We start from the raw sequence: 576,716 nt of genomic DNA, 5'->3' as shown, positions 1-576,716 counted from the left end.
CCCATTATCGCCGTTTTAGCGGCAGTTTTCTGCCGCTAAAGCGGCGATAATTTTATCGCCTGGCTTGATAATATGCCCCTCAGAGGCAAGTCAGTAGTTATGTAAACCCTTAACATGGCCTAGAGTCTATAGATGGAACTATGCTATAGTCTATTAAATCAAGCATAAAAAGTGCCCGTACAGCGCACATCTGACAAAAAAGAAAAAGGAGACCCTGCGAAATATAATGTTTTCGTAGCAATGCACAACATAAACAACCAGGGAAACCTGTATCGATTCCAGCTTATCTCAATTCATTTCGAAATGCAGTCTCCAGATGTTTATCTATTTCTGTTTCTCTCCTGTTATATACGAAAGGTCAATGTTTTGTATTTTATTTTTGACCCACGAACGAGAAACAGCAACACTCACAGCAGACCCTTCTCAGCGTCCCCAGCTCTAAACTAAAAAGCCAAGAATGCATTTATTAGGGGGGTGTCAAACAACAAACACTTTCCTGAAGCTACGGATCAGTATCACGGTTGCAAGTCCACAACTTTCCTGTTGTTAAATAAACTTTTGCATTATCGAAGCGCCATCGGTATTCTACGAAATGTACATAGCAACATACTTCAAGACATGTCTGGTTTTCCCGTCTCACGCGAGTGGAGCATGCAGTCACGTCACAGACTTTTAAAAATTTTCATGGCATCACTTTTCCCTATAAAAGTCAGTTCTACAAGTACTATACTTTAAATTAACAAAACAGGACATGAACATGCGAACACTGACCACTACAAATAGTCTTCTTATTTGTTTTCACAGCTTTACCTTGCCCATTACGTCATCAAGTTGCCGAACGTCAAAGCTCGGCAAACATCCAATAAAGGGCCAGGAGAAGGGTCCAGGGGGGAAATTCTTCGGTGGCCTCCTTTTAACGTAATCGGCAACCAGGAGGAAGATTGCTAAAAACAGCAGGACGTTTGCGACGGTCGCCTGCTGCAGAAGGAGAGTTACAGCGGAGAAAACGGACAGTTCCATAGTTGTTGAAGAAGATTCCCTATCACGAGAACACTGCCAAAGCTGGCTTGAAATTCTGCATGCAGAGTGCTTAACGCAGCAAGCTCGCGGCTGCTGCCAGGGCTGAATTCCAAAACCAGCTCAACCCAAATACAAAAGAAACCAGAGAACAAGCGCAAATCATGCCAAAATAAGCTCAAAGCCAGCCCAGCCCCAAATGTCACTAATCAAGTATAAAGTGAAGTATAAAAGTTATAAAAGAAAAAAGTTAATAGCGAGCACTGATTAAAATTTGGAGATTAACCCAAATGAGCAATAGAAGACACAGACTGTCAGCACTATACGTGTATATGATAAGGGACGAGGCACCTGAAGCACCTATTTTCTGCCAAAGATTTCCACATTACCTATATTTATTTCATACCTGTTTTGATTAAATTAAGGTTTTGTATAATATTTCATGATTCATGTCAATTAGATTTGATTCATGAACTTATGCCTTTATAAAGTAAGTGCCTCAAACAAAAAAACTATCATAGGCAGAGCCAGTAAGTCTGGCTATTTTATAATGGAAAGTGCTTCTTCATTGATTGCCAGAGACCTCAAGTCTCACTCATTGCCAATGAGACTCATGCATCTGGAGGCCGGCTCCAGCTTCCACCTCCAGCATCAGGAAGAGCCCTCCTACGAACTCCTTCATGTGATGTGACAGCTAGCTGGTACTTAACCGCAATATTTTAGTAAAGTCGTCAAATAACTTTCCCCATTGGTTATATGGACCTTTGTTGGTTGAATTGAAGCGCTGTAAAGGACAAGACACCAAGGATACATTTCTGACTTGTGCAGCCAATGTGATCCTACAATAATGACCACAAATCATTCATTATGGTTAAATGGATTTATTTTAGGATACTAACCAATCTAGTATATAAGCAGAACAAGAATAAGTTCAAAGGATACAACACTACAGCTGGTAAGCTGAAATATCTCAGTAGGATAAGCCGTAAAGAGTTGAGATACGGAATAGTAAGAGCCACAACAATACAGAAACAAAGTACAGTAATATGTGTTCCATAACAAAACTTCCCTTCTCTCTTCTAAACATTAATCGATTACAGGATCATCTAACCAGGGATTTGTTGTAGGGAGTATAGATGGTGTCAGCATAGTATAGACTTCTGTAGAAATCTTGGGAAAAGCAAATAAGTGTTTAGTATAAAGCTTCACATTTGTAGTAAAGCAGAGAGATCTGTACCTCTCTAAATCAAGTCTGCCTTTAAGCCTATAATGTTCTTAATGTACTTCTTTACCTCCTCCTCTTATCGGGAATATAATTACAACATTGCTAGACTTTCAGCAATTTACAGACTCCTGCGACCCTTGCCGAGAAGGATATCTAACACTAGGCGTGTAGTGTAGTTCCTATTTCCCTAATAGGCTCTGCGCATTGGAATAATATATCCTATAGATTTGGCATAGGACTGAGGTCAGTATGCCCCTATCCAGTATACTAAACTTAATTAATTTGTAACAGCTAACTCAGAGACCACTAGAAACTCCTTGTAAACAAGAAGGGAGTAGTTTCTGGCAACCGCATAAACATGACAACTTTGTTTCCCTTTAGAATCGGAACACTCTCAGAATTGTGGAAACAACAGATAACAGTTTCACTCAGCTAATCATGCATGCTTAGTTTCTTCAGAGTTACACAGAAAGAATAGACGGGCGTTTCAATAAAAGGATTTATTGAACAGTCTTGTTTCTCCTGTAAGAGATATGAGCTGTTACAATCACAAGACAGTATGCGAGATATATTATGTACAGTGTAAGCAGTAGAAAGAAATAATACTGCGCTAGCTTTATCTTTTAGTTATGACACATATATTCATATACATAAATAACATAAGCTAAAAATGTGAGTACTCATAAGATGCTTCCCTAACTAGTTCTACCCCAGTGTACCTAACCTAAGTGTAGTACAAGGTAAGAAGTAGGTGATGTATTCTACTATAGTATGGTAGGCTATAGTATGGTATGCTAAGTCTGGCATGCCAAGAGTCCCTCTAGGTTCTAGTCAGCTCCATACCTTGAGAATGAGAGAGGTGGGAATCTCTTTCCGGGTCTCGAACTCTAACACCCAGTGAAGGGAGTCAGAACACTGGAAGCTGGATTCTCTGCGAGCAGGGATGACAGCGTCTCTTTTCAGTGCGTCAGGCCAGGACACGGGCTCCTCTAAAGTCGAGGTCTCCTCCTACTTTCTTGGGCAACGGAAGGTATATTTATACCCGGTAGGTGCCTTGGAATGTTAGCATTGACGTAAAGTCGGGCAGAGGAAGACGTCAGGAATGAACCCTTAAGGAATAGCGGTTCATGCATAATAAATGAGTTTTTGGAGAAATCAATAATCCTGTGCTAGGGGAACTCCCAAGAGCCTAAGGGTCTGGTTTCTAAGAAATCGTTGTGACGTTGGGGTGGACGGATGTAGGTGACCATGCCCTTATTTGGATGGCATGGTTAATGCCTAAATAAGGACTGGGATCTTATGCCTATATAAGGGCAATGCAAATTGTGCCTATATAAGGACATGTAACATTAAAACATATATACAGACACCGAAAGCGGAATACAACAGGCGGTTCTGCATCACCAAATCTTATAGCTAATATTTCAGTGTCCGTGTTCAACAATTAATTTGCTGTACTTGTAGCTAACGAATCAACTATAGTAGATAACATTCTAATGTTGAGATCATTAAAAACTACTGCAACAGAAGGAATCTCTGCGCCAAATATATCTCCAACTATTTCAGCAGCACTGCTACTCTGTCTGGTTCTAACTTGTGAACCCCACACTGGATCATTCAGATGTTCTACATAATAAATCTTTGTGAATACCACACAATAATATGTACCAAACCACCCTCGGGCAATATAAAAAATGCGTGTTCCTCACAAACATAATAGTCTCCAGGAATAACAGTATCTTGCCCTCCCATAAATAAAGGCAAATTTCCTCCATATTAAAAAAAGTGATCACAATCACTCCTTCCTATCAATTGAGTGTGAACTACAGATTTACTTCTACAAACACATAGTTTACCCTTGTGTTTTTAATCTAAAGTTAGTGCAGGCATAACTCCAGATTCTTGATATTCTAATTCCTCCTTAGCCCACTTATTCTTGTACTTTTGATCCTTTCCTGTTCTCCATCTTGCATCCATTGCCCTTTTCCTGTCCTCCAACGCATCTAGAAATTTCTTTTCAACCACAATTAAGGAACAAGTCTAATTAAGCATTTGAGCATAAGTAGTATATAACTTTGCAGTGGCTTTAAAGAAACAATCAGCTCTATCACACTCTTTAGGATGGTGATTCAAATGTTTAAACATAGGGACTTCAGAAAAAACTAAATCCTAATTCAAGAAATAAAAAAATTTCGTTCCGTTCGCGGAAATTGCGATAATTTGACATTTTCGCCTTCCGCGGAGAGCGCGAAAATTTCAAAATTTCCGCTTTCCGCAGCTTGGCGATAATTTGTTTCTTACTCGCGCTGTAAAATAATACATTCTCGCGTGCGCGCGATCGCCTTACCTGAATCCCTGCGTTTGCCGACAAGTTTTCTTGATCCGGTCGCATTCTCCATGAGATGTTGGATTGTTTTAGCCATTTGCGCTGTCTCGCTACAGTTTGAGCCCGCAGTGACGTCATGCGTCGCGCGATCACGTCTTCTTCTCGCGATCATGCACCGCGAGACAACTCAAAACAAGATGGCCGCGCCCGCGAGCAACCACATGGGTAAGTTGGCGACCCGCAACCATGCAGAAAATCTCGCGAACATGCGGGAAAAAAAATTCCGCATCTTCGCAATATTTTCGCTTGTTTGCGATCATTTTAAACATTTTCGCGATAATTTGCGAAAGTGGATTTCACAAATTCCGCCCACCCCTAGAAATAATACTGAAAATAACCTTGTCCATATAAAAGACTATATAAAAGGCTACAGATATAACAAAATTGAAGGGGAATATGGTGCTAGGTAATCCCTTGTGCAGCTAAAGCAGGTAACCGTGTACATACACAACAATCCTTAGAGTGCATAGTATCAATACAGTCATAAAGCAACTTAAAATAAGCGTTTGCGGAGAATTCTCCTCTTTAGGCAGATTATCTACATGCAGTCCCCTAAAATCGAACTTGTGCAAACTACTGTCAGAAGGAATTGGAGTTTTAGAAGTAGTCTTAGGGTGTAAGTTCTATAGATTTGGGAAGTATAGGTGAGTATAATCCTAAAAACAAAACAATTAGTCCTACGACAACAGCTATTAATACACCAGCTAATATAAATCTAAATCCATAATAGTTACAAGTTTCGAGGACATCACTAGAATCAGACCATTAAGAAGAAAATAGCAGCAATTGGATCTCCTCCTTACGTGTCTACATGTGCAACTGACAAAACAAAGTTTGTGAGTCTTCCATAACCCCATTCTGTCTTGCTCTAAATGACACCCTTACGCTTCTTCTTCGCCTTGGGTCTAGGGAACCTTCTTAATTCTTTTAAACAAAGTCCATTTAATAGTCTTTAATGAAAATAATGATCAAAGCTTAGTTCAAAGACCATACCAGTTGCAACTCAGGCCAGTTTATTTAATGGAAGAAGCAATTCAAAACACGCTCAGTGAAAAATTCAAATTCATGGAGGTTCAACTGGTATTCCACTACTTAATCCCAGCTTCCCAATATACCGCTGTAAGCAAATTGTTGTTCAGAGGTTCTCATTTTCTATTTGTGTTTCTAGATCATTAGAGAAGAAATTTAGCTTGGTGATCCGGGCTGAATTTTTCTGGTGACATTTTTAAAAATGCCAGATGTGTTGCAGTGATGATGTAATATTTCAGGATCTATGCGACCTATATACTTCATTTTGGTGTCAAAACAGGTTTTGGGGGACAGGTAATCTTATAGAGACAGAAAATAACTCTTCAGAGCAACCCTTCCACCATTTTCTAAAATAGCAGCTATAATAGAGGAAGAAGAGACATATATAGAAATTAAACACATAATAATGTCTTTTAATCCTTTTATGTATACACCAAACAATGTTTATGATCTGATTATGAAATAAAAAAAAATTACTCTCCTGTTTTTAGGCACATTGTCATGGTTCACGTGATTTGTTTCAGCAATCGCTCGTGTTACCTTTGCAGAATGTTGAACATTTGAGACTAGCATATCGACAGGGACATTTTTTCGTACCACAGGTTTTGCAAGTACATGTACATGTAACTTCTGTGGGTAGAGGCTTTAGAAAGTTTGTAGGTTTTAGCAGGTTTTATCTTCCCAACCAAATTCACATGGATATTTCTCTACAAATGCATGATCCAAAACATTCACACATCTTCTGATCAAGTATACAGTTATTTTAATGTGTCTCCGCAAAGAATATGATGTTGGTGGAAGGTCACTTAGCGGGACTGATGTCTGGAACTCACTGTACCAAAGATCATCAAATGTGTGACAGTCATAACTCATTTTCCACACACGCACAAGGTATTCTTCTATGTCTTTAAAGTTACTTTCTTCTTCTGTCTCAGCAAATATTGTTAGAAACTTCACGGATTCAGCAGTTAAAGCTCCAAGCTTTGTTCCAGTTTTGCTCATAGTGTCATCAGCTGTACGAATATGAGCCTCGATAAGAACACTGGACATCTCTAGGTCAAGTTTCTTGTACAGAATATGAAGCAGGATTAAGTCTCTTTTCTTGGCTGTTCCATAACATATCCATGACTCTGACAATCCTTGACTTATGAACATTGCAACAAATCTAAGTAGCACACTAAGAACATCTGTGTCATTTGACAGTACAACGGCTTGCTTGGAACCATTTTGAACAGCTCACTCAACATGTGGGACAACATGAAGGTCAACTTCCTCCAATTTTTTGCTAGGTTCTTAAACAATATGGCTCGTACCTTTTTAATAGGATCTTCAGGCACCAACTCCTCATTGACCATCATTCCATTTGCAATCATTGGAAATTCAGATTTCACTGAAGCATCAGCAATGTTTTGGTGCGTGAACATCTCCACGTTCATCTTGTTCGATTCTGATGACTAGAATTGATCAAGTTGCACAGGTATAGGTATCTAATTTTTATGCAGGCAAGGTCAGTTATTCTACTTGTAGACGTTCGTCTGATTCGCTCACATTCTTTGACAGATAGTTCAAGACTACTGTCAAAGGCAATGTACAGTTCTTGCAAAGTGCACACTAACTTTGATATATATAGAATAGTCTGAACAACCTCTCTGAAGTTTTGCATGGATGAAATCTTGACTATTCACAATTGTAGCATAAAGTGCACAACAACAGCAGTTTTCAATGGGACACCTTTTCGAATTGATAATCTTCAGGGGAAACTTGTTTTTCAAGCTCTTCTATGTGTTTGTGCTTCACTGGTTTAGTTGCAGCTTCTCCATCAAATAATGCGTTTGTTGGAAGATCATGTGACAGAATGTCCTTGATAAATGTACCCCCTGTTTTTGCTGCATCCATCTCTCTATGTGCTTGCGTAAGTTGTTTTTTGTAACCTGTTTTGTAGTGGTTGGTTGGACAAAACTCTTATTATGGCAATTAAAGCATGGAAGTTTAGTTTTAGTGATTATGTTCCAGACCATCTAGAAGACGTATCTTTATATTGTTATCCACATATTGTTTGGTCACGAAGTTGTGTAGTAGCTCAAACTCAGTCATTTCAAAGGGGTCTCCTTACTGCTGCATGAAATGACGAAGGTTGTCAACATGTTTATTAAAATGTTCCCCTCGCTCCTACAAGTTTGTGGTGATGAACAGTGTCATGAAGGTCCATTCATTTTGAATTTGTCATCTCTCTGAAAACATTGCAAATAGAAAGGACTTTATGATAAACTTGCTGCCATTGAGAACATATTCACTTTTTCGTATATGACCAACAATTCCCTTGGAGCTTTTCTGTGATCTCTGGATCGTCTGTACCAGTTTTATATCTGGAGCTACAGCATTGACGCTTCCCTTTCTGTCTTTCACCACAAAATATCTTTGGATTAATATTCGTAGAGGTATGGTTTTCCCACCTCTAGCTTCTTCACTCTTTCCAAATACCAGCACCCACATCTCAGGTAGTTTATGCAATTGAATTCGCCTAACACAGTAATCAGTGATTCCACAGTCTACACGTGCAGCTCCCAATCACCTTCCCGATCAGCATGTACCAAGTTTTTACTAGAGCTATCATCAATAAGATATTTCCCCAGTACTTGCAAAGTTATTTTTTCTTCACATTCTTTGGCAAACTCTACAAACTTGGTTTTCAGGTTTTCAATTTTTAACTGAGTGTAATGAACATTGCCTGGCTTTGCATTATGCCTTTTGAAACAATAGCACCCTGTGCCTTGTTCCCTTCTGAGATAAGATATGTAAAACCTAATTTGTCATTCTTGTTCCAGAAAGCATTCCAACACAATGTTTCTATAGCCTCAGATATGATGAGCATACCTTGTAACAAACAAATGTAATGACTTCCACTCAATACTGACTGTACAGTTTTGCTTCCAAAGATTTCAGCCTCAATACATGCACAATCTATGACACATCCGCCACTGAGATAACTCCCTGCACACCGCAACACAACCTTTGTCATGTGGAACACACCCATCACTGGAAAAAGATCAAATTCTACTGGATTGCTCATAAAAATGTCAGCTACAATATGGAAAACACCTTTATCACAGAAAATTGGCAGGATAGGCTGGTCTTCAAGATGAGCACATACATTTTTGAAACTTTTTAGAGCATATTTTTGCATAGTTTCTGACTGGAGATGGTATTACTGGTAAAAACCCAACCTTCTTCCGCTGGATGGTATTCTGGGAGATCAGAGGATGAATTCCAGCCCATGGAAGAACTGGCTTTTCTTCACCCTTCAGTCCACACAAAATAAGCGATATGATAAACTCAGTTAAATCAGCTTTGTGGATCACAGTATCAGGTAGCAGAAGATCCATGTCCTCAGCCACTTACTGGTACACTGAGACGTGTTGATGGATTGCAGTGATTTTGTACACTCTAGCAAGGCAGTTGGGTTATAAGCTTGCAGCATCATTTGTATATGCCTACAGCTGATATAGCTTGTTTTCCAGCAGCTACTTCATTGGTACAGTCTTGGAAAAGCACCTTGGCAGTATCATGAGTGCTGGATGTTTCAGACAAGGAAGAGCTGTCTTCAAAATCAAAATTATCAAGCACAGCAATTGTAAATCCTTTCCTGGTAAAGTGACTTGGAAGGGTTGTGCTGTCGAATTCACAAGATTTTATAGCATGAGCTGCTAACAAGCTCCTGCTCCGTACTAAGTCATTATAAATTGTTGATACACAAATCCTATTCATTAAAGTGATTAGCTCTCTATTTTTGCACTTGCCATAGATCGCATGGGCTGTCATCATGTGTAGCGGAGTTTTCTTTTTGCCGTGAAGTAATTTATAGAACATGATTTGGAAAAGAGTACTTTTGCACAGCATAAGCATGTCGATTCATGGGACTGTCTTCCACTTCTTTACTTATAGCTTCAAAGTCATCATCAATGTTATCCGCCTCTCTTCCGTACTCACTAACTTTAGTTTGTAACAGTTTTGCTTTGCTGATATTAAACAAAGAGGTAAAACATGTTAAGACAACATCAGGCATTCTTGTTGACTTCCATGATTTGTGGAGCCCTGGAGCATCACAACATTTTTCATTAAGTCCAAAATCTAAATTTTTAAGGATGGTTCTTAAAATGGTTACTGCTAATTTTACTGCATCCTGTGATGAATTTCGGCAGCAATAACTTCAGGAGTCAAATCAGCTGAGAACACCATACGTGTCTCATTATTTTTGTTAGACTGACAAAAAACGAATTCTGTCATTGTACATTCTCACTTGAAAAATTTTAATTTAATTATTATGGATCAATGTTGACCATTATTTCTCTGATCTCACTCAGTGTGAACTCGTAGCCAGCAGTCAAGAGTGGATTTAAAACTTAATTTGCTTTTACAAAAGGAGCAAACTTAACTACTGAAGGTTGGAGGTTACATTGCTGCTGGAAGCTCATTGTACATTCATATTTTCGAATGTATGCATGCATGAAGTTCGGCTGGGCATACAAATCCGCTGCAAATACATTCACCTCACTGTTTAGATCAGCTACTCGGCTGAAAACTTCAACTTTGAAGAAACTAGCTGCAGATTAAAACATGTTTGCACATTGAGACTTAATGGTAGGTACTTTGTTCTTTCATCAATCCCTTTGGCCCTTGTATGGATAAACCACACATAACACATTGAAGATCTTCTGCTTTTGAATTTTGCCCAGAACCTTCAATCAAAATGGCGCCTGAGGGAGGCAAGATGGCGCCTGAGTGAGAGGTCGAGATAGCTTCACCTTGTGTGCCTCACTTCTGTGTGTAAAATTGTGAAGGAGAAGACGGAAAGATGGGCTGATGGGCTGATTGAGAGGACGAGAGGACGAGAGGACGAGAGAAAGCGATGATGTAGTAAGGATTACGACCTTCAACAGACGACTTGCAAACTGTTTGCTGCGAGAATTACTTGCTTGCGCTCCTGAGCCTGTCTCTGTGCCTGAGTCCATATCTAACTACCCACTCGTTTGTCGGTCTGATAGTCATCTGCTGGGTGCCAGACATCGTCTTTTTTTCCATTTACCCATTTATTGCCTGCTCTTTGCTGTCTATCCACTATCTGCCATCTGCTGTCTACATACTACATACTGCCTGCCTGCCTGCCTGCCTGCCTGTACTGGGTTCTCGAAATCTCGAAATCTCGGGAGGTCGGGAGTAGATGCTTATAAAGCAGGACAATCTGTGCTCTTAGAGAGTGATGCTAAAAGACAATAACGCAGCTGAGCTACGGGACATAATCAAAATTACAGTGAGCGTACAGTGAGCGTAGTACGTGCAACTGATTAATGGTAACCCAATGGTAACTCACACTTTCTTGGCTGCTTTTAAGGCTCGCGAAAGCTTGTGAAAAAGCTCCTGTCTGGAATCTCTGTGGAATCCGTGGTTTTTAGGATCTCCCGGTGTTGAGCACGAGCAGCAGCTGGTTGGTGGCGTTGTGCTGCCTGTATACGTCCTAGCGTCATCGGCAGACTTGGAGCGTTCGCACTTATTCTCACCCAGGCAGCGTACGTCTTACGTGACACGCGTCACGCACACCTACGAATCTCCTATTGTGTTGAGCGTTGTCAAGGAAACTCCTCGGCTTTCGAGCACTTCTGAATGCTCTTGACAGACCCAAGGAGTGGGGGAGAGATAACAAGGAAAAGCGTCGGTTCGGGATTGCAATCTTATGAACCTTTTGAACTCTCTGAGCCCTCTGAGCCCTCTGATTCCACGGCGATAAAAAATAAGTTAAACAATTTATGCTCAAGTAGCTTAAGCTTCCTTATAAAAAACTACATAAAAGCAACAATCAGAAAATAAAAAGGAGAAGGAGAAGGAAAAAGAAAGTCTGGTTAAACTGGGCAATTGAGCAGATAACCCCTAAGTCTTTCTTATCCACTGTGGAAGGGACTGACTCACTTATATTATCTTCATCAAAGGCGAGAAAAGTTAGAAGGGCAAAGAAGACAAAGGGGGCTGAAGGAATCGCAGTACCAGTTAACCGTACCAGGAAGGTACAGAACAGCAGCTCCATTCGGATACAGATTAAGATACAGATACAGGTAAAGACACGGTTCATACCAGTTATGGCATCAGCAGCAGTAGAGGATGACACAAGCACTCTGACACAATATGAACTTATAGAATCTGCTGAGAAACACGTCCCTGTAACGCTTACTCAAATGATGGGCGATGAGCAAAACTCACAAAAAAACCAAAGAGTGTTGGACACACAATTATTTGCAAGCTCTAAAAAAAATTGGATAACGTAGAAGGTGCACATAATGTATGTACAGGACGCTGGGAATTCTATGATTATTCAACCGATGTTAATATCGCCCATATCGCAAAAAAACAATGGGCGTCCAAAGGGACCGGAAACAAGAGGGTCTAAGGCTAAAGAGAATTATGCTGAAAGAAACACAAGACATAACGTCCAAGAAACTCAAGAGCGAAATAAAAAAATAGAGAAACGTAAAGAAAAAGAAAAAAACCTACAAAAAGAAAAAGAAAATGAAAATAAAAAGGTAAAAGCGAAAAGCAGACAAAAAGAATGCACGGATGAGAAAAGGAAAGAGGCTAATTCCGATACGGAATTGTCAATTAAGAAAGCACAAAGACTCCAAGCAATCAAAAACCTAAAAGCGGCAGCTAAAATCACTGGGCAACCGATAATCTCTCAACCTGAATATTTACTATCTTTAACACTCTACCAAAGGATTGTCTTACTAAATCCGGAGATAACGATAAATATGATAAAAATTCTAATGATCAAAATAGCGATACGAATTGTCTGAGAGATGATTATACGGGATCTGTTGACACGGCGGGTCTTGGACCCCTAAATCCTGAGAAAGACACTGATCAACATCCCACCTCGGGCAGATCAACTCTAGCACCCATTCAGAAAACAGAAGGGGCAAAGATCTCAATAACGGTAAACAAAACAAAAACTAAGCATCTAGTACCAAACAATAGCAATAAGGATCAGCTAACAGGATTAATAATACAGGAACTTGCCCCCGATCCTTCCTCAACTGAGACTCAATACCCGTTAACAAATAAAGTAACCACTGAGGAAGATTCGGATTCCGATATATATGAAACTGGATTGTCTACTTCAAGCGAATCTAGTGCTATTACCGACACAAGCGATTTGAGTTCTGGACAAATTGACGATGATTTAAACTCCCTTGATTCTCTTAAATCTGGCAAAATCAATTTAGATACAACCCCTAGGAAAAGATTAGGGAAAAAAAGGTCCAAACATCAAAGACATAACAAAGCAAACCACCATGAAAGTAATGACCCCGGTATTGAAACGGACATTGTCAAAGGAAAAATAGGCTCCACACGGAAAAATCCCTTTTCACAGAGTATGGATGAAAGGAAACAACAATACTCAGGCTTGGAAGAGATAAAAGGGGGAAACTCTAATTTGCAAAATTCTGGTCCAACAGCAGAACCATCGCTTGGTGAAATTTTGAGCTCAATTAATCATTTTCATAAAGATCTTAAGAAAGACAAACAAAGAAATCATGCTGCTATCGAAAAACTACAAGGTGCAATTAAGAAAGTAGGTAATACATGCACTGAGATTTCAGACAGATTGGTTTCTGTAGAAACACGTACAGAAAACCTGGAAACCGATGTTATTGATCTTCGCAAAAGAGAAAAAGAACATGATGGGATCATAAAAGACCTCATGCTTAAAATCGAGGATCAGGAAAATAGATCAAGAAGAAACAATCTGCGGTTTCTTGGAATCCCTGAAGGATCAGAAGGAAACGACGTACGAGATTTCATGATCAAACTTCTTAAATCTACTTTCCCGGAACTCGAAGGTTGGGATATGGACAAGGAAATACAGAGAGCTCATCGATTCCCCTTGATGTTATCTAAATATTCTCAGAAACCTCAACAATATCCTAGAGCGATTCTAATTAACTTTGGGAACTTCCTTCTTCGTGAATCTATTTATAAATTGGCCAGACCAACATCCCACAGGGAATACAAAGGGTTAAAATTCTTTGTTCGACCAGATTTTGCGCATTCCACCATAGAGAGACGATGGAAGATGCGACAATTATTTACACCCTTTGAAAAAATCTGCGCGACTGTTTACCTTCAAAACCCAGCGAGACTAAAAATAATTTATAAAGGCACTACGAGAAGCTTTATAAATGATATCCAAGCACAAGAATATTCAAAGGAAATATCTGAGACCGGACCAAGAAATCCTGTTAATCCAACCAAGGGGTAAAAAAAAAATAATACAGACAGAAAATGACATTTATGTAATAATGCACCCTAAACCAGATTGTTCTAAATACAGGAGGGTCAATATGCTGGGAGTCTGCTATTGTAACATTCTATGAATCTTTAGTACAATAGAGCATATTCAGTTAGTAGATAGAGATGAGCTATTAAACTTTTCGTCACTCGTATTTTTAAGGGACACAGGAGTGGGCCACTTGGGGGCTGAATCGGGTGAAACACTCAGACGCCCACACTTGGGTACCTTGGCACCTAGGATGCCTCATTTGTTGGTGTGGGGGGTGGGGGGGGTGGGCTGGGGAGAAGGAGTAAGAGAGAGGGGGGAACAGGCACTCACTTAAAGGGAAGGAGAGCAGGAATCAATATTATTACAAAATATATAGTCAGCATTTGGAGATTATTAAAAAAGAAAAACTCAGTAAATCTGAACGTGTCAGGAGAATAAAAAACTATAATGGCTAGACTCAACATATTATCAATGAATGTTTGCGGCCTTAATGATATAAAGAAAAGACAGAAAGTTTCAGAGGGTCTTAAAGCTACTGGGGCTGCTATTGTGTGTCTTCAAGAGACACATATTGAGGGGGCTCAACATTATCTACTCAAAACGTTAGGATACCGAATTATTGCAGCCACAACTCAGGGGACACGTACTAAGGGGGTCACTATCTTAGCAAAGGGTGGGGGAGTGCAATTCCCGCGAGTTGTAGCCGACACACTAGGACGATTTGCAATTGCCGAATGTCATATTAACAATGGGAAAGAAAAACTAACTATATGTACAATATATGGTAACACTAGTGACGATCCAGAGGTATTGATCCAGATTTCTAATGAGCTAACTCATTGGCCGCTACCTATGATTATTTGTGGAGATCTAAATATCCATTCATCTAATGAATGGCTTACGGATCAAAGGTTTATCTATCAGGGTAGGAAACGTAAAGTTTTTAATGCTCTAAAAGAAATGTGCATGCTCCATGGTTTAATCGATGGGTGGTCAACAAAATATCCTACAGATCCTGGTTATACTTTTTTTTCATTCCCTCATTCAACACAAGTACGTCTCGATTATATGCTTATATCCAATTCTTTGAGATCCAACTATCAAATCGACAAATTACCTAGAGTACTGTCGGATCATAATCCTCTAATGTTCAGCCTCACGATTTTTCCAATGAGATCTAAAATTAATACATGGACATTTGAAAGAGCGTTACTTTATAATGATGCATATTGTCAACAAATGAGTACATGGATCCCATTTTTTTTAGAGGATAATATTGGATCTACTTCAATTGACGTAGTATGGGATACCTTGAAGGCCTGTGTCAGGGGCGAAACTTTGAAATTCTCCTTAAACAATAATAAATGGGAAAAACAAAATATGGCATTGCTAGAGCAAGACCTACGAAGAGCTGAAGAGGATCTAACTAAAGCCATACAGGAAGGCAGGGCGATAGATAATGAGATGGGAAAAGTGACAATAGCCAAAAATCATATCTTCGCAATATTTGTTGGAAAAGCTATTGTTCGGGCTAACACCAATTTGAAAAAAATATATGAGCTCAACGAAGCAGTGGGGCATCAACTAGCTGTTAGAACCCGGGAAGTAATCTCATCCGCATTAATCAAAGAAATTAGAGATCCAGATATGGGCCTAAGATCTGAACCCGCAGAAATTAGAATGGCTTTTCAGAAGTTTTACAGGAAATTATACCAAGAAGACGACAACGACTGCGGGGACCCCAAAACATATTTAGATCTGTCAACTCCAAAATGTTTGCAATCAGAGGACCAGGAATTTCTAGATAGTCCAATCTCTTGGGAAGAAATATTAATGGCTATAACTGGCCTATCCAAGGGAAAAGCATCGGGCATGGATGGAATTCCTACCGAATTTTATGCTAAATTTGCCCCACAATTAAAGAGTATTTTAACATTACTTTTCCAACATATTTTTCAGGGAGGGAACCCACCGAAATCCTGGTCAAATGCTAAAATTATTGTCTTCCCGAAGAAAAATAAAGACGCTAAAGAAATGGGCTCTTATCGCCCGATCACTTTGATTAATGGGGATTCAAAAATTTACTCCAAAATCTTAGCAGCTCGATTGGCACCCATTATTCATAAAATTGTATTGGAAGAACAACACGGTTTTATTCCCGGGAGATCCACAACCGATCATATACAAAGAGTTATCTCCCTTTTTGATTACACAGGCGTGACAGGAGACCCTATGTCGCTTATACTGCTTGATGCAGAAAAAGCTTTTGACAGGGTCTCCTGGAAATTTCTATGGGCTGTCATGGCAAACTGCGGGATTGGAGAAATATATATACAGGCATTAAAACAACTTTATATAAACCCCACTGCCCGTGTTTTGATCAATGGGACTTTGTCTGATAGCTTCACCATCCATAGGGGTACAAGACAGGGATGCCCCTGTTCACCCCTTTTGTTTGCCATCTATATTGATGTATTTGTACAAAGACTAAAATTCAAAACTTCAATACCTCCCATTAAAATACGAGATCTAGAAATAAAATGCTTGTGCTATGCAGATGACATAGCTATTGTCACAAGCGATCCCATTGAAGCAATGAAACATATAAAGCTAGAAGCATTGGATTTCGGCAAAATTTCTGGATATAAATTGAACTCCAGCAAAACCCAGATAGTAGTAAATAATAAAATCATTATGAATGATATGAGGATTGTTGATAAAGCAATATATCTTGGGGTAAGCATTAGTGCTAAAATCGAAAATATCGTGGATGACAATATTCAGCCCCTAATAATCCAAACTAAAAAAGAACTATCTCGGCTGCACAATCTACATTTAACTATTGGTGGAAGATCCAATGTGGTTAAAATGTTATTCTTTCCTAAATTCTTATATTTTTTTAGAACCATTTGTCTTGAATTCTCCCCATTAATTTTTAAAAACATCGACTCTATGTTTTCACATTTTATTTGGGGATACAACAAATCACGTAGAGCACTTAGATGGATCACTTTACCTAGAGAACGTGGGGGATGGTCATTACCTAACTTTAAATTATATTATTGGGCCACTGTACTAAAATACAGCAATAGCCTCCTAATGGAGAATTCAATGGGTCACAATACACCCACCCCACTAGAACTTGTTCTGGGCGATGACAGTATCGGTTGCCTGTGGCGCCATATGAATGATGATTATTTCAAAAAAGTAAAATTTAAAACTATCTCTTGCATTTTTAAAGTATGGTGTAATATAAAAAAATTGATCGGGATAGGCCGATATTCATACTATACCCCCGTATTTCAGAATGCGGATCTTCCCGAAATATTTCATGACATATTCATACAACGATGGACTGTGTTAGGTGTTAAACGACTTGGATGTTTTTTTTCTGATAGGGGAATAAAATCATTTGATGAATTAAAAATTGAGTTCCATTTGACAAATCAGGATTTTTTTAAATTTCTTCAAGTGAGAGATTTCTTGTGTAGGAAAATGGGTGGCAGTATCAAATTTCAGCGGTGTGATATTATAGAAAAATTGAGATTAGTCAAGACCCCGAGAATTGGAGAGATATATGCAGGACTAAACGCTTTATTACCCGACGATATGAACAAACATCTGACGATATGGCAGACCAGACTGGGGGTCACATCTCAACTCCCCAGCGACGCCTACGATATGTCATTATCTCATTTAATGTCTATGAAACTTCAAGCGCAATTTTTCAAAACATTTTTTTCACTCTATTACACTCCTGAAAAAATAGCAAAGTGGGGGACTGGGATAGGAACGTTTTGTCCGCGATGTGCCCTTCCAGCGGCAGATATAACGCATATGTTTGCCTCATGCCCCGCTTTAATCAAAGTCCTCTCTGAAATCTCTGACTTTCTATTAGGATTTTACATTGTAAGATTAACATCGCGAATATAGAAGTAATGTTGGGTGTCTCTAATAACACATGCTCTAGTGAACAACAGGGACTGATTTTTGTTGGCATGGCCATCTTCAGGATGTGTGTCGCCTCAGCCTGGATAGATCCAATACCCCCTTCATTTTTTGAATGGAGAGCTCGATTATTGGCGACCTGCAGTTTGGAGGTCGCCATATATAAGAATAAAGGGAGGGATAAGAGGAAGAGGGGTATGAAGATCTGGGCACCATTGATTACTTGGTCACAAGAAAATTGATTGTGGAAACGGGATGTTGATCTGTGGTACACAGCAAAATTTTGTCTCTCTTTCATGTTTTTTTTTCTTTATGTACAAATATGCTCTCTGCTAGTAAAAATGTTTTTTGATGTTCCTGCTCCTGTTCCCCGGGTGAGGGGGGGGGGGAGGGGGGTTAATGTGATGTTTTCGAAAAAATTAATACAAATTTATATAAAAAAAAAGAAGATCTTCTGCTTTCTGATCAGTTGCTGGAGGTTGACGAGGGCTAGCCATCGATCTTCTAAGTGATTGGGCATTGTGTTTGATTGTCATCACTTTCTCAGAAGACTTGGATTCTTGTTGTGATTTACTGAATTCTGCTATTTTTTTATGAGATTATTCCAGGCTTTTTTCCATTCTATACGACTTGTAGCAAATGTTTTTACACTGATAAAATGTCTTATTACTTCACCCATCAGTTTCAATCTTTTGAGAACTTCGTCTTGCCCTATTTCTACAACATCTTGAACTCTCTTCTGTCCAGCCGCAGTTGATGTAAGCTTTTCTTCCAGATTAGTTTGGCATATGACACATTTTTCTTTGTTGAAGGAGTCCTTAGATTATATAGTTAGCAACACTCTGTCAGGAGGTAAAGATCCTCTGCTACCACCTGCTTCGCTCATGTTTACGAACTTGAATCAACAGAAAACCTGAAACAAAAAAAAAATCAAAATAAATTACCAATATGATAACTAAAACACTTCATTATAGAGCCGCCATTTTTTAAAATGGCGAAAGGGTTGCTCTGAGGAGCTATTATCTATCTGTATTAGTCTAGTTAACCCCCAAAACCTATGTTTTGACACTAAAATGAAGTATACAGGTCTCATAATTCCCAAAATATTACATCATCACTGCAACACATCTGCCATATTTAGTTCGAGCCTAGCGGCAGTGCGCAAGCACTGCTCGCTCTACACGACTGCTGTAGTACAGTATGGGAGAGAAGCCTCCTCACTCTCCGCCCATTTGTTTGATTGGCTTGCGTCATTGTCTTTCGTAAATGCTGCCTTTGGACTTGTTAATAGGCTTGTTAGTCCCTCCTTAGTAAGGCCTTGTCTTCATTTGTAACCTCCCATGGCCACTGGCCCCGTTACTTTGGTTGTTAAACGGGACCAGTTATTTAGTCTGTAATTACTATTTACTTTATTGAGTTTCTCTTACTGCAGGCCGGACATGCGCTGCTGCAGCCGAAACCGCTTGTGTTTTTTTAAGCAGCACGGCCCCTGCTTTCAATCACTTTAACCTGTCATTATCTCATGTCTGTTTCAATTACCCCAAGTAAAATAGATTTAGAAATGATTAGCAAATGAAGTCTTGTGAATTCCATGTAGCACATAACCCTGTGCTAATTGGCTGAAGCTGACAAACGCATATCTGTGTTCCATCTCAGCTGTGCTAAAGCCACCTGACGGGTTGTTTTCAAAAGCCTGTTTTATTAATGTAGTAATAAACTCAAGTAGGCAGGCAGAACGTTGAGTTGAGTTTAATGTAAAACAGCTACACAGCAGAGACAGTAAAGTAGATGGCAAACAGCAGGACCCCAACTGCTCTCTCTGCCCATTCAAAACCTAGAACCCAGTGACACTGCATTCAGGCAACCATCTACATTCCACATGACAGCGCATGGAATGCAGTACCATTTACTGAGCACAGTGTAAATCATATAAAACCCAAGAACCATTGAGAGAATATAACAGAGCCTCCCTTCTCACTAAATAAAAAAAACAACAATAAACAAAAGAACATAAACGCATAGGATAATACAAAAATTCACAATTGATATTTTTCAAAGTTCACAATTGATATCTTTTAGGAATCACCTTTGATCTTGTGCTCCTCCTAAAAGGAACTTATGACCAACAGTTTTGGGAGATAAAGACACATTTGAAGAACATGGAACAACATTTTTTACCTTAACAATTTTTCCTACCTTCCACCAGTTGCCTCCCTCAACCTGTACAGCATTTTTTGCCACCCAGGTGACCAAAATAGGTGGACCAAGCTTACTCTCACCCTTCTTAACATGAATAGAAGATTTAACACGGACAAAATCCCCCACAAATACAGGTACAATTTTTGCAGACTTCTTCTTGTCAAACCAAGATTTTTGTTTTATTTATTTATTTATTTAATTTCGTCCCCTCATATAACCTCCGTAGCCATAGCAACCTCTCGACCTGATACACCACTAATGCTGATGACTTGGTGGTTTCAGTCTCAGCTGTTGTTTCTTCTTTGGGGACTGCACAAAGTACACATCATGAGCTGACCGAGAGGTTTTAATCATTGGAATTTAACCTTAACCTACTCTAGTACTATCCGTTGTATTTCCATCCAGCAGATTCCAAAATAACCCCGTAGCAGGCCTACCTCTATAGATGTTCACCCTTTGATCCAGAGCTCTAAAATAAGTAACTGAATTCCACCAGGCATTCCAAGACGGTGGGGCAATCTGACGCCAAAGTTTACAAATCTCTCTCCTGGTCAGAAGGATCAAATAAAACACCAGCATATATTGCAGTACGTTCATGTCTTGCCTCCCCCCAGATTTAAGGGTTATCCCAAAAAGTATAAGAGATGGGCTTACCTCTACATCTGAACCATGCACCTTTGAAATACTCTTACCCACATTTTTCCAATATTCCTGTATCTTAGGACAGGAGGCAAATATATGAACATCATCCGCATTCAGGGAGCCACACTTAACGCATCTTGCTTCTCCCCCGCCTCTCATTCTTGAAATTTTCAGGGGGGACCAATATAGCCTGTGGATTGTAAAAAAATGGTTCTTTCTGAGTGGAGCAGATTTGACAGTTGAGTAAAGAGTATCTATTGATACTTCAGTAATACAATATATCAGAAAGAGTGGGGGTCTTAGGGATAAGTTTAAAGACTTAAACAGTTTATAATGCCCAAATCAACGTATAATATATATAATAAAAACTATAAGTCTAGTATTCTGTGTGACCTTTGAGCTACAAAAAAAAGATGAACTAAATGGTCAGTAGAGTCTGACTAAATATGTATATATATCTATATTCACTGAAAAAACCATAGGTTTCACACACGTTATAGTTAGGAATTAGCATTTAAAAAACCTTAGAAATTCAGTGAAAAAACCATAGGTTTCACACATGTTATAGTTAGCTGGACATTTTACTCGTAAAAAACCAATGAAATTGCCCCGTTATAGTTAGTTCAGCTAACTATAACTCGCGCGCCCGCAATGCACTGCTGATGACGTCACATATTACATCACTCATGACATGGTCAGTGACATCACTCATGACATCACTGATGACATCTCAAATGACATCACTGATGACATCACTGATGACATCATCCTTGTGATAGAGTGGCAGACCTCCTCTCACCTTAATATAAGCTTTGATACACACATTCAAAAATAGAGACTAAAAATTTCAAAACAATGGACATACCAATACCAGTTACAACAACCTCTTCAGTAATTCTAAGATCCACATACACATCCACTCATTCACCAACAGTCCTATACAGTCACTCATACATGTACTCACTCATCATATGTACTCATACATCTATACATCCTGTTACACAATGCCACTCATCCATAGAGTTACTCACACACATAGTCACTCATGCTAATAAAGAATAAAACATACATTTACTTGCATATACAGTAATACACACACCACCATACTTACTTCTACGGAAACTTACACATACTTAGTCTTTTAAACAATCACTTATAGAAACACATACTTATTCATACAGGAACTCTTTCAATCTCTCCCTCTCACATATACTCACATATATACACCAATAGTCACATATACTAGTTAAAAACATATGTAGTTACTCCTGAAGACACTATTGAGACAGTCATTCACTCACTAACACACCCATACACACACTCATCCACCCATACAGTCCTGCACACATGCTGTCTTCAACACATACAAACAGTGAGTCACTCATTCATGCATCTATGCACTACGTAATACCCCCCACCGTACCATACAGACACTCAGACTGATACTCAAAAAAACAACTAATAACCTATATAGACACCCATGTAGCTACTCACCAACCCATGCAGCCACTTATACACAAAGTGAGAGATACACTTAATCAGTCAGTAACACAATCAATTTTTCAAAAACAAATCATCCATTTAGACACTTATATACCCATTTATTCTTCCATCGACCTTGAGATACACATATATAAAACATATTTAATTTTCAGAAAAACACACATTCACTGGATGATGTCATCAGTGATGTCATCAGTGATGTCATTTGAGATGTCATCAGTGATGTCATGAGTGATGTCACTGACCATGTCATGAGTGATGTAATATGTGACGTCATCAGCAGTGCATTGCGGGCGCGCGAGTTATAGTTAGCTGAACTAATTATAACGGGGCAATTTCATTGGTTTTTTACGAGTAAAATGTCCAGCTAACTATAACATGTGTGAAACCTATGGTTTTTTCACTGAATTTCTAAGGTTTTTTAAATGCTAATTCCTAACTATAACGTGTGTGAAACCTATGGTTTTTTCAGTGAATTTCTAAGGTTTTTTAAATGCTAATTCCTAACTATAACGTGTGTGAAACCCATGGTTTTTTCAGTGAATTTGCAAGGTTTTTTAAATGCTAATTCCTAACTATAACGTGTGTGAAACCCATGGTTTTTTCAGTGAATTTGCAAGGTTTTTTAAATGCAATTTTTTTTTTTATTCTTCATTTTTTTCAAACATATTTTTAATTTAATTTTCTTATCTTTTATAAAGACTATGCTTAAATTTTTAAAATCCTTAAATATTTTTTTTATATATATTTTTTAAAATAAACATGTAAAATTTATTTCCAGTTTTTTTTTTTTTTTTTTTAATTTTTTTTTATAGTACGCGTACCGTAAGCTCACGGTAAGCGTACGGTTTACGCAACGCCCGTAATCTATCTACGCTGCTTGCGTATAGTTACGTACTTTGCGTAGCCGCGCGTACTGCGCGTGGGACGCGTGCGCGCTTACGCAACACGCGTACGTTACGCGGAAGTGCCGGGGAGTGACTGTTATGCGCATGCGCGCAAGCGCGTGTCTTTTTTACGCGCACGCGTACTTTTTGCCGTAAGCGTACCGTAAGCGTACCGTAAGCGTACGGTAGGTCATGTGATCTTGAAACACAACTTTTGATTGGTTGAAACTACTTTCAGTTCTAGAACTCTCCTACACCACACCCATTCCCCTCATTTCTGCTTGTGATCCCTTGGGAGAAGGAGCTGGTTTGTCTTTGGGATACGATGGCAGAACAGCAGAGCTCTTCTGAGAGTGAGGCTAGCACCAGCAGCACTGTCTTGAGGCAGAGAGCGAGGAAAGTAAAGCCTTCTTATGTTTGGGATTATTTTACTTTTCCAGAAGGCCAGCAAAAGGTGAATGCACCCTTAGTTACTTGCAAGCTGTGTAAGCGTGTACTTTCTAGAGGTAATCCTAACAGGAAGTATTCCTTTGGGAATCACACCATGAAGAGACACCTCCAGGAAGTACACAGAAGGACACATGGTCATCTTTTTGGAGGTAACTCTTCAGAAAGACGAGCCAGTACATCCACAGCAGCTCAGCCTGGACCATCATCTGCAGGGCAGACTCCTTCTTCTGCAGGTCAGGTGAGCCCTTCATCTGTGGGGGGAGAATCTCCTTTTGCTGGCCCTCTGGAAATTAACCCTCGGTTTGCGAGGGTTGAAGTACGGTGCGCCACTTGTCACGATCTAATTACTTATAGGGAGACCAGTGTTTCCCTGGTGAACAGTAAAATAGATCAGCACACTTGTCGTACCGTCTAATATTCCCAATCTTTCTTTCCTCTGTCCCTGCATGAACACAACGGTTCTTTTAAGAGCCAACCTTATCTTTCATCTTTTTTTTTCTTTTTTTTTTAAAACTTTTTTTTTTTTTTTTACCGTACGCGTACGGTAAGCGTACCTTTTTTTTATTTTTTAAAAAAAAACACTAAAAATCATTTATCTCATTACAAAGTCCAAGACGCAATAAATCTCTGCCTATAATTCTTCTATGCACACAGAGTCATGTTTTCACATTAGTGCCAAAACGAAATTTCTTTGCCAATTTGAAAGCACACTTACTGCTCTTTTTTTTTCGGGCCAAGTGAAAATCTCTTTTTACAATTTGAAATCACTTTTACAGACTGACACATTCTGAATCCTTTTTTTTTAAATTTATTTAAATGCACATGTCCAAGCTGTTTTTTTTTCAGACCACCACCGTGTGTATTCTCTGTGACTGCCTACACTCCAGCAGGGGCAACCAGCCTTAGTGATGCTGAATGTATTTGCATTACAGACTTAAACCTGAAAACCCCACTCGCTTCTAATTACTGTGCATGACTATACATGGCAAGCACATGGGTGTGTGCTAAGCCTCTGCTTCTTCCCCCAAAAATTCGCTCCCCCTTTCCATCTACTGCAACTGTGAAATCACCAGAGCAAGACGCAATAAATCTCTGCCTATAATTCTTCTATGCACACAGAGTCATGTTTTCACATTAGTGCCAAAACGAAATTTCTTTGCCAATTTGAAAGCACACTTACTGCTCTTTTTTTTTCGGGCCAAGTGAAAATCACTTTTACAGACTGACACATTATGAAACCACCATGTGTAACTACAACAAAAACAATTCCCATTTCTATTATTCATTTCTTAAGTTACCACATACATCCCCTCTCAAACTGTAAACTCACCTTTAAAATTAGTTAGTTGTGAAAGAAATGTGACACTCAAACAGCAGATTATCAGAGCCAGGATCTCTGTTCTCTACACCTCTCTCCTCTCAGCAGAACCAGATAATGGCAAACTTTCCCTCTATTTTTCCACACATATACATGTAAGTTTCAAATCTCAGTGCTTCCCCCTTTTTTTCAAATGTAATGACACATTTCTATTGGTTGAAAACCAACCCTTTTCCAAAAGTACCCTGCCCCCAACTTGACTTCTGCCTAGTACCCTTCCCCCAACTTGACTTCTGCCTGCTACCATAGCAACAGCTCATGGAACACTGCTGTGTGCAGTTAGGTCAGAAGTTCGACACACAATGTTTCAATTCCACAGAGCAAGAGTGCTTGACTTTTCAAACCTAACAGCAAATCCATAGTACTGTTCTTTGGTTACACATTTTTTTGTACCAATACAAAACATGCTTCTTTTAATTTTCACATACAGCCTAGTTTTTTTTCTAGAATGGTATGAAACAGCCAATCAGTTCTTTTTGTTTTGTAAAAAATATGTATGCCTCCATTTCCAAACTGTCTTTCTTTTCATATTGCCATTCTACTGAAAGACACCTCCTGAGTGCATCCAGTTCTCCTTTGAAGATGTTCACAGTGTGGATTGTAGGGCACAGCTATGTCTTCTGGAGTGAAAAGTTTGCAGAGAAAACAGATATGGTGAGAGACCTTGCTTTGCCAAATGTAGACATTAAATGGATTGGTCAGAGAGGGTTAAAGTGGCACCAATTGATGCCATTGGTGAAATCCTTCATTCAAATCCAACACCCTGACCTCATAATAGTGCACTGTGGTGGCAATGACCTAGGCACTTTGACTGGGGTAGGTCTGGAAATGCTTATGAAGGACACCTTTGCACAACTGTTTACACTTTTCCCTAAAACTGCCTTTGTGTTTTCCAACATATGCCAAAGGCAAAAATGGAACTGGTCCAATCATTTCTGTCCTCAGATTGACAAAGCAAGAAAGCACGTCAACAAATCTGTTTCTGCTTTCCTCCGTGACTATGGTATGGGTGCCATTTACCACAACAACTTGCGTTACGACATGCAAGACATTTATAGAGGAGATGGTGTGCACTTCAATGATGAAGGGAACAGAGTCTTCCTCTTGAACCTTAGACTCTGCATCGGTACTTACTTGTAGGTACCACTAAAAAAATGACTCCATAAACACAACAGCTCTTTTTAGAGCTCCCTAATTTCTAAACTCTTAAATCTGCTTTTCATTTATTTATTTATTTATTTTTTTACCGTACGCTTACCGTAAGCTTACCGTACGCGTACCCCGTGATTTTTTTTAAAATCAATAAATGTTTTTTTTGTACTTTTCTGTCCTTCTTTGACCCCCTTACAATTGTTAGGGGGTCTGTAACTCTCCTCATTGCCCCCTTTCCTTGTTTTCACTCTTTTTTTTCAGAGTGAAATACACAAAATGGCGGCCGCCGCTTCCTGGTTTCGGCCGATTCGAATGTTTACTAAGATCTAAGAGCCAATCAGAATCGCGCTCGCGCACGCCACCGTACGCTTACCGTAAGCGTACGGTAAGCGTACCGTAAGCGGGCTCAGATATATATATTGATTTAAAGGCTATTTTCTCAGAATCTACTGAACAGATTTACACCAAACCTACAAAAGGCACTTCCTTGACCTAGGGACTACCTCTCTGCCAAATTTTGAGTAATTCTGTTCAGCCGTTCGGGCTGTAGCTCGTTCTAAAGGTCCTATGGAAAAATGCATGGGAAAAACGCGTTTTGGGACCCCCCTTTTATCTCAGCCCCCGCTTGACGGATCCCCCCGAGACTTTCAGGGTAGGAGCGGAGCGTAGCGCCCCACCTATTTTGAAATATTTGCGAGGATTCGTCGACCGGCGCCAAAGTTATTCAAAATAGAATGTTGAGGTTTTCCTATGGAAACGTGGTCCTAACTATAACTACCTACTGGCTATCGCCAGTAGGTAATATATACATATATGTGTATGAAAAAAGATTCCCATCACCCACTGAAAGTGGCTCGCTTCATCATCTGGGAACCAGGAACTAACAGAGAACCATCTTCTACTAAGGTTATGTAGATATTGGTTCAATGTATGTCCCAGATATATATAACAGTGTATTTCTTAGTGAAGGAGGCAATTTATGTTGTAGTTTGGGGTGATGGTTGCAGTGCAAATGATGAAGAAGAAAGGGTGCTGTTTAAAATTGACTAACCGGGCACAGAATCAATTTCATAAGGCGCTGCCCTGATGCCAATGAAATAAAAACAGTGCTTTTACAGCTTTAACAAATAACTGTATGGAAAAACTGGTCTACATGTTTCAGCCTGTGGATATTTGAATCCAGGCTTTCGTCAGGACCAAAGAAAAGCTACTGCAAAAAACTAGTGTTATTGTGAAAACACAACAAGAAAAAAATTGGTAACAATACAACCTGAACCCTTCTGTGAGGTCAAAATGATTTACAGATAGTGGTTCTGGAAAGTTTACGTAGAAAAATCAAAAACAAGACAGACTCACCGAGAAAGTAATGTAAAGTTTGTAGCGTCAAAAATAGGTCAAACACGCATATAGATAAAGTGTATAATTTATGCAAATACTTTATATGTATCTTGACATCTTAAAGTCTGTCATATCATACTGAAAAAGGTTTAGGCACTTACCCGATTTGTTGCGGGTGTATACCTCGCCTCACCTGGCAACCGCTCAGGCTGTGAGGCACCGCTCTAAAATAAAACAAGTGTAAAACATTTCACACACCTCGAGTTGGTTTGTATGATATTATACACTTGACTCGTGAAGTTATTTTAGCACACATTTAAAACCACGGCAGAACAATCACAGGAGCCCCTGTATTGATGAGTTTTTTTAACTGTGTAAACAACATGTGTATTGTGTCATAATTCAGAAGGAAATTCTTGAATACCTCAATGACAAAAGCAACCCCTTAGAAAGACCTCTAGTTGTTGTACAGGGTCAAATAAAAATAGTCATACCGATCAACAAAAGCTAGATCTTGAAACGCGGTCCATTAAGCCATGGTATGCATTAACAAAATACAGAGTCTGTGCCTGTAAGCGCCTAGAGAAGGATAAGTTCTACATAGGGCGATTACCAAGACCACCTTGAATATCGAGTAATGTAGGCATTGTTGCAAATCCGGTTATCGATATGGAGCCACACTCACCTCTCCGTCGGTAACCCTCTCTAGTGCTGAGCTGGAAGGGGAGGTAACCGGCATCGGTGAGGGTCCATTTTTTAATAGACGGCTGAGACGTCTCAATCACAGCGTCCCTTGCGTGGTGTTCGTCAGTGAACGGGACGCAAAGAGATGACGTCATCGCGACTAACGTAAGCAACCCGCTTTTTCTGGGAATTGTAGTATTTATCAAACACGCATTGTTTATGAAAGCGTGAAGCTACAAAAAGTACCATTTAGAAGAACACCTATGTTGTAAGCTACCCAATATCGGGACCATGAGTATGGATGAGACGAATGATCTAATACCTTTGTGCTTGCTCTAAAAATAGTAGAGTTGTGTAAACTAACCCCTACACAATGTATTAAAGATGAGTGATTGCTGAGGCACTGAAAATGTTTCAAAACACAAGGCGCACCCAAAATATAAAGCATTTTGGTGGAAGCCCCTGTTGTGTATGTATTAGCATGAGTAATTGCATAATGAGCTTGCACTGAAAAATTCTCTTTGCATAAGCCACACCTCAGAGATAGTATTATGAGGTGAAAGCCCTTTTAGTATGTACACTCTCATTGTTAATTAACACAATTACGCAATAAGCTTGCTGAAGCTCGTTATGAGCCAATTTGTAGGTTTATGTAAAATCCATGGTTTATCAGACCCGATGTCTACAGTTTTAGTTGGTTGGGTTAGGAGACACACGAAGCACGAACCACATGGATTTTACGTAAACATACAAATTGTAATTCAGAGAAAGTCATCTACCTGATTACGTGTCCCTGTTCACTTAGATACGTAGGAATGACAACACGTAAGATCAAAGTACGTATCAGTGAACACAAAAGCACTATCAGGCGAAATAACCAAGCTACTAGATTGACTAACCATTTTTTGACATCTAAACACAAACCAGAAGATCTCAGATGGCTCATATTGGAACAACATTTCATTCCACCGCACAACACGGATATTACAAAATTTCTGTTTGTGAAGGAACAGAAATGGGTATTTAAACTTCAAAGTGACTCCCGTGGGTTGAATGACGAAATACCATGGACATCACTATGACGGATGAATCTGGTTTTTAGGGATATCTTGCCATTGTTTCTAACGAGCTTCAGCAAGCTTATTGCGTAATTTTGTTAACTAAAAGGGCTTTCACCTCATAATACTATCTCTGAGGTGTGGCTTATGCAAAGAGAATTTTTCAGTGCGAGCGCATTATGCAATTACTCATGCTAATACATACACCACAGGGGCTTCCACCAAAGTGCTTTATCTTTTGGGTGCGCCTTGTGTTTTGAAACATTTTCAGTGCCTCAGCAATCACTCATCTTTAATACATTGTGTAGGAGTTAGTTTACACAACTTTACTATTTTTAGAGCAAGCACAAAGGTATTAGATCATTCATCTCATCCATACTCATGGTCCCGATATTGGGTAGCTTACAACATAGGTGTGCTTCTAAATGGTACTTTTTGTAGCTTCACGCTATCATAAACAATGCGTGTTTGATAAATACTACAATTCCCAGAAAAAGCGGGTTGTTTACGTTAGACGCAATGACGTCATCTCTTTGCGTCCCGGTTACTGACGTACACCACGCAAGGGACGCTGTGATTGAGACGTCTCAGCAGTCTATTAAAAAATGGATCCTCACCGATGAATTATGACATAATACACATGTTGTTTACACAGTTAAAAAACTCATCAATACAGGGGCTCCTGTGATTGTTCTGCCGTGGTTTTAAATGTGTGCGACTTCACGAGTCAAGTGTATAATATCATACAAACCTACTCGAGGTGTGTGAAATGTTTTACACTTGTTTTATTTTAGAGCGGTGCCTCACAGCCTGAGCGGTTGCCAGGTGAGGCGAGGTATACACCCGCAACAAATTGGGTAAGTGCCTTACCCTTTTTCAGTATGATATGACAGACTTTAAGATGACAAGATACATATAAAGTATTTGCATAAATGATACACTTTATCTATATGCGTATTTGACCTATTTTTGATGCTACAAAATTTACATTACTTTCTTGGTGAGTCTGTCTTGTTTTTGATTTTTCTAGGTAAACTTTCCAGAACCACTATCTGTAAATCATTTTGGACTCACAGAAGGGTTCAGGTTGTATTGTTACCAATTTCTTTCTTGTTGTGTTTGCACAATAACACTAGTTTTTTGCAGTAGCTTTTCTTTGGTCCTGACGAAAGCCTGGATTCAAATATCCGCAGGCTGAAACATGTAGACCAGTTTTTCCATACAGTTATTTGTTAAAGCTGTAAAAGCACTGTTTTTATTTAATTGGCATTAGGGCAGCGCCTTATTAAATTGATTCTGTGCCCGGTTAGTCAATTTTAAACAGCACCCTTTCTTCTTCATCATTTGCACTGCAACCATCACCCCAAACTACAACATAAATTGCCTCCTTCACTAAGAAATACACTGTTATATATATCTGGGACATACACTGAACCAATATCTACATAACCTTAGTAGAAGATGGTTCTCTGTTAGTTCCTGGTTCCCAGATGATGAAGCGAGCCACTTTCAGTGGGTGATGGGAATCTTTTTTCATACACATATATGTATATATATAGATATATATACGTATTTAGTCAGACTCTACTGACCATTTAGTTCATCTTTTTTTGTAGCTCCAAGGTCACACAGTATACTAGACTTACAGTTTTTATTATATATATTATCTATTGATACTTGCCATAATTGATCTAACTCCTCTCTCGGCAAGTAGTTTTCCCAGACTCGCGTTGGGTTGTCAATCTTCCTGTCGGCTGCGGCTAGAAGATACCCGTACCAAAGAGCCACCTCCTTTTTCCTGGGAGCCACATCTTGTAGGTCACTTTCCATTTGACACTACTCAAAGGGCGGCCAGGATTGATTCTTACACCAGGAAGCAATCTGATAGTATTTAAACCTGGATAAAGTGCCTCTAGTGGTGGAATTCCAATACTCCAGTGAGAAGCATTCATTGTTTAGTACAATATCCTTCCAAGACATGACACCGGCCTCAAACAGAGGACGAGCTAAAGCATCTAGGAGGCACTCCGGAATTCCTGGGGATCCCCACACAGGGGCCCACACAGGGGCCCACTCACTATAATATGAGAGGCCAAGGCAATCACGACAGCTTAACCATAGCTTTGCTGCCATTTGTAAAGTCTTCAAACGCTCTTTTTTAAAGAATTTAGAAGAGCCGAATTTATACATCAATCCGAATGTGTCTATGCCCATTAACATGGCGGAGAACATACTCCCTATTAGTGATTTGTCTGAGGAGAGCAGTAGCATCCTACAGTTCTTTAACTGGTAGGCCCAGCAATATAGTTGTAGGTCAGGTAGACCCATACCTCCTTGCTTCAGTTTTTGCTTGCCCATATAAAAGACGAAATCTTGCCCTGGATTTTAAGCAAATCCGCTTTTGCAAACGCTAAAGGAATATTATTAAACAGGTAGGTAAATTTTGGAAGTATGGACATTTTTATGAGGTTCACCCTCCCATAGTGTGAGAGGGGTATACTCTGCCACCTTTTTAACAAGACGTCAACCTCTTTAGACACCCTTTCTAGATTTGTTTTTGGGAGTTTCTCCAGGTCGTGGGTAATTGTAATTCCTAAGTATCTAAGCTCCCTGACCGACTTGCTCTCATGATCTGGGATATTCCATGCCATGACCTCCGTCTTATCTTCATTCACTACATACCCTGAAAGTTTCCCAAACGCCTGTGCTTCAGCCATAAGCTCCGGGAGTGCAGTAGTGAGATTAGGGGACATTAACACCAGGTCATCTGCATAAAGGGCGACTTTGCTCTGAAATCCATTTATAGAGAAGGGGGTTATCTTCTGGTTCTGACGGAGACCTTGGGCAAGGGGCTCGATTTATAGGTCAAACAAAATAGGTGACAGAGGACAACCCTGCCTAGTTCCCCTACTTATTTTAACAATTGGGGAAGGGCTTCCATTAACTAGTATCTGGGCATAAGGTGACCTGTACATTTTCTTGAGTACATCCCTGAACTCATCCCCGAGTCCAAAAACCTTCAAGACCCTATCTAAAAAGTGCCAATTTACATGATCAAAAGCTTTGGCAGCGTCCACAGTGATGGTGGAGAAAGGCATATTCTGTGACACTGCCAAATAAACTGCCCCAATTAGAGTATATACCAGTTCTGACATCTGCCGACCAGGAATAAAACCCTTCTGGTCTTGATGTATAATGGGACCTATAATTTTTGACAAACGATTATTCAATATCCCTGCAAATACTTTATAATCAGTATTTAATAAGGAAATCGGCCGATATGACTGGCATTGAGTAGGATCCTTCCCTGGTTTTAAAATGAGAGACATAAGTGCTCCATTCCAAGAGTCTGGCAGGGGGGAAAGACCACCTAGAATATAATTAAATAGATTCAACCAAAATGGAATAATCTGATCTCTTAGTATGGAGTAGACTTCAATTGGGATTGTATCTGGCCCGGGGGCCTTTCCCCTCTTAGATTTATCTAAAACAGCCAAAATCTCACTTCCAGTTACTTTAGACTTTATGAAGTTCTGACTATCCTCTGATATTTTCGGGAGTAATTTCTCGGTAAGCCAGGACTCTATGTGTTCTTCCGCTGTGTAAGAATCTTCTTGATACAGCTCTTGAAAGAACTGCACAAAAGACTGTTCTATCACATCTTTATCCTCAGTGATATGTGCCTGAAATTTTATCCTACTGATGTAGTTATAGGATCTATCAGTTCGACTCTTTATCGCCAAGAGCTTACCACAGTTCTCCCCCTGCTCAAAGTCAAACATCTTACTAGCTTCCCATTTTTGAAGTATGATCTCCTCAGATTTAAGCCTAAAGTTCAACTGTACTTCCTCGAGTCTCTTTACTAGATCTTCTCTCACTGTAGCAGTTGTATTCCTAAACTTAAGCTCTACCTCTATTTTTTTTATTTGTGACTCTAGGCCAGCCAGCTCAGTCTTTTCTGCCCTAGACCAGCCCACTACCGCCCCCTTTAGAGTTCCCCTCAACCAGGCTTTATAAGTATCCCAAACATTATGCAGGGAGGTTGATCCGAGATTGTCTTGTAAAAAACAGGCGGTTTTAGATTTCAATAAATCAGGGGTGGAAGGCTGCAGTAAGAATCTCCTATTTAGAGTCCATCTCTTCACAGGAGGTTTTTGAGAGAGCTCCAAATTGAAGGCTATTGCCCCGTGATCAGAAATATGAATAGGCATATACTCTATGTGGCTTACTTTGTCCACCTCAGATTGTTCCATAAATATATAATCTAGCCTAGAAAAGTGTAACTTCTTTTTACTAAAAAAGGAGTACTCTCTCACCTCACTTAGGGGCATATCAACAAGCAGGCGATAAAAAATAATCGCCGCTTTTGCGGCCGTTCTCGGACGAAAAGCGGCGATAATTTTATCGCCTAATCAGCAAGTTCACGCTAACGCGTGAAACCTTGCTTTAGCGTCAGGATTCCTAACGCCCAGCTTTGCATCTCTAATGAGATGCAAAGTGGGCGTTCCTGACCTAATATGACAGGAGAAATGTCGCTAAGCGACATTTCTCCTATCAGCAAGCCTAACGCTATGAAGCATAGCGTCAAGAAAAGTAGCGATAACCCCTGTTATCGCTACTTTCCTTACGCCTGCTTCAGGACTGACTTAGCCATGATATCCTATGGAAGGTGGATATCATGGCTAAATTTGTGAGTCCCTATCAACTAGCTAACGTGAGATTATCGCTGGGTTTCCAGCGATAATCTCACGTTAGCCAGTTAGGGCTCGGATTTTTATCGCTGATGAGATAAGCATTGCTAATAGCACGCTATCTCAGCGATAAAAATCGGCGCTAGCCGGCGATAATTATCCGAGCGCTAAGTGCGCTCAGCGATAATTATCGCCGGTTGTTGTTGATATGACCCCATTTTTTTCCGCCATATGTCACGTAAATGAAAATTTTTTAGAGTAGTCCTAAAATAGGCTTTGACACGAGGAGCCGCAATCTGTTTCCAAAAGGAGGATCTGTCCAACCCATTATCCATGAGGACATTAAAATCTCCACCCAATATAAGTGGGGAGTCAAAATCTGCCAGGGCAAAACTGAGATTATTTAGTGGACCTGTATCATCCTCATTCGGGCCATAGTAGCTAACTATAGTGCATTTAGACATCTGAGATTTTATTTCAGCTATGACCCAGCACCCCATTGTGTCTACCTGAGATCTAATAAGTTCAATCCCCGAATTTGGTTTCAAAATAATAGCTGCCCCTTTCGAACAACACTGTTGGTCTGAAGCAATAATTTTGTCAACCCATCTTTCCTTACCGAATAATGCCCGCACTCTGATTGTAAAAGATGAGTTTCCTGAATCAAACAGATTGAAGCCGAACTATTTTTTAGGTACTGAAGGATCAGACGCTGTCTTCTCCTAATTCTCAGCCCATTGACATTCCAGCATAAGAAACCCAAGTCCCGTCTTGATCCCTGTAGAGGTCTATCCACCATCATTATCTTTGTCCTCTGACTTCCCCTGCTAAGGCTACTGAGAGTTATTATATCAGAAAGGTTTAACAATTTTATTATTTTTTTATTTTTTCCCAATGCTCTCCACCAACACATGTGTAACCCCCCCCCCCACACCATCCCTTCCCCCTATTTGCTGGTACACCCACCCCGGGAACCCTACCTGTCTAATCATGGCAATAAGCATTGCCCTATGAGTCGTAGCTCTCCCGTCTCCCACAAAGAAAAAAAGAAGTGAGATATAAAGGTGTATATGGTACCGACATCCCTTAGCCATTAACTTAATTTCTAGTTTAGCCTGTTCTAGAAATGTGTCTACTTCTTCCTGGAACTTAAAGTTAAACATCTTATTAGCCCAGGGAACCTTCAAGAAGGCTGGAAATCTCAGCTGCACCTGAGCCCCCAACTCTCTTAGTGCATCCATCCGCTTCCCTAATTCCCATCTCCTATCTTCCGTTACCCTAGAGATGTCAGACCTAATCTTAAAGGAGATGTCATTAACCTCAATAGACTTAAGTTTAAGGGCTGCCCCTAGTAGCTGCTCTTTTAGAGGGTAGGATTGGATGCAGATTAAGATCTTCCTTGGCTTCTTTCTTGCAGGGTTTAACCTAAAGGGGTCTCTGTGGATGCGCTGTATTTCTTTCTCCCATATTGGTGCTGAGACGATTTGGGGAAATGCTTTAACAAGAATATCTATAACATATGCTTTCAGATTGTCTCCTTCCAGTCCTTCTTTTAAATCTAGTACTCTTATGTTGTTTCTTCTAGACACATTTTCAAGTCTTTCCAGCCTCTCATCGACATCCCGCTCTCTCTCTTTCAGCCTGAGCACTTCGTGAGCATTATCCTTGACCTCCTGACCAAGTTCTCCCACCTTATTTTCCAATGCCTCCAGCCTTTGTGTTAGTGCATCTAAGTTTTCTTCTAGGCTGGTGCATGTATCCTGTATCCTCCTCTGATTAATCTCCGAGGTTGAGAATCGGGTGCTCATCTCTGCAGATATCTGTCTCAGCATCCCTTGTTTTGAGTCGCTAGCAGGACTTAACTCGACCCTTTCTACACTCTGCCTCCAGCCTTCCAAATTGTGTTCTGTGTCTTCCACCATCACATCCCCAAAGTCAGTTCCGTTTTCATGTCTATCTTCCATAGTGGTAGGGGCTGTACCATTAATCTTATCTTGTACGGAGTATCTATTTGATAGAGGGATGACAGGATTAAGAACTAAAGCCGAGTCTGCCACTGGGGTCCCCTTGCTTAGGTCCCTTTTCCCTTGTGGATTAGACATAAAGTAGGGCTTTAGAGAGGGCGTTATTTTTGTAAGAGGTTGGATTTTATCTCTCTTCCTGCCTTTCATGAAAGCTGGCTTCCCTGTCCTAGAGGCCAGCTTTTTAATCTTATGGGCACTTATTAAGGCCTCCGTGGGCATAGGAGGCTGCGTAGGCTGTATATACTGTATTGCCTGCTCTGGCTTTTGCACAAGGGGCTCTATCCCAAGAAAGTTTCGCGATCTTAATTTGTACCTCCTTCCCTGAGTAGTGGCAGTACTGGGCATCTGTTTGGTTGAGTTTGGGTCTGCCCCTTTATTCAGCTGTTGCCTTCTCCTTTCTGATAAAGCTGGGTCCTGCTCAGGCTGCTCAGGCTGCAACTTGTCTACCTCCATGTAGTAGTAAATATTCTCATTACCTATTTTGGCCACGTCAGAGAATATAATATAAGGCTTGCACTGTTTATATGAAGATTGAGCCCTATACAAACAGTTCCCGGAATAAGTTTCACCTCTGCCGCTATCTCTGTATATTTGGGGCAGCTTTTCATGGGATATACATAGCACACCTAGCGCTCCTAGTGTAAAGCAGCTAGCGACCTGTGCTCGGTTATGACACTGCGCACGTCTGCTTTGTGAAAATGCCCCTGCTGCCCTGAAGAGGGGAAATGTCAGTCTTGCACACATTCAGGCTGCCACCTAGCTATGAGAGATTTGAATCCTCCTCTGTTAGTCCTTCGTTTCCACCACAACCATTAAGCCCCCTGGTGATGCCTCGTAGGCCGATAGGACAGCTTCCCAAAACCCCAGCAGCTTCAGCCCCGAAGTCCCGAAACCACTAATTCCAGCGACTCCGGGGGCAAAGGAATGACTCCCAGGCAGGAACAGTCAATCCCTGATACGGAAGACAGCATCAAACGCGCCAGTGAGAACGAGCTGCAGAAACAGCTGAGCCGCCCGACCCGAGCGGGACATGAAGTTGACGAAAACCCAGACTCCAGGGCGGCAAAGCCGCAAATCGGGGTGCGTCGGAATTACCCCTGCAAGAGACAGCCTCAGACCGCCACAAGGAAAGAGAACGGGCGGGGCCGAAATACAGCTGAGGCCGAGCGGGACGCGAAGCAGGCGAAGAACCAGGCTCTGGATCGACAAAATCACAGACCAGGACGCGACGGCATCAATCCCTCAGTCAGACACACTAGGTAAGCATTTCCGCATTGGTCTTAGTCGGTACCAAGAACAGAGAACAGAGAACGGGAGAGCGGACGACTCGCGACCTGCCGATTAGCTGGCCGCCATGTTCCCTCTCGTGCCTTGCTATGGCACTCTGATTACGTCCCCCAACACCACCTGGGAGATTTTTGTTTTAATTGAGAATCCAAAACATTTTCTTTTACCACCTTCATAAGACTGTTAACATCAGGAACAGACTTGATCCACTTATTCATCCACGCTGGTTTGAAACTAGTGTTTGCTTTTCTCCCTCTCAATAATTCAAATAGAGAAATGTTAGTCGTGGAATGTCGAGTGGTCCTATAGAACCAAAGCATGCTGTTTATGGAATTGACGACATCACATTTAGAAGATTTAGCCCATCTGATGCAGTCTCCCACAATCCTATTCATACGTTCTGCAAGCCCATTAGATTGGGGATGATACAAAGAACTTTTAACATGCTTGATGTTGCATGACTGCAAGAAAGATTCAAACACAGTGCTGGTAAACTGTGTACCATTATCTGTCACTAATGTTTCAGGAAAACCTTCCTGCATAAAAACATCCTTTAAGAAAACAATAACACTTGAAGAGGAAATTTCTTTAACAAACTTTGACTTGGGCCATTTAGATGCATAGTCTATTAACACCATAATAAAATGAGAACCTCCTGGTGAAACTTCTAAAGGGCCAACAATGTCCAACCCCAACTTGGACCAAGGCACAGAAGGACATTCAATAGGATGAAGAGGTGGAGTTGCAACTTTCAACCCCTTGTCAGCAAACCTGCAAATTGAGCACACATCAACCACTTCACACACATCACTGTCCATGGAGAGCCACCAAAAACAGTGACGAACTCTACGCTTAGTAAGTGTTGAACCTAAATGACCCTCATGGGCCTTAACAATAATACTTCTTCTAAGGCTCTGTGGAGGAATAAGTCTGTCAGCACGTACTAAAACACCCCCCCTCTATTGAAATCTAGGATTCAAACTTCCAGAAAGGTTGCAAATTTTGTGGCTGAACACGTTCCCTGGGCCAACCAGTCCTTATATACTCGCACACGTGTTGTAAAACTTCATCATTAGACCGTGCCTTCATCTAACTCTCTTCGGTGCCAAGGCTATGCTCAGGTAAATCAATTGCAGCAATAAAACAGTCATCTGAGTCCTCTTCACTACAATCCTCAACACAGGACTCTTTTACATTGTCACACATGGGGAACCTAGATAAAAAATTGGCTCTGATATTTCTGCCCCAGACACATGAACAACATTAAACTGGTATTGCATCAAATGAGAGACCATCCTGACAATTCTCGGAGAACAGCATTTACTGGTGCCTGCAACAAGTATATTTACAAGTGGTTTATGATCCATCCTTAACAAAAAACGTCTTCCCTAGATGTAGGGACGGAACTTTTCAATAGCCCATAAACAAGACAATAACTCCTTTTCAATTACAGAGTATTGAAGTTCCCCATTTCTCAGGACTCTAGATGAAAAAGCAACAGTATTTTCACCACACGGTGAATTCTGGGTCAAAACTACCCCCAGGCCTACTTGACTTGCATCAACCATGATACAAGGTGGGTAAAGCAAGATCAAAAGGCTTAAGAGCATCACTGTTGGCAAGATACTTTTTAACAAGACTCAGAGCAGAAGCACAATCATCTGACCAACAAAACAAAACACCTTTCCTGAGCAGCGAAATAATGGGACGGACTATAGATGCATAGTTTGGAAAATATTCTGGGTTTAATATTCTAGTAAACCCAGCAAAGACTTTACTCCAGTTTTGTCTACGGGAACAGGGGCACACATAATAGCATCTAACAACCCTTGTCTAGGTCTAATGCCCTCTCCAGAAATGTGGTGACCTAGATATTCAATCTCATCGCAGAGAAACTTGCACTTTCACTGACTTAACTACCACACCACGATCTTTGAAAATCCCCGAAACCTCCTTAGAAGAAAATGATGTGAAGAAATGTCTTTAGTGTGTATAAGGACATCGTCTTGAAATACAAGAACGCCATCAATTCCACCTAACATGTTCTGCATGACCCGTTGTTAAATGGAAGCTGCCAAAGCAAGTCTGCACGGCATCCGTTTATATTGAAATGTACCTAGATGAGATATGAATGCGGTAAGGTTACAAGACTCTGGCTCTAGCTCAGTCTGATGATATGCACTGGCTAGATCCAGTTTTGAAAAGTATCGAGACCCTCTGACACTTGAAAATAGATCACAAATTTTGGGTAGTGGGTGAGAGTCTATCCAAATTTCTTTATTGGGAGACCTCAAGTCCACACAGACACGCAACTTCCCACATTTTTTGCGTGCAATGACTAAGGGCGAAAACCATAAAGAAGATTCTGTTGGCTCAATTACCCCTTGATCGCACAGTGACTATAGTTCTGTTTCGAGATCATCTTGAATGCTGAAAGGTACACCCCTCAATTTGTGTTTTACTGGAGAGGATCCGTCTTTGGCAATGATTCTATGCTTAAAACCACGAATGGTCCCAAGCTCACCAGAAAAAACTGATGGAAACTGATCTTCCCACTTGACAAGGTCCTTTCCCTCAGAAATCACAAGCACTTGCTCAGCACACCCAAGTTTGAGGATCATGCCAAATAGGCCTTGGTGGTACCATCCCAGGATGTTCAATCCTTTGACAGAAACATAAATGTTGCCAGAAATTTTCCTATCTTTGAAAATAAGGTCATCCTCGAAATATCCCAGAAGATCAATTTTGCGACCCTCATAAGATACTGGTGAGCGATCAGGAGGTTGAAGAGATCTGTCACCCCATGTTTCAAAAAACAACTCTTTAGTTAACATAGTAATTCTTGCTCCTGAATCTACTTGCAGATTAAGTGGTTTACCTCCTATTGAAATCGCCACAATAGGATCAACACATTCAATGGGGTCTTTGACATTAGAAACAAGGTCAATGATTTCAGTAACTACAGAAACAATTTCAGAATTAGATTCATAATCAGACTCCAAAACACAAGCAACAGATCTTTTTTGATCATTGAATTTTTTTTTTTAAACAAACCTTCGCAAAATGTCCTATTATTTTACATTAACTACAAACCAAATTGGTACCAGGACATTTAGCACCCTTTTGATGAGGAAAATTACCACTCCTGTTACACATTTGTTTAAAATTTTGAATATCAGATATACTTTTCACTGAGCCTGAGTTTCTGATTGTAGGGTTTTTATTAGAAGGCTTCTGAAATTCGGTTTAGAGTTAGTTGAAACGACATTGACAGGATCGACATGCTTATCCTCTAAGTCTTTCAAAGACACTTGGGAAGTCTCAATGCTTTTAGCAATTTCTATTGTTTCATCCAAATCAGGATTAGCAAGAGATAAAAGCTTCTGACGTATTTGTTTGTCCCTGCAATGACAAACAAACTGGTCCCTGATCAATTGAGCAGTAAATGTTTCAAATTGACAGTCAGCTGCTAACTTACGTATTGTGAAAATATAAGCATCAACATCTTCACAATCATTTTGCTGCCTCTTAAAAAATGTGTGTCGCAAAACCATCAAACTTGGCTGTTTGTGAAACCTTGTTTTAAGTTTCGTAATAGTGTCTTGGTAATCATCAATTTCATCCCCAGGAAGATGAACAACTTTAAGGAGATGTTTGAAAATGGACCTGTATTCAAAACCGAGGGAGTGAAGGAGAAGACATTTTTTCCGTTCATTACTGAACCTAGAAGCACCGATGGCTCAGAGGTAAGTTTGAAAATCATCAAACCAAACCTCCCATCTGATAGGAGGCTCACCAGCAGATTCCAGAAAAGAAGGAGGAGGGGTTACAGATTGCATGTCCGTTGAGTATTTGAATCCTAGAAGATAGGAGAAAATTTACCAAATTACAATACTTGTCAAAAGAAGATTTAGTGTGCAGATCACTGTTTTATGATCTGCTAAAATAAACACAAATAACAGATGAACTCCAAAATAGACAAAGAAAAAAATATATATATATAAAATGGTGTGCAGATCACCGTGTATTTTCCTTGCCGTATAGTAGAACAAACCGTGTACTTTGACCCAAAGTAGATATGCTATTCACCTTACATCTGCTTTTAGTGAGCGAATCACTGTTGCAATCCACTCAAACAATTTACAAAAAGTAAAGCCTTTTTAAAATTTAGTGCAGATTTCAGCCAAATAAAATATCTTGAATACGAGGAAAGCACGTTTTGTCTGTGTATTTGCTTTAATGCGGTAATTGTTTTCTAAAACTACGAGCTGAACGAGCTGTTAGCGCAGTAATGAGGCACTGGGCGTCCGGCGTTGTGTTGCTCAGCAACCCTCCATACGCGTTTGCTACAAGACGAAGACTGAGCTGTGACGTGCTTGAGATACGTCACATATGCAGCGATGAGTAGGTCAGGCAACCAGGCAGCTGTGCGCGCATGCGCTGGAGGAGTTAGACTGCGGGTGAAATGAAGGCCCAACTCTCGGCTTGCGCAATCCCATGAAGCTCCAGGAAACCACACAACAACACAATCCACAACCCAATGTAGACAATGTGAACGGAAAACAAAACACTACTATCGTAAGTTCAGTTAAGCTTTCTTTTTCTTGACTTGTAGTCAAAACTTAAAATCTTCTTATTTTTGTGATCACGGTAGAAACAGTGTGTCGCGATGAGAGAATGCCAGCGTGAGAGGAATAAAAGGAACAGTCTTACCCCTTGCTTGAACTTGTAGTCTTGACTAGACTTGAAAGAGGTAAACAACTTGAAATGTATGCTGAGTTCGTTGTAGAGCTGTGTAGCAGGAATCGTCGCCACATATATTGTAGTAATAAATTCAAGTAGGCAGGCAGAACGTTGAATTGAGTTTAATGTAAAACAGCTACACAGCAGAGACAGCAAAGTAGATGGCAAACAGCAGGATCTCAACTGCTCTCTCTGCCCGTTCAAAACCTAGAACCCAGTGACACTGCATCCAGGCAACCATCTACATTCAACATGACAGAGCCTGGAATGCAGTACCATTAACTGAGCACAGTGTAAATCATTTAAAACCCAAGAACTATTGAGAGAATATAACAATTAACAACACCACCACCACCACCAATACCACCACCACAACCACCAATTCCACCACCACTACCATCAAAACCGCAACCACTAATACCACCACCAATACCATCACCACCAATACCACCACTACCAATACCACCACCAATATCCCCACCAATCACACCACCACCAATACCACCACCACCAATACCACCACCAATACCACCACCAATACCACCACCATCAATACCACTACCAATGCCACCACCACCACCACCAATGCCACCACCACCAATATAAATACCACCATCACCAATACCACCACCACTAATACCACCACCAATACCAATAGCTTCACCACCAATACCACAACCAATACAACCAATGCCACCATCATCAATACCACCACCACCAATAACACAACCAATACCACCAATACCACCACCACCACCAATAACAATACCACCACCAATACCACCACAACCAATACCACCACCAATACCACCACCATCAATACCACCACCAATGCCATCACCACCACCACCACCAATACCACCACCACCAATATCAATACCACCACCACCAATACCACCACCACCACCACTAATACCTCCACCAATACCAATACCACCACCAGCAATACCAATACCACCACCACCACTACCAATATCGCCGCCATCAATACCACGAATACCACCAACACCAATACCACCACCACCACAAATGCCACCACCACCAATACCACCACCACTAATACCACCACCAATACCAATACCACCACCACCAATACCAACAGAACCACCACCACCAATACCACCACCAATGCCACCACCACCAATATCAAAACCATCAATCCCACCAATCCCACCACCATCAATACCAACACCACCACCAATACCACTACCACCAATACCACCGCCACCACCAATACCACCACCACCACCAAAAATGCCACCAGTACCATCACCACCAATGCCACCACCTCCAATACCACCACCAATCACACCACCACCAATAACACCACCATCAATACCACCGTCAAAACGACCACCACCCCTACCACCAGTACCACCGCCACCACCAATACCACCACCCATACCTCCACCACTTCTACCACTACAACCAATACCACTACGACCACCAATACCAATACAACAACCACCAATACCACCACCAATACCACTGCCAATACTAATATCACTACCATCAAGACCACCACCACCACCATAACAATACCACCACCAATACCACCACCACAGATACCACCAACCCCACAAATACCACCACCAATACCACCACCACAAAAAACACCACAACCACCAATCCCACCAATCCCACCACCACAAGCAATACTACCATCACCACCACCAATACCATCACCAATACCACCACCACCACCACCAATACCACTGCCAAATACCACCACCAATACCAATATCACCACCACCAAGACAACAACCACCACCGATACAATACCATCACCACCAATACCACCACCACCGATACCACCAATACCTCCAACCCCATCAAAACCACCACCAATACCACCACCACAAACACCACCACCAATACAATACCACCACCACCAATATCACCACCACCACCACCAATACTACCACCACCAATACCACTGCCAATACCAATATCACCACCACCAAGACCACAACCAATACCACCATCAATACCACCACCAATATCACCCCCAATAACTATACTACCATTAAAACCACCACCAATACCACCACTACCTCCACCAATACCACCACCACTGCCAAACCACCACGAACAATACCACCAACATTACCAATACCACAACAACCAATACCACAACAACAAACAATACCCCCACAGATACCACCACCAATACCACCACCACCACCAATACCATTGCCACTACCACCACCAATACCATCACCACCACCACCAATACCACCACTACCACCACCAATACAACTACCACCACCAATACCACCCCCACCAATACCACCACCAAATATATCATCACCTATACCACCACCACCACCAATACCACCACCAACAATACCACCAACATCACCAATACCACAACAACCTATATCACAACAACCAACAATACCCCCACAGATACCACCACCAATACCACCACCACCACCAATACCACTGCCAATACCACCACCAATACCATCACCACCACCACCAATATCACTACCCCCACCACCAATACCACTATCAATACCACAACCACCAATACCACCACCAAAAATACCACCAATACTAACAGCACCACCACCAATACCACCACCACTAATACCACCAACAGGACCACCACCACCATCAATACCACCAATACCGCCACCACCAGCAATACTACCATCACCACCACTAATACCACCACCAATATCACCACCACCACCAATACCACCATCACCAATACCACCGCCAATACCACCACCACCCCTACCACTACCACCAATACCACCACCACCAATACCAATACCACCACCACCAATACCATCTTCAATATCACCGCCAATACCAATATCACCACCACCGAGACCACAACCACCACCAATACAATACCATCACCACAAATACCACCACTACCGATACCACCAATACCACCACCACAAACACCACCACCAATAAAATACCACCACCACCAATACCACCACCAATACTACCACCACCACCATAAAAAATACCACCACCACCAATACCACCACCACCACCAATACCATCATCAATACCATCACCACCACCAATACCACCACCATCACCACCAATACCACCACCAACCACAATAGCAATACCTTCACCACTACTACCAATACCACCACCAATACCACCACCACTAATACCACCACTACCAATACCACCACTACCACCAATATCAATACAACCAACACCAATACCACCATCACCAATACCACCACCACCACCACCAATACCATCACCAATAACCCCACCAATACCATAACCACCAATGCCACCACTCCAATACCACCACCAATACCACCACCAATACCACCACCAGCAATACTACAGCTACCACCACCAATACCACCACCACCAATACCACCGCCAATAACTATACTACCATTAAAACCACCACCAATACCACCACTACCTCCACCAATACCACCACCATGAACAATACCACCATGAACAATACCACCAACATTACTAATACCACAACAACCAATACCACAACAAAAAACAATACCCCCACAGATACCACCACCAATACCACCACCACCAATACCACTGCCACTACCACCACCAATACCATCACCACCACCAATATCACCACTACCACATCAATACAACTACCACCACCAATACCACCCCCACCAATACCACCACCAAATATACCATCACCTATACCGCCACCAACAATACCACCACCAACAATACCACCAACATCACCAATACCACAACAACCAATATCACAACAACCAACAATACCCCCACAGTTACCACCACCAATACCACCACCACCACCAATACCACTGCCAATACCACCACCAATACCATCACCACCACCAATATCACCACCCCCACCACCAATACCACTATCAATACCACAACCACCAATACCACCACCATCAATATCACCAATACCATCACAAATACCACCAATACAAACAGCACCACCACCAATACCACCACCACTAATACCACCAACAGGACCACCACCATCAATACCACCAATACCGCCACCACCAGCAATACTACCATCACCACCATTAATACCACCACCAATATCACCACCACCACCAATACCACCATCACCAATACCACCACCAATACCACCACCATCCCTACCACTACCACCGATACCACCACCACCAATACCAATAACACCACCACCAATACCATCACCAATATCACCGCCAATACCAATATTACCACCACCAAGACCACAACCACCACCAATACAATACCATCACCACAAACACCACCACCAATAGAATACCGCCACCACCAATACCAGCACCAAGACTACCACCACCACCATAAAAAATACCACCACCACCAATAACACCACCACCACCAATACCACCATCAATACCATCACCGCCACCAATACCACCACCACCACCAATACCACCACCATCACCACCAATACCACCACCAACAACAATAGCAATACCTTCACCACTACTACAAATACCACCACCAATACCACCACCACTAATACCACCACTACCAATACCACCACTACCACCAATATCAATACAACCAACACCAATACCACCATCACCAATACCACCACCACCACCAGCACCACCACCAATACCACCACAATAACCCCACCAATACCATAACCACCAATGCCACCACTCCAATACCACCACCAATACCACCACCAGCAATACTACAGCTACCACCACCAATACCACCACCAACCCTATCACTACCACCAATACCACCACCACCACCATCAATACCACTACTAATATCAATATAACTACTACCAAGACCACCACCACCACCAATACAATACCACCACCACAAATACCACCCCTCACCAATACCACTACCAATACCACCACCACAAACATCACCAGCAATACCACCACCACCAAACCACCACCACCAATACCAGTACCACCACCAATATCAATACCACCAATATCAATTTGACCACCGCCACCAATACCACCACCACCACCACCAATACCCCCACCACCAATACCCCCACCACCAATACCCCCACCACCAATACCACCACCACCCATACCACCACCACCCATACCACCACCACCAATACCACCAATACCACCACCACCACCTATACTACCACCACCAACAATAGCAATACCTTCACTACCACTACCAATACCACCACCAATACCAATACCACCACCACTAATACCACTAATACCACCACTACCAATACCACCAATACCACCACCATCACAAATACCAATACTAAAAACACCACTACCATTAATACCAACACCACCACCAATACCACCATCACTACCACCAATACCACCACCATCACCACCAATACCACCACCACCAATACCACTACCACCAATTCCACCACCATCACCACCAATACCACCACTGCCAATACCACCACCACCACCACTACCACCAATACTGATACAACTACCACCAATACCACTAATATCACCACTAACAATACCACCAATACCACCACCACCACAAATACCAATACTAAAAACACCACCACCATTAATACCAACATCACCACCAATACCACCATCACCACCACCAATACCACCACCATCACCACCAATACCACCACCACCAATACCACCACCAACAACAATAGCAATACTTTCACTACCAATACCACGATTAATACCACCACCACTAACACCACCACTACCAATACCACCACCACCACCACTACCACCAATACCAATACAACCAACACCAATACCAATAATGCCACCACTACCAATACCACCACCACCAATACCAATCCTAAAAGCACCACCACCAATACCACCACCACCAATACAAACACCACCACCAATAGCACCATCACAAATACTACTACCACCAATACCACCATCACCAATACCACAACCACCACCAATAACCTCAGCAATACCAAAACCACCAATACCACCACTCCCATACCACCACCAATATCACCACTGCTACCACCACCAGCAATACCACTGCTACCACCACTGCTACCACCACCACCAATACCATCCTCAACCCTATCACTAACACCACCACCATCAATACCACTAATACCACTGCCAATATCAATACAACTACCACCAAGACCACCACCACCACCAATACCACCACCACCAATACCATCAATACCACCCCTCACCAATACCACTACGAATACCACCACCACAAACACCACCACCAATACCACCACCACCAATACCAGCACCACCACCAATATTACCACCACCACCAATACCACCACCACCAATACCAATACCAATACAACCACCACCAAAACCACCACCACCAAAACCACCACCACCAATACCAGTACCACCACCAATATCAATACCACCAATACCAATTTGACCACCACCACCAATACCACCACCAATAACCCCACCACCAATACCCCCACCATCAATACCACCACCACCAGCACCACCACCAATACCACCACAATAACCCCACCAATACCATAACCACCAATGCCACCACTCCAATACCACCACCAATACCACCACCAGCAATACTACAGCTACCACCACCAATACCACCACCAACCCTATCACTACCACCAATACCACCACCACCATCAATACCACTACTAATATCAATATAACTACTACCAAGACCACCACCACCACCAATACAATACCACCACCACAAATACCACCCCTCACCAATACCACTACCAATACCACCACCACAAACATCACCAGCAATACCACCACCACCAAACCACCACCACCAATACCAGTACCACCACCAATATCAATACCACCAATATCAATTTGACCACCGCCACCAATACCACCACCACCACCACCAATACCCCCACCACCAATACCCCCACCACCAATACCACCACCACCCATACCACCACCACCAATACCACCAATACCACCACCACCACCTATACTACCACCACCAACAATAGCAATACCTTCACTACCACTACCAATACCACCACCAATACCAATACCACCACCACTAATACCACTAATACCACCACTACCAATACCACCAATACCACCACCATCACAAATACCAATACTAAAAACACCACCACCATTAATACCAACACCACCACCAATACCACCATCACTACCACCAATACCACCACCATCACCACCAATACCACCACCACCAATACCACTACCACCAATTCCACCACCATCACCACCAATACCACCACTGCCAATACCACCACCACCACCACTACCACCAATACTGATACAACTACCACCAATACCACTAATATCACCACTAACAATACCACCAATACCACCACCACCACAAATACCAATACTAAAAACACCACCACCATTAATACCAACATCACCACCAATACCACCATCACCACCACCAATACCACCACCACCAATACCACCACCATCACCACCAATACCACCACCACCAATACCTCCACCAACAACAATAGCAATACTTTCACTACCAATACCACGATTAATACCACCACCACTAACACCACCACTACCAATACCACCACCACCACCACTACCACCAATACCAATACAACCAACACCAATACCAATAATGCCACCACTACCAATACCACCACCACCAATACCAATCCTAAAAGCACCACCACCAATACCACCACCACCAATACAAACACCACCACCAATAGCACCATCACAAATACTACTACCACCAATACCACCATCACCAATACCACAACCACCACCAATAACCTCAGCAATACCAAAACCACCAATACCACCACTCCCATACCACCACCAATATCACCACTGCTACCACCACCAGCAATACCACTGCTACCACCACTGCTACCACCACCACCAATACCATCCTCAACCCTATCACTAACACCACCACCATCAATACCACTAATACCACTGCCAATATCAATACAACTACCACCAAGACCACCACCACCACCAATACCACCACCACCAATACCATCAATACCACCCCTCACCAATACCACTACGAATACCACCACCACAAACACCACCACCAATACCACCACCACCAATACCAGCACCACCACCAATATTACCACCACCATCAATACCACCACCACCAATACCAATACCAATACAACCACCACCAAAACCACCACCACCAAAACCACCACCACCAATACCACCACCACCAATACCAGTACCACCACCAATATCAATACCACCAATACCAATTTGACCACCACCACCAATACCACCACCAATAACCCCACCACCAATACCCCCACCATCAATACCACCACCACCCATACCACCACCACCAATACCACCACCATCACCACCAATAGCACCAATACCACCACCACCACCAATACTACCACCACCAACAATAGCAATACCTTCACTACCACTACCAATACCCCCACCAATACCAATACCACCACCACTAATACCATCACCACCAATACCACCAATACCACCACCACCACCAATACTACCACCACCAACAATAGCAATACCTTCACTACCACTACCAAAACCACCACCAATACCAATACCACCACCACTAATACCACCACTACCAATACCACCACCACTACCACCAATACTGATACAACTACCACCAATACCACCACTACCAAAACCCCCTATACCACCACCACCACAAATACCAATACTAAAACACCACCACCATTAATACCAACACCACCACCAATTCCAATACCACCTTCACTACCAAAACCACCTCCACCAATACAAATACCACCACCACCAATACCAACACCACCTCCAATACCAACCTCACCAATACCAACGCCACTAATACCACCACCAATACCACCACTCCCACCAATAACAATACCACCGCCAATACCAATACCACCACCATCAATACCACCACCACAGCCAATACCACCACCAATACCACCACTACCACCAATAACAATACCACTGCCAATACCAATACCACCACCACCAATACCACCACCACCAATACCACCACCACCAATACCACCACCATCACCACCAATACCACCACCAATACCACCACCACCAATACCACCACCAACAACAATAGCATTACCTTCACCACTACTACCAGTACCACCACCAATACCACCACCACTAATACCACCACTACCAATACCACCACTACCACCAATATCAATACAACCAACACCAATACCAATAACGACACCACTACCAACACCACCACCACCACCCCCAATACCAATAAAACACCACCACCAATACCACCATCACCAATACCACCACCACCACCACCAATACCACCACCAATACCACCACCACCACTAATAACCCCACCAATAGCATAACCACCAATGCCACCACTCCAATACCACCACCAATACCACCACCAGCAATACCACAGCAACTACCACCAATACCACCACCACAAATACCCCCACCAACCCTATCACTACCACCAATACCACCACCACTATCAATACTACCACCACCAACAATAGCAATACCTTCACTACCACTACCAATACCACCACCAATACCAATACCACCACCACTAATACCACTAATACCACCACTACCAATACCACCAATACCACCACCATCACAAATACCAATACTAAAAACACCACCACCATTAATACCAACACCACCACCAATACCACCATCACTACCACCAATACCACCACCATCACCACCAATTCCACCACCACCAATACCACTACCACCAATTCCACCACCATCACCACCAATACCACCACTGCCAATACCACCACCACCACCACTACCACCAATACTGATACAACTACCACCAATACCACTAATATCACCACTAACAATACCACCAATACCACCACCACCACAAATACCAATACTAAAAACACCACCACCATTAATACCAACATCACCACCAATACCACCATCACCACCACCAATACCACCACCACCAATACCACCACTATCACCACCAATACCACCACCACCAATACCACCACCAACAACAATAGCAATACTTTCACTACCAATACCACGATTAATACCACCACCACTAACACCACCACTACCAATACCACCACCACCACCACTACCACCAATACCAATACAACCAACACCAATACCAATAATGCCACCACTACCAATACCACCACCACCAATACCAATCCTAAAAGCACCACCACCAATACCACCACCACCAATACAAACACCACCACCAATAGCACCATCGCAAATACTACTACCACCAATACCACCATCACCAATACCACAACCACCACCAATAACCTCAGCAATACCAAAACCACCAATACCACCACTCCCATACCACCACCAATATCACCACTGCTACCACCACCAGCAATACCACTGCTACCACCACTGCTACCACCACCACCAATACCATCCTCAACCCTATCACTAACACCACCACCATCAATACCACTAATACCACTGCCAATATCAATACAACTACCACCAAGACCACCACCACCACCAATACCACCACCACCAATACCATCAATACCACCCCTCACCAATACCACTACGAATACCACCACCTCAAACACCACCACTAATACCACCACCACCAATACCAGCACCACCACCAATATTACCACCACCACCAATACCACCACCAGCAATACCAATACCAATACAACCACCACCAAAACCACCACCACCAAAACCACCACCACCAATACCACCACCACCGATACCAGTACCACCACCAATATCAATACCACCAATACCAATTTGACCACCACCACCAATACCACCACCAATAACCCCACCACCAATACCCCCACCATCAATACCACCACCACCCATACCACCACCACCAATACCACCACCATCACCACCAATAGCACCAATACCACCACCACCACCAATACTACCACCACCAACAATAGCAATACCTTCACTACCACTACCAATACCCCCACCAATACCAATACCACCACCACTAATACCATCACCACCAATACCACCAATACCACCACCACCACCAATACTACCACCACCAACAATAGCAATACCTTCACTACCACTACCAAAACCACCACCAATACCAATACCACCACCACTAATACCACCACTACCAATACCACCACCACTACCACCAATACTGATACAACTACCACCAATACCACCACTACCAAAACCCCCTATACCACCACCACCACAAATACCAATACTAAAAACACCACCACCATTAATACCAACACCACCACCAATTCCAATACCACCTTCACTACCAATACCACCTCCACCAATACAAATACCACCACCACCAATACCAACACCACCTCCAATACCAACCTCACCAATACCAACACCACTAATACCACCACCAATACCACCACTCCCACCAATAACAATACCACCGCCAATACCAATACCACCACCATCAATACCACCACCACAGCCAATACCACCACCAATACCACCACTACCACCAATAACAATACCACTGCCAATACCAATACCACCACCACCAATACCACCACCACCAATACCACCACCACCAATACCACCACCATCACCACCAATACCACCACCAATACCACCACCACCAATACCACCACCAACAACAATAGCATTACCTTCACCACTACTACCAGTACCACCACCAATACCACCACCACTAATACCACCACTACCAATACCACCACTACCACCAATATCAATACAACCAACACCAATACCAATAACGACACCACTACCAACACCACCACCACCACCACCAATACCAATAAAACACCACCACCAATACCACCATCACCAATACCACCACCACCACCACCAATACCACCACCAATACCACCACCACCACTAATAACCCCACCAATAGCATAACCACCAATGCCACCACTCCAATACCACCACCAATACCACCACCAGAAATACCACAGCTACTACCACCAATACCACCACCACAAATACCCCCACCAACCCTATCACTACCACCAATACCACCACCACTATCAATACCACTACCAATATCAATATAACTACCACCAAGACCACCACCACCACCAATACAATACCACCACCACAAATACCACCCCTCACCAATACCACTACCAATACCACCACCACAAACATCACCACCACCACCAATACCAGTACCACTACCAATATCAATACCACCAATACCAATTTGACCACCGCCACCAATATCACCACCACCAATACCCCCACCACCAATACCCCCACCACCAATACCCCCACCACCAATACCCCCACCACCAATACCACCACCACCCATACCACCACCACCAATACCACCACCACCACCAATACTACCACCACCAACAATAGCAATTCCTTCACTACCAATACCACCACCAATACTAATACCACCACCACTAATACCACTAATGCCACCCCTACCAATACCACCAATACCACCACCATCACAAATACTAATACTAAAATCACCACCACTATTAATACCAACACCACCAACAATACCACCATCACTACCACCAATACCACCACCACCAATACCACCACCATCACCACCAACACCACCAATACCACCACCACCAATACCACCACCACCATCACCACCAATACCACCACTGCCAATACCACCACCACTACCACCAATACCGATACAACTACCACCAATACCACTAATACCACCACTACCAATACCACCAATACCACCACCACCACAAATACCAATACTAAAAACACCACCACCATTAATACCAACACCACCACCAATACCACCGCCATCACCACCAATACCACCAATACCACCACCACCAATACCACCACCAACAACAATAGCAATACTTTCACTACCAATACCACAATTAATACCACCACCACTAACACCACCACTACCAATACCACCACCACCACCACCACTACCACCAATACCAATACAACCAACACCAATACCAATAATGCCACCACTACCAATACCACCACCACCACCAATACCAATACTAAAAGCACCACCACCAATACCACCACCACCAATACAAACACCACCACCAATAGCACCATCACCAATACTACCACCACCAATACCAACATCACCAATACCACCACCACCACCAATAACCTCACCAATACCAAAACCACCAATACCACCACTCCCATACCACCACCAATACCACCACTGCTACCACCACCAGCAATACCACTGCTACCACCACTGCTACCACCACCACCAATAGCATCACCAACCCTATCACTAACACCACCACCATCAATACCAATAATACCACTGCCAATATCAATACAACCACCACCAAGACCACCACCACCACCAATACAATACCACCACCACCAATACCATTAATACCACCCCTCACCAATACCAGTACGAATACCACCACCACCACAAACACCACCACCAATACCACCACCACCAATACCACCACCAATATTACAATCACCACCAAAACCACCACCACCAATACCAGCACCACCAAAACCACCACCACCAATACCAGTACCACCACCAATATCAATACCACCAATACCAATTTGACCACCACCACCACCAATACCACCACCACCAATACCACCACAGTCACCACCAATAGCACCAATACCACCACCACCACAAATACTACCACCACCAACAATAGAAATACCTTCACTACCACTAACAATACCACCACCAATACCAATACCACCACCACTAATACCATCACCACCAATACCACCACCACCAATACTACCACCACCACCAACAATAGCAATACCTTCACCACCACTGCCAATACCACCACCACCACCACTACCACCAATACTGATACAACTACCACCAATACCACGAATACCACCACTGCCAAAACCACCGATAACACCACCACCACAAATACCAATGCTAAAAACACCCCCACCATTAATACCAACACCAACACCAATACCAATACCACCTTCAATACCAATACCAATACCACCACTACCAATACCACCTCCACCAATACAAATACCAAAACCACCAATACCACCTCCACCAATACCAACACCACCTCCAATACCACCCTCACCAATACCAACACCACCGATACCACTACCACCACCACCAAATATACCACCACCACCACCAATACCACCACCACAGCCAATACCACCACCAATACCACCACTACCACCAATAACAATACCACTGCCAATACCAATACCACCACCACCAATACCACCACCACCAATACCACCACCACCAATACCACTAATAATACCACCACCAATACCACCACCAATACCAATACCACCATCACCAACACCACTACCACCACCAATACCACCACCACCACCAAAACTGCCAATATCAACACCAATATCATTACCACGACCACCATGAAAACCATCACCAATACCACAACCACCATAACCACCAATACCACACCACCACCACCAATGCCACCACCAATACCACCACCACCAATACCACCACCAATAGAGTTTTGGAGAAAAGCCTTCCCACTCTTCACCCATATTTCTCTTTGGCTTGTGTTTTTGTCTTTCGTAAATGCTTTCTTCAGATTTGTTAATAGGTACCACCACCAATACCACCACCACCACCTATACCACAACCACCAATACCAATATTACCACCACTAATACCAATACTACCACCACCAATAATACCAATACCAACACCACCAATACCACCACCACTAATACCACCACCAATGGGAACACTGTTTAAGCTTTTAACATTTTCTAATTGGTTTAAAAAAAGTTACTTTGCTGCTTGAAACGAAAAATTGGTTTTAAGAAAAATTTAATTGAGCCCTTTTAAAAACTGAATTGCACCCTTTTTAAAATTGAATTTTATATTTTATAAAATTGAATTGCACCCTTTACACTTGAACCGGACCCTTTTTAAAATTGAACTTTCACTCGTCCTACCTGTTCCTCACCAATTTTGCCCTCCCAGGTCTCAGCACTTCTGCTTGCTAACGTGGTCTAGTGCACAGGAGGGAGAACAGCTGCTGCCACGCAGAGCTGATTGGTTGGTGGGCAGAAGGGGAATAGTCACATAGCCATGCTGGAGTGTACGCTCAGCGAGAGAGAGGGACATGCCATAGCTTACAAGGCGGTCCTCATGGCATGCTAGCCGTTGGTCTTTGGGAACAATGTTTAAGCTTTTAACATTTTCTAATTAGTTTTAAAAATGTTACTTTGCTGCTTGAAATGGAAATTGGTTTTAAGAAAAAGTAAATTGCACCCTTTTCAAAACTGAATTGCACCCTATTTAAAATTGAAGTGTACATTTTATCAAATTGAATTGCACCCTTTTAAACTTGAACCGCACCCTTTTTAAAATTGAACTTTCACTCGTCCTACCTGTTTCTCGCCGATTTCGCCCTTCCAGGTCTCAGCACTTCCGCTTGCTACCGTGGTCTAGTGCAAAGGGGGCAGAACAGCTGCTGCCACGCAGAGCTGATTGGTTGGTGGGCGGAAGGGGAATAGTCAAATGGCCACGCTGGAGCAGCAGACGCGCGGAGCGTGCATGCCGCTGGTGTGCCTAAGTCAAGCTCGTCTGCGCCCATCCGCTTCCGACCGGGTTAGGGGTCAGAACCCCTGGTCAATTTTGGACATACTCAGGGGTGGAACTATAGACCCTAGCCTGAGGTAGTCCTGCCTTAAGCAAAAAGGTAGCAGATAAACTGAGAGCTGAAAATATTCTGAGAAACAATGGAACGGGCTGACCTATCACACCGTACCTAGCAACCCACCAGGTTTGAAGGCGGCAGTTCTTAAAACGCGCTCTGTACAGAAGCACCACCTGGAAGTCTTTTCACTCCTCCAAGATGGAGACATTGACATCCTAGCACTCACCGAAACCTGGTTGGAGGACACCTTAGTCCCAGACATCATTGCAGCCCTACCGGGGGACTTTGACACTTTCTGGCATAACAGAGAAGGAAAGACGAGGGGAGGGGGCGTGGCCATTCTGTTTAATAGGCTGCTAATGGTCACCAAAATAGGGACAGAGAGCCAAGATGGAGACATAGACATCCTAGCACTCACCGAAACCTGGCAAGTCTAATAGCTATCAGCCCCTGTGCATGGTCAGACCACTCATTAATTTGTTGCTGGGTCCCAATAGACAGCCAAATTTTGCAACACCCTGAACGTGGAGAAAGGTGCTAATCTGGAAAAAAATTGAGGTGGATAACCTAGTAGATACCCTACTGAGGCTCCCGCCCTCAAAATTTAAAACAGGGAATCTCGACCAGGAGAGTGAAGCCCTGACAAACACCCTATACGGAGCCATAGATAAAGTGGCACCAGAGCGAAGAGACAGGGTGAGAGACAAAGGAAAAGGGGCTCCCTGGTTTATTGAGACTCTGAGGGAATTGAAGCAAAGCCTCCACCAAGCCGGGAGGTGATGGCCTAAAGCATATGACCCAGCGGAGCTGGCAACCTATATAAACGTACTGACCTCGTATAAAAAATCCATCCCTGTCAGGAAAGCCGAATACTACGAGGCGAGAATCACAGACGTGCCTAACAAACAGAAAGAGACTTTCAGAATACTGAAAGAACTCAGCCAAAAGTCTGAGGTAAAATCCACAGCCGCGCCCCTAGACTGCAGACTTTCTTTCTTTAAAAGGTCAGGGACATCCTCTCTGAGATTAAGAATACCCCCATCAACCAGAGCTCTCTGGGCCAGAATCTGGCCCCCCTCCCTCCAGCAAACAGCTCACCATCTTCCCAAAACTGGATTCTATGTCACTGACGCAACTGATGAAGCGCACTAAATCGGGCTCTCCGGCAGACCCTTGCCCCCCGAGGTTTTTTCTGAATGGCCCTTCCTGGGCTGGAAAGGCAGATCCTCGCTTTATTGAATAACTCCTTGGAGACTGGTTACTAACCCTCCAATCTGAAGGAGGCCAGAGTCACCCCTCTGTTAAAGAAACCGGGAGCAGATGCTGCTAATCTCAAGAATTATAGGCCCATTTCCCAGCTCCCTTTCCTGGCGAAAGTGGTAGAACAAAACGTCCTCAAGACACTTCATCCTTCCTGGTGGAACATCAGCTACTCCAGGCTCGACAAGCTGGTTTTAGAGCCCATCACAGTACGGAGCTGGTGATGTTATCTGTTCTTGACGACCTCAGAATCATGGCCGACAATAAAAAACTGAGCGCCCCCATCTTATTAGACTTATTAGCGGCGTTCGATACGGTCAACCATACTCAGCTGCTGGATCGAATAACGGACCTGGGCATTCACGGTCCAGCACACCATTGGTTAGAATCCTTCCTGTCAGAGCGGTCCCAGAGGATCCAGTTGGGGGAACAGGTATCAGACAGGGGCATCCTCACCTGCAACATCCCTCAGGGTTCCGCATTGTCCCCGCTCCTCTTCAACATTCACCTACAGTCTCTGGTGACAGCTCTAGCTCACATGAATTGCCGAGTTTTCAACTATTCGGATGACACCTAACTCCTCCTCCGGATTGACAACTCCACCCATGCCCAGGAGTTGGCACAAAATATCCTCAGATTCACAGTGAATTGGATGACAGCCAATTCAATAAAAATCAACCCTGACAAAACGGAAGCCCTTGTCACACCCACAAAAGACAACCCCTCGAGCGATCACTTCTGGCCCAGGAGCTGGGCACCACCCCCACACCAGTACCTGCGGTGAAAAGCCTGGGCATAAAGATTTACTCCGAGCTCTCCATGGCCCATCAAGTCACCACAGTGGTTGGAACTTGTATAGGGCTCATGAGACAGATACGGAACCTTTTCCCCCTCCTTTCAACTGCTTCTCTACAAATGATTGTATCGGCCATAATTGTCTCCAGACTAGACTACGGCAATGCCTTATATATCAGCTTTCGCCAGAAACGTATTAATAAACTGCAGGTGGTACTGAACGATGCAGCCAGGCTGATATTTAGGTTGCCAAGAAGGTTCCACGCCACCCCTCTGCTTTGCAAACTATACTGGCTTCCTATTAAGCAAAGAGCAAAATTTAAGGGTCTCTGCATTGCCCATAAAGCAATTTTCGGCAAAGCCCCAGCCTACATTAAAGAACGCCTGAAGAACTATGTTCTGGGCCTCATTTCGCAGTCTTCTGAGGCCTGCCGCATGGCCGCTCCAGGGTGCAACACTGCATCTAAAGGGGGCAGAGCTTCCTCCTTCTTACTCCCACAACTATGGAACCAGCTGCCCGATTACCCGCGCAAGGAATCAGCACTCCTCCCCTTCAGGAAACAGCTCAAAACAATCCTGTTCAGGGAGGCTTCGGATATGGTTTAATTAGCCCCCTGTGATGCCATGCATCCATTACGGCCTTTGGCAACCCTCCCAAAAGCGCTTAGAGACCTCCTGGTGATAAGGTGCTATACAAAAATCAATTGACATAACAATACGAATACCACCACAACTACCACCAAAATCATTACCACCAATACCACCATCACCGATACCAATACCACCACCACAAATACCACCACAAATAACACCAATATCAAGACCTCCACCAATACCATCACCACCATCAATACCACCACCACCAATACCACCACCAATACCACCACCACCATTACCATTTAATACACCACCAATACCACCACTACCAATACTAATATCACCACCACCAATACCACCACCAATACCACCAACACCACCAACACCACCAATAAAAACACCACCAATACCACAACAACCACCAATACCCCACAAATACCACCACCAATATTACCACCACCAATATCACCATCACCATCAATACAACCAATATCACCATCACCACCACCACCACCACCACCAATACCACCAATATCACCACCACAACCACCAATACCACTACCACCAATACCACCACCACCACCAATACCAATACCACCACCACCATCACCACTACCAATACCAATACCACCACCCCAATACCACAATAACACCACCAATATCATCACAAATACCACCAATACCAAAACCCTCACTACCAATACCACCACTAATACCACCAACAGGACCACCACCAAAACCATCAATACCACTACCACCACCAATACCACCACCACCAATACCAGCACCACAACCAATATCAATACCACCGCTACCAATACCACCACCAGTACCAATTTGACCACTACCAGCATTATCACCAATACCACCACCACCAATACCACCACCACCAATACCACCAACACCAATACAACCACCAATATCAACACAAATACCACCACCACCAATACCACCACTGACAAGAATAGCAATACCACAATTCCCAATACCAATACCACTACCACTAATACCACCACCACCAATACCAATACCACCACCAAAACCAATACCACCACCAATACAACTCCCACCACCAATACCACCACCATCACCATTAATACCAATAGCAATACCACCACTAATACCACCACCACCAACACCACCAACACCACCAATACCACTAAGACCAATACCACTAATACTAATACCACCACCACCACCAATACCAATACCACCACCAATAAAAATACCACCACCACCAAGACCAATGCCACCAATACCACCACCAGTACCAAACCACCACTAATACCAATACCACCACTAATACCACCACCACCAATACCACCTTCATCAATACCACCAATGCCACCGCCACCCCAATACCACCACCACAAATACCACCAATAGCAGCACAACCAATACCACCATCACCAATACTACCACCACCAGTTCCACCACCCCCAATACCCCCACCGCAAATACCACTAATACCAATACCACAACAACCACCAATACCCCCACAAATACCACCACCAATACTACCACCACCAATATCACCATCACCATCAATACAACCAATATCACCATCACCACCACCACCACCAATACCACCAATATCACAACCACAACCACCAATACCACTACCACCAATACCACCACCACCACCAATACCAATACCACCACCACCAACATCACCACTACCAATACCAATACCACCACCACCAATACCACAATAACACCACCAATATCATCACAAATACCACCAATACCAACACCCTCACCACCAATACCACCACTAATACCACCAACAGGACCACCACCAAAACCATCAATACCACTACCGCCACCAATACCACCACCACCAATACCAGTACCACAACCAATATCAATAACACCGCTACCAATACCACCACCAGTACCAATTTGACCACCACCAGCATTACCACCAATACCACCACCACCAATACCACCACCACCAATACCACCAATACCACCACCACCAATACAACCACCAATATCACCACCAATACCACCACCACCAATACCACCACCGACAACAATAGCAATACTACAATTCCCAATACCAATACCACTACCACTAATACCACCACTACCAATACCACCACCAATACCAATACCACCACCAAAACCAATACCACAACCACCAATACAACTCCCACCACCAATACCACCACCATCACCATTAATACCAATAGCAATACCACCACTAATACCACCACCACCAACACCACCAATACCCCTAAGACCAATACCACTAATACTAATACCACCACCACCACCAATACCAATACCACCACCAATAAAAATACCACCAACACCAAGACCAATGCCACCAATACCACCACCAGTACCAAACCACCACTAATACCAATCCCACCACTAATACCACCAATACCACCTTCATCAATACCATCAATGCCACCGCCAATACCACCACCACAAATACCACCAATAGCAGCACAACCAATACCACCATCACCAATACTACCACCACCAGTTCCACCACCCCCAATACCACCAATACCCCCACCGCAAATACCACTAATACCAATACCACAACAACCACCAATACCCCCACAAATACCACCACCAATACTACCACCACCAATATCACCATCACCATCAATACAACCAATATCACCATCACCACCACCACCACCAATACCACCAATATCACCACCACAACCACCAATACCACTACCACCAATAACACCACCACCACCAATACCAATACCACTACCACCAACATCACCACTACCAATACCAATACCACCACCACCAATACCACAATAACACCACCAATATCATCACAAATACCACCAATACCAACACCCTCACCACCAATACCACCACTAATACCACCAACAGGACCACCACCAAAACCATCAATACCACTACCGCCACCAATACCACCACCACCAATACCAGTACCACAACCAATATCAATACCACCGCTACCAATACCACCACCAGTACCAATTTGACCACTACCAGCATTACCACCCATACCACCACCACCAATACCACCACCACCAATACCACCAATACCACCACCACCAATACAACCACCAATATTACCACCAATACCACCACCACCAATACCACCACTGACAACAATAGCAATACCACAATTCCCAATACCACTACCACTAATACCACCACTACCAATACCACCACTAATACCAATGCCACCACCAAAACCAATACCACCACCACCAATACAACTCCCACCACCAATACCACCACCATCACCATTAATACCAATAGCAATACCACCACTAATACCACCACCACCAACACCACCAATACCACTAAGACCAATACCACTAATACTAATACCACCACCACCACCAATACCAATACCACCACCAATAAAAATACCACCACCACCAAGACCAATGCCACCAATACCACCACCAGTACCAAACTACCACTAATACCAATACCACCACTAATACCACCACCACCACCAATACCACCTTCATCAATACCACCAATGCCACCGCCACCGGCCAATACCACCACCACAAATACCACCAATACCAGCACCACCAATACCACCATCACCAATACTACCACCACCAGTTCCACCACCCCCAATACCACCAATACCCCCACCGCAAATACCACCAATACCAATACCAACACCACAAATACCTCCAATTCCAATACCACAACCACTAATACCAATACCACCAATATCAATACCATCACCTCAGTTCCTCTTGCTCACTAGTAATAGCAGGGGCACTGTACGAGGCCGGACCTGCAGCCGAGACCATCCTTCCCCCACTCCATGCCTGCCATAACACACAGCCCGCCCTGCACAAGGAGGTGAAGCCAGGGCCCTACTACAGCTGGAGTGTTTTTTATCAGGCGAAAGATAGCAATGACATTACGCAATGCCATGCTGCACACTCAAATCACAGAGATGGCAGGAAATAGCCGCCCCCCCTCGCTCTTCCTTCTGAGCCGCAATAGTGTAATCACTGAGCGAAAGTTGTTGGAGCACTTTGTTAGTGTCTATAGCTTGGATCATATGTAACTGTCACTTCATACTTTGTGTTTGTGTAATTTACAACACTTACACATCCAATTCATGGCACAATGTATCACTACTTTGAAGACGTTGCATGCCAGTCTCTTCCTCTGATATTATTAATCCAACAAGCGGTCGAGAAGGCCCTTTATTGCAATGCAATAGATCTCACTTTTGCGAGAGTTTAAGCTATTAGTATTGTAAATGACAATGCCTTTTATTTATGTTTTAAAACCCAAAACATAAATAAAAGGCATTGTCATTTACAATGCCAATAGCTCAAACTTGCGTGAATGTGAAACCTATTGTATTGCAAATGCGTGTTTTAAATGTCAGCCCGAAAAATTTGGCCCGGATTAGCAATGCCTACTCAAGCTAAAATACTTCTCCAATGATACAAAAGCACAAATCAAAAATGAAAATCTCTGGACAAAAATATTTTTAAGGAGCTAAAACAAGGGGCCACGACTAACTGTCATCCACACCAAAAGATCCCCTACCGCTCTCCACTCAGGGCTAGAGTACCTTCAATCTCCTGAGCATAGATTGTTCGCCTTCACCACCACTCTGATCGATACCCTCAGTATCCTCTGGGATAGATGCTGTATCCACCACCAATACCAATACCACCACCACAAACACCACCAATACCATTAATACCATCACCACCACCAATACAACCACCAATACCACCACCACCAAAACCACCACCACCAATACCATCACCTTCAATACCACCAATACCAATACCACCACCACCAATACCACCACCAGTACCACCACCACAACCAATACCAATGCCACTGCCAATACCAATACCACCACCAATACAACCATCCCAAATACCAATAACACCACCACCAATACCACCACCACCGTTACCACTACCACAAAAAGCACCACCAGTACCACCAACACCAATACCACCAATACCTCCAATACCACCATCACCCACACCACCAATACCACCACCAATACCACCACAAACACCAATACCCCCACCAGTACCACCACCAATTCACCACCAATACCTCTACTGCCACCAATAGCACCACCACCACCAATACCACCATCAATACCACCACAACCAAAACCAATTCCACCACCATCACCAATAAACAACCACCAAAACCACCCATACCCCCACCACCAATACAACCACCACCACCAATACCACCACCATCACCACCAATACCACCACCACCAATACCACCACCAACAACAATAGCAATACTTTCACTACCAATACCACGATTAATACCACCACCACTAACACCACCACTACCAATACCACCACCACCACCACTACCACCAATACCAATACAACCAACACCAATACCAATAATGCCACCACTACCAATACCACCACCACCAATACCAATACTAAAAGCACCACCACCAATACCACCACCACCAATACAAACACCACCACCAATAGCACCATCACAAATACTACTACCACCAATACCACCATCACCAATACCACAACCACCACCAATAACCTCACCAATACCAAAACCACCAATACCACCACTCCCATACCACCACTAATACCACCACTGCTACCACCACCAGCAATACCACTGCTACCACCACTGCTACCACCACCACCAATACCATCCTCAACCCTATCACTAACACCACCACCATCAATACCACTAATACCACTGCCAATATCAATACAACTACCACCAAGACCACCACCACCACCACCACCAATACAATACCACCACCACCAATACCATCAATACCACCCCTCACCAATACCACTACGAATACCACCACTACAAACACCACCACCAATACCACCACCACCAATACCAGCACCACCACCAATATTACCACCACCACCAATACCAATACCAATACAACCACCACCAAAACCACCACCACCAAAACCACCACCACCAATACCACCACCACCAATACCAGTACCACCACCAATATCAATACCACCAATACCAATTTGACCACCAATACCACCACCAATACCCCCACCACCAATACCCCCACCATCAATACCACCACCACCCATACCACCACCACCAATGCCACCACCATCACCATCACCACCAATAGCACCAATACCACCACCACCACCAATACTACCACCACCAACAATAGCAATACCTTCACTACTACTACCAATACCACCACCAATACAAATACCACCACCACTAATACCATCACCACCAATACCACCAATACCACCACCACCACCAATACTACCACCACCAACAATAGCAATAGCTTCACTACCACTACCAATACCACCACCAATACCAATACCACCACCACTAATACCACCACCACCAATACCACCACCACCACCACCACTACCACCAATACTGATACAACTACCACCAATACCACCACTACCAAAACCACCTCCACCAATACAAATACCACCACCACCATTACCAAGACCACCTCCAAAACCAACCTCACCAATACCAACACCACCACCAATACCACCACTACCACCAATAACAATACCACCGCCAATACCAACACCACCACCAACAATACCACCACCACAGCCAATACCACCACCAATACCACCACTACCACCAATAACAATACCTCCGCCAATACCAATACCACCATCACCAATACCACCACCACCAATACCACCACCACCAATACCACCAATACCACCACCATCACCACCAATACCACCACCAATACCACCACCACCAATACCACTACCAACAACAATAGCATTACCTTCACCACTACCACCAATACCACCACCAATACCACCACCACTAATACCACCACTACCAATACCACCACTACCACCAATATCAATACAACCAACACCAATACCAATAATGACACCACTACCAACACCACCACCACCACCAATACCAATACTAAAAACACCACCACCAATACCACCATCACCAATACCACCACCACCACCACCAATACCACCACCAATACTACCACCACCACTAATAACCCCACCAATAGCATAACCACCAATGCCACCACTCCAATACCACCACCAATACCACCACCAGCAATACCACAGCTACTACCACCAATACCACCACCACCAATACCCCCACCAACCCTATCACTATCACCAATACCACCACCACTATCAATACCACCACCAATATCAATATAACTACCACCAAGACCACCACAACCACCAATACAATACCACCACCACAAATACCACCCCTCACCAATACCACTACCAATACCACCACCACAAACATCACCACCAATACCACCACCACCACCAATACCAGTACCACTACCAATATCAATACCACCAATACCAATTTGCCCACCGCCACCAATATCACCACCACCAATACCCCCACCACCAATACCCCCACCACCAATACCACCACCACCCAAACCACCACCACCAATACCACCACCACCACCAATACTACCACCACCAACAATAGCAATGCCTTCACTACCACTACCAATACCACCACCAAAACTAATACCACCACCACTAATACCACTAATGCCACCCCTATCAATACCACCAATACCACCACCATCACAAATACCAATACTAAAATCACCACCACCATTAATACCAACTCCACCACCAATACCACCATCACTACCACCAATACCACCACCACCAATACCACCACTATCACCACCAATACCACCACCACCAATACCACCACCACCATCACCACTAATACCACCACTAATACCACCACTGCCAATACCACCAATACCGATACAACTACCACCAATACCACTAATACCACCACTACCAATACCACCAATACCACCACCACAAATACCAATACTAAAAACACCACCACCATTAATACCAACACCACCACCAATACCACCGCCATCACCACCAATACCACCAATACCACCACCACCAATACCACCACCAACAACAATAGCAATACTTTCACTACCAATACCACCATTAATACCACCACCACTAACACCACCACTACCAATACCACCACCACCACCACTACCACCAATACCAATACAACCAACACCAATACCAATAATGCCACCACTACCAATACCACCACCACCACCAATACCAATACTAAAAGCACCACCACCAATACTACCACCACCAATACAAACACCACCACCAATAGCACCATCACCAATACTACCACCACCAATACCAACATCACCAATACCACCACCACCACCAATAACCTCACCAATACCAAAACCACCAATACCACCACTCCCATACCACCACCAATACCACCACTGCTACCACCACCAGCAATACCACTGCTACCACCACTGCTACCACCACTGCTACCACCACCACCAATACCATCACCAACCCTATCACTAACACCACCACCATCAATACCAATAATACCACTGCCAATATCAATACAACCACCACCACCACCAATACAATACCACCACCACCAATACCATTAATACCACCCCTCACCAATACCAGTACGAATACCACCACCACAAACACCACCACCAATACCACCACCACCAATACCACCACCAATATTACCACCACCACCAATACCACCACCACCACCAATACCAATACAATCACCACCAAAACCACCACCACCAATACCAGCACCACCAAAACCACCACCACCAATACCAGTACCACCACCAATATCAATAACACCAATACCAATTTGACCACCACCACCAATACCACCACCACCAATACCCCCACCACCAATACCACCACCATCACCACCAATAGCACCAATACCACCACCACCACCAATACTACCACCACCAACAATAGAAATACCTTCACTACCACTACCAATACCACCACCAATACCAATACCAATACCAATACCACCACCACTAATACCATCACCACCAATACCACCACCACCAATACTACCACCACCACCAACAATAGCAATAACTTCACCACCACTGCCAATACCACCACCACCACCACTACCACCAATACTGATACAACTACCACCAATACCACTAATACCACCACTGCCAAAACCACCAATACCACCACCACCACAAATACCAATGCTAAAAACACCCCCACCATTAATACCAACACCACCACCAATACCACCTTCAATACCAATACCAATACCACCACTACCAATACCACCTCCACCAATACAAATACCAAAACCACCAATACCACCTCCACCAATACCAACACCACCTCCAATACCACCCTCACCAATACCAACACCACTGATACCACTACCACCACCACCAAATATACCACCACCACCACCAATACCACCACCACAGCCAATACCACCACCAATACCACCACTACCACCAATAACAATACCACTGCCAATACCAATACCACCACCACCAATACCACCACCACCAATACCACCACCACCAATACCACTAATACCACCACCACCAATACCACCACCAATACCACCACCACCACCACCACCACCAATACCAATACCACCATCACCAACACCACTACCACCAATAATACCACCAACACCGCCAATACCACCACCACCACCAAAACTGCCAATATCAACACCAATATCATTACCACAACCACCATGAAAACCATCACCAATACCACAACCACCATAACCACCAATACCACACCACCACCACCAATGCCACCACCAATACCACCACCACCAATAGAGTTTTGGAGAGAAGCCTTCCCACTCTTCACCCATATTTCTCTTTGGCTTGTGTCTTTGTCTTTCGTAAATGCTTTCTTCAGATTTGTTAATAGGTACCACCACCAATACCACCACCACCACCTATACCACAACCACCAATACCAATATTACCACCACTAATACCAATACAACCACCACCAATAATACCAATACCAACACCACCAATACCACCACCACTAATACCACCACCAATGGGAACACTGTTTAAGCTTTTAACATTTTCTAATTGGTTTTAAAAAAGTTACTTTGCTGCTTGAAACGAAAAATTGGTTTTAAGAAACATTGAATTGAGCCCTTTTAAAAACTGAATTGCACCCTTTTTAAAATTGAATTTTACATTTTATAAAATTGAATTGCACCCTTTACACTTGAACCGGACCCTTTTTAAAATTGAACTTTCACTCGTCCTACCTGTTCCTCACCAATTTTGCCCTCCCAGGTCTCAGGACTTCTGCTTGCTAACGTGGTCTAGTGCACAGGAGGGAGAACAGCTGCTGCCACGCAGAGCTGATTGGTTGGTGGGCAGAAGGGGAATAGTCACATAGCCATGCTGGAGCGGACGCTCAGCGAGAGAGAGGGACATGCCATAGCTTACAAAGCGGTCCTCATGGCATGCTAGCCATTGGTCTTTGGGAACACTGTTTAAGCATTTAACATTTTCTAATTAGTTTTAAAAATGTTACTTTGCTGCTTGAAATGGAAATAGGTTTTAAGAAAAAGTAAATTGCACCCTTTTCAAAACTGAATTGCACCCTATTTAAAATTGAATTGTACATTTTATCAAATTGAATTGCACCCTTTTAAACTTGAACCGCACCCTTTTTAAAATTGAACTTTCACTCGTCCTACCTGTTTCTCGCCGATTTCGCCCTCCCAGGTCTCAGCACTTCCGCTTGCTACCGTGGTCTAGTGCAAAGGGGGCAGAACAGCTGCTGCCACGCAGAGCTGATTGCTTGGTGGGCGGAAGGGGAATAGTCAAATGGCCACGCTGGAGCAGCAGACGCGCGCAGCGGGCATGCCGTTGGTGTGCCTAAGGCAAGCTCGTCTGCACCCGTCCGCTTCCGACCGGGTTAGGGGTCAGAACCCCTGGTCAATTTTGGACATAATCAGGGGTGGAACTATAGACCCTAGCCTCAGGTAGTCCTGCCTTAAGCAAAAAGGTAGCAGATAAACTGAGAGCTGAAAATATTCTGAGAAACAATGGAACGGGCTGACCTATCACACCATACCTAGCAACCCACCAGGTTTGAAGGCGGCAGTTCTTAACACGCGCTCTGTACAGAAGCACCACCTGGAAGTCTTTTCACTCCTCCAAGATGGAGACATTGACATCCTAGCACTCACCGAAACCTGGTTGGAGGACACCTCAGTCCAAGACATCATTGCAGCCCTCCCGGGGGACTTTGACACTTTCTGGCATAACAGACAAGGAAAGACGAGGGGAGGGGGTGTGGCCATTCTGTTTAATAGGCTGCTAATGGTCACCAAAATAGGGACAGAGAGCCAAGATGGAGACATAGACATCCTAGCCCTCACCGAAACCTGGCCAGTCTAATAGCTATCAGCCCCTGTGCATGGTCAGACCACTCAATAATTAGTTGCTTGGTCCCAATAGACAGCCACATTTTGCAACACCCTGAAAGTGGAGAAAGGTGCTAATCTGGAAAAAAAATGAGGTGGATAACCTAGTAGATACCCTACTGAGGCTCCCGCCCTCAAAATTTAAAACAGGGAATCTCGACCAGGAGAGTGAAGCCCTGACAAACACCCTATACAGAGCCATAGATAAAGTGGCACCAGAGTGAAGAGATAGGGTGAGAGACAAAGGAAAAGGGGCTCCCTGGTTTATTGAGACTCTGAGGGAATTGAAGCAAAGCCTCCACCAAGCCGAGAGGCGATGGCCTAAAGCATATGACCCAGCGGAGCTGGCAACCTATATAACCTTACTGACCTCGTATAAAAAATCCATCCCTGTCAGGAAAGCCGAATACTACGAGGCGAGAATCACAGACGTGCCTAACAAACAGAAAGAGACTTTCAGAATACTGAAAGAACTCAGCCAAAAGTCTGAGGTAAAATCCACAGCCGCGCCCCTAGACTGCAGACTTTCTTTCTTTAAAAGGTCAGGGACATCCTCTCTGAGATTAAGAATACCCCCATCAACCAGAGCTCTCTGGGCCAGAATCTGGCCCCCTCCCTCCAGCAAACAGCTCACCATCTTCCCAAAACTGGATTCTATGTCACTGACGCAACTGATGAAGCGCACTAAATCGGGCTCTCCGGCAGACCCTTGCCCCGAGGTTTTTTCTGAATGGCCCTTCCTGGGCTGGAAAGGCAGATCCTCGCTTTATTGAATAACTCCTTGGAGACTGGTTACTTACCCTTCAATCTGAAGGAGGCCAGAGTCACCCCTCTGTTAAAGAAACCGGGAGCAGATGCTGCTAATCTCAAGAATTATAGGCCCATTTCCCAGCTCCCTTTCCTGGCGAAAGTGGTAGAACAAAACGTCCTCAAGACACGTCATCCTTCCTGGAGGAACATCAGCTACTCCAGGCTCGACAAGCTGGTTTTAGAGCCCATCACAGTACGGAGCTGGTGATGTTATCTGTTCTTGACGACCTCAGAATCATGGCCGACAATAAAAAACTGAGCGCCCCCATCTTATTAGACTCATTAGCGGCGTTCGATACGGTCAACCATACTCAGCTGCCGGATCGAATAACAGACCTGGGCATTCACGGTCCAGCACACCAGTGGTTAGAATCCTTCCTGTCAGAGCGGTCCCAGAGGATCCAGTTGGGGGAACAGGTATCAGACAGGGGCATCCTCACCTGCAACGTCCCTCAGTGTTCCGCATTGTCCCCGCTCCTCTTCAACATTTACCAACAGTCTCTGGTGACAGCTCTAGCTCACATGAATTGCCGAGTTTTCAACTATTCGGATGACACCTAACTCCTCCTCCGGATTGACAACTCCACCCATGCCCAGGAGTTGGCACAAAACATCCTCAGATTCACAGTGAATTGGATGACAGCCAATTCACTAAAAATCAACCCTGACAAAACGGAAGCCCTTGTCACCCCCACAAAAGACAACCCCTCAAGCGATCACTTCTGGCCCAGGAGCTGGGCACCACCCCCACACCAGTACCTGAGGTGAAAAGCCTGGGCATAAAGATTTACTCCGAGCTCTCCATGGCCCATCAAGTCACCACAGTGGTTGGAACTTGTATAGGGCTCATGAGACAGATACGGAACCTTTTCCCCCTCTTTTCAACTGCTTCTCTACAAATGATTGTATCGGCCATAATTGTCTCCAGACTAGACTACGGCAATGCATTATATATCGGCTTTCGCCAGAAACGTATTAATAAACTGCAGGTGGTACTGAACGATGCAGCCATACTGATATTTAGGTTGCCAAGAAGGTTCCACGCCACCCCTCTGCTTTGCAAACTTTACTGGCTTCCTATTAAGCAAAGAGCAAAATTTAAGGGTCTCTGCATTGCCCATAAAGCAATTTTCGGCAAAGCCCCAGCCTACATTAAAGACAGCCTGAAGAACTATGTTCTGGGCCGCATTTTGCAGTCTTCTGAGGCCTGCCGAATGGCCGCTCCAGGGTGCAACACTGCATCTAAAGGGGGCAGAGCTTCCTCCTTCTTACTCCCACAACTATGGAACCAGCTGCCCGATTACCTGCGCAAGGAATCAGCACTCCTCCCCTTCAGGAAACAGCTCAAAACAATCCTGTTCAGGGAGGCTTCGGATATGGTTTAATTAGCCCCCTGTGATGCCATGCATCCATTACGGCCTTTGGCAACCCTCGCAAAAGCGCTTAGAGACCTCCTGGTGATAAGGTGCTATACAAAAATCAATTAACATAACAATACGAATACCACCACGACCACCACCAAAATCATTACCACCAATACCACCATCACCGATACCAATACCACCACCACAAATACCACCACAAATAACTCCAATATCAAGACCTCCACCAATACCACCACCACCATCAATACCACCACCACCAATACCACCACCAATACCACCACCACCACCACCAATACCACCACCACCATTACCATTTAATACACCACCAATACCACCACTACCAATACTAATATCACCACGACCAATACCACCACCAACACCACCAATAAAAACACCACCAATACCACAACAACCACCAATACCCCCACAAATACCACCACCAATCTTACCACCACCAATATCACCATCACCATCAATACAACCAATATCACCATCACCACCACCACCACCAATACCACCAATATCCCCACCACAACCACCAATACCACTACCACCAATACCACCACCACCACCAATACCAATACCACCACAACCAACATCACCACTACCAATATCAATACCACCACCACCAATACCACAATAACACCATCAATATCATCACAAATACCACCAATACCAACACCCTCACCACCAATACCACCACTAATACCACCAACAGGACCACCACCAAAACCATCAATACCACTACCGCCACCAATACCACCACCACCAATACCAGTACCACAACCAATATCAATACAACCGCTACCAATACCACCACCAGTACCAATTTGACCACCACCAGCATTACCACCAATACCACCACCACCAATACCACCACCACCAATACCACCACCACCAATACAACCACCAATATCATCACCAATACCACCACCACCAATACCACCACCGACAACAATAGCAATACCACAATTCCCAATACCAATACCACTACCACTGATACCACCACTACCAATACCACCACCAATACCAATACCACTACCAAAACCAATACTACCACCACCAATACAACTCCCACCACCAATACCACCACCATCACCATTAATACCAATAGCAATACCACCACTAATACCACCACCACCAATACCACTAAGACCAATACCACTAATACTAATACCACCACCACCACCAATACCAATACCACCACCAATAAAAATACCACCACCACCAAGACCAATGCCACCAATTCCACCACCAGTACCAAACCACCACTAATACCAATACCACCACTAATACCACCACCACCAATACCACCTTCATCAATACCACCAATGCCACCGCCACTGCCAATACCACCACCACAAATACCACCAATAGCAGCACAACCAATACCACCATCACCAATACTACCACCACCAGTTCCACCACCCCCAATACCACCAATACCCCCACCGCAAATACCACTAATACCAATACCACTACCACTAATACCACCACTACCAATACCACCACCAATACCACCACCAAAACCAATACCACCACCACCAATACAACTCCCACCACCAATACCACCACCATCACCATTAATACCAATACCAATACCACCACTAATACCACCACCACCAACATCACCAATGCCACTAAGACCAATACCACTAATACTAATACCACCACCACCACCAATACCAATACCAATACCATCACCAAGAAAAATACCACCACCACCAAGACCAATGCCACCAATACCACCACCAGTACCAAACTACCACTAATACCAATACCACCACTAATACCACCACCACCAATACCACCTTCATCAATACCACCAATGCCACCGCCACCGCCAATACCACCACCACAAATACCACCAATACCAGCACCACCAATACCACCATCACCAATACTACCACCACCAATTCCTCCACCCCCAATACCACCAATACCCCCACCGCAAATACCACCAATACCAATACCAACACCACAAATACCTCCAATTCCAATACCACAACCACTAATATAAATACCACCAATATCAATACCATCACCTCAGTTCCTCTTGCTCACTAGTAATAGCAGGGGCACTGTACGAGGCCGGAGCTGCAGCCGAGACCATCCTTCCCCCACTCCATGCCTGCCATAACACACAGCCCGCCCTGCACAAGGAGGGGAAGCCAGGGCCCTACTACAGCTGGAGTGTTTTTTATCAGGCCAAAGATAGCAATGACATTACGCAATGCCATGCTGCACACTCAAATCACAGAGATGGCAGGAAATAGCCGCCCCCCCTCGCTCTTCCTTCTGAGCCGCAATAGTGTAATCACTGAGTATAGGTTGTTGGAGCACTTTGTTAGTGTCTATAGCTTGGATCATATGTAGCTGTCACTTCATACTTTGTGTTTGTGTAATTTACAACACTTACACATCCAATTCATGGCACAATGTATCACTACTTTGAAGACGTTGCATGCCAGTCTCTTCCTCTGATATTATTAATCCAACAAGCGGTCGAGAAGGCCCTTTATTGCAATGCAATAGATCTCACATTTGCGAGAGTTTAAGCTATTAGTATTGTAAATGACAATGCCTTTTATTTATGTTTTAAAACCCAAAACATAAATAAAAGGCATTGTCATTTACAATGCCAATAGCTCAAACTTGCGTGAATGTGAAACCTATTGTATTGCAAATGCGTGTTTTAAATGTCAGCCCGAAAAATTTGGCCCGGATTAGCAATGCCTACTCAAGCTAAATTACTTCTCCAATGACAAAAAAGCACAAATCAAAAATGAAAATCTCTGGACAACAATATTTTTAAGGAGCTAAATCAAGGGGCCAAGACTAACTGTCATCCACACCAAAAGATCCCCTACCGCTGTCCACTCAGGGCTAGAGTACCTTCAATCTCCTGAGCATAGATTGTTCGCCTTCACCACCACTCAGATCGATACCCTCAGTATCCTCTGGGATAGATGCCGTATCCACCACCAATACCAATACCACCACCACAAACACCACCAATACAATTAATACCATCACCACCACCAATACAACCACCAATACCACCACCACCAAAACCACCACCACCAATACCATCACCTTCAATACCACCAATACCAATACCACCACCACCAATACCACCACCAGTACCACCACCACAACCAATACCAATGCCACCGCCAATACCAATACCACCACCACCAATACAACCATCCCAAATACCAATAACACCACCACCAATACCACCACCACCAATACCACCACCACCGTTACCACTACCACAAAAAGCACCACCAGTACCACCAACACCAATACCAACAATACCTCCAATACCACCACCACCCACACCACCAATACCACCACCAATACCACCACATCCACCAATACCCCCACCAATACCACCACCAATACCACCACCAAAACCTCTACTGCCACCAATAGCACCACCAATACCACCATCAATACCACCACAACCAAAACCAATTCCACCACCATCACCAATAAACAACCACCAAAACCACCCATACCCCCACCACCAATACAACCACCACCACCAATACCACCAATACCAATACCACCAATACTACCACCACCACAATACCACCACCAATACCAACACCAATACCACCACCTGCACCACCACCACTACGAATAGCACCACCACTAATACCTTCACCATCACCAATACCACCACCAATACCAATACGACCACTACTAATACCACCACCAATACCAATACCACCACCACCACCAATACCACCACCACCAATACCACCAATAATACCAGCACCACCACCATCAACAACAACATTACCATTACCAATACCACCACCACCACCACCAATACCATCAATAACAATACCACCAATACCACTAATACCAATCCCACCACCTATACCACCACTATGAATAGCACCACCACTAATACTTCCACCATCACCAATACCACCACCACCAATACCAATACCACCACCAATACCAATACCACCATTACCAATACCACCACCACCACCAATACCACCAATAATACCACTAATACCACCACCACCACTACCACCACCACTACCACCAACACCACCACCAATACCACCACCACCAATACCACCACCAACAACATTACCGTCACCAATACCATCACTAATACCACCACCACCACCAATACCACAACCAATACCACCACCACCAATACCATCAATAACAATACCACAAATACCACCACCACCAATACCACCAGCAATACCACCAGCAATACCACCACCACAAATACCAGCAATACCATCACAAATACCACCAATACCATCACAACCAATACCCCCAATACCACCACCACCAATACCACCATCCCCAATACCACCAATACCACCACTGATACCACCACCACCAATACCACAACCAATACCACCACCACCAATACCACCACCACCTACATTACCACCACCAATACCACCACCGCCCCAATTCCACCACCAATACCACCACCAATACCACCACCACCAATATCACCACCAATACCACCACCACACTAACAATACCAGAACCACCAAGACCACCAATACCACCACCAATACCATCAGAAATACCACCAATGCCACCACTAATACCACCATCCCCAATACCACCACCACCAATACCATCACTAATACAACCAACAGGACCACCATCAAAACCAGCACCAATACTACCATCACTGATACCATCACAAATAGCACCAATACCACCACCCCCAATACCACCACTAATACCACCAACATGACCACCACCAAAGCATCACCAATACCATCACCAATACCACTACCAACAATACCACCACCAACAATACCAATACCACCACCAATACTACCACTCCCAATACATCCAACATGACCACCACCTAAGCCACCACCAATACCATCACCAATACCACCACCAATAACACCAATACTACCATCACCACCAATACCTCCACCACCAATACCACCACCACCACTACCACCACCAATACCACCACCAATACCAGCACCACCAATACCATCAACACCAATATCACCGCTACCAATACCACCACCAATACCACCAAAACAACCAATACCACCACCACCAATACCACCAATACCACTACCACCAATACCACCACCAATATCACCATCACCACCAATACCACCACCATTACTACGAATACCACCACCAATACCACCACCACCAACATCAATACCACCACCACCACCAATAGCAATACCACTACTACCAATGCCAATACCACCACCAATACCACAACCACAACAATACCACCACTACCAATACCACCACCACCACCAAAACCAACACCACAACCACCCCAATATCACCACCACCAATACAGCCACCAGCACAAAATCACCACCATCACCACTAATACAATTACCAATACTACCACCAATACCACCACCACCACAAACACCATGACCACCCCAATACCACCACCACCAATGCCACCAATCCTACTGCCACCAATACCACCACCACTATCAATACCACAAACACCACCAACACCATCAATACCACCACCACCAATACCACTAATATCACCAAAACCACAACCAATACCACCACCAGCAATACCAATGCTACCAATAGCACCACAAATACCACCAATACCACCACCACCAATACCATCACAAATACCACCAATATCACCACTAATACCACCACCACCAATACCACCACCTCCAATACCACCACCACCAATACCACAACCAATGCCACCACCAACAATACCACCACCACCAATACCACCAATACCACCACCACCATCAATACCACAACCACCAATACCACCACCACCACCACCAATACCAGCACAAATACCACCAATACCATCAATAACAATACCAGCCGCAGTACCACCAATACCACCACCAATACCATCAGAAATACCGCCAATACCACCACCAATACCACCACCATCAATACCACCACCCCCAATACCACCACCACCACCCAATACCATGACCAATACCACGCCCACCACCAATACCAACACCAATACCACCACTGCCCCCAATACCACCACAAATACCACTACCAATACCACCACCAATACCAATACCACAAATACCACCACTAATACCACCAAAAGGACCACTGCCAAAACTACTACCAATACCACCAATAATACCACCACCACTGCCCAGTGGCATGACCATATTTGTTATTACGGGAGATACATTGACGACTGTTTCTTGATATGGACAGGTGGTAATGAAGAACTACATAAATTCTTTGCTTATATGAACAACAACACACTTAATATGTCTTTCACAATGGCATGCAGTAAAAGCAACATTGTCTTTCTAGATGTAGATTCATACGTACATCAGTGCAAGGTATGTAGCAAGATGTTTAGAAAGGCAACATCTTGAAATGCCGTGTAACACGATGGCTGTGCCCATCCAAGATCTCAAGTCAACTCAATTCCATATGGGAAGCTTTACAGAGCTCACCGCAATTGTAGTGAAGATAGTGAATTTGCTTACTGTGCAACAAACATAGAACACAGATTCCTGACTAGTGGATACAGTAAGGACGTCATACTCAAAGCCAGAAGGAGAGTGGCCAAACTGACCAGGAGCCACACACTCAAGACTAGGACCAAACATGTGGGCAGTACATTGGCCCCTATAAGATTGGTGACCGGTTACCACCCATGGTCTTCCAATATCTATGGAATGTTGAAACAATACTGTTTTTTGCTCACATCTGATACTAGTTTTAGACCATTTGTAGTGGACCACCCGACTGTTACTTACCGCAAAGGCAAATCAATACAGAACAAGTTATCCCAGGGTACAGGAACAGGGACCAACTTACTTACATAAACACATCATAGGATCTTTTAGATGTGGTAACTGCAACATGTGCAGATTAGTGAAACATGATATACAGGTCTTTGAATATAATGGCTCTAAAACCTACCATATATTCACGCCTATTGATTGCTCCACTACTTTTGTGATCTATGCCATTATTTGTAAGTGTAATAAGATCTACATTGGTAGTACTATCAGAAAACTTAAAGATCGCATATCTGAAGACTGCAGGGCTCTTAAGAATAGTGACATCAGATATCCTATTGCTGTCCATGCACTTGAATGTAAAGCTCAAGGTACACAGTTGACCTTTAAGTTTCATGGTGTAGAAACTGTAAAACCTGACATCAGAGGAAGTAATCGGGAGCTGAAGCTCCGACAGAGAGAGGCTCGCTGGATCATGCAGTTGTGAGCGGTTGACAAAGGATTAAATATTGATAATGAGCTTCAGTATTTCTAAGGCAGTTGATGCTGCTTTCACTTTCTACTGTGTCGCCTGTTACTGGCTCATTTTAGGCCTTTATGTCAACTAATGCCTTTGACTGTGTAAGATGATACATTCAGGTTTATCTAAGTACCATCTCTTCCTCCACTCGTATGTCAACTAATCACATTCATGATTAACAATTTCTGCATTATGTGAAATGTTTGATACTAATTGTGCAAAGCTTCACACATACTATACTGTTATTCAAGGATGTTTGGTTATAGATCTCAGATGACCTATGTTCCCTACTGTAGTTGCCGACTTTGTTTTGAGTAATTGCAATATTGCATGATATGTATTTTTACTATCAATAATAAGGTGCACTTGAAGTTAATTGGAGTTGGAAATAATTACAAATTATATGCATTTGAAATAATCTTATTCTTGTTGATTATGAACCGTTGCTCTCATGCTTTTTTCTCTATTTGTGACTTTTGGGTATATGTGTTGATGCATGATACTATCCCTCTTTATATCTCCTACTTTTAATACTTTCATGCTTTTACGATGGTCTTTCCGGACTTTATTTTGAACATTAGCTGATTAAGAATTTTTGGGGCTGTCGATATGCATTTATAATAGGCACAGAGAATTGTCGCTTTTCATTATATATGACATAATTCAGACTTTTTCTAAGTAATTTTTATTATAGTTCTTTATCTGTTGATCATAATCTTTATTATGACTAACCTTTGTCTTATTTGAGCTGGTTTTATTCCATTGATTATGTATGCATCTCAGCATTATTTACCTTCTATGTAAAAATGACACCCTAAGATGGCGGCTGTTTTTCCTCTGTTATTTGCTAGGAAGAACACTTTGTCCCTCTTTTATTTCTGCTCAGTGACTATATAGGCCATGAGCAATGATGGCGCTGGTGCTAGATCCCATTTTCCCGGCAGTACTCTCCATGTGACATTCGTTTTTCTCTCATCACTTCTCGGCCTTTTGGCTCAGATCAAGTGTAGTACACTTGGCCTGTCCCTAGAGGGAGAACGGTCAGCTGGGATGTAATCATTGTACTTCATGTGGCAATGAAACTCTCGAGCACAATGACGGAAAGATGACGGAAACGTCATACGTTTTTAGTAGCTGGATGGCTGGACTGCTGGGCGGCTCGCTGTGAAGGGAGCTGACTGGCAGACTGGCTGACCGGTGATTTTTTATGTAGGTCGGCCGGCTTGGCTGGACTGCTGTGCAGGTCAGCCATGCCGACTCAGGGCCAGGCTGACGATCTCAGCTGAAAGGTGGGCCTGAATGGCATGGCTGGAAGGCGAGGTTGACCCCCTGTCTGGCAAACCCTCCTAGGTCCGACCAGCTTAAGGCTGACTGGCTAATGGCTGACTGCGGATTGGTTCCCCGCAGTTCGGCTGGGCTGGTTGGCTGCTGGAGGGAGGGCGGAGCTGGACAGACCGGGGAGGCTGAAAGGTTAAGCCTGCTTAGTATCCCCTGGGCTAGTAGGCTGAGTGAGTTGGCTGGGACGGAAGGCTAGGCTGGCTGGGTGTGGCAGGCTGGCCTGACCAGCTGACTGAGGGCTTGTTGGGTAGATCAAAAAAAAAAAAAGTTTTTCTCTCAGGTAAAAGTGAAATGTATTTTGGTACCGTATCTGAGGGATTTTTGTTACGGGGCCCTTGGTTAACTTTAACACTCGTAACTTAGAGTGTCCGTGATCGCATAGGAACTTAGTTTCCCTCGTAAATGTTCTCAGAATTGTGAGTTGGGCTGTACCTTTTTGGCTGCATTACATTGCGCCAATTTGCACGCACACCGTTAGGGCATTCTGCTGTAATTTCCCCTCATATTGTTTATGCTTGCCTCCCTTTAATAACTATGGGACTTTTATATCAGATCACGTCTTCTGCACGACTCAGTAGATGGCTTTATTCATACAGGACCACAATGAGTAGTTTTTTAACTCATTAAGCTTCAGCATTATGGTTATTTGGTACGGTAATTTCACTTAGCTTTCTCAGCGTCTTATGGTCTTTAGAGTAATTGTTGTTTTTCTCTGTACATTATGGGATAACTTATGTCTGTATCCAATTGTTTCTTAACCTAAATATTGGGTGAAGTACAATAGGCCACTTATTCCAACTCTTATTTTACTATTAGCTTATTTCTGGATTAGTGAACAGTGACATTGGAACGATTTTGGAAAAGTCAGTACACCTTTTATGGGCTTTCATGTTCACCTTCAAGTGAGTATACTGTATATAGCTTGTGCATATGTAGACTGACTAGTGATCGCATCTTATTAATATATGCATAATTTCTGATGTGTTTTTTCTGATTTAGATTGTGAACCATTGTGGGTTCTGACGCTGTTTGAGTACAACATTTAGTCACCTTTACTTTAGCCATATTTAGATTGAGCTAATTTTTTATTTTTTTTGTGAGTGCTGATTATCACGCCCCTATATCTAAAGGGTTCTTTGGAATAGTTTCTCACATCCCCCTTTCTATTTATTTATGTTTTTTATTGGTATTTTTTCTGTGTTAACTCACTATGCACTTACTCCCTAGCATTTTCTTGTGCTTGATTCATTTCACATTTCTTCTCACTCTATACACGATGAGGTGCTTTTTTCTTTTTTATGGAGTGTACATACATATATGTTTTTGTGTTAGTATCAATTCACTCACTCTTCCTTCGTTACATGGTGATTACACCCTTGTGTATCGGTCTCTGCTCCCTGTGAGCCGCACATAATATTTGGTTTCTGGTTTGTTCTTTGGTGATTATTATATTATGAAGATAATGTTGGAGTTGTAATTTGGGCTTTTTCTTATGTTAAATGTTCTAGCCCTGAAGAAATCTGTGGTTAACTCCACACAAAGACGAAACATGTGTTGGCTAGAAGTTTTGTTGAACTTTATCTTAAGAAAATAAAGAAGAGAAGAAGAACTTTGTGGCAACTACTGATGTGGACAGTTCTTATTTATATGGACATCTATTGCTCAGGATATAAACTCACTTTGTTTGACTATATATGTGGGCCTCTGTCCGCATATATGGAAATGGTGGATGGCCATTACTTATATCCTTGAGCATTCTGACTTAGTCACTGTTACTGTACGTAACTCAGCACAAATTGTCTTCCCCACCATCCTTTGCTTGTATTGTTAAAGATCTAAATCATGCCTTTAGTCTCGCTCTTTCTTGCCTTCACAGCCAGCCATCTCCTGCTTCCACTGGGCTTATCACAGCACTAGGCCCTTTGCCAGGGTCTGAATCTGGCTCAATCAGCACCACAGGGCAAGATTACCTATACAAGATGGCGGCAAGAGCGGTTGCAGAGCTCTGAGCTCCCCTCTGCACCCGCCGGAAACATCCTGAATTCCCCTTACCTGCCCCGATATCCTTTACAAACACTGCACTGGATGGTCACCGGCATCGGTCCTCGCTATTCTTGACATTGTTGAAGGATTAACGGGACTACTATGACCCGCGGCCCCCTAGCCCTACGAGCGAAGCGCTACGGAGGTCTGGCTCTGCCGGATGCAGCTGTCGCGACTTGCCTCGTAACATGACCCCACTATCTGGTGCGTTGTCCCTGCTTCGCTGGGCACTGCTGGCTTTGTCACCTGAGAACTGGAGCCTAACTCGAGGCGCTCGCGGTCCCCGGCCTGTGGTCTGCTACGAGACCAGGGATGCCATTTTATACTAGACGGACCGCGGCGGATTGCCCCGATGCGGAGGAGCTGTGAGACGAGTGGAGCCTAGCGGACCACAGTGAGCCCTCACCTGAGGTGGTGGGTGAATGCTTGTGCCCCCCCTCCAGCACCCGCTCGGACACTGGAGCGCGTGGCGTGCCCTGTGTCTGGACTCCTGGACCTGTGGGTCTCAGTCCGTGGAGTGCAGAGGATTTGGGGCCGCCATCTTGAGACTGGAGCAGACCCGATGGGCTGTACTGAAATGGAGAGTGCTTTGTGTCCTGCAAGTGCCGGACGGACGACTGTGGTCTCTCACCTGCGGGCGCAGAAGGTACGTCTGAAACCCCCCCAGTTCCCTCTTGATCCTGAAGTGGGGGAGGTGAACTGTGTCTGGACCCTTGTGTGCACTGATGTATTCAAGAGGGGCCCCACAGACGACGCGCCCCCTCCCTCGATGAGCCACACCTGACTGCATCTCCCTGGGGCCTACTGGAGGACACGAGTGTCGATACTACTTATGGCATCAATTAGCTGATTTGAGCTCCTTATACTCTAGACTCACTGTAAACATAATAGAGTGCATGACGCCTTGCCAATATCCAATCACTGAGTCTGCTGTTGCAGGGGTTGGCAACACGGGGCACCCTGAACTCAACAAGACACGTGAGTTTGCACGAGCTATCTCGGTCGTCCCAACCACTTATCCACACGCCCCATTTTGCACCCTACAGAGATACTGACTAGTTTCCCAGCCCCCTGGCCCCCTCCCTTCCCTCTTTCCTCTCCTGGGGACTTGTTTCGTCTCTATTGGACTTCTGCAACTCTGACTATTGTAACCATGTGCCCTCTACCAAAGCACTCCTTCTCCCCTTGTTGGGGAGGGATCCAGCATGTATACCCTGGAGTCTCAGAGACCCCTCTGAGAGAGTCCACAGCATCAAGGGAACCACACACAGCGGAGGTGTGGGAATGGTGCCCCTTGCCAAAGCACTCCCTCTCCCCTTGTTGGGGAGGGATCCAGTTTGTATACCCTGGAGTCTCAGAGACCCCTCTGGGAGAGGCCACAGTGTAAACAAGCATCTGAGAACCCCGTTAGACGTGACGCTACGTGTCCGAACAAGGTACTGGCCTCTGCTTGAATTGAATAATAGCAAGAGAACCATTGACACTGTGAGAAGCAATTTAAAAGGATCGTACCACATGGAAAACAATTGGAAAAGCAAAGAATGATATAAATCTTTATTACTGTTCAAACGGGTCTATGAATCATTAATCGCTTTGCACGTACAAACACAGATAAGAATTGAGGAATCATTGTTAGAAAATACAAGTGTGACAATAGGGTTGAAGTGAATTGAGACACTCCCCCATGGCTATCTAAGATAACGATTGTGAAGCCCCATTTCTGTATTGATTTTATTCGATATTGAGAGCTGTTTTAAAGTGTTGGTCCTGAAGAAGGTGTTCTACATTATATATTGCACCGAAACGCGTCGACAAGAGGACACAATTGTATTTGATGTTATTATATTTTTTACTTTTATTGTATTGTCTTTTTCAATCAAGTGTTTTACTTTATGTCAGATTTAATTATGTGCAACTATTGATTAGAAGTGTTAAATGTGTACTATTGTGAATGGAAAATTATGGTTGTGATTATGTGAATTCCATTTATTGATGGAGACTGCAAGATATTAAGCAGTCCTGGATATAATACTGTAATACAATTTGAACATTTTTAATAAATATGTCATACCCTAGTTTTATGGTGCTATAGTCTGTAGATTTCTTGTCTTGGGTTCATAATATATTATACATAATTCCATTGTTGGATAACTTTGAATTAACACAAAAGGGAAGCTCTTTTTTTGAACACAGTGTAAAGGGAGCCACACTCATTTCCTCTGGGATCACAGCACTCCAGATGTTGGACACTGTTTTTTCTCATCTCCCGGTTGTGTTTCTTTCACCTTCCCCCTCCTCTTTCCCTCTTTCATTCTTTGTCTACCTCCCCTGCTTCTATCCCCACTCCCCTGAATCTTTACCCTTACCTGCTTTTTCCCTTATGTATGTTTTTTACGCATGTAACTACGCTCCAGCAACTTGTAACTATACTCTGAAACTGTGTAACTTGTAACTATGTAATTTGTAACTATGCTCTGAAACAATGCTCGTCCTCATGTAAAGCGCTCTGATACCTCTGGGTCTAGCCAGCGCTATATAAAACTTTTCAAATAAATAAATAAATATCTTTCTGTCTCGACATTAGACACTGACACATCAAGACCTCTTTCAGGCCATGGATGTGCAGCTGCAAGTTTTGGATGATTTTCTGTAGCTTGCTCAACCTCCTCCCACTGCCCTTCAGTTGCTGTCTGTACTTCTGGGAGGGGTACTGTCACATCATCAAGGGGACGCTCCACTCTGTGATAGCGTGCAGCGTGAGTCCAATTAGGAAGGCCCCCACATTTAACAGCAATATAAGAGGCCCTTCCATTGAGGTTACAAACATGGCTTCCAAACATGCTTCTTCAACAAGACCCAGTCCCCAGGCAAAGCATCAGGCCACTTCAGAGATGTTGACGCACACATCTTGGCCTGAAGAACCAGAACCTTTTGGGCCTGGCGGCGCAGGGTACGCCTTAATCTCCTGGGTTCTCCTGCTCAGCTACACAGAGACACAGGACACTCTGTTAGGCGTTAGAAGATCAGGTTTATTAGCTGCAGCTAGTACAGTTATCCCAGAAGTACACAAGGTAGGATCACAGGAGACTGCCACTTCACTCTGTGGCGCACAATCTTATATACTATATAAATAACATGTACATTAACCAAGTATACACCCAGAACATACAAGAAAGAGCCAATAAGAAAAGTTGGAAAACAGGACAGAACCAATAGGAGAGATTTGAAAACAAAAGTGTCAGATGACTCGAAGAAACCTCTCCTCCAACTATGTTTGTCACCCCATCCTCAAACTAATTCATTAACGGATTTGTAACAAACTTGCAGGTGGCGAGATACGTTTGTGTGTGTTGGAGGACAGTTGTGAAACGAGGGAATGCTAGCAGAGGACAGTGAAGGCCAGACGATAAGATAAAGTCAGAAAAGAATAGTGTGAACCAACAGATAGTTGAGACGGGGATTAGAAAAACCAGACAGGGATTAGTGTACTCGGCCAGTCCTAACACCAGCTTTGCAAATAGAGGCAGAAGGGCTATTTCAACATGAAGTTGCAGAAAAAGCAGAATAGACTTTGTTCGCCGTGCTGCCTGAGTGATGGCAACACAAAATGGCGGCGGAGCACAAAATGGCGGGTTGATTCGATCGGAAATCGAAGTTCCTCAGACCCTCCTTTTGCCAGAACTCAGGCAAGATAGACTCATGTTAATCTGAGTCACTGTCGATAGCCATGAGGTCATCGAGCTGTTGCTGTAACATCATTCTTATGTTTTCTGTTCTTGGTGATTTGGGTTTAGGGATGCACATAGTAGCACATAGGTCACAGATGGCGGGGCCACAGTGCATACAAAGGCAACAGGAGAAAATAATGGTCAAAATTATTCCAAGAAATGTCAATGCTTTCCAACCCCATTTGGACAGTAGTCCCCAAAACCACTCCGAAAAGGACCAATCTCCTTCGTCCTGATGAATCGACTCAGAGATTATATGCAACTTGAAGATAGCTTGGTATACTGTTGGAGCGTCATTAGGCATGAAAATACAGCAACTTGACCCGATTAATTTGCACACTCCACCACGATCTGCAAGAACAAAATCTAAGGCAACTCGATTTTGTAAGGTCATAAGACGGTCCGCCTGTAGTTCTGCCGTGATATTACTTAAGGCTCCTACAGTGATGTCTATTGTGGTCTCTATGACACGGACCAGTTGCCTTATATTTCTGTTGTTGGCCATTGGACCCCAAAAAGGAAGAAATCCTTTGAGGAAATCTCCTCCCTCTTGTCCTGCTGTGTCTTTCGAATCAATAATCCCCCTGCCATATCTGTTTCGATGATAGTTTGCAGAAGTGGTGTATGTAGGGGGAAGAAGGAAAGCTATATAGCAGGTACCAGAAAAACCCGTTGGTAACCATGTGTAAGCTCTATTGTGGCAGATAAAATATGTGCCCTGAGATGGCACTAAAGGAGGCGAGTTCTGAGAGGAATAAACGTACGTGTGGGAACAGTTATTTCTTTGTATGGTGTGAGAAGAGCGATCGTTAATTTGCAGACAGAAATTTCCCTGATGAGGAATCGTCCAAATTGGTGGAGATTTTCTTTGTTTGACCTTATCACTAAGGCTAGTGACATAATGGGTGACGTTCCAGTTTGTATATGCTTTCCTTTCGTCAACGGAAATTTTACTATTTTCCATGATTTTAGCCATAGCTACCATTCCCTTAATTAATTAGCTATGACTAAAATCTGGACCACCAATATATGAATTAATGGATCGTTTGAACTTACTTTGGTAGGCATTGGAGAAAATGACAAAATAAGCCCAAGCAGAACCCTCATAAGAGAACGGAAGAACTAAATATGGCATTCCTTTCTTTGTGGTATGTGGCATAAGTCCACACACCCAACAGTCAGTCGTATTGACCACTAACTGGTGTTGATGTAACAACTGGACAAATGAATTGTTGTAATATTCAGTTCTTCTAATGAGTTCATGTTGAGGAAGGGTATGAAAGAGATGTGGAGAGACAGTAGAAGAAGACGAAGAGGAAGAAGGAGAGACAACTTTTTGCTGCAGAGCATAAATAATCCAACCTATAAACGCCAAAGCAATACACAATAGTATAATAATACATAAGGTTATATCAAAACGACTGTACATTAATTTACAGGATTCTTTCTTCATTTCATCCTTTCTCTCTCTTTTGCCTAGTGTAGTTTCCATCTTTCTGATGGATGCTCACGGCAATCTTCCTCGATCACTCAATTATGATTATCTGCTGTCCTATGACACTGCAAGTCCTGCAGGCCTATTGCCACTACTCAGGTCACAATCAAGACTCCTACCGTGACCCTGCAACCGGGACAGAATACTACATAAGAGAGAAAAATCTTAAGTGTTCTTTTGTCTAGGTCTCAAATTATATTATTCTTTTCCAGGTGTGGTTTGATCTTGGAACAATGTTCGTGGATTGGTCATATCTAAGCGACGATGTGATGGTATTGCTTCTTGAAGAATGTCGTCGTCCTCTTTCTCAGACAATGTCCCATTCAGGCGTGCATCACTAAAGGGCACGAATCGTGGAATATTCTCATTTTCAGAGTTACCAATGCTCCTGTGCACCCATTGATCGTAGGGTAAAGGCAAAGGCACTTTGATACAATGTACGCCGTGAATCCAATTTTTCTTTCCTTCGACTTTAACTGCTGTTCTTGTGGTCAATAGTACCAACCGAGGCTCCCTCCATCTGGGCTCCAAATTTCTCGTCCTTTGGAAATTATTGGTGCAGACCCAGTCACCTGGTCGGATGGAATGACCTGGGTCTGTGGAAGCCTCCGGTAAAGTACTCTGACCCTGTTGATGGAGAACACGCAATTTAGTCGTAAGATCATGCAAGTAGTCAATTAACATTGGATATGGCAAGTCTGAGTATTTCTTAGGGCGAGGGACTCCCCATACGTTAGCCGGGCGTCCAAAAACCACTTCGTAAGGGCTAAGTCCCAAACGAGAGTGCACTGCAGTTCTGGTGGACAGAAGAGCTAATGGCAAAGCATCGGGCCAATTGAGTCTTGTACTAGCCTGAACTTTTGCTAGTTTTAACTTTAAGGTTCCGTTGTAGCATTCTACTAAACCCGCTGACTGTGGATGATTTGCCGCATGGAACTTTTGCTTGATACCAAGACCCGCACAAACTTTTGGCATGACTTGGCCAACAAATTCACTCCCATTGTCACTCCAGACAATGCGCGGCAAACCAAACCTAGGGAAAAATTATTTCAGTAGAACTTTAGCTGTGGATAAGGCTGTGTTGTCTTTTAGAGGGTATGCTTCTATCCATCTTGAAAAGGCGCATACTACCACCAGAACATATTTGAGGTTGTTGCATCGCTCCATATGAATATAATCGATCTGCAACACCTCAAATGGATATGTTGGAGGAGCAAAGTGACCTGCTGGATTTGGGGTTCCCTTTCCCGGGTTGTACATCAAACAAACAATACAATGTTTCACTATATTGTCTGCACATTTTGGGATTTGTTCATTTTGCCACACTGGAGCCAAAAGCTTGCATCTACCTTTTGCACTTAAGTGGGCTGGACCATGCGCCATAGTAACCACTGGGAGCACATAGGCATTCGGTAACAGCCAACGTTGGTGTTCAGATAATTCCACCCAACAACCCATCTCATCCAACATTCCTGTGCTTTCTCTCCACTTGCTCAACTCTCTCTCTGTAGCCTCTTTCTGAATCGCTCTTACACTTTCCACTGTATTCTCATACATTCCTCTCTCTCTAACCCAATTTGCAGGACCCGCCACATACATTCGACTTGTTGCATCTCTCGCTGTCTTTTTCGCTACTTCGTCTGCAAATGCATTTCCTCGACCAACGTCATCTGTAATCTTTTTGTGTGCACTATACTTCACAATCGCTATTTGGGTGGGTAAGGCAAGTGATTCAAGGAGATCAGTCACTAACTGACCATGTTGTATTTTAGCGCCATGGGAAGTAAAGAAACCCCTTTCCTTCCAAAGACGCCCAAAATTAAACGCTACACCAAAGGCATACTGACTGTCGGTATACACGTTTACTCTCTTTCCTTTTGACAATACACATGCTCTCGTTAAAGCTATCAATTCTGCTGCTTGAGCTGAATTGTGTCTGATACTTGCAGCTTCCACAACTGTATGCAAAGTAGTTACAGCATAGGCTGAAACTGTATCTCCATTAGGCATTTTAAAACAAGAACCATCTACCCATAGAGTTCCATCCGGATTCTCTAGCGGTGTGTCTTTCAAATCAATTCTTCCTTTTGTCTCTTCCTCAGTACGAAGGAAACAATAATGTTGCTCCTCAACACTTTTCTCATCTGGAAGGGGCAACAGAGTGGCTGGATTTAGGGTATTACATCGTTTGATGTGTACGTGACTAGCAAAAAGTGTCAGCTCGTATCCAGTTAGACGAGCACTCGTAAGATGCTGCGTTTTCGTTCTGTTTAGTAAGGTATCCACTGCATGTGGTACCATGACAATGAGAGTGCTATCCAACACCACTCCAGCAGACTGTCGAATAGAAATTGCTGCTGCTGCTGTCGCTTTGAGGCAACTGGGCAATGCTTTAGCTACTGGGTCTAACGTAGCCGAAAAATATGCACATGGTCGCTGTTTGTCTCCAAATCGCTGTGTTAAAACTGACAACGCACAACCTTCTCTCTCGTGAACATAGAACGTAAAAGGCTTACTGTAATCAGGAGTACCCAATACAGGAGCGGAACACAGAGAAGTACGTAAGTCGGTAAAACTCCTTTGGCACTCATCAGTCCATGGAAGGGGCTGAGGCGTATCTTTTAAAGTGAGTGCCAACAAAGGTTTGGCTATCAGAGAGAAGTTAGGGATCCACTGCCTACAAAAAGAGGTGATACCCAGAAAAGCACGTACCTCCCTTTGTGTGGATGGCACAAACATTTGCGTAATCGCCTGAATTCGTTCTGGCGTTAATCGTCGTCCCTCCTTTGATAGGAGATGACCCAAATAAGTAACCTCTCTACGAACGTATTGTAGTTTGGAGGGTGAAACCTTATGATTCAGATCAAACAGATGGCGTAACAATGCAACAGTGACATTTTTGCAAATATCTTTTGAATCAGCGGCGATTAACAAGTCATCCATATATTGGATAAGAGCAGCACCCAACGGCAAATGAAAAGTATCAAGATGACATTTTAAAGCTTGGCTGTAAATGGAGGGACTTTCACAATAGCCTTGAGGTGCGCGCTTAAACCGGAAGCTTCGGCCTCCAAGAGAGAAGCCAAAAATGTCCCTACTCTCTTCTGCAATGGGAATACTAAAGAAGGCAGTCTTTAGATCGATAACAGAAAACCAGGTCGCTGTAGAAGGTATCATTGTCAACAAAGCAGTGATATCTGATACTACGGGAAAATGTGGCACAACAATTTTGTTTACCTCCCGGAGATCAATCACAAAACGATATACAGGTGGCTGAGAAGGATCAGTGCGTTTAAGAACAGGAAGAATAGGACTGTTGCATATCTTACCCCTCGTTTCCTCAACCACACCCTTCTGAATCAAGTCATGAATGATTTCCAGAAGCGCTTTTTCACCTTCAGTAGAAATTCTATACTGCGGGACGCGCGGTAATTCAACATTGGGCTTGAGAGTGACAACATAAGGTGGAATCTCAAGACAACCCACATCATTCGGACCCGTGGCCCAAAGCGTTGCTGAAAGAGAAAGCAATTCAGGTGGAAACTGATCTTTGGACAAATACATTGGAGAAATCAATTTCTGTCCTAAAGTAAGATGTACACCAGAAGGAGAACAATATATCGTAGCATGCATTCTTTTCAATAGGTCCAAACCCAACAGATTCTCACCGCAACCATTTGTCAAAAGAAGTGGAGCTTCCAAATCATAAGGGCCAACTGAAATAGGCAAAGGGCAAGAAAATGGGTTGCGAACAGGGGTGCCAGAAAATCCTACAGAAACATTTGTTAAGCCAGACAAAGGTGCCCCAGGAAGTTTGGAATGAATGATAGAACTTCTCATCGCCCCAGTATCTAGAAGAAATGGCTCTAAAACACCCATTGTAGTGACGTTAACATAAGGACCACTCTGGTCTACTGGAATCGACACAACTCCCTTACTTTGTCCATGGCTGTCCTAGTTGGCATGGAGACTTTCATTTTCGTTTTCAATATAATGATCTTCGTTGTAATACTGAGTAGACCTAACATTTTGCTGATCAAAGTAGTTCATGGAATTGGGAGAAGGAAGGGCACGCTGTTCTTGGGTCAACACACCTCGACCTCTACCTCTGTTTGCTGACTGGAGGCCAGCACGACCTCGTGGAGCAGATAATGCTCCATTGCGCTACAATAAAACCGGCCAACTATTCTTAAAATGACCTTCTTCTCTACAATAGGCACATTGATTAGGTCCTAACAAAGGTCGCGGAATATATGGCTCAGGTTTTTGATACAACCTCTGAAACTGCGAAGGCTGTTGAAACTGAGGCTGAACATAGCGAGGAGGATAAGCTTGTTGCAAGAGAACCTTCGTTTTTAATTCTTTCGTCTTTTTCTCTTGCTTTTCCTTCTCTTCTTTATCTCTGTTTTCATAATATTGTGCAGTAGCCAATATCTGGGCAGAAGAAGAAACAGCCCATGAACTTTCAGAATCTTTCAATTTGTGTGACAGCTCGGGAAGCAATTTAAATACAAATTTGTCCACAAATAATCGCTGTCCACCCTCTGTAGCCATATCTTGACCACTGTGATCAATAAATGTCTCCTCGAAACGAGTAAAGAAATCAGAGACACTTTCATCTTTCTTTTGTTTGCATGCTGCTAGTTTATCCCAGTTAACTCTCAATGCAGGCATCATAGTTTTCATTAATGTAATAATCCTACCAGGGAGTTCTGAAATCAAAGCTTCAGGCTTTGCACCGCCCACTTGGTTTCTATCTGTGGCAGTTATAACATCCCAAGTAGCACCTAATTCCTGCGCGTGATTCTCCTTACGAATCTTAGCCCATATTGTCTGTGGGACTACATTTCCCATCAACATATCGATATCTGCTAAATTCATGATGCAAGCATCAACTGTCTGTGATAGTTCTTTATAATAACCTGCAGGGTTCTTACGAGGATCTGGTAGAGTCTGCTTAAGGGCCAAAACTTCAGATCATTTCCATGGAACATGTACCCATATACACTGAAAATGAGCAGGAATAGCTGGAATATTACCTACTGCTGCAACCTCTTCCTTCCATACTGGAGGAACCTCTCTCATGGGATAATTTTTCAGTGTTAGCCTAACCGACGGATCAGAATCAAGGAAAGTCTTAGAGAACAATAAGGATCTATAAGAAATAAGTGTCCTTACACCTTTCTCGAACTTAGAACCCACAACAAGTCCTCTATCAAAATCAGCCTGTATATCTAACAGATCTTGTGGGATCGGACTCGAATTCACAAATTCCCATTCTTTAATGAGAGTATCGCACACTGCATTAAAAACATATCTTTGCATAGGCGCATTCCATGTGAGAAAGTAGGCATAATGTCAGGTACACTATACTGAGGACCCTTCTTGATCCATTTACGTGCGAGAGAATCTAACCTTTCTCGTTCTTCAAAATCTGGGAACTGACTACGAGACTGTCTTCGAGACACATTTAAAGCTCCAAAGAAAGGAGATAGAATACCAGTGACAGTGTCTGTGAGACACTTACGCACAGACGGAGAATTAGACATAAGAATTGGAGACAAAGTATTAGGAGAACTGACAGGAGGAGAACCGATAATTGCAGGAGGAGCAGAAGGTAAAGGAGATCTAAGATCAGGAGATGAGGGCAAAGAAGTTGAAGTTAATGGTAAAACTGGCAGAGGCGGTAATACTGGAGGAGGCAAATGCGGAAGAGCCGGAACAGGCGGAGGTACCGCTGGTGGCTGAACAGGCTGTAACAATTGGGGTGCATTAGCACTTTGTGCATAGGGCGGAGTCAACCTCAATAAATGGGACATTAAGGGATCTTCTTCTATATCTTTCTTGTTTTCAGAAGGGGAAACAGGCAACACCGGATAGCATTTATCTATCGCCATGCGATGCTGTCTTTCTGAAATTTCAGTCGCATTATCAATTTCATCATCTTTGATTTGTTGATCAGCCTGTATAATTGTCATACCCTGTGCTTTCCTATCTCGTTTTGCTTGCTTAATTTCTTTCTGTTTGGCTTCCTTACGCCAAAGGCGGAAAGAGTGAAACATTGCCGGCTGGGCTATTCTTTTGAATAGAACTGCTTCCAAATTATCTAGCACATCAGAATCGAAACTACCATTGTCTGGCTATTTTAGAACACCATCTTTCTTCGTGTATCGGGTCCATGCCTCATTAAAGGCAATGGGGCCAACACCATGTTTCGAATAGAGCTCATATGTGGGAGTTCCAACCGAAGGAATCGGACAGGAGTCCTCAAGTCGGGAATCCCTATTACAACCAAAGCAACAACATTTTCCAAACTTAGTCCGACCAGGCATCTCGTGATTTCACCGGACTGTTCACAAACTTCAAGGGAGTAAAACTCAGTTTACGCAGCACAAATGCACTTACCCTTGGCTTCGGCTATTGCAATAGTCGAATCTAAGGACCAGGAGTAAACAACCAAGAAACGAAGGACAAAAAAAAAAAAAATTGTGGGCGCGACCCACAAAATACTTAACTAAGGACGTCTTCTTACACCAACAGAGGCCCGTCTATCGTCTCGCCTTACCATACATCATCAAAGGAAGGGCCAAGGCAGGGCGGCAGTCAGAGCAGTGGTTCTTAGTAGCCGTCACCGTCAGGAAGGAGTAACCGCGCTGCAAAAGACCTTCGGACCACTTTCGACATACAGGGGTCGCTTGATGTGGCTCGCGAATCCTCCGGAATTTTCTGGCGGGGTTCCTCCCAGAAAATTCCCAGGCAGAACCGGTACCACTGAAACCGCCCGACGTTTGGCGCCAGTTGAAGAACCAGAACCTTTTGGGCCTGGCGGCGCAGGGTACGCCTTAATCTCCTGGGTTCTCCTGCTCAGCTACACAGAGACACGGGACACTCTGTTAGGCGTTAGAAGATCAGGTTTATTAGCTGCAGCTAGTACAGTTATCCCAGAAGTACACAAGGTAGGTTCTCAGGAGACTGCCACTTCACTCTGTGGCGCACAATCTTATATACTATATAAATAACATGTACATTAACCAAGTATACACCCAGAACATACAAGAAAGAGCCAATAAGGAAAGTTGGAAAACAGGACAGAACCAATAGGAGAGATTTGAAAACAAAAGTGTCAGATGACTCGAAGAAACCTCTCCTCCAACTATGTTTGTCACCCCTCCCTCAAACTAATTCATTAACGGATTCGTAACAAACTTGCAGGTGGCGAGATACGTCTGTGTGTGTTGGAGGACAGTTGTGAAACGAGAGAATGCTAGCAGAGGACAATGAAGGCCAGACGATAAGATAAAGTCAGAAAAGAATTGTGTGAACCAACAGATAGTTGAGACGGGGATTAGAAAAACCAGACAGGGATTAGTGTACTCGGTCAGTCCTAACACCAGCTTTGCAAATAGAGGCAGAAGGGCTATTTCAACATGAAGTTGCAGAAAAAGCAGAATAGACTTTGTTCGCCGTGCTGCCGGAGTGATGGCAACACAAAATGGCGGCGGAGCACAAAATGGCGGGTCGATTCGATCGCGATCGGAAATCGAAGTTCCTCAGGCCAACCTGGATTTCAACATGCCATTTACCAGTTCCACAATGCTTTAACACTCAGGTCAACAACAGCAATGTAGTCTTTGCTCCACTTGCAATGCTGCACACAGCATTTTTAGGACCTCATTATGAAAATGAGTTCCTCAGACTGACTCCAGGTAAGTCGGGAACTGAACCTGGGGATCAGTTCCCTCAACAGCTACTGTGAGGCTATCATTTCTCTTGGTTCAGTATGCTTCAACCAAACATGAGAAAATAAACACAAGCACATATCTCAGCCCATTACACACAGGCAACCCGATGAAGCCCAGCTGCATCCTGTTGAATGACCCTCCTGATCTCCCTACATGGCTTAATGTCACTGAGGTTCTTTTCCCTACAGTCATATGCTGACACACAACACAGCTGTGACACAATCCCTCAACCATCAATCTAAATCAGGGGTTAAACCTTCTGTTGAAACAACCTAACCATGGCATCCCTCCCAACATGACCAGGACCGTGAAAATGTCTTGCCATTGGGGACAGCAAGCTATCCAGCAATACACGTCTTCTATCTGCTGAAACCTAGATGTCATCCTCTCTTTTAACACAGCCTGCTCTGATTCAACCCTGCTGTTCTGCCTCTAGTACTGCCTGCTGCAACTTCTTCACTTCTTCCCAAGTATCTATTGTTGTCAACAAAAGGTTGCAATTGGTATCATCTTCAGATTCATTTACAAACTCTCCATTGAATATTTGGGACCCAAGAGCACAATATTGTGCATATTGGTTGCCGACTGTTACCTAATCATCTCTACTACTATATGCAGAACACTCTACAACAGTAATTTTTGCAGGCAACTGCAATGCTTCCAAGAGTCTTATGTTCTTCATTACGGATGGGGATCCTGATGATGTCATAAATCCCGTCTGTGACCATAACTCTTTGAAGTCATGAACCACACAAAAGCAATAATGTCAGTAAAAATAGTCACTCTCAGTTGTTCAGAAACACAGTAATCTCTAGTAAGAGCGATCAGTTCAGCCACTTGTGCAGAAGACATTCCTCGGAGCCAGGAGGCTTCCACTATTCCAGTGTACAAACTGCATAGGCAGCTCTTAGGGTTCCCCATCGTCTCTTAGACAAGACCCATCCACAAACAATGTGTAATCAGACTCTTCCAGCGGATCATCTTGTAGATTTGGTCTTGGCTTGGGGCATATCTCCGTAATATCAGGACAGTCATGTTCTACTTCCCCATCATCATTTTCGTTCTCAGGCAATGGCAACAAGGTAGCAGGGCTCAAGGAAGCACACCGCTTTAGGGTGATATTCTCAGCTGCAATTATAATCTGTGCATATGCAGTCAACTACTGCATGTGTGCATGCGTCAGCCCCACTATTACTGAGTGGGGCACCATTACAGTAAGAGGGTGTCCCATAACAATACTATCACATCTTTCAATGCTGACACCTAATCCTGTAGCTACAGGATCAAGGGTTGTAGAAAAATAAGCCACTGGTCTTTTTTCATCCCCATACATCTGTGTAAGCACTGAAAGAGCACACCCTTACCTCCCACTGCAGAAAAGCGAGAAAAGTGTGTAGGCTTTCTCTCAGCTCTAGGAAGGCAATCAAAAAATGTTATCCCATGATACTGGATCCAACATCCTTTTGTGTGTGCCTCTGTAAGAGCTTGGCCACTAGGGAAAAGTTAAGCATCCACCTTCGACAGTAGCCCACCTTTCCCAAAAACATTCAGATTTCTCTTTGGGTGGTTAGTAGATTCATTTTCAGAGTCGCTGAGGTTCTTTCTTGTGGCATCTTCTTTGCTCCCTTCTCAATGTGATGTTCGAGATATGAAATTTCTCTTTTGCAATACTGCAATTTACTCTGGGTCCATTTTCAGCCAAGTGCTTTAACAATGCAATGGTGTCTTGTTTCTAAGCTTCCTGGGTATCTGATGCTACTAGCAAGTTGTCGATATACTGAACCAGGACAAAATTACACGGCATTACCAGGGACTCAAGGATCTTTTTAAGGATCGGATTAAAGATCGAAGGGACTCGGCACCACGCCTAAACACTGTTCTGGAACCGGAAGGTGAAAAGGTACTGATTTTCCTCATGCAAGAGTACAGAGAAAACAGCATGGCACAGATCGATCACAGTAAACTACTCCACCTCACATGGAATCTAAACTAAAATCACAACTGCATTCAGGACAACAGAGAACAATAATGTTTTTAACCTTTCTCAGGTCCTGCACAATGCAGTTACATTGACTCCCTGTTGTCTCCTTTAAAAACGCCTTGTTGTATCATTGACTTAATCACCGGGGTAACCCCAGTCATCATTTCGGGAGTCCAACTGTATTGAAGAGTTTTGGGCCATTCAGCATTAGGTTTAACATTTATAGGGCCAGGCTCAACTTCCTTTATGAGACCTATGCCCTTTCCTCAGAGGTCACAGACTTCAGGCTTTACCGTATCTCTGAGATACAGTGGCAAATGATCAGTTGTCATCAAATTATACAGTCCAATATCTGTCTCTTGACTCCCTAATTTGAAATCAACATCCTCCTTTCGGTGTCCAATAAATGGTGCAATTTAGCTTGCACAGCAAATCGCGTCCTAAAAGATTAACAGAACTAGAATCACACACCACAAACTGATCTCTCTCTTCCAAGAACCCTATTTTAGCAGGCACTTCCTGTGTTACGGGTTTGACATTTATTTATTTGCAACTCCTACAACTTGGATTCTTTTTTCCAAGAGGGGTAGGTTTGGAACTTCAGTTGTTCTAACAGGGAAACAGGTAGCACCAGTATCAATGACAAATCACATGGAGTGGCCAAACACTAGGCCTTCTACAAATGGACCACTTTGGTCTACCCTTAAGATTGTACCAAGTACATAATCTTCTTCAACCCTCAGGCACTGTCACAGATCAGAACTGTAGCCTCCAAGTGAGTCAAATAGAGGAAACAGGTCTCGATTTTGGTTCTGAAAGGGATTGTGATTAAAATTCAGGACCTGGTTAAAACGAAATCTGGGATCATTCCAATTTAGCTGCGACACCTAGGCTTGAGATACCTGCATCACTTGAACTTGTGGCATATTAGGACCTTGCATTGTTGAACTTAACACATTTTGTGTCTGTATGGGGTTGCACGACTCCTGGATTTTGTACCTGATTTTCGCTCATTTCTCTGTTGGGGTGAAGACGACATTCCCGATTCTAATGCCCTAATTTTTTAACATAACGATATGGATTAGATTTCTTTAAAGTTGCCTCACCAATCATGGTACTCAGATCACTTGGGACACCACAACATTTATCCTGTGGGTAACCATTTCCACCCTGCATCACAGAAGATCTCTGTTGATACACACCACCTTACTTACCACCAACATTCTGTAAATAGGGTTGATTCTGACTTCCCCTCTTTTCTGCTTTCATCTGGGCCAACATGAGCTTTTCCTTCAACCGCTTCTGTTTCATTTTTAGTTCATCACTATAGTATTTTGAATACCTCAAGTTCTCATCAATTGACTTATTTTGCCAACAAATTAAATGCTGTTGAGTCATCATACTAACCTCCGGCCTCAATCCTGTCATAAATCGAGACACAAAACTTCCCATATTTTTGGTTTGGGGATTTTTCATCCCACTGTGCTGTCTAAACACTTGCAAAATTCTCTCATAAAAGGCATGCATAGTCTCTTTAGGCTCCTGATTCATCCTGTCAATCTTTAACCTAATCAATATGCTTCACCGGTATTTTCCCTTTCAAAAAAGGTACTCAGCTGTAGATACTTTTTCATCACCATAGGTGACAGGGCATGAGATATTGTCTTTCTCTGATGCTCTTCCTCTGGCAACTGCAAGGCCACTTTGCATTCTGCTCATAAGTCACTTGGTATCACAATGTCAAAAAGGGTATTCAAATCCACGCACCGTACCTGAGAAATCTTAACAAATCAATCAAGCTGGGGATACCACTCCCCTGGTTTCTCTCTCAATTTGGGGAAATCATTTGTGAATGAAGCAAGCTCACTCCTACTCCACTGTACATGAACGTAACCTCCAGCAGGCACCTCTCATCAGGAATTCGCAGCAGCCTCTCCATTTGTCAAAGAAGGAGGTGACTCCCTCTTCACTTTCTTTTGGTCTTTCTTCTTGGCACACCTGCCTTCCCACTTATCCAAAATACTCAATTTCCGGAAGCTACCAATCAATTCCCTAATTTGCTTTTTCATCCTTGATATCCTAGTATTAGTTATATAATTTTCGTCAAAACATAAGCAATAACCTTTCTGTAAGAATTTGGCCATACATAAATCCACATCATAAACTCAAGCTAAATCACACAACTCATCATGAGCTAGTCCCGTATATTTAGTATCATCCTTACACTTATATATAAGTTCATTTTCTTGGTAGGTATCTAAGTGGAAAAGATCAAGATTTACTGATATCTACATCCATAGAGGCTGCCCTAAGAAATGGACACGAATTTGGGGCAGGTGGAATCATTATAGGGGCAACATTTGTGAGCCTCCATCCACCGGAGCTGGTATCGGACGATATCGACTAATCCACACAGATGGAAGAGACCAGACCTGCCGCACTGCACCACACCTATGGGGTGCGGAGGGTTTGACAGAATCTGGGTTCCAGAAAATTTACCAACGCCATGTCTAAACGTACCTGGATTATTACTAATGGATGCCACTGAGTATCTTTTATTGAAATGTAAATCTGTCGATGAGTGTCAAAATTCAATAAAAAACAATTGAACAAAAATAAAAGATTTACTGATATCATCTTATCCAATTCTAATTGTAATTTGACTTCATCCACTGCCGTCTCCCTGGAGAAAGGAGCTTCCTTCCAAACCCTCACCTTATTGTGGGAACCCATTAAAAAACCTAATCAAATCATCAAACTCCTGTGAATTAACACCTTTTTGGACTCCAGAAGTATTGGGTGCAATCCCTTCACAGGGAAGACTGCTTGAAATAGACTGATGTGAATTACAAATAGACAGGAGAGAACATTGTGACTTGTGCTGATGATACAGGAGCAACATATTGGAGGGAGGTGGGTTATCAGTAGGGGGAGGTATGCACATGCACCTAGTAATAATGCCATGATCACTAATAAGGTCCAGTCAAGCCTCAATAAATTAATGCTTGCTCAACCCTTGGTAGCTCGGCAGACGAGCAGTTAAGCTTAATTTAGGAGACAGGTGTTTAAAGCATTTAATATCACGAAAGCACTATATAAATAAAAGACTAAATACAATAAAAATCCAACACCAATTAATAAAAATAGAGAATATTTGCATCTTTAAAATAACACTAAAAAATCCAAAATCCAATGTAGGGAACCAGAGATATGAATTTTTAAAGCTAAAATTGAAAAAATGTGCACTCTAGTGCCAAAAAAAATAATGCACCACTCTCAGCAATCTGGTCGTACTGGGGTCACTTTTTTGGGGCTTTTCTCTCGACGACCAGCTGACGGGTTTTCTTGGATCAGGAGTTGGCTTTGGAAATGTGGCCTGCTGCAGCGCACTGCTTTGGCGAGCCACTAAAAGTGTTTGTCCTCAGCGTCGAAGAGCTCCAGATTTTCCAGCCAGATGAACCAGCGAGGTCATGCTGATTCTCGAGTTGATGATGGTGGCTTGACTCTCGACGTCGAGCCAGTCCTCTTCTGGATCTTTTCACCAAAACCTATCAAAAAGATCCCAAACTTTCAGAACTTCTGAGTATTCTTTGTGTTGAAAAGTGTCCAGCAGCACCAGGAAGGGTTCAGAATGTCTGGCTTGCCTCTTGGGGTCGGAGACTCAATCTCTTGCAATGCAACTGGTCAAACCAGGAAAATCCAGTTGTAGCTGGTCAGCTGGAGAAGTCCTCTCTTTGGATGTTGCAGTTGGCTTCTACCAGCACTTTTCTACCTGTTGCTTCTCAGGGAATACACTCCTTTTCCTTGTATCAAGCACAGTTCTTCTTTGGTGGAGCCTTGAGAGTGCAGCAGCTGCAGTCCTTCTGAGTGCAAGCATTCTGTGAGTCAGTCCAAGGGTCCAGATGGGCAAGCCTTCTTCTTCAGATGTTTCAGGGATGCATCTGAGAGCTCCTGCAGCTCTCCCAAATGTATTCACCATTATGGGCTGGCAAGAGGTGGGACCCCACAGCCAATAGAGGCAAGTTTGTCTCCCTCTTCTATGAGCACTTCCTGTGAGGTGTGGCATATATTTGACTAAGAATGCACTGTTCTCCAAAAATCAAACTGAAGAAATGTTCTGCTTGCAGTCTACTAGCCCCTCTCCTAATCTAACTAGGGGGGCTGAGGATCAAAGACATGGGGGCTGGTCTGGATCCTGTGACATCTGTTCTCCTAACTTTGATGTCTAGCTTATCTCCGCAGTCCCCTTCCTCTGCCTGGCTTCTCCAGGAAACCAATCTTCTTCCACCAAACAGCAACATTGTTTCAGCCCCAAGCCTCTTCACACCTACTCAGGTGGCAGCTTGGCTGAAGCTCTCAAAGGCTGATCATTCAGAAGAGACTGCTACAGGGCTGTTTTTGGTAACTTCAGTATAGTTTGTTCTAAAACTACTTTCCTGTGATAGTTATATTAGACCCGACAGTGGGAAGTTGTTGGATTTATTATAACCATTATTTTGATACTGTGACTCATATTGCTAGCTAACTCCTATTAAGGTTTAATAAAGCCTTCCCATGTTAGCCTATGGGGCTACAATGGGGAAAAATGGCATTGGCTGTTTTCCCTACCAGGGCATATAAAACATCTTGTATATTTTCCCAGATTTTTATAACAATGCACCCTACCCTTGGGGTACCTAGGTCAGACCTTAGGGGTGACATATGTATTAAAAACATTGTTTTTGACTTTGGAGGTACTTTTAATTCCAAAGTCGAATTTGGGCATAATTTTATTTTAAACCCAACCTGTAAGGCAGGCCTGGCTTTAAAATGTCACCGGACAGCACAGCAGTGCACACTTACGTGCATTAAGTGCACTGGGGTCTCCTACATGCCCATTGTCAGGAAGCAAGTTATTTGGAACAGTACCCTCCAATGCCCACCTTCTGCCAGCACTGACCCAGGGAGTATTAAACCAGAGAATATGAACCGTCGGACGGGGTAAGGTTTTGGGGAAGGTACTGCAGGGAGGGAGACCTGGAACAGCGATGACCAATGGTTAGTTCTACAGTGAAAGACACAAGAGCAACTAAGAAACATCAACATTAATATGCATATTTATATTGTTATGACCCCACTTACCTGTTGGGGATGTAAAGGTGTTAATGGCACAGAACTTCAGACCTTAAAGACATTTGTGTTGGGTATCCATAGCACGATACACACTCTCTGCTGCTATTGTTTAAAAAATGTTTTAGCACTGGCATTTGCACAGGGTATAGTTTGCAGTGTGCAGCTATCACTGTTTGTTCAGTATGCACAAGAACACTCCACACAGTGAAGTTTAAGACTCGAATCTGGATAGCGCGAGGTAGGCCAATTTAGGTTGTGAAGACATATAAGTCTTTAGGTATTTTATTTGACAAATTCTCGTTTCAAAGCCATTTCAATTAAATTACTACATAAATCCTTGAGATGGCAATCCTATGGACACCTTCTTAAAGTCATGGGAGCAAAGTTACAGCTAACTATTGCATATGGCTCACCCATAACCAGGGGCAAAGATGCTAAAATATTGGATTTATTATTAATTAAAGCTTGTAAATCAGTATGTCAATTGGCCAAGCCGAAATCCATTTGGAGTTTGGTCTCTGAAGACAGTACCTGGTGCTGCAAGGGTAATTTGTAAATGCATATACTCTTTGTTTTTATCTGATCTTGGCTCCCTAGCAAATGACTGCTGGTACAAAATAAATCACTATGAATATGCTGGTGTTTGTGGATCTTATATTTTAACATGTTTCCAGAGTTTTGACTTGCAGTCAGGGTTTCCAGACATGAATAAGTCTAGTTTTAAACAGTTCTTAAATGCAGAGATAAAAACGCACTGCTTTTTTGTGGATAGAGAGGCTGAAGCAGCAAAAAAAATCCCTAGTTGGCGATTAAATCTCATTAGAGTCTGCAAATCCATCCCTATTTGGCTACCTATTTTCCCGCTGATATGAGGGATATTTTTCTAAAATTAAAACTTGCTTAATTTGTAAAATATTAAGTGCAGGTGCTCAAATATTTTAGGAAGCTACACCCACTTCCTCCAATGGCTCCACCCACTTACTATATTGGCTCCACCTGCATCCTCAACTGGTGCTGCTGAAAGCCAGATGTAGTACCCTATCTGAATGTCGGCAAGGGAGCCTCCCTCAAGTAATGTTTTGATAGGAGGTCCTCCCCTCCCCAAGAACATTTTGAGAAAAATGAAATGAAAAAGTGCATTTAAAGCACAATTTTGGAATAAATTGGCTAAAATAACTAATGCATGTAAAGCGGACACATGAAATATTCCAGTACTGAAGACCCTCAGCATCCTAGAGGATTTTATCCCCTAACCAGAAACATGTTGGAAGGTGCGTTTGCTGGGTGGTGAGGAAAAGGGGCGAGGGCTTCGATGAGCTCTCAGCAAACTGGCTATGTGGGACTTACTGGTGGTAACAGGAGGGGTTCTTGGCCCCCAAGGACTCTGAGCAGCCAAGGGGACTTCATTCATCAATCAGTCGTTCTCCCTGAGGTGCCTTTGCAAACCAACCAACCTAGCAGATCTCGTGTTCATCCCAGGAGGTGTAAGACAATCCAGAAGTAAGAATTCTCAAATCCTGGAAAAACTGAAATTTGGATCTTCCCAAGCCCTGAAACAATACTTTTCTGGTTTAACCTCTAGCACCTAGAACTCACTAACTCGCCAACATCTTATAGTTCAGAAAGGTCCAAAGACCTACTTCTTCAAAACGTATTTCTGTGAGCCTGGTTGTACAACAGTTCCATCATAACAGGATCAGGAATGGCCCTATCTTCACTACAGTTACAGAACTCACTGGAATCACCCCATTGAAGTCATGAGCATACAATCTTCTCCAGTTTTCAGAATTGAGACCCAGTTTGGGGCACTTTATTTACAGTTCAGGGCAACTGAAGTAACTTTTTATCCTCTCTTCTTCTCCCACTCCCACCTGCTACATCTTGTTCTATCTTGATATTTTCATGAATAGTGATCTTTTTACTATGCTAAGCACTTGAATACCTCATGGTGACATTACGCTGTTTAAAATTGTGAAAATAAATAAATAAATTGAGGCTTGGGTGAGTAACAAGGCGCGCAGACATTTTGATTCGCTGACCTGATGTACATAGCACATGGAAAAGCCTTGTGCGAGACACTTGGAAAGGATAACTCAAGCCAGTGTTGAAGAGGCCCATAATGGCGGATCCTGTGCAGAGGAGACTACATGAAACTTACCTTGAATAAAGCTCAGAATAGCTCCATTTGGGTGGTTGATAGCAGGGTTGTACAGTGGCCTATAGGGCAATCAGACAGTGCCAGACAGGTGAGCATGTGTTATGGTCTGCTTGGCTGGTTTTCAGAGCACTAAATCAAACAACTGCTTCTATGCTGAGTGTATACATCTATCATTATGGGCACTTGCAAGAGAGAGCCTGGCCACATTTCTCCCAAATGTGTCACTTTTAAAGTTCTCTCCTGACACTGCCCTGTAGGGCAAGGGTGCAGGGAGTGGGCTTCAGCGCTCTTCTTACCATTGGACTTAGGTACTTTTCTGTTGCGGTTCATTCATTTTAGTAGAGGCGTATTTTCTCATCTTATTTTGGCTTAAGCATCCTGTTTCAGCAGTAAACAGGAAGTGACAGGAGTGTTTTTTGTAAACAGCGGCTACTTGTTTTTTTCTCCTTAATATGAATCGCTAACCATTTCAACCTTGAAACACTACAGATAAATGTGTAGGCTTTGTCTTTAACACAACACACACAAATGCGGATTCTTACACAGCTGTGACCTGACTCACACAGGGGGACAGACACACACACACAATTGCAAATATCCTTATGCAAATAGAATAAATCATTCTTCAATAGAAATATCTGTTTCTCTTTCACATACACAGAGGGAAAACGGTAAACAAACTCCCAGAGCATTCAAAAGAGTGATAGCTGAAAGTACGAACACATATAAACACAAATACATGCAATCACAAACAACCCCACAAAGGCATGTGCCTACGAAAAATAACAAAAACCTACACAATGATGACGGGTGGAGTTCAAAGCTCTATGCCTTGTGCATAAAGCCCTCTACGGAGGTGGGGCGGAAGATGTACAATCATTTTTCCCCCGTTACATCCCGTTGCGCTGTTTAAGGGCCATGGACACTGGGCTGGTCCTTCCTCCCAAGATGAAAAGGGTCAGTTGGGGTGGCAAACGTTTTTCATTCTTGGCAGCCAAATTATGGAACTCCCTCCCCGTCTCGCTCCGACTTCAGCCATCACGGGCCATTTTCAGGAAAGCTATCAAAACCAGGCTCTTTGCACAATGCTAACCTCAGTGCAACTCTCAGATCATTCTACCTAGTGCCAAGACGCCTCGGCAAAAGTGCGCTCTACAAATACCCTCAGTTAGTCAGTCAGTCAGTCAGTCAGACACAACTAAGAACTCTCACATCAGTGCATTCACCATACATAACACACAAACACGTGTGACGCAGGAAGTCACACACAAATGCACACAATTTCCCAGTCCAAACGCAAACTCAAAACGCAGGACAAAAATAAACATATAACCAACCATAGGCACCGACACACAATGGATCCCACACGGAAACAAACACACAGAACGGCAGACATCTGCATAGGTAGACTTTGGCATTCTGTGCTTATAAACAACAATGGTGCAACACAGCACATCATAATATATGGAGAAGAAAGAAAAGAGCATTAAAATCCCCAAGACTCCTAAGAAGGAGTTATGTGTATTCCTGATGCCATCATTCGCCACATTCAAACAAGATCACGACCCGTGCACATCAGGCTATCACAGTGGGCCCAGGCCAAGAGCACAGGCATGCAAAAGACAAGTGAAAATGACTCCTTTCTGGCATGCTTCTGCTTCTGCTGGATTCACGTCTGTGCATGCGTCGTGCGAGCTGTTAAAATAGTAAGCAGCTACGCGCTTTTTATTTCCTCGTAGGATGTCACATTACGTTTGTTGTCTGGCTGAGACCTGAACTTTCCAGGACCCAGCCTGCCTCAGTGTCTCGCCCCCAGCTCAAACATCAGCGCAACCCCACTATAATAAGTAACAAATTCCAATGACATGCTCCATGAATGGCAGGCGTGAACTTCTGACATCACTAACGTGATGCATCATCATACCTAGAGTTGTGTGGGTCAAACTCTGAAGATATAGGAGGCAGACATTCATCCCAGCAGAAGTAGGAGGCGAGAACAAGTAGGTATATTTATTTTCAATAATTACTTGGACCATCACAGGGGATATAAATTCCATAGCCCCGGCTTACCACCGGAAACCACCAGCACAAATTTAGCACTGGAGGTACTCCACTAAGGATGGCACCCCAAATTGGATCCAACACTAGTCAGCCAGTGAATGTAGACTGAATAGGTGGTCACGTGAAACTTTATTGCATATTGTGTGTGCCTGCTCTAGTCTGCTTAATTCTACATTGTATACTGTTAAAACCCTAATTTCTTAAAGAAGGGGTGAGATCTGTGCACCAAGCATTCATTTTATGTTTATCTGGTGCTCCTATTTCATTAATTTATCAGATGATAAAGTTTCCAACAATTGCCGCAGAAAGGCTTGTATCTGTAGTTTAGCTTTGGTTGCTTATGTCCTTTCTGGAGGGTTTTTCTATAGGATCAGCCAATAGTTTAGGTCACAATATAGCACAGAATCTGCCTTGCTTCTAGCCTCTGAGAAGCTACGCAGGGTGGCCGACGAAGGGAAAACTGGGGCTCTCATCATCGTGGACCTCAACGAAGCGTTCAACACCGTCTCACATACTGTACTACTGGAACGACTGTGGACTCAGGGCATAAAGGGAAGAGCCTTTGACTGGATTGCAGACTTTCCAGGTAATTCAGAAGCTGTATACCTCTGACATTATCCCCTTGCAGAGGCTGTGCTTCAGGGATCAGCACTGAACCCTACACTTTTTAACTTATATCTCCGCCCTTTGACAGACGTTATCAAGGGCCATGGTGTGATAATGGGGTTATATGCTGATTACACTCCGCTAGTCATCACATTTGCACACGATGACGGCAGGACTGCCAAAAATTTCAAATCTTGTCTAGCTGACCTGGCGACATGGATGCAGGCTAGCAGCCTGAAGTTAAATGCAGACATAACAGAGTTGTTGGTGGTTGGGAAACAGCCCTCGATTTGGTCTTCCACATGGTTGCCTGGTGAGCTGGGCCCCACCCCAATCCCAAAACCCAAAGTGAAAATCTGGGCATCCTTTTTGATGCTCGGCTATCATTTGAAAGTCTGATTAGGGCCACGGTGGGCACCTGTTGAGGAAGATTCTGGGGCTAATACCGGACTCAGCACAAAGATCAGTAACCAGTACCAGTAAGCTGGTGTCCCGGCTTGACTACTGCAATGTGCTCTACTTAAGGTTCTCCAAAGGCAGACTGGCAATGCTTCAAATTGGACAAAATGCAGCAGCCGGATGCTATTGAGAATTCAGAAATGGATTACCATTAGCCCCAGTCTGGTTGAACTTCATTAATTCCCCACACAGAATCTCCTTCAAAGCTCTGTCTTACACACAAGATACTGAATCGGAGAGGTCCTAGTTACCTTTTTCCCTTGATCAAACCTTACACCCCTTCCAGAGTTCTCAAGCTGTGGAACTCAATGCCACTCAACCTCAGACATGAACCTTCGAAGGCAAGTTACCGAAAAAACCTTAAGACTTGGCTCTTTAGGCAGAGTTAGTAGGAGCACAGGGAATAACTGTTTCTGCCTCTACTTCTGACCATGATATGAGGCTACTGCTTAGCACGGGGCCACTCCTTCTGACCATGCTATGAGGCTACTGCTTAGCACGGGGCCACTCCTTGGGAGTAACCAGGGGCTCCATAAATTCTAAATATATATATATAGTTGGTTATTTGTTTCCTAGCACTTGACACTTTGAAGTTTTATATGGTCTTCAGCTGGTTGTTCAATTTTAATGCACTGACTGTTTTTCTTATTTACAGATTTAAAATTAATATTTATATGTTTCAGTCACAATCAATGTATTTTTATTGAATCTTTATGGTTATATGAAATTGTATGGGTATATTTTTAGTGTAGATGTCTATTTAATATGTTTTCTTGTATGTATTGTAAAGTGTTATTTGTGATTATTTTTATTGATCAGGCAATAAATTTACTTACTCACTTAACACATTACTCATGTCTGTGGCTTTTTGTACATTCCCAGTTGAGTTCGTCTCAGCGCAGTATCCTTGAGCACTTTGAGTGTTAGTATGCACTATATCCTTTTACACTGTTTTGTAGGCGCTCTTCGTTATATCAAGAACACATTATCCATTATCTCACTAAATGCAGCTACGCGCATCAATTATGCCTCAGGATTCTTTTCTTCTAAGTCTTTTCTTAAGACTTTTTCACTATAGCAAGAACAACAATATTCTAAGCGTCCTGCAACATACACTGCTATGAGCATTAAGTATGCCTCAAGATCTCAGTTTCCATTGTAAACTGAAAGCTCCAAAACTGTCAACAAACAGGAACTAAGAGCGCGATATGCCCATACTTGTCCTAGCTTGATTCAAACATCAGGAGCTGTTGCTTGGTGGCTGCCAGATTCAGCGCTAATCACAAGTGCTTGACTTTGGGTGGGGCCTGTACTTATACTGTTTGCCACACCCAATCTGGCAGCTACAACCCTGCATATCTCGCGAGACTGCAAGATTTTGCCTGGAGATCTAGAATGGAAACCAGATAGTTAGAGCCAGAACATGCACTTTTAAGCATTCCACATTGCTGGGAGTCATACCCGGCAAACATATACCATGAAGATGTCTACAGAACACCACTGTGTTTAATGTTCAGGTTCAATGTCTTTAAATGTCTAAAGAACATCACTTTGTCCAATGTTCAGGTTTAATGCATCACCATGCAGCCAGTCATGTGTGTGGAACATCACACAGGGCAAATAGTGCTACACAGGTCAAAAGGAGGGAATGCCCAAGGATTGGACTAACCACACGTGGCTCCCTACCATATACTAGGGACTTACAATTTGACTGTCTTGGCCAGTTAGAATTATACCAATTACAATATACCTTTTAAGGAGAGAGTACTGGCCCTGGGTCTGGTTAGCAGAGGCCAGCCCACTTTCAGAGTCAGTAACCTCCAGTATCTGTCAAAAAATGGTGGTCATCAGCAAAAAGGATGACTTTCCTACACACCCCCTCACCCCAGACAAAAGATGATAGGTAACTTACCTACCCCCTAGTAGTCCTTATCATCTTAGTGGAAAAACCTGGAAAGTTCATCTGCATCGGCAGTCCCAGGTCTGAGTTCCACTATAAAGTCCATCCCATGTAGGGAAATGAAGTAGGTCTGAGCGTGAAATTTGGGAACTCCGAGTTCTGCGGAGGAAGCCGAGTTTCTGATAAATACTGCATTCCGCTTGAAAGCGGAATGTATTATTGGCTGGTGCACTGAAGCCAGGATTTTGCGAGTGCTAATGAGCACAAGATCTGCCGACCAACCGTGAGCGCCAACGTGATTTGCCGGCGCCGGCGAACACAAGACTTGCCGACCACCCACGAACGCTTGCAAGAGTTTTCGGTCGCTAGCGTGGCTTTAGGCCACACCTGCGACATCCAGCACCTTTTTTCTGAAGTCAGTGAATGCAAGAGACCAACAGTGACTGCCGCTGCATTGTCAAGCAGATTTTCTCCTCGCGAAGCTGCTAAATATAATTGAATAGACATTTTTGAGTTAATTTTGTTCTCCAAAGGAAAGTTCAAGTTGCTTTTAGTGAAAGGATCCTTTTTTTATGTTACTTTCTTTTCACCAAGGAGGAAGTGCACTAGACGCCACCTTCCTGTTCCTGTCTAGCAGGCTCCTACCAGTGCTATGCCCATCTCCTGGTCACTTTTCCTTTGAATTTGGAGCTGGAAGGACCACTCTCTTTGTCTGCTGCTTATATAGCTTTGGATTTAAGGACTTTGGTTTTGTGAGATCACAAGTAAGCTTGGAAACCGTTGAATAAGGGTGTTGTTTGTGTGATAGATGGCATGCACCACGATTTATTTGTACTTTAATTTTATTTTTTTATTTTTTATTTATTGTGGTGAGTGTCCTGCAGTTTCAGAAGAGGCCTAGTAATTTTTGTAAAGGAAAAATATTGCACAGTTCAGTGCATAATCTCTATGGGTTTTTTAAAAATAAATTTGCAATGTTCAATTACATTTACTATGTGGTCTAGTCTCCCAATGGGCCTTCCAGCCAGTAGGCCCAGCGGCAGTCATGGGTGCATTCAACAACTGTTACTGTGGTGTCTGTTGAATCAAAACATAATTTAGGCCATGGATGGCATTGGATTAAATTACAAAATTTGTTTTATGGGGGTATTTCACGTTTTGTTTCTACAAACAGTGTATAGGTGGAGTAATATATATTTGATACCTTTGGAGAATGGGTGTTTTTGTACAATTGTATAGCCCAATTAATTATCTGAATTAATGCTGTTTTCGCCTGTGTTACCATGCCTCCTTTGTCTGTCCAGTGTGTGTTTGTTTCCCATAAGCCACTATTTGTCTTTGCTCCCCATGCAATGTGGCCAGGGGCCATTTTGTTATAATCAGTTTCAATAGGCCTGCATGTGTTCTATGTTTTCCATGCCTCCTTGTTTGTTGTCCGACCATGTGGCTGGTGGCCATTTTGTGTAGCTAGCCAGTGTGCTTTTGCCATAGGCCTGCATGTGTTCTTTGTTGTGGCCATGCCTTCTTGCTGGTTGTTGTTGTTTAATCATGTGGCTGGCAGCTGTATTGTGTAACCAGCCAGTGTGCTTTTGCAATAGACTTGCATGTCTTCTTCCTTGTGAAAAAAAATTGTGCAAGAGTTACTCTTGCTTAATGTGAGGACCCCACCTCCCCCACTGTAGTACACGTTCTCTGGTGCAAAATCCCCTTAGCATTATACTTCATTCTCCCCTCGGTGAATCGTCCTCCTTCAATCCCCTCTCCACCACCAAATGGTTTTTATGGCCACTAGCCACTTCCGTTGGAACATTCAGTTTGAGGTTGAGTTATTCTTCAGTGACCCTCGCAACTATGCTCCAGTTTTTGATTGGATTACTTATAATGCGGAATCCCCAAAGAGCTAGTCTGAGAGGTGTCCAGAGTACATTGCATCCACTAAAAATAAAATTCATCAAAGGGTTAGTAAGACTTTGTTTCAACTCCTCACCGTATTCCACTTCTTGTAATGGGACTATTTTTTGTGTAGAATTCCCCCAACGTTATTTTAGATCCTCACCACACCGGCCTTGTCCATTCCCCACCCCAGCACAGAGTGGTTTTCATTGATGTCAGGCACCATTACTAAGACAAATTGATTGGTGGGCTACTATTACTTCGGTGCTTTTCCCAACATGGAGCCCATTGTTGCCACTACAGGCAGACGTCACTGGTCCAGTGTAGTGCCACCGGAAGTTCCGGGCTGCAATGCATGCTGGACACTCCTCCCTCCCTTCTCTTCAACTTTCCGCTCCGCACACAAGCCACCATCGGCAGAGTCATGGGTAGGTCACACGCCAGCTGTGTACGCAACCAGCTGTATGCAACCAACTGAAAGTATACCTTTAGCGACCTTCTGATATCCGGTGTCCACCTTCACCCTGCGGGACTCCGTGGTACCAGTGTGTTTTCTGTGTTTTTCTGTTCTCTTCACAACAGGTGGTCCTAGGCCATTGAGCAGGATCCTGCTGCCGAAGATGGGGCTCTATTCCTCCCCTATATGGTAAGACCTTTTTACTAAGGCTATTGCCTCTTGATTACCCTCACACTCCGCATGAATGCAATACTTGCTCATGGCACCATGTCAGGGTAGGTCTGAGACACTGCTACGAGACCTTTTCAAAAGGCCTCTTTTAACCTCTCATTTTAACCTCTAACTTGACGTCACAAATGAGCCAAATCTTTAGTGTTTTTCTCTATAAATACTGATTACTATAAAGGGGATTACCGCTGCATGTGTAGCCTCACATATAGTGTATGTCTAAATGTTTATGGTGATTCTAGGCTTCTACTCTATGTTTTTGTCCCCATCCTCTTATGTGCCAGGTTGGTTCATTGACTGATTGCTCTAAGGTATAATATATACTTTGTGCAAATGGTGTAGGATAGGGCTCTTAAAAAACATGCACACTGACTGACACACCCCTGAGTAGTCTAGCCTTTATTTGGTCCTGAAGAATTGCCTTGATCAGTATTGACATTAGAAAGACAAGAAACATTTCAACCTCCACGTAAGTTTGAGAGCCAACATTGACCATTTTATCCATCTCTGGCATCACTTGTTTTTAAAATAACAAAGCGATCCAGATTTTAAAGTGTTCTTTTAGATTAGCCTTAGTTATTTTTTATCTCACTCCACAGCAACCTACTCACCTTATCACACCCACACTGCACCTCACTCTTCACGTCAGCATAAAAAAAGAACTTTGGTAAAGAGGCCCCCTGGTGGACAGGTTGGGCATTGCAGCGCTGGCTCAACAAGGAGCTGCCCGATCATGAAGCATGACACCCCTCGGGGTGAGTGAAGGCTCTTGCTCCTGATGGACCAGATCCCCTGATCTGGATTCTCAGGGGCCCCCGACCTGTCCCCATTTCTATAGGAACTGCATACCCTTGATAGTACAGGCCATTTTATGTAGGCAGCCAGTGTGCTCTGCCATAGGCCTGCATGTGTTATTTGTTGTGGCCATGCCTTCTTGCTGGTTGTTGTTGTTTGACCATGCGGCTGGTGGCCATTTGTGTAGCCTTTTAGTGTGCTTTTGCATAGGTCTGCATGTGTTCTTTGTTGTGGGCCCTGTCTCCTTGCTAGTTATTGTTGTTTGATCATTTGGTCAACGGCTATTTTGTGGAGCCAGCTAGTGTGCTTTTGCCATAGGCTTGCATGTTTTCTTTGCTGTGGGCCATGCCTCCTTGCTGGTTGTTGTTGTTTGACCATGTAGTCGGTGGCGATTTTGTCTAGCCATCCTTTCCCTTTTCCCAGTTTTCAATGAGAGCTTGATAGGAGAAGGCTATGCCTTTTCATGTGTTCATTTTTTACTTTTCCCTGAAATCTGTTTAATATTTTGCTTGAGGATCATTGTGTGATATGATATATTCATATATTTATTAACAGTTATATAATACATATTTTTTTGCACTTTTCACCTCCACCCCATACCTCCCAATGGGTTTCTCATAGTTTCCTAGCACACCAGCAATTAATTGTTAATATATTTTTTTCTTCGCAATTTAGACACCCTGCCTGCTATAGATGCGCAACACACAACAGTACTCAGATTTTATGGATTATTAGATTTTCTCCTGGACAATATGCCTGCCATAGGTGCACAACACACACCAGCAAGATAATTCAATTTTCCCCCGCACCTCACCGACTGCCACAGGTTTCTCCCTTAGATGCATTCATTATACACAAGCAAACAGTAAAATTGTCATCCTGATTGGAAATTAAATATTATATTCTGGTGGTGTGGTTTAACTTTGAAATGCACTGTTGTTAATTATTTAGGATAATAATGATAACTTAAGTAACCACACTAAATGATCTTGTCTGTACAAATTAAAACTGTAACAATGCCACGTTTCACTAAATGTTTTTCTTGCATGTTTGTTTTTAGGTGCACAAGAGACATCACCAACAGTAGTGCCAGACCGTCACGTGAGTCTTTCAGTCTCTTCAGCTTGTGAAGCAAAATGCTACTGATAGCTTCAAGAAGGCCCCAAAGAAAAGTGCCCAGTGGGGAGGAGAAGAAGCAGCTTTCCACCAGTGACGTTCCAACCACAAACTTTTTCAGGAGACATGTGTCTGTAGGACCGTCCTCCTGGAAGGAACCTGGGAGCAGTAGTCCTGCATCAACAGCACCACCCAACCTAAGCCCATGTCTCTCAGTGAGGCAGCCACTGCAATCATGCCGATGACAGTGACATTGAATTGGATTTGTCCCGTTCCCAAAGTAGTACCCAATTGTTTCCGGAAAGTGGACAACAGCCGCGGTCAGCAATGGATCTAACTGAAGTAGGAGCAGAACAAGAGGTTGAGCCTCCTGCTGAGCTAGAATCTCATTTACAACCATTGGCTTCCATATCTCCAGCAAGAAAAAGGAAGGGTACTTCATCATCTTGTCTAAGCCCTCTTCTGATGATCTGGACATGGATTGGACCCCGGCCCACGCTGACACCTGCATTCCCCACTTGCTCTGTAGTGCACTGCAGAGAGCCAATCGTCAAAACACCCGTCTACTTCCAGATCTTCGGGCATTGGCAGTGGCACCATTGGCTTACAGAAAATGTACACTTCCCCAGTTTGGGACATCGTTATGGTTAGCAAGCAGGTCAACATTGCAATATGCTCCATTTGCAATGCTAGAGTTCTTCGAGGTAAGCTTGGTACAAACTATGGTGCTGGAGGCCAAACACGCCATTTAAAAAAGCATCAAACACCTTAATAAACTTTCTGCACGTGGTGGTGGTCAAGGTGAAGTGGAAGGAGTATCGGCTCCGGAGCCTCCCATTAGAGTGGGAGTTGTAGGTGGTGATGAGGAAGAACAGAGAGACATCTTTATGCAAAGCAGCCCGGACCCCAGCAGCGAACCAGGATCACCTGTCTCATCAGCAACCTCGCAATGGTACAAGAGTCAGATGGAGACAACACAGCACACAGTAGTGACTACCACAAGACAATCATTGAGGCTGCCACCTCCTGGTCCTCTCCAGAAGAGGTTGCCTGCATCAGTAGCATCACCAACCCAAAAATCCAGGCTAGTATTACAAGCATATTTAGACAGGAGGGACCCGTTGACTGCAACCACCCAGTGGAACGTTTTTACAATGGGAAACTGGCTGAAATGTTCACGTTGGACCTCCTAATTTTCTTTTTTGTAGAAGGAGTGGGTTTTTTAGAGTTTGTGTCAGCCATCTGCCCAAAACTGAAAGTTCCCGGCAGGACATACTTTGCCAGAGTGGCTGTTCCCGCACTTCATCACAATGCGCTGGAATTGGCTGAAAAAGCTTTGCGGCAAAGTGCTGTTCATAATATCCACCTGATGACAGACATGTTGACCAGTTGTGAAGCCACTGCTCACTGGCTCTCTTTTGTGGGGGTTAGGCAACAGCTATCTACAGGTCTCAGCACTGAAGAAACTTTTAAGGGTATTTGGTGGCATGCAACAGTAGCCATGTTCGCCATGGAGAAATCATCTTGGAGGACATTAACAGCAAGGTGTTTGAATGGCTGCGACTCAGAGGCCTCAGAATTGGATTTGTTGCCATGGATAATGGCAGTAATATAGTTAAGGCGATGGCAGTTGGTCGCTATTTCCGGGTCCTGTGTTTGGCACATTGCATCAAGATAATTGTGCAGGACTTTCTCAAAAAAGAAGACTTAGTCAGCTGCTTACTGACCATCTGCAGACAAATCTGCACCTATTTTATCCATTCTTTTAAAGCCTGGAAGCAGTTGAGTATCATTCAGCATGCAATAGAGTCCAAGTTAATGGTCTTACACAGGAGGTGCCAACACGTTGGAACTCAACCTATTACATGTTACAACATCTGTTTGAACAGTACAAACTGATCAATGCGTATGTCATGCAAAGAGGAGGGGATGTAACTTAAAGTATGATCATTGGGATGGACAAATGAAAACTAGTAAAATACCTGGCTGCAATGCTACTTCCTTTTGATGTGTTCACACGGGAAGTCAGCAAGAAGGACAGTACGATGGGCCAAGCTATCCCATTGTTGGATCTGCTAAAGAAGCAGTTAAAAAATGTGCCTGACAGTTTCACAGCTGTGGGTGATGAATACAAAGATGTGTATATCTTGACTCAGAGCTTAATCCTTCGCTTGACTGAGAATCCGAGACTCCAAAAAGACATTGTGTAATCCAAAGAGTACATCTGTGCCACAATTTTGAATCCACATTACAAAACAATACTGGACACTTTCACGTTTTTGTTCAGGAGGGTTAGTTTCGGAAAACAAGGAGTGGACTATTGAGTGAGCAAGAGTCCTTGAAGAAGAACCGCTGGAACATGGAGTTCCACTCAGGGAAAGTAGTTCATGGGTGCAGCCTTCAACTTCCAGACAAGGCAGTCCTGTTGTCTCAAAGCAACCAACACCAGCAGCAAGAACACCGGTGGCAACAAAATCAACAGGAACACAAAAAGCGCCTGCAACCTCTGCATATGCTTTTTTTTTTGATGTTTCAAAAACCTTTATTTTCTCAATAAAGCGTACACTGCTAATCAGCCAACAACCCGGGGGCAGGCAGCATGGGTTCGGTGCAGTAAATCGCACAATCGTATCCACGGTGTACATTTGTAGAAGGCATAAGAACATAATTTTATATGAACAAGAATACAATACCAACTGTAAACCAGAGTCAGGGAGGAACCCTCCAACAGGAGGGTGGAATTTCTCAGCTGCCCTCCACCGTGCGATCCCGCACCATCCAAGTCTCCCAATCAGTACGTCTCTCATCCCCACCATACACATCAGCAGCCAGAAGGGGCGCTCGGACCAGGCCGGCACCATCACCACCCGCGCGTCACACAATACGACCCATGCAGTCACGAGCCACTCAACAGCCGTCCACCCAAGTGACTCAGTCCTCCTCCTCAACTGCCGTCCCTGCCAACCATTCCACCAACGGCTGCCACACATCTACTGGTCTGGACCGCTGCGGCATTTGGTCCCAATAGGCTGTCAGTTGCTCCCTGCAGTATGTCGCAGAGCCCATCCAGCCAGACACCCTCGGGGGGGCCCTCTTCTTCCAGTGGATCGCTATTTGGCGCTTGGCAAGCAATAACAAGAGAGCAACAAGCTTACGCGACGTCCTAGGCACCCCCAGCACGAATCCCAGGAGGGCAACAAGCGGGTCCAGCACCAACGCCGCTCCTACTATCCACCCAATAATGTTGAAAACTCTGTCCCAGTATTTGCGTATCGGTCCGCACAACCAGACAAGGTGGAAGAACGTGGCCTCGCTCTCGCCACATCTCCAACACGTCGTGTCGGCCCGAAGACCCATCCTAAACATTTGTATGGGTGTGCGGTAGGTCCTGTGCAGGTAATTGAAGTGTATCAGTCGCAGTCTGTAATTAGGCGACAGGTGTTCGAGTTGGGTGCAGCAGAATTCCCACTGCTTTTCTGTGATACTTATGCCTGCGTCTTCTTCCCACAAGGTTCTGGAATCAATGTGTGCGACAGGCGCCGTGATTTGTGTGGTCCTGTATATGCGTATTATCAATTTGCACGGGGAAGAGTTCGATAGAATATTTTCCAGAGCTGCCAACGTCGGCGGAGCCTTAGGGAACATGGGGTATCTGTGTTTGCAAGCCGATCGCAATTGATAGTACAAGAGGAGCTCCGAGGCCGTCGGCTCAGGCGCTGCCGTCAGGGCCGGCAGCGCGAGAAAGGTGTCGTCCGGATACAAATCCCCCGCCACCTTCAGGCCACAGGCATGGGCACGGCGTGCAACCGCCGTGTCCGTAAGCGGGCCCAGCAGGGGGTTGGCCTCCAGGGGCATACTTGGAGCATACAGGTCCATCATGCCCGCTCGCTTCGCGATGTTTGACCAGGCCCAGCGCATCATTTCTACGGTGTCAATGTCTTCCCGCTGCCGCTTATATTTTTGGTATACCGCTGTCCGCAGGGGACAAGGAGCCGCCACATCTGTTTCTATTGCCACGTGGGGCAGGTAAGGTATCGGATGATGCCAATAGTGTAAGTATTGGGCCTGCGCACTGTACGCATACAATTCGAGGTCTGGGGCAGCGTGACCTCCCTGCTGGAATGGGAGTGTAAGAAGGTTCCAGGCCACCCTGGGTTGTCTACCCGCCCACACCAGATCAATCAGCGCTGAGCGGAGTCGCCGAAAGAATGCCTTCGTCAATGTTACGGGGACGTTGGCGAACAGGTAGAGGAATTTAGGCGCCACGACCATTTTCGCGATGGCTATGCGGCCCGTCAGAGACAGCGGCAACGCCCTCCACCTCTGCACTTTACTCTCCAACCATTCCATAGCCACACCGAAGTTAGCCAGTAATATTTCATGAGTGGAGCGGCTCATCCATATACCCAAGTATTTGACCTCGTCCGTAACCCAAGCGATCGGGAACTCCGTGTGGCACTTCTGCGAGCCGTCCGTTAGTGGGAGCATTGCCGACTTCGACCAGTTGATATCTATGCCAGTGAGTCCACTATATCGTGTCACCTCTCTCATTAACGGGTCAAAATTTTCCGACGGGTTCATCATATATATTGTGATATCGTCGGCATACATAGAGACCAGCAGGCCACGCGACGTAAAACCTATGCTACGCCCAGTATGGTGTTGTCTCATGCGGGCCGCCAGCGGTTCCGTCGCAATCGCAAATAATAACGGCGACAGTGGGCATCCCTGCCGGGTCCCTCTGGTTATGGAGATCGGGGCAGACGTCTGGCCATTCACCCGCACCCTAGCCGATGGGTCATTATACAATACGCCTATCCTCCTGGCAAAGAGCGGACTAAACCCCATCCGGGTAAATAATGTCCGTAAAAACTTCCATTCCAGCGAGTCGAATGCCTTCGTCGCATCCAACAGTGCCGCAGCGGCCGGGACTCTAGGATCCAAGTAATGCAGGAGCCCAAACAGCACTCTTAGGTTATGGGAAGTGGAACGTCCAATTATAAATCCCGATTGATCTGATAGCGCTATTTGTGGCAGCATGTATTTTAAGCGGTCAGAAAGCAGTTTAGCATTGATTTTGGCATCCAAGTTTATGAGCGACAGTGGGCGATAGGAGTCCGGGTGACTGGGGTCTTTGCCAGGTTTAAGCAGCGTAATGATCAATGCTTCCCGCAGTGACCGAGGGAGGACTCCCTTTTCCACAGCCTCTTCAAACACCCCATGAAGCCTCGGGACCAGTATGTCCGCATATTCCTTATAGAAGGCTGCCGTCAGCCCGTCTGGGCCCGGCGCCTTACAGAGTGGGAGACCGGCAATCGTCGTCCTTATGTCGTCTTGCGTGAACGGCAAGTCCATGTATTGTCTGGCACTATTGCTGAACCACGCTAAGGCTATGGTATCCAGGTAGTCGTCGAGCACTTTATCGTCTGGCGACACCTTCGTGGTGTATAGCTCTCTATAGTGGTCTGTCATCGTGTCTAGGATGTCTTGCGGCTCTCGCACCACGTCCCCCTCCGTACGCCGTAGTTCCAGTATGTGATCCGACCCACGCGGCCCGCGTAGCAAATAGGCCAGTGTACGTCCGGCACGATCCCCCTCGCCATAGCGCCTAGGCCGACTGTCCCTGGACAGGTACGCGACTTCCCTGTCCGCCTCCTCCTGGTATTTAGTGAGCTGTGAATGCAGTTCGGCACGTACCCTATCTGTGGGCGCATGTGTCAATTCAGACTCTAGACGCGCCAGGTCAGTTTCTAGTTTGCTCAGTGTATCTCGGATCGAACGCAGTACGCCCGTTTTCAGCGACATGCAGTGCCCCCTCGTCACCACCTTACAAGCCTCCCAGAGCGTACCCGGCGAATCCACGGTGCCCTCATTAAGCTCAAAAAATTCCTCTAGTTTGTCGCGCAGTCCCTGCTGAAAAACCTGATCTCGCAGCGCCCGAGAGGGAAACCTCCAACTAAATGGTTTGACATATTGGGATGGCGTGGCTATCGCAAGGAGCACCAGGGCATGGTCGGACAATGATCTCGGCAAATGCGACACCGACCGCACTGACGAGTGCAGGTCCCTGGAGAGCAGCCAGTAATCCAGCCTGGACCAGGCGGCTCTGTGAGCCGTGATACAGGTGCCCGCTCGGTCCGCGGGGTGCAGTAGTCGCCAGGTGTCCACTAACCCTGTCTCTTGCATAATACAGCCTAGCATCTCTGATGCCCTAGGGTGGTGTTCTCTCGCAGCGCCCTGCCTATCCATATTGCCTGAAAGCACAACATTGTAGTCCCCCCCCACAGGATCGCCGCCGGGCCCCGCGCCCGTACCACATGCCACAACTCCCCGAAGAAATCTGGGTTATCATCGTTAGGGCCATACACATTCACCAGTATCAGCCGCATGCCACACAGCGTTCCCACAAGCAACACATACCGGCCTCCCGCATCCCTGAGCACCTCGTGTGTCGTCCACTGGAGACCCCTCCTTATCAAAATCGCGACTCCTCTTGAATAGTTGGAGTAAGATGCATGCACTATCTCCCCCCATCTGTTATGTCTCAGCATCTGTGCCGCATTGGCCGTCAAATGAGTCTCTTGCAAAAGGCATACGTCTATTTGTTTTCTATGCAAGTAGGCCTGCACCAACCTAGCCTTGTGTCTATCATTCATTCCTCTCACATTCCAGGTAAGGCATTTTATGCTTGCCATATTGACAGGGACCTGAGACAGCTATAATCAGACAGTGTATCCAAGCCACACGACATGCCCTCCGACCTCCACCAGACGAGGCGCACAGTAGAACACAACAGTCCAGCGGGCCACACGGCGCGTGAGCAATCATAGTACAGTAAGCAACGTGGATTTCGACAGTGCAGCACAGCAAAGTTGGCAGCAGGTATATTAGTAACATTCCCTTTCTCTGACTCTACTCCACAAAACAATCCTATCCCATGACCACCCCCCAAACTCCGGTGATCCCACCCCCCGCCCGCTCCAACCCCCCAATCAGGTTGTGCATTATCCCCCCAAACTACCTGCCATGGCATAAAACCCAGGACTAAGCCCAACAACAATAGCAAGTGATTGGGAATCATCCCCTGAGGTGCGCAGGTTGGCCGCCAACTAGCCCTGTACTTATGCCAGGGCGATCGAGTGCCGGCTCAGGGTACCGGCTCAAGAACCCTCTCCACCCCGGAATTGTAGTGATTTACATAACCCTCACAGCCCAGGAAGCGGAATACAGTCTACATCGGACAAATTATACGCCCCCAATCGGTCCATCTAATAAGCCAACAACAGAGCCTCAAACAGATAACGTATATATTCACTCAATGTCACTTAGCCTGTCCTGACGATCTTGACCCTCAGCAGGCGGTTGATTATGCTGCTCCTTTGTAAGTTGTTTTGCGTATTGAAGCGCCGCTTTCGCGTCCAGGAAGAAAGACGGTTTGCCAGGGCCCTGCACCCGGAGCTTCGCAGGGTAAATCAGGGAGTATTTCGTTCCTGTTTGTTGGAAGAGTTTTTTTGCAGGCATAAATTCTCTGCGAGCTGCCTGCACCTGCATGGTATAATCCGGGTAAATGGCGATGTGATTGCCCTTGTACTGCAGGTCTGCTATGTCTCTAGCCATACGCAACACCGTGTCACGGTCTCTATAATTCAGGACGCGCGCAATAATTGGCCTGGGCGGTGTTCCCGGCTTAGGCCTGGGCCCCAGTGTCCTGTGCGCTCTCTCCACGAGGAACATCCCGGATAGGCCAGACCCGAATAGATCTTTCAGCATCTGTTCTATGTACTGCTCCATATTATTAATGTCTGTTGTTTCCGCCACACCTGTGATGCGAACGTTGTTGCGTCTCGAGCGCGCTTCTAAGTCCTCATTCTTCCGTTGTATTAGCTCCAGTACTTTGTCCATGCCGCGCATTTGTTTGACCATATCGGTTTGGCCCTCCTCCGTGTCGGCCACACGGGTTTCGAGCGCTTCCACTCTACTTTCGTGCTTGTCCATTCGTGCTGTGATGCCGTCCATACGTGCCGCCAGCGCGTCCATTTTGCAATCTATGCCCCGCAGGCCCTCCTTCAATTCTTGGAACATAGATTTGATGTCAGCCTCAGGTGGGCCACACTTCTCCGGGTGCGCCGCTTCAGCGTCTCTATGGTCTTGGTCCGAGGCCTTTTGCTTTGCCTTGTCGAACGTGATTTTCGGTTGGCGCGTATCTGGTTTGCCCATGACCGCCGCCCCGCTCAGCCAGCGGATAAGCACTACTAGGCCCCAAGCTTCTTCACCTCACCGGGCACCTCGCACCATGCACCTGCAGCAGAGAATAGGTCGGGCAGGCCCACTCAGCAGATCAGAGAGTCACTGCCCCCGCTAGATAGGGAACCAGGTCAGACAAGATGGGACAGCCACGGGGCGCACCTACAGGCTCGGGTCGCCCCTCGTCCAGCCCACGCAGTCCTAACGGGCAGTCCCACGCGGTTCACTCACCCGCTCACAGCAGCGCTCCAGCGCGGGCATCCAACGGTCCAAGCGATAGCCAGTCTCCGCCAGCCGCCTCGGACGCCAGCTCCGTCCAACCTCTGGCTTAACCAGCGGAGTCACCGCATCGATCGGGGCCTCAGAATCAGCGCGCGTCTTGACCAGCTCCTGCGTAGGGGAGCAGGCAGGCCCCGCAGTCCACCGCCTCCTCCAGGCCTTCGTCGCAAGGCTCCCACTCGTCGCGGGCAATATGTCGTATTTTTTAGACACAACCTCGGAGAGCGGACACCCTGCAGGTATGCGGCAAATCCACGTCGCTCCGGGCCGGGCACGGCAACAACCCGCTCAGGGCGCCGACCCGGGGTCCAGCCACTCCGCCTTCTGGAGGTCCACGGGTCCGCAACGGTCGGGGGTCACAGGTACACCTCCCCGTGTCACAGCAGGCAGAATCCCAGCACTATACTTGTGCCTGAGCCGTATCACCACTCCGCCAGCGGGGGGGTGCGAGCCAAGGAGACAGCGCCCCCAGCATTGGGCCGACTCCGCGCCCCGCACACCGCAGCGCGCTGCCACCACGGACCCGGCCTCACGCAAGTGCCCGGCGTCCGTGTGTGCCGCAGGCCGCACCACCGCCGACCAGCCTCCCGGCAGATCTCCGCCGCCGCTCCAGTCTCGGGCCCAGGCACTCCGTCGGGAAAGGCAGCCACCAAGCGCTCTTGATCGGGGTCAAAAGGGCCGAGCTCCAGCACCTGCAAGGCCGATAAATAACGGATGAATTCACTCGATCGGCGGAGCTGCGCGTTCAGGCAGCCATTCCGCTCTGCAGCCAAGCCACGCCCCAACCTCTGCATATGCTTGGTATCAAATGGTAGGGCTTAAGTCCACTGCAGAGGCAAAGACAGAACAGGCTGAACAAGTGGTAGCACCAATGACCATTGAGAGTATGTTCAATGTGCATCTGCATGACCCAAGAGAGGTCTATGTGGATCAACATTCTTTGGTGTATTGGTATGTGAAAGATGAGCCAATGTCCACAGCTCAGCAGGCTGGCAATAAAGTATCTGGCCTGTCCGATAGCTAGTGTGTCTGCTAATCGTGTGTTCAGTGCAGCTAGCACAGTTGTCACAGTAAGAAGGACCAGTCTATCGCCTCAAAATATGGGGAGATTGTCCATGATTAAAATGAACCAACATTTTATATACCCGAATTACACCGCTCCTGAAACACCACAGCAGGAGGATGAGGGTGATTGGTCAGGCTCAGATCAGAGTGTGTTAGCTGAACAACTTCTGGGCGAACCACCTGAGTTTGAGGACAAACTCTACTTCCCTGACTGAGTAGGCCACTATAGAGCTTTTATTACCAAATCGATTTGCAAAAAAAAAAAAAGATATATATCTAGGGGAACATTATAATATTTATTTTATTTGTGTGTGACTGACTTATGAATCTGCCCCATTTTAGGCACATGTATTGCCAGGTTGGAGTTGGACCACTCTGCAGTGAAGAAGCCTTCCCTTATTTCCCCTGCTTATCCTTTTTTCATACCCTAGCAGGACCGCCCCAGAACATTTGATTCACATCAACTGCTCCAATGAGCGTTGCATGCATCAAAGAGGATCAACGATTGTGTACCACAATGCAGGTATATATTGCACCAATAAATGATTGTGAGTGATGAGGATTCATGTGATGGTATACAGTGAGGGAGGGTGTCCAACTATAATTTGCAATAGATTCATTGTGATGATTTGCAAATGTTTGTGTCATGATGAGTGACATTTTTCCTGAAGGTAATTGGTCCGTCCCCTTTCACATGTAGCGAGATTTGCATGCCATGTCCACTCTGGTGTTTTTTTTGTTTTGGTAACTGGTTCACAATTTAATCTTCAAACACCTTTCTAGACCTTTTAATACCAAAAACAAATCTACACAAAAAATATTACTCAGTGTGTTTTGTCCTGCTCATCAACAGCAGTGTACAGTTGATCTCTCTCATTTGGGTCAGGAGTTGGAACGGAGTTGGACAGATTCATTGTTACTCAGAGACAGCAGGAAAATGGAAGGACTCAAGGCGGGGTACCGCAACAACAGCCAGAAGAATGACGTTATCAACGTCAGGGTAACCAACATGATGATCAGTCTAAGAGGCCTACTGACGAGAGATGCGTTAATTTGGGAAATGCAATGATGCTGAGTGTACATGCTGGCTCTAATTTGAAACTCCTCTATTATGTGGTCAGGTCGGATGGGGGGCCTGTTATTGTAAATAACTGGAGCCAGACAAGTGATGTCATGAGATTATGCATGCACTTGGCTAAATGCTATGATGAAAGTTATGAGATTCATCAGCCTGGTACATGCAGCCACTTGTCTGTGATTAGCTTAATTTGCTCTCACTTCTCAGTTAAATGATCACACACAAGTGATAAAATGATTTATTGCAGCTGGCTATGTTCTTGCTCTGCCTCTCTGAATATTCTTGGTACACTTAGCTTCTGTTCTGTTCTTCTCCTTGAGTCTACAATATCCTCTCTGTTTTACAATCTGCAGGCCTTCTCTTCTCCTGTACAAAAAGGCAAATGCTCCATAACACTTACCTTACAAACCGCTTTAGCCAGGCATCCAAGATTGACAGACAATCCGAGAAGAATGCAGATGCACCACCCAATTTAGCAATACAGTATAATTTGACTTTTGAGAATCATTTTTTAGAACTGTGTTGGTTTACCTGGCTCCTCCATAATTTGTAAGCTATTTTTCAAGCCTGGGATGGCAGAACATTTAGATATATACATAATTTGGGTCTCTGGGGCTGAAGGACTGTTTCTGTTTTCAATGTATTTAACTGAACTGTGTCATACTCATTCCTTCATTTCCTTCCACAACAGATTGATGATGTGCTGATCATCATTCCGATAAACATTGTGTTGTTCTGTAATGTTTGTCTTTGTCACACCTTTCCCAGATCCCCTTTCACATCCATTCCTTAAACCCCTAACCCACTTTCCCCGGGATGTGTGATTTATTGAGGCGTGACTTAATTTACACCGTAAATAGATCACACACTTGGTGGGGCGGATGTGGTGGAAGTGACACCAACTCACTGTGGGATCTTCTACTACTTGAGTATTAGCCCAGGTGGCCCCATTTCTTTTTGCCAACCCATGTATAAAAGTGATCCGTGTATTAGCTATTGAAGAACATCTTTGTCAACATCATCATTCAGGCCTTGTATTGCATAAACAGTTAACCTTGTCCACCCTTGACTCTGACTGAACTCCTGCTGAATTTAAGATTTTGTCAAATTAGTACTTTAGTTTTAAAAACTAGCTCCCCATTGCTCAGATGTAGTTACTATTGCTGTTCTTTTTTATATCAGGTCTTCTTTGTTGTGGCACGGTGGTATTTGTCAGGAATGTGTGCCTGCACCCTTTTTGTTTACTCTTTTTATGAATGATGTCCATGATTGCATAGAGAAGAGGAATCCTGCTGTACCAAAATTATGTAGCTGATGATGCACCTCCGAATTAATCTGTCAAAAACAAAAGTTATAGCTATACCCGTCCCTTCCTGTTCAGAGCTCCCCAATAGTTGGTGTCCATTATGAGGAATCTGTTACACTTTATGATTACTTGGGTATTCGTTTCAACTACAAACTGAATTGAAACAGTCAAATTGCTAAGGTTGCGTTTACTATGACACATACATCACATTCCTGTCTTCGGATTAAAAACATAATCGGGAGTCTCCCTTTGAGTATGTTCTAGATGTTCACAAACAGAAGCGGTGGCATCTGCTATAGATGGAGCTGAATTAGGATGGTACAGCTGTTGTAGCTGGCTCCAAGTAGTAGAAAATAACTTCTTAGGATCCTTGCTGAAGCTTGGGGTAGGCACCCCGCTAAGCCCATAATATTTGGAGCCTGGAATTCGCGCAATATCGGTCACTATTGCACTTGCTGCTGCGCTATATTTTGCGTCTGAATATAAATCATCATGGACAGTCCTACCTGGAGGCGCAAGTTGAAATAGTAGAGCCCAAAACATTTTCTAACAACACATGAGCACTTTATGTTCAATAGACTTTGAATGAACTGGGGTTAGCTATTTTTGGACTTACCCAATCACTGTAACCTCCATTGCTATTTTTAAAGTTAAGGCCGACGTTCATGAGCACAAGATGAAAGCATACATTGGCAATGCTATTTGTCAATTAAATGCATAGCAGGACCAGAGATAGAGCCCTAGGTTATTGCGGTTTTCTGGAGGCAAGCTGCATTTTATATCTTAATTTTGTTTGGGGAAGTCTTTGCTACTAAAGTATATATGTCTAAATTCCTATCAAATGCACTTGTTAGTAAACTCTGTGACTGTGAGTTTGGGGGGCACAAAACTCTGCTGCAATTTTTAAATTATTTTGTACTAAAACTAGATACCTGCGCCGTAAGTGACTGTTGTCCCTTTTTACCCTATTCTAGATTTCAACTTGCAACAATGCACTCGCAATTAGTCTTAGAACAGATGTTATGCCAACATTATGAGATATTAGTACGTTATTTATGGGCTGCCTGGTTCTGATGAGATGACTAAATTAGACCTGAGGCCTATGATTAGCCTTGTTATGCCAGGTGCTGTCAATAATATTTTGTCTCATCTTGCTGCTATGAACTGCTTTTTATGTAATTGCATTTGTGTTTTTACTTTTTATAGGCTCCTCATGTAGTTGGTCATTTTAACTTTGTATTTCCTATCTTCTTTTTTGATGGATTCTCATTATTTTTTATTGTTTTGTTTTTATTGTAAAAAATCAAGTTCTGGGAGAATGGATCACTTGTCCTGTGCTATCAGGGTCTAGGATCTTAGGAGTCTGTATAAGAAAACCCTCATATGAGTACACAGGTCGGTGGCGGTGTATCTTGATTCTCCGCCTTCGTGTACTTTCACAGCATCTTCATTGGGTTTCTTTTTGTTAGTATGCTGTCCTCCACCTGGAGGTAGACCAACTGATATTACAGTAGCGTCCAAGTATCAAAAAAGGAGAGGGATGTGCAAAGTGTGAACCGGGACACGGCGATCAGAGTCAGCACAAGCAGTGCGTGATGAAGAACCGGAACAGGTTTCTTGATCTCTGAAGTCCCGAGGAAGCTCATACAAGACATTGAGCAAGAGCCAACAACTCTTCGAAAGAAACAACATAATTGTGATTACTTGATCACACACCAAAAGGCGGCAGAACGGGCCCCCTTTTCACTTTTTGGTCCTGACGAAAGCCTCAAGAATACACGAGAAGGCTGAAACATGTCGACCTTATTCACAGACCTTAGCCACTGATGTAATAGACTATTAACTCTGTCTATAACTACATCACTTTCATTTTAATTTCCCACTCCACTCTTGTTCTCATTAAAATTCTTTTGTAGCTTTTAGAGTTGAGTAGGGAATTTTAACCTCACCACTTTTGAGCACTTTGCACATCCCTCTCCTTTTTTGATACTTGGACGCTACTGTAATATCAGTTGGTCTACCTCCAGGTGGAGGACAGCATACTAACAAAAAGAAACCTAATGAAGATGCTGTGAAAGTACACGAAGGCGGAGAATCAAGATACACCGCCACCGACCTGTGTACTCATATGAGGGTTTTCTTATACAGACTCCTAAGATCCTAGACCCTGATAGCACAGGACAAGTGATCCATTCTCCCAGAACTTGATTTTTTGCATTACCATTGGAAGCTGGATGGATCACTGCTTCTCATTCCCTCCCCATTGATATTTACATTGTTTTTATTGTATACAGGTATTTGTTATGAATATTGCTGAAAACAATAAAGAGATTGAATGATTGCTTAGAGAGATGTCTCCGTTCTTTTCATAATTTAACCTGGAATGGCTAATCAACAAAGCCCTTCACCTCTATATGTCACCTTACTGAGCTGACCTGCTCAGCTTCTCAGGATGACCTAGAAGTGCACCCATTTATTTGCACCACCTAGATTCAGAAGGGCCAGAATCAATCCTTGCAGGAGCAGCAACCTCTTTTTGAACTCTCTTCCAGCAGATCATAGGGACCACTTGGTCACTTTTGGTGATCAAACAACAACAAAATGCCCTCCAATTTTGAGCTTACCTGACATAAACCATACCCATGCTTTTAGTTCCCCCTACCTTCTCTCCACTTTCACTTACTGCTAAACATTGCTTTATCTATTGTTGCAGTATGTAGCACCAGTATACTTCATTGGTTCACAAGTGCTTTAAAAAATTACCCCCATGGAGAATGTGTTGCCTATACTTACTTATATTTTATTCAATTATTTCCAAATTTGCCTGAGTTGATACAAAAACTAATCGACTGTGTCTGAGAACACATTATTTAGCATTCAATTTTTTTTAATATATCATGATACAGTCAACATTTTCCAGGTGAACAAAAGTCAAAGTGTTTCTCATGTTATTTTTAATGAATATTCTGTTATCTTAGATCTTAATTTATAACATAAACATTAGTAATATAGCCTCGACTAAAACTGTCCACAGCTCTCTAGCCACAATGAAGTCATGATTACTTTTAGTGTGTTAAAAGAATATATGCCTTTAGGGCTCCATTTATGATAAACCCTGAGACTCTACACTGGGATTCACTGTGCAATACTACAAAGTACAGTTTGATTTGAACAAACTCTTTGTGGCTTTTAGCAGCGAGAAACGGCACAAATCTTGTAAGGAAGTGGATAGTTTGGGAGTCCCCTTTTGCACTTTGAAGAATTGAAGTTAGCATTTGTAGGTGCCTTGAAGCTGAACCTCTGTAGAAGGGTGGCTAAGTAGAGGAACAACTCCATTTTAGCAAACTGTTCTCCAATACACACACGATTTCCTAAAACAACACAAATAAAGAAGAGCTGTCAGCGGCCTCAGTTAATTCAGCGTCATCACCATTCTTTACATACATATTTACCATAATCATATGATACATTTATTACCTATATTTCCTGCCTTACACTTTGTGGGCACATTTATGAATGTAGTATTATGTTATGTTATAGAGGGTTTTATAACGCGCTCAAATACTCGAGAGTGTCCTGGCGCATGCAGTTATCAAAGCCCAATGGAGTGGGGAATATGGATCAGCTAGTTGAAGAGAAAAGTTTTAAGTTGTTTCTTGAAGAGTCTAAGATCCTCAATATGCCGCAATTCCAGTGGGAGAGAATTCCAAGCCATAGCTGCTTTAACAGAGACGGACTGACCTCCCAACCGTGACCTGCGAAATCGAGGGATAATCATCCGACGTTGGGCGGCTGAGCGCATAGGTCTGCTGGGGACGTAGATGCCAAACCGCTTCCTAATGTACAAGGGCCCAAACCATGCATGGCTCTATGGGCCACTGTGAGAACTTTGAATTGCACTCTATGGGCCACCGGAAGCCAATGCAGGTCTCGTAAGTGCTGTCTCACGCTAGATCTTCCAGAGATGTTAAATAGAAGTCTAGCCGTGGCATTTTGTATGGTCTGCAGTTTTCTCAGCAAATATCCTGGGATGCCACAGTATAGTGCGTTAGCATAGTCGATGTGAGAAAGAATGATTGCACGGGTGACCATTTCCTTGGCAGGCCTTGGAAGCAGGGGGAAGAACCTTATGAGTGACTTGAGAGCGCCAAAGCAAACTCCGGCGAGTTTCTTAATTTGCACCGAAAACCGAAGGTCTTCGCCAAACCAGACCCCCAAGTTCTTAGCAGAAACACCCTCTGACTTAGGTTATACTTATTTACAATTCAATTCTTTTTTTAATGTTATGGTACACATATATTAATGACAACTATTTCAAAGGACATTGTAGAAAACTCAGTAAACTGCATGTAAAAGGTTAACAGTATATTCACTTTAAATATTCCCAGGTAGCCTCTAAAAAGAGTGTGCAGCAAAATAGGTATCATTTTTAACTAGGGAAGCTAAACCTACGGCATACCTGAGCCACACATGTGCCATGCATATTATATGTAGGTGCCTCGCTCCTCTAGTCCAACGGCCATACTCTCTGCATTTATCTGACTACGGGGCATATCATCAAAGCCATGCGATAATTATCGCTCAGCGCTCTTAGCGCGAAGATAATTATCATCGCCCAACTCTGAATTTTATCGCGGAGATAGCGTGCTATCAGCAAAGCTCATCTCCAAAGCAATAAAATTCAGAGCGCAAGCTGCCAATTGTGCGATTATCGCTGGAAATACAGCGATAATCGCACAAGGTTTGGTGAAAGCTTGCTGATAGGTCAAGGCATACTTAGCCATGAAATCCACCTTACATAGGAAATCATGGCTAAGTCAGTCTTGAAGCAGGCGTAAGGAAAGTAGCGATAACAGAGGTTATCGCTACTTTGCTTGTCGCTCTGCAGGTTAGCGTGCCCATTGATAATCGAAGAAATGTCACTTAGCGACATTTCTCCAGTTATGTCAGGGCAGGAACGCCCACTTTCCATCTCATTAGAGATGCAAAGATGGGCGTTGGGGGAAAGGGCGATAATGCGAGGATTCACGCGATAGCGTGACCTTGCTGATTAGGCGATAAAACTATCTCCGCTTTCCGTCCGAAAACGGACGGCTTGATGATATGCCCCTAAGTCCCTGTTAATTAGCTCCTTCCCCAGCCATGATTACGAGAGGGGTAGTCTGCAGCACGATAGGGTAAGAAACCACAGGACGTGGACATACGATAAGTCAGATGCCACTTATCACATCTCAAAGACTGACCAACTTGTCCTATGATAGGCTCATGGTGGACACACCACTCAGGGCTAGAAGTGTCCACACCAAAGCCACATTGTAGGAAGCTACTGCTGATGCTCATTCTACAGTGACTGCATAGCAGTGTTATAGCTCATCTACGTATTGGCTCTTATGGTAATTGTTTATAGCACTGAAATGACATTTTGATGATTCCCATCATAAATGCTTGTTTTTCCATTTTAATAGTAAATAATGAAACAGGTGATTTGTTTCTTACCAAGAGAGAATGACACAAATGCTTCACTCTGCTTAAACTCGCCATTTTCTAGGAAGTTTTCAGGGTTAAATGTGTCAGGGGTTTTCCATTCATTCTTGTCAAACAGCAAAGATGTGAAATTTGGGATCACAACAGTTCCCTGAAAATTAAATATGGAATATTATTCTTTCCACGACTCATCTTCAAATAGAAAAGGAAAAAAGAAACACATGAAAAGCTCCGCTGTGTAATTTCAGGATGGGAGCAGTCGGCAGCGACAATTAACTAAGAAATCTCATAAAGGCAGAATTAAAGGAACATTACTATTGCAAAACCAAAGACGAGACAGTGATAGCACATGCCACTGTTACTACAGCTTTGTGGCTTACAGTGCAGGGACCACCTGTATGACTCATTGTTATCTCATGTTTATTCAATAAAAGCAGTCAGGCATTTGTCCGTATCCAAACTCCCCCACCATGGTAGAAATTGAGAGAGAACCCTGGGGCATATCAACAACAACCGGCGATAATTATCGCTGAGCGCACTTAGCGCTCGGATAATTATCGCCGGCTAGCGCCGATTTTTATCGCTGAGATAGCGTGCTATTAGCAACGCTTATCTCAATAGCGATAAAAATCCTGGTGCTAAGTGGCTAATGTGAGATTATCGCTGGAAACCCAGCGATAATCTCACGTTAGCTTGTTGATAGGGACAGACTAACTTAGCCAAGATATCCTCCTTCCATAGGATATCATGGCTAAGTCAGAAAAATACCAGACGTAAAAAAGCAGCATTAACCGCGGTTAGCGCTGCTTTTTTTGTCTCTAACAGGGTTATCGATATTCTTGATAATAGGAGAAATGTCGCATAGCGACATTTCTCCTATTATTTTACTCTGGAACGCCCCCTTTGCATCTCATTAGAGATGCAAGGGGAAGCGTAGAGTAAAAGGGTGCTAACATGCGAATTTGCATGTTAGCACCCTGTTGTTGATAGGGTGCTAGTTTTATCTCTGCTTTTTTGGCTTTTAAAGCCAAAAAAGCAGAGATAAAGCCCTTGTTGATATGCCCCATTGTGATTTATGGGGTTTTGGGCTCTTTGAGGAACGGAATCAGTGATAATAATAACTATGGAATCAGTGATAACAATAACTATAAAGAATTTAATAAAATTATGTTCTAGCTAATAAATAGTTACGTATTTGTTAGTTTATCTGCGGGGGATAACAATATGGATATGTTAAAAATAAATTAAATAAATAGCAGCCATACAAATATTAAAACGTGCAGAGTCAAGACCCCAGCATTTTGATAATATTGATAAATAGTTATTTGCGGAAAATGAGTTAATTACTCTTCACTCTGATGTCCAAAACTCCCTTCTAGTAAAGAACTTAAAGTTGACTAGGGTATAAACACAATTATAGTCACAGATATAGACATTTCATCTGCCACACGCCATGGAGGTGATTCAGGGACATCTCTCTTAAATCTGAAATTGAGTTGGCGGAGATTGTTCATCTAAAGGTCAGCCACATGGACCTATGGTAATTACTCTTTGGTCGACAGAATACTGAGCCATGGACAGAATCAGTACTTAATTTGTAAAAGAAAATATATATACGTGCCAGAGGCCTCATCAGGATGCCACTACAGCTTACACCACCCATTCCCCTGCTAACGCTGCCAATGACAGTACCATAGTCATTGGCAGTTACTAACCTTCACACTCCTATGAGTGTGACAATTCATACCATTCAAGGCACTTAACACTATAAGAATGGCTTGGGCAACAGGTATTAGTCCTTTTCTAATGTATGTTGTATTAATAAATGACTGTTGTGCTCATTTCTAGATTAGACACACAGCACCACAATTTGGCAGACTGTCATAAGTGCTGGTGTTGACAATTAAGTGCTGGTGCCCAGCACCATAATGCACTGGCTCAAATTAAGCACTGGACAGTATTTTACAAATTGATCACACTTGTGAAGTCACAAGTAATGTATTTCCTGTAATCTTGGTGTTGAAATCACACAACAAGAGAATCAGTTGGCCATGATAAGTGAATTTGATAGAATGTGCTTCACTTCAGTCAAGAAAGGAGAATTTGAATATTTCCCAGGTGGTCAATTAGAGCTGATGAAGTAATAGAAAAAGATCTTCTTAGGCAATGAAGGAGCTACTTCTGTTTGGACGGCTAATGCTTAGCTCGGACACAGGTGCACAATTAATAGATTTTAACTCTTGACAACATTTATAGCAGGTAGTTAAGTTATCTAATTGGTCGGCACCACCTGTTAAACTGAGCCCTCCTTGCTTTTACCTCAAACATAATTAGCCTTAAATCATCAATCATACCAATCATACAGGTCTTCTGGAACACATGAACATGAAACTTTGTGGGGCATACTAGAAAAGAATCATGAAGTAAATGTTTGCAAAGATCCACATCATACCCAGGAGAGAAAAAAGCATGGGTGAGCATGAGGTGGAGTCAGACAATTTTATGTTAGGAGTGTGAAGACAACTGTTGAGTTTGTGTCTCTATTCTTGGGAGTCTGACTAACAGAGATTCCCTAGGTAACCACATCTAACATAAGTGGCTCTCGACCAAATATAATGTGAGTTGGTCTAGTAACACTATTTTGTTTTACTTTCTCAGTGATTTGGGCAAGAATTTGTGTTTTTTTAATTAAAATTGCCAATGGAGTCAAAATTAGGTGTAGGATTATGAGAGTAAAAGTAATAATCTAGCACCCTGAGTCACAACAGGGTCTGATTCACAACAATCAGGTGAACAAATTGAACAGTTGTATTTACAATATGTTTTGTGTAACTTTTATTTGCAAATAACACTAATAATGTGGGAAGCTACAAAAACTCTAAAAGGTGACAATGGATGCAGAATATGAAGAATTTGTGTGTGATTAATAAAAGCATCATACCTGTTAGCATTAGCATTAAAGCAGATTCATGCCAGTAACAAATGTGGCCATGTCAGTATGAGAACAATTAACACCATCAAATTTGCCACATTTGTCATATTTCCTAAAAGTGACAGCAGTACTTAATTTGTAAAAAAAAAAAAAAAAAATGTGGCAGTTGCAGAAATGTTTCTTAGGAAGCCACGGCCCACTTCTGTCACTTGTGTGGCCAACTCTGACCCCGGGCATTCCTGACTCCCATTGTTATTTATGGGTCACCTCCGAGGGCATGTACAGATACCACCCTAAGGTTTCAGTCAGTGCTCGCCCTACCTCCTTGGCTGTTGTTTACTGGAACGGAGTGACCAGGGGCCAGGTGTACGACAATTTTTTGCGGACGCAGAGGGGCATTTTGCCCTTTTGTGACCGCAAAAAAACGGTTGGACAATGTACCAATCCTATTTTGCGAAGTCGCAAATGTAATATCGACCCACAAAATACAGTTAGCGACTCGCTATTAGGAAGGGGAGTTCCAAGGGCCTCCCTTCCTAATAGCAACTCTGCACCATAACTAAGATGTAGTGACCTTGCGTGTAAGTGATAATAGTGTGATGATGGAAGGGGCGATTTTTGTGGATCAATATGCAGACAATGCAGGAGTCGGAGCCATAGTTCGAAAAATATCTATGGCTCCCCTATGAAGGCCGCAAAAGTGGGCGAGGATTGAGGGGGAATGTGTGTTTCCTGCAGAAAAGCCACTGTTATGATGCAGCGGTTTAAATACGATAACATCTGCTTACCCTTAAGGGGGTTGTTGAGACCTCTGATATTCCAAGTGTGGTATGTGAGGTCATGTTGCTGCTTATTACCTCCTGTCATTTAAATAGCTGAGTAACAACGTGTGTGTCAGAGTCGTTGTGTAGAATCCCAGCATGTGATGTCTGGCTTAATGAGAACAGCATTGCCCTCACGCCCTACCCACACTGAGCCAAAGGGCATCAGCGAATCCCAAATAGATCAGTGATACAAACATAGAACCAAACATAGTACATGGAATACTCCTAGGTGGGTGAAGAATGCCATAGGGGTCTATGCCCAATCTGAAACAAGTGTTATAAGCATATTCAAATATGGTCAGGCTACACAACTAGAATGTATCTTTGGGGACACAGAACCATAGGGGAGAGATGGAGGTATTCTGGTGTGGTCAGCGTGGAATAACAGAGTTCAACTGGGGTTAAACAGATCAGCACTGGAGGGCATGTTCAGCTCAGGGGAGGAATGTTCCTGAGTATTACCGATCTGAGAAGGGCCGCCAGGTCCCAGCTGTTTACAAAAGGACACAACTTGGGAAAGAATCTGGCTTTGTTATTCACCATGACCCGGAGCCTGGCAGGGTACAACATACCGTATTTGAGTCCATGTCTGCGGGCAGTGTCTTGGCGTTGTCAACTTTCATCTGATGTCCTGGACAGCTAATGTGAAGTTGGGATGGATAGAAACCATTACATTTTGATACTGCAGAGATGATCTTTCACATGCCAGGCAGAACGTTGTGTCCCTGTCCCTGTAACTTAGGATCTGTGCGACTATAGGGTAGGAGGGGCACCTGTAGAGGGGCTGGGGTGGAGGATCTGTGTGCTGTCTCAGCAATAAAAGTAAATGAAAAGGATTCAGGACCGAAAAGTTGGGTGAGTAGAGATTCGCCAAACCGTTCCAGTGGACCCATATTCATTGTTTCCGCAATGCCTGTTATTTGCATATTGTTTCAACGTGATCGGACATCAAGGTCCTCGTTCTTAATGGCTACTGCTTTTAGGAGGCTGTTCTGCTTTGGTTTTTGGATTGGGTAGAACCCGCTCTACAGAGCCCTTCTGACACTCAAAACAGAACGTTACCCCCTCCCTAGGGCCTTTTTACACCTAAATAAGCATATATATATGTACCACCTAAGGACAGAGAATTCCTATTATATATATATATCAAGACCTCACAGCCTCGCAATCTCAGCACCCACAGTCTCGCGACCTCAGTCAGGTCCAGAATCTCCTACCCATTCGGCAGCAACACACACAGTCTTGCGACCTCAGTCAGGTCCAGAATCTCCTACCCATTCGGCAGCGACACACACAGTCTCGCGACCTCAGTCAGGTCCAGAATCTCCTACCCATTCGGCAGCTACATACAGTCTCGCGACCTCAGTCAGGTCCAGAATCTCCTACCCATTCGGCAGCTACATACAGTCTCGCGACCTCAGTCAGGTCCAGAATCTCCTACCCATTCGGCAGCTACATACAGTCTCGCGACCTCAGTCAGGTCCAGAATCTCCTACCCATTCGGCAGCAACACACACAGTCTCGCGACCTCAGTCAGGTCCAGAATCTCCTACCTACACGGCAGCCTTAGCACGAGCTCATCCTATTATGACTGTGGTACACAACAGGGGAATCGGGATTACCATATATCAGATCACACAAAGACTATTAGTTGAGCACAACCTGTTCTCTAGTTCGAGGGGCTTGTTTTCCCCCTCATCCAGTTACCACTTACCTGACCAGGATTAACCTCTGTTCATTTTAAGGCAACTCTGACTAAAGAATAGGCTATCCTCCTATACAAAAGTACACAACACATGCTAACGTACAACAAGCTAAATACTTTATTTAAATGCCACATGCACATTCGCAGAATACATTATATATATAGACAACCTGCAAGGAAAGTGAAAGGTTAAGTTGTATACTCTAAAGAAAAAGGGGTCGACTTCACCTTTATGGTACGTAGCCCGTGCTCAATGGTCATCTAGGTTCCCTTCTCGTCTATGCCTCGGCTTCGCCTGGAAGTCGCCCCTCTACAGTTGTGGGTCTGCTCCCTTCTCCCTCTCCGAGTCCTTGGAACCTCTTCCCTGTCGGCTACTCTGTCCTCTTTAGATTCGAGTTCGTCATCCGTCTTCCCTGGAATAAGTAATAGCTTTTCTGCTAACGGCCAGATGCCGCCTATGGTCTAGAAGCAAGTGCCCGTGTCTGCCTCAGACTTTCACTAATATAGATGTGCATTCTCTCATGGAAATTTCCAGCTCGAAACCTGCCGCCCACCAAATTCCTGTACCTCCCCGTGCCAAGGACACGTTCCCAGCCGGCCGGCCTGTTGTAGTGTCTTCGGCATGAAGGAGAATACAATCCTTCGATAAGGGCCGGCCTGAACCGGTTCTCTCCAAGCGAATAACACCTCCTAACTAAAACACTGCCTATGACCTAGAAACTTTCCAAGCTGCCAGAGCAGGAGGAAAGATGGAGTCTCTCCCGTTTAAGGCCTACCAGGCCTGAATGCAGCACAGCTCCATTAGATACCCTTACTACAGAACATATTACCCCTAATGCTAACGAATCTATCCCCTAGGATATGTATGCAAACCCTGATCTATGGGGGAGAACACAGGATCATGTTGAAGTGAATAATATCTCTCCCGTTTGAGGCCTACCAGGCCTGAATTCAACACAGCTCTATGAAATAACCTCACTATAGGGCAAATTATCCTCAAGGCTAACGAATCTATCCCCTAGGCTATGTGTGTAGGCCCTGAGCTAAGGGTAGGAGCACGGGATTGTGTCACAAGTGTCTAATAGATAGGCCCTATTCACTACTCCAGTCCTTAGACTCGGATGGAAATAGACTGAAGTCATATGGATCGCCCTGCAACACCGGAAGGCCGGGAAAATCGAGCAGTACATTCCACCCTTGACTTCAGTCTATTATACATGCTAAATGGAACTAACATCTGTGGAAGAATAATATGAAACAAAACTAACCGATCTATGTCTAGTACTAGATGTGCAGAATTGAAGCAGTGAAGGGATACACTGAATAAAACAACAGATAGAAATTAAAACAGCAAGAGCAATCAAAATGCCACCTAATGTGTGGCGTAGCATATGCATGTCCGGCAACCAATTAAAGAGCCAGTCAAACCAGCCCTGATCAATGTGTTTCCTAACTTCATTAGTTAAATCATGCAATTTATCTATATGTGCACGAATGGATTGTGTATGATCAGATAAGTTAAAACAACAGAGACCTTCAAAGTCCGAGCAGCCATGTCCATGTTTAAGCAGAAGGTAATCAATGGCTGCTCTATTTTGCAAAATGGCTCTACGTTCACCCTGGGCGTCTAACAGTAAGTCAGATAAGACTGTGGAAGTATGATTAATAGATTTGACCATCCAGCAAGCCATTTTCCCAATGGATTTAGCATTGTAAACCGCCAAAGCAGGAACACCAATAATTGAAATGGCTAGACTAAGGTATTCAGACTTGGAATATAAATGTAAAGATGAGTCACAATCCTCTTGCAGCATTACTGTATCTCGAAGTACACGAGAGTTGGCATTCGGATGTGAAGAGAACATTAGTAGACTTAACCTAGTAATAGCACACGGGCCGCCGGAAATGTTTGCGGGAACATGGGGCCAGGAAGTATTACCACATGAGAAAAGCCACCCGGCAGGTAGCAATATTGCACGATAGTGACTGGGAGCAACTACCAAACTGTTGCAAGTCATATTGTTCTGAACTGAGGTGCATGTCGTCGGTGTCCTCTGGAAACACAGAGTTCGTTCATGAGATGTGAAAACAGTGGCGCCTCTTAACTTGAGACGTAGACATTCAGAAATCGCATTAGGATTACATGTGAGGAAGAAGCATAGATCGCCTTGTGTGATATTGTACGTAGTTATTTGGGATTGGATGGGAAGTTGCTCATTCGGCAGTTCAGTACACAAAGGACAATATGCGTGGGTAGCAAAATCACCCAGAATAACATTTGAGCGAGCCTTTGAAATGTTAAAAATGCTTATTAAAGTTTCTAGCGAGGCGGGGACAGCAACCAGACATGTCGCTAAAATGTCGTGCACGGATCTCATCGGTGTCAAACAAAAGTGAGGGGCATCAGTCACTCTTTTTGCCAGTTGCGTCCAAAAGTTCGATGACGAGTCCCATGCGTTGAAGGAACGCAATACTCGGGTTCCCAATTCATCCTGGGTCGATAGGATCCCCTCTCTCTCTCCGGAGTAGTCCAAACGGTGTCCAGTGCCGACACATCCTGCAGCAACAATCCAAAGAATGATCTGAAAAAGAACCAAATACAGGTATTAATCATTCTCGTAAATAACATTTATCAGCTGGGACAGCTTCCCAGCTATCTTTCCCTGGCCTCATAACCAAAATGGTGTTGTCCTGACCGGTGGCAATAACCTCCGCTTGTTCAGGGGGATTTTTAGGCGATTGCACCCAAACCTTGGCCCCAGGGTTATCCGTAGAACCAAAGCCTTTCTGGCCTCGTACAGTTAGCAAAGTTGGGGCAGTGCCTTTCTTTATTTCACCACTGAAAACAGGCATAATGAGTAATTGAGCCACTCGGTCGGTGCGGTGTATCAGCAAGTCATTCTCACTGCTATTTAGCAGAAGTACCTTAATCTCTCCCTGATAGTCGCTGTCGATAACCCCTCCAAGTACTTGGATGCCTTTTACAGCCAGCCCCGATCTAGGGGCGATCAATCCAAAATTCCCCGGTGGTATATGAATACCAACACCGGTAGCAATGATGACCCGATTTTTACTTTCCAGGACGGTGTCATCCATAGCATGCAAATCTAAGCCTGCCGACCCTGGGGTCGCTCTGCATGGAGCCAAAGCTCCAAAAGTAATTTCCCAATACATCACAGTTTCATTGATCACATTAGGCATAGTCTCAACCTGTGGGGGAAACAAACGCATAAGTGGAGATTCAGCATTTAAAAAAGGACGATTATTCAGGATCAATAGTGCTTGGGGTAAAAAATCTCGCCAATTTTTATACTTGTCATCTGTTAACTTACGTAGCTGGTCCTTCAGCAGGCCATTCAATCTCTCCACCAGGCCTGAGGCCTGCGGGTAGTAAGGTATATGAAATATCCATTCAATATTATTTTCCACACAGAATTCCTGTACCAATCTTCCACGGAAATGGGATGCGTTATCAGATTGAATTTGGAATGGCACACCATAATACATCATAATCAATTCTAATGTCTTTATGGTATTCAACTGGGTGGCTTGCTTACATGGAAAAGCTACCAGCAAACCACTATATGTATCGACAATTGTACAAACATATTGACAATTTCTACTCATGGGAAGGGGTCCAATGTAATCAATCTGCCAAATTTGAGCGGGCAGTTTCCCACGATGTAAATGACCTCTAACAATTTGAGGTACTTTACGCTGTCTGATATGCTGACAGACGGGACAATGTAGAATAACATTTTTGATTAGATCCAGGGGAATATAAATTCCTCTATCAGCAGCCCACCTGCTAGTGGCCTTCTCTCCAAAGTGTCCTGCCTTCTGGTGTGCCCATTTCGCCAATCCCGCAATATCAGGATCTTGTCTGTCCACCACTGCCTCAGCAATTTTAGATTTCTCATCTGCAATATTATGAAAAAAATTGTCAAGAGAGTCTATTGGGGTGTGAGCATCCACATGGAAGATGGTAACAGTACTCTGTGGGAGCATTTCCCAAATCTCTTGCCATAACTCTTTTCCCCATAACTCTTTGGAGTGTAACCTCCAATTATGGGAATGCCAGGTCGGCAACCAAACAGCCAGTCCATTGGCAGTGGACCAGGAATCGGTGAAAATGTGGCATACGCCAGGTAACTCCTGTTTCAAAACTTGGTAAACGGCATAGAGCTCGGCAAACTGACTACTCTTCCCTTCACCAGTTGTGCTCAACAGTTTTTGTGTGATCGGATTATAAGACACCGCCTTCCAGTGCCGTGTCGTTCCAATAAACTTTGCTGACCCATCTGTGAACCACACATGGTTCCTGTCCTCGACGGATAAATCATCAAAAGGTCTACCCCACTTGACAGGAGACTCCTGTTCTAAAGGTACGGAACACTCACTCTCAGTCTCAATCGATGGTGCTTGTGCCACTTGCTCATGTAAAGACGCAACTCCTTTCGGACCCACACGTGCCCTGTCTTGTATGTACCATTTCCATTTAATCACACTCGCCTCCTGAGCATGCCCAATTCGATGAGTTTTTGGTGAACTCAAAACCCACTGCATAATAGGAATTTCAGGACGCAAGAATATGTCATGTCCCAAAGTCAATTGCTCAGTATCCACTAAAGCCCAATAACAAGCAAGTAGCTGCTTCTCAAAGGGTGTATAACGCTCACCAGCATCAGGTAGCTTTTTGGTCCAAAACCCTAATGGTACTTTACACCTGCCTTGTTTCTGCCACAGACTCCAGTTTGCATAAGGGCCTTGCACAGACACATTCAAATCCACATCACCATCACGTACAGGCCAGAGATCCATAGCATGTTGAATTGCCTCTGACGCCAGACTAAATGCATCTTGCTGTTGCTTACCCCATTCAAATGCATTCTTTTTACGTGTAACTCGGTACAAAGGGGCCAATATTTGACTCAAATGAGGAATATGCTGGCGCCAAAAACCGAATAAACCAATGAATCTTTGGGCTTCCTTCCTATTCCTCGGAACCGAAAAATCAAGAATTTTCTGTTTAACTTGAGGGATCACCTCGCGGTGTCCCTCATGCCAATTAATACCTAAAAATTTTACAGCTTGAGACGGACCTTGTAATTTGTCCGGGTTGATCTCCCAACCTTTCCCACGCAGACACTCAATGACTCTATCTAATTGTGTCTGAACATCCTCTTGTGTTTCGCCTTGGATCAAAACATCATCAATATAATGACATATCTGAATTTTGGGATGAACTGGTACCTCAATCAAGTGTTCTGCCACCAGCCGGTGACAAATCGTAGGACTATGCACATAGCCCTGAGGAAGACTTCTGAACGTCATCTGACGCCCATTCCACGTAAAACTGAACTGTTCCTGACACTCAGGGGCAATTGGAATAGAAAAGAAAGCATTAGCAATATCGATGGACGCATACCATGTACCTGGATGTGTTTGGATTCTTTCAATCAGGGTGATAACATCCGGTACTGCAGCAGTCAAAGAGGGCGTGTGTTTGTTCAATTCTCGATAATCAACAGTCATGCGCCAAGAATTATCACTTTTACGCACCGGCCAAACAGGATTATTCCAAGCAGAAGTAACTGGAGTTATAACGCCTGCATCAACCAACTCCTGAATGGTGGTACTAATCTCTTCATGACCACCCGGAATACGATACTGCTTCTGACAAACCACTTTGGTCGCCTGGGGAACTTGTATGGGGGGCATCCTTAAACGACCAACCCGTATAGGTCTGGACGAGATATAATGCGTCGTTCCAAATTGGTAACACCCATCATCAAGATGCAATGTCATTCCCTTCAAAATATCAATTCCAATTATGAATTCTAGAAGTGGCACCACTAATACAGAATATTCCTTTCTAGGGATTCTACCTATTCTCATTTCAAGCAAAGTTTGAACTGCAGGGGTTTCCTTTCCTCCTAATCCGGTAATAGTGAAAGGCTGCCCTGTAAATTTCTTTGATTTTCCATGAATAAGAGTGGCCTCCGCTCCTGTATCAACTAATGCTCGGGCCCTTTGGATATTACGATGTCTCCAAAAAATATCAATATCTACATAGGGTCTATTATCTCTGTGAGCCCATCTGTGTACCGGAGCTTGACCTATTTCCTAGTCATTCTTACTGCATTCTGTGTACCAGGACAAATCAGGATAAAGACTCTCACGTTTCTTAGGTATCGGTACCTCCTGTTCATATCCATCTCTATTACGAAATGGATTCCTGTCCTCTACATTGCACTGCGAGTTTCGATCGGCCAAACTGTATCGATCCTCCCTCCTTCTCAATTCAGGGGATTGATCCCTATCATCTCTACGTCTGCTGTAAGCATGATCATTTCTCCCCCTTTCCTTTTCCCCCTCTCTCTCCCTGTCCCGCTCTCGACGAGGGGACAGATCACGTACAGGACGCCGATCATCACGACAATCAAAGCGCCCACGGCGATCATCATCACCGCTACCATCAGAACAACCACGATCACACTCAGTCGTCCGAACACGCCGGGCACCCTCCTTCCGGTCCAAGCCCCGTTTGCGAAACATTTCCCACAAACGAGCAGTAGTCTCACCATCAATATCTTCCCGACGCACACCATCAGCCAAAAGACCAGTAAAGATGTCACGTCTAGTAAATTTATATTCACCAGGAGTACGAGTGTCAGGCCGGGACTGACGTTCAGGTTTAAACCACTCACCCAACTCACCGAGTTGGCGTACCGACTCCAACACCGTAGATAGTACATTACCAGTCTGATTAATCAATAAAGTCATCATGACCTGCTTGTAGGCAACAGGAGAAGAGCGAATGATACGATTTCGCACAGAAGAAGTCAACAACCCATCAAGCAACCTGTCAGCAGTGCCCAGAAAAATAGCCGTTTTCATCACCTCCTCCTTAAGACGTTGCGCAGCATCACGCAATGTATACCACGGCTTGTCATTGACAGGCCAGTCAGATTCAGTAGGATACTTCAAATTGCAACCCTCCGTCGCCAATTGGAGCAAAGAAATTTGACCACCACCATTATAGTTACGAAAATGATCTTGCACAGTAGAATCCAAACTCAAAGAACAAAACTTCAAACAATCGCCAGTATCCAACATAATACCAGCAGCGCCTAGTTCATAAAGGCGCACCATCCACGTGAGCAAAGCCTCACCAGTCCGCTGCCGAAAGCGTTGCAAAATATCACTAATTTCTTGCTGGGTAAAATCTTCCAAACAGTCCAAAGAAACACCCTGCGGAGCATTGGGAGACTGCTGCAACTTCCGACGAAAAACCGGGTGCGCAGAAACAACGGGACGAGCATCACAAGGAGCCCGAGCAGTACGAGTAGAGGGACAGTCAGTGTGAAAAGTATCAATCCCGCCCGAAGAACGAGCGCAATCACGGGGTGCACCATCAGAGGTGCGAGAAGTAGACTTACTGTCAGGACGGGAACGAGAAAGCTCATGCATAGCACATTCCTCACCCGAGGAACAAGACGAAGTCGAGTCCCAGATATTACCATCCCATTCATCAGGATTCCAATCCAGTCCAGCTTTCGCCACGACCAGACGCACTTTACGCGACGAAACACGACCACGCCTGTTCTTGTACTTATAACGAGCAATCCGCACAGCCGCCCTTTCGGCAACCGTTTGGTAAGTGTCAAGTTTGTCGGAAAGCAACTTATTTTGACACCGCAATAAAGTGGTAGAATTCTGAATCTTAACAAGGTGTGATTCCGCATCCTTAAAAGAGACCTGCAATTTCAGCAACCTCTCATGCAGAATCCGATACGCAGACAGAATAACCCAACCTCTGCGCCCCAAAGCGGGAACCTCCTCACCCTTCAAGACAGGTGCCGTCTGCAAACAAGCAATCACGTCAGCCGGTTCCGCCGACTCCAAAGAAGAATTCCAATTTTCACTCAGACCAGTAGAATCAGCCCACTCTCGGGCCAAGGCACCATAAGGCGTTGAATCCCATCCGGGAATATCAACGGACAATTTAAGAGTAGATTTCGATTTCCTAGAAAACATCGCGAAAAAGAAAGAAAAAGAAACGCAGAGAAAAGAAAGGAAGAGAGAAAGAAAGAGAAAGAAAAAAGTATACACGCAAATATACAAAAAAGAAAATCACGCACACGCCGAAAGCAAACACAAGACAACCACAACGCACACAGGTTACGTAAACAGTTCGTGACGCCAAATGTTCTGCTTTGGTTTTTGGATTGGGTAGAACCCGCTCTACAGAGCCCTTCTGACACTCAAAACAGAACGTTACCCCCTCCCTAGGGCCTTTTTACACCTAAATAAGCATATATATATGTACCACCTAAGGACAGAGAATTCCTATTATATATATATATCAAGACCTCACAGCCTCGCAATCTCAGCACCCACAGTCTCGCAACCTCAGTCAGGTCCAGAATCTCCTACCCATTCGGCAGCAACACACACAGTCTCGCGACCTCAGTCAGGTCCAGAATCTCCTACCCATTCGGCAGCGACACACACAGTCTCGCGACCTCAGTCAGGTCCAGAATCTCCTACCCATTCGGCAGCTACATACAGTCTCGCGACCTCAGTCAGGTCCAGAATCTCCTACCCATTCGGCAGCTACATACAGTCTCGCGACCTCAGTCAGGTCCAGAATCTCCTACCCATTCGGCAGCTACATACAGTCTCGCGACCTCAGTCAGGTCCAGAATCTCCTACCCATTCGGCAGCAACACACACAGTCTCGCGACCTCAGTCAGGTCCAGAATCTCCTACCTACACGGCAGCCTTAGCACGAGCTCATCCTATTATGACTGTGGTACACAACAGGGGAATCGGGATTACCATATATCAGATCACACAAAGACTATTAGTTGAGCACAACCTGTTCTCTAGTTCGAGGGGCTTGTTTTCCCCCTCATCCAGTTACCACTTACCTGACCAGGATTAACCTCTGTTCATTTTAAGGCAACTCTGACTAAAGAATAGGCTATCCTCCTATACAAAAGTACACAACACATGCTAACGTACAACAAGCTAAATACTTTATTTAAATGCCACATGCACATTCGCAGAATACATTATATATATAGACAACCTGCAAGGAAAGTGAAAGGTTAAGTTGTATACTCTAAAGAAAAAGGGGTCGACTTCACCTTTATGGTACGTAGCCCGTGCTCAATGGTCATCTAGGTTCCCTTCTCGTCTATGCCTCGGCTTCGCCTGGAAGTCGCCCCTCTACAGTTGTGGGTCTGCTCCCTTCACCCTCTCCGAGTCCTTGGAACCTCTTCCCTGTCGGCTACTCTGTCCTCTTTAGATTCGAGTTCGTCATCCGTCTTCCCTGGAATAAGTAATAGCTTTTCTGCTAACGGCCAGATGCCGCCTATGGTCTAGAAGCAAGTGCCCGTGTCTGCCTCAGACTTTCACTAATATAGATGTGCATTCTCTCATGGAAATTTCCAGCTCGAAACCTGCCGCCCACCAAATTCCTGTACCTCCCCGTGCCAAGGACACGTTCCCAGCCGGCCGGCCTGTTGTAGTGTCTTCGGCATGAAGGAGAATACAATCCTTCGATAAGGGCCGGCCTGAACCGGTTCTCTCCAAGCGAATAACACCTCCTAACTAAAACACTGCCTATGACCTAGAAACTTTCCAAGCTGCCAGAGCAGGATGAAAGATGGAGTCTCTCCCGTTTAAGGCCTACCAGGCCTGAATGCAGCACAGCTCCATTAGATACCCTTACTACAGAACATATTACCCCTAATGCTAACGAATCTATCCCCTAGGATATGTATGCAAACCCTGATCTATGGGGGAGAACACAGGATCATGTTGAAGTGAATAATATCTCTCCCGTTTGAGGCCTACCAGGCCTGAATTCAACACAGCTCTATGAAATAACCTCACTATAGGGCAAATTATCCTCAAGGCTAACGAATCTATCCCCTAGGCTATGTGTGTAGGCCCTGAGCTAAGGGTAGGAGCACGGGATTGTGTCACAAGTGTCTAATAGATAGGCCCTATTCACTACTCCAGTCCTTAGACTCGGATGGAAATAGACTGAAGTCATATGGATCGCCCTGCAACACCGGAAGGCCGGGAAAATCGAGCAGTACAGAGGCGCTCTGTTTTCTCCAGGCAGCGTGCCATGTTGGTTGTGTTACCTTCAACTCCGGACACGCGCTCCTCCACCATGTCCAGGCGATGACCGTGCCACTTCAGATGCTCCCCCATGCAATCCAGACAGGAAACCAGGGCATCAAGGCGTGCGTCCATGGCGCCAAAGTCGACCCGCAGCTCTGCCATGATTGGCTGCAGTGCCATCCAGTGGGTCAGGGGGCGGTGCAGCGTTGCGGTTCCCTTCCGTGTCGGATGATGCCCTGGATCGGTCCGTGGTCTAGGGGGTCTAAAAGTGAGTCTCCGCTGCTTAGGGTCTCCACGGCCCATGGGGGGTGTGCAGCAGCATATACAAAGGATCACTGAAGAAGGGGTAGCTATGAAAGAGTTGATCAGTGTATGTTAATTGAGAGTGTCTGGGATGTGTGACATGCCCAATTTGTAAGTGACGGCCCAATGCCTGGTAGATCAGTAGGTCGTCGCAGGGCCTCAGAGGTGGGCTGGGCCACAGCCACCTCTCCCAGCAGCAGCGATGTGCGGTGACCCCAGCAGGCCCCGATGGATGGTTTCAGGCGGTCACTACAGCTCCCAGGAGGCAAGAGAATGTTGTTCGGTGTCTCCTCGTTTAATTATGGAGCGTTCAGTGTTGCATAGCCATCAGATGGGGCATGGGCTCTGGAGCTTCAGAATCGAGTGGCCATGTCAGTCGATGGCTTAGCCTCGTTGCCCGGGGCGGTAATTCTGACAACCCCTAACCCAGCATTATCGACACGGGGCTTATTGGTTTCTCTTGGGCTAACAGGGAGAAAATGCCTCTTTATGAGTTTGACACGGAAGGTCCACTTATAAATGGAGAGGTAATGGGAAATATCACACCCAATTCCCCCGCAATTTCTCATTGATTATAGCAGTTTCACGTAAAGTTTTTTCTGCTTTTAAGACGTCAAAGTCCCCTGATGAAGCAACACATATCCATGGAGTTACTTTTACAATTCCGCTGGAGTTGGTAAACATCAAAATTTCCTCCCAACAAACTGATTCAACTGAAAATCTTGCATAGGGCATACTTAACACGCAACAGGTTGTAGAAACATGTGCAATTCCCTCACTGATCAGTCTTAAATGCAAAACTCATCCAGTGTTGCTGGTGCATGCCCTCTGGAAATGTCAAGTCCTGAACAGATTCTGGAGTTGAGTTTTGTCTGCGATGGGATCATCCTTGGGCTGCACTGTTCCTTATGATCATTCTACATATGAATACAGATCTAGACAACAATAGATACAAGTTGTTGTTGCTAAAATTGTGTTTGATGATCGCCAAGAGAGACATAGTAAGTACGTGGAAATAGTGCATTACTACAGCCTGGTGGAGGGATATATGACGGAACCATGCATTCCATTGAAATGCATTATATAAACGCTTAATACTTGCCTAATACTTACATTTAAAACGCATATGCATTGACCATTCATGCCTTAACAACAAAGTTAATTGTAAAGGCAATGCGTGGTAATGGCACTTGCGTTGTAAAAGCCACGTTGTAAAGGTAATGTGTGGTAACGGCCGTGTTGTAATGGCTGTTTCCCCTAGTGAGCATACTGGGGATTCAAAACGAGCTGAGAAGATATATGCATAGCTGTAAGGAAGTCTATAGATGGAAAACATGGATTGGGTGAAATCTGTTCATTTGTTTATTCAAAAAGATTGTGTGGGATGTTGTTTGTCCTACAATATTAAATTCAATAAATAGAATGTGTTATACAAAACATGACCTCCAAATTTGTCATCTGCCAATAAGAGGTAAGGAATGAGCCTAAAAATACTAGATTGCAACAGGTGATTGGCTAAACACAGAGGGCTGGGGGTGGTATTTCATTGGTATTCTGTGCTCCCATCTCTGTGTATCATGTATACCTGTATGCCCATTTTTCTCTGTGCTCCTTTTGTCGTTATGAATTTTCCTATCTGTTGTCCTCCCCTTCTCTAGGTACTTTTTGTCTCTCTCTGTTCTGTCTTTCCTTCCTCCGTTTGTCGCCTAGCTCATGTTATTTCTGTCTGTGCTCCTTCTGTTTGTTCTCCTCTCTCAGTGTCTGTGGTTGTAAGCCATTTTATTCATTCTCTGCCTCTCATGATGTCTTTATCTCTTCTTTTTCTTAGTGTCCATTCCTTATCACTTTTTAATGTGGATTTAATCAATAAACAATGCTCTCATCTAAAAATTAAGACACACCGTGCCACCATTTGGTGGACTGCCATTATTGCGAGTGTTGATAATTAAATGCCAGTGCCAAGCACCAGAAACCACCGCCTCAAATTAAGCACTGGCTTCTATCTCAAAGTGCTGTTCTTTCCCAGTATTTTTCTTTCTCTCATTGATCCTCCTTTATTTCTTTCAATGTTTCTTCAAAATAGACAAAGAGGAAAAGAAGGGCACTGAAAGAAAGTGAGTTCATAGAGAAAAGGAAGGACCTCTTCTTCTTTTTCTCCTTCTTTCTCTCCATGCCTGATCCTTTTCTTACTTTTGGTGCGTCATCTCACTTTCAGTGGTCCTTCTTTTTCAGGGTAGTCCGGCTGCCACTCGGCTCACCTCCTGCCTCCATACTCTGATGCAAATGCATAATTCTTTGAATCCCAACTAAAATGCTTGGCTGAACTTTGTCAGTTGTCTTTCATTACAAGGATAAAGTAGTTTTACTTTATTTTTTGTATTTAGATTTCCCTGAGGGACAACAGAGCACTTTACATAGCACAAGATAGGAGCCAAATTAATCTTTAGTATTCAATATCGACATGGGTTTACAAAGTTTAAAATGCAATACTTATAACTGTTAAAAATTACCCTATGTCAGACTCTTTATTTTAAAATTGGTGTGAGGCTGGAGGCATTTATAAAATAGCTTGGAGTTAGAGGGAAGGAGCAACATGTTTTACCACAATGTAGAGAGCGAGAGACAATTAGACCAGTTGCACTCTCCCAGCTTCAATAGTCACACACAAAAATCAACTGGAATGTTTGAAGAATTTTCGGGGATGAACGCTTTTTTGACCATTATCAAAAAGGTTCCTCTATTAATCACTTGGATATCCAAAGATATTGGAGTAGACGCCACACTCACCTATCGTGACGTGCTTCATCTTTGGCGCCTATCCATACCCTGGTAGGAGGTAACATTTTGATAATTTTGAGGACACTGATATGGCGAATTTCGTGGCCGACCTTGCAGCCTGCCAACTGATGCAGCTGGTCTCAGGCCCAACCCATATTGCAGGGCACCTATTAGACCCAGATTTTACTAACATACCTCAAATCATAATGCATGCACCGATTAGGATCGGATGGATGGACCATTTTTTGGTCTTAATGTCCCTATATGGTGTTACTCCCGCTCTGATTGAGGGTCAGTCGACCTCCCTGAAACAGCCGTGGTATAAATTGAACTGAGATCATTTGGATGATTGCCTCTTGGCTACTCATCCGAATTTGCCAGAGGATTCTAACGAGGCACACAGGGTATTCTCTGAGTGGATAGAGCATCCATTAGACAGCTTAATCCCCATGAAACGGTCAGTCAATCGCAAAACCAAAACACGACCATGGTTTAAGACTGAACTTGCTGATATGCGTAAGGGTTGTAAGAGATTAGAGCGGATATGGAGAAGAGACTTCAGTCCGACTGCTAAAGATATCTATCGGGCAGATATCAAAAGGTATCATAAGGCCATATATCAGGCACGTGCAGTTTTTATTTCCAACAGCGAGAGCGCTAATCCCTCTAAGTGCACATTTCCTATACTTGCCAGTTTGCAATCTCAGCTAATCATGGCTGGGTCGACCATTAAATCTAATAAACAGTGCGAGGACCTGGCCATCTTTTTTGTGAAAAAGGTGGATGACATCTACAGGTCCTTCCCGACCGCACATAGTAACGTGTCGGTGGCACGCTGCTGTCAACAGGTTAATATCCTTCACACCTTTCCCCGGATCCCGGTTGATCAGCTGCTAGCTCTTTGCAGTAGAATCATGTCGGGATCCCCCTGTCGACCCGCTTAAACCAGACCAATTCAGGAAAGTGCTGTTGACAATTTTACCTTCCTTGAATCAGGTGATAAATGGGTCCCTCAGTACAGCTACTGTGCCCAGGGTCTGGAAACAGGCTAAAGTAATTCCGTTACTTAATAAACCTGTGCTCGACCCAGCCAAACCAGAAAACTACCGCCCTATTTCCTTGCTTCCCTGGGCAGCAAAGATTACAGAGGCTTATGTGAACTCCCTTCTGTCGGATTTTCTGGCCACGAATAACATACTGGACCCCTCCCAGAATGGCTTCAGGCCAGGCCACATCATGGAGTCAGCTCTCCTAGCTGTTACAGAACATCTCTGGTCAGCAATGAATGAGGGTCAAATGTCAGCGCTGATCCTGTTAAACCTGAGCGCCGCGTTTGATACTGTGTCTCATGATATACTGCTGAGACGTCTCACGGAGGTTGGAATTACAGGCTTGGCTCTGGAGTGGCTTGCTTCATTTCTCCATGAGAGGTAATTTACGGTAACTGCCCCCCCGTTTGCTTCTAGCGAATATCCAGTTAAACAAGGGGTGCCACAGGGCTCCTCCCTTAGTCCCCTGTTATTTAATATCTATGTTCAACCTTTAGCGGCAGTAGCCAGCAGCAGGGGTCTGACCATGGTCTCCTACGCTGACGATACTCAGTTGGTGGTGGCACTCTCTAATAACACCAAGCGGGACGCCCTTAAGATTCAGGGCGACCTTGCGGCAGTGGCCGAGTGGATGAACAGCAACTGCCTCCAACTGAATTCCAACAAGTCAGAGGTACTGTTAGTAGGTAGGGGCCATGGTCGGTGGAGTGATCTCTGGTGGCCAGCCAGCCTAGGTAAACCCCCTTCCCCAAAACAGGCAGTAAAAAACTTAGGGGTTTGGTTGGACGCTTCCTTAAACTATCGAGTCCAAACAAAAAAAATGGCAGGGACCTGTTTTGGTCACCTACGGGGGCTTAGACCCTTGCTGGGCTTTTTTGATGCATCCACGTGTCAGGTCATCATTCAGGCGACGGTTCTGTAGAGACTTGATTATGCCTGTTCCCTCTATTTAAGGTCCAATAAGGCGGAGGTCTTGAGGTTGCAAAGGGCACAGAATGTAGCAGCAAGAACACTCTTAGGGCTGCGCAAATCTTGCTCTGTGTCAAATGCCATCCGCCGTCTTCACTGGTTACCTGTGGCCAGGCACATTGAATTCAAAGCCTTATGTATCTCTTTCAAGATTTTGAAACTGGCCACTCCTCCCATCCTGGCCGATTTCCTGTTGCCATACGCCCCTACACGGCTTCACCGTTCACAGGGTCAGCACTTGGTGGTGGATTCCCGGACACGTAGAGTTCGGGCCGGTGGCCGCTCTTTTCGTTACAGAGCAGCCACTCTTTGGAACACACTCCCTGGGAAGATTCGTGGCCTTGATAATTATTTAGCATTCAGAAAAGCCATTAAGACTTATCTTTTCCCTGCATCTTAGTCCTTGCCTGCTTCTTTTGCTTTGTCAGTCTTTCGTGTACTAGCGCCGGGACGCCCCTTTGCTGAGGCAGCCGTCGTGCTTTATAAGACATGATAGCAAAACATAACATAACTCACCTATTGTGACGTGCTTCATCCTTGGCGCCTATCCACACCCTGGTAGGAGGTTAATAGAGGGACCTTTTTGATAATGGTCAAAAAAGTGTTCATCCCCCAAAAATTCTTCCAATATTCCAGTTGTTTTTTGTGTGTGACTAAGGAGCAACATGGGTCAAGGGACAGGCATGTATGGTTAATGTGCAGCTCTCACTTCTACAGGCACCCTGCATTGGGATCATACTGCCATCATCAAAGAAGATATTACTATATAGTTCTCTTCCTGGGGGCGGCTGGGTGGGTATGCCTGATCATAAGAATTTTGTGAGATTGTGAGCCTGACAGGGTTCTGGTCAGAGTAAAAAAGAATTCAAATTCTACTCAAGCCCTAGCATCCCTGTAGAAGATTGTGGACAGTAAAGTGGGCTTTGTTGTTTTAGTGCAGGGATAGCAGGGTATGACCAAGACTGTTGCTGGTCAGAGTTGAGGTGATCTGGCAAGGCTTAATGCAGATATCACTGCTGGAAAGCCAGAGGACTGCAGATTCGAACTGAGGTGCACTGGTTGAGCTGCGTGTGAGTCTCTCTGTTAAAATAATAGGCTTTCCTGTGATGTGTAGACCTGAGGCACCTCTGAAGTGCTGTTAAATGGCCTTAAACTCTTAATAATGAAGAGCCTGGTGAAATTGACACTGAGGGTCAGTGGCAGAACTGTTGAAACTGCAGAAATAGCAGGTTTCCTCCTGAAAGGATTGCAGTGTACTGGCAGAGCTGTGAGTGTAAGGAACGAGGTTCACTGGCAGAGCTGTCTGAGGAATTGTATTTTGCAATGTAGGTTATGGCTGAGGTGCACCACCTGAGATGTGCATCAGTGTCAGTGCAGGAATAGCAGGTTGTGTAGGATTGTGGGTCTCTTGCAGAGGTGTGGATGAGTTTAAATGCAGGATTAGCAGGGTATGCAGCAGGACAGGACTAAGGGGCATTTGTTTAGCTGTGTGTGAGTCTAAGTACAGGTATAGTAAGGGGGTCTCCTGGTGAGGATCGAAATGTGCTGGTGGAGCTGAGCTTCAGTGCAGTAATAGGAGGGGTGCTTAGAGCAGGACTGAGGTGCACTGTTAGACCTGTTTGTGTGAATATCAGTGCTGGAATAGCAGGACCTGCTATAGGTTGGATGAAGGTGCACTGTCGGAGCGTATGTGTGGGCATGCCTTTTCTTAGCAGGTTGTATTGTAGGACAGGTTTGAAGTGCAGCGGCAGAGCTTATTAGGTTCAAGTCTTGATTAAGAGGTTTTGTTACAAGTAAGTATTGAGTTACATTGGCAGAGACGTGCTTATTTAAAGCAGAAGTAGCAGTGCATGAGTAACAAGGTGTGCTGAAGGACAGGCTTGAGGTACCCTGGCAGAGTTGTGAGTGTGTAACATGGTATGAATAGCATGACTGCTGTGAAGCCTTGCTTGTCTCTCTTCCCTAACCTAACAAGGATCCCATGGTGCTAGGCTCATACAGTCCTTTGGCACTGTTGAATACAGATGACAAGATCTTGGAAAAAATGCTTGCAGCTAGATTAGCTCCTCTAATTCCAACATTGGTCCACATGGACCAAAACGGGCATGAACCAGCACGCAACACCACCCTGAATCTCCGACTCTTCTTTCACGTAATGACAGACTCACCACAATGTTGACCACAGGAAGGGTGCCTCGTGTTGGACCTGGAAAAGGCCTTCTATTCGTCAGAATGGCCATTCCTGTTCAAGGCGCTGATGCAATATGGCATTAGGTCCCACTTTTTGAGGCTAATAAAGCTAATATATACATGCCCTTTGATTAGAGTAATATACTGGTTCCTCTATTTCTGAGTCGATACCAATGCGTAGGGTTACCCGGCAAGGCTATCCTCTCTCCCCCTACTCTTCTCACTAGCAATGGAACCGCTAGCTGCGGAACTCCGGAGACAGGTGGCGGATTGGGGCAAACAACTGGGTGATGGTCTGCATGCTGTATACCTTTATGCGGATGATCTCCTTCTCGACCTTAGAGACGTCCATATTGTTCCCATTGAGGTCGCTGAAACACTGAGCCACTTCGTGGCGCTGTCTGGCCTCCGCGTCAATTGGGCAAAATCATGTTTATTCCCCTTTATAAACGGCATGTCCGACCCGGCTCTAGCTTTTTCTGCTGTATCTATACCCTGAAAACCCAGAACATTTCTTACTGGGGCCTGCGTGTGTACCACTCCCTAAAGGATTTGTTTGATTGCAACCTTACATGCACAGCTAAATCTGTTAGGACTGAGGTTGCTTTTTGGCAGATACTACTGCTGTCAGTGATGGGTGGGGGGCTCTAATCAAGATGGTGGCCATTCCCCAAGTTTTATAATACTTCTCCAATCTAACTCTATATTTCCCAACCACATTTTTCAGAGACTTCGAAAAAAGAACCAGGGAATTCCTGTGGAATTCTAGGTGTTGCAGGGTAGCACTGGCAAAATTATACTTGCCTCTGGATCAAGGTGGCCTGCTAATACCAAACCTAGAGCAAGATATTCTCGCCTCTAAACTGCAGTGGATAGCCAAGTGGCTTTCTGGCCTGCAGTTGGCTGACATGGCCACATCTCTACCGCCCTGGACTCTGCCCGTGTTCTTCACCTATTTCATCCCGCTACTCAAACCAGGAAGCCGGACCACCTGCTATTAAAGTTGCGCACCGCTGCTATCACCGGAGCCTTTACCTTACACCTTCAGGAATTCCCCATGCGCCAGCTACAACCCTATTAAACACCCCTAAAAGGCCACCATTACCTCCATAGCGGAGCTTGAGACCTAGCAAGCCGCAGGACTACAATCAATGGGAGACCTCTACAATGATGGTGTCCTCACCCCCTATGAGACATTAATGGGTGAATCCGAGATACCGCTGGGACAGTTCCTTTAATACAATTCCCTGATGGCAACACTGGACCAATTATGAGGCTACCTGGTGAGTGAGCTACTAACTCATTCAGTAGTAAAATACTTACACGTTATGAGGCCGGGTAGGCCCATAATACACTGGCTAGCTGCCGATTTTGAATAAGGGCGATAGAAGTGACACCAAATGCTATCGCCCCATTTCCCTCCGTGACACAACCACAAAATTGATGGGTAGAATCCTGTGGGAGAGGTTGTAAATATGGGCAGATGAAAACAAAATCCTCACCGAATCACAGTACGGTTTTAGAAGAGAGATAGGGACAATTGAACAATGTATCAATTTGCACCTATTGATTAGTAAATATACAATTGTACAAAAGGGCCATTTACACCTTTGGTTTGTTGAGCTCACTAGTGCCTTTGACCTAGTAAACCATGCGAAGCTATGGCAAACTGTGACTCACATCGGTGCACCAAATGACATCATCGTATACCTCTCACAAATATATAGCCGTTTGAGTACAAGGGTTCGTTCGGTATGGGCTAGAGGGAGAGAGCACCACTAGCTTCAGGGTAACACAGGGAATTAGGCAGGGACGTGTGCTTGCTCCACTTCTCTTTTCCCTATATATAAATTGAGTAGATGAGGGCTTGCAGAAGCTAAATGCTGATGTCCCTAGAGTAGGCAAAAGTGCTGTCCCCACTTTGCTCTATGCGGACGATGCAGTTCTTTTATCAATAACTGCGAATGGGCTCCAGATCTTAATCGAGAAAATTGCAGAATTCATGCATGAAAAGGATTTGATACTTAACTTGAAAAAGACATTTAGTGTGTGGGCAAGGAAGAGTAAAGACTCGGACCCACCACATAAATAATGTCCCTATTGCAGTAACAAATATATTTGTATACCTAGGATTAGTGTTTACAGCAAATGGACACTGGGGAGCCCACATTGAACAGTGTACATTAATATATATTAGGATAACTGAGGCAATCTTCAGATTCTCTAAAAAAAAAATGGGTAACAAACCGATTAGGGAAATCATGACACTATATAAGAGCAAGTGTCTTACTGGAACCTGCTATGGCGCAGTGCTTTGGGGAGCGGTAAACTGTGCCAACCTCCAGACCCAAGAAAACATTTTTTTATGAAAACTATTAGCTGTACCCAACTCTACCCCCAAATATAGCATGCACAAAGAGCTGGAAGCCTCCTATATTAATGATTTTATTATCACAGTAAGTTTAAATGTCTGCTATGGAATATGGAGTAAGGAGGGTACAAAGTTTGCTCAGGACATCATTAAGGATTGCCTTGCACTGGACCATGGGAAAAAAATCCCATGGCTAATGTATATTAAAAATCTTTTAAATGAATGTGCCACAAATATTGATTTTAACAATCCTCCCCAAATACTTGACTATGACAAAAAAGATTTAAGGATTAGTTTTATAAAATCACGGAATCGGTTAAGGGAAGTGGATGCAAGCTTGAAACCGCTGACCAAGGCATACTGCGATAGGACCATTGGGATAGGTATACAATATTATTTACTACAGGTTACAAACATAAAACATAGATTTTATCGTATAAGACTAAGAATGTGAACAGACCACTTTTTAATAGCTTTTCCAACGAAGAGCAAGTGGAACCATAATCTTCCGAAGTGCCCTTGCGATGGAAAATACCTTGATTGCCAGTTACAGGGCTTTCTCTAACACCTGTCCTAAATTATGTGTTTTTTCACCAATTTACCTCAATGTCTTATTCACTAAGGCTATTCACATTGTAACACGGAACAGCAGCACTGCTGGGACACATTGTAACACCGGACAGCAGCAGTGGTAGTCCCATTGAAACATGGGAGGGCAGCAGTGCTAGGACACATTGTAACACAGGACAATAGAAGTTCTGGGGCACACTGTAACATGGGACAGCAGCAGTGCTGGGACACATTGCAACACTGGACAGCAGCAGTGAAGGGACACATTGCAACACAAGACATTAGTAGGTGCCTGAGCACATTGCGACAAGGGACAACAGCAGTCCTGGGACACATTGTAACACAGGACAGCAGCAGTACTGAGACACATTGTAACATAGGACAGTAACTGTGCTGGAATACATTGTAACACAGGATAGCAGCAGTGCTGGGACACACTGTAAAACCAAACAGCAGCAGTGCTGTAATACATTGTAATATGGGACAGCAGCAGTTCTGGGATAAAATGTAACAAAGGACAGTAGCAGTGCTGGAATACATTGTAACATGGGACAGCAGCAGTGCTATAATACATTGTGACATGGGACAGCAGCAGTGCTGGGACACACTGTAACACAAGACAGCAGCAGTTCTGTAATGCATTGTAATACGGGGCAGCAACAGTGCTGGGACACATTGTAGCATGGGACAGCAACAGTGCTGGGACACATTGTAGCATGGGACAGCAACAGTGCTGGGACACATTGTAGCATGGGACAGCAACAGTGTTGGGACACATTGCAACACAGGACAGCAGCAGTACTGGGATATATTGTAACACTGGACAGCAGCAGTGCTGGGTTACATTGTAACATGGGACAGCAGCAAGTACTGGGACACATTGTAACACGGGTAGCAGCAGTGCTGGGACACACTGTAAACACCAGACAGCAGCAATACTGGGATACATTGTAACATGGGACAGCAGCAATACTGGGATACATTGTAACACGGAACAACAGCAAGTGCTGGGACATATTGTAACACGGGACAGCAGCAGTACTGGGATATATTGTAATACAGGACAGCAGCAAGTACTGGGACACATTGTAACACAGGACAGCAGCAGTGCTGGTACACTTGCAAAACGGGACAACAGAAGTTCCAGATACAATAACACTGACACTATAGCGTTGGTACAACATTATTTTTGTTTTGTTCTTTTGCATTTAGCTTTTAAACTGCAAGCAATACAGGTTATGAAAAGGAATTTGTAGTTTTATCTTTCCAACTTTGCTTTTATTATTGAGACGATTCTTTGGATACTTATTCTACTCCCATGGTAAGCGCCATACATTCATTTTTCGGCCTCTTAATCCCAATACCAGTGGTAATGTGGTTTGTAAGGTATTTAAGTTATGTTTACAACAAATCTGTTAGTTGAAAAGGTCTTGCATTTAAGCGTAGGTGACCAGTGACAGGAGAAACAGAGAAGCAGGGCAAGGGCTGGTAAAGTAGAAGTATGAACAATAGTACGTTGACGGTAGACAGCGCTCCTTCACAATAGGTGTCTGAACTTGAGTGGCTCTCCCCACATATAATGATGGACCTCTGTGCTACAACGGCAACGGGAACACAATAATCAGTTACATAGACTATTTGGATAGGCCCTTAATTATGGAAGGATTGGTAACACTGCTGCCTGCCAACACATGTCTAATCCTTAGGACTTCTTCTAGGGATGAAATTAAATATTAGTAGAGTACATAATTACTCGTAACTGGAGTATACAAAAGTTGTAATTAGTGTATAGAAAACGTGACAGTTGTTTTAAGATTTGTGTAAGGTTTTGCATTTAATTATAAAATATATAGAGTAAGGTACCAAGAAAACAAGAAAAGAGACAATAATGAGACTAAATCAAATAGGTGTTCAAGTTTTCAGCACCATCAAGGTGTGGAAATTATATACATCTAATGTCTTTCTTCCAAAAAGTAGAAAGAAGAGAGCGAATAGCAGTTGTATTTCATTATTAAAAAGGAAAAGCGTGTGTAACCCAAACCCAGTATGTGAGGAAAGGTAAAATGAGTGCCGAAGATAGAGAAGATATATATATATATATGTATATCGCAGGAATTCCTTTCACTTCTCCCTCGGTCTCCCAGAGGCTTCCGCAAGTAAGGATCACAGCACCACGAACGACACTCAAAGCAATTTTATTCTTTTCAAGTTAAGACAAGGTGTCACACACAAAAGAGACGGTCTACGCGTTTCGGCACTCGGCCTTCGACTGGACCATAGAGTCACAAAGCCCAGAGTGTCCATTTAAAGTGCCAGTGCGAGTACTTTTTGGATAAACAGTGAAGACATACTGGACATTTAGATGCAACGATAATTGTTTTAAAGTAAAAATAGATTTACCTTAGAATATGTTTCAAATTAATCCATATTTTGAGAAAGGAAACATAAAATTTCAAATTGCAATTATGTTACAAAGTTGTTGAGAATTAAAGTCATGGTAAAGTACCATTTTCTTGGGAGGAATGGAGGACATGATAGTCTTTGTATGTCTCCCAGATAATTGTTGTCACTTTTGATGAGTATGACTGTTATCTACTGAAATGAAAATAATGCATTCATTGGTAAGTAAATTAGATAAAAGTTCCGGTTCTCACAATATATCCGATTCAATTATATCATAGTAAAGTACATGATGTGTTTCGCTGATATAGGGTAAAAGTGACATACACGATTTTTTCAATAAGAGGGATTTCTTTTCAAAACATCCTTCCTCCTTTATATGAACGTAAATTGCAAATAAATGTGATTAATCAGATCAGTTACAGAGGGTAAATGTTGGAGTATGCAGTGATATACAATAAGTTCATAAGGATTTCAGGATCAAAAAAGTGCTAGGATTGATTCAAGGTAGGTTGTAATTTTGAAACCTTGCGAATGTCGTCATCTTCTTTCGTCCTTTATCTCTTTGTTTTGGGGCTTTGTTGTTATAGATGAACATGCAATTCAGCGTCCAAGTTATGACCCCATGGATTTTCTGTACCAATCGATAAAATCATTTTGGACTCCGCTCTTCTTAATTCGAGAACTCTATTACCACCCCTCGCTTTTTGTTTGACGGTTTTAATGCCAAAATATTTCAGTTGTTTACAATCACAGGAGTGGAGTTCAAAGAAGTGCTTTGCCATAGGATACGTAAAGTCTTTGTTTCTGATGGCGCGTAGATGTTGTAAAATGCGAAGTTTAAGTTTGTTGATGGTACTCCCCACGTATAATTTTTTACATGGGCATTCCAAGATATAGATGACGAATTTGGATTCGCAAGTTATATGATCCTTAATTTTTTCATCATGGCCATTTTGCAATTGATATGTGGTTGTGTTTTTTCCGTGCTCACACGCTTTACATTTCGAACACTTCCAGAATCCCAGAGTATTCAACCAGGATGGAGTTGTTTCTGGTTTAAGTTCGAAGTGACTGTGTGTTAACAAATCGCCCAAAGATGCAGTTTTTCTGTAAGTAATCCTAGGTTTTGAGGATAAAACTTTGTGGACGGTTTCTTTGGAGGTCATTACTTTGGTTATTGAAGTCAACGATCAGCCTTGTTGTTGTCTCAGCTTCTTTGTTGCTTAATCTGTGATTCTCTAAGTTAGTTTGTAGAAGGTCAGATCTTTTCTTGGAACTTACTCTATTTACAGCAGTGGTAATGACCTCCAAGGGATAACCTCGTTGTAGGAAGCGTTCACTCATTTCTTGTAGTTGTAAATTGAAATCAATGAATTCAGAACAATTTCTTCTTGCTCGTAGCATTTCCCCATGGGGGTTGCTCCATTTTAGATTTTGTGGATGCCTACTGTTTGCCTGTAGGATACTATTACTGGCAGTTGGTTTTCTGTGCATTCTGGTGCAGATTTTTCCATTCATTATGAAGACTTCGACATCCAGAAATATGATGTTTGTAGCACTTGTAGTGGAGGTAAAGGTTAAGTTGTATTTGTTGATGTTAAGTGAGTCAAGAAAGTTCATGAGGCTATCATTACTCCCTTCCCAAATAATGAAAAGGTCGTCGATATACCTGGACCAAGATCTTATGTTATTTGATTTTTCTTCTTTCAAGACCTCTGTCTCCCATACAGCCATGAATAGATTGGCATACGTAGGGGCAAAAGATGTCCCCATAGCAGTCCCTTGCTTTTGTAGGAAGAGATCCCCTCTGAATAGGAAAACATTGTGTGTCAAACAGTACGTGAGCATTTGTAGTAACATATCTGTATGTTCCAAATGGCAGATTGATCTAGTGTCCAAGAACTGTTTAGCTGCTGCTATTCCATCAGAATGTAAAATGGAAGTGTATAAGGATGATACGTCAATTGAGGCCATAATGTAATTTTCTTTCCAAACAATTTTTTCAATTTTTTTCAGAAAATCCATTGTGTCCCTTAAGTAAGATGGTAATGCTGTGATGTAATTCATCAGAAAAATGTCTATGAATCGAGATGTTGATTCCAACAGGGAGCCTATGGAACTAACAATGGGTCTGCCTGGTGGATTTATGGTGGATTTGTGTATCTTTGGTAGAAAATAAATAGTTGCCGTGATGGGGTGGTCCGTTTTTAAATACAGGTATTCTTCCAAGTCAATTAGATTTCTTTCTTTCCATGTTAAAAGTTTATGGTGATATTCCTCCGTCCAGTTTGTGATGGGATTTGTTTTGAGCTTCTCATAATGTTCCTCAATATTAAGTTGTCTATAGGCTTCTTTTATATAGTTATCACAAGTTTGGACAACAATGTTCCCGCCTTTGTCTGAGGCCTTAATTATTATGTTCTGATCTTCTCTTAATTCCTGCAATGCCTTGTGTTCTTCTGGTGTGAGATTCCATGTCTTTTTCTTTTTTCTGTTTTTCTTTGAATTTGACATGGGATGGTTGATAGACATTTTGTTGATTTCGTCCACCATCATCTCGTGGAATAAATCGATTTTATTTCGCGGGGGAAGTTGTGGACAAAAAGTTATTCTAGTTTTGAGACCACTGTTTCCACCTCTGTTGGTCTCATATCCCATTGATTGGCAAAATTGTAGATCAGATTCTTGAGAAGATTGATTCATTTCTACATGTATGCTCAATCCAGTTTGTAATGAAGTTGCTGTTCTAAGAGCTGTAATGTCTATTATACTTAAAGATGGAATTTCTTGACTTGTAGGTGTTGGCAACTGTTTTGTCTTTTTTTCTTCAAAATACTTCTTAAGTTTAACTTTTCGGCAGAATTTATAGAGGTCTATGCGTATATTTGTCTTTACATGTCTTTATTAGGGCAGAATGTTAGTCCTTTATTAAGCAGTGAGATTTGTGCTTCACTCAAGATTTTATTGGAGATGTTGACACTCAAATTCGTTTTTAATAGTTTTCTTTTTAGTTTTGCTTTGCCCTTCCTCTTCCTTTTTTGGGTCTTGCCCCCTTTTCTTTGTTTCCGTCTAGGGGTTGTGATCGCCCTCTTCCCCGTGTTGATCCTCGACCTCTCCCTCTTTGTTGCGTGATCATTTGCATTAGGCGCATTTCCCCGGAAAAATCCAGACTTGGAGCACTTAGTTCCTCATCTGCTGAGCTCAATTCAGAGCTCTCCGCTGTTCCAGGTGTCTCATACCCACTATGTTTGTCCATGACCACGCGGTTCCTGTATGAATCGTATTTTCTGGCAAAGGTGTATATACGGCCATTTAAGTAGTCCAGTCTGTCCCTGTTGAACTTACTAACTGTGCGTTTTTCAACATCGGCTTCATGTTTATTAATTTTCTTTTCCATTGATTCAATCAGTTTTGCAGTTTCATCATATGTGGAATATTGGTTTAACTCCCCCTCCAATTCTTTGATAGTTTCAGTGATTTTTTCCAATTTTCTCTCCGCATGTGAAATTAAAGTAGCCATTAACCTGAAAGAGCATTCATTAGTATCTGTCTGCCATTGTTTAATCAAATCGGCGTCAAGATCATTTAGGGTGGGCATTATTAGGATCCTTAGGCCTCTAGGGATTCTTTTAAATTCGATGTATTTCTCTAATGTTGCTTTTTCCCACCATTTATTCACCTCTTGAATGCGTGTTTGTTGTAGATCCCTGATTATACAAGAGACAGTTCTTTTCTTTCTTTCTCCATTGGTTTCACCAGTTCTGATGTTCAGCGGAGAGTTTAAATCATCATTTAGAAGATCACTTACTCTCTGTGTTCTGTTTTTATTCCTTTCTGCCATGTTGGATTATGGGTATTGTGGTTCGTATCTGGTAAGATCAATCCTGTTATTAAATTTCTATTTGTGTGTGAGCCTCGTCGGTTCCAATTATACGGTGTGGATCATCGTTACTTGACCAACGAGTTAGTATGGTCAATTCCGGGAAAATGATTGTTTGTCAGGTACGTAAAGCCTTCATCAAAATGTAGTGATAACATGGGGATAGCACATTCGGGTACAGGTATATTCCGCTACAGTGGTAACTTAGACCTGACCCATTAAGCTCGAGCAGTAGGAAAAAGCGAGGTTTTGGAGTGTTGGGTATGCGGCGGTCGTGACCCGGAAACCGCAGCCGCGGCGTTCCGAGATACTGCCCGTTTGCTTCCCCGCCCCTCTACTCACCCGATATTCCTCTGCTGCTCCACCGCGGTCACAAAATCTCGACGCGGAGTCCCAGGCAAACAGCAAACGGCAATCAGAAGCCTTGGCGATACTCTTTCTCCTTCCGGTTCGATTTGGCTGCATTCGTCGCCAATGATGCTTCACTTCCCAGGTGCACGTGAGGTGCAGAACAGCCACCGCACAATAATCGCAGGAATTCCTTTCACTTCTCCCTCGGTCTATATATATATATGAAAAAGCATTAGGGCATTGTATATAAGCAATAGTATCACTCACTGTGAGAGTAGAGCTCATATGCTGGACGAGTTGTGAAGCAGATATGTCAGGAATAGAGAGTGCCACACACTGAAATGTGAGGTAGGTGAGTAAGACATTGGTGAAAATGTACTATAGTGTAATGAAATGTGCATATGGTCAACCAACATATAATTGTAATTATTTACAGTATGCTGGTCAAAACAACGTTCAAACTTGAGCTCTGTGACTATTTGAGAGAAATAAATTCCTGTGACAGGTCCAGGCTGCAATAAGCCAGATCAGCAAGTAGTAGCTTCAAAACCAGGTGTTGATGAAGAAAACAATAGAATAACGTGGGCCTCTGTGTTGATGGCATGGTGGTTAGGATCTACCAGGAATGCCTCGCTCATTCTGGAGCCTAAGGCCCAGGGACTTAATCAGTGGTCGCAGTTGAGGGATTAGCCCAGGTATGTCTGCCTGTTGTAAACGAGGCCTTAAAATTATTGCGGTGACTTCGGTGCCTCCACACCTGTGGGAACAAAGAGGGTTTTCACATGGGTAGAAGATAGTACAGAATGTAGGCGGTGAGCTTCCAGAAATCCTACTGGTGCACTGAATGTCAAACGTGGGCTTTTTCTTTGTTCAATCATGAGATCCCAGTCGAGAGAGGAGTATGTCTATATAGTGTACACGATCCAAGATGGTGGTCTCTCAATTGGTAGCTATTGGAAACTTCCTAATGCAAGATGTGGCTCTGTCTCTTACTATTACGCCAGTTCCATTTAAGACACACGAAAGGCAGAGCTTGAAAAGGCAAAATGCATAGCAACACTTAATTCACAGGTTTTTTATTTTGGTCTTTGTCCAATTGTTATACATTTTATTCCCTGATTTTTCTCAGACGATTGGATTATTTTTTCGTATTTTATTTTGTTTTCTGCTGTTTTTCTTAGCATCTTTTTGCCATCGCTATAATTGTTCCTAAAACAGTTTGGCTCAACTTCCTTGTGGATATTTTGAATATGGACGTGTATCTTGTCCCACTCTTTTTTTTTCCTCTGAGGGAGTTCAGTAATATGCTGACTTCACCGATGAAGTCTTTCTCTTCAAGCAAACAAGACATTGATTCTGTGTAACATGGCACTGTGGTTACTGGAAGGATTCACCCTTTTCTGAGACAATCTCATAGTCCACTCAACATCCCTCTACATCAGTTATCAGACTTCCTCTAAATTCCTTTGCAGAAACCTGGAGATTCAAAACCCTCCTCATAAGAGCTTATTGGCTTCCTTGTATTGGTTCATGTATGAATGAAGCTGTAATATTAAAAAATACCAACTGTAAAGAGAACTGAAGAAGGGCACTGCCTTGTTTGATGGTCGAGCCAGTGCAATGGTTATTGATCAGGATTGGGCTTAAAAGAATGATGTTACAAGGAAGTCTAGATGTGATTAACACATTTGATTGGTCACGCTTGACTTCTGGGTTTATTCCTGAAACTTCTTCTCCACTGGAAGTATTTTTCGTTAATCTTACCTAGGTGCTATCTTTTGACCTCATCACCTCACATAAATATGATATAATTTTTAGATACCTTGGCTCAAGAGGCATAAACCTTATTTCAACTGTTGCTGGCAAATCTTTGTATGGCACAAGCAGCACAGTCATAAGTCGCTTGAGGAGCACTAGGCTCGGAATATGCAGCCCAATACTGCTGACTTGGGTAGAAAGAATCTCTTATAGAAGGATCAATGTCTAGGGTGATAATTTCTCAGTTTGAGAGGGTTCAGATTGAGCTTTTTTACCATGGTGTTTCCATGCCTTTGGAACACAGTCCATAGTTAGGGGGAGAATTACCATTTCAAGCAGAGAGGGGAGTAACTCTTTTGCTACTGTTGCTAGGATGCATGGGGGGACTGGGTCCTTGGAAGAGCCAGATTTAATTTTACTCATGAGATTTGTGAGATTGTCTAGTGTCATGGAAGGGATCTGCTAGGATCCATGAGGGTACCAGGTCCTTGTGAGAGCCAGATTTAATTTTACTCATTTTTGTGAGATTGTCTAGTGTCATGGAAGGGATCACATTCAGCGAGTATGGCCTTGTGCCACTGGATATTCGTAGATCTATTATTGCAAATTTTGGGGGACTGGTAAAACGCATTATAGATAATCTGAATTTTTTACAGAAAAAAATCTGCCAAGTCGTTAGACTGTGATGATAAGGGTTCCAAAGTGGAGCCCATTGAGGAGGGTTCAACAAGGGTTTTTACTATACAAAACATCGCGTGTGAAGAATTGGCAACGTAGTTGATTTTTCCTTTGAAGTATCTTATTTGAGATTTTTTTATTTCAGTGTGATATACTTTAAGAGTATCCCAATATTTCTGCTTGGTTATCTCCCCATAATCTCTTCTTCAGATTCTTGCTGCTCTTTTACATGCTTCTGGAGACTGGGAGTATACCAAAGGTGAGGAGTTGTCTTTCACTCATCTAGGGGCCCATTAGCATGGCGATCCGCCCGCCATAACACCCCGCCAGATGGCCTTTTACCCTCCTGCCATATTAGCATAGCGGGCGGTACTGCGGCGGATGGAAAGACCATCCGCCGCTTTTCCGCCGGGAGGCAATCGTCACGATTGCCTACCGGGTAGAAAAGGCCTGCAATATAGTGGCGGTGCCTTGCAGGTACCGCCATCCATATTATGATGATGGCGGTTCAATGCCTTTCCATGGCGGAGACTCTGCCATGGAAAGGCATGCAGTGTTTACTTTGGGGGCCCGTTGTGGTCTCCCGGGGGGGTGGGAGTACCATAACATTGGAATACACAAGGTGCCAATGCACAACATGCATTTACTGCATTGTGGTGGGTGCTGCTCACAGTACCGCCCGCCACAATGTTGTATATGCGGGATGCGACTGCCACGGTTGCGGTCACATCCCAATTGGCGGTGCAGGACCGCTGCACCACTGGCGGCCGGTCCCAGCACCGCTAGGGTGGCGGGCGGACTGTAGTCTGCCCGCCATCCTAATGGACCCCTTAGTGTAGGTCTTGAGGGGGGTAACTTAATCAAGAGTAGATTCAAGCCATTCCACCAGGGGCGTAACACAGGCCCCCGCAGCCCCCGCAGTGCGGGGGGGCCCCCAGCACTCCAGGGGCCCCCTCCGCGGCCGCGCGGACAGCAACCACTCAGCACTCCAAACATCCGATTCTACTCGGATGCTGAGACTTACGTAATTTACGTTACGCTCGCTGTAGTGCAAGCGCGGCCGCCTCATCATTAATTACATGGTGCGCGGCCGCGTCTGCGCGGTCTTCACACTTGGGGTGGATCATACTATGGACAAAATAAATTTAACATGCAAAGCGCATCGTTTCTCGGTGTTAAGATAACACCTGTAACTGCTTCGCGTACAGGACACAATGAAGGACTCTTGCACCCCATCGGAGCCCCAAAACGCATGACCCAGAGAGAAGGTAGGAAAATATGAACATTTGGACCTTACTAAAAGGCCGGCTGAGCGGCACCCTTTAACTAAAGCTGTTCTGTTCTGTGTTTGCAATCCCTTAAAGGAGACGCGGTCACGTCAACCCTTTCAGCTCATGCACAATAAACTCTTTCCGGTGCAGTATTGGAGTAAAGGCCGTCTTACCTGCTGGCACCCGCGCCCCCTTCTCTGGGCCCAGAGAGGCCACGGGCGGGACCTGTACATAGGCCTGCTCCTCGGCCCAGTTGTTCGGCCCTTGGAAGGCCGTGCAGGCACGCAAAATCGTGAGGGAGGGGGGGCGCCAAGGAGGGGTTAATACAGGGGAGCCTGGTGGCTGGAGGCTACAGACCATGATATTAACGTTCTCAGCAAGGATCACTCGTATAGCGTCAACCCAGGTGTGGGAGTGGCCCCTCCCTGCTAGAAGCTTTGTATTACAAAGATGGGATCTCTCTTGGGGATCGCGGATGTGGGGGGAGGGGGCGTGGGGTAGGTCAGGTGACAACAATTGTTTTAGAACCGATGGGGTTGCATATTTTTGTAACTGCCCTCAGCAACAATTTAATAGATAATTTTCAGACAACACCTTGTCCTTTCTTGTTTCTCTTATTTCTACTGAGATCTGAAAGTGCAGAAACGTTAACTTTTAACTTGGATTTAAACAATTCGTTCACGAGGATGTGAACTGCACAGACTTCACTGATGGATCTTACTGACTAACACCTTTACACAGCTGTCGCATTTCTCCACTGTCCTATGCTTCCACGGTCTCAGCTCCCACGGTCTCTGCTCCATCTTTCTTTCCACAGCCTTTGCTTTCGTTTATAGTCCTGTCTAATCCCTGCCGTCCAGGCAGCTCTTCACAGCCTAACAGCTCTTCGTCGCCTACTTATGTGTGTTTGCCTATACAGTAGCAGCATCTCTCCACAGCCGCAGGGCCACTCCTTACCTCCTCTCCACGGATCTCTTCCAAAACCTACCTTCTCTCCACATCCCCAGCATCATCCCAAAACCACATGACCCCTGCCTAGCCCCACCTTCTCCCACAGCTGTGGTATAACCCCACACCACAGCCACAGGACCTCTTCCTGGACACTCCACATCCCAAGCATCTCCTTCTGACCTTACTATCACTTCACCTCCACAACATCTCTTCCTGGCCCTACCTCCTCTCCACAGCCCCACCATCACTCCACAACCTCAGCATCACTCCACATCCAAGGTATCGCTTCATACCCTGACCTTCTTTCCAGGGCCAAATCATCTCTTCTCAACCATCCAGTCTCTTCGCATCCCCAGCATCTCTTCCTGGTCCTACATTTTCTCCACAGCCCAGCATCTCTCCACAGCCTCCCCATCACCCCACGTCCCCAGCATATCTTTATGATCCTAACTTCTCTCCACAACCCGGAATCTCTCTACAGTTCCACCATCCACCCATATTGCCAGCATCTCTTCCTGGTCCTACAATCTGCACAGCAAGTGGTGTAACCATAACTCCTGCCCCGGCACTGTTCACGGGTGCCGGGCCACTGGCCTGAGAGCTTCTGACTGGGTCTGGAGCATGGGGACAATGTACTTTGCAGCCCCCCAACAAGTTTTATTAAGCCACTGTCCACTGCCCCATAATCACTGGACATCCCAAGCATCTATTCCTGACCCTACCTTCTCTCCACAGCCCCATCATCTCTCAACAGCCCCATCATCTCTCCACATCCTCAGCATGTCTTCTTGGTCCTACATTCTCTCCACAGACCAGCATCTCTCCACAGACCAGCATCTCTCCACAGCCCCACAGGCACTCCACTTCCAAGCATCACCTTCTGGCCCTCCCTTCTCTCCACAGCCCCATCATCTCTCCACAGCCCCATCATCACCCCACATCCCCAGCATGTCTTCTTGACCCTACATTCTCTCAACAGTCCAGCTTCACTCCACAGCCCCAGCCCCACATCTGTCCACTGCCCCACTGTCACTCCACATCCAAGCATCTCCTCCTGGCCCTTCCTTCTCTCCACAGCCCTGCATCTCTCCACAACCCCATAATCATTGGACATCCCCAGCATCTCTTCCTAACCCTACCTTTTCACCACAGCCCATCATCTCTCCACAGCCCAGTCATCACCCCATATCCCCAGCATTTCTTCCTGGCCCTACATCTCTGCCGAGCCGGTCCATGCACCTACACACATTGCCATCTCAACTGTGACTGCAATAGTGGTAACACTCTTGGTGAAAGTCCACGAGGATGCAAAAGAAAAGGCAAGCAATGTAGCACGTGGACAAGGACAATAAGGAGGGTTGTAAATCTCAATGGGGGAGGAGGGTCAGCGGGAGGGCTCGGTTATAAGGAAGGAGAAATAATTGGTGAGAAAAGAAGAAACCGCCACTTGAGGCGAAGGTAAAAGGAGAGAGTGAAATGTAAAGGTGGTCGCCATTGGGACGGAAGGTGGAAAGAGATACGGAAAGAAGGGGGGATGGATGAGAAGGGTGGGGGGAGGAGAGATGGGGTAAAGTGACGATTAGGAAGGGGGAACTCGGTCATGAAGGAAGCGAGGGTGAAAGACGGGCCCCAAATAGTAAGATAGGCAAGGGTGGAGAAGCACGGGGGTGATAGAAAGAACAGTAGAGGGACGGGAGTAATGGGGGAAGGAAGGGAGGCGGAAGAATTGAAAGGAGGGACGAGGGGAGGTAAAGATGAGGAAATAGATGTCGGAGAGGGTAAATGTTTGAGAAGAAAGAAGACCGCAAACCAAGGAGTAGAGGTGGGAGTTGCAGAAAGAGCGGTTGTAGGCAGGGAGGGATGGAAGGGAGAGAGAAAGATTGAAAGACAGTGTGACAGGGAGAAAAGGAAGTGTTAATGTCATGAGAGGGAAGTGAAGGAGCGTTTGTTGCAGGGCGCCTCTTTTGTGCTGTGAGCTAAGTGATTTACGGCGTGCATGCCAAGCACATTTCATCTCCTTTGCGCTCATTCACTCCTCCACCCACTGAACTCTGCATAGCTCTCGACATGTCAGACATGTAACGCCGTTCCTCTGCTCCTCCGCCGCCCAGGTGCCTAGCAATAAATTAAGATGGGTGAATGACGCCGAGTGATGGACTCACTGCGCGTTCCACTTGTCTCAGGAGCTGGGGATGGACCTGGGTTAATTAAGTGTGGGAAGGGATCCAATCAAATCATTCATGGCGAGTGAGGGCGTTGCCTTATATACTCTTTGCATCTCACAGCACCCCAGGGCAGTCCAAAAAAATCCACTGCCCTCACAGAGAGCATCATTCACTCCAAGGCCCCCACCCCCACAGATTCTCAGACTCCATGCGTCCCACACTGACCTGCTCTTCTGTCATTCCACCCATTGTATCCCACACTCTCCACCCGCACTCTCTACCCCCAACGCCCACGGATATCATTTCCATCCCCCCTGGATCCGCTCTGCAGGGATCATACATTCACTAATCTACTCACCAGTTGCTCCCCCCAACTCCAGTGGCCTCCACTCCACTGATCGCTCCTCTACCCCAGGGATCCCAAATGCCACTGCTCATCCTCTAGGTTCTGTTATGTGACCCATTGTCACGAGAATACCTCTTTTCCAGTGTGAGCGTTCCCTTAAAAACCCATTGTCTTCGTGCCTGCAATTCCTAGAAACCACTAATGTAGTCAATAAATGCTTAGGACTGTAGACAAGTGATCACGTCATATTGAATCCTATATGCTTCGCAGCCCTATGCATGGAGATCTAGCGTTCTATGCACCACTGGCTTCAGGGATTTCGCCCCAACGGCACCCAGTGCTCAACTGTACCATCTATCCCACCAGGCTCCTTAAATGTACTGCCCCCTTCAGTGAGCCCAGACTCCACAGCACCCCCATGCTTCTTTGATTTCACACTCTTCTGCCCCATCATGCAGCTATCACAACATTCATGGTCTCCCTCCCCACAGGGACCCCACACTTCCATATTCTTGAGGGCCACGCATTTCACTGCCCCATTATGCCCCAGGTCCTGCATTTTTGCAGGGACACACTCTCCTGATTCTAAATCGATTTGTAGATTTAAAAAGCAAGCCTGACATTTCTTTTCATATTAATGAGGCAGCTTACATTGCATTGGCAATAGATGGCATCAGATCATGTATAATAACAAAGCAATACCTGTTCTATTTCCGTCGACCACCTTTTTTTCAATACTTTGAATCTGATTCCTGTGCCAACTGGCATAAATGAAGGAAAGAGGGTCCAATATTTTGTTTTTTTAACCCGGGTCCCACAGTATCTTTTGACACGCCTGGGATACCACGGTTTTACAGCATCCAAGTGATTCCACACTTCACTCCCTCTGCACCCAGGGGTTCCCTTCACCACGCTCAGTTCCTTAGCTTCTAACTCCTCTCTTTCATGCTATGGCTTCTATCAATTGTGTATTTTCTGTTCCAGACTGCTAGTCCACTTGGGAAATCTCGAATGTCATACATAGGACCAAAGTGAATATTTGTGGACTAAAACATTTGGGGAAAAAAACCAACACTTTTAAACACTAAAAACAGTTTTTTACTCGTAAGAGGACCTATCCTTGAAGCCCACTGATATACTGTCAACTCACACACACAATCCAGCACTGTGAGGGCCAAAGTCAAAACGTTGTGCATGTGCCGGGCTGTGACACTTGCACTCTGGGGATGACCCCTGTGCTCAGCATCTAGTTAGCCACTCTCCCAGCATGTTTCTGGCCTGTAGGACAGCCCCTTCTGCAAATCCAGTACAGAGATCCACTCAGAGTTGCATATGTGCCCCATCATTTCTGATCTGCAGCTGGCACTTCTAGCCCAGTACTGGGGCACATAACTCACTGATGCACCTCTACCCAAACGTGCAGTGGCATAGACTAGAGTGGCGTAGAGTTCGTGCCATCAGCGCAGTAGTTGTAGCGCGCAGCTGCAGCGTGGGTGCACCAGTTGCCGCATATCAGTACTGTGGCCAGGCGGCCTGCCTCATAAATTAAATGATGCGCTTCTGAGCCTCTCAATAGCGAAGATGGGATGGCCCTCTCTCCTGTTTACCTGCCCAGTATCATTGTATTTGTTGTAGCTCATTCTGATGACCAAGTTATAGATAGAGCTACACAACTATAGGGGCAACAATTACATGTTATGGTACATTATTTATGTTTATATAATGCATTCTATGGAAAATATGGCCCACGGCCCAAATGCCATGTCTGTGCTTAGTTAGATTTAAGCAAAATGTTCTATTTAATGTGTTATGTTGGAAGTTTGTGTGTGTTCCATGGTATTGAAAAGTGCTCTTTGGGGCCACATTGCAGCCATATGGGGTGTATGCAAGGCCTGTCGAGAGCGTTCTGTTTGATGCTTGCGTGTGTTTTAAACTACTTACAATGCTCTTGGGAGCTGCTTGCGAACCATCTATATTGTATTTCTAAGCTATGTGCTATATAAGCTCTACCCAATGAGCGCTATTACATGTTGGCGTGTGATGTACATTATTGAAAAGTGTTGTTGGGTGCTACAGTGCACCACAACAGTCAGCTATACACTCTATCTGAGGTGCACAGTCAACATACCTTTGTAAACTGGTTACCGAGACTTCGTTTTTTCTGGGTCCAGTACCCCATGGGCCCCCACTCTATCTATTCCTTGCATTTGAAATTTACATTTACTGCTGTAGTGTGAGAATGTAGTTCATGAAAAATAATATAAAGTAGGGTTGCCAAAAGAAAAATGCCAGCCATGTGTTTAAAGAGCCTGGAAAGAACTTGTCTTGGCACTAAATAGGGTTATAAATAAAAAAGTATGTATTCATTTGTAATGTGACTTTTCTGTCTTTGTTCCCTTTAATTATCAGTCATGGATCTCCTCATTCAGGCAGCCCTAGAGCACAATTAAAGTGCATTCGATTTATATTTGCTGTTCGAAGTATGCACAGATAAGTGCTGAAAATACGGCTTTAGGTGACTGCTTATATTTGTCGGTGAGGCAAAGTGGTAGGTGATGGTCCAGGCCGCTGGGGGGGCCCCCTCAGTGTGCTTCGCAGGGAGGCCCCCTCAAGTTTCGTTACGCCACTGCATTCCACGATCTTATCTGTGTCACGTCTAACCCTAGGGTTGGTCTCAAATTCCTCAGCGCTTGTTTCCATTCTTCTATTGGTTGTTCAGACCAAGATAGGTCTTTTGAGCTGACTGGTCTAGGCGAGTAGGATCAAAAAATGACCAGACCAAGTGACCTGAGAACATTTTAAAACTTTTAGCGCCTTATCATTAGAAAAGATGGGATCTAAAAGATGACCTTTCTCATTGGTAGGAGCTATTACCCTTTGTGATAGTTGGATGGGTTCAAAAGAAGGCCTGTGACTGGAATGTTTTCTGACTGTTCTAGGTGAAGGTTAAAATCACCCAAAATGGCAAATTTCGCTCTGGTGCTGGTTAAATTTGCTGTTACTTCAGGGAGTGAATGGAGGAACCTTGCACTAATATTTCATGAGAGGCTATCCAAGGAGATTAGTTTGTGAGGCCTATAAAAGTGCCCGCTTTTATGATAGAGAGCATCTTCTCAACAACCAACAGCAAAATGTGGAACCCAAACTTGTGAGTGTCATGAGACACTCTATTCTTAATGACCAGACTCGCCAAATCATATATGCGAATTGGCACATTCTGAATACTTGTCATCGCCATTCTTTTTTTTTCACTTCACATAGGTAGGCCTACAGACACAAACATTGTAAATACATTTCTTTATATCTTCCCTTAAATATTCTACACAGAGGCAATAACTTTTTATATATATTTGCATGTACCAATCAAGTATCCCTAGTGGTTTTCCTGAGAAGGTGTTTAAGTGCCGAAACACGCGTAGTTGAATAAAATAGCTCATTGTTAAGCCACTCACTATTTCATGATCAAACAATATCAATTGCTAAACCATATATTATTAGTTTCATCTGAATATTATTTTATCACATGCCCATAAGCACCAACAGTTTGGTGATTTTTCCTTAAAGACTTGTGTTCTGTTTCTTGTTTGTGTACCTTGTTTTTACTATGTGGTTGAATTGAGTGTGACTGTAGACATGAATGTAGTGTGGATGTGAAATTGTATGTTATATATTCAGCATTTTTCAGATTTGAGAGATTTGAATAAATATATTGTTTTGTTCCTATATTTTTTGTGGTGCCCTTTAATATGTTTGTTGATTTCATTATGGTTAATATGAACACATGCGAGTTGCCCTAAGTTTTGTACACTATTTATGTTTCCCTATTCTTTATTGTGAAACTTTGCGCTAGGAGCTGGTGGTCTATACAGTAATATTCCAGAAAAGGGAGAGGTAGGAGAGAAGATGATAGCAAAGGTAACACTTTCAGAGTCAGAGATGCTTATTGTTTCGATATGACAGCTGTATTCTGCCTTGAGTATAATTGTTATTCCTCCACCCTTTTTGTTCCTGCGGTCTTTCCGCAGAATATAGTATCCTGAAGGCAGGGCTTTATCAGGTCTGGACCTGAATCAGCACGGAGAAAGGCCTCTCTTAAACATACCACATCCTGTACGGCAAAGAGATCTAGCTTGTGTGCCTGCAGACCTGCAATTAATTAGGAACATAAGCTGCCTATTTTTCTTGTTGGTGTGTTTCTCGGATTAAGTCATTTTGGGAAGGGAGAAAGAACACTGTTTTCATGAGGTGTACCCCTTACTTAAATAAATGGAGTGGCAGCAGCCATCATTAGTATTACCCCGTAGTGCACGTAATTGGTGGGGGTTATAGGTTTGATTACTTACCCGTGGTGGACCATGGGTCCTGGCCCCTGAACCCATTCGGAGGCCAGCTGCAGGCCCACTGAGTGTGTCCGGTGAATATTCGCACACCTGTCCACATTTTGTGGTGTGAGCTCAAAGAAAGCTGGAGCGCTAATCAAAATGGTGACTCCGAGCATTCAAAAAAAGTGCAACAGAGAGATCTCAATTATTAAAATATCAGGCTAAAAATACTTGTAAAAATCCTTAACATTTATTGCAGTTCCTTAAAATAGCAGCAACAACAGGAAACATTACCCCGTGTGCAACACTAACCTATTTAGAAGAAATAAGTATCTGAAATCTACTTTGAGAACATCTAAAGTATCAGTTGCTCCCTATTCAGAAGATGGCGATAGGCCCTGTAACACACTTATATGATGATCTGGTATACAAGGAATTTAAGGGGTTGATAGGATAAAAAGATCAAGCCAGCAGGAGGCATCACAGCAGTCATTTTGTCTGCATTACTAGTACATTAGAACAGAGAAGTATCCCAGGAATAACTAGCGTATTAGAACAGATAAGTATCCCAGGAAAACATGTATGCTCCTGGTTTCACCAAATTGTGGGAGTTAATTCCAGATTCAAGAGATAAACAAAGGTGCCGATTACGATCCGGTAAAAACCGGGTACGAACCGTCGGTTGGAGCGTTTTCTCCGTCCGACTCGTACCCGGTTGTAAAACTTTACAAACATGGAATTACGATTCGCACGGAAACACCATTTCCGTACGAATCATAAAAAACACCGACCGACGAAAATAAACGTACAAATGCGATCCGGGAAAGCGCCGACGTGACGTCGGGACGCACGCAGCCTGCCATTCACGAACCAGGAATCACGATTCGCACCGACGTCATCCCGCACGGTGAATATTTTCCGGCTGCCAAAAACTGCAGAGAAATCAGGACGACGCGAACAAGGAGGACTTGTACGCGACGGACAGACAGGACGACGCGAACAAGGAGTACCTGTACGCGACGGACAGACATGGACCCGAACCTACGTGTCATCCCGGCCCTCATAGCATTCGACCTCCTCTACAGGTTCGGACTCAGACGCTGCAGAAGGTTAGAACAACAAAGGGAGGGGGGAAAGGGGGGGGGCAGGACCAGGGGCAGGCCACAAAACCCCCACCAAAGTCACACAGCACACATGCCCTGGACATACCTGACCCTCAGGCCCTGGTCACTACGAGGGGGTGGGGGCGTGTCCAGCTAAGCCAGCGACCGCCACAACGGAAGTTCTTGACGACGCGAACCGGCAACACAACAATACAGGTACGTCCCGTACCCACGCCTTAAGAGCGTGGGTACGAGTCGTACCACGCCCACACCTACGTCACCCCAACAATGGCGGGACGGCTCGTACCCACGTGGCAAAGGCCTGGGTACGGCCCGCACAAGCATTCCACAGCGTGGGTACGGATATGTACGGACCGTACCCCCACCCGCGTATGCATGGAGCGTACCCCCCATGCCAACAGTGTACGTACGGACCGTAACCCCACCAGCATATGCATGGAGCGTACCCCCACCCCAACAGTGTAAGTACGACCCGTACCCCCACCCGCGTACGTATGGAGCGTACCCCCCACCCCAACAGTGTAAGTACAACCCGTACCGTCATCCGCGTATGCATGGAGTGTACCCCCCACCCCAACAGTGTAAGTACGACCCGTACCCCCCCCGCGTACGTATGGAGCGTACCCCCCACCCCAACAGTGTAAGTATGACCCGTGCCCCCCCCGCGTACGTATGGAGCGTACCCCCACCCCAACAGTGTAAGTACGACCCATACCCTCACCCGCGTACGCATGGAGCGTACCCCCATGCCAAAAGTGTACATACGGACCGTAACCCCACCCGCGTATGCATGGAGCGTACCCCCACCCCAACAGTGTAAGTACGACCCGTACCCCCACCCGCGTACGTATGGAGCGTACCCCCCACCCCAACAGTGTACGTACGGACCGTAACCCCACCCGCGTATGCATGGAGCGTACCCCCACCCCAACAGTGTACGTACGGACCGTAACCCCACCCGCGTATGCATGGAGCATACCCCCCACCCCAACAGTGTAAGTACGACCCGTACCCCCCGCGTACGTATGGAGCGTACCCCCCACCCCAACAGTGTAAGTACGACCCGTACCCTCACCCGCGTACGCATGGAGCGTACCCCCCATGCCAACAGTGTACGTACGGACCGTAACCCCACCCACGTATGCATGGAGCGCACCCCCACCCCAACAGTGTAAGTACGATCCGTACCCCCACCCGCGTACGTATGGAGCGTACCCCCCACCCCAACAGTGTACGTACGGACCGTAACCCCACCCGCGTATGCATGGAGCGTACCCCCCACCCCAACAGTGTAAGTACGACCCGTACCCTCACCCGCGGACGTATGGAGCGTACCCCCATGCCAATAGTGTACGTCTGGACCGTAACCCCACCCCGTATGCATGGAGCGTACCCCCACCCCAACCGTGTATGTACGACACGTACCCCCACCTCGTATGCATGGAGCGAACCCACACACGTGTATGTTCTAGGCGTACATATTGTGAAATAGGAGGGGTGTGTGCAGAGTCCTCCCAGCAGTGCCCAGAGACAGGAGGGGTGGGTGCAGAGTGCTCCCAGCAGTGCCCAGAGACAGGAGGGGTGGGTGCCTAACACTCCCAGCAGTGCCCAGAGAGAGGAGGGGTGGGTGCCTAACACTCCCAGCAGTGCCCAGAGACAGGAGGGGTGTGTGCAGAGTGCTCCCAGCAGTGCCCAGAGACAGGAGGGGTGTGTGCAGAGTGCTCCCAGCAGTGCCCAGAGACAGGAGGGGTGGGTGCCTAACACTCCCAGCAGTGCCCAGAGACAGGAGGGGTGGGTGCAGAGTCCTCCCAGCAGTGCCCAGAGACAGGAGGGGTGTGTGCAGAGTCCTCCCAGCAGTGCCCAGACACAGGAGGGGTGTGTGCAGAGTCCTCTCAGCAGTGCCCAGACACAGGAGGGGTGTGTGCCTAACACACCCAGCAGTGCCCAGAGACAGGAGGGGTGTGTGCCGAGTCCTCCCAGCAGTGCCCAGACACAGGAGGGGTGGGTGCCTAACACTCCCAGCAGTGCCCAGAGACAGGAGGGGTGGGTGCCTAACACTCCCAGCAGTTTTGTTATGTTAGGAACATTTGTAGTGCGCACAGCTGCCCCAGCTAAGGGGCGTCCTGGCGCATGACAAGGTACACACAACTAACACTGAGCATAGAAACGGAGGGAAAAGAGAGGGCGCAGCTAGAAGAGGGGATAAATTAAAACAAGAAGGTTTTTATAACTTTGCGGAACAAAAGAAGATCTTCCATCAGGCGAATCTCATTCGGGAGAGAGTTCCAAAGCACCGCTGCTTTTACCCGGAAGGATCGGCCACCAACTCGGCTAAGCTTAAACCTCGGGACCACAGCAAGCGCTTGGCCCAGTGATCTTAAAGAGCGGGTCGGAACATAGCAAGACAAGAGATTCGAGAGGATCTGGGGGGCTGATCCCTTCAAGATCTTAAAAGCCAGACATAAGACTTTAAAATGGATTCTTGCTTTAACCGTCAACCAATGCAGAGATCGAAGGGTACTAGAGACAGAGCAGGACCTGGGCAAGCCGACTATGGCTCTAGCCGCGGCGTTTTGGACACGTTGAAGGCGGATGATTTCTGCCTGGTTTGCCCCTACCAGGAGAGAGCTGGCATAGTCCAGACGAGATATTACTGTAGCCTGAACTACCAGCTGCCTGGTAGAGGGGTAAAAAAACTTCAGGACAGGTCTTAAGCCCCGAAGGACCCCAAAACAACAGGCCGCAGTTTTCTTAGAGTGCCCCACGAAGCTAAGAGCAGGATCCAACCACACTCCCAAGTTTTTCAACTCCGCTACCGGAATTGGAGATGGCCCAAGCTCCGGAGGCCACCATCTATCCCCCCAGAGCTCCTTACCCTTCCCGACAACCATAACCTCAGTCTTCTTGGCGTTGAGCTGGAGGCAGGTGGCATTCATCCAGCTCGCCACCGCCCTCAGTCCACTCTGGAACCTAGGGGCATCCTGCTCAACATCCCCGCTGATAGTAACCGCTAGCTGAGTGTCGTCAGCATAAGAGACCATGGTCATGCCCCACTGCTTGACGACATCAGCCAGCGGTCTCACGTAAAGATTGAATAACGTGGGACTCAGCGAGGATCCCTGCGGCACCCCCAGGCCCAGAGGATGGAATTTGGACTGGTACGGTGGTATGGCAACGCAGAAGGAGCGGTCGTCGAGAAAGGAACGGAACCACTGTAGAGCGAGCCCACCAATGCCTATCTCCTCCAGGCGCTGCAGAAGGATGCGGTGTGAGACAGTATCGAAGGCGGCGCTCAGATCTAATAATACTAGCGCCGCCGTCTGTCCCACATCCAGCACCATGCGCAGATGTTCAATCATGGCGAGAAGGGCTGTCTCAGTGCTGTGCCCAGCACGGAACCCGTTCTGGGTGGCATCCAGAATGTTGGCTCGGGTAAGATGGTCAGAAAGAGCCTGGTTGACGTGGGCCTCTACGACTTTTGCCGGCCAAGGGAGCAAGGAAATGGGCCGGTAGCTCTCTGGTTTTAAAGGATCCAATGAGGATTTCTTCAGGATAGGAGAGACCACTGCCCGCTTCCATTTAGCTGGAACCATGCCCGTCGCCAGCGAAAGATTAATCAAAGAGCACACCATGGAGCGTCCCACAAAAGACTGGTCCCTAAAGAGGGCAGGTCTTAACGGGTCCAAAGGTGATCCAGATTTGATTTTCTGGGCCAACTTATCAAAACTCTCAGATGGAAGCAGGGGAAAAGAGTCCATAGTAGGGAGGCCCGGGATAATATTCAGGGCCCCCGGTGGTGGCCCCTTACAGGGAAAAGCGCAGTAGATGCCCTGCACTTTCTCCAGAAAGAAAGATGCCAAAGCCTCACAGTGAGAGGTAGAGGCCGTTGCCGTGGAGGAGATTCTTTTTGCCAAAAGATCTTTGAGGGCCTTAAAAATAGATTTAGACGGGTTAGTGCTGTTGCGGAATTCTGCCGAATAGAACGCCGCGCGGGCTCTACAGATGCCGCGGTGATATACCTTAAAGGATGCCAGATATAACACTTTCTTGGCAGTATCGTAAAACCTCCGCCACTCTCTCTCGGCCCACCTACAGCTCCGTTTCAAAGCACGAAGGGCGCTGTCATACCAGGGGCTCGACTCTCTGGAACTAAGTTTGCTTGCCATAATGGGAATCAATGAGTCGAGCGCCTTGGTAATCCACTGGCAGAACTGATCATAACCCGTTTCTACGTTGTCCCAGGGTTCTAGCGGATCTACAACCAAAACTTGGTGTAGGTCCTCTAACCTAAGTTTGTTCCAATGCCTTCTAGGGACTAATCTAGCTGGGGGGGTAGAAGGGATCTCAGGCACAGGGGCCCGGATGGCCACTAAAAAGTGGTCTGTCCATCCAAGGGGTGAGATGGAGGAGACTTTAGCTTCCGTAAGATTAGTAAAATAAGGGTCCAGTGTATGCCCTCCTACTTGGGTGGGTTGTACTACCTTTTGAAACAGTTGAAGGGCCTCGGGATCAGCTAGAATGTTGATGACAGCCGGCACACTCTGATTGTCAAAATGAAGGTGGGGATCTCCCAGGATGGAAAAATTGGCACAGCCAATTGCCAGAGAGCTAACGGCATCAGGGAAAGCTTCTCTGAATGCAACGTCACTGCCTGGGGGTCGATATACCACCATCCCCGAGACAGAAAACTGGGGGCTAATCAAGATCTTGAAAGAAGCGCTTTCGCATCCAGCGATATTTAAAACATTCCAGCTACAGGAGAAGCTAAATTTAACAGCAAGGGCAATACCCCCACCTCTAGTTGGGCGATTTAGAGTGTAGATGGAGTACTCAGGGGGGAAGGCCAAGTTAATGATGGCTGCATCGTCCTCCTGCAGCCAGGTTTCCGTGATGGCAAATATATCTGGGGTCTCATCCTGTGAGAGGTCCAAGAAGGCTTGATGGTGTTGCACCAAGGACCTGACATTCAGGCTAAGTATTCGAAGTACGTATGCCGAGCCACTGCTCCGAGAGGCAGTAGTGGAAGGCCTCTGGCGGATGTGAGCGGGAGAGGCGAGTGCCCATCTCTTACAGGCACACCTGTATGGGCCACTTAAAGGGTGGATAGGTGCCTGATCACACTTCGAAAAAGTCAGTCCAATGGACCGCAAAGTCTCATTGGAATAGGTGATCATCCCAACACCAAAGTAAATAGTGCCAAAGAGAAAACCGCAGCGCCCAGCGCGTCCTAAGCGCGGACGAGCGCAGACGGGCAGGACTCTGGCATGACTTCGGCGCAGGGAGGGCGCCCACCACTGCGCGTCACCGCTGCGCGTTCAAATGACTGGGTTAAATACGCCGTCTGCGCATAGGGTGCGCGCCTACTCCCCCAATATGGCGCCCGACAATGGCCCAGCAATTCCCCAAGCCAAGATGGCGCCCATAAATCCCCCACGCTTCCCCCCGAGGACAGGACCACCAAACAGCGGTGCTAAGACAATTTACAGTGCAGGTAAGAGGACCGCGACTCTAATAAAATCAGGGGTAAAAGATTATAAAGAAAACTAATGCAAAACGGGAAATTCTAAAATAGCGAAATAGCGCTGCGTTACACTGTGCGCTGGAGTCTAAGACAGGTAGTGACTCTGTTACCTTGTCCAGCTGACCCGTGCAATTGCCCGGCTTAAATGCGCCGTCCGCGCATAGGCTGCGAGCCTACTCCCCCAATATGGCGCCCGACAATGGCCCAGCAATTCCTCAAGCCAAGATGGCGCCCATAAATCCCCCACGCTTCCCCCCGAGGACAGGACCCGCCAAACAGCGGTGCTAAGACAATTTACAGTGCAGGTAAGAGGACTGCGACTCTAATAAAATCGGGGGTAAAAGGTTATAAAGAAAACTAATGCAAAACGGGAAATCCTAAAATAGCGAAATAGCGCTGCGTTACACTGTGCGCTGGAGTCTAAGGCAGGTAGTTACCAGTGCCCAGAGACAGGAGGGGTGTGTGCAGAGTCCTCCCAGCAGTGCCAAGAGACAGGAGGAGTGGGTGCAGAGTCCTCCCAGCAGTGCCCAGAGACAGGAGGGGTGTGTGCAGAGTCCTCCCAGCAGTGCCCAGACACAGGAGGGGTGTGTGCAGAGTCCTCCCAGCAGTGCCCAGACACAGGAGGGGTGTGCGCCTAACACTCCCAGCAGTGCCCAGAGACAGGAGGGGTGTGTGCAGAGTCCTCCCAGCAGTGCCCAGACACAGAAGGGGTGGGTGCCTAACACTCCCAGCAGTGCCCAGAGACAGGAGGGGTGTGTGCCTAACACTCCCAGCAGTGCCCAGACACAGGAGGGGTGTGTGAAGAGTCCTCCCAGCAGTGCCCAGACACAGGAGGGGTGGGTGCCTAACACTCCCAGCAGTGCCCAGAGACAGGAGGGGTGGGTGCCTAACACTCCCAGCAGTGCCCAGAGACAGGAGGGGTGGGTGCCTAACACTCCCAGCAGTGCCCAGAGACAGGAGGGGTGGGTGCCTAACACTCCCAGTAGTGCCCAGAGACAGGAGGGGTGGGTGCCTAACACTCCCAGCAGTGCCCAGAGACAGGAGGGGTGGGTGCAGAGTCCTCCCAGCAGTGCCCAGACACAGGAGGGGTGTGTGCCTAACACTCCCAGCAGTGCCCAGAGACAGGAGGGGTGTGTGCAGAGTCCTTCCAGCAGTGCCCAGACACAGGAGGGGTGGGTGCCTAACACTCCCAGCAGTGCCCAGAGACAGGAGGGGTGGGTGCCTAACACTCCCAGCAGTGCCCAGAGACAGGAGGGGTGGGTGCCTAACACTCCCAGCCGTGCCCAGAGACAGGAGGGGTGTGTGCCTAACACTCCCAGCAGTGCCCAGAGACAGGAGGGGTGTGTGCAGAGTCCTCCCAGCAGTGCCCAGAGACAGGAGGGGTGGGTGCAGAGTCCTCCCAGCAGTGCCCAGAGACAGGAGAGGTGTGTGCAGAGTCCTCCCAGCAGTGCCCAGACACAGGAGGGGTGTGTGCAGAGTCCTTCCAGCAGTGCCCAGACACAGGAGGGGTGTGTGCCTAACACTCCCAGCAGTGCCCAGAGACAGGAGGGGTGTGTGCAGAGTCCTCCCAGCAGTGCCCAGACACAGGAGGGGTGGGTGCCTAACACTCCCAGCAGTGCCCAGAGACAGGAGGGGTGTGTGCCTAACACTCCCAGCAGTGCCCAGAGACAGGAGGGGTGTGTGCAGAGTCCTCCCAGCAGTGCCCAGACACAGGAGGGGTGGGTGCCTAACACTCCCAGCAGTGCCCAGAGACAGGAGGGGTGGGTGCCTAACACTCCCAGCAGTGCCCAGAGACAGGAGGGGTGGGTGCCTAACACTCCCAGCAGTGCCCAGAGACAGGACGGGTGGGTGCCTAACACTCCCAGCAGTGCCCAGAGACAGGAGGGGTGGGTGCCTAACACTCCCAGCAGTGCCCAGAGACAGGAGGGGTGTGTGCAGAGTCCTCCCAGCAGTGCCCAGACACAGGAGGGGTGTGTGCAGAGTCCTCCCAGCAGTGCCCATACACAGGAGGGGTGTGTGCCTAACACTCCCAGCAGTGCCCAGAGACAGGAGGGGTGTGTGCAGAGTCCTCCCAGCAGTGCCCAGACACAGGAGGGGTGGGTGCCTAACACTCCCAGCAGTGCCCAGAGACAGGAGGGGTGTGTGCCTAACACTCCCAGCAGTGCCCAGAGACAGGAGGGGTGTGTGCAGAGTCCTCCCAGCAGTGCCCAGACACAGGAGGGGTGGGTGCCTAACACTCCCAGCAGTGCCCAGAGACAGGAGGGGTGGGTGCCTAACACTCCCAGCAGTGCCCAGAGACAGGAGGGGTGGGTGCCTAACACTCCCAGCAGTGACCAGAGACAGGAGGGGTGTGTGCCTAACACTCCCAGCAGTGCCCAGAGACAGGAGGGGTGTCTGCAGAGTCCTCCCAGCAGTGCCCAGAGACAGGAGGGGTGTGTGCAGAGTCCTCCCAGCAGTGCCCAGACACAGGAGGGGTGTGTGCCTAACACTCCCCGCAGTGCCCAGAGACAGGGGGGGTGTGTGCAGAGTCCTCCCAGCAGTGCCCAGACACAGGAGGGGTGGGTGCCTAACACTCCCAGCAGTGCCCAGAGACAGGAGGGGTGTGTGCCTAACACTCCCAGCAGTGCCCAGAGACAGGAGGGGTGTGTGCAGAGTCCTCCCAGCAGTGCCCAGACACAGGAGGGGTGGGTGCCTAACACTCCCAGCAGTGCCCAGAGACAGGAGGGGTGGGTGCCTAACACTCCCAGCAGTGCCCAGAGACAGGAGGGGTGTGTGCAGAGCCCTCCCAGCAGTGCCCAGACACAGGAGGGGTGTGTGCCTAACACACCCAGCAGTGCCCAGAGACAGGAGGGGTGTGTGCCTAACACTCCCAGCAGTGCCCAGAGACAGGAGGGGTGGGTGCAGAGTCCTCCCAGCAGTGCCCAGAGACAGGAGGGGTGTGTGCAGTGTCCTCCCAGCAGTGCCCAGACACAGGAGGGGTGGGTGCCTAACACTCCCAGCAGTGCCCAGAGACAGGCGGGGTGTGTGCAGAGTCCTCCCAGCAGTGCCCAGACACAGGAGGGGTGTGTGCAGAGTCCTTCCAGCAGTGCCCAGAGACAGGAGGGGTGTGTGCAGAGTCCTCCCAGCAGTGCCCAGAGACAGGAGGGGTGTGTGCCTAACACTCCCAGCAGTGCCCAGAGACAGGAGGGGTGTGTGCAGAGTCCTCCCAGCAGTGCCCAGACACAGGAGGGGTGGGTGCCTAACACTCCCAGCAGTGCCCATGGAACGCAAAGGGTGGAGTAGCCACAGATACCATGCCCACAAATGTCAGTCAGGTGCACAAAGACCCTGCAGTACATGTACCACATGTGTGCGAGGCTGGGAGTATACGCATGCATAGCGCCGAAAAGAAAACATGTCCACATGAAGTCATATCAATCGTCCACATACACAATTACAATGACTACCAAGGATGCCACGAATGATGCAGGTGGAGACATCGCTCAGCATGCATGTGCAAAGTTGAAGGAGTCCGTCACACACCCAGCTGATGTACACAGCTCAGCGCTAAATATTGGGAACACCCTGCAGGGAAGATGTCAGGGTACACAGAGGAAGGAATGCACCTTTGGCCAATTTCACCATGCAGCAACTGCTTACATGAACAGAGAAACCTAGCTAACACCGTGTGATGGCACACAGATACCAGGGTCCCCCTATGACCAGCACACTACTACATTTCCCACACACCCAACACATGAACACCACCCAAAACCATGTAGCAGCCCCACCAATAGCAATACCAGCAAAGCAGTAGTGTTCCAAGGGAAAAAAATAAATTGCTTTATTCAGCATGATCCAATAAATCTTGTTTGTAGGAAGTTCAATATTTACAAAGCCCATAGGGCAGTCCAGAAGTCACAGCTGGATGGGGGACACAGTGGGAAGCGTGTCCCCTAGCTTGCCTGCACAGTTAGATTCCGTCGTCTTCCACAGGGGTGAGGGCATCATGTGGGGGGGGAAGAACCAGGCACCGCGGGGACAGGAGGGCGAAGGGTAGGCGTCGTGGGTGCAGGGATGGAGGACTCCACCACAGGGGGTGGGGCAGGGCCAAAGGCGGAGGCCAGGATCTCGCTGCACTCCTTAGCAAGGTCCTCCAGGGAATCCCCTGCACCCGAAGGAACCACAGGCCCCAAGGAGGGGGGGGTCAGAGGGATGGGTCGCAGCGCCACTGGGGGAGAGCGTAGACAGGGGGGGGGGACTCAACCACCCTGACCGGGGACTCCCTTGACCGCTTGCGGGGTGGTGTCACTGTGGGGCTCAGGGACAGAGCGGCCATGAAGGAGTCTTTGTGTGATATGTGGCCAGGAGAGCTGAGGGGAGGGGATTTGGAGGGAGTGGATTTGGTGGAATGCGTGGGTGTGCCTACTTCACCCTGTGTGTGCGTGCCAGGAGGTGTGCGGGTGACCTTCCCTGCTGGTGTGGTGCCTGTGTCCGTCGTGGTGGGTGCATGCTGACGTCTGGGTGTACGTGGGACAGGCATGGGAGTGGGAAGTGTGGATGGGGCAGGGGTAGGGGGTTGGATGAAGCGCTGCAGGAGACCCACTGCTGCAGTCAGTGTCGAGTCTATTGACCTCAGCAAGCTGCGTTGGTCAGCCTGCGATGAGTGAATGCCCTCCAAGTATGCCTCCATGTTGTTGAGGACCTGGCTGTGGCCATGGAAGACATTAAGGATCACAGCCTGACCAATCTGCAACTGCCGTTGGATGTCCACAGACTCGGCATTGGCGGCAGCAGTGGAGACAGGGGCAGGGGGTGCGGTGCCTGGCAGGAAGGAGACATGTGGTGACCGGGCACGTTGGGAAGGGACACGAGCAAGTGGGAGGCGGCTGATGGCAATGGAGGGGGCGGGGTGCGATGTTGTGCCGCTGTCAGCTGGTGGTGCAGCCTCCGCCCACTCGGAGAGATCATCCTCGGACCCGTCCGCTTCATATTCGGTGGTGCCAGTGGACAGGTCCTCGGCCTCACTCTCCTCCGCCTCAGTACCACTCAATGTGCCAGCCACAATGTCAACGCTGGCACAGGTGCTCGGTCCCTCCGCACCGTCTGTGCTCATGTCTCCCACCGTGTCCCCCGACGATGCTGTGGGCAAGGTGAAGAGACAGCAATTAATCACACACCTGTATACATATGTCACATGAGTCCAATCTACATAGGTTACAGTGCATAGCCTGCAAAGAAAGATCAGTAATATCTACAAAACAAGGTACAGATGTAGGGCATGCAACACACAGTTGGTTCACCCACCATGCCAATGAAAACCCATGGAGAGCATGACACAATAGCAACTGACATGAAATGGAGTTTGACATAGGAGCCAGGCCCTGGGGACAATCCAGCACTGCATCTGCACCACACAGAGTTGTCGACAATAGGGATGAGGAGGGACCATATCCATGAACTGGCTCACTGCACCTTCAGTGTATGTCCAGACAAACATCACACACTGGCCAGACCTAGCAAGGAGAATTCTGGTTTTGACATGTAGGCTTGGCCCGCACCAACCACCCCCTACATGAGACAATTTGTTGAGACACAGGTGGCTCTTACATCTCTTAGTCTGGGTGAAATACACAGGGGCTGCAGAAATGCAAGATTGGACGCCAAATACCCAAGGTGCGCCTGTCCAAATAATCATGTACAAATGGGCATCATCAGAGGATTGTAACTAGACACACAGGCACTGGCCACTGTGACTATGAACAAGGAAAATCAGGTCAGGCTGTACAGTGGACACTTGTACTACATTTCACGTCAATATACATGGTGCCAGGGGACAATGGCACAGAGCACAACCTATGCTGTAGACACTGAGAGTGTCCACGTTTTGTGATGACACACATGACACCTAGGAAAATATGCCCCAGGGGACAGTAGTGGCAACACAACTCCATGGTCCTGAATGGGAATGACTGCAACACACCCCAATATCCCTGCACTATGCGTATCGCACACTCATGCACATCATGTCACAGGCCACAACAGAGGACATGCGCGCTGTAAGGCATGACACTTGTGAGACTAACTCCCATGTCTGGACTCTGCATCAGTGCCAACTGACATGGAACCCACATGTACTGAACTGGACAGGGCACAGCCAAGGTCCCCAAACCTGTTACACACCACCCCCACACATGATGCTACAGGCATAGTTCACATGGAGAAAGCACCAGCCTACATTACCTTGTGAAGGAGTGACTACACACAGACCAGGGAACACATTGCAAGGAGGGGAAGGGAGGCAGGAGAGCACAGCTATACTGTGGCTAACAGGATCTGCACAGCACCTTTAAACCCTGGCAGTGTATCCATGCAACTGTGCACTTACAAATGCTGGTGAAACACAACAAACACACATGTACCTACCCCCTTCCTGCTGCTGCTTCTCCTGTAAGCGCCTCTCCAAGTCTGGAAATACCACCGGCAGCACACGCTTGTGGATGTGGGTCAGTCGGCGGCGCCCGCGGTTCTTAGGCTCTCAGGTGAGTCCCCCAGCAGGACCCGTGCGATCCTCCGCGTCCAGCACCGGATATCCTGCCAGCGTTTCCTCACCTGGGACAGGCGCCGCTTCCGACCATCCGCACTCCTCACGGCGCTGACGGCGGTCAGCCATATCTGCTCCTTGGCAGAGGCGCCTACCTGTGAGGATGAACAAGTGACACTACATCAATACACCTGGCACATGTCACAGAGACACATATTAGAACACATTTGCTGTTTACAACAAGGCATAGTATGCATCCAACGCATTGCACCTTTGTCATAGGGACATGATCCTCTGGGGAAGGGCAAAAGCAGTATGTGCCATTGAAAGTACACAGGTGGAATGAGGGCAACTACACAATCAATGATCCAGCCTCACACTGTGCATCACAAGCTACACCAGGATAATGTGCAGCACCTCTAAGCAGTCACATGCCACAGGCCACAGACGCCACCGCAGCAGAGTACACAGACACACACAGGCACAGGACATTCACCTGCCATTGTCAAATGCAGCGACATACCTCACTCTGCACATGTGCCACTAGACGGGGGGGCCCACAGGTGTGGGGCTGGCTCTGCACGTCAGACACACAGCACTGCTCCCTGCTCACATCACATGGCCAGGGTATATCCATCCCTCATGCAGCTGGGGTGCTACACTCTACATATGCACCCACCCACATGACAGGGGACTTACACACACACACCGATGTCCAGGGTACGAACACATCATGTGGACACTCTCAGCACAGGTACACAGAACTAACACACATCTGTGGGTACAGTCACCTGTCACACTGGGCTGACCACAGAATCACATGAGGACTGTAGAGGCTACATTCCCAGGAGGACAAGACAGGCAGAATGTGGCATGCACCATGCAGTGATTGTCACAGTAAACACCATGCTAGTGAGGAAGGCAGACATGCACCACAGCATGCTTTGGCTGTGAGACATCAGGCATTCACCCCCCTGGGACCCCCCTACAGGACATGGCATGTGTGTCACACCTGGACACAATGGCAGAAGTCACAGTCTTAAAAAAGGGACACAGTCTGTGCTAGTGGACTCTGCACTCACCTGATAACCTGGTCGCCCATACAGCAGGGGGTACTGTGGGAGGATCACATCCAGCAAAGCCAGGTTCTCCTCCAGGGTGAATGGCTGTGACCTCTCCACAGCCCTTGACATGGTTCCAGGGAATCAGTAGCAGCAGCTGGGTCGTGGAATACAGAGATGTGCAGGCAAGTGCTCCCTCATGGGACCTGGCTGCCTTATATCTGCCTTGCTGGCCTGTTTCATGCACAGGAGTACAGAGTGATTGGTCACTCACATTTGTGTTAGACGGTGACCTCAGAGGAGCCCGGAAGGGGGTCCTGACTACCCTGAGACCCACCCTCGAAGTATCGTAGCCGGGCACTGGCGGGAGACTCCCCAGGGGGAGGAATCTCGCAGCTAGGATCGTACTTCTGGCACCACACGACACAGAGTAACCACACCGGTTATTCTCAGAAACAATCTTTATCAAGTAGGTTATCACGGCAAATATGTACAAGGTGTGCACAGGCTCAAGAGTCTCGGAAGGGTAGTGGGGTAGCGGGACAGTCTTTGGCAAAAAGTTCAAGCAGGGACGTATCCGGCGCACAGCTCACAATCCTCGAGCCGGGGGATACGGGGTCGTAGTCGGGGTCCGGCGGGACCGTGAGAGTCTGGGGGAGCCGCGAGTCACTCAGCGGGCTCAGGTACAGGTTCAGAGGTGTACGATCTTCAAGGAGCCGCGAGTCTCTCAGCAGGCTTAGGCACAAGTTCGGAGATGTTACGATCTTCCAGGAGCCGCGAGTCACTCAGCAGGCTTAGGCGCAAAGTCGGAGGTGTTACGATCTTCCAGGAGCCGCGAGTCACTCAGCAGGCTTGGGCACCAGTTCAGAGGTGTTACGATCTTCCAGGAGCCGCGAGTCACTCAGCAGGCTTAGGCACAAGTTCAGAGGTGTTACGATCTTCCAGGAGCCGCGAGTCACTCAGCAGGCTTAGGCACAAGTTCAGAGGTGTTACGATCTTCCAGGAGCCGCGAGTCACTCAGCAGGCTTACGTTGTTCCAGCGTCGAATCTGCCGGACCGACCTAGAGCACCCCTTGTTATAGGTCGACCCCTCTTTGATGTCCGGGGTCGGTGGAGGCAGGGGTCTTGTCACCTGGGGGTCGCTTGTCGGGGTTTCCTGCTATTGTCTTTTGATCTCGTTCAGGGCCGGGGCGGGAGGAGTCCCAGACACCCAGCAGGCGTGGAGCCAGCTCTCAGGGAGGCCGGAGGGCCGATCGAAACCCATCGTCCCAGGGGAGTCCAGAGGTGCGATAGAAACTGCTCCTCCCTCTCTCATCCCCCTGGAAGTGTGATGTCCTCCAGCCGGAGTGGCGCCTCTAGGCCAGGGTCGCGCTGGGGCCGGGCGGCCATCTTGACGCATGAAGTGGGCATGCGGGTCCGGGGTGGCCGAAAGGAGAGAGGCCATGGACGAGGATGTCCGGGCCGGGTGCGGGTGTTCTGGTAGGAAGGACCGGCTGGGCCGGGTGGTTGGGGCTGCAGGTACCAGGTTTCGGTGGTGCGGGTGCACGGAGGGCCGTTCTGCGAGGCCGGGTCCAACACGCGTCCCCCCCAGCTGAAAGCCGGAGAGAACTGCCCATCATCTTGGGGGGTTCTCTTCGCTGAGGCGGAAGAACCGGGAGAGGCCGTCAGCGTTGGCGTGGTCCGTACCAGGGCGGTGCTCTACGGTGAAATCCATCCCCTGGAGGGAGATTGACCACCGCAGTAGCTTGGGGTTTTCCCCTCGCATCTGCATGAGCCACCGCAAGGGCCGATGGTCAGTTTGGACTCTGAAATGCGTGCCGAACAGGTAGGGTCGTAGCTTTTTGAGTGCCCAGACCACGGCAAAGGCTTCGCGCTCTATGGTGCTCCACCTCTGCTCTCGGGGCAGCAGCCGCCGACTGAGGAAGGCGACGGGCTGGTCTAGGCCTTGGTCATTCACTTGGGACAGGACGGCCCCAATGCCATGTTCGGAGGCATCGGTCTGGACTAGGAACTCCTTGGCATAGTCGGGAGCCTGGAGGACGGGAGCAGTGCACATGGCCTTTTTTAGAGCATCGAAAGCCTCCTGGCAGGCAGCCGTCCACTGTACCTTCTTTGGCTGTTTTTTAGATGTGAGTTCGGTGAGAGGGCCGACCAGGCTGCCATATCCCCGAATGAAGCGTCGGTAGTATCCTGTGAGTCCCAGGAAGGCTCGGACCTCCGTCTGGGTGATGGGTGGTTCCCAGGCCAGGATGGCGTCGATCTTTGGCTGTAGAGGGGCTACCTGGCCGCTCCCGACCCGGTGCCCCAGGTAGACTACGGAGCCTTGCCCGATCTGGCACTTGCTAGCTTTTACTGTGAGGCCGGCCTGGTGCAGGGCGGCTAGCACCCTCCGGAGGTGCTGGAGGTGCTCACTCCACTCTGAACTGAAGACGGCGATATCGTCTAGATATGCCGCGCTGAACTGTTCCAACCCGGCCAGGACCTTATTCACCAGTCGCTGGAAAGTGGCCGGGGCATTTTTCATCCCGAAGGGCATCACGCGGAAGCGGTAGTGCCCGTCGGGGGTGGAGAAAGCGGACCGCTCCTTGGCCCCTTCGGTGAGCGCAATCTGCCAGTATCCGCAGGTGAGGTCGAATGTGCTGAGGAACCGGGCTGCCCCTAGTCGGTCAATGAGTTCGTCGGCTCGTGGAATGGGGTGGGCATCGGCTCGGGTAACGTCATTGAGCCCCCGGTAATCCACGCAGAATCGGAGCTCGGGGGCGACACCGGGGGCCGCTGCCTTCGGGACCAGGACCACGGGGCTGGCCCAGGGGCTGTCAGAGGGCTCAATCACCCCCAGGGTCAGCATCTTCGAGACTTCATCTTGAATGCAGGACCGGACCCGGTCAGGAACCCGGTAGGCTCGGTGTCTCACCGGCGGGCTGTCCCCGGTGTCCACGTCATGAACACACCAGTTGGTGACCCGGGGGGTCAGAGAGAAGAGGTCGGCAAATTGTCTTAGGAGCTGGCGGCAGTCCGCTTGTTGCTGGGCAGTGAGGGCTGGGGAAAGGTTCACTCCCTCCACGGAGCCATCCTGCTCCTTGGCACACAGGAGGTCCGGGAGGGGATCCGACTCATCTTCGGCCCCGTCATCGGTGGCCAGCAGGAGGCTCAGTTCTGTCCGCACGAAGTGAGGCTTGAGTCGGTTCACATGCAGGACCCGGAGGGGGTCCCGGGGCGACTGGACGTCCACCAAGTACGTAACTGGACTCTTTCGCTCAACCACCTTGTAAGGCCCAGTCCATCGGTCCTGGAGGGCGCCAGGCTTCACGGGGGCCATGACCCACACCTGCTGGCCCGGCTGGAACTCAACCAGAGTGGCATTCTGGTCGTACCAGCGTTTCATCTCTTCTTGACTCGCCTCCAGGTTGGCCTCGGCCAGTTCTCGGAACTTCCTGGTCTGGTTCCGGAGGGCCAGGACGTATTGGAACACATCTCGGGGGGTGGTCTGGGGTGCCGCCTCCCACTCTTCCTTTACCAAACTGAGGGGACCTCGGACGGGGTGCCCATAGAGTAACTCAAACGGGCTGAATCCTAGGGACTTCTGGGGGACCTCTCTATACGCGAACAATAGGCAAGGGAGCAGGACGTCCCACTTCCGCCGGAGGGGTTCTTCTAGGCCAGCGATCATCCCTTTCAAAGTCCTATTAAACCTTTCTACTAGGCCGTTTCCTTGGGGGTGGTACGGGGTGGTGAACTTATAGGACACCCCACATTGTTGCCACAGGGACGTCATATACCTTGAGATAAAATTAGTGCCGCGATCGCTCACGACCTCGCGGGGAAACCCCACCCTGGAAAAGATCCCCATCAGGGCCCGGCCCACCACAGGGGCCGTAATGGTGCGCAGGGGGATAGCCTCCGGGTAGCGGGTGGCGTGGTCCACTAGGACCAAGATAAAACGGTGGCCTTGGGAGGTGGGGGGGTCCAGTGGTCCCACGATGTCGATCCCGACTCGTTCGAAGGGGGTACTGACGACCGGGAAGGGTTGGAGGGGAGCCTTGAGTTTCCCTCCACTCTTTCCACTAGCCTGGCACGTGGGGCAGGACTTGCAATGGGCCTCTACCGCTGCTCTCATCTTAGGCCAGTAAAAATGGGTCACAAGACGGTTGTAAGTCTTGTCCTGTCCCAGGTGACCGGCGAGGGGGACGTCGTGGGCTAAACCCAGGAGGAAATCTCGGAAGCGGAGGGGTACCACCAGTACCCGTCCGGATCCCAGCTCCACCGACTTCTGCTCACTGTACAGGATGCTATTCTCCCAATAGATTCGGTGCGTCCCGGTCTGGTCACCTGCGGCTTGGCCCTCGGCTTGGCGCCGCAGCCCGACCAGGGAAGGACAAGTGGCTTGCTCCCTGCAAAACTCCTCCCGAGTGGGTCCGCCCTCGTGGCGCCATTGGGCCAACTCGGGTAGATCGCCTAACTCAGGGACCGGGTCAGGGTCGGATGGTGTGGGTTCATCGCTAGCGACGGACCCTTCTGATGGGGGGACGGAAGGACCCTCGGCGGGGACTGTTCTGATCTCTTCGATCGGGGTGCTCTCGACTTCCCTCTGGGGAGTGAGTCGGGCGGACATAGATCGGGTGGTGGCGCACACCCACTCGGGGAGTCCCATCATTCCCAGGTGGGCCTTACGCTCTACGTGCTTCCATGGGGAACTCTCTAGGTCGTTCCCTAAAAGGCAGTCGACCGGCTGGGAGGTTCTTACGGCCACCTTGAGTTTGCCTATCACCCCTCCCCACTCAAATGGCACCAGGGCTACCTGGCACATGCTCTCTCTATTGTCTGCGGATATTACAGGGCAAAAGACGTTGGGGAGGATCTGCTCTTCGGGGACTAGGTGCCTGAGGACACCGGTGATACTGGCCCCGGTGTCTCGCAGGGCCTCTACCTGGTGGCCATTGATTTTGACAAGCTGCCCATACTTCTGGGTGTTGGAGGGGAGGAGGCTACCAGGGATCATCTCCCTATCTCCCAGGGATACTAGGGCCATTGCTGCGGGTTCCCACTCTTCGGCTTCCTCCACCCCCTCCCCCAGGGCTACGTTGGCTATCTGTCTCGTCGGGGGGACTTGGGTGGCCATGGGGCACTCTGGGTCATTGGCGTAGTGCCCGGGTTTCTGGCAGCGAAAACATGTGACGGTCACCCGGTGTCCCCGTTTCCCAGGGGGCCCGGTTACTGGTGGAGGGGGCGCCGGGAAAGGTGGAGGTGGTGTCTTCGGGGGGCTAGGCTGGGACTCTCTCGGCCCTCCCTGGTTCCCTCCTCCTCTCTGGCGGGGTGGTCCCTGACTGGTTCGGGGGTACTCTCCTACCATGCCCCGGGAGACCCGGGTGTTGGTCCAGCGGTCGGCCTCCACAGCCAGCTTCCGGGGATCTGTGAGCTTACTGTCCAGCAGATGCTGACGTAGTTCTACGAAGCAGTTCGCAGCTAGATGTTCCCACAACATGAGATCAGTGAGTTCGGCCAGGGTGGTGACTTTGCTGCCCTTGGTCCACCCATCGAAGGCCCGACTGAAAAAGTTTACATATTCCACCCAGGTGGTGCCCGGGATCTTCCTGCAGTCCCGGAACCGTTGACGGTACATTTCTGGGGTGAGGCCGTATCTTGTGAGTAGAGCCTCTTTCATGTGGCTGTAGGAGGTCTGCAGGGAGAGGGGTAGGTCGAGCAGGGTGTCCCTTCCTTCGCTCAGAAACCGCCCCCACAGCCCCGCCCCCCAGTCCTTCTGCGGGATCCGATGGGAGGTCATGGCGACCTCGTAGGCCCGAAACCATTGCTGAATGTCATCGTTTTTATAATATTCCTTGACCACATCCTTCGGGATGTGGACCTTCTGTTCCGCTGGGGAGGCCGTCTCTCGGTTACTTGGGGGCCTCCCTTCCTCGTTTCGGGCCTTGAGCTCGAGTTCCTTTAAGCTGCGTTCGTGCTCCAGCTGGAGCTTCCTTCCTTCGTGCTCCCGTTGGAGCTTTTTCTCCTCCAGTTCGCCTTGTACACGCATTTGTTCTACCGCTAGCTTTTTTTCCGCTAACTTCAATTCGCCCTCAATTTTGAGTTTGGCCAGCTCTAGTTCATGATTGCGGCTTCTCTCTCTGTCCGCGAGTTCTTCTGGGGAGAAGCCCCCGTCTGGTACGCCTCCTCGCACCTGATTGCTGCTGCTTTCACTTTGGGGAGGTTCGGTTTCGTCGGGGCGCTCCCCCGTGCCTTCCGGGCGGGAGGCCCCGGTCTCCACCCAAGTTTTCAGTGCTTTCTGCAAATCTTCCTTCGTGTTGAGACCAGTGGTAGCGATTTTAAGTTCTTTGCAAAATTGCTTCAGCTCCTTGTGTGTATATTCTTCTAGATGCTCCACCTGGAACACCCTGTTGGCGTTGGTTTCTGCGGGGCTCATGGCGCTTCCTTCTGCCATCCTTGTCGGTAGTGCGTCCGTTGTTCACGGTACGATCTCTAGGTGATGGGCCCGAATCCCGTCGCTTGCCACCAATGTTAGACGGTGACCTCAGAGGAGCCCGGAAGGGGGTCCTGACTACCCTGAGACCCACCCTCGAAGTATCGTAGCCGGGCACTGGCGGGAGACTCCCCAGGGGGAGGAATCTCGCAGCTAGGATCGTACTTCTGGCACCACACGACACAGAGTAACCACACCGGTTATTCTCAGAAACAATCTTTATCAAGTAGGTTATCACGGCAAATATGTACAAGGTGTGCACAGGCTCAAGAGTCTCGGAAGGGTAGTGGGGTAGCGGGACAGTCTTTGGCAAAAAGTTCAAGCAGGGACGTATCCGGCGCACAGCTCACAATCCTCGAGCCGGGGGATACGGGGTCGTAGTCGGGGTCCGGCGGGACCGTGAGAGTCTGGGGGAGCCGCGAGTCACTCAGCGGGCTCAGGTACAGGTTCAGAGGTGTACGATCTTCAAGGAGCCGCGAGTCTCTCAGCAGGCTTAGGCACAAGTTCGGAGATGTTACGATCTTCCAGGAGCCGCGAGTCACTCAGCAGGCTTAGGCGCAAAGTCGGAGGTGTTACGATCTTCCAGGAGCCGCGAGTCACTCAGCAGGCTTGGGCACCAGTTCAGAGGTGTTACGATCTTCCAGGAGCCGCGAGTCACTCAGCAGGCTTAGGCACAAGTTCAGAGGTGTTACGATCTTCCAGGAGCCGCGAGTCACTCAGCAGGCTTAGGCACAAGTTCAGAGGTGTTACGATCTTCCAGGAGCCGCGAGTCACTCAGCAGGCTTACGTTGTTCCAGCGTCGAATCTGCCGGACCGACCTAGAGCACCCCTTGTTATAGGTCGACCCCTCTTTGATGTCCGGGGTCGGTGGAGGCAGGGGTCTTGTCACCTGGGGGTCGCTTGTCGGGGTTTCCTGCTATTGTCTTTTGATCTCGTTCAGGGCCGGGGCGGGAGGAGTCCCAGACACCCAGCAGGCGTGGAGCCAGCTCTCAGGGAGGCCGGAGGGCCGATCGAAACCCATCGTCCCAGGGGAGTCCAGAGGTGCGATAGAAACTGCTCCTCCCTCTCTCATCCCCCTGGAAGTGTGATGTCCTCCAGCCGGAGTGGCGCCTCTAGGCCAGGGTCGCGCTGGGGCCGGGCGGCAATCTTGACGCATGAAGTGGGCATGCGGGTCCGGGGTGGCCGAAAGGAGAGAGGCCATGGACGAGGATGTCCGGGCCGGGTGCGGGTGTTCTGGTAGGAAGGACCGGCTGGGCCGGGTGGTTGGGGCTGCAGGTACCAGGTTTCGGTGGTGCGGGTGCACGGAGGGCCGTTCTGCGAGGCCGGGTCCAACAATTTGCATCCTATGTTTCCTCCAATCCCTTCAAACCTAGCAGTCAGTGGGTTCTTATTGTGTTTTTTCCTTGAGCATGATGTCAACTCCACAAACACATTGCAACAAAGTAGATTCATTCCAACTGACTTCTGCTGTGCACCTTCCGGAAAATATTCAAACTTTAAACTTGGTCTCCATGACAACCAACATGCATGTAGGCCTTTATACTTGTCCCTCATGTGTCCCCTATGTAATTTGGAGCTTCACACACAGGTACGGTGCGTTCCGGGGCCCTAGGGCACCCCAAATGCATAGCAACGGCCCGTACAGGCGTGTGTACACTCCGTCTCATTATGGGTGTTCTCGCGTATGCGTACTCATGGTGGTACGGACCGTACCCACGCCTGTACGCTCACTATCACTATGAGTACGCATACGCGAGAACACCCATAGTGGTACGGAGCGTACACACGCGTGTACGGCCCGTCTCACTATGGGTGTTCTCGCGTATGCGTACTCATGGTGGTACGGACCGTACCTACGCCTGTACGCTCACTATCACTATGAGTACGCATACGCGAGAACACCCATAGTGGTACGGAGCGTACACACGCGTGTACGGCCCGTCTCACTATGGGTGTTGTTGCGTATGCGTACTCATGGTGGTACGGACCGTACCCACGCCTGTGCGCTCACTATCACTATGAGTACGCATACGCGAGAACACCCATAGTGGTACGGAGCGTACACAAGCGTGTACGGCCCATCTCACTATGGGTGTTCTCGCGTATGCGTACTCATGGTGGTACGGACCGTACCCACGCCTGTACGCTCACTATCACTATGAATACGCATACGCGAGAACACCCATAGTGGTACGGAGCGTACACACGCGTGTACGGCCCGTCTCACTATGAGTGTTCTCGAGTATGCGTACTCATGGTGGTACGGACCGTACCCACGCCTGTACGCTCACTATCACTATGAGTACGCATACGCGAGAACACCCATAGTGGTACGGAGCGTACACACGCGTGTACGGCCCGTCTCACTATGGGTGTTGTCACGTATGCGTACTCATGGTGGTACGGACCGTACCCACGCCTGTACGCTCACTATCACTATGAGTACGCATACGCGAGAACACCCATAGTGGTACGGAGCGTACACACGTGTGTACGGCCTGTCTCACTATGGGTGTTCTCGCGTATGCGTACTCATGGTGGTACGGACCGTACCCACGCCTGTACGCTCACTATCACTATGAATACGCATACGCGAGAACACCCATAGTGGTACGGAGCGTACACACGCGTGTACGGCCCGTCTCACTATGGGTGTTCTCGCGTATGCGTACCAATGGTGGTACGGAGCGTACACGCGTGCGTACGCTCACTATCCCTAGGGGTACACATACGGCAGCACTCCCATAGTGATACGGGAACGTACACAGGCCCTTTTTGCGAAAGTACGGTGCTTTTCACACATCACAGTGGTGACAGGCAGCACACAGGAAGGAATAGGGCTGACATACTTGTCCATGGATGGACATCAAGGCATTGTCTGGGCAGTACTACATGTGTGGGGCACAGGTGTGAAAGGCTGTGATGTGGCACATTACTCCTGAGTGGAGAAGGCACCAGATGTATGATGAGATGTGTACACATGTAATGTGTGACGGTGCAATGTGTGCCATGCATGCCCTTGACTCCTTTGACATGTGTGCATGTCGTACTGCACACTTGGGATGAGCGTCACTGGCATGGCACGGACAACAACACACGCAAGTGTCCCCTGAGGCCCGGTACAGGGGTTACCACACCTGACATGTCACTACCCACGGTGCACGATGTGACTATGTCATGTATGTGTGGGGGGTTCCCATTAGGTTGATGTTGGAGCTCCCTCAAAAGCAGCAGCTGTTGCAGCAACCAACATGTGTCTGTGTGTAGATTGACATGGCACACTGTTCCGCACACCATGGCACATGTGGTATTGGATGTGAGGTGCATATGTATGCATGGGACACGGAGTAGCGTAACAAGGACATGTCTGCATCCTCATTGTGAATGTGTGGTGAGTCATCACATGCACACCTTCATGGCAAGGTGTGTGGGCTGTCCTAGTGTAATGTCATGTGACCTGTGGCTCTAGTGTTCCGCTACCAGTCTCTGCAATTGACATCCTACTTCTGCTGATGTGTGGATGTATGTCACTCCTGTCTTGCGTCTGGCTGTTCACTTACACTGGGACACAGCTAATTCCATGCCATGGCATGTGGAGGTTCACAATCTCCGTGTGTAGCTGGGTCTTGGTAGGGGTGTCCCCTGGCAGCCATACGTGTCCAGGGCATGTGGCACATACCTGACTCCGTATGTAGCATATGTGTATTGACAGATTAACATGTGCTCAGTACAAATAAATTGTTGTTGTGGTGGACTCACTCTTCCTTGTCACTTCCAAATTACTGCAGAGCGCCGCCTCTTCACCGACCAATTCCGGACTTGGCTGACATGCAGGAGAATGACTGTATCCGGTGCTACCGCTTCCCCCAACGGTTGATTCTGGAGTTGACGGCGAGACTGGCACCACACCTGCAACCGCTGCACAGGTATCCTACGGCACTGACACCCAAGCTGAAGGTAATGGCAGCCCTACATTTTCTTGCCACGGGTACCTTTCAAAATACCATAGCTCATGTTGGTGGCATGTCCCAGAGCATGTTCTGCCGTGTGCTGCATGATTTCTTAGAGGCCATGTTGATTCACCTGAGTGACTTCATCCATTTCCCAACCCCTGCAATGTTGACTGGGGTCAAGCGTGGATTCTATGCCCTGGGAGGGATGTCCCATGTCATTGGGTCCATAGATGGGACACATGTCGCTTTGGTACCACCACAGGCACAGGAGGTAGCGTACAGGAATTGCAAGCACTACCACTCCATCAATGCCCTTGTGGTGTGTCTGTCCAACATGGTGATTTCACATGTCTGTGCTCGTTTTCCAGGATCAGCACACGATGCCTACATCATGAGGCATAGCAGGATGCCTGAAATGATGACGCAGCTGCGCAACGAACGAGCATGTGTTGTTGGTGGGTACAGTCTGTCTGTCCTGTATCTTGCGTAGACTTCCAGCACGACCGCTTCTCCTGTCCTGTGGTTTCCATGTAGGGGACGCTGGCTATCCCAACATGCCATGGCTGATCACACCTCTCCGCAACCCCATCACGCCGGCCCAGCTCCGCTACAACACCGCCCATGGCCGGACAAGGCGAGTGATAGAGAGGACGTTTGGCCTCCTGAAGAGCCGATTCCGATGCCTCCACAAGACCGGCGGCGCCCTCCCATATGCCCCGGCGAAGGTCTGCAAAATCTTCATGGTCTGCTGCATGCTGCACAACATGGCAGTTGAGAAAGCTGTGCCACTCATCCTGGATCAAGATGATCAGGACCATCCACCCGTGGAGGACGAAGGGCTTGGCAATGGGGCTAGTGATGTGGAGGACGTGGTTCCGCAAGAGGACATCCGGAGTCGGCTCATACGCGACTTCTTTGCTTAGTGGTGAGTACCAGTGTCTGTGTGTGCACGCATTGGTCCCCGTGTGGCATGTGTTGCGATGTGTGTGTCCATCTGCATGTATGGCACGTGAGTCAGAGGTGTGTGTGGATGTGTCACTGGAGTGATGGTGGCAGTGATGTGTATTTCCCCAGTCATAATTGTGACCTGGCATGTTGTCATCCTTACATGTGTCGAGTACATGCACATGCAAGTGGCTGTGCTTTTTGTGGCTGACTTCTTGTGTCTCTCATATCCCCAGGTACTTGCGCATGCCGTCTGCTGGTTGCATTGTTGCGGCACTGCTATTCCTCATGGACACGTCATCGTGTGCTGACTCAGCGTTACACGCACGGACAAGTTTGGAAGTCTCCTTAGGGTAAGGGATGCATCAGGGGTGTATTGGGTGTGGCAGTTTTTCACGATGTATGCACACTGCCCCTGTCGATGTTTGGTTCCTCTGCAGACATGTCGCATCACCATGGTACACATTATATGCAGCTGGGTACACCTGAATAGATGGTCAGACTTGTTGACAGTCATCAGTGATGGGATTGTGGAATGTGATGATGGCATCAATGTGTGTTACACTGCCCTCGGACACATACGGTTTGCCTTGGCTTGACATGCTGTGGGACTTCCACATCAGCGGATCAATGGTGTATGGCAGTCTCTCCGTGAGCAGCAGGGGGTGTTTAGCTGTTAGCCGACACTTGTGTGCCAGTTCCATGGCTATCGCGCATTTGGGCTGCAGAAGGGGGGTTCCAGTGTTGGACCCACATGTTACTCCACATTACCCATTCATGTGTACTCCGAGTTGCCTCTGCAATCCCGAATACATGACAAATAAAGGTGTCCCTATGCCTCCAAGGTGCCTCTTCTCAGTCAATGCTGGTGTGTTGCCACGGTGCATCCAGCATGTCTGGCATGGTTTTCCGTGATAGTGGCTATGTGTCTATGTGTCGAGTAGCAAGATGCAAGCTGTTTGTGTGGGATTAGACTGTGTATTGTGCATGTAGTCAATGACTGTGTGGGTATTGTGACATGTGCCATCCCCATGCATCCCACGTTGGCCAGGCCACCATTCACTGCATCCACCTGACTCAAGCTTGCAGGACATGGTTCTGCCACCTGTCCACACATACCTGGGTGCCCCCCAGGACACTCCACATGATCCCTGACCTCTGCGCATGGCTGTAGCTGTACTCAATATGTCTGTCGGCACGGTTGTGCGGCCACCCCCTCAGCTGGTTGGGCCCATCACGGGTGTGTATGGTGCTCCATGTCTGTCTTGCCTACTACAATGTGACCCATGTGTGTCCTGTGCCAGACTCAGGCCCCAGGGTGTGGATGGTTGAAGTCAAATGAGAACTCAGGCATAGTTAGACTTTACAAGACACATGTAAGGTAATAATGCAATCAGTAGGCATCTTCTCTTTATGGTGTGACTTTTTATTTTGGTTGGGGTAGTGGGGGGGTGTTGACATGAGGGGCTTTCCGGGTATGTGGAATCCAAAGTTCACTAGGGGAGTTGGTGTCCTTGCCATTTGAAATCCTCAGAGTCCATGCCACAGTCTTTGTCAACATTGGTCAGACAGTGACCTGCAAGTCTATGTGGCAGAGAATATCTTTTGATGCTGTGCTGCTGTTGCTCCAGTGGGCCAGGTGCCAGGCCAGGTGTCCTGGGAGATGGTGCTGTTGCGCCGACCCTCACGGTCTTTTCCGTGGACGACCCGCCCTCCTGCGGGGACCCTCAGAAGCAGGCCGTGATGATGTTTGGGATGCTCCGTCGGATGTCTCCTCCTCCTCCTCATCCCTCCCTGTGGGTGGTGATGTTCTACGCCTGCTGGCACAGGGAGGGTTGCCCATGTTGTCGGCCATCCGACGGAGTGTACTGTGAATTCCCGTGAACACCGTCACAAGCTCAGCCTGTCTGTCCTCCATCCGCCGTTGGTGTCGCAGTAGACAGGCATGTTGCTCCACATGTTGCTGGGCCTGCTGGGTCTTGATCTCATCGAGGGTCCCCTTCATCTCATTGAGGGTGGACACAACCTGGCCCATGCCCGTGGTGTCCTGCCGGTATGTGTCCAGGATGTTACGGACATGGGAATATACCGGTTCCCCAGCCAACAGGTCAGGCTTGCGCCTCCGCCATCCTCCACTCCCACCACCCCTGCCCACTTGCACCTGGCCTGCCCTTGTGGGCACATCGGGTCTCCGGGGCCCCTGAGGGGTGGCATTGGCGTTGTCGCCTGCCTCCTCCTGGGTGCCCGGGACACCGTGTTCCTCCTGGCCAGCCTGGCTGCATTGTGGTGTTGGGGCAGGGATCCTGGGTGTCTCCTGGGATGTGGCAGGAGTGGGGGTGGTGGTTGGCCCAGTTGTACCTGACGCTGGTGCTGCAGGTGGTTGGACACCAGAGGGGCCAGGTTGGTCGCGGTTGGGTTCGTCCACAGAGTGGTGAGAGTCGTCGCTGCCGGTGGCTCCGTCATCCCGCCGAGCCGGGTCCTGTGAGTCTTCCCCCCCAGTGTTGGGGGGTGATCCACGACGTTGACCTGTGTGTGAGAGAGACAATGTTAATTTTGTTCCATGCAACATCCATGTTTCATTGGTTTCTAAGTTGGCACATTTCCTCTGGGAATTTGGATATGTCTTGCATTCCACTCACAGTTCACTTGTACATGGGTATGTCCCTTGGCCACAGCTTTAGCGACTTTACCTATGTGTGGCACAGTCTTACTTGCTGCGTCAATTGTGACTGCAGTCAGCAGTGGAGTGGGCAGGTGTGGAGAGCCATGCATTGGCGCCTTCCGTGTTGCACTGTATGTGGGCACATGGAGTGGTTCCACACACTTAGATAATGCAGGTAGCTGTTGTTGTGCTCGTGCACAGGTTGTGACATGGCCCTGTGTTTAGCCATGGAGAAGAGGGGGGGTTCTGGCACTGGCCACCCTTGTCTACATGCACGCAGTCCACCTGCTGACGAGTAGACATTCCCACACCCCACAAGGCTGATTTGCTCTCCCTGTGTGTCCCTTTCTCGCTCCCTCTCTGTCCCCCTCTCCCTCCCTCTGTGTGTCAGCCTCCTCCCTCTGTCCGTCTCCCTGTGTCTCCCTCCCTCTCTGTCCCCCTCTCCCTCCCTCTGTGTGTCAGCCTCCTCCTTCTGTGCGTCTCCCTGTGTCTCCCTCCCTCCCTCCGTGTGTCAGCCTCCTCCCTCTGTCCGTCTCCCTCTGTCTCCCTTTCTCCCTCCCTCTGTCAACCTCCTCCCTCTGTCCGTCTCCCTCTGTCTCCCTTTCTCCCGCCCTCTGTCAGCCTCCTCCCTCTGTCCGTCTCCCTCTGTCAACCTCCTCCCTCAGTCCGTCTCCCTCTGTCTCCCTTTCTCCCTCCCTCTGTCACCCTCCTCCCTCCCTCTGTCTGTCTCCTTGTGTCCACCTCTGTCTCCCTCCCTCTCTGTCCCCCTCTCCCTCCCTCTGTGTGTCACTCTCTGTCACCTCAGCCCAGCTTCCTGGGCACAGACTGTTAGCAGATCTTTGAATGGCCCTTGGCTTGTTGATGTGAGTTTGTTTCTGATTTCCAGGCACCCATTGGGTGTAGTGTCTGTGTCTGCGCTGCTGCTGTGGTGGTGTGTGCTGCCACTCTTTCACAGTGTTGGCTGTTCATTAGCTGCTGTCATGTGCAAAAAGTGCCTTCACCCCCATGTCTTAATGCAAGGCGTCCGCCATTTGCTGGCAAGTCTTTCCTGTGTGGGGACACACTGTTTGTCTGGCTGTGACCTAGGCCATATGGGCAGAGGGCATTGTTGTCTGCTTCTGAGTTGCACTATGTGATTTTTGGGGCCCACACTCCCACCATCCGGGTTACCGTGTCTTGTGTTGGTGTTTTCTGTGGCCTGTGACTTGACATTGTCCAGCTGGGTGCATGGGGCATGGTGGCGCTAGTGGCATGTGCATGTTCATGGAGTGTGGTTGAGTCATGTGATAGCTTGGGGTGGTTGCGTGCCTTTTTGTGAGTTTGGTTGTGGATGACGTTCCCCCCATGTGAGGTGAGTTGTTTGTGTACTCACCCGGGTCTCGGAGTCCTTCTAATCCGTCCACTGCCACCACCGGCAGTATGGCCATCACCCTCTCCTCCCAGGGATGGTAGTAACGGGTCTGCGGGCCAGCCCTCCTCCAGTGACGTTGGCCTGGTTGTGTTCGTCCGTCATTTTGGCTCTGACCCTCCTCCGCAGATCGTACCACCTGGCTTGGCATTCATGCCTGGTCCTTCTGGTGTCCGCAACAGCATTCACAGCATCGACGATGGTCTGCCACATGGATGTTTTTTCAGAAATGCTGGTCTGTCTGACCAATGTTCCAAAGAGGTGTGGCTCAACTTTGAGGATTTCATCGACAAGGACCTCCAACTCTCGGCTAGTGAGCTTTGGATTCTTGTTAGTGGGCATGGTGAGGGGTGTGGGTGTGGATGGGGGGGGGGTGTGTGGATGGTTGTGGGTGTGTGGGTGTGGTTGTGCAGGTGTGTGTGTGAATGTGATGTGGGGGTGTTTGTGAAGGTGTGTGTGTGAAGGTGTGCAAGTGTAAGGTGTGGTCAAGCTTCTAGTATGGTGCTGTAGGTTGTCTGTGGGGTCTGGCAGCAGTGAGTCTGTTGCAAAGGCTCATGGTTTGTGTGTGTGGGCCCTTTTTATTGGTCCATTGGTGGGTGTGGCTGTGTTTGAACTTTGGGTGGGTGTGTTATAAGGAGTGGTTGTGTTTTGGGCCTCTGTTTTGGATTTTGGCAGTTGCAGGTCAGTAATTGTGTTGTTTTTGAGCTTGTTGGACATGTTTAGTGGCTTTGTGCCATTCGAATGGTGTATTCTTGTGTTGTTTTGCTTTGTCCTGGTTGTGTACGTGCGTTTTTAACGTGTGTACGGTGTGTACTTCGGCCATTTGGTTGTACAGTGCTGTCCTTGTGTCTGGCTTGGTACGACTCGTACATGCGCGATGTTGTGTGAAGGTGCTGGTGTTGGGGCCTGGGGTACGCTCCATACGTCCGCGGGTGAGGGTACGGTTCGTACATACACAGGGGTACGACACGTACATGGGTGGGGGTACGACTCGAACATACACGGGTGTACATACACGGGTGGGGGTGCGACACGTACACGGGTGTACATACACGGGGGGTACAACACGTACACGGGTGTACATACACGGGTGGTGGTACGACACGTACAGGGGTGTACATACACGGGTGGGGGTACGATATGTACACGGGTGTACATACACGGGGGGTTCGACACGTACAGGGGTGTACATACATGGGGGTGCAACACGTACACGGGTGTACATACACGGGTGGGGGTACGACACGTACACGGGTGTACATACACGGGGGGTTCGACACGTACAGGGGTGTACATACACGGGGGGTGCGACACGTACACGGGTGTACATACAAGGGGGTTCGACACGTACAGGGGTGTACATACACGGGGGTGCGACACGTACACGGGTGTACATACACGGGGGGTTCGACACGTACAGGGGTGTACATACACGGGGTGCGACACGTACACGGGTGTACATACACGGGTGGGGGTATGACTCGAACGTACACGGGTGTACATACACGGGTGGGGGTATGACACGTACACGGGTGTACATACACGGGGGTTCGACATGTACAGGGGTGTACATACACAGGTGGGGGTACGACACGTACACGGGTGCACATACACGGGGGGTTCGACACGTACAGGGGTGTACATACACGGGGGGTGCGACACGTACACGGGTGTACATACACGGGTGGGGGTACGACACGTACACGGGAGTACATACACGGGGGGGTTCGACACGTACAGGGGTGTACATACACGGGGGTGCGACACGTACACTGGTGTACATACACGGGTGGGGGTACGACACGTACACGGGTGTACATACACGGGGGGGTTCGACACGTACAGGGGTGTACATACACGGGGGTACGACACGTACACGGGTGTACATACACGGGGGGTTCGACACGTACAGGGGTGTACATACACGGGGGGTGCGACACGTACACGGGTGCACATACACGGGTGGGGGTACAACTCGAACGTACACGGGTGTACATACACGGGTGGGGGTACGACACATACACGGGGGGTTCGACACGTACAGGGGTGTACATACACGGGGGGTGACGACTCAAATGTACACGGGTGTACATACATGGGTGGGGGTACGACACGTACACGGGTGTACATACACGGGGGGTTCGACACGTACACGGGTGTAAATACACGGGGGTTCGACACGTACACGGGTGTACATACACGGGGGGTTCGACTCGAACGTACGGGGGCTGGGTGGGGGGTTCAACTCGAACGTACGGGGGCTGGGGGGGTCAGCGCGTACATACGGGGGCTGGGGGGGGTGTTCGGCACGTATGCGGGCACATGTGTCCATGGTTGCTATGGGAGTTCGGTGCGGACGGTGTTTTTTCCATACGGTTGTAACATCGGACGCACGGGATGGATCGTAATTCCGCGGTCGGACTTCACTTTTCACATTTGTACGGTAAATCGTCCGTGGACGTGTCGGACACATTTTCCGACCCGAGGACGTGTGTGGGGAATAATTCCCAATGCGATTCGTATGGACATTTTACCATGCGAATCGTAATTGCCAGTTTGTACGGCACTTGTACGATTCGTACGGTAAAAAGACTGGATACGAGTCGTACGGGGAATTTTTTTACTGGATCGTGATCGGCACCAAATTGTATTGCCATGCAAAGTTTTGATGGCACCTGTTTGCTTGAAAGATTTCAAGCTAAAGGTCAGAAAAATGCCACAATCCACACACAGTGCCACATCCAACATTATTCTGTCAGCCTGTCTCTTAAACATGTTTAACCATTACACTCATATAAAACATTGTCACCTTTGGCAAATGGAAGCCTCCTACTGTTGCATCACTGGTTGACTGTCTAGGAACACCAAAGGAAAATATGTTGGTGAACCGCTGCACCTCATGAATTACTGCATTCATATATGGCATGCTCTTTCTGTTTTCCATCAATGGTTGTCTTGCATGTCCAATCACACGGTCAATCTCTTCTTGAACTTTCTCTAAAAGATTTTAACAAATGAACATGTAACTATTAGACTTTAAAGGGCATAATAGAAGAACAAGACATGGTATTACATGTAAACAGCAAGTTCACATTCAAAGCAATTTTCAAAAAAGGCAAAGAATATGCTGAGTCAATGAAAATGATGCAGTAATCAGATTAGATATACTGATGAAAACATTGAAATGCTAATAAAGAAGCAAAATAAATTAAATTAATAAGAACAATAGCAATCAATAGCAAATTGTTACATATTGCAAGAGTTATAAAAGGCTGGTGCAGAGAATATTGAGTACAAAATATCGAGTTGCACAAATATCGAGTCATTAATATCGTAATACGTTTTAATCACATTGCCAAGGATCTTATTCACCCGGATCAGAATGGCTTTGTGGCAGGCCGACAATTAGCTACAAATACACATTTTCTTACTGAGGCTTTAGATTATTTTCAGATAAATAAAATTTCCGCTTTAATTTTATTATTAGACGCGGAAAAAGCTTTTGATTTAGTGGTATGGACAACTTTATTTGTTATTTTAAAGCACTTTGGAATTCCTCCACAGATTATTAGCTTAATTCAAAATTTGTACACGGGTGCCAAAGCCAATATAATTATTAATTCAGTTATGGTTGGTAAAGTATCGGTTCAACGGGGCACCAGGCAAGGTTGCCCCTTGTCCCCTATTCTTTTTGCATTTTTTATTGAACCATTAGCCACAGCTATTCGGGAATCCGTAAATATCTCTCCTCAAAAATCAAACTATATGCCGATGATATTTTGTTACTGATTAAGTCGGATATTCAATCTCAAACTGCCGCTCTTCAGCTTTTTGAAGAATTCGAACATCTGGGTGGTTACCGAATTAATAAAAAAAAAACTGAAATATTAGTTTGTGGTGGGGGTGAGGTTGAGCTACACACTGATTTACTCGGCTGTATTAATTCAAGACCGAAGAGGTATTTAGGAGTTATGTACTCTGTTTTGGTTTCCGATTTAGTTATGTTGAATTTTGATCCTCTTCTACGCAAGGTTCAATTTTTATTTAATAGATGGGACTCGTTGTCATTTTCCATCCTGGGGCGAGTGGCACTTATAAAAATGTCTATTCTTCCGTTATTTAATTTTTTATTTTCTGCCATTCCCTGTTTTTTGCCCAGTGGTTTCTTCTCAAAAGTACAATCATTATTTACAGGGTTTATATGGGCAAAAAAAAGTCCCAGGATAGCAATGCGGATTCTTTACGCCGATACGGAATTGGGAGGTTTAGCCGTACCCAATGTTAAAGATTACTATAGCGCATATTTTGCCCAATATTTAGAGCGGTTCAAATCTGGAATGCAGACCCCAACTGTGTTTATCAATTTTCTTTTTGACAAAATTTGTCATGAGGTTCAGATTCCTTCTCCGTTACAGATTCCTAAATTACTGAAACTAACTCGTTATAAGACGATGCTTTGGTTCTTTAAGCGTCAGGATGTCTTTCTCAAAAGATATTCTCTCCCGCAATTTAATATTAGAACCCCCTTAAGAAATGCTCTCCTGTTTTTTGGGAATGAAAATTGAAGTCGACATTGCACTACAATGGGCACTTTTGGGATTTCATTCTTTGTTAGATTTCTTGAGGGAGGGGACATGGCTGTTACCTGGAGAGATGCAGCTTATTATTCCAGGGAATTTTATGTTACTTGGTTCGTATGTTTCAATCTTTAAAACGTTGGTACAAGTTGAACCAATAAGCATTGGTTCCTCCAATCAGCTATGGGACGATTTGTTTATGACTTCTAGGACGAGGAAGCCAGGGGTATGGAAACGTGTTTTAGCACAATATACTGAGGACGATCTTAGCCAAAAAGCAATTAAAAAATGGCAAGAACAGGAGAATCATGTACTTACTATCAATACTTGGAAAATTATAAATAAACAGAATTTTAGTGTTCTTCGAGGATCTAATTGGAGAAGAATGCTATTCTTCAGTAAATGGCTTCTGTATCGTACTCCTGCTGCCATCGCTAAAATGTTTCCTAACACTACTGCCACCTGTTTTAGATGCCAGCAATATACTCCTGCAAACTGGTCCCACACTATAGCAAACTGTGTTAAAATTATGCCTTTTTGGAATGAGATATTTGAATACTTGCAAAAGTATTGTGGGATTCTGATTACTTATAATGTTAAATTAATATTGTATGGATACGATTCTGATCTTGGCTTGACAGAACAGAGGGTTAAACTATTATTTATTGCAATGGCAGTTGCAAGGTCATTAGTCCTGCAGAACTGGAAGTCAACTCAAGTTCCTCTTTTTAGTGCCTGGCTGCAAAAAATTAGGAATGTTAGAAAGACTGAAATGCGATATGCACAGCGAATAGGTGGGATTATGAAGTTCAATAGAATTTGGAGTCTTTACTTTGTGTAATGGTCGATTTCCGTATTTCGTAAATTATTTTCTCCATGTTATTCTGTATTTTTATTTTCTGCTTGCCAATTTATGCAAATTATTTTCTTTATGCCATTTATATCTTTATTCTCTGTTCGCCAACTTATGTTATTGTCAAATGATAACTCTGACACAAGAATTTCAATTAAAAAAAAAAAAAAATTAAAAAAAAAAAAAAGAGTCATTAATATCGTGGGTCAGAAATATCGAAAGCAAGAATATTGGGGTCGAGAATATCGACTTAAGGTAAGCAATATCGATTTCAAAAATATCAAAGTGTTAATATTGTTTGCAAAAAGATAGTTGTTAAAAATATAGTTTTTTATTATTGTTATGTATTTTAGTCTATATTTTATATGTATGTGATGTATTTTTTTGTATAAGAATTGTTTGTATTTTTTTTATATGTGTTAAATTATTAATAGTTCTAAAAAAAAAAAAATTGAATTTTGCACTTTTTGTTCCGTAGCGGGTTGTGAATTTATGGGAGAATAGGGTGGGAAGTGATTTAATTATATTAAATGTATTTATTAATTTGTATTTATTAATATTTGTTGAATTGAGATGTTATAGTGTTAAATGTGTAAAGTAATGTATTATTAATTAATTCATAATTGGTAGTTAATTCATTTTTATTTATTAATTGGTAATGTATGGTAATTGTTTAATTAATTGTAGGTCTGTGCTGTGGTGTTTATAGGTGTAAAGGGTGAGCCGTAATTTATTTGTAATTTATGAATTAATAATTGGCTGTTAATTAATTTTAATTAATTAAATAGTAATTAATGTTGGTAATTGTGTAATTCATTTTATTTGTGTGTTGTGATTTTTTAAAGTGTAAAGGGTGGGAAGTAAATTATTTTTAATTGATGAATTAATAATTGGTTGTTAATTAATTTTAATTAATTAATTGCTAATTAATTATGGTAATTGTGTAATTTTAGGTGTGTGTAGTGGTGTTTATAGGAGTAAAGGGTGGGAATTAGTTTGTGTGTAATTAATTAATATATAGTTGGTTTTTAATGTAAATTATTTGATATTTATTTTGGGTAAATGTTTATTTTTGTGTGTGTTGTTTTTTCTTTTAAAGGCGTAAAGGGTGGGTATTAAATACAATTTATTTATTAGTTGTTAATATTAATAGTTTCTAATTTTAAAATAAGTTTTAATTCTGTTTTATTATTTTATAGTTTAATTTAGGTGTGTGTTGTGGATATTATAGTGTTAAAGTGTGTGTAGTCAATTAATTTTTATTTTTTATTAAAAATATTTTTAATTGATTATTAATTAGGTTAATTATGTAAATACATTTAATTAGAAATGTTGAAGTGTTTTGTTATTGGTGTGGTGTTGTAGGGTAGGAAATAAAATAAATACATTTATGTTTTAGTTAATTCTTTTGTTTGTAAATATATTCTAGTTTAAAATAAAACAAAATGTAAATTTATGTACCTTTTTATTTTATATAATATTTGTAGGTTTTTGTTATATGTAATTCATATTATAATATGTGTTCTTATATGTTTAATATATATATATATGTTTTTTAAATATTGTTTATTTACTTTGTATTACTTTTTAACATTTTATATTTCTTTTTTTAAGTGTTTGAGTGTGAATAGTAATTTCTTTTTCTCCGGTATCCAATACTTTCCCTACTGTTGCATTCCCTGGAGTGGGAATAGTAACTTTTACCCCTCCGCTATCCAGCACTTTCCCTACAATTGCACTCACTGGAGTGGGAATAGTAATTTTTATCTCTCCGCTATCCTGCACTTTCCCTACTGTTGCACTCACTGGATCTGGAATAGTAATTTTTACCTCTCCGCTATCCAACACTTTCCCTACTGGTACACTCTCTGGAGTGGGAATAGTAATTTGTACCCCTCCGCTATCCAACACTTTCCCTACTGTTGCACTCACTGGAGTGGGAATAGATTTTTTTACCTCTCCGCTATCCAACACTTATTCTACTATTGCATTCAGTGGAGTGGTAATACAAATTTTTACCCCACCGCTATCTAACATTTTCCCTACTGTTGCAACCTTTGGAGTGGGAAATATGCCCCTCCCCTATCCAACACTTACCCTACTGTTGCTCTCACTTGAGTGGGAATAGTAAATTGTACCCCTCCGCTATCCAACAGTTTTCCTACTGTTGCACTCACTTGAGGGGGAATAGTAATTTTTAACTCTCCGCTGTTCTGCACTTTCCCTACTGTTGCACTCAGTGGAGTGGGAATAGTAATTTTTACCCCTCAGCTATCCAGCACTTTCCCTACTGTTGCTCCTACTGGAGTGGGAATAGTAATTGTTTCGCCTCTTCTATCCAACACTTTTCTTACTGTTGCTCTCACTGGAGTCAAATAGTAATTTTGTAGGCCTCCGCTATCCAATACTTTCCTACCGTTGCACTCACTGGAGTGGGAATAGTAATTTTTATCTCTCCGCTCTCCTGCACTTTCCCTACTGTTGCACTCTCTGGAGTGGGAATAGTAAATTGTACCCCTCCGCTATCCAACACTTTCCCTACTGTTGCACTCACTGGAGTGGGAATACATTTTTTTTACCTCTCCGCTATCCAACACTTATCCTACTGTTGCATTCAGTGGAGTGGTAATACAAATTTTTACCCCTCCGCTATCTAACATTTTCCCTACTATTGCACTCTTTTGAGTGGGAATTGTAATTTTTTGTCCCGCCCCTATCCAACACTTTCCCTACTGTTGCTCTCACTGGAGTGGGAATAGTAAATTGTACCCCTCCGCTATCCGACACTTTCCCTACTGTTACATCACTAGAGTGGGAATAGTAATTTTTACCTCTCCGCTATCCTGCACTTTCCCTACTGGTGCACTCTCTGGAGTGGGAATAGTAATTTTTACCCCTCCGCTATCCAACACTTTCCCTACTGTTGCACTCACTGAAGTGAGAATAAAGTTTTTTTACCTCTCCGCTATCCAACACTTAACCTACTGTTGCATTCAGTTGAGGGGGAATACTAATTTTCACCCCTCCGCTATCTAACATTTTCCCTAATGTTGCACTCTTTGGAGTGGGAATAGTAATTTTTTGCCCCTCTGCTATCCAACACTTTCCCTACTGTTGATCTCACTGGAGTGGGAATAGTAAAGTGTACCCCTCCGCTATCCAACACTTTCCCTACTGTTGCACTCAGTGGAGTGGGAATAGTAATTTTTACCTCTCAGCTATCCAGCACTTATCTTACTGTTGCACTCAGTGGAGTGGGAATAGTAATTTTTACCCCTCAGCTATTCAACACTTTTCCCACTGTTGCACTCACTGGAGTGGGAATAGTAATTGTTTCCCCTCCGCTATCAAACACGTTCCCTACTGTTGCACTCACTGGAGTGGGAATAGTCATTTTTACCTCTCCTCTATCCTGCACTTTCCCTACTGGTGCACTCTCTGGAGTGGGAACAGTAATTTTTACCCCTCCGCTATCCAACACTTTCCCTACTGTTGCACTCACAGGAGTGGGAATACATTTTTTTACCTCTCCGCTATCCAACACTTATCCTACTGTTGCATTCAGTGGAGTGGTAATACAAATTTTTACCCCTTCGCTTTCTAACATTTTCCCTACTGTTGCACTCTTTGGAGTGGGAATAGTAATTTTTTGCCCCTCTGCTATCCAACACTTTCCCTACTGTTGCTCTCACTGTAGTGGGGATAGTAAATTGTACCCCTCCGCTATCCAACACTTTCCCTACTGTTGCACTCATTGGAGTGGGAATAGTAATTTTTACCTCTCAGCAATCCAACACTTATCTTACTGTTGCACTCAGTGGAGTGGGAATAGTAATTTTTACCTCTCAGCTATCCAACACAGTGACTGGTGCACTCACTGGAGCTGGAATAGTAAATGTAATTATTTGCTATCCAACACTTTCCCTACTGTTGCACTGATTGTATTGCGCATTTTAAGTTTAATTATTTTTTCATAGTTTGTTTTAATTTATTCTAGAATGTTTATTTTTATATTTTAAATTATGTATATATATATATATATATATATTTAATTTTTATATAATTTTAAAGTTAGAATTTAAATTAAAGATAACAGTTTATAAATTATTTTAAAGTAAACATATATGTATACATTATTATGTTTGTGTGTTTACTTTTTGTAATTAAGTTTATTTGTTATAGTTTGTAAAAATGTATATTGAATGTAATTTATTTTGTTAAAATAATTATTAATATTTAATATATCTAATATATATATATATATATATATCCAGATTACCGCTTTCACCAGCCTCGATAATCTTTCCGATGCTTGCGAAGTAAGTACACGAACCAAATTAGAGTGCAAATTTCATTTATTTGCCCAGAGTGACGGCCATAACGTTTCGGCTCCTTAGAGCCTTGCTCACATGACAGCGTTATACTCAAAGTGCAAACTATTTAAAGTGCCAGTGCACATTATTGATGTCGTCACATGAGGGAGTCATCCTTGACATAGAAGATATACTTCCGCATTAAAGTGAGTGAAATCACATAGTTATACAGATGGCCACATCATATACAATATATGTTATATACTGACAACTGCAAAATAATATCCGCAATGACGGCATAAATGCCCATTGGTTCAGCGTATTACCTTAGCAAAATAATACAGTATTAAAATTGTAAGACCACATGTTACTCATAAAAAACAGTGTCGCCATCTTTAAAGTCAATAATACAGCCTGTTTTCAATGACTGTTGGTATTGCAAGATCCTCCCCTTATTCAGGTGTAACGAAAAAGATCAAAATACAGTTTTAAAGTGTACTAGTGTCTGTGTCAAAAATAAAAACCACAAAATATCATCAATACTCAAAATCAAACATAATCATAACAGGTAATGCATCACAGAAGGGTCACAATGGCTTAAAGAATGATATCATTACAATCGTATATATAAACAAACAAAAACTACAGGGATCAGAGTTTAGGTAGGGAGTCTACGATTATCATAAAGCTGTTCAAGATGATAGACTGTAGGTTTTTATCAAATTCGTAACCATCGTATTTTTTCACAAAGTCTGTTTAACTGCATAGGGAATGAACATAGCTGTGCAAATATGCAAAATTCACATATATAGTACAATTTGTCTGTAATAAATAGTAAAATACTAAATAAATAACCATAAAATTCGACGATTAAATAGGTTAAGACAAATGACTAAAAGAATACAAATTGTCATATATACATCCGATTCCATTCCCTATTGCAAATATTGTGGGTAAAATCCAATGAAAAGTAACAAATATACAGTCTTCACTAGGTAGTATCGTTACACATAAAAATTTCAACAGAATGGTGTTAATAAATCTAGCCCAAACATGTATGCAGGTCCTCTGTCATATTTAGCCCTGATGGTGTCTTGGTATTAAGTTGTAGGATGTAACGTGTTTCCAATCTGCGCAAGCTAGACTCACGGTCCCCTTCCCTCCTGCTGGGTTCAATGGTATCAATAACATAATAATTCAGTCCCCTAGTGTCACTTTTATGGGCTTCTCTAAAATGTCTGGCAACAGGGTAGGTGTTGTCTTGGTTGGAAATAGCACGTAAATGTTGCAGCATACGCTTATGTACTGCTAGTTTCGTGCTACCTACATAGCTGAGGTTGCATGGGCAAGTGAGGACATAAATCGCATATTTGGTTTTGCAAGTCAACAATTTGTTAATTTTGTGTTGTCTATTGCTGAAAGGGTCAGTAAATGTTTTAGTATTCACACCATGGGCACAAGCCTTACAGATCTTACATTTATAAAATCCACTATTCAGTTGTAACCAGGAAGTCTTATCAATAGTTTCTGGATTCGTGTTGACCAAGGCTTCACGCATAGTGGGGGCCCTACTATATGTGATCAAAGCTCGCTGAGGGAGCAAGGGGCCAATAATGGGATCACTCTTTACAATGGGCCAGTTTCTATTTATAATTTTGCGAAGATCAGCTTGTTGTTTACTGTAGCCCATGATGATTCTAAAGGCCTCAGATGAATTTGTGACCTTCCTCACTTTATTATTAGGTATTGCTACCTCACATGAAGTATTGGTAGTGGACCCTAGCAACTCATCACGGTTGAGATTATTGGTTCTAGTAATAGCAATATCAATAATTCCAGTGGAATAGCCTCTCTCCCTGAATCTCTGTTTGCTCAATTCCTGTGCTGCTTTAAGGTCAATATCATTGCTGCATATTCTCTTGAGACGCAGCATCTCCCCATAGGGTATACTTCTAATGAGGTGGGGAGGATGCGCGCTAGTTGCGTGCAGAGTAGAGTTACCAGCGGTCGGTTTGCGGTAAAGTCTAGTTACTATGTTCCCTGCTTGTATGTATACTTCTGTATCCAGAAATGTGACACTGGTTTGGCTACATGTCGCTGTAAAATGGAGATTGAGGTTATTGACATTTAGATTTTCAATAAAACCATTGGCCTCATCCAAGGAACCATTCCATATTACAAACAAGTCGTCAATAAACCGTAACCAGACAACTACATTATCTTTAAGGCATTGGGCAAAATCACTCTGGAGGATCATCTCCTCCCAAAAGCCCATATGGAGACAGGCGTAGCTAGGGGAAAAACTAGCCCCCATAGCTACGCCTCTCAACTGGCGGTACAGTAAATTGTTAAACATGAAATTGCTGTTGAGGAGGCAAAATTCCAACATCTCAATCAGCATATCATTGTGGTCCCTGAACTGTGTTGGTTTTCGTGAGAGATAGTACTTAATGGCCTGGATGCCGTCATTATGACCAATAATAGTGTACAATGAAGTCACAACCAGTGCCAACATCCAGTACTCATTCTTCCATTTAGTTTTGATGATCTTACGCAAAAAATCCCCTGTATCCTGTACATATGAGTCTAAGGATTTTACAAAGTCCTGTAAAAAAAAGTCAATATATTGTGACGTTTTCTCGTACATCCCATCCCGAGCAGAAATAATGGGTCTGCCAGGGGGTCTGTTGGAATCCTTATGGACCTTTGGAATAAAATACAGGGTGGGGATAACTGGATTGTCTTTCTTCAAAAAATTGTACTCTGCTTCAGAGATTAATTTGCGTCTCCTCCAACTGGCCAGTTTGCCACGATACTCATTGTTAGAAACCTGAATGGTTGTTGCATTAGTGCGGGCATAGCAGTCCCTATAGTTCAGTTGTGTAAAGGCTTCATGATCATAATATTCCTTTGTCAACAAAACAATATTGCCACCCTTATCACTTTGGCGGATAATGATCTTTTTATCACGCTTAAGTTTCGAAATGAGCTGATCATATTGCTGGGTTTTTCGGTTATAACGACGACGTTTTTTCTGAGTTTCCTTATGCAACAACTTTACCTCAGCAGTCACATTCTCATTAAAAATATCAAGTGCATCGCGGGGCATTATAGGATTGTACGTAGATTTGGGTCTAAATGATGTGATTGGCCCCAAAAGGTTAGTACCATCATGGCAATTTGAGACGTTGGGATTGCCCATACCTTCAGTGTCCCAAAGTTCCTGTATAGCATCCTGCAGAGATATTTCAAGTGCACTGTTCGAGGTCCTCTGTCGATTGTCTTGTAGTGCAAAAGATTTCTAAAGCTTGAGTTTACGCACTGCTTTATACAAATCAAGGCGAGTAGCAGCATAATCAAAGTTAACCTGGGGTGCATAGGAAAGGCCCAAGGAGAGGATCTTTTTATCGTCATCTGTTAATACCAATGGCGTTAGATTGATTATGGCATTAGTGTCATCATCATTTACTTTTTCCCCCAATATCCTCCTCCTCTTCTCCTGTTTTGATTTGAGGCCCCTCTCAGCAATCCAACACTTATCTTACTGTTACACTCAGTGGAGTGGGAATAGTAATTTTTACCTCTCAGCTATCCAACACAGTGACTGGTGCACTCACTGGAGCTGGAATAGTAAATGTAATTATTTGCTATCCAACACTTTCCCTACCGTTGCACTGATTGTATTGCGCATTTTAAGTTTAATTATTTTTTCATAGTTTGTTTTAATTTATTCTAGAATGTTTATTTTTATATTTTAAAATATGTATATATATATATATATATTTAATTTGTATATAATTTTAAAGTTTGAATTTAAATTAAAGATAACAGTTTATAAATTATTTTAAAGTAAACATATATGTATACATTATGATGTTTGTGTGTTTACTTTTTGTAATGAAGTTTATTTGTTATAGTTTGTAAAAATGTATATTGAATGTAATTTATTTTGTTAAAATTATTATTAATATTTAATATATCTAATATATATATCTAATATATATATATATATATATATATATATATATATATATATATATATAGGTATGTATATATCTATATATTTAAATCAATCTTTTTTAAATCTATATATTTTACATCAATTTTTTGATTCAATATTTTTGTACTTACCTGTGTTGGTATGGGAGTTGATATTTTTGTAGTCTATATATTTTTTTCAATATTTTGAACATTGATATTTTCAACATCGATATTCTATCAGTGAACCTAATGATATGATTTTTTATGTAGAACATACAACATTTAATCAGTCACGATTGTAGAACCGACAAATACAGGTAAGACACCTCATCTATGAACTACTAACCACAGGCCAAGAAGAGATCAATCTCTTGATTTGTTTGCCCTCAGTACTAAAGCTATAACTAGATCTAGGGGCCGATTCCGATCCTGGAAAAACGCTATACAAATCGTGGTATGGAGCGTTTTCCCCATACAACTCGTACTTGTAAGGATTCCCCTACAACCTAGGAAGTACGATCCGTACAAATAGACGCTCTCCATACAAATTGTAAAAAAGACCATACAACTCGTATATACAAGCGATTCCGAATCGGATTGCCCTGTACGCGACGTTCACATGTATTCCCGGCAGCAGTTTACAACCCGTCAAGTACGATTCGTACAAACGGCACTCCGTACGGCTCTTTTTTTACAGGAGCCAAAAAGTGCCGGGAAAACATTGTACGCGTCGAAAACAGTACGAGACGGAACCCCAATGTACGCGTCGTACACCCCATGAATACAGGGGTACGGTGCGTATGTACGGTGCGTACCGATGACAAGGAAAGTGGGGTACGGTGCGTATATACGCGCTGAAGGGGTACTGGTCGTGTACGAGCACCGTACCCCAAAATCGCGTATGTATGGTGCGTACATGCGCGATGTTGGGGTACGCTCCATACACACGCCTCGCATGTGGGGGACCCCTGTATGCCTCATACCCCTATACGACCCGTACCCCGGTACGAGTCGTACCGCCAGAACGAGTCATACCAGGGTACGAGGCGTATAGGGGTTCGCTTCGTAGCCTGGTACGAGTCGTTCTCCGTATACAGGCCATTTCCATACAAATCGCATGCTGACAACCCGGTACGAATTGTACTTGACGGGTTGTACAGCCTTTTTACAAATTGTATGGTCTTTTTTACAAGTCCGTGTCGTACAGCTTTTCCCGATCCAATTTGTAAGGATCAGGCCGATCTGTATGTATTTTTCCCGTACAAATCGTACTACACGGGTTGGAAGGGACTTGTACGATTTGTATGGAAAAAAATACGGATCCAATTTGTATGTAAAATAAAAGTCCAGGATCAGAATCGGCCCCCTAATGTACCTTTTTCATCACAGCACTTAATTATTCAATGTCAATTATGTTTAGCAAACAAGTCAATTGGCTTCCCCTTTTAATGTAACACAGTGGTTTAGGTCCCTCCCTGATTGTTCATTTCTATGTCAAATTGTGTCCTTTGGCCTGGGGTTGAGACACCAAAAAGGACCCAAGCTAATGCAAAGTAGTGATTTTGGATTATTTTTCCAGCGTAGAACCTGTTTTGCGATGAAAAGTTGCCCTAAGGTCATGGAAAGTAGCGTTCTGCTGAGTTTTGCACAACTTTGCATCAAAGGTGCATCCCATTAGTGGTACAAAGACATTACCATTCAACCACCCATGGTTATTGATGCAAAGTCCTAACTACTACAATTTGTACAGGCTTTGAGCGAAGCAAATGCACTCCTCCCTGAGGCAGGCTCAAAGTAGGAGAATGTTTTCTTTTCTCTAAAGTTTTCCAAATTTGTATGTTTGCTACACTGTGCAGCACAAATACAAAGTGAGATCAATTTTAAAGCATACCTTAGCATAGTGCTTGCTTTGTACTGGAATGTTACCTTTCCTGTATGAAATACATGCTAGACTCACACAAACACTTTTGGACTAAAGTGCAAAGGTCTGTGCATTGCCCTAGGCGGCCTGAAAGTGTGACAGTGCTAGGGAAAAGAGCAGCAGCACCAGTTCTTAGTATACATGGTGCTGTTCTACTCTCTCTCGTTCACTCAATGCTACTCTCTCCCTTTGACACAGCACACTGCAGCAACGTTGATAACTGTGCTGGGATGCATGAAAAGATTATACATTTGCCTTCAAATTCGTAATATAGTGTAAGCCAAGTCATGATTCGTTTCTCAAATGCTGAAAAGAGAGCTGATAACTTTCACTTATAAAACGCTGGATTGGGAAAGCTGTTTAGAGGGTATCTGTTTGAAAGTGGTTTGTTACTAGTGATAGGTAGGGACTTACCACTGGTAATAAGGCCACAAACACAACAAAAGATTCAGTTAGGGTCACAATAAATTAATCCCTTGCTCACCCCTTGGTAGCTGGCAACAACCAGACATGATTCGGGGACCAGTGTGTAAAGCATTTAAAAGAAACAATACATTATGGTGCCGATTCCGATCCGTTAAAAATAATTTGCGTACGACCCGTATCCGTATTTTTTTATGTACGAGTCGTACAAGTACCGTACAAACTGCCAAGTACGATTCGTCCGTGAAAAATAACTACCAATAGCGTCGGGAAAAGTCTACGAGAGTGCGTCGGAAAGTTTTTACGTCCGAATATCGTCGGGAAAAGTGTACGAGAGTGAGCCGGACATTTTTACGTGCAAATCATAAAACACAAGTCTGAGCGCGCAAGTACGATCCCGACCGTCCGTCCGAATACACAATCGCACGTAAAATGGCCCGTACGGAGCCAACGCAGGAGCACACATGTACACGGGTAAACTTATGCCCGTGTACGAGCCGTACAGCCCCCCCACCCCCAAATATGTCAGCACCGTACACCGCCCTGTCCGCACTGTACCCCATCCCCGCAGCTGTACGCGCCGTACCCCCATGTACATGCCGTACCACCCCCCATGTACGCGTCTTACCCCCCCCTGTCCGCACTGTACCCCAGCCCCGCACCTGTACGCGCCGTACCCCCCCATGTACGCGCCGTCCCCCCCTGTACGCGCTGTACCTCAGGGCCGCACGTGTATGCACCGTACCCCCACCGCATGTACGCGCCTTACCCCCCCATGTACGCGCCGTACCTCCGCATGTACACGCCGTACCCCAGGGCCGCACCTGTACGCACCGTACCCCCACTGCATGTACGCGCCCTCCCCCATGTACGCGCCCTCCCCCCATGTACGCACCTTACCCCCCCATGTACACGCCGTACCTCCGCATGTACGCGCCGTACCCCAGGGCCGCACGTGTATGCACCGTACCCCCACCGCATGTACGCGCCACACTCCAACACCGTACCCCAGCACCCTCACCCAGCTTTGCGTATGTACGGATCGTACCTACGCGAAAAAGACTCTTACAGAACCAGGACACTGTAAAACAGCACAAGGAGGGTAAAATCGACTTGCACAACACCACAAAACACGTCTACATGACAAAATACATCTCAATGACTGACCTGGCACATCCAAACAGGCAAACAGAGGCCCCAAATCACAACCACCTCTTATAACACACCCACCAAAATTCAAACACAGCCACACCCAAAAATGGACCAATAAAAAGGGCCCACACACAACCCATGAGCCTTTGCAACAGACCCACTGCTGCCAGACCCCACTGAGAAACAACTCCACATTACTCATACCTCCACTACACCTTCACTCACACACCTTCACACAACCTCCTCCACAAACATCCCCCTCTTCACATTCACACACACACCGTCACATTCACACCCACACACCCACAACCATCCACACCCACACCCACACCATGCCCACAGACAAGAATCCAAAGTTCACAACGGCGGAGCTGTACCTCCTTGTCAACGAAGTCATCAGAGTCGAGCCACAGCTGTTTGGAACATTGGTCAGACAGACCAGCATAGCTGAAATATCTGCCATGTGGCAGAGGATTGTCGATAAGGTGAATGCAGTTTCGCCCATCCGAAGGACCAGGCATGAATGCCAAGCCAGGTGGTATGATCTGCGCAGGGCGGTCAAGAGGAAAATGAACGAAGAGTATGCCCAGAGTAACATCACTGGAGGTGGGCCGCCCCGCAGACCCGTACACTACCATCCCTGGGAGGAGAAGGTGATGGCCCTGCTACCGCCGGTGGGAGTACACGGAGTCGAAGGAGTCGCAGAGCCTGGTGAGTACACAAACAACTTACGTAACATGGGGGCAATGGGGTCCACACCACATATACACGAAATGCACGCAACTTCCCCCAAGCACTCACCGCACACAACCACACTCAAAAACCACGCTCATGCCACTAACGTCTCCATGCACCCTTCACAAATCAAGGCAAGGCCATTTCCAAGGCTACAACAACCACAAACACAAGACTGGATGTCCGGGAGGCTGGGAGGGTGGGCCCCACACAACACATTGTGAAAATGAGACGCAGACACCAATACCCTCAGCCCATATGGCATAGGTACATACCCATGCACAATGCACAGGGACTGGCAAAGTACTGACAAGGTAGCTGACACTTGGCCCTGCTGTATGCAGCACAAGGCCCTCCTGGGACCACTGTACACTCAAACACCAACTCCACAAGCACAGGTATCTAGCACAGGAACTCACACTCACTGTCATGCCAGCATGCACCATGAGGGGACAGCCACATCACCTGGGAGACCCAATGACAACTCACACTACACACAACAGCAGGCCCAGTCTCAACCCCCCCCCCTAACACAAGCACACACCCCCGGGGCAGGCAACGGATTTACACACTTCCACAATGGACATGTGACACAACAAGACCAATCCATAGCCAACTAAGCATCATAGCCACCAATCTACAGGTCAAACACTCAGGAGAACATCCCAATCTGTCCCCCGCAACATACCCATCCCCAAGTGGACATTGAGAGGAATGCTAGGCACATCCAACTACCTGGAGGAACAATGTCAACTTGAATATGTATGAAACATAGATGTCGCATGAAACACCATTAACATTGTCTCTCTCTCACACACAGGGCAACGTCGATGATCTCCCCCCAAAACTGGGGGGGAAGAATCACAGTCCCAGGCTCCGCGTGAAGATGATCCCACCGGCAGCGACGACTCTCACCACTCCGTGGATGACCCCGACCAACCTGGACCCGCTGGTGCCCAAGCCCCTGCAGCACCTGCGTCAGGTACATCTGTGCCAACCACCACCCCCATTCCTGCCACATCCCAGGACACACCCAGGAGCCCTGCTCGCACTGAACAACAGAGCCAGTCTGACCAGGAGGGACAAGGTTCTCCGGGCACCCAGGAGGAGGCAGGCAACCCTGCAAATGCCATCCCTCAGGGGTCCCTTAGACCCGATGAGCCCACAAGGGCAGGCCAGGCTCAAGTGGGCAGGGGTGGTGGGAGTGGAGGTAGGCGGAGGCACGAACCTGACCAGCCAGCTCAGGACACCGGTATGTCACACATACACAACATCCTGGACTCATACCGGCGTGACACCAGAGGCATCAACCAGGTCGTGTCCAGACTCTCCGAGATGCAGGGGACCCTCGATGAGATTAAGAACCTGCAGGTCGAGCATCATGCCAGTCATAAACAACACCAAGGACGGATGGAGGCAAGACTGGCTGAGCTCCTGGCGGTGCACAGGGACATGAGCCAATCACTCCGTCAGATCGCCGAAAGCATGGGCAACCCTCCCTGTGCCACCAGGCGTAAACCAGCACCAGACACAGGGAGGGAGGAGGAGGAGGAGGAGGATTCGTCTGACGGAGCATCCCCAGCATCGTCAAGGCCTGCATCTGAGGGTCCCCGGAGGAAGGTGGGTCGTCCACGGAAAAGACCGTGAGAGTCAGCGGACCATCCACATCTCCCAGGTCACCTGGCCTGGCACCTGGCCCTCTGGCGCAACAGCAGCACCTCATCCAATGACATTCTCTGTCACATGGACTTGCTGGTCACAGTCTGACCAATGATGACCAACACTGTGCCCTGGACTCTGATGACTTCCAATGCCAAGGATACCATCTCCCCCTGTGAACTTTGGATTCTATTCCCCAGGTAGAGCACCTAATTGCATCTACCAAACCACTTACCCCACTGCAAATAAATATATCACTTTGGACATGAGATGTTCCTGTCATTTTGCATTATTCAATGACATATGTGTGTGGAAATGTCAAACTATGCCTGAGTGTTGAACTAACTCCAGCCATCCATACCCTGGGATCAGAGTCTGGTACAGGACACACATGGGTCACAAGGTATCATTCAATGTAGGCATGGAGCACAACACTCACCGGTGATGGCCTCTGGCTGCTGAGGGGGTGCTTGCTAAACTGTGCGGAGAGACCTATTTGGGAGATTATCATCAAGGCGTAGAGGTCATGGCTCATGTGGAGGTTCCCGGGGAGGGAGTCCCAGCTATGTGTGGCCAGGTGGGAGAACAATGTCCTGTATGCTGGAGTACGGTGGATGTGAAGAACGGTGGCCAGGGCAAGGTTGGATGCACGGAGATGGCCCAACGGGATCTAGGATGACAGACGTACAAGGTTGGTTGGGGTCGGGGTTGTGGACTGCCTCCTGAGTGTGGGTGTGGAGTGTGGAGGTCATCCTGCAGCAGACAGTGATCCATTGCAGCTATCTATGGTGGATGGTGAGGTGGCTGGGGTGCAGGGTGTTGAATCTGAGGTGTGCAGATGCACCCTGGAAGTGGACCAGTTTCCTGGGAGTTTGGATGTACTTGCTCCGTAGAGGGCAGGGCAGTATTTGACATTGATGTTGTCATGGACCTGGGGGATGGTCTGTCTTTTCTTGGAGTGGATCTATCTGTGGATCATGTGCATAATGCAGAGGGCGTTGCAGCATGAGGTACAGATGGTGTGGACTAGCATGGCATATGTGAGCGAGCCAAACATGATGCACACCATCTTGTGTGTGTGGCCACTGGGTGCTTGTGCAGGGCTCTTGCGGGTGGGACACAGGCACTTGACCCAGCTGGAAGGGGACAATCCTCAGATGATCACCTCAGTCCTGTACAAGTCCAGCCTCAGGTGGCTCGTGTTCAGCCATTCATCAATGGATCTCATGCATACTTTAATGATGGAACTGCCAATGTCTGTGTCTTTGTTGAGGGTGAGGAGCACCTGGCTGTCAATGGCATACGAGCTAATGATGAGGTGCTGTGCGCATGTGATGGTGGAGAGGGGGGTCCTGGACACTCTGTAGATTGACATGCTGAGAGATGATACCTGTGCCATGTCCCAGACGATGACACCATACTACATGCTGAAGCCTTGAGTCCCACACCCATGCCCTTGCTGGGCTACAGAGCCTGTGGGGAGTATTAGGGACGTGACCTGGTTGGTGTGACAGGGCCTGGAAGGCGGGGCAGCGCAGTGTAGGCAGCTGGAGTTGCACACTCAGCATGCAACGGTGTCGTGTGTGTGCCAAGGGTATGTCTGACAGCAGGCGTTAGATGTGCGGATGGACATAGCTCGGAGTGTGGCTGATACATCAGACTGTAGTGTGATGTGGGTTATGCAAGGACAGGATGGTGGTGCAATGTGCACCTTGCATGTGCTGATGGTCCAGCCTTTGGCACCGCGTGGCGGCAACAGTGGCATAGACAAGCTGAGGACAGCCAAATGAATGGGTGGAGGGAGGAAGTGAGGAGCATCTTGGAGGCGTGTGTGTTGCCAAATCTGGATACTCTGTGGGCCCTTGCTGCAGGGGCCGCAGCAGCAGGCGGCATCTCCTTGCAAAATGACAGAATTTGCACACATAGACTAGGATGTCAGAAGGACAACTGCAACAGGCGCGTGTGTAAAGTAAGGAGTGTCCAGTGTCACATGGCACACCCAGAGACAATGCATGCACAATCACCAAAGATGCATGACACCGGATCAGGAAACTGAAGGCCGACCTGCGCACAGGAGACACACCCTCAGCAGCTGTTGATGGCCCATTGTTTGGACCAACATGCCAAAAAACATACACGACGATGTACTTCATGCCCAATAGGGAGCATAATCCATGAGCAACTGCATGCATGTTGCTAAACTACACATGGACTCCTATGCATAATCTTCCACAACTATGCCAGAGATGCCGCATGCAAAGTAGCAAGAGACCTGCATTGACAGAGATGAGGCACCTTGGAGTGTGACGAACACCTTTATTACTCAGCCTCACACTAAGGGAAATGCATTAATTGGAACAGACTCACAGGTCATTTGGCAGACCATGTGTGACCTACACTGGACACCCCCTTCAACACACAGATGTGGTAAATCCTACTGAGCTGGCACACAAGTGAAGGGGTTGAGCCTAACACCCCTTGCTGCACACGGAGAGTCTATAATTCCCCATTGAGCCTCATATGGGGATGGCCCACACTATGTCCACCATTAGCATCCCGTATGTTCCTGAGGGACGTTATACACACATTGATTCCTTCATTAGAATCCACAAACCATTACAGATGACTGTCAGGAAGGGTGACTATCAATTCATGGGAGCCATGCAACACGTCATGTGGCCCATGGTGAGTCGACATGTATGCATGGTAACACAACATGCACAGGAGCAGTCCCCACATATCACAAACACGTACCACCCACAAAATGCCTTGCTGCACTCCTTACCCCAAATGACTTTTCACCATGTCTGTGCATGTAACTCTGATCCAGCACACGTTGCAATACTCATGAGGAATAGCAGCAGGGCAATGATGACATGAGCAGACGACAGCCGCAAGAACCTGTGGAGGCCAGACACACAACAAGTCAGCGAAGAGCTAGTAATCCTCAGACATGTACATGTACTCTACAGGTATGATGTTGTCACCATGCCCTTAATAAATTTAGTGTCCCAGCTAATATGTGTGGAATGACATCATCATTTGAATGACACATCAGAACACACCTCCAAGTCACTTAGCACACAGTCAGCTCGACACACACATTGCAACACATACCACACAAGGCACAAACCGTGCACACTCAGACACAGGGACTCACCATCATGAGAAGAAGTTACGGATAAGCTGACTCTGGATGTCCTCATCCTCATCCTCATCCTCACTTGCCCCGTGCCCGAGCCCTTCATCCTCCACGTGTGGATGATCCTGCTCATCCGGATCAAGGATGAGTGACACGGCCTTCTCCACTGCCATGATGTGCAGCATGCAGCACACAATGAAGATTTTGCAGACCTTCACCGGGGCATATGGGAGGGCGCCGCCGGTCTTGTGGAGGCACCGGAATCCGCTCTTCAGGAGTCCAAACGTCCTCTCAATCACGCGCCTCGTCTGCCCATGGGTGTCGTTGTACCGGTGTTCTGCGGCTGTTCTGGGGTTGCGGAGAGGCGTCATCAGCCATGGCATGTTGGGATAGCCAGAGTCCCCTACATGGAAACATCATGTGAAGAAGTGGGTCAGGAGATGCCGTAAGATACAAAGATAGCGCTGAACACAGGACTAACAGAGTATACCCACCAACAAGACATGCTCGTTCCGCGTGCAGCTGCAGCATCATTTCTGGCACCCTGCTACGCCTCATGATGTATGCATCGTGTGCGGACCCTGGAAAACGGGCACAGACATGGGAAATCAGCATGTTAGCAAGACACACCACAAGGGCATTAATGGAGTGGTAATGTTTTCTGTTTCTATAGGCTACCTCCTGTGCCTGTGGTGGTACCAAAGCCACATGTGTCCCATCAATGGCCCCAATTACATGAGGCATCCCTCCCAGGGCATAGAACTCACCCTTGACACCTGTTAACTGCTCACAAGTGGGAAAATGAATGAATTCATCCAGGTGCACCAACATGGCTTCTATAACATCATGCAGGACACGGCTGAACATTGTCTGGGACATGCCACCGACATCAGCTATGGTCAATTGAAACGTGCCGGTGGCAAAAAAATGTAGGGCTGCCATCACCTTCATCTTGGGGGTCAGAGCTGTAGGATACCTGTGTTGTGGTTGGAGGTGTGGTGCAAGCCGGCAGGTCAAGTCCTCTATCAACTCTTGCGAGAAGCGGTATCTGCGTATGTAGTCATGTTCACGCATGGCATCCAGGTCTGGCATTCGTCTGGGGAGAGGCGGTGCCCTGCAGAGATTTGGAAGGAATAACGAAGAGTGAGTACATTACCACACCAATGTCACTGAGGTGAGCACATGTTCAACAGCTAATACACATCTGCTTAATACAGAGTCTGTGCTGTGCAATACATCCAGGACACGTGGGCCAGCCAGGTGATACTCCTACGAAGAGCCAGCCACAATAGTTGCATGGCAATGTTGACGTGACATGCCATTAAAATAGCTGTGGTCCAGTGTAAGTGACAAGCCAGACACATTACATGAGTGACAGACATCCACATATCAGCATTTGAAGGATGTCCTCTCATACAGACAGCTGTTGGGAGTCTAGACGCACAGGTCACATGTCATCTGGAAAAGGACAGATAACACACATTTCCATGAAGGGGTACATGTCAAAAACTGATGACACAGACATTGAGAGAACGCATATATTGCCTCATGTCAGGAAGTCATCCTCGAACCATCATGACACATGTAACGTGTGAGTCCACATGTGGCATGGTGTGCGTATATGTGTGTCATGCACATATGCACACAGACACATGTTGGATGCTGCAACAGCAGATGGAGTTGACGGAACACCAACGGAAAGCTCAAGGGAACACATGACACACACATGACATAGTCACATCGTGGCACGCTGGGAGTCACATGTCAGGTGTAATTATCCGTGTACCTGGCATCAGGGGACAGTTGCGGGTGTTGCTGACTGTGCCATTCCAGTGATGCAGTGCTTGACACGTGTGTCGTACAAGCACACATGTGCAAAGTGTGAAGGGGAAGTGTGCCACGTAGTGCCTCATCACACATGACATGTGTAAACAGCTCATCACACATCCATTGTGCCACAACATGAGGAGACATGTGCCACATCACTGCCTGACACACCTAGGCCCTGCACATGAAGGACTGCACTGACAATGACTTGATGTACAACCTTGTGCGAGTCTGACATCACGCTCTGAGGGCGTGTGTAGGGCCCGTACTCATGCGTGAGTACCTGCCATACACGCGTGAGTACGTGCCGTATCACTAGGCCCTACGGTACCCCCAACTATAGTGATAGGCACGTACTCACGCGTGTACGGCCCGTACACGCGTGAGTACGTGCCGTATCACTCGGACCTACAGTAACACGACTATAGTGATAGGCACGTACTCACGCGTGTACGGCCCGTACACGCGTGAGTACGTGCCGTATCACTAGGCCCTACGGTACCCCCAACTATAGTGATAGGCACGTACTCACGCGTGTACGGCCCGTACACGCGTGAGTACGGCCCGTATCACTGTAGTGATGGTGCCCTAGGGGTACGTGTGAAACGCGCCGTACCTGTGTGGGGATTTAAGAATTACAATGGGGACACATGAGGGACAAGTATTAGGGCCTAAATGCATGCTGGTTGTCATGGATACCGAGTTTCAAGTTCAAAATTTAACATCATGTGGTCTGGAAAAAGTAGTTGGCCACATTATACATTGTTGCAAAGTGGTTGTTGACTTGACATGATGCTGCAAAATCGAAAGATGCAAAGGCTGTCACTGGTGTATGTTTAAAGGGATTGGAGGAAACGTAGGATGCAAATGAGTCTGACCAATCACTCTGTACTCCTGTAAATGAAATAGGCCAGCAAGGCAGATATAAGGCAGGCAGAACCCATGAGAGGGCACTTGCCTGCACAACATGTCAGTCGATACCACTGCTGCTGTATTGTCTCCCTCTGGCACCATGTCAAGGACTGTGGAGAGGGCCTAGCCTTTCACCCAGGAGGAGAACGAGGCCCTGCTGGATGTGATCCTCCCACGGTACCCCATGCTGTATGGTCGACCAGGGGAGCAGGTGAGTGCTGACTCCACTACCTTTGCCTGTGCACCTTTATTGTGTCTGTCACTTCTGGCATTGTGGCCAGGTGTGACAGACATGCAATGTGGGTTGGAGTGGGTCCCGGGGGGGGGGAGGGGGTGGCTTATGTCTGTCATGCAGGGCTTGATGTAGTTCATGTGTGCACTCCTCACTTGCATTGTGCTTACTGTGACATTCACTGCATAGTGCATGGCACATTCCGCCAGCCTAATCCTCTTGGGCATTCTTGTTCTATTGTCCTGCGGTGATTCAGTGGTCACCCCGGTGTGACAGGTGACTGCACCCACAGATGTGTGTGAGAGTTGACTGGAGCTGTGGTGAGAGTGGTGAGAGTGTCCAAACGATGTGTACGCCCCCTGGACATTGATGTGTGTGAATGTTTCTTGTCATGTGGGTGAATGTCTATGTGGAGTGTTGCACCACAGCTGCATGGAGGAGGCAACTGCTCAATCCATCTGATGTGTGAAATAAGCCGTGCTGTGTGTCTGACTTGCTGAGCTAGCCCCACACCTGTGACCCCCCCCCTGGCAAGTGGCACATGTGCAAAGTGAGGTTTGCATCCGCTGTTGCCAATGGCAGGTGATTGATGTGTGCCTCTGTGTGTCTGTGTACTCTGCTGAGGCTTCGTCAGTGGCCTGGGGCATGTGACTGCTTTGCGGTGCTGTCCATCAGCCTTGTGTTGCTTGGGATGCACAGTGTGTGCCATGATCAGGGATTGTTTCGCACCCCTCATGCCACCTGTGTCCTTACTATGCCATGTAGTGCATTGGTGCGTCCACAGTGGAGAAAGTCCTTATGACTAAGGTGCTATTACTTGCCAGCATACTATGCCCTGTTCAACAAATCTAAGATGTTCAAATGTGTGTCTCTGTGACATGGTGCAGGTGTAGTGATGTTGTCCCACTTTGTCATCCACACAGGTATCCCCCTACCACAAGGGGAAGATCTGGAAGGATGCCGTCAAGGCCGTGCAATCGGTGGAGGGTCGCAGTCGGCGCCTGCCACAAGTGAGGAAGAGATGGCAGGACATCCGGTGCTGGACCCGGAGGATCGCCCGGGCCATGCTGAAGGAGGAGGCTCCTCACAAGCATGGCGGGTGCCGGCGCCTGACCCACCAGATGCGGCGTGTCCTGGCGGTGGTCTTCCCTGACCTGGATAGGCGGATACAGGAGTTACAGCAGCAGGAAGGGGGTAGGTACATGTGTGTTTGTTGTGTGTCGCCAGCTTTTGGAGCTGCTCAGTCACCTGGATACACTGACAGGCTATATATGTGCAGTGCATATCCTGTTCCCCAAAGTCAACCTGTGCTGTTCTTCCTCCCTTCCCCTCCTTGACATGTGTTACCTGGTCTGTGTGTTATCACTATTGCACATGGTCATCTAGGCTGCCAGTTTATCAAGGTGCACACTGCTTTCAGCATCATGTGTGGGGGTGGTCTGCCTGTGCCCTGTCCTGTTCAGTCATTTGGGGGTGCATAATTGTTGGCAATGATGCTGAGTCTCAACATAGGAGTGTGAGGGTTCAAATGAACAGACTTGCAGCATGCATTACCAATGTTGTGGCCTCAGACATGATGTGCATGAGTGGGATATATGCATAGTGCCGGGACGGTTGCTCCTGTAACAGTCAGCTCATTCCAGGACCATGAAGCAGTGTGCACACTACAGTCCCCTGACACAGCCTGCCCTCCTACTCATGTGTGTCATCCAACACTGTGCACATTCACTGTGGGTTCATCAAGTCTGCCTCTGTGGCATTGTTCCCTGGCCTAGGTAGTATTTTTCACATGTGTGATACATTTGCCCACTGGACAGGGATACACCAGTTTGCTTGTGCATACTCACACTGGGCAGTGCCTGTGTGGCTATTCACAACAATCTCTTGATGTTTGTTTGTGACCAATATGTTTTGGCAGCCCTACAAGGTGATGTTGTGTTAATGAAGCTAGTTTTCAAGCACAGTTATTGTAACCCTGAATAAGAGGTGTCACTTCTTGATCGGTATCAGTCACATTGACTCAGGTATGGGTGGGTGTGTGCGGGAGGGGCGTACATGTTCAACCCTGATGTTTCATTGCCAGTTCTGACTTGTGTGTGATGATTCGCAGTACAGAAAGTCATTGTGCAGTGCCCCCATAATGTTGGCCAGTGCTTAATGTTCGTGCTTCATTGCCTGTGTCAGTTTTTGAGAATCATGTATCCTGCTTGTACATTTTTGCCACCTGTGTGTGGTTCAGATGCTACACAGTTGTGACTTTGTGTGCTGACATCTGTGGGTACATTCTGGCTTGCCATGAGGGGGAACCCACAGTACAGCTAGGCTTTTTTGCTAAACAATTGCAGGCCCATTAGCTTATGCATTGTCCTGGGTGTGGACATGTGTGCCACTCCAGATGACAGTCAGTAGGTCATATGTGTAGCTAACTGTGTGATGAGGTGACGGATAGTCATGTGACAAATGACATTATTCAAGTTGTTACTCAGAGAAAATGTCCATTGGCACTCACTACACCTGTCAACATATCTCAATGTTTCAAATGCTTGACCTTGTTGTTTTGTTGTGAAGGACAATGATGTGCCTGCATGACAGATGCCTCCCAAGGAAGTGCACAAGACACCACCTTTACACTTTCCAGGGACACGCTGGCACATTTTAAAGTAAGGCACAGTTTGAACGAAACTTGTTTGTAGTTCATACATATACATGTTCCCACAGTGTGCTAGCATTTGGGTTAGTCCTTGGTTGTTGCTGATACCAACTTACGAGTGTCAAGTCATCCAGACCACCGTGGTGCCATGTATATGTACTTACTGATACGCCATTTCTGCCTAACAGTGGTTGATTTGAATGAGTCTGGCAGCTCAGACAATGACTGTGTACATGTAGTTTGGTGTGCACCTCCTTGTGTGACTTCTGCTATACAGACACATGTGTGTTGTGTTCACAGAGTGCCACATTCACACATGCTAGACATGTCCATTGTGTAAAGGGTTGTGATTCTCCAGGAGTCACAATGTATTTCTTAGGGGTGTCAAAAGTACTCACAGGTCTCTTAATGTGGGGACACCTTCTGCATTGGCATGTGGTATTTGGCCTTGGGTGCAACAATACTGTTTGGTTCACAGTGAACAAGAGGTGGCATGCCTTCATAGTCTTGCTATGCTCAACTGATCCCAGACACTAGCTTCTCATGATCTTGTGATTTCAAGTTATTTGCTGTTGTGTCCTAATTTTCATTGTTTCCAAGTGGCATGGTGGGCCAACCAACTGGGGAGTGCAGGGCTTACATATGTGGGGAGTATCCTAGATGTTACTCATGATGCCTTTCCTGATATGCACTGTTGCCTATTTTGTTTGGACTCATGTGTCAGATGTATACAGGTGACTGATGTTTTCCTGTCTCTTCACCTTGCCCACAGCATCATCGGAGGACACCGACGGAGACACCAGCACGGACGTGGAGGAGGGATCGAGCAGTGGTGCCACCACTGCTGAGGAGTCGGTGGAATCTAGTGGCACGGAGGGCGAGGGGAGTGAGGCGGAGGACCTGCCCAGTACCAACACTGACTACGAGGCAGACGGGTCCAAGGCTGAGCTCCCAGAGGGGGCGGAGGCTGCTCTGACAGCTGAAAGCAGCAGTACATCTCTCGCCACCCCCTCCATTCCCATCACCGCCCTCCCACTTGCTCGGGTCCCCTCTGTCCGTGCTAGGCCACACCGTGTCTCCTTCGTGCCAGGCACCGCACCCCCTGCCCCTGTCCCCCCTGCTGCCCTCACTGCCGAGTCTGTGGACATTCAGCGGCAGTTGCAAGTTGGGCAGACATCGATCCTGACTGTCCTCCATGGCCACACCAGACTGCTGACCCAGATGGTGTCGTACATGGAGGGCATGTCATCAGCGATGTCTGACCAACGGATGTTGCTGAGGTCCCTGGACCCGTCACTGACGGCAGTAGTGAGTCACCTGCAGCGCTGCGTCCCCCCTCTACCCCTGCCCCATCCACAAGTCCCACACCCATGCCTGTCCCAAGCACACCAAGACATCCACACGCACGCACCCCACCAGACAGAAGCAGCACACCACCACGTAAAGGCAAGCGCACACCTCCTGACACGCACACTCAGGGGGAAGCAGGCACACCCACTGGGTCTGGGGCACACAGGCAGGCACGCAGCCACAGTCCTCGTCCACATGACTCACTCCCCAGTCCCTCCGATGTCACTCCCCTTGGCTCCCCTGCCCCAGATTCGGAGAAGGAGGCCTACTTTGCTGGGCTGGGCCTCAGCCCCACTAGTTCACCTGGACGCAAACGGTCAAGGCACTCCACGGGTAGGAGAGTTAAGTCCCCCAGCCCGTCCACCACCTCCCCCAGTAGCGCTGCAACCCATCCCTCTGACCCCCCCTCCTTGGGGCCTGTTGTTTCTCCGGGTGCAGGGGAGACGCTTGAAGAACTGGCAGAAGTGTGCAGCGCCGAGCTCGCCTCCACCTTTGGCGCTGCCCCACCCCCTGTGGTGGAGTCGTCCGTCCCTGCACCCACCACACCTACCCTTCCCCCTCCTGTCCCTGTGGTGCCTGGTCCTTCCCCACATGATGCCCCACCCCCAGTCGACGACACAGTCTTGTGATGTGCAGGCAAGCTAGGGGAGACGCATGGCCATGTGTCCCCCCCCCCCCCCCCCCAAGGACTGATGATATGGACTGGCCATTGGCCTTTGTGAATAGTCTCGTTTACACATTATTATTTTCATGCTGAATAAAGCATTTTCTTTTTCGTTTGAAAAGTCTTGCTTTCAGGTATTGATGTTGATGCTGATGCTACAGGAGTTGGGGTTGTGGGCATGTGTTATGTTTCAGGGAAATGTTGTAGTCTGCTGCTCATGGGGTGGAACCTGGTATCTGCGTGCCATCACAAGGTCTCTGCAAAGATTCTTTGTCTTGTATGCTCTTTGTGTTTGGAGACATTGTCCCAAGGAGTGTTCCTTCCTCTGTGGCACCTGACATCTCCCCTGCAGAGAGTTGCACAATTGTTGTGTTGCCCTGTGTCTACATTTCCTTTGTTGGTGATGGATCCCTTCAACTCTGGCCATGCCTGCTCAGCAATGTCTCCGGCTGCATCGTCTGTGCCATCCTTGGAACTCACTGTACTTGTGTTTAGAGTATTTTGCCATGCCTTCATGGAGAAATTGTCCCTTTTCCGCACAATGCAGGTGTGTAATCCCAGCCTAGTACACATATGGTACTTGTTCTGCTGGGTATTTGTACACCTGACTCACAATTGTGGCCATTGTATCTGTGGGAACTCCACCCTATTCCTTGCACGACAGACAACATATTGGTGGCTGGCCCAGCACCTGAACATTCCTATCAGTCCTGGGATGTGCGTGACAGTGTGTGTTCTCTTTGGCTCTCTTAGTTTATTAGGCAGTGACATGACTATACAGTCTTGTGGCATGATCTCAGTGTGTGTATTTTGCTGCATCTGCCAGGGGTGGGTATGCATGTGTTATTTGTCCTCACACCCACATGTGGTGTGTCATGCAGTGGGGGAAAGACATCCATCCTCCTGAGAGTGGGACACTGCTGTCAGTGATGTGTTGTTATGGCACTATCATCATTGTCCAAAGTTAGGGATACGTACATTCACCCATGGAGTTGTGGTCATCTGATAATGATGTACACCCCCCCCATGTCTCTGTCCACTGCTGGGAGTCCTCTGCACCCACCCCCATGTCTCTGTCCACTGCTGGGAGTGATGGGCACCCACCCCTCACATGTCCCTGTCCACTGGTGGAATTCCTCTGCACCCACCCCCATGTCTCTTTCCACTGCTGGGAGTCCTCTGCACCCACCCCCATGTCTCTGTCCACTGCTGGGAGTCCTCTGCACCCACCCCCATGTCTCTGTCCACTGCTGGGAGTGATGGGCACCCACCCCTCACATGTCCCTGTCCACTGGTGGAATTCCTCTGCACCCACCCCCATGTCTCTTTCCACTGCTGGGAGTCCTCTGCACCCACCCCCATGTCTCTGTCCACTGCTGGGAGTCCTCTGCACCCACCCCCATGTCTCTGTCCACTGCTGGGAGTGATGGGCACCCACCCCTCACATGTCTCTGTCCACTGCTGGGAGTCCTCTGCACCCACCCCAATGTCTCTGTCCACTGCTGGGAGTCCTCTGCACCCACCCCCATGTCTCTGTCCACTGCTGGGAGTCCTCTGCACCAACCCCCATGTCTCTGTCCACTGCTGGGAGTGATGGGCACCCACCTCTCACATGTCTCTGTCCACTGCTGGGAGTCCTCTGCGCCCACCCCCATGTCTCTGTCCACTGCTGGGAGTGATGGGCACCCACCCCTCACATGTCTCTGTCCACCTCTGGGAGCCCTCTGCACCCACCCCAATGTCTCTGTCCACTGCTGGGAGTCCTCTGCACCCACCCCCATGTCTCTGTCCACTGCTGGGAGTCCTCTGCACCAACCCCCATGTCTCTGTCCACTGCTGGGAGTGATGGGCACCCACCTCTCACATGTCTCTGTCCACTGCTGGGAGTCCTCTGCACCCACCCCCATGTCTCTATCCACTGCTGGGAGTGATGGGCACCCACCCCTCACATGTCCTTGTCCACTGCTGGGAGTCCTCTGCATCCACCCCATGTCTCTGTCCACTGCTGGGAGTCCTCTGCCCCAACCCCCATGTCTCTGTCCACTGCTGAGAGTCCTCTGCACCCACCCCCATGTCTCTGTCCACTGCTGGGAGTCCTCTGCACCCACCCCCATGTCTCTGTCCACTGCTGGGAGTGATGGGCACCCACCCCTCACATGTCCCTGTCCACTGGTGGTATTCCTCTGCACCCACCCCCATGTCTCTGTCCACTGCTCGGAGTCCTCTGCACCCTCCCCCATATGTCTGTCCACTGCTGGGAGTGATGGGCACCCACCCCTCACATGTCCCTGTCCACTGGTGGTATTCCTCTGCACCCACCCCCATGTCTCTGTCCACTGCTGGGAGTCCTCTGCACCCACCCCCATATGTCTGTCCACTGCTGGGAGTGATATGCAGCCACCCCTCACATGTCCCTGTCCACTGCTGGTATTCCTCTGCACCCACCCACTTGCGCCCTTGCTGTGGTACACTTGTGTCCTGGGCATACACCACCCCCAATTTACAGCTGATGTGCTGCACCAAGCCGTACACCTACATCCGTGGCATGTGTACGCCTTGTATCCATCATGTAATGGGGCTGTAGGGGTACGCGTGGTACGGCCCGTACCCATGCTCTGGGGGCGTGGGTACGGGCCGTACCACCATAGTGGCGGTGCCGTAGGGGTACGCGTGGTACGGCCCGTACCCATGCTCTGGGGGCGTGGGTACGGGCCGTACCACCATAGTGGCGGTGACGTAGGGGTATGCGTGGTACGGCCCGTACCCACGCTCTGGGGGCGTGGGTACGGGCCGTACCACCATAGTGGCGGTGACGTAGGGGTACGCGTGGGTACGGGCTGTATACGGCCCGTACCCATGCTCTGGGGGGCGTGGGTACGGGCCGTACCACCATTGTAGTTGTGATGTAGGGGTACACGTGTACGGACCGTACCCATGCTCTGGGGGCGTGGGTACGGGCCGTACCACCATAGTGGCGGTGCCGTAGGGGTACGCATGGTACGGCCCGTACCCATGCTCTGGGGGCGTGGGTACGGGCCGTACCACCATAGTGGCGGTGACGTAGGGGAACGCGTGGTACGGCCCATACCCACGCTCTGGGGGGCGTGGGTATGGGCCGTACCACCATTGTGGCGGTGACGTAGGGGTACGCGTGGTACGGCCCGTACCCACGCTCTGGGGGGTGTGGGTACGGTCCGTACCACCATTGTAGTGGTGATGTAGGGGTACGCGTGTACGGACCGTACCCACGCTCTGGGGGTGTGGGTACGGGCCGTACCACTATAGTGGCGGTGACATAGGGGTACGCGTGGTACGGCCTGTACCCACGCTCTGGGGAGCGTCGGTACAGGCCGTACCACCATTGTGGCGGTGATGATGTAGGGGTATGCGTGGTACGGCCCGTACCCACGCTCTGGGGAGCGTGGGTACGGGCCGTACCACCATTGTGGCGGTGACGTAGGGGTACGCATGGTACGGCCCGTACCCACGCTCTGGGGAGCGTGGGTACGGGCCGTACCACCATTGTGGCGGTGACGTAGGGTACGGGCCGTACCACCATTGTGGCGGTGACGTAGGAGTACGCATGGTACGGCCCGTACCCACGCTCTGGGGAGCGTGGGTACAGGCCGTACCACCATTGTGGCGGTGACGTAGGGGTACGCGGGTACAGGCCGTACCACCATTGTGGCGGTGACGTAGGGGTACGCGTGGTACGGCCCGTACCCACGCTCTGGGGGGCGTGGGTACGGTCCGTACCACCATTGTAGTGGTGATGTAGGGGTATGCGTGTACCCACGCTCTGGGGGCATGGGTACGGGCCATACATGCGTACCCCTACATCACCACTGCAATGGTGGTACGGGCCGTACACGCGTACCCCTACATCACCACTGCAATGGTGGTACGGACCGTACCCACGCTCTGAGGGGCGTGGGTACGTCCCGTACCACCATTGTGGTGGTGACGGGTACGCGTCCACGTCCACTTCCATTGTGGCGGGACGTGGGATTGGTGGACACGCCCCCCGAAGTGACCAGACCATGGAGGTAATTAATGTGCAGGATGTATTAGTATTTTGTGGGGTGTGGGTTATGTTTCCTGCCCCTTGCACCCCCCCTTTGCCCCTGGGAGTTGTTCTGACCTTCTGCGGCGTCTGCGTCGGTTTCTGAACACGAGGTCGTAGGCTATGAGGGCCGGGATGACGCGTAGGTTGGGGTCCATCGCTGTCCGTCGCGTACCGGTGCTCCTTGTTTGCGTCGTCCTCAATTTCCCGGCAGTTTGTGGCTCCCGTAAAAAATGCTACGTGCGGAGTGACGTCGGCACGAATCGTACTTGCTGGTCCGTAAAACGCTGCCTGACTCCGTCCGGACGTCGCGTATGCGCCGTCCAGATTCAGATTTGTATGTATTTTTTTGCCAGTCGGTGTTTTTTACAACTCGTATGGAAATGGTATTTCTGTACGAATCGTACTTGCGAGTTTGTAAGGTGTTTTTCCCGGGTACGAGTCGGACGGAGAAAACGCTCTTTACGACCATTTGTACCCGGGTTTTACAGGATCGGAATCAGCACCTATATAAGTAAGATACAACACAAAATAATAATCCAACCCCATTTATTAAAATATATTATAGTTTTATGAACAAATAGACAGCAAAATGACAAGAATCCAATGTAGGGAACAGGAGATATGAATTATTAAAGAATAAACACTTTCTAGTCCTTCCCAGCAGGCCGATTTTGATGAAACGTCATTGGATTGCTTCTCCGCAAAGCTTCGGTCAAATCTTGGAAGTATGGAGCTCCAGAGCTTTCTGCCGGACGAACCTGAAATCCAGGCTGGGTCAGCTTGACTCGCGACATCGAGTCAGTCACCTTCTGTAGCTTTTTGACAAATAGTTCTCAAACTTCAGCAAACCTCTGGATCTTCTTACAGAAGGTATCCTTGAGGGTTCAAAATGTCCAAAACACAAATCATAGGGTCTGGAATCGCCTAGATGGTCCTTGGGATGTCTGGATTACAATTCCCACAATGCACCTGGCAACGTCCTTAAAAGTCCACTGGACGCACTACAGGATGTGGGCTCTTGGTGGAGATGATGCAGGTGGGCTCTGTTAACCTGTATCTTGCAGGACGTCCACTCCTTAATCCTTCTTGAAGCAAGGCAAAGTCCTTAGGGCTGTAGTACCAGATTGTGCAATAGATGCAGTCCTTCCGAGTGCAGTGCTTTTGGTGCAGATCCATATTCCAGCAGGGCAATCCTTCTTCACCTTGTACTTTCAGGCAGCAGATCTGAGAAGCTATGCAGCTCTCCCATATTTATTCACAGTTTCTTGGCGTCAAGTAGAAGGGCACCCCTGACCAATGGGACACAGGGTGCCACCCAGGTGTATGACTACTTCCTCCAAAGCGTGGCATATCCTTGTCCCAGAAAGCACCATTCCCTCAAAATCCAACATGGAGGTTATATCTGGCTCAGTCAACCCACTGGTGTGGCTAAGTTTTCCTAACACTCACCTTCCAATTCCCTGACGAATCTAGTTACGGAGGCTCCTGTGTGGCTGGGACTGCAGGATGTGGGGAGTCAATCAATCAAAACATTTGTAAAGCGCACTACATTCCCGCGAGGGTCTCAAGGCGCTGGGGGGGGGGGCTGCTACTGATCGAAAAGCCAGGTCTTGAGTGTTCTCCTGAAGGTCAGCAGGTCTTGGGTCTGTCGTTGGCTCAGTGGTAGGGTGTTCCATGTTTTGGCGGCGAGGTGGGAGAAGGATCTCCCGCCGGTGGTAGTTCTTCGGATGCGTGGAATGGTGGCAAGTGCAAGGTCGGCGGATCGTAGCTGGCGGTTGAGGATGTAGAAGGAGAGTCGACTGTTGAGGTAGGCAGGGCTTGTGGAGTGCCTTGTGTGCATGGATGAGGAGCTTGAAGGATATCCTCTTGTTGACGGGGAGCCAGTGCAGGTTTCTCAGGTGGGGGGGTGATGTGGCTGTGGCGTGGTATGTCGAGGATCAGTCGTGCCGAGGCGTTTAGGATGCGTTGTAGTCGTTTGATGAGCTTGGTCGGGGCTCCCGCGTAGAGGGCGTTTCCATAGTCGAGTCTGCTGCTGACGAGGGCCTGGGTGACTGTCTTTCTTGTGTCTGTTAGGATCCATTTGTAGATTTTGCGGAGCATGCGGAGGGTGTTGAAGCAGGAGGAGGAGACGGCGTTGACTTGCTTGGTCATTGAGAGCGTTAAGTCTAGGATGATTCCCAGGTTACGTGCGTGGTCTGTGGGTGTCGGGGCTGTCCCCAGTGCCGTCGGCCACCAGGAGTCGTCCAAGGCTGAGGGGTTGGAGCCGGGATGAGGGCCTCTGTCTTCTCCAGTTTTGGTGGTGATGGGGTCCTTGGTGAGGAAGAGGATCAGCTGAGTGTCGTCGGCATAGGAGATTATGTTGAGGTCGTGCTGTCGGGCGACGTGTGCAAGCTGGGCCATGTAGATGTTGAACAATGTCGGGCTGAGGGAGGAGCCCTGGGGTACGCCGCAGATGATCTCGGAGGCTTCAGATTGGAATGGGGGGAGGCAGATGCTCTGGGTTCTGCCTGAGAGGAAGGATGTGGTCCATTCCAGAGCCTTGTCTCGGATCCCTGCGGTGTGGAGTCGTGCGCATAGTGTGCGGTGGCAGACGGTGTCGAAGGCGGCGGAGAGGTCTAGGAGGATGAGAGCTGCGGTCTCACCGTTGTCCAGTAGGGTCCTGATGTCGTCGGTGGCGGCGATGAGGGCAGTCTCGGGGCTGTGGTTGCTGCGGAACCCTGACTGAGAAGGGTCCAGGATTCTGTTTTCTTCGAGGTATTGGGTTAGGTGTCTGTTGATGATTTTCTCGATGACCTTGGCCGGGAACGAGAGCAGAGAGATGGGCCGGAAGTTCTTGAGTTCTCTTAGGTCTGCCTTGGGTTTCTTGAGAAGAGCGTTGATCTCGGCGTGTTTCCAGTTCTCTGGGAAGGTCGCGGTCTCGAGGGAGAGGTTGATGACGTTGCGCAGGCTGGTGTGCGATGGAGCTGCTTGCTATATTGAAGACGTGGTACGGGAATGGGTCTGACGGAGAGCCGGAGTGGATTGTGCTCATGATCTTGATGGTGTTATCGATGCTCACGCTGGCCCAGGCTAGCAGGGGGTCGTAGTCGATGATGTGAGGAGTCTGTTGTGTTGCTGTATGTTGGGGCTGTCTGGGTGTTGAAACTGTCGTGGATGTCTGCTATCTTGCGGTGGAAGAAAGTGGCGAGGTAGTCACACAGGGCTTGCGACGGCGGGATGCCGTTGGTGTTGGAGCTGGGGCTAGAGAGTTCCTTCACGACGTTGAAGAGCTCCTTGCTGTCGTGTGCGTTGTTGTTGAGGCGGTCTTTGAAGGAGGTCCTCTTGGCAGCCTTGATGAGGTGGTGGTGGTTGCGGATGGCGTCCTTGTGTGCTGCGAACCTGTCCGGGGTCTGCTCGCTGTGCTGTTTCTTCTCTAGCTTCCGGCAGACTTGCTTGGAGGCTAGGAGTTCTGGGGTGAACCAGCAGACCCTCTTGCTGGTGTCTCTGTGGGGGGGGGTTCTTCAGCGGGGCGAGTGTGTTGGCGCAGTCCTCGATCCAGCATCTGAGGCTGAGGGCAGCATCGTCGGCGTTGGAGGGTTCGGTGGGTGGACTGATAGCGAGGTTTGCGTGAAGTTGTTTGTCGGTGATTTTGCTCCAGCAGCGGCGGGGGATCTGTTGGGTGTGGTGGTGTGTGGTGGGTTTCTGGAAGGTGAAGTGGATGCAGTGGTGGTCGTTCCAGGGAAGTTCGGTGGTATGGTTGAAGGAGACATGCGGGCTTGAGGAGAAGATGGGGTCAAACGTGTGGCCGGCGGAGTGGGTGGGCGTGGTGACGAGTTGCCTCAGTCCAAGGTTGGCGAGGTTATCGATCAGGGTTGTCGAGTTGCTGTCGTTGTTGTTCTCAAGGTGAAAGTTCAGGTCTCCGAGGAGGATGTTGTCGGTGGAGGTAAGGGCGTGCGTGCTGATGAAGTCGGCGTTAGAGTCGCTGAACTGTGGGCGGGGTCCGGGGGGTCGGTAGACGAGGGTGCCTCTGAGCGTAGAGTTGGGGGTCTGTGTGGATCTGGAAATGCATGTGTTCGGCGGTGCTGAGAGTGTCGTCGGTGCTAGTCGAGACCCTGATGCTGTTCTTGTGGACGATGGCGATTCCTCCTCCGACTCCATTGGTGCGGTCTCTAAGGGTGATCTTGTAGCCGTTTGGGATGGCTATGGCGATGTTGGGTGCAGAGGAGTCGATCATCCAGGTCTCTGTCAGGAAGGCGATGCCTGGGGATGTTGTGCCGAGCAGGTCCCAGAGCTCGACGGCGTGTTTGCGTGCGGAACGGGTGTTCAGAAGTACACATTGGAGGTGGTTGGGGTCTTGTTTGGACGGTGGTTCGTCGGTTCTGAGGCTGGTGTAGCTGCAGTTCTGGCAGGTGAAGGGGCCTTGTGTGCGTTTCAGGGCAGTCTTGAAGCATGTGTGGGGTTTAGAGCATGCAGGGTGCTGGCATCGTAGTGGCGGCGTTCCTTGTGGCGGGTGTGGAGACCAGGGGTTCTGGAGCTGGGCGCGGTCCAGGCACGGACAGGTGCAGACGGGCTTGCCTTAGGCGCAAACCGGCGGCATATATGGGGAGGTGGGAGGGAAGAGCAGCTGGGAGGTGGGAGGTGGGGGCAGCGAATGGGCAGTATGGGGTGCGGGGGCGCAGGGGAGGCAGCGGCGGGAGCGGAGCGACGACGAACGGTGCAGAAGGCAAAAAGGCACAAGTAAGGGGGCAGCGAAAGATACAGAAGGCAAGGAAGTTAAGGAAATACGGGCAGCGAGGGGAACAGAGACAAAACGGGCACAGAGACGCGGGGCAGCGAGGGGTACTGAGGCAAAAAACGGGCACAGAGACGCGGGGCAGCGAAGGGAACAGAGGCAATAAACGGGCACAGAGATGTGGGGCAGCGAGGGGAACAGAGGCAATAAGCGGGCACAGAGCAAGTACAGGCGGCGGGGGGAGGGCAGAGAAAGAGCAGTTACGGGCGCAACAAGAACAAGCAGCACAGGCAATACCGTGAACCAACCTAACTCAGCTGTGCGGCAGGGGAGCGACCTACCAGGTAGGGTCAAGGGTCGCTCTCCTCACCGCGCAGCGGCCGCCATATATGGGGAGGTGGGAGGGAGGAGCAGCTGGGAGGTGGGAGGTGGTGGCAGCGAATGGGCAGTCAGGGGGGCGGGCCGCAGGGGAGGCAGCGGCGGGAGCGGAGCACCGACGCAGGGTACAGAAGGCAAAAAGGCACAAGTAAGGGGGCAGCAAAAGATACAGAAGGCAAGGAAGTTAAGGAAATACGGGGCAGCGAGGGGAACAGAGGCAAAACGGGCACAGAGACGCGGGGCAGAGAGGGGACCAGAGGCAATAAACGGGCACAGAGTCGCGGGGCAGCAAGAGGAACAGAGGCAATAGCCAGGCACAGAGCAAGTACAGGCGGCGGGTGGAGGGCAGAGAAAGAGCAGTTACGGGCACAACAAGAAGAAGCAGTACAGGCAATACCGTGACCCAACCTAACTCAGCAGCAGCAGCGGCAGACGCACAGGCGGCGCTGTGCTGGTCCCAAACTGTCATTCTCCCTTTGAAGACTAGTTTGGCTCTCCCACCCCCTTCCTGCCTTTTGCCTTCTGAAGCTAAAGTTCTCCACCCACAGGATATCTATTGTCTACTCTGTCAAGATGCTGCATATTTCATCAAGCGGCTCTGGCTCAGACTGGGAAATGCTGCCCAATTTGGGGAGGGCAGCTGGAAAGTTGAATTTTGGCTAACCGAAAAGAAATTTTAATAACTTAGTTTCTGTAATAGTTATTAAAAATCTAACAGTGCCAAGTTGTTGGAGTTATCTTTACTATTAATTAGATACCCTGAAGTATATATTTGGGTGGCTCCTGTCAATATTTATACTTAAATAAAATATCTCAATGTTAGCTTATGGAGCCATTCCCTACAAGAGGTGAAACAATATTGGCAGTTTTCCCTCACCAGGGCATATAAAACATCTTTTATAACGTCCCTGCTTATAGTTACAAGGCACCCTACCCCTGGTGCACCTAGGGCAGACCTTAGTGTGACGTATATGTAGAAATAAGGTAGTTTGAGACTTTGGAAATACCATTAATTCCAAAGTCGAATTTGCATATACATTTAAGGTAAAAGCAGCCTCAAAGACAGTGCTGCCTTTATCATTACAGCAGGCGCCACAGTAGTGCACACTTAAGTGCATTAACTCTACTGGGCCTCTAAACCTGCATGCCCTATTAAATACTATAAGTTGCAGCTAGGCTGGGCCTTGTAAGCAGAGCCCAATGCGCAGTCAGAATCAGTTACCACTAGTACCAAGCAAAAACATGGGGTCGATCAGGGCAAAAAGGATGACTTTCTCACAGTATTAGAGTAGGGACACTGTTTTGATAAGAGCAACTTTACCACTACCATGGACATTTACTGTCATTTGAAACTGTCTTTTGCTCTATGTTTCAGTGGTGCAGGAGATAAAGGTGGCCTCCACACATCACTCTGGAGCACAATATCCGTGACTGAAGAATGTACAGCACCTGCTTGCAATTTGTTCTATGCTTGTTCAGGCCAGTTTGCAGCATACAGCCTGAAAAACAATGCATGTTCTGGGGCACATTGTGTAACAGCACCATGTTCTGGGTAAAAGCATTGCTGAGCAAATATTCAGCTATGGAGTTTAGCGGAAGCGGTAAGAGGAAGTATTACAAACTGCCCCTGTTGAATCGATGGGAAAAACTGGGGGCACAGGTAGTTTAATTAATGCACTAGTTGTTTATGAGGAACATTTTGTGAATCACATACCAGCTATAAACAGTTGTCTTACCTTGAATGTCCGCGTACTTTGCCATGTAGAGAATAGCCCAGCGCAGAGTGGCTGAAGTTGACTCAGTTCCTGCTATGAACAGATCAAGGACAGATTGAACCAAATTTTCTTCATCAAAACATGAGGTCGGATCATCTTTAAACTGAAAAAAAAAATGCATTTAACGGTTGAAAACAACAAAGTATTAAAATATGAAACTCCTTGAATTGCTGATAATGAATGACATACAACACATACAAGAGATTACTATTTATGACCTATTTTCATATTTTCTAAACAGCAGTGTTACCAAGGTAAATAGGGTGTTATGGCACGTGACAAAAGAGAGGTGCTCCAGGGCTCTGAGGCAGATCAGTCCACGCCTAAGTGGTGAGGAAAAAGAAAGTGCAATCTGTAGTGTGTGCCCTGCCAATGTGAAGAATATGAAATCGATTGGGAGTGAAGGAACTGAGGTTTTGAAAGGGGTGGTGCCTAACAAGACAACAGAAAATGCCAGGTGCCTTATTACAGTAGGAGCAGTAGTTGATGCAGAACACTTTATAAGTAAGGTGTTTGGCATGATAAACCTAATGAAGCAAGACAAAGTGAGAATAAATATGGTATTCTCCTGCTAAGGGTCAAGAAAAAGTCTTGTGGAAGTGTGTTTTGGACAAGCTGTAGTCTCTGAATCAGACAGAGAGGCATCAAATGGAGTAGAGCATTACAGAGTCAAGGCTACACAGAAAAATAGATTGGTCTATAGTTTACCTTCAAGGGATTGAAACATAGATATATGTTTGTGAACATAATCTTTCAAACTAAAAAGCAATGCTCTTTTAGATATGCTGAAATGGGACATACTGCGAAATACACCAATATAGAATTGAAGGTACTTTTTGCTTTTGTTTAGACACGCTTTGTTAAGTATCTTACTTTTATATAATCATGCATATAACCTCTCTAGCAGGTGCTTCTTAATCACTTCAGTACTTCTTATGCACAGCGACACGTCTATCACAACACTGCATGTTGTAGCACTTGGGAGTGGTTCTTGCTATTATTTATGGATATCTGAAACTGATCTCACAATACTCCACTGGAATATTGGCCTATATGATTGGATTCATGCGTTTAGGTGAGGCGATTACTGATGATAATACCGAAAGAACAATACAAGTTCATATAATATATGTATGTTTTCCTAGCCCAGATGAATTCAATGGACAACACCTACTGTAGTGAAACACGTAATGGATGAATGGAATAGTATTACCTGAAGGCACAAATAAACAGTGTCTACATCGACACTGTGTTTTTATGAATTCAACATCAACCAACCTGTATATTATGAATGGGAGGGAATGCTTAGAGAAAATCTCATTGTCAGATTAAATGCATCCCCATGTCTCCCTGTAACGTGAACAAAACAGTGGGCACTGCGCGTTTTCACAAGTGGTAAAAAAGTCCACCAGAGTGGGTCACAGCGGGGAAAGACAGACACTACCACATCTGGATACAATAGCTACTCGCAGTCAGCAAGTTGAGGCCGACTCAGGTCACCAGTCCTTGTAGTTAGGGTGCCAGCCAGCTGGTTGGCGACTAGCAGGATTCATTGAGCCTGAGACCAAGTCCACTGTCTCAGAGAATCCCGACACAGATGACAAGAGCCAACACCACCCTGTTTATTGACACATTTCCCATTTGTGTTGCGTGTAAGAATCTGGAGACTGGACAGACAATGGAAAATGGAGGGCACAAAACCTTACAGTTCAGGCGCGTTGATATGAAAACCCTGCTCCTCTGGAGAACAAAGTCCTCTGTTCTCCTGGACCTTTAGATGAGCACCCCACCCAAACTGAAGGCATCGTCATCAACGGCTACTGCTGGTGATGGAAATAAGGGTTGAAATTCTTTCCCACTGATCACAGTTGAACATCCTTCACTATTTCCACAGTGAGCTTCATTTAGTCTGTCAGATCATCCCCATTTTAGAACCCTTCCAGGTGAAGGCACTACTTGAGGGGTCACATGTACAAGCGTGTGTGAGGGACCAGGAGGCTACAAGAAGTCAGCAGACCTAGCAGGCAAAAGTCTGTAAGGGTTTGAATCCGACCTCTTTGCATACTCATTAGAATTGTATACCAAATGTCACGAAACCTCCGTGAAGGTTATAAGGCTCTGAGAGATGCTGTGTCTCTTATCGCCCCTGTGAAAAGAAGATGCTGTGAGATGAAGCTTTGGTAGGTTGATGGAGAATCCATAATAAAATAGCAGGGTCACAGTGGCATTCAGATGGTCTGACACCAGCTAAGGAAAACAGTCACTCATTGAGGTACGAGGAAAGCTAGAATTCCAGTCCTCTGAGGATGTGCCAGAACCACCACCATGACATTGGGACAGTTCAGGGAGTCGATGTCAGTCCAAACGTGGGGACTGCAAATTGGTAGTGGGTGGATCCTGCCACAAAACACAGATCAATCCTGTGCAACTGGAGGATCAGAACATGAATGTATGCATCATTCACGTCAAGGGACATCATCAATCCTCTATATCAGAGCCAAAAGAACATGTGCATGGGACAACATCTTGAATTTCTCCTTATGGAGAAATGTATTCAAACCCCTGTGGTGTAGAATGGGACACCATTTGCCGTCCTTTTTGGGCTTGAGAAATTAACAGGAGTAACTCCTGTGCCGGCACTAGCTCCACTGCGATTTTTGCAACCGAGCGATGACTTCTTGCTGGAAAATGCGAGCTTATTCATCTGAGGAAGAAAAGCCAGGGGAAATGGAAAGGAGAAACTTTTGGAAGGCAAGGGCATAACTCATATTTATGATTTATAGGACCCAGGGTTCCATTCCAATGGACTCCAGATCTCTACATGGTGTGGCACCCTTCCACCCACAGCGCATTTCCAAAGGGAAACTAAAGCATGGTTCCTGGGTAGTGGGGAAGAGGTGGAAAGGGAATAAGAGGACTGCTAAATATGTCGGCTTCTGGATCCACCTCGGTCCCTATGCTTGGACTGGTTGGGTTGCTGGGCTGGCTGGGAGGGTTGGTGCTGGTGAAAAGGCATATCCCTTGCTTAGGCGCGATGGTTCCAACATTGCCTGTGAAACTGAAGGGCAAAGGAAGCCAACCGTGGGGAACAAGCAGTGACTTGTCTTTGTTTGAAACATTCAAGGGCAGAGTCTGATTTTTTGCCAAAGTAGCAGGACTCACCAAAGAGCATGGCAATTATGTTCACCTAGATATCATCTGAGAAAACTGTTGAGCGGACAGAGACATGGCATCTCTCATGGCCACTGAATAGTTCATGGTCCTTGCTACTGATCCACAATATCAGGATATCTTTTGCTCCATCTTTTCCATCATAAACTACTTCAGCGATGCAGTCCATAAGGTGATCCAGGGGTATAGGCACAACCATCTGTACAATTTCACAGAGGGCATGGGTAAACCTCCCCAACACGCAAGTTGTATTCTTGCATCTTTTTGGATCTGAGAGGCAGATTCTTTGAGGAGAAAACATTCTTCTCCAGGAACCCTTTTGTACTAGATTCCTAGTCAGGCGGTGCATAGGAAAAAGACCCTGGCTTCTGTTTTGTACAGAAGGATGCCTGTACTCTTTGGTAATGGGTCAGCTGACAGGAAGCTTGGATCCTTGGGGCTCGCCGATGACAACGGGTAATCTGTCTGCAAGCTACTGGCATGAAAGATGGTTTCGCTCATGCAACTTTTAATAGGCTCCATCAAAATATTGTTAAATGGGAACAAAGGCTCAGAGAATGAAGCAACTATTGAAGGATCTTTGGCAGGAGTTTAGCCTTAATTTTCCGTAAGGGTAGAGGCGTTCTAGGACCTCTGAGGCTTTTTTAATGACTGCAGTCATAATGATGCCACTTCCTTAAAGAGTGATCCCAAAGGGCACTCAAATTCTATCCTTGATAAGGCATATATGCTGCTTGCAATCTGGAGGGCCAGGTAGTTCTCCTTCATCTGCGTTGGTGGAGTGCAGCAAATTGGCTGCCTCCCTGCAGTTATCATCATGGTCTATGATCTGCGGCATTTGCATATGGTCCAATTGCATGCCAAAAATAACATCCATGCACTGGAAATATTCATCCCTAAGTAAGTGGCTGGATTGGGACTCTTCCTCTACCAGTCTCTATGCCTGCCTCCTGAATCCTTGGATATTGCTTTTGTATTTGTGATAGGCTCTAAAGCCAATGCTAGGGAGAGAATAAGTATCAGCCCCAAGAAGGGGTAACAAGCAGAGTCTTGGGTGCGGGTAAGGAGCTGGAAAGGGCAGGTGGAGTGCCCTGGGAAGGACATCTAGGATGGACTACCAGCAGTATTCCAGTTGGAGGCCCTAAGGCACACCAGATATGAACTGGGAACTATGAAAGGGCACCAACATGGCTTCAGTAAACACCATGACTTGTGCCGGATGGGTGCTGGAACCTTCAGGTTTACCAGAGGGAGGATATGTGCTAGGGCTGAAGCTTACTCTGATGCCAGGGTGACCTGGACCAGTTGCGATTCAAAGAAGACATGGTTGCTCGAGATGGGGAGCCACATAGAGAACTACCCCTGGATTGAGAATGACTTCTGGGTGTGGAATAGTTTTGTCTGCTGCTCCTTGTGCTTCCTCTTCTCCTTTGATGCCTTTGAGAGTGGTGAGGAGCATGAACGACACCAAGCCCAGTGCTATAAAGAGCTTCACCTCCCACTCCTTTATGGCTTTTGACTGCATGAGGCCACATGGGTCGCACAACTTCAAATAGTGTTTATGAAACAAAAGCCACAGACAGACCTTGTGAGGGACTGAAATGGTCATTTGTCCATGACAGGAATAACAGTGCTTAAGCCTGCCTAGAACTGCAAAAGCAAACTTTTCCTCAGAAAATAAAGCAGTGAGAGTTATTCCGAATCTGCATCGAAGAATCCAGAAAAAATGGAAGTGATGTTTGGGTGCTGGGGTGGTGCTATACACCTCTGAGATTGTCATCTCTGTGGTAGTACCGAATGTTGAGATGGAGCCCAACCCCACCTACTGATGCAGGAGGGCTTATGCAATCTTTCCATATCCACTATAGCACCTGGGGAAATTTAAAAGTAGAAAAATCTGCAGATAGAAGCAGCCATCAGAATACTTTTTTTTTTGCACCTGTGATAAGGCACAACAAGCTGGTGGTCATCCACTGCACAATAGACATAAGATAATCTTTGGAAATTATGAGTGCCATAACCAAATTACTGTATGTTTGATTGGGAATCATCAGCATATGCATAGGAAATCAGCCTGAGGGAGTGGATCAACTTGGCTGGAGTGTTACCTGGGTCGGATCAAGGGCCAAACCCTGGGGCACCTCGCAAGTAACATGTTACTGAAATGAAAGACCACCTGGGAGTGGTCTGTGAGGAACAACCTGATCATTTCAGGGCAAAGTCTTGCACCTGTATCTTTCAAAGCCACTTAAGGAGGATGGAGTGAGAGGCCAAAATAAATGAGACCGAGGTCTAAGAGGACTAAAGTCGCCAAGACAAAGTTTTACGGGCAGAGAGTTTTAAGGGCAGAGATTATAACACCTTGGCCCCATGTGCCACCTGGATTCTTTTGGGCTGCATTGAGAAGTGATTCTCAATAAAGGCAGATAATTGCACTTTCCATAATTTTGGAGGGAGAAGGTTAAAAAAATGTTGGGCGTAAACTGACCAGTACAGAGGTCTGAATTCATTTTTTAGGTCGAGTCCTGGGCAGCGCATGCTGTGCTCTGCGAGGCATGCTGTTTTTCAGTATGGACTTGAAGCGACGCCCACTCTCCAACTATATTTTTCATTGGCTTGTGTCATTGTCCTTTGTAAATGCTGGCTTCTGATTCGTTAATAGGCTTGTTGGTCCCTCCTAAGTACCGCCTTGTCTTAATTTGAAACATCCCATGAGGACTGGCCCTTTTACTTCTGTTGTTACAATGTATGTCTTATTTAGTCGGTAAGCACTGTTTTCTTTAATGAGTTTCTCCTACTGCAGGCACGACATGCTTTGCTGCAACATTCAGCGCGCCATGCGTGCTTTCACTTTCCAAGGAGCCCGGGACTATGGCGGCCGCTTCTTTGAAATTAAATAGGTCTCGCATTTACAAGAGTTTGAACTATTGGCATTGTAAATGACAATGCCTTTTATTTATGTGCTAATTATCAAAACAGATAAATAAAAGGCATTGTCATTTCCAATGCCAATAGCTTACACTCTCTCAAATGTGAGACCTACTGCATTGCAAATGCTTGTTTTCAATAGCGGCATGGCAACAAACATGAATCGAATTTTACCCTCAGCTGACAGATTAAAAAACTGAGTATGCTGGGGATTCAAAGGAATTTTAAAAGCTTTGCCTACCCATGTGGGGCTGAAACATTTTGATTCATGTTAATTAGAAAAGAGCAAACGTTTAACATTAGGTAGTATTATCTCAGCATATAGGTGCACCTTCTTTCTCCACCCTAGAACAATCATTGTTCTCTTCTCATAACCTGGTCAAAATTAAAACTAGGGCTTAAATGTTCTCCTTCCCAATGACCCTGAGCCCGTTCACTCAGAAATGGACACTTCAGGCCTGTTCATTCAGGAATGGACACTCCTGGTTAAGGGCTAAACATTAGGGATCTCATCTCCATGGAGTTTTAACATGGCGGAGAGCATAGGTTAGTAGTGCAGTGAAGGTCTCTGTTAATGTGTGCAGCTCTGACTGCCCATCTTTTGATGTGTTTTCGTGTGAGGATTGTGTATAAGGATGTAGCGGTGTCTCCCAGTGTTTCTTCAAGAAGATCATGGCTTGTCATTCTAGTCACTCCCGTGCTCTCTCCAAGTCTAATCAATAAATTCAAAAAGAATATTTAGGCAGGAATAATTAGAGAAGCACTAAAACATGCAATTTTATGTATGCCTACTTTCAGAGACTATTTCTCATTATAAACGTTACTTGCCTGGGAATATTTTCATGTCTATGATCATTACAGATAGTAAGTTAAACTAACCTGTAGTAAACCAGCCATCACAACAAGGTATTGTTGTTTGACAGCTGAATGAAGGATGGAAATAACTTAATTTGCATTACACATAAGATGAGATGAATATGAGGCATGATTTAGAGTCCGATTGACAGGTTACTCCATCACAAATGTGATGGATATCCTGTCTCCCGTATTACAAGTATAGTGTATCCAAATGCACTTGTAATATGGAAGACGTGATATCCGCTAAACTCTAAATCAGGCACACACGGCTGTGTACTTCATAAGGGCAACTAAATTAATTATTCTGTCACCCTGACAGAGTCTGCAAAATTCTGAGAAGTCCATTGACCAAACAGACATCTCTAGCATTGGCAAGAACCGCCATTACAGCGATTCCTGTCATGGCATTTTAAGTTTGACAGACAGCTGCGTCAACATAACAGAGTAACACGGCAAGCTTACAAAGATTTTTCCCCTAAACAAAAACACCAAGTTGGATTTTGTTTTGGTAAATAAAAAAATCAATGCCCCCTTCGCCATGGGATTTACTTTGCGGTGACGGACAGTGAAAACTTGCCATGTGTTTGCCCTAAATCAGGTGGGCAGACACATGGGTGAACCTCCAAAGGCCCTTACTCTGTCGGGTCGTCAAAGGTTTATGTTGGTGGCGGAGATTGGAGTAGTCTCCACCATCAACATAATGAAAGTCTGCCTATCTCTAAATGAGGCGGGCAGACCTCCAGTTTGGTAAAGAAGGTAATTCTAAATTGGCCCCAAGGTTCCATCAAGAAATTGGACTCTCTGTAGCCCCAGTGCACTAATTCAACATGTTTATCTTTCAGGCAGAATGTCTTGTATGTGATCCAAAGATGAAGTTGCAACTAATCATGAATGGTTTTAGGAAGATTTCAATGGCGTGTTCTCACTCTGAGATTTCATTCGTACAATAATTCTGACCAGTGTCCTTTCTTGGATTCCGGCTCCGAAGATATAATGAAAAACATTTTGATCACAAAATAGACAGATAGGTTTGTAAGAACCAAACTGCAATAAACAGTTCATGGGCCCTGTGATAACAGCTGCCAATCAGTCTCTCCCACCCTTGTCCTTCTTAATCAATAGAAGATAAAGGTCTGTGGGGGCTTTAGAGTTTATATTACACAAGCTTTCTGTAGGAAAGTAGGATATGCGGCTTGTGGTTACCCCGACTTTGCTTGACGTGGTGCTGTTTTTGACTAGTCTGACTGGGATCCAGGTAATCAGGACCCCAGGCTATTTGCTTTCTCCCTAAACTGTTGTGTTCAGTACCTAGGTACATCTCAGATTGGATACTAGGGTACCTTTTTAGTCCCTAGTATAGGGAACCCATTAACCCAGGGCATAGGTACCCCAGAGACCTCCCATGGGATGAAACATGTATTGTGCCACCCATGGGAGACCATGCAAAATGGAACTACTGGCCTGGCATTGCAGCCTGTGTAAGTTGGTGCTTGCACCACTTACTAAAGATAACGGTTTACTATATCTAAGGGTCACAGCACTTAAAACCTATAAGTCACCCCTATAGCAGGTCATGACAATCCTGAAGGCAGGTTGCTTGGTTCTAAGTGAGAGGGTGCCCATGCATGAGCAGGACACCCCTGCAGCCTACAGAGTCCATTCTCCTTGGTTGTCAGTGAAGCAGCGATATAATATATAGAGGTGCACCGCGTGATTACGCGATTACCATCCCAAAACTGGCTGCAACGAATCCTATCATGTTTAGCATCAAACATGTCGGAATCATACCTCCCACACCATAAACGGTGTGGGACATATACTTCCAAGCATTGGAAGAGCCCTCTGTTAGGCTCTCAGTGGTCCCGGTACCAGCCTTCTTGACCCAGACAGCACAAAATGGTTGCTGCCGACCAGATACACACTTCTGCCCTCCTGCTGCTGAGCCAAGCAAGAGCAGAGGAAGATGGAACAATAAGCATCCTGTCACAGAGAGGTGTGATTACCTCCCAGACAGGATTTAGTGTATTAGGGCTGGGTGGGTGCACTTGCCAGTACCAGAAAGTCTGCATGAGGGCACATTTGGTATCCCTGTGCATAGTCCAGTTCAAACCAGTCGTGGGAGCCGTTGGCTCCTGCTCTGGTGTGAAACTGGACAAAGGACATGGGAGTAGACTCCCCCCTGTCCAGACCCTCCCATGGGAGGGTCCCCTGAATTATCCCAACCCTTTCCCTAGGGTACTTAAGGGCATACCTGAGGGTGGGTCCCTAGATTCACCATGAGACTAGATTCAATTCCAATACCACTTCAACTTTGACCGTCTGGACACTCTGGACTTTGTAAGGGCCTAACTTCGTCTCCCTGCTTGTCTGCTGCATTGTCCGTGCTTCGTACAGAAACCCTCCAAGGCCTGTGGAGCATCAAAGACACTTGATGAAATCTCCCTTGAAGTGAAGGAGTCACTTCCCTGCATTCACAGGCACCTCATCACTGCTGACCGGTCTGTTGATCCCGACCTCCTGCGGACTCCTAAGGGCTCAATCACACAGGTGGTGGTTTGCTACATCCCTTGAGGCCTGAGTTGTCCTCTCACTGAGTTTGAGGCCAGTATCCCTCGTGGGGGCTGCAATAACTGAACCCCTGTGCACCGCGTACTTTTGCAAGTGCAAAGGCTTGTTAGCATCTTTGTAACAAGTGCATCGGGCTCCAAGTAGCCCCAACCTCTGGCAACTTCTTCCTCCAAGATCTTCAGCCACGTTGCATCATGTGCTCTGTGGCCTCCTGCTATGGTAAGCTGCCCGAAGTCCTCCTGTGACTCCAGTGCCTTCGGCCTGTGGGTCTAGCGGCACTTTCCTGAAATCCTCCATTGGGCTCGACTGCAGTTTCCGACACCATTTCATACCTATCCACCCGCCTTCCCTGGTGAAGGTAACGTGGATACTAGGGTATTCACAGGTGGGGAGGCTCTCCAACCTTCTGTCTTGCAAGGGGTGTCTTCAGGGTCCACTGGGAAGGCTCCTTAATCTTTAAAAATCCAACTGTGACTTGCACATAAGAGTTGTACGGAGCACGTGGCCGTGCTTACCTTGGGTCCCAGGTGATTCTACGTCCTTTCGACAGTATCCTGACTCAAGTCGTGGTTCTTATACCAATTCTAAGAATATGGTTTGGTCCCCCCCTGGGGCCCACTGTGCATTTAGTGCTATTTACTTTGTTACTTTGCTGAAGTATTGTGTGCATTGTGTTCATCTCCATGTTGGAGATACTGGAACATACCAGAGAGTATTATATAATAAATACATATTTTTATAAATACTTAGGTGCCGATTATGATCCTGGAAAAACCGGGTACGAACCGTCGGTCGGAGCGTTTTCTCCGTCCGACTCGTACCCGGTTGTAAAACTTTACAAACATGGAAGTACGATTCGCACGGAAACACCATTTCCGTACGAATCGTAAAAAACACCGACCGACTAAAATATACATACGAATGTGATCCGGGAATGCTGCGACGTGACGTCGGGACGCTTTCAGGCAGCGTTTCACGACCCAAGAAGTACGATTCGAACCAACAGCAGTCCGGATGGCAATATTTTCACGGCACCCAAAAAGTGCCGGAAAAGCGAAGTACGGCGCGAATCGACCAGAGTAGGGGGCCCGGTACGCACCGTACCCCCCCCCCAGCCCCCGTATGTATGCGCCGACCGCCCCCCCGCCCCCGTATGTATGTGTCGTGCCCCCCCCAGCCCCCGTATGTACGCGCCGACCCCCCCAGCCCCCGTATGTACGCGCCGACCCCCCCAGCCCCCGTATGTACGTGCCGACCCCCCCCAGCCCCCGTATGTACATGCCGACCCCCCCCCAGCCCCCGTATGTACGTGTCGTACCCCCGTGTATGTACACCCGTGTAGGTTTGAGTCGTACCCCCACCCGTGTATGTACACCCGTGTACGTGTCGTACCCCCCCGTGTATGTACACCCGTGTACGTGTCGTACCCCCCGTGTATGTACACCCGTGTATGTTCGAGTCGTACCCCCACCCATGTATGTACACCCGTGTATGTGTCGTACCCCCCGTGTATGTACACCCGTGTACGTGTCGTACCCCCCGTGTATGTACACCCGTGTATGTTCGAGTCGGGTGTACATACACGGGGGGTACAACACGTACACGGGTGTACATACATGGGGGTACGACTCAAACGTACATGGGTGTACATACACGGGGGGTACGACATGTACACGGGTGTACATACACTGGGGGGTACGACACGTACATACGGGGGCTGGGGGGGTACGACACGTACATACGGGGGCTGGGGGGGTACGACACGTACATACGGGGGCAGGGGGAGGGGGTCGGCGCGTATGTCTCCATGGTTGCTATGGGAGTTCGGTGCGGACGGTGTTTTTTCCATACGGTTGTGACTTCGGACGCACGAGATGGATCGTACTTGCGCGGTCGGACTTCACTTTTCACGTTTGTACGGTAAATCGTCCGGGGAAGTGTCGGACACATTTTCCGACCCGAGGACGTGTGGGGAATGATTCCCAATGCGATTCGTATGGTCTTTTTCCCATGCGAATCGTAGTTGGCAGTTTGTACGGCACTTGTACGATTCGTACGGTAAAAAGACCAGATACGAGTCGTACGGGGAATATTTTTACAGGATCGTAATCGGCACCTTTGTGTGGTTCTTTTGTATTTAATCTATACTATAAGATTGCATACTGGTAAAACAAGCTGCTTTACACTCCTTCAAGACTAAGCCTGAAGGCTGCTCTTCACGGCTACCGCTTAGAGAGCGAGAGCTTTCTAAGGTTGTCTAAGACCTCTTAAATCACCATAAGGGTTGTCTGGACTGGTGCAAGGGGCTCACTTACATTAGTGGACATCATATACCAGGCCAGCTTCTCACATTTTTTTCCCCACTGAATCTTAAAGCATGGCACACCACCACCTTGATTTCACCATTAAACATGATTTCTCTTGCTTCTTCCAGCAACCTGCATGGATTCTTCACTTAAAAATATAATACAACCTTCCATATTTCCTCTTCTAATGATGCACCTTTTTTGAAAATAAGGCCTTTTCAAGTTGCATTCAGAAGCAAGTAAAACAAATGTATGTCACCATACTGAGGCCATAAATATCGTCCTACTAAAATACCATGGCCAAATAGAGACAATCAGCATATCAATAATAATAATTTCGTACTATTCAAGTAAAACATGACAAAATGCGTTTTTTTTAAATCTGGAGACCAAAACAACAACAGGGAGACTGTGCTTTAATAAAGTTGACTCTAGGTTCCAAGCATACAATTTTGTTTAACATACAATGTTTGTCAGATACACATTTCATCTATTCAACAATTTGAACTGTCTTTTCATATAATGTATGAATGCATGTATGTATTTATGTATATGTTATGTTAAAAAGTTTATATAGGGCGGAAGCTACCCACTCGGGTTTACCGGCGCTTTGCAACAGATAAGGCTCCTCCGGCCCAAATGTTTCAGAACAGCCAGGTCTTTAATTGTCTGCAGAAGGTGGTCAATGAAGCACAGAATCTCAGGTACTCTGGTAGAGTGTTCCAGAGCTTAGGGCCAAAGAACGCAAAAGAGCGTCCTCCTATGCGAGTAGGTTTGATCTTGGGAATAGTGGACAGGGAATGGTAGCTGGAGCGTAGATAGCGAGCTGGCTGATACAGTTTTATCAGGCTAGTAATACTGTGGGGGCTATCTTGCAATGAAGACATAACACAGAGACTTGAATTGGAAGAGTTTTTCCACCCGCTGCCAGTGAAGCTTGTGGAGAATAAGCGTAGCTGATGTGTGTCTGGGGAATCTGAAAATCAACCTAGCGGCCAATTTCTGCATCACCTTCATGCGTCGCATGGAAGCTTTATCAACCGCCAAATAGAGAATGCTGGCATAATCTAATCGGGACAGAATAAGTGCCTGGATGACAATTTCTTTACGCATGTAAGTGGAGAATCCAAATACATTTTCGTAGCCCTTTCAGTGTTGCAAAACATGTTGCCCATACCTTTGCCACCTGAGGCTTCATAGAAAGTTTGTTGTCGACTAGAAAGCCAGGATTCTTGACTTTCAGGCCAGGAGCAGGAATATCACCCATAGCAGATGGCCAATGTGGTGGTATCCAAAGAGATGGGTTCTTCCCAAGCACCAACACCTCAGTTTTCTTTCCATTCCGCTTCAGAGAATTATTATTCATCCACGAGGTGACTTAAGCCACACGTGTGTTCAAGTACACCGAGTTGTGGGCCTGAGCGGATGATAAGTTGAAGAAGATTTTCATTGCGGGACTGCACACTTGTGGTGGATTTTTACTGTCTAATTTGTTTTTGTGAAAATTAATAAAGTCTATATAAAAAAAAAGTTGAAGATGATTTGAATACCATCCACGTAAGAGAATATCATGAGACCACAGCGTGTCACCATGTTAGCCAGGGGATGAACAGAGATGTTGAAAGTGCTGGGTTCAAAGCAGAACCTCGAGGGACCCCAGAGGTCCAATTATGACAGATAGAGGGAACAGCTGCCTGGGGAGACCAGGAAGGTACAGCTCTTCAAAAAAGAGGATATCCTTGCAAGAGCTGTTCCCTGGAGCCCCAATTGTAACAGTCTCAGTACAAGTGTATCATGGGACACAGTATCGAAGGCAGGCTGAGATCAAGCAAAACCTGGGCTGCCGTATCACCCTCATCAAGGAGCTGCCTGAGTTGTTCTGTGACCACAAGGAGAGTGGACTCGGTACTGTGCCCAGCTATAAACCTTGAATATGAGCCTCATCTAGTACATTTTTGTACTCCATAAAAGCCGAAAGTTGTTTGCAGACACGTTTTTCTATCATTTTGGACTGGATAGAAAGCAGAGAAACGGGTCTGTAACTGGACCAGTTAGAAGGATCCAAGTTAGGTTTTTTCATTAAGGGAAGGACCATAGCATGCTTTAAGGGCTGAGCGATAAACCCCTACTGTGAAGAGCAGTTTAAGAGTCTAACCAAAGGAAACATGACGGTTGGATCCAGAAGGCACAGCTTAGCTGGGGGAAGGGGATCTTTAGGAGAACCCAATCTTATGCATTGAGCCAGGGACATAAATAAAGGCAGAGCCAAAGCATCCCAAGGGTCCAATGTCTGATAGCTCAAGGGGTTGTCTGTGAAAGTCAAGTCATCAGAACCAGAGAGTGACGGGTGAGCACCAGACTGAGAGGATTACTCTCCCAGCAAATAATGCTGGATATCATGCACTTTGTTCACAAAGTAAAGCGCCAGTTCCTCAACCTGATCCTGGAATAATATAGGTGCAGGAGTAATCCTACTAGGGCCAGAGAGCTCATTGACTATTCTGAGTGTTCTGGGGCAATTTTGGGCTGAAGAAATATGATCTGAATAAAAAGTGTCCTATCTACAGAGGCTGTGATACTGTTTCAAGGCCATTTTGATGTTAGAATTGGAAACATCATCATAGTTAAGCCTCCAGATTCTCTCTAATCCCTTACAACTAGTTTTCACAGCCTGTAATTCTTCTGTGAACCATGGGGCCAGAGGGTGCAACCTAGTGGGTCGTCGGGTTTTTAAGTGAGGAATATGGCCTAGTGAGCTACGTAGCCATAGTCATGCTAGCAGCTGACTGCACTCATGCGCGTCAAGCTACTTTTCAGTGGGACATAGAGCGGCACCATTTTTGGGGAAGTGCACTTTCTAGTCTCATATGTTATGTGATGTTAACAGGGGTTGTTGGAGGGAGGACCACCGGAGAGTCGGAGGGACTACTCCGGGCACCTTCCTACCGCTAAGTTATAGCCGAGCGCCGCTGAGAAGCCTCCTAGGAGAGGTCCTTCTCCTATAATCGTACTAGGCCCAGTAACACCACCACACAGGACTCCGTATCAGTTGCTTATCTTGGTTCTTTATATAAAAAAAAAGGAGCACGTTCAATATGTACAGGGGGATCGAGGGATCCAGTAAGAGTCTCAATGTCTTTGAGGGAATAGGGTAGCGGGACAGTCTTAGTACCAGCCAGGTACGGAAGGCTCTGCACCAGACCTTGGATGCTGGTCTCGGAGCGGTTTGGACGTGGAGAGCCGCGACGGCGTCTGCAGGGCTCGGGTGGTAGTTCCGCTTGGGTCGGGCCGCGACACAGTCAGCAGGGCTCCGGTGGTAGTTCCGCTTGTGTCGGGCCGCGACACAGTCAGCAGGGCTCCGGTGGTAGGTCCGCTTCGGTCGAGCCGCGACGAGGTCAGCTGGGCTCTGATGGTCTGTTGCAACAAGGTCGGGCCGCGACGGCGTCAGCAGGGCCCCAAAGGTTCGTGAAGGTCTTGTAAACACGATGGAGCCGCGACGTCGTCAGCAGGGCTCAGTAGGTAGGTTCAGGAAGAGTCTTTCTCCGTAGGGTCAGCCGCGATCCGATCAGCAGGGCTCTTGAATCCGGGATACAACTGTCATCTTGTTGTCGGGTCGCCCCAGATATAGGTCTTGAGCCCTTTGATGTCCGGACCCTTGCGCCCAGGAGGGCGGAGATGCCGGGTAGGGCGCGGCCAGACGCCCAGCAGGAGAGGCGCCAGGCCCCAGAGAGCTGTGGGGTGATCGCACCTAGGTGTGGAAGGACGGTTGGGGGTCCCATCGATACTGCCCTCTGCCGGGAGTGGGAAGGGCTCACGTGGTATCCCCCGTGCCAGGGGTTGGCGCCTCGATGTCGGGCCTCGCTGGGACCGAGGCCGGGTAGAGCAGGGTCACGTAGGTGGTCACGTGGAGTGATGAGTAAACCAAAATGGAGGAGCCCCGAGGTGCATGGGACCTCGTGCGGCTGAGCGAGGGGGAACAGGACCACGCCACGAGGCCGGCACCAAAACGCGTCCCCCCCAGCTGAAGGCAGGGAGAGTCACCCATCTCCTTGGGGGTTCTCCTCACCGAGGCGGAAGAATCGGGACAGGCCGTCAGCATTGGCGTGGTCGTTGCCGGGCCGGTGTTCCACGGTGAAGTCCATCCCTTGCAGCGAGATGGACCATCGCAACAGCTTGGGGTTCTCGCCCCGCATTTGCATGAGCCACCGCAAGGGTCGGTGGTCAGTCTGGACCCTGAAGTGGGTGCCGAAAAGGTAGGGCCGGAGCTTCTTGAGAGCCCACACCACAGCGAAGGCCTCCCGCTCGATGGTGCTCCACCTCTGTTCTCGTGGCAGCAGTCGGCGGCTGATAAAGGCCACAGGTAGGTCGAGGCCCTCGGCGTCCATCTGGGAGAGGACCGCCCCGACCCCGTACTCTGATGCGTCAGTCTGCACCACAAATTCCTTGCTGTAGTCAGGGGCCTGGAGCACCGGGGCAGCACACATGGCCGCCGTGAGGGCTTCAAAAGCGGTCTGACAGCGGGGCGTCCAGTGCACCACCTTGGGCTGTTTCTTGGAAGTGAGCTCCGTAAGGGGGCCCACGATGCTGCCATAATCTTTAATAAATCGCCGGTAGTAGCCTGTGAGGCCTAAGAAGGCCCGGACAGCGGTCTGGGTGGCGGGGGGCTCCCACGCCTGGATGGCATCGACCTTCAACTGGAGGGGCACCACCTGGCCACTCCCCACCTGGTGGCCCAGATAGGTCACAGATCCTTGACCGATCTGGCACTTGCTGGCCTTAATTGTGAGCCCGGCCCTTTGGAGAGCGGCCAGGACTTCGCCGAGGTGTCCCAGGTGCGCGGCCCAATGGTCGCTGAAGACTGCAATGTCGTCGAGGTAGGCCGCGCTGAAGGCTTCTAGCCCGGCCAGGACCTTGTTTACCAGCCTCTGAAAGGTCGCTGGGGCGTTCTTCATACCGAAGGGCATCACCCGAAAGTGGTAGTGCCCATCGGGGGTGGAAAAGGCAGATCGTTCCTGGGCACCGGGAGTGAGCTTGATCTGCCAGTACCCAGCGGTGAGATCAAAGGTGCTTAGGTAGCGGGCGGCCCCTAAGCGATCGATCAGCTCGTCTGCCCGGGGCAGGGGGTGGGCATCGGTCTTGGTGACTGCGTTCAGGCCCCGGTAGTCTACACAAAATCGGAGTTCCGGAGAAGTACCGGGGGCGGCGGCCTTCGGCACCAAGACCACCGGGCTGGCCCACGGGCTGTCTGAGGGCTCAATGACTCCGAGGGCGAGCATCTTGGCGACCTCGGTCTGTATGCAGGCCCGGACTCGGTCAGGTACTCGGTAGGCGCGATGTCGCACAGGGGGGCTGTCCCCGGTATCCACGTCCTGTACGCACCAGGGGTCACCCCGGGCGTGAGAGAGAAGAGGGCAGCGAAGGGTTGCAGCAGCCTCCGGCAGTCATGGCGCTGTTCTGGGGTCAGCGTGTCAGAGAGGTGGACTCCCTCCAAGGAACCGTATTGGCCCGAGGACCCCAGGAGGTCTGGCAGGGGCTCGGAGTCGCTTTCGCCCCCATCATCAGTAGCCAGCAGCAGGCTTAGTTCAGTTCGGGCAAAGTGGGGCTTGAGCCGGTTGGCGTGCAGGACCCGGAGGGGGTTCCTCGGGGACTCCATGTCGACTAGGTAGGTGACGGGGCTCTTCCTCTCAACCACCTTGAAGGGGCCGGTCCACTTGTCCTGCAGGGCGCAGGGGTCCACGGGTGACATGACCCAGACTTGCTGGCCTGGCTCGAACTCGATGGTCGAGGCATTTGCGTCATACCAGCGCTTCATGTCTTCTTGGCTGGCTTCGAGGTTGGCTTCTGCCAGGGCCCGGAACTTCCGAGTCTGGTTCCGCAGGGTCAGGAGGTACCGGTAGACATCGGGGGGGCACCTGGGACGTTCGCCTCCCAGCCCTCCTTGACCAGGCTGAGGGGCCCTCGGACGGGGTGTCCATACAATAGTTCGAAGGGGCTGAAGCCCAGGGATTTCTGTGGCACCTCTCGATAGGCGAACAGGAGGCAGGGCAGCAGGACATCCCACCTCCTCCGCAGGGGCTCTTCCAGACCTTTGATCATCCCTTTTAGGGTCCTGTTGAACCGCTCAACCAGTCCGTTCCCCTGGGGGTGGTAAGGGGTAGTGAACCTGTAGGTGACCCCACATTGTTGCCAGAGGGATTTCATGTACTTTGAAATAAAGTTCGTAGCCCTGTCGCTCACCACTTCTCGGGGGAACCCCACCCTGGAGAAGATGCCCATCAGGGCCCGGCCCACCACGGGAGCTGTCACAGTGCGGAGTGGGATGGCCTCAGGGTATCGGGTGGCGTGGACAACCAGTACCAGGATGAAGCGGTGTCCTAGGGCGGTTCGGGGGTCGAGGGGCCCCACGATGTCGATCCCTACCCGTTCGAACGGGGTGTGGACGGCTGGAAAGAGTTGGAGGGGGGCTTTAACTCGACCCCCAGTTTTTCCGCTAGCTTGGCAGGTCTGGCAGGACCGGCAGTGGTGGTCCACGTCTCTCCGCATTCGGGGCCAATAGAAATGGGTCACTAGGCGGCTGTAAGTCTTGTCCCGCCCGAGGTGTCCGGCGAGGGGCACGTCATGCGCCAGGTTCAGGAGGAACTCCCGGAACCGGAGGGGAACCACCAACACCCGGCCGACTCCCAGCTCCGCGACTTTCTGCTCGCTGTATAGTAAGTCATTGTCCCAATAGACCCAGTGGGTTCCCGTGGGGTCCCCCGAGGCCTGGGCGGCCGCTTGCTGTCGGGCCCCCTCGAGGGACGGGCAGGCCTTCTGTTCTTGCTGGAATTGTTCGCGGGAGGGGCCCCCATCGTGGCGCCACTGAGCCAGCTCGGGGATCTCGCGGAGGGAGGCGGCCTCGTCGGGAGACAGTTCGGATGGCCCGGCCTCATCGTCGGGTTCCTCCGTGCCGGAGGAGGGTGATAGTTCTGGGCCCGTAGGCTGGTCGGTGGCCGCGGCAGCGGCGGGTTGGGCGGTCATGGACCGGGTTGGGGCGCAGGCCCACTCAGGCAGCCCTAGCATCCCCAGATGCTCTCGGCGCTCCACCTGGGCCCAGGGGGAGCTCTCTAGGTCATTCCCCAGGAGGCAGTCCACGGGGGCGTCGTCGCGGACAGTCACTTTTAGGGTGCCGGACACTCCTCCCCACTCGAAGGGGATCTTGGCCATCCGGCACATGCTTTCGGTGTTGTCCGCGGTCCGGACAGGGCATAGGACATGTGGCAGGATTTGTTCGGGGGTCACTAGGTGGCAGCGGACAGCAGTCACGCTAGCCCCAGTGTCCCGGAGGGCTTCGGCCCGTCGTCCGTTGATGGTGACCCACTGCTGGTACTTCTGGGTGTTGCTTGGGATGGCCGCTCGGGGCACCATTTCTCGGGAGCCCAGGCAGACGAGCGACATGGCAGCGGGTTCCCACTCGGGGGACCCGTCCTCGCGGCTTTCTTCCTCTTCTTCTCCTTCCCCCAGGGCAGCGGCGGCTATTTGTCGGGGAGGGGGCCCAGCGGTCCCGTTTCGTCGGTTCACGGGGCAGGCCGGGTCGCTCGCATAGTGGCCGGTCTGCTGGCAGCCGAAGCAGGTCACTGGTGGTCGGGGTCCCGGTCGGGCGATGGGGGTCCCCCTTCGGCCCAGGTTCGGGGACGTGTGGTTGGCGGCTTGGCCTCGTGGCAGGCTTCTGGGCGGTCCGGCCGGGAATTCTCAGCTGCGGTGGGACCCTCCTCCTCCGCCCCGCTGGCGAGGAGGTCCCGTGGTACTCCATTGGTAGTCCCCCACGGGGTTCCGGGGGACCCTTGTGTTGACCCATCGGTCTGCTTCGGCGGCGAGCTTCCGGGGCTCGGTCAACTTACTGTCCAGGAGGTGTTGCCTTAGTTCCACAAAGCAGTTGTTGGCGAGGTGCTCCCAGACAATGAGGTCGAACAGTTCATTGTACGAGGTGACCTTGCTCCCTTTTATCCATCCTTCAAAGGCCCGGCTGAAGAAGTCCACGTACTCGACCCAGGTGGTACCGGGGAGCTTCTTGCAGTCCCGGAAGCGCTGTCGGTACATCTCGGCTGATAGTCCGTAGCGGGTGAGTAGGGCTTTCCTTCATGTGATCGTAGGAGGTCATCACTGCGTCGGGGAGTTGCAGCAGGGTATCACGGCCCTCGCTGAGGAACCTCCCCCATAGGCCGGCACCCCAATCCTTCCGGGGTACCCGATGGGAGGTCATGGCTACCTCGTAGGCTCGGAACCACTGCTGGATGTCGTCGTTCTTGTAGTACTCTTTGACGACATCCTTGGGGATATGAACCTTTGGCTCGGTCAGTGGCAGAGCGTCCCGGGCCCCGGGGGTACTGGTCTCCCCCGTTTTGGATTTTAGTTCGAGTTCTTTGAGGCTCCTCTCGTGCTCGAGGGTTAGCCGTCTCTCTTCGAGTTCTCGATGCCGTTTCTTTTCCTCGATTTCCTCTTGCAGCCGTAGTTGCTCCAGGGCTATTTTCTTCTCCGCCAGCTGGAGCTCGCCGTCCAGCCGGAGCCGTGCAAGGTCCATTTCTTGTGCCCGGACCCTCTCTCCTTCTCGTATTTCTTCGTGGGATAGGCTGGCTTCGGGAATGCCTCGCCCCCCCTGTCGGGGTTGTGGTCGGCAGGTTTTCGTTCCGGGCCGAGATCCCTTCGGTGCGGGGTGGATTGGCCTCGGCTGCGGCCCAGGCTTTCAGGGCTTTCTGCATTTCTTCCTTGGTGCCCAATCCTGTGGTTGGGATCCCTTTGTCCTTGCAGAATTGTTTTAGTTCTTTGTGGGTGTATTCTTCCAGTTTTTCCAGCTGGAAGGTTGCGGCCACGGTTGCTTCTTGGCCGTCCATGGTTCCCTTTTCTTTTTCCGTCTGGTTAGGTGGTGGGTGCGTTACTTGCTTGTACGATTGCGTCTGGCTCGGATCCCGTCGCTGGCCACCAAATGTTGGAGGGAGGACCACCGGAGAGTCGGAGGGACTACTCCGGGCACCTTCCTACCGCTAAGTTATAGCCGAGCGCCGCTGAGAAGCCTCCTAGGAGAGGTCCTTCTCCTATAATCGTACTAGGCCCAGTAACGGTGAGTAGACAAAATATCGGAAATGTAATATCGATATACAGAAATATCGAAGTCAAAATATCGATGGAACAATACATCTCTGTCAATAATATAGATGTAAAAAATGTCGAGATTGTGATGTGTAGTAAAATATCGAGGTATAGTATATCGAAAGACTATGGTGCCGATCACGATCCGGCAAAAACCGGGTACGAACCGTCGGACGGAGCATAATCTCCGCCCGACGCGTACCCGGTCGTCAAATTTTACAAACAAGGAATTACGATTCGCACAGGTACACCATTACCGTACGATTCGTAAAAAAGCCCGACCGAACAAAAAACACCTACCAATGCGATCCGGGAAAGCGCCGACCTGACGTCGGGACGCACGCAGCCAGCCATTCACGACCCAGGAATCACGATTCGCACCGACGTCACCCCGCACGGTGAATATTTTGCGGCAGCCAAAAACTGCCGGGAAATCAGGACGACGCGAACAAGGACCACCAGTACGCGACGGACAGACGACGCCGCGAACAAGGAGGACCAGTACGTGACGGACAGACATGGACCCGAACCTACGAGTCATCCCTGCCCTCATAGCAGTCCACCTCCTCTACAGGTTACGACGCAGACGCCGCAGAAGGTCAGAATAACTAAGGGAGGGGGGAAAGTGGGGTGGGGTGGGGGTGGCACGACCAGGGCAGGCCACAAAACAACCACATGAGTCACACACCACACATGGCCTGGACATACCTGACTCCCATGCCCTGGTCACCACGAGGGGGTGGGGGCGTGTCCTGATAAGCCAGCGACCGCCACAACGGAAGTCCGTCACCACGCGAACCGGCAACACAACCAGACAGGTACGTCCCGTACCCACGCCTGAAGAGCGTGGGTACGAGTCGGACCACGCCCACACACGTCACCCCAACAATGGCGGGACGGATCGCACCCACGTGGCAAAGGCCTGGGTACGGGCCGCACAAACATCACATAGCGTGGGGACGGATATGTATGGACCCTACCCCCACCCCGTATGCAAGGAGCGTACCCCCCACCCCAACAGTGCAAGTACGACCCGTACCCCCACCCGCGTATGCAAGGAGCGTACCCCCCATGCCAACAGTGTAAGAACGACCCGTACCCCCACCCGCGGACGTACGGAGCGTACCCCCCATGCCAACAGTGTAAGTACGACTCGAACCCCCACCCACGAATGCAAGGAGCGTACCCCCCTGCCCAACAGTGTAAGTACGACCCGTACCCCCACCCGCGAATGCAAGGAGCGTACCCCCCATGCCAACAGTGTAAGTACGACTCGAACCCCCACCCACGAATGCAAGGAGCGTACCCCCCAGCCCAACAGTGTAAGTACGACCCGCACCCCCACCCGCGTATGCATGGAGCGTACCCCCCATGCCAACAGTGTAAGTACGACTCGAACCCCCACCCACGAATGCAAGGAGCGTACCCCCCTGCCCAACAGTGTAAGTACGACCCGTACCCCCACCCGCGAATGCAAGGAGCGTACCCCCCTGCCCAACAGTGTAAGTACGACCCGTACCCACACCCGCTTATGCAAGGAGCGTACCCCCCATGCCAACAGTGTAAGAACGACCCGTACCCCCACCCGCGGACGTACGGAGCATACCCCCCATGCCAACAGTGTAAGTACGACTCGAACCCCCACCCACGAATGCAAGGAGCGTACCCCCCAGCCCAACAGTGTAAGTACGACCCGTACCCCCACCCGCGTATGCATGGAGCGTACCCCCCATGCCAACAGTGTAAGAACGACCCGTACCCCCACCCGCGGACGTACGGAGCGTACCCCCCATGCCAACAGTGTAAGTACGACTCGAACCCCCACCCACGAATGCAAGGAGCATACCCCCCAGCCCAACAGTGTAAGTACGACCCGTACCCCCACCCGCGTATGCATGGAGCGTACCCCCCATGCCAACAGTGTAAGTACGACTCGAACCCCCACCCACGAATGCAAGGAGCGTACCCCCCTGCCCAACAGTGCAAGTACGACCCGTACCCCCACCCGCGAATGCATGGAGCGTACCCCCCATGCCAACAGTGTAAGAACGACCCGTACCCCCACCCGTGGACGTACGGAGCGTACCCCCAGCCCAACAGTGTAAGTACGACCCGTACCCCCACCCGCGAATGCAAGGAGCGTACCCCCCATGCCAACAGTGTAAGTACGACTCGAACCCCCACCCACGAATGCAAGGAGCGTACCCCCCAGCCCAACAGTGTAAGTACGACCCGCACCCCCACCCGCGTATGCATGGAGCGTACCCCCCATGCCAACAGTGTAAGTACGACTCGAACCCCCACCCACGAATGCAAGGAGCGTACCCCCCTGCCCAACAGTGCAAGTACGACCCGTACCCCCACCCGCGAATGCATGGAGCGTACCCCCCATGCCAACAGTGTAAGAACGACCCGTACCCCCACCCGTGGACGTACGGAGCGTACCCCCAGCCCAACAGTGTAAGTACGACCCGTACCCCCACCCGCGAATGCAAGGAGCGTACCCCCCTGCCCAACAGTGTAAGTACGACCCGTACCCACACCCGCGAATGCAAGGAGCGTACCCCCCTGCCCAACAGTGTAAGTACGACCCGTACCCACACCCGCGTATGCAAGGAGCGTACCCCCCATGCCAACAGTGTAAGAACGACCCGTACCCCCACCCGCGGACGTACGGAGCGTACCCCCCATGCCAACAGTGTAAGTACGACTCGAACCCCCACCCACGAATGCAAGGAGCGTACCCCCCAGCCCAACAGTGTAAGTACGACCCGTACCCCCACCCGCGTATGCATGGAGCGTACCCCCCATGCCAACAGTGTAAGAACGACCCGTACCCCCACCCGCGGACGTACGGAGCGTACCCCCCATGCCAACAGTGTAAGTACGACTCGAACCCCCACCCACGAATGCAAGGAGCATACCCCCCAGCCCAACAGTGTAAGTACGACCCGTACCCCCACCCGCGTATGCATGGAGCGTACCCCCCATGCCAACAGTGTAAGTACGACTCGAACCCCCACCCACGAATGCAAGGAGCGTACCCCCCAGCCCAACAGTGTAAGTACGACCCGTACCCCCACCCGCGTATGCATGGAGCGTACCCCCCATGCCAACAGTGTAAGAACGACCCGTACCCCCACCCGCGAACGTACGGAGCGTACCCCCCATGCCAACAGTGTAAGTACGACTCGAACCCCCACCCACGAATGCAAGGAGCATACCCCCCAGCCCAACAGTGTAAGTACGACCCGTACCCCCACCCGCGTATGAATGGAGCGTACCCCCCATGCCAACAGTGTAAGTACGACTCGAACCCCCACCCACGAATGCAAGGAGCGTACCCCCCTGCCCAACAGTGCAAGTACGACCCGTACCCCCACCCGCGAATGCATGGAGCGTACCCCCCATGCCAACAGTGTAAGAACGACCCGTACCCCCACCCGTGGACGTACGGAGCGTACCCCCAGCCCAACAGTGTAAGTACGACCCGTACCCACACCCGCGGACGTACGGAGCGTACCCCCACCACACCAGTGTCAGTAGACTCGTACCCTCACCTCGAATGCATTGTGCGTACCCCCACCGTGTATGTGCCAAGCGCACATATCCAGAAATCGGAGGTGTGTGTGCAGAGTCCACCCAGCAGTGCCCTGAGACAGGAGTGGTGGGTGTGGAGTCCTCCCAGCAGTGCCCTGAGACAGGAGGGGTGGGTGCAGAGTCCTCCCAGCAGTGCCCTGAGACAGGAGGGGTGGGTGCAGAGTCCTCCCAGCAGTGCCCTGAGACAGGAGGGGTGGGTGTGGAGTCCTCCCAGCAGTGCCCAGACACAGGAGGGGTGGGTGTGGAGTCCTCCCAGCAGTGCCCTGAGACAGGAGGGGTGGGTGCCTATCACTCCCAGCAGTGCCCAGAGACAGGAGGGGTGTGTGCAGAGTCCTCCCAGCAGTGCCCTGAGACAGGAGGGGTGGGTGCCCATCACTCCCAGCAGTGCCCAGAGACAGGAGGGGTGTGTGCAGAGTCCACCCAGCAGTGCCCTGAGACAGGAGTGGTGGGTGTGGAGTCCTCCCAGCAGTGCCCTGAGACAGGAGGGGTGGGTGCAGAGTCCTCCCAGCAGTGCCCTGAGACAGGAGGGGTGGGTGCAGAGTCCTCCCAGCAGTGCCCTGAGACAGGAGGGGTGGGTGTGGAGTCCTCCCAGCAGTGCCCAGACACAGGAGGGGTGGGTGTGGAGTCCTCCCAGCAGTGCCCTGAGACAGGAGGGGTGGGTGCCTATCACTCCCAGCAGTGCCCAGAGACAGGTCCGGGGACGATGTCGCCGAGTGGGCGGAGGCTGCACCAGCAGCTGACAGCGGAACAACACCTCGCACCGCCCCCTCAGTTTCCACCAGCCGCCTCCCACTTGCTCGTGTCCCTTCCCAGCGTGCCCGGTCACAGCATGTCTCCTTCCTGCCAGGCACCGCGCCCCCTGCCCCTGTCTCCACTGCTGCCGCCAATGCAGAGTCTGTGGACATCCAGCGGCAACTGCAGGTTGGTCAGGCTGCGATCCTTAATGTCCTCCATGCCCACGGCAAAACCCTCACCAACATCGAGGCTTTCTTGGAGGGCATTCATTCATCGCAGGCTGACCAACGCAACTTGCTGAGGTCCATCGACTCCACACTGACTGCAGCAGTGGGTCTCCTGCAGCGCGACCTCCCCCCACCTACCCCTGCCCCATCCACACTTCCCACTCCCATGCCTGTCACACGTACACCCAGACGTCGGCATGCACCCACATCAACGGACACGGGCACCACACCAGCAGGGAAGGTCCACCGCACTCCTCCTGACACGCACACACAGGGTGAGGTAGGCACACCCACTGGGTCGGGGGGCAAACGTGTGACACACAGCCATAGTGGGAGTCCGCATTCCACCCAGTCCACTCCCTCCAAATCCCCTCCCCTCAGCTCTCCTGGCCACATCTCCCCCAAGGACTCCTTCATGGCCGCTCTGTCCCTGAGCCCCACAGTTACACCACCACGCAAGCGGTCACGGAGGTCCCCGGTCAGGGTGGTTGAGTCTCCCCCCCTGTCTCCACCCTCCCCCGGTGGCGCTGCGACCCATCCCTCTGACCCCCCCCCCTCCTTGGGGCCTGAGGTCCCTTCGGGTGCAGGGGACTCCCTGGAGGACCTTGCAAAGGTGTGTAGTGCCATCCTGGCCTCCGCCTTTGGCACTGACCCACCCCCTGTGGTGGACTCCTCCATCCCTGCACCCACAACGCCGCCCCTTTGCCCTGATGTCCCTGCGGTGCCTGTTGCTCCCCCCCCCCCTGATGCCCTCACCAGTGTGGAAGACGATGCCATTTGACTGTGCAGGCAAGGTAGGGGACACGCATCCCACTGTGTCCCCCATCCAGCTGAGAATCATTGACTGCCCTATGGGCTTTGTGAAGATTGAACTGCCTGCGATCCACGGACATTGTGCTCCTGCTGAATAAAGCTTAATTTTGTTTTCATTATCACACTACTGCTATGCTGGTATTGGTGTTGGTGGGGCTGCTACATGGTTTTGGGTGGTGTGTAAGGGTTTGGGTGTGTGGGATATGTAGTAGTGTACTGCTCATTGGTGGGACCCTGTGATCTGTGTGCCATCACAAGGTGTTGGCTAACTTTCTTTGTTCATGTAGGCAGTTACTGCATGGTGCACTTGTCCAAGGGTGTATTCCTTCCTCTGTGTACCCAGCTTTCTTCCCTGCAGGGTGTTCCCAATGTTTAGCGCAGAGCTGTGTCTACATGAGCTGTGTGTGTGACGGAGCCCTTCTACTTTGGCCATGCATGCAGGGCCATGTCTCCACCTGCGACAATCGTGGCATCCTTGGTGATCACTGTACTTGTGTGTGGAGTCTGTTGACATGAGTTCATGGGGACATGTTCCCTTGTAGCCAGTATGCATGTGGATAATTCTGGCCTCACACACATGTGTTACACCCCTCCAGTCTCAGGGCACTGCTGGGAGTGATGGGCACCCACCCCTCCTGTCTCAGGGCACTGCTGGGAGGACTCTGCACACACCCCTCCTGTCTCTGGGCACTGCTGGGAGTGATAGGCACCCACCCCTCCTGTATCAGGGCACTGCTGGGAGGACTCCACACCCACCACTCCTGTCTCAGGGCACTGCTGGGAGGACTCCACACCCACCCCTCCTGTCTCAGGGCACTGCTGGGAGTGATAGGCCCCCACCCCTCCTGTCTCAGGGCACTGCTGGGAGACATCAGGCACCCCCCCCCCTGGGACCCCCCCGACAGTACATGGCATGTGTGTTACACCTGGACGCAATGGCAGAAGTCACAGTCACCACATAGGGACAGTCTGTGGCAGTGGCCTATGCACTCACCTGATAACCTGGTCGCCCATACAGCATGGAGTACTGTGGGAGGATCACATCCAGCAGAGCCATGTTCTCCTCCAGGGTGAATGGCTGTGTCCTCTCCACAGCCCTTGACATGGTTCCAGGGAATCAGTAGCAGCAGCTGGGTCGACGAATGCAAAGATGTGCAGGCAAGTGCTCCCTCATGGGACCTGGCTGCCTTATATGTGCCCTTCTGCCCAGTCTCATGCACAGGAGTACAGAGAGATTGGTCACTCACATTTGCATCCTATGTTTCCACCAATCCCTTCAAACCTAGCAGTCTGTGGGTTCTCTATCGGTTTCATTCTCCTGCATGATGTCAGCCCCACAAACACATTGCAACAAAGTAGACAAATCCCAACTGACTTCTGCTGTGCACCTTCCAGAACAATTTCGAATTTTGAACTTGGTCTCCATGACAACCAGCATGCATGTAGGCCTTAATACTTGTCCCCTATGTAATTTGGAGCATCACACACAGGTACGGTGCGTGTGGGGGCCCTAGGGCACCCCAAATGCATGGCAACGGCCCGTACATGCATGCCTACGCTCTCCATCACTTTTGGTCTGCACGCGTATGCGTACCCGTAGTGGTACGGACCGTACACTCGCATCTACGCTCACTATCACTACGAGTACGCATACGCGTGCAGACCCATAGTGATGGTGAGCGTAGATGCGAGTGTACGGTCCGTACCACTACGGGTACGCATACGCGTGCAGACCCATAGTGATAGTGAGCGTAGATGCGAGTGTACGGTCCGTACCACTACGGGTACGCATACGCGTGCAGACCCATAGTGATAGTGAGCGTAGATGCGAGTGTACGGTCCGTACCACTACGGGTACGCATACGCGTGCAGACCCATAGTGATAGTGAGCGTAGATGCGAGTGTACGGTCCGTACCACTACGGGTACGCATACGCGTGCAGACCCATAGTGATAGTGAGCGTAGATGCGAGTGTACGGTCCGTACCACTACGGGTACGCATACGCGTGCAGACCCATAGTGATAGTGAGCGTAGATGCGAGTGTACGGTCCGTACCACTACGGGTACGCATACGCGTGCAGACCCATAGTGATAGTGAGCGTAGATGCGAGTGTACGGTCCGTACCACTACGGGTACGCATACGCGTGCAGACCCATAGTGATAGGGCCGTACACTCGCATCTACGCTCTCTATCACTATGGGTCTGCACGCGTATGCGTACTCGTAGTGGTACGGACCGTACACTCGCATCTACGCTCGCCATCACGATGGGTACACATACGGCAGCACTCCCACAGTGATTTGGGAACATGCACAGGCCCTCTCAGCAGCAGTACGGCGGATTTTACACATCACTGTGGTGATAGGCGACACACATGTCGGAATAGGGCGGACATACTTGTCCATGGATGGACATACTTGTCCAGGAATGGACACCAAGGCATCGTCTGTGCATTACCACATGTGTGGGGCACAGGTGTCACAGGCTGTGATGTGGAACATGCCTCCTGAGTGGAGAAGGCACCAGATGTATGATGAGATGTGTACATGTGTACTGTGTGAGGGTGCAATGTGTGCCAGGCATGCCCTTGACTCCTTTGACATGTGTGCATGTGGGACTGCGCACTTGGGGTGAGCGTCACTGGCATGGCACGGACACCAACACACGGAAGTGTCCCATGATGCCCGGTACAGGGGTCATGACACATGACTCATCACTACCCACAGTGCACAATGTGACTATGCCATATATGTGTCCGGGATTTACATCGGGTTGATGTTGTAGCACCCTCAAAAGCTGCAGCCGTTGCAGCAACCAACATGTGGCTGTGTGTAGATTGTCATTGCACACTGTTCCCAACACCATGCCACATGTGTAATCGGATGTGAGGTGCACATGTATGCAAGGGACACGGAGTAGCGTGACAAGGCCATGTCAGCAAACTCACAAGGAATGTGTGGGGAGTCATGACATGTGCACCTTCATGGCAAGGTGTGTGGGCTGGACTAGTGTAATGTCATGTGACCTGAGGCTCAAGTGTTCCGCTGCCAGTCTCTGCAATCAGCATCACACTTCTGCTGATGTGTGGGTGTATGTCACTCCTGTCTTGCGTTGGGCAGTGCACTTGCACTGGGACACAGCTATTTTCATGGCGTGGCATGGGGAGGTTCTCAATCACCGTGTGTAGCTGGGTCTTGGAAGGAGTGTCACCTTGCATCCATACGTGTCCTGGGCATGTAGCACATGCCTGACTCCCTATGTGGCATGTGTGTATTGCCAGATTTACATGTGCTCAGTAGACATGAGTTGTTCTCGTAGTGCACTCACTCTTCCTTGTCACTTCCAAATTACTGCAGAGCGCCTCCTGTTGCCCGAAGAATTCCAGACTTGGCCACCATGCAGGAGAATGACAGGATCCGGCTCTACCGCTTCACCCAACCGTTGATTCTGGAGCTGACGGCGAGACTGGCACCACACCTGCAACCGCAGCACAGGTATCCTACGGCACTGACACCCCAGCTGAAGGTAATGGCTGCCCTACATTTCCTTGCCACGGGTACCTTCCAATATACCATAGCTCATGTTGGTGGCATGTCCCAGAGCATGTTCAGCGGTGTGCTGCATGATTTCTTGGAGGCCATGTTGATTCACCTGGATGACTTCATCAAGTTCCCAACCCCTGAACAGATGACTGAGGTCAAGCGTGGTTTCTATGCCCTGGGAGGGATGCCCCATGTCATTGGGTCCATAGATGGGACACATGTAGGTTTGGTACCACCACACGCACGGGAGGTGGCGTACCGCAATCGGAAGCACTACCACTCCATCAATGCCCTTGTGGTGTGTCTGTCCAACATGGTGATTTCACATGTCTGTGCTCGTTTTCCAGGATCAGCACACGATGCCTACATCATGAGGCGTAGCGGGATGCCTGATATGATGATGCAGCTGCGCAACGAACGGGCATGTGTTGTTGGTGGGTACAGTCTGTCTGTCCTGTATTCTGTTTGGCCGACCAGCACTACCGCTTCGCCAGTTCTAACGATATCCATGTGCTTTCCATTTAGGGGACGCTGGCTATCCCAACATGCCTTGGCTGCTGACACCTCTCCGCAACCCCATCACGCCGGCCCAGCTCCGCTACAACACCGCCCATGGCCGGACAAGGCGAGTGATAGAGAGGACGTTTGGCATGCTGAAGAGCCGATTCAGGTGCCTCCACAAGACCGGCGGCGCACTCCCATATGCCCCGGCGAAGGTCTGCAAGATCTTCATGGTCTGCTGCATGCTGCACAACATGGCAGTTGAAAGAGCTGTGCCCCTCATCCTGGATCAAGATGACGAGGACCATCCACCCGTGGAGGACGAAGGGCTTGGCAATGGGGCTAGTGATGTGGAGGATGTGGAGCCGCAAGAGGACATCCGGACTCGGCTCATACGCGACTTCTTTGCTTAGTGGTGAGTACCAGGGTCTGAGTGTGCATGCATTGGTCCCCGTGTGGCATGCGTTGTGATGTGTGTCTCCACCTGCATGTATGGCATGTGGGTCAGAGGTGTGTGTGGGTGTGTCACTGGAGTGATGGTGGCAGTGATGGTAGTATTTCCCCAGGCATAATTGTGACCTAGCATGTTGTCATCCATACATGTGTCGAGTAAATGCACATGCAAGTGGCTGTGCTTTTTGTGGCTGACTTCTTGTGTGTCTCTCTTCCCCAGGTACCTGCGCATGCCGTCTTCTGGTTGCATTGTTGTGGCACTGCTATTCCTCATGGACATGGCATCGTGGGCTGACTCAGCGTTACAGGCACGGACACGTTTGGAAGTCTCCATGGGGTAAGGGATGCATCTGGGGTGTATTGGGTGTGGCAGTTGTTCACGATGTGTGCACACTGCCCCGGTCGGGGTTTGGGTCCTCTGCAGACATGTGGCATCCCCATGGGACACGACATGCAGCTGGGTACACCTGAATAGATGGGCTGCCTGGTTGTCAGTCATCAGTGATGGGATAGTGGATTGTGATGAAGGCATCAATGTGTGTGCCACTGCCCTCGGACACATACGGTTAACATTGTCTTGACATGGCGTGGGACTTCCACATCAGCGGATGTATGGTGTATGGCAGTCTCTCCGTGAGCAGCTGTGGGTATTTAGCTGTTATCCGACACTTGTGTGCCAGTTCCATGGCTATCACGCATTTGTGCTGCAGAAGGGGGGTGCCAGTGTTGGAGCCACATGTTACTCCACATGATGTGTTCATGTGTACTTCAAGTTGCCTCTGCAATCCCAAACACATGACTATTAAAGGTGTCCCTATGCCTCCAAGGTGCCTCTTCTCAGTCAATGCTGGTGTGTTGGCACGGTGCATCCTGCATGTCTGGCATGGTATTCCCTGATTGTGGCTATGTGTCAATGTGTCGAGTGGCAAGATGCAAGCTGTGTGTGTGTGCTGAGACTGTGTAATGGGCATGATGTCCATGACTGTGTGGGTATTGTGACATGTGCCATCCCCATGCATCCAACGTTGTCCATGACCCCATTCTCTGCATCCACCGGACTCAAGCTTGCAGGACATGGTTCTGCCACCTGTCTACACGTACCTGGGTGCCCCCCAGGACACGGGCCAGGATCCCTGACCTCTGCGCATGACTGTTGCTGTACTCAATGTGTCTGTCAGCACGGTTGTTCGGCCACCCCCTCAGCTGGTTCTGACCATCACAGGTGTGTATGGTGCTCCATGTCTGTCTTGCCTAGAAAACTGTGACCCATGTGTCCTGTGCCAGACTCAGGCCCCAGGGTGTGGATGGTTGAAGTGAACAGATGACTCAGGCATGTTTAGACTGTACAAGACACATGTTAGGTAATAATGCTACCAGCAGGCATCTACTCTTAATAGTGTGATTTATTATTGGGGGGGGGGGGGGCAAAGTGAGGGCCTTTCCGGGATTAGGGAATCCAAAGTTCAGTAGGGGAGTTGGTGTCCTTGCCATTGGAAATCCTCAGAGTCCATGCCACAGTCTTTGTCAACATTGGTCAGCCAGTGACCAGCAGGGCCATGTGGCAGAGAATGTCTCTTGATGCTGTGATGCTGTTGCTCCAGTGGGCCAGGTGCCAGGCCAGGTGTCCTGGGAGATGGTGATGTAGCAGCCACCCTCACGGTCCTTTACGTGGACGACCCGGCTTCCTGCGGGGAACCTCAGCAGCAGGCCGTGACGACGTCTGGGATGCTCCGTCGGATGTTTCCTCCTCCTCCTCATGATCCCTCCCTGTGGGTGGTGATGTTCTCCGCCTTCTGGCACAGGGAGGGTCGGCCATGGTGTCGGCCATCCGACGGAGTTCAGCGTGAATCCCCTGTGACGCCGTCACTTGCTGAGCCTGTCTGTCCTCCATCCTCCGTTGGTGTAGCTGTAGACAGGCTATTAGCTCCGCATGTTGCTGGGCCTGCTGGACCTTGATCCCCTCGAGGACGGACACAACCTGGGCCATGCCCGTGGTGTCCTGCCGGTATGAGTCCAGGATGTTACGGACATGGGAAAATACCGGATCCCCAGCCAACTGGTCAGGCTCGCGCCTCCGCCGTCCTCCACTCCCACCACCCCTGCCCACTTGCGTCTGGCCTGCACTTGTGGGCACATGGGGTCTCCGGGACCCCTGAGGGGTGGCATTGGCGTTGTCGCCTGCCTCCTCCTGGGTGCCCGGGACACCGTGTCCCTCCTGGCGAGCCTGGCTGCATTGTGGTGTTGGGGCAGGGATCCTGGGTGTCTCCTGGGATGTGGCAGGAGTGGGGGTGGTGGTTGGCACGGTTGTACCTGACGCAGGTGCTGCAGGTGGTTGGACACCAGAGGGGCCAGGTCGGTCGGGGTCGTCCGCAGAGTGGTGAGAGTGGTCGCTGCCGGTGGGATCGGTCTCCTGCAGATCCGGGTCCTGTGAGTGTTCCCCCCCAGTGTTGGGGGGTGCAGCACGACGTTGACCTGTGTGTGAGAGAGACAATGTTAATTTTGATCCATGCAACATCCATGTTTCATCCGTTACAAAGTTGGCACATTTCCTCTTGGAATTAGGATCTGTCTTGCATTCCACTCACAGTGCACTTGTGCATGTGTGTGTCCCTTGGGCACCAATTTGGCCCCTTTAACTATGTGTGGCACAGTCTTACTTGCTGCGTCAAGTGTGACTGCAGTCAGCAGTGGAGTGTGCATGTGTGCCGAGCTATGCATTTGCGCCTTCCTTGTAGCACTGTACATGTGCACATGGAGTGGATCCACACACTCATATGATGCAGGTGGCTGTCCTTGTGCTCGTGTACAGGTTGTAACATGGCCCTGCGTTTTGCCATGATGAAGAGGGGGGGTTCTGGCACTGGCCACCCTTGTCTACATGCACGCAGTCCACCTGCTGACGAGCAGACATTCCCACACACCAAAGGACTGATTTGCTCTCCCTGTGTCTCCCTCCTTCTCTGTCCCCCTCTCCCTCCCTCTCTGTCCCCCTCTCCCTCCCTCTGTGTGTCAGCCTCCTCCCTGTGTCCATCTTCCTGTGTCTCCCTCTCTCTCTGTCCCCCTCTCCCTCCCTCTCTGTCCCCCTCTCCCTCCCTCTGTGTGTCAGCCTCCTCCCTCTGTCCGTCTCCCTCCCTCTCAGTCCCCCTCTCCCTCCCTCTCTGTCCCCTTCTCCCACCCTCTGTGTCCCCCTCTCCCTCCCTCCGTGTGTCAGCCTCCTCCCTCTGTCCGTCTCCCTCCCTCTCAGTCCCCCTCTCCCTCCCTCCCTGTCCCCCTCTCCCACCCTCTGTGTCCCCCTCTCCCTCCCTCCGTGTGTCAGCCTCCTCCCTCTGTCCGTCTCCCTCCCTCTCAGTCCCCCTCTCCCTCCCTCTCTGTCCCCCTCTCCCTCCCTCTGTGTCCCCCTCTCCCTCCCTCCGTGTGTCACCCTCTGTCACCTTGGCCCAGCTTCCTGGGCACACACTGTTAGCAGATCTTTGAGTGGCCCTTGGCCTGTTGATGTGAGTTTGTTTCTGATCTCCAGGCACCCATTTTGTCTGCTGTGTGTCTGTGCGCTGCTGCTGTGGTGGTGTGTGCTGCCACTCTTTCACACTGTTGGCTGTTCATTAGCTGCTGGCATGTGCAAAACAGTGCCTTCACCCCCATGTGTTGATGCAAGGCGTCCGCCATTTGCTGGCAAGTCATTCCTGTGTTGGGACACAGTGTTTGTCTGGCTGTGACCTAGGCCATATGGGCAGAGGGCATTGTTGTCTGCTTTGGAGTCGCACTATGTGATTCTTGGTGCCCAGCCTCCCGCCATCCGGGTTACCGTGTCATGTGTTGTTGTCTTCTGTGGCCTGTGACTTGACATTGTCCAGCTGGGTGCATGGGGCATGGTGGCAGCAGTGGCATGTGCCTGCTCATGGAGTGTGGTTGAGTAATGCGATGGCTTGTGGTGGTTGCGTGCCTGTTATTAATTTTGGTTGTGGTTGCAGTTCCCCCCATGTGAGGTGCGTTGTTTGTGTACTCACCCGGGTCTCGGAGTCCTTCTACTCCTTCAACTGCCTCCACCGGCAGTATGGCCATCACCCTCTCCTCCCAGGGATGGTACTGTACGGCTCTGCGGGAGGGCCCTCCTCCGGTGGCGTTGGCCTGGTCGTGTTCCTCCTGCCTCTTGGCTCTGACCCTCCTCCGCAGATCGTACCACCTGTTCTGGCAATCCTGCTTGGTCCTCCTGGTGTCCGCAACAGCATTCACAGCATCGACGATGGTCTGCCACATGGCTGTTTTGGCTGCCTGGCTGGTGCTTCTGACCAATGTTCCAAAGATCTGTGGCTCGACTCTGAGGATTTGATCAACAAGGACCTCCAACTCTCGGTGACTGAACTTTGGATTCTTGGTAGTGGGCATGGTGAGGGGTGTGGGTGGGGATGGTGTGGGTGTGGGGGGGGGTGTGGTTGTTGGGGGGGGTGTGGATGGTTGTGTGTGTGTGAATGTGATGAGAGGGTGTTTGTGAGGGTGGTCGTGTGAAGGTGTGCAAGTGTAAGGTGTGGTGTAGCTTGTAGTCTGGTTCTGTGGTGTCTGGCAGCAGTGAGTCTGTTGCAAAGGCTCATGGTTTGTGTGTGTGGGCCCTTTTTATTGGTCCATGGGTGGGTGTGGCAGTTTTTGAATTTTGGGTGGGTGTGTTATAAGGAGTGGTGGTGTATTGGGCCTCTGTTTGTTTTTGGCAGTTGCAGGTCAGTGATTGTGTTATTTTAGTGGTTGTTGGCCATGTTTAGTGGCTGTGTGCCTTTCGAATGGTGTATTCTTGTGTTGTTTTATTTTGTCCTGTTTGTGTACGTGCGTTTTGAGCGTGTGTACGGTGTGTACATGGGCCATTTGGTTGTACGATTTTGTCCTTGTGTGTGGCTTTGTAAGACTCGTACATGCGGTTGTGATGTTGGGGCATGGGGTGCGCTCCGTACTTAGGAGGTTGTGTTGGGGGTGCGCCAGGAACGTACTGGGGTGGGGGTACGACTGGAACGTACTGGGGTGTGGGTATACGGGGCTATGACACGTCCTGGGGTGGGGGTACGACTCGAACGTACTGGGGTGTAGGTTCACGGTGGTACGACACGTCCAGGGGTGGGGGTACGACTGGAACGTACTGGGGTGTAGGTACACGGGGGGTACGACACGTCCAGGGGTGGGGGTACGACTGGAACGTACTGGGGTGTAGGTACACGGGGGGTACGACACGTCCAGGGGTGGGGGGTGTACATTGACGGTGGTACGACACGTACTGGGGTGGGGGGGTGTACATTGACGGTGGTACGACACGTACTGGGGTGGGGGTACGACTGGAACGTACTGGGGTGTACATAGACGGTGGTACGACACGTACTGGGGTGGGGGGGTGTACATTGACGGTGGTACGACACGTACTGGGGTGGGGGGGGGACATTGACGGTGGTACGACACGTACTGGGGTGGGGGTACGACTGGAACGTACTGGGGTGTAGGTTCACGGTGGTACGACACGTCCAGGGGTGGGGGGTGTACATTGACGGTGGTACGACACGTACTGGTGTGGGGGTACGACTCGAACGTACTGGGGTGTAGGTTCACGGTGGTACGACACGTCCAGGGGTGGGGGTACGACTGGAACGTACTGGGGTGTAGGTACACGGGGGGTACGACACGTCCAGGGGTGGGGGGTGTACATTGACGGTGGTACGACACGTACTGGGGTGGGGGGGTGTACATTGACGGTGGTACGACACGTACTGGGGTGGGGGTACGACTGGAACGTACTGGGGTGTAGGTTCACGGTGGTACGACACGTCCAGGGGTGGGGGTACGACTGGAACGTACTGGGGTGTAGGTACACGGGGGGTACGACACGTCCAGGGGTGGGGGGTGTACATTGACGGTGGTACGACACGTACTGGGGTGGGGGGGTGTACATTGACGGTGGTACGACACGTACTGGGGTGGGGGTACGACTGGAACGTACTGGGGTGTAGGTTCACGGTGGTACGACACGTCCAGGGGTGGGGGTACGACTGGAACGTACTGGGGTGTAGGTTCACGGTGGTACGACACGTCCAGGGGTGGGGGGTGTACATTGACGGTGGTACGACACGTACTGGGGTGGGGGGGTGTACATTGACGGTGGTACGACACGTACTGGGGTGGGGGTACGACTGGAACGTACTGGGGTGTAGGTTCACGGTGGTACGACACGTCCAGGGGTGGGGGTACGACTGGAACGTACTGGGGTGTAGGTTCACGGTGGTACGACACGTCCAGGGGTGGGGGTACGACTGGAACGTACTGGGGTGTAGGTACACGGGGGGTACGACACGTCCAGGGGTGGGGGGTGTACATTGACGGTGGTACGACACGTACTGGGGTGGGGGGGTGTACATTGACGGTGGTACGACACGTACTGGGGTGGGGGTACGACTGGAACGTACTGGGGTGTAGGTTCACGGTGGTACGACACGTCCAGGGGTGGGGGGTGTACATTGACGGTGGTACGACACGTACTGGGGTGGGGGGGTGTACATTGACGGTGGTACGACACGTACTGGGGTGGGGGTACGACTCGAACGTACTGGGGTGTAGGTTCACGGTGGTACGACACGTCCAGGGGTGGGGGTACGACTGGAACGTAATGGGGTGTGGGTACACGGGGGGTACGACACGTACAGGGGTGGGGGTACGACTGGAACGTACTGGGGTGTAGGTACACGGGGGGTACGACACGTACAGGGGTGGGGGGTGTACATTGACGGTGGTACGACACGTACTGGGGTGGGGGGGTGTACATTGACGGTGGTACGACACGTACTGGGGTGGGGGTACGACTGGAACGTACTGGGGTGTAGGTACACGGGGGGTACGACACGTCCAGGGGTGGGGGGTGTACATTGACGGTGGTACGACACGTACTGGGGTGGGGGGGGGGACATTGACGGTGGTACGACACGTACTGGGGTGGGGGTACGACTGGAACGTACTGGGGTGTAGGTTCACGGTGGTACGACACGTCCAGGGGTGGGGGGTGTACATTGACGGTGGTACGACACGTACTGGGGTGGGGGGGTGTACATTGACGGTGCTACGACACGTCCTGGGGTGGGGGTACGACTCGAACGTACTGGGGTGTAGGTTCACGGTGGTACGACACGTCCAGGGGTGGGGGTACGACTGGAACGTACTGGGGTGTAGGTACACGGGGGGTACGACACGTCCAGGGGTGGGGGTACGACTGGAACGTACTTGGGTGTAGGTACACGGGGGGTACGACACGTACTGGGGTGGGGGGGTGTACATTGACGGTGGTACGACACGTACAGGGGTGGGGGGTGTACATTGACGGTGGTACGACACGTACTGGGGTGGGGGTACGACTGGAACGTACTGGGGTGTACCTAGACGGGTGGGGGTATACATACACGGGGGGTACGTGTCGGACGTACGGGGGCTGGGGGGAGTGTTGGGCGCGTATGCGGGCACATGTCTCCATGGTTGCTATAGGTGTTCGGTGCGGACGGTGTTTTTTCCATACGGTTGTACGCTCGGACGCACGGGATGGATCGTGATTCCTCGGTCGGACTTGGCTTTTCACGTTTGTAAGGTAAATCGTCCGAGGACGTGTCGGACACATTTTCCGACCCGAGGACGTGTGGGGAATGATTCCCAGTGCGGTTCGTATGGACTTTTTACCATGCGAATCGTGATTGCCAGTTCGTACGGCACTTGTACGATTCGTACGGTAAAAAGACCCGATACGAGTCGCACGGGGAATTTTTTACCGGATTGTGATCGGCACCATAATATCGTGTAGTAAAAATATCGAAAAAGTATAGTATTAAGTCACTTTGTGATTTGTTAAAAATTATTGTTTAGAAGTGTCAGCAAATGTTTATTTAAGTGTATTAAAAATAACAATTTTGTTTCTATTAATATAATTTTTTTAATTTTGATATATAATTTTAGGAGCGGGATGTTGGGTTTATAGGGGATAAGGGTGGGGAGTGTTTTAAAAATATATATTTGAAATAAAATATTTTAATAAATTTTTGTAGAATTTAAATTTAAATTTTGAACAAAATTCTAATATTTAAAATTTAATTATGAAAAAAAAAAATTTTAGTGGGATGTTGTGTATATAGGGGTTAAGGGTGGGGAGTATTTTGGAAATAAATATTAAATTTAATATTTTAGGATATAATTATTGAAATATTATTAATATAATTTTTTAAATTTTGATATATAATTTTAGGAGCGGGATGTTGGGTTTATAGGGGATAAGGGTGGGGAGTGTTTTAAAAATATATATTTGAAATAAAATATTGTAATACATTTTTGTAGAATTTGAATTTAAATTTTGAACAAATTTCTAATATTTAAATTTTAATTATGAAAATAAATATGGTTAGTGGGATGTTGTGTATATAGGGGTTAAGGGTGGGGAGTGTTTTGGAAATAAATATTAAATTTAATATTTTAGGATATACAATTTGAAAGATTATATTTAAAAAAAAAAAAAAAAAATTCAAATTTGTTTTTAAATTTTAAATGTGAAAATTGTAATAATAAAATAAATGTAATAAGTGGGATTTTGGGGTTATAGGGGATAAGGGTGGGGAGTGTTTTAGATATATATTTAATATTTAATATTGAATTAAAAAAAATAATTCAATTTTGGTATGAAAATTTACAATTAAAAATTTTACTAATAAAATTTAATAATTTATGATATTATTTTTGAAATATTATATTTACAAATAAAAAAAAATCAAATTGTTTGTAAAAATTTAAATGTGAAAATTGTAATAAGAAAATAAATGTAATACGTGGGATTTTGGGGTTATAGGGGATAAGGGTGGGAAGTGTTTTAGATATATATTTATTATTTAATATTGAATTACCAAAAATTTAAATTTAAATTTTTGTCTTAAAATTTACAATTAAATATTTTACTAATAAAAGAAATTTAATAAGTGGGATTTTGGGGTTATAGGGGATAAGGGTGGGGAGTGTTTTTGAAAAATATTTAATATTTTATAAAAAGATAATAGAAATTTTAGTTTTGGGTTTAAAGATTAAAAATTAAAAAATTACTAATACAATAAATATAATAAGTGGGAATTGGGGGTTATAGGGGATAAGGGTGGGGAGTGCTTTCGAAATATATGTAATATTTTATATTTGATAAATATAATGTAAATTTCTAATTTCTTAATAAAAGTAAATTTTAAACTTTTTAATAATAAAATAAATGTCATAAGTGGTATTTTGGGGTTATAGGGGATAAGGGTGGGGAGTGTTTTAGAAATATCTAAAAATTTTGTTATTAATAAAAAATTATTTACATTTAGAAATGTTCTTTGAATTAACATTTAAAAATTTTAAGAAGATAATTCATTTAATAAGAGTGATGTAGGATTTATAGGGGATAAGGGTGGGTAGTGTTTACAAATTAGTAATTGTTTGAAAAAATCAAAAATATATAGTAACCCTAATTCAATATAGATTGGAGTGGGAATAGTACATTATTTATGGTCACTGTCCAGCACCTACTATAATTTTTTATAGACTGGAGTGGGAATAGTAAATTATTTATGGTCAGTGTCCAGCACCTACTCTAATTTATTTAAGACTGGAGTGGGAATAGTAAATTCTTTATGGTTAGTGTCCAGCACCTACTTTAATTTATTATAGACTGGAGTGGGAATAGCAAATTATTTATGGTCACTGTCCAGCACCTACTCTAATTATAATAGACTGGAGTGGGAATAGTAATTTATTTATGGTTAGTGTTCAGCACCTACTCTAATTATAATAGACTGGAGTGGGAATAGTAATTTATTTATGGTCACTGTCCAGCACCTACTGTAATTTATTATAGACTGGAGTGGTAATAGTAAATTATTTATGGTCACTGTCCAGCACTTACTCTAATTTTTCATAGACTGGAGTGGGAATAGTAAATTATTTATGGTCAGTGTCCAGCACCTACTCTAATTTATTGTAGACTGGAGTGGGAATAGTAAATTATTTATGGTTAGTGTCCAGCACCTACTATAATTTATTATAGACTGGAGTGGGAATAGTACATTATTTATGGTCACTGTCCAGCACCTACTCTAATTTTTTATAGACTGGAGTGGGAATAGTAAATTATTTATGGTCACTGTCCAGCACCTACTCTAATTTATTATAGACTGGAGTGGTAATAGTAAATTATTTATGGTCACTGTCCAGCACTTACTCTAATTTTTCATAGACTGGAGTGGGAATAGTAAATTATTTATGGTCAGTGTCCAGCACCTACTCTAATTTATTGTAGACTGGAGTGGGAATAGTAAATTATTTATGGTTAGTGTCCAGCACCTACTCTAATTTATTATAGACTGGAGTGGGAATAGTAAATTATTTATGGTCACTGTCCACCACCTACTCTAATTTATTATAGACTGGAGTGGGAATAGTAAATTATTTATGGTTAGTGTTCAGCACCTACTCTAATTATAATAGACTGGAGTGGGAATAGTAATTTATTTATGGTCACTGTCCAGCACCTACTGTAATTTATTATAGACTGGAGTGGTAATAGTAAATTATTTATGGTCACTGTCCAGCACTTACTCTAATTTTTCATAGACTGGAGTGGGAATAGTAAATTATTTATGGTCAGTGTCCAGCACCTACTCTAATTTATTGTAGACTGGAGTGGGAATAGTAAATTATTTATGGTTAGTGTCCAGCACCTACTCTAATTTATTATAGACTGGAGTGGGAATAGTAAATTATTTATGGTCACTGTCCAGCACCTACTCTAATTTTTTATAGACTGGAGTGGGAATAGTAAATTATTTATGGTCACTGTCCAGCACCTACTCTAATTTATTATAGACTGGAGTGGTAATAGTAAATTATTTATGGTCACTGTCCAGCACTTACTCTAATTTTTCATAGACTGGAGTGGGAATAGTAAATTATTTATGGTCAGTGTCCAGCACCTACTCTAATTTATTGTAGACTGGAGTGGGAATAGTAAATTATTTATGGTTAGTGTCCAGCACCTACTCTAATTTATTATAGACTGGAGTGGGAATAGTAAATTATTTATGGTCACTGTCCAGCACCTACTCTAATTTTTTATAGACTGGAGTGGGAATAGTAAATTATTTATGGTCACTGTCCAGCACCTACTCTAATTTATTATAGACTGGAGTGGTAATAGTAAATTATTTATGGTCACTGTCCAGTACTTACTATAATTTTTTATAGACCGGAGTGGGAATAGTAAATTATTTATGGTCAGTGTCCAGCACCTACTGTAATTTATTGTAGACTGGAGTGGGAATAGTAAATTTTTTATGGTTAGTGTCCAGCACCTACTCTAATTTATTATAGACTGGAGTGGGAATAGTAAATTATTTATGGTGAGTGTCCAGCACCTACTCTAATTTATTATAGACTGGAGTGGGAATAGTAAATTAGTTATGGTCAGTGTCCAGCACCTACTCTAATTTATTATAGACTGGAGTGGGAATAGTAAATTATTTATGGTCACTGTCCAGCACCTACTCTAATTTTTTATAGACTGGAGTGGGAATAGTAAATTATTTATGGTCAGTGTCCAGCACCTACTTTAATTTATTATAGACTGGAGTGGGAATAGTAAATTATTTATGGTCAGTGTCCAGCACCTACTCTAATCTGTCTGGTATTTAATTAAATTAAATTACATTGATATAGCAATAATAAAAATATATTTAAGTGAATATTATTTGTATTGTATTATTATATATTGGATTTGTACTAATTAATTCAATATTTATAGTTTAGGATAATATATACATGTAAAGTTTTAATGTGATATGTTTGGAATATTTAATATTATTATTAGGAAAAATGTATGAATATTTTGTATTGGAATAATGGGTAATGGCATTCTGTAATTTTATAATATTTATTGATTTTTAATTTTTTATAAAATACATATTCTATATGTTAAATATTCATAATAGAAGATTAATATTAATAATCAGAGAAACACAATTAATAAGACAAAAACATTGTTTTTATTGTAGTTTTTTAAATTTTTTTATTGTTTATTCATTTGAGTAAGATCATTCAGAAATAGTATTATTTACATTGTAATTACATTCAAACATATTGAATATAGGTCAGAACAAATTTTATGTACATTAAGTATATTTTCTAACATTTTTTAGTAAATTATAAATATTATTAATAATGTTGTACAATGTAGGTGCCAATTCCGATCCGGTAAAAAAATTCCCCGTCCGACTCGTATCCGGATTTTTTTCCGTCCGAATCGTCAAAGTAGCGTACAAACTGCCAAGTACGATTCGAACGGAAAAAAGTCCATACGAATCGCATTGGGAAGATTTCCCCACACGTCCTCGGGTCGGGAAAAGTCACCGACACGTCCCCGGGCGAGAAACCCACCGTGCGGAAAAATAAAGTCCGACTGCGCAAGTACGATCCCTCCCGTCCTCCCCATTTCACAACCGTACGCAAAAAACACCGTCCGAACCGAACTCCCATAGCAACCATGGAGACATGTGCCCGCATACGCGCCGAACACCCCACCACCCCCCGCCCGCGTATGTACGCCCCGAACCCCCACCCGTGTATGTACGCACCGAACCACCAGCCGTGTATGTACGCACCAAACCCCCCCCCCAGCCCTGTATGTACGCACCGAACCACCAGCCGTGTATGTACGCCCCCGAACCCCCCCCAGCCGTGTATGTACGGACCGAACCACCAGCCGTGTATGTACGCACCAAACACCCACCCGTGTATGTACGCCCCCGAACCCCCCCCAGCCGTGTATGTACGCACCGAACCACCAGCCGTGTATGTACGCACCAAACACCCACCCGTGTATGTACGCCCCCGAACCCCCCCCCAGCCGTGTATGTACGCACCGAACCACCAGCCGTGTATGTACGCCCCCGAACCCCCCCCCAGCCGTGTATGTACGCACCGAACCACCAGCCGTGTATGTACGCACCAAACCCCCACCCCAGCCGTGTATGTACGCACCGAACCACCAGCCGTGTATGTACGCACCAAACACCCACCCATGTATGTACGCCCCCGAACCCCCCCCCCAGCCGTGTATGTACGCACCGAACCACCAGCCGTGTATGTACGCCCCCGAACCCCCCCCCAGCCGTGTATGTACGCACCAAACACCCACCCATGTATGTACGCCCCCGAACCCCCCCCCCAGCCGTGTATGTACGCACCGAACCACCAGCCGTGTATGTACGCCCCCGAACCCCCCCCCAGCCGTGTATGTACGCACCGAACCACCAGCCGTGTATGTACGCACCAAACACCCACCCGTGTATGTACGCCCCCGAACCCCCCCCCAGCCGTGTATGTACGCACCGAACCACCAGCCGTGTATGTACGCACCAAACACCCACCCGTGTATGTACGCCCCCGAACCCCCCCCCAGCCGTGTATGTACGCACCGAACCACCAGCCGTGTATGTACGCACCGAACCACCAGCCGTGTATGTACGCCCCCGAACCCCCCCCAGCCGTGTATGTACGCACCGAACCACCAGCCGTGTATGTACGCACCAAACCCCCACCCCAGCCGTGTATGTACGCACCGAACCACCAGCCGTGTATGTACGCACCAAACACCCACCCATGTATGTACGCCCCCGAACCCCCCCCCCAGCCGTGTATGTACGCACCGAACCACCAGCCGTGTATGTACGCCCCCGAACCCCCCCCCAGCCGTGTATGTACGCACCGAACCACCAGCCGTGTATGTACGCACCAAACACCCACCCGTGTATGTACGCCCCCGAACCCCCCCCCAGCCGTGTATGTACGCACCGAACCACCAGCCGTGTATGTACGCCCCCGAACCCCCCCCAGCCGTGTATGTACGCACCGAACCACCAGCCGTGTATGTACGCACCAAACCCCCACCCCAGCCGTGTATGTACGCACCGAACCACCAGCCGTGTATGTACGCACCAAACACCCACCCATGTATGTACGCCCCCGAACCCCCCCCCCAGCCGTGTATGTACGCACCGAACCACCAGCCGTGTATGTACGCCCCCGAACCCCCCCCCAGCCGTGTATGTACGCACCGAACCACCAGCCGTGTATGTACGCACCAAACACCCACCCGTGTATGTACGCCCCCGAACCCCCCCCCAGCCGTGTATGTACGCACCGAACCACCAGCCGTGTATGTACGCCCCCGAACCCCCCCCAGCCGTGTATGTACGCACCGAACCACCAGCCGTGTATGTACGCACCAAACCCCCACCCCAGCCGTGTATGTACGCACCGAACCACCAGCCGTGTATGTACGCACCAAACACCCACCCATGTATGTACGCCCCCGAACCCCCCCCCCAGCCGTGTATGTACGCACCGAACCACCAGCCGTGTATGTACGCCCCCGAACCCCCCCCCAGCCGTGTATGTACGCACCGAACCACCAGCCGTGTATGTACGCACCAAACACCCACCCGTGTATGTACGCCCCCGAACCCCCCCCCAGCCGTGTATGTACGCACCGAACCACCAGCCGTGTATGTACGCCCCCGAACCCCCCCCAGCCGTGTATGTACGCACCGAACCACCAGCCGTGTATGTACGCACCAAACCCCCACCCCAGCCGTGTATGTACGCACCGAACCACCAGCCGTGTATGTACGCACCAAACACCCACCCATGTATGTACGCCCCCGAACCCCCCCCCCAGCCGTGTATGTACGCACCGAACCACCAGCCGTGTATGTACGCCCCCGAACCCCCCCCCAGCCGTGTATGTACGCACCGAACCACCAGCCGTGTATGTACGCACCAAACACCCACCCGTGTATGTACGCCCCCGAACCCCCCCCCAGCCGTGTATGTACGCACCGAACCACCAGCCGTGTATGTACGCCCCCGAACCCCCCCCAGCCGTGTATGTACGCACCGAACCACCAGCCGTGTATGTACGCACCAAACCCCCACCCCAGCCGTGTATGTACGCACCGAACCACCACCCCACCAGGGAATGTACGGACCGCACCCCCACCAGTGCATGTACGGACCGTACTGACGCCAAAAAAACACGTACTGAACCCGGACAAACCATATTTACACAAGGAGAGTCAAGTAGAGTTTCCCCACACCACCAAACAGGCCCAACAACCCCACAAACATCACATACACTCACCTGCAACTGCCAAACTGCCAAACAGAGGCCCAAAACTCAATCACTCCTCATAACACACCCACACAAATTTCAAACACAGCCACACCCACAAATGGACCAATAAAAATGGACCACACACACAAACCATGAGCCTTTGCAACAGACCCACTGCTGCCAGAGCCCACAGACGACCCACACCACCATACTTGAACCTCACACTTGCATACCTTCACACAACCACCTACACAAACACCCCCTCATCACATTCACACACACACCTCCACTACCACACCCACACACCCACAGCCATCCACACCCACACCCCCACAACCACACCCCACGCCATGTCCACCACCAAGAATCCAAAGTTCACAAAGGAGGAGCTGGAGATCCTTGTCGACGAAATCCTCAGAGTCGAGCCACAGCTCTTTGGGACATTGGTCAGACAGACCAGCATATCCGAAAAAACCGCCATGTGGCAGAGGATCGTCGATTCTGTGAATGCTGTTGGGACAACCAGAAGGACCAGGCACGAGTGCCAATCCAGGTGGTACGATCTGCGGAGGACGGTCAAGAGGAAGATGACTGACAATCACAACCAGGGGAACATCACTGGAGGAGGGCCGCCCCCCAGACCGGTACAATACCATCCCTGGGAGGAGAAGGTGATGTCCACGCTGGCGGTGGAGGGACTACACGGACTGCCAGGACTCCCAGACCCTGGTGAGTACACAAACAACTCACCTCACATGGGGGGGATGCCATACACAATCAATCATGCATGCCACCCCCCCCAAGCCACCACCGGACACAACAACACTCCACAAACACACACATGCCACTGGCACCTCCATGCCCCATGCATCAATCAGGGCCATGCCAAGTCACAGGCCACACAATACACCAACACAACACAGGATGTGGTCGATGCTGGGAGTGGGGGCAGCAAAACTAACATTGAGCAACTCACAAGCACACAACAATGCCCTCAGCCCATATGGCCCAGGGCACAGCCATACAAACTGTGTGTACCCACACAGTACTGTCTTGCCTGCAAATGATGGCTGCCATGCAGGATGCCATGGGTCTGAAGGCACAATTTGCACATAACAGCAGACAATGAAGATGCATCGCTCTGATAGAGTCTCAGCACACACCGCCACAGCAGCAGCCTACACTCAGACACACTGCCCAATGGGTGCCCGGAGAACAGGGACTAACTCACATGAACAAGCCAATGGCCATTCAAAGACCGGCTAACTGTGTGTGCCCAGGAAGCTGGCCTGAGGTGACAGAGAGTGACAAAGAGAGGGAGGGAGAGGGGGAATGAGAGGGAAGGAGACAGAGGGGGGACACAGGGAGACAGACAGAGGGAGGGAGTAGGGTGACAGAGGGAGACCGACAGAGGGAGGGAGGAGGGTGACAGAGGGAGGGAGGAAGGGAGACACAGGGAGACTAAATCACCCTTGGGTGGTGTGGCCATGTCCACTCGTCAGCCGGTGGACTGTGTGCATGCAGACCAGGTCTGGCAGTGCCTCAACCCCCCCTTCCGTAGATGAAGACCGGTCCATGTGTCAATCTGTGCACGAGTCCATCCGTGCTGCAGGCACAGACCTAACCACACACCCAGTATACCCACCCACCGTGTCGGTAAGAACCCTGTCACAAATGCTTCAGTCCCCTACCTGCAACATCAAATTGCCTTGCCAAAACACCATTTGGCCACGTACAGTGCAACACGTAAGGCGCCTCTGCATGGCTCGCTACGCCCGCACACCACACTGCTGACTGTGTACCCAAATAGATGCATCAACTAAGATTGTGTCTCACACATGCGTAAAGCCCTGACAGCTGTGGCCAAGGGACATAGCCATGCACAAGTGCACTGTGAGAGGAATGCAGGACAGATCCAACTACCCAGAGGAAGAGTGCCAAATCAGAAATGCATGCAACATGGATGCCACATGTGACACTGTCAACATTGTCTCTCTCACACACAGGTCAACGTCGACGAACACCCCCCAACACTGGGGGGGAAGTCACACAGGACCAGGCTCCGCGGGATGATGACCCCACCGCCAGCGATGACTCTCACCACTCCGTGGATGACCCAGACCAACCTGGCCCCTCTGGTGTCCAACCACCTGCAGCACCTGCGTCAGGTACAACTGTGCCAACCACCACCCCCATTCCTGCCACATCCCAGGAGACGTCCAGGAGCCCTGCCCGCACACGACCACCCAGCCAGTCTGCCCAGGAGGGACACGGTCCTCCGGGCACCCAGGAGGAGGCAGGCGGCAACGCAGATGCCATCCCTCAGGGGTCCCGGAGACCCGATGCACCCACAACGGCAGGCCAGGTGCACGTGGGCAGGGGTGGCGGGAGTGGAGGACGGCGGAGGCGCGAACCTGACCAGGCAGCTCAGGACCCGGTAGTGTCCCAGGTCAGCAACATCCTGGATACATACCGGCGTGACACCAGGGGCATGGACCAGATTGCGTCCACCCTCAATGACATCAAGGGGACCCTCCAGGAGATGAAGACCCTGCAGTCCCAGCAACATGCCTGTCAACTGCAACACCAAGGAAGGATGGAGGATAGACAGGCTGAGCTCGTGGCGGTGCAAACCCAAATGACCGGTGTACTCCGTCGGATTGCCGACAACATGGGCAACCCTCCCTGTGGCACCAGGCGAAGGCCATTACCAGACACAGGGAGGGATCAGGAGGAGGAGGATTCATCCGACGGAGCGTCACAGACATCGTCACGGACTGCTTCCGAGGGTCCCCGCAGGAAGGTGGGTCGTCCACGAAAAAGACTGTGAGAGTCAGCAGAACATCACCATCTCCCAGGTCACCTGGCCTGGCACCTGGCCCTCTGGCCCAATAGCAGCACATGACATTGTCTGCCACATGGACTTGCTGGTCACTGTCTGACCTATGTTGACGAAGACTGTGGCATGGACTCTGACATTTTGCTACGACAAGGATACCAACTCCCCCAGTGAACTTTGGATTCTACACTCCCGCTGTGCACCTCTTGTCATCCCCACAAACCCGTACCCCACCACAAATAAATTAATCACACTTACAAGATGATGCCGTGATTCTACATTATTACAATACATGTGTGTGTCGTACAGTCAAAGCATGCCTGATCTCAGAATTAACTCCAACCATCCAAACCGTGGGGTCGCAGTCTTGCCCAGGACACACATGGGTCCCAATGTCTCATCTGATACAGACATGGAGTACCAAACTCACCTGTGCTGGGCCCAACCAGCTGAGTGGTTCCCGCACAACTGTGGCTACAGACACATTCAGGGGAGCAACAGTCATGCGCAGAGGTCAGGGATCATGTGGAGTGACCTGGCTTGCCGCTCCCAGGTATGTCTAGACATGTGTCCCTACAATGTGCAGCATGCTTGCGTCAGGCGGATGTTGAGAATGGTGGCTAGGCCAAGGTTGGATGCATGGAGATGCCAGAATGCAGTTTAGGATCACTGTGCCACATGGTTGTGTTGGGGTTGTGGGCTGCATCATGAGTGTGGGCGTGGATCTAGAAGGTCATCCTGCAGCTGGCTGTGAAACATTCCCCCCATCCCGTTAGGACGTTGATGTGGCCTGGTTGCCCGACGCAGTAGCAGAGCTGTGCAGATGCACTCCGGATATGGACAAGTACCATGGGAGTCGTGAGGCACATGTCCGTAGACTGCAGGGTAGGATTCTACACAGATGTTGTAGTTTCCCTGGGGGATGGTCTCTCTTGCCTTGAGGTGGATGGAACTGTGCATCTTGTGCATAATACAGTTCCCACTCCCTGACAAACCCCTAGCATCTTGTCACTCTACACATACACACATATGCACCACCTATGAAAACTATGCCAGACCTGCGGCACGCACAGTGGCAACAGGGCACCATTGACAGGGAAGAGGCACCTTGGAGACAGAGGGACAAATTTATTAGTCATGTGTGTTGGAATGACAATGATACTCTGTCAACACATACACAGGTCATGTGGATGTACATGTGGGAGCAACACTGGCACCCCCCATTGCAACACAGATGCTGGCATCCCATTGACCTGGCACACAAGTGACGGATAACAGCTAAACACCCCCTGCTGCCACGGAGAGGCCGCTATACACCATTGAGGCCCTGATGGGGCAATCACACACCATGTCAACCCGGTGCAACCTGTATGTTTCCGAGGCCAGTGTTACACACAATGATGGCCTCATCACAATCCCCAATCCCCTGCCACATGACAGTCACCAAGTCTGAGCATGGCTCCAGGTGAAGCCTGCCCCATGTCATGTTCCCCATGTAGGATCACCATGTATGCAAATGGAACACACATGAACCGGAGAAGTGCACACAGACTACAAACAATTCACACACCCAAAACGACGTGAGGCATCCCTTACCCTGAGGAGATTTCAACACTTGCCCGTGCATGTGACGCTGAATCAGCACATGTCGCTGTGTTCATGAGGAGTAGCAGGAGCACAACAATGCCACCAGCAGACAGCATGCACATGGACCTGTGGAAGAGAGACACACAAGGATTCAGCACAAAGGAGCACATCCGCAAGCATGTACTTAACACGTATCATGTTGTTAACATGACAGGTGACAATGATGACCCTCAGACAACATCCTTCCATTGCGCCATCACTTGAGTGACACTTCAATACACACCACTGACTCACTTGGCAGACATGCAGATGGACACACACATTGCAACACATGCCACACACGGCCCAATGCGTGCACACTCAGACACTGGAACTCACCACTAAGCAAAGAAGTTGCGTATGAGCCGACTCCGCATGTCCTCCACAGCCTCCTCCTCCTCCACATCACTTGCCCCGTCACCAAGCCCTTCATCCTCCACGGGTGGATGGTCCTGGTCATCTTGATCCAGTATGAGTGGAACAGCTTCCTCCACTGCCATGTTGTGCAGCATGCAGCAGACGATGATGATCTTGCACACCTTCACCGGGGCATATGGGAGTGCTCCGCCGGTCTTGTGGAGGCACCGGAATCGGCTCTTCAGAAGTCCAAACGTCCTCTCAATGACTCTCCTGGTCCGCCCATGTGCGTTGTTGTAGAGGTGCTCGGCAGCCGTGCTGGGGTTGCGGACAGGCGTCATCAGCCATGGCATGTTGGGATAGCCAGCGTCCCCTACAAGGAAACATCATGGACAGAAGTGTGTCAGCACAGGCAGTGAGATTGGAAGATGACGCCAAACACAGAACTGCCAGAGTCTACCCACCAACAATACATGCTCGCTCGTTCCGCAGCTGCAGCATCATTTCTGGCACCCTGCTACGCCTCATGATGAAGGCATCGTGTGCTGATCCTGGAAAGCGAACACAGACATGTGAAATCACCATGTTGGACAGACACACCACAAGGGCATTAATGGAGTGATAATGTTTGCGATTCCTATACACCACCTCCTGTGCCTGTGGTGGTACCAACGCAACATGTGTCCCATCTATGGACCCAATGACATGGGGCATCCCTCCCAGGGCATAGAACTCACGCTTGACATCTGTCAACTGCTCACGATTTGGGAATTTAATGTACTCATCCAGGTGAACCAACATGGCCTCTAAGAAATCATGCAGAACACGGCTGAACATCGTCTGGGACATGCCCCCGACATCAGCAATGGTATGTTGGAACGTACCCGTGGCAAGGAAATGTAGGGCTGCCATCACCTTCAACTTGGGTGTCAGTGCACTTGGATACCTGTGGCGCGGGAGGAGTTGTGCTTCCAGCCGGCCAGTCAACTCATCAATCAACCGTTGGCTGAATCTGTAGCGGCGTATACAGTCCCGTTCATGCAGGGCAGCAATGTCTGGCATACGTCGAGGGAGAGGCGGAGCCCTGCAGTGAAATGGAAGGAACACCTAAGAGTGAGCACTGTACAACAACATCGTCAATGCACTGAGCACATGTTACACAGCCAATACACATATGCCACGTTGTGAGTCAGGTCTGTGCCACAGTTCCTGGACACGAACGCCAGTCAGGTTACACTCCTACCAAGGGACAGCCACTAACGGAGGGGGGCAAGATCACGATGACATGGCATGAGACTAGCTGTGGGCCAGTGTAAGTGAACATGCACACGCATCACAGGATTCACAGACATCCACACATGTGCAGAGGTAGTATGCGTATGGTACAGACAGGTAGTTGGATGCGATATGCACTGGTCACATGTCATAGGAATAGGACAGGCCACACACATTGCCTTTGAGGAGTACATGTCGAGACAGAACATACATAGGGAGCATGTGGATATGTACTTGTGTTGATACTCCGTGTAGTTGGATACATACACACCTCATGGCAAATCACATATGTGGGCTGGTGTGCGGAACAGTGTGCCATGCCCATCGACACACAGACACATGTTGGCAGCAGCAACTGCTGACACATTGAATCACACACCTACAGCAAAATCATGGAAAGACATGCCACACACATGACATGGTTGCAGCATGCAACGCAGCCATACACGTGTCATATGTAATATTCCGTGTACCTGGCATCAGGGGACAGGTGCGGGTGTCCGTGACTGGGACATGCAAGTGACTCATGGCTCCACTAGTGTGTACGACATGCACACATGTCAAAGGAGTGCAGGGGATGTGTGGTACAATGCGCACCATCACACACGACATGTGTACACAGCTCATCGTACATGTGCTTTGCCCACACCTCAGGGGTAAAGTGCCACATCACATCCTGACACACCTGTGTCACACACAGGTGGTATTGCACAGACAATGCATTGGTGTCCACCCTTGGCAATACCTGTCCGCTCCATTCCTGTCTGTGTGCCGCCTGTCACCACTGACAGTTGTTATACGCACCGTACATACGCTCGGAGCGCGTGTATAGGGTCCCTGGGCCAATATTGCCGCTGGCGTATGCGTACGCCACAGTAGTACGGACTGTACACGCGCTTGTACGGTCCGGATCACAATATGTGCGCTGGCGTATGCGTACGCCACAGTAGTACGGACTGTACACGCGCTTGTACGGTCCGGATCACAATATGGGCGCTGGCGTATGCGTACGCCACAGTAGTACGGACTGTACACGCGCTTGTACGGTCCGGATCACAATATGGGCGCTGGCGTATGCGTACGCCACAGTAGTACGGACTGTACACGCGCTTGTACGGTCCGGATCACAATATGGGCGCTGGCGTATGCGTACGCCACAGTAGTACGGACTGTACACGCGCTTGTACGGTCCGTACTACTGTGGCGTACGCATACGCCAGCGCCCATATTGTGATCCGGACCGTACAAGCGCGTGTACAGTCCGTACTACTGTGGCGTACGCATACGCCAGCGCCCATATTGTGATCCGGACCGTACAAGCGCGTGTACAGTCCGTACTACTGTGGCGTACGCATACGCCAGCGCCCATATTGTGATCCGGACCGTACAAGCGCGTGTACAGTCCGTACTACTGTGGCGTACGCATACGCCAGCGCCCATATTGTGATCCGGACCGTACAAGCGCGTGTACAGTCCGTACTACTGTGGCGTACGCATACGCCAGCGCCCATATTGTGATCCGGACCGTACAAGCGCATGTACGGTCGGTATCACTGCTTGTGGGGTGCCCTAGGGCGTGGAACGCACCGTACCTGTGTGTAAATGTATGAAAACACATAGGGGACACATGAGGGACAAGTATAAGGGCCTAAATGCCTGATGGTTGCCATGGAGACTGAGTTAAATTTTTGAATTAGAGCACCAGGTGCACAGCAGAAGTCAGTTTGAAAGAATCTACATTGTTGCAATGTGGATGTTGACTTGACATCATTATCAAAACTGAAACCATGCAAAGCCACACACTGGGGTAGGTTTGAAGGGATTGGATGAAACGTAGGATGCTAATGTGACTGACCAATCAATCTGTACTCCTATACATGAACAGGCCAGCCAGGCATATATAAGGCAGCCAGGTCCCATGAGAGAGCACTTGCCTGCACATCCATTCATCCCTGACCACTGCTGCTGATAGTGATTCCTCTGGCACCATGTCCAGGACTGTGGAGAGGTCACAGCCATTCACCCAGGAGGAGAACCTTGCCCTGATAGATGTGATCCTCCCACAGTTCCAGAGCCTGTATGGTCGACCAGGGGTTCAGGTGAGTGCAGACTCCACTAGCTTAGACTGTGCCCCTTTTGTGTGACAGTGACTTCTGGCATTGTGTCCATGTGTGACAGACATGCACTGTTGTTTGGAGTGGGTCCCAGGGTGTGGAAGGCCTCATGTCACCCATGCAGAGCATGCTGTGTTTCCTGTGTGCACTCCTCACTTGCATAGTGCCTACTGTGACAATGAATGCAAGGTGCATGCCACATTCTGCCTGCATACTCCTCCTGGGGATGTTGTTTCCACAGTCCTGATGTGATCCTGTGTTCCCCCCAGTGTGACAGGTGTCAGTACCCATGGATGTGTGTTTGTTCAGTGTACCTGTGCTGTGAGTGTCCAAAGGCCGTGTTCGTCCCCTGCACATTGGTGTGTGTGTTAGTCCCCTGTCATGTGGGTGAGTGCATATGGGGAGTGTTGCACACAAGCAGCATGAGGGATGGATATGGCCTGGCCATCGGATGTGAGCAGGGAGCAGTGCTGTGTGCATGCCGTGCTGAGCCAGCCCCACACCTGTGACACCCCCGTCTACTGGCACATGGGCAGAGTGAGGTGTGTACCCGCAGTTGGCAATGCCATGTGATTGTCCTGTACCTGTGTGTGTCTGTGTACTCTGCTGAGGTAGCATCAGTGTGCTGGGGCAGGTGACTGCTGTGAGGTGCTGTACATAATCCTGGTGTAGCCTGTGAGGCACAGTGTGATCCCTGGTCAGTGAGTGTGTGGTACCCCTCATGCCACCCGTGTGCTTCCACTGGCACGTAGTGCATTTGGCCTTCCACAGTGGATAATGTCCCTATGACAAAGGTGCAATTAGTTGCATGCATACCATGGCCTGTTCATAATGAGGATTGTTCTATATGTGTGTCTCTGTGTCTTTGCTCATGTGGATTAATGTATTCTCTCTTTTGCATCCTCACAGGTAGGCGCCATTGCCAAGGGGGAGATCTGGAGGGAAGCCGTCAGTGCCGTGAGGGGTACAGAGGGTCGGAGGCGGAGCCTGTCTCAGGTGAGGAAACGCTGGCAGGACATCCGGTGCTGGACGAGGAGGATTGCACGGCTCCTGCTGGGGGACTCACCTGAGAGCCGTAAGAACCGTGGCCGCCGTCGTCTGACCCACATCCAGAAGCGTGTGCTGGCGGTGGTCTTCCCCGATATGGACAGGCGCCTACAGGAGAGGCAGCAGCAGGAAGGGGGTAGGTACATGTGTGTCAGTTGTGTGTCCCCAGCCAATGTAAGTGTGCAGTTGCATGGATACACTGCCAGGGTTTGATTGTGCAGTGCGTCAACTTCTCCACAAAGTAGCACAGTGCTGTTCTCACTCCCTCCCTTCCCCTCCTTGCAATGTGTTCCCTGGTCTGTCGCCACTCTTGCACAAGGTTATTTATGCAGGCAGTTCATGCAGGTGCCCTATGCTATCAGCATCATGTGTGGGGGTGATGTGCCACAGGTATGGGGACCTTGCGTGTGCCATGGCCAATTTCAGTCATTGTGGTGTCCATGTCACTTGGCACTGATTGTGAATCACGACATAGGGGTGTGTCTCCAAAATGTACAGCCTTCCAGCATGCATGTCCAATTGTGTGCCCTCTGACATGATGTGCCTGAGTGGGAGGCCTGCTAAGTGCAGGGACGGTTGCTTAATTTGCAGTCATGTCCATCCTGGACCATGGAGGAGTGTGGGCACTACTGTGCCCTGGGGCACCTCTTCCTAGGTATCATGTGCGTCATCCAACAATATGGCCATTCACTGTGTCTTTGCCATGGGTTGCGTAGGGTGGCATTGTACCCTGGGCTCAACTGTTAGGACCTACAGGTTGCTACATGTGTCCACTGTACAGGGGGACCCATTTTGCTTGTGCATACTCACAGTGGGCATTACCTGTGTGTGTTGTTGAGACAATCTGATGATGTTTGCCTGTCAATGATGTGTGGACATGGCCACCAGGGGCTGTGTGTTTACAGTCATGAATTAGTGGAGGCCATGTGTTTCCATCCCAGAGTAAGAGGTGTACATACTTTCTCCGTCTCAATGAGATTGTCTCAGGTGTGGGTGGTTTGTGCGTACAAGGCCTACATGTCAGAAGCTTCATCCTCCTTGCTGGGTTTAGCCTGTGTGTGATGTTTGACTGGACATACGCTCAAGGTGCAGTGACCCTGTCATGTGTGGCCTGGTTTCATGTATTGCCTTTGCAGCATGCGGCAAGAGTAAATGGATATGATTCATGCTCATCCCTTTTTGACGACGCAGTGTGGTGCAGGTGCTGTGCACATTTGTCCCCAGAGGCTGACTCCTCTCTAAAATTTCAGGTGCAGTGATTTGCTGTTGTGTCATGATCTCCATTGTGTCTCAGTGGCATGGTGGGTAGAAAAACTGTGTGTTCCATGGCCTACATGTGTACATTGTTTTGTAGGTGTTACTCCTGTTGCTTTTCAGGCTATGCAATGTGACCTATGTATATTTGACTCATGTGACATAAGTGTACAGGTGTCTGATTTTCTCCTGTCTCTTCACCTTGCCCACAGCATCGCCGGGGGACACGGAAGGAGACACTAGCACGGACCGGGAGGAGAGATTGAGCACCAGTACCAGCAGTGCTGTCCTGTCTGGCACATGGAGTGGCACGGAGGCCGAAGGGAGTGAGGCGGAGGACCTGTTGACTGCCAACACAGACTATGACGCAGACGGGTCCGAGGCTGAGCTCCCAGAGGTGGCGGAGTCTGCCCCCCCAGCTGATGGCAGCCCTCCACATCCCCCCGCCACCTCAGGTTCCATCACCGGCCTCCCACATGCTCGTGGCCCTTCCCTCCGTGCTCGGTCCCCACATGTCTCCTTCCTGCCAGGCACCGCACCCCCTGCCCCTGTCACCACTGCTGCGGTGAGTGCGGAGTCTGTGGACATCCTGAGGCAGTTGCAGGTTGGTCAGACTGCGATGCTAAATGTCCTCCATGCCCACACCCAGGTGCTGACCCAGATGGAGGCATACATGGAGGGCATGTCGGCTGCGCAGTCTGACCAACGGCAGTTGCTGAGGTCCATAGACTCCACACTGACTGCAGCACTGGATCTCCTGCAGCGCTGCGTAACACCCCCTACCCCTGCCCCATCCACAATTCCCACTCCCGTGCCTGTCCCACGCACATCCAGACGTCAGCGTGCACGCACCCCAACAGACACAGGCACCACACCACCAGGGAAGTCGAAGCGCACACCTCCTGTCACGCACACACAGGGTGAGGAAGGCACACCCACTGGGTCGGGGGGGAAACGTAGAACACGCAGCCACAGTGGGAGTCCGCATTCCACACAACCCACTCCCTCCAAATCCACTCCCCTTAGCTCTCCTGGCCAACAGTCAGTGACAGCATCATCCACTGCGAGTGTGCCCCCCAGCCCCAGGATGACACCACCCCGCAAGCGGTGGAGGCGGGACCCGGCCAGGGGAGTTGAGTCCCCCACCCTGTCCACACCCTCCCCCAGTGGCGCTGCGACCCATCCCTTTGCCCCCCCCCCCTCCTTGGGGCCTGTGGTTGGATTGGGTACGGGGGAGTCGCTGGGGGAACTTGCCGACGTGTGCAGCGCCATTCTGTCCTCCACCTTTGGCGCTGGCACCCCCCCTGTGGCAGATTCATCCCTCCCTGCACCCACAACACCTACCCTTTCCCCTCCTGTCCCTGCGGTGCCTGTTTCCACCCTCCCCCCTGATGCCCCCTCTTCTGTGGATGAAATGGACTTGTGAACTGTGCAGGCAAGCTAGGGGACACACGTCCCGATGTGTACCCCCCCCCCGGACATTGCTGCTGGGCTGGCCCATGGCCCTTGTACATAGTGGACATTTTCTCTGATATATTTTCCTGCTGAATAAAGCCTTTTCTTTTTGTTTTGCACACTGATGCTTTCCTGGACTTGCTGTTGGTGCTGGTGCTCCCTGCGTTGGGGTGGTGATAATGTGTTAGGGGTCTGTGAAATGTTGGAGTGTGCTGCTCATGGGGTGTACCCTGCCATCTGCGTGCCATCACAAAGGTCTCTGCAAATGGTATTTGGTCATGTTTGCTCTCACTGTATGGTGACATTGTCCCAAGGTGTGTTCCGTCCTCTGTGGCCCAGGCCATTTTTCCTGCAGGGTGTCTCCCAAATGCTGTGCTGTGCTGTGTCTACATTTCCTGGATGTGTGAGGGTTGCCTTTCAATATAGCCATGCTGGCTCAGCGATGGCTCCGCCTGCATCTGGGGTATCACCCTTGTAGGTCACTGAACTTGTTGATGGGGTATATTGTCCGATGTCTGGGCACTGCTGGGAGTGATAGGTACACACCCCTCCTGTGTCTGGGCACTGCTGGGAGTGATAGGCACACACCCCTCCTGTGTCTGGGCACTGCTGGGAGGACCCTGCACCCACCCCTCCTGTGTCTGGGCACTGCTGGGAGGACCCTGCACCCACCCCTCCTGTGTCTGGGCACTGCTGGGAGTGATAGGTACACACCCCTCCTGTGTCTGGGCACTGCTGGGAGGACCCTGCACCCACCCCTCCTGTGTCTGGGCACTGCTGGGAGGACCCTGCACCCACCCCTCCTGTGTCTGGGCACTGCTGGGGGTGTTTTGCACACCCCATTCTTATAGCAGGTTCGGTGCGTACATGCACGGGTGGGGGTTTGGTGCGTACATACACGGGTGGGGGTTCGGTCCGTACATACACGGGTGGGGGTTCGGGGCGTACATACTCTGCTGGGGTGGGGGTTCGGTGCGTACATACACGGGTGGTGGTTCGGTGCGTACATACACGGCTGGGGTGGGGGTTTGGTGCGTACATACACGGCTGGTGTGGTGGTTTGGTGCGTACATACACGGGTGGGCGTTTGGTGCGTACATACACGGGTGGTGGTTTGGTGCGTACATACACGGCTGGGGTGGTGGTTTGGTGCGTACATACACGGGTGGTGGTTTGGTGCGTACATACACGGCTGGGGTGGGGGTTCGGTCCGTACATACACGGGTGGGGGTTCGGGGCGTACATACTCTGCTGGGGTGGGGGTTCGGTCCGTACATACACGGGTGGTGGTTCGGTGCGTACATACACGGCTGGGGGGGGGTTCGGTGCGTACATACACGGGTGGTGGTTCGGTGCGTACATACACGGCTGGGGTGGGGGTTTGGTGCGTACATACACGGCTGGTGTGGTGGTTTGGTGCGTACATACACGGGTGGGCGTTTGGTGCGTACATACACGGGTGGTGGTTTGGTGCGTACATACACGGCTGGGGTGGTGGTTTGGTGCGTACATACACGGGTGGTGGTTTGGTGCGTACATACACGGCTGGGGTGGGGTTTCGGTCCGTACATACACGGGTGGGGGTTTGGTGCGTACATACACGGCTGGTGGTTCGGTGCGTACATACACGGCTGGGGTGGGGGTTTGGTGCGTACATACACGGCTGGTGGTTCGGTGCGTACATACACGGCTGGGGGGGGGTTCGGGGGCGTACATACACGGGTGGTGGTTTGGTGCGTACATACACGGCTGGGGTGGGGGTTCGGTCCGTACATACACGGGTGGGGGTTCGGGGCGTACATACTCTGCTGGGGTGGGGGTTCGGTCCGTACATACACGGGTGGGGGTTCGGGGCGTACATACTCTGCTGGGGTGTGTGTTAGGTGCGTACATACACGGGTGGGGGTTTGGTGCGTACATACACGGCTGGTGGTTCGGTGCGTACATACACGGCTGGGGGGGGTTAGGGGGCGTACATACACGGGTGGTGGTTTGGTGCGTACATACACGGCTGGGGTGGGGGTTCGGTCCGTACATACACGGGTGGGGGTTCGGGGCGTACATACTCTGCTGGGGTGGGGGTTCGGGGGCGTACATACACGGGTGGTGGTTCGGTGCGTACATACACGGGTGGTGGTTCGGTGCGTACATACACGGCTGGGGTGGGGGTTTGGTGCGTACATACACGGCTGGTGTGGTGGTTTGGTGCGTACATACACGGGTGGGGGTTTGGTGCGTACATACACGGCTGGGGGTTCGGGGCGTACATACCAGGGTGGGGTGGGGGTTCGGGGCGTACATGCACGGGTGGCGCTTGGGTGCGTACATACACGGGTGGGGGTTCGGGGCGTACATACCAGGGTGGGGTGGGGGTTCGGGGCGTACATACACGGGTGGCGCTTGGGTGCGTACATACACGGGTGGCGGTTCGGGGCGTACATACACGGGTGGGGGTTCGGGGCGTACATACACGAGTGGGGGTTCGGGGCGTACATGCACGGGTGGGGGTACGGGCCGTACTTCCACGGGTGGGGGTACGGTCCGTACATACCCCTGCCCACGCTCTGCGTGCCTGGGTACGGGCCGTACCCATGCCTTTGGTGTGTGGGTACGGTGCGTCCCACCATTGTTGCGGGCCGTGGGGTCCGCACCGTACACAGGCCTTGGGGGCGTGGCTACGGGTCGTACCACGCGTACCCCTACATGACCCCAGCAATGCTGGTACGAGCTGTACCAAGGCCTTTCTGACGTGGGTACGGGCCGTACCGCTATTGTTGGAGTGACGTAGGGGGACGCGTGGTACGTTCCGTACCCACGCTCTTGCGGCCTGGGTAGGGTACGTACCGGTTCGCGTGACCATCCACTTCCGTTGTGGCGGACGCTTGCGTTGCTGGCCTTGCCCCCACCCCCTGGAAGTGACCAGGCCCTGATGGTCAGGTATGTCCAGGCCATGTGTGATTTGGTACCATGTGTTGGTGTTGTGTGTCCTGCCCCTGCCCCCCCCTTTGCCCCTGGTTGTTGTGCTGACCTTCTGCGGCGTCTGCGTCGGTTCCTGTACGCCAGGTGGACTGCTAGGAGGGCAGGGATGGCACGTAGGTTCGGGTCCATGTCTGTTCGTCGCGTCCAGCTGCTCCTTGCGTGTGTCGTCCTGATTTCCCGGCAGTTTTTGGCAGCCGGTAAATATTTTCCGTGCGGGATGACGTCGGTTCGAATCGTACTTCCTGGTTCGTGAAACGTAGGCTGGATGCGTACCGACGTCACGTCGGCTCCTTTCAGGATCGGAATTGTGTTTAGTTTCTGTTCGGTCGGTGTTTTGTTCGAATCGTACGGAAATGGTGTTTCCGTATGAATCGTACTTGCATTTTCGGATGGATTTCGCACCGGGTACGAGTCGGACGGAGAAAAGGCTCCGTCCGACGGTTCGTACCCGGTTTTTACCGGATCGGAATTGGCACCGTAGTAGAATGGAATCGCACTGAGTCCGAGAAGCACAGGCTATTCCAGGATCGAGCAGTGGCAGGCACATCACTCAGGAAAATCCCTTTCCTGAAGAAATCGCATAGACCTCCTAATCTATACGCCTCCCATATTACACAAACCACGCTAATGACGTGGGACCAGACCAACACGAGACATGGGTTGACTACATTTCCCTCCCCTTTCACCCCCCTCTTCGACAACCCAGAATTTAACTCAGGGTTGAGTGAGACTGCCTTCACACACTGCCGCGCTACGGAATGCCGCGCCCTGGGCCACCCATATGATGAACGGGGAGTGATCTCTTTCCCACAGGTTAGAGCTGAATATGGAATTCCTGAATCAGGTAGGCTGCACTATCTACAACTTAGACACTGGGCACTACCCCTGACAATAGGCCATGGGCACAGAGATACCTTACCCCTTATGAATGTTGGCTAATCACAAGAACATCAGATAAGAAACTAATCTCAGACCTCTATAAGATGCTCCTCACTCGCTACACGCACACATATAACGCAAGCTGCACATGCTGGGAGAAGGACCTAGGTCGAGCACTGAGTAGTAAGGAGTGGGAGGGTGTATACTATAGGGCGAGGAACACGGCCAGCAACATGGGTCTAACCAAAACACTAACCAAAATAGTCACCTATTGGTATTACACCCCAGAGCGCATTCACCCAGTTGATCCCACACACAGACTGGACTGCTGGAGAGGATGTGGGAAAACCGGAACATTGGTCCACCTTCTATGGGAATGTGAGCATCTGCAAAAGTATTGGTCTCAGATCCTAGACGAAGTCGACAAATATCTAGATACTGGGCTGCCAAGATTCCCAGCATATATCCTCAGGGGAGCACCAAACCCCCAATCATACCCCCTCAAGTCCAAAAGAGGACGCCAGATAGCGATAGCCTTGGGAACAGCCATTTAAAACATCTTGATCCACTGGAAAACTCCTCGCATTCCCACACACACAGGCTGGCTCCAGCGCTTGTGGCATGTACTGGAGATGGAGAAGATAACGCTTACACTGGCAGGGAAAGGCTCGACCTTTGCAGACCTATGGCAACCATTCCTAACAACTCTTGCCCAGGAGTTCCATGAACTCACGTGCCCCAGGCATTTATGTCTCTTACGCCTTACCGCACCGGATATTACGACCCAGCAAGCCATGCAGCAATAGTGAAACGCTTTTCAGCCCACACATGACCCTTAACTTGCAGTGAACAAAAGGAGGGGAGGGGGGTTGAGGGAGGGGGTTGGGACTTTATTTATAGTGTTTTGCATTATCTGTTTGTTTGTACTTTTTGGTAAGTCAACTGCCTGGGCTCTGCGCAGCCCATGATTGAATACCTATCGCAATGTACACTGGCATGCCAGTTGTTAAATCAATTATAAAGATTTAAACCTTAAATGATCCTCCCACTTCTTTTTCCTGATACCAGGAAGACAGTGGTCCAGGCTCTGGTTACTTCCAGACTGGACTAAGCCAACATCCTGTGCCTGGGCTTGTCTGGTTACCTTCTCTGGCGCCTTCAAGTGGTTGAAAACTCTGCGGCCAGGGCGATCCTTAGACCTAAGCCCAGGACGCGCATGACCCCTTATCTCAAAGCTCTTCATTGGCTTCCTGTGAAAGAAAGGCTCAAGTTTAAGGCCCTGGTGATGTTCTTCAAAGCCCTTCATGTTAAGTGGGCTGTCTATCTCAAAAGGCGAGTGAGCTGCTACGTAGAAGCCAGACCTCTAAGATCCTCCTCCTCCTCTGACATCACCAGCATCCCCAAGGTAGGCTTTTGGGCGCTCAAGCAAGGAACCAACTACCTGCAACTCTGAGAGCCACAACTGATTTATCAGCTTTTAAGAACCACCCCAAAACTTGTCTCTTCCAGAGCTAGACGTGCTTCTGGGTCCTGCTATGGGTGAATCCCTAGCGCAGGGACACTCTTGTTGAGTAGCCGTGCGCTTTACAAGCATGTTTCATTCATTCATTCATCCATTCATTCAATTTGAGGCTGATCTAACTTAACCTCTTCCAGCGTATTAGGAATTGCATTCCTAAAATGGCTATTAAGAGTCACAATGTTAAGCATTGACCAGGCCCATGCCTGAATTTGAAGTCTGATCCATTCCTTAGATGCATCAGGATGAATCGGTACACAAAAAGGGACTGCCAAGTGATCCGACCACACAAGTGGTACCGGATGCAGGAAAAAAAAGCCTTTTATATTACAGAGAACAGGATCTAGCAGACAAAAATCAAGATACTAAGAATAAGTGCCCCAAAATCCTCAATTAGGATTTGGCCCATGTTGCAAAGAGGGTCCTCAAAATGAATATATTTAAGTCCCCTAGTAGTACAAAATTGGCAGATTTGAGAATTAAGGGAGCTAAAATGTTGGGCAATATCTTGCCCAAGTGCCTGCATTGCCTGGTGGGCAATAAATCAAAACGCCAGAGAGGGCAGAATTAGGTATGAGTTCCATCATAAAGACACAGCTTCAGAAGCCGGGATAGACATTTCTTAAATTTTATATTTGTATTTATCTATAAATACAATTGCTAACCAGCCTCCTGGCCTGTCCGATCTATCCCTCCTCACAATGGAATAGTTTTGGCGGAGGGCTGCAATGACATCCAGCATTAAAGCCTCATGGAGTCAGGTTCCTGTAATAAACCAGGCATCCGGGGCATGATCCTCTAAGAAATTAAAAAGATGTTGCTGATGTAAATATGTATACCATACTTCTACACAGATAACCGGGCCAAAAAGGCAGCGGAGCGCTGTACACACACATGGGCGGGCATGCAGTCAATGAGTGATAGGAGAGGTGGATGATTATTGGATTGTTACTGCATTGTGATGCAGTGCTCTTTAAACAGCTGTGTCAATGCATAATGGAAGCTTGCTCTCAAAATTTCATATTATATGGGATTCTATAAGACTGTAGCTGTTGGGCTTCAAAAATGTTCTACTCTAAGCAAGGATTTGTGATTCACTTTAATCGAAGAATAAAGCAAGGTGTATGACCAGCGCCTAATTCGTAAAAAACATAAGTGATTGTCAGGAGGCCACTGCAGCTTGCTCTACCGATTGAGTGCCCATGCCATCGCTGTCAATGATGACAGTACCAACACATCTAAGCATCACACTCCTACAAGTGTGATGATTCAGACTTTTAATATACATTTAAAATGCCTAATACCTGCTGCCCAAGCTATTCTTATAGCCTTTGGAAGCAGGTTTTAGTAAAAAAAATCGACAAACAGTGCCACCATGTATCAATCAGGCTGTCATGAATGTTGGTGTTCAAAATAAAGTGCCAGTGAAGAGCACTGGAAACCACAGGCTCAAATTAAGCACGACAACCTGACATGTACTTTTTAATTAAGCACCCACGACTGGATTAGTGGATCTTAAGTATGAAGTACCTTAACCTGCATTCATTTGTGATTTGGAGCCAGGAGAGCCTGTCTGGTGGTATCAAGAGTGCACTTCATGTCGTCAGCAGGCTTCACAGAAACACAGCTTTTCAGCGTGACCTGTCCATGTGCTAGGTTCCTCTAATTATGGGACTCTTTTGGGATAACACAATGACTTTGTTTAAGTATTCACCTGGTTTAATATTGCTTCACTGAACAAAGTGAGCAAAAAACATTGCAAAAACCTGAAGCGGCCATAAACCAAAATCAAATCCTTGAGGTGAAATATGGATATCTGTATAGAAACAAATCGCAGATACTTAGTGCCATGCCACTAGAAGCAATAGATCCATCCCATTAAACAAAGCAAAACAAAACTGAATAACACAAACAGGGGAAAACAGGATCAGAGGATAACCGCTGTCAAAGGAAAGATGTTAAGACTTATGTGAAGTCTTATGTAGAGATGCACTGTCCAGATAGTTTCCAATATGTTGGTTTCTCGGAAGATATAGTAATGCCTTACTCCATCTCGGCCGCAGAGCGTAGGAGGGACTACAGCCCCCAGGAGTCTTAGCGGCAGAAGTCCGCCTTCGTCATAATCGCGCACGGAGGCGCATAAATTTGCACTCAGCCCCGGCAGAGCGGGCGTCTTCAGAACTTACTGGTATCCTGCTACTACCCGTGCCTTACCTCGTACTTGGTCCCGGAGTTGTTATTGGTCACCCTCTCAGCCTTCCTGCCGCCGCCGCAGCCTTACTCCATCTCGGCCGCAGAGCGTAGGAGGGACTACAGCCCCCAGGAGTCTTAGCGGCAGAAGTCCGCCTTCATCATAATCGCGCACGGAGGCGCATAAATTTGCACTCAGCCCCGGCAGAGCGGGCGTCTTCAGAACTTACTGGTATCCTGCTACTACCCGTGCCTTACCTCGTACTTGGTCCCGGAGTTGTTGTTGGTCACCCTCTCAGCCCTCCTGCCGCCGCCGCAGCCTTACTCCATCCCGGCCGCAGAGCGTAGGAGGGACTACAGCCCCCAGGAGTCTTAGCGGCAGAAGTCCGCCTTCGTCATAATCGCGCACGGAGGCGCATAAATTTGCACTCAGCCCCCGCGATGCGGGAAGCGCGCGGGCAGCGCCGGGCGAAGCCCGGCAAAGGGCGGGCCCTCTGTAGCCCTCCGGAGCCGAGGGAGGCCGGGCCGGGCCTACTCTCTAACTTTTGGAGTGTACTGTTTCTATTTCGTTACTTTTTTACTTGGAATGATTATTTAGTATATGTAAATCATATATTGGTTTGTTTTTGTGGGTCTGGTTGTATGTATCACCTGTAGCGGGTTATTGCTTTAGCACTATTAACATGGCTGATGGTGTAAGCAAGGGGACCCTTGATGGTTATTTATTTAAAGTCATCTCAGGAAACGAACGGGATGCCACTCTTGCGGAATTAAGGGCGAAGCGTCGTAGCTCTATTGAGCTTATTAAAAATACGCCTCTCCCCATGGCCCCCTTTCATTTAGACACTTCCGTAGTTGGGAGTGGATCCTCTCACAAAGAAGTTTTATGTATTTCTAGTAATATTGACTCCCCAATACCATCTCGAAATGTAATCTCCATAATTGAGTCACCTACGGACATGTCTGCAATTGCTTCACTTATACCCCTTAATTTATCTCCTGAATCAGCTGCACTAAACGGATCACCTCCTAAAGGTACTAAGTCTTTACCTCAAAGGGCTAATTTATCAAGGCAAGCCAAAAATTCAGGCCCAATTCCTAGAAAAAGGAGAAAGGTAGATTCTGAGCTGCTAAAGAATAAAAAAAAAAAAACACTCGTAACTCCGACCTGGTCTCTACTGACAAAGGTCCTACATTTTCTGCCGTCAACCCATTGCCCCAAGTTACGTTTGCATCTTGTTCTGTAAAAGATATACCTTCTATAGAGTTATTGGGCCATATAAACAGCTATTGAAATCCCTTATGTCACCTATTGTTGAGAGTTTAAAATCCATTGGCAAAAGGCTTGATAAAGTCGAGCTGTTAATAGATAATAATAGGGAATTAATTAGGAATCTTGCTAAGCCAATCATAGCGTCCCCTACTGTGTTCCAGCTTCTGTAGTATTACCCCCTATTGTAGTACCACCAGAGTCCATTTCCCAAAATCACTCAAACACTAATAATGCAACTCACAACAACGTAGGAAGAACCAACCTCCCGAAGTTAACGCAACCCACCATTTTAAATGAAGAAAGAGTCACACTGGGAGGGAACAATGTAACACAAAAAGGCATAATATGCGATAGCAAAGTTAATACTCCAATCTCTATTACAAAGACGCGCAGGTCTTTTACTATTGAATTGCCACCAGAAGCTGTCCCCTTGGTAGTTGTTCTTGCGGGTGTTCCAACTTTAAAGGATGGTGTAGCTGAGGGCCATTTCCAGTTAAAAAATAAGGTGATTCACTGGCTTGGGCAGAATCGCCCTCTTCCCTCATATATAAATGCGGAAATTTTACATGTTCGGCGTCTATCCTGGCTAGGTAACACTCCAAAGAATATAAACGGGGACATTGTTATAGTCAACTTTAGAGATCCTAGAGCTGTGAGCCACATTCTTAACTGGCACACAAATCATGCGAAGTCTCTTATTACCACCTGGGAACTGACTTACTTTTATCCTCGTCCTCAATTAGTTCCCACTCTTAACTCAGGGGCCCTACTTTGCAGCCAGCTCAACCCTTTCATTCCGCTTAGAAACCGATATGAGGCACTAGCAAACCTTGAAGATGTAGACTGACTTAATCATCCCAAGGGTTCGTCATCAGCCCCCGTCGAACCATCTTCTGATACATTTTCAACTCCTAATGAGTTGAGAATCCAAGTACCTGAGGGTAGTGTAGACACTTGTACCAACCATTTTATTGTCCCTGATTCTCTGCCTTTTGCCAGCCTTTTGGCTGACTCTGAGGTTATAACGGGGAAGTTATTTTCCTGGAATATTGCAGGGTTGACTTCTAAACTGGAATCTGAAGATTGGATACGTTTTGTCAACAATTTTGATCTATGCATATTCCAGGAAACTTGGTCATGTGAACCATCTTTTGTGCAGGGATACTTGAATTATTTTGTTCCTGCATTAAAGGGCTTAAAGGGGAGACCTATGGGGGGATTAACTATTTGGGTCCGCCAGAGTTTAAAGTTAGCCATCAAAGTTATTGATACCAGTTATAGAGATATTCAACTCATTAAGATAAAGTTAGACAAATTAGGAATGTTGGATATTTATAATGTCTATGTTAGGAGTAACAGGGGAGAGAGGACTGAGGTCTTAACAGCCTTAGGCTGTCTTCTTGACACCCATTCTTTAAACAACAATATTGTAATAGCGGGTGACTTCAACAGAACATTCGAACCCTTAGTTAATGACGATGATCTTTTTGGGGACGAAGAGGACCGGCAATGGGGAGTTCCTAAACTAGAGCTCACCCCGGTTGTGCGTTGGACTGATGATGTGATTAGTCTAAACGCCCTTTGTTATGAAAAGGGTCTAAGAGCCCTAAATGGAAGAACCCGTAGTGACAAAAATGGGGTCAGTACATTTGACAACGGGCGATATAACAGCAGGATCGACTACGTTCTATGTAGTCTTAAACTATGGCCCTTGATCTGCGATATGGAAGTTGTCTGGCGGATAGAGAGTGATCACAACCCCCTGTGCGCAGTCCATAAATGGTGGTCCCATATTAATCAGCCCATTGGCCACACTGAGATGGTCTCTCCCTTGACCGTCCCCACCAACGACATGCGTAGATTAAGGTGGGAAAATATAGTGACTAACCAACAGGCCATCGCTAATATTAGCGATGAGGTTGATAAAGCAATCTTGGCCATAGAGCACTCTAAATCACCTAGCACTGGCTTAGACAAGATAAGAGGAATTCATAACACCCTTTTTTGCACAATCAAAGCTTACTTCCTTAAACCTGTGAAAAGCAAAGGAGCTAGAGCCCTAAAACCTGCAAAATGGTATAATGACCAGTGTAGGGATGCACGACTGGCTTTAGGTAATGCCATTAAGGGCGGGCAATCTACTGTAATTAAATCTGCCAGAAAAGATTATAAAACGAGTATATCCAAGGCAAAGAAAGCCTGGGATGAACACCACTGGTCTGAGTTAAAGGCAGCTAGTGATAGGAAGGATTCTCGGTTATTCTGGCACATTGTCAAATGGGGAAGTTCAGGTTTACCCGGTCCCCCAAGCAACAACGTCCCAGAAGAAGAATGGGTAAAATTCTTTAAAAACCAGTACGCTGAGCCAAACAATGTTGTGTCCGGGCCAGACACTAGTGTAAATCAGTTCCAAGACAACCTCTTTGGTGCTGATGAAATTATGATGGCCCTTAGCTCAGTAGCTCCGGGATGTGCTCCTGGTCTTGATGGTGTACCAGCTGATGTATTTATAAATGATAAAGAGCGCTGGTGTAAGTACATTCATCTTCTTATGAATGCTATTGCACTGGGTGCAGCGGTACCAACTTCCTGGCAGGGTGCTGTAATTATACCTGTCTTCAAGAAAGGTGACCGGTCCCAGCCGGGCAATTATAGACCGATAAGCCTCATTGACACTATTCAAAAGATTGTGGGGCGTGTGATTGTCAACAGGCTTTTGGACTGGGAGGAGGAGACCAACGCCCTCTCACCCTTCCAGGCAGGATTTCGAAGGTCCACAAGTACGGTAGACCAGGTTTTTCGTTTTACCCTGTTGCAATGGAGGACCGTTGTACTGGGTGAGGGCAGCTTGTATGCAGCTTTTGTAGACTTGCGGGCTGCCTTCGACCTTGTCCCCCTGTCTAAGCTATAGTTGGTCCTTAAGAAACAGGGACTACCTAGTGACTTATTATCCCTGATAATGAGACTCCACGAATCCAATTTTGCACGAATCCAGTGGGGGGGGGACTAGGCTCGGTAACTGTGGACTTCCCAGTTGAGAGAGGAGTTCGACAAGGATGTTCAATGGCTCCCGTTCTTTTCACTTTGTATATCAATGATGTTGTTGCCCGCATGCTCTCTGCCCAAGTGGATGCTCCCTTTTTAGCTGGGACTAAAATCCCTATTTTAATGTTTGCAGACGATACGCTCATTTTATCTAAAACCCCTAGTGGCTTGCAGCGTGCCTTGTCTATTTTTGATCAATTTTGTGGGGAGTATGGCTTAGAAGTTAATTCAGCCAAAACAAAACTTATGATTTTTAATCCCCATCGTAATTTTAAATCTAAAATTACTTTGAATGACCGCCCGCTAGAAGTAGTGAATACTTTCACATACTTAGGCTTACATATTTCTAGCGATAAGAGTTGGCGGCACCATATTGATATTGCCAGACTTAGACACAGGCAATTGTCTGGTGCTATCTGTGCAGAGCATAGAAAATCCTTAACCAAACCAGTAAAACCTGCCCTTCAGGTTTATGAAGCAAAGGCTCTAGGCTCTGCCCTTTATAGTGCGGAGCACTGGGGCTTTGAGAAAGTGGTTGTGCTTCAATCCTCTGAAAATAATTTTTTCAGGGCTATAACGGGTGGCCCTAAAAGCACCCCCCTGTTGCCCCTCAAATATGATTTGGGCAGAAGAGCAGTTTCAGATCTGGTTAAGCTCCGTCCAATCTTATATTGGCGTAGGTTATGGATGACTCCTGTGTTCTCTCACTATGCCGAGGGCTTTTTAGACATTATAAGATCTGATGTATTCCACAAAATTGGGTGGTTAAAATCACTTAAGACAACTTTGACTGAGCTTGGTTTGTGTTCACTTTGGGAAGACCCGGAGAGAGCAATTTTTCCATCTAAAAGCACTCTAAAAGACATTTACTGGGAGATGGTTGCCTCCCGGCATTGGAGTAGCTCCAGTGCTGGATCCATGACTGGAGAATTCTTAGAGGCCAAGATGTATCCCTGTTTAGAACCCTACTGGGACATTATAACCAAGCCAGGAGAAAGAAAGCTCCTTTTCCAACTTAGAGCAGGCGCTCTTCCCCTCAGATATTTGTCAGCTAAGTGGGATGGTGGATCCTGTGGTAGCTGCCCTGTTTGTGGTATTACTAAAGAATCAATCGGCCACTTTTTATTTTCGTGCAAAGCTTACGCTGCTCCAAGGCGCATCTGGCTGTCCCCGATGTGTAAAAACCTGGGGACCACCAGTAGTATTGTTGCTTTGCGTATTATATGCACGAGCACTTTGACTTGGATCTCAGTAGCCACTGCAAAGTACTTAGGGTGGGCATGGTCGATAAGACAGAGACTGCTAGTCACTTGACTATTCTCTTGCTTAGAAAGAGACTGCTAGTTATTTGACTATTCTCTTGTTTAGATCGAGATTGCTAGTCATCTGACTATTCTCTGCTATGTCATTTCGTCTGCATTTTAACTTACATCCTTTTTAACATTACCCTTGTATTAATCCATTCTTACCATTTTTTTTCTTTCTAAATTTCCTTTTGCTTAATAGAACAGTATGTTACATAAATAGGATCAGTAATCAAGTTTGAAATTTTTAAGAAGTATGTCTTGTATTCTGATATCATTGATTGGAATTTAATTCTATTTTTTAAATGTTGTATGAATTGTTTTTATTGTATATTTGTACTTGCTTTTATGAATGAATTTCGAATAAAGCATACTTTGACTTGACTTGACCTGACTTGACTTGTAATGCAATAGTAAATATTACCACATATAAGGCATGTGAGTAGGCCAATTACTTATAATGCGGCTAAAGCATACCTTTGATGGACCTGTGCTGTATTAGAAAGCCCCATCGCTGACTACTTTCCTATACCCTCTTCCAGAGAACGCACCTGTCTGAGCTCCCCACCAACAGGCATCAGTCAGTCAGTTTATTCCTTCTTAAAATCTGTCATACAATTTTGACTTACCACTCACATTTCCGAGTCACAAACCTTAACAAACATCAGATGTTGCACAGTTTGCTTGTTTTGTTTCACATTTGATTATAGGTTAGTTTGGTCTTTTTTGTACTGCTTTCTGTTTTTTTATGTTATTCGGGTATCTGAATGTCAAGCTCACGATATGCCTGACCCTTACCTTTTCAATTTCATTAAGATAGCAGTCAATGAAGTCTCTGGGCTCAGATGGATTCCAGTGCTCTCTATGCTTCAGAATTGATTTTCTGGTGTACATTTCAAGGGTATTCTGGTATCTAAAAAGTTGCTGATGAGATCCAGGAAGGTGCTTCATTATTCGGGGGAAAACATTGTAGAGCTGGACAAAAAATAAGCATATTAATAGCCAGTTATGTTTATATTATTTACACAGATGTAATAACATTTAATGAATCTCTCGAATCATAAATCTGATTTCCTTGGTTAAAAACGTGAATCAATTTAGCAGCAGAGATGTGAGCAATTGTTACTTGGCAGGTCTTCAAGACAGAGACCAAGCTGTTTACCCATATTTGCTACTCATCATCACCACTGGTATTACCTTAGGAGAAATCCTTGAGTTCTTACAACAGGGAACCATGGTCTGGGCAAGCGAGCTCTGAAAAACTAAGAAGCATTTCAATGTTGGGATGATTGGTGGCTCACTAGAATCTGGAGTGGTTAATAAGCTGTGTTGTCTGTCCAGTAAGCCCCATGAATGTGTGTTCACTCATCTATTCAGTCCTTTCTCCACTTCTGTCCTTCATCAGTGCTATGAGTGGGGTTTGAGAGGTGGGTGATACTCCTGAGTGCATGACCACTCCCAAGAAGCAAGTGAGCCTACCATTTCCAAGAAGTGCTTAGCAGAGAGTTCCCTATTATGCCTTTTTTAAATGAGTGTAAAATGGTGTTTTAGAGCCCACGTTTCAATGTATAATCAGTGATATAGAACAAAGAGATATTTAAATTTTTTCTAGGGGAGTAGTGAGCACACACATTAGGACAAGAATCCTCTCCAGCATTTGATAGACTCTCATGGAAGATTGTAATTGTTTACTCCAACTATGGTTAACAAACTAATCTAAATCCCAAGGTTACATAGAACCTTACATTGAAACTCGGGGCTTGTGATCAACTTCTGTCTTCTCCAAATACACCCGTGTGATTCAGGTCATCTGAAGACTGGCCAAAGAAACTTGGCTGAGACTTTAAAACATCCCACTAAAAACTCAACAGGGGAGACTGGATCATCTCCCACTAAAAACTCAACAGGGGAGACTGCATCATCACCCACTAAAATCTCAAAAGGTTTCTCAGGCCTACCCCAAATGCTTGTGTCATTTCCATTTGCAACAATCCTGAATGTAGTATTCTAAAGTGCTTCCAAGTGATCCTGTGAGGTACACCATGGGAGTACTAAAGTAATGCTGGAGCAGTTCTGACCCTGAACAGTACTAAACTCTATGCTTACCATTAGTTAGACACTGAAAAACAGTACAAACAAATTGTGCAATCTGGTGCATTAAATGTCTTTATTTTTTGTTGTTATCGTTCATTTTTTCTTTTTTGCTATACGTTTTCCTTTTTTTTTCTTTGGTATGAGGTTTTTCAGTGTGACTTCATTGTAGATTATGCACATTTTTTTCCTCTGTCCTGGGATCCAATAATTTCAGTCATGTGACCACCATTTAAATTGGGCTACCTAGTTGAAATCCATTACCCTAGATTAATGAACATTAATCAAATCTGGCCGGCTAATACCTGCTTGCCTCTATGAGCTCTTTTTATCACTATCAAAAAGAAAAACAACCAACACCAGGAGCAGCCTGGGATATATTAGGGGAACCCAAGTGTTGCACTCGCTATTTATACATTTTGCCCCATGACTACTTTGATTCACATGAATTTCTTTGAATGTGGGCCAACTGAGAGAGCCTAATCCAGGAATCTGTATATTTAGGTTGTTAACTGGAAGTCTGTAATGTTGAGTTTTCCAATAGGAGGTTATGTGAGATACTGTGCCCAGATATTGAATGCCCCATGTCATAAAAGGGGCGTAGAAGGAAGGCACCATCATTGGTGAACACATGCTTGTAGAGTTGAATCTCAGAGTTCTTTTGAATGGCTGAAAATGGGGAAGGTACCTCCCAATATGGGTTCAAAGCACTTCAGAGCTGTAGACAAGTACTCTAAAAGATCTGCTACAATGCTTCCTGTGAATGATGCTGGTTTCGGTTACTGGCTTTAGGTTGCCATTGATGTAGGGGAGAAGGGTTTCCAGCTGTTCTAGACGTCTGCCTACAAAGGATGTGTACACAGTACACATCTTGAATATAATTCTCTTTCCACTGAGGTAGTGAAACTCTTCCAAGGCATGGGTTATATACTCTTTTTCTTTAGCTTTAAACCAGGATCTAGCCATGGACCTCAGTACTTTGTTTGCCATCATATATGCAACAGTGTGTGAAATTCCCAATACTTTTCTTTTGGGACCTGTCTTAGAAAATACTGCAATAATCCAGTAGAGATAAATCCAGTGCACCAAAGGATAGCTTTAAACCAGGATCTAGCTATGGACCTCAGTACTTTGTTTACCATCCTATATGCAACAGTGTGTTAAATTCCCAATACGTTTCTTTTGGGACCTGGCTTAGAAAATACTGCAATACTCCAGTAGAGATAAATCCAGTGCACCAAAGGATTTAATACAGTTGTTAATTTGTGATAGTGAAAGGACCCTCTGTACCCTTATGAGTTCAAAATTGGTATTTTCCCTCAGTCATGTGCTGAGATGTAATAAGGGTAGAAAACTTGAGGTTGCATCAAAATGGTACGCCTTCCCAAAAGAGGCATAATGATGAGAAATATCGCCACTTCTTCTCATTATTTTCCCTTTCTAAGTGTGCTGCATTCTGCAGCACATGTAAAAAGTGCATCTAGGGATTGTTTTTGTGGAGGAAGGTATTCCTTACTTCCAAACACAATCTTGCCTGTAATGCAGGCACACTTGACTATGGTGGAAGGGGGCCTGGTTTGGTACTAGGCAGCACTCAGTACACCAGTGCAGGGAGAGAGCAGGAATGCTTCATATCTTAGTGAACATGGTTCATTCCTGCTCTTTCCCGTCACGTAGTGCATCAATTTGTCTTGCTGCTTTGCAAGGCTTCTATGTAAATCTGGTCCTATGTGTCCCTGTCAGGTGATGTCATTTATGACAGGGATTTCCTACTAATAGACATGTTACATGCAAGCCATGCCTCCATGTATGCCAACATTAAGACACTAACTCTTTATATTGTATGTGCAAAAGATACAGGGCTTAGAAAAATAATATTCTGAGTGGTAATGCTAAAATGCTAACAGTTTGACCAAGGTTGACATTATTTTCAGAGCTGTAAGTTGACATTAGTCACACTAACAAATCAGAGAACCAACATTTTCCATACTCTGAAGGCTGTAGGGCTATGTGCAATGATCAAAACTGCAAGAACATCCGGACTCACACAAATCAGTTTTGTAAGGAAATACATATGGTAACATTTGCCTGCCTTCCCTGTGCTTCTGCATCAGAGGCCTTGCTAGTGTTACAGAGCAATACCAGAGGTGTGCAAGAGTCTCACTTCCATTTCCATAATAAAATCTGAGGAAATTGAAATGTATAAAGCGAATGAAGGATTTGGAAGGGGCAGACATCAGGACTGATCATTAATGTGACATGTCAAATTACTGTTATCTGACTGAAGGATGAGGTATTTATAATAGTCACCTTCTTTCCTAATACGACAGCTGAGGTTACTGTAACAATTAAATTAATTGTGATACATAAGATTTATACATCAATAGTGCATAATAAAAAAAATCATTTTTCTGTAAAAAAAATACTAAAAACAACTGTGTGTGTCTACTGTTTTTAGGGACCAGGGAAGGGATCTATAATTATATATGATACTTGCCCTGCAGATGAGGGTTGACAGGGCTGTTTGACTCCTAGCACTCCTCATCTGAATGAGCATAACTTGTTGTAGTGGGGAGTTGGAGACACCTGCCAATTTTCCACTACATTGTTTCCAGGTTTTCCAAATATTTTTCAATCTTATCTCCCTGTTGATCTTGTAAGTCTGTCATGTTGCAGGGGCATTTTAATGATGCTCAAATGGTGGTTCTATCATCTTGTAGGCATTTATATTGAGCTACATCATTCTGTTGGTGGCTTGTCTATTTCAGGAATCATAATCTGCCTTTGTTTTAATTCCAGACCACCTTTTGATTCACAATCATACAGACTTTAAAGTAGTCTTTGTCAGTTGAGGCCACAATCTTTTCTTACCACATTACAATAAAGGAAGCATGGATCAGGATTAAGATCACAGTTCACATATTAGTAAAAGCAGAACACAAAATGTTTCCTTGTCTGTATTTGTAGAGAGAAAACATAAATAGCAAGAAGGTGTCCTTTTGAGTGACACCATATGCTGTATATCATGACTGTTGTACATATTTTCACCACAGGGAATTAAAGAAGATAAGTGATTTGTTAATGAAATTTAAGAAGCTGCAGGTGTACACACTTGCTTCGACTACAATGCAAATGGTGTTTAGACAAGTTCTACTGCACTTGCCTGTTTACTCTACATAGCCCTTCAAGACTGAATTCACATTCATTGGTAAATAAACATGGAAATAAACCAGTTGCAACTTTTTAATAGTTTGGTTATCGTCACTGTTGTTGCTCAGTGTGGGCTGAGAATGAAATAGGAAAAACTGTGAAAGTAGGCTACATCACTTTCAAGTGCTTATCTGCAGTATCTCATGGGAGCTTAAAATAAGCAGTGGCATATATACTCACCCACAATGTTAGGAGATGGCTGTGAAGAAGAGGGCTGACTTGCCAGAGTGGGGTTGGCGTGGGAGAGAGTGGGAAGATTTTGCCTGGCAGGGTGGAACATTCCATGTTTACCGTACACTGTCAAAGGGCCTGCAGCCTTTTCCGTATTAAATTTCAATAGCCGGATTATCCGGCTGGTAAAATCGGTGCTGGTGGTAAATGTGTGCCAGGAGGCTTCAATGGGGTGGTATGTAAGGGAGTGCGAAACTTGCATAATTTGTTGAAGCGTAATAAGGCAAAAATTACAGAAAAATCAAGTAATATTAAATTACTCACCCTGTGCATAGCTCCTGTGCCCACCCTGGAGGCATGGGAAGGGAAATGAGCAACTTCTAATCTGTGGTCACTCAAAACCAGTTCTGGGGAAAGATCTTCTCTCACTGGGCCTTATGCCTGACTGGCTAGGGGACAAAGGATGGGGCAGGCCAAGGTGTTAGCTACAGATGCCTATGGTTGGGTAGGCCCCTTTGAAGTGGATTAAGGTCCTGGGCACAGCCCAGTTGGCCAACATGTTAGAGAAAGAAAACACCTCTCCACACCCAAGCCCTTTTTCTCAGGTCTGGGAGCACGTTCACAACTCATTTAGGGGTCTAATCAGCTCCTGGTTAACAGTCAGAAGCTCATGCAAACAAATATGCTGATGTATGTACCTGTTCTAAAATGTGTATTACAAATCAGACTTTACCAATGAATGAGGCTTGTAATAAATGTTTTAAAAAGTGTGAAGATAAACTCTGTAGCTAGTTCCTAGGCGGAGATAGCAAATATTACACTTAATACTGCATCCCAGTGCTTCCTAATGGAACAGCTACCCTGCTACAGTGAAAATAGCTTTGAGGGTTTTTTCACCGTAAGGACATGTTTAACGTTAAACCTTTACATTTCCTATCTTTAAATACCCTGCACCCTCCTTAAGGACATTCAAGACCAACTTAGGGGTGACTTAACATTAAAAGGAGGGTTTAGGCCTGTCAACAACAGTTAATTTGACAAGCCAAATTTACAGTTTAAACCAGAACAGCCAGGCTACTGATGGAAGGTGTGCAGTATGTTTACGTTGCCACCATAGTGGTTGGCGCAATGAGTGCTTACAGTCCCTGGATACACTAGGGTACCATACACTAGGGACTTCTAGATACGCTAAATATGCCAATCAGGGGTATGCCAATTTCATCGTGTTGAAAGGGGCAGTACAGGCACTTTACGACTTGTTAGCAGGGGTAAAGTGCACAGAGTTCTACAGCCAGCAAAAATAGTCAAGGCAACAATCTAGGGTGTTACAGCGCAAAAGATTATCATTTCCATTATTTATAATGATAAATATTTCCAATATTTATCATTTGGATCATCAGGAGAAGTTGGGAGGGTCTCCAGGATCACACCCAACTCATCCCAGGGATGCCTGACACAATTCACAAATTGCCACAGAGATGCTTCCCCTTTGTGAATCAGATACCACCAAAACTTGGGTGTCACTCTCTGATGCAGTATTTGAGAGTTCACAAGTGCAGTAGTGGTCACAAACAATTGATGAATTTCATTCAGAATTACAAGTAGGTAGTTATCCCCATTCGATGCGACCTCCCAAATGTGATTCGCAATGAATCACAAAAATGCATTTTGCAAGTCGGAAAACATTGTTCCATTCACAAAATACCTTTCACACATTGCATCGGTGAATTTTGTGGTCGTAAACCATGTTGGATTGAGAATCACACACTTTGTGACTGAAAAATGCAGTGATACATCGGGCCACAGTCTTTATTGCTCTACTGAACTAGAGATGATTGCTTGATGATCCGTATTATGGTGCTCTAGAGCTCAACTATCTGTACAGAGAAAGAGCTCCTGACAGTGCAGACTTTTTTTGAATGAAGGGATTATAAAGTGGAGTCTTTCTTGATCCAAAGTTCTTCTTTTGGAGATAAACTTTGTGTTTGTGGGTAAAGGAAGACTGATACTGTCCCAAAGACAATCCAGTGTGAGATGCAAAGTGTCTACAACTAGATCAAGCTTGCCATGGATAGCCAGTGCAGGACATATAGCCACATCTGTTCAAGTTTAGAACTTTTCTAGTCACTGTGTTCTAGAGTTTTTGTAACTTTTGGAACAGTTAATGAGGGGCTCTAAAATATAGTTCATTGGCCTGTGAAAGACATGCTTTCTATATGATTACAGTGGCATGGAAATCCTTCATGCAACATAGTTTTGTGGTGCAGATTGGCTCTTTGGTACCTTTCTTAATCTCTGTTCAATGGGAGAGCTTGGAATCAATACTCACAGCCACATTCTTTACTTTAGTAGAGTGGTTAGGAAGCAGTCAGATGCCTTGGGCCAGGCAGTGGTACGACCATGGTTATGCCATGCACAACTGTTCAGAATCTCCATTTCAGATTGCTCAATAGCATTGAATGATCTACTACTTGAAAGTACAGACCAAGAGATGGAAGTCTAGCTGGGAGGTAAAAGGTGATGAGCAGAATGGAAGAAGGGTGATGATGTGGCCTCTATCAAGGTAAGAATTGATCCAGTTCAACAATACCATGAATTCCGGGACAAAAAGTCAAGTAGGAAGAGGGTGGTGACACCAATAGAGTCAACACTTTTTTAGTGGTGATCTCGGGTAACAACTAATGTGATATCACTACCTTGCCAAGGTCAGAATTGTATTTGTCTGTGTCAGAGGAGGTTGTTTTCCTCAAGCAAAGTTGTGATATATGAAAAGACAGTTTTTCGCAGGACTTATCCAGCAATAGCCCTTGGTATAAAGGTATTTAGTTATCAGGATCCCCTTGGTCAAGTCTTTGCTCCTTGAGGAAGGTGGGCTTGCACTGTTCTCTTACTCACTGCAATTCAGATCAGGCATTATACCCAGTGTTGGCAGGAAATATATAGATATATATATAGAAAGAAGCTAAACTCCACAGGTAATTAGAATTTTCCTTTTTTAGAAAGCTCTTACTGTCAAAAGAAAAGGGACTTTCAGGAGAAGTAAAATGTGCTTTATCACATACCCTTTCTGTTGGTACCTGTTATATAAGCTTTGCTGATTGTCCAAACAAAGAGCATACAAAATGTATCACATTCATATGGTACAATAGAAAATGGTCACAATCAGAAAGTACAAACGTGCAATAACTTATGCTTACCTGAGCAGTTAGGTTTGCGTGAAGCTTTGACGTGACACTAAATATATGAAGTATTTCCTGGAACTCTGGGTCCTGATAGTCAAAGCGATCTCCAAAAGTTATAGCACAGATAACATTTGAAACACTGCTATTGATGTAAAAGTGTGGGTCAAATGGCTGCCCTAAAATTGAAGTGTAAACAAAATAAAGTTCAGATTACATTTGAGGGCTTACAATGCTCAATGTAGCGTTGAGCACTTATATTTTTTAATGCAAGCTGGAACTGCCATCTCATGTGTAAGCCTAAACCTTATGGTTATTGGTCGAGTTCACAAAGGTGTTTACAAATCTAACCTATGCACCATGGATCAACATCTTAACTTTAACAGGTTGCTGAAGATGCAGCTGTTCTGATAATGACCCAGCTTCATGTACTCCTGCAATTTTAAACCCTAAGGTAGGAACGCTAAAAATACACAATGTCAAAGGAAACAGATTATGACTTTGCACTAATAAATGGATTGGCTCACATGGAAAAATCCACCAGCACAGTGGAAATTACTAAGTGAGTAAATCTGCTCATAGGGACAGGTCTGTACATATTCCAGAGTTGTGGACTTGTGCAAAATGTAGTAGACACCCACAAACTCAGTCATTGTTGTGCAGAATTACAAAGCTTTTAAGATAAATTCACTCTGAAAATGGCTGGAGATAATGTCCTTGCATCATGGGCAGGAGTAAATATGTTTGCAGTGCGAGAAACAAGAAGCAACCCCCTAAAAATTGGAGAAAATAATTTTAACTGTGGAGATATTTAAATTTATCCAAAATGTTGACATGTCTTTCATAAAAATCTGCAACATTGTACTCAGAATCTCGTACAGTAACTGATACAATAGAGAAAGAAATTAAAGGTTAGAATGTATGGGGCCACCATAAACCTGTAATAATACATCTGTACGTTTTTGCATAGGAGCTGTGGCACCAAATACTCTAAAACAGCTGCAGGGCATATCAGGAAATTGTCAAACAATAACGGCTATGTGCTATCAATTAAGTGGTGTTCTCACCAATGGAGCATTTACTGGAAGGTTACTTCTGTTTTGAGATTGTGTTCTTATAAATCTATCACCCACTGATTTCTGTAGGATTCTCACTAGGAGGCTTCACCCATCTCAAGCTTGAAATGCTGTCCAGTTTTTCCAGGAAGTCATCTCTAGTTTGACAGCCTCCCCAGTTATTCAATTCATGGTTCTCAAGCCCTTAAACTGCAATTTCTCAGTTTGGGGCTATAGCTGCCTCACCAATGTAGGGAGGGACCTCTCATCCAACAGCGACGGAAGGAAAACAAAAAGGCTTAGAAAACCTGGGTCTAAATGTTTTAAAACCTCTTCCAATGCACTTCTTTGCTCTTAAGAAGACGTTAGGGAGGGTATAACCATGCACATATTGGCACAAAAACTAAAATCTCTTAGAATTTTTTTCCCTTAATGTTCCAAAATGTTGATTTTTCAGGTAGTAATCAATAAGGCTTTCCATGAGTCTCGTGAATGTAAACATACCAAAAATGTATATGTGTCTAGATGGGTCAAGCTGCCACCTGTGCATAAGTATCCGCTCCTTAGAAAATCTCTCTAGACTTTCGAACATCTCCATGGAAAGCGGTAGGAGACTCAGAACTGTAAACAAACATTGCAGACCATTATACAATCTGAACTAATGTACCTTACAAAATGTATAGCTGGCAACAGATCTGCCCCTCTTCTCAAAAGTTAAAGGACCATGGAGAAACACAGATAGTGGAGATGTCATGTGATAATTAGAATGTGGGCATTAATAGTACAAAGGACAACATTTTTTTTTTTTCGTGTGTTACTATTATCACCTTTGATAAAGAACTGGCCATGTGACTTCAATTGTCTAATACTTAATAACTTGTAGGATGAGGTCAAAATGTTCCAACCCTTAACATATCATGGGTAAAAAGTGTGAGGATTGAGCAGTTTAGCTTGGGGATCTGTTGGTAGGAAGAAGGCTACATTGTTTGTGTGATTACCACTCTGGTTCTTACCACAAAAGGGAATGATTTCAGTTCTTCGCTAGAAAGACTGCACTTTACTACAACACGGTTATGTGGAAGTAAGAATCAGATTTGTCCCTAAGGGCACAAATACAGATTTCCCGGGGGTAGGGGGGGGGGGCACTACCTATTCTCTTTTGAGTAAGTGGTGACTGGGAGGTGCAGGTAGCGGATAGAAGAGGCACCCTCCTGAAAGGATGGGAGCAGCCACCCATCAAAATAAGACTGGAAACAAAGATGGATACAAGAGGGTGGGCTTGGACTGGTTGCCAAGTCACTTGTACAAGTGCTCTATTAGATGGAGATGCAGACAACGCATGTGCAGCTATGCATAGAAACACCATGTCAATACAATGCATTGTTCAGGATGTGGCTCACTGGCTGTTTGAAGGCAGTTACTGTCAATAGAGGAAGGAAAACATTCTGTAGGCTTGAGTAAAGAATACACCAGTGAAATTAGTTCTCTAGGTGACTACCTAGGTAGACCCGGGTAGGACATTAAGAGTACTGTCTACAGTATTTTGGGTTACGGTGACACTAAATATTGCTATTAAACACATTAAATTTCTAGGTACACATCACATTGATTTTAATAGAAGAGGTGGTACCTGAGAACTAAAGAACACTGGATTACAACTTTACAAATGGTTATAAATAAATAAGGGCAATTAGGCGTGTTTAAAACATGTTTTTTAATATTTTATTTAACATGGTTTTCATGAGTTTCTGTTGTGACCTTTAGATCTGTGCTGCATGACGACATGGTTTACATGCTGTATTTTGTGACTTGGGAAATTGCTTCATAATATGCAATTTTCTGTTTTTTGGTATGCAGATATGATTCAGTATTATGGTTATATTCCAAAAATAATCTTACCAACTTTTTCTAATTGATGCCCATTTATTTAACCATGATCCTTACTGACAGCTGATGTTAGTTACTGATTGTTCCATGCTATAGATGTAAATTACGAGTGATGTGGTTTTGATACATGAATGTGTTTGTGGCGTGAAAAGCCATTCAGAATTTGAGAAGAAAAGAGATTGGTTTTACAAGGCTCATTTTCAATGCTATGAGCCTCTAGATGATAAATAGTGAACTGTGTAACTTATCAGTTTCATATATTTTTTGATTCTTAGGTTGAGCCTAGGTTGCACAATCGCTGTCTCTCGACATGCTGTAATCAGTCAGGGGGCTTACAGCCCCCCTCCAGCTTCTGATTGGCTTTTGTCAGTGTCCTTCAAAAAAACAATGCTTTCAATTGGTTAATGGTTTCTGCTTGTCCCACTTTTTTCTCAATTGTTGACTCCCATGGATCCCCTCCTTGAACTTGTCCTCTACCACTTGTTCTATTTTACTTTCTTTGCAGGAACTATTTTTTACAATTCAAACAAGCATTTCCCTGGTGCAGCGATTTATCTTTCAACCGCTCGCTCTCCTCCCCCTGCTCCCTCGTGCTTCCCTGATACTGCTGAATACATTCCTTGTTCTGCTTGTTGTTTTTAATATGTGATTTGTGTTTATCTCTGTCTGTTAACTTTCCCTTGATGCACTTTTTGTATTTTCTTTTTATCTTGAACCACCTGTGATGTAAACACGGCAAAAGACTGCTCTTGTCCTCCACACATCTGTTGGTGTTTTGACTTGCTGCGTGCTTATTGAAACCGGGCTGTTAATCTTTTTGGCTCTCTGTTGCTCTTTATTTAAACCCCCAGATCTAATGTAACAAGCTGTTTCTACCAGTGTGCTTGTTTATTTTTTTTGTTGGGTTTTTAAGTTAGGGAATTTTTGTTTTCCACTCAAGTTTGTGTGTTTTTACTGTCGATGATCAATTTTTTTTGTAATTATGTTTGAAAAAGTTTATTCTCCTCCAAAATTGACTTTATTGATGTATATTTAAGAAGTTTCCAAGCTATGCGTGAAGGTTCCCATACATATATTTAGGGCCCATTACTCAATGTCTGGTGCCAACAACATCCACATGTGCCAGGTAGATTAACGATAACGATCTGTAGTGCTATGCTAATTCTTGCTATATTGTAGTAGAGTGGTATCGTTTCTCAACACAGCTACAAACTACTTTAACCCTGTCCCACCACTGCAGACTCCTTATCGCTAATTGGCGTTCGGTGGAAAAAAGTTGCGGCGAATGGCTTCAAAGGTTGAATGGGTACTTAAATTCCTTTTGACTATTTCCATGAAAGACTATTGCAATGCGCCTGCACTTTTTTTTTTTAAGTGAGCAGGGTGAGATAAGGAGTCTGAAATGGTGGAAGAAGTTTGAATAGTTGTAGTTATGTTTTTAAAGGTGCTAGCTTAGATTTGAAAGAGGAAATCTGCAGAGCTGAAAAGATCTTCATCAGTGCTTCGAGGTACATATGTGTGTTTTGTTGGCATGTAAACTAACAGTGAATTGCTGTAACTCACCTGATGTGAAGCTTCCTCCGGAGATTGGAACTTAGTTCCTAAGCAGCCTCCTGTGACATAATCTAAATATTCATGCGCTGTTACCAGCAAGGAATGAGGTGTTGGAATGAATAGTGTTAGTCATCATTTGGCTGCGTCGCAATTTTGTCATTTTTTAGTGGGGATTATTTTTAACAGTTGTTTTCTCTTGTTGGGTCTTGATACTGACTGTTACTGTAATAGAAAATGAAACTGGCAGTGATACAAACGTTTGCCAACAGTAGGGCCAATCCATTTCTTAAGAGACTCGTTCCCTGTGCTTTTGGACAAACTGAAAGGCAGCTTTCTTTTAATTTTTGTTTTACGTTTCACAATTTTTGTGGATAGTTTTTATCGTTGTATTTGTTGCATTATTAAGAGGTTTGTTTCCTTTATCTGTTTGTTTCCTTTATTAGGTTGAGTCTCAACCTGTTGTATCTCCCTATGGCTTTTAGCACACCTTCCAATTGCTATTGGTTGTTAAGTGTAGCATTTAAAAATGCTGGCTTACAATTGGTGCATTTGTTGAAATGTCCCTTCTTTGCATGCTGAGTTCCCTCCCTGGCAATTTAACTCATAGAATGTTTTTGTTGGCCATCACACTGTATAGCATGTGATGGCCTTTCCTCCCGTCTGGTTTATTTATAGTTGTTTTTTGCCTGCAATCAGTGTGGCCGCCAGCATTCCTGAAATAACAGGAGCAACTGGGATGGGTGGCACATGTGAGTGCCCTGCTTGTGTCTTCGGTGTCCGTCTTTTTTTTTGTTGTTTCCTGCTCATCGCCATTCAGTATTTTTTATTCTACATACATATTTTAATTTTTGTTGGACTTTTAGACACTGGGAAATAAAGTGATTTGCACAGAATCACAGAATGTTGAGTCTATGCCGAGACTCGAACCCTGTTCCTCCGAGCCGAAGCCATTTCTTCGTGTTGCACCCCCCGTTCTCCTCCCACCCTCCCCACTAGTTTATCTAAGTTGTTTCTTTTGGAGAGAGCCCTGCAGAGGCAGAATCCACCCAGTGCCCCTCTTCTGGTTTAGGTGGTTCCTGTCCACATTAACAGCTGCAGGGCAATATGCTTCATTGGAGTGAGGTGAGGGGTTGGGTTACTTGACCTAGTGACTGCCAGGCCCTATCACACTACGACTACTCAGTTTAGGACATGTTGAAGGGAGAATCTGGAGTTGCAGCACTGTTGACGAGCCAACAGGTGTTGCTGCATGATGTATTGTCGCTCCCGGACTTGTCGTGCACTGAAAAACAGTGGCTGTCCACTGCTTTGGCCACAGCGAAGGTGGAGCTCCTACCACATTGGAAATCTGCCATACCACCGTCCTAAGATACATGGCTGTTGGACCTGCATGTAATGGCTACTCATGAGCTCATTATAAACAAACTCAATGATCACATGTATGCATTTGAAGAGGTGTGGGGCAGTTTACTGCATGTGTAACCGTGATTGCTTGGTGGGAGGTGCTGAGGAGAGGGCCTGCATTTAATTTTATGATGTAAAATTTTACTGACATGATGCCGCTTTGAATGCGATACGAACTGTAGTATCTGAACTAATACATTACTTGCACATCACTTGCTTGAGAATGTCCCTCTGACATTCCTCACCAGCGTTCTGTGTTGCTTGGTGATGACTCTTTATTGTCTTGTGTTCTGCAAATGTTTAGTGTTGAAATCTGTAACAGTTGGGGCTGCTTTGCAACTGTTGGAGTCTGCTTCTTGCTCCACAATGGTGTAGCCAACAAATAAACGTTTTAACTTACCTTGGCTCCAGCGTCGTCACTACAAATTGTTGGCGAGGATCTGGCTACACGGAAGAACCTTCTGTGTGCTGTTTGGTTTTCCATTGCTCCAGCTGCAGATCTTCACTCCTCAACGCTGTCTCTTATGGTGATATCTGCGCCCTTCTCAAGTTTCCTGCCAACCCTAGAAGCTCTTTGGCATCCACCTGGTCATGTGAACTTTGCCGCAAAGTCTTCAGTTCTCTCCTGTTGCTGTGTGACATCTGCGTCTTCGCTCCTGTTGCTGTGTTGTACCAGCGTTTACCGACACAGAGTGATTAATTTGTTCGCTGATGTGGATGCCCGACAACTCCGGTGAGACCTTTCTTGTTTTGTTTTTTTATTCTTTATTTTAGACACACGCATTATATTTGCATTAAATACACTTAAACAATATACATTTCAATATGTATGTACAAGATGTCAGGTGTTTGTTTTTACACCCTCCCCTCCTTCTAAGCTAAACCACCCTACCACCCACAGCCCTTCCACCTCTCCCCCTCCACCCTTTGAAACCAAAGGAATTAAAATTTTGGTTTAAACCTTAATGTGCCCTAAACCTTGGTGTTTGGTACGTAGTAGAATCTCGCTTCAATCTCTCTTTAATATCTCAATTAATCTCAATGAATCTTATGTAAAAAAATCAGATGAATTAAATCAAATCAAATCGAAGCCTCATTAGTCAAGTTAGTTATTGGTAACCACATTTCAAGCCCTCTTTTTTTGGCTTTTAGACCCCTTCGTTTGTATACTGCTTTTTCCCAACTGTAAGTAGCTAGCAATTTCCCCAGTCAACAATGTACTGAAGAAGGTTCTTTATCTAACCAAACACTAGCCAGGCATAGCCTGAATACCGCCATAGCTGCGAAAAGCAAAACCCGGTATGGTTCAGTCATTACTGGTTGCTTACCCCCAACACAATTAATTGTGGCGTAAGATCCACCTCAAACCCCAGCATAAGCTTGATATTGTTACCCACCTCGGTAACCAAAGATAGTAATCGTCGACAGGTCGCAAACATATGTACACTATCAGCAGCAAGACATCCGCATCGAAAGCAATGTATACCTGTAGAGCCTCCCCATTTAAAAATCCGTGCTGGGGGGATGTACAAATTAAGCCAGGCTTTAAAGCATTGTACTTGTAGATTTGCCCGAGAAAAATTCAGTCTGACTTAACAGTAAAGAATCCTCGCATTCCCCTACCTCTGCTTGCAACAAAACCTGCCAGCGATTGGTATTTTTCATGAAATCATCCCCCATTATATTGTTAAATACTTTACAACATTTAGATATTGGTGATGGAGCCCCTAATGCCACATCCAGTAAGGGAACTCTATGACAGCTAATTGCCTTCTTGGATAAATAATCCCTCACTTGTAAATATTTGAAAAAATGGTTATTTCCTATCCCGAATTTCCTCTTAGTTGTATCAAAGGAGTGTGTTTTATTATCCTCCAAAAGATCACCAATATACCTTGTGCCCTTGTCAATCCATATTTTCATATATCCATCTTGGAAAATTTCAGGCAATAGATCATTATCAGCCAAGGGTGTATATCTGTGTATCCTGCTTATTTAAAATTTCTTCCTAACTGCCGTCCAAACCTTAAATGCTCCCAGCTAAATTTTAAATTTCACTCTTTTAAAATAAGCAAAATCTATATGACGCATGAGACAGCCATTGGCCTCCGCCCCTTATACTAGCCTATATATAGAAATATTGGATACTTCCTCTGTTACTACCATCTCTTTTCCCAATAAATCAGCCATCTGTTGTAAAGCTGCTGCCCAATAATAAACCTGGAGATTCGGAACAGACCAGCCCCCCTGATCTCTGGGTAGAGTCATAAATCTTAGTGTCCTGCGGGGACGTTTCCCGGCCCACAACATTTTGAGATTATTTGATTGAATGCAGAGAACCAGATCCTATTTATTTCGACTGGAATAGCTCTTAAAAAGTATAAAAGTTTGGGCAGGAATAGCATCTTAACAACATTACACCTCCCTAGGAGTGTAAGGTACAGGCCATTCATTCTGTTAAAATCTGCTTTAGTCTTTTGTAACAGAGGCTCCAGGTTGATTTGCACAATTTCGTCGATGTTGGCACAGATCTCAACCCCCAGATATATAGCATTTTCCACAACCCGTGTATCATCCAAGTCTACTCTAGAATTTTTGACAATCATCGTCTTATCCTCATTAAGATAATACCCTGAGATTTTACCAAAATCTTATGTTTCCCTTTCTACCTCATTAATAGCCTCTAATGGGTTAGCTGTAATTATAGCTAGGTCATCCGCCTATTCTAGAATCTTAGTATCTCCTCCAATAGAGTGGATGGCCTGTATCTTGTCATTCGCTGCAATTTTTTTAATTAAAGGATATATATAAAGTGCAAATAATAGCGGGGAGCAGGAGCACCCTTGCCGCGTACCTCGAGTAATTTTAATTAAATCAGATGTGAAGCCCATCATAGCTATTCTAGCCACGGGTTCCTGATACATACATCTGATAGCTCCAATAAAACCCTTGCCCAAACCTTTCTTTTCCATAATTGCCTATAAAAAGGGCCTATCGAACACTTTTTCAGCATCAAGTAGTATTGCAGCCATAGGGTCTCCTGAAACCTTTGGTTTTTTTTAGGGGTTTCAAGGTAAATTCATACCTGTTGGGTGGTCTCTGCTGCGCGCGGACTTTCGTTGCTTGCTCTTGCAGTCACCATCACGCGTCAGCTCGAACTTTGGCAATGACTGCTGTTCACAGCGTGCGCTTTTCTTCTCCGCTTGTCATTGCTACCCAGCTGCGCATGGACTTTCGTTGTCTGCTCGTGCAGCCATCTTCACGCTTGAGTTTTAGGTTTGACAGTGATCGCTGTTCTCAGGGCGCGCTCTTCCTCTCTGCCTGCCATTAATAATCCGGCAACAGCCTTTGTGCATGTGTGGCCACAGAGTCATTGCATTGGAAGTTAACTTCTCTGCCGCATAGCACGTGTGCATGCAGGCCGATCTTCAAGTTTCAAAGCAACGCCACACACATTTCTTCAGTCACTACGTGTAACTCCAAGCGTACTTCGCCGATATACACGGCATATTTCGCCGCTACACAAGGCATATTTCTCAATATTTAAAAGTCAGTAAATTTGAGAATGTTTCAAAAAAATAATTTAAAGACAGCAACACTTATTAAACAGCGCATCTTCGCCAATGCGCACGGCTTGGAGATTTTGTTATTTAACAGGGCCATTTTTGGGGGGTTTTCAAAAATTTAGAGGAGTTCCATTCCATGCCTAAAGAGGCAGTTAAGAATCTGGGAGTGTGGATCGATAGTGGTCTCACTTTCGATACACAATCGAAAGACGTGGCAGGTACTTGTTTTGGACTGCTACATGGTTTGAAGCCTCTGCTTGGTTTCTTTTCCCCCAGGGTGCGTCAGACTATTATCCAGGCGACAATTTTATCTAGGCTGGATTATGGTAATTCTCTTTATCTTGGGGCCAATAAGTCCTGTATTAGGCGTGTGCAAAGATTCCAGAACGCCGCTGCATGTATTTTGATGGCATTGCCAAAATCTTGTTCAGTTTCCCATGTCCTGCCCAAATTACACTGGTTGTCTGTTGAAAAGCAAATCCAGTTTAAGACTCTCTGTATTTCGCACAGGATACTGACTCAACAGGCTCCTTTGGGGCTATCTAACTTGTTACAGTTTTATGTGCCGCGGCGTTCCCTAAGGTCTGCCGACCAAGCTTTAGTTAGTATCCCTCGTGTTTTGAGAGCTAGAGCCGGAGGCCGTTCTTTCTGCAGTCTTGCGGCAAAACTTTTGAATTTGCTTTCGGTATCGATCAGAGGGATTCAGAACCATCTTGCTTTTCGTAAAGCCATCAAGACCTGGCTTATCCCGGTTTCTTCCTAAAGCTGCTTTCCTCCCGGTTACTCTCTTTGTCTTTGGTTGCGCTGGGACGCCCCGTTGCTGGGGCAGCCATGCGCTATACAAATCCGACAAATAAAATAAATGAATTCAGGGTCAGGGATGATCTCAACAAAGAGCTTAAGGGTCTTTGTGATAAGGGAATTATTGAACCCACAGAATCTTCCTTTTGGTTGTCCCCCTTAGTTGTGGCTCGCAGGAGGTGCGGTCAACTTAGGGTCGGTGTAGATTAATTATCGCTGAACAAGGAAATTTAGGTTGATTCCCATCCTTTGCCGAAGAATAATGACCTGTTTGCATGCATCAAAGGAGCCACATTTTTCTCCAAATTAGATCTGGCCTGTGCTTATCACCAGATAGAGCTCCATCCCGAGTCACGCCATCTTACGGCTTTTATTTCTCCCCTTGGAACATTTCAATACCGCCGTATGCCGTTTGGCTTGGCGTCCGCTGCCTCTATTTTTCAGAGAGTGATGCAAGAATTGTTGAAAGGTATTGATGGTGTCCTGGTTTTTCAAGATGATGTTTTGATTTTTGCTGGAGATGCTTGTTCAAATGATGCAACCTTACATAAGGTCCTCAAAAGATTTGAGGAAAAAGGGGTTGTTTTAAAGTCTGAGAAATGCAAGTTCTTTTGTCCTGAGGTTGAATACTTGGGTCACTTACTAACTCAAGAGGGTATTAAGCCTAGATAAGGTTTAGTGGAGGCAATAGTCAATGCTTCTGCCCCCCATTCCTGCTTTATTACCGATTTTGCTACCATAGTTCGACCTATCAGCAACCTGCTAAAAAAGGGTGATAAATTCATTTGGTCTTGTTAGACCTGGTACCATTGGTGTGAGTCTCCCTTCCATTTTTTACTGATTGCCTCCTCTGTTTTTGATGTGTTTGCTGGTGTAGATGCTTTGGGCACTGTGCCACTGCTATTCAGTGCCACAGTACAAGTGCTCCCTATGTTAAATTGATGTATTGATTAGTGACTCCATGATTGGTTTATTTGATTTACTTGTCAGACCTTAGTATAGTGCACCACGTGTGCCCAGGGCCTGTAAATCAAATACTGCTGGTGGGCTTGCAGCGCTGATTGTGCCACCCACAGAAGCAGCCTGTAAAGTGTGTCTCAGGCCTGCCACTGCAGAGCCTGTGTGCAGTCTTGCACTGACATACTGACTTGGTAAGTGCACCCACTTACCAATGCCTAAACCTTCCCTTTTCTTCATATAAGACACCCCTAAGGTAGGCCCATGGGCAGGGTGCATTGTAAGTACAAGGTAGGACATGCCCTGGTGTGTGTGGCATGTCCTAATAGTGAATTACAGCCATTTTCATTTTTCACTATTGCAAGGCTAGCAGTCCCATAGGCCAGAATGGGCAGTTTGATGATAACACCTTATAATCCTAACTGACCCAGGGAACATGGTAGAAATTTGAGTTTAATATGCCTGAACTCCGAATGATAAAATACATCTTTTAGTGAAGAATTTTCTTACCTAACCATCAAGCCTGCCTCTGCTAGCTTGTGTATTGTGTGTCTGGTTTTGTGAGTGACAGGGGCTGGGGGATTCCAGGAGACAGGGTGAGTCAGCACAGGGCTAAATAGACATATCTGCATGTTGAGTGGTGGCAGGAGTAGCACCTGGGTCTGAATAGGACTGTGCCTGCCTTCCGCAGTGCTGGCTCCAGCCCCCTGTGGTGTGTCTGAGGACCCTGGCCAACCCTGCCAAAGGAAAGAAGTCGTCCTGTAAACAAAGTGCTCCAGGGCTGCACAGAACTGGTTTGGACTAGGTACAGGCCCCTCTGCCTTCAGAGGACAAAGGATTTAGTAGTATAAATATGGGGACCCAGACCCCAAGATTCTAGATCACTTCTGGAACAATAAGGCAAACCTCTGTCAAGGAGAAGAATCAAGGAAGCTGTAGGAGTTGGACTACCCCCCTGCCAGTATGCTGTGTTGCTGGGTTGGCCTACAGTGGTGTCTTCAGTGCTAATGAGAAGAGAAGGAACTGTCAAAGAACTTTCATCATCTTGCAGAATATTACTCCAAGGGCTTGAACTTGTGCTTGCCTCCTGCTGAAGTCTCAGGGACAAAAGACTTCATCACCAGCTCCCCTCTGAATCTCCTTGCTGGGAATTCTGTCTGCAGAAGCCTGCGTGTCGCTGGGAGCTGGAAGCGTGGCTCAATGAGAAGAAGCGAGTTGCAGTCGCAGCTGTTGCCGTTGCATCGCCAGAGAAGCGTGTCACCGCCGCAGAGGTCGCAGCCGCATCACCAGAGAAGCGTGCCTTCGTCAAAGCTGTTACCCGACGCATCACCGGAGAAGCGTGTAGCCGCCGCAGAGGTCACTGTCGCATCACCAGGGAAGCGTCTCGCAGGGCCTGTCACGACTTCAAAGTTAGAGTTCGCCGCACGGCCGCTGGGCGTGCATGCATCATCTTCACGTCGTCACATCAAGGGCGCCATCTTATCGCACCGGATTGTTGCATCGCATCGAGGCGCCATCTTGTTGCATCGTAACAGGAACGCAGTACGAGAATCAACGCATCACCTCCTCTCCGGTAAGGACCAAGACGCATCCCCTACTCTGCGCAAGCATTGGGGCGTGACGCATCGTCTCCCCCGAAGCAAGGAACCGACGCATCTCCATCCCTGCAAACCTTTTGTATGTTTTGCGTTACGCATCCAGGTACTTTTGTCGCATTTATCATCAACTTGAACTAAGTGACTTCTACCATCTTTAAGTCTATTTTGAGTACAGTATTGTGGATTTTTGTTGCTTGTGGTCTTGTGTTAAGTCTATATAAAGAATACTTATTTTTATAAAACCTGTGTGGTGTCCATCTGTAGTGTTTTCACTGTATTACTGTATGTGTTCACAAATGCTTAACACACTGCCTCTGAGATAAGCCTGTCTGCTCGTGCCAAGCTACCAAGGGGGTGAGAAGGGGTTATCCAGTAGTGTAATCCCCTTTCCCTGACTTAGAAGCAAGGGTCCCTATTTGGGCAAGGGTACCTACCTCAGCCAACTAGAGACCCCCAGTTCTAACTGGTCTGATGAGTGTGTTTCAGCTTTTGATCTTATTAAGTCCTTACTGAGTAAGGGTAATGCTCTCAAACCCTTGACCCTGACTTATCTTGCTGCATTACTGTTGATGCAAGCCAGGTTTGTCTTGGTGCTATTCTTACACAAAAACATCATGATTGTGAAGATACTTTTGCTTTTGCATCTAGGGTTTTGAGAGATGCTGAAGTGCACTATTCAGTTATAGAAAAAGAGCTCCTGGCTTGTTTGCAGGCCATTGAGAAGTTTCACCTATATTTGGGTAAAATGTTTCTTGTTACAAACAGACCACAAGCAGTTAGTTTCCATTCTCAGTGCCGAGGTCAACAAGTGTTGCACGCCTAGGATTTTGAGAATGGTTTCCAGGTTGTTGCAATACCAATTTGATGTTGTTCACATTTCTGGAGGAAGGAATGGAAGAGCTGCTTTCCTATCTCGTTTTTCTCAAAAGAGAGATGATTGTGAAGATGTTGTTTTCAGTAAATCGTGTGAAGAGGACTGTGATGATTGTTTTGTGGCTGCTCTTGATATGCCTATTCCAGCTATAGGTTCAGAACTGGACTGGAGAAATGCCTTGAAAGATGATACTTTACTCCAACAAGTTTGTGAGTTTGTACACAATGGCTGGCCCAGGGAGAACGTTTTGTCTCCTCATCTCCAACCTTATTGTAAAGTTGAGGAGGTTGAAGATGGTTTGCTGGTAAGATGCAACAAGCTTGTTACTCCTCATACTGTAAGACAAGAGATCATCAGAAATGTTCATGAGGGGCTTTTGGGAGTGACCCTCACCAAGCGCCGCATTCGGGAAAGCTTTTGGTGGCCAAGAATGGATGGAAAGGTTGAAGAGTTGGTTACTAACTGCTGTGTGTGTGGTGCTGCTGACAAGGGTCTTAAGACTGTGTCCCCTCCTTTACTGCCAATTGAGTGTCCCTCTGGACCTTAGATTAAAGTGGGCATTGATGTCATGGGTCCTTTTGATAATTTGTCTGGTGGGCTTAGATTTATCCTAGTGCTCATGAACTATGCCTCAAAGTAGCTTGAAATTAAGCTTGTGAGGGAGGCAAATGCTTCTTCTATTGTTTGTTTCTTAAACGAAATACACTTGAGAGAAAGTTTCCCCAAAACTTTGGTCTCTGACAATGGGACTCAATTTGTGAGTGGGGAGGTTGAAAGTTTTCTTGTCTTTTGCGGAATTAAACACGCCAAAAGTTCTTTACACCACCCTCAAACTAATGGCCTCGTTGAGAGGATGAACCTAGTGGTGGGAGAATGCATCAAATGGGCAAAGTCTGGGAACCATGACGTAGTTAAATCTTTACACAGTATGTTGTGGTTTTGTAGGACCACAACTCATTCTTCTACCAGATTCTCATGGTTTGAATTACTTTGGGGATGCAAGACTAACACAAGTTTCAGACCTGGTTGGATGAATAAATGGCTCAAATCTGAGTCTGATTTAAACAAACTTATGGAGGTTGTGAGATTTAATATGTCTGAATCTCAAGGTAAGCTTAAAACTTGGTAAGATAAAAAAAAAAGTGTTAAGACTGTCCCATTGGTGGTTGTTGACATGGTCAAGATCAAGTCTTCTAGCCATGTTAAGAAAGGGTATAGCAAGTTTAGGAAACCTGTCAAAGTTGTAAAAATCGGTCACGTTCAAGTTTCGGGTGGGCATTGGTAGAATCTTGCAAAAATTGTTAAAGTGCGGTTTAGTACCGGAACATGTACAGATAAAGCTGTTGTAAATGATGTTTTAGGTTCTGGAGATGTGCAGGTTGACCTTAGAAGACGTTCAAGGGTTCCTGTCATTCCCATGAGGTTTCGGGTGTAACTGTTATTGTTTCTTGTATTTTTTATTTTTATATATTTTTTTATATAAGGAGAAGGGAAGGTATGTAGTATCTGAACTAATACATTACTTGTACATCACTTGTTTGAGAATGTTCCTCTGACATTTCTCACCAGCGTTCTGTGTTGTCTGGTGATGACTCTTTCTTGTCTTGTGTTCTGAGAATGTTTGGTGTTAAAATCTGTAACAGTTGGGGCTGCTTTGCAACTGGTGGAGTCTGCTTCTTGCTCCACACTGTGTACCCAACAAATTAACACTCTTCTAGCAGGCAGCTCTATATCCCACGGATTTAGTGATAGTGGTTGATTTTCCACAAGATGGAGGATTGAACAATACCGTGCAGTAATCGACAGGGGCACCACCCCGTGCTTTTTTTCATCCACATTGCCCCACTACCCCCCTCTCACACCCCCATAAATACAGTCCTTATTCGCTGTCTGTTAGGAGGTCACTTCCCTCGTCCCTCTTTTTCCAGTGGGAATGTGGTACTTATTTTACCATCTGTGACAGCTTTGTGTTCGTACCTTTGTCTTTGATACGTGGATGCTGCTGTGAAAAACTAATAAAGAAGTGACCTACAAGAAAAGCACCCTTTACGGTTTGAACACTCAACGCGAGTCATCCAGACGGCAGCTTGGAGTGTCGTCTCAGCATACAGCTCTAGTGTTAAGAAATAACTGCAAAATGAGTTCTTCTTTAAAAATACAAGAATGGAGAACTGCAGGCTAATACAGGACTGTAAACGCTGCTTAATATTAAACCAGTGTACTTTTTATTTTTTAATTAAAGATCGACTTTAATTTTCAGGAAAATATTATACTTGAACTCAATGGCACACTAAGGTGCCAATTCCGATCCGGTAAAAACCGGGTACGAACCGTCGGACGGAGCCTTTTCTCCGTCCGACTCGTACCCGGTGCGAAATCCATCCGAAAATGCAAGTACGATTCATACGGAAACACCATTTCCGTACGATTCGAACAAAACACCGACCGAACAGAAACTAAACACAATTCCGATCCTGAAAGGAGCCGACGTGACGTCGGTACGCATCCAGCCTACGTTTCACGAACCAGGAAGTACGATTCGAACCGACGTCATCCCGCACGGAAAATATTTACCGGCTGCCAAAAACTGCCGGGAAATCAGGACGACACACGCAAGGAGCAGCTGGACGCGACGAACAGACATGGACCCGAACCTACGTGCCATCCCTGCCCTCCTAGCAGTCCACCTGGCGTACAGGAACCGACGCAGACGCCGCAGAAGGTCAGCACAACAACCAGGGGCAAAGGGGGGGGCAGGGGCAGGACACACAACACCAACACATGGTACCAAATCACACATGGCCTGGACATACCTGACCATCAGGGCCTGGTCACTTCCAGGGGGTGGGGGCAAGGCCAGCAACGCAAGCGTCCGCCACAACGGAAGTGGATGGTCACGCGAACCGGTACGTACCCTACCCAGGCCGCAAGAGCGTGGGTACGGAACGTACCACGCGTCCCCCTACGTCACTCCAACAATAGCGGTACGGCCCGTACCCACGTCAGAAAGGCCTTGGTACAGCTCGTACCAGCATTGCTGGGGTCATGTAGGGGTACGCGTGGTACGACCCGTAGCCACGCCCCCAAGGCCTGTGTACGGTGCGGACCCCACGGCCCGCAACAATGGTGGGACGCACCGTACCCACACACCAAAGGCATGGGTACGGCCCGTACCCAGGCACGCAGAGCGTGGGCAGGGGTATGTACGGACCGTACCCCCACCCGTGGAAGTACGGCCCGTACCCCCACCCGTGCATGTACGCCCCGAACCCCCACTCGTGTATGTACGCCCCGAACCCCCACCCGTGTATGTACGCCCCGAACCGCCACCCGTGTATGTACGCACCCAAGCGCCACCCGTGTATGTACGCCCCGAACCCCCACCCCACCCTGGTATGTACGCCCCGAACCCCCACCCGTGTATGTACGCACCCAAGCGCCACCCGTGCATGTACGCCCCGAACCCCCACCCCACCCTGGTATGTACGCCCCGAACCCCCAGCCGTGTATGTACGCACCAAACCCCCACCCGTGTATGTACGCACCAAACCACCACACCAGCCGTGTATGTACGCACCAAACCCCCACCCCAGCCGTGTATGTACGCACCGAACCACCACCCGTGTATGTACGCACCGAACCACCACCCGTGTATGTACGCCCCCGAACCCCCACCCCAGCAGAGTATGTACGCCCCGAACCCCCACCCGTGTATGTACGGACCGAACCCCCACCCCAGCCGTGTATGTACGCACCAAACCACCACCCGTGTATGTACGCCCCCTAACCCCCCCCAGCCGTGTATGTACGCACCGAACCACCAGCCGTGTATGTACGCACCAAACCCCCACCCGTGTATGTACGCACCTAACACCCACCCCAGCAGAGTATGTACGCCCCGAACCCCCACCCGTGTATGTACGGACCGAACCCCCACCCCAGCAGAGTATGTACGCCCCGAACCCCCACCCGTGTATGTACGGACCGAACCCCCACCCCAGCCGTGTATGTACGCACCAAACCACCACCCGTGTATGTACGCCCCCGAACCCCCCCCCAGCCGTGTATGTACGCACCGAACCACCAGCCGTGTATGTACGCACCAAACCCCCACCCCAGCCGTGTATGTACGCACCGAACCACCAGCCGTGTATGTACGCACCAAACCCCCACCCCAGCCGTGTATGTACGCACCGAACCACCACCCGTGTATGTACGCACCGAACCACCACCCGTGTATGTACGCCCCCGAACCCCCCCCAGCCGTGTATGTACGCACCAAACCCCCACCCGTGTATGTACGCACCTAACACCCACCCCAGCCGTGTATGTACGCACCGAACCACCACCCGTGTATGTACGGACCGAACCCCCACCCCAGCAGAGTATGTACGCCCCGAACCCCCACCCGTGTATGTACGGACCGAACCCCCACCCCAGCCGTGTATGTACGCACCAAACCACCACCCGTGTATGTACGCACCAAACCACCACCCCAGCCGTGTATGTACGCACCAAACCACCACCCGTGTATGTACGCACCAAACGCCCACCCGTGTATGTACGCACCAAACCACCACACCAGCCGTGTATGTACGCACCAAACCCCCACCCCAGCCGTGTATGTACGCACCGAACCACCACCCGTGTATGTACGCACCGAACCCCCCCCCAGCCGTGTATGTACGCACCGAACCACCAGCCGTGTATGTACGCACCAAACCCCCACCCGTGTATGTACGCACCTAACACCCACCCCAGCCGTGTATGTACGCACCGAACCACCACCCGTGTATGTACGCACCGAACCACCACCCGTGTATGTACGCCCCCGAACCCCCACCCCAGCAGAGTATGTACGCCCCGAACCCCCACCCGTGTATGTACGGACCGAACCCCCACCCCAGCCGTGTATGTACGCACCAAACCACCACCCGTGTATGTACGCCCCCTAACCCCCCCCAGCCGTGTATGTACGCACCGAACCACCAGCCGTGTATGTACGCACCAAACCCCCACCCGTGTATGTACGCACCTAACACCCACCCCAGCAGAGTATGTACGCCCCGAACCACCACCCGTGTATGTACGGACCGAACCCCCACCCCAGCAGAGTATGTACGCCCCGAACCCCCACCCGTGTATGTACGGACCGAACCCCCACCCCAGCCGTGTATGTACGCACCAAACCACCACCCGTGTATGTACGCACCGAACCACCACCCGTGTATGTACGCCCCCGAACCCCCACCCCAGCAGAGTATGTACGCCCCGAACCCCCACCCGTGTATGTACGGACCGAACCCCCACCCCAGCCGTGTATGTACGCACCAAACCACCACCCGTGTATGTACGCCCCCTAACCCCCCCCAGCCGTGTATGTACGCACCGAACCACCAGCCGTGTATGTACGCACCAAACCCCCACCCGTGTATGTACGCACCTAACACCCACCCCAGCAGAGTATGTACGCCCCGAACCACCACCCGTGTATGTACGGACCGAACCCCCACCCCAGCAGAGTATGTACGCCCCGAACCCCCACCCGTGTATGTACGGACCGAACCCCCACCCCAGCCGTGTATGTACGCACCAAACCACCACCCGTGTATGTACGCACCGAACCACCACCCGTGTATGTACGCCCCCGAACCCCCACCCCAGCAGAGTATGTACGCCCCGAACCCCCACCCGTGTATGTACGGACCGAACCCCCACCCCAGCCGTGTATGTACGCACCAAACCACCACCCGTGTATGTACGCCCCCTAACCCCCCCCAGCCGTGTATGTACGCACCGAACCACCAGCCGTGTATGTACGCACCAAACCCCCACCCGTGTATGTACGCACCTAACACCCACCCCAGCAGAGTATGTACGCCCCGAACCACCACCCGTGTATGTACGGACCGAACCCCCACCCCAGCAGAGTATGTACGCCCCGAACCCCCACCCGTGTATGTACGGACCGAACCCCCACCCCAGCCGTGTATGTACGCACCAAACCACCACCCGTGTATGTACGCACCAAACCACCACCCCAGCCGTGTATGTACGCACCAAACCACCACCCGTGTATGTACGCACCGAACCCCCACCCCAGCAGAGTATGTACGCCCCGAACCCCCACCCGTGTATGTACGGACCGAACCCCCACCCGTGTATGTACGCACCAAACCCCCACCCGTGCATGTACGCACCGAACCTGCTATAAGAATGGGGTGTGCAAAACACCCCCAGCAGTGCCCAGACACAGGAGGGGTGGGTGCAGGGTCCTCCCAGCAGTGCCCAGACACAGGAGGGGTGTGTGCCTATCACTCCCAGCAGTGCCCAGACACAGGAGGGGTGTGTACCTATCACTCCCAGCAGTGCCCAGACATCGGACAATATACCCCATCAACAAGTTCAGTGACCTACAAGGGTGATACCCCAGATGCAGGCGGAGCCATCGCTGAGCCAGCATGGCTATATTGAAAGGCAACCCTCACACATCCAGGAAATGTAGACACAGCACAGCACAGCATTTGGGAGACACCCTGCAGGAAAAATGGCCTGGGCCACAGAGGACGGAACACACCTTGGGACAATGTCACCATACAGTGAGAGCAAACATGACCAAATACCATTTGCAGAGACCTTTGTGATGGCACGCAGATGGCAGGGTACACCCCATGAGCAGCACACTCCAACATTTCACAGACCCCTAACACATTATCACCACCCCAACGCAGGGAGCACCAGCACCAACAGCAAGTCCAGGAAAGCATCAGTGTGCAAAACAAAAAGAAAAGGCTTTATTCAGCAGGAAAATATATCAGAGAAAATGTCCACTATGTACAAGGGCCATGGGCCAGCCCAGCAGCAATGTCCGGGGGGGGGGTACACATCGGGACGTGTGTCCCCTAGCTTGCCTGCACAGTTCACAAGTCCATTTCATCCACAGAAGAGGGGGCATCAGGGGGGAGGGTGGAAACAGGCACCGCAGGGACAGGAGGGGAAAGGGTAGGTGTTGTGGGTGCAGGGAGGGATGAATCTGCCACAGGGGGGGTGCCAGCGCCAAAGGTGGAGGACAGAATGGCGCTGCACACGTCGGCAAGTTCCCCCAGCGACTCCCCCGTACCCAATCCAACCACAGGCCCCAAGGAGGGGGGGGGGGCAAAGGGATGGGTCGCAGCGCCACTGGGGGAGGGTGTGGACAGGGTGGGGGACTCAACTCCCCTGGCCGGGTCCCGCCTCCACCGCTTGCGGGGTGGTGTCATCCTGGGGCTGGGGGGCACACTCGCAGTGGATGATGCTGTCACTGACTGTTGGCCAGGAGAGCTAAGGGGAGTGGATTTGGAGGGAGTGGGTTGTGTGGAATGCGGACTCCCACTGTGGCTGCGTGTTCTACGTTTCCCCCCCGACCCAGTGGGTGTGCCTTCCTCACCCTGTGTGTGCGTGACAGGAGGTGTGCGCTTCGACTTCCCTGGTGGTGTGGTGCCTGTGTCTGTTGGGGTGCGTGCACGCTGACGTCTGGATGTGCGTGGGACAGGCACGGGAGTGGGAATTGTGGATGGGGCAGGGGTAGGGGGTGTTACGCAGCGCTGCAGGAGATCCAGTGCTGCAGTCAGTGTGGAGTCTATGGACCTCAGCAACTGCCGTTGGTCAGACTGCGCAGCCGACATGCCCTCCATGTATGCCTCCATCTGGGTCAGCACCTGGGTGTGGGCATGGAGGACATTTAGCATCGCAGTCTGACCAACCTGCAACTGCCTCAGGATGTCCACAGACTCCGCACTCACCGCAGCAGTGGTGACAGGGGCAGGGGGTGCGGTGCCTGGCAGGAAGGAGACATGTGGGGACCGAGCACGGAGGGAAGGGCCACGAGCATGTGGGAGGCCGGTGATGGAACCTGAGGTGGCGGGGGGATGTGGAGGGCTGCCATCAGCTGGGGGGGCAGACTCCGCCACCTCTGGGAGCTCAGCCTCGGACCCGTCTGCGTCATAGTCTGTGTTGGCAGTCAACAGGTCCTCCGCCTCACTCCCTTCGGCCTCCGTGCCACTCCATGTGCCAGACAGGACAGCACTGCTGGTACTGGTGCTCAATCTCTCCTCCCGGTCCGTGCTAGTGTCTCCTTCCGTGTCCCCCGGCGATGCTGTGGGCAAGGTGAAGAGACAGGAGAAAATCAGACACCTGTACACTTATGTCACATGAGTCAAATATACATAGGTCACATTGCATAGCCTGAAAAGCAACAGGAGTAACACCTACAAAACAATGTACACATGTAGGCCATGGAACACACAGTTTTTCTACCCACCATGCCACTGAGACACAATGGAGATCATGACACAACAGCAAATCACTGCACCTGAAATTTTAGAGAGGAGTCAGCCTCTGGGGACAAATGTGCACAGCACCTGCACCACACTGCGTCGTCAAAAAGGGATGAGCATGAATCATATCCATTTACTCTAGCCGCATGCTGCAAAGGCAATACATGAAACCAGGCCACACATGACAGGGTCACTGCACCTTGAGCGTATGTCCAGTCAAACATCACACACAGGCTAAACCCAGCAAGCAGGATGAAGCTTCTGACATGTAGGCCTTGTACGCACAAACCACCCACACCTGAGACAATCTCATTGAGACGGAGAAAGTATGTACACCTCTTACTCTGGGATGGAAACACATGGCCTCCACTAATTCATGACTGTAAACACACAGCCCCTGGTGGCCATGTCCACACATCATTGACAGGCAAACATCATCAGATTGTCTCAACAACACACACAGGTAATGCCCACTGTGAGTATGCACAAGCAAAATGGGTCCCCCTGTACAGTGGACACATGTAGCAACCTGTAGGTCCTAACAGTTGAGCCCAGGGTACAATGCCACCCTACGCAACCCATGGCAAAGACACAGTGAATGGCCATATTGTTGGATGACGCACATGATACCTAGGAAGAGGTGCCCCAGGGCACAGTAGTGCCCACACTCCTCCATGGTCCAGGATGGACATGACTGCAAATTAAGCAACCGTCCCTGCACTTAGCAGGCCTCCCACTCAGGCACATCATGTCAGAGGGCACACAATTGGACATGCATGCTGGAAGGCTGTACATTTTGGAGACACACCCCTATGTCGTGATTCACAATCAGTGCCAAGTGACATGGACACCACAATGACTGAAATTGGCCATGGCACACGCAAGGTCCCCATACCTGTGGCACATCACCCCCACACATGATGCTGATAGCATAGGGCACCTGCATGAACTGCCTGCATAAATAACCTTGTGCAAGAGTGGCGACAGACCAGGGAACACATTTCAAGGAGGGGAAGGGAGGGAGTGAGAACAGCACTGTGCTACTTTGTGGAGAAGTTGACGCACTGCACAATCAAACCCTGGCAGTGTATCCATGCAACTGCACACTTACATTGGCTGGGGACACACAACTGACACACATGTACCTACCCCCTTCCTGCTGCTGCCTCTCCTGTAGGCGCCTGTCCATATCGGGGAAGACCACCGCCAGCACACGCTTCTGGATGTGGGTCAGACGACGGCGGCCACGGTTCTTACGGCTCTCAGGTGAGTCCCCCAGCAGGAGCCGTGCAATCCTCCTCGTCCAGCACCGGATGTCCTGCCAGCGTTTCCTCACCTGAGACAGGCTCCGCCTCCGACCCTCTGTACCCCTCACGGCACTGACGGCTTCCCTCCAGATCTCCCCCTTGGCAATGGCGCCTACCTGTGAGGATGCAAAAGAGAGAATACATTAATCCACATGAGCAAAGACACAGAGACACACATATAGAACAATCCTCATTATGAACAGGCCATGGTATGCATGCAACTAATTGCACCTTTGTCATAGGGACATTATCCACTGTGGAAGGCCAAATGCACTACGTGCCAGTGGAAGCACACGGGTGGCATGAGGGGTACCACACACTCACTGACCAGGGATCACACTGTGCCTCACAGGCTACACCAGGATTATGTACAGCACCTCACAGCAGTCACCTGCCCCAGCACACTGATGCTACCTCAGCAGAGTACACAGACACACACAGGTACAGGACAATCACATGGCATTGCCAACTGCGGGTACACACCTCACTCTGCCCATGTGCCAGTAGACGGGGGTGTCACAGGTGTGGGGCTGGCTCAGCACGGCATGCACACAGCACTGCTCCCTGCTCACATCCGATGGCCAGGCCATATCCATCCCTCATGCTGCTTGTGTGCAACACTCCCCATATGCACTCACCCACATGACAGGGGACTAACACACACACCAATGTGCAGGGGACGAACACGGCCTTTGGACACTCACAGCACAGGTACACTGAACAAACACACATCCATGGGTACTGACACCTGTCACACTGGGGGGAACACAGGATCACATCAGGACTGTGGAAACAACATCCCCAGGAGGAGTATGCAGGCAGAATGTGGCATGCACCTTGCATTCATTGTCACAGTAGGCACTATGCAAGTGAGGAGTGCACACAGGAAACACAGCATGCTCTGCATGGGTGACATGAGGCCTTCCACACCCTGGGACCCACTCCAAACAACAGTGCATGTCTGTCACACATGGACACAATGCCAGAAGTCACTGTCACACAAAAGGGGCACAGTCTAAGCTAGTGGAGTCTGCACTCACCTGAACCCCTGGTCGACCATACAGGCTCTGGAACTGTGGGAGGATCACATCTATCAGGGCAAGGTTCTCCTCCTGGGTGAATGGCTGTGACCTCTCCACAGTCCTGGACATGGTGCCAGAGGAATCACTATCAGCAGCAGTGGTCATGGATGAATGGATGTGCAGGCAAGTGCTCTCTCATGGGACCTGGCTGCCTTATATATGCCTGGCTGGCCTGTTCATGTATAGGAGTACAGATTGATTGGTCAGTCACATTAGCATCCTACGTTTCATCCAATCCCTTCAAACCTACCCCAGTGTGTGGCTTTGCATGGTTTCAGTTTTGATAATGATGTCAAGTCAACATCCACATTGCAACAATGTAGATTCTTTCAAACTGACTTCTGCTGTGCACCTGGTGCTCAAATTCAAAAATTTAACTCAGTCTCCATGGCAACCATCAGGCATTTAGGCCCTTATACTTGTCCCTCATGTGTCCCCTATGTGTTTTCATACATTTACACACAGGTACGGTGCGTTCCACGCCATAGGGCACCCCACAAGCAGTGATACCGACCGTACATGCGCTTGTACGGTCCGGATCACAATATGGGCGCTGGCGTATGCGTACGCCACAGTAGTACGGACTGTACACGCGCTTGTACGGTCCGGATCACAATATGGGCGCTGGCGTATGCGTACGCCACAGTAGTACGGACTGTACACGCGCTTGTACGGTCCGGATCACAATATGGGCGCTGGCGTATGCGTACGCCACAGTAGTACGGACTGTACACGCGCTTGTACGGTCCGGATCACAATATGGGCGCTGGCGTATGCGTACGCCACAGTAGTACGGACTGTACACGCGCTTGTACGGTCCGGATCACAATATGGGCGCTGGCGTATGCGTACGCCACAGTAGTACGGACTGTACACGCGCTTGTACGGTCCGGATCACAATATGGGCGCTGGCGTATGCGTACGCCACAGTAGTACGGACTGTACACGCGCTTGTACGGTCCGGATCACAATATGGGCGCTGGCGTATGCGTACGCCACAGTAGTACGGACCGTACAAGCGCGTGTACAGTCCGTACTACTGTGGCGTACGCATACGCCAGCGCCCATATTGTGATCCGGACCGTACAAGCGCGTGTACAGTCCGTACTACTGTGGCGTACGCATACGCCAGCGCCCATATTGTGATCCGGACCGTACAAGCGCGTGTACAGTCCGTACTACTGTGGCGTACGCATACGCCAGCGCCCATATTGTGATCCGGACCGTACAAGCGCGTGTACAGTCCGTACTACTGTGGCGTACGCATACGCCAGCGCCCATATTGTGATCCGGACCGTACAAGCGCGTGTACAGTCCGTACTACTGTGGCGTACGCATACGCCAGCGGCAATATTGGCCCAGGGACCCTATACACGCGCTCCGAGCGTATGTACGGTGCGTATAACAACTGTCAGTGGTGACAGGCGGCACACAGACAGGAATGGAGCGGACAGGTATTGCCAAGGGTGGACACCAATGCATTGTCTGTGCAATACCACCTGTGTGTGACACAGGTGTGTCAGGATGTGATGTGGCACTTTACCCCTGAGGTGTGGGCAAAGCACATGTACGATGAGCTGTGTACACATGTCGTGTGTGATGGTGCGCATTGTACCACACATCCCCTGCACTCCTTTGACATGTGTGCATGTCGTACACACTAGTGGAGCCATGAGTCACTTGCATGTCCCAGTCACGGACACCCGCACCTGTCCCCTGATGCCAGGTACACGGAATATTACATATGACACGTGTATGGCTGCGTTGCATGCTGCAACCATGTCATGTGTGTGGCATGTCTTTCCATGATTTTGCTGTAGGTGTGTGATTCAATGTGTCAGCAGTTGCTGCTGCCAACATGTGTCTGTGTGTCGATGGGCATGGCACACTGTTCCGCACACCAGCCCACATATGTGATTTGCCATGAGGTGTGTATGTATCCAACTACACGGAGTATCAACACAAGTACATATCCACATGCTCCCTATGTATGTTCTGTCTCGACATGTACTCCTCAAAGGCAATGTGTGTGGCCTGTCCTATTCCTATGACATGTGACCAGTGCATATCGCATCCAACTACCTGTCTGTACCATACGCATACTACCTCTGCACATGTGTGGATGTCTGTGAATCCTGTGATGCGTGTGCATGTTCACTTACACTGGCCCACAGCTAGTCTCATGCCATGTCATCGTGATCTTGCCCCCCTCCGTTAGTGGCTGTCCCTTGGTAGGAGTGTAACCTGACTGGCGTTCGTGTCCAGGAACTGTGGCACAGACCTGACTCACAACGTGGCATATGTGTATTGGCTGTGTAACATGTGCTCAGTGCATTGACGATGTTGTTGTACAGTGCTCACTCTTAGGTGTTCCTTCCATTTCACTGCAGGGCTCCGCCTCTCCCTCGACGTATGCCAGACATTGCTGCCCTGCATGAACGGGACTGTATACGCCGCTACAGATTCAGCCAACGGTTGATTGATGAGTTGACTGGCCGGCTGGAAGCACAACTCCTCCCGCGCCACAGGTATCCAAGTGCACTGACACCCAAGTTGAAGGTGATGGCAGCCCTACATTTCCTTGCCACGGGTACGTTCCAACATACCATTGCTGATGTCGGGGGCATGTCCCAGACGATGTTCAGCCGTGTTCTGCATGATTTCTTAGAGGCCATGTTGGTTCACCTGGATGAGTACATTAAATTCCCAAATCGTGAGCAGTTGACAGATGTCAAGCGTGAGTTCTATGCCCTGGGAGGGATGCCCCATGTCATTGGGTCCATAGATGGGACACATGTTGCGTTGGTACCACCACAGGCACAGGAGGTGGTGTATAGGAATCGCAAACATTATCACTCCATTAATGCCCTTGTGGTGTGTCTGTCCAACATGGTGATTTCACATGTCTGTGTTCGCTTTCCAGGATCAGCACACGATGCCTTCATCATGAGGCGTAGCAGGGTGCCAGAAATGATGCTGCAGCTGCGGAACGAGCGAGCATGTATTGTTGGTGGGTAGACTCTGGCAGTTCAGTGTTTGGCGTCATCTTCCAATCTCACTGCCTGTGCTGACACACTTCTGTCCATGATGTTTCCTTGTAGGGGACGCTGGCTATCCCAACATGCCATGGCTGATGACGCCTGTCCGCAACCCCAGCACGGCTGCCGAGCACCTCTACAACAACGCACATGGGCGGACCAGGAGAGTCATTGAGAGGACGTTTGGACTTCTGAAGAGCCGATTCCGGTGCCTCCACAAGACCGGCGGAGCACTCCCATATGCCCCGGTGAAGGTGTGCAAGATCATCATCGTCTGCTGCATGCTGCACAACATGGCAGTGGAGGAAGCTGTTCCACTCATACTGGATCAAGATGACCAGGACCATCCACCCGTGGAGGATGAAGGGCTTGGTGACGGGGCAAGTGATGTGGAGGAGGAGGAGGCTGTGGAGGACATGCGGAGTCGGCTCATACGCAACTTCTTTGCTTAGTGGTGAGTTCCAGTGTCTGAGTGTGCACGCATTGGGCCGTGTGTGGCATGTGTTGCAATGTGTGTGTCCATCTGCATGTCTGCCAAGTGAGTCAGTGGTGTGTATTGAAGTGTCACTCAAGTGATGGCGCAATGGAAGGATGTTGTCTGAGGGTCATCATTGTCACCTGTCATGTTAACAACATGATACGTGTTAAGTACATGCTTGCGGATGTGCTCCTTTGTGCTGAATCCTTGTGTGTCTCTCTTCCACAGGTCCATGTGCATGCTGTCTGCTGGTGGCATTGTTGTGCTCCTGCTACTCCTCATGAACACAGCGACATGTGCTGATTCAGCGTCACATGCACGGGCAAGTGTTGAAATCTCCTCAGGGTAAGGGATGCCTCACGTCGTTTTGGGTGTGTGAATTGTTTGTAGTCTGTGTGCACTTCTCCGGTTCATGTGTGTTCCATTTGCATACATGGTGATCCTACATGGGGAACATGACATGGGGCAGGCTTCACCTGGAGCCATGCTCAGACTTGGTGACTGTCATGTGGCAGGGGATTGGGGATTGTGATGAGGCCATCATTGTGTGTAACACTGGCCTCGGAAACATACAGGTTGCACCGGGTTGACATGGTGTGTGATTGCCCCATCAGGGCCTCAATGGTGTATAGCGGCCTCTCCGTGGCAGCAGGGGGTGTTTAGCTGTTATCCGTCACTTGTGTGCCAGGTCAATGGGATGCCAGCATCTGTGTTGCAATGGGGGGTGCCAGTGTTGCTCCCACATGTACATCCACATGACCTGTGTATGTGTTGACAGAGTATCATTGTCATTCCAACACACATGACTAATAAATTTGTCCCTCTGTCTCCAAGGTGCCTCTTCCCTGTCAATGGTGCCCTGTTGCCACTGTGCGTGCCGCAGGTCTGGCATAGTTTTCATAGGTGGTGCATATGTGTCTATGTGTAGAGTGACAAGATGCTAGGGGTTTGTCAGGGAGTGGGAACTGTATTATGCACAAGATGCACAGTTCCATCCACCTCAAGGCAAGAGAGACCATCCCCCAGGGAAACTACAACATCTGTGTAGAATCCTACCCTGCAGTCTACGGACATGTGCCTCACGACTCCCATGGTACTTGTCCATATCCGGAGTGCATCTGCACAGCTCTGCTACTGCGTCGGGCAACCAGGCCACATCAACGTCCTAACGGGATGGGGGGAATGTTTCACAGCCAGCTGCAGGATGACCTTCTAGATCCACGCCCACACTCATGATGCAGCCCACAACCCCAACACAACCATGTGGCACAGTGATCCTAAACTGCATTCTGGCATCTCCATGCATCCAACCTTGGCCTAGCCACCATTCTCAACATCCGCCTGACGCAAGCATGCTGCACATTGTAGGGACACATGTCTAGACATACCTGGGAGCGGCAAGCCAGGTCACTCCACATGATCCCTGACCTCTGCGCATGACTGTTGCTCCCCTGAATGTGTCTGTAGCCACAGTTGTGCGGGAACCACTCAGCTGGTTGGGCCCAGCACAGGTGAGTTTGGTACTCCATGTCTGTATCAGATGAGACATTGGGACCCATGTGTGTCCTGGGCAAGACTGCGACCCCACGGTTTGGATGGTTGGAGTTAATTCTGAGATCAGGCATGCTTTGACTGTACGACACACACATGTATTGTAATAATGTAGAATCACGGCATCATCTTGTAAGTGTGATTAATTTATTTGTGGTGGGGTACGGGTTTGTGGGGATGACAAGAGGTGCACAGCGGGAGTGTAGAATCCAAAGTTCACTGGGGGAGTTGGTATCCTTGTCGTAGCAAAATGTCAGAGTCCATGCCACAGTCTTCGTCAACATAGGTCAGACAGTGACCAGCAAGTCCATGTGGCAGAGAATGTCATGTGCTGCTATTGGGCCAGAGGGCCAGGTGCCAGGCCAGGTGACCTGGGAGATGGTGATGTTCTGCTGACTCTCACAGTCTTTTTCGTGGACGACCCACCTTCCTGCGGGGACCCTCGGAAGCAGTCCGTGACGATGTCTGTGACGCTCCGTCGGATGAATCCTCCTCCTCCTGATCCCTCCCTGTGTCTGGTAATGGCCTTCGCCTGGTGCCACAGGGAGGGTTGCCCATGTTGTCGGCAATCCGACGGAGTACACCGGTCATTTGGGTTTGCACCGCCACGAGCTCAGCCTGTCTATCCTCCATCCTTCCTTGGTGTTGCAGTTGACAGGCATGTTGCTGGGACTGCAGGGTCTTCATCTCCTGGAGGGTCCCCTTGATGTCATTGAGGGTGGACGCAATCTGGTCCATGCCCCTGGTGTCACGCCGGTATGTATCCAGGATGTTGCTGACCTGGGACACTACCGGGTCCTGAGCTGCCTGGTCAGGTTCGCGCCTCCGCCGTCCTCCACTCCCGCCACCCCTGCCCACGTGCACCTGGCCTGCCGTTGTGGGTGCATCGGGTCTCCGGGACCCCTGAGGGATGGCATCTGCGTTGCCGCCTGCCTCCTCCTGGGTGCCCGGAGGACCGTGTCCCTCCTGGGCAGACTGGCTGGGTGGTCGTGTGCGGGCAGGGCTCCTGGACGTCTCCTGGGATGTGGCAGGAATGGGGGTGGTGGTTGGCACAGTTGTACCTGACGCAGGTGCTGCAGGTGGTTGGACACCAGAGGGGCCAGGTTGGTCTGGGTCATCCACGGAGTGGTGAGAGTCATCGCTGGCGGTGGGGTCATCATCCCGCGGAGCCTGGTCCTGTGTGACTTCCCCCCCAGTGTTGGGGGGTGTTCGTCGACGTTGACCTGTGTGTGAGAGAGACAATGTTAACAGTGTCACATGTGGCATCCATGTTGCATGCATTTCTGATTTGGCACTCTTCCTCTGGGTAGTTGGATCTGTCCTGCATTCCTCTCACAGTGCACTTGTGCATGGCTATGTCCCTTGGCCACAGCTGTCAGGGCTTTACGCATGTGTGAGACACAATCTTAGTTGATGCATCTATTTGGGTACACAGTCAGCAGTGTGGTGTGCGGGCGTAGCGAGCCATGCAGAGGCGCCTTACGTGTTGCACTGTACGTGGCCAAATGGTGTTTTGGCAAGGCAATTTGATGTTGCAGGTAGGGGACTGAAGCATTTGTGACAGGGTTCTTACCGACACGGTGGGTGGGTATACTGGGTGTGTGGTTAGGTCTGTGCCTGCAGCACGGATGGACTCGTGCACAGATTGACACATGGACCGGTCTTCATCTACGGAAGGGGGGGTTGAGGCACTGCCAGACCTGGTCTGCATGCACACAGTCCACCGGCTGACGAGTGGACATGGCCACACCACCCAAGGGTGATTTAGTCTCCCTGTGTCTCCCTTCCTCCCTCCCTCTGTCACCCTCCTCCCTCCCTCTGTCGGTCTCCCTCTGTCACCCTACTCCCTCCCTCTGTCTGTCTCCCTGTGTCCCCCCTCTGTCTCCTTCCCTCTCATTCCCCCTCTCCCTCCCTCTCTTTGTCACTCTCTGTCACCTCAGGCCAGCTTCCTGGGCACACACAGTTAGCCGGTCTTTGAATGGCCATTGGCTTGTTCATGTGAGTTAGTCCCTGTTCTCCGGGCACCCATTGGGCAGTGTGTCTGAGTGTAGGCTGCTGCTGTGGCGGTGTGTGCTGAGACTCTATCAGAGCGATGCATCTTCATTGTCTGCTGTTATGTGCAAATTGTGCCTTCAGACCCATGGCATCCTGCATGGCAGCCATCATTTGCAGGCAAGACAGTACTGTGTGGGTACACACAGTTTGTATGGCTGTGCCCTGGGCCATATGGGCTGAGGGCATTGTTGTGTGCTTGTGAGTTGCTCAATGTTAGTTTTGCTGCCCCCACTCCCAGCATCGACCACATCCTGTGTTGTGTTGGTGTTTTGTGTGGCCTGTGACTTGGCATGGCCCTGATTGATGCATGGGGCATGGAGGTGCCAGTGGCATGTGTGTGTTTGTGGAGTGTTGTTGTGTCCGGTGGTGGCTTGGGGGGGGTGGCATGCATGATTGATTGTGTATGGCATCCCCCCCATGTGAGGTGAGTTGTTTGTGTACTCACCAGGGTCTGGGAGTCCTGGCAGTCCGTGTAGTCCCTCCACCGCCAGCGTGGACATCACCTTCTCCTCCCAGGGATGGTATTGTACCGGTCTGGGGGGCGGCCCTCCTCCAGTGATGTTCCCCTGGTTGTGATTGTCAGTCATCTTCCTCTTGACCGTCCTCCGCAGATCGTACCACCTGGATTGGCACTCGTGCCTGGTCCTTCTGGTTGTCCCAACAGCATTCACAGAATCGACGATCCTCTGCCACATGGCGGTTTTTTCGGATATGCTGGTCTGTCTGACCAATGTCCCAAAGAGCTGTGGCTCGACTCTGAGGATTTCGTCGACAAGGATCTCCAGCTCCTCCTTTGTGAACTTTGGATTCTTGGTGGTGGACATGGCGTGGGGTGTGGTTGTGGGGGTGTGGGTGTGGATGGCTGTGGGTGTGTGGGTGTGGTAGTGGAGGTGTGTGTGTGAATGTGATGAGGGGGTGTTTGTGTAGGTGGTTGTGTGAAGGTATGCAAGTGTGAGGTTCAAGTATGGTGGTGTGGGTCGTCTGTGGGCTCTGGCAGCAGTGGGTCTGTTGCAAAGGCTCATGGTTTGTGTGTGTGGTCCATTTTTATTGGTCCATTTGTGGGTGTGGCTGTGTTTGAAATTTGTGTGGGTGTGTTATGAGGAGTGATTGAGTTTTGGGCCTCTGTTTGGCAGTTTGGCAGTTGCAGGTGAGTGTATGTGATGTTTGTGGGGTTGTTGGGCCTGTTTGGTGGTGTGGGGAAACTCTACTTGACTCTCCTTGTGTAAATATGGTTTGTCCGGGTTCAGTACGTGTTTTTTTGGCGTCAGTACGGTCCGTACATGCACTGGTGGGGGTGCGGTCCGTACATTCCCTGGTGGGGTGGTGGTTAGGTGCGTACATACACGGCTGGGGTGGGGGTTTGGTGCGTACATACACGGCTGGTGGTTCGGTGCGTACATACACGGCTGGGGGGGGTTCGGGGGCGTACATACACGGCTGGTGGTTCGGTGCGTACATACACGGCTGGGGGGGGGTTCGGGGGCGTACATACACGGGTGGGTGTTTGGTGCGTACATACACGGCTGGTGGTTCGGTGCGTACATACACGGCTGGGGGGGGGTTCGGGGGCGTACATACACGGGTGGGTGTTTGGTGCGTACATACACGGCTGGTGGTTCGGTGCGTACATACACGGCTGGGGGGGGGGTTTGGTGCGTACATACACGGCTGGTGGTTCGGTGCGTACATACACGGCTGGGGGGGGGGTTTGGTGCGTACATACACGGCTGGTGGTTCGGTCCGTACATACACGGCTGGGGGGGGTTCGGGGGCGTACATACACGGCTGGTGGTTCGGTGCGTACATACAGGGCTGGGGGGGGGTTTGGTGCGTACATACACGGCTGGTGGTTCGGTGCGTACATACACGGCTGGGGGGGGTTCGGGGGCGTACATACACGGCTGGTGGTTCGGTGCGTACATACACGGCTGGGGGGGGGTTCGGGGGCGTACATACACGGGTGGGTGTTTGGTGCGTACATACACGGCTGGTGGTTCGGTGCGTACATACACGGCTGGGGGGGGGTTCGGGGGCGTACATACACGGCTGGTGGTTCGGTGCGTACATACACGGCTGGGGGGGGGGTTCGGGGGCGTACATACATGGGTGGGTGTTTGGTGCGTACATACACGGCTGGTGGTTCGGTGCGTACATACACGGCTGGGGTGGGTGTTTGGTGCGTACATACACGGCTGGTGGTTCGGTGCGTACATACACGGCTGGGGTGGGGGTTTGGTGCGTACATACACGGCTGGTGGTTCGGTGCGTACATACACGGCTGGGGGGGGTTCGGGGGCGTACATACACGGCTGGTGGTTCGGTGCGTACATACACGGCTGGGGGGGGTTCGGGGGCGTACATACACGGGTGGGTGTTTGGTGCGTACATACACGGCTGGTGGTTCGGTGCGTACATACACGGCTGGGGGGGGGATTCGGGGGCGTACATACACGGGTGGGTGTTTGGTGCGTACATACACGGCTGGTGGTTCGGTGCGTACATACACGGCTGGGGTGGGGGTTTGGTGCGTACATACACGGCTGGTGGTTCGGTGCGTACATACACGGCTGGGGGGGGGTTCGGGGGCGTACATACACGGCTGGTGGTTCGGTGCGTACATACACGGCTGGGGGGGGGTTCGGGGGCGTACATACACGGGTGGGTGTTTGGTGCGTACATACACGGCTGGTGGTTCGGTGCGTACATACACGGCTGGGGGGGGTTCGGGGGCGTACATACACGGGTGGGTGTTTGGTGCGTACATACACGGCTGGTGGTTCGGTCCGTACATACACGGCTGGGGGGGGTTCGGGGGCGTACATACACGGCTGGTGGTTCGGTGCGTACATACAGGGCTGGGGGGGGGGTTTGGTGCGTACATACACGGCTGGTGGTTCGGTGCGTACATACACGGCTGGGGGGGGTTCGGGGGCGTACATACACGGCTGGTGGTTCGGTGCGTACATACACGGCTGGGGGGGGTTCGGGGGCGTACATACACGGGTGGGTGTTTGGTGCGTACATACACGGGTGGGGGTTCGGGGCGTACATACGCGGGCGGGGGGTGGTGGGGTGTTCGGCGCGTATGCGGGCACATGTCTCCATGGTTGCTATGGGAGTTCGGTTCGGACGGTGTTTTTTGCGTACGGTTGTGAAATGGGGAGGACGGGAGGGATCGTACTTGCGCAGTCGGACTTTATTTTTCCGCACGGTGGGTTTCTCGCCCGGGGACGTGTCGGTGACTTTTCCCGACCCGAGGACGTGTGGGGAAATCTTCCCAATGCGATTCGTATGGACTTTTTTCCGTTCGAATCGTACTTGGCAGTTTGTACGCTACTTTGACGATTCGGACGGAAAAAAATCCGGATACGAGTCGGACGGGGAATTTTTTTACCGGATCGGAATTGGCACCTAAATGTTCTTATACGAAGGCAGATGTGAAACTGTTAAGCCAGGAAGTGACTGCTTAGTGTTAGCTCTACTACACTCAGTTTGCCATACTCTCATTCTGCAAATAAGTTAAAGGCTGTTACTCAATGTAGTATTTTATTGCAAATAAAATACTCTGCTAGAACAACAGAAGCAATATTAAAATTTTTAAAAGGAGCCCAGCGCTGTGATACTTTGATTCACGCACTGTGTGCTCTCAGACAGCGTTCATTCTTTCTGCCCTTTAGCACACACAGCAGCCCAAATAAACAAACACTTGTATAGAAAAAAATGCAGACATAGTTATGAGGATCTCTGGGACTCCTTCTGCATGTACGTACCACAGGTATGCAGCAGTAACATGGCCAATTGTGTTTTCACTTCACAGCATCTTGCCTGTGCAATGAAACGCACTCCTTGAACATGTCTGCTCTTGTGTTAGGAGATGACTGCAGCCTGAGCTTTTATTCATTAATACATGATGGCGAGCTGAAGGGCGCTGTTCGATTGCAACAGCAGCTGAATATTTACATTGCATGTGGGTACCTTTAAAAATAAAAACGACTTTTCACCAAAAATGTTAAAACACCCCTGCAATGTGCGATAATATGCCAATGGTGAGACCAATTGCATTGCAAATGCTGCTTTTTATGGACTATTTTACGATGCTTTCTGCCTTAAGCCGCCCTTGGAAGAAGCACACAGCATCATGTTAAAGAAATCATCCTTATTTACATGCGAGGTCTAAATTATTACGTTCCAGTGGTTGAATATCTGCATGCTTTTCTGCATTAAAGGCACCGAGGCACTATCTCACGTGTTATGAACGCACCAACACTGTTACAATAAGCTTGTGGAAATCCCATGTGCACGTTCGTCCATCTCACGCCAAACATCACAATGGGCGTCACGAGAGATAACACTACCACATCACCCTTGATATCCTCTCATTCATTTCTGAAAGATGTCAGTCAATTACTACAACAGTTTTTCGCTCACAGTAGCAGAAAACAGTACCACAAGCTCTCAGTTATACAATGAAGTGTAACTTTCTAATGTCGGATATGTTCAAATAATTTTGGATGGATTTCACTGTCAAAGTCTATGCCTGTGTTAAACATGATAAAATATATAAATTTTTTATTAGTATCAGTTTACTAAAATTCCACATTTTTTAAAGCGCGACTTATCACCCCTAAGGGTAACGGGGGCCTTGGGGAGATTAAGTGAGCTATTGACGAGAGTCTCACATGATGCTGAGCTGAGTTGCCGCCGTCGCTGGGGATCGAACCGTGATCCCTGAGCTCCGGAGTCAGTGGCACGTGCTTATGGAACACTTATAAGAATGGACAGAACTGTCCTCAAAGAAAACAGCCTAAAGATGGGTGACAGCGACCCTCTGCTTTAAATCTCTTTAGCTTATATTTAAATCAGGTTTGAAAATCAGCACTGCTGCCCCATTCTCAATATACTTCTTCAATATACAATTTTTTATTATATAACATACAACATAAGTAAAAAAATAAATTGTCATTTACAACGCCAATAGCTCTAACTCTCACAAATGTGAGACCTATTGCGTTGTAAATGCCTGTTAAAGGTACTAATAATGTCAAGTACACAGCGGGCCACCTGAGGCATCTGTATGGTAGGTGTGGAATGTAATTGCTCCCCTCACCGACTGCCCTTGTGGTGGATTTATGGCGGAGGGCTGCGCGGCTTATGGACTGGGATGGTAGGCGTAGCCTAGTGACGCCTTTGTGAGAGTTGGAGACACTCAGGGAGCTTAGAGGGATTGAAAATCACAGACACAGAGGATTTGCTGTAAATGTCAGTAGTGGGGGACATCTGGAGGGGCGGGAGGGGGGGGGGTTGTTTCCCTTCCTGGAGCTGCAGGCAGAGTATGATCTATGAGGAGGTCAATATCTCAAGTATGTGCAGATGTGGCACATAGTTGGAAAGCACAAGGCCCTTTATTCAGATATACCAGAGGAGTCACCTCTGGAGTTCTGAGTGCAGGCACCCACCCTACATACACATGCTACCTGACTGATCTACACCACGCTGTTGGCCCAGAGTTTGCCACCGCTCGATACACTAAGAGACAGGTGGGAGCGGGACCTGGGCAGGCTGGAGGATTACGAGTGGGGGAATGCATACCGCTACCCAAGGGAGGTGGCCATACAAGCCCGTTTCTGCCTTGTGCAGCTGAAATTCCTGTATAGAGTGCACCATACAAGGGAGCGGTTGTACAAAATGGAGAGGGGTTGGAGTCAGAGGGATATCTTTCTGCACACAGTGTGGGAGTGCCCACTGGTGAGGAAATTCTGGGAGAGTGTGAGGGTACAATTGAAAAAATAGGTGCCTAAGGCAAGGCGGTAAGCAGTAGCTAATGTGGGCAAAGAAAACAAAAATAAGTGATATAAGTACACAATATACAGTGATAGTCAAAGAATTGATATTAGATCATTTATTGTATGCAAAATATTAATATATACTTTATATATTTAAAATACATTAATTTTTCTCTGATGAAAATTATTTACAACGGAGACAAAATTCTGTATATGCATAACATGTCATACAAGATGATGCAGTCAATGTTGTTGTAATGAATCTAGGTAATCCAATATATAAACTGAGCTGATCTATCTTTTAATCAATGCAGTACATGTTTTAGTTTTTCTGATGTATTATATATATAACTTGCATAAACATTTTGTGAAACTGGCGGTAGGATGTACAAACACTATGCGCGTTTTGGCATTCCTGGTCTTGGGTCTGGTCAGGGAGGGTGGGAGATATCTGTTTAGTTGGGGCTTTGGGCTTGTTGAGGGCTGCTTAATATAAGTATCGTACCATGGCTTCATGGGGTAATAGTTATATCTGAACAGATTGTCTGCTGAAGCGGTCAATAAAAAGATTTTTTTTTTAAATGTCAAGTACAAATTGCACATCTTATTAGGAGACACTGAAATGTTCTTTATAACAGGTTTGCAATTAATTCATATATTAGACAAATGTAAATCCTGATGGCTGGTAATGCAAGACTTAATGTGTGCACTTTGGGTGACTCCATAATCTGTATGCGCTGGAGCAAAATCACTTGAACACTTTATGTACTTGTTATGTTATGTTATGTTAAAAGAAATTTATAGAACGCACGGTCACCAGAAGGTTTCATGGCGCTAATTGTTGCAAAGTGACGCGGCGAGCGGGCTAGTTGTATGAGAACGCAAACAGCCATGTTTTGAGGGCCTTTCTAAAACCCATCAAATTTTCCTGCGCTCTGATGTCCAGGGACAGCGAGTTCCAGAAGCCAGGTGCAAGGTACGAAAACCTGTGCCCCCCCTGGCGTTTGAGTTTGATGGTCGAGGTAGCAAGCAGCATGAGGTTGCCAGACCGTAAATTGCGACGTGGGATGTATTTCACAATCATACTGCTGAGGAATTTGGGGCTCCTACTGTGCAGAGCTTTAAAGAGTAGACAGCCGGTCTTAAAAGCTGCACGTTGTGCGATTGGGAGCCAGTGTAGTTTAGCCAGTAGGGGGCTGGCAGAATGCCATTTAGGTTGCTTAAATATTAGTCTAGCTGCCTGGTTGTGTACTATTTGAAGACGTTCGAGTAGGAACATAGGCAGGCCAAGGTAAATGGAGTTGGAGAAGTCGAGGCGTGACAATACGAGGGCTATAACTGCCTGAATAAGGGCCGAGGGAGTGAGTAAGTGAGCAATTTTCCTAATTTTCCTCAGCTGGAAGACGCATGAGGAGACTACGGTCCCCACCTGTCCTCTAAGCGAAAGATCAGAATTCAGTGTAACTCCAAGGCTTTTTACTGAAGGGGAGGGAGTGGGGGGTGGTCTGAGGTCGGTAGGCCAGAAATGGGGGCCCCACATGATCGCGCTTGTTCCCGGTAAGACTAATTCAGTCTTACCGGGATTGAGTTTAAGATGGTTAAAGTTCATCCAGCGCTGAATGTGGAGCATGATAGCTTGAAAATCAGAGGCTGAGTTCGGTCCGTCCAGTGTGAAAATAGGTTGAAGATCATCTGAGTAATTGAAGGTCGTAACCTTCATGTGTTTTAAGGAGCTAATGAGGGGTCTGAGATAGAGATTAAATAGGAGAGGGGAGAGGGACGAGCCCTCGGGGACCCCTCAGGAGGAAACCATCCTGGGAGCGGTAAAAGAGCCGAGACGAACTGCCTGCGTTCTATCTTCAAGGAATGATTTGATCCAGTTATAAGCAGGGCCTTGTATACCTGCTTGTTCGACACGGGACAATAAGATATGATGGTCCACCGTGTCGAACGCAGCCGACAGATCCAAGAGAAGGAGGGCCTGATGGATGCCTTTGTCAGCGTTGGCTCGCAAGGTGTCTAGTACGGCAAGGATGACTGTTTCAGTAGAATGTGCAGGGCAGAACCCGGCTTGATTGGGTTCCAGGTGGTCAGATTGTTCAATGAAGTACGAGAGGGACCTGGTGACGTGGGCCTCAAGAATCTTTGCGAAGAAGGGAAGCAAAGAGATGGGGCGATAGTTGGACTGATTCAGAGGGTCGGCCCCAGGTTTTTTTAGTAATGGGACCACTATCGCATTCTTAAAAGCAGAGGGAACCTTACCTTGGGAAAGGGATTCATTTAAGAAAGGAAGTACACAGTGAGGAAGGTTGGAGAGAGCCTCTTTTAGAATGTGTGGGGGACAGCAGTCATTGGGGGAGCCGGATTTGACTCGAGCCAACAGTTCTAATAGAATCTGGGGGCATAAAGCAGGAAGGTGCTCCAAGGTGAAGGGGTTAGTTGTAACAGGATCAATGTTGTCTGTACAGCAAATAGCGGGAATGCTGGCTTTTATAGTGGATATTTTATCCAAGAAATAGTTCAGGGAGTTACAGAACTCCTGAGTGGGTGGCTGATCGGGGTGAATTCTGTCTGTGTTACATAGATCATTGATTATAGTAAAAATCTCTTTAGATTTGTTTTGAGCATTGAGAATTCTGGCAGAGAAGTATGCGGATTTGGCTTCACGTATAGCCTTTTTATAGTCATTGCGGGCTGAGGAGAACTGAAGTTTGTCCTCCGTGATGTAGTTTAATCTCCATTTTCTTTCTTTTTGCCGTAGCTCGAGCTTTTGTTTTTTTTAGCTCTGCGGAGAACCACTTATGGGCGTCAGTATGGCGGGAACGTGTAAATTTGGTGAGAGAGGCATGAGAGTCACAGGCCTTAAGTAGCCAGTCTGAGATTGCAGTGTCCATGACGTCAATGTCTGAGTTGAAGGGGGGTATGGACCTAGCTAAGGAGTCAATGAAGCCAGGTTTATCGATGGAACTCCATTTTCTGGATATACCTCCACCTTTTGAGGGAGTCTTAGATTCAGTAATGGTAGTAATCGTAAAATCGATAAGGCAGTGATCAGACCAGATTCAGGGTGAGACAGTGAGCGCCGATAAAGTAAGGTTTGAGGACCATATTTGGTCCAAAATATGTTCTTTAGCATGGGTGGGTGAGGAAACGTGTTGAGTAAAATTCAAGTTAACAAGCAATTCTGACAGTTCCGCAGCAAGAGGCCCACCCCGGGCGTCATTGAACCAATAGTTCAAGTCGCCTATAAGCATAATGCTAGCGTAATTGGTGAACAGGTTTGCCATTTGTTCGCTAGGGGCTGAGGGGAAAGTGGGCATGGCAAGCGGGGGTCGATATAATAACACCAAAATAATAGAGCCGGTAGTAGCCTCTAATTTGATCACTAAGTTCTCCACCTCTGGAAGGATAAGAGGGGTAAGGGCAATGAAAACGTGATTCTTGTGGATGATGGCGGCAACTCCACCACCGTTTTTGCCCTGAGGTCGGTTTGCAGCTAATATGTAATATTCCGAGGGTAGAGCTGCTAGAATGTCGGGTGCGGAATCCTGAGTGAGCCAGGTCTCCGGGATCAGGAGAATATCTGGTTTCTCAAGACTGAGTAACAGAAAGATATCCAGTTGGTGTTTGACCAAAGAACGAGTGTTGAAATACAATATGCGTAGAGCGGGCTGCGTTGTGGTTTTGGGAGTACAGGTGGTGGGGAATTGAGAGCTGCAGACAAGGGGAATGACATGGTGATAAGGTTCAGCGTATATGCTATGTTTCCTGAGATGATTTTCAATAGATGGGTTGAGGGGTGAGCCGTGGTTAGCTAGCGAGCGCAATATTTTAGAGGAATAAGTAGTAATTTGGCCATGGTCTTTGGCCCCTGGTCCCGTCTGGGCGCGGACGGGCGCAGACGGGCTTGCCTTAGGCGCGCCCGCTGCGCGCGTCCGCTGTATTCCCGCGTTGCTGCGAGCATTTGTAGCTGAGCCCCGTCCTCTTTCTCCTCCTCCTTGCGGCCGATTGGCTAGGGGCCAGGGGAGGGGAGTGTCAGGAAGAGAGACGACGAAAGTGAATCAGGCAAGTGCCGTGAGTTTAAAATGCGGTTACAATCAGGGATTTTAAGTAAGTTTCAGCTTCTTTTAAAAAAATAACACAACTGAGCAAAATACAATGCAAGTGGCTGTCCGCACTTCAACTAAGGAAACAATTCCCCGCTCCCGCGCTGCTGCGAGCATTTGTAGCTAAGCCCCGCCCTCTTTCTCCTCCTCCTTGCGGCCGATTGGCTAGGGGCCAGGGGAGGGGAGTGTCAGGAAGAGAGACGACTAAAGTGAATCAGGCAAGTGCCGTGAGTTTAAAATGCGGTTACAATCAGGGATTTTAAGTAAGTTTCAGCTTCTTTTTAAAAAAAACACAACAGAGCAAAATACAATGCAAGCGGCTGTCCGCGCGTCAACTAAGGAAACAATGTACTCATGCTATTAACATGAAGCTCAGCATATAATGAATGATCTTTTCAGTCAATGGGTAATAGCAATTTGATATTGGAAATTTGCATATGTTCTCTCATTATTTGGAGTACAAATCTATATATTTTCTTCTGTATTTAGGGGTAATTCTTCGATTACATAATCAGCTTGCATTATTACTATAAAAATTATGAAAAACTATTTTTCACTTTGTTTCTTTCAGCCTTAATGAAGTGCCTCCCTTTGTGATCCATGTTTGGTACATGCAACATTTTTTTCATCTTTGAGTGAAAAAATTATATTTTTGAGTATGTGCACCCAGAAACAAAGTTTTTCCTATAGAACGTGCTACATGATTCTTGTTTGGCTGGAGCATTCGCTTTTTTTCTGATAACAATCCTATGATAATATGATCCAATTTCAGCCAACACGTGTTTCATCGTAAGTGGCATGTCTGCCAAAGGCTTAGGTCGTGTATTTTATCATATTTAATTTATGTGAATAATAAATACAAATGATCACACGAAATTACCTCCATCTGTTTGACTTATGGTTACCTACTCAACCCTTGAGATGCGAACGCACTCGACTCTGGACACTCATATCATTTGATCTCTTCCAAGAATACAATTGTTTGACGGCTCCTGCTATAAAGAACCACTCCAGAGCAATTTTACCTACCAAACTATATTTTTCACTTATATAAAACACCACTCCAGAGAAATTTTACCTACCCAATATATACTGCCAGGTGCCGGACACTCACCTTTCTTTTCCTCTATTGTATCTGTTAGGTATCTCAGCTCCTCGTTGATCCGTTCCTCCAGGCTCCTTTTACCCATTCCAAAATTCCTCAGGGTTGATAAAGCGAATCTCCTCTGTTGTTTCCAGTTACGTCCATTCGAATTGATTACCCCTGTGGGTGCAAAATGACATTCAATCTATCATATTCAATTTAAGTCTATCTTTGTATGGAAGATACTCTAAACATAATTCTCCAAAATCAAATTTGCCTAGGGCTTGATTTTGCTCATTCATATGTCAGCAATAATAGAGGCATGGTTATGTTTTGGCCCAAGTGCATTCCTTACTAATGGAGATAAAAACGACATCATTTCATGCTGTTATGCTTCCTGGATTTTTAAATATTTTCTTCCCCACCCAAGGTCTTATAAGAAGCATCGACTGGTCTACTCCTGTGCTCATCCTTTGTCATTGTCCACTCTGTTTTGAGCCTGTCCACATTTATTCTGCTCACTAATAACTTGTTTTTAATATTAAGCTCACAGAAGAAGTGTTCTGTCATTGTAAACAAGTGTTTCCCCAATCCAACTCAGTGGACACCATTTACAGATGGATGGCTGAGTAATAACGGCAGGATTTTAACCTGTTACACTGTAGAATGGCAATTGCATGCAAAAGTTACAAAGCACTGGCATATTTTTAAGAAGTGGACATGGTGAAGAAATAACAGTTAATTACAACATTTCTGGGAAAGTAATTGGTCCTTTTTTACATGTAAAATAGTTACATAAACAAAGAAGTATTATGTATAATTAGGGATAACATTGAATCAGGCACTACAAAATGCTACACGTCACACAAAACTATCCAGCACTAGCCATTTAGGGATGCTTTTTTACCATCACAACTGTTCAACACTAGTTCATCTCTCCACTGTAATGTGACTGCAATAGGTCTAGCTCATGAGTTCGCTATGCTGTTCGGGTGCTGTTCACAAAGGTAAACATACATTTTGAAATGTAAATTTACTCTTATAATTGATAGTAAATACCCTACTTGTGACTATTCACCAATATGAGTGTAAATGTATTACAAATTATGGACTCACACGCCTCCACTCCCTGAACAATGGAGGTGGAGCCTAATTTGTGAGTGTAAAGTTACCTACTACTTGTAACTGTTCGCGTGAAGGCAAAGATCTATGCCACCAGGAAGGAAATCTCCCTATGGTAAACTACAAGGAAATGCTTGAAAGTTTATTGAATTTGAAAAAAGAATATTAGCGGGTGCTAGACAGCCACAGCCCAAGATGGCTGATACTTACACTCTTGAGCAGTCAGAACTGAAACTCCAAGAAAATCTTTCAGATTTAGCAGAGATAACGGACACAGAAACACACATTTTGTACAGCTGTTACGAGTGTGGATGGGCTGGGAAAAGAGTGGTGTACATGTTGGGTAAGACAAAACAATCCACTATTGTCAGGGGGGCCTGATCATGGCCTAAATAGGTCTGTGAATTGCCTCTGTAGCTGGGCCGGTGCGGCAGTGACACTTTGGAAAGCCGTGGGGGCCTAGTTCGATCCTGAAAGCATGAAGAAGACTAGCAAAGCCCATGCTGGAGTGCTTGTGAGAGCTGTGGACTCTGGGCTGAGCAGAAGGAGCAGTGTCAGGAGTATAGAGGTACTGGTGGTGGCCTATGCAGCGTGCTTGAGCCTCTTGGAGCCTCAATGCAGAGAATAACATCATGCGTTGCTGGTCAGTGCTGGATCCGAGGAGGGCGATGTAGGAAAGTAGGATCTGCTTCTTATGGTTACCCCCACTTTTTGCTTGATGTTACACTGTTTTTGACTAGTCTGACTGGGATCCTACTAATCAGGACCCCAGTCTATCTGCTTTCTCCTTAAAATTGTTATACAAGTACTTTGGTACACTCCAGATTGGATACTGGGGTACCCTTATAAGGCCCTAGTATACGGTACCCATGTACCCAGGGCATAGGTACCACAGAGGCCTCAGTTGGGCTGAAGCATGTATTATGCCACCCATGAGAGGCCATGCAAAATGGAACTACAGGTCTGCTACTGCAACCTGTGTAAGCTGGTGTATGCAACACCTACTTTAGATATATGTTCACTATATCTTTAGGTCGCTACACTTAAAACTTATAAGTCACCCCTATAGCAGGCCTTAACAATACTGAAAAAGGGTGCTGGGTTTTACATGAGTGAGTGCCCTTGCATGAGCAGAGCTCCTCTGCAGCCTTTGGAGACCATTCTCCCGGGTTGTCTGTGACTCAGCCAGACGTATAGGTAGAGGTGCATTATAACCTCGCAGTAAATGCTATCTCGAAAACGGCTGAAATGAAACATGTTGTGTTTGGTATCAAGCACCTTGGAATCATACCCTCACACTGGTAACCGGTGTGGGAGGTATGATTCCACCCTTCTGAAGCGAGCTTCGTGGGGTCACTGGTCTTACCAGTGTCAGCCTTCTCGCCCCGGTCAGCACAAAATGGATACTGCCGACCAGATCAGGCAGAGGAAGGCAGCACAATAGACATCCTGTCACAGGGAGGTGTGACCACCTTCCAGACAGGATTTAGTGCATTGGGGCTGGGTGGGGGCACTGCCTTAGTGCCTGGAAGTCTGCACCTGGGGCACATTTGGTGTCCCTGTGCATAGTCCAGCTCAAACCAGTTCTGGGAGCCGTTGGCTCCTGCTCTGGTGTGAAACTGGACAAAGGACATGGGTGTAACCACCCCTCTGTCCTGACCCTCCCCTAGGAGGGTCCCCCGAATCGGTCCAACCCTCTCTCGTGGGTACATAAGGGCTTACCTGACTGTTAGACTCTAAGACTCTAAGATTTTATGTGGACAAGATTCTACAAGAAGAAACCACTGACCTTCAACTGTCTGGACACTCTGGACTTCGCTGGACTTTGACTGGGTCCAACTTTGTCTCCCTCTCCGTCCAAAGCTTTGTCTGCACCCTTGCTCCATAACAGGCTCAGTGCAGGACCTGTGGTGCACTAAAGACAACCGAAGAATCTCCTTTGGGGTGAAGGAGTCACTCCCCTGCATTCACAGGCACCTCAACGCAACTGACCGGTCTGCTGCTCCTGAGCTCCTGTGGACTCTAAAGACTCCAGCAACACAGGAGGTGGGTTTCGAAGGTCCCTGAGATTGATCTGCCCTCTCAGCAAGTTTGAGGCCAGTATCCCTCATGGGAACTGCATAACCCGAACCCCTGTGCACCTCGTCTATTTGCAAGTGCACATGCTTGTTGGCAATTCCCGAGTTTGTGCATTGGACTCCATGTAGTCCTGACCCTGAGCAGTATTTCCACTGATGAACTCCGGCCTCCTCACACCGAGTGCTCCGTGGGCTGGTATTTTGTGATCTTGCTCGAGGTCCCCTCGCGACTCTTGGTCATTCGGCCTGTGGGTCCTCCTGAGGGTCATCTTAAATTCTGTTGGGCTTCTTGGTTGCTCCAGACATGCCCTGACTCCCCATTGCTTGGTAAGTCTCCTGGACCTTACTGGTCCACACCGTAACCGGCTTGACCTTCATGCGTGGGTTGCTTTTGCCAAGGCGTGTTGGTGATCCAGTCGGACACCGACCCCTCAGCACTCAACATCCTTCGTGGGACAGCTTGCATCTGGCTCCTGGTCGTCGTCGACATTCTCTGGTCCTCGTGGCTGCAGAGTCAAGCATCCCTCCTTCGCACCTGAAGCACCCGACATCGGTGGGCATTCGTCTCTCGAGCCCCTGGTCAATCTGAAGTGACCAAGACTCTGTACCCTCTGCTTTTAGGTTCCTTTCTTCAAGAATCGATCCTTGGATTCCACTGGACCCTTTTCACTTTCACGGCAGCAGCACTTCATCGAAGCCTTCCATTGAGAATGACGGAGGTTTCCAACGCCACTTCAACCCTATGCACCCGACTCCTCTGGGATAGGTAACTCTGGTACTCCGGTATCCACGGGTGGGTTAGCTCTCCAACCTTTTAATTTTCCTCGAAGTCCTCCTAGAAGGGTCCTTAAACTTTAAAATTGCAACCGCGACTTCCCCATAGAATTGTACGGAGTCCGCGGTTGTGTTAGCACACTGCACCCGTCCGCCGTGGGGTCCCTATTTACTCACTTTGGGTGGTTACTTGGGGTCCCAATAATTCTACGTGCTCCAGACCTTTTCTTGACACGAGTCGTGGTTGTTATACTACTATTTTAGCATATGGTTTTGTCTCCCCCTGGAGCCCACTGCGTATTGTGCTACTTACAACTGTTCTATTGATATCGTATTGTGTGCTTTGTGTTCTATCCTCGGGTAGAGGATACTAAAGAGTGTTATATTAATAAATACAGATTTTTATATAACTACTGCATGGTTCTCCTTTCATTTAATTAATTCAGGAGGTGACATTCTGGTAAAACAAGCTGCTTTACATTCGTTCAAGATTAAGCCTGAAGGCTACCACTAGGATAGCTTTCTAAAGGTTATCTTTGACCTCATACATCATAAGGGTCATTTGGACTGGCGCAGAGTGCCCACTATAATTAGTGGACAGCATATACCAGGCCAACTTCTCACAGGTGAGGGCCAATGTGGGTCCGAGCGGAGCACTGTTAATCCCAGTGGCCGGTTTTGAAAAGAAGCACTAACCAAGGTGGCTTTACTTCTGCAGCATAATTTCAATGCCTAAGAAAGATGCAGGCTGATTCAACGGGCCTCCCTGACATGGCAAAGCATAAATACACGGGCAATGTGACAGTAACACACAGCAAGGACTCAGAACTGCATTACAGTGGAGCAGCTGAGCAAACCATTAACATTATCATTCGGAGCATTTGGACACTAATTACACAACTCAGAGCCATTATGCTATTTACACATTTTTTTGCAATATGCTTTTATTGTTTTCAAACATACAAAAGTCAATTAACCAGATTCCCAGGAGCCACTATTCCCCAGCCCACATACATGGGTTTACTATGACATTAACCTTCTATAGCACGCCAGTTCCTTTTCTTCCACACGCCCACAAGCAATCTGCTTCTCCTGTTCATTCTAGCAGAGTGTGGCTGTTTCCAGCCAAGGTGGTATGTTATTGGGTGGATCCATAATTTTTGTATTCATATCCCCCAATTGATTAAATCTTTCACCATCTCAGCATCCCTCTGGGCAGGATTTATATGTTGCTCATCGGTGATCGCCCATTCTAAAAAGTCTGTCTGACAAGTTTTTATTTCTGAGGCCTTGTGCATCACTCAGTGGATTACTGTCATTTGAAGTGTTTCTGATGTGGCTGTACTCCCAGGAGGCACAGTTTAATACAGCCTTCCAGTTCCTAAACCACCACATGTGCCCAGCACTCTCATCACCCACTCCCAGTAGTCTAGCAACTGTGGGTAGGCACGTCATTTGTAGAAAATCAGCGCCACAACCCACATCTACCGGCCGGGTTACCAGGATAGATCTTGCACATTTTGCATGGTGCCATGTAAGTTTTGTCCAGGCAGTGAAATTGTATCAGTTTAAACCGGGCGTTGGGGGACACTTTCGGAACTTGTTCACATGCCCTTTTCCGCCTCGACCTATAACCATGAGGATCTTTAATTATTCCCAATGGGACCTGGCCTGGGAAAAAAAGACCTGACATATCAAAGATCATCGCTGGCACTGTTCACTCATTCTGAACAGGTAACCAGGCATGCCTATACTCTGATGAAGAAGAAATTTAAACAAGATAACATTTTCTATGCCATACTGTATCCAGTGTGACTGAGCTTTGATGTAAATGACAACATACATATGCTAGACTTTGGATCCTTGGCGTGGTTTCCCCTGACGCTATGCCTTCTAACCTCCTGTTCTGCTGACTTCATTTTTGCTGGCTTTTGGATTCTGGTCACTTCACCACTGCTAACCAGTGCTTAAAGTGCATATGCTCTGTACTCTAAACATGGTAACATTATCCACAATTTGTATATTTAATTTGATTATAAATTCCTAGGATAGTGCACTATAGGTGCCCAGGACCTTTAAATTGAATGCTACTAGTGGCCTGCAGCACTGATTGTGCCACTCACTTCAATAGCCCTTTGAATATGGTGCAAGCCTGCCAATGCAGAGCCTGTGTGTGCAGTTTTAAACTGCTGTTTCGACCTGGCAATGTCACCTACTTGCCAGGTCCAAAACCTTCCACTTTATTTCATATAGGTCACCCCTAAGGCAGACTCTAGACAAGACTATGGGCAGGGTGCAGGGTGCAGTGTATTTAAAAGGTAAGACATGCACTTTTGAGTATGTCCTGGTATGGATAAACTGCTAAATTAGTTTTTAGTACTGCAAGGCCTATTTCTCCAATAGGTTAACATTGGGATTGCCTTAAAACACCTTTTAAATGAAATTTCCAAATGGAAAAAGATAGAGCTTTGGAGTTTGGTGTCTTTGGACTCATAATTTAAAAGCACAGTATATGGTGAAGTTGGATTTTAAATTGTAAGTCTGAAAATGCCACTTTTAGAAATGTATTATATTGATTGGGCAACCCGATATACCCTCAAGGGCTTGGGTAACAAAATATATTCAGGTAAAAATGCCTACAAGGGATTTTATTACAAAATAATAGAACAAAATGTATCAATATCATTTATGAGTGCCAAACTAATCGCCTCAAATTTATGAATTTTATAAATTTATAGATAAAAGTGAATAAATCAGTCAGCAATGGGTATATACTATTTTTGTAGAAGTTTATAATCAAAAAGGTAAATTCAAAGGGTACAAGCAATATTCACATATACATAGGTGACAGAGATTGACACTCTTCCAGATAAAAATGTCTACGAGTCACTTATGTGAATAACCCAAATTCAAAAGCCTATTTACAAACAGAAATGTTTATTTAATATTCAATAATAAATTCCTATATAACAATTTGTTAATAAAAAATGGGTTGTACTGGTCGACGTTTCTTCTTGTCATGTGTTACATCTATTTAGACCATCTTCAGGACAGAAAAATTCTTATGTGGACTGAAGAACCCTCTGTAAAATGTATAAGCACAAAAATGTTATTTTTCAACCAAAGAAGTAATAAAAAACAAGATATACACCCGAAAAAAGTGAATAAAATAATAATTTGTTATCGTGAAAAATAGAGGCCCTTAAGCATACAGTCCAGCTCGTCTATTATAAGAATAGTACAAGAACAAGTGGAAGAACCCTCACCCACCTATTGTGTGATAAAATATTAGAAGAAACTTACTGGAGGCTAGATCAATAGTGGACCTTAAATAATTAGTCCAAGAAATATAGACTCATTATCTATTCATGGCGAAAAAAGTAAAAAAGTTCCACTAAAAAACGTTATTTAATCATTGGGATCAAGGATATCCTATTGGTAAAGAGATTATGATCTTCACAGATTATTAGTAAGGACACTGCATATATAACATATGAACCAAAAATTGAAATAGCAGGGAATTATGGTTCGCCGACACCATTGATGGACAATTGCAATCAAATAGGTATAATTAGAGACATTTTACTGAGAAGAAAGAATTTGTTTATGTAGCTTGCTAAAAGATAGAACCTTACTTTTGCCATCAATATGCCATGGGCAATTGGTAGGGGTTCAGATTGAAATCATGGAGGATTTTTTGGCGTCAGAATTTGGTGTGTCTACATTGACTCTTAAAAACTAGAACTGAGGGTGAATTAAATAGACGTGCGACATAGTGCACAGAGTGATAACACTATATACAAAAGAAGAACCACAATAAATATTTAGAGTCTTACTTATCATATACGATCATATATGAGTGGCGCTGTCTGAGTTTGGTAACCCGGCAGAGAGAAACGGAACAGCTGCTCTGATTGTGGTACAGGAAGCGTATTTGTGCTTTTGGGTTTTTTCTCTTAAATGGCATGCGGTCTGACCAGAAAAGGAGGCGGGCATCTTAGTAAGGCGTCACCGCAGATAGAAAACAAGGAAGCTGCTATGTTTATTTAGCAAACAGCAAATCCGTGTTGCCAGGTAGTTACTCTCTGGAGACCTTAAGATATGCTCTGGAAAGGAGGGATGAGAAGGGGTGGTAGCGGCCATCTTGGAGTGGCCTCTTACTTACTGGTAAATATTTACAATATCGGTCTACATAAAATAATTGAGACAATATTATTTAATTACAAGAAAAAACAGTGTTTTAAATACGTGATTAATTGGTAATGATTTAGTAAAGCACAGAAAGGAAACAATAAGAAGTTATTACATGTATGTTGTTAGTCAATTACTTGTTCATTTAAACAGAAAAAGACATCCGAAGGAGTCTTAATTCATATACTAGCATAGATTATGTATCGAAAATAATTTTTGGGGGTAATTGATATATCAATTCTTTATATGAAAAACACATTGAAATCAGCATCTTCTATTTCATATTTACTACGTAGACATTAAAACATTAACAGTTATGGATAATTGTTCATTGCTGATGAATTAATGATAATTCCAAACTCAACAGTGAACATAGTTGGAAAGCATTCACACAAGCAACAATAATGTTATAGGCATGAATTCAATAATCATCAATATTAAACATTAAAGATTTAGGATTTCAACAGATTGGGCAATTGAACAGAAATCTAATGAAGTTATCATTTACTCTGTGGATGTTTAGTCCATAGAAGCTAGTTTTTCCCATTCTACAGCTAAATTCAGGCCTTTTGTCACATTATCAGTTTTGCAAATACAGCGAGTCTCTTCCATTGTTAGAACATGATCAGTAATTGACATTCACTTGCAGGGTTTCACTACATCAATGACCCACCAAAACATATCTTTCTCAGAGCGTTTTGATTTGGTGTAATGTTCAACCATAGGGGCATTTTCCACTTTACTTTTTTTTTAATTTTTTATTTTTTTTATTTTGAGCAATTCAGTGAGGTCACAAATAATTAATCAAGATTCCTATTATACAGAAAGAGAAAGAAAAAAAAAAATTAGATCGGGAACATATACAAACAGAGAGCCATAATCCAACATAGATAATCCATAATTTGCAGACATATAGCTAATAATAATCGTTAAAATACATTACAATACACAGTTACCTATCGGCTCCCATATTGCAGCCCCCAGTTTTTTCCTTGCCCTACCTTTTAATTTGTATAGGGCGGTTTCCAAATTGTAAATTGAGATGAGCTTAGCCCTCCAGTTAGCAAATGACGGGGGTTCAGGATCGAGCCACTGAGAGGTTATGCATAACCTCAGAACCGCCATACACATGAACTTTAGGCCTCTATGGGGTACCAATTTCCTCCCCGAGTCCATACCAAATTCTATCCCGAACAAAACCAAAGGTGCAGTCACAGACATCGGTATACCCAGAGACCCTAACATAAAACATTCAATATCCGATAAGAGTTGATGAAGCGAAGGACAGGAGAAAAACATATGTATCGAATCTGCCCCATAGAGACCACATCTGGCACATCTCGTCCCCCTTCCCGCCTTCCACTTTGCAATCTTTGCTGGCGTATAATATAAATTAAACATGGCCATATAAACTTGACTTCTTAGACTGCCAGAAAGCAAAATAGAGCTAGCGGTCCTCAATACCAACTGAAGATCCAGATTGGTTAATGACAATTTTCCCTCCCACGCTGCTTCAAATCTACGGATATCATCAGGTTCATTTAAGATAATTTCCTTGTATATTTGACCTATTTTTGATTTCCCTTTTAACAACTCCAATATTCGGATCTGAGACACCTGACAGTTCCCCCTCGCAATTGCAGCCTGCAAGAAACTTCTAAGTTGAAGATATTTAAAAAAATCAGACCTACCAACCCCAAATGTCTCTTGGAGTGTCAAAAAGGAAAGAATATCACCCTTCCCTGGTAAATCCCCAATTACTCTTATACCATGCTGTGACCACCTCCTCATAACCGAATCATGACATACGGTAGATGACAAAGCATACGAATCTAAAGGTGTGTACCACATGATGCAAGGAATAACTAGTTGTTTCCTGAGCCTCTTACATACTACGTATGCTGCCTGAATAATCTTAAACCGAGTCTTTTTATAGTAACTTGGCTCCAGGATTTTAAGTAGTAATCCTCGCGCCGATTCTCCCAAACACCATTCATAGATAGATGGGGAAAAAGCGGGATCCAGAACCACAGTGTTCCCAAATACCAACACACCCATAAATTGGAGCAGCGTAGCGCTATAGTAAACATAAAAGTTAGGGAGGGCCAGACCTCCCCGCTCTACCGGCAGATATAACCATTTCATCGCCCTTCTAGAGCGACGAAACCCCCAAAGAAACCGTGAACACATTCGCTCTATTCTCTTAAAAATGATATTGGGAAACATGATTGGAATAGCCCGAAACAGATACAGGAATTTCGGGAAAATTTACATTTTTAGGACATTACCCCTTCCATATAGAGATAGATGCAGCCTATTTAAACGCTCCAGAGTATTATTTGATGATACAATCAGTGATTCGACATTAATCCTTGGTATATCTTGGATTTTAGTAGAGATAAGCACACCTAAATACATTGCCTCTGTGGCTACATCCATCTCTAATGGTAATCCAGCCTCCGTATGTAACACCTGTGTCTTATCCAGATTTAATTTATAGCCAGACACTGTACCGAAATTGTTAGTAATGACCACAATTCTTTCCATAGCCTTATTCATATCCGCAGAAAGCACCGCAAGGTCGTCAGCATATGCCAAGACTTTCACTGAATATATATGCGCTTTTACCGGACAGATTTCCATATCAGCCTCCAACCTATTTATGAGGGGGTCTATAAACAGAGCAAAGAGAAGTGGGGAGCAGGGGCACCCCTGCCGCGTGCCCCTGCTAACCATAAACCTCTGTGACTCTTCTCCCCCTAGCCGTACTATTGCATTCGGCATAAGGTACATAGACTGTATTGCTCGTATAAAGTCATTAGGAAAGGACTTCCATCTCATCACTGCCCATAAAAACTCCCAGGAGACCCTGTTGAATGCCTTTTCGGCATCCAACAGGGCCACCCCAACAGGAACCCCCGTTGCCTGTGCCCAATCAAAGACAGATATAAGTCGCCTGACGTGATCCGTGGTCCCTCTCCCAGCTATGAATCCATGTTGTCGTGGTGAAACTAAAGGGGTAATAATCCCCCCCAATCTCCTTGCCAAGCATTTTGAGTATATTTTGTTGTCGGCATTTATAAGGGAGATTGGGCGGTATGAAGAGAGCTCACAGGGATCCTTTCCCTTCTTCCTAAAGATTATTATGACTGTTTCCGACCAAGAGGCCAGGGGGGCCCCCTTAAACGCAGCCTGGAAAACCGAGGTCAATAGCCCAGCTAGACTCTTCCTGAACTTAGTATAAAACTCTAAGGGGATTGAGTCTGACTTTATCGCCTTCCCTGAGGCTAGTGACAGCATAGCACTTTCGATCTCTTCCCAAGAAATCCTTTCTACTAGTGCATCTTTATCCACCTCCTCTAATCCGACAGAGCCCATTTCCTCTAAATATTGTTGCGTTCCTCTAACCGATTCTGCCGTATATAGTTTTTCATAATATTTTTTGAAAAAATCATGAATCAAAGAGGGGGTCTCTAATAGGTTCCCATCCATACCCTTGATCTTGAGAATCCTAGAGTTAACCTCCTTTTGTCGTAGCCTTTTAGCCAGGACACTCCCAACCTTTTCTCCATATTCATAGAACTCGCTTCTATGTACTTGATACTTGGCGGCTGCTTCATCTGCATACCCTTGATATATAGTTGAACGAAAAGCAGCAACTTCCGCATGAACCTCCCTGACCCTCCCAGCACACTTTATCTCAGAGACTAGTTTTTGCTCCAGCATAGAGAGGGCCGCCAGATCATTTACAGATTTCAGACGATCCTTTTTCCTCTTCCTTGCTACAAACCTTACTATCTCACCTCTTATGCCAGCTTTGAAAGCGTCCCAAACAATCTCTGTCCTGGCAGATCCAATATTCAGCTGAATAAACTCAGGGATCCATTTTTCCATCCAGCTACAGTAATCATGATTCATCAATAACTTCCTATCAAAAGTCCATTTTCTCCCCTTAGCCATTAACCCAGCACATTCAAACTCTAATACTACTGGGCTGTGATCCGAAATTATCTTAGGGGGTACATTTATAGAGGCCCTTGATAGTATAACATCAGAGACCAAAAAAAGATCCAGTCGTGCCATCTTCTTGTGTGGGGCAGAAAAATACGTAAACCCATCTTGCCCTGGTTTTAACTCCTCCCAAACATCATACAGGCCTTGATCTTGCACCAACGCCTGCAGACTCCTAAAAGCTCTCGGTTTCCTGCCCGTATAAGATTTGGCTGTCCTCACATTTAACTGCGAATAGATATGTATGTTTAGGTCACCACAGACCAACATAGGCTGAGGATATAGAGATAGCTCTGTATTAATTACTTGAAAGAAGTCTGGATCGTCCACATTTGGTGCGTATATTGAGCACAGTGTCATGACTTGCTGTGAGATTACTACCTCCATCACAACCCACCTACCAAATTTATCCGCTTTATGTTTTTTGACCTCCAAAAACCCCCCTTTAGCCAGGATTGCAACTCCTTTCTGGTTAACTGCCTGAGAAGTACAGGCCAACAGTTCAAGCCCTAGAGAGCCAAGCCAGGCCCTATTGGACCACGCTATATGCGTCTCCTGTAAAAAGAGCAGATCCCATGAGCTTGAATATATAATTCTAGCTAAGACGCACCTTTTATTAAAGTCATTCAGACCACAGATATTCAATGTACAACAAGTTATTTTCATCATTCAAAATCATAGTTATTCTTACATAGAACAGCATTAAAGGGTTCCCCCCGCCCTACAATTTCGACAGCTCCCTTACTTAGCTTAAATCTGATACACCCAACACTTTTTAAAGACAATGTATAATCCTTATACCTCACTGAATTGATTACAACCCATCCCCACCACCACCATGGTGGTGGGGCATTTTCCACTTTACACTGTATTCGGGATTGATGTTTTAATATTCGTTTCTGAATCTGTTGAGTGGTTTTGCCTATATAATGAAGAGCACAAGGGCAGAGAATACATTAGACTACATTACGTGTTACAATTTGAGAAATGTTTAGGTGTAAATTGTTGACCATTGATGGTAAAGGTCTTTGTCATCTTTGGTGTATTGCAAGCTGCACATATATTATATTTCAAATGGCCAATAACCAGTGATAGTTGAACCATATTCTCAACTATTGCTGTGTTGCGTATATCATAGGCATGGACCAAGCAATATCTAAGTGTGGATCTTCTTTTCAACGCAAAAAGAGTTCCTGTTTAAATTCTGGAAACCTTTTTAAAAGGGTCCAGTGTTTGTTGATTATTTTTTGAATCCTGTTTGAGTGGGTCCCAAATTTAGACACACCAACTAACCGGGATTCAGTTGGTCATCTTCCTACTTCTAGGAGAGGTTCTCTATTATTATACAATGCTCGTTTAAGTGATTGTTTGAGACATTTAGCTGGATAAACAAAAGTTTTTAATTTTTCTTTCAGTTTCGGTGCCTCCAGAAAGTAATCCTCCTTTTTGGAGCAATATCTGCGGAAACACAAAAATTGCCTGTGGATGATGACTGTTGTATCTGAGTAATTTGTTTCTTGATTTTGGTTTAGTGAATAGTATTGTATAAAGTTGATTATTTTCATCTACCTTTACTGTAATGTCAAGAAAATTCCTTTGATGTTGATCAAATTCCATTGTGAATGTAAGATTCAGGTTTAATTAATTGATCCATGTATGCAATGTCAGTAAACTTTCACGGTCAACTCTCCATATCATTATATTATCGATGTATCACATCCATTTAGTAACATTATCTCGATATGGGCTGGTGGTACATTCGATGTTTTGGTGGTCAAAACAAGAAACATAGATGTTCTCAATGTCTGGGTCAAAAACTGCTCCCATCATTACACCTTTGAGTTGTTGATAAAAATCATTTTCAAACAGAAAGAAATTCTTACACAATGATATTTTTATACATTTCATAATAAATGTTGTAGGTTCACTATGTGGTCGAGGTCTCAAATCCATGAGTTCATTAAGTATTCTCAGTATTTCTCATTGAGGTATATTAGTATACACACTTTCTATGTCCATACTGAACAGAAGTTCTTCCTCTGAGTTAAATGATTGTTTCTAAATGATGTTAATCACAGCTGTGGTGTCCCTAAAGTATGTGGGGTTATCAACAGCAAAATGTCATATAAAGAAATCTGCATATTGCGCAAGTTGTTTAGGAATAGAGTTGCATTCAGAGACAATGGATCGTCCGGGGGATTAGCAAAATCTTTATGTATTTTGGTTAAGATATATATCACTGGGACAGTGGGTGCTGTATGGGGAACAACCTTTACAACGCAACTGTTACAACGCATTACACTTACAACGCATTTTTTACAACGCATAATCCATTACAACGCACTACACTTACAACGCATGACACTACAACGCATTTTTAAAAACTACCTTTACAACGCATTCCATTACAACGCCTACCATTACAACGCATAATATTACACTACACTATCCAACACTTACTCTACTGTTGCACCCCCTGGAGTTAGAATAGTAATTTTTACCCCTACACTATCCAACACGTACTCTACTGTTGCACCCCCTGGAGTTAGAATAGTAATTTTTACCCCTATACTATCCAACACTTACCCTACTGTTGCACCCCCTGGAGTTAGAATAGTAATTTTTACCCCTACACTATCCAACACTTACCCTACTGTTGCACCCCCTGGAGTTAGAATAGTAATTTTTACCCCTATACTATCCAACACTTACCCTACTGTTGCACCCCCTGGAGTTAGAATAGTAATTTTTACCCCTATACTATCCAACACTTACCCTACTGTTGCACCCCCTGGAGTTAGAATAGCAATTTGTACCCCTATACTATCCAACACTTACCCTACTGTTGCACCCCCTGGAGTTAGAATAGCAATTTTTACCCCTATACTATCCAACACTTACCCTACTGTTGCACGCCCTGGAGTTAGAAAAGCAATTTTTACCCCTATACTATCCAACACTTACCCTACTGTTGCACCCCCTGGAGTTAGAAAAGTAGTTTTTACCCCTATACTATCTAATACTTACCTTAAATGCAATTTAATATTATGCGTTGTAATGGTATGCGTTGTAAAGGTAGTTTTTAAAAATGCGTTGTAGTGTCATGCGTTGTAAGTGTAGTGCGTTGTAATGGATTATGCGTTGTAAAAAATGCGTTGTAAGTGCATGCGTTGTAAAAGTGTGCGTTGTAACGTCATACATCCGTGATGTATTGATTAGGAACGAAGCTTCTTTGTCACTTAACCAGCCACCCTCAGATCCGCTTTTACTGAGTTGTAGGATCACTTTAGATAATTCCATTGTTGGATTTTTAGAGAGTTTCTTATAGTGATCAGATATTGAGAGTTGTTTAAGGAGATCATCTCTAAAGGAGTTTTTATTCCAGAGGACAATATCCCCACCCTTATCTGCAGGCTTTATGATGATGTTAGGAAGTATCTGCAGATTCTCTAAAGCTTTATGTTCATCTTTGGAAAAGTTGTATTTAACATAATGTGAATCTTTAAAAAGATTGTCCACTTCAGTTAAAATGGCCTTTTCAAATGTAAAGACTTCTTTTGAAATCATGTGATTAGAGGGATAGAAATTTTAAAGCTTATGTAAACCCGTGGTATCTGATCTCATTATAGTTTTGTGAGAGGCAAAGAAATTCTTTAGTCTCATATTCCGGAAAAAATTATAGAGTTCAATTTTGGTCTGAAACAAGTAATTTCGATGTGTTGGCACAAAGGAGTGCCCTGAGGTAAGTACTGAGATTTCTGATAGGCATAGTACATGGGATGACAGATTAAACATCAGAAACGTTTGATTAATATCTACCATTCATAATATTGGCTCCTCGTTTGTCTAAAACCTGGGGTGTATTGGTTCAGATACCATCCTCGTCTTGCCCCCCGTTGTCTACTCTGGGGTCCTGTGTCTCTGTGAACTTTCCATAAAAAAGCCGGATGTGAGCCGGAGGGCTGATTATCGTAGTTACGTTGATATGAATTGCCTGTTGCTTGATCACTATCTGTATCTGAATTAGTATCTGAAAAGGTGATCCTTTTAAAAGAAGTATTATTTGGACCTTGAGGTTGATAAAAATCTTTTCTAAGACATGGATAGGTCCATTCTTTAGTTTATATCCTTTCGTCGTTTATCTGATTTTTTATGAGCATTACATTGTTCAAATTCTTTAATTGTAGACGCAACCTTATCCAGGAGTGTCTTGGAGTTGCTTATAGTGGAGTCTGTATGTATATTCTTTTCAAGGATTTCTATTTCTTTAGGGAGTGATTTAATATGTTTAAGTGCCAGTCTCTACACTCAGAACCATCCAGGTACATGAGCATTTATTAGCAGAGAAGCTAACCCCAACTTTGAACTCTTCGTCTTCTGTGAAAATAATGGGAATGTTCCGGATTTGTAACTCAGTGGGTATTATATTAGCACTGAGACAATCTGTAAGAAATTTGACATGTAGTTCTGTTCTGATCAATTTCTTCTTAAGTCTTTTGTAATCGAATTAGATCTGATTCAAACAGTTGTTATATCGAGCGGCCTCTGGTCCATAACAAGGAAGGGCCACTGGCTATCTGAAGAATATACTCATTGGTATAAGAAAGGGTTTCTGCTTCGGACATGTATGAGGCTTGAAAAGATAAAAAAGAGAAACATATGGTCAAAAGAAAGTTGGCATTTACTTACTTTAACCATTCTGTGCATCTGCCTGTCTCTGAATACAAATCTGGTTTGGGTGACAGCTGGGCTTTGCGCATTCCCTATAGACAGTCACACAAAGGTAGCTGGAGTGTGGCATTTGCATCCTGCCATCACCAGGCTGATTAGGAGGTCTGTGCTTGTCCCTACACAAAGAGTTACATACCGCTGTAGTGTGTCTGAAGCCTGGGCAGGAAAAGGCAGGGGCCTTGTGATCTTCAAAGGCCTCTCTGATGTCTCCCCCACTTCAAAGGCACATTTGGGTTTATGTACTGGACCCCTAACACCACAAAATCAGAACTTTGCTGGAACCAGGAGGATTCTGCCTGGAAGCAGAGCTGCTGTAGTAGGGACTGCCGTTTTGCTATCTGCATTGCTGTTTTGGCCTACTGCCTGCTGATTGATATGCTGTAGGAGGGACCACCATTTTTCTACCTGCTCTGCTGTGTTGGCCTGCTGCTTCTTGCCTTGGAGTGAGGGGAACTAGACACACTCTCTACATCCTTGAACCCAAGTTTCTGCAAGGGCTTGCTGGCTTGCCTCCTGGTTTCGAAGTCTCAGGGACACAAAAGACTTCTTACAACTCTGCTGGTGCTGCTGGACTCTGCCACCTGTGAGTCCCACCCTTACCTAACGTGCCCACTCCAGTCCTGAGCCTCAGAAGTGGGCTTTGCAGCTGTTTCCTGCAAATATTAACCCAGTGGCACCTTTGCGCCAATCGGAACCGACACAGTACTCTCTGATGCTAATGCAGTGCCAATTCGACAACAACACAGGTTACATCGCAAGGTACAAAGACGATGCAGAACCGATCCTTTGACACCGACTGCAAGGCATGACATTGAACCAGTCCTGATCCTTCCACACCGACTGCGAGGCTCATCTCTGATGCATCGGAACCGACGCAGTAAAGCCTTCAGCACAGATGCTTGCTCCGTACAAGGTACTTTTTCAGCGGGCCTTGCGTGGGTCCTGTAACTGACCTGCCCTCCATTGCAGTAGGCCTGAACTTTGGATTAACCCCAGTCTAACGCGACTTCAAGTAACCTTTTACACTTTTGACTTCTAAGCACTGTTTTTGGATTCAATCTTTAAAAATGTACATCTCGACTTCCATTAATCGGATTTTTGTTGTTTGGTCTTGTTTTACTCAAATAAATATTCTCTATTTTCCTAAACTGGAGTCTTTTGTGGTGTTTTCATTGTGGTACTCTAGTTAAAGTGTGCACCAATACTTTGCATATTGCCTCTTAAGCCTGACTGCTCTGTGCCAAGTTACCAGAGGGTGAGCACAGGTTAATTTAGGGTGTGTATCGGGCCTACCAAGACTAGGACTGTGGCTTCTGCTTGAATGGGATACATACTCTGCCAACCGGAAACCACAATTTCTAATATTGGTGGCAGCTGTGGGACAGGACTTGTGGTTGTGCAGTACCTTACAGTAATTTGCTGTACACTACAACCCACATCTAGACCAATTTGGATCAATTGTCTCTGATCCCCATTGGCATTTGTTTCCTACTCTCTTCAATTGGTATTTTTGATTTTTCAATTCTCCTATATTGGCATCTTTGCTTTTTTACTCTAAATCATGTCTCTTATAGGTGATCCTGCATCTGCACCTACAAGAATGGAGTTTGAGCTTGCCAGAATTGAGGGTTGGATTGTGGCCCAGCTCAAGCATTTCTGCAAAGATACAAGCCTGTTCGATAATTATGACATTTTCACGGAGGGTTTGTGGAGTTAGTATGGGAGGGGGAAGGGGTGGGTAGAGTTTTCAAATGCTGACACACCACAAGAGAAAGTAGAGAAGGCCTCATAGACACCAGATTTTCACACTAATCACTTTTGAAAACTCTACCAGCAATCCACAACAATACCACAGAACAGACAGACCCACTCACTTCATGTTAATTTTTCTTATTTGGAAAATCTGTGGGTGAAACAATGCCTGTAAAGTCAGGCAAGTACTGACATACTAAGACCCGCATAACATACACATTGCCTGTTCGAAGAAACACATCTGACCCCCATACAGACCACAAGTTTGCCTCCCACTGGAGTAATTCCAGACCCTTCATCTCTTTTTCCGCTACGCCGGAGTAGAAGTGATAATTTTAAAGAGTATCCTGTTTAAACACTGGCAAATACTAGATGATCATGAGGGCCCATTCTTGATAATAAGCAGGATAATAGCTTTGGTATCAATAACAAATTATGTATACAGGCTCAACATAGATATTCCTTGCTTCTTTCAAGAGATTGCGACAAATTTCTCATGCATTATACTTTTATGGGGCAAGGACTTCAACCTCATATTAAATAGACTAAACATGCAACAGAAAGTACAGATTACATTACATAAGCACTGCAGCAAATTATAGCACCATTCTAATAAGTAGATGTGTGGCGACACTGCAATCCTACCGTGATCTTATAATCATTGCATTTTGACAAACATAACTTACTCCCACCTAGATTACTGACTTGCATCCAAAGATGCTAGTATATGCACAAAAGGCATCAAGGTACTAGCCAGAAGGCTGAGGGACCACACACCAGTCTAGATTACTTTAACCCCACCCACAGAATATACCAGATATAGGCAATGAGGCTTTCCCTTAGAAGCCCTTCCAGGTTTGGTCTTCTGGCCCAAATTAAAGATGGAGATATTGGAATATTTTTGCATCGATACTGACTATTCAGACAGCCTGGAAACTATCTGGGAGGCCTGTAAGTCCTCCATTAGAAGGTTTTGCTCATCTAAGTCCTCAAGCCACTTTATATCTATAAGAAATCGATTAGCCCTGCTTGAGGAGAAGATCCTTAAAGTTGGAGGCTGCGAAGGCAAGGCTCCTGGGAACCTGCTATAGGCGGTCCAAGTATACCACGTGAAGGCAGATTGGGAGATATACTTTCTAGGAAAATATGCAATAGCCTGTAAGTATGGGGAGGGCGAACGACCAGGGAAATCATTAGCTGCTCTTATCCGCAAGTCATAGACAACCCACAGAATCACTGAACTTCACACCCCAGAAGATGCAAAAGCAACTGACTCCTAGAATATTTTGAAGACATTTGAAAAATGTTATGGGTTGTTCTATCAGTTATCTCCCAGCAGGAGATTGACAATTATCTTGAGTAAAGTGATGTACCCACACTACCAGGCATGGGTGTTTACTGGGTGGGGGGCAGGGTGGGGGGCAATTTCAATCATGTTAGGGGCAAGTCTTGTTGCTGGGGAGCAGCTGGCCACATTTTAGCCTGTGGTGCTTATAAATAAATAATGCAAAAACAAATAGTTTTAAAGCGTGCTTCAAAACCATGTCTCCTGCAAGGTCGCACTAAGTGCTAGCCTTGATGACTCCGAGGTAGGGGTGGAGGTGAGTGGCCTGCTGTTGCCTGGCTGAGAGATTCAAGTACATACTTTTTAAAACCTTTTTTTATGATTTTCAAACAACAGCACATACAAGAAGCCAGAATGATGGAAAAGTGATTCAGCATTTACATAAGTAGTACCATAGGTCTCCAATAACAGAACAAATTATGAAACCAGAAAGGGCCCGACAACAAGCAGGAGAGAAAAAGGTAGTATAGAGCGAATATAAGGAAACATGAACATCAGTACAAACACATTATGGCATGGCAACATATCAAGATTATGAAAGCAATACTACAAAAGAAGAAAAGAGGACATTTATAACATTATACATTAGTTAGCTTGGCATTTCGTCATCCAAAGCAATTTCGCTGGACAACAAATAAGAGCGCAATGGTTGACAAATGCCCTTGGGTATATGTTACTGGTTGCAGAGAAGCATACAATTCAGAGGTGGTATCACAATAAAATAGGTCTTTAAGCCAGGCAACCCTCGTTGGGGGAGGGGGAGTTTGCCAGTGAAGTAAGATTTGCCTCTTGGCAAGTAACAAAGCAATGGCAGTGGCAACTGCTTAACATATCCTAATAAGGCCACAGGAGGATCATGCATGAGGGTTTGCCCAAATATTTAAGATAGAGTGGAACACCTATGAACCCAGAAATATGCCACAACCCTGCACACCCATGACAAGTGCAAAAAATCAGCACGTTGCACCCGACATTTATGGCAGCAAGGCGATCTACTAGGGTCAAATTTCACAAAGTGTCCGGAGTAGTATTGGCCCTGTGGAGGTACTCATAATGTAGTATTTTATGACGATGATTATCTGAAATGTATTTGGTTTGCATACAGCAGTAATACCACGTCTTATTGGAAATCGAAAAGCCTAAGTCCTGTTTCCCATGCTGTCCTGGCCTTCTCCACCCCAGCAGGCCTTAATTGCAAGGACGTATGGTACAGACTTGAAACAAGGTGACTGTTTTCAGGGGAGACGATCACTAACGATAATGGGGGGAAGTCGCTCGGCTCAGTCGGATAGGCGGGCAACACTCCGTGCAACGTGCTATGTAACCGATGGAATATAAAGTTCTCCATTATTGCAGACCGCCCCTCCTTAGCCATAGCAACATGAGTTTAAGAATACCATCCATGAACAAATCACCCACTGTCCGTAAATCATGTGCGCACAATGTACGCTGCACCAGCCGTTCCAAGGTAAGTAGAAGCCAGGGGTTCTGCATTAGTGGGAGATGTTGGGGAATAGAGGGTGGCACCGCCCAGGTAGCGTAGTAATTTAAACCAGGCCCAACTGGTATTGGCAAGCATGTGTATAGTCTTGGGGTCACGTGGAAGATTCTGAGGCAGGATAGTGGACATCGGTAGTTGTGGTAATTGGGCTCCTTCCTGTTTTAAAAACAACAGACAGGAATCGGGGGGGTGGAGGGGGGACCCATAAGCATAATGGGCCTGGGCTACATAAGAATGTATACTTTCAATAAGTGCGATACCAAAAGATGCTTAATGGCTTTACAAAAGTCCCCAGTGAACTCATCCAGACCTGGAGCCTTAGCGCCACTGAAGTCATCAATGGCTTGTCAGATTTCCTCAAATGTAATAGGGGAATCCGTAAATTCTTGGTGATCCATTTCAAGCCAGAGCATTGCGATTTCAGACAAATAATCAGCAAGTACATTCTAACCCCGCCTGGACAAGCCGTGTAAAGTGTTTCATAATAATCTGTGAAGTCTGCCAGTATGCCAGGGACATCAGTGCCATCAGTACGCACTCGCTTGGTCACATATGCGGCTGGATAAGGAGGGCAGAGCACACGAGCCAGAGGCCTGCCGGGACACTCGTCCTCACCGTGCCTGCGAGTCCCAACATATTTCCCAAGGTAATTAGTATCAAGTTTAGCGAAGTTGTGAAATTCATGCATAAGTAGTGATATGTTACAAAGGTGATGAATATGTGACACAGTGGCATATGCAGAGTTTAGTGCCTGAAGTTAACTTTCCACCTTAGTAAGATCCCGATGTATGCTGCGGAGAATGCCTGCATGCTCTGAAATACAAATTCCCCTAATATAGGCCATTAAGGCCTCCCATAGGGTAGAGTGCCACTCAACGGTTCCGACATCAATGAAAAAATATTCTATAATAGCCTCTCACACCTCAGAACTGAAGCCTGCGTCACACAGAGCGTCAGCAGGGATACGCCAATGTCGAACCAATGGAACATGTGTAGCAATAGCCAACGTAATGGAAACTGAAGCATGGTCTGATAGTGTACAAAAGAGCACCACAAGATAAATACCAATCATCAATGCAGGTCCAGACATTGTGCGGAACAGAGTGAAATTTATAATCTCGCTAACAGGAAAATTTATGTCATCAGGCATCTGTTAGGTGAAATGAGTGGAGTAGATCCAGAAGTGTCTGCCGTGACCAGTATTAAGTAATAAGTTGAGAGCCAGTAGAGTTGAGATCAGGCTGGCAGGTAAAATTAAAATCTCCATCCATAATAATATAGTCGGCCTGGTATTGGGTAATCCATGCAGACAAATCCAGGAAGAAGTCAGGGGAGTCAGTTTTGGGTGCGTACACATTAACAAGACGTAAAAGTCGACCTACCAGTTCCCCAAGTACAAGGAGGCAGCGACCAGCAGGATCGGAAGTGGACTGGATTATTTTAAAGGGCACTCCACTGTATATAAAAATACACATTCCACAGGAGTAGGAACTATAATAGGAGAAATATCAATGGGGACCCCATGAGGCCGCATAACTACAATCTGCTTTGGATGCTAAATGTGTTTCCTGGAGGAAAGCCAACTGAATTCCATGGCGATGTCTGTAGGCAAGAACCTATTTACCTTTTTGAGGGTTGTTTTATTCCTCCAATGTTCCATGTCATACAGTAAAGTTGAAACATTGGGCCTCTAATAGTTGGAGAAAATGTAATGGTGGATGAAAGTAAAGAATAACAACAATGTTATTTCAAACTGACCCAATACACACCACAATGATAAATAAGCAGTGATGATCAAATAAACAATGCCAGAACTATCAATCCCCCCCACTCCAGCCATAAGAGCAGCTGGAGAGCCCAATCAATCCGAACGAAACACAAAACATAGTGGCGTACACCGGGGTAAGTGGCAACGCCATGGGGAACAAATCCCAGGTACTAATGAATAGTCTGACATTTTTTTACATCATGCAGATTGCTAAATACTATTAATAGATATTTGGAAAAGCTAAATAAGTGAAACTGTAAGAGTGGCACAGGACCAAAGGGGCAGGCACACGTGCATAAAGTAGCAATGGTTGAAAAGTCATATGGAGGAAACTGCAGACATATAGCTTAGACTGCAGGGAGCATCTTACGATGTAAGCAGATCCGGTGGAGCAGGTGATAAGGCTGCAGAAGCTGAAGTAGTAATACTACCAGTGGAAGGGGGTGGGTCAGATGAATACTTTTTGCAAAACTGCATAGCATCTGCAGGAGCAGTGAAAATGTGATGACGGCTATTCACTTCCACATGAAAACGCTCTGAGTAAAGCATCCCATACTTCAGTCCGAGTTTCTGAAGGGAAAGTTTGACCTGAAATTGTTCAGGTTGATATTTCAGCCTCTTTTTCATTGATTTTAGTTAACTTTGATAATAATGCTTGTAATTCAGATATACTGGAAACATTATTTAATCTTGATGTGGACTTGGAAATAATATTGGAACATTTTGATCTGGGGGGTGATTTTAATATTCAACCTTGCCAACTGTGAGCCAACAAAGTCTGTGGCATGATTTCCCCTTGCGGGGACGATGTCACTAACTTTTCCCATTCAGGATATGGCGAGAAACTTAATGAGCTGCTTTTTAAAAATAATCTAGGTTTTAGCAATTAATTTGAAGGCAGCCCAGTTGCAGTACCCTGTACATTTGATGGCAGGAGGGGAAAGAGTGATATTGATTTCCTCCAATGACCTAAACGCTATTATGCCTTAGTCTTTAATTTCTTATTACATAACTTTGCAATGAGTGATCATTTCCCCCAGAGTCTAACGCTGGATACTAGCTCTCTAATCAATCAAGGTGCAGGTCATCATACCTTAGCTGCAAAGAATATAGTACTCTCCCGTTTAAATGGCTTTACTTTACGCTGGTCTATGGTTGACCCGTCTAGTTTTTTAGACCAACTAATTAGCCAGCAGAGAAGGGCTTTTGAGGCCTATTTGGACAAGACTGCAGAAGCTAGTAAGGTTATGGAGGCCTTTAACCTAATAAGCAAGGGGATTAAGGCTGGGTTGACTATCAACCAGAACAGATGGGTTAGGAAAACCCAAGGGTGGTTTGATTAAGCCTACTCAGGCAAAAAACTAAAGAGGGTCCTGAAAGAGATACCTAGGAATCTTACAGAAGTACAGAACTGCAGGCGGGCCTACAGGCTAGCATTAAAAAACCACAAAAAGGGTCTCACGGAGGAGGCGTGGGACAATCTGCACGAGGCGAGCCTTAATAAAGACTCCATGGCACTCTGGCGTGTCATAAACTCTCCCTTCTTTAGTGATGATGATAAGCCCAGAACTGAGGTCGCCGTTACAGAAGAAGAATGGGTAGCTCAATTTGCCAAATTATACACAGGTTTAACTGAAAACGGTCAAAATAGCTTAGCGTCTGTGGTGGGAAACATCCCCTCTGGGCCTACTTTTTTGTCGAAATACTTTGATTTTAATTTTACACTGGAGAAGGTGAATGGGCACTTGGTTCAAGCAAGGGAGGCAAAGCACCACGACCAGATGGGATCCCAATTCATATCTTCAAAAATAATATCGATCTTTGTGGCCCTCTCTTGACTTTGGTTTTTAAATCTTGCCGGAACGCCGGGTTACCGAGCTCCTGGTCTGAATCCCATATTGTGCCTATATTTAAAAAGGGAGATCGTAACTGCCCCGCACACTACAGACCTATCGCTTTGCTGGATTCTCTAGTCAAGGTGGTGGGTCGTATTGTGCTGGGCAGATTACAGGAGTGGGAAGACCGTAAAAACAACATGTCCGACTTTCAATAAGGCTTCCGCCAGGGAGTTGGGACCATTGAGCAGGCGATTAACCTAAATTTATTAGTGAGCAAGTATACACATATAAACAGGGGCAATCTGTTTTTGGTGTTTGTGGATTTGACCTCCGCATTTGATTGTGTTGTTCATAATAAACTTTGGTCTATCATGACTTCAATGGGTGTCGATTGCGCCATTGTTAATTTCCTTAGATACTTGTACTCAACGAGCTCGGCAAAGATTCAGTTTGGTACAAGAGGTGAATGCACACGTTCGATTGAAATTAACAAGGGAGAACATCAGGGGTGCGTATTGGCCCCGTTTTCATTTAATTTATACATCAACAGCTTGGGCAGCACTCTTGCGGACTCTTGTATCGACCTGCTACAAATCGGCCATCGGCCTGAACCAGCACTGCTATACGTGGACAATGCGGTGCTCATGGCTCGCACCCCCATGGCTCTGCAGCACCTTTTAGATAAATGTGGACACTTTATGGAGAAATTTGGTTTACTAATAAATATAAGCAAAACTTATGTTATGAAACCTGGCCGAAAGTTATCTAAGTGGCACAATTTTTTAATAGGAAATGCGATTTTACCCCAAATGCCTACTTTTTCGTACTTGGGAATTTAATTTGATAGTGTTGGAATTTGGAAAAGTGCAGTAAAATCAAGAAGGATCCAGTTTTCTAGACCAATCGCGGGCCTGTGCAACTTTCTCAAGGAAACTGGGCCGTAAACATCCTAATGAAATGCTGAACATTTATAATGATAAATGTCGATCAATTGCGATGTATGGAACTGAGCTTTGGGGGCACATAAGTGTGGATTCCTTACAGCTGCTAGAACATGTATTTTAAAAAAAATCTTCTTGGGCTCCCTATTAGTTGCTCCAATTTTGTGTGTCATATGGAATTGGGTGCAACTTATTTAGAAGATCTGATAAGGGTGCAGCCACTCCTTCTCTGGCATAAACTATGGACATCGGACCATACGGGTTATAATTGCACGATTGCACAGGACTGTTGTGGCTCTGAGTATACTTTGAAAATACCATGGCTAAAATATATTAAGAATTTTATGTCTGATATTTGCCACTCAGAATATTACGATAATCCCAAAACTTTGATGCATACCTCGAGGAAAGTACTAAAGAGAGAATGGTTAAATATCCTAGAGGAAACGAGATTAACGTTGAAACTTGTCAAGCATACTGTACAACATAATCAATCTGTTTTGACAAGCTTCATGATGCAACCGTATTTAATCAGTGTTTTAAATGCCCAATAGAGGTTTGTTATGACGCTTTTCAGGTTAGACATCTTCCATCGTCTGAGTAGTTTCCCCAATACTAATAACTGGTCCCGTCAATTAATATGATGTCCCTGTGATAAGATATTTAGTCAATCGACCATCCATGTACTGTTTTACTGTAAATTTTATACTGACATAAGGATCATTTTTATTAAGCCTTTACTGAAAACACTAAATTTTAGACAATGTAGACCGGCTTATTTATTTTTACAATTGCTTCCAAATTTGCTTACATGTGTGGCATTGGCAAGATTCTTGAGGGCTGTTATTACCAGAAGGAAGATATTAACTGACATATTTTAAACTGTGCTTGTTCTCATTTTACCTCTTTTTAAATCCGGACAAATTTTTATCCTATTGTAATGTATACTTTTATGATTCTCCATCTGAATTGAATAAAGATGATTTGATTTGATTTAGTCATTGTCATCCATGCTTGAAATAATTCATTCATACTCCATTCAAAATCCAACTTTTCATCCATGGAGCCATGCAGCCCAGTCTCCAGTTTCCATCCACCTATTCAATGATTAGACAAAGTGTGATAATGAAAATGTTTTGTAAAACATACACTGTTTAAATGTTTCAAAATCTTTTTTGGATGGGGGAACCTCCCCAAAATTGCCTCTGCAGCAGTCAGGTGCACTTGCTGCGTTTGTGTAAGGGGGCTGATCTGACAAAATTTGCCAGGGCTTTGGGTTCCCAGTCTGGCCCTGACTCCAAGACCCCATGTATACCACCTTCAACCACATCAGCGCCGGCAAGCCCGCACCAGTCTCCTGGACAGACCATGGCCTTGTCTAGTTCAGCATTCAGCATCTTCGTCCCGGTCCAATGCAAATGCACCACGCCAGACCATCCCACTGAAACGGAAACAGCACTGACAAGGACTGGAATAACGTTCTCAACACCCACCAATTTGAGCGCAGCAAAAACCTTCCAAAAAGCCATCAAGAATTTCAGCAATTGGATCATCTCATGCACAGTCTCCCTGGCCCACCGCAAACACAGCAAGACAACAAGATCTAGACACCATGGCAGTTGGTACACGGAGGAACTGATGAAACGCCATTGCGAACAATCGGAGCGCAAAAGGAGAATGAGTCAGGACAATACAGAGAAAAGCACATATAAATCTACCCTGAGTCACTAAAGCCAAATGATGTGGACCACCAAACATGCTGATCCAGTGGACCATATCAACGCCAGCACCAACAGAAACAAAGACATTTTGCCATTGTGAAGGATTTCACCTCACCAGAGGCTGTCTCCAACTTCGGCACCCTGTCGCAAGACCTCTGCAACAATCTCTCTCAAATCGTCAGCAACAAAATCACTGCCATTTACAGCAACTTCTAGCCCTTAACCAGATCCAAGAGTCCTTGCCGAATGCCTCCCCATCTTATCATAAGAACGACTGATAACCACAAGGTCCATCATTACCCCAGAAGAAACTGCAGCACCATGAATCCATCCACTCAGGGCCCCCATCAGACCCCTTCCCTCACCATGCCTATACCAAAGGACTGCAACCCATCAGAGGGATTCTTACACCCATTCTGAATGCCTCCACCACTTCTGCGGCCTTCCCAGATGCTTGGAAACATGCAGTTGTTTTCCGTTTGCTGAAGAATCACTCCGCTGACCCTTCAAAACTCGCCAAACTATACACTGATTACTCGGTTACCATTCCTGGACTAGGTCTTAGAGAAAATGCATCAACAGACACACCTCACCCCATACCTAAATGACCACCAACTCCTTGACACCACTCAGCATGGTTTCAGACCCAACCACAGAATGGAATTGCCCTCATCGTTGCCAGGGATGGCATCCGCATGACTCTGGACAGAGGAGACACAATGGCCCTCATCCTCCAGGACCATTCTGCAACATATTACACAGTATCCCACCCCGTCCTCATCCAATGCCTTCATGATATCGAAATCCAAGGAAACGCACACTGATGGATGTGCTCCTGCCTGTCAGTCAGCTTGGCACCATACACCACAGACATCTGCGACCTAATTTACAGAGTTTTGCAAGGATCCTCCCTGAGCCCGACTCTCTTCAATGCATACATGATCCCTCTAGCCAGCATAAACCGCTCTCATTATTTCAACCTCTACTCCTATGTCGACATTTCAAAACTCATTCTCTCCCTCATCGATAAGAAGCACAGTACCCTGATCAAGTTCAATACCTTTGTGACTGAAATCGCACAATGGATAAAAACCAACTCTAAAGCTGAATACTGATAGGACTGATTTAGGATCTCTGGGAAAAGCACTTCACTGTGGGACTTCACCTGGTAGCCAACAGAGTTAGGTTCGATACCTACTCCCAGCACCAACTTCAAGATCCTTGGTATCGTCATTGACAGCAAATTTGACATGACTGCTCAAGTCAACACCATCACCGCATAATGCTTCCATACCCTGAAAGTGCAAAGGGAGATATTCTAATGGCTTCCAATCAGCACCCAGAAAACCATCACACATGCCCTTGTCACAAGCAAGCTGGACTACAAGAAAGCCCTCAATGTCGGGATCAACAAGAAACTAACCAGAAGGCTGCAAAGCATTCAGAACTCTGTAGCCAGAATCACTTTCAACCTCCAACGCCACACTCACATCACATCACACCTGAAGAAGCTCCACTGGCTCATGCACAAAACAAGCCCAATTCAAAAAATCCTTACACTCAATTTCAAGGCACTACATAATGCTGCACTACATAACACTGACCCAGCACACCTTGACAATTGCAACTGATTTCACAAATCTTCCAGACACCTTCACTTATCCGAACTCCTACTTGCACACATCTGACTCATAGGGAAAGCTACATTGGGTGGCAGAGCTATCTCTGACATTGCTTTTGAAGCGTGGAAAGACCTGCCACTACACATAAGAGCCTCATCCTCACTTCATGAATTCAGTGTGTATCATTTATGAACCAGTGATCATCCTCAACTTGATTAACAAGTATAATTTGGAACATTTTAATCTTTAGCTCTATCATTATCATCCAGAAACCTCACCGTAGACCTATTTGTGACATTCACCATTTCCATACAACCTGACTAACATGGTCCCACAATAACTGACTGTTAGACCTGTCAGTCTTAGGGTGGTCTGCCCCCAAACTTGTTGCCTCCTTCCTACATTTATCCTGATCTTATTTTTGTTGACCGTAGCACTGTGTGCACTTTGCCAGTGCTGAAGTGCATATGCTCTCTCCTTAAAACATGATAACATTGGCTTGTCTCCAATTGGCATCATTAATTTACGTATAAGTCCCTACTAAAGTGATACCACATGTACCCAGGGCCTATAAATTAAATGCTACTAGTGGGCCTGCAGCACGGATTGTGCCACCCATATAACTAGCCCTTTAAACATCTCAGGCCTTCCATTGCAACCTGGGTGTGCAGTTTTAAAGTGCCATTTTGACCTGGCAAATTAAACCTTTTGCCAGGCTCAAACCTGCCTTTTTAATACATATAGGTCATCCCTAGGGTAGGCCGTAATTAGCCCTTAGGGCAGGGTGCAATGTTTTTAAAAAGTGGGACATGTATGTCCGGTAATCCAGAATTATTGGTCCAAGCTTGGGAGGATCATGGCAGACATCGTAGGGTTGGAGGTCCCTCTTCAGGCAAATTGGTATTTATTACTTATCATAGGGGAGGAGATTTGGCATCAATACAAACAATTGTGGTTGGCATTGGCCGCGGTGGTGGCAAAGTGCAAAATAGCGATGAATTGGGGGGCGGCGTCTCGGCCGAGAGTGGCTGACTGGAAAACGGATTTGGATTGCTTCTGGGGAAGCTGAACAGATTATATATACAAGCAGAGAGTGCCCATGTATATGGGAAAAGGTATGGGTTAGTTGGCTGGCATATCAGGGTTTGTAGGAAGAGACCTAAGTTATAGGAAGGGAATCAATATAATTTTGTTAAGATAACTTAGTCAACTGACATTTGATGTGACCACTGTACTTGTGATCTACTGATTGATGCTATACTGTGTAATGTGTCCTCCATGTTTTGTTAATTGAGCACTGTGAAAATAAAAAGAAGTTACAAAAAAAAGTGGGACATGTCATTTTAAGTTCTACATGTCCTGGCAGTGAAAAACTCTTATTTTCCTAGTAGGAGACCCCAGGGAACCAAAGCTGCATTGAGTTTTGCCTAATAGACATTGTTTCACCGTGATCACAACTTTAATATGTGATGCCTGTCTTAATCTTGAAACTACCGCCCCCCCCCCTTCCAACCCAGTATTGCAAAACAGGACCACAGTCCCATGTCATATGTTTAACTGTGGCACTTTTTTCATTGCATCATATACAAATGGAATATGTATCTGCATATATTTTATAAAGTCTCTTGGGAGTGTGGTACATTCGAAGTAGAAACTGGAAATGTGTCAAATTAAACTTTGCTTTACTTGCTATCACCTGCCTCTTGGCACATGTAGCTTCCCACTCCGACTAGACAATGGCTCAGGTAGGTCATCCTTTCACCTATATGTGACTTTTCCAGGGGTTTGAGGTCTATCTGCTTTAAGTGTTCTATTACATTTTAAGAACAGGTGTTGAAAGTGTTCAGCTTACAACAGGACATTAAGTGTGTTATCTAGCTGTGTGGCATCAGAAAAGCCCACCTACAGTTCCCTAGCCATATTAGCTAGCTTTGAAAATTGCAGAACCTGTCCGGTAGCTTCATTAAATGCGACTCGCACTGCTTCAAATGTGATAAATCTTTCATCAGTGAATATGTGTCCCAGGGTATGAGAATCACCCTCCTCCCACTGTGCAATGGATATATTCTGATTTATTTTACAAAATGGCTGCAGTCTTCACATGAGGAGGGCGCTGGAGAAGGGGCTCTCTTTAGTATCCTCCCGACCGCTGTCTATAAAGCTTCCAGCTGTCACACAATCTGTGGGATCTCTCTGGGATATATTCTTCCACATCAGCAGTAGTGAGGACTCCTCAGCTTCTTGAATGAGGCATTTTTCCCAGTTATCGTTGTCACTGCACCAGATTTCTGCATAATAGAGTTGTGCCACAATACAGTAAAGCTCCATATTCGACAGGCCAATACCCCTTCATCTCTGTCTCTATTCAAAACTGTCAGGTGCAACCTACACATTTTGCCCGCTCACACCAGTAAGGTCAATAATCTATCTAACGTTTTAAAGGTGGCTCTAGAAACTGGACACAAAGAACTTTGTAATGAACATGAACATTGTTGAATGAAGACTATATAGCCAATGCCATCTATCCAATGACTGAGACCGGTAGTGAATTCCAGAATCATATCGAGTTTCATAGCCCCAGAAAAACCCTCTTCATGTTATATGCATATTTTGTCTCCACAGCACCTGAATGCTTAAGTATGGGAATCTATCAGTTTCCCAACTCAAACCCAGATCTAGGATTCTCCAATGCGGTGGTTTACTATTAAAGCCAGGGGGAATAATAATGTCTTGTCTCTGTTTTATTGATAGACCAGACACATCACCACACATCTGAAATTCTATGAGAAGCTTTGGGACCGAGATCACAGGCTCAGTTAAATACACTACAAGTGTCATCTGCATACATTGATACAATATGGGTTGCTGAACCTAGTCTAATTTCCAATGTCTATGAACATCACTTAATAAGAGGTAGTCACTCAGCGTGTCCCACTCCAGTAATAAAATTCCCCAAATGCTTGGACAACTCATGACTCAAAGAAACAGACCCATGTATGCCGTAATGTATATGACTTTCTGTGTTAACCATTTAGCGGTCTATTATATCCTATTCAGACGCCTTTTCTCTTTTATTAACATTTTTCTATTAGGGCATAATTACCATTGTACCATATTACGACCCACCATCTTAATATAGAGTTTGAAATTTATAATACTATGCAAAGATACCATCAGAATATCAATATGTATACCCATTATGTATGTTCACAGATGTAGTTATTTATTTTCAATTTGTGAATTATTTTTAACTTTGTTAACATTAACTCCATCAGGGTATACAAAACATATAACCACCAAAATTATAACCACCACTGGCTTTTACTACACATTCAAAACAAACAAGGATTTTTTCTTTATTTACACTTTGCCATGTAATACACGAGAGAGATTACACATAATGATACCCGCTGACTAGACAATAAAAACCCTGCACGGTTTAAAATTAAATAGGTGACATACGTTTCTTAAATTGTGACGCAAATCACATTATGTCACCAGTTCTTGGGAGACACGGTCTTTAAAAAGAGCAGGAAGTACACCCACCACCAAAATGGAGGGCGACAGATAGTCCTGTAGGTTGGACTCTTTATGCAGTAAGTATGCTCCCAGGGATACTATCTCTTACTCATCACATTCCGCTTTGCAAACTATTAATAGTGTTGAAAATTGAGATACTACTGAATGTGGCATAGAGCTAGTCCATTTTTACAAGTATGCTTTTTATCCATCTCTTGACTTTATCTTGCTATGTCCTTGTGAAGTGTCTCGCTTGGAATAACCTCATGTTTGCCACTTTGCAATGAAAATACCATGAGTTACCATGAGTGACACATAAGAGTGTGACTCACCTATGAGACGATTTTTAATGAATTTCCAATGTCTCTTTACCCTGTTTTTACAGATGACCAATGTGTCCTCCCATGCATGTAAGTCTGCAGGAGTGTGCACATGTCTTTTCATCCTTAAAAAACTACACTACAACCTGAAAATCACTAGTGCATGCCTGATACATTGTTTAGGGATATTTATGGTCCTAATAAAGGCTACCTCACCCACATGGACAATACACCTACAATCGTAATATGTAGCCCCGACCAGTGTGGCAGAGGCCATTATCACCCTTTAACATTGTGAGAAAGTGACCTCTTTCTGCATGTTTGCCCCCACTTTTTGCTGAATTGCTGATATGCTATGACTGAGTGTGCCCTGGGCTCCTAATAATTAGGTACCCAGGGCCTATGTTCTTTCCCTAAAACTGCATCGACGCCTAAACCCAATTGGCATCTGTGGCCACAGGTCACCCCTGGTAAATGATGATACCACAGGTACCCAGGGCACTGTGACCAGAGAAGGCCTCTAAGGGCAGCAGCACTTATTGTGCCACCTTTAGAGGTCCTGTACCATGACACTCATACACTGCCTTTGCAGGCTGCGTGTCTTGGTGTAGAACAAAGTGAAGAGTCGACGTGGCACACATCCCTGTGTGCCATGTCTACAACCCACTGCCCTGGCATAGATCAGTCACCCCTCTAGGTGGGTGCACTATACCAGTGGTGAGGGTACAGGTGCATGAGCTCTGTACCCCTACAGTGTCTAAGTCCATTCTTAGACATTGTAAGTGCAGTGCTGCCATTAAGAGTATATGCTGCTGGGAGTTTGTCATTATGAACTGCACAGCACCATAATGGCTACACTGAAAACTGAGAAGTTTGGTATCAAACTTCTCAGCACATTAAACCCACACTGATCCCAGTGTGGGATTTAATAAAAATAAACAAAGGGGGCATCTAAGAGATGCCCCCTTAAAACTAACCTACCACTAGTGTCCTGGCTGGGTGGCTGCTTTCAGCTGCCACCACTAGACATGTTTCTAAACCCCTGGGTAGAGAGCCTGCTGCTCTCTGGGGCCTGAAACAATGCACATCCTGGGACGAGGTGCCAAGCTTCCTTCCCCAGGATAGGCAGGGTTCACGAAGGGGAAGCTTCAAAGGCTTGCCACCTTTGTAAGCTTCCCCAGGCCACTTGCTGCTCCTAGCAACTGGTCCCCACTGGTTCTGACCCCACTTTGGACGGGAGAACCAGCGGGAAAAACAAGTGAGGAAGAGAGATGTGCCCAACTCTGACAACTCCACCCCTCAGATGGGGGAGGCGAGGTGAAGCACAACTCTTAGTCCACGCAATCTTGAAGATGGGGGGACTCAGCCAACCAGGGACAGGGTCATGCCCTCCTCCCACTGGAGGGTGGCATAAAAGGGGGTGTACCCCCCCCCCCCCCCAGGGAACGGACCCATTGGTCCCTGCCTTTTACCTATCTGTAACACACCTAAATCTAGTATTTAGGGGCACCCCCAAACCTTGCTTCCTCAGACAAGAACCTGCAACAAGAAGAAGACTAAGAAGGACCGTACAGCCGTGCAGCAGCTAACAAGAGGAAGATGCCCACTGACTTGGCCCCAGCCCTACCGGCCTGTCTCCCCCCTCGAACCTGCTCCTGCGAAATCCTGGTGTGTCCTGCAGCCAGCAACTTCGAAAACCCCAGAGGACCTGTCTGCCTTCAACTACAAAGACTCTGTCTCCCGTGAACACCAGATTTGTTAAACTGCAACCTCTGGCTCAGGCTGGAAATGGCAGATACGCCCCACTCTGCACCTGACGTCCACGGCCCGAGCTTGAGTGGGCAAACACCACGAGGAAGTCACCCCGGTGATCCTGACCCAAGATCTGGCGACCGCTGACCTGCCTTAAGCCTCCAACTGACGCCTGCAGCCTAAATCCAGAAGGCCCCCCCTAACCGCGACCAAGAGCTGGTAAGAAGATCCAACCCCAAAAGGCACCCCTGCACCCGACACCCCACGGCCTTGTGTGCCCAAACCGACGGTGCCTAGCCAACCCCTAACTTCCCAACTTACCTCTCGAAGTGGTGGTCCAACCCAGAAGACCTTTGTCCCTGAGCCTGCAGTGCCTTTGCAAACCGGAGGTTCCCCATTGAAAGCAACTGGGCGCCCAACGTCGAAAAAGTACCCTGCACCTGGTGCCGCTGAGGGTGCACCTTTGGTGCTACTTTGTTTCCCCGTGTGCCCTGAGCTAAAGTCCAGGAGCTTTGCTTCCACAACCCAGTGGCCTGTTTCCCAACAGCCACCAACCGGAGGCCCCCTATCCCACATTGTATAACATTGGGCCTCAGCACTCTGCACCTGGCCGCCCTAGTGCTGCTGAAGGTGTAACTCGAGTGCATCCTTGACCCAGGGGGAACCCTGGTTCTAACCCCAGAAGCTCAACTCCAAAGACAGATTACTTACCTGGTAACCGTTAACTTCATTTCTCTCCGGAGGAATCCATTGTTTTTCTCTGAAGTGTGGAGTTGATTTGTATGGAAACGTGAAAAATAACAATAGCGCAAAACTGACTTTAATTACCTTTTCTCTAAGAAATGTCCCAGTGTGATATCTAGGCATATCGCACTGAGTAGAAAAAGTAATTTCAAAAGTAATCTCCAATGTAATGGAAAAGTAACTTACCTGTAATTCTTACTGCAAAATCGATACAAAGTATATGCACAGCATTTCACAGTATTGCATTTCCAGTAATTCAAATTGTAACCATTTCAAAGTGCATTTACAATTGCATTTCAAACTGTATATTTACTGCAAAGTATTTATCAACTTACCTGTGTCAGGCTTGCTTGATTCTAGGAAAATAAAATAAAAAGAATATTTGATACAAAAAAAATTGGTCTGAAGTTCAGTCTTTGAGTGTGTGAATTCATTTGCTGATTGAGTGTGTACAACAAATGCTTAACACTGTCCTCTGATACTGCTGATTCTCGACCACACTACCACAAATAGAGAGTGAGGTGCTATTTAACTTTACCTCTGCCTACCTTTGGGGTTCCACTGGACTCTGTGCACACTAAACCTCACTTTGGTATAGTACATACAGATCCAGCTTCCTACAAACATCCATTCACAATAGTACTAAGTGTCTTTAACGTTATCAAGGTGACCATCATTAAAAAGATTCAGTATGGTTACACTATAGATAATTTCATTCTCTCACATGCCTACAATATCAAGAGCTCCCAGACCTCTGGTTGAGACCACCAAGACGTACCAACATTCTGGGCATTCTTATCCATATTATTGTGAAAGTCTACCCTAACTCTAACATCACAACTTATTGTCTTCTACTTGAGGATATAATGAATTCGATATGGCCACCATGAACTCTCAATCTGGGGAGACTTTCTGACTCCATCAACCTTTCAGGACACCTAGCAGCTCCTTTTCAATGTGCCACCAGACAGCTTCGTATTTTTCTCACGTTTTCTTCCCTTTGTCTGTCACTTGCCTCCCTTTTTTATTCTCACCACTCAAATTTATTTCACTGCATTTTACCTTCCACTTAAAATGTCCCTTCTTTCATGACTCCCGTTCTCTGTCTGAAGATTTCCCTTTCTTTGTTGCTATCATTGTACTCATTGTTATCTGCATTTCTCTCCAACCATGCTGTTTATTTTTACCCAGTACTTAAATGCAAATCAGCTCATTTACAATCATGTGCCATGATGTCATAGCAATTGGAGTTCCACAGGATTTTCTGTGTTCTAGGTAGTCCTTTTATTAGTTAACTTTAGAGTATTCAGATTCCAAGATTGCCGACAATAGCTGCCTCGTAAGTGAGGTCCTCCTTTGTACTCCTACAGCAAGCAAGATCATGGAGTGCCCTGTCTTTTCCACCTCCCAGTTAGGCAACGGCTCCAGAGGTATAATTTCATTGACAGCAAATAGCATAGTACCACTGATATTAGATGTGAAGATCTCAACCTGTCACGTGGTGTCTATTCCTTCTTTTCTTAGTCTATCCCTTGCAGTTTACTCTGTCTCTTAGTCCGTCTCCTGATGCTCTATGATCCTCCTTCTGTCTAGGCCTTAGTAACTGCTCAGTTTGTGAGCATGTAACCTGGTATCTATTAGGTGTCTGAGCCAGCTGCTTTATTCCCCCAGAGAGAGCATCAGGATCTGTGGTCTGGGGTCACTGAGTAGAATCCAATGCGCAAGTTGAGAAATATCAGTTTGTAAAATCTTCCCCTTCTGTTTCAGTATTCTGGTCCTTAGCCCCCTCAACTTTAATTTTACCTCACTATATAAATGCAACTTTTGGCATCCTACTTTTTATTAAATATTTATTTTTAAACAAATACACATGAAACAATGTCATGATGCAACCCATATCTGCAGGTACACAGAGTACAATCTGCAATTTACTACTATTGTCTTGGGAGGGGCATCGTGGCCCACTTGATGTTACATGTGTCCTGAGTCATCGCCACTCCCTACCATCAACAAAGGGAATACTTTTAAAAATACTGCTTGAATTATCAAAATGGAGATTCCTTGCCACGGGGAATTGTGGGTTATCCTTGCCAGCTGTTTACGTGAATTATGATTTTCTCCTCGCTCAGACACCTAGGGGTAAATTTGCCATCATAACCAAACTGGAACCCTACTGAATAGTAAATACCCTTTTAGCTAACATGGCCAAATGAAAGTTCATGGGTCTTATGATATGTGGATTTGAATATTGGTGGCTTTGGAACATACAGAAACTTTAGGCACAAAATTTAAATATGTGTGGAAATTATTCGTTACTGGCTACCCTATATTAGAGAACATCACACAAAAGCAGTTTGCGGACGTAAAACATTAAATAGATCGAATTGAAAATATTAGGGCAACCCCACTATTCAGTTAGAAGAGGCGTACAATCTGAAATAGATAATGCATCCTTTACATAGCATTGGTAGGAAGATAAAGAAAGTCTCTCACTAAACTGAGATAGAAATTCAGATGTCTAGCACTAGGGATATATATAATCTGAATATAGCACATCTTTATAGTCAAGTGCTAAAAGGTGATATGTTGAAAGTGGTATATAATTTGAGAAAACAACTTAGGCCTGGGACAAATTAGTTACTGAAAGGTTTAGGATTTATAAATTGTTATCTAGAGTATAATGATGAAGCTGGGCTAGTAAGACATTTAGTGTAGAGCCACGCCCGCCATGCCACTCCCCGCCACTCCACATCACACCACATTAAAAAGCAAAATGTGCATTCATCATACTTTGCTTGGTCATGCTACAGTCCTGGGTATTGGGGTAGCTGGGAGACCACCCCAGCTTGACAGGCACTGCACTTGTGAGTTTTCCAAATTAAACAGTGCTGCAAATTCTTCAAGATTGTTAGTGGTATGCTGTGGAAGTGTGAGTGGGTCCTTTATATTAAGTGGTGAATGGCCACCATCTCAACATATTTTTTTAATTGATGAAGCTAATTGATGAAGCTAACAATCAAGAATGTTACTGTATTGTGTGCCCAGAGACACTATTTATGAAGAAAAACATTTTGAGATAGGACAACAAATGCACAGAAACATGTAATATAAATGCTTGGCTCTAGTGCACTGGTTTTTTGTGATTGTTTTTAACATGGTTTTGTACTTTGCTCATGGCAATGACATACCAGCCAACTCACACGGTGCCACAGTGTGACAGATAATTTCGGCTCCCACCACAAGGTCTCCCGGTGAGGAGCCAATGTCACATAGTGGCAGGGAAAACGAGCTGAGAACCACTGTAAACAGTGGTTTTCCAGCTCGTTTTCAGAGGCTTTGAACTGCAAAAGTCCATAAAGGTGTGTGAAAAAACCCACAGACATCGGCGCAAGCCTCAGCAAGCTTTTTTTGTTTATGAAGGCGGGGCTTAGGGGCAGGGTGGGGTTCAGAAGTGTCCCTTAGGTACTGCTTGGCACAAAGCCTTACCCCTTCAAGGCCCCGCCCCCTCCTCACACAGTGAGATTGTTCTTCAAGTTGGCAGGTATGCAATGTTTTTCATTCAAGAAAATGATTAAATTGCATTTACAGTGCATATACTAAAATCATCTATCATAACATAAATTAGGTGTGGTCCTGAGGAAGATAAAGCTAAACTTACCATGTTCTTTATACAAGTCCTTAATAAGAGGAGGTGCCGGCCGGCCTGCAAAACTGTCACCTTGGTGAACATAGGCTTCCTTCACGATCTGTAATCCATTTATTATTACAAGTTTCATACCTCCAATATGCATGCCGATAATTTCACCATACTTTTCTGACAACTGAAATATATGTAAAATATTTTAATTAGCTTACTAAGTATCGAATGTTCCACATAGATGATTTACTTACACCAAATGTATTGTTTTCCAATATAAGATAGCCTCAAATAGGACTGCTGCATTATACGATGACAGGTGTTGCTGGGCCAAAATTTTCCCTACGACCTTGGCCAAAATCTGTTTACTTATCATTGGGGCCAATCAACCAGTAATATCTTAAAATATATTTTGGAGTGACCATTAATCAAAGAAATTGTTCAATAAGAGCCACATAGTCCAGGATTTTTATCTTCCTTTAAAAAAATCACATCTTTCTCTCTCTCGCTCTCTCTCACACTCACTCTAGTGAGTGGCATAATCAGGCACAATACAAATGTACTAGGTAAAGCCAAAAACATGTAATAGGAGATTAGTTAAAAATTCTTTCTGTATCTGTCATTTCAGTATAATTAATAGGTCCTAGGTAGACGTTTATTTCTTCTTGTGTGCATATGTAGTCATCTTTATGAAAAACTAAATACAAATTCAGGAATACATTGATAAATGCATCTTTGCCTATAACATAAAAACCCTGAGGGTTTAAGATTACAAACACGTTCTTTAGCTTACAGTGCCAATATATGGGCCAAATTCTCAATATTCCGAAACCAACCATGATATTACAAGCAAGCAGCCCTAGGTACTTTATACTGAAGCCTTTTTTAGCAACATCTTAAATGCAACTAGTTTAGAATAGCGTGCTGCTTCTTGTGGACAGGGATATTGAATCTGAAGTGTCATGCTTGATCCCAAGGGCTCAGAGGAGCTACCTAATTGCTCTATCGCAGACTCCAGTCTATCCTAGAGACATGCCTTGAGAGAGACAAAACCATACTGATGGGGGACCTCAATGCCTAGATTGGAAACAACAGCACTTGGTACAAAGAAGTCATGGGCAACCATGGCCTTAGCAACATGAACGAGAATGGTGAAAGGCTTGCAGATCTCTGTGCCTTGAAAAGTCTTGTGATAGGTGGTAGAGTATTCCAACACAAAAGAATACACAAGGCAATGTGGGTGTCACCATTCAACAGAGAATCTGATCAACCATGTCTGCATTTTAGTCCGCAGGTTTTGCGAGTGATGAGACAAGCAGGTGTGGTGTCGGACCATCACCATGGCGTGGCCAGCAGGCTAGAGCTAAAAGTGAAGAAAGCATGGATGGAACTTAAAAACCAGCACCAATGATATAACACCATTGTCCTCAAAGATGCACAGAAATGGAGTGAATACTCTGTCACCCTCAGTAACAAGTTTGCAGTCCTGCAAGAACTAGAGAACAACAGAGACCCAGCCGAAAACCAGTGAGAGAAGTATAGAGAAACAGTAACATCAACCTGCCGGGAGGTACTGGGTGCCAAGAAACACCAGCATAAATATTGGATCTGCACTGAGACTCTCCACAAAATCCAAGAAAGAAAGGAAAAGAAAGCGGCAGTCAACACCAGCTGTACCAGAACAGAAAAAGCTAAATTTCAAGGCGAATAGAACAAAACTAACAAGGAAGCAAAGAGAAGCTTAAGAGCAGACAAGCAAAGATTCATCAATCGTCTTGCCACAGAAGCCCAGGAAGCAGCAATCCATGGAAACTTGAAAGAACTCTATAACATAATGAGGAAACTCTCTGGCTGATACAGTAAGCCAGAAAGACCTGTTAAGACCTGTCATGTAGTCGCCTTTAGACCATAGGTAAACTAGGTACCGCATGCAGGCTAAAAAGTTAGATACGTTTTGTCGTGAATGGCACGCACACACTAAGAAGCATGCGATCCCCTGGCCAGAGAGGGGAACCTTTAACACCAATATAATAGAACACACAAGGACACATATTCGGACCAAGTATGTAGGGCAGAAGAAGGCTAAGAGGCGCTGTTGCATGTCACTGGGTAGGACGTCCCTGATTCCCATCCGTAGCAGCTGGCCCAAAGCATCCAGGTGATCCAAAGGAGGGGGTGGGTGACGGGAAGGAAAGGGGGTCCTTAGATGACCATTGCAGCCCATTAACAAGGTGCATGGGTACGCTCACCACCGCACTCAGCTTGTAAACTCAAATAGCACAGGGCCTCACGAACATTGTCCACGGGAGCAATAGGCCCGATCCTTGTCATTGCCACATTCGAATCGCACAGGACCACAGAGTAGCTTCAGAACACCCACAGGTATGCCCCATTATAACCAACACTACATGAGCCCTTAGGAAGAAACCCAATAGCCTGCAGGAAGAAGCCCGAACATAAAGCTTCCAGAAATAGGGCGTAGCCAAAACACCCAACTCCACTAGGGAAAACCCTGTTGCACACCACATGCAGGCACTTGAGGGGCACACACATGTCCTCAGAACACGTGGCAATTGCCCACAACCCCCAAATTGCGACATGCCCCTTCAATTTCACGGTGCTTCGCATGTGTAGGTCAAAAAGAACCATTCTCATCAGTAAAACTACACACACACACACACACACACACACACGTTAGGAAAGGTATGGTATTAGAGGGCCGGCAACACCCGTAAAACACTAGTTAGTTAAAAAGAGTGATACATGCACCCACGAAAATCCCCCCACTAAAACACCCAACTCTGTCAGGGAGAGGGGGGACCAAAATGACCCACAAAGGCAAAACCCAGGTGCTCCATGACTAAATGTTCACCGTCTCTTTAATATGACTCTCTAACTGGGGCCACCTTCCTGTACCCCACTGGAAAGTTATGCAAAATGAACGCACCAAATGTTCCTGCTGCAGACCGCCCCTCCAGACACCATCCCAAGACCTGCAATGTTTCAAAAGCTATGTCGTATTCCACCTTTGTATATCGTTTGCTTAGCGTGGGTGTGTCTGTATCCATCCACAGCAAGAAATCTGCCTAGTCACATGGAGCCTATCTCAACATTTCCACAGGACATGCATAGGGGCCTTTCCCACCTCACTTACACTGAACAAAATGCTAGTATTCCGCAAGCACTCTACAGGGCGTTCTTGAACAACACATCATACCAGCACATGACCGCTGTGGGAACCCAAACATCGGCTAAGTCATGCTATGTCTGCTCGTTGATACCCCACTCTGTGGTAGCAGACAGACCCTACTTATCACATAAAACTTCCCACTAAAAAGCAAAATTTCTCATCCACCTGTACCTATGTAGGATTAGGGCCAAGATACAACCCAGTAGAATTTAACCCAATAGAGTAGTGGTGAAGATCACCGAGTATGAAACAAACCCCACACCATTGCACCTTTTCACTGAGCCTAGCTAAATTCAAACTGAGCTAAACAGGATGCGCAGACAGGACACCATAGGGCAGGACACTGCTTGGCCTGAGATTTTCCAGAGAATAGGTTCTTGGAGGTAGCAAGACCACTTCACCAGTCAGAAACCTGTCCGCTCACGACTCTGCCTGTGGTCCCAGGATGGCCCTTAGCATATCTGGTTCAGTATTCATTAATAACAATTGGACCCCAAGCATGGAGTTCCAGTGCAGGGCCATTCACATCAATATTGCAAGGGGACATGAGTCTAGAAGGGAAGGGTTGAATGCCAGGATAGATACCAGGAACTCTGGGACACTGAGACAGATAGGTACACGTAGCTAGAAGGGAAGGGGCAACTCCTAATTGTATGGAAACTTACACTGTATTCTTTGTGTTTCAGAGGCAAGTGAACAATTCCACTTGTCACCAATAATAGTTGTGGAGCAACACTGCACCTACAGGATCTGCAAGGGGCACCTCCGTATTCACAGAAATCTACTAGCAGTGTGGCGAATTTGCCTACACCCATCTCGTCCCTGGATGGCTGGCGTCTGCATCCTCATAACCATACACACCCCGAATCTGGTCATCCCTCAAGAAGATCTGTCCAAGTTGTTCCAACATCCGCTAGAGAAGAAAACAACTCTATTGCATCAAGCTCGAGAAAAAAGAACTGTTGATTACTTTGGCTTGGTTCTGTACAAGGATATTCTGCAAGAATTTAGATGTCTGCCCTGCTGCTTGAGTCCAGTTCTACCTCTTGAAACCTGGACTATCAGAGTGACTTCAAGGTCCAAGTGTCTGGCCTCCTGCTCCGAGCCTGAGGGACAGAAAAGGCTTCCACTATCTTGAACCCACCCCTAGGCCCAGCCTGAGAGAGTCCTCCCACTCCAGGGCAGGCCGTCCAGTCCGGGACCCTTGAAAGTGGCAGCAAATGTGCCCAGATAGCCTAAATTCTAAACTCAGAACCAAAGTGAGTAAAAACTGCCACAAGAACCGAGAGGAGACCGGGACCAACCTGCTTGTTTATCCACCCAAGGCGCATCGTCGTCAGCCTGACTTTGCGTCAGCTCCCACTTCGTTCTTCTCACCTAAAGCATTGTCCTGCTACACTTCTACCTTCTCAGAGACTTTTTGTTGCAATTTCTTCTACGTCCAAAGGTAAGTGCCGCCCAGGCCCAATCAACTTCTTTTATCCAACTTGCGCTCCATCACTGTTGGCCATATTTTTTTTATCCCATGGGCAATGAACTCCACTCGGCTAGCGGAGGTTGCAGGGATTTGGTAACTATGCATTTCATTGAAAACACAGAATTCATGCAATAATTCCGACTCCACTAAGTAGTGGAGTTAGCTACTGCACCCACAACCCTTTGATAAAACAACTTTACCTTTAAATGCTAAAAAGTTAACTTTGAAAAATACCAGGCAATGAGAGGTGATACTTTTTGGGGTAACGATTCGGTGGTGGTCCCATCCTCCTAGGACCACCCCAAGCAAAGTTATGGGCAAAAATTCAATGCCAACCAAAGGCCCAGCACAGCATTATGGGGCGAGATTCTAGAGTTTAGTGAATATTTTAACATTAGCTCTCAGCTGAGCCCGAGAGCCTGCCCCTTGAGGAATGTTTTGATATGGGATACTATATTATTCACTGCACTCTAGAATCTCGTCCCATAATGCTTTGTAGGGCCTTTGCTTGGGATTGTATTTTTGCCCATAACTGTGCTTGGGGTGGTCCAAGGAGGATGGGCCCACCACCAATTGTTCAGCATGATGTGCTCTTTGTGTTCAAGCCATCTGCTTGGTTCTCTCCCTAGGTTAGTGAGGACACCAAAATCATCACCTCTCTCACTGCTTGCTGTATTTTCATTTTCACTTTTGCGAGATGACTATATGCATTTTTGCATATAATGATAGAGTTACTTGTTGTTTTATCAAGGGTATGTGAGGTCTCTGTTTTATTAATCGGGGTGAGGCAGAATGGAGTTGCGGAGCGGAGTTCACTGAGTTTTTTATCAATGCTTCAGAATTCAGCATAGTTGTACTCCGCCAACTAAGCCCACCCTTAAGTCTTTTTACTTTGACTCGATCTTGCGCGACTACATATCCACGGTTGGCACATTAATTTTTTAGTCGCTAGTTATTACTTTCAACTTTCAAAATGTATAACTTTGGTTCGATTGATGCTGTCAAATAATTTTTTTACTCTATGCCTCTAAAGTGGTTTGTAATTTTTCTTGTGTTGTTTTCACTTTATTACTGTTTGTGTGCTGCATAAATACACATTAATTCTAAGTTAAGTCTGACTGCTTTTGTGCCAAGCTATCAGAAGATTAAGCACAGGTTAATATAGAAACTTTTCTGGTTCACCCTGACAGGGATTGTGGCTGATGCTTGAGGAGGGTTAACATCCCACTCAACCAACAACCCAACTTGTCACAGACATTTTTATAAAATGAGCTATGGTTTGATTGAGGTCCAGTCATGGCGGATTCTGGATCACCAATTAGTATTATGGCAGAGCGAAAATTTCGTAATTTGTGGCATAACGTTGTTCTGGAGCCATATGATGTAAATCCCAAAGAATAAGGTGAATTTGATATACAATCGTTGGGTTTATTTCTAGAGGTTATGTGGATTCTCATTAGATATTTAATAAAACCCCATTACCCTAGAAGCTGAACGGAAGGATAACAGGAAACCCTTGCTTCCTCCAGCAAGTCCAACATTGATTGGCAGATGTAGTCTCACAAGAAGGGGGCCTTCTTGCAAATGAAAATAAATGAGGAAGGTGGTGAGATTCTAAATGTTAATTCTTCTTTTTGTATTTTGATTTTATTTTTAGTTTACTATATCATTCAATTTGAACTTAATGAAAAAAATTATAACATGGATAAGAATTTAGTAAAAACAATTTAAATTTATACATACAAATCTTAACTAAATCTATAAATGAATTGTTAGTGAGTATTTTATACAGAGCAAAATATAAATAACTTTTTTCATTTTCATACATATATTTTTTTTTTAAGGATTTAGACAAATTATATCTAATTCAGCACTCTGGAAGGGTTGCAGTCCCACTAATAATATAACAGAAAGCTCAACACAGATCGCATTGAAAACATGCATAATCTCCTGACCTTTCAGCATTACAATTAAGGTGAATGGAAACCTACCAGAGTACATAATATTATTTCTTCTCTCAGAATGAAGTCAACATGGCCATCTAATGGTCTTCACGTGGTTATAGCTTTGGTCCATTCCAATGACGTGAATTAGGTCCACCCACACATGGGAGGCAGTGTTTCAATCAGGAGAAGTGCAGGAACGCAGGGTGGTATGAATTAAGCAAGTGGCCAGAAGTGCCAAGCTTTCTTGCACATAAATATGGAAAAATAACCTTTTTGACTCAGGCTTTGAAATTTGAAGGGTATTCTAGGTATAAACACTTTAGTGAGGCTTATACAAGCAGCAGCACCTAGGATTTCCCAAGGTCTCCAGGTTTAAAAAATGTGAATGTTTGGTAGGGTTCCCTTATTTGCATAGCTCTGATATATGAGCTGGCAGTCAGTGTGCATACCCCATTGTCTTCCCCTTGGGGGCAGACATATTGCCTGGTGCTGGAGGGGGCACTTTCAAGATGATCCTGCCCCACACCTCATTCCTTTTCTCACTTTTTCCCCTGGTAGTATGATGGATTATAGTCCCCCTGGGTTGGGAGACAGTGATGTATACCACCTATCTACCTGTTCCAAGTGGGACCGAAAACCCACCAGGCCATCAAAGAAAATGAAACAGAGTAAGGTGAAGAGTATGCCCATCCAGGTACTGCAAAGCACCCCCCATCTCCTGGAATCAGATCATCCTTCTGCCACACAGGGAAGCAGAATGTGGGAAGCAGTTAATCATCTATCTGCTGGTCTACGAATCCAAATATCCTATCACTGGTCCTTTTGAATGAATTGCTCTACGCACCAGGGGATTGGAAGAACTGTTGGGGTTTTAGGGGTGAGAGGTGTAGCTCTATGCCAGGACATGTCTGCCACCACATCATTTTATTTACTATATACCTGGGGCCTAGTGGGCTTTCTGCCCTCTCGGAAAGGAAGGCCAGTTTGGTGGTAAGCTCCCCAATTTACCCACCCAGAGGGTTAACACCATTAATGTCTTTAGGGGTTGGAGTACTACCTGATGTCTAGTCAGGCTGGGCCTCACCACATTTCCCTTTTTTTAAATGGTAAAACTCCTTGGCCTCTCTGGGCTTTCTGCTTCCCCAAGTAAAGTGGGGCAAACTCCCCCATGGAGCCCAGTAAGACTGCTGGTCAATTATGGGTGGAGGCTATCCCCATCCCATTATATTTCAGAATTAAACAAATATGTGGTGCCTAGTGGGCTATCAGCTCCCCGGGGAGGGAGATTGGGGAAACCCCTGTAATCTGCCCCTGGATGTACAGAAAGGCTATTGGAGCCTTTAGGGCCTTTAGGGGTGGCGGGCGCGGCCTGATACCTGGGCGGGCAGGCCAACTCCCAATTTCTATTTTATAAATGTAAACTTCCTGGTCTCTATAGACAAGGAGAGGTCAGATTGGGGTTAAACCCTACAATCTGCCAACCAGGGGAAGCACAAAAACTGTTGACCTTCTTTAGGGGTAGAGTACAGTCTATTGCCAGTTTGGAGTAGAGGCAGATGAGACAGGTAGGGTGGTAACCGCCTATCTGCCTGAGGGGACACAAAGACTCTTTATGAGTGGGGTTTTGGCCGAATGCATGGGCGGGCTGGCCCTCACGCCATTTCTGTTTTCTAAATGCAAAATTCCATTATGCCTAGAATGCTTTCAGCCCATCCACGGGAGGGCAGGTTGGGGATTAAGCCATCCAACCTGGCCCTGGGAGGAGGGCAGAGAGGCTATTCATCCCTTATAGGATAGTAGTACGGGCCAATACCAGAGTGGCCGTCCTCACCATATGTTTTATAACTAAAATAATCTATGGTGCCTAGTGAGCTTACTGCTGCACTGGCGAAGGCAACATGGTTTAAACCCCAAATCTTCCGTGGGGCACAAAGATTGGTGGGGTTTGGCCTGATTCCTGGATGTCAGGGCCCACACCAAGTTTCATTTTTTATAAGTCTAAAACTCTGTGGAGCCTTATGGGCTTCTGACTATCTTCTCCCCGGGAAAGGAGTCACTCTTGTGAATAAAAAGAACCCTCACTCACCAACCTGGTTGGTGACATGCTTCATCATTGGGTTCCCACCAGAGAGGCCGAATGCCTCCCTGGTGTGCTACAACGCCTGGTTACAGCGGAGCAGGGTTCTTTCAAAGTGTGATGAAACAGAAAAATGGTGATTTAAAAAGGGCTTGGTTTAGACCCAAACAAACTTTATTCACGGTTAACCAAGCACTAATAAAACCGTGGTTGGACGTAGGAATAGTCTAGCATAAATTTACTAGTCTCGTCCAAAATATAAGTGAAATAAAATCATGATTTTATTATTATCACACTTTGAAAGAAACCTGCTCCGCTGTAACCAGGCGTTGTAGCACACCAGGGAGGCATTCGGCCTCTCTGGTGGGAACCCAATGATGAAGCATGTCACCAACCAGGTTGGTGAGTGAGGGTTCTTTTTACTCACAACAGTGAATCCTTTCCCGGTCATTTTTTCTTCTCCTTTAGTTTCCACTTACTGATTAAGTTTGTTGTACACTCTTCTGTTGTTTATCGTCTAGATTGATTAGGGGATTAAGATTGTCCTACTTTTCCCTTCCTCTCTTGTTGTTTTGATATATCTTCTCCCCTTCCCCAAGGGAGGGAAGATGAGTGTGTACTACCTATCTGCCCGCCTGGGTGTGAACTCCCTATCGGCCAGGCAGCTGTGACTAAAATCCTAAGAGATACCTTTAAGTATAAGGGTGCGTTGGTGCGACCCAATGCTAGGATGGGCTGCCTCACCCTTTTTTTTGATAAATTAAGAAATCCCTGGAACCTTGTGGGCTTTTTGCCCTTCCTTCCCAGGCATGGCAGATTGGGGTAATTTCCCAAAACTGCCCTCTGAGTGTGGAAAAAGCATGGGGCCTTCAGGAGTGGGGGTACATCCTGAAAGCAAGGTGGGCCATCCCCACCCCATTATTTTTTATAATTATAACTGATTAACTTATTCCAAGGTTGGGCTGGAGAACATCTGAGCCTGTTTTTGTACTACTGTAGTCGATTTAAATGTATATTCTTATGTGTGATGTATGTTTTGTATCAATTTTCCACACTCATTTTGAAGTAGTTATTCCCAATTTTCCAATCACACTTGCTTGTTACTCCCAAACCCTCCACTAAATCCAGTACTTATGTCTGTTCAGATCTATGCCACTAGCTCGCAGATCTCTGAAAATAAAAGACAGGAGAGGCGCAGTTGGATCTCTCCATCTGGAGGTTTGTGAATTGTATTTTGGAGCACATAAAGTGGCGCTACATTACCTAATACAAAATAGCATAGCTTTTGTGACTAAGGCACCATATGCTTTTCCTTCAGCTTCTTCTAAGAGCCATTAAACACTGCAGGTGGCGCACTACACCATTTCCAGATGTTGGCATGCATTTTTTTCCTAAGATTACCGCACCGCTGATAAACCCTGGCACTCCTACTTCACCCTTGCATCTCAGTAACCATTCTTTTGCTAAAAAGGAGGGAGGGATGAGCCTGGAGAAAAACCTAGGGGCATATTAGCAAAGCCTTTATCGCCGCTTTAACGGCACTTTTTGCCGCCAAGCGGCGATTTTTTTAGCGCCCTATCAGCAAGCTGCTTTCTGGCAATAGCGGCCGGTTTTCCTATCGCCTTGCATGCCAGCGATAATTATCGCTAATGACATGCAAGGTAGGCGTTCCCAACTAAAAGCGACTGAAAACAGTCGCTAACACAACTTCCCCCTATTAGCAACGCAGGCGAAGTGATAAAAAAGTTGTGCTGAGCACAATTATAGCTAGTATTTAACACCTGCTAAAAACATGACTTACCTGTTTCTTCAATGGGAGGTGGATTGTCAGGCTAAGTCCACCATGGCGTTAATGCGTGAATATCGCTGGATTTTCAGTGATATTCAGGCATTTCGCCGCTATCGCTGGATATGTTATCACAGTGGAGATAAACGTTGCTAATAGCGTGTTATCTCCGCAAAAAATATCCAGCGATAGGTGGCGATAAAAACAAACACGCTAAGTGTGTTTTGCGATAATTATCGCACGTTGTTGCTAATATCCCCCTTAATCCTTAGCATTTCTCTTACTACTTTCACTGCACCAATGTCAGGCACCACTCGGGAACAAACACATTTACTGTATAGCGAGTAATGCCAATTCAACCAATGGTAAAAAGAAAGGCTGAGACCAAAAGAAATAAAATGTAAAAGCTGGGTAAGTCTCCTTTGAAGAAACTGTTTCCATCTCACTAATACCCCTGGCATCAGCTTCATTCAGAGGATGTCAAGAGCAGTTTTGTCTTTAAAATAGCCGCTTTCACATCAAACAGGCCATTGCTCAGTTTATTGACGACAATGAACTTTGGTAAAACTATTTCATTATTAACATTGGCCAGCACACTCACGCAAAAGAAATCTGAAAGTTAATCACCTCTTCCACATGAGACATGCTTCAATAAGTTTTACACCTTTACCTGACAATCCTTTAAAAATTGTTTAGAAAATGCAGTCAACCTGAAGCATGTTTTTTCTGTAACCATGATCATTATATCATTCTGGCTTGATCTGAAATTCAATGGTACATATAAAAGCCTGACCTCGTTGGGAGTTGGCCACATGACGAGTAGTAATCATGTTTGCTTCAAAGGTTCAACCGGGCCGGCATGTGCAATCAGACCACTTGCTTCTTGTGAGGCAGCTCTCATTAATAGCTTTTCACACACACACAACCCCTGCACAATCCTCAATTACTTTCTCCACATTAAGGGCTGCAGAAGTCTAGGGCTTCCGTGTGGGCCTTTTCTTGACACATGAGGAGCATGAACCTACTTCAAGTTGGAGATATGAGGCATTTTATTTGGTTTTCCATTAGGTTTAATCTTGGGGATCAGCTTTGGACCAATGACAATGAGCGTGTTACACACTACGTCCTCTTAGTAGTAGCATGAGGCAAATTGTATAAATACGCAGAAAAATTAAATAAATAGACACCCAATAACTCACTAAATACATGCACAAATTCAAGTAAAATAGAAATACTATTGGAGGATATTATAGGTTTAACAGCGCAGGCACCCCATTGTAAAATGGCAGGTCTCCTACTCACCAAGGGGCTGATTCACAGAACTAATCTGAGACAAAAGGCATTGAGTAGTAATAAAGTTAGGACTACTAACTTTATTACTACTAACTTGAGATAAAATCCCAAACTTACTATTTTTGGTATTCATAGAAGGCATTTAGTAGTACTAAAGTTAGGACTACTAACTTTATTACTACTAATTTACTACTAACTGCTTTCTGTGAATACCAAAGGTAGTAAGCTTAGGATTTTGTCTCAGATTAGTTCTGTGAATGGGCACCATCGGGACTAATTCTACAAGCTAAACTAACACGTTGGGTGTAAGGTTACATTTTCTTTTCTATTCACAAACTACGAGCGTAGTTTTACGAGTAGTATCTTTACGACTGCAGAGACTGACCTATCTTTTTATGTGCAAAGTTCTCTGTAGTCGTAAAGATACTACAATTAAAACTGCACTCATAGTTTGTGAGTAGTAAAAAAATAGTCACCTTATACCAAAAGTGTAAATTTACCTTTGTGAATAAGGCCCTAAGCTCTCAGTTGCCCCCTTCATTTAGAGGCGGAGGAACTGCTTATCTAGGACCAAGTAGCCCATATGGCAAAGGACAACAGTCAGTCAACATATTAGATGGTCTGGGCAACCATTTCAATACACATATTTCCTGCCTGACCCCACTAAGCGTGGCGTGACAAATTTGGCCAGGAAAAATGCACCGTAGCCCCCAAGCAGCAGCTAGCACTCTGAGTTTGTGTGTCGGCTTTTTTTAAGCAGCTTAAATAAATTCCTGCTTAGGGAACTTGTTTCTGCAACAAAACAAATAAATTACGCGTGGCTGCCAAGACAAGGCAGCTGGCCAGCATTTATGTTTTGACAAAAGGGCTCCTGCTGCATTGAATAGGGTACTTTTGTCAAAACCATCCCTGTCTAAAGCCAGTGTTCAATATTGTATTAGGTTAATTGTACCAGTGGTTAAATGTAACAGTTATTTATAGTTATTGGATGTGTGGGCAGGAGATCTCCAAAAAAGTGGCAGATGTCCTCTCCGCCCTAATGATAGTGTATAGCTAGCTACACTCTAAATAAGGTTGGTGGAACAGCCAACACATTTTGGTGGATGTCCCATATCCGCCAAACAAAGAAATAAGCCCCTAATTCTATGTCAAATGGTCACCATTATTCACAAAATTTTCTAATTTGTGCTGCTTATTTTAAGTATTTTCTAATCTAGTGGCACACCTTGCAAACAAGTGCTCCTGCATGAAAAAGGCAAACATGCATTTGCACATTCAGACAAAGGGATAGCTGTAATGTTTTATGCTAAATAGTTGCAAGGCAAATTTCTCTCTACAGCTACTTATGATACTGCTCTGCGGAGCTATGCCGCAGTGTGCTGAAGAAAGTAAAAATTGTTCAGATAAAATAAAATACTTAGCTCCTTCAGATTTCTATAGGGTTTCTGTATAGAGAGCTATTACGGGATGTTCTAATAAGAACATGCAGTAAATATACTCTGGGCTCCTTATGTCCACTGGTCTACTTTTGTATCAATTGGGCACTATGAAGACTGCTATAAATGGAATTTAAAGACACTCACAGAATTGTGAAATGAGAATACAATAAACTAAAATAGAGTTTATGACCCTTTTAACCCAACTGTTTGGTGATTCGCCTAACCATTGCTGACAACCTGCAAACAAGAAACCCTCAAGGCTCAGATTCAATGCTTTTCACTTTCTGGGAAATAAGATACACTGGGAAACTCGAATGTTCAGGGTTGCCTTTGTTTTTGTAACAAAGTCTGCTTGCAAACGGATATGCATTTTTTTTAGTAGTTTTTATACTACATTACGCAGTACACCTATTTTCTTAGTGCTTAATTGTGATACATCCAAGACAGAATTCTTTTATACTACTTTATTTATTGATTCAATGTTTTTTTTTACCAGGGAATATCTTTAGGCCCCCTCCAGGCAGCTTATGCTATCTGGGAGACCTTGCGTTACTAATATTTTAAAGAAGGATTGGCAAAGCTAATAGGTTTCGCCTAACATTCAGGCTTTGCTAGTGCTTCCTGATGATGCTTTCCCACATCGAGGAAACATAAAACAAGCATTGGCAAAGTCAGTAGGTCTGGCATTAGCTGCCAGTCTTCTGACTTTGTCAATGCTTATCATGGTTTTTGTCAAATGTTATTGCTGTGGTAGTTGCTTGCCTCTAATCAATTTAAAAAATGGCTAAGTATTTTTTGAACTGGAAACGCACACTTTGCTCCACTTAAAGAGCAGAATGCCCTCACTCACAGTGAAGCTAGCCAATGACTGAAATGGGATGACCCACTGCCTCGTGTATTCCGTAGTGGGTGGAAGAAAAATGTGAATGACATATCAAAGACCAATGGCTGAAGACGGGTGGAAGAAAGTCCCTATCTGTAAGTGTAGTAAACATATAATTTTAGTAAAATGAAAAGGACTTGGTTAATGCAAGACCCAATACAGCTTGTTGGTCGATGTGAAACAGCATTTGAAAAAAGAAAAGCACAAAGGTGTATATACATGTATGCATCATGATGCATGTGCACATATACGTCATGATGCTACAGTGGCAATAGTGATGATATATGAGCATGCATGCATCATGACGAAAAGCTCATTTAGTTTTCATTTAGATTTACCATTCCAAGATGGTGGTTGTCAATCTTGGAGCAGTAAATAAAAAAAAAAGTTCACTAAGGTTTGCTTTTGTTTTCTAAAGAAAGGAGTTGCCCAGTTGCAAACTGCAGCTGCCAGGCCTAAAAATGAATAAATTGAAAACACTTAAAACAAAAGAAACAGAAAAGGAAGGTGACTGCCTGGAAGTAACAATGAAGCATGTGGGGATGAGGGGTGCATGTAAACACTGCGGAGTGGCTGGAAAATCAAAAAGAACACCATTGGGCCACAGAGGAGTGGTTAAAGGGAAATAAACACCGATGACTGTTGGGAGCAGCGGGAAGGAGCAACAGAGGAGCTATGTGGGGGTGTTGTTAAAATAAAAATAAAAAATGAAGCTAAACAGGATGGGGAGTAAACAGACAGCTTGGGGAGAGAAATATGGAGAACATAGGAGTTGAGGATGTGAGGGGGAAACTGCACATGGAGGAGACAGAACAACAAAAACATGCATATCCATGACGTGCTGAAAACAACAACAAAGTATTTTGCTGGTGTGGGACCTAGTCATCAAGTCAAAAGGATGGTAAAGAATCAATGCTTCAGGACAGGGACATATACAAGAAGAAAATAGAAAAACATTGAATACGATGCAAGTGAATGAGACCAACAAGAAAGCGAGCTACTGGAAAGCAGTTGGTTGACCAAAATCCATTGTAGTATTGGCATTGTCCACATAAAGCCTGCCACAGCAGATTATTAAAAGGGCAGACCTAAAAATCTACATGTAGAAGCAATACAGAGTGAGTGGGTCTCGGGTCAGTCCACTTTCGTCAATTACTTTCATAGGGTCTTTGTGGCTTGACATTGTTTGGAAGGACTGTGCATCAAGGGCATGGTATTCTCAGTATGGTTACATTCTTAAATTTGTGTCTGCATTTGAGATGGTGATCAAGATAGACTGTTATACTGCAGAAGCAAGTTGACATATAGCTTGTAATTCAGTGCTTGTCAGTGCTTCTTCATTGATGTATTTACTTTCATGACACAATGACATTTAATTGTTTGTTTTGTTATCTTCTGTGCAGGAAGCGAATCCTATTTGTCTGGCAAACTAAAAGTAATTTACTGATAATCCTTACAAGTTAATTCGTTTTAATTTGCTCTCTTGATAACATGTTTGATTTTTTGGTTCACAATGTAAATATGAGCACTTTCATAATCTTCACTGAACATACTGGCCCATTTTCAACCGTATTTATTATTCGATATTTTGCAGTTTATGCCTTTTACACACAGCACAAAATTATTATTTTTTATTTCTTTTTATTAGTTTCATCAGTAGTTTTGCATACAGTACCAATCAGTGTTATTTGACAATCACATCCAGCGTCATTACATTATCAAGTGAAAAAGAAGCAACAATTACAGAATAGCTACATCTCGGTCGCCACTTTGTCTCAGTTCAAGTTCCGCCGATGGGGAGATACATATAGTCCCACGGTAGGCATTCCACTTGCCCCATTTCTTAGGGCACCCACATGTTGTAAATACTTCCTTTTCCGCAATCATACATTTGTCGAGCTGTTTTGCCCATGTCTGGATAGACGGTGAGTTTGCCGCCCCCATCCCCTGGCTATTTCTCGCTTGACAAGGGTATAACCTAATGCAGCCAGCAGCTGTTCTACTTCTGTGAGGTCCGTGGCCATCCAGATATTGAGTAGGCCCAGCCCTGGTGTAAGAGTTATTGCTTTCCCTAATGCAGTCCGGATATGAGTCGTGGCCCCCTCCCATATGCGCAATAGCTCCGGGCACTTCCAGATCGTATGATAGAAGGTAGCTGTTTGGTTGCATCCCCTGAGGCAAAGTGCGTCGGACCTGGTGCCAATTTTCACCAAAGTTACTCCTGTTAGGTATGACCTATGTAGGATCAGTCGAAAGCGGAGGGTGATAGCCACTTCTTTGTGGGGACATTAGGGCTGCCAGCCAGTCTTCATCATCAGTTGGTCCCAAGTCTCCCTGCCACTGTTCCCTGAGTTTGTGGAATGTATCAGGGAAGTTGTTACATAATTTTTTGTAGGTCAATGATATGGCTTTTGAGTGTAGCGGCCCATCGAGCAACCAATCTTTTAATGGTGACGACTCTGGTACATCCGTGAGATCTGGAAAAGCTGCAATGATGGGGTGTCTAATTTGCAAGTATCTAAACAGTTCCCCTTGTGCCATCTGATATTGTACCCGGAGCTCCTCAAATCTAAGGATCAACCCTTTTTTGATCAGATCTCCGACTACTGAAATCCCAATAGTATCCCCCTTGTCGAAACCAGGCTGATAGCAGACAGAACCCAGTCTCTGGGCATACCACAACGATGTCGCTTTTGTGAGGACATTCAACCAACCCAGACATGAATTTACCTAGTGCCAGATCACTACGGTGTGAGAGGTAGGCCCAAAATATCGCTTTTCTCTGACTTTGACATAGTGCTCCTAAGTAGTCAGATCGCCCATTCTGATATCTGTCCAATAAATAGGCGGGATCATTAGGGGAGCGGTAAATCCAATGGTTCACCACCACCAATTGCGAAGCCCAGTAGTAGAGTCTAAGATCTGGGAGGGCTATTCCCCCATCATACCACCCTTTCTTTAATTTTTTCATTGCAATACGAGGGGCCTTGCCATCCCAGAGCAGTATACGGATTTCGCTTACCACTGCCGAGAAGTACGTGTCTGGGACTCGGTGTGGGCAGTTCTGGAGAATGTATAAAAAGCGAGGGAGAGACAGCATCTTAAATAGGGCAGCGCGACCTACTAGGGATAGGGGTAAGGAACTCCAATGTTTCACGTCTGCTCTCAGCCGGGCCAGTGGGGGGGGCTAAGTTGCGGTCACAGAAAAGGGTTTGGTCGGACGTTACATATACTCCCAGATAACGGAAGCCTTCCATTGCCACCTCAACCGTGCAGTTCAACGGGAGACGAGGAACCGGGCCCGAAGCACAAACAACACCGACTTGCTCCAGTTTATTTTGTATCCGGAGTATTTCCCAAAATTTGTGAAGATGTTTAGGACGCCATATATGGATTTATATGGGGAGGCAAGGTATAATAAGATATCGTCCGCGTATAAGGATATCGTCCGCGTATAAGGATATTCGATCTTCCTGTCCCTCCGCCCATTTCAAGCCCCTCACCATGACATGCCGACGGATCCAGGCAGCCAACGGTTCTAACATGAGGGAAAATATCAGTGGGGATAGAGGACAGCCCTGACGAGTTCCCCTCCGCAGTGTGAATGCCCGGGATGTGTAATTATTGACTCTCACTTGGCCTTGTATGTCGGTGTAAAGTAGTGTCACCCACCCCAAGAATTTTGGACCAAATCCCATCCTTACCAGAACTTCAAATAGATACGGCCACTCTATAGAGTCGAATGCCATAGAGGCATCTAGAGACAGCACTACTGCGTCTTCTTCCATGTATTCTCTTTGTGCGAGAACTTTATAGAGACGGCGGATGTTGAGTGCCGTGTTCCTTCCTGGCATAAAGTCAGATTGGTCAGGGTGAACCAAGGAGGAGATAACCGCGATCAGCCTGGTGGCGAGAACTTTCGCTAGAATCTTGGCTTCTACGTTGATTAATGAAATCGGCCTGTAGGAGCCGCAATTATCAACGGGCTTCCCTGGTTTACGGATCACAACTATGGATGCTAGATGTTGGTTGTTGGGCAATGTCCCCCGCTCATAGCTTTCATTGTACATAGCCCGCAGGTGCGGGGCTACTTGAGAGGCAGTTACTTTTAGGAATTCGATGGGAGTTCTGTTGGGCCCCATCGCCTTCCCAGAGTTGATTTGGCTTATGGCCTTCTGGATCTCTTCGTCTGTCAAGTCACCCTCTAGGGCTACTTTATCAGTGTCAGAGAGTATTGGTATGTTGCTATCAGAAAGGATTTGACGGGAATTCTCCGCTGTGTATGCAGTGGAGGGACAATATATCTGCTCTAGATGATCTGCGAAAGCCTCCGCTATATCCTTGGGATGTGTAATAGTCCTACCATCTGACATAGTCAATCTTGGCACCCGTCTCTCCCCTTGCTCTCTCCTTTCTAGCCAGGCCAATGTTTTACTGCCCCTATCACCCAGTTCATACATTCTGTGTTGCGTGTTAAGGTGTTTAGCCATCATGCGTTCCCGTGCTTTGATCCTATATTCCTCTTGTTTAAGTGTGAGGTGGTGTAGTGTGTCTTCTGATGGCATAGTGATATTATCGAGTTCCAGGTGTTGGAGCTCATCCTCCAATTGGACTAGCTGGTGACGTTTATTCTGAATGTATCACGTCTTTAGGGACAGGGCTGGGCCCTTCAGGACTATTTTGAAGGCTTCCCATATAATTTGTGCCGATGCAACCGAGCCAACATTTTCATTGAAGTAATTGATGGTTTGCATGTACAGTTCTTTTTTGATGTCTGGAATTTTCAACAACCACGGGTTTAGAATGATAGTGGACCGTGGCTGCCGTTCCCAGTGTGAACGTTCGACTCTAAACGGGGAATGATCGGAGATGCCTCTCGGCAGAGCATGGGGGTTTCGGAAATTACCAATCGAGGCTGTGTGTGTTAGAAAGTAATCAATTCGAGATGAACTTTTGTGTGTCATGGCTGCTCTGCTCCCGCGGCTGCGGATAGAGAGGGCAGGGCCCCGCCCACCCCCCTTAAAAGAAACCATGCTGCAGGGAAGAACGCTTAGCGTTCTAGCCTCCCAGATTCCTGCTTCCTCACTTCCGGGAACTTCGCGGCACATCCGGGTCATGCCCCTCTGCCTCCAGACGTCGACTCCATTCTCCTCCACGTCGGACTCCCGATTCATTTCCCCGCACTTCCCCGGATCTCCTTTTATAACAACTATTGTATTGCTCCCTTGGAATTGTTCTTTTTCACACATTTCTAATACAGCTTTTCTCTATATTCACTGTGTGAGCACCTGAGCACTGATCACTAATTGCTCTAACTATGATTGATATTGACAAAATATATTACGTAGTGTCAATACACACAATTGGGCTTATTAATATTTTTGTTTTAGCAATATGAGTATGTTTCCTGTGAATATCATTAGTGATTATTTGGATATTTAATAAAGATGGGCAACTTCTAGTGACTCTTGTCATTCAGTAATTATACACTAACATTGCGCAACAGGAGGCAATTGATGTTATAAAAGAGTCTTGACACCCGCCCCACTCCTATGAAGGTACCTATAAGCTTAAACACCTACCTCCTAAGCACTGCTATGCAGAAAAACCTTTTCAAAGTCGTTGGGGAGTACTACTTGCAGACCATGGAAGTTGCATTTGCCCTCAATCTAGAATTTTTGTACATGGATCATTTAGAAAAAAGAAATCTTCTTACTAATGACAATCCATATAGTAAGGATATAATGTTATATTGACAACAGTTTTGTAAAGCTTTGGACAGGTGCTAATCCTGAGCTACTACAGTTTCATTAATGCCTAAATGAAAGCAATCCGTATATTCATTTTAAATGACCTGTAACATTGAAGAAGTTAGTTTTCTGGACCTTATGGTCTAGTGCCTTGCTGGTTTCTTGTACAAGAAAGCTTCTAAGAAATTCAAGCTTCCATCCCCATAGTCTGCGTGATAACTGCCATTTGTAGTACAGATACGTAGGAATTGTACTAATATAGAAGATTATTTTAGAGAATCCGACACCCTAATCTCTTGTTTTATGGAGCATACACCTCCTCTCACATGCTAGAAAGAAAGCCTGGTTTTGCCATAGAGAGGATTTACTTACCCCTAACAATAAAACATTCTTGACATGCAGGATTATACTTGTAACATAATTCAATCCGGCGAGCAATAGGGATTATTTGGTTCAAGCCAAAAATGTTTCCAGGATGAATAATACTCGGATTACACCATTATGTGGAATGGCCCCCTTGACTGGGCATTTTAGATGTGGAACAGGTAGTGTGTTTAACAACACATTTAATACCAAGTTCTTTAAACATATTAATGTGCATTTCAAACTTTCTTACCACACTAATTTTAATTCTCAAACATTTGCTCTATACTAATTGGTTTCTGTGTAACAAAATCTACATAGGGATGACAAATCAACATGCCCAGTGTAGAATTCTACAACACAAGAGCAGAATATAATATGGCACAATCAATGCTCCCTTGGTTGATCATTTCCATGAAGCAAAACACACGCATCAAGATATTAAGTGACAAGTCACTGAACATGTAACATACAATTCACATTTGATAGATGAAGAAAGCACTGTTCTCACATGCTGGTGGATAGACAGTCTGATTAAACAAATATCAGTTTAAACATCTTTGACAAAACTATGCAGACACTGTCAAATTATACTGTAAGGTTTTTATCTGTTAAAACATTTGAAGGTATGCAATAACTTGCTGTTGCCATAACTCTAATACAATGCACGGCTTAGAGGTAAGTTGCAACAATATGTCTAAATGTCTATGCATCACGTTTCTACTACTTTTCTGCAACTTCGTAAATAATAAAGACACAGATGGCTTTACTGTCTTTCAATCTTTGAGTGAATCTATCCCTTTGAAAGATTCGGGGAACTCAGATTCCCATCATTCCTCACATGCTGCGTCCTGCACGCATGTGTCGTCCCTTTCACGTCTTTGGCACGACGACCCAGCTGCACTACGGTATGCTGTTTCTTCATGGGTTCTGTTCCCGCCTTCAGGTGAGTGCTTTTGAAGCCCAAGGTTACAAGCAGACTACACTCCTCCCGCATTTCTCAGAGCTATTTGTCAGCTTCTTTATAAGCTAATGGGCACCCTATCTTAGGCCTTTAGGCTCCATTGCCTTCAGTTGCTGCACTGTTTTTTTTTCTGCTGGGTGGCAAGCGCCGGATACTATGACTTCTCCCGGCTTTCCGTTCCTTCACATTGCCCTCGACAAAACCCTTGGTAAGTTGGCAAGTCTCAGTCCAATCTTCAGTTTCTATCCTCACCAGTTTTATAAATTGGGTCCATTATGCCCAAGTATTTTTCTTTTCACTACCCACAATTACCTTTTATATCCTTTATTCAGACTGGCTCTATTCCACGTGCTCGTCATGTTTGTGTCTGGATATTATTCTAAATTGTCCTCCGCCAGGTATTTTATTGTTTTTTGTTTTACATTTCTGACTTATGTCCTTCTCCTTGGACTGCCTTGTCCACTAAATCCCATTTTCCACACAGGTTTCCTTCTTTCACAGTTGGGTGACCAGCTTCTGCTTATCTCAGTTACTTTTTTAGGTTACTTACCTTAAGTGTCGTTTAAACGAATATCCTGATGGTGACCCCATCTAAGTAAACCGTTGGAAACCATTTGCAATAGGGATGTAACATTGTGTAATAAAATTATAAGCATTGTATGGTTCATATGGAAACAACAGATGGATTACTATATGATCAATGCAACCTATTGTTAATACTAAAATTTCCATCTCCTTTTTCTACATACATTTACTTTGTACCGCCCTTATCACAATTTTCACTACATCGTTACAACAAAAGCACTGAGCCATTATAATAATTTTACCTTCTGAGCATTAGTAATATATCATAATTAATCATTTATGCAGTTGTTTAGGTCTCGTTTTTATGTAATTTTCCATGGATTGGTGGGGTTACCCGTTAAAAAGGGCGTTGGCAATCATTTGTCTGACTACTTCAACAATTCTCTGCTGTTTTGAAATATCTTGTTTGTTTTCCCCAAACCGAGTGTACCATTGCTGTTTAATACATATTAATTATGCTACTGCAGCCTGTTGTGTAATACCGTTATTGCATAGATATATTAATATATGATACAATCATGGAACAATAGAATCAGCATGAATACTGAAATAAGAAATGACAATCATGGATTCAAAAACATATCTATCGAAGATAGCAATACCCAAGATCTAAAAATTTTACAAGCTTTCCAATAAATTGCATATCGTTAGAAGAGAAACATTATATAATTGCTTCATGAATTGTTCTACAGTTTTCTTTTATAAAACCAAGCTTCAAGTATTTTATCCTCGCAGGTAGTAAAAATGGGCACAAGCACACAATATAGTCTAAAGATTTGTCGTTATAGCCACAGAGGCGACACAGTCCGAGTGGATGACACTTCTTGTTGCATTATCCATCAAATTGGGCAATCGGTATATAAAGAAGGCGGACCCTCACATAGATAAACTTCCAAGCTGGATTTAAAGTACAAGAAAGATATCCCTGAGCTATATTCAGGTAGGTATCATAACTGTAATCTGAATGCTTGTAAACCTGTAAGGGAGCTAAATCTGTCTGTCACGAGGTGACTTTCATGGCTTGCTTTAAGAGACCTTTCCGAGACAACCTTGGCAGTCTTTAAAGGACCGATGGGAGCAGGTGGTAAGTTGTTTTTACTCATAGCCTTACTAACATCTGCAATGGTCAGAGTTGAGCTAGAATCACCAAATAATTGAAGCTCATTATATAGATGGTCTTTCAATGAATATTCTGCGGCATTGACACAATCACATAAATCATTTATAACTGCTCCTGTCTGTTTTAAAACTAATGAGGTTAAAGCAAACTCCAACCGAATCTTACATGGGAGGGGTTGAAGTGTGAAGGACAAGTAATAGCTTAATTTTGTTGATGTAATACTATCGAGTTTAGCAATTGTTTTATCATTACAAATGATAGGAACATGCAAAGGAGGAGGAATAAGCTTACTATTAAGTCCTATAACTGATGGAGAAATTGCTTAACCGATGTAAGTTTGAAAATATTTTTTCAGCTATTGTTAATTAGCTGAGCTTGTGTTTGTGTATAATGCCAACGTAAACATTTTTTCTGTAGTTTATGCACAAATAATTATAATGTGCCACTTCTTTTAGGAAATTACCTTCAAGTGTAAGATCCAGAAAGATTCTTTTGCATCCAAAGGACATTATTTTAGTTTTATCACAACCTGCAGGTCATTTAAGTTATTAAACTAGCATAGCCTCGTCAGTTGGAGTTGAAAAGCTTTTGAGGTTAATGAAAAAATGACAATATCATCTGCATACACAAGGTAACTGATGGGCTTATTGCCTAGTTTGGGGACAAGGCCGCTTGGGTGATCCAAAAATAAGGATAGGTTTGCCATGTGTAGTGAGAATAGCAACAGTGCTAAAACACACCTCTGTTTAAGGCCATTTACGGTCCGTAATCTAGGTGACAAAACTACCGGGCAAGCTTTATTTGCATCCAGGTGTGATCGTGCAATGCCGTTAAAAAATATAACAAGGTATGAGCATGGTCCCAGTTGATTAATTGATTTACCCCACATTTTTTCCCTATTAACTTTGTCGAAGGCCTGCGAGTAGCCAATAAAATATACATATAGTGACTAGTGTTCTTTCAGTGTCTTGTTCACTAGATATATAAAAGCTGTGCTATTGTCACTAATACCGGTTTGATTAATAGGGATGAACTTGTTATCGAATACCGAGCCATGCAGCTAGCTAATAAAACATTTGCAAAAATCTTCCCTTCCGCATCCAATAGTGCAATTAGACGATAGTTCTTCTGACGTTTTTTTATAAACTGGATGAATGAATGCACATTTCCAGGAAAGAAGAATATGGCCTGACTGTAAAACAAACGAAAAGAGTCTATTTCAAATTGTTGCCAAAAGAAATCCAGGTCAGCCTTTAGTTTATCAATGGGAATTCCGTTGGGCCCTGCAGCCTTAGATGAGCGTTACTTCTTTATTAACCCTGTTATATCCTTGATTGGGAGTGTGAAATCTGGTTTGCAATATGCAGGCATTGAGTAAAGTCCCACAGTTTGTTTCATATATATTTCATTACTAAACAGCTTCGATTTGTCAAACGGGATAAAAATTATCCGTTTCAGTGCGATAAGACCCAAGTCCATGGCCAATCAAAGACCAAAAGTGCTTTGAATTGTTTAATTTAAATGCATGATGTAGGTTCGCCCATGTGACATGTTGTTGGGCATGCCAGAGCTCATGAACCGTATTCCTATAACCTTTTATTAGTTCATTGATATGCAAATCTTGGTTTGAGGAGGATTTTTCCATTAGGATGCAGCATAATTGCCTCCGATGCTCCCTCTTAAGAGCTGTGCCAGCCTTGCTATGCTGATTCTTATAATTTCGTGTCATACACCCTAATCTTGAAGAAATGAAGAGCATAACTTGGTTTAAAAAGAGATCCCAGTCTGTTAGCCAATTGGGAGAAGTCTCAGTGGTGCTTTTCCAGTTCACTAATATTTGATCATGAAATCCTGGATTCCGAGTGCACATAGGGTCTAATTAAAAGTCTGGCAGTCCAAGGACCACCAGAGCTGTGGTGGCGCAGCGGTGGTGGTCCAGTCACTGCTGCATTGGCGGTCGGAATATGACTCACACTGTGGCGTGGCTGCATCAGCTGGTAACTTTGCAGGTTGGCAGCAAACAGGAACCAGGGCTGCTATAAGTACTGCTGATGCAGGTAGATCACACTGTAGTGTGCTCCTCAACTTGCAGTTGCACAGACCAAGGCATCTGTTAGCAAGCAACGCATGCCTTCTTTGGTTATCCCTTCCCTTGAGTGCTGTGCACAGTACATTGGGATCTCCAGTGTCTACATTACCAAAGCTGTGATGGCTGCTGGGCAGGAAACAGAGCTACTGTAAATAATTCTGATGCAGGTCGAGGATCCGTCTGTTAGTGCATATGCACTGGGTTACACTTTGTCTGTTCCTCAGAATGATTAGCCACTTTATTTATTTATTTATTTATAGATTTATAAAGCCCGCACCTACCCAACAGGGTTTCCCGGCGCTGGACAAGTGGAGGCCGGGCCAGGCAGGTGCTATGTAACAGGCTAGAGTGAGAGTCAGGCCAGGTTGCTAAAAAGCAGAGTCTTTGAGTGCTTATGGAAAGCTAACAAAGTGTGATAATACCTGAGATCAATTGGGAGAGCATTCCAGAGCCTGGGGCCCAGGTAAGAAAAAGAGCTGCACCTCATACGGACCAGACGATACCTGGGAACTGAAAATAGTGAGAGACGAGGATCTCAACTGTCGAGCCGGCACATAAGGTGTTACCAACCTTTGCATATAGGAGGGAGCAAGGCCACAATTGACCCTAAACATGTAACATAGGGCCTTAAACTCAATGCGCTTATTGACTTTAAGCCAATGAAATTGGTGGAACAGAGGAGATGCAGAGGCGCATCTAGGCAGTAGACTGAGGCTTTATCTGCACCCAAGTACAGCACATTGCGATAGTCCATCCTGGGTATCACCAGAGCCTGCAAAACTGTTCTCTGAGCTACCGGAGGAATTAGCCAGAGGATTGTTTTGATCCATTTAAGAACAGCAAAGCAGGATGCTGTGACCCTGGACACCTGAGGTTTGAGGCAAAGATTTTTATCAATAATAAAACCCAGGTTTTTGACTTTGGAGACAGAGGAAAGGAAAAGGGCCCAGAGTGTCAGGTCAATGTTTAATTCCCCAAAGCTCAGGGTTTTTGCCCAGAATGAGCACCTCAGTTTTATTGCTGTTTAGCTTCACAGCATTACTGGTCATCCACGAGGAGACATCACTCAAGCCCAGCTGAAGCGGGGAGGGCTCTTGATGCTGAGCGGTGGAAAGTGAAAAGTTAATCTGAGTATCGTTAGCATAACAAAAGATAGTCAATCCCGACTTCTCTGCAACATCAGCCAAAGGGCGAACATACATGTTAAAAAGCAAAGGGCTCAGAATTGAACCCATAAGCACTCCAGAGGTTAAAGCTAGGGTATTAGATCTAAATTCATTTGAAAAGACCTGGATGGTAAGGTCTTTTAAAAAAAGGAGATCAACCCCCTTAGAGCCAGACACTCAATGGCGGAGGCTTCGAGACGGTCTGTCAGAATGGAATGTGACACCATGTCAAAAGCCGCAATTAGATCAAGCAGAATGAGGGCGGCAGTACAACCAGAGTCAATTTGTTGCCTGAGATGCTCAGTACCCTGAGAAGAGCAGACTCTGTACTATGGCCAAGTCTAAAACAAGACTGTGAAGGGTGCAGCAAATCACGAGTTGTGATAAAAGAGGAAAGTTGAGTATTAATATGCCTTTCCAAAATGTTAGAGAACACAGGTAAAAGAGATATAGGGCAAAAATCTGACCAACACAGAGGATCAAGACCTTCCTTTCTTGATAAAGGAAGGACAAGTGCATGTTTCTAACTCTGAGGTACCAAACCTGAAATTAAAGAAGTATTGAGAAAGTTAAGGATCACTGTGAGGGCAGCCTCGTCCAAGAGACTACGTTTAGAGGGAGGGAGGGGATCAAGAGTTGAACCAGACTCAACAGATCTCAACAACAACTGCAGGGAAGGCAAATCCAAAGTGAGCCATGAACTAATCTGTGTGGATTCCCCAGACTCAAAAACCTGGAGGAAAATTTCAGGGAGCCCCACCGATGAGTTTACAGGAAACATTAGATTCCCTTGTTGGGAGGCATCCACAGCAGGTAGGCCATGGATGGACTTGACTATTATAAAAGAACACCGCTAGCTCATCACATTGAATTTGGGAAAGCGAGGGATGGGATAAGAAAGTACTAGCTGCTGAGAGTTTAATCACAACTTTAAACAAAGTTTTCTGACAGTTTTGGGAGCTAGAAATCTTCTCAATAATGAAGGTTGCGTGAGCTGATCAGCAAGGAGCATGATATTTCTTTAATGCTCCCAAATACTCCAACTTACCATTGGGTAAATAGTGTTTTCTCCATTGTCTTTCTAAGGCGTTGCACCGTTTTCTCTCTTGTTTTAGGGAATCAGTAAACCAGGAGACAGGATGAGGAGTTCTGAGCTGTGGCTTTACTGAAAGAGGTAGTGCAGAATCGATGGCCACTTTAAGCCATAGATGCACGGAAAGCTGGTCTTGATTAGGGAGGGAAACAAGAGAAGGAATTTTATCAAGAAGCAATTTGTTGAATGCCGAAAAATTCAGTTTGGACCAGTTCCTATTTTCAGGCTATGAGGTTAGCCTAGTAGAAAAGGTGGAAGAGAGCTTGATAGTAAAACAAACTGATCAGTCCAGCAAAGCACGGGCGGCGCAACGGATAGATTATCAAGATTAGAAAAAATAGGGTCTAGAAGGTGACCTGCAATGTGAGTGGGTAGCGCATTTAGCAGCGAAAGATTAAGAGTAATCATGTCCTCTATAAATGTGGATGCTGATTTATCATTGGCGTTCTCAGGGTGGAGGTTAAGATCACCAAGCACCGAGAAGTTGGCAGCATGAAGAATATTGGGTGCCAGGAGGTCCGAAAGAGCTAAACACCAGTTGTCAGAAGGCCCCGGAGTGCGATACATAAGGGCACCCGAAAAGGTGAATTTATGGGAAAAAGGTATAGAGAAAGCCAAGGCTTCACAATTGGTAATCTGGAGGTCCACAATTTCTTTTCAATAATGGTGATACCTCCCCCTACTTTAAAGGGTCTATTAATTCCTAACAAGGAAAAATTATCAGGGAGTGCCGATATAACATCAGGTAGGGACCCACAGTGAAGCCAAGTTTCAGTTAGAAAGACTACATCAGGATCTATGTCGGCGAGGAAGTTAAAGAGCTAGAGCTGATGTTTAGGTAGGGAACGACAATTTAAGCTGAAACAGTGAAATTCGCTGATTGACAAAAGGCAATTAAAGTGTCGGAAGAAGAGCAAGGTGCATCACTCCCAGCCTGAAGGTCATGAACGGACCCCTGCTGCAAGTTAAGAGTACACTTAAAGTGGCAACAAGAACACTGTATAAAGGGTAAATCAGGATTAAAAATCCATCAAGACGCGTTAGAAGAAGGGCTAAAATTCCACAACATAAAAGACTAATAAAATCTAGAAGCTGACTGCAAAGGACCAGGGTTTTTGGCCCCTGGCCCCGAAGGGTGCAAACGTGCTTGAGTTAAGCCCACCTTTGGCACGTCATTGGTGCACCCGCTGCGCGTGTCCGCTCAATCATCGGGTTAAGTAGGGGAAATGCGGTGAAGTCTAGACCGCACCCCGCCTCACTCAGAAGTGGAGGAAACGGTCGGAAATGGCTGAAGAGACTGTCACCAGCCCTCCGCACAAACAGCACTCAGCCGTGGTGGAATGGGGCAGGCGGAATATCAGGAAGAGCAATGAATTTTGAAAGTAAAATGTTTTAAAAATAGCACACACAAAAATTACAAAAGCATAGAGCAGGACTTTAGAACCGTGTGCAACCTTAAGCTCCTTTAAAACACCCAAAGATCGCCTCAAATAGTAGCAGAGCGGCAGCAGCCTTATCACTGTCTCCGTGCCCTCCCTACAAACAGCACTCAGCCACGGCAGAACGGGGCGGGCGGCACCTCAGGTAAGAGCAATGAATTTAAAAAGTACACATTTTTTAAAATACCAAGAAATATATTTACAAATGCATATTACAGCCAATACAGGCCAATAAACCCAACTCAGAGGGGAAACTCTGGGTTTTAAAGCCAAAAATGGCTTTGTTTGACTGTCTCCCGCCTTAAACTGCCTTTTCTTCATAGTAGTCGGTGAGGCAAATACATTGTTCTGATTTTTTTTTTTAATCTCCCTCTTTTCTCTTCTAACAATGATAGCATGTACGCCAACCTCAGCCATAGCCATGTTAGTTGCTGTAGATGGGGAGAGTTGCATCCCACGTTCAGGCATGAGCTTGTGAAAGGTGAAGGAAAGGACCAGAGAGCAGGAATGTGTTTATAAAAACAATTAAATGAAAATCAGACCAGTGCACATATGAGATGCAGGAGTGCTTGGCCAGGTCCTAATAATGAGCACCTATCACTCTGTTTAGAACTAGCTGCAGATATTTTATGTGGGCATAACTCCTATTATTTTTGATTTTGCTGGCCTTAGCACGTTAGCACTGCTAACCAGTGGTAAAGTGCTTGTGCTCTCTCTTTATAACATGGTAGAATTGGCTTATACTCAATTGGCATATTTAATTTACTCATAAGTCCCTAGTAAATTGGTACTACATGTGCGCAAGGCCTGTAAATTAAATGCTTCTACTAGCCCTGCAGCACTGATTGTAACACCCACTTAAATAGCCTTTATACATGTCTCAGGCATGCATTGCAGACTGCGTGTGCAGTTTTAAACTGCCATGTCGACCAGGCAAAATAAACCCTTTGCCAGGCTCAAACCCTCCTTTGTAATACATATGTCATCCCTACGATAGGCCCTGGACAGCGCAAAGGGCAGTGTGCAATGTATTTAAAAGTTCGACAAGTACTTTTTAAGTTTTACACGTCCTGGTAGTTAAAAACGTTAACATTCGTTTTTCACTATTGCAAAGCCTATCTCTCCCATAGAATAACATTAGAGTTGCCATATTACATTTTATAAGTGTAATTTCCAAATCAGAAGAGATAACTGGTTTATGTTTGGTGTCTCTGGAATCCTAATTTAAAATCCTAATTCATGGTGTAGTTGGATTTTAAATTACAATTCCGAGAATGCCACTTTTAGAAAGTTGGTATTTTTGTGCCTAAGCCAATATGTGTCTGCAGCCTGTCTCTGGTCATATGACTGGGTATAGTTAGCAGTTGTGCTTTGTGTTTTCCTCCTAGACAGCCACACACAATGAGAGCTTAGGTGTGACTGGATGGGCCATCACTGGCAGGTTGGGAGGGAGGAGCTGCGCCCAGCATCACTTACACCTGATTAGGCTGTGTCTTGTCTTCACAAAAAGGGCCAAACGACTCTGCATTGTCACGTCAACCAGCTTGGAGCCATTGCAGCAGAGGCAGTCAATTACATGCACATCAAAGCTGCTGTCTAAGATCTTCTCCCACCTTCCAGAGCCAGGGCACCAGGCAATAAAATAAAAAGGGAAGTCAGACACCAACTCTTCAGTACACTTCTGGACCTGTAGATACTCTGCTAGGAAGAAGGACTGCCACTTCGAGGACTGCTGCTCCACAGGAACTGCTGCCCTGCTGTGCTGACCTGCTGAACTCTTGTCTGTGGAAAAAGAACTGGATCCGCAACTCCATCTTGAAGCCAGGACCCCTGAGTGAGTCAAAGGGCTAGTCTGTTGGCCTCTTGATTTGAGCCTCAGGGACTTAACTGGCTCCCAAAAGCTCCTGGACACATCGCCAGTGATTTCCTGACCCCCAAGTGGTGCCTGTCTGGTCCTGGACACTTGGTGTGTCTTGAGCTCTTAAATTCAGGTTTTGGGGCTCTTTGCGACCGCACTGCTATACTGTAGAGCTGAGGTCTTGCAGTGCTGTGGGGCACAGCTCAAATGTTACAGAGCTGAGGTATTGCTGTACTGGGGTGCCAAAAAGCTCTGGTAGAGCTGGAATTATGTTGCTTGGTAGAGTTATGGTACTACTCGGCCTCAGAACCCCGTCCCAGTTATTTTAAAAATTGGGGTGCTGTTGTGCAGTGTGCCAGCGCTAAAATGTTACTGTGTGGCAGGGATGAGAATCTGCTGTGGTATGGGGCAGAGCTGGAATGTAGGGTGGCAAGACTGATATTTATGGTACAAAGATATGAGCTAATGCATCAGTGTTCTACATCAGAACAGAAATATTGCTGTGTGAAAGACCTGAAGTGTATTTTGCAGAGCTAAGCTGATTCAATTATTTTCGAAAGCAGAGCAGCTACTAAGTTGCCTGGCAGAGGGTGTGGCACTCCTCTACATGAGATGCAGGCTCCAGAGCTAACTTCACCACCATGGCCTTGCTTAGCTATTTCCAGTGTGCACCACTGACTCCATAGCTGGGGTGGTGAACGGTACAGTACACTATAAGAGTATCAAGATTACTTTAAATGTGTTTGCTCTGATCATGGTGACGAGCTTAAGGTTTCCCCACTCATTTCAGATGTCACTAGTTCATTCAGCACTTCTGTTTCTTGGCATTTTGGTACTTGTAGATTTACTTCTACGATACAAATGCTGTTGTATAAGTATCAAAATACATTGAAAGAATATAGTACAAAAATCTTTCATGGAATAACCAAACATATTAGTTATTGGCAAAGCTTGACTTTCACATGTTATTTTTTTTTTTTTTAAATCTCCTTATTGATTTTTGTGAAATTGATACATACCAACGACATAAGGTCATATCAAGGAATGTGTTGATAATATTGGTAAAAAATACAGCAATCAACGAACGCAAAAAGACAACATTGTAACTCAGAACTGAGGCTTATTAGTAAACCTCTTACAGAGAGCCAAGAGTACACCACTATTTTTGGTGCAGCCCCCCCAATTATATATTTATTTTAGTCCACTTCCTTGAGCAGGGCCACCAGGGTGGGGGCCGCTTTGGACCCCTGGGGAGCGTTTTTGTTACCGACCCCCTAACAAATGCGGCAGCGGTGAGATGGGAGTGGCACTTCCAACTAGCACACTACCCCCCTGGGACCGGCCAAGCTATTTGCCAGGGCTGGTTTTGGTTCTCAGTCCGGTCGTGCCCCCAAGCCACGTTCCGAAGACCTCCAGCTCGTGGCAATGCCTTGCTTGGCTACAAGGTAGCCTGTACCTAAAAACCTCTTATGTTCTCCAATTTTGACCCAGTCTTCTATAATCCCATTATTCAGACTACTTAGTAATGGCAGAAGAAACAAAGTGCTATATAAAAAAATAAAAGTTCTGAACATTAATGCTGTCTGAGAACAGTGTCCAAAGACCCTGTTTGTAGTGTGCTTAAACAAATAATCAACTTAATCCGTGTGGATCATGGATATGAACACTCAGTACACCTGACTGCACCCATCCGGCTGCGCATTCAAAAGCAAGCAGCAAGAACCTGCAGAGGCGAATCATGCCATAAGCGGGTAACTAATTAAGGGGCCAATGTCCTAATATTAAATATTGGCTTAAAATACACTGCAACGTCCTACTGCTCAATTGTCTCTCTCACCTTAAACTCAAGACGCTGTGGGAAGAGAACTCTGTCCATAAACCTGAATAAATACAGAGGTGGGGTGGAGTGATTCAATGCAGTAATACATATTTATTATTCATGTTCATGTTAATTTTCTTTTAAAAGTGGTAGATCAGGACAACTTAGAGACTGCTTGATTTTTCTTATTTTATTATAAAGTACATTAAAATAATAATGCAGGTTTACAAAACAAGTTACATTTCAAACACTAACACACGGAACACTTTTGTTGCCACAATAATACAAAAAAATACAATAACATTCTTGATCATTTTTTTGCATTATTTTTGCATTTTTACTCCCTATGACAAATACAGATTGCAAACAATGCGTCGGTGACAGACCATCTCCTATGAAGAAATTTAAATGACAAACAGGATGCATCCAAAATATGAACTCATTATAATCAAATTTTTTAAAACTGGAAATGTGTTCTAAACAGTACAAGCTGCTCTTTGTTCGCCCAAGATGCAAGCACTAGAGAACTAGAAAGAAAATGGGAAGGAAATCCAAAAGCAAAAGAAAAAAGGAATAAACAACAATTTGACATCAGACATAGCCTGACGTTTGACCTCGGTCTTTGAAGCACAACAAATATACCATGAAAAAAACACATTATAAAGGACTCTTTATTGCTCATTCACCTTCTGATCTCCAGCATTAACACATGGTTGTGTGGTTGATGAACTCGTAGAGCCAGATACAATTCAAATCAGTATTGCATAGGAAACCTTTTCAAAGAAATACACTAGGTGAGCTAGCATACAAGGGAGACAGTTAAAAACACAAGCACCTCATGAAAAAGAAAAAGAAAGAGTTCCCAGAAAGTGACGGCCTTTGGAACAAATCAAGTCAGAGTGGTGGTAAAGAGGCCATGCTCCATGGGAGTAACTACTACATGCTGGATGGCCTAAAATAAATAAAGAAAGCAAACAGAACGTAAGCAAATGTGAGTTACACAACACAAAGCCAATGGTAAGCAATAGGTGGAATGCATTCCTAGATAAACTTTCAGCATGTCCCTAGTGTGGCTTTGCATCTACACAGCTGTTCTGTCTGGTAGACCTAGACCTAAACAGATAGTCCCACTATCAACAAAGCACCCAAGGAAGCTGGCTACCCTACATCCTCTTAAGGCGCCATTCCACCAAGTCAGCCTCCAACCCTACCTCAAGATTATGCATGGCAGGGTGTCCGCCAGCTCCACAATATCAAAGACAATGTCAGCACCAGCAGGCAGTTAAAAGCCCACTACTCAGTTAGTCACGCTTGTCAGACCAGAAAGAACGATCCAGGCTGCCTCCTATTTGAGTGTAACAGGGAAACAGAATAGAGCCTTCAGACCCAGAGACTTCTCAATACTTTTAGCAAGCAAACAGAGCCTCGAATATTAAATCAGGGAAGAGCAATATCTATGCTTCCTCCATACAAAATGTACTCTGTCAGTGGTAAAATAGCGGATTGATAACAGTTGACACAATTATTCATCTTTGGTATGTTGTCTTTATTTAACTTCTTGTCGAAAAAATTAATATTCTATTGAGGTGCAGAATGATCCTCTCTCCTTCTTCCATGTAGGGAAGGGCCGGGATCATAAAGAAGGATATTTGCCCCTCAAAGAAAATAAATATTTCCCACAGGTAAGTGTTCAGTATTTTCCAATTATTAAATTTGGTTGAAAGGGTTTGTGGGGGAAAAAGACACCCGTTTTAATTTTAGTTTCCTATCCCGTTACCAAGTGGAAACTTCTTCTCAGATACGAATAGACATATTTTTATCCAAAACGAGAAAAAAACCTTTGTTAATTATTTCCCCAAATGCTCTGCAGTGAAGTCTTAGGCATTCACACGGGGTACGACCTCTTTCTACAGAGGTGAAAATAAAATAATGTATAGTTCCTCTTTCAAACTGTTGAAGTTAATTTCTTTATTTATTTTTACTGACTGTTACGAGAACAAAGTTGTTCTGGTCTGATCTCATCCGGGGTATGCCCTGCACTCTCGCATTTCACCAACCTTCCCAGTAAATTCTACTTGTCCATTTTGGGCCAATTTAATGCGGCAACAAATGATGGCAGCAATCTCATTATAGAAGAGTTTTAATATAGCTTCTCTGATTATGCCAGGGCTCCTTCCATAGTTGGGTTTGAAAACCAGCAATTTCCTTATGTTGACACTTTTCCGCCGAGCTACATACTGGGGCTGAAGGTAATGGAAAGCAACAAGTTACAGGGTTGGAATGCTCTTTTGAATCTGTGCAAACCTACAAACTTGCATGTTTTAAGGGTTTTCACCAACTCTTCTCTAATATTTTCCTATTCTGAGGAAGGGTAGAAATTTCCTTCTGACAATGGCAGTCATAAAACTTCTTCAAGGGTTGGGAAAAAAGTGGTTGGAGGGAAAGTGAACACTCAGATTTTTGCATGAGCAAATCCACACCTGCAAACTTGCTCATGCTAAAATGCAGTTCACAAATATTTTCTAGGAGTACTATTTCTTGGCATACTTCTGTAAAGTCTTGTGAATTCACAAAAGGTTTATATCTGCACTTGATGCAAGGATGTTGATGCACTTTTGAGATTTTATTTAATAAATGGGCCCCTAATTAGGTCTGGTGTTAACCATGAGCTTTTGTGGTTATTAAAATTCTGCTTCTCTCTCTCTCTGTCAATCGGTTAGTTTCACTGCGAGTGACTGCATTCTGTTCTTTTACAAGGAGCATATCGACACACAGTCGTTTTGTTCGGTGCCAGGAACTACTGTGGCAATGTGTGCTTTTTGAGACCGAAACAATTTTTGCTTTTACTAATGTTTGTTATAATGATCAGGGCCTGGCAGCTCCCTCACCCATAAGGATTTACAGAAATCATGGCAAAATAAGTCACGCATTGACAAAATCAGAATTTCAGACCTACTGGCTTTACCAATGCTTGATTATTTTTATGTTTCCCATAATTGTTTTTAAAACTGGTTAAACTGATCTTCCATTTTGAATATTGTTGGAAAATACTAGCATACATCAACACATTTTACTAAATGATGTTGCAAATAATTGGTACCTACAATTTTACAGTAGTTTAGTGAAATGTTTTGGCATTTTTTTTGTGAACATTTTATTTTGAAAGCAAAGAATCACCAATCTTACTTTCAAGCTTCTGCAACTATTTTCACCTAATCAGAGTGCATTCTGGGAGCAGTAAACATAGACTCATATTGCTAAACATTGAAAACATGTTTACACATTTTTGCACTGGAACCACTGTCAGTAGTGCAGTCTGAGCTTACAACAATTACTTAGAGTGCTCATCCTAATAATAAAGGCTTTGCATTAATGAACCATAAATAGAAGTTTGAACAGCATTAATATATGGACACGAATATTACCTTAACTGTAGGCAATGACGTTCCCTGATCCATAATGTGGTACTGTAAACTGGCAGCCAAAGGGTTAATACTGTAGGGGGTTGGGTCTCCTTGTCTCAAGGACAAATTACACATGAAAACTTGTTGTCCTTGACCTCAAACACTGGTGTAGCTGGTGGGGGCGGTCCGCCCCAGGCAGCACTATTTTGGGGGCAGTGGGCACATGTGCGACGGCTGTTTCTGAGCAGCCAGTACACCACGTTTGTATCTGTAAGCGCAAGCGCACCTGCTTGCAACCAAATCCTGCACCACCTGGCATAGTGGTGGTGCGGCGCCGGTGCGCCGCGCGATGTACAGCGTAAGTGGGTCCTAGGGCTGTCAATCTTGTAGCGAGTGAAAGCGCTACCAATGACGGCCCTGGGCATCATTTTTGGCCAGCCCACGCACTGCTGCAGTGACGCCTCGAGTCGACTCTCGAGTCGAAAGAGACACTACTTTCACGAGTTCATGGGCAGCAGCTGAACTCGAAAATGGCTACAGGCTTTTGTTGATGAGGTCACAGCCGGCGAGGTAAGCATCTGGACTATATTGTAAAGGTTGTAGTCTACAACATTGCACTCTTCCCTTATATGATTGTACCCATTGATGGGATCCATATGTTGCCATGCCCGTCCACATAACCTATGTTAAAAAATAAAAACAGCCATCACTTACAGGGTGTGAAGGTCACTTGTGATGCAAGATACGTCATTACAGACGTAGTGGAAAATAACAAGGCAGAAATGGCACCTACATCTTCAGGAATAGAGTAATACTTCAGCGTTTGCTGGCAGTGGCTCCTTCGACATACATGTGCGAACAACATAGATCACCACATGTGAAATATGTGGGTGAATCCTTACACCCTATCTTTATCCCTCCATCGGAAGGCAGCACAGGTGCAGCAGTGCTGGGCTGGGGTGAAGCAGACAAGTGGGATCAAGACGTGCCAAATCATAGCTCCATGCATCATATTACACAACATAGCAATGTGAAGCGCCATTGAAGGTTTGCTGGAGGGCAATGGGGGGACAGCGAAAGATGACAATGATGAACGGCTCCTGTGAGTGATTGTGACAGAGCCCTGGTAGATTGTGCAGGAAGAATTAAGTTAAGCAAAAATAGGGTCACGTGTCACCGGTGCTGCTGCCTTAAATTGTCCATTTGAGCCTGTGCATCTTCCGAAAATGGCCTTCACATCAGCTAAGTTATGCACTGCCCTAGTGTTTCATCTATCTACTTGCCTATAATGGCACGTTGGAGGTGGCCTATTTACCATCCTAGGCATTGCCTAATCTATGCCCCATATACCCTTATTATACATGTTTTTTAAGCCGCTGTATGCACCAGTGAATGCTGATGTCATCTCACCTAAACACCACCTAGTGATATTGATTTCACACAGAAACTGCTTCTATACTCATAACTTCGATATTTCAAAAGCAGAGAATGTTATCTGGGTAACATTTTGCTTGTGCACGATTGTGACAAGGGTAGTTGGCACAGGGGCGTGATATTTTTGGATGTGTTCCACTGTGGTGTTTGTGGTCTGCCCTCTACCTGCCTCGGCTCGATGGGTTTAAGACGTGGGTCAGCACCTGGTGGAGTGATGCCTTTCAACTCCAGGGTTCCTTCATCCATGGATTCATCGTCTGGTGCATGCTCAGACAAGACAAGGAGGGTACAGCATTGATTTAAAGGAAAGGGTAACACTTTAGGTGACTTACAAAGCCATAAGCAGGATATGTTTTGAATAACTGTGATTTACAAAACAGTTGTTTGTCAGGATATTCATTGTAGATAGGAATATTGTATTTTTTTCAACTGTAAATAGCGGAATGCATACATTGACGCCATTGCATCCCAGATTTAACTGAGAGTTTCCGCCATTAACATTACCTGTAGTGGATGAGGCTGTTATCACCCCCTTTTGTGTGTGAAATGTTCCCCTGCACCTGGCTTTCAGTTTCCTCACTGCTTTCTCTTGATGCAGAAAATACATATTTCATAGCGAAGATATTAGCCCCCTTAGTGTGAGGCACAAGAGTAGATGGGCTGCGAGGAGAGTGGCGTTGTAACTTAAACCCTGCCAGTCCCCCCCCCCCCCCTCCCCGCTGCTCGCCGTCCTTTTTCCCGGCCATGGGCGGCAATCTGAGGGATAGCCCCGGGCACCAGAAGCTCTAGCTACGCCACTGACCCCAAACAATATGTCCTAGGCGTTGGGCTATAGGAATTCTACATCCCTGTACATGGCTAGCCACAGCAGGCATCTAGTCCTAACGGTGGCCTCCCAGCATTATTCTGTGTTCGTATAAGGTTTCACTTGTGTTTGCTTCAACAAGGATTCCTCTTCTTACGGCATCTTTGAATTTCCCTTCCGTGCCTTCCTCCATCCTGTGACTTATGACTCTCCTCAACTCTCCGCCCCCAACTTAGATGTGCGACTCTCGTTTTTTCTGTGGAGTTTACTGGGACGCCTGAATTAACAGAGCCGTCCTTTCTGTTCCTGACTTTCAGATGTAAATGTATATGAATTACTTTCATGTAACAATCTCTGTTGCCTGATTCTCTGTTAGGGGCTGCAAACAGAGAAGAGAAGATTCCAGGTGAATGGAGGTGAGGGGTACATACCATGGGATGTCATCCCAATTATCGTCTTCTGTAGTTCAGGTATCATGAGGTTTTGACATAACTCCCCCCCTAGGACTTTTCTTGCTCTGGGAAAAGGGGAAATCTGGACAGAAAATTGGTGCTTAAATTGTCCTTTCCTTTGCGATGTTGTACTTCAAATCGAAACGGTTGTAACGATAACAAGCACTGGCATAGCCAATAGGTCTCGCCTTTGGGACCTTATAAGTGTTTAGCCATGCAACAGTTGAAGCTGTTGTACCAATGATATTGTGCTGCATAACTAAATACTTATAAGGTCCCGAAGGCGAGACTTATTGGCAATGTATGTATGGGCCATTAGACTAATAAACTTCTTAAAATTAATTTCCTGTTGCAGGCGAGCGCTCCTGAAACGCAATACCCTGCCTGGCTTCGATAATGGTATTTTTTTTGTGTGTCAGGAGGCAATGTGAGGGCGAAGTCACCAATTCATATTACCTGCCATGATGTCGCAGCTGTCCTCAAACACCACGAAGCAGCGACAAACTGTATTTCGGGACACGTAGCTGTATATTACGGGTAAATCTCACAGTACGCTGCCTCAGAGCTTGTGTTATGTCTCCAGAATAATATATTACACTGCTCGGAGCAGGTAAATACGGATATAAACGGGGACCACTCTGCACACAATGGCTCTAAGGATTAAAGCAGCCGTGGCAGAAATGAGTGTTTAACCCGAAAACCACAGGTCCGACTTCACGTAGGACCAATTAGCCTTTCATCCTTCGAATGTCGTCAAAATTAGTACCCCTAAATCATGCGCCACCTTTCTGGTTATTTCAACATCGAGACAGCCAAGTATTATTTTACAAAAAACAGAATATTATGTTCACCTTAAAACGCAGCGAACGTGGACCCTAATAAGAGATGTCGTCATTTAGCTCTATAAACCAGAAGTTGTTAACTTGTGCTCTGCTGACCCCTATGGCCTCTAGGCATTACTTTCTGCTACTAATCATAAGCATTTTGGGAAAAATACCAGTACCAGTTGATGATAGAAGTTTCATCAAGTAACAATACACACTTACATGAAGCCTCCTTTGATATATGCAATAGAACAAGCACGCGAGTGGTGCGCCCGCACGCACCACAGCGAGACATCTGGTTTCAATTATTGCGCCCGTGTCTGGGCACGATAATTGGAACCAAATGGCGGCCGTGCGGGTAACCGACACCAATAGGCAATGGGCAGAGCAATGCGCCAGCCTTTGGCCAATTGCGTGCTGTCTTTGTTAAAAAGACGAATGCAAAGGCCAATAGCGTGGACCAAAAAAAAAGCACACGCACGAGCGTTTGCGATTCTTAGGTTAGTTTTCGAAAGCCCCTATATGAAGTCTTCGCCAGAACAGCGCATGTGCGCTGTTACAGGCTCGACCTAAAAACCATCTTAGAACCTTGGATTGTTACTCTCATTGTGACTCGTCCAAGTCAAAAGGGCATTGTCCGTAAACAGAATGAAGTGTTTACCTCCTAGATAATATTGCAGTTTTTCTGCTGCCCATTTAATGGCTAGGCATTCCTTCTCTATGATTGGATACTTTTGTTCACAGGGATAAAGTTTGCGACTTAGGAAGAGGATTTTTACTTCAAACCCACCATCATTAACTTGGGATAAGACTGCTCCTAGTTCCATTTTTGATGCATCTGGTTGTATTATGAAAGACTTTTCGAAATTGGGAGCGGTCAACATTGGGCTCGAGGTGATGGCAGTTTTGAGAAGTTGAAATGCTTCTCTAGCTTTTGGTAGAGGGTACTGAACATCGTTCTTTCTTATTCCTTTTTTTGAGCAAATCTGTTAGGGGGTGCCATTATCTCGGAGTATTAGAGAATAAATCACCTATAGTACCCAGACCTAAAAACGCCCTTACTCCTTTCTTAGTTCTAGGTAAGGTGGTATCTATGATAGCACGTACTTTCTCTTCTTGGGGTTCATCATCCCATTCCCTAAGACAAACCATAGGTATCTAACCTTGTTATAATCTACTCTGGATTTCTTTGCATTAATGTGTAAATAGGCTTCTTGTGTTTTTTTAGAAGAATCTTGCGACAATGATCAAGATGCTACTCCCAGGTGGTGCTAAAAATAACTATATCATCAAGATGAGGGGTGTGGCCAGGCCGGTGACCAAGATGGCCGCACTGCATTAAGCCCAGCCATCTGATTCCCGAAATGCGGGGATACTGTGCACATCGGGGTCGACCCTGGTGACCCAGGTGGAGGACAGATGATCTGAGTTGCGGCCGTACTCCTCTGATCCTGTGGCGTCCGCCTTGACTTGCTGGTGGGGTGGTGCGTTGTGCCCGACACAACTCGGAGGCCCCGAGGTGACAGTGACCACGGGTGAGGCTGAGGCCAGGGCCCTTTTGCCTCATCAGGCTGTGCACTTGCCCTTGTCCTGATAGCCCTGCTGGATGAGGCGCCCAGACCCGACCGCACTGGTGTCCCAGCTCTGGGAGGGGCACGCAAGCATCACAGAGCCGGCCAGGCCGCCATCTCCCCGGCAGCCAGATCGGCTGCAGTGTCTCCGGCGGGCTGTGCCTTCTGCCTGCTGTTGGGTCCTGATCCACTGGTGGCGCTGTGGGGAGCACTGGGCCCACTGTGGGGTGGATGGATACCTGGCCAGTACTGGTGAGTGGGGTGTTGGGTGTGAAGAGGGCTAGTGACGGCTGGAGCACTGGCCCAGTGCTGTCTGTTGGGGCTTGAGCTCGTTCTCCCCCCCCCACTGCCCTGCTAGACTTTGGTGTAGTGGTAGTGAGTGGTGTGCATAGGACCTGCGCTGCCATCGCTGGATGACAGGAGACCCCCCCCGGGACCTGCACTGTGGGGGGCCCAGACATGGTGGGATGGTGGTTTCCAAGAGGCCCACATGAAAGCTACGAGTTGTAAGTGTGAAGGCCGTCCTAGCTTTCGCTGGCCTGTTGAAGGACAGTCCTGCAGCGACTTACCCCAGTAGACTTTACAACTGCAAAATTTCTCATCCCCCCATCAGCATGGGCAGCAAAGAACCCAAGCAGCAAAAGCTGCTGTTTGAACATGCTGGGGAGTGCGATGACATAACCACACCAGTCAGGACAGCCAAGAAGCCTTGGGAAACGCCAGAGCTGACACAACTGGCAAAGGCGGAGGCCCTGATCGCATAGATTTGCGTCAACTTTACTGCCATGAAAGTGCACTTTGATACATTGTCTCGCAGATTGGATGTGATGAGGAAACGCCTGGACCGTCATCAATCTCGACTGGATGGAGCGGAGGCACGGGTGTGCACGCTTGAGGATGGTGCATCGACCACACTGAAGTGACTGGAGAAGTTGGAGTGGCATATCAAGACGGTGGCTGTGAAGAATGAAGACTTGGAATCCCGGTCGCGATGCAACAGCCTCTGTATTGTTGGCATTGTGGAGTCCCCGGCAACGGGCAACATGGACTTGTTTGTTGAGCAGCTTCTGGTGGACCTGTTTGGGTGATAGGCATTCTCTTTGGCGCTCATAGTAGAGCGTGCCCACCGGTCCTAAGGTCTTCGGCCTCACCCTGGGGCCGGCCTGAGGTCAATAATTGCCCAAATGCTGAATTTCCACGATAGGGACACACAGTTCTGCACCTGCAGTGGGACCAGGGGCCAGGTCCAGTACCAGGGAGGGGCCATCTCCTTCTATACTGACTTCATGCTGCAGGTCTAGGAAGCCAGGCACAAGTTTGTGGGTGTGAACGCCTCACTTAAGACACTGGGACTTCGCTACGGTATGCTACACTAAGCCCGACTTCATGTCGATGTGCAGGGCAGGTCACATATCTTCGAAAGCCCCACGGAGGCCCAGGCATTTAGCAAAAAGCCCACAACGCAGGCTCCGTTGATGAACATGCAACATTGCGCCCGGGGGGGGGGGGGGGTGGTCATAGCAAAACCCAGTGGCATATTTCAAGACTTACGTCGCTTCTTGGGAGCGTGTGGAGGACACTCTATAGCGCATCAATGTGTCTGTGCTTGGGGGCCCTGATGGAGACTTGCTCCGACACCGCGCCGCAGCCATAGATGAATTTGTAATTCTGTAATCTCCCAATCGGGAGGTACATTTTCTGGGCAAATATGCTAGGGCCCGCCGATACAGTGAGGGGGAGCGTCAAGGCAGCACATTGATATGGCTGCTCCGCCCGCAGCGGGGATCGGGTTATATTCCGGAGCTTCTGCGTGTGGATGGACCCGGACCTCCAGCAATTAATTTGTGTTGGAGGAGCATTATCAGTACTACACTCCACTATACTCCTCCCAGTACGCTGGGGAAGAGGATGCATTAGCGAAATATCTTTCCAAGATTGCCATGGTCTGGCTGTCTGCCCCACAGCAGCAATTCCTGAGTGAGACTATATCCTTGGATGAGATAGGCATCAAATTTTAAAAAACATTTACTGCTCTGAAGTCTATGCAAAATCTGATTGAACCATCTAGTTCGGGTACTAGGACTATAGGTGACGACCAGTTGCTTAGGGATGGTTTGATTACCCCCCTCTGTAACATGTTTTCTATTTCTTTTCTAATAGCTTCTCAATGTGCAGATGGAATTCTGTATGGTTTCTGTTTGATCACTACACCTTTTTCTGTTTGAACGGCGTGTTCGGCTGAGAAAATCCACCTGGAAAAATCAGAGAACAGTAAATCTAGTGGTAGGGAGACTTTTTGATCCTTGGTTAATGCTTAATTTATAACTTAACTCCCAGGGTGCTTGGGAGGGAAGTTATGGGTTGGGCTAGATGCACTGCATTTGCTGGAGGACCTAACTACTTTTTAAGGAGGTTTATGTGATAATTTTCTTGTTCCTTATGGGACATTTGCAAGTGATACATGGTTTTACCTAGTCAGGCGATAATTTCTTAGGGCCCTTTCCATTCTGCCTTCATTTTCAGGGATGACGTGGGTAAGAGTACTACAACCAATCATTTATTTGAAAGTTACCCACTTCTTTCCTTTGTAATAAAAGGTTTTTTGTCTTATTTGATTCCTTTCAAGGTTGATGTGTGCTAATCCGCAGAGTTTTCCTATCTTAGACTTCAACTGTCTGGAATAGACTAAGAGATCCCCTGCTTCGTCTCCAGTATCTTTCTCCCATACTTTCTTAGTCATTTCAAGTAGAGTACGGAGTTGTCTGCCATGCAGAAGTTCAAATTAGGAACAAAGGGGATGTGGTCTAACAACTAGGGCGGTCAACCTCAAATCTGGGGAACCAGGTTCAAGTCTCGGTAATCACGCTCAACATCATGTGATTATGGGCAAATCACTTATGGGCATATTATCAAGCACGGCGTTAAAATTATCGCCCCTTTAGTGGTAGAAAAGTGCCACTAAAGCGGCGATAATGGGCTTCATAATATGCCGCAGAGAATTCCAATAGAAGCCCATGGTGACACCAGAACATGGGCTTCTATGGGAATTCTCAAGGGCATATTATCAAGCCCATTATCGCTGCTTTAGCGGCAGTTTTCTGCCGCTAAAACGGCAATAATTTTAATGCCGTTTCTTGATAATATGCCCCTTTATCTCCCCGTCCCTAACAAAATGAATATGTCCTTGTGTAACGCAACTGGTGCTCATGTAAAGCGCTCTGATACCCGATACCTTCAGGTCAAGTTTGCGCTATATAAAACTCTGAAGAAGAAAAAAAAAGAGACTACTTTTGGACGTGACCTCGAATTACAAAAAGGGCACGGGGTAGAAGTTGATCCAATTTTTTCCCATCGCCACTGTGCATTTTTAAAGAGTACGTTTTAGGGTCCAGTTATATCTCTCTACAACCCATCTGTCTGTCGGTGATAGAGTAATGTTTTAATGTGAGTGATGTCTAGCATTTTACACAATTGTTTGATAAGCTGGGAGATAAAGGGTGTCCCTTGATCCGCAAGGATCTCTTTAGGGACTCGTGCAAATAACTCTATCAAACACTTGTCTATTTTTTTGTTGTAAGTGCTCTTAGTGGGAAAGCCTCGGGTATAGAGTAGAATAGTCCACAATAACTAGTACATATTGATTTGCTTTGCCAAATTTTGGAAGGGGACAAATAAGATCCATTCCCACTCGTTCAAATGGTTTCATCATGATAGGTAGGTGCTGGAGTGGCACAGTTGGGGGTCTATATGGATTCTTTCTTTGGCACACTTCACAATCTTGGCAATAGTTTATTATTGAAATGTAAATTTCTGGCCAATATATATGCTGAAGAATGTTTTGGATTGTTTTAAGAGTCCCTCTATGTCCAGGCATTAAGTGGGAATGAGCAAAAAACATTATTTGTTCACGGAATTTGTGGTTAACTAGAAGTTGCGGATTGTCACCTGCTTAACCTAACCCATACAAGAAAACTTTTTTAATAAGAAACTGGGGATAGTTTCCTTTTGGGTTGGTTTCATTGGCTTTTTCCCAAGCGTTCTGTAACATGGCATCATTTATTTGGGTGTATCTGACATTTTAATCTGGCACCCCAATGTCTGGGGTGAGTAGGGCATCTTGGGGAAGTGTGCTTTTGTCTGGTTCTCTCTGTCAGATGTCATTTGATCTACATGTGTTAAGAACATCTCGAGGAAGTCTGGGTTCTCAGTACCAAGGATAAGGTCTTCTGGGAGATTATATAACACTCCTACTACTATGACAAATGCCTGCCCCTTCAGGGTAGATATGGAGAGGGTGGCTAAAGGATATGTTCTAACATCCCCCTGTACACAACGTATGTTGACTACTTGTTCTGGAAGAATTTGGGATGCCTAAACTAAATGCCCTTGTATGATAGACTGTATACAGCTAGAGTCCAATAAAGCCATAAGTCATTGTTCCTTAACTTACACACTTACATTAAATCAATGTCCTAACTCTTGAGTGTATAGGACGGAGTGTGGTGTGTAGCTGATATCCATAGTTCTTTTGTGTTCTTTTTACTGGGACAGAACCTAGCTATATGGCCCCACTCTCCACAGTCAAAATACTGTGGGCCTATATACATGGGACTCTCCAGTTTTGCGTTTTTTGACTTGGTGACATTGGCAGGATTTTTCCCAGGCTTGCGTTTGCTCTTCCCAGGCCCAGATGGAGAACGGCAATGACTTGTATCTATTTCCCTGGTATAGGCATGTGGTTGTGCCCGCGAAAAAGTGGTGGCAATTTCGACTGCTTGCTCCACAGTCAGGTGAGTATGTTGTCTTAACCACGTTTGTTTTGGTAAAGGCAGTGCTCCAAGATGCTGTTCGAAATAAATCTGATTCATAATCTCCACCCTTGTGCTTTCTGTAGGTTTTAACCATTTATCAGCAGCTATTATTAACTTGATAACAAGGGTTTTTGGGTTGTCTCCTGGAGCCCCTTTCTCTTTTCGGAATTTGACGATGAGACTCAGCGTCCATGCCCAGATGGTCTAATATCACATATTTAATCTCTTTATAAGGAGTATTTCCATGGGCATTTACAATTTGAAATGCAGCCTGGGTTTCACCTTAAAAGAGGAGCCATTTGTCTTCAAGCCATGCAGAGGCCAGGCAGCCCTTTAAAAAAAAAAAAAAAAAAGTAGAAATGTGCCAGAATCCTCCCCACCATATATTTCTGTAGTGCCACATTAGGACTTATGGGTGTGGCGGTGCAAGACCCCTTCAGCCACTTTATGGATAGTCTCCATCTGGGACTACATTGTATCTCAGAATATCTTACAATCTGGTTCCACTGGTGACATCAGTCGTGTCGAGAGCCCATTCCAGCTTCCTTTGACCTTGTACTAATTGATGCACCATATTCTCCATTATTATAGATCACTGAAGGCTTGTTCACATTCTCCACCACGTATTAAAATAGCGGGATTGATAACAGTTGACAAGTTTAGAATGTTGTTTTATTTACATTTTTCTTGTCCACAAAATAAATATTCTATTGAGTTCCAGAATGATCCTCTCTTTTCTTCTTCAATGTAGTGAAAGGCCGTGATCACCAGGAAGGATATCGGACCTCAAAGAAAAGAAAAATTTGCCATAGGTAAGCATTCGGTATTTTCCTATTATTAAATTCGGGAAAAGGGTTTGTGGTGGAAAAAGAAACCCGGTTTATTTTTAGTTTCCTATCCTGTCACTAAGTGGAAACTTCTCAGATACGAATAAACAAATTTTTCTCCAAAAATGAAAACAAACGTCGTTAATTATTTCCCCGACTGCTCTGCAGTAAACTCTTAGGCATTCAAATGAGATATGACCTCTTTCTACAGAGGTGAAAATAAAAGAACTTATAGTTCCTCTTTCAAATTGCTGAAGGTAATTTCTTTCACTATTTTTACTAACTGTTGTTCTGATTCGATCACCTCCCGTGTTCCACCCTCCACCCATGCGTCTTCACGGCTTTCCCAGTAAGCGAGCACATACCTGGGATAGCCACGTTCCTCCAGAAGCATGGCGGGGCGTCTCGTCTTGACCATGGCCTCCCGGCGTTATACTGTATTTGTCAGAGAGTTAACTCGTCTTCGCTTCAACAAGGATTCCTCTTCTTACGGCACCTTATAATTCCTCTTCTGCGTCCTTTTATGAGTCTTGCTCCATCCCGCGGCTCACAGCTATCCTCAACTCTCTGCCCCCAACTTAGGGGCCGATTCCGATCCTGGTCGGAAACCGTTCCGAACGACACGGACCGGGAATGTATTCCGATCAACACGTACACGCGCTGTACGACCGGCGTAGTACGATGCAATGCATGTGAAATACAACCGACTCGCACGGAGCACAATACGTACAACCGACACGTACGAAAACCAGTGAATCGGCCGTAAAAGAGCCCGACGCGACCGGCTCCTACGCAAACGCTGCAATATAGTGAGTGGGACAGTAATAAAAAGAGCAAACAAGCATTGTCAAAGGCCGTTAAAAAAATCTAATTATGTAAGACACACCCACAATTCAACCTATATAAGGGGCCAAAATCCTTACAATGATCCTTTGCAAATTAAACAGACCTGCCAGCAGAGAACACCACTACACTGCACTGAGATATACACTCACAACCCACCCACCACACAACCTGTACACCACTAGCACTTCTCAAAAAGCACACTCACAAACACCCAGCTTTACTCGTACTCACTAACCCTCACTTTCACACTCACCCACACATCCATCTCCACCACCACCCATCACCATGCCCCCAAAGACAAATCCAAAGTTCACAGACAGTGAGTTGGAGGTCGTTGTGGATGAAACTCTCAAAGTAGAGCCACAGATATTGGGCACATTAGTCCAACAGACTCCCATATCCCAGAAAACAAAGGGGTATATTCACAAGAACGTGTGATAACTACCGCAAGAGTAGCGTAACGCAACTTTCAATATCACAGCACATCAGGGGAAAATAACCCCGTGTCAACATGGAATTCACAACAAGGCGGTACCATTCGATAGTCCGCCGACACGGCAGACAATGTCCAAGATACAACCACCACCACGGAGATAAAAACACATATCACAACACCAAACACCAAAAAACATGCGATGGGCCAAAGCACGATGACGAAATCAGCGATAAGCAGCTCCAGGCCTGCAACGCACACCTAAAATGTGGCCCAGCCTCCTTGTTGATAGCATACATACTGCGCAGGATCAAAGAAGGGGTATACCGTGACCGCTAAATCATTTTATGTATTCCTTAATGATGGCACAAGGCATAAGATCATTTACGCTTAATAATGATCACTGGTGTTTTTTCTACCCTTTACTTAGCAAGAAATCATTGTAGGAATACAATTGGCACCTCAGCGCTCTAGTTGTACTTGACTCTAGCGCTCTCCCGCACACGTGACTGACACGCGATTACGTCATCATGCGAGCATAAACACACCGGTCGGCCGGCTGGACACTTCCTTTAAGAATCTCTGCAATGAAGGACACGTTATCTTCGGAGTCCTCTGGAGGGTACAGGCAGGTGTCCAGCGTGCGGCAGACTTTGAGGAAGTAAGTTACATTTTATGCCCACGAAGAGACACTTATGTAGCATGGGTATTGCTTTAGGCCAAACCTCTCACTAATGCTAATACTTTAAAACTCTCTCACCTATACAGAGTTTGACTACGAGTCCCGCCCCTCACCAGGACTCATGTAGTGAGGTCTATCTTCACGTAAGCTTAAACATGCTATTATTATGTTTTCTCTACTTAACCCTGTCTATTAAAACCCATGTTTTCCTACGGTTTATGCACCAAGCTTGCCTCTGCCACCAATACTCAGCGATTCAACCCTCTCAGCGCTGCATCAGTGGCAATGTTAAATTATAAAGGTTCCAAACACTAGATTGCCTGTATATTACCCGTGCAAAACGGCAAAAAACTTTTAAGCCTGTTTACCTAAATTGTAGGTGCTGATGTCTCTCAGCCTTTGGAGTACATCATAGAATGTATCAATGAATGACTTGTGAAAAGACGGATGCACTACCTGTCACTATTCCGGTTGTAATTTGCTAGCTAATTTTGCCGCTGTATTTACAAAGAGCACAATAGATGGCATGCACGATAGTCATTCAGCATACGTGTCCGATTGGGCATTTTCTATGACCTAAGTGTGCGCTGTGAATTATGTTGTTCGTTTGTCTCTTATGTTCCAACAGATACAAAGGCTTTCAGAAATCCTGAAGGATACATAAGAACCGTGAGTTGACGCGGTCCTCGACTACACAGATCAGGGTGCGCCTTAGGGAGCGCATACCGCCGTGGTAGTCTTTTTTGATCCTGACGATTGCTTCACTAAACATACCAAGAAGCAGAAACATGTTGACCATTTGTTTCTATGCACACTAGGATGTAACTGGTCAACTAAAATCAGCCTCTACACATCTGACGCACCCTTTTAACAGTGCCCAGTTTTCCAATATTAAAATTATTTTTGGATTAAACTGAGGTACCTTTTTAAAATCACTTTTTGCACCACTCACGACTTGCACTGATATCACAAAAAAACCAGCTCCGCTGTAATCAGGCGTTGTAGCACACCGGAGAGGCATTCGGCCTCTCTGGTGGGAACCCAATGACAAAGCATGTCACCAACTAGGTTGGTGAGTGAGGGTTCTTTTAAAACACAGTGAGTCTTTTTGCTAGCTTTTTCCAGTGCCGGATACACTCTTTTGTTGTTTATATTATATTAGGCCGAAAAAAACACCATAAAAGTCGAAAAAACACCCACACACAAACTGACCTACACCCAAGCACCATGGAGACAGCCGGAGCAGGCGCAGAGGACGAGTGCAACCCCACAAGCACCCCGGATGACCAGCCAGGGACATCGGGGACAGGAAAAGGCAAGGACAAGAAGACGAGGAAGACGAAGTTCAGTCCGCATGTGAACAGGATCATAGTCACGGAGGTGATGGAACACCATCAATAACTTCGTCACTTCCAACGTGTCATTGGGCACCAAAAATTGAATATGGCGGGACATCATGGACAAGGGGAGTGCCGTCGGAGAGCACAAGCGGACAATGGACGAGGTCAAGAGGCAATGGAATGACATCAAGAGAAAGACCATGGAGAAACTCTCCGCCAACCAGAAGGCAGCAATGCAGACTGGAGGTGGGGGCCCAGCGCCACAACTAAAGCTGGATGACATGGAGGAGCTGGTGTCGACAGTCATCAGTGTGGATACTGTGGCCGGAGTCGTGGGACCGGACACTGCTCGACAGGACACAACACAACCTCAGCAGGGCGAGTGACCACCAGGTACTGGGGGACGGGCGGAGATGGCCACGATGGCACACATGCACAATCAAGCAGGGCACAGTACACACCCACAATCACCCTGGCTCCTCGCACAGACCCACAGACTGTCACAATGTACAATGCCATGCTATCAGAATGTCAACATGTACAATGCGGCAACATACACGTGGACACATTGTAATACACCATCTCCCCTTCACATTGCAGGGGCATTGGCAACACCTCCTGCAGAGCAGTCCCAGCCACTCTTCACTGATGACGAGGAGGACAACACCAGCATCGAAGCACAAGCCCTCCTAGACATCATTGACCTCATCTGCGACTGCAACAGGAGGCACCCACAGCCCGGGCACCCTCCCAAGTTCCCCAGGAACAACAAATGGCCTTCCAACTCCGTGTGCTGGAGGGCCAGAGGGAGATGGCTGAGCAGGTGCGGGGGGGTTCAAACTCATGGCTGCCAAATGGACGCCATCCTTGGGTGTCTATGTGCGCCCCATGGTCTCCAACGAACCCTGACTGACATCACTGGAGTCATGACGCAGAGAGTAAAACAGCTGTCCGCTCAGAGTGGCTCCAGCGGTACCAACCGTGAGCTGGCACACATGCAGAGGCTCATGGAGGACATGGTGGCTAGGGAGGCGGAAAGGATGGCAGCCACCGCTGCACATCATCGGAATGTAGCTGGGATCTATCATGCCCTGCTGACCTCCATCATGGCATTGCTGCCACAAGGCATGGCGCTGATGAATGCTGCTGCCCCCACACCACCCACATCCCCGCCCCCTGGTATGTCAGTGCCTCACAGTGCTGCAGACGTATCCACCCAGGGACGAGGAAGTGGATGGGTTTGTGATCCGGAGGCACTAGCATTCATTTCTGCCGCCTGGCCTGTTTCTGCTTGATGCCGCATATGGCCTCATGGCCTTCCACTGACCCCCGATACACTCTGATGCACTCACCTTGGACAGCGACATGGACTGCCACATCCTGTTCGATGACCAATGACACGGCAGACAGACTGCGTACTGTACCCTTCCTCTTCTGCAGTACATGTCATCTCCGGATGGACTCTGGCTGGCCCTCCACGGGCCCATATTGTATAGTGTGCTCGGCATTGCCCTGTACCACTCTAGCTGCATTACTGAACTGGATGTGCAAATAAACATCCAGTGACGCAGTGCTGTGTCATGTCTTACATCATTCAGGAATGGATGTGTCGATGAATGTGGGGACAGTGCCTTCCCTTGCGTCAATTATGTTCATCCTGAAGGATGTGAGTCAAAGGGTGTGACATTGCATTTTGTGTACCTGGTCCCGTGAACACTACAACAGGGACACACGCATCAGTCACTTCCTTGTCCAGACATGAACTGGACCATGCCCCTAGCCCACAAGTCATTGAGGCAAGCCCTGCGCTGGTCCGGCGTACGGTAGGCCAGACCACTCTGATGACGCACCGAGGGGGGCCATCATTGCTACCCGTCGCAGGCGTACTCGCTGGTGGTGTGCAGATCATTGGTCTAGTCGTCAGTATGTCACAGCCACTCCCTGAGGGCAGGTCTGCACACACACCACTCCCATCCGGCACAGGCATCACTGGCCATGTTACTCCGCCAACATAAGGGGCCGATGACGTCACATTCCCCTCTTCCGGTGGTGACTGGATGACGGCCGTTCCACGCTTCTCATTCATAAAGGGCCCTTGCGCACAGGGTTGGTGGCATCTGAGGCCTGGCGCATGACACGTGCCTACCGCCACGTGGCGCTGACTGGGGTTGCACAGGGTTAGTGGCATCTGAGGCCAGGCGCACAACACGGGCCTACCGCCACGTAGCGCTGACTGGGGTTGCACAGGGTTAGTGGCACCCGGAGCATTGCTGCCGGCACAGGCACCCCGCCACGGGTTGGTGACTTTGGGTGCACTGATTTCGCGGCACATTAACCTGCTGAGCGGGTGTGCAGCCTACAATGATGCCCTGTCCCGGCGGTCCGGACAGCTCAGGTTTTGTGTGCCCTGCTGGACCGCAGTGTAGGCCAGAGCCAGAGGGCAGCGCGGGCCTACCGCCACGTGGCGTCGCTTCCAGGATCCCAGAGTTAGTGGCACCCATTGGGCTGAGCTGGTGTGCAGCCTGCGATGGTGCCGGGTGCACTGGTATGTCCTCTGCCATGGTAAAATCAAGACGCAGCACCAAATGTGAAACCTGGTGGCCTGCGGAACGTGGCTGCATGGTGTGGAGGGTGCCATGTCTGCGGACCCGGGCTTAAGGCTTGCAGCGGCACGTGGTGGGACCGCCCATCTACACACCGGTGGCGGAAGGTGAGCAGTGAGGCCTAGGTGTGCATGGGCTTGCATGCTCCGAAGGGTGGCGGGAGGGATTGGGGTGCCTCTGCCTGGGAGTGCATGGGCGGGGATGCTCCGATGGGCGGTGGGAGGGGTTGGGGTGCCTCTGCCTGTTTGTGCATGGGCAGGCAGGAGCTGTTGTCTTGTGCAGGTGTGTGTACTGTGCCAGTCATGTATCTGCACTCTGTTTCAGCTGGCGGTTCTGACTCGGATGTGTGACCTGGTGATCTGCTATACATACCGGCACGTGGTTGGAGACACACCGGTGGCAGCAGGTGAGCAGTGTGGCCTGGGTGCGCAGGGGCGGCACTGTATCTCTCTCCCCCTCTCTTCTTCTCTCTCTCTCCCTCTCTTCTTCTCTCTCTCTCTCCCCCTATCTTCTTCTCTCTCTCCCCCTCTCTTCCTCTCTCTCCCCTTCGCTCTCTCTCTGTCCTTTGATGTGCGCAGGACACACCTTCTCATCATGATTTTTGTCTTGCAGGTTGGGACCTACGGATTGTCCAGAGGGGAGCGGCCATGTGTCTTCATTTCATTTCATTTCAGTGTTCATGTTAATAAAGTTTCAATTGTTGCTTCGAACGTGAATGTGTGCTGCTCTTTTCTGTGTCGACACATGCATGTCACCAGTTGTGATTGTGCGATGTCAGGTAGATTATTTTGTGCATGTTTGGGTGTAGCTGATGTGGCATGTCTTTGGTCGGGGTGTGCCAGGGAGGGGTCGTCCTGGGGGTGGTGTGGGTGGTTGTTGTGGCCCTTTTGGGTGTCCAGGCTGCGTGATGGGTGGCTCCATGGCTTCTGTTGCCCTGTGGGTGTGGCCCTGGGCTGGTCTCCCTTTTGTGGTGCAGGCTGCCACCCAACTTTACACCAGGTCAAAGCAGGTGTAGATTTCCTGGTGCTAACGCGCCTTATCGCCTCTTTTGTGTTTTTGTCGCCGATGTGGCTGGTCGTTGTGAATGTTGTGGTGTGGATTTTGGCACGGGAACGCCCACTCTGCATCTCATTAGCGATAGTTGCGTGGGTCCTCTGTGGTGATGTTTTTTGTGGCTGCTATTGCGGGTAAACTTGTGCTGTGGGCTGTTTACACCAGCTTGTGAATGGGGAGGTATTTGTATTGCAACATTGGCTGCGATAAAGTGCTGTTGACTCAGCAATAGTTTCCTGTGAACATGCCCCAAAGATGTGGGAGAGGGTAGTCAACAAGGTGAACGCACAAGCAACTTGCTTGCGCACAATGGACGACATCAGGAACAGGTACTATGATGTGCAAAGAGGGTCAAGAAGCGGATTGGCAGAGACCATGCCCTGAGCCAGCGGACCAGCAGTGGCCCTCCTGCGCACTTCACTTCCTGGGAGGAGAAGGTGCGGGCCATCCTTCCACCGGAGGGCATCCTTGGATTAACAGGAACACCAGAGTCTGGTGAGTACATAACCAATATTGTGAGGCAATACACACACACAGACATCACTGTCAAGGGGACAGTGAAACTAATCACTGTTAGCAAAGCTATATGAACCTAAAGCAAATTATCCCGTGATGTGTATGCCAGTTAGATAAGCAAAATACCTGCAATCTTAGAGTAATATGTATCTATGTCATAACATGTACAAACTTACTAACAAACACAGCAAGGCTTTGGCCCCAAACACCAACCAAAACTGTCAGCCATCTTGTCAGCACTGTTACACTACCTCACAGGGAAGCTGAGTCACAGGAAGGAAGGTTGGGTTTGCTGGGAACGTGGGTGTAGCCAAAAGCATGACGGGAGTCGTAGTCACAGCTAAACATCCTGCCTCCACATGGACCATCAAGCACACCTTGAACTGTGCTCAGCTCACCGGGAGTGAAAAAGTTCTGACAAGATGGCTGACACTGGGCTCTGCTGTGGGGAGTACAATGCCCTGTTGGGAGTCGTGCACAAACAAACACCAGGCCACCACTGTCAGACATCTTGAAGGTAAACTTTCAATCACTGTCATGGAAGCATGGTTCATGGTGGCCTATTTTGTGGGGGGAGGAGGAGTGCTAGCACTGACTACATCTACCAGCAGGCCATGTCACACAAACACCCCTCCCACCAACACCAAACACCACACCTGGGACTATGCACAACCTGAGTGTCAGGGTAAATCTACTTCCAAGCTGCATGACACTGGGCCCTACTGTGAGTTGCACCAGTCCATGATGGGATATGTGTTTGAATGTGAGTTGTAACAAACAACATAGCCACAATGTAATAGGGAAGCTCACCATGTAAAACAATCAACAAACTCAGCACTAACTCACAGCAAGGCAATGTGATCTAAACACCAGTCACATACAACAGCCATCTTGTTTGAACATATTCACCCACAGGAAAGTAGAGTCACAAGAAGGGAGGTTGGGATTTCTGGGAAGGTGGGTGTAGCCAAAAGCATGATGGGAGTCGTAGTCACAGCCAACAGTCCTCCTCCAACATGGCCCAACAATCACACATTGAACTATGCTCAGCTCACAGGGAGTGGAAAAGTACTGACAAGATGTCTGACACTGGGCTCTGCTGTGGGGAGTACAAGGCCCTATTGTGAGTTGTCCTCACACAAACACCAGGACCCCGCTGGAAGACATTCTGAATGTAAATTTTGACTCCCTGTAATGGAAGCATGGTTCATGGGGGATTATCTGGGCTTTAGGGGAGGAGGAGGTTCCTCAATGACTTCAACTGCTATCAAGGCCTGCCCTACAAATACCTTCTCATCCAGAACAAATAGCACTCTTGGGACTAGTCAGTCCATGACAGTGATAGTAAATGTACCGGCAAGATGGCTGACACATGGGCCTGATGTATGAATTGGCCACAAGTCACACCTAGGCACTGGCCCTCTCACACACGTTCACACTCTCAGCCATCTTAACTCTACATTTCTACTCACTGTCTGTGGATGCATTGTCCCAGGAGTGGCTCTTGGCTGGCTGTGAAGGTGTGTGGAGTACAGGACAAGTGCTGAGATGCAGACATAGCACACATCAATACATACACATGAAGCTACATATACATCATTGACAAGGGATACCTAACAGTGAATGGAATGGCCACAGAAAGATAGCTGACACTGTTGCATGGTGTCATTTACACAAAGCGCTGTTCTGAGCTTCATTCAACTCCTACATCATGCAGCGTTGTCAGCATCCTTGGTACTTCACTCCCCTCACTGTCATTGACACTGTCAACACAAGGAGTAATCTGGACTGGGTGGGAGGGGGTGTACAATTTACAGCAGCATAACTCAAACACACAAACCTCTGGACCTCACCGTTATGAGCATGGAAAAGCAAGAAAACAGCCTTGGTTAACTTATCTGTCCATGGAGGACAACGACAATACAACGACAATATAAATTATGTTATCATGTACAAAGCTCAGCAGCAACACCATGTGCTACAGTAACACAATCACATGTGCAATGAGATGAGAACTAGGAACACATATAACAAAATATTATATCTCAAATGCTCACATACATACAGGACTGTGACTATGTTGTTAAACACACCAATGTGACTCAAAAAGACATGCACAAAGGGCAGCACACATGCACAAATCTTGCAATACATCGTAAGAGAAAGTGCACGTATGTCATTATAAAAGCCCAAATGTGGAAAAAAACAACACACTTGTGTCAGGCACAGGGTGGCACTTGAGTTTCAATGGCTATGTACAGTCAAAGAATCAATACATGAGGTGTTCATGCGCAAAGCTCTACCTGCTCAGCAAAATGCATCAGCTTCTAATTACAATGTTCTTAACCAATATAGGCCTCTGTCTGTGACAATTGAGGACAATGCAATGTACATACACTCATCATGATGTACAATAGCAAATGCAATGTGTGTGATCCTTTGATGTGTGCAAAACCATAACATACATTGTGTGTTTCTCCTAACCACAGGGCCTGCTGGGGACACTGCAGGAACAAAACAAGAATCCCAGTCCCAGACTCTGGGTGACCATGAGCTCTCCAGTGGGGATGTCTATCAGTCCTCTTCGAATGACGATGAAGGACCTGGCCCCTCCGGTGTGGACCAGCATGCAGCACCAGCAGCTGTAACTTCAGCACCACCTGCGACCACTCCTGCTACATCTGCCAACACCCACATGACCTCTACCAACACGGATAGACCAAGGCAAGAAGACACCGACGTCACAGCTACATAGGGCAATCTGGAGTTGGAGGACAACAACACCAGTGTTAACAATGAAGGAGGCTCAGTGTTGTCTGTGTCGGCAGGTTCTGTACATGTGGGTAGGGGTGGTGGGAGGGTGCGTGGGGTGAGGACACGTCCTGAAGATGGTGCTGCTGCGCAAGATGACCCACAGTTAGGACGCATCATAAATGCATACCGAGAATGCACCGGAGACTTTGGCCAGGTAGTTGGGATCCTCAAGGACATGCAACATCGGCAGGCTGCCCATTATTCCAAAATGGACTCCCACATGTCTAGGATGGAGACCCACATGTCTCGGATGGAGTCCAAAATGGATAAAATGGCTGACCTCACTGCAGTGCACAGGGACATACTCATCTGCCTCTGCCAGATTGCTGACAACATGACCACTCATACCTGTGTGCCCACCACATCTTTTGCCACTACATCTGCAACTGCTACAGGGAGGGATGAGGACTCTGGCAGAGAGTCCCCTGCACCGTAGCAGCCTGCACCTGAGCATCCCCGTCAAAAGAAGAAGAGGGGTCGTCCGAAGAAGGACAAATGAGAGACAGATGGCCATGCATACCACCCAGGAAGTGAAAACCTGCTCCTGATATCCTCTATTGTGTGCCAAGCGTTCACCTTGTTGACTGTCACTGTACTCTCCTACATGGAATGGAGGGTCTAAGTTGGAACAATGACTTAAATGACTGTCGACTTGGCTCTGACAATTTCATCTAGCAACACTAAAAACTCCTCTGTGAACTTTGGATTTCTACCACTCTGTACAGCACTATCAATTATGTGTACTGTTTCCCACATGCATCTATATTAAGACATATTCACACAAAACTTGCCTCTGTTGTGAATTAAAGTTGGTTTGTGACATGGAGATGATGACCTGCTAAACGAATACTGTACAGGAAAACAACTACAGCAATTAAAACACAGTCTTGTGAGTAATGGTGATGTGACACATATGAGAGATACACACAACAAGGTCAAAACAACACAACATTCCCATGGCACACATACTCATTGCAACCACTATTGGGAACTGAAAAGACCCTAAATGCCCATACACTAAACTCATTCTGAGAAAGTGGCAATCAGACCACAGGTACAGTATGCAAATGAATGTTGGATGTGTGTATACAGATGCGGCACACCCCAATGTGGAGCACAGGTTTATTACACAATCACAACATGTTGCCTCCACAACAGATGCAAGCTAACCTCATCGTGACAATGAGCACAAAGTAACCAAGAGGGTCAGAGATGTCAGTTCTTGGGTGTGTGGCACCGCTTCCTGTTTCCAAGAATAGTTGCACTCTGTAACAGCATTGTGAGTTTTGGAGGTCACATGTCACCAGAAAACAGCCAAAGGACCCTGTGAATGAGAGACAGACAACAGTCTTGAAAAAACCAAAATATCTGCATACATCTCCAATAGACATTCCATACACAAGTCTCATGATTCATGAAAACAACCTAGGACTCATGTCAACACTGTAATGGTGAACATACTAACTCAATGGACACATAACTACAAGGATCATGCCAAGTAGCATGCACCCACACGTATGCATAGACATAGCACTACATACACATATCAGGCAAAGAAAAAGCTTAGACAACTCATCACTGTATACTCACAATCATGAGAAAAAGTTGTTGAGCTGTCTCCGAACATCCTCCTCCCCCTCATCATCACTGGCAATATGACCCAGGGCTGGATCCTCCCCTGCTGGAGGCTGCTGGTCATCATCATCTTTTATGAGAGGTAGCTCTTTCCTCACTGCCAAGTTGTGTAGCATGCAACACACAATGATGATCTTACACACCTTTTCTGGTGCATATTGGAGTGCCCCTCCTGTCCGGTCTAGGCAGCGAAATCTGCTTTTCAGAAGTCCAAATGTCCGCTCTATCACTCACCTGGTCCGCCCATGTGCCTCAATAAAACGCATCTCAGCAGGAGTAACAAGATTCCTGAGTGGTGTCAGCAACTACGGCATGTTGGGGTATCCGGAGTCACCTACATACAAACAAACAAACATATCATGGGTCTGAAAAGAGGGTAAAACCCGAGATACACAAAATACACAAGGTAAACAGACAATACACACCGACAAGCCAGGCACGCTGATTTGGCAGCTGTAATATCATCTCTGGGATCCTACTATTCTTCATGATGTACGCGTCGTGTGCGGATCCAGGGAAACGTGCACAGACATGTGAGATTGTCATGTCAGGCAGACATACCACCAGGGCATTGATGGAGTGAAAATGCTTATGATTCCTGTATGTCAGTTCATTTGCTTGTGATAATAGCTAAGCCACATGTGTACCATCTATGGAGACAATGGCATGTGGCATACTTCCCAGAGCATAAAAGTCACTCATGATGTCAGCATATTGTCGTGGTGTTGGGAATTTGATATAAGGGTTCAGCAAATGCAACATTCCCTCCAAAACATCACAAAGCACAAGGCTAAACATTGTCTGTGACATCCCACCAGCAGTAGCCACAGTGTACTGGAAGGTTCCCATGGCAAAAAAATGTAGGGCTGCCATCACCTTCACATTGGAGGTCAGCGCTGATGGATATGGCCGTCCAGGTTGCAAATGTGGGGCCAACTGCTCTGCCAAATCCTCAATTAGTGGTCTGGTGCAGCGGTAACGTCGGATGCTGTCACGTTCAGCCCTGGTTTCAAGGTCTGGAAAGGGTCTATGGACAGCTGGTCTCCTGTGGTACATAGGTGTCAAAGAAACATTATCATTTCTCTTGATGTGGCAATGAAAATGCAAAATATCACATGCTACATCATAGCAAGACCCAATGAAGTCAGGTGTGTGCTGTTGAGCATTGACGCAGATGCCTGCTATGTGCCCCTCACCGAACATTTTAGGTCCTGATGGTTAAACAACAAGTGCAATTCTGTGCTGTGATCAATCAATGGGGTCTGTCTCAGTACATCTGAACAAATGTCACATACCAAACACACACCACAGTGACTAGTGAAGATAGATGTATTGTCCAAATGACAGGTGTTTGAAAGGTCCACACACAGGGATCATGTAATGCCACATGGACACTGTCATGACGTAACGTCTGATGTACATGTACCATCACACCCATGAAACACACATGATGTGTTTCTAAATTTGTTTGCATGGCAAAACATGTATGTCTGTGACACACAGACACAACAGCAACTCACATTCCAAATACAGATGGATGTTTGAAACAAATTACATGTACAACATAAAAAAAAGGAGTGTGCGTAGCACAATACGCAAATACTGTTGATTCACCCCACAACGCTTTTCGCCCCACAATACTAGCGCAATAATACTTTGTAACACACAGTCCATTACAGATGTCATTCAAGGTGTATGTAACATGTGATCACACAATGGACCCCTGGAACTGGGTCCAGGTCTAGGATGGTGATCTGCAAAGTTGTCACTCATCGTTGTGATGTGTATCACACACAATGGATTTGGTCCCCATGAAACATGGCTCATCATGGGAGTGTCAGCTACAAAGAGCTCTGTCCAATATGACATGTGAAGCTAGGTACCCACACATGTAATGAAGCAGGAAATGTGGCTTCCTATACTGTGTGACAGGCTTATTGATTGGTGTAGAGCACCTGAGGCTCAGCCAAAATAGTGTGGATTGCATCCTTTGGCAGTTTACTGTGATGGGTACAGACGCGGGTGACTATTCAAAAGCAGTGGCGTACACTTCAAGACCAAGCCGGATGCATACATTGGATATTGGTCTTCTGTGGGACAGACGTGGGTGACTGTTAAAAAGATGCTGCGTACACTTCAAGACCAAACCGGACGCATACATTGGATATTGGCCTTCTGTTGGACAGACACGGGTGACTATTCAAAAGACGCAGCGTACACTTCGAGACCAAACCGGACGCATACATTGGATATTGGCCATCTGTGGGACAGACGCAGGTGACTATTCAAAAGACGCGGAGTACACTGCAAGACCAAGCTGGACGCATACATTGGATACTGGTCGTCATGGGGACAGACGCGGGTGACTATTCAAAAGACGCAGCGTACACTGTAAGACCAAGCCGGTCGCATACATTGGATATTGGTCGTCATGGGGACAGACGCAGGTGACTATTAAAAAAATGCGATGTGCACTGCAAGACCAAGCCAGACACATACATTGGATATTGGTCGTCATGGGGACAGACGCGGTGACTATTCAAAAGACGGGGCGTACACTTAGACCAAGCCGGACGCATACATTGGATATTGGTCCTCATGGGAACAGACGCGTTTTTGCAACGTGTACGAATCACATGCACCCAAATTCGGTTGGGCAACAACAACAATGTATCCAAATCTATAGTGTCATGATGCAGAAAATTTGAACGACGCGGTAAGCATGTCCGAGGCGTGCAATGTGATGGATTGGACAATTTCGGATAATGCAAACGTCTCTGACCTATCTCTTTGGACCCATGGAACAGAATCCATCTCTGCGGCACAGATATAAGGCTGTCTGTTCCCAAGAGACTTCACTTGCCTGCACTACATGCTACTTGTCTACATCACAACTTACCACTGCTGCCGTCTCTGCATCCCCTGGGGTCTGCAATGGCACGTACTGTAGAGAGGGCCCCAGCTTTCACAGAGGAGGAAAACCAGGCCCTGCTAGACAGCCTCCTTCCACAATACAGCAAGATGTATGGGAAACCAGGGGTGCAGGTGAGTGTTGATTGCACTGGTCTCTCAGTACACCATGCCTCCTAACTAGCACCACTAGCATTCAGATCACCAAGGACATGCATGCACAGATAGTCATTGTAATTGTCACAGTGTGTAGATTCATGTACTGGACAGGTACAGTGAAGTAAAAGTGTATCCTGTGCAATTACATTGCATGCACTGTACTCATGTTGTTAAGGCAGGCTTGCACACAGACCAACTACCCCTGTTGATACTTAAACTTCCTTAATACATCATCAGTCCTACTACCAATGACCTATATGTCCAGGTGTGTGATAAACAAACATGTAGCATGTGTTGTAATGGTATGTCACTATGTCATCCTTACAGGTCGATGCCCATCAGAAGCAGGAAATTTGGCTGACCATCGTCCGGGCTGTGAGATCTGTGGGGGTCTTCAAACGCCTCATCTGCCACTGCCAGAAGAGGTGGCAGGACCTCCGTGGCTGGACCCGGAGGATTGCTAGAGTCCGGCTGAAGCTGTCACCTCCTCGAAAAAGGGGTGGATGACGGACCTTGACCCCCCACATGCTCCCTATACTCACGGTGGTCTTCCCTGACCTGGATGGGCAGTTGAAGGCCAGACAGCAGCAAGGAGGGGGTGAGTTTGAGGCAGTTACCTGAACTATGTCTGACATGAATGTTGCACTCCATCAGCCTGGTAGCACTCACAAGTCGTAAGTCTGCTGAGACAACACTTGTGTGCCAAAATGTAAAGATGCCCCATTGTCATCTGATGCCCAGGTGTGTCCCTTTCTGTCTGTGACATGTGTCACTAGACTCCTGTGTATTTGCTGTAGTCCAAGGTCACTGTGTACAGCATCACGTACAACAGGTGCATTGAGTTGACCATCATGAGTGATGTGATTGTCTGGCATGTTTCAGCAACTTGACAGAATATGACCTGCACTCTGTGTGGTACATACCTAAATGGACGATTAGATGATCTGGGTAAAAACAGGTTTGTGACATAAATACTGCACACACGTGCAGCAGGTAAGACCAATGTTGGTGGCTCAGACAAATTAACTAGATTAGCTTAAATAATGCATGGTAACCAGCCTCGTACTCTCACTAATGCCATGTTTCACATGGACCAAGGACAGGTATGCCAATTCAGGCCATCGGAGACACTGTCAGATGCCATTTTTGTGTGTGAGGCAACACTGTAACCATTGCAAATGTTAATTCATGTGTCTGTGTCAGTGTGTATAGGATGAGCGATTTCTCGGCACATGTGGCCAATGTATGATATGGACAGAAAACTCATGTATGTCAATTGGCTCAGATACACAGGACTAATCATGTGTGTGTCATCCCTTGACAGTGCAGATTGGTGGCCTAAATATATATGTGTATGCTGCATTTCTTTGTTTTTGGGAGTTTGCAACATGCTCCTGTATTGAGATTTGAGACTTCATATACTCCAATGTCTCAGTTAAACAACGTGAGCTTGTCGAAGTGTTTGAATTCTATGTAGCACTTAGGGGACATGTATACTTGAGCACTACAGATGTTACTTGCACAGTGTATACATGAGTGTGACCTGGTGCTGACTGTTAAACCTTGATTCACTACCCCAGTAACAAGAGTCAGTACAGACTGTTTAGGCAAACAGGACTGTGGCATAGTGTGGCACATGAAAAAGTTTAAGATGCAGTTTTGTACTTGTCAGTTGTCCTGCATGTAGACCATTTTACCATTGGAGTTCACGACATGAGCCAGTCATGGTTACTGGGGATGGGAGTGTCTTCATCATGTAAACTTAGAAATAGGTCCATCCCATTTGCGTTCCCACTTACAGACTCCCTTGCATGATATGGGACATGTTTGTGACAAGCCCTGACACTCAGGAGCGTTACAGATCAGACAACAGGCAAGACAGTGCCCTGCTGGCCATGTATATAGTTTAATTTGAGATACATCTAACAGATGTTGCCATTGCCATCATGTGTTTGGTAACCATGATTCACTGGCAGACTGATAGGTGACCTATTTACATATTTTACATATGTGTGATGTAAAGGAATAGTAGCTTTGACATTATGCAAGGCCTTGCTTTGTGATGTGTTGTGCAAAGAAATCTTGTGTTAAGTATATGCAGATGAATGATATGAATCTGTTTCCCCTCCTTGTTCACAGCATCATCAACAGCAACTGGAGGAGAGAGTTCCACAGACCAGGAGGAAGCGGCTAGCCAGATGGGGGCCACTGTGGAGGAAGATGAGGGACCCAGTGGCACAGAGGGTGAGGGGAGCCACACGGATGCCCGCTCAAACACATCAACATCAGCTGATGAACCATCCAGCTCCAGTGATGACTCCCTTGTGGTGGTGGGTGTTATCAGAGCGGAGGTCGCACCCACAGAGTCTGTCCCCGCCACCACCACCACCTTCACCCTCCCAGCTGCTCCCATTCCAAAGGTCCGTTGACACTCCAGTGTGAGGGAGCATGTCTCTTTTGGTCCAGGCACCGCACCCCCTGCATCTGTCAACCCTGCTGCACCGAGTGTGGACTTGCTGAAACAGTTACATGTGGGGCAGACATCCATGCTGAGTGTCCTCCATGCACACACCAGTCTATTGACCCAATTGGTGTCATATATGGAGGGCATATCATCGAATATGTCTGCCCTACAGCGGACAAATCAGTCCATGGCCTCCTCACTGAAGGCAGCAGTGCCCTCCTACAACAGTCCCTCACCCCTCCTACCTCTGCCCCATCCACAGTCCACACTGACCTACCTGCCCATAGTACACTCACACAGGTGCATGCTCACACACCAACAGACAAAAGCAGCACACAGCAAGCTAAGACAAAGTCCAAATAAACACGCACATACACTCAGGGGACTGACATTACACACACAGGGGATAGGGCAAAAAAACCACACACACCCATCCACAACCACTGCGCATTCCTCAGCTACCGCTACCTCCAAAAGCCCTATCCTTGACTCTCCTGCAACCCCCCCTTCCCAGAGGGTCTTCCTCTGTGACCTAGGCCTCTTCCCCACTGATACATCAGTTCTGACTCGCAAGGGGAAGAGGAAGTCACCACACGCAGAGAGGAAATCCCTCCACTGAGAGTAGGAACATTGAGGCCCCACCCGTACATCCCCCTGGACGAAGAAAGGCAAAACCCCACCACCATCCCACACTTCACTCCCGAAAGCTACATCTGCCCAAGCCAAGACCACCCTTCTCAAAGTTCACACACCAAAAGCCATCCCCGGTTCACTCACACACCATTACACCATCCCCAAGATGATAAGGCCCTCCCCCCTACCACAGGCACTTCCACTCCCACAACACCATACACTCAGTCACTACCAGACACTGCAGTGGAGGCCCTGGCTTCCCCATCCTACCACGTCCACTGCAGTGGAGCCCCCACCCCCTCAGTCCAGCATGTCCACTGCAGTCGCTCCCGAACCCCCTCAATCCAATTTGTCCACTGCAGTTGCTACAGACACTACAGTTGCCCCCAATCCTCCCATTACCCATCCTGCTACACCCTAATCCTGTCCCTGCAGTGCCTGGCCTGCCCCAGAAGATGCCCCTCCTTGGGGAGTTGTCCCCTAGTGATGTCAGTGCAGGCAAGCAATGGATTAAAACTCATCCTATATAGCCCCTGAAGGACTCATTGACATGGAATGGCCTTGTTTATTTGCAAGAATCGTAATTTCACATTTAAATGCTGAATAAAGCAATGTTTTGTTATTTAGGCAAATTTTTTTGGGTGTACATAATGTTGCTGATTATTGTACTGAAAATGCTGTTGTATCATGATAGAGTGATGTGATGGACTGCCTGAGGTCCATGGGATATGTGTCCTATTACATTATGTTGTAGAGTCGTTGTAGGCTGAAATGGCTTGTTGTCACAATCAACATTGTATTTGACAAGAAGTGTGACATTCTTTTCACAACCTCCCATCTTTGGCGTACACTTTAGCACATTGTCGGGCTGACATTTATACTCATTTTTAATGTTTCTAATGGTATGCAACACTCCAATGGACAACTTTATTAGCGCATTGATGATGAACAAGTCATCTGTGTCATTGGTGCCACTTGGGAAACATGGATACTGACCACGTGCCGCTGACTTGGGAAACACACCTGTGCACAGGCTGATGGGACCAAAGTATTCTGTGTGTTGTAGTAGTTTAGTCAATGTCCGAGTCCCATTCTGACAAGGCAGACACATGCCAAGGCCAAGCTTGACACAGCGGAACTTTAACAGTAGTGAAATCACATCTCGGCAGTGTGTTACTATGTGACCTTTCCTAAGCCAATGGTATGTGTTTTTCTATCAAAACTGTAGTCCCTGCAGATGATCCTGTCTGCGAGGCATGCACAATTGTCCATTGATTTGTCAGCCTAGTTGACTGTGAGTGTCCGTGATGTGGGTGCATGGGACAAATTGGGTCAATCTGGTGCCCGCCCTGGTTTGGTTGCTATGAGTGCTTGCGCTGCGGGTAAACTCACATTAGAAATAATTAGGATTCCACAAGTCACATCTGTGCTACCAACATTAGACTGTGTTTTGTATCTTTCTTCTGTTGTCATCCGTTTGGCACTTGTATGTGTGTATGGCTGCTCACACTCAGCAGATTCTTCCCTTCCCTGTCACCTGTCAACGTGTCTTATTTGTAGGTCTCCTTGAGTGTATCATTGCTCCGGGACAGTGTTGGATTTCCCTATATGTCTGTTACATTTCACGTTATGCACATGTCATCTGTCCTAAGCTGAGTGACAAATTCCATCATGTGTCATGCCTAGCTATGTGTCTCTAGTGTTTGTAAAACCTAAATACAACCACCACCCCTGGGATTGTCATGGGTGCATGTGCAATGTCACCATTCAATGGAGGCTTAGCTGCTGCACATTGTGTGTGATCAAGGTGTGTGGTGTTTCGACTGGCCAAATGTGACTCGCCTCTTGGCATGGCCCCTAGCTCCATTGGGGCCTTACATTGTAGGCCATGCCCTGTGAGTAATGTAAGGGAAGGTGTTCTGGCAAGACATGTGACACAGTGCACAGGAGTGAGTGTGCTCCAGAGTACGGTCCACATCATGATTTGGCATCACAGTGGGTCATCATACAGGATACTGTGACCACAGTGTAGTAGCCTTGAGGTGACCAGGGATGGTAAGTCAGTCTCCAGATGTGTTGTTTGGAGTTCCACCAAGATTGTTCGACAGGTGACTGTTGTTGACCTGCACATCAAACAATGCCAAATTGCCAAATGTCTGTGACACAATGATGGAGATGCATCTGGGTTATACGCAGGTCGCATATGTCTCAGTGGAGTTTAGACCACCATTGTGTGTGGGGGGAGCCTAGAGACACGTACACACACACTTACACACACACATGTTGTGGTTGTTCTTATGGTGACAACACTGATGTGGGGGTGATACCCCACCTCCCCTAAGTGCTTGTCAATGCTGGGGGTTTGTACCCCACAATCTGCTTTTGTTCACTAGAGTGATGGAAGTAACTGGATTTGTTTGCATAAGGTGTCACCGATTCTGGATGTTAGGGCACAATACACAAACTTGGCATGGGAGTAGGGGGAGTGTTGCCCTCCCCCTCCTCTGGGGTGGACTGTGCTGGGGGGTGGACATCCACCCTTTCTGGGGTGGAATGTCCTAGGGGGATGGTCATCCAACCCCTTCTGGGGTGGACTGTGCTGGGGAAGGGCATCAACCCCCTTCTGGGGTGGACGATGCTGGCGAGTTGGGCATCCACCCCTTCTGGGGGGACTGTGCTGTGGGGATGGTCATACACTCCCTTCTGGGGTGGACTGTGCTGTGGGGTGGGCATCCACCCTTTCTGGGGTGGACTGTGCTGTGGGATGGGCATCCACCCCTTCTGGGGTGGACTGTGCTGGGGGGACGGTCATACACCCCTTCTGGGGTAAACTGTGCTGGGGATGGACATACACCCTTTCTGGGGTGGACTGTGCTGGGGGAATGGTCATACACCCCCTTCTGGGGTGGACCATGCTGGGGAGGTGGGCATCCACCCCCCTGGGGTAGACTGTCCTGTGGGATTGGCATGCACCCCTTCTGGGGTAGACTGTGCTGGGGGGATGGGCATCCACCCATTCTGGGGTGGACTGTGCTGGGGGTATGGTCAGACACCCCCTTCGGGGGTGGACTGTGCTGGGGGGTGGACATATACCCTTTCTAGGGTGGACTGTGCTGGGGGTGGACATACATCCCTTCTGGGGTGGACTGTGCTGGGGGGGTGTACACACACCCTTTCTGGGGTGGACTGTGCTGTGGGATGGGCATCCAGCCCTTCTGAGGTGGACTGTGATGGGGGATGGTCCTTATCCAATGATTGATAAGTGTGAAATACGTTTTGCTTAGTCAGTTAGTTAACTAATCAGGAGCCTAGACACAACTATACTTCAACAAAGGCTCGTAATATTGAATAGCTCATTCTAATCAGCACAAGGACAACAACCAAAAACACTGAAAGCCGTTATATATACATTTATTTTATAGTTTCGGCAATTTTACTGCAATATTCATAAAACAGAACAGGGTTGCTCCAAGAGGAAAGCGTGCATCAGAGGAAAGTGATTGAAAAAGTGCGCGGATAGAACAAGGAATGAAAGATGCATAGTAGTAGGGGTGATCAATTAGTTACAATTACAGGCAATGTGAATCGGTTGTAATTCACCGTACACAAGCCAAAGACCTGGTCACATTTATTGAGAACACAATTAGTATAGTTAAGAGAAAAGACCCCATTGGTGGTCTTGCACGAAGGAATGGAAATGTGTCCCAGGTAGCAAGGGGTGGGCGTCGACCTGATCGGTAATTAAAGTACCCTCCAGTCGGGTTGCCCCTCATTGGTCCTGATGAAGACCCGCAAGGCCAAGGTTTAAAAGTCCCCATAGGCCACCAAGACGGGTCGAAACGTCGACGCCCACCCCTTGCTACCTGGGACACATTTCCATTCCTTCGTGCAAGACCACCAATGGGGTCTTTTCTCTTAACTATACTAATTGTGTTCTCAATAAATGTGACCAGGTCTTTGGCTTGTGTACGGTGAATTACAACCGATTCACATTGCCTGTAATTGTAACTAATTGATCACCCCTACTACTATGCATCTTTCATTCCTTGCTCTATCCGCGCACTTTTTCAATCACTTTCCTCTGATGCACGCTTTCCTCTTGGAGCAACCCTGTTCTGTTTTATGAATATTGCAGTAAAATTGCCGAAACTATAAAATAAATGTATATATAACGGCTTTCAGTGTTTTTGGTTGTTGTCCTTGTGCTGATTAGAATGAGCTATTCAATATTACGAGCCTTTGTTGAAGTATAGTTGTGTCTAGGCTCCTGATTAGTTAACTAACTGACTAAGCAAAACGTATTTCACACTTATCAATCATTGGATAAGGACCATTGTTTTTGATATTACTAATTCACCCAGGTCCTTCCTCCTTGGGTTACCCCATTTTTGTAATGGTGATGGGGGATGGGCATCAACCCCCTTCTGGGGTGGACTGTGCTGGAGGATGGGCATCCACCCCTTCTGGAGTGGACTGTGCTGGGGTGGACATACACCCTTTCTGGGGTGGCCTGTACTGTGGGATGTGCATCCACCCCTTCTGGGGTGCATTGTGCTGGGGGGATGGTCATACAGCCCCTTCTCAGGTGGACTGTGCTGGGGAGGTGGGCATCCACCCCTTCTGGGGTGGACTGCGCTGGGGGAATAGTCATACACTCCCTTCTGGGGTGGACTGTGCTGGGTGGGTAGACATTCACCCCTTCTGGGGGGGGACTGTGCTGGGGGTGAACACACACCCTTTCTGGGGTGGACTGTGCTGTGGGATGGTCATACACCCCCTTCTGGGATGGACTGTACTGGGGGGGTGGACATCCACCCTTTCTGGGGTGGACTGTGCTGTGGGATGGGCATCCACCCCTAGGGGTGGACTGTGCTGGGGGGATGGGCATACATCCTTTCTGGGGTGGACTGTGCTGTGGGATGGGCATCCACCCCTTCTGGAGTGGACTGTGCTGGGGGATGGACATACACCCTCTTCTGGGGTGGAGTATGCTGGGGTGTGGGCATTCACCCACTATGCGTGTTTTGGCTTTCGCTGGATCGTAACGTATTAGTGGGTGGTAGGTGTCTGACTTACCATCTGCGACGTGCGCGTTGGTTCCGGTTGTTGATTCGGTCATAGGCGTACAGTATAGGGATGACATGCGCGATCGGATACATGGCAGCTTCGTCTCGTACGCAGTGTTCGTGTTGTGGCGTGAATCGGACCTGATGTACTGCTCTTCCAGATGCTGTGATGTGCTGGGGGTGCCGACCTGTTTGGCGCGGAGGAAGTATGCATCGTACTTGCCCGGCCGGAAACTGCTACGGTAATGGTTCCGGGCGAGTCCATTCTGCGTTTACGGAGCCGGCTCGTACAGGAAATGTTGCTCGATTCGGAGGGTGTGTGTTGCACGGGAAATGCTCACATTTTCGCATCGTACTTCCTCATTTGGACGGACCGGCTCCGGGAACAAGTTGGTCGGAAGGCAGGGCTACGGTATTACTTTGGGAGGGCCGTCCGACCGAGATCGGAATCGGCCCCTTAATCGGACAGCACTCTCATATCCATTTTCGTTTTTTCTTCAGGTTTGTTGGGCTGCCTGAATTAAAGGCGCAGTCCTCTCCTTCTTGTAATGGAATCTCTTCCTGTTTCTGACTTCCTGATGTAAATACATATGACTGACTGCTTGTCCCAATCTCTGTTGCCTGATTTTCTACCACAGGCTGCAGAGAGATAAGAGCAGCTTCTGGGTGAGTGTCAGTGAGGGGCAAATACCATGGAATGTCATCCCCATTATCGTCTTTCTGTAGATCCGGTATCATGGGGTTTTGACAGTCAGCTCACCTTTCGAAGAATCCATTCCCACCAGACCAAAGAATGCAGAACAGCTAAGACACTTCCTCCCAAACAAGATCCTGCCCCTGGAAGTCCCCTAAGAATCTCTAAATGCAGAAAGCGAAAGAGTGCTCTGAGCCCTCCCGCAGATACAATGGGGTGTTAAAAACCTTTTCTATATCCTCAAGGAATGCATCTCCAGCGAACGTGAAGAGTACACTAAGGATCTGCCTCTGAACATCTACCATGCTGATCTCCCATTTTGACAACTTCCTCTACACAAAGCTGAAAGGTCTGCCAATCCCAACTACCCTCTCCATGAATCTCCCAAGCTTGGCATCCCCAGCATCGACTGCAGCAGTAATAACTCAGTTGCAGAGTGAAATACATTGGAACACATGAACAATGCTTCTTCCCCACTTTCTAAACTCATCTTCGTCCTCATTAAAGACCTCTCCAGTAGCGTATGCAATGTACCACTTTTTGGGATCTAGCAGAGTAGTGCTTAAGAAATTCCTCCTTTTAGTATGTCTGTCACTGTTCCATTTTAGTATCAAAACTTAGTCCTGTATAGCCGGCGCATCAGTTGTACGCCACCAACTATACTTAGTGGGTCTGTCTGTCATTGAGCGTCTCCATTAAAAAACAACAGGAGGGAACCCCTATTGTTATAAGCCTATCTCTCTGTACATGCATAAGGGAATCACCCTATGGTGTTAAAATGCCTCTCACCCACTGGGATTTCAGGCGACATGCGGGGAAAGGAGGAAACAAATAGGTTCATGGCCTTTGAATAAAATGTGACTACAAGATCCACTGGCTTCCTTAACCTCATGGATCTGTAAATAGGATGCTATTAAATAAATCTGCAAACAGAGACACCAAATAGGTCAGTATGTATGGCATGTACGAGTATGTTGAATGGAAGTTTCACAACTGAACGCACACAAATAGGATACTAACTGGATTCTTGTGAGGTCTTGACGATAACCAAGTTGCCCAGGTGAGGAATTGGTGTGATGGCAGACACTTACTGACCCAGGGATACAGAGGAGACTAATTTCCTTAGTGCATCCGCACCTGTTTTTAACTCCGACAGGATGCCGTTCAAAAATAAAAAGTCAGAAACATTAGATTCAGGGTGCTCTTAAACCCTTGAGTTTTGCTCCCAAAAACTCAGAGCTGAACAATCATGAAAACAGTAGTGGCAGAGGTCCTCTTGCTTTGCTAAATTTTCCAGGTTTCTAGTTCTGTGTTTAAATGTAGTCACATTTTTGGAGCTCAGAATTCTCCAGTGGGCATTCCTGGGTGGTGCAGCTGGGATCCACAAGGGCAAATCCCTTCTGGGGTCCTTGTATGACTATCTGTTATCAAATTTTCTTTCCTCCCATCACATTCCTCAGGCACCTGTAGGTTGCTATTCCTTATTAACATTCAGATATCACAAGAGGCCCTTTGTTCTCCTGCAAGAACCTGATATGGGTAATTAAAGCATATTCCAGTTCAGTTGTATATTGGGTTAAATTACTTATAGTCATTATTGGAGAGGGGAGCCTGAGAGACCCAATTATGTGGCTACCATGACTCCTGCACAATGAACAGCTTTTCTAAACGTCATCTTGGTCATATTTATACAACATATTTTTAATAATTAGCAAAATGCTACAATGTCCGATTTTGAATTCATTTCCAGGTCAAATCAACGAGATAACCACTGCACTACTTTTATGCATATATAGAAAAGGTTGCTTCGATAAAATTTACATCCTAAATACCAAACAATCAAATAAGTTAGATTTGCCAAAGATTAGTTAAGAACAACACTGAATAAAATACAAATGGCTAAAAAGAGCATTTTTTTATGAAAGCAATAGATATTTTCATATTTAACATACTTTAACCAAATCAATTGTCTGGACGCATGACCTAGCCCAATTTTATGAACAGTCATTGAACAAACATGTCACATTAGAGAAATATTTACAATCAAAAAGAAAATGGTGGTTTAAAAATGTGCATTGCAGTGGAAAAGTATATAGCCCAGTGTTCAGTTTTAATGAATTTGTTGATTGCACAAAACATACTGAGTTTTAAATAATGTTATACCTAAATATTGTGTCATGAATATTGTTAAAACAAAAATATTGTGTTAGAGATTATCATTATCAAGAATGTGTTTTTTTTTTTTTTTTTTTTTTGAGGAGCCAAGATGGCGATCGAGACGGCAGCGTAGATTCCCGGCTCCGTGAACCTCCGCATCCCGCACGGATATCCTGTACTAGATCCTCAGCTTGCGCCACGGGATCGTGTTTGTGAAGGAGAGTGGCAACCGATCGTGTGACTCCGGGGTTTCTGGCTACTGTACCGCCTGAGAAATTTGCGGATGAACTTTGCGGCCCGTGCGGCCCCGGAGCCGGGACCTCGAGTGGACGCCTTGGCCGGGTGGCAGTTTAACAACAACGGCCTGTGGTGACTGGGTGGAGTCGGTCCACCGGAGCGGTGCTGCCCCCGGCCTGCATTTCGCCACGGCCGCTCCCGTTGCCGAAGCGTAGTGGATCGAGGGCATGCCCGGGGGTGCAGTTCTCAGACTCTTCGGTGTTTGCCCCTGCCTTTGACGGTGAGCTGCCCGGACACCGCCCCTAGCTCGCCCTGATCCTTGCAGACTGCTCCCGGATTTTCGCGGCCGCTGGTCCTTGGTGGAGACGACTGTTGCCCGAGTCCACACAACGGCTGAATTTGTACCTGCTCCCGTACCCCTGTCTCCAGCGACGTGGACCCCGAGGTGCTTGTCCCTGGGTCCCGGCCCCCATACGAGCCGGGCCTCTCCCGGCGGCCATCTTGTTGCGATGCAGCCTACTATCCTGTCCACCGGGTCGCAGCAGGATTGGGAGTGTGTGACTTTTGGGAGTGTGGCAGAGCGACCGCGGGGAGCAGTGCTGGGGTACGGCGACCTCCTTGAGGCCCTTGGTGCCCTTCATTTCTCCTTGGCTCGTGGCCTCGAGGTCTTGGGGAGTAAGATCGACGGTGTGGCATCAGCGTTGGGACAATGGCGGCATGCTAGTCCACAGTTGCACAGGGACTTCTTACACTGCACACAGGAGGATAATGTCGCGGCCATCCCTGCGATTAGTGCGCAGCCGGACACTCCGGACAGTATGCTACCGTATGATCGGCTGACTGAGGGTTTGATCTGTTCCGGAGGTAGTGGTTCCGAGTGGAAGGTGGTGGCCTCGTCCCGTGTACGACCTCCGGTGACCCAGGGACTTTACCAGCAATGTCTGTCTACTTTGGATGATTCAGCCCTCCCGGTCCTTGTGTGCAGTACAGATCCTGGGGCAGCACTGGGAAAGACGTCCCTCCGAGATGCGGACTGTGTTGGCATTCTGAGACCTCCACCCCACTTGTGTGCGTCGCTTCCCGGTTGTTTTGGGACATCCCTTCACCTTGGAACATCGGACATGGCGCTGGGTCGAGGGGTAGGCATGGGCAGCATCGCCAGGAGTGGTCAGGGATGAGGCTGATCCCTCGGGGTGGTCATCTGGTAGACGGGCGGACTCATGGTTGTGTACTCCCAGGACATAGCTACTAGCATATTCGGTGCGCAATGCTCCCTATTCCCCCTTTTGTTATGGTCGATTTGGTGCTACTTATTGTTTGCTGCTGGGATACCTTACGGTGCGGGAGGGAGAAGCCGGGGGTATGTTCTGAAGGCCCTCCTCCAGTCTATTATATTTTCTCCACCCCCCCGCCTGGTGGGGTTCTTTCTTATTCCTTTTTCCCTGCTTCTTCTATAGTTCGGGTCTAGTTCCAGGGCGACAGGCACACTGCTGGGGGGAGGGGCCATACTCATTTGCAGAGGTGCAGGGGGGGGGGTTGGGGGGGGACTCTTTTCTTTCTCAGTCTTCCTCTCTTTTTCCATGGCCTCCTTTTTCTTCTCCGTTTCTTTTTGTTTCTTTTCTGGGATCAGCGTGGTACGCCTCTTTTGCTGTGAACCGTTGCCTCTCCGTGTGTGCCACAGTTTCCGGGGGTTCTCTGGGCGTTAGGTATGGGGGCCTGCAGGCGCAACTGTTTTTGATATTCTTCCCTATCATTTCCTGTGTTTGCGCCATGGATTCAATTGATTGCTGTTTATTGCTAACGTCTATCATGCGGCCTGCCCTTTATCGCTGTTGGGAAATTGTTTGGCACCTGATCCTACTGTTTTGTTTCATTATAAAATGAAAAACCCCTTTTCTCCTGGTGTCCTACCTGCGCGGCTCCCGGGCCGAACTATCTTAGTATGAAGATTTTGCTACCGAGGTGCCGCATGTGCTTATATTTGACCTTATTGCTCTGATTGCTTAGCGGCCGGCCCTGGGGGGTTGTAGGCCCATACTTGTTAATGATCGAAATGTCAATAAAGGTTTTTAAAAAAAAAAAAAAAAAAAAAAAAAAAAAATAATGTGTTTTTTTGCTAATAATATTGCTTAAAGTACTACTGTTTATTGTATATCATTTAAATATAGTTGTAAAAAATATTGTCTTTATATATATTTAATAAATGTTAGTTAACATTTTCATTTAAGTTATTAGCATAAGTGTTGTTCTTTATTAAAAGTAAAGTTACACATTTGAAACTGTTTATTTTTTTGGAACTCAAATCAGTTATAATGTAGTAGCAGGTTGTTGGGTTTGTAGGGGAATAGTGTCAAAAGTATATTAAATTATAATTAATTAATTTGATTATTAATTACATTTTATATTGTAAAAAATGTTTTTATTGTTTAATAATTAAGTAAATTGTTTTATTGATTCATAGTTATGTAATGTACTTAAATTCAGTTTATTTTTAATATACATTAAAAAATTATATTTCCGGTACTTAGTTTAGTTTTGGTAGCAGTTTGTTTGGTTTCTTGTGGACTAGGATGTTAAGTTAATTAAAATTAAACACGTTTTATATTAATTTGTATTAGATTTTAATTGTTAATTATAGAATTGCTTATTAATTATGTACATTTATTAACTATTGCTTACATATGCCTATATTTTAAATTTTACGATATACGTATATGTTGACATTTTTGTTAGTAATAGATATTTTAGTAGTGACCTGTTTGTTTTGTAGGAGGATGCGCAGTAACTTAGTTAAGAGTTAATATAGTGTTAAGTGTTTTTAATAATAACATATTTAATTATTATTTTTTTTATTATTAATGTTCGACAAACCATATCATTACAATAAGTAAACAAACATAAAACCAAGTTAAACATATATATCGATGTAACCAAGTTAATCATAATATTTACTCATCAAAATAATTTAACGGGCGCCAAATAGTAAGGCCAAATAGTCTTTTACGTGGTTTTTTTAACATATACATACTAATTTCAAGGTTATACAGATTAAATAGCTTAGATCGCCACATATCAAAACTCGGGGCTTGTGGTTGCAACCATGCTGTGGCTATCGACAAACGAACTGTAGCTGCAATAATAAAAAGAAAAAAGCGAAACTCAAAAAGAGGATGCCCAAGAGTGGCTTCCTCTCCAATACCCAATAGGATTAAATTCGATGACAATAGAACAGATTTACCAGGCAAATAACCCAAAAAATTTGATATTTGGTTGAAAAAAGGTGTTAAAGAAGGACAAGCATAAAACACATGTACTATGTCGGCTTTACAGGCTTTGCACCGAAAGCATTCCCCCGAATTAGAATATAAAGAAGAGCTACCCCATTTCATCATCACCGCCGGAGTGCGATATAAATTAAAAATGGTTTTATATAATTGGGATTTTAATGACGCAGAGTAAAGAACCATATGGGCCATTTTGATAGATTCTTGTATGTTAATAGGTGCAGATGAGAGCCGACATAACCATTTCTCATTAGTTTTGTCATCTATACGGTGTGCTATAAGCGGCTTATAAATGGTGCCGATAGGTGGTTGCAATCTAATAACATCAATAATGCGAATTGAAGTCAGTGACGTGGTCCGTTTGTAAAGAAAATCACGGATCTGTAAATATTTAAAAAATTGATTATTAAATAAATCAAATTGCTGTCTAAGTGTGTCAAAGGAAAGGAAAACACCCTCAGCAGAAACAAAATCACCTAGACATGTGATACCTTTAGAATGCCAGCAACGTACAACTGAATCACCAAAAATTGAAGGTAATAGATAAGGAGCCTTAAGTGGAGTATATATCGTAAATTTGGGTATATTACACATTTTCCTAACAAATTTCCACACATTAAAAGCAGAAATAATAGTTTTAAACCGAGTGCGTTTGTAATAGCTGCTATCAATGTTGGAGATCAAAAAATTTTTTGCAAACGGGCCTAGCGTAATTTGATAAATTGACGGTATTTCTGCCACATTGGACATTTCCTCTCCAGTCAAGAGAATACGCATCCTTAGAAGTAAACATGAAATCTGATACAGGGCAAAATCCGGAACTCCCCAACCACCGCGATCAAATGGGAGCGTCATAAAACGTGAAGCTCTACGAATTTTTCCTGGGGCCCAGAGATATTTTTCACAGACCGATTGCAATTGGCGAATTTGGCACCCGGGAATCAGTGGGGGGACAGCCCGAAAAAAGTAGAGTACTCTAGGTAATATAATCATTTTGAGTAAATTAGCTCTGCCAACCAGAGTTAGATGGAGACTCTGCCATGACTCCAATACATGTTTAGATTTATCCAATATCTCAACCCAATTGGTGTTAACCAGCTCTTCCAAATTAGGCCTGATCTTGATGCCCAAGTAAACCACTTCTTCCACGATCCTTTTATCAAAAGCTAGGGCCTGGTCCGTACACAGACATTGTGTCTTAGCTTTGTTGAGTTTATACCCAGAGTATTTGCCAAAACATTCCGCTAATAATTCTATGGAGGGTAAAGCAGTATTTAAATCAGACGTAATGATGGCAATATCATCCGCGTAAGCGAGGACGCTGTACTTCGTGCCATGGGCTATGAAAGGGGGGATTTGTAGATTAAGCTCGAGCATTTTGATAAAAGGATTAATGTAAAAGGCAAAAAGAATAGGGGAACAGGGGCAGCCTTGCCGGGTCCCTCTACTGATCTGAACCTCCTCTGATTTAAAACCCATAGCGCATATCCTTGCAGTGGGGGACTGGTAAAAGATCTGAAGAGCCCGGAGAAAGCCTGGATTAAATCCCAAACGTGCCATGACCTCCCACAAAAACCTCCAGGACACACGGTCAAAAGCCTTCTCGACGTCAAGCAGGACAAGACCCAGAAATCTGGACTCAGCCTGCGCGACGTCGAGAAGTGCAATGACCCGGTTAATATGATCTACCGTCATAATAACATATTTAAAATGTATTTTTAATTTACTGTATTTAAGAGGTTTTTTTTAAACATAATTTTCTGTTATCTAATATGTGAATTCTGATTTTTGAGTGTTTACTGTTGTAGGTAGGGAAGTAAGCTATCTTTCAATTGTTTAAATCTTATTACAGTTTTAATTGTATTCGTTATTTTTTCTTTTGTTTATATTCTATATATGTTTATTATTTAAAATGTCAAGTAATATTTTATAGACATTAGGAGGCCCATTAGTATGTCGGGCGGGTCGACACTGCCCGCATGGCGTTGGCGATCCGCCCAACATTTTCTCCCGCCCGCCTGCCAATTCCCCCCGCCATATTACTATGGCCGGGGTACCCCGGCGGACGGAAAGACCGGCCTCCGGTTTTCCGCCGGTAGTCAATCCGCCCGATTGCCTACCGGGCGGAAAAGCTGTTGATATGGTGTCGGTGTCTGTTAGACACCACCATCCATATCAGGATGCATGCGGGGCTTTGCCTTTCCTTTTTTTTTTTTTATTTATTTTATTTTTAGATGTTTAGCACAGGGAAATCAAGAGAAACAATATTACAGTGAGAAGAAAATTAATCATAAAAAAAAAAAAAAGAAAAAAAACACAGGAAAGTAGCCAAATAATCACTGCGAATTCCAAATTACAAAAACAGCATTAAATCCCAAAATACCAAATATAAAACACAAAGTCATAACTTCATCATTACATCTCATCAGTTTTCCAGATCGGGCCCCATACCCGGAGACCTCTTCTTTTGGCCCTTTTCCCTTTACATTTATAAAGTGCCTTCTCTAAGTTAAAAACATGATGAAGTCTTGCATACCATTCATGAAATGTGGGTGAATCTGCATCCTTCCAATGAGTCGCAATAATTATACGAAAAATGGCAGAGACCATAAAGCAAAAATAGACTTGGGAAGGATCCAAACATAGGCTAGCGTCAATCCCTGTCAAAATCAGAGTAGCAGTTAATCGTGCTAAACCACCAGTAATTTGATTAAGAAATTCCTCTATCTTTAATTTCAAATTATCCAGTTGATTACACCCGCTGAACATATGAATCATATCTGCCGGACCTTCCTTACATCTAGGACACCAATCGGTTTCCCTTTTCCCCCAACTAAAGAGTTTAGCAGGAGTATAATAAAGCCTAAACACAGTTTTAAAGTGTTGAGCTTTAAGATTAGCTGCTAAAAATATTTTCTTTGATAAATACAAGGACCGACAGATATCAACTTCGGGATCCCCAAGCAAGCCTGCCCAAACAGACTCGGAGCTGGCAATATCATCCTTATTGGCATTCAACAAAATTAAGTAAAAGTCCTTTACCCGTGGCTGCCTATGTCCAAGCCAATCAAGTATCGGAATATTATCAAATCCAGTTATTTGAGCCATTGCAATTTTGATAATCTCCCTAAATTGTAAATATTTAAAGAATGTCTTGGTATCCAACCCAAATTGAGTTTGAAGCTCTTCGAAGGATTTTAGTTCAGACTGCACAAATAGATCACCAATTACATTAATGCCAGCCTGTTCCCAAGTTTTCCCAAGATTATCATAAAATAAAGATGGGAACATAGACGATCCCCAAATAGCATGATATCTATGCAGCTTGGGAATCCTCAGCAATTTACTAATTTTATTCCAGACATTCCAGGCGGTTCTAACAATTTTAAATCGTGTTCTTTTGTAATAGCTACCATCTAATTGCCTTAAAAAAACACCCGGTGCATGATCCCCTAAAGCCAACTCATAGATCGAAGGAGGGGAATCACTGCTATCGATCGTCAATGAGATTCCTACACGGTTTTTTGGGCGGAACAAAACAATCATTTGCTGCAGCATCACAGCCCAAAAATAATATAACATATGTGGAATAGCTAGCCCGCCGCGATTTTGAGGCAGAGTCATGAATTTTATTGATCTCCTGATCTTTTTATAGCCCCATATAAACTGGGAGAATATCCCATCGATTTTTATAAAAAACTTTTTAGGGGGTTCAATTGGGATGCATCTGAAAAGATAACAAATTTTGGGAAACATCGTCATTTTAATAGTGTTGGCCCGTCCAATGATAGAGATGTTTAATTTATCTATACGCTTTAGCTCTATGCTAATCTTAGTTAGTAGCTGTGTCAGATTGATATCCCAGATTGTTGCAACCTCTGCGCTTATATTTATCCCTAGATAAATAGTCTCCAGAGACCTCCGAGCATCCTTAAACAAGGTATTGCTAGAACAGACGATCTTAGTTTTAGCTGTATTCAGCCTGTAGCCAGACTGGCGACCAAATTCTAATGCCTGAGCCTCTATACGGACCAATGCAGCCTGAGGGTCAGAGGTAACTATGGCGATGTCATCCGCATAGGCTAAAACTTTAGTACTAAATCCCCTAACCACTATAGGTTGGATAGCCTGATCCTGAAGCAAAGCTCTAATCAACGGATCTATATATAAAGCGAACAGAATCGGGGAGCAAGGGCAGCCCTGTCTAGTGCCCCGTGAGATCTTGATCCTCCCGGATTCCATCCCCATCATTTGTATTTTGGCATATGGTTGCATATACATGGCCTTTATAGCCGTCAGAATAGAAGGGCCAAAACCATTACTACTTAAGGTCTGCCATAAAAAAGCCCACTCCACCTGATCAAAGGCTTTCTGAGCATCTAGCAATGTCAGAGACATTTGACCCCCGATCTGCTCAGTGATATCAAATAGAGAGATCACCCGACGCACGTGATCAGTTGTCCCCCGAGCAGGAATAAATCCATGTTGCCATGGGCTAACTAGGGAAGCTATTATTTTTGACAATCTGTTGGCTATGATTTTAGAATATATTTTCTCGTCCGTATTTATCAACGAGATTGGTCTGTACGAGGCCGGATCCCAAGGCGGTTTCCCTTTTTTCAAAAAGACAATTAGATTAGTATCCTTCCAAGATTGAGGCGTGGTGCCATGATATTGTACTGCTAAAAACAAGTCCAGTAACAAATGTGCTACTTCAGGCTGTAAAGCTTTATAAATTTCTACCGGGATTGCATCAGGACCTGCAGCCTTGCCCGATGCCATGGACTGTAATGCCTCGTTGACTTCAGCCTGTGTAAATTCCTTTTCCAATTCCTGTATAACTATAGGGAGGGGGGTAGTTGAGCGCAGCCCTGTTGCTATTTGTGGATCAGTCTGAGATTTATAGACCTCACCATAAAATTCGGCAAAAACCTGAAGAATATCCTGGGGATCAGTTGCTATACTCCCATTGCGCCGTTTAATCTCCGGGATATTATTAGCGGCCGACCTCTGTTTCAGTTTTAATGCTAGATGTCTTCCGGTCTTTTCCCCATATTCATAATTATCCCTAACACGAGTTTGATATGTTTTAGCGTTCCTATTGTTATATATACCATTTAGTTTGGCTTTAACCCTTATAACTTCTAGTTCGATTAGCTTCGCTGCATCCTTTTGTTTACTTTCAATAGTTTGAAGATGTACTACCTCATTCGTAGAGAGTTCAATCATGAGTTTTCGCACAATCATCCTATGCTCTGCCGTAAGATGTCCAGCGAAGCTAATGATTTCCCCCCTTAGGCAAGCTTTAAAAGTATCCCAAACGACTTCCCTCGATGCGCTATACCGATTAGCATCAAAGAATTGCTTGGTCCATCCCCTAAGATGATCAAGAAAGCCTTCTGTTACCAAAAGTTTCCTATCAAAGGACCATTTGCTAGGGCGATTCAGATGTTCCGGAAGGTCTAGCTCAAGTATCAAAGGGTTATGGTCTGATAAGATCTTTGGAAGCTTACGTATATTAGCGCGATCTATAAGGGAGGTAGATATAAAAAAATAATCTAGCCTAACATATTTCTGATGGGGACAGGAAAAGTAGGTATAGCCAGCATCACCTACTACTTTACGAGTCCACACATCAACTAGTCCATGGCTCGCTGCCAAGGCTTTAAGGGCCTTAAATACCCGCGGTTTCCTCCCATCGTAGTTTACCAAAGATATATCCGATAAACCTAGATGGATATTAAAATCCCCACAGATTATAAGTGGAGAGGGCCAGGCTGTTAACTCAAGCTCCAACTTAACCCATAGGTCAGAATCATCAAAATTGGAACCGTAGATGGTACATATGGTGACTCTACAAGATAAATAAGCTATAGCCCATCGCCCCCACTTATCTGATAGGGTTCGCTCCACTTCAGGCATCCGAGTGGAGGTGTGGATAGCCACTCCTCTTGTGGTAGTAGTCTGTGAGGAACAGATCGTCTGCTTATATCCAGGAATATTATTTAGGCTTTTCTTCTGGAAAGGAATATGGGTTTCCTGTTGACAAATGACATCCGCCCCCCATGAGCGAATAACTTCTGCGGATCTATGCCGCTTACCAGCATCGTTAAGCCCCCCTATATTCAAAGAACAGATTCTCAGCTTACCCATCGAAGTAATTTTTATTGCAATGCAGTGATATTAAACATTTTCGTAGCTCAGTAGCAGTCAAGCTATACCTTTTTCCTGATTTCCCTGATTTCCCTGGCCTTTTTTTCCCAACACCATCCCTACCCACCCCACAATGCCCCACCCACCCCACCCATCCCACCCACCCTGTAGCTGAAGGCAGCAGACCAACCAGGTCTGTAGTGGATGAATATTGTGCTCTCCCAAAAGTGAAACAAACCTAACGTACCAATACCCCTAGTGCACTAAAGAAACCTCCCATAACCGAACAGGCCCAACATAATCCTATATTTCTATATCCCTACCGTCCAGCTGAAAGAGGGAACGGAAAGGAAGGAGAGAAAAAACAGTATGCTCTATTGGATTAGTTATCCCTAAGATGCAGCCTTACCACCAGAATCCAAAAACTCCTTAGCCTTTATCTCAGACGTAAAAAAGCGTGTAGTATCCCTCCAGATTATTTTTAAGCGGGCAGGGTTTAAGAGAAAGGCCTGAGCTCCCTTCTCCTGAAAAGGCTTAATCATCTGGCGTAAGCGCCACCGGCGCTCCACGGTGACATGGCAGAAGTCAGGTCTAACGAAAAAAGAAAACCCCTCAGCTTTTAATTGGGCTTCCGGTCTAGCTCTTTCAAAAACACTCTGCCTTAATAAAAAATTCCCAAAATAAACCAGTAACGGCCTGGGTTTAGCATTAGGTGGAGCCGGCTGGCGAATAGAGAAAGGAACCCGATGTGCCCTTTGCACCTCCCTATGCCAATCCCAACCAACCAGATCTGGCAGGGAGGTCTGCAATAATTGAGCGATGTACGTGCGGGGGTCCGACCCTTCCTTTCCCTCGGGAATACCCAAAAATCTCAGGTTATTCCTACGCTGATAATTTTCCCCCTCCTCAAGCTTCCACTGTATATCCATGAGTCGGGCCTCATGAGCATCAACTTGGCCTTTAGAGCCGGCTGCTTCTAATTCCAGAGCTTCTGTCCGAGTCTCAATGTCAGTCATGCGGTCGCTTATGTCTTTGCAAGTCTTTGCGACTTTCCTGATTGCCCCTTGAAGTTTGCGATAGGCGTTCTGCGACCTCTTACTTTCCATCCGGGATTCCTCTCGATGTGCAACCATGCACTGCATAATTGACTCTAACGTAGGAGGAGCCGGCACAAGCCCTGCCTCCAACCCAGTATTAACCTTAGGTTTAATGGTACCCAACAATTGATCCCCGAGTGTGTAATCCCAATTCAAGGTCGCCTGTTTTTGGCCTTCAAAACTGTTAGGGCATAGGCTCATAGAGCGTACCGTTGCTCCAGATCCCGAGGGTAGTTTAGCCTTATGTTGAGATTGCGGCTCATCGCTGGACAAAGTTTCCCCACCTGAATCAGAGGCGGCATCTGACCAAGTTGCATCGGAAAGGGAGAAAAAATCATTTGCCTCCGAGTCTCGATCTTTGTCCCACTCCAGCCGTGGGGTCCGATGACCCTTAAAGCTCCCTTTGTATTTTGAGCCATGAACTACCATCTGAGGGGGAGTGCTCTGATCCTTCTCCGTCACGGCTTTCAGCAGCCCGGCTGGATCCCCGGTTTCTGGACAGAGGGACTGGGGTGTAGGTTCCCCCCTCTCTTCAGTGGCATCACCAAATACCGAATACCCCTGGGTGGTTACCTGTGGCTGATCCAAGCCGAGATTCTGCTTATCAGTTGCAGCGTATAGCTGAGGGTCTATAGGTAACATTACTTCTTGCCGGGAGTGTGCCTCAACAGGGGGGTTAGATAACGCCTTAACCGGGCAATCCATATCCATATGCAGCTGCTGATTAAGCGTGGGCTCCTTCTGCCTCTCTATCCCCCCACTCGACTCCTTACCCGGCTCCTTGTGCTGCTGCTCAGAGACGCCTTCCTCGCCGACCAGTCCATTGCCTTTCCGGTTGGTAGAAGCAGCAGCAGCCTGTACACCCTGCCCTCTGAGCAGATCAACTACGGATACTGAGGACCGCTGTGGCTGGGGCTGAGTGCTCCCACCTTTCCCCTTCCGGTCCACCGCGGTCTCTGGGAGAGCGTTGAGCTTCTGCCTGCGACCGCACGCTGGGATGTCAGCCTCAGGGGGCAGCGCTGGAGGCCCCCGGCGTTCTGCCGCAGCTCCGGCTTTTGTGACCGATTTCGGCCCCATGGCGAAAACAGGAACAGAAGTTGAAGTAGCGGCCGGCAAGTGAAGGACACAGAGCCTCTCGATATGTTCCACTCGAAGAAGCAGCTGCTCCGTGTAACGAGCCAACGCCGAAGCCCAGCCGCGTAAGTTGTTAATGCCGCCACTGACTTCTTCAAACATCGAGTTCTTTATCTCTTTCTTTATCTATAACTTCCTTGTTATCTTCGCACTTCAGAGGGATACCACATCCTCCGGTTTAGGGATATTAACATATTTTACAATTAGTGCAGCTTTTCGGGAGAGCACAATCGGCTGCAGCAGCTCACTCCTCACTCAGCCGCCATCTTGCCTTGCAAAAAGCAATCAGCTTTGCCTTTCCATGGCGGCGGAAGGCATGCGGTCTTTCACATCGGGGGCCCGTAGCGGGCCCCCAGGTAATTTTGAAGGAGGGTGCACATGGGGGTACCTATGGTACCCCCCTGCATTTGCATGTACAACGTGGCAGGCAGCGCGTGTTGCCTGTCACGTTGTTTATGCAAATGCACAACTTGCATTTTTGGCATTGTGGCAGGCGGTGCTTTCTGCACCGCCCGCCGCAATGTTAAAAGTGCGGGATGCGTCCGCCAGTGTGGGGGCGCATCCTAATTGTATCTGCGGGACCGCCGCATGCATTGCGGGCGGTCTCACTTCCCGGGGCTATGGCGGGCGGACAAAGTTTGCCCGCCATGCTAATAGTGCCCTAGGTATTTACATATTTGGTAGAAAATTATTGGGATGTGGAACATTATTTGTAATACTTCAAAGCCCTACATTTTCCCTGTTGTTTTGGACTGGAGTGGAGATAGTAAATGCAATCGCTCCAGGGTCCAATATTCTCCCTACTGATGTGGAATGTGAATAACAAAACTAACCCCTCTGGAGTCTAGCACCTTCTCTGCTGTAGTGTAGATTGAAGTGGGAATAGTAAATCTAACCCCTTCACAGTTCAACACTTTCCCTACTGTTTCTTAGATCGGAGTGAGAATAGTAAATACAAGCCCCACTGGAGTCCAGCACTTATTGTACTGATTTATACGACGGAGTGGAAATAGTAAATTGGATATTACAAGCTTTATAATTTATGTAGTGTTTGTAAAATGTTGTTTATATTAATGTATTTTAGTGTTATTTTGTTTTTTATGTTTTAATTTTGTTAATTATTAGTATATTTTCCAATTTTTTTATTTCTTAATTTTTTTTCATTTTAATTGTTTATAATTATGATAGTTCTTCAATTATTTATTATATTTTCAGATAGGCTTTTAAAATTAGTTTTGCTGGTAATATTACTTTTTGTAATTTTATAAAATTGAAAACATTTTGATAATGGTTTTGTAAATATTTATATATATCTATATTCACTTAAAAAACCATAGGTTTCACACACGTTATAGTTAGGAATTAGCATTTAAAAAACCTTGCAAATTCACTTAAAAAACCATAGGTTTCACACATGTTATAGTTAGCTGGACATTTCACTCGTAAAAAACCATTGAAATTCCCCCGTTATAGTTAGTTCAGATAACTATAACTTGCGCGCCCGCAATCCACTGCTGATGACGTCACATATTACATCACTCATGACATGGTCAGTGGCATCACTCATGACATCACTGATGACATCATCCATGTGATAGAGTGGCGGTCGCGCGAGTTATAGTTATCTGAACTAACTATAACGGGGGAATTTCAATGGTTTTTACGAGTGAAATGTCCAGCTAACTATAACATGTGTGAAACCTATGGTTTTTTAAGTGAATTTGCAAGGTTTTTTAAATGCTAATTCCTAACTATAACGTGTGTGAAACCTATGGTTTTTTAAGTGAATTTGTAAGGTTTTTTAAATGCTAAGTTATGTATGTTTTATTATATTTTTTATATATTTATCTTACAATAAGCTACCTATGTATATAGTTATAGATTGACTGTATCCTGTAATATGGAATGGCTCGTTTAAAATGTTTTTTTTAAGGTTTTTGACCGTGCGCGCACCCCGCGATTTTTTGAAAAAAAAAAATGTTTTTTTCACCCTTCGGGGTCCTTCAGGGACCCCCTGATAAAGGCTAGGGGGTCAGGAACTCTCTACCCTGCCCCCTTTTCACGTTCTCCACCTTTCTTTTTCACTGTCACACACAAAACACACAAAATGGCGGCCGACACTTCCTGATTTCGACCGATTCGAATGTTGACTGACATGTAACCACCAATCAGAATTACGCTCGCGCACGTTATGGTGCGCGCACGTTATGGTGCGCGCACCGTTTGCGCTTATAGATATTTATGTGCTTTTAAATACAATTTTCTCAGGAACTACTGAACAGATTAACACCATACATGCAAAAGGCACATGCCTGACCAGAGGACTACCTCTTTGCCAAATTTCAAGTAATTCTGTTCAGCCGTTCGGGCTGTACCTTCGACTAAAGGTCCTATGGGAAAATGCATGGGGAAAACGCGTTTTGGGACCCCCCTTTTTTCTCAGCCCCCGCTTGACGAATCAGCCCGAGACTTTCAGGGTAGGAGCTGAGCGGAGCGCTCCATTAGTTTTGAAAAGTTCGCGAGGATTCGTCAACCGGCGCCAAAGTTATTCAAAATAGAATTTTCGGATTTCCTATGGAAACACGGTCCTAACTATAACTATCTACTGGCGACCGCCAGTAGATAAAATCTATATCTATAAATCACGAAACGGAGTTCCAGTCGTGCACTCGAATCTTCAAAGAATTCACCAAAATCCAAGGGTCATTCAACAAGGGGTAACTCATAAACCTGACGTGACGCGTTTCACCCACTGGGGGCTTGATCACACATATATATATATTCACTGAAAAAACCATGGGTTTCACACACGTTATAGTTAGGAATTAGCATTTAAAAAACCTTAGAAATTCAGTGAAAAAAACCATAGGTTTCACACACGTTATAGTTAGGAATTAGCATTTAAAAAACCTTAGAAATTCAGTGAAAAAACCATAGGTTTCACACATGTTATAGTTAGCTGGACATTTTACTCGTAAAAAACCAATGAAATTCCCCCGTTATAGTTAGTTCAGCTAACTATAACTCGCGCGCCCGCAATGAACTGCTGATGACGTCACATATTACATCACTCATGACATGGTCAGTGACATCACTCATGACATCACTGATGACATCTCAAATGACATCACTGATGACCTCACTGATGACATCATCCAGTGAATGTGTGTTTTTCTGAAAATTAAATATGTTTTATATATGTATATCTCAAGGTTGATGGAAGAATAAATGGGTATATTACTGTCTAAATGGATGATTTCTTTTTGAAAAATTGATTATGTAACTGACTGATTAAGTGTATCATAGTGAATACATGGCTTAGTGAGTAATGTTTAAATATATAAATATCTGTATCATTTTTTCACTTTGTGTATAAGTGGCTGCATGGGTTGGTGAGTAGCTACATGGGTGTCTATATAGGTTATTAGTTGGTTTTTTGAGTATCAGTCTGAGTGTCTGCATGGTTCGGTGGGGGGTATGACGTAGTGCATAGGTGCATGAATGAGTGACTCACTGTTTGTATGTGTTGAACAGAGCATGTGTGCAGGACTGCATGGGCGGATTAGTGTGTGTATGGGTGTGTTAGTGAGTGAATGACTGTCTCAATAGTGTCTTTATGAGTAACTACATATGTTTAAAACTAGTATATGTGACTATTGGTTTATATATGTGAGTATATGTGAGAGTGAGAGATTGAAAGAGTTCCTGTATGAATAAGTATGTATTTCTATAAGTGATTGTTTAAAAGACTAAGTATGTGTAAGTTTCCGTAGAAGTAAGTGTGGTGGTGTGTGTATAACTGTATATGTATGTTTGATTCTTTATTAGCATGAGTGACTATGTGTGTGAGTAGCTCTATGGATGAGTGGCATTGTGTAACAGGATGTATAGGTGTATGAGTACATATGATAAGTGAGTACATGTATGAGTGACTGTATTGGACTGTTGGTGAATGAGTGGATGTGTATGTGGATCTTAGAATTACTGAAGAGGTTGTTGTAACTGTTATTGGTATGTCCATTGTTTTGTAAATTTTAGTCTCTATTTTTGAATGTGTGTATCAAAGGTTTTATTAGGGGAAGAGGAGGTCTGCCACTCTATCACAAGGATGATGTCATCAGTGATGTCATCAGTGATGTCATTTGAGATGTCATCAGTGATGTCATGAGTGATGTAATATGTGACGTCATCAGCAGTTCATTGCGGGCGCGCGAGTTATAGTTAGCTGAACTAACTATAACGGGGGAATTTCATTGGTTTTTTACGAGTAAAATGTCCAGCTAACTATAACATGTGTGAAACCTATGGTTTTTTCACTGAATTTCTAAGGTTTTTTAAATGCTAATTCCTAACTATAACGTGTGTGAAACCTATGGTTTTTTCACTGAATTTCTAAGGTTTTTTAAATGCTAATTCCTAACTATAACGTGTGTGAAACCCATGGTTTTTTCAGTGAATTTGCAAGGTTTTTTAAATGCTAATTCCTAACTATAACGTGTGTGAAACCCATGGTTTTTTCAGTGAATTTGCAAGGTTTTTTAAATGCTAATTTTTTTTTTCTTCTATTTTTTCTAACATATTTTTATTTTAATTTTCTTACCTTTTATAAAGACTATGATTAAATTTTTAAAATTCTTTAATATGTTTTTTTTATATATTTTTTAAAATAAACATGTAAAATTTATTTGCAGTACTTGTTTTCTATTTTTTTTTAATTTTTTTAGTACGCGTACCGTAAGCTCACGGTAAGCGTACGGTTTACGCAATGTCCGTAATTTTCCTACGCTGCTTGCGTATAGTTACGCAATTTGCGTAGCCGCGCGTACTCCGCGTGGGACGCGTACGCGTGTACGCTACACGCGCACGTTACGCGGAAGTGCCGGGAGTGACTGTTATGCGCATGCGCGCAAGCGCGTGTCTTTTTTACGCGCATGCGCACTTTTGCCGTAAGCGTACCGTAAGCGTACCGTAAGCGTACGGTAGGTCATGTGATCATGAAACACAACTTTTGATTGGTTGAAACTACTTTCAGTTCTAGAACTCTCCTACACCACACCCATTCCCCTAATTTCTGCTTGTGATCCCTTGGGAGAAGGAGCTGGTTTGTCTTTGGGATACGATGGCAGAACAGCAGAGCTCTTCTGAGAGTGAGGCTAGCACTAGCAGCACTGTCTTGAGGCAGAGATCGAGGAAACAAAAGCCCTCTTATGTATGGGATTATTTTACTTTTCCTGAAGGCCAGCAAAAGGTAAATGCACCCTTAGTGACTTGTAAGCTGTGTAAGCGTGTACTTTCTAGAGGTAATCCTAACAGGAAGTATTTCTTTGGGAATCACACCATGAAGAGACACCTCCAGGATGTACACAGAAGGACACATGGTCATCTTTTTGGAGGTAACTCTTCAGAAAGACAAGCCAGTACATCCACAGCAGCTCAGCCTGAACCATCATCTGCAGGGCTGACTCCTTCTTCTGCAGGTCAGGTGAGCCCTTCATCTGTGGGGGGAGAATCTCCTTTTGCTGGCCCTCTGGAAATCAACCCTCGATTTCGGAAGGTTGATATTCGATGCACATTTTGTCAAGATCTAATTTGCTATAGGGAGACCAGTGTTTCCCTAGTGAACAACAAAATAGATCAGCACATTTGTCGCTTTGAATAATTTTCCCATGCTTCCTTTCCTCTGTCCCTGCATGAACACAACGGTTCTTTTAAGAGCCAACCTTATCTTTCATCTTTTTTTTACATATGTTTTTAAAAACTTTTTTTTATTTTTTTTTACCGTACGCGTACGGTGCGCGTACTTTTTTTTTTTTTTTTTTTAAAAACACTAAAAATCAATAAACACATTACAAGGTCCTTGAGAGACTACAATTATTATTATTGACTTACCATACTCACTGAAAAAATATTTATTCATTTGTTTTTTTTAAAAATAGTTTTAAAAATGTTTGTAGTTTTCGAAAATTTTCTATATCTATCTGGAAAAAAAGAAAAAAGTATTAATATTTTTAAAACATTTTATAATACAGTACACATATTTACATTTTTTTCCATAAAATATTTTTGCCTTATTTTTGCTGTTTTCAGAATATATTGCATTTCACTATAAATTGTGAAAGCAATTGCATTCATCATTTTACAGCGGGCAAAAAAAAATAACAATCACAAAGATTGTATTAAAAAAGCCCTGATTCTTTTTTTACTTAAACTTAACATTATAGAAATGCATAATATTCTAAAAAAATATCATCTAATACCAATACTTATTTCTTTAAAATACCGTCTGATATGTTTGTTTCAGAAGTATAATCACAATATTATATCTCAAATAACTCCAAAATACATCTGATTTCATTTCCTTTAGACCAAATAGTAATTTTAAAATTCTTTTTTGATTAAATTTCCAATGGTAATCCAATAAAATTCTTAAGTTTTATTTGTACAGATCTCACCGATTCTCTGTAACAATTCCTTTATTGTATTTAAATATATTACTACATTTCTTTTCACAATAGTCACAAAACGAAATTTCTATGCCAATTTGAATGCACACTAACTGCTCTTTTTTTGGGCAAGTGAAAATCACTTTTACAAACTGTCACATTATGAAACCACTTTTCAGATTTTTTAAAAAGCCCATGTCCAGACTGCTACACTACAGCAAGGGCAACCAGCCTTAGTGATGCTGAATGTATTTGCATTACAGACTGAAACCTGAAAACCCCACTCGCTTGTAAATACTGTGCATGACTATACATGGCAAGCACATGGGTGTGTGCTAAGACTCTGCTTCTTCCCCCAAAAATTCGCTCCCCCTTTCCATCTAATGCAACTGTGAAATCACCAGAGCAAGACGCAATAAATCTCTGCCTATAATTCCTCTCTGCACACAGAGTCATGTTTTCACATTAGTCCCAAAACGAAATTTCTTTGCCAATTTGAAAGCACACTTGCTGCTCTTTTTTTTTTCGGCGCAAGTGAAAATCACTTTTACAGACTGACACATTATGAAACCACTTTTTTTGATTTATTTAAATGCACATGTCCAAACTGTTTTTTCAGACCACCACCATGTGTATTCTCGGTGACTGCCTACACTCCAGCAAGGGCAACCAGCCTTAGTGATGCTGAATGTATTTGCATTACAGACTGAAACCTGAAAACCCCACTCGCTTGTAAATACTGTGCATGACTATACATGGCAAGCACATGGGTGTGTGCTAAGACTCTACTTCTTCCCCCAAAAATTCGCTCCCCCTTTCCATCTAATGCAACTGTGAAATCACCAGAGCAATACGCAATAAATCTCTGCCTATAATTCCTCTCTGCACACAGAGTCATGTTTTCACATTAGTCCCAAAACTAAATTTCTTTGCCAATTTGAAAGCACACTTACTGCTCTTTTTTTTTTCGGGGCAAGTGAAAATCACTTTTACAGACTGACACATTATGAAACCACCATGTGTAACTACAACAAAAACAATTTCCATTTCTATTATTCATTTCTTAAGTTACCACATACATCCCCTCTCAAACTGTAAACTCACCTTTAAAATTAGTTAGTTGTGAAAGAAATGTGACACTCAAACAGCAGATTATCAGAGCCAGGATCTCTGTTGTGTTCACCTCTCTCCTCTCAGCAGAACCAGATAATGGCAAACTTTCCCTCTATTTTTCCACACATATACTTGTAAGTTTCAAATCTCAGTGCTTCCCCCTTTTTTTCAAATGTAATCACACATTTCTATTGGTTGAAAACCAACCCTTTTCCAAAAGTACCCTTCCCCCAACTTGACTTCTGCCTAGTACCCTTCCCCCAACTTGACTTCTGCCTGCTACCATAGCAACAGCTCATGGAACACTGCTGTGTTGAGTTAGGTCAGAAGTTCGCCAAACAATGTTTCAATTCCACAGAGCAAGAGTGCTTGACTTTTCAAACCTAACAGCAAATCCATAGTACTGTTCTTTGGTTACACATTTTTTTTTACCAATACAAAACATGCTTCTATTAATTTACACATACAGCCTAGTTTTTATTCTAGAATGGTATGAAACAGCCAATCAGTTCTTTTTGTTTTGAAAAAAATATGTATGCCTCCATTTCCAAACTGTCTTTCTTTTCATATTGCCATTCTACTGAAAGACACCTCCTGAGTGCATCCAGTTCTCCTTTGAAGATGTTCACAGTGTGGATTGTAGGGCACAGCTATGTCTTCTGGAGTGAAAAGTTTGCAGAGAAAACAGGTATGGTGAGAGACCTTGCTTTGCCAAATGTAGACATTAAATGGATTGGTCAGAGAGGGTTAAAGTGGCACCAATTGATGCCATTGGTGAAATCCTTCATTCAAATCCAACACCCTGACCTCATAATAGTGCACTGTGGTGGCAATGACCTAGGCACTTTGACTGGGGTAGGTCTGGAAATGCTTATGAAGGACACCTTTGCACAACTGTTTACACTTTTCCCTAAAACTGCCTTTGTGTTTTCCAACATATGCCAAAGGCAAAAATGGAACTGGTCCAATCATTTCTGTCCACAGATTGACAAAGCAAGAAAGCACGTCAACAAATCTGTTTCTGCTTTCCTCTGTGACTATGGTATGGGTGCCATTTACCACAACAACTTGCGTTATGACATGCAAGACATTTATAGAGGAGATGGTGTGCACTTCAATGATGAAGGGAACAGAGTCTTCCTCTTGAACCTTAGACTCTGCATCGGTACTTACTTGTAGGTACCACTAAAAAAATGACTTCATAAACACAACAGCTCTTTTTAGAGCTCCCTAATTTCTAAACTCTTAAATCTGCTTTTCATTTATTTATTTTTATTTTTTTTACCGTACGCTTACCGTAAGCTTACCGTACGCGTACCCCGTGATTTTTTTTAAAATCAATAAATGTTTTTTTTGTACTTTTCTGTCCTTCTTTGACCCCCTTACAAATGTTAGGGGGTCTGTAACTCTCCTCATTGCCCCCTTTCCTTGTTTTCACTCTTTTTTTTCCAGAGTGAAATACACAAAATGGCGGCCGCCGCTTCCTGGTTTCGGCCGATTCGAATGTTTACTAAGATCTAAGAGCCAATCAGAATCGCGCTCGCGCACGCCACCGTACGCTTACCGTAAGCGTACGGTAAGCGTACCGTAAGCGGGCTCAGATATATATATTGATTTAAAGGCTATTTTCTCAGAATCTACTGAACAGATTTACACCAAACCTACAAAAGGCACTTCCTTGACCTAGGGACTACCTCTCTGCCAAATTTTGAGTAATTCTGTTCAGCCGTTCGGGCTGTAGCTCGTTCTAAAGGTCCTATGGAAAAATGCATGGGAAAAACGCGTTTTGGGACCCCCCTTTTATCTCAGCCCCCGCTTGACGGATCCCCCCGAGACTTTCAGGGTAGGAGCGGAGCGTAGCGCCCCACCTATTTTGAGAAATTCGCGAGGATTCGTCGACCGGCGCCAAAGTTATTCAAAATAGAATGTTGAGGTTTTCCTATGGAAACGTGGTCCTAACTATAACTACCTACTGGCGACCGCCAGTAGGTAATATATATTTAAAAAGACGTTTTATGTTTATTTTGTATATTTCAGTTAACACGTTAAGGTAGATTATTCTTCATTTGTTTCAGGTAATATTTAAAGTTACTTCCACAATATTCTTGACACTATATTTTTGTCATTCCTGTTATAAATATAAGAAGATTTTATTTTTGGAAAATTATATTGAAAAAATTTGAATTTGTGCATTTCGATATTTGTGTATTGATTATTTTGCATACAATTGATAAACATCTCCATTTTTATCTGAGATTAAATGCTTATGGATGGCATTTCTTATATCAGGATCTGGGAAGAGCTCCAAATAACGAGCACAAATGACAAAACCTGAATAATTTTTAGTCAGGGCAGGAAATGTTTTTGATTCAAGATACAGTAAGGGCGCCTAATGTGTTATCAAACAGGTCGTAAACAATGAGTGCAAAATCGTGCACCAACTTTTTAAGATGTGCCTGTAATTTTGCAATGTGACCTATTTAGTAAAAGGTTGCTTTCCCGAAAAGCAGCAGGGGGTTGCAAAACACCTTGCCTAATGTATAATAATTAGGCAGGTGGCTAACTGGCTGCGGACACCGTAGGAGGCTGGCTTAGTATATGGTGCACACCTATTTAAGTGATGCTAATCCAGTCAACCCTTATGGGGATTTTAGTGGTCTTTGATAACCTTTCAAAGCTCCCAAAGTGGGAGCTGTGGAGAGCAGCCATCAGGCTTATCTTGAAGGAGTGTTAATCATATAGTGTAGGTTGAACAAAAAAGAACCACACAGTGTATATATAAAAATATGTATATTCATTACACAAGACTCACTAACACATTGGTCTCTCTCTATATATAACATAAATATCCAATAATACACAATAATACTCCAATTGCAATAAGGTAAGGGAGCATAAAATACAGTGGTCTCCAGGGGGAGACCAAACCATACACTAAAAAAGTGGAATGCGAACTGCGACCGAAGTCAGGACTTGGACCTGGAGACTCAGAGGAGCAGGGGAGCTGATGAGGGATGCTACCCCGAAGCCGGTCCCAGGATGCTTGTTTCCAGACCAGGGAAGAACTTGCTTGGCAGTTCGAGCTGAACTGTTCCCTTGAGGCACAGGGTCAAGACTGATTTGCTTATGGCTGGGTCTGAACTCGGGTGGCAAAGTCAGCTAAAGAACGATGACGAAGTCAACCCAGGTCTGTGACTGGGTGTGAGTGTCTGAAAAGTTTCAGTGCTCCATCCATCATCTTTCTGTTTACTTTGTTCATCCTAAGTTGGCAGGATATGCCCATACGTGGATCCCTTGCACACTTTACCACTGGATTCAAGCTAGCCTGGCTGAAGAGGGGTGTTACCCCAAAACCATTCCCAGGATGCTTGTTTCTGGTCCAGGGAAGACCTGGCTTGGCAGTTCGGGCTGGACTGTCCCCATGAGAAACAGGGTCATGACTGATTTGCATATGACTGGGTCTGAACTGGGGTGCGAAGTGAGCTAAAGAAGGAAGATGGATTCAACCCAGATCTGTGACTGGCGGTGAGTGTCTGAAAGGTTTCAATGCTGCATCCATCATCTCCTTGTGTTTGCTTTGTTCGCCCTATGTTGGCAGGGTATGCTCAGACATGGGTCCCTTGCTCCCTTTGCCACTGGATTCAAGGTAGCCAGGCCGATGAGGGGTGTTACCCCAAAACCGGTCCCAGGATGATTGTTTCCGGTCCAGGGAAGACCTGGCTTGGCAGTTTGGGCTGGACTGTTCCCCTGAAGAACAGGGTCAAGATTGATTTTCATATGGCTGGGTCTGAACTGGGGTGGCGAAGTGAGCTTAAGAAGGATGATGGATTCAACCCAGATCTGTGACTGGGGGTGAGTGTCTGAAAGGTTTCAGCGCTGTATCCATCATCTCCTTGTGTTTGCTTTGTTCGCCCTACATTGGCAGGGTATGCTCAGACATGGCTCCCTTACTCACTTTGCCACTGGATTCAAGATAGCAAGTCATATGAGTCAGTAAGACTTGGGGATGTGAATCTCAAATTTCCCAACTAAAAAAGCTGTCGGCTAAAGGACAGATGGGTGAGATGATCAAAGTTTGAGATGGACTGTTTCGTTGAGGAACAATGTCAGTACTGATTTGCATTTGGTAGGCTGCTGTCTAGTGGTACTTTGGGCAAAAAACAATAGGGTGTAACGCTACCTCAAGCAATTGTTACTGTTTAGACTATTTTGCAAGAATTCAGCTATTCACCTTTTTGGTGTTTGTTTGTTTGCCAGTAGTATGCCGGGAACCCTGAGACTTTGTGTACGAGCCAAGCCATGAAAACGTTTGGCATGAATATCGTGCAGCAAACATATTATAAAATTATTCTGCAGTCTCTTCAGATATAAAGTGTATTTCTTTAACTTATGGAGACGTTTCACCTTAGCACATCAGATTGCATCACATTTTTTAAATATGATAGATTTTATGCCTGAACTTGCCATTAGCAAACTAAGAGACAATTCGTTATGTAAACCCTAAACATGGCCTAGTCTAATTATAAATGGAACAATGCTATAGTCTACTAAATCAAGCATAAAAGGTGCGTGTACATCCGGAGCTCAAGTGTTTAAAAATGTTCTCATATCTTATAATAAAGAAAAAGGAGACCCGGCGAAATATAATGTTTTCGTAGCAATACACAACTTGGACAACCAAGGAAGCCTGTATTGATTCCAGGCAGGCGCGCAACACCCATTGGCCTCAAAGGGCTTCAGGCCCCCCCCCCCCCCCCCCCCGTCATGTGTGGCAGCCCGGGATGAGACACCTTCCCGGGCAAAAAAGCAGCCCCACCCGAGCACTTCACAGGTCTTTAAAAGACCATTTGCATGTCAATGAGGCCTCGCTGTTGTTTCACCCCTTCTAAGAGCCCCTGCAGCTCCACTCTGCCTATTGCTTAAAGTTCAGCCCCCGCCCCCCCCCCCGAAATTTTTGCTCCCCCCCCCCCCCCCGACATTTGGCTCTAGTTGCGCCTCTGATTCCAGGTTATCTAGATTCATTTCGAAATGCAGTCTCCAGATGTTTACCTCTGTCTGTCTCTCTCCTGTTGTACACGAAAGATCCCGGTTTTGTCTTTTACTTTTGACCCACGAACGAGAAACAGCAACACTGACAGCAGACCCTACTCAGCACCCCCAGTCCTAACTAAAAACCCAAGAATGCATTTATTTGGGGCGTGTCAAACCCCAAACACCTTCCTGAAGCTACGGTCCTAATCATTATCACGGTTACTAGTGCACACCGTTCCTGAAAGGGCATTGAAAAATAAACGTTTGCATTATCGAAGCGCCATTGGTATTCTCCGGAATTTACACAGCAACATACCTCCAGACATATCGAGTTACCCCGTCTCACGAACATGCAGTCAAGTCATTAATGTTTTGATTTTCATGGCATCACTTTTTACTTTCAAAGTCAGTTCTACAAGTACCATAATTTAAATTGACAACACGGGGACATAAACATGCGAACACTGACCCCTACAAATAGTCTTCTTATTTGTTTCATAGCTTTACCTTGCCCATTACGTCATCAAGTTGCCGAACGTCAAAGCTCGGCAAACATCCAATAAAGGGCCAGGAGAAGGGTCCAGGGGGGAAATTCTTCGGTGGTCTCCTTTTCACATAATCGGCAACCAGGAGGAAGATTGCTAAAAACAGCAGGACGTTTGCGACGGTCGCCTGCTGCAGAAGGAGAGTTACAGCGGACAAAGCAGACAGCTCCATAGTTGTTGAAGAAGATTCCCTATTACGAGAACACTGCCAAAGCTGGCTTGAAATTCTGCATGCAGAGTGCTTAACGCAGCAAGCTCACGGCTGCTGCCAGGGCTGAATTCCAAAACCAGCTCAACCCAAATACAAAAGATACCAGAGGACAAGCACACATTTTGTCAAAATAAGCTCAAAACACGCCCCGCCCTGAATATCACTAAACAAGTATAAAAGGACGCATAGAAGTTATAAAAGAAAAAGATAATAACGGGAGCACTGATTAGAATTTGGAGCTTAACCTGATTGAGCAATAGAAGACACAGACTGTCAGCACTATACGTGTATATGATAAGGGATGAGGCACCTGAAGCAGCTATTTTATGCCAAAGATTTGACCTGTGTTTATGTCATAACTATCTTGATTAAAGTATGGTTTTGTTTAATACTTCATGCTTCATGTCATTTAGATTTGATTCATGAACTTATGCCTCTATAAAGTAAGTGCCTCAAACACAAAAAAGCTATCATAGGCAGAGCCAGTAAGTCTGGCTATTTTATAATGGAAAGTGCTTCTTCATTGATTGCCAGAGACCTCAAGTCTCACTCATTGCCAATGAGACTCATGCATTTGGAGGCCGGCTCTGGCTCCCGCTTCCAGCATCAGGAAGAGCCCTCCTCCGAACTCCTTCATGTGATGTGACAGCGAGCTGGTACTTACACCGCAATATTTTAGTAAAGTCGTCAAATAACTTTCCCCATTGGTTATATGGACCTTTGTTGGTTGAATTGAAGCGCTGTAAAGGACACGACACCAAGGATACCTTTCTGACTTGTGCAGCCAATGTGACCCTACGTTAATGACCAGGAATCACTAATTATGGTTAATTGGATTTATTTTAGGATAATAATCAATCCACGATAAACGCATAATAAAATTATGTTCAAAGGATACAACAATACAGCTGGTAAGCTGAAATTTCTCAGTAGGTTAAGCCGTAATAGGATGAGATACAGGATAGTAGCAGCCACAACAATACAGAAACAAAGTATAGTAAATAGATGTTCCATAAAGAAACTCCCCTTCTCTCTTCTAAACATAAATTGATTAAAGGATCATCTAATCAGTAATTTTAGATAGGGAGCGTAGAAGGTGTCAGCATAGTATAGACTTCTGTAGAAATCTTGAGAAAAGGAAATAAGTGTTTGGCATAAAGCTTTGATGTAGGCAAAATACCATTTTAATTGTAGGGGTGCATTATAATCACATGTGTAGAGCGGGAGACGTCCATTACAATGCAGGCATTACATTGTAATGCCTTTACAACGCTGCTTTTACAACGCAGGTGACATTGCATTGCATGCGATTACAACGCATGTCCTTACAGCGCATTGTAAGGTAAGTAATAGTTGTAATTGAGGTAAGTAATTATTGATAATTTTTTAGATTTTTTAATAGGAAAGTAAAAGTTAATAAAAACAGTATTATTTTACACATTTTTACATAGTTTTAAAACTATTTTTTAAGTAGTTTAAAAAATATAGCATAGTGTGTATTTAAATTGTATAGGTTTGGGTTGTGTAGTGTATTAATGCTCAGGTTTTTAAAAAACAAAATTTGAATTTTATTAATGAATTATTTTAGGAGTTAATTCATACAAAACAAGAATACAAATCTATAATTTAATCTAATAAATTAAAATATAATACAGTTGCTTTCCATTTTTTCCCTGGGACAGGATGTATGGGAAATAGGGATTTTGGGTGAGGGAATGTATTAATACACATGTAATAATTTTAATACTTGAGAATTTAATGATATTTAGTTGTAGTCAAATACATTTTTTTAATTAATTTTTTAAAATTATTTAAAAAATCTTTGGCACATAGTCTCTGGGATGGGATGTATGGGAAGTAGGGATTTTGGGTGCGGGAGTGTTTTAATACCCCGGTCATATTTTTTAAATGTATATACATTTATTTTAATTTATATTTATAGAAATATTTTATATTATTTTCATTTATACATTTGTAAACTGTTTAGTCTTCTATAATTTGGGGATGGATTTATGTTAAAAATGGGGTTTGGTGGGAGAATATATTAATACTCATGTATTAATATTAATACTTGGGAATTAATAGAAATATACTTTTACTACTAGATAATTTTAAAATGAATGTAAAAGAAATGTAATGAAAAAGTCTTTGGAATCAAAAATCTGGGAAATAGGTGTTTTGGGTGGGGGAGCGGATTAATACTCAGGTAATGTTTCAACATTCTAGAGTATTAATTGATATTTAGATTTCCTATTAGTTAATTATAAAATAATTTAAAGTAAGAATATTTTTTAAAAAAATTGTGCCTATCCTCTGGGATGGGGTGCAAGGGAAACAGGGGTATTGGGTTGGGGAGTGTATTAATACTCAGACATTTTAGTAGTACGTATTACTTAGTTTATACGTTTTTTAATTGTTAAACTTTTAAATTAATTATAAAAAGTTTTTTTAAGGTAATATGCAGATACATTCAGGGAGAGTTTGGGTAGAGGTGAATTTATGTAAAGGAAAAAATATAATTTATAATTTAAAAAATCTTTAATAATTTTAAACTTCAATTTTTGAAAATCAAAATCTTTTAAAAGTTACCTAGGGTATTTATAAAAGTTAATGGAGCATAATTGTACAACATATGGATGCATAAATAGATAGAGAAAATCTGTAGCAGTAAAGAATAAATTAAAAATAATAATATTTAATAAAACAATCAACAGACACATTAATAGTATTGTAAATATTTTTATTGTAGTTATTAAAAATATAAAGCAGAATAAATAAATAAATAGATAAGGGGCTCATTATGATGACGGGGGAGGCACCTCCGCAGTGCTGGCGGTGGCGGAAAATGTCATTTTCCGCACTCCAGCAGCGGTCCTCACATCCGCCATATTACAATGGGCAAACATAGCCCATTTCTCGTCCGCCGCGGTGCGACGTGAACTGCCATAAAAATGCTCACGCCACCTGGGCGGTGGGAGCCAATAGAGACCCACGGGCATGCGGAATGACTTTCCGACTGCCATACAAATCACGATGCCCCAAACAGCCTGTGACACTGCAGCAGAGAAACCACCCAAACAGAGACGGCAGAAGCACGACAGCTGAGCGCGAAACCAGACTCCTGGTCCCCTCCACCCGGTACCGACCGCAATGGCTTCAGCTTTACACGCCTTTCCGGTGCTGTACCTGATCCACTACCAGCAAGTAATCCCTCGTTGCGGACAACGCCGCAGGTACGCAATCACACAACTCCACACACAACCACAACACACAACTCATGGGCTGAAATATGGTTGCTGTCCACACCAGACGCACTGGTGGGGACAGAAACACATCCACAAGTGTACCCACACATGTCCTACCTGTCATAAAATAACCCCTCCCTATCCAGGTCACCAATCAACCGCAAAATCACAGCAATCTCCCTGTCATGTCACCACAGCGGTGCAGACACAGAAAAACATGCGCTCAATGTAGTAGGCATTGCCAGCGATAGGCATGGGTAGTCCACAAAGATCATAGGGCCGCATCTCCACCCTTCACACGCTAGGCCCACCCTTCACACACTAGGCCCCCACACCCATTAGGGGACATGCTGTGTGCCCTTCCTGTGCCCCCCTGCACAATTAACCACCCAGGTGTAGCCAGACACTGCACCACACACACCAAACAACCAGGGAGCCTGTCTCAGAAGGTGGGGCTGAAGAAGAACATGATGCACAGATGCTGAGGGCCAGGGCAACCCTACTCGACACACCTACCCTCCACTCATGTCAAGCAAACTGTGTCCAATCACAAAATGAACACTCACACTGCATATGAACATCCACTGAATTGTCCACACTGCCTGTCAAGTCACTCAGACACACCCCACACTGACACACAGCCGCATACACATACCAGATGTCAGCTGCAATAGAGGACAATAAATGGGCTAGCCAAAAGTGAGGTGGACAGTGATGGAAAGCCATGGAGCAAGCCACAAAGCATGTGTACATCACATGCAAGAGAAGGAACAGATCACAACACCCTTAGGCTATCACATCAGACATGACTGGCACAGTGAGTGGAATTAAACCACAGTGACCTCTGTGCAACAACTCAGAGAGACAGAAAGACAAGCTATACACAGGCACAGGGATGGTAGGAAGTGTCTGAAGTCAAACAGTGATCAGCCACACATCTGTCACAACTTACTTGACAGGTGTATGTCATCAGCACAACACACATGGCTATTGTCACACTCCCTGACTGTCAAACACAAGTTGGATTCTTCTCCTCCGCCCACCTCAGACCTGCACCACTCAACACCAGCGTTAAACACACAGAATGGTGCAAATAATGTCCTGGGAGTACACTAACAAACAATCACACTCCCTGGGGTGCATCCACAAACATCACACACACACTCAGGGATCAGGGATGCCTGAACCAATGCTGGCACAAAAACAATATCCAAACACAAACCTCACAAACAAAATACACAGAAGTACAACAAGCCCACATATGGCCAGTCAAATAGTGGAAAGGCAATGGGACCCCAGACAGAACAGGAGTACACAACATTGTCCATCAGGACCAATGCACAGACACCATACCCCAACACAAACAAGAAGTGCATCATCTCAAAACAATCATGGACACAAACTGGGATCAATGGGACAATAAGCTAACACAGACAGACATACCACACCACTCATCACGTCAACATGGTGTCATTTTTTCCCCCTATCTCTCAAGAGGAGACTGAGCGGTTGTTAAGTGGGATTAGATCTGGCTCCCCCCTTGAATCCTGTCCTCTTACGATTCTAAAACTAGGGAGGGATGCCATTGTACCTCCCCTGACTACCATCATTAATACTGTTATTTCCTCTGGCCAGGTTCCCGCCATATGGAAAACAGCGGTGGTAAAACCCTTGCTTAAAAAGGCCTCTCTGGATCCTACAGAATGAAAAAACCTTCGGCCCATTTCTCTATTGCCTGTTCCAGCCAAGATCCTGGAAAAACATCTTAACTGCCATCTCAGCTTCTACCTGAAGGAACATCAATTACTTGATGGGTCACAGCATGGGTTCAGGAGTGAACACAGTACGGAGACGGCCTTAACCATTGTCTTTGATAACATCCGACAACAGGTTGATGCTGGTCATTCTACCCTACTAATCCTCCTGGATCTGACGGCAGCTTTTCACACCATCTCTCCTGGTAGACTGCTGGGAAGGCTTCGGGATAGAGGATGCTGCATTTAATTTGCTCTCCTCGTTCCTTTTAAACCGATTGCAAAGAATTAAGATGGGCCAATATCTTTCTGCCCCGATACAACTGTCTTGTGGAGTTCCTCAGGGATCCTCTTTGAGTCCCACTCTTTTCAATATCTATGTGGCACCGCTCGCTGCTGTGGTAAGGTCTTTCGGCCTGGAAGTGCTTTCCTACGCCGATGACACTCAGATTTTGATTTCCATCACCGAGAGTGTCTCTGCCTCAGCACTTAATTTTAAAAACTGCATGCGAGCGGTGGCTGCGTGGATGGTGGATAACTCTTTGAGACTCAATGGGGATAAAATGGAGGTCCTTATTTTCGGTGGCAAGATTGATATTTGGTCAGAGGCCTGGTGGCCTGATTCGCTCGGTTCTTGCCCCAGCCCCTGTCCAACTGCCAAGAATTTAGGCATTATTATGGACTCCATGCTCTCTCTGGGTTCTCAAATAAATAGGACAGCTGCTACCTGCTTTGGGATGATACGGACACTTAGGAAGATTTTCAGTTTTTTGCCCCTTTCTGCCCGCAAACAGGTAGTGCTGGCCCTTGTGGTGTCCAGGTTGGACTACTGCAATGCTCTTTACTTGGGGATCAATAAAGGACTCCTGCATCGACTCCAACTAGTGCAGAATGCTGCCGCCAGGCTGGTGATGGACCTCCCTAAATTCCATTCAGTATCTGCCACTATTAGGAGCCTGCATTGGCTCCCATTGGGGAGGAGAATTGTGTTTAAAGCCTTGTGTCTGGTCCACAAGGCTGTTCACAAAAAGGGGTCAGAAGACATCAATAAAATGTTTCAAAGATACTGTCCTGGCAGGGGCCTCAGATCTGGAAATAAGAACCAGGTCATTGTTCCTAGAGTCAGAAGAGCCAGATGGGGGGGGGGAGGGCCTTCTCGCTGATAGGGGCCAACCTGTGGAATTCCCTCCCTTCCACTGTTTCTTCCCTGGAGTCCCATCTGGTCTTTCAGAAGTCCTTGAAAACCTGGCTTTTCACCTGTCCGATTGCTGTGTCCAATGTGAATCTTTAGTGCTTCACCGTCTGATATCTCTTACCATGATCCGGTTCCGCAGCGCCTTGACGCCCCTGGGCTAAGTTCGCGCTTTATAAAATTTATATTCATTCATTCATTCATTCATTCATTCATAGTGTACCACATGCATGCACATGCACAATCCTGACAGATGACAGGACAAAAATAGGTGGACAAACCACCAAGGAGTACTCAAAACAAGCTTAGGAACAAGAATCCTCCTAACTGCATGTGACATACACACAAGTAATGCACATTACACTTGCAACACACATCTGAATGTATCACAATGTACAAACAAGCCCCCTTATGGCCAGTCAAACAGTGGAAAGGCAATGGGACCCCAGACAGAAAAAGAGTACACAACATTGTCCATCAGGACCAATGCACAGACACCATACCCCATCACAAACAAGAAGTGCATCATCTCAAAACAATCATAGACACAAACTGGGAATATAAGCTAACACAGACAGGCATACCACACCACCCATCACATCAACATGATGTCATAGTGTACCACATGCATGCACATGCACAATCCTAACAAGTGACAGGACAAACATAGGTGGACAAACCAATAAGGAGCACTCAAAACAAGCTTAGGAACATGAATCCTCCTAACTGCATGTGACATACACACAAGTTATGCACATTACACTTGCAACACACATCTGAATGTATCACAATGTACAAACAACTCACACACAATGACATGCAAATAGAACATCACACATTTGTCAGCTGAAAGAGCCAACACAGGCCAAACACTGCATACAACCATATCAAACACACAACAGATGCACATGCCAATCCCTCACATTGCAAACTCAGCAGGACATCAAGGGATGCATACCAGGCAAGTACAAGGCAACATACATTCACAGCACTGCATGCACAACAAGCAGTGTGTGTACACCAACCAAACCAGTAGCACACATATCTGAGTGCCACACCATGAGCCCCCACAACACAAATCAGCACAGCACACAGGCAACATCACACTCAGGAAGGGTAGCAGTACCTCAGCAAACACACATACAGCTAACCCAACACCCACAGATGCACAACTCAGGGACATCCAGGTGCAAACAACATGACCAGAGGACTGTGCAGCACAAACAGTTGCACTGCACATGAGCAACCCTGACTGCAAACAAGTACAGGAAAATCACACATAACTAATTCGGAAACTGTCCTCAGTGGCACATTGGTCCTGGCACAGATCAGATCCACAAAGCATAGTAACAAATTAAGTGGTGGGGAGGCACACACACTGGCAAACCAAGGGGATAGCTGACATGAGAGTGAAGTGGTATGTACGTCAGTAATGGACAGGTCAGGAGTGTACTATACACAAATACATGGAGGAGTGACTCACAATGGGTAGGCATCAAAAGCACAGATAGGGAATGGTATAACTCCACATAGCATACTGGAGCCAAAAATGGCTCAAGTGACAGCAATGCACGAGAAAACACACCCACAATGTCAGTGTGGCTGAGTAGGTCTGCACAGTGAGCACAAACAGTGACAAGACACATGGTTGAACAACAAAACACAACACAGACTTGCCATTCACACACTCTGCATACTCACAACTGGCAGCAACAACAAGTAGGTATCCCCCAGGAGTGCAAGGACACACCAACATACTGCACAGTGCCCAACCTACAACTTCCACATGTGCACACAATCACAAGCACAGAGCTGACAAATCAAACTAACAGGCACTGAGCCCCTGGGTGACACGTGTGCAGTTGTCATTGCAGGGGCACACACACATAAACACTACAGACCCAGTCAACCCCTTCACACAGCACACTATGACCACCCAAGTGCACTCATTGAAATATACACATGTGACTAGGATGACAGGCCGTCACAAGATGACCATACACCAACACTGCTGTTCACACATCAAGAAAGATCACACAGCCATAATGGACCCTGGCCAGCCAGCCTACAATCCTGTGCATAGAATCCCCCTCTGTGCTGGCAGTGCATCCAAACATGACATGTGTACAATTTAACAAACCTGACCATAGAATGATTAGGATAACAGTAGGTCATCACAAACAACCATCATTGCACCTCCAAGCCTCAGAGTCAAGAAGAACTGAAGGGCCTGTTACCTCTGCTAACCCCAGAAAAAGTGAAACAAGCCATTGGCAATGTTTCAGTGACATACAGAGATTGTGTCACATTAAACCATACCCACACATATAACCCTTTATTTAGCAAGGACACTGACAAAGCAGACAACGGGTGTAACAGTTTTTATTACATATTGCACAGATAGGCATTAAAAGTAGACAATAGCAAGACTAGTGGCCAGTCCACAGTTCAAAGTAGGCACATGTGTGCATGAGAACCTGCACAGGGAATGGCCATCTAAAATGATGAACAGGAAGGCCAGTGGACAGTACAAAGTGCAGAGTAGGTACATGAGAACCTGCACAGGGAATGGGCAAACACAGTAATAAACAGCAAGGCCAGTGACCAGTACACAATGCAAAGTAGGTACATGAGAACCCGCACAGGGAATGGGCAAACACGATATTAAACAGCAAGGCCAGTGGCCATTACATACTTCAAAGTAGGCACATGTGTGCATTAGAGCCTGCACAGGGAATGGGTGAGACTGTACACTGCCATGGTCAGCAACACAGCTAGGGGGATAACACTGGGCAGTTCAGGCACCGCTGTGGGAGAGACAGGGGATCTTTGCCTCGGACTGGGAGGTGGCTGAGTGTCGGGGCCAACTGTAGGACTGGACCTGGGAGAGAGAGGACCAGCTGAGGTAGAGGCATCAGTGGCTTTGGGAGCCAGAGGGCTGCTTGGACCGGGTGGTGTTGTGGCCCGTGGAGGCGGAGACATGCTGCCGTGAGACACAATGGGGGTGGGAGATTGTGGAGGGATGCCCTTCCACTTCTTGGGGATTTGATAGGTAAGGATTGTCTTGGTAGGAGTGGGAGGTGGGGCAGACACAACAGTCACACTCTCCACCAATGCTGCATCAGGTGCAGCCGGTGGCCTTCCCTCTGGGGACCTGCTGGATCTGGCGGTACGCTTGGCCTGGCCTTGCCTATTCCCCTCTATCCCCTGTTGACCAGGTGAACCCCCTACAGTGCCCTCCTTTACCTGCTTCACAGGGGTGTGGATGGGAGTTGAGGTTGTGGGTGAATCTGCCTTAGAGGGCTTTTTCTGTGGACTCTTAGCAGGCACCAGCTTCACAGCAGGCACGGTAACTGTCTGCTTTTCTTTGCGAAATGCTTTTGGGACATGAGTGTACTTGCCTGGGGATGCCTTTGAGGCATGTGAGCCTGAGGCCTGCTTCTTGGCTTGATTTCCCTGGGTGTCACCTAAGGGCTTTTGCCTTTGCGCTCTGGGGTGACTTTGGTTTATTTGCTTGGGCAGCTGCTGTTGTGTGCTGCGTGTGGTGTATCTTGAGCCCGAGGTCTGTGGTGGGTGGTCACTCTCGTCAGATGAGCCAAAGAGACTGGAGCTGAACTCTGCGCCTGTGACAGCTGAATGGCTGCCATCACTGTGGAGGACAAAGACTGGACAGTCCCGTGTAGCCCACCCACGTCTGAATGAATGCCCTCCATGAAGGCAACTACCTGTGCCAACTTCTTGTCATGGTCTAAGAAGGCATTCAGGAGAGTTGTCTGACCCACACACAGCTTGTGCAAAAAGTCCACAGCCTCAACACTGAGGGCAGCAGGGGAGACAGGGGCAGCAGTGCCTGGGGGAAGGACACTCTTCCCTTCTTACAGGTGCGAGCACGTGCAGCACTAGTGGAAGTAGCTGGGAGGGTGGGCACTGGATGCTGAGTGGTGGAAGAGGAGGCAGAGTTCCCGTTCCCTGTGCCCGCCAACATAGAGGAGTCACTGCTGGCGTCAGATGACATTGAGGTTGGTGTCTCTGGCTGTGATTCCTCAAGCAGACTCCTGTCCCCCTCCGAGGCGCTGGTCACATCAGTGTCAGTGTGCTCGTGTGTAACAGTTGTGCCTGATGCCTCACCACAGGTGTCATCCCCTGTCCTTCTGTGCCCATGGTAGATGCTGCAAGAGACAGAGACGTAGGTTCAGTTTAGTGCCATTCACACAAACATCATATGCAAGCAAAACAAAAAACAAGATGATGATACCCCCATGGTGCACACCACCCTGTGCAGTCACATTATGCAACCTTAATTCCAAAGTCAAAAATTGCATGGTATCATGCAAACTTGGCATAAGTGACCCATGTGATGGCCAAACAGCCAAATAGCCTGCCTGTGCCTCCGTGTAACCAGACCTTCAGATCCCTCTGAGCATACCTAGGGCCCTGAGGGGGGAACAGATGTACCTCCAGATATCTTGTCACAGTCACATATGGAGGCACCATAAGGGGACAACAACAGATATAGACTCCAAAACATCCGTTCGCAATGGCCATTCGCTCATGCAATTCACCATGTCGTACTTTGGGGCACAACTACAGTTGCACATTGGTGTCAGATGTGTGGTCCTCACAATTTTGAGGTGAGGCACTGCACACATTGATGATAGCACACTCAGATGAGGCACACTTCCGTTAACTGCCATGGGATGTCCCTGACTCCCCCAATGCAGCCGATGCCATAAGGCCACAACTCAGAATGCAACGTCAAGGGCCATTACATCAATGACATGAGAAAGTACATGTAGCGATAATGCATGACAGCTGCACCCAACACAGAGGCCACTTACAAGCCATTGCATCACACTAGCAACATCACAGAGCTCAGCACTGGCTCAGGCTTGGAATGCATGCAGTCACTCACTACCAAAGTCACCCTTCCAAGAATACTCACCCCCAGCTTGCTGTTGATGGTCCTTCAAACGTGCATCCAGCTCTGGCTGTGTACTGCCACGATGCGTGCCAGTTGTGGTGTCGTGCTCCGGCGTGCCAACCTGCCAGTCTGAGGGAGCATCCCCAGCGTAATCTCTGCCACGTTTTTGCTCAGTACAGGATCATGCACAAACTCGCCATAACTTCACAGACATGTTTAGCAGAGACAATACAGCATGACACGTAGTACATAGGCATGGGATAATCATTCCAAAATGCATGCAGGTATGAAGATGGACACAGTACCTGGACATCTCATACACATGCAGAATGCCAGCACAGAAAGCAATGTGAAGGACGCCCACATCTGCTATCCATTTTGTGAGTGAGCAAGACATACATTACATTGGAAATGATGTGGCGGGGCAAACTCACTGTGTCCAACACTGCACACCCCTCAATGTCCTTGCACTGTGAATGGCTCACTGTGTCATGGAAGTCACATTTAGAGACATGATCTCACAATCACACACCCTTCGAACAATGCCTGTCTTGTGCAATACACAGGCCTGAGATAGCCTTTGATGGATAGGGTAGCAGACAACCCACATGCCTCACTCTGTCCATTCAGTGATGGGTCCTTGTCAAATTGGGCAGTGACTGTGCAGGCGAGGGTGGCTCACACTGAGGTTTAACATGGGGCATTAGAAATGTCACATGAAGGGACAATATGAGAGGGCAAACAGCGCCTACACATGCAAGTCAGTACACATAATGATGAAAATGGAAGGGTGACGTTTCAACAGTACAGCAAGTGAATTTCCACCAAGATTGTCACCCTCTGGTATTTCACTCTTGTGCATAATGCTGACATATCCATGGTGGCAATATTAAGTCAGACACACTTCTATCAGTACCCTCTGGACGGAAACTCTTGGTAATGTGACAGATGAGCCTGTGGACCCACACTTCCAATAGCACAGGCAATTTCTGTCATGACTCCAGCTTACCAAACTTGCAGTGTCACCGAGGTGGCGGAGCACGCCTACCGCAATTTAAAAAAATGCATTAGGCTACCGCGATTGCCATTCCCTTTGGCAGTAAGGGCATGTGCATTGGTGGTGACAAACAGCAGGGGCCAGGCAGTCGCTACCGCGATCATGCATCTTTCAATTGCATCCAATGATTGGCCCCGCGGTGGCAGAGCACACCTACCTCTATGTTGAAAAATGCATTAGGCCACAGCGATTGCGGTTTCCATTGGCTGTAAGGGCTTGGGCATTGGCGGTGATACACCACAGGTGCCAGGCAGTGGTTACCGCGATCATCCATCTATCAATTGCATCCAATGACCCCGCAGTGGCGGAGCATGCCTAGCGCTATTTTAAAAAAATGCATTAGGCTACCTCGATTGCGGTTCCCATTGGCTGTAAGGGCTTTGGCATTGGCTGTGACACACCGCAGGGGCCAGGCCGTCGCTACCGCAATATAGCTGCTATACATTGGTGCCAATGACCGTGATTTGGGTAGCGGAGCATGCCAACCGCCATTTTACAATGTGTATATCACTACCGCGATTGCAGTGGGCATTGGTGGTGACACACCACAGGGACCAGGCGGTCACTACCGCGATATGGCTGCTATACATTGGTGCCAAAGACTGTGATTTGGGTGGCAGAGCATGCCAACTGCCATTTCACAATGTGTATATCACTACTGCGATTGCGGGGGTCATTGGCGGTGACACACGGCAGGGGCCAGGTGGTCGTTACCACGATATGGCTGCTATATATTGGTCCTTCAAGTACTTCTTCTTGACCTCTGTGCACTGTATCTGTAATGCTTTTGCTTCCTAGTATTCCCTTAATGCCCTTTCACATAACAAACTTAATCCTCAGTTATTACTCATTAACAACATTGCGTTATACCAAAATGAAATATGTCCTAAACATAATCTTCGTCGTTTAATCTGTTACAATCACATAAATCACAATCCAGAATTTTCATGACATAACAGAAATTCCATTTCAGGCTTGAAACCATTTCATGCTTGTGCCCAATGCATTTCGGGCCCTTCTGGCCCTTCTTCAGTTGCTTGAGTCTATAAATAATACAAACACATTATTGGTACAGCACAAATTCGTGGTGCAGCGAAATATATTTGAACATATTGCTCATCCCACAGCTGATGGCAAATCTGCTTCCAGAGCGTGCATGGATTATGGGTGAGTACGCAGAGTCAAGTAGCGTGCTATATGTTTGACATGCTGTCCTCTGCCACAGTTATATCACAAAATCGGTATGTGCATCTCACACCCAGGTGACTCTGCATTTCCCAACCGGCCTTGGTTGCTGAGCCCACTGCAGAATCCCAGGACCCTGGCTGAAGTCTGCTGCAATGATGCCCATGGGAGGACACGTCGTCCTGAAGTCAGGATTTCATTGCCTTGACAAGACCGGAGGTGCACTGATGTACTCGCCAAAAAAGGTGTGTCAGATTGTAGTTGCATGCTGCATGCTCCACAACCTGGCCTTGTGCAAGGAGATCCCCCTGCTTCTGGACGCTGATGAGCAGCCAATACCCCCGCCTGCAAACCCACACATGTCCAGTGACGAGGAGAGTGGAAAGGAGGAAGGTGTCGACCTGTGTCAACAGCTCATCAATCGCTACTTCCCTTGAAGGTGAGTGGAAACATACAACGGGGCAATTGTCTGCTGATGTTGTTGTTGGTGAAAAGGCCTAGGATAGCTCTGTGACTGCTGTCTGTTGTTGGCTCTGTGCTGGCTGCTAATGTTTCTGTGACAGGCTACTTATGCACAGTTGCAGGATGTCTATGTAGGTACTGTTGCTCATTGTAATGTGTGCAGATATGAGTGCCTTGATGACAAGTGTTGTGTAATGGCTGTGATGCCACAGCCTAACAAGTGAATATTGTTCTGTTGTGTTTTCCAAGGTCCCTTCAGCCTCTTCTTGCCTACAAACAATCTGTGCTCCTGGTACATTGTAATCATGGTCAACATTGTAAATCCTGTGATAAACATGGAGCAGACACGAATACAGAGGTGTGTAAGGAGTTTTTATTTACAATGGGTGTATGTGACAGGGGAGTAAATATATACAAAAAGGTGAGAAGTGAATCAATGAGTTGTCAGTGATTGAAGATAAGACATTCGAGTAGTCACCACATTGATGTGGTGACCCAGTCCAACAGACGGATGCCATTTACCGAGCAGTGTGGGGAAGGACAGTAAAAAAAGTCAATGCAATAGTGAAGAGGGGTGCCATCATGGCTGGCTCCTTGACTGGCGTTTGGCTGGTGCTTTGCCACGAGTTTTCTTTGGACGCCCCATGATCATTTGGCAGGGAGCGCCTCTGCTGCGGGACCAGTGGGGTCTGAGGACTCCCCCCTCTCTGTGGCCGCAGGGGAGATCGGGGAACTGTCATCCTGCGGGCCACTGGAGGGAGGTGGAGGTGTTGTTTGGGCTGCCGGCCTGTCTCTCAGAACCGCCACTAGCTGGCTCAAGAGGTCCAGGATTTGGCCCATGCGGGTGTCTATGGACTTCAGCAGCAGGCAGAGCTCACGGGAATCTTCCAGAGCCTGGCCCATTTGTCCCTGGGCTTATTCATAGGCCCCAAGGACTCTGGCGATGTTGGCAAGGGATTCGGTCCCGGTGTCCCGTTGTGTTTGACTCCCACTTGCCCTCCCACCTGCCCTGCTGTCACGGACCTGTTGCGTCACCCGCCTACTCTCCCTGCCCTCCTCAGTTGGTGGGGTGGTCATCCTGTGAGGCATGGAGAGTGTTGCAGGTAGCACTGGTGGTGGTGCTGTTGGAGGCCGCACAGGTTGTTATAGCAGGGGTCGGCATAGGTGTTGTTGCTGATGTGGTGGCGGGGGGACAATGGGGTCCTGGGACCTGTTGCGACCAGGCATGCCTGATGGGCAGGCTTCTTGCCCCACATCCTCGGAATCCAGCGAGTCAACATCAGAGAGTCCATGTTCAAGGGGTGGAGACTGGCTCTGCAGGTTGGTGTCGTCATCCCTTGCTGTCAGTTCTTGGTCACCTGTGGGACAGAGGGGAAATGGTCATTGACGTGCACACCTCAAGCTTGGTGTTAGATGTATTTTATTTACAGGTTATACACCACACAGTTTAGTAGTTCTCAAATTGCATGTCTGCACAGTACTGTGCATCATGACATGATGTGGAGGTACATACATTACTTGTCCATGGCGTTACATGTCAATAGATACCATGTGCTACGTGCAGATTTTGTGATCACGAGGACATGTCATCTGACAACTAGCCAGTATAAAGCAATGGGGTGACCCAGTTATGTGCAGAACCTGGGGATTAGTGCATTATGCGAACAGTGGTTCTGCCACCTATCAGCTTATAGAAAGTGACCAACGTATTTACTCAATTTTTCCCTCTCCTTGGATGAGATTAACATTTAATGCGAGAAATCAAAATAAAGCCCAAGAAACAGAAACTCACGTTCTTCTGAAATAGTATATGATTTTATAACACATTTGGGGAAAACTATGTACTAAAAAATTGAGAACAGGACATATATATGCACACACAGATATATGATGTGTATTTACACTTATTGACACATAACGTGAAGTGAAAATAAAGAAATCTATTTACATATACCAACACAATATATACATAACAAATGATCATATACTCAAGACAAACATTTAAACACAATGGGGCCGATTCACAGAACTAACTTAAGACAAAATCCTAAACTTACTACTTTTGGTATTCACAGAAGTTAGGATTTTGTCTTAAGTTTGACTTAAGACTACCTTAAGACAGACTTAAGACAGACTTAAGACAGACTTAAGACAAACTTAAGACAAACTTAAGACATACTTAAGACAGACTTAAGACAGACTTAAGACAAACTTAAGACAAAATCCTAACTTAAGTCTGTCTTAAGTTTGTCTTAAGTCAGTCTTAAGTCTGTCTTAAGTCTGTCTTAAGTTTGTCTTAAGTTTGTCTTAAGACAAACTTAAGACAAAATCCTAACTTCTGTGAATACCAAAAGTAGTAAGTTTAGGATTTTGTCTTAAGTTAGTTCTGTGAATCGGGCCCTATCTGTTCAAGATGCCGTGCTGACAGTACCTATATTCTGATATCCAGGTGGAATCTTATTTCAAGGTGAGCTGAGACATAGGGCCTCGCCTTATATGATTAAAATTGCCCAAACCCATCTAAAATGCTCACATTTTTCTTGATCAGGCCACACACAGACTCTACATATAGTCCTGAAGAAGACCCCCCCTTAGACGATCAAATTATCGCAATAATATCTGGGGTCGAAACGTCGACGCATACTTTCAAGTGTTATTGATCACCCATAACAATCAAGAATAACCAGATCGATTACAAGTCGGGTTGAATCAGAGTTTCATTGTTCTCACACTGGGGCCGATTCACAGAACTAACTTAAGACAACATCCTAAACTTACTACTTTTGGTATTCACAGAAGTTAGGATTTTGTCTTAAGTTTGTCTTAAGACAAACTTAAGACAGACGTAAGACAGTCTTAAGACAGACTTAAGACAGTCTTAAGACAGACTTAAGACAGACTTAAGACAGACTTAAGACAGACTTAAGACAGACTTAAGACAAAATCCTAACTTAAGTCTGTCTTAAGTCTGTCTTAAGTCTGTCTAGACTGTCTTAAGTCTGTCTTAAGTCTGTCTTAAGTTTGTCTTAAGACAAACTTAAGACAAAATCCTAACTTCTGTGAATACGAAAAGTAGTAAGTTTAGGATTTTGTCTTAAGTTAGTTCTGTGAATCGGGCCCTATGTAAATGAATGATAGTTGTAATTAGTTGCCTTTTATGACTACATGTAGTCAAGATTAGTGAGTAGATCGTTAGTGAGTACAAACATGTTAGTCACTAACCTCCGGCGTGTGGCGCTCGGGGTCTTCTGTGATTATTCAATACTTCTCAATTGGGCAAAAATTGCCGGGGCAGATCGCCTCCTGGCAAAACGTCTGTGACGGACTCCAGACTACTTAATGCCTTCGAGTTCTCTGCAAAGTAATATATAAGGAAACCTTCATTAGTTAAGGGAAAAGTATTGCGGGACTTCAAGTTCACCAAAAAGCGGGTGGAGATGATTACATCTCCGTCTTACCTCTGCCATCGTGTGATTGGAAATTAATCTCAGGAAGCGGCCTTCCCGAGAGCCTCCCTTCACTTCTATAAATAGAATCCTTTTGGCGGCGTTTACTTGTCTGTAGCGTCCTCATGTGAGGATGCTACGTGCTTGACAAGATTGTCCTCTGCCGGGGATTAGCTGTAAAGATCATTCCACTATGAAAACAGGGGATATGAGCCAAAGCCGCATATTGAGTTAAAAAACATATAAAGGACCACATTGAAAGTGGCCAATAATCACCTTATATTGTATACAGTCCTATAAGTAGCGCCTCTGTGTAAACCTTTTAGTGGTAAATGTGCCTTAACCACAAATGTATTTGATATAGTGTACGCATTTTGGTACATTATATAAGTGATTAACAACAGTGTATGCAGTTCTATAAACAGAGGCACGTCAAAATTAAATACACATCAGAGAATAACATTTGTGACCCATATTGCGGCAGCAAATGTACCCTCGCATTATTTATGTACAGATGAATAGGTACAGCCTTAGAGTAAACCTTAGTGTGGTTATAGAGGCACAACGATTTTATGTGAAGCATCTTTGTTGATTACTCTGCCTGGCAGATGTTACATCTGAGCATGAACTAGCCATTGTTATCTCATGCATACCTTTGTCATGTCGTGCATTATTTGTACTACAAACCATGCTTGCTTTGTTTTCATATGGTCCTTCCAGCTCTGCACCCATGGAACTTACAGATAGCATTCAGTGCTATGCATCTTTGTGACCTGAATTTCTTGAACATGTGATTTTGTGAGTCACACTTTGGTTGCTGTGACAGTTACATACGCGTAGGTGGAAATTGAGGGCTGGTGTTGTCATATGGCTTCATGCTTTTTGAGAGGAATGGTGGGGTGCATGCACTGTCTACTTACCTGTTCTATTGTCACATTTGGGTTGAATTTCTGACACATCTCTCTGGGTGTGTTGGAGTGCTCCATCCTGCTCAGGAGTGGGACAGGGAGGCCTGTTGGGAGTTGTAGTGCTGGCCTCCCACCCCCAAACACCCCTTCCTGGGAAGATGGCTACCTACCTGTAAGTTTGGTTGGTGAGACACAATGGCTGCCACATGCTTCTGGCTGGGTTGGGGAGAGTGCAACATCCTGCTCAGGGGTGGGACAGGGGTGCATGTTGGGAGTTGTAGTGCAGGCTTCCCAACCCAAACACCCCATCCTGGGAAGACGGCTACCTACCTTGATTGTTGTAATACAATGGCTGCCACATGCTTCTGAGTGGGTGGGGGGAGTCCTACATCCTGCTCAGGGGTGGGACAGTGGGGGCCTGGTGGGCATTGTGGTGCAGGCCTCCCACCCCCAAACACCCCTCCCTGTTAAGATGGCTACCTACCTGTGAGGTGAAGGTGAACAATAAAATGGCTGCCACATTCTTCTGGGTGTGGTGGAGTGCTACATCCTGCTCAGGAGTGGGACAGGGAGGCCTGTTGGGAGTCGTAGTGCCAGCCCCCCACCCCCAAACACCCCTTCCTGGGAAGATGGCTACCTACCTGTAAGTTTAGTTGGTGAGATACAATGGCTGGCACATGCTTCTGGGAGGGTGGGGGTTGTGCTACATCCTGCTCAGGGGTGGGACTGGGATGCCTGGTGAAAGTTATAGTGCAGGTCTCCTACCACCAAACACCCCTCCCTGTGAAGATGGCTACCTACCTGTAAGTTTAGTTGCGGCAATACAATGGCTGCCACATGCTTCTGGGTAGGGGAGTGCTACATCCTGCTCAGGGGTGGGACAGGGATGCCTGGTGAAAGTTATAGTGCAGGTCTCCTACCACCAAACACCCCTCCCTGTGAAGATGGCTACCTACCTGTAAGTTTAGTTGTTGTAATCCAATGGCTGCCACATGCTTCTGTGGAGGAGTGCTACATCCTGCTCAGGGGTGGGACAGGGGGGCCTGGTGGGAGTTGTAGTGCAGACCTCCGACCACCAAACACCCCTCCCTGTGAAGATGGCTACCTACCTGTAAGTTTTGTTGTTTTAATACAATGGCTGCCACATGCTTCTAGGGGGGGAGTGCTACCTGCTCAGGGGTGGGACAAGGGGGCCTGGCGGGAGTTGTAGTGCAGGCCTCCCACCCCAAACACCCCTCCCTGTCAAGATGGCTACCTACCTGTAAGTTTGGTTGTTGCAATACAATGGATGCCACAAGCTTCTGGGTGGTCGAGTGCTCCATCTTGCTGAGCTGTGGAACAAGGGGGCCAGGTGGGAGTTGTAGTGCTGGCTGCCTGTACACATGCAACCCTGTGAATGTTACTGGCTACCTTTGGGGTGATTCATATGGAGTGTATGTTACATCTGTGAGACCTGTGTTGGGTATTGTGGTGCTGATGAATGGAATTGGGCCTAGGAGGTGTAGCTTTGTAGTTGGGCAAGTCAGTACATAGCAGTGTAATGGTATACATTTGTTTGTACTTACCAGCCTGCACAGCCTGCTATTCCTGTGAGACTCTCTGGATGCAGTATGGCAAGCACCTTTTCCTCCCATGCAGTGGATGTTCTTGGTGGAATGGGAGGGCCACCGCCAGTCATCTGAGCCAGCTGACGGTTGTTGTTGTTCTTCTCTTTCACCATCCTCTTCAGGTCATGCCACTGCTTCAGGATTTCCTGCTTGGTGTGCGGGGTGGTCCCTGCTGCATTTACCTTGTTGACTATCCTTGCCCACATTTGTGCTCTGGTGGCTAATGGTGTCTGTTGGACCAGGGTACCAAACAATTGCGGTTCTACTCCGATTATCTCATCTGCCATGACTGACAACTCACTCTCAGTGAATTTGGGCATTTTCTTGTGTGTCATGGTGTGTGATGTGAAAATGGGTTGAGATGCAGGTGTGATGGGGTGGGGGTGGTGTAGGTGGTGTGTGTGTGTTGTTGTACTGGTTAGATGTGTGGTGTTTTGCCTCTCCAATGTGCTGCAGGGTTTAGTTGCTCCAGGGTTGGAGTAGTGCAAAGGATTCTGGTTAGGGAAGGAGCTGATTTTATACTCAGTTATGTGGGTGGGTGAAAATTGAGTATTGCTGTCAGGTGTGTTGTGTGGGTTGTCCTGGGATTTGTTTTTTTAAGTTGCCATGGGGGTGTGTCTTTGGGGTGTGTTAGATGTTTTTGGGGGCTGAGCTAGTTTGATGTGTGCATGTGGTGACCTTTTTGGTGTGTTTTTCAGCGGCGGTGGCTATGCAACAGCCCTTCCGCTGGCTCTCCCATTCATCACTGTTTGCGCTCGCGGCAGTAGGAAACAGTGGATCGTCACGCTGTCACCTCAATGGAATCCTAATTTTACGTGCGGTCACTCCGCTGGCCTCGCAGTTTTGTGTGTTTCCGCCGCAAATACGACTGCCGCGGACGGATTTTCACCAGCTCAACCCGCTACCGGCGGTCTTTCGTTGCATCGTTCCGCCGCGGTCGGGAATTTTTAGTGGTTGATCCTAATCAGAACGCGGCTTTTGCCACGGTACCAGCGAACGGTTGATTTCCGCTAGCGCGGCGGTCGGGCTGGTTTTCAGACCGCCATCCTAATAGACCGCTAAATAAGCAAAGAATGTTGTAAAAGTATTTTATTAGTAGTATTATTTTTTTAAATAAACATAGATTTTTATATGTATTGTAACATATATTTTTTTATTTCTTTGTAGGATTTCAAACGGTTTCCCATTAAAGTCAATGGGTGAAATTTTATTTTTTACCTTTTTACAGAAAGAGATGACATTGTGCCGTGTACGTAAGTTTCGTCATTGCGATGTTCGTCGCAGTCCAGGTCAGAAGCAAGGGAGAGCTGCATCCAGGTAAGGCAAATTTTAATTATTAAAAATAGATTAAGGGTGGTATAGTTTATTGTAAGGCGAGAGGAGGGAGGTAGTAAGAACTAGGGAAGTTGTATTTGGATGTTATTGTGTGTTTTAATTTAAAAATCTTTTCCAAAACAGATAGCAGTTGTAGGCCCACGTCGGGTTGATTGCTTTCGTAACACTTTTTGTTTAATAGGATTACTTTAAAAAGTTAGATTATTTTTTCTATTAAATAATAGTGTTATGAAAGTAATCTTATTTGGTAATTTTTTTTCTTGCAATGGATTTTCAGTAATATTGTAATTGCGTTTTCCGGATATGACGAAGGAACATAGAGAAATACCTGGTGGGGTTGAAAAACATGTTTTGGGCCATTTTTAAACCATTGCTATGTGGATTTTGGGACTTCCGCTGGACGCTGGTTGAGAGAGGATTTTAACGATGGATTTTTGGGTTGTGATTTTTTTTCAAACCTTTAGCACTTTTTCATGTGTATTTTTAACTTGAATTTGAGTGAGAGAGGATTGCATCAATGGAATCTTGTTGCGTTTTTTGCCAAAGTGAATTTTTTTTTCTGGATTTTTTTAGTGCGTTTTTTGTAGGTGTAGTTTACAGCTCAATTTGTTGCTGTTAAAATATGGTTTTGTCGAACTGTGCCCTTTTTGGTTAGTTCAATTCGGGTCATGGATTATTTAACGAATTATGGATTATTTGCAATGGATTAAAGGACTGCTCAATACTCTTGGTGAAAGGCTGGATTGTACATAAGTCCAAGAGTTGAAAAAAGAAGACAACTGAAGGTAAAAAAAACTAACTTTTTTTAAATATTTTTTTTTTAAATGCCAATTTAATTAGGGGGATTATTTGTCAGAACAGGCAAGTAAGGTGGTTTAGGAGATAGTGAAGATTAGAAATGTAGGATGTGTGCAATATTATCTAGATAGTCTGAAGCCCCCATCAACGTAACTTGTTGAATTGCACCCAACAGTCTCTCGGACATTTCTTTTGTTCATTTAGAGATTCGTGGGTTAAGACTACCAGTTATTGATTGCGCAATTCTAATTTCTTGGAAATGTTGCTCCATCTTCAAAATTTCCAAGTAATGATAGAAGTTAGGATGTGGTTTACGGAAATATTGGTTGAAGGAGTTGTGCCCTTATTTGTTTTTTGCTCCTCCCTCTAAGCAGGTCGAGTAGCAGTTCCACCACTTCATATGGAAACGTGGTTTCCTCCTGCAGCCTGACCTGCTTAGACGGCCAATCCATGTTTCTTCAAAGTAATTTAGAAGGGTTGCCAATTTGTCCTCATTTGCAGTAAAGTAGTCAGATTCAGTAATAGATGTGTAGTATTCATCTACACTGTCAGGAGAAACTAAGCAAAGTGCAGTTAGTTTCTTTAATTCAAATTGTAGTTTGCTGTCTGATATATATATAGTCCTCAACTATGGATGTTTTTTAATTTTTCGCCAATATGCCTGTGAAAAGTGAAAAAAACATCCTTGAATTTGGGTATCCATGTACCTTTTGGTAATTGTAATAATCATAGGTAATTCAAAATCAGTTAACACTTTTCTAGGACTTTTGTTCATGGATTTAGCTTTTATCACTGAAAAATATTCAGTGTATGTTGAGGATTGTTCATCTGAAAGTAAATTGTACACTAACGGCACTACTGTTTGATTAATGTAGGCATGAATAGTGTATATTTGGGGGAATGGATGGGGTGTGGATTTAAACGTCCCATCCATCATCCAAATATCACTATTCTCCAATTTATCAATTTTATGGGGTGTGCTAAAGATTAGTTTTCTTTTAAGAGGGCTTTTGTTGTCCTGAAAAAGAAAGGGTTCATTAGTAACGGTTACAGAAAGTTCAGGTGGAATGTTAATGTCAGAAAAAGTTTGGGGTGTTACACGTATGGGGTTACTTGCCTGCTCTTTGCACTAAATAATTTTGCGTAGGTTGGGAATTGTAGGCATACAACTTGCTACATGTGTTGGATGTTTTGAGTCACCTCCCTCAAAACTGAGCCACAGAGTGCATTGCAGTTGAATACCAGGGCTTTCATTTCATTTATATTCTCCCTTACCTCTATCTCCATTCCAGAGACAGAGTGATTATGTTTGGTGGTCCTTTCAACAGAGTCACCAAGAGTTACTGCTCTGCCTGTGCAATGGGATGATTAATAATGCACACACCTCCAATGACACCTGGGCTCAGTTAATCTCTCGTTATAATAAACGTACCCACAGTGACTTAACCGTCTATTCCCACAGCTTGATTGTATATATTTGGCTTCTTTTCTTCCTGTCATTCTCTGTAGAAACAAGAAAAAGAAAAAAAGGGTTGTTTTAGTGATTTTAAGTGTGGTTGTTTTTAAAACTAATTTGCCTGTAAATGAAAAATTAGTACACATTGTTCATTTTGCAGCTTTAACTTTTTGCAAAATGGTACCAGGTTTTCATTCCATTGCTTTGATAATTTTTTGTTGGGATTGTTTCCTGCTTTTGTTCTATGAATGGAAAAAAGGTTGATTTTGGTTAGATTTTACAGAATGGTAAAGGTTACCTTTTTTAAGATTTTTTTGTTGTCTTCTTGAAAAGGTCTGGTGTATTTGCTGGTTTACTTGGGATTATTGTTGCAGTTCTTCATTACGTTTTGTTTGGTGAATTCGATTTTTTGGTTCTGTAAAAAGTGGAGAAATATTTATGGTTTGTTATTTGTTTTTTTTTGTTTTGCAATTAGCCTGCAAAGAAATTGATTAGTGCTTTGGACATTGAAAATAAGTCATTTTGCTGTTGTGTATGAGGCTGATGTTTTTATTGCAATGACACTTTTCAAAATAAATTGATTCTGTATTTGAAACCTTCAAAATAAAAAATGTTGTTTTTTAATACTTTTACCTTGTATTCTTTGGCTTCTCCAGTGATGATGGGCTTTTGAATTTAATTTGATTGAGGAATGTGTTCCTCTATTCCTTCTGGTATTTATGGTTTAATCTGTTGAGAAACTTAAAATAAAATAAAAATGCTTGATTGTATGCTTGACAAATAACTGAAAAGAAAATAGGAAAGTTACTGTTAAAACAATTTTTTTTGCATTAAGTAGAATCAATTTTCTCACAACACCATACAGCACTTTCCCTGAGGCAAGCACAGGTCGGAGTAGGAATAGTAAATTTACCCCCCATCACCATCCAGCACTTTCCCTGAGGCAAGCACAGGTCGGAGTAGGAATAGTAAATTTGCTCCACCACCATTTAGCACTTTCCCTGAGGCGAGCACAGGTATGAGTAATAATAGTAAATTTACCCCATCACGATCCAGCACTTTCCTTGAGGGAAGCACAGGTCAGAGTAAGAATAGTAAATTTACCCCTACCACCATCCAACACTTTCCCTGAGGCAAGCACTGGTCGGAGTAGGAATAGTAAATTTACCCCCACCACCATCCAACACTTTACCTGAGGCCAGTACAGGTTGGAGTAGGAATAGTAAATTTGCCCCCACCACCATCCAACACTTTACCTGAGGCAAGCACCAGTCAGAGTGGAAATAGTAAATTTACCCCAAACACCATCCAGCACTTTCCCTGATGCAAACACCAGTCGGAGTAGGAATAGTAAATGTGCCCCCTCCACCATCTAACACTTTCCCTGAGGCAATCACAGATCAGAGTAGGAATAGTATATTTGTCCCCACCACCATCCAACACTTTCCCTGAGGCAAGCACTTGTTGGAGTAGGAATAGTACATTTGCCCCCATCACCACCCAACACTTTCCCTGAAGCAAGCAGTTGTTGGAGTAGGAATAGTAAATTTGCCCCCACCACCATCCAACACTTTCCCTGAGGCTAGCAAAGGTCAGAGTAGGAATAGTACATTTGCCCCCACCACCATCCAACACTTTCCCTGAGGCAAGCACAGGTCAGAGTAGGAATAGTAAATTTGGCCCACCACCATCCAACACTTTGCCTGAGGCAAGCACCTGTTGGAGTAGTAATAATAAATGTGCCCCCACCATTATCCACTTCCTGCCATCTGCCTGTTTCCTGAGTTAAAAAACATGAAGTAATTAAATTAGTGTCATTTTAAATATAATTCTGATCTTTGTCTTCTAATGTTTTATTTCCGGTATCATTTATTTTTTATTTTTTATTGTTAACAGTTTACTTATATTTGAATCTGTAAACTTTTCTTTCTTCCTGCTTGGTATTTGGTGTTGATTGATGTCCAAAATCTGTTAATTTCAAAAGTAAAATATAATTAATTTTTTATCTACCATATGGGTTTTTTAAATTTAGGTAACTTTTTTTCATTTAATCACTTACTTTTTAATGTCAAGAAAAGTTGTCGAATATCTGCTTTAGATTGCTGGCTGCTTTCCAAAATGTGTAAATCCTGTAAATTAACGTAAAATTATATTGTATTTGTGATACATGTGTTAATATTTTGATACTGTTTTATTGTAAATGTACTAGGGTTGGGCGGAATTTGCAAAATTCACTTTCGCAAATTATCATGAAAATGTTAAAAATCTCCGCAAACACGCGGAAATATTGCGAAGATGCGGAAGTTTTTTTCCCGCCCGTTCGCGGTATTTTCTTCGTGGTCGCGGCTCGCCAACTTACCCATGCGGTTGCTCGCGGGCGCGGCCATCTTGTTTTCACTTGTCTCGCGGTGCATGATCGCGAGAGGAAAGACGTGATCGCGCGACGAATGACGTTACTGCGGGTGCGAACTGTCCCGAGACAGCGCAAATGGCTACCAACAATCCAACATCTCGTGGAGAATGCGACCGGACCGGGAAAACTTGTCGGCGAACGCGGGGATTCAGGTAAGGCGATCGCGCGCACGCGAGAATGTATTATTTTACAGCGCGAGCAAGCAAAAAATTTCCGGTAAAATGCGGATTGCGGAAATTTTGACATTTTTGCGCCTTCTGCGGAACGCAAAAATGTCAAATTATCGCAATTTCCGCGAGCAGAACGGAATTTTAGCCCAGGCTTAAAATGTACGCTTACTTCGGTCTGTAGATGGCAGTGTTCAATTAGACAAATGGCAATATTCTCCAGCTGCTCCTGCTGTGTGTGGTCATCTCGGAAGTTTACCACTAATCACAAAATGATGGTCAGCTTCTTTTAGACATTTTTTGAGGGCAAACAACAATTTAAAAGAACATATGTATTGGAAACAGTATTTTCATGCAATTCACAACCTGACAGAATGTATATTTATTTTGTCAAGTATAAAAATGTTCGTTTATACGTTCCTTTTCGGAATGTTAGCCATTTTGTGTAGTTGCTGGCACAGGGAGTGTAATGAAAATGGTTGAAGGACTTATGTTTGATGTTCTTCGAAGAAGATTGTATGTGTAATCTCTGAGGGGAGTATTTTTTTTTTTGCAACATTTTTACAATGTATGCTTCTTTTTCCCCGTCTTTTTGAATTTTTTTGAGATATTTGTATTAATACTCATGTATGTTAATGGGAAGGTACTTTAAATAGTACTCGAGTATTAACATTAATACCTGGGTATTAATAATCTCCTCCACCCAAAACCCCTATTTCCCTTGCATCCTGTCCCAGGAGATGGTAAAAAAAAAATACTACTTTATATTTTTTTTAAAGTATGCAATGTAATGGTATGCGTAGTAATAGTAATAGTATTGTAAGGCAATGCATTGTAATGGTAGTTTTAATGTATCTCAATGTACATGCGTGAAATGGTATGTGCTATAAAAACATGCGATGTAATAGTATTTGCGTTGTAAAAACTGCGATGTAAAAGCATGCGTTGTAATGGTATGCGTTGTAACGTCATATATTCGTGTAGAGCACACCCGCATATAATCCTTTGTTGTATTACCATGAAGTATTAGAATTTCTAAATGTATTAACCTGAAAGGTGTTTAGGCCATTTAAAAGTAACATGGAGAAAATTAACGTGGAAGGTAAATGTAACTAGCAGAAAACATGATTCGAAGATTCTTCTTGTATGCAGGGACGCCCACGCCTAGGGAGACCATTGGTTAAGGGTGGGCGGACAACTCCGTTCCGCCCACGGAATATGCGGAGATTTGCCCTTCCGCCTTCTGCGATAATAGGCGGAGAAACAAGGCAAATCTCCGCACACTCGGACATAACACAAGTTGGCCGCCCGCCTCCCGCCCGCAGTCTTAAATAAATTAAAAAAGCAATTTTTAAATAACCTTACCTTATCGGCGGCGTCCCCGGGCTTCGATCCTTCTCCAGCGCGTCTTCTTCTGGGAACTGTGCGTGCGCGGGAGCCCGCGCATGCACATTCCTCTGCAGGAATGCACATGCATGGGCTCCCACAGGAATGCACATGTGCGGGCTCCCGCACATGCGCACTTCCCGAAAGAACTGCAAGCCTTAGTACATACTTACCGGCCATCACGCACTAGTCAGGCAATATTTTTGGTTCCAAGGATCAGACTGTCTTGCATGGGGAGTCATTCTTTTGCCTGTTTAGGACCTTCTTTGTGGAATTCTCTTCCCATGCCACTCCGCAACAAAACTGGTTATGGGAATTTTCGTAAATCTGTAAAAATGTGGTTGTTTGATCAATAATCTTTACTTGCTTTGTTCCTCTCAGGCTGGCACGGGGAAACCCTCTTTGGGTAGCTGTTGCGCCGTACAAATCTAAAATAACATAACATGACATAACAAAGTGGAGGTTCCTTTCTTTAATGTTTTTGGTGATTTTACTCTTGATAAAGATCGGTCCTCTTTCATTTATCACTTTGTGGGTGATACATAGCCGCTTGAATGCGGATATTCTGGTAAACAGTAACCAATGTAGGGCCTTCAAGTCAGGGGAAATGTGGACTTGTGGTTTTATATGTAGTCTGGCAGTAGAGTTCCTAATCATTTGTAGGCTGTTAATAGTTGTTAAAGATGATCCGTGGTACAGGCTATTGGCATAATCGAGATTAGATAGATAAAGAGAGATAGTAGCCTGGATCTTGGTCAGAAATCCCAGGTGGGGGAAGATGCGTCACAGAGTTTTTAAAGTAACAAAACTTGATCTTGCTAGTTTGACCACTTGGGCATTCATTGATAGCTTGGAGTCCATGGTAATTCTGAAGTTTTTTACTTCGTTTGATACTTTAGGTGGTGTTCCCAGATAGTCAGGCCAGGTGATTGGAAGCATTCAATTTGAGATGGCTCCATGTCATCCACTGATCCACGGCTCTGAGACAGCTGAAAATTTGTGAGTGTCCAATGTCTTTGGGGCTTTCCAGTTTGAGGAGTATTTATGCATCACCTGCATAGTTATAGCGTGTGAGGTGAAATTGATTGATCAGTGGCAGTAATGACTACATGTAGATGTTGAAAAGCATGGGTGAGATGATAGAGCCTTAAGGGACCGCTGCTTTTGTGAAGTACAGTTTAGACAAGAAAGGGGGGTATGGATGACAATAGTTCTGTTGTAAAGATAGGATGTGAACAAGTCAAGAGCAGTCCCCTACATGACAGATTTGTGGAGTCTTTGTATTATCGTGTCATGGCCAGCCGTGTCAAAAGCAGCTGAGAGATCCAAGAGAAGTAGTGCAGCAAACCTGTTCTAGTGAACTGTGTTCTTAAGGTTATCCAATATGGCAACAAGAGCAGATTCTGTGCCTTTTCCTGGACGGAATCCTGTTTAGAAGTCTGAAAGTATGGAATTATCTTCAATGGATTGGGACATCAGGGCCAACTCTACCAACTCCAAGGAACTCTTCAGTGTCATCCAGGAATTCGCCAACCCAACCCACGCAGCAAAGCCACAGACTTCACCCCATCCCAAGACCTCTGCAACAAGCTCAGAGCCTACTTCCACCTCAAAATCAGAACTCTCTACGACAACTTCATCAACCACCCACGAGGCGGCTTAGCCAGCCCTCCGCCTGCCCAAGACACCAACCAGCCCACCATCTCCAACTGGACACCAATCACGACCGAGGACACCACCACGGCCATGAAAGGTATCCACTCGGGGCCCCTACCGAACCCTCCCCCGCACATCTACCATAGAGCTACAGACACCATCGAACCCGAACTGCAACACACCATCAACACCACCTTCAAAAGGGCAGATCCCACCTACCTCAAACACTACCCGCCCATCTCACTTCTCCTCTTCGCAGCTAAAGAGGCAGAGAAAACAGTCAACAGAGAACTGACGCAATTCATCGAAGAGCCCGCTGTCCATGACCCGTCCCAATCTGGATTCCAAGCCAACCACAGCACGGAGACCGCCACAGATGACATCCGCACCCTCCTGGACCAAGGCCACTCCACAGCCCTCATTCTCCTCGACCTGTCTGCAGCCTTTGACACCGTCTCTCACCGCACACTGGTCGCCAGACTACATGACGCTGGCATACAAGAAACTGCCCTAGACTGGATCCGCTCTTTCCTCACTGGAAGAAGCCAGAGGATCAGTCTACTGCCTTTCTTTTCCACCCCCACGGAAATCCCCTGTGGAGTCCCACAGGGGTCGTCTCTGAGCCCGACCCTCTTCAATATCTACATGGCCCCCCTCGCAGACATTGTCTGACAACACGGCCTTAACATTGTATCCTATGCTGACGACACCCAGCTCATCCTCTCCCTCATCAAAGACCCCACCACCGCAAAACTCAACTTCCAGAGAGGAATGCAAGAAGTCACAGTCTGGATGCCCAACAGCTTCCTAAAACTCAACACAGAGAAGACCGAAGTCCTCGTCCTTTGAACCACCCCTTCAGCATGGTACAACACCAAAAACCTTGTCATCATACTCGACTCATCCCTCTCCATGAACCGACAGATCAATGCCGTCACCTCCAGCCACTTTAACACCCTCCACATCCTCCGCAAGACCTTCAAATGGATCCCCCCGAGTCGAGGAAAAAAGTCACCCATGCACTCATCACCAGCAGACTGGACTATGGCAACACACTCCACGCCAGCATCAACAAGTCCCTACTCCACAGACTACAAACAATACAAAACACAGAGGCCAGACACGTCCTCGGCATCCCCCGGCACGAAAACATCAGCCAACACCTGCGGCGACCCCACTGGCTCCCCGTGGAGAAGAGAGTCACCTTCAAAATCCTCACTCACGCCTACAAATGCCTACACAACAACAGACCCAAATACCTCAACGACAGAAGAAACTTCCACATACCCAAAAGAAACCTGCGATCATCCAACCTCACTCCGGCAGAAACGCCACGCATCCACAGAGCCAGAGCAAGCAGAAAATCGTTCTCTCACATTGCAGCCAAGACCTGGAACGTGCTACCGGCAGACATCAGACTCGCCCCCTCCCTGAACACATTCAAGAAGACCCTCAAGACCTGGCTCTTCGGCTGAACGGAGTGGCGTGCCCCCCCTAGCGCCTTGAGACCCTCATGAGTGAGTAGCGCGCTTATAATTCCCTGATTGAGTGATTGAATGCTGCTCTTTCTTGCCTAGGAAATGTCCATTTTAAATCAGTCTGTAGTTGGTTAAGCGGGTCCAGATTTGTTTTCTTTAGTAATGGGCGTATGTATGACACAGGTCAGAAGGGCTGCCTGCAGGCCTGCTTGCTTTGACCAGGTTCATAAATTCCTCATGTGAAATTTGTTTAAAGCAATGGAAAGGCTGGGTTAGAGTACTCTTGGATTGTTGTTTTGGAAAAGGGTTGGTGCTGGTGTTTTCCTTTGTTTTAAATAGGAGTCCAACGTGTCTGCTTTGGTCGTGTAATGATTTTCCAGTTTGCCTTTGAATTCTTGAGTACTGGGATGAGTTCCTTCCAGGCAATTTGGCTTATGAAATTTGGTGAGAATTTTATACAATTTTGGAAGACAAGATGGCCGCTGACTGACCTCAGTGAGAGCTGCTGCAGTTTCTCCCCCTGAGGCGTTCAAGGATGTGCAGCTAATAGGATATTATGTTATCGCGCACTTACCTGTTTAACCCGCTGGTTTGGCTCCTGGGGTACGGATGTCACAGACGTCTGCGGAGGCCAAGGAGATTTGCTTTCGCTCTTCAGCTGTTATTGCTGTATCTTCAGAAGTGCCGTTGGAACTGTCGGCAAGCTATGGCCCCTAAAGCGAATAAAACTGTTAAAGAGGCCACCAAGGACCCCTCAACGGAGGCTCTGCGAGGACCAAATCAAGCCCGGCGCGGGGGCCCATCAAAAAAGGGAGATGAAAGTGGGACTAAATCAAAAGATACCGGTGTTGCAAGTGGAACCCGTCTTCGTGCGGCGGTGGCTGTGAAGGGTTCTCTGCGGCAGCCGACCATTGTAGAAGCCTTCATGTCGGCTTGAGCTTCTGCCACCTCTCTTGGAAGGCAGAATACCCCCAGTTTGATGGAGGCTGCTGAATCAGGCACACTGGAGGCTGCCACGTCGGAGACCAGCTCGGCTAGTCCGGTTCAATTTTCTGCCGCAGTTGTGCTCACAGCAGGGCTGAGCGCCCAACCCGTACTGGAGCAGGACTTGCTTGTGAACCGGGATCCCGAAGATGCCGAAGAGGAATATCAGCCACCGCTGCCGCTTTCCCCAGAGCTGCAGGGAGAAAAGGGTGAGACAGCGAGTGGAGATGGAAGTCCTGGGGACTCTTGTGATCGGCCCCCCCAGGTTAGTGTAAATGCTTGTTTTTACAGGGCAGGCGATAAGGGTCCTGCTCCCGCCACGGAAGGTGGTTTGACTGGTAATAATCGTCCTGTCTCCTTAATGGATCTTTCGCATTTGGCCATTGTGATCCCAAGCGCCCTTGGGGTCCCCAAAGGGGGACAAGTTTTCTTCACTTAATGATAACTCAGAGTCACCCACACCCAGTGATCCTAATACCTCCGATGAGACAGATTCTGGGGAATCTTCTACAACACAAAAAACGCATCGTAGTAGGTTTTCAGCTTCAAAGCGACAGGTAAGGTCCAGAGATAGACGTACTAAATTGGATTCAGCCACAGCTCGTAAGCTTGAATGGGACTATTCTGCTATAAATATGACCACAAGCATGACCTATGGAACTGACTCACTGGTTGCTGCGCAAGGAGGCTCTATTGGCTCTGAACCTGCTGCTGCTCCACCCTCGCTAGAGATGCTGTATGCTCAAACAGATGCAGGGGGAGGCTAGACTGGAGAGCCGAAGATCACTCCAAGCCACCAAAATCTGCAGGGCTCCATGCGCCAAGTAAATAAGCCGTGCACAGATATGGCTGAAAGGGTTACCTATATGGAAGATAGAACTGTTGCCTTGGAGGAGGAGGTCGGCAAGCTACAGGTATTTAAGGAATCCCAGGAAAAACAATCTTTGGATATCTGTTGGAAGCTTGAAGATTTAGAAAATAGACAACGCAGAAACAATGTGCGGCTATTAGGCCTGGCAGAAAATGTTGAAGGGGAAAATATCATGTTCTTTGTTGTCTCTTTGCTGAAAGGAGCCTTTCCCAATATTGCACACTGGAACTGGGAGGCAGAGGTACAGCGGGCACATCACTTTCCAATGATTTGGAGGAAAACCAATGCAGCTAGTCAAGGGGAATGACCAAGAGCAATTTTAATCTACATCGGGAACTTTTTCCTTAGACAGGCCATAATTGACAGAGCAAGACCAGATTATAAACTGACTTTTGAGGGAGACACCTTCTTTGTTCGCCCTGATTTCTGCCACGCCACGGTTGAGCGGAGATGGAGACTCCAGCAGTTGATAACTACTTTTTAGGGGATGGGCTGTGAGGCATTTTTATTATTCCCCGCCCGGCTTGCTTAAGGTCATCCGAAATGGGAAGGTGCAAATGTATTTTTGGAAGTCAAGTCACAGGAATACATTACCGAATTGAAGGATGCAAAGGGGAGGGGAGGTGCTGGCCGCATATCACATGGGGGTCCGACTGCTGATTGATTATTGATTTTGAATACTGTTTAGTTGGTTTAGATTGTAACTAGGGGTGGGCTTAAATGGTGTTATGGGGCTTTGGGGGGAAGGGGACTGCGGCAACTTGAGAGATGTGAGATCGGCTGCCGTACATAGGTCATGCCTGACCTATCTGTCTGTAAGGGCTGTTGGGGGGTGGGTTTCTGATAGGGGAGGGGGGTATGTGGGGTGGGGTGGGTAAGGTCACAGCACAATATTGTACAGTACAATACGTGAGGGAAATCTTGATAAATAGTTATGGAAATGGGAAGAAAATGAGCTATTGTAGACCAACTTTGGTAAAATTAAAGAGGCAATCATGTCTGTCTTTAGAAGTAAATTTTCGTAATATGGTATAATGAGTCTCCGAATTGCTTCAATTAATGTCTGCGGGCTAAATGACCAAGGTAAAAGACAAAAGGCTGCAATTTTATTTAAAACCTTGCGAATTGATATACTATGTATCCAAGAGATCCATATAGAGGGTACCAGAGGTAATATTTTGGATCAACTTGGATATAAACTTATGCTTAATACCAAGCAAGGTACTCGAACAAGAGGGGTTGCTATTCTCACTCGGCGGAGGGATATAATGGTTAAAAGAAAATTATCTGACAGATGGGGCCGCTGGGTTGTGGTCGAATGCTCAGGGGGAGGTGAAATATTTACAATTTGTTCAGTTCATGGATCGACTGGTGACAACCCTGAGGTCTTTGAATTTTTTAATACTGAGCTTGCAACATGGCCCACTCCTGTAAAAATCTGTGGGGATTTTAATATTAATGGGCTGGGTGGGCTGTGGGGCAAGGTGGGAGGTGGATATTCCAGTCGAAAAAGGAGGGTTTTTAAAGCCCTTACCAATTTAGTTAGGAATAACAGACTTACTGATGCATGGGATTATTTGAAGCCCGAAGAGTACGTTTTTTTCAGCTCCCTATAAGGCTGTTTTTCGACTTGATTACTTTTTTGTATCACACTTTTTCATTTCAAGGTCTAGGATAGAGAAATATCCCTGCATACTCTCAGACCATAACCCCTTAGTTCTCACTGTTGCTTTTACTGGGGGGTAAGGCCCTAGTGGGTTTGGACCTTTGAAAGGGGGCTTCTAAAATACCCAGAATATGTGCTCCACATGAAAGGATGGATCAAGGAGTACTGGGATATTAACAGGGAGAGCGCTTGTACAGGGATAGTCTGGGATGCGTTTAAGGCAGCAGTTATTTGTGAGACATTAAGTTACAGTTTGCACCGGCAGAAAAAGGCGTCACAACAAGCGCAGGCACTCAGTAAAACTTTGATTGGTATAGAGAAGGAGCTTACCATAGCTATTAATATGAGTAAACCAATCGGGGATATATTGCTCCAGTTGGCCTTAGTCAAGGCCGAAGCTAGAGATCAGAAGGCTGTTAAGGCTGCAGAAAGCTTTCCGGCAAAAAGAGAGCATTGCTATGAGTTCAGTGAGCGGGTGGTGCATACTCTCGCAGTCAGATTGAGAAAAAAGAGCACAGCAGGGGTGATACCAGAAATTATCAATGATAGTGGGAGTATAACGGCTGACTCATCCGGGATCCGAAAGGTGTTCCGTCAATTCTATCAACGCTTATATAGTGAGGAACCTTTGTTGGAGTAGAGCTCAATTCAGGAGTATTTAAGTAAAATTTCCTTGCAGAGCATTGACCCTGAAGACACCGAGACTCTTGAGGCCATGCTGACCTAGGATGAGATCTTTGGTGCATTGGGCAGTCTACCTTCTGGTAAGGCTGCTGGTCCGGATGTAATTGGGCCTGATTTAGTTGATATTGTTTGCCAAGCTCAAAAGGGTGGTTTTACTCCTGAGTCATGGGCAGGAGCAGATATTATAATTTTTCTGAAAAAGGGTAAGGCGCCTAGAGAACCCGGTTCATATAGGCCCATAACACTTATGAATAGTGACGTCAAAATCTTCTCTAAAGCTGTGGCCACGAGATTAAATCATATTATTGGGAAAAAAATACATCCCTGTCAGCATGAGTTTATACCTGGGAGGGGAACTACGCGGCATATCCGCCGGGTAATAACTCTATTCGCTGCAACCAAAGTCTCTTGGGACCCTATGGCTGTTATGCTTTTGGATGCCGAAAAAGCATTCAATAGGGTCTCCTAGAACTACCTTTGGGAGACTCTTAGATGGTTTGGCATCGGGAGAGGATTTATTGAAGCTAATCAGGTTCTGTACAGAGCACGTACAACTTGGTTAAGATTGAATGGGGGCTATACTGCACCTTTCTTTATTAAGCGTGGGACAAGGCAGGGCTGCCCGTGCTCCCCTCTCCGTTTTGCCATCTATATAGATCCCCAAATACGGTTGTGGAGTATAATAATGGAATTAAGTCTATTGTTTGTCAGGGGTTGGAAACAAAAATATTGGCTTACGCAGATGATGTCGCCATCATGACTGCAAATCCCTCAACTGCGCTAGCTGCAGTTGAGCTGGTAGCACATGACTTTGGCAGATTCTCTGGGTATGCCTTAAATGAACAAAAAACCCAGATAATTAAGAATGGGAATGGGGATTTGGACGATCCACGAGTAACTGAATCAGCTGTTTACGCGGGCATTGATCTTATGCCGGAACTGGGGAAGCTAGTGGCAAGGAACATCGAGCCCGTTATTGGGAAGGCAAAATGAGATTTTGTCAGATTCAATAACTTACATATGTCATTAGTGGGCTGCTGCGATGTTGTAAAGATGGTGTTCTTACCTAAAATATTCTGGGCAATTCCTTTAGAATTTGAAAAACATTGGTTTACGGCACTGGAGAATGTGGTAAATCGGTTTATCTGGGCGCATGGGAAAACCAGGAGGGCTCTTAGGTTTATGTCGCTGCCTAGGGAAAGAGGTGGCTTTGCTGTTTCTGATTTTAAAACCTATTATTGGGCGGCGGCTCTACAAGATATGAGGTGCTTGTTTGGTGGGTGCCCTACTGATCCCTGGGTGGAAGCAAGGCTCCCGTATGTGTATGAGTTGTTGCTTGGCGAACAAGCAGTGAACTGTTTTATGAAATTTAGTGAGCTTAGTTACTATAAGAAAACAAAATTCAAGACCTTGCTGGCAGCTTTTAAAATCTGGGCTGCACTTAAAAAGAAGATGGGCCTTGGGAGGATTCATTGCTATACTCAGCTGTATAAAAATCCTATGCTTCCTGGAATCTTTTTTGATGTAACTATGGCAGAGTGGGCGAGGCGGGGGGTGCTGAATACTGGGGATATAATATGGACGGACGGAATACGACAATTTAGTGACATTCAGACTCAGTTTGGCATTGAAATTAGTACTTTTTTTTAATATCTGAAACTATGAAGCTTTTTTAACAAGAAGGTGGGAGGGTTTAATGGCCTTAGTAAAGTTAAAGTCATTGATGCTATTAGAAGTGGTAGGAACTGCACTATAAAGTTAATGTATGTTGAATTAGTAGCACTCAAGCAAGGTGATCTGGGAAAACATGGGGAAAAATGGGCAGAACGGTTGGGTGTAGAACCAGAGAAGTTCCTCGACTCCTTAGAACTGGGTCAGACGGTTGTGTGCTCGGCAGGGCTTCAAGCTCAGCATTATAACACTATCTTTGCACTTTATTACACCCCGGCGAGGATAGCACAATGGGGGGGCAGGTAGGAATTAGATGCCCCCGTGTGACTCGCTGGATGCTGATCTAGCTCATATGTTTGCATCCTGTCCACATCTTGAAAATGTAATACATTCTATTGAGACATTTCTTGATTTGACATTGGGCGTGAAAGCCAAGCTAACCCTGACTTTGATACTTCTCAGGGCTAGTAGCAATGGAGCGCAAGATCCATCTTAACGCTTCCTCTTTCTGGCTATGGCTGTAGTAAGGATATGCATTGCTTCTGCTTGGCTAGACCCAGTAGCCCCAACATTCCAGCATTGGCTTCCGCGGCTTTTGTCAATGTTTAATTTGGAAAGAGACGTATCTGGGCTCCCATTCGGAGTTGGAAGGAGTCTCAGGCTCTTAATGGCCCCTGAATTAATTGATTATGTGGGCGGGGGAATTTATTGTTATTTCTAGCCATATCAAACTATGCGGGTTGTCAATTTTGTTGATTAAATTGTTATTTTTATGTGCCTCTCTTAATTGCTTTGTGAAGTAGGATGAAATTCTATTTTCTTTTCTTGATTGTTAAGAAGATCTGATCAACCCTCATGCTTGAATTTGTCATATAATTCTGTGCTGTTTATATTATTTATTTGCACATTTAGCATTTTGAATTTTGTCTGAATAATATTTTGTTTAGCTTTTTTGATTGCTGACTTGTATAATCTGTTTAGTTTCTGTAGGTGAAGTTTGTCTTGATTGGTGTTTATTTTGAGCCAGGTGCATTGCAGAGCTCCAATTTGCTGTTTTATCCCTTATCTTTGTATTTCTCCGAAGTGCCTGCTTTCTTTTGTTCTGTTGTGTTGTTTTTAGCGGTATTAGAATATCAAAAGCGTCCTGTAGCCACTCATATAGCTTTTGAACAAAATGTATTGCGTCTAGAACTATACTGGATGTTTGTTACATTTCTAAGTGGCCGATTCCAATCTTGCTCGTAAGTGCTCCGAACCCGATCCGGCTGGAAAAAGTACGAGCCGTACGCGTGTTTTCCGTCCGACTGGTACAGCTGTACAAGTGAGCAAGTACGATGCAAGAAATGCGAAATCGCCGACCGAATCTTTTCCGGGTCTGAACCACTCCATACGTCTCGTCCGTAAGGAAACTGTGCTGGTCAATGGAGGCGATTTAAGACCGAGCAAGTACGATGCACGAATCAGACAGCTGGATTGAGTCAGAGCCTCCGACACATAAACGCTCCAGGAAGCGGACTTCGAGGGTCCGTGCCGGACCCCCCTACACCCGTAGCCTTATGAGTCGATCACAGGGTGGACCCAAGGGCCCTCCTACACATGTATGTACGGTGCGGGTGGCACAGACACATCCCCACTACAGGGGGCGCCTTGGTGCACAACATACCTTTTTCATCAATGGAAGCCTATGTACGCGTCGTACAACAGGCTCCCATTGACTTCAATGGGGCTCCAAGCAACCCGTGTTCTTCTGCACTTGTTCGCATCGTACTCGGGCGCTCAGAGCCCTGGAGCATGAGTCGGTCGGAAAGCCCTCTGGATTCGAGTCGGACAGAGCCTTCTCCCAGCAAGATCGGAATCGGCCCGATTCTGAGCTCGCTCGGAAGGGCTCCGAACGCGATCCGGCCGGAAAAAGTACGAGCCGTATGCGTGTTTTCCGTCCGACTCGTAAAGCTGTACGAGCGAGCAACTACGAGGCGAGAAATGCGAAATCGCCGACCGAATTGTTTCCGGGTCCGAACCGCTCCATATGTCTCGTCCGTAAGCAAACCGTGCCGGTCAATGGAGGCGAGTTACGACTGAGCCGGTACGATGCACGAATCGGACAGCCAGATCGAGTCGGAGTCTCAGACACGTAAACGCTCTGTGAAGTGCACTTTGGGGGTCCGTGCTGGACCCCCCCTCACCTGTAGCCTTATGAGTCGATCCCCCTACACATGCATGTATGGTGCAGGTGGTACAGACGTGCCCCACTACAGGGAGCACCTTTGTGCGCAACATACCTTTTTCATCAATAGGAGCCTATGTACGCATCATACAACAGGCTCCCATTGACTTCAATGGGGCTTCGAGCGATCCGTGTTCATCTGTGCTTGTCCACATTGTACTCAGGCTCTCGGAGCCCCGGTGCACGAGTCGGTCAGAAAGCCCTCCGGAATCGAGTCGGACGGAGCCTTCTCCCAGCGAGATCGGAATTGGCCCCTAAGTGTTCAAAATTGAGTTTATTCCACAGTCGATAGGTAAATTCATATAAGGTGGTGGTGGTTTTAGGTGTTTTGCTTTATGTTGTTTTATGTTGGAAAGCAAGCAAATTGTGGTATGACCCTGTGACTGGAGTCATTGTTTGAAAGGTAAATAGTTCTGTATTTGCAAAAATGACATCTAAGATGTGTCCAGCGATGTGTGTGGGTTTGTGGTTGATCTGATGCTGGTGTAGTGCTTCGAGACCAGTGCTGATTGTTTTTGGTTGGGGCATATTGGGTTTGTCAAACTACATTTTTCGCCCAGAATGCATAGGTTGGAAGGCAGTGCTATAAGGTTTGAAACTGTATCTAGAAGTGTGTCTGGGAATGTTGCATTGCTAGGTGGAGGTCTGTAAAGGAGCAGGAAGTTACAGGAGGAACATGGCATAGAGTTTCATATGGTGAAAAGGGCCTCACAACCTTGTATGGAGACGTTGTCAGCTTTAGTGATATTTAATGTTTGCTTGAGCACAACATCTAGGCCACCTCCTCTTTCACCTATATGATTTTGTGTGTTCGTTTGATAGCCTGGAGGAACGGCTTCATGCAAGAATGGAGCCATATTATCTCACAACCATGATTCAGTTATGAAGAGTAAGTCAGGTTGTGTGTCACTGAGAAGGTTGTAGATGTGATGCTTGTTTTTAGAGAGTGATCGAGCATTTATTAGTAGGCAGTTTAGAGAATGTGCTTTTGTGGTGGTGTGACTTTGTTTTGTACAAGAGTGAGCATTATTTTGTGGGCTTGTAGCTGGTGTGTCGTCAGTGCTGGTAATAGCTGTATGAGGATAGAAATTGTATAACTGTTCTGTATCCTGTTCCTTGTCGAGCAGGCTAAGAAGGCATTTTGATGGGTCTGCGAGTGTAGGTGGTGTAAATGGTGGCTGAAAGTGATTTGGTGAGCTGTGTTGTTTTTGTAGAGTAGCTTTGTTGTTGCTCCAGACATCGAGATGCAAAGTTGTGAAGAGAGGCATGTTGCTTATTTTGTTTGCTTCTCTTTAGGGCAGAAGGTGTATGAGTTAGGTGTGGTGGTGCAGCACGTGGGTCATTTTGTAAGGGTCTAAATTGTCGAATGGATGAGAGGCGGTTAAAGGTAAGTTGCTGTGGTGCTGTATATTTCTTAAGTGTAGGAGAAGAGAGAAAGGTTGGCAGTGTAGTTGCTTTATGGTGTGTATTATTTGTGTATTTCAAAATCCTGATCCACGCACACAAGGCACTCCACAAAACCGGCCCAGCCTACCTCAACAGTCAACTCTCCTTCTACGTACCCAACAGGAACCTCCGCTCCGCTGACCACCTCCTGGCCACGGTCCCTCGCATTCGGAGAACCACTTTCGGAGGCAGGTCCTTCTCCCATCACGCCGCCAAGACCTGGAACACCCTCCCCCTCGACCTACGAAAAACCGAAGACCTGCTGTCTTTCAGGCGACAACTCAAGACCTGGCTCTTCGACCAGTAACAGCTCCTCCCCACCCCCGTCCCCCTCCCAGCGCCTTGAAACCCTCACGGGTATGTAGTGCACTTTACAAATTTTGTGATTGATTGATTGATTGATTGTAGTCAGGAAGATGGGAGTGGGTGTATGTTTCTAATTTGTGACAGAAATTATTATGAGGTGTTGTGAGTGAGAGAGTTTGTTGTGCTGGGTTGTGTGTTATGTTTTGTTTTTAAGGAGTAGTGAAAAGAGGTGAGGATGTGTTTGTTTTCTGAGAGGGCTTTGTATGTAAAGTATTATTGGTGAGTGGAAGCCGCAAGGTAAAGGGGGTGCTGATGTGTTTTGGAAGAGTGTATGTGGTGTGTGAGGGAGAATGGACAGGAGTTAGGGGTGTTTGTGTTAGATTTGATTGCTAAAAGAGGTAATATGTGTGATGTATCAGAGTGTGAGTTTTGTGTGGTTGTGTTATTGTGGTAAAAATAAGAGGAGGGCATTGGTGGAAGAAAAGATGTGAGGCTTAGTATAGGTTTGTTGGTGACAGAAAGGGGTCTGTTAGGAGTAATTAGAGCAGGCAGTATACGTCTGGATGGGACATAGGTATGTATGGTGTGGATTTGGGTAATTTTTGTGATGAGTGGATTGGTTAGTGGTTTAGCATAGGGTGGTGTTTTATGTGTGAGTGAAGGTACAAATGTGTGATAATTGGGGTAGGAGGGTATAAAGGTGTGGTTTGTGGTGTTTTGTAGTGGGCACTGAGATACTGAAATGTGTGTAGGGTTTGGTTGTAGTAAATGAGTAGAGTACATTTTCTGTGAGTGTGTTATTCTGGTTGTGGATGTGGATGTGGTTGGGTGGGTTGCTCAAACAGGCTTCTATCCTTGTCCTCCCCACGCTTAGCCACAACTTCCAGGCTGGGACGCCCTGAACCTTGACCTTAAATGACCCTAGAGATCAGGTGACCCCTAGCCAGTCACACTACTAGCCCTAAACCCTAGATCCAATAGGAGACCAGGCTCTTACAGTCAATCACACCCCTAGTCCTAACAACCAATCAGAAACCAAACCCTAAGCCCTAGGTCCAAAAGAAACCGTAGCCCCAGAAACCAAACAAAAAACCCTAAAACCTATCCACCAATCAGACCTCTAACCCTAAACCCTACTTCCAATATAATCACTGATCCAGGGACCAATCAGAACCCTAGACTAATTAGCCAATCAGAACACTGACCCTCAGCTCAATAGAAACACCAGATACAGCCACCAATTAGTATACAGATGTTACATCCAATAGCAACTTTTATAAGGTGCGTGTGACCTCAGGCACAGGCTGCTGTGCAGGGGGCTGGGAGCTGCTCATGAATTCAGAATCTCCTTGGAGACAGCCAAGCTCAATACACACTCTGGAGTTCTGCACGTAAGGGCCTAAACTAGGCCTTTAACAATACTGCTTTACCAACACTTAAACAACTCACTCTCCTAGCCAAAATATGAGTGCTACAATCACTTTACAAACACAGTTTAAATACCAAGAGCAGATTACTGAAGACTCAGAGTACACTCTGCTTTGCCTCCGAGGTACAATGTCTGTTCCTTGGGGGAAGAGGGGGGTTTAAATCTTGTTTCACTCACTTGCTAAGACAAATGGGAGCTGGGGTGGATTGCCAACACATGGGTCTGAGCACAGATTATGAAAGAAACTAGGAGGGAAAATGAAGCCGTCACGGGCAGGTAAAACAGTAAATTTTCAGCTACAAAGCTCACAAACAAACAAGTGAAATTGAGGCAGTCACAGGCAGGTTAAACAGTAGATTGTTGGCTACAAAGCCTACAATACAACAGGTAGATTTTGGCAGTCATGGGGAGGTAAAACTCCAATTTATAAAATATCAAGCTCAGCAACAAAACAGGTGAAAATGAGCCAGTCACAGGTAGCGAAGAGGGATTCTGCACATACAAAGAACTATGCGCAAGATTATGGGACCTCGGTGTATAAGACTGGGCCTTCCTATCACTTAGTACCCACGAGCCCAGGACTGACTAGCTATGCTGTCTAATTCGCTCTCCTTCACACTCATGAAGAAACAAATTATTAGATACCCCAGAACACAACACTACCGGATCTCTCAGGAATCGTGGTAACAAGACACACCTTTTTGCTCACATTCTCGTACCTGTCCACATAAGATCTGACCGAGACACGAATATAGTTTAAAATGTTTATTTTAACTATTGTGCTCTAACATTCAGTATATGGGCCACAACAAGCAGAAAAATGTATAACACTAATATAGTGAACATTGCAGCTATGCCATATATCATAAAAGGAGATGTCATCATAGAAAGACAATGGAGAAAAGACAATAATGCCTAACCTTCCTCCCCTTGGTAAGAAGGAGTATTGTTATATAATAGAAGATCTCTGGGTTTTGTCAGCAGGCCCCATACCTTAGCCTATAGGTGGTACTTTTACGACATAGGTATGTGTTGCTCTTCTCCCTGGAAAGGTCCCTCTCCAAGTATGTCTTACCTAAACATGTATCCCCATAATATCAAAGTACGAGTCTCCAGCAGCAGCTGCATTAGTATGCTTTGTCTAGGTGCTAGGGCCTGACCAGGACTGAATAACAAGGGGCATTGTTTATCATCCATGGTCACAATGTTCAGACTAAACTCCAGTAACAGGCAGAGAGCAAACACAACAAACAGTTCTCATGTGAAAGGCATAAACAGTCTTGCAAAAATAAAGTCATGTAGTAACGGGCGCAAAAGCTGCAACAGGGCTGTAAGGCTAATGCTAACTTAGTCATGTCGACAATGTCCCCATCGGCCACGTGGACAGTAGAGGAAAATCGCTTTTCAAATTTGAGGACATAGACAGCACAAAGTCTGTCTCCTTTCCACCTCCTGGTCCTTGGTTCACAGCAATGTTGGGCACAGGGAAGCTGCCACTCACAAAATGGAGTTGAATGTCTTGAGGTTCACCCAACAAACCTAAAGGGGACTGGGCAGGTGTGAGAAGAGGGCTCAGGGTTGCAAGTATACAAGTATGAAATTAATGGAATGTATGGCTGGGAGACAAGATGGCTGCAGCCCAGCAAGGCTCGCAGCTCCGCAAGCAAAACATATCCACTAGAAATCAAAATCAGATAAGAATTAGCATGGACAGAACCATGGTAACTGTAAGGTAGCTGCGTGCCTGCAGTGCTGGCGAAACTGGTACAGTGCCCGTGGTTGAGAGATATAGGCCTGCATTCTTGAATTCCAGCGATCACCCACGAAGAAGGACGCGACCTAAGTGGTTAGTGAAGGCTGTAAAGGCAGAGCGGAGAAGCGGAGAACCACCATGAGGCACAGACAGCAACAGGAGTAATGATACTGGTTTGGGGTGGGGGCCGAACCTCCCCCCGCTAATACCCACTGCTCAGCGGGTGCTTTTGTTGCATTCACACGGGGACCAGAGTGACATGCGACTGCGTAGTGAAAAAAACACAGACCGCACTTGTATTAAAATTGGGGCCTGCGTCCTGTGTCCTGCCCCCTCTGAGCAAATATAAAGAGAAAGATGGCAAAATTTCAAATATAAAACCAGGGACGAGACGGAGTAGCTAAAGCAACAGTGTGAGAGGCAGTCCAACTGAGGCAGGGCCTGCGCAACTACCTGCGGATATCCAAGCAGGGCTTTAAGTGGGATGAAAAAGTGTGTGGGGGCAGACAGCGGGTGGTTGCAAAAGGGGTGTGGTCTATGTAATTAAGGGAATGGCTTAAATGCGTAAACTACATTTCTGTGATTCCTTTGTGTGCCACTCGACTGGTATTTCCGTTCCTTTCTGAGTTTTCTGTTACTGCATCCAGATATTTAACACAACTGACATACACATAAAACCATCCCAAACTATTGGCTTTGTCAATAGTTATTAGGTGTTTAAATAAATCTCACACTTATCTATTTTCTTTTCAGCACCGTCTCTTCACTCTCTCCTGAATGCACTTCCTCGCATCTCCTTCACTTCACCACCCCCAAACACACAATACATCCACTCCTGTAAGACATTGTCAATATTTCAATGACTGTGAACCTTGTTCATACAAATTTACACAGAATCATAACTGCACCTGGAATATGTGACCTTTGCTCTGTGTGTGCTGCAGACAGGCCAAGGATTTTGACCATGTATTCTGAACACCTTTTTGATCCAATGCCTTCAGCCCTCTTAATCATGGCCCGTTACAGTCACCTGGAGGTGACTCAGTTCTAAGTATACACCATACAATAGTAATACACTACATTGAAAAATTACAGTAAAACAATGCTGTGGAAATAGCTAACACGCTTAGGGAATTGCAAGATTACGTAACACTGGGGAAATATAATCAGGGACTAAATTGTTGACATAGATTGCCTGAACATTGACATCCCTATGCTCCTTCTGCACCGCATGTCTAGGAAATCTTCAAAGTTCATTTATTAGTTTTTAATAAAAATAATTATCAAAGCTCCGTTCAAAGACCATACCAGTTGCATCTCGGGTCAGTTTTTTCAATGATAAAAGCAATTCAAAATACGTTCAGTGACAAATTCAAATTCATGGAGGCTCAACTGGTATTTCACTACTGCCGTCTACATCAAAAGATCCCCTACCTCTGTCACTTGCTACAAAGTATGTCAACTCAGAGGGTGAGTACCTCCGACAGGTACTCTGGCTCTTTTTGATTTCCTGAGCATAGAGTGTTCATCTTCACTGCCACTCAGACCACAACCCTCAGTATTCTCTGGGATAGTATGCGGTATGCGTTCTCAGGCAGTCTTTGGCCCTGAATTAGATATTGGCAGACGGGTTACTCTGTAACAACGGTGACGCATATCCCATCAGCTGAAATATATATCCCATCATATCCTATTGGATTTATATTTTGGCGGCTGAGCTATCCACCACTTTTTTGACGGAGTAACCTGTCCGCCAAGATCCAAATCAGTCCCCTAGTCTCTTTCTCTCTCTTGCCTTCCCAGCCAGCAGTCTCCTCCTTCCACTGGGCTTAGCACACCACTAGGCCCTTTGCCAGGGTCTGAATCTGGCCCAATCAGCACCACAGGCCAAGATTCTCTTTCTGTCTCGACCCTGGACACGCCACATCAAGACCCCCCTCAGGCCATGTATGTGCTGCTGCAAGTTTTGGCTGTTTTTCTGTGGCTTGTTTAACCTCCTCCTTCTGTCCTTCACCTGCTGTCTGACTTCTGGGAAAGGTACTCTCACATCATCTTGCAGACTCTCCACTCTGAGATTGTGTGCAGCATGAATCCAATTAGGAAGGCCCCCACAATTAACAGCAAATAAGAGACCCTTCCATCGAGGTTGCAGACACGGCTTCCGAACGTGCTTCTTCCCAGACCAAGTCCCCAGGCAAAGCATCAGGCCACTTCAAAGATGCTGATGCACACACCTTGGCCAACCTAGATTTCAACATACCATTCACCAGTTGCACAATGCCTGAAACCTCAGGTTGATAACTGCAATGTAGTCTTTGCTCCACTTGCAATGCTGCACACAACATTTCCAGGACCTTTATATTAAAATGAATTCCTCGGTCTGACTCCAGTGAAGTTGGGAAACTGAACCTTGGGATCAGTTCCCTCAACAGCTACTGTGAGGCTATAATTTCTCTTGGTTTGGTATGCTTCAGCCCAACATGAGAAAATAGACACAATCACCAGGACATAACTCAGCCCTGTACACACAGGCATCTCGATGAAGCCAAGCTGCATCCTGTGGCAAAACCCTCCTGATCTCCCTACATGGCTTAATGTCATTGCGGTTCTTTTCCCTACAGTCATCTGTTGGCACGCAAAACATCTGTGACACAATCCTTCTGTCATCAATCTGAATCAGGGATTGTAGTGTAGTTCCTATATCCCTGATAGGCTCTGTGCATTGGAATAATATACACTATAGATTTGGCATAGGACTGAGGTCAGTATGTCTCTATCAAGTACATTAAACTTAATTACTTGTGTGTGCCAGCTAACTCAGAGGTCACTAGAAACTTCTCGAATGCACAAGAAGGGATTAGTTTCTGACAACCATGTAAACATGACAACGTTGTTTCCCTTAGAGTCGGAACAATCTCAGAACCGTGGAAACAATAGATAACAGTTTCACTCAGTCAATCATGCATGCTTCGTTTCTACAGAGTTGCACAGAAATAGAGAGATGACCGTTTCAATAAAAAGGGTTTATTGAACAGTTTTATTTCTCATGCAAGAGATATGAACTGCTACAATCGTAAGACAGGCTGCGAAGTACAATATGTACAGAGTTAGCAGTAAGATAAAATAATAATGCAATAGCATGGTTTGTAGCTATGACATATATTAATTAAAATACATACATAAATAACACAGGCTAAAAGGTGAATACTCATCTGATGCTTCTAAATAGTTCTACCCCAGTGTACCTAACCTAAGTGTAGTACAAGGTAAGAAGGAGGTGCTGTTTTCTAAACTATAGCCAGCTATAGCTATAGTTTTGCCAAGAGTTGCCAAAAGTTTCTCTAAGTTCTAGTCTGCTCCATACCTTAGAATGTGCAAGTTTGGAATCTCTTTTCCGGAACTCGATATCTAAGGGGAGTCAGAAACACTGGAGCTGGATTGTCTTCGAGGAAGATGACAGCATCTGGTCAGTGCGTCAGGCTGGAACTCGATTTCCTTCCGAACTTTCTGTGGCGAACCACAAGTAGGCAGTCGAGCTGGATCGTGTCGGAACCGTGGTTTGCCAGGGCAAGGGCATGTATATTTATACCTTGAAGGTGTTTAGGAATGCCTGTATTGACATAAAAGTCGGGCATCGGAACGTCATGAATGAACCCCTAAGGAATAGATGTTCATGCATAATAATGAGTTCTTGGACAAAATCAATATCCAAGCAAGGGGAATTCTTAAAGGCTTAAGAGTCTGGTTTTCCAAGAATTCGTTGTGACGTGGATTGTCAGATATAGGAGACCATGCCTGTATTTGGTTAGCATGGACAATGCCTAAATAAGGGCTGGATTTTCTATGCCTAAATAAAGGCAATATGGATTGTACCTATATAAGGGCATAAATCAGGAAACCTATATATACGGAATCTAAATCTACACACAACAGGGTTAAACCAATTCTGTTGAAACAACCTAACCATGGCATTCCTCGCAACACGAGCAGGACCGTAAAAATGGGTAACACACCCTTACTACGCGTGTATTACTACGATCTGCTTTTTATACGCATTTTTAGTGCGCGTTTAACATTACTACGCATGCTGCTACATAGCATGCTTTTACTTCGCAAATACTATTAGTACAGACTTAATGGCTTCATATGGTTGCCCTACAATGTGTTGTGCTCCTTATATGTCACATGTAGTCAGACAGCGCCTCTTTACTCACCCCATCAGACAGGAAATGCACATGGAATCTAAAAACTGGGCCCCGCGCTGCAGCTCCACAACATTACAACATGCAGAAAAGCGGGGTACGAACAGACAAGAATCTTTTCTCTTGATGCTTAATTCCAAGGATTGTTCAATAAGTAGATGAAAGTGGCTGCAGATCCAAGCTGCCAGTAGCAATGGCGTGGGAATGAAGGCATTCGGAATAAACAGATTTATAGGACTAGGTCAAACATACTTAATTAATATTATTATTATGAAGAGTAATAATTAATACTTGAGCATTATTTAATACTTTTAAAATGGTTTATAAATTTAAAAAAAATTAAAAATACTTTGAGAAATTATTTTAGTTTTAAATTTTGAATACCATAAAAAAAATACGTTTTATAAATATGTATAGTTTGTTAAAAGAAAAAACGAAAACATTATCTATGTAAACAAAAATAAAAAATTAAGGTTTAATGTAAAAGGTGTATTTAGTTGAATAAGATTCCCATGGTTTACTACTGTTTTCAATTTTAAAGTTAGTCCTTTTTTTATTTTTGCGAAAGAAGAAATCCTTGAAGCAAATATGTTTATACATAATACGGAGGATCGAAGGCGAGAGGAGAGGAAGGAAGCAACTTCGCTGTACAGGTAAGAACATTTTTTAATACAATTAAATGTAAAATAACGATTTAAGAGTAAGAGTAAACGAATATCAAATAAAAAAATGGATTTAATATTTTAAATGACAAAAAAAAGTAAAGATGTAGAAATTATTTACGGAGGTTAGACGGCGATAGGTCAGGAATGTAGACCAGGGGTTTATGCATGGCATGAGAAGGAAACCTAAAAGGGAACACATTTCAATTGGATATCTTGATCCATTCTCCTGTTTGGTGCACAAATATATTTATGGTTGTGTTTTATAGAGCACTTGCTTACCAGTGTCATAGTGCTAGACTGATTTACAAGAGATAAATGTGGTCGTGTAAAGGGTAATTAGATTTTAGGTAACGGGCATGTTTTAAAAGTTTACCAAATAGAAACAACTGTGTTTCTGTTCTTAAAGAGAGAGGAAGCGAGTTCTAAAGAAATAGCAGAAATATGGAGGAAACTGTTTTTGTAGAAAGATCACATTAAGGAATATTTAGCATTAAAGAATATGTAGAGACATCTTTTTGCTTTTAGTCTCTGGTTTAAAGTGAAATATGGATCAGGAATTGCTCCCATGGTTGTAGGATAGGAAGTGTGATTCGCACACTAACGTGTCATCTCAGATAACATTCTAAATTAGGGGATAGAGTACCGACACTTTCAGACTTTATACTAACACTAATAGATAGGAGATGGGGACATGACCTTGTGCACAGTCACCGACTGGTACATCGTTGGACATGGAGGGGGCCTTGGAACAGGAATTAATCCGACCAACAGGCACATGCATCAAAGGAAAAACCGGTCCCAAACGGGCAGATTCTCAGAATCTGCCCCTTTGCCACCGGTATTTTTGCATTTGGGATGCATCATCCCAAATGCAAAAATCGCAATTTAAGGAATCTCTAAATTGCGATTACTTAAATTGCAATTGCATTTAAGGAATCCCAAATTGAGATTCCTTAAATGCAATGCATTAAAGTAAAAAAAATTGCGATTTCGCTAATAAGGGGAGCAAATTACCATGAAGTTGGACTTCATGGTAATTTGCAAAAACTTTGAAAAATGCACTTTTGTGCATTTTTCAAAGTTTCATGTAGCGCACACACATGCCCTTAAGGCATGTGTGTGTGTGCAAAATATGTGCACAGATCAATTTCAGGGGTGCAATAGGGTGTCATTTTGACACCCTTGCACCCTTGAAATTGCATGAGCAATTTGCGAGTACCTACTGGTACGCGCAAATTGCTCATGCAATCTCCAATTCATTCCTATGGGCCTCTAGGCCCATAGGAATGAATGGGACGGCATTCCTTAATTGCTACTCGCAATTTGCGACTCGCAATTAAGGAATGTGTAGGAATCGCTATTTCTTTAGCGATTCCTACATGCATAGGCTTTTGCAATTCCTTAATTGCGATTCCTTAATAATCGCAATTAAGGAATCGCAAAAGCCTACGTTGATGCATGTGCCAGCAAGTGTTATACTTCCGGCAGCTATTGTTTGTTCTTTAAGTAAGCTTCTCCTGCATAGACAGAATATATGACTACCGAATAGACACTGTATTCTCCGCCATCTTTCGCGTATTTAAAAATTAATCATTAAAAAGCATAAATTTAGAGGCACATGTTGGCATTCATTTTCTATTTACTTTTAAAATGACAAAAATGGCAATTGCAATGAATCGATGACCAAGTATTTTATTAGATTAGTTTGTAGCTGCTACTGTATGGTCATATTTCAAATTGGATGGATATTTGATTGATGAGTGACATTCAGAATTAATTCTGTAAGAAAATAAAAAAGCTACTCTTTGAATAAATTAGCAACGTATTTACAAAATGATCCATCAAATGGGTCATATCATGTGGTATATGTGAGTTAAATTATTCCAGTCTTCTTTTTTGGCTTCTTTGGAACTTAGGGCCTCATTAGTATGGCAGAGCGCATCGCCCGCCGCAATGCCACAAAGGCAGATAGTGCGTTTCAATGCACAACGTGACAGGCACCGTGCGGTACCATTGGAACCCCCCATGTGCAACCCCCATCCCCCAGAATCCCTGGGGGCCCGCTACGGGCCACCAATGGCAAAAAACGCCTGCCTTTCAACACCGCCACGGAAAGGCAACACCCCGCCTGCATAGTATTATGGATGGCGGTGTCTACCAGACACCGCGACCATATAAACTGCTGTTCCGCCCGGTAGGCAATCGGGCGGATTGCCTACCAGCGGACGGTCTCCCCATCCGTTGGGGTCCCCACCGCCATGGTAATGTGGTGGGGGGGAAATATGCACGGGCGGAGGTTTTTGGTGGGCGGATCGCCACCGCCATACGGGCGGTGGCGATCCACCCGTTATCCTATGGACCTCTTAGCTTTAGAAACCTGAAGCTCTGTGTGCTTTTCCTGCATACACACTGAATTCCCTGCCATGCACAAAAGAGTCAAAACTTTAGAGAAATGAATATATGGTAGTGTGATTTATACGTTCACATGGAATGTTTGAGTGTTTGTGGAATCCTGTGCTGCCAAAAAAAGTTTATAAAAAGAATAATTAATTAATTATGTGGAATGTTTAAAAAAATGCTCTAAAAGCTGTGTGTGTGCAAAACTTAAGCATGCTGTGAAATAAATATATTTAATGCAAAAGAATATTCAATATGTTGAACAAGAAAAAGGTATTCAAAATAGATTTGTATATTTATTAAATTCCAAAAAAGAAACAAATGTAATAAGTAAAACTATTTTACATTTTGAATTTACAAAGGTTATACAAAAACATTGAGGAAGGGTTTTTTTTGGTACACATGCTGGATCTGCAACTGGATGAATGCAAAATTGGAAGACTCAGTGGAAAGAATGTTTACTGTAAGGAGAGAATGACATTTTTTTACAGAAAGGTATTTCCACAAAGATTACAACACATGTAGGAAGTAAAAAGCGGAGGTCGAGTGTATTTTTATTTGAAAAAATTAAAGAAAAAATATTTTTATATAATAGTATAATCTCATTAAAAACATTATAAAATATGCATTACAGAATGGATTATCACGTTACATGTGTAATGAGTGGATCATTTATATAAAAAAAAGGACACATTTTTTCAATATTAAAAAAATTGTTTTTTTTTATGGCCAAGTGAACATTCTTTTTGGGAATTTTGGTGCGGGAATTAAAATCAAATCATTGAAAAATATGGAAGGGATTTTTTTGACATTCGCTTTAAGACTGGATTGCAACGCTGGATTATATAGAAGGAATTTATTTGACATTCGCTTTAAGACTAGATTGCAAAACTGGATTATTTGTTGTGTTTTTTGCTAAAAAAAAAAAGTCGGGATTTTTTTTGGGGGGTTGCGATTTTTGAGGGAACTTTCCAGATTTATGTATTGCAGCCAATTTTTATGGGTTTTGCAAAATAAGAATCTGATCAAATGTGTCCTTTTAGATTACAAATGAAAACGGGAATGGAAAAAAAGGTTTTACAGAAAAAGGAATGAGACAAAATGTGGATTTTTAAGTTTGAAAAAAGAAAAATACGAAAAAAAAGAAAAAAAAGAAGACTTCAAAACATAAGGTAACCCGACCTCTTAAATAATTTAAAAAACAATTTTTGAAAAATGCCAATCCAAAAAGTTAGTTATGTAGAAAAAACAGGTAAGCAAAATATTATTTTATTTAAAGTGGATTAATAATGGAGGATATGTGCAAGATCATCAAGGTAGTCTGGAGCCACCATCAATGAAAACTGTTGAAGAATACCCAATAGTCTCTCAGGCATTTTCTTTGTTGTTTTTGAAACTCGTGGGTTCAGGCTACCTGTTAATGCTTTTGAAATTTATTTCTTGGAAACTTTGCTCCTTCCTCAAAATTTCCAAAAAATGATAAAAGTTAGGATGTGGTCTTCTAATTGATTTGTTGAAGGAGTTATGCCAACCCTCAATGACATTATTTGTTTTTGCTCCTCCCTCTAAGCAGGTCTTATAGCATTTCCACCACTCCACATGGAAACGTGGTTTCCTCCTGTGACCAGACTTGCTTAGATGGCCGATCCATGTGTCTTCGAAATAATTTAAAAGTGGTGCCAATTTTTCTTCATATTCTGAGTAATAGTCCGAATCTGTAATAGATGTGTAGTACTCATCTACACAGTCAGGAGGAACAAAACAAAGTGCTGTTAGTTTCTTAAGTTCAAATTGCATTTTAGTTTCAGAAAAAAATTCTTCAAGTAAGGATGGTTTTGGTATTTTACGCCAAAATGCCTGTGAAAAAAGTGGAAAAACATCCTTGAATTTGGATATCCATGTACAATTCTGTTCTGTTATTGTATTAATCAACAGCAATTCAAAATCAATTAGTACTTCTCTAGGACTTATGTTCATAGTTTTGGATTTAACCACTGATAAAAATTCAGTGTACGTTGAAGTATGTTTATCTGGCAGTAAACTGTGCACGAAGGGTACTACAGTATTATTAATGTATGCATGAATAGTGTATATTTGCGTGAATGGATGGGGTGTTGATTTAAATGTCCCATCCATCATCCAAATAACACTATTCTCCAATTTAGGGGTCGATTCCGATCCTGTATTTTTTTTTACCATACGACTCGTATCCGTAATTTTTTTTGTACGATTCGTACAAGTCACGTCCGACTCGTGAAGTACGATTCGTATGGGAAAAATACATACAGATCGGCCCGATCCGTACGAATCGTATCTGGAAAAGTTGTACGAGACGGACCCGGACACTCTTCCGTACGAAGCCTAAAAATACAGTCTGACCGTACAAGTACGATCCGGACCGGCTTTCCGATTTACGAATCGTACGGAAAACGTCCAATACACGGGGAATGACTTGTACATATGCAATGTCGGTGTACGCACCGTGCATACCCAATGTTGTTGTACGCACCAATGTTGTAGTATGCACCATACATACGCAATGGCGGTGTACGCACCATACATACACAATGTTGTTGTACGCACCAATGTTGTAGTACGCACCGTACATAACAATGTCGGTGTACGCACCGTACATACACAATGGCGGTGTATGCACCGTACATAGCAATGGCGGTGTACGCACCTTACATAGCAATGTAAGGTTTCTCCTTGCCTTGCGGTGTACCACAGGGATCCTCGCTAAGCCCGACACTATTTAATATATATGTGTCTGACTTAGCGAGGGTCATCAAATCCCACGGAATTTCTCTCACCACATACGCAGACGACACACAACTGGTGCTGTCCGTATTCGATGATGGCCAAACAGTAGCTTCAAACTTCCAATCTGGTATGAAAGCAATAAGCTCCTGGATGTCATCAAACTGCCTCAAGCTAAATTCTGATAAAACAGAAGTGATGACATTCGGGAGACTACAACCTATCTGGTCTCCACAATGGTGGCCCCAACAAATGGGACAACCTCCATAACCAGTAGTCAAGGTACGAAATCTGGGGGTTATCTTTGACAACAAATTGTCCTTCCAGCAGCATGCAAATTCAGTGGTTTCATCCTCCTTCCACACCTTAAAAAAGATCAAAAAACTCATTCCGTACTTACCATCTTCTGCAGGCAAAACTTTAGTCAGCACGTTAGTCTTTTCTAAAACGGACTATTGTAATGCCTTGCTTCTAAATGCACAACAAAAGGTCCTCAACAAACTACAGACTGTACAGAATGCAGCAGCCAGGACCCTGCTACCCATTCCCAAATTTGCATCTGTCTCCCCCTACATCCAACAGCTACATTGGCTGCCGGTGAGGAGCCGCATCAAATTTAAAGCCTTGTGCATAGCTTATAAAGCGATCCACAATCATGGCCCCCTATTCCTAAAACAAGCCTTTCATCCGCCCGAACAGCGAAGAATACTGCGTTCATCCTCAGCCCATCTGCTAACAGTCCCCCGCACAAGAAGGGCTAACTGGGGAGACAAACGCTTCACCGTTGCCACAGCTAGACTGTGGAACACTCTCCCTCTCCACATCAAATGTGCACCAACTCTGCTTAATTTCAGAAAAAAACTGAAAACATGGTTGTTCCAAGCCTAAACCCCCTTCTCCGACAGAGAGTTCTGTGACCACAGCGCCGAGACACCCTCGGGTATTTGTGCGCTCTAAAAATCGCCATAAATAAATAAATAAATGTCGGTGTACACACCGTACATACGCAATGTCTGTGTACGCACCGTACATCCACAATGGCGGTGTACGCACCGTACATAGCAATGTCTGTGTACGCACCTTACATACGCAATGGCGGTGTACGCACCGTACATAGCAATGGCGGTGTACGCACCGTACATAGCAATTTCGGTGTACGCACCATACATAGCAATGTCCGTGTACGCACTGTACATACACAACGCATGGGGGTGTGTGCCTGTACGACTCATACCCCTGTACCATACTGAACCACGGACACTGTAAAACAGCACAAGGAGGGTCTATTCGACTCGCACAACACCACAAAACACGTCTACACTGCACAACAAATGGAAATGGAAATGACTGACTTGGACACATCCAAACAGGCAAACAGAGGGGCAAACTCACAACCACCCCGTATAACACACCCACCAAAAATTCAAACTGAGGCCAACCCACAAATGGAAAAATAAAAAGGGCCCACACACACAAACCATGAGCCTTTGCAACAGAATCACTGCAGCTAGAGAGCACACACCAACAACTGCACCCATCCACCTTAACATATACACCTTCACACAACCTCCTTCACACATACCCCATCTTCACATTCAGACCCACACAGGTCACATTCAGACCCACACACCCACAACCATCCACACCCTCACCACACACCATGCCCACAGACAAGAATCCAAAGTTCACAAGGGAGGAGCTGGAGATCCTTGTCAATGAAGTCATCAGAGTCGAGCCACAGCTGTTTGGAACATTGGTCAGACAGACCAGCATAGCTGAAAGATCACACCTGTGGCAGAGGATCGTCGATAGGGTGAATGCTGTTGCACCAATCAGAAGGACCAGGACTGAATGCCAAGCCAGGTGGTACGATCTGCGGAGGGCGTTAAAACGCAAAATGAATGATGACTACGCCCAGAGCAACATCACTGGAGGTGGTGTGCCCCACAGACCAGGACATTTCCATCCCTGGGAGGAGAAGGTGATGGCCCTGCTTCCGCCGGTGGGAGTACATGGACTGCAAGGAGTTCCAGAGCCTGGTGAGTACACAAACAACTTAGGTAACATGGGGGTAATGGCATCCACACCCCAACTACACCAAATGCACGCAACTACCCGCAAGCCCTCACCGGCCAGAACCACAGTAAAAAATAACGCTAATACCACTAACATGTGTATGCCCCATTGAGAAAGCAAGGCCATGCTATGTCCCATGCTACACGAAGCAGCAACCCAAGAATGGATGTCCGGTATGCTGGGAGGGTGGGTGGCACAAAACACATTGTTGAACTCCAAATCAGACACAATTGCCCTCATCCCATATGGCCCAGGTACATACCCATGCACCATGCGCAATGCACAGGGATTGGGAAAGTACTGACAAGATAGCTCACACTCGGCCCGGGTGTTGGCAGCACAAGGCCCTCCTGTGACCAGTGCAAACACAAACACCAAGACAACAAGGTCAGATATCTAGGACAGGAACTCACACTCACTGTCATGGCAGCATGCTCCATGGGGGGACAGCTACATCACCTGGGAGATCCAGGGCCAAATCACTACACCCACCAGCAGGTCTTGTCACACACACCCTTTACACAAGCAGACACCCCCGGGACAGGCAATGGATTTACCCACTGTCACAATGGACATGTAACACAACAAGACCAATACATAACTGAAGAAGCATCCAAGCCAAAAATCTACATGTCAAAGACTCAGGAGAACATATCAATCTGTCCCCTGCAACATACCCACCCACAAGTGAACATTGAGGAGAATGCTAGGCACATACAACTACCTGGAGGAACAGTGCCAACTTGAATGTGTATGAAACATGCATGTTGCATGAAACAGCATTAACATTGTCTGTCTCTCACACACAGGACAACGTGATGAATCTACCCCCAACAATGGGGGTGAAGATTCACAGTCCCTGGCCTGGGAGGAACCTGATCCCACCGGCAGCGACGCCTCTCAACACTCCGCGGATGACCCCGATCGACCTGGACCCTCTGGTGTCCAAGACCCTGCAGAACCTGGTTCAGGACCATCTGTGCCAACCACCACCCACATTCCTGCCACATCCCAGGAGACACCGAGGAGCCCTGCCCGCAGTGAACAACTGAGCCAGTCTGACCAGGAGGGACAAGGTGCGGCGGGCACCCAGGAGGAGGCAGACAACACCGCCACTGCCATCCCTCAGGGGTCCCGTAGACCCGATGTGCCCACAACGGCAGGCCAGGCTCGTGTGGGCAGGGGTGGTGAGAGTGGAGGCAGGCAGAGGCGAGAACCGGACCAGCCAGCTGAAGGGACCGGTATGTCACACATACACAACATCATGCATGCATACCGGCGTGACACCAGGGAGTTCAGCCAGGTAGTGGTGACCCTCACAGAGATCAAGAACCAGCAGGCAGAGCAATACGCCAGTCAACAAGAACACCAAGGACAGATGGAGGCAAGACTGGTTGAGCTTCTGGCGGTGCAAAGGGACATAAGCCATTCACTGCGTCGGATCGCCGACAACATGGGCAACCCTCCCTGTGCCACCAGGCGAAGACCACCACCAGCCACAGGGAGGGAGGAGGAGGAGGATTCGTCCGACGGAGCATCCCAAGCATCGTCAAGGCCGGCATCTGAGGGTCCCCCGAGGAAGGTGGGTCGTCCACGGAAAAGACCGTGAGAGGCAGCGGCCCATCCACATCTCCCAGGTCACCTGGCCTGGCACCTGGCCTTCATGTGCGACAGCATCACCGCATTGACTGACATCATCTGCCACATGGACCTGCTGGTCACAGTCTGACCAATGATGGCAAACACTCTGGTCTGGACTCTGATGACTTCGAATGGCAAGGATCCAATCTCCCCCTGTGAACTTTGGATTCTATGGTCCCTGCATTACACCTTTTTCAGTGCACAAATCACGCCACAGAGCTATAAATAAAAAAATAATATGTGAAATTTTATGTTGCAGTCATTTAGCATGAGTCCACAACATACGTGTGGGGATATGTCAAAGTATGCCAGAGTGTGGAACTAACTCCAGCCATCCATACACTTGGATCTGAGTCCGGTCGAGGACACACATGTGTCTCAATGTATCACCAAATACAGACATGGAGCCCAATACTCACCCGTGATTGCCTCAAGCTGCTGAGGGGGGGATTGCAATACTGCTCAGACAGACCAATTTGGAAGAGTATCATGAAGGTGTAGAGGTCACGGGTCATGTTGATGTGCCCAAGAAGGCGGTCCCAGGTCTGTTTGGCGAGTTGGGAGAACTATCTCCTGCATGCAGCTGTTATGTGGATGTGATGAATGGTGGCCAAGGCAAGGTGGGCTGCATGGTGTTGGCTGACAGACGTCCAAGGTTTGTTTTGGGTCTGGGGTTGTGGACTGCCTCCTGAGTGTGGTTGAGGAGTCTGAAGGTGATCCTGCATCAGACAGTGAGCCATTGTAGCTATCTCAGGTGGACTGTGATGTGGCTGGGGATGTTGAAGATGAGGTGTGCAGATGCACCTTGGATGTGGATAAGTTCTCCTGAGACCTTTTAGTGATTTGTGCGCTTTACAAAAATATTTGACATTGACATTGACATTGCTGTTGTTCTACGTAGAGGCCGGTGCTGTAGTTGAGCCGGCTGGTGTCGTGGACCTGGGGGACGGTCTGTCTTGCCTTGGAGTGGATCTATCTGTGGATCATTTGCAGCATGCGGAGGGTGTTGCAGCATGAGGTACAGATGGTGGTGAGTTGCATGGTAATTGTGAGCGATGGGTCCATGATGAACACCAGCTTGCGTGCGTGGCCACTGGGTGCTGGTGCGGTGCCCAGACCAGTGGGACACAAGGAGTTGACCCAGCCATAAGGGGACAATCCTCAGATGATGACCTCAGTCCTGTCCAAGTCCAGCCTCAGGTGGCTGATGTTCAGCCATTCGTCAACGGATCTCATGCCTTCTTGAAGGTTGGATCTGGCAATGGCTGGGTCTTTGGTGAGGGTGAGGAGCAGCTGGGTGTCAATGGCATACGAGATGATGATGAGGTGGTGTGCGCATGTGATGGTGGAGAGGGGGGTCATGGAGACATTGAAGATTGTCACGCTGAGAGAAAAGCCCTGGGGCATGGGCCAGATGACCCCAGTGTAGTACATGCTGCAGTATGGAGGCAGACTCCCTGGGCCTTGCTGGTGAGCTACTTCCTAAATTAATCCTGGGCCCTCCTCTGGATACCAGTGTTGGAGATGTGTGATCTGACAGTGTGTTAGCACATGGTTTACAATGCCGTTGAGAGGTCAAGGGGGGTGGGCTCACCATTGTTGAGATGGGCAAAGTTGTCGTTGGTGGTGGCAATGATGACGGTTGCAGTGGTGTGATTACTTTGGAAGATGGTCTGGTGCCGGTTGCCTGGAGCTGGTTGCGTGGAGGAAATTTGTCAGTTGCTTGTTGAGTGTCTTCTTGATGACATTTGCTGGGTAGGGAAGCAGGGTGATGTACCAGGAGATCCTGCGGTACTGCCGTCCATTGTTTAAGAAGGGCCTGGGTCTCTGCATGCCTCCAGCACCCATGGAATGTGGCAAACTCAAAGGAGACATTCATGACGCGCTGGACATGGGCTTCAAGGATGGGGAATTATGTGGTTGAGATGTTGTGTGGGAAGGGTCCTGATGGAGAACCAGAGTGGATGGTGCACATGAGCCAGGTGGTGTACTTGCTGCTGACGGGAGTCCAGAACCTGAGGGGTTTTGTCTTGCGGATAATAGTGCTGTCTGCCTCTGTGTGCCAAGGCTGTTGTGTATGGCCATGTGCTTGCAGTGGTACAAAGTTGCAAGGGATGTGATCTGCCTTGCAGGGGTGGGGTGTCTTGGATGGAGATCTGCTGTCAGTTCACTCACAATGCTGATGAGCTCCTTGATGTCGTGTGTTTTGGTGTCTCGGCACTATCTGAAGGATCTCCACTTGTCCTTGCTGATGATATGGTGATGTCTGTGTGTGGTCTTTTCCAGGCCTGTAAGGTAAATGATGGCTCTTTGCGTTGCAAGGTTTGCACAAGAGTCCAGCTAGGTCTGTAGGAGTCCAGTAGATCTGCCTTGTCCCAGGTGCCATAACTGTTGTTGTGCTTCACAGGAAAGTCCGTCAATGTGGCAAGATTGTTGGATCAGTTGCTGATCCAGTGCGTGAGGTTTCAGGGTGTGGCAGTGGTGTTGTTTTGAGTGTCCCACACAGCTTGTCTGTGGTGACTTACATCAAGCATCTTTGGGGTATCGTTAGCGGGGTGTGGGGCAGTGTGTTGCTTGTTGGATTAAAATGTTGATGGATGGTGGTGTGGTTCTCCTCCAGCCAGAAGTTACTGGCCCCCAGCCACATGTAGTCTGTGGAGGTGAGGGCGTGTGTGCAGATGTACGTGTTGATGGCTTAGCAGAATTGTGGATGTAGGCCTGGAGATCTGTAGATGAGTGTTACTCTGAGGGTTGCCAGGGAGTTGCTGCAAACCCGGATTTGTGACTCTGAGGGTGTACTTGTGAATAAATTGCAATTCATCCTCCGGGATTGTTGGTGTCGTCTCTGCGGGTGATCTTGTATCCGTCTGAGATGGCAATGGAGAAGTTGTGTGCTGAGGATGCTTTTGTCCAAGTTACTGTCATGAAGGTGATGTGTGGGGCTGTTGTGTTGACGAGGTAACAGAGTCCAATGGCGTGCTGGTGGACGGAGCGGGTGTGGAGTAGGAGGCACATGACCTGGTTGTTCTGACAGGGTCTGTTAGGCTGGGCAGCGCTGTGTGGCGCAACAGTGGCAACGAAAAGCTGCTGGCTGCATTTAGAATGGGTGGAGGGGGAAGGGCTGAGCATTTTGGAGGCGTGTGGGTTGCAGAATCAGGGCACTCGGTGGGGCGGTGCCGCAGATGAGGCAGCAGCAGGTGGAAGGGGTGAGAAATTAGGCAAAAAGTAGCACACAAAGACAAGGAGGTCAGAAAGGCACAGTGCAACAGGTGTATGTAAAGGAAGGAGTGTCAGGTTACTCATGGGTCACTCCGAGAAAATGTATGAACAATCACCAAAAATGACGGCCACAGGATCAGGCAACAAAATGCGGAGCTGCGCACAGGAGACACACCATCAGCAAGCGTTCACGTCCCGTTGTGGGGAGCAACCTGCACAAATACATACACAACCAGGGACTTCATGCACATTAGATATTATTAGCCATGAAGAACTGCATGCATGTTGCCGAAGTACACATACACACATATGCACAATATTTGACAATTATGCCATAGATGACGCATGCAAACTGGCAAGAGAGCTGCAGTGACAGAGATGAGGCACTTTGGATTGTGCTGAACACTTTTATTCCACATACACACACAAAGGGAAATGCATCCATATGAACAGACTCACAGGTCAGTTGACAGAACATGTGGGACATACGCTGGACCTCCCCTTCACTACACGGATGATGTCAATCCCAATGAACTGGCACACAAGTTAAGGGGATGAGCCAAACACATCCTGCTGCACACGGAGAGGCTGCAATTCCCCATAGAGCCTGTTGTTGTGATGTCCCACACTATGTCCACCCGTAGCATCCGCAATGTTTCAGAGGCAAGGTTTACACACATTGATGCCTTCATCAGACGCCACGCTCCACTACAGATGACTGTCAAGAAGGGTGACTATCATGTGATGGGAGTGATGCTACATGTTATATGCTCCATGGTGAGAAGACATGTATGCATGTTACCTCAACATGCACAGAAGCAGGCCCACACATTCCCAACCCATACCACCACCAAAAAAGCCTTGCTGCAATCCTTACCCAAACTGACATTTCCACATGTCCATGCATGTAACGCTGATTCAGCACACGTTGCAATCCTCATGAGGAATAGCAGGCGGACAACGATGACACAAGCAGACAACAGGCGCAAAAAGCTGGGAATGACAGACACACAAGAAGTCACCTAAAACAATCCTCACCGCACACATGGACATTTACAAAACATGAACAATGTTGGACACATTTAAATTTCAAAGAAAGTCTCTCCGCAAAACTGTGTGGCATGACATCATCACTGGAGTGACACATCAGAACACACATCAAAGTCACTTTGCATTCAGTCAGCTGGACACACACATTGCAACACATGCCATTCAATGTTACAAGCTTGCACACTCATACCCAGTGACTCACCATTATGAGAAGAAGTTGCGTATGAGCTGACTCTGGATATCATCCTCCTCCTCCTCCTCATCACTAGCCTCGTGAGCAAGCCCTTGATCCTCCACGGGTGGATGTTCCTGCTCATCCAGATCCAGGATGAGTGGCGCTGCCTTCTCAACTGCCATGTTGTGCAGCATGCAGCATACGAGGAAGATTTGGCAGACCTTCTTCGGGGCATAAGGGAGGGACCCGCCTCTCTTGTCCAGGCACCGGAATCGGCTCTTGAGGAGTCCAAACGTCCTCTCAATCACTCGCCTTGTCTGCCCGTGTGCCTTGTTGTACTGGTGATCTGCAGCTGTTCTTGGGTTGCGGAGAGATGTCAGCAGCCATGGCATGTTGGGATAGCCAGAATCCCCTACATGGAACATCATGTAAATAAGTGGGTCAGGAGATGCCGTAGGCATCGTGTGCTGATCCTGGAAAACGTGCACAGGCATGGGAAATCAGCAAGACACACCACAAGGGCATTTATCGAGTGGTAATGTTTTCATTGCGATAGGCTTGTTTCTGTGCCTGCGGTGGTACCAAAGCCACATGTGTACCATCAATGGACCCAATTACATGGGGCATCCCTCCCAGGGCATAGAAATCACCCTTGACATCTGTCAACTCCTCAGGAGTAGGAAATTGGATGAATTCATCAAGGTGCTCCAACATGGCTGCTAAAACATCACGCAGGACACGGCTGAACATTGTCTGTGACATCCCACCAACATCAGCTATGGTGAATTGAAACGTACCTGTGGCAAAAAAATGTAGGGCTGCCTCCACCTTCATCTTGGGGGTCAGCGCAGTAGGATACCTGTGTCGCGGTTGCAGGTGTGGTGCCAGCTTGTCTGTCAAGTCCTCAATCAACTGGCGAGTGAATCTGTAACGGCGGATGCAGGCACGTTCCCTCATGGCACCCAAGTCTGGCATTGTTCTTGGGACAGACTGTGCCCTGCAAGACATTGTTTGTAAGAATGAAGATTGAGAGTCTGCCAATATCAATGTCAATGAACATAGCACATGCTACACTGCTAATACACATCAGGTAACTATGGAGTGTGTGCAATACATACAGGACACATATGCCAGCTTGCTGGCACTCCTACAAAAAGCCAGATACACCTGTTGATTGTCAAAGCTACATGACATGCCCTGAAATGAGCTGGTGGCCTGTCTCAGTGAAGAGCCACAGATATCACCGGAGTGACACACAACCACATAGCTGAATTGGAAGGATGTCATCTCATCCACACGGCTGACTGCAAGGCACACGCACAGGTCACATGGAATGTCAAATGTACATATTAAACACATTGCGATGAAGGGGTACACGTGACAACAGAAAGACACAGAGATTGAGACAACGCAGACATGTATGACTGGGAAAATATGATGTCTGATGCACACAGACCCTACCGCCGTGGGAATCCACATGTGGCATGGTGTGCGTAGATGTGTTCCATGCCCATCTTCATACAGACCCATGTTGGATGCACCAACAGTAGATGCAGTTGATGGAACACTGACATCAAGCTCATGGGAACACATGACACACACCTGACATAGTCACAAAGGGGCACACTGATCATGACATGTTGGTTGATAGAGTGTCCCTGTCCCTGGCATCATGAGACAGGTGCGGGTGTTGATGACTGTGCCATCCGGAAGAGGTGTGGCGCCGCGGCCAGGGCGACTGACTCCGGAATCTGGGGATCACGGACAGATTAGCCTAGCACCATGTGACTCTGGGCAATAGCTTGCTTAATCTTCTCGAGGGCCCCCAGCGCCTAGAGACCCTTACGGGTGATTGTTCGCGCTTTACAAATGTGGATTATTATTATTATTATTATTATCCCACTGCTGCTGTGCATGACACAGTTGGACTACAGACACACATGTGGCAAGTGTCAAGGTGATGTGTGCCACATAGTGCCCCATCACACATGACATGTGTCCACAGGTCATCACACATCAATTGTGCAACTGGATGAGATGACCTGTGCAATATCACTGGCTGCCACACCTAGGGCCTGCACATGACAGTATGCAATGACAAGTACTTGATGGACATCCTTGTGCGACTCGTAGCCCTCCATTCCTGGCATGTGTATGCCTGTATTACCATTGTAAACGTATGAACTAGTGCGGACCCATACATGTGAACTAGTGCATACCCAGGGTCCATGGACCGCAGAATCCTGCGTTGCTCAGACATCGTTGATGACATGCCCTCCACGAACGACACCAACTGTGTGAGCAGTTTAGTGTTTCCATGGAGGACAGTCAGCACCGATGCCTGACCAACCTGCAACTGCCGCAGTATGTCCACAGACTCTTCACTGAGGGCAGCAGGGGTGACAGGGGCAGGGGGTGCGGTGCCTGGGACGAAGGAGACATGGTGGGACTCTGCACGGACAGCAGGGACGGGAGCAACTGGGAGGGCGAAGATGGCAATGGAGGAGGCGGGTACAGATGGTGGGATGCTGCCAGTTGTTGTTGCAGCCTCCGCCTCCTCAAGGAGGTCAGCCTCGGACCCGTCGGCGTCGTTGATGCTCTCGCCTCCAGACAGGTCCTCCGACTGACTCCCCTCACCCTCCGTGCCACTGGCTCCTTCTGCCTCCACAGCACTGGTGGCAAGGTTGCTGGGTCTCTCCTCCAGGTCCATGCAGGTGTCTCCCTCGCTTGGGGATGATGATGCTGTGGGCAAGGAGGTGAAACCAAAATGCATCAGTCACCTGTATACACCAGACACATGAGCACTAGAACAATTGGTCACAGTGCATATCAGGCAATGCATCATGAGTAACAGCTAGATTACTCCGCACATATGTAAGCCCTGTACTGCCCAGTTGGTAGACCCACTATGCCACTTGGACACCAGGAAAAATGATACACAAAAAGGCCACAAATTGAATGAGAAATACTCTGAGAAGCGAGTGTCTGTGAACCGGTGAGCACAGCAATACAATGAAGTCATGCCACCTCTTGTTTACCCTGAAAGAAACAGTAGTGGTGCACCCAAGGTAAACTAACACACCTCAATACTCAAGGTGTCACCACACTCAGAGACCTATAAGTACTTTGGAACACAAAACGAAAAAATGTTGCTTACTTTGGACTCACAATACTTTACACAATCGAGATGTTTTGAATGTGCCAATTGGCCATTTCGTGAAAAGAACACTCATGTGCCAGCATGCAATATGTCGCACAAGGCAGTGCACACAAAAGTACATTGACACTGTCATTGAAGAAGCTGGCACCTTTTCTAAGAAGCCACTGTTATAAATAAATTGTGTTGCAGAAAGTACATATACATGGGCCCACGGAGGTCTTGATGTCTTGAGACTCGTTAGTTTGTATCACCAACAACAAAGGAGTCTCACTAAATCAAGACCACGGTGGGAACATGTATATGGAGAATCTGCAACACCATGTAATTCTAACAGTGGCTTCTTTGAAAAGGTGCCAGCGTGTTCCATGAAAGTGGAAATGTCGTTTGATGTGCACTTCCTTGGGAGACTTTTTTCATGCAGGCACATCAGTGTTCTTAACACAAATCTTCAAATTTCCACATTTAAAACATGAACAAATGTTGACAAGTGCTGTGAGTGCCAAGGTACAATAATTTGGTAGTAACAACTTGAATTATGTCAGTTGTCACATGGCCATCCGTCACTTGATTACACAGTTGGCTACACATATGACCTACTGCCTGTCATCTGGAGTGGCACACATGTCCACACCCAGGACAATGCATAAGCTAATGGGCCTGCAATTGGGTTGAAAAAAAGCCTAGCTTTACTGTGGGGACACCCTCATGGCCAGCCAGAATGTACACACAGATGTCAGCACACAAAGTCCAAACTGCGTTGCATCTCAACCACACACAGGTGCCAAAAAGGTATGAGCAGGATTCATGTTTTTAAAATACTGACACAGGCTGCAAAGCACGAACATCAAGCACTGGACAGCATCACAGGGGCACTGCACGGTGATTCTCTGTACAGCCAAGTCTCACACACAAGTCAGATCTGGCAATGAAAAATCAGGGTTGCACATGTATGCCTCTCCCGCACCCCTCCCATACCTGAGTCAATGTGATTGATACAGATCAAGAAGTGACACCTCTTTTTCAGGGTTACAATAACTGTGCAGGAAAAATTGCTTCATTTACACAACATCACCTCATGGGGCTGGCAACCCATATTTGTGACAAACAACCATCAACAGATTGTTGTGAATAGCCACACAAGCACTGCCCAGTGTGAGTATGCACAAGCAAAATGGTGTATCCCTGTCCAGTGGACACATGTAGCACACATTTGCAAAATACAAACTAGGCCAGGGAACAATGCCACAGAGGCAGACCTATGCTGAACCCACAGAGAATGTGCACAGTGTTGGATGGCACACATGATTAGGAGGCCAGGGTGTCTCAGGGGACTGTAGTGGGCACACCGCTCCGTGGCCCTGGAATGATCTGACTGTACCATGTTCAACCGTCATGGCACTATGCATATCTCCCACTCATGCACATCATGTTTGAGGCCACAACATTGGTCATGCATGCTGCAAGGGTGTTCATTTGAAAGCTCACACTCCTATGTTGAGAATCATCATCTGTGACAACAAACATGGACCCCTAACATAGTGAACAGGTCATGGCACAGGCAAGGTACCAACACAAGTCACAGACAACCCTCCCACATGATTCAGAAACCAATGTGCACTTCGATTTACTGGTACCCTAGATGACCATGTGCAAATGTGATTACACACAGACCAGGGGACACATGCCAAGAAGGGGAAGGGATGAAAAAGAGCACCAGGTGACATTGGGGAACAGAAAATGCACAGCACATATAAACTCTGAGAGTGTATCCAGGCTACAGAGCACTTCCAAAAGCTGGCGACACATAACACGACAAACAGCCATGTACCTACCCCCTCCTTGCTGCAGTTTCTCCTGTAACTGCCTATCGAGCTCAGGGAAGACCACCGCCAGGACACGTCTCATGTGGGGGTAAGGCGTCGGCGGCCGCCGTGGGGGCAAGGACTGTCGAGCCCCAGCTGGACCCGGGCGATCCGCCGGGTCCAGCACCAGATGTCCTGCCACCTCTTGCGGACCTGTGGCAGCTGCCGACTACGCTCCCCCGCAGATCTCACGGCCCTGACGATGTCGTTTCAGATCCACCCCTTCTCGTAGGCAGTTACCTGTCAGGATGACAAAGTGACACAACATCAATACACCTGCTCCATGTCCCAGAGACACACATTTGAACATCTTTGAAATGTTGAACAGGGCATAGGATGTAGACAGGAATTACATCATACACAATAAGAAATTGGCTTTGTGTGCAAGCCCCAATGCACTACATGGCATTGAAAGTCAACAGGTTGGCATGAGAGGTACGACACACTCACTGATCATGCCACACACTGTGCAGCACATGCAGCAGCAGGCTCATTGGCAGCACGTGCCAAGCAGTCACATGTCCCACTACACTGACGCACCATCAGCATACTAGACAGACACACCCAAGCACAGATCACTCACCTGTCATTGACAACAGCGGATACAACCCTCACTCTGCACATGTGCCACTTGCCAGTGGGGTGTCACAAGTGTCATGCTAGCTCTGCAAGTCAGACACACAGCACGTCTTACTTGTCACATCAGATGGGTTGATCTGTTGCCTCCTCCATGCAGCTGTGGTGCAACACTTCACATAGACACTCAGCCACATTACAAGGAACATTCACACACATCAATGTCCATGAGGTCGTACACATCATTTGGACACTCTCACCACAGGTCCACTCAACTCATACACATCTGTGGGTACAGTCACCTGTCACACCGGGGGGACCACTGAATCACCTCAGGACAATAGGGAAAAAAGCCACAAAGGATTTGCCAGGCTGAAAGTGTCATGCACTATGCAGTGAAAGTCACAGTAAGCACAATGCAAGTGAGGAGTGCACACAGGAACTACATCATGCTGTGCATGAGAGACATCAGCATGTCCCCCCCTGGGACCCACTCTAAACAACATTGCATGTCTGTCCCACCTGGACACAATATTGACAGTCACACAACAGGTGCATAGGCAAAGGTAGTGGACTCAGCCTTCACCTGCTCCCCTGGTCTCCCATACAGCTTGGTGTACTGTGGGAGGAGGACGTCCAGCAAGGCCTCATTTTCCTCCTGGGTGAATGGTTGGGCCCTCTCCACAGTACGTGACATGGTCCAGAGGAAGCAGAGACAGTAGCAATGTGGTCAACTGGAAAGTTGTGCAAGCAAGTGCCCTCTCATGGGTTCTGGCTGCCTTATATCTGTCTTGCTGAGGGGCATTCATTTAGAGGAGTACATAGTGATTTGTCAGACTCATTAGCATCGTACGTTTACTCCAATCCCTTTAAACATACACCAATGACAGCATTCGCATCGTTCAAATTTTGAGCATCATGTCAAGTCAACAACCACTTTGCAACATTGTATTTTGTGGCCAACTGACTGTTCCAGGACCCCTGATCGACACTTTTCAACTGAAAACTCTGTCTCCAAGACAACCAGCATGCATTTAGGGCCTAATACTTGTCCCTTATGTGTCCCCTATGTAAGTTTGAAATCCACACACAGGTACGGTGCATTTCACACGTACCCCTACGGCACCAGTACAATGGTGAAACAAAGCGTACACACGCAATGATTGCGGGTGTACAGTGCGTTTCACATGTATACCTACGGCACCAGTTGTACATTGCGTTTGACACGTACGTGTACTACTAGTGCGTACACGTACGTGTACTAAGGTAGTACACGTACGTGTACGCACTGTAGTACTAGTGCGTACACAGTACGTGTACTACTAGTGCGTACACGTACGTGTACTAAGGTAGTACATGTACTGTGTACGCACTAGTAGTACAGTGCGTACACGTACGTGTACTACTAGTGCATACACGTACATGTACTACCTTAGTACATGTACGGGTACGTACTAGTAGCACACGTACGTGTACGCACTGAACTTCTAGTACACGTACGTGTACGCACCGTACTACTAGTGCGTACACAGTAAGTGTACTTCTAGTGCGTACACATACATGTACTCCTAGTGCGTACATGTACATGTACTACTAGTGCGTACACGTATGTGTACTAAGGTAGTACACGTACTGTGTACGCACTAGTAGTACAGTGCGTACATGTACGTGTACTA

At 46.3% G+C, this 576,716-nt stretch overlaps 1 protein-coding gene across 4 annotated transcripts; it reads right to left on the bottom strand.

Annotated features, from left to right (window-relative positions):
• Nucleotides 1–130,856: 130,856 nt before the first annotated feature.
• Nucleotides 130,857–507,861, bottom strand: LOC146834881 (cytochrome P450 2J2-like). Of its 4 annotated transcripts, XM_085602480.1 has the most exons (10): nt 507,509–507,832; nt 410,061–410,223; nt 406,738–406,758; nt 370,703–370,852; nt 328,196–328,356; nt 320,325–320,501; nt 248,320–248,461; nt 209,847–210,034; nt 133,419–133,557; nt 130,857–131,293 (listed from the first exon to the last, which is right to left on the bottom strand). In XM_085602480.1, exons 1-10 carry the CDS (start codon nt 507,716–507,718, stop codon nt 131,112–131,114), a joined length of 1,533 nt encoding a protein of 510 aa, XP_085458606.1. In that variant the 5' UTR covers nt 507,719–507,832; the 3' UTR covers nt 130,857–131,111. The 4 variants fall into 4 exon arrangements, with proteins under 4 accessions (XP_085458606.1, XP_085458607.1, XP_085458604.1 ...); XM_085602481.1 differs by lacking the exon at nt 406,738–406,758 and having other exon boundaries at nt 507,509–507,861; XM_085602478.1 differs by lacking the exons at nt 130,857–131,293; nt 133,419–133,557 and adding an exon at nt 138,970–141,449.
• Nucleotides 507,862–576,716: the final 68,855 nt, after the last annotated feature.

This window comes from Triturus cristatus, chromosome 4_2 (genome assembly GCF_964204655.1).
Source record: "Triturus cristatus chromosome 4_2, aTriCri1.1, whole genome shotgun sequence".
Taxonomy (NCBI): domain Eukaryota; kingdom Metazoa; phylum Chordata; class Amphibia; order Caudata; family Salamandridae; genus Triturus; species Triturus cristatus.
This window is presented reverse-complemented; position numbering and strand designations above follow the sequence as displayed.

Coding starts and splice junctions, on each gene's coding strand:
- LOC146834881 (XM_085602478.1), bottom strand. CDS start 507,718: ATGGAGCTGTCTGCTTTGTCCGCTGTAACTCTCCTTCTGCAGCAGGCG. Junction 370,853..406,737: donor ATCAAGCAAGCCTGACACAG/GTAAGTTGATAA, acceptor TTGCACCCACAG/GGGTAATCAATTCGAATGGA. Junction 210,035..248,319: donor AAAGTACGCGGACATTCAAG/GTAAGACAACTG, acceptor AAAATCTTTTAG/AGAAAGTTCAAGAAGAGATT.